The sequence below is a fragment of the Falco cherrug genome, chromosome 4 (assembly GCF_023634085.1).
Source record: "Falco cherrug isolate bFalChe1 chromosome 4, bFalChe1.pri, whole genome shotgun sequence".
NCBI classification, from domain to species: domain Eukaryota; kingdom Metazoa; phylum Chordata; class Aves; order Falconiformes; family Falconidae; genus Falco; species Falco cherrug.
The window spans coordinates 44,387,507-44,904,334 of NC_073700.1; the positions used below are offsets into that span (position 1 = coordinate 44,387,507).

General features: G+C 56.7%; 44 protein-coding genes across 102 annotated transcripts; 26 read left to right on the forward strand and 18 right to left on the reverse strand.

Moving 5' to 3' along the window:
• Positions 1 to 278: 278 nt before the first annotated feature.
• ADAMTSL5 (ADAMTS like 5) lies at positions 279 to 5,395 on the reverse strand. 2 transcript variants are annotated; one of them, XM_055707099.1, is made up of 12 exons: positions 5,222 to 5,389; positions 4,327 to 4,396; positions 4,094 to 4,254; positions 3,627 to 3,687; positions 3,440 to 3,548; positions 3,217 to 3,344; positions 3,012 to 3,135; positions 2,331 to 2,414; positions 1,598 to 1,761; positions 1,273 to 1,516; positions 926 to 997; positions 279 to 844 (listed from the first exon to the last, which is right to left on the reverse strand). In XM_055707099.1, exons 1-12 carry the CDS (start codon positions 5,281 to 5,283, stop codon positions 531 to 533), a joined length of 1,593 nt encoding a protein of 530 aa, XP_055563074.1. In that variant the 5' UTR covers positions 5,284 to 5,389; the 3' UTR covers positions 279 to 530. The 2 variants fall into 2 exon arrangements, with proteins under 2 accessions (XP_055563074.1, XP_055563075.1); XM_055707100.1 differs by having other exon boundaries at positions 666 to 844; positions 1,273 to 1,536; positions 5,222 to 5,395.
• A 2,414-nt stretch (positions 5,396 to 7,809) lies between these two features.
• Positions 7,810 to 17,393, reverse strand: THOP1 (thimet oligopeptidase 1). The gene is made up of 13 exons (XM_055707101.1): positions 17,106 to 17,393; positions 16,366 to 16,569; positions 14,839 to 14,987; positions 14,268 to 14,375; positions 13,430 to 13,532; positions 13,113 to 13,273; positions 12,811 to 12,946; positions 12,341 to 12,707; positions 11,889 to 12,090; positions 11,597 to 11,783; positions 10,987 to 11,115; positions 10,538 to 10,674; positions 7,810 to 10,425 (listed from the first exon to the last, which is right to left on the reverse strand). Exons 1-13 carry the CDS (start codon positions 17,206 to 17,208, stop codon positions 10,267 to 10,269), a joined length of 2,145 nt encoding a protein of 714 aa, XP_055563076.1. The 5' UTR covers positions 17,209 to 17,393; the 3' UTR covers positions 7,810 to 10,266.
• Positions 17,394 to 17,628: 235 nt separating this feature from the next.
• On the forward strand, positions 17,629 to 27,522 carry SGTA (small glutamine rich tetratricopeptide repeat co-chaperone alpha). 6 transcript variants are annotated; one of them, XM_055707111.1, is made up of 12 exons: positions 17,629 to 17,699; positions 18,866 to 19,020; positions 20,177 to 20,280; positions 20,483 to 20,567; positions 21,220 to 21,319; positions 22,456 to 22,560; positions 22,753 to 22,891; positions 23,722 to 23,784; positions 24,218 to 24,255; positions 25,290 to 25,379; positions 25,621 to 25,744; positions 26,062 to 27,522. In XM_055707111.1, the coding sequence occupies exons 2-11, from the start codon at positions 18,921 to 18,923 to the stop codon at positions 25,733 to 25,735; spliced, it is 939 nt and encodes a 312-aa protein (XP_055563086.1). In that variant the 5' UTR covers positions 17,629 to 17,699; positions 18,866 to 18,920; the 3' UTR covers positions 25,736 to 25,744; positions 26,062 to 27,522. The 6 variants fall into 6 exon arrangements, with proteins under 6 accessions (XP_055563086.1, XP_055563090.1, XP_055563087.1 ...); XM_055707115.1 differs by having other exon boundaries at positions 26,226 to 27,522; XM_055707112.1 differs by having other exon boundaries at positions 17,650 to 17,680.
• SLC39A3 (solute carrier family 39 member 3) lies at positions 26,543 to 35,641 on the forward strand. Of its 9 annotated transcripts, XM_055707105.1 has the most exons (5): positions 26,549 to 26,674; positions 29,442 to 29,533; positions 31,457 to 31,563; positions 31,644 to 31,961; positions 32,534 to 35,641. In XM_055707105.1, the coding sequence occupies exons 4-5, from the start codon at positions 31,755 to 31,757 to the stop codon at positions 33,272 to 33,274; spliced, it is 948 nt and encodes a 315-aa protein (XP_055563080.1). In that variant the 5' UTR covers positions 26,549 to 26,674; positions 29,442 to 29,533; positions 31,457 to 31,563; positions 31,644 to 31,754; the 3' UTR covers positions 33,275 to 35,641. The 9 variants fall into 9 exon arrangements, with proteins under 9 accessions (XP_055563077.1, XP_055563080.1, XP_055563078.1 ...); XM_055707102.1 differs by lacking the exon at positions 31,457 to 31,563 and having other exon boundaries at positions 26,543 to 26,674; positions 31,612 to 31,961; XM_055707103.1 differs by lacking the exon at positions 31,457 to 31,563.
• Positions 35,642 to 37,688: 2,047 nt separating this feature from the next.
• DIRAS1 (DIRAS family GTPase 1) lies at positions 37,689 to 41,785 on the forward strand. The gene is made up of 2 exons (XM_055710143.1): positions 37,689 to 37,933; positions 40,629 to 41,785. Exon 2 carries the CDS (start codon positions 40,653 to 40,655, stop codon positions 41,247 to 41,249), a length of 597 nt encoding a protein of 198 aa, XP_055566118.1. The 5' UTR covers positions 37,689 to 37,933; positions 40,629 to 40,652; the 3' UTR covers positions 41,250 to 41,785.
• Positions 41,786 to 45,908: 4,123 nt separating this feature from the next.
• GNG7 (G protein subunit gamma 7) lies at positions 45,909 to 125,188 on the forward strand. Of its 14 annotated transcripts, none has more exons than XM_055707735.1 (6): positions 45,909 to 46,049; positions 61,670 to 61,745; positions 70,745 to 70,823; positions 99,115 to 99,140; positions 116,704 to 116,822; positions 120,317 to 125,188. In XM_055707735.1, the coding sequence occupies exons 5-6, from the start codon at positions 116,742 to 116,744 to the stop codon at positions 120,440 to 120,442; spliced, it is 207 nt and encodes a 68-aa protein (XP_055563710.1). In that variant the 5' UTR covers positions 45,909 to 46,049; positions 61,670 to 61,745; positions 70,745 to 70,823; positions 99,115 to 99,140; positions 116,704 to 116,741; the 3' UTR covers positions 120,443 to 125,188. The 14 variants fall into 14 exon arrangements, with proteins under 14 accessions (XP_055563710.1, XP_055563717.1, XP_055563718.1 ...); XM_055707742.1 differs by having other exon boundaries at positions 70,748 to 70,823; XM_055707736.1 differs by lacking the exon at positions 99,115 to 99,140 and adding an exon at positions 47,470 to 47,543 and having other exon boundaries at positions 45,954 to 46,049.
• Positions 125,189 to 131,662: 6,474 nt separating this feature from the next.
• On the reverse strand, positions 131,663 to 133,375 carry GADD45B (growth arrest and DNA damage inducible beta). The gene is made up of 4 exons (XM_005444273.4): positions 133,099 to 133,375; positions 132,906 to 133,007; positions 132,492 to 132,705; positions 131,663 to 132,326 (listed from the first exon to the last, which is right to left on the reverse strand). The coding sequence occupies exons 1-4, from the start codon at positions 133,134 to 133,136 to the stop codon at positions 132,213 to 132,215; spliced, it is 468 nt and encodes a 155-aa protein (XP_005444330.1). The 5' UTR covers positions 133,137 to 133,375; the 3' UTR covers positions 131,663 to 132,212.
• Positions 133,376 to 134,449: 1,074 nt separating this feature from the next.
• On the forward strand, positions 134,450 to 137,372 carry LOC114017305 (survival motor neuron protein-like). 3 transcript variants are annotated; one of them, XM_055708036.1, is made up of 6 exons: positions 134,450 to 134,552; positions 135,695 to 135,874; positions 135,973 to 136,257; positions 136,364 to 136,474; positions 136,561 to 136,649; positions 137,133 to 137,372. In XM_055708036.1, the coding sequence occupies exons 1-5, from the start codon at positions 134,526 to 134,528 to the stop codon at positions 136,639 to 136,641; spliced, it is 684 nt and encodes a 227-aa protein (XP_055564011.1). In that variant the 5' UTR covers positions 134,450 to 134,525; the 3' UTR covers positions 136,642 to 136,649; positions 137,133 to 137,372. The 3 variants fall into 3 exon arrangements, with proteins under 3 accessions (XP_055564011.1, XP_055564012.1, XP_055564013.1); XM_055708037.1 differs by having other exon boundaries at positions 136,561 to 136,645; XM_055708038.1 differs by having other exon boundaries at positions 136,394 to 136,474.
• A 130-nt stretch (positions 137,373 to 137,502) lies between these two features.
• LOC114017293 (cocaine- and amphetamine-regulated transcript protein) lies at positions 137,503 to 139,136 on the forward strand. Its single transcript, XM_055708047.1, has 3 exons — positions 137,503 to 137,938; positions 138,555 to 138,638; positions 138,791 to 139,136. Exons 1-3 carry the CDS (start codon positions 137,813 to 137,815, stop codon positions 138,896 to 138,898), a joined length of 318 nt encoding a protein of 105 aa, XP_055564022.1. The 5' UTR covers positions 137,503 to 137,812; the 3' UTR covers positions 138,899 to 139,136.
• Positions 139,137 to 140,483: 1,347 nt separating this feature from the next.
• Positions 140,484 to 149,662, forward strand: MAP1S (microtubule associated protein 1S). Its single transcript, XM_055707960.1, has 7 exons — positions 140,484 to 140,701; positions 142,611 to 142,712; positions 143,452 to 143,534; positions 143,654 to 143,794; positions 144,268 to 147,523; positions 147,666 to 147,883; positions 147,983 to 149,662. Exons 1-7 carry the CDS (start codon positions 140,509 to 140,511, stop codon positions 148,136 to 148,138), a joined length of 4,149 nt encoding a protein of 1,382 aa, XP_055563935.1. The 5' UTR covers positions 140,484 to 140,508; the 3' UTR covers positions 148,139 to 149,662.
• Positions 149,663 to 151,507: 1,845 nt separating this feature from the next.
• FCHO1 (FCH and mu domain containing endocytic adaptor 1) lies at positions 151,508 to 161,911 on the forward strand. The gene is given in 33 exon segments (XM_055708050.1): positions 151,508 to 151,603; positions 152,748 to 152,804; positions 153,397 to 153,483; positions 154,095 to 154,186; positions 154,273 to 154,347; positions 154,446 to 154,533; positions 154,535 to 154,596; positions 154,678 to 154,717; positions 154,719 to 154,823; positions 154,908 to 155,012; positions 155,635 to 155,733; positions 155,840 to 155,938; positions 156,086 to 156,131; positions 156,227 to 156,299; positions 156,381 to 156,402; positions 156,492 to 156,546; positions 156,639 to 156,817; positions 156,898 to 156,922; positions 157,017 to 157,111; positions 157,113 to 157,219; positions 157,330 to 157,421; positions 157,521 to 157,896; positions 157,898 to 158,036; positions 158,038 to 158,137; positions 158,360 to 158,478; positions 158,576 to 158,681; positions 158,759 to 158,870; positions 158,967 to 159,122; positions 160,044 to 160,176; positions 160,289 to 160,488; positions 160,673 to 160,737; positions 160,818 to 160,982; positions 161,599 to 161,911. Coding segments are annotated over 31 exon segments (3,180 nt in total). The 5' UTR covers positions 151,508 to 151,603; positions 152,748 to 152,804; positions 153,397 to 153,456; the 3' UTR covers positions 161,622 to 161,911.
• A 153-nt stretch (positions 161,912 to 162,064) lies between these two features.
• B3GNT3 (UDP-GlcNAc:betaGal beta-1,3-N-acetylglucosaminyltransferase 3) lies at positions 162,065 to 164,467 on the forward strand. The gene is given in 3 exon segments (XM_014284187.3): positions 162,065 to 163,189; positions 163,191 to 163,245; positions 163,247 to 164,467. Coding segments are annotated over 3 exon segments (1,233 nt in total). The 5' UTR covers positions 162,065 to 162,890; the 3' UTR covers positions 164,126 to 164,467.
• Positions 164,468 to 165,083: 616 nt separating this feature from the next.
• Positions 165,084 to 174,216, reverse strand: JAK3 (Janus kinase 3). Of its 2 annotated transcripts, none has more exons than XM_055707970.1 (24): positions 174,064 to 174,216; positions 173,450 to 173,662; positions 173,237 to 173,360; positions 173,023 to 173,134; positions 172,259 to 172,404; positions 171,710 to 171,992; positions 171,578 to 171,631; positions 171,268 to 171,425; positions 170,940 to 171,051; positions 170,505 to 170,691; positions 169,841 to 169,962; positions 169,617 to 169,748; positions 169,447 to 169,531; positions 169,213 to 169,346; positions 168,544 to 168,682; positions 168,307 to 168,458; positions 167,195 to 167,345; positions 166,986 to 167,125; positions 166,573 to 166,762; positions 166,337 to 166,461; positions 166,007 to 166,179; positions 165,812 to 165,929; positions 165,588 to 165,698; positions 165,084 to 165,504 (listed from the first exon to the last, which is right to left on the reverse strand). In XM_055707970.1, exons 2-24 carry the CDS (start codon positions 173,652 to 173,654, stop codon positions 165,388 to 165,390), a joined length of 3,270 nt encoding a protein of 1,089 aa, XP_055563945.1. In that variant the 5' UTR covers positions 173,655 to 173,662; positions 174,064 to 174,216; the 3' UTR covers positions 165,084 to 165,387. The 2 variants fall into 2 exon arrangements, with proteins under 2 accessions (XP_055563945.1, XP_055563943.1); XM_055707968.1 differs by having other exon boundaries at positions 171,509 to 171,631.
• An 863-nt stretch (positions 174,217 to 175,079) lies between these two features.
• Positions 175,080 to 181,439, forward strand: SLC5A5 (solute carrier family 5 member 5). The gene is made up of 16 exons (XM_055706705.1): positions 175,080 to 175,116; positions 175,640 to 175,820; positions 176,024 to 176,537; positions 176,637 to 176,702; positions 177,023 to 177,074; positions 177,205 to 177,272; positions 177,335 to 177,489; positions 177,603 to 177,743; positions 178,432 to 178,561; positions 178,719 to 178,807; positions 178,929 to 179,041; positions 179,515 to 179,585; positions 179,839 to 179,925; positions 180,233 to 180,438; positions 180,970 to 181,073; positions 181,161 to 181,439. The coding sequence occupies exons 1-16, from the start codon at positions 175,080 to 175,082 to the stop codon at positions 181,388 to 181,390; spliced, it is 2,244 nt and encodes a 747-aa protein (XP_055562680.1). The 3' UTR covers positions 181,391 to 181,439.
• Positions 181,440 to 182,209: 770 nt separating this feature from the next.
• CCDC124 (coiled-coil domain containing 124) lies at positions 182,210 to 194,987 on the forward strand. 2 transcript variants are annotated; one of them, XM_055708039.1, is made up of 5 exons: positions 182,210 to 182,366; positions 183,737 to 183,908; positions 191,884 to 192,070; positions 192,447 to 192,561; positions 192,899 to 194,987. In XM_055708039.1, exons 2-5 carry the CDS (start codon positions 183,750 to 183,752, stop codon positions 193,101 to 193,103), a joined length of 666 nt encoding a protein of 221 aa, XP_055564014.1. In that variant the 5' UTR covers positions 182,210 to 182,366; positions 183,737 to 183,749; the 3' UTR covers positions 193,104 to 194,987. The 2 variants fall into 2 exon arrangements, with proteins under 2 accessions (XP_055564014.1, XP_055564015.1); XM_055708040.1 differs by having other exon boundaries at positions 182,328 to 182,401.
• Positions 194,988 to 197,693: 2,706 nt separating this feature from the next.
• KCNN1 (potassium calcium-activated channel subfamily N member 1) lies at positions 197,694 to 210,102 on the forward strand. 2 transcript variants are annotated; one of them, XM_055707992.1, is made up of 10 exons: positions 197,694 to 198,122; positions 203,630 to 203,745; positions 204,979 to 205,413; positions 205,490 to 205,585; positions 205,680 to 206,098; positions 208,301 to 208,442; positions 208,529 to 208,639; positions 208,737 to 208,864; positions 209,577 to 209,646; positions 209,739 to 210,102. In XM_055707992.1, the coding sequence occupies exons 3-10, from the start codon at positions 205,036 to 205,038 to the stop codon at positions 210,009 to 210,011; spliced, it is 1,617 nt and encodes a 538-aa protein (XP_055563967.1). In that variant the 5' UTR covers positions 197,694 to 198,122; positions 203,630 to 203,745; positions 204,979 to 205,035; the 3' UTR covers positions 210,012 to 210,102. The 2 variants fall into 2 exon arrangements, with proteins under 2 accessions (XP_055563967.1, XP_055563966.1); XM_055707991.1 differs by lacking the exons at positions 197,694 to 198,122; positions 203,630 to 203,745 and adding an exon at positions 204,300 to 204,476.
• A 1,251-nt stretch (positions 210,103 to 211,353) lies between these two features.
• On the forward strand, positions 211,354 to 214,278 carry OCEL1 (occludin/ELL domain containing 1). Of its 3 annotated transcripts, none has more exons than XM_055708032.1 (6): positions 211,354 to 211,437; positions 212,019 to 212,146; positions 212,500 to 212,849; positions 213,013 to 213,178; positions 213,482 to 213,577; positions 213,764 to 214,278. In XM_055708032.1, exons 1-6 carry the CDS (start codon positions 211,425 to 211,427, stop codon positions 213,881 to 213,883), a joined length of 873 nt encoding a protein of 290 aa, XP_055564007.1. In that variant the 5' UTR covers positions 211,354 to 211,424; the 3' UTR covers positions 213,884 to 214,278. The 3 variants fall into 3 exon arrangements, with proteins under 3 accessions (XP_055564007.1, XP_055564009.1, XP_055564008.1); XM_055708034.1 differs by having other exon boundaries at positions 212,686 to 212,849; XM_055708033.1 differs by lacking the exon at positions 213,482 to 213,577.
• A 325-nt stretch (positions 214,279 to 214,603) lies between these two features.
• On the forward strand, positions 214,604 to 222,401 carry OCLN (occludin). The gene is made up of 9 exons (XM_055708008.1): positions 214,604 to 214,694; positions 216,004 to 216,049; positions 216,434 to 217,151; positions 218,281 to 218,439; positions 220,731 to 220,894; positions 221,007 to 221,195; positions 221,268 to 221,439; positions 222,007 to 222,048; positions 222,173 to 222,401. Exons 3-9 carry the CDS (start codon positions 216,453 to 216,455, stop codon positions 222,272 to 222,274), a joined length of 1,527 nt encoding a protein of 508 aa, XP_055563983.1. The 5' UTR covers positions 214,604 to 214,694; positions 216,004 to 216,049; positions 216,434 to 216,452; the 3' UTR covers positions 222,275 to 222,401.
• A 1,069-nt stretch (positions 222,402 to 223,470) lies between these two features.
• Positions 223,471 to 231,985, reverse strand: NR2F6 (nuclear receptor subfamily 2 group F member 6). Its single transcript, XM_055708006.1, has 4 exons — positions 231,165 to 231,985; positions 227,443 to 227,537; positions 225,635 to 226,159; positions 223,471 to 225,109 (listed from the first exon to the last, which is right to left on the reverse strand). The coding sequence occupies exons 1-4, from the start codon at positions 231,407 to 231,409 to the stop codon at positions 224,835 to 224,837; spliced, it is 1,140 nt and encodes a 379-aa protein (XP_055563981.1). The 5' UTR covers positions 231,410 to 231,985; the 3' UTR covers positions 223,471 to 224,834.
• A 5,960-nt stretch (positions 231,986 to 237,945) lies between these two features.
• USHBP1 (USH1 protein network component harmonin binding protein 1) lies at positions 237,946 to 242,706 on the reverse strand. 3 transcript variants are annotated; one of them, XM_055707980.1, is made up of 15 exons: positions 242,531 to 242,706; positions 241,987 to 242,213; positions 241,805 to 241,905; positions 241,501 to 241,602; positions 241,181 to 241,402; positions 240,972 to 241,082; positions 240,730 to 240,851; positions 240,480 to 240,620; positions 240,326 to 240,408; positions 239,846 to 239,981; positions 239,521 to 239,758; positions 239,141 to 239,332; positions 238,963 to 239,054; positions 238,745 to 238,867; positions 237,946 to 238,198 (listed from the first exon to the last, which is right to left on the reverse strand). In XM_055707980.1, exons 1-15 carry the CDS (start codon positions 242,704 to 242,706, stop codon positions 238,027 to 238,029), a joined length of 2,238 nt encoding a protein of 745 aa, XP_055563955.1. In that variant the 3' UTR covers positions 237,946 to 238,026. The 3 variants fall into 3 exon arrangements, with proteins under 3 accessions (XP_055563955.1, XP_055563957.1, XP_055563956.1); XM_055707982.1 differs by having other exon boundaries at positions 241,475 to 241,602; positions 241,987 to 242,165; positions 242,522 to 242,633; XM_055707981.1 differs by having other exon boundaries at positions 241,475 to 241,602; positions 242,531 to 242,621.
• Positions 242,707 to 242,709: 3 nt separating this feature from the next.
• BABAM1 (BRISC and BRCA1 A complex member 1) lies at positions 242,710 to 247,557 on the forward strand. Of its 4 annotated transcripts, none has more exons than XM_055708014.1 (9): positions 242,710 to 242,843; positions 245,269 to 245,603; positions 245,688 to 245,746; positions 245,854 to 245,974; positions 246,042 to 246,120; positions 246,588 to 246,612; positions 246,849 to 246,978; positions 247,093 to 247,179; positions 247,270 to 247,557. In XM_055708014.1, exons 2-9 carry the CDS (start codon positions 245,310 to 245,312, stop codon positions 247,468 to 247,470), a joined length of 996 nt encoding a protein of 331 aa, XP_055563989.1. In that variant the 5' UTR covers positions 242,710 to 242,843; positions 245,269 to 245,309; the 3' UTR covers positions 247,471 to 247,557. The 4 variants fall into 4 exon arrangements, with proteins under 4 accessions (XP_055563989.1, XP_055563987.1, XP_055563988.1 ...); XM_055708012.1 differs by having other exon boundaries at positions 242,714 to 242,843; positions 245,285 to 245,603; XM_055708013.1 differs by lacking the exon at positions 242,710 to 242,843 and adding an exon at positions 244,641 to 244,792.
• Positions 247,558 to 248,643: 1,086 nt separating this feature from the next.
• On the forward strand, positions 248,644 to 253,314 carry ANKLE1 (ankyrin repeat and LEM domain containing 1). The gene is made up of 7 exons (XM_055707972.1): positions 248,644 to 248,671; positions 249,447 to 249,549; positions 249,745 to 249,820; positions 249,904 to 252,136; positions 252,239 to 252,398; positions 252,521 to 252,650; positions 252,966 to 253,314. The coding sequence occupies exons 2-7, from the start codon at positions 249,463 to 249,465 to the stop codon at positions 253,136 to 253,138; spliced, it is 2,859 nt and encodes a 952-aa protein (XP_055563947.1). The 5' UTR covers positions 248,644 to 248,671; positions 249,447 to 249,462; the 3' UTR covers positions 253,139 to 253,314.
• Positions 253,315 to 253,489: 175 nt separating this feature from the next.
• On the reverse strand, positions 253,490 to 263,916 carry ABHD8 (abhydrolase domain containing 8). The gene is made up of 5 exons (XM_005444276.3): positions 263,578 to 263,916; positions 257,127 to 257,889; positions 256,352 to 256,522; positions 255,953 to 256,169; positions 253,490 to 255,837 (listed from the first exon to the last, which is right to left on the reverse strand). Exons 2-5 carry the CDS (start codon positions 257,879 to 257,881, stop codon positions 255,688 to 255,690), a joined length of 1,293 nt encoding a protein of 430 aa, XP_005444333.1. The 5' UTR covers positions 257,882 to 257,889; positions 263,578 to 263,916; the 3' UTR covers positions 253,490 to 255,687.
• A 1,240-nt stretch (positions 263,917 to 265,156) lies between these two features.
• Positions 265,157 to 266,005, forward strand: MRPL34 (mitochondrial ribosomal protein L34). The gene is made up of 2 exons (XM_055708046.1): positions 265,157 to 265,271; positions 265,430 to 266,005. The coding sequence occupies exons 1-2, from the start codon at positions 265,228 to 265,230 to the stop codon at positions 265,731 to 265,733; spliced, it is 348 nt and encodes a 115-aa protein (XP_055564021.1). The 5' UTR covers positions 265,157 to 265,227; the 3' UTR covers positions 265,734 to 266,005.
• A 531-nt stretch (positions 266,006 to 266,536) lies between these two features.
• Positions 266,537 to 278,512, forward strand: DDA1 (DET1 and DDB1 associated 1). 2 transcript variants are annotated; one of them, XM_005444277.4, is made up of 5 exons: positions 266,537 to 266,630; positions 271,060 to 271,140; positions 271,602 to 271,653; positions 271,987 to 272,048; positions 273,081 to 278,512. In XM_005444277.4, the coding sequence occupies exons 1-5, from the start codon at positions 266,628 to 266,630 to the stop codon at positions 273,189 to 273,191; spliced, it is 309 nt and encodes a 102-aa protein (XP_005444334.1). In that variant the 5' UTR covers positions 266,537 to 266,627; the 3' UTR covers positions 273,192 to 278,512. The 2 variants fall into 2 exon arrangements, with proteins under 2 accessions (XP_005444334.1, XP_055564016.1); XM_055708041.1 differs by lacking the exon at positions 266,537 to 266,630 and adding an exon at positions 266,637 to 266,888.
• Positions 278,513 to 281,865: 3,353 nt separating this feature from the next.
• Positions 281,866 to 292,466, reverse strand: ANO8 (anoctamin 8). The gene is made up of 17 exons (XM_055707971.1): positions 292,187 to 292,466; positions 289,375 to 289,485; positions 288,904 to 289,036; positions 288,690 to 288,828; positions 288,069 to 288,165; positions 287,467 to 287,583; positions 287,261 to 287,388; positions 286,859 to 287,020; positions 286,523 to 286,675; positions 286,303 to 286,429; positions 286,144 to 286,199; positions 285,988 to 286,062; positions 284,619 to 285,290; positions 284,334 to 284,525; positions 284,125 to 284,256; positions 283,691 to 283,801; positions 281,866 to 283,572 (listed from the first exon to the last, which is right to left on the reverse strand). The coding sequence occupies exons 1-17, from the start codon at positions 292,284 to 292,286 to the stop codon at positions 282,895 to 282,897; spliced, it is 3,183 nt and encodes a 1,060-aa protein (XP_055563946.1). The 5' UTR covers positions 292,287 to 292,466; the 3' UTR covers positions 281,866 to 282,894.
• Positions 292,467 to 295,558: 3,092 nt separating this feature from the next.
• GTPBP3 (GTP binding protein 3, mitochondrial) lies at positions 295,559 to 299,015 on the forward strand. Its single transcript, XM_055708000.1, has 9 exons — positions 295,559 to 295,649; positions 296,170 to 296,405; positions 297,051 to 297,137; positions 297,240 to 297,442; positions 297,543 to 297,615; positions 297,703 to 297,846; positions 297,992 to 298,157; positions 298,267 to 298,545; positions 298,621 to 299,015. The coding sequence occupies exons 1-9, from the start codon at positions 295,612 to 295,614 to the stop codon at positions 298,850 to 298,852; spliced, it is 1,458 nt and encodes a 485-aa protein (XP_055563975.1). The 5' UTR covers positions 295,559 to 295,611; the 3' UTR covers positions 298,853 to 299,015.
• Positions 299,016 to 300,043: 1,028 nt separating this feature from the next.
• On the reverse strand, positions 300,044 to 302,768 carry PLVAP (plasmalemma vesicle associated protein). Of its 2 annotated transcripts, none has more exons than XM_014284234.3 (6): positions 302,359 to 302,768; positions 301,879 to 301,966; positions 301,074 to 301,663; positions 300,627 to 300,750; positions 300,436 to 300,514; positions 300,044 to 300,346 (listed from the first exon to the last, which is right to left on the reverse strand). In XM_014284234.3, exons 1-6 carry the CDS (start codon positions 302,734 to 302,736, stop codon positions 300,343 to 300,345), a joined length of 1,263 nt encoding a protein of 420 aa, XP_014139709.1. In that variant the 5' UTR covers positions 302,737 to 302,768; the 3' UTR covers positions 300,044 to 300,342. The 2 variants fall into 2 exon arrangements, with proteins under 2 accessions (XP_014139709.1, XP_005444406.2); XM_005444349.4 differs by having other exon boundaries at positions 300,044 to 300,349; positions 302,359 to 302,767.
• A 125-nt stretch (positions 302,769 to 302,893) lies between these two features.
• LOC129735903 (uncharacterized) lies at positions 302,894 to 305,139 on the forward strand. The gene is made up of 2 exons (XM_055708026.1): positions 302,894 to 303,228; positions 303,537 to 305,139. The coding sequence occupies exon 2, from the start codon at positions 303,913 to 303,915 to the stop codon at positions 304,843 to 304,845; it is 933 nt and encodes a 310-aa protein (XP_055564001.1). The 5' UTR covers positions 302,894 to 303,228; positions 303,537 to 303,912; the 3' UTR covers positions 304,846 to 305,139.
• Positions 305,140 to 305,585: 446 nt separating this feature from the next.
• Positions 305,586 to 310,646, reverse strand: LOC114017286 (coiled-coil domain-containing protein 194-like). 6 transcript variants are annotated; one of them, XM_055708023.1, is made up of 8 exons: positions 310,243 to 310,642; positions 310,033 to 310,096; positions 309,626 to 309,695; positions 308,294 to 309,552; positions 307,186 to 307,282; positions 306,847 to 306,979; positions 306,616 to 306,681; positions 305,586 to 306,417 (listed from the first exon to the last, which is right to left on the reverse strand). In XM_055708023.1, exons 4-8 carry the CDS (start codon positions 308,636 to 308,638, stop codon positions 306,408 to 306,410), a joined length of 651 nt encoding a protein of 216 aa, XP_055563998.1. In that variant the 5' UTR covers positions 308,639 to 309,552; positions 309,626 to 309,695; positions 310,033 to 310,096; positions 310,243 to 310,642; the 3' UTR covers positions 305,586 to 306,407. The 6 variants fall into 6 exon arrangements, with proteins under 6 accessions (XP_055563998.1, XP_055563997.1, XP_055563996.1 ...); XM_055708022.1 differs by having other exon boundaries at positions 306,601 to 306,681; XM_055708021.1 differs by having other exon boundaries at positions 305,586 to 306,681.
• A 6,906-nt stretch (positions 310,647 to 317,552) lies between these two features.
• Positions 317,553 to 324,778, reverse strand: CILP2 (cartilage intermediate layer protein 2). Its single transcript, XM_055707961.1, has 9 exons — positions 324,604 to 324,778; positions 322,914 to 323,012; positions 322,280 to 322,552; positions 321,831 to 322,013; positions 321,288 to 321,446; positions 320,922 to 321,182; positions 320,676 to 320,784; positions 320,422 to 320,579; positions 317,553 to 320,321 (listed from the first exon to the last, which is right to left on the reverse strand). The coding sequence occupies exons 1-9, from the start codon at positions 324,662 to 324,664 to the stop codon at positions 317,929 to 317,931; spliced, it is 3,696 nt and encodes a 1,231-aa protein (XP_055563936.1). The 5' UTR covers positions 324,665 to 324,778; the 3' UTR covers positions 317,553 to 317,928.
• Positions 324,779 to 325,865: 1,087 nt separating this feature from the next.
• YJEFN3 (YjeF N-terminal domain containing 3) lies at positions 325,866 to 333,051 on the reverse strand. The gene is given in 8 exon segments (XM_055706706.1): positions 325,866 to 326,087; positions 326,720 to 326,870; positions 327,317 to 327,430; positions 327,516 to 327,626; positions 329,209 to 329,550; positions 329,553 to 329,585; positions 329,588 to 329,630; positions 332,876 to 333,051. Coding segments are annotated over 8 exon segments (1,185 nt in total). The 3' UTR covers positions 325,866 to 325,872.
• Positions 333,052 to 333,631: 580 nt separating this feature from the next.
• Positions 333,632 to 335,258, reverse strand: NDUFA13 (NADH:ubiquinone oxidoreductase subunit A13). Its single transcript, XM_055708044.1, has 5 exons — positions 335,103 to 335,258; positions 334,938 to 335,016; positions 334,355 to 334,426; positions 334,208 to 334,277; positions 333,632 to 333,904 (listed from the first exon to the last, which is right to left on the reverse strand). The coding sequence occupies exons 1-5, from the start codon at positions 335,194 to 335,196 to the stop codon at positions 333,785 to 333,787; spliced, it is 435 nt and encodes a 144-aa protein (XP_055564019.1). The 5' UTR covers positions 335,197 to 335,258; the 3' UTR covers positions 333,632 to 333,784.
• Positions 335,259 to 342,795: 7,537 nt separating this feature from the next.
• On the reverse strand, positions 342,796 to 409,678 carry GATAD2A (GATA zinc finger domain containing 2A). 6 transcript variants are annotated; one of them, XM_055707997.1, is made up of 11 exons: positions 409,553 to 409,678; positions 376,780 to 376,846; positions 366,900 to 367,171; positions 356,190 to 356,319; positions 355,538 to 355,669; positions 351,684 to 351,815; positions 350,426 to 350,593; positions 349,306 to 349,585; positions 348,403 to 348,692; positions 347,342 to 347,528; positions 342,796 to 346,429 (listed from the first exon to the last, which is right to left on the reverse strand). In XM_055707997.1, exons 3-11 carry the CDS (start codon positions 367,160 to 367,162, stop codon positions 346,299 to 346,301), a joined length of 1,713 nt encoding a protein of 570 aa, XP_055563972.1. In that variant the 5' UTR covers positions 367,163 to 367,171; positions 376,780 to 376,846; positions 409,553 to 409,678; the 3' UTR covers positions 342,796 to 346,298. The 6 variants fall into 6 exon arrangements, with proteins under 6 accessions (XP_055563972.1, XP_055563973.1, XP_055563971.1 ...); XM_055707998.1 differs by lacking the exon at positions 409,553 to 409,678 and adding an exon at positions 395,576 to 395,701; XM_055707996.1 differs by lacking the exon at positions 409,553 to 409,678 and adding an exon at positions 395,403 to 395,569.
• Positions 395,578 to 404,052, forward strand: LOC114017294 (ataxin-2 homolog). Its single transcript, XM_055708048.1, has 2 exons — positions 395,578 to 395,799; positions 403,243 to 404,052. The coding sequence occupies exons 1-2, from the start codon at positions 395,578 to 395,580 to the stop codon at positions 403,303 to 403,305; spliced, it is 285 nt and encodes a 94-aa protein (XP_055564023.1). The 3' UTR covers positions 403,306 to 404,052.
• A 3,615-nt stretch (positions 409,679 to 413,293) lies between the features above and the next one.
• On the reverse strand, positions 413,294 to 432,695 carry MAU2 (MAU2 sister chromatid cohesion factor). Its single transcript, XM_005444279.4, has 19 exons — positions 432,227 to 432,695; positions 432,114 to 432,131; positions 431,799 to 431,864; positions 431,025 to 431,120; positions 429,241 to 429,335; positions 428,701 to 428,728; positions 428,070 to 428,225; positions 427,397 to 427,543; positions 426,821 to 426,911; positions 426,068 to 426,171; positions 424,959 to 425,036; positions 424,318 to 424,383; positions 423,946 to 424,029; positions 422,940 to 422,989; positions 422,620 to 422,697; positions 422,028 to 422,139; positions 421,343 to 421,433; positions 419,495 to 419,622; positions 413,294 to 418,023 (listed from the first exon to the last, which is right to left on the reverse strand). Exons 1-19 carry the CDS (start codon positions 432,653 to 432,655, stop codon positions 417,949 to 417,951), a joined length of 1,992 nt encoding a protein of 663 aa, XP_005444336.2. The 5' UTR covers positions 432,656 to 432,695; the 3' UTR covers positions 413,294 to 417,948.
• A 347-nt stretch (positions 432,696 to 433,042) lies between these two features.
• Positions 433,043 to 452,345, forward strand: SUGP1 (SURP and G-patch domain containing 1). Of its 2 annotated transcripts, none has more exons than XM_055707985.1 (14): positions 433,043 to 433,113; positions 433,351 to 433,522; positions 434,112 to 434,215; positions 434,667 to 434,894; positions 436,795 to 436,918; positions 437,559 to 437,662; positions 439,368 to 439,491; positions 441,282 to 441,823; positions 446,898 to 447,004; positions 447,657 to 447,834; positions 448,096 to 448,202; positions 449,038 to 449,183; positions 450,700 to 450,829; positions 451,373 to 452,345. In XM_055707985.1, the coding sequence occupies exons 1-14, from the start codon at positions 433,089 to 433,091 to the stop codon at positions 451,397 to 451,399; spliced, it is 2,118 nt and encodes a 705-aa protein (XP_055563960.1). In that variant the 5' UTR covers positions 433,043 to 433,088; the 3' UTR covers positions 451,400 to 452,345. The 2 variants fall into 2 exon arrangements, with proteins under 2 accessions (XP_055563960.1, XP_055563959.1); XM_055707984.1 differs by having other exon boundaries at positions 433,070 to 433,113; positions 433,320 to 433,522.
• Positions 452,346 to 454,675: 2,330 nt separating this feature from the next.
• TM6SF2 (transmembrane 6 superfamily member 2) lies at positions 454,676 to 460,186 on the forward strand. 3 transcript variants are annotated; one of them, XM_005444280.2, is made up of 10 exons: positions 454,676 to 454,796; positions 457,436 to 457,542; positions 457,654 to 457,751; positions 457,960 to 458,063; positions 458,227 to 458,309; positions 458,501 to 458,625; positions 458,738 to 458,839; positions 458,961 to 459,053; positions 459,134 to 459,253; positions 459,596 to 460,186. In XM_005444280.2, the coding sequence occupies exons 1-10, from the start codon at positions 454,705 to 454,707 to the stop codon at positions 459,800 to 459,802; spliced, it is 1,131 nt and encodes a 376-aa protein (XP_005444337.1). In that variant the 5' UTR covers positions 454,676 to 454,704; the 3' UTR covers positions 459,803 to 460,186. The 3 variants fall into 3 exon arrangements, with proteins under 3 accessions (XP_005444337.1, XP_027668648.1, XP_027668646.1); XM_027812847.1 differs by having other exon boundaries at positions 459,716 to 460,186; XM_027812845.2 differs by having other exon boundaries at positions 454,719 to 454,796; positions 457,407 to 457,542.
• Positions 460,187 to 461,130: 944 nt separating this feature from the next.
• On the forward strand, positions 461,131 to 466,343 carry HAPLN4 (hyaluronan and proteoglycan link protein 4). The gene is made up of 5 exons (XM_055708007.1): positions 461,131 to 461,261; positions 462,526 to 462,643; positions 463,018 to 463,380; positions 464,135 to 464,437; positions 465,154 to 466,343. The coding sequence occupies exons 2-5, from the start codon at positions 462,526 to 462,528 to the stop codon at positions 465,489 to 465,491; spliced, it is 1,122 nt and encodes a 373-aa protein (XP_055563982.1). The 5' UTR covers positions 461,131 to 461,261; the 3' UTR covers positions 465,492 to 466,343.
• A 1,238-nt stretch (positions 466,344 to 467,581) lies between these two features.
• On the reverse strand, positions 467,582 to 482,741 carry NCAN (neurocan). The gene is made up of 15 exons (XM_055708049.1): positions 482,515 to 482,741; positions 476,365 to 476,444; positions 474,889 to 475,290; positions 473,981 to 474,155; positions 473,781 to 473,908; positions 473,209 to 473,502; positions 472,052 to 472,885; positions 470,787 to 471,959; positions 470,114 to 470,230; positions 469,770 to 469,883; positions 469,406 to 469,564; positions 469,217 to 469,299; positions 468,985 to 469,129; positions 468,223 to 468,405; positions 467,582 to 468,115 (listed from the first exon to the last, which is right to left on the reverse strand). Exons 2-15 carry the CDS (start codon positions 476,435 to 476,437, stop codon positions 467,967 to 467,969), a joined length of 4,029 nt encoding a protein of 1,342 aa, XP_055564024.1. The 5' UTR covers positions 476,438 to 476,444; positions 482,515 to 482,741; the 3' UTR covers positions 467,582 to 467,966.
• A 7,693-nt stretch (positions 482,742 to 490,434) lies between these two features.
• On the forward strand, positions 490,435 to 492,830 carry NR2C2AP (nuclear receptor 2C2 associated protein). Its single transcript, XM_055708045.1, has 6 exons — positions 490,435 to 490,504; positions 491,309 to 491,355; positions 491,500 to 491,590; positions 491,690 to 491,795; positions 492,116 to 492,183; positions 492,478 to 492,830. The coding sequence occupies exons 2-6, from the start codon at positions 491,315 to 491,317 to the stop codon at positions 492,592 to 492,594; spliced, it is 423 nt and encodes a 140-aa protein (XP_055564020.1). The 5' UTR covers positions 490,435 to 490,504; positions 491,309 to 491,314; the 3' UTR covers positions 492,595 to 492,830.
• Positions 492,831 to 493,334: 504 nt separating this feature from the next.
• RFXANK (regulatory factor X associated ankyrin containing protein) lies at positions 493,335 to 498,765 on the reverse strand. 4 transcript variants are annotated; one of them, XM_055708035.1, is made up of 11 exons: positions 498,552 to 498,764; positions 498,460 to 498,491; positions 497,882 to 498,096; positions 497,579 to 497,656; positions 496,717 to 496,797; positions 496,285 to 496,350; positions 496,007 to 496,107; positions 494,845 to 494,970; positions 494,265 to 494,331; positions 493,948 to 494,028; positions 493,335 to 493,706 (listed from the first exon to the last, which is right to left on the reverse strand). In XM_055708035.1, the coding sequence occupies exons 3-11, from the start codon at positions 498,087 to 498,089 to the stop codon at positions 493,648 to 493,650; spliced, it is 867 nt and encodes a 288-aa protein (XP_055564010.1). In that variant the 5' UTR covers positions 498,090 to 498,096; positions 498,460 to 498,491; positions 498,552 to 498,764; the 3' UTR covers positions 493,335 to 493,647. The 4 variants fall into 4 exon arrangements, 2 of the variants coding, with proteins under 2 accessions (XP_055564010.1, XP_027668513.1); XR_008731851.1 differs by having other exon boundaries at positions 493,335 to 493,698; positions 493,948 to 494,066; positions 498,460 to 498,765; XR_008731850.1 differs by having other exon boundaries at positions 493,948 to 494,066; positions 498,460 to 498,765.
• A 718-nt stretch (positions 498,766 to 499,483) lies between these two features.
• BORCS8 (BLOC-1 related complex subunit 8) lies at positions 499,484 to 507,725 on the forward strand. 2 transcript variants are annotated; one of them, XM_005444282.3, is made up of 5 exons: positions 499,485 to 499,630; positions 501,167 to 501,279; positions 505,655 to 505,719; positions 506,142 to 506,249; positions 507,171 to 507,725. In XM_005444282.3, the coding sequence occupies exons 1-5, from the start codon at positions 499,492 to 499,494 to the stop codon at positions 507,211 to 507,213; spliced, it is 468 nt and encodes a 155-aa protein (XP_005444339.2). In that variant the 5' UTR covers positions 499,485 to 499,491; the 3' UTR covers positions 507,214 to 507,725. The 2 variants fall into 2 exon arrangements, with proteins under 2 accessions (XP_055564018.1, XP_005444339.2); XM_055708043.1 differs by lacking the exons at positions 505,655 to 505,719; positions 506,142 to 506,249 and having other exon boundaries at positions 499,484 to 499,630.
• TMEM221 (transmembrane protein 221) lies at positions 507,684 to 513,588 on the reverse strand. The gene is made up of 3 exons (XM_055708031.1): positions 513,031 to 513,588; positions 509,590 to 509,675; positions 507,684 to 509,309 (listed from the first exon to the last, which is right to left on the reverse strand). Exons 1-3 carry the CDS (start codon positions 513,318 to 513,320, stop codon positions 508,792 to 508,794), a joined length of 894 nt encoding a protein of 297 aa, XP_055564006.1. The 5' UTR covers positions 513,321 to 513,588; the 3' UTR covers positions 507,684 to 508,791.
• Between the last annotated feature and the right edge of the window lie 3,240 nt (positions 513,589 to 516,828).

The window sequence follows — 516,828 nt, forward strand, 5'->3', positions numbered from 1 at the left end:
TGCCCGCCAGCCCCTGGGTTGGGTTACGGATGAGGGGGCTCCGGCACAGGGAGGGACCCACTCGCCTCCGCCGGAAAAGAGATAAGCAGCAGGTCCCTGACCTCGAAAGGCAGTGCCTGGCGGGTGTCCATCCCAGGGACATGCTGCTGGGCGGCCACATGGCGCCGGGGGCTCAGCACGGGGACACGGGAGGCGACCCCCTACCCGGGCACCCTGTGGTGGGGATGGCATGGGATGCCATGCGCCAGCTCCAGCCAAGAAGGGGCACACAGCGAGCAAGGTGATATACGGGTTTATTTTCTGCAAAAATAAAATAAATTACCGCCCTCCTTCATGCCCCCCCCCCAGCCAAGTCAGCCCCATGGACGGTGAGATGCCCAGCACGGGGCAGAGGGCAGGACGGGGGTGTCCCTGGGGGGCCTGGCCCCTCTACAGCCATGGAAAGGGCTCAATGCACCGCAGAAGCATTTCCAAACCCCGGGGACCCACCGGCTGCTCCCTCCCCAGGTGATGGAGCCTGGTGGGGGATCTCAGGGTGGCTGGGGCTGGGGGCAGTGCCGGGCTGCCTCCCGCACCAGCCGGTCCTCGCGGGGCGTCCACGGCCGGGCGTAGCCATCATCCTGCAGCAGGATGCGGTTGAGCGTGTGCTCGTAGTTGACGTGCCGCCGTGCCATCAGCAGGTACTGGCCGCCCTGCCGGAGTGGGGGGCAGCCGCAGGTGTTGGGCACCCACAGGTACTCCCGGCGCACCAGCGGGAAGCGGTGTCGATACGGCGTTTGCACCTCCACCTCGTAGCGTGTCTCCTGCCCTACCAAGCGCCGCGCCAGGATCCGGCCCTGGAAGACTGTGGGGCGGGCACGGGGCACCCTGAGCCAGGCACATCCCCCAGCATCACCCCGAGCCCCTTCCCAGTCCCGGGGCTCACCGAAGTCGCTCTGGCAGAAGTGTCGGATGCGCTGAGAACGTCCCTTGGTCGGGCGGCACCTCCCGCATCGCCCTGTGGGGGCAAAGCTGCAGCAGTTTAGGGGAGAGAGGGGACATGGCACCCCCAAAACCCCCTCCTGCAGTGGTGGGAGGGGGCATTGAGGGTCCATAACCCATAAGGAGAGAGGGGACACACCGCGCTCCTGTGACTCCTGGGGATGGTTAAGTCAGGGGGCCCTTTTTTAGGGCCCCATCTCATTTTTGCCCCTGGGGCTCTCTGAGACACCCCCTACAGCAGAGACCCCGGGCGGTGGGGGGCTTTGGGGATCCCTGTGAGGCAGCAGGCACCTGCGGCAGCCCCGTCCCAGCTCCAGCCAGGGGGGCTTCTTGGTGGCAGCTCCGTGGCAGAGCCCCTGGGCTGGGGCAGTGGCACGGGGGCTGGGGTGACCAGGGGCTCCTGGGGAGGGGGGCTCCCAGCCCCCCGGGGCTGGGGCTGCCGCAGGGGGCTGGCATCACCATGGCTGGGCTGGGGGTGCCTGCGGGGCAGCCAGAACTCGTACTCGATGCCAGGGTTGTGCTCCTGCAGCAGGACCTGCACGGGCAGGGGCAGAGCTAAGGGGAGCGATGGGGGCTGGCTGCCCCCCCCCCCCCCCCATGCCACCTCTGCCCTCACCATCACGTGCAGATCCTCATCAGTGGGCCCGGGAGCCTCCAGGCTCTCGGTGCCGTTGGGGGCTCGGGTGTAGCGCAGCTGGGTGCCAGCCACCTCATAAGGCCCCGGCCAGGCAATGGACCAGTCCCCGTTGAGCACGTAGCGCCCATCGCTCGTCATCAGGGCTGCGGGCAGGAGTGTGTCCGGGGGCCGAGCACCACACGGTCCCCGGGACCCCCGTGCTGGGCTGGGGGGCAGCCCTGATGCCTGGGTCCCCACCAGAGGCCTCTCCCAGAGCAGGGAGGGCAGTGTGGGCTGAGAGAGCTGCGGTTGGGGCTCGGGAGAAATCTGCTTTCTTGTAAGATCTTGGCTTTGGTCCCAAGCTGGAGCCAAACCCTGGTGCACAACTCCCCCCACCCCACCCCACCCCACAAGCCCTGGTCCCAGCTGGGGACAGGGCCCTGCCTGCATCGGGACGGAGGATTTGGGGGGGTCTGGGGATGGGGGGTCCCAGTCTTGGTCCCGTGGTGGCTGTCCTGGCCCCGCTCCAGCTCAGCCCTTCCTGAAATCCATGGCCGTGGCCTCTGGAAAATTGCCCTGAGTGCTGGCGAGTTCACTGAACCCATGATGCTCAAAACAGCATCCAAGCGGGGAACCGGCACGGCACGGCACGGCCACCCCCTGCCCTGCCCTGCCTGCACCCATGGGTGGCACCAACCAGGACCGACTGGGACTGAGACAGGATATGTCCTACCGAGGTAGTTACGGCTCTTGTCTGTCACCTTGATGTGGGTGGCCCCAGCCGGGATCGTGGTCACGTTCATGTACCCAAAATAACCTGGGGCGGGGGGAATGTCAGAGTTAGGGCAGAGCCAGGGCATGGCCCAAAGGGACAGCCTGGGGATGGGGAAGGGGGACAGAGTTGGGGGGACCAGGCACAGAGGAGCTCCGGGTCTGGGGCAGCACCAGCAGCATCAACCCTGCCAGGCCCCAGGTGCTGGGACAACTGGGGGACCTGACGATGGCCCTGGGGTGCCATCCAGGGCTGTCTTCCCTCACCAGCACCATCATCCCCACAGCCTGGCCAGGAACCCCATGGACACTGGATGTGGCCACGAGGACCCTGGGTGCCCCCAGGGACCCCTGAATGCCCCTGGGGACCCCAGAGGACCCCCCTGGAGGAGCAACACCCTCATCAATGAGGCAAAACCACCCTGGTGAGGAGTCTCCTCCAAGCCTGCTGTCCCTGTCCCTGCGCATTGGGTCAGGAATGGATCAGGGACGATGCCCCAGTGGCGACGGGGGAGATGGAGAGGGGACGGGGTGACAGGGGACCCAGGCGATGCCTTGGGGACACAGATGGGGGACGGGAGGACAGGGAGCCAAGAGCCAAAGCATTCACCCATGGAGGGGGCCGGGGCAATGGTTCATTCACCGGAGGAAGGGTCCGCGCCCTGGAAGAGGCGGTGCACGAAGAGACACATTTCATGGCCACCACCGCACTGGCCGCAGGCGTCAGACCGCGTGCCCGAGCCCAGGATCCCATCGCAGCCCACGCTCTGTGGGGAGCCAAGACCCAGCCTCAGGGTGGGGGGGCTCAGAGCCAGGGGCTCTGGGGGTCCCAGCCCCACATCACCCACCAGGCAGCGCCCACCGACGCAGAGGTCCGGGGAGCCAGGGCTGCAGCGGGTGCCGTCCAGCACCCGGCCGAAGGTGTAGTAGAAGTTGTGCCCCATGGCCAGGCAGTTGAGGTCGCAGACATTGGGGGCTGCCAGAGCCGGGTGGGAAGGGAAGGGGGTGATGCCGGTGGCAGCCATGGCCCCTGGCTAGCCTGGTGATGCCACCCACCACCCTGGGGCTCACCTCCATGGAAGGGCACCCAGCGGTACCGCACCGGCGTGCCCAGGACAGGCTTGTTGTCATAGAGGGAGCATTGCATGGCACGGAAAGGCACCGAGCCGCTGGGGCAGCCCTGTGGGAGCAGCAGGATGGAACCCCAGGGGTCCAGGGCTGGTGGCCATGCCAGTGCCGTGGCCTTCCCAAGGCTTACCTGGAGCTGGCAGAGCCGGTACTGCCGTGGGTCACCTGTGCACGGCTCCTCCTCAGTGGACCTACAGCCACAACATCACCACGGTGGGGCAGGGACATGGCCCCGACGGAGCATCCCTGCCTGCACCCCGTGTCCCCTACTGGGACTCCCCCCGGCTCCGGGGCCACCAAGCCACCGAACTAGTGGCAATGCATCCCCCCAGGGGAGCAGGAGAGGGGACCACGATGTCCCAGCACACGGGGCCACATCCTGCCAGAGCTGCACCCCAGGATGGAGGCACCAGGGTCCAGCTCCCCCCATTCCTCCCCCTCTGAAACCAGGCTGGAATATGGCCAAAGCACACAGGGACACATGTGGGAGGTGGTGGCAGAGCCTTGCCGCGGGATTTGGGTGCCACGTGGGACTTGGGGGGTGCGGGGGAGTGGGGACACCCCGGGGGGGGCCATGCTGCCCTGTGCACCACTCACCGCAGGCACCTCCGGGTGCGGACGGTGACGCCATCCCCGCAGGAGCTGGAGCAGGGGGTCCAGGGTCCCCAGGGCCCCCAGGCGCCCGGGGCCAGCTGCCGGCGGGGCTGAGCAGGGGCTGGGGGCTCGGGGATCCCCGCCAGTGTCCCCAGGGCTGGGCCCTGCACGAAGGTGACAGTCAGCGCTGGGCTGCGGCAGCCCGGGGGTGCCGTCGCACACCCCAAACCCCTCACCTGTGCTGTGCCAACGCTGCAGCCCAGGCTGAGCCAGGCCAGGAGCAGCAGCTGCCACGGCCACCGGCACCTGCGGGAGCAGAGACCCCTGAGCCCCACTGTCCCCAGGGTGGGGGGGCTCCAGTGGGGGGTCCCCACGGGGACCCCACGAGGGGGAAGGAGGCACAATGGAGGTGAGATGAGACACAGCTGGGGGTCCCCCGGTAGCACCAGGGGGGATGTAGGGGCCGGTGCCACCCAGCACCCAGGAGTGGGGTCGGGCAGGTGGGTGCAGCCGAGTGGGCGACGCCAGGTCCCACACACGTGCCCCGGTGGCGGCGGGCACAGGCCAGGCCCCCCGCACCCGCAGCCCCGGGCTCGCTGCCTGCTGGGACAGGACCAGACCTGCGCAGCAGGGCCGGCACCTCGCGTCGCACCCCGATCCGGATCCGGCCCCGCCGTGGGGCGAGTGGGATGGGGGGGGGGGGGGGGTGTTTGCGTGGTCCTCCCCCATCCCCCACCCTGGGTTCCAAAGCGCTTGACCCTGCAGCCCCCCAACCCAGGGGTGTCGGGGGGGGTGCTGAGGTCCCAGCCCCGTGGTGGGGAATCCCCCGGCCCAGCCGGTTCCCCCCACACCCCCGCAGCTCCCACGAGGGTTGCGAGTGGCTGCCCGCAGCCCCGGCCGCTTGCCCCCCGCCCCCCGCGGAGCAGGGATGGCGGGTGGTCGCGGTGCCGTCGCTCCGAGGATGTGTGCGGGGGGGTTCGGGTGATGCCCAGACCCCGCTGGCAACCGGGGGGCACGGCGTGCCTCAGTTTCCCCCAGGAGCGGAGCTGACCCCGGGCAGGGGGGGTGGCGGAGTTGTTGGCGGGGGGGAGGGCAGTACCGCGAGGGTTTAAGCAGAAATCGGGACCTTACCCGGCATCGTGGGGTCCCCCGGAGCCTCCCCGAACCCCCCACCCGGCCATGCCGCCCCTCATCCGGGGTGTCCTGGCGGCTCAGTCCCGGCCCCGCGGCGGGGAGGGGGGACCCGGGACGATCGGGCATCGCCTGCGCAGCTCCGGGGGGGGCCGGGCGAGGCTTCCCCCCCCCCGGCTCGCCTCCCGTCCCTCCCCGCCGCGTTATTAATATCCAGCCCCAAAGGTGCGCCCAGCCCTCCCCGGCCGCCCGTTAACCCTTTGGGGTCCGGAGCTTTGGTGGGCGAGGGGGGCTGCAGCGGGGAAGGTGCAAATGGACCCCCTCAACCCGTGCTCATCTTGATCCCGGACCCTCCCAGTACCCCCCGGTGCTGGGCATCCCGGGCGGGGCGGGGCTTAGTCACACAGGGGGTCCCCACTTAGCCATCAGTAGAGGCTGCTGGGGGGGGCTTGGTGTGCCAGGGGCTTCCCACCCAGCACCCAGCACCCTTGGGTTCACAGGGCAGCCGCACGCACCCCCAGCCCGGAGCTGAAGGGGTTACAGCACCAGGGTGGGGGTGTCCCTTGGGGTGCCCCAACCCCAGGGCAGAGCAGAGTGGGCAGGATGGGCCCGGGGTGCGCAGGGGATGAACTCCCCGCACGGTACATCCAGGACACAGGCAGCGGGATGCTCTACAAGCGCGGACTGCTCCTGGGAGAGGTAATCCCCCCTGCCCCATCCCTGCACCCCTCACCCCAGCCAGCACCCCGACCCCGCTGGGCACCCACCGGTGTCACACACCCGCATCCTGCAGGACTGCAGGGGGTCCCCGAGGTGTCTTGCTCTGAGGGGGACCCACTACATCCCCTCCAGGGAAGGGGAAACTGAGGCAGGGGGAGTGGCAGAGCAGATGGGGGGCTTGGGGCAGCACCAGCCGGGTCCCCTGGGCTCCTCGGCCCCCTGGGAAGGGCCCGCAGCTGGGCACCCCGACACCCAGCACCCACTTCTGCCGTGGCTTCTCGCCCTGGGTGCCAGCGGCTCATTCCTGAGGGACCATCCTTGCAGGGTGCCTTTGGGTGCTGCTACCAGCTGATGGAGGTGTCCAGCGGCAGGGTCTACGCAGCGAAGGTCATCCCACGAGCCCGGCTGGCTGCGGTGGGCATCGGGAAGAGGGTGAGTCTGGGACGACACACAGAAAGTCTCCAGGGATGGGGGGGGGGGGGGGGGGCAGCGCCTACAGGGACCCTGCAGAGCCCCTGCTTGCCCCTTCTCCCTCCTTCTGGGGTCGCTGGGTGGGTTCCCATCCCTGTCTCCCCAAGGGTGTGTGCTAGGGGTCCCCAGATCCAGAGGGTTCCCCGCGGGGGGGCTGCCGGGCTCGTGCCGATGCAGGTGGAGCGGGAGCAGGAGCTGCACAGCCGCCTGCGCCACTGGCACGTTGTCCACCTCCACCATCACTTCGCTGACCGCAGCCACATCTACCTGCTGCTGGAATACTGCAGCCGGCGGGTGAGCGAGCAGCGACCCCCCAAACCCGAGTCGTCCCCCGCTGCGGCTTCACCTGGCCCCACGCTGGCTCCTGACTCTGTCCCCAGTCCCTCGCCCACATCGTGCGGGCCCGGGGCAGGCTGACGGAGCCGGAGGTGCGGTATTACCTGCGGCAGATCATCTCAGGGCTGCGCTACCTCCACGGACAGGGCATCGTCCACCGGGACCTCAAGCTGAGTGCGTGGGGCAGCTGGGGTGGTGGGAGGGTGACCCCCGCCGCCCCCGCTCCAGCTCATCTCCCTCCGCAGGCAACTTCTTGGTGACTGAGAAGATGCAGGTGAAGATCGGAGACCTGGGGCTGGCGCAGCGGGTGGCACCAGCAGGGCAGCGCTGGGGGTGAGTGGGGCTGTGGTGCTGTGGGGGGGTGCTATGGGACAGGGGGTCACCCTGCTTGTCTCCCCAGGGCGCTCTGTGGGACCCCCAGCCACCTGGCCCCAGAGGTGTTGGACCGCAAGGGACATGGGGTGGCCTCGGACATCTGGGCCCTGGGCTGTGCCATGTAAGTGGGGACACAGGGAGCAGGCAGTGGGGTGCTGAGCAGCCACCCCACCGCCCCCTCCCCCAGGTACACGGCGCTGACAGGCAGCCCCCCATTCGAGGCGGCCCAGCGGCAGGAGCTGTACCAGCGCATCCGAGTGGCACGGTACACGCTGCCCCCCCATCTCTCACCCTGCGCCCAGACCCTCCTCACCAGCCTGCTGGCCCCCAATCCCGCGGCACGGCCCAGCCTGCGTGACATGTTGGACCACAGCTTCTTCACCCAGGTGTGGGGCTGGGGGGGGGGGGCATGGCCCTCAGGGGCACGGTGGGGGACAGGGGGTGTCACTGTCTCTCGCTCCCCAGGGCTTCACGCCGGACAGGCTGCCACCCCGTGCCTGCCACTCCACGCCCATCTTCGTAGGACAGAACCCAGGGTGCAGACTCCTGCGGGGGGCTGCCATGGCGCTGGTGAGGGGGTGGCTGTGCTGGGAGTGCCGGGAATCACCCCTCTGCCACCCTGGGGGGCAGCCCTCTCCCCCTCATGAAGAAGCAGCTTCCTTGGCCGGACCCGAGCCACACAAACACCCGCTTAGGAAAACCTTTATTAGTGCTAGGAACAGTCTAAAATCCAGTCATTGAAACAAGCAGGGTGGAACGTGACCATTATGAACGGCACACACACACACACCAGTTTGCCCTTAGAAAAGGTTAACAGAGGGGGAAAAAAAAAAACCCAAAAAACAAAACCCAAACCCAAAAAGGGCCTCTCTTCCCTGCCAGCCTGGGACGGGATGGGGACGAGGAGCTGAGGGAAAAGGTGCAGCTCCAAGGTTGCTCCTGGGAATCACCCGTGCACGAGGCACGGAACGCTTGGAGAGGCACCGGTTCCCCCATGCTACTCCGGCAGCACCTCTCACCGTGCCACCTGTGGCAGGGGTCACAGGAGGGAGGAACAGAGTGAGCTATGGCCTGGGAAGGGAGGAAAGTGTGTGGTTTCCCTGTTCAGCTTCAGTTCTCTCCCTCGAGAGAAGAGGTCTGAAAGAAAACACTGAAAGCTCAGTAAAACATGACACTTAAAACAACCACAGCGTCAACTCGAGAGCGCCTGGCCCTGCACAGCCAGCACCCGGGACAGACACTCATCTATGCCTAAAACAGAGGGTGGGGACAAAGACAAGATGCTCAACATGGCCCCAGCAAGCACCAAGGAGCCGCTTCGCTGCTTACGGACCTGTCCCCAGGTCAGCACAAGAGGGGATCAGCGAGGGAAGGTGTCACCGGCTTTTCTGTGTCACCAGGGGGGTGGTTTGGGGGAGGGAGGTGGCAGCAATGACTTAGTCTGCACTTGGGGCGAGCTTTCTTCCAACGCTCTCATCAGCGGCCCAGAGCCGCTCTGGTGATGTGACCCAGGGAAGAGGAGAAGCAAAGGGAACAGCCCAAGCCAGGGAGGAAGCTGCAGCACAAGACCCTGGGGAGGGACGGCAGCTCCCACCCGCAGCCCTGGCTGGGGCCAGGACGGTGGCTGTGAGCGCAGGCACTCGGCCGCTCGCTGGCACTCCCCGTGTGCTCAAACCACAGAGGAGCTGCAGGGACTGATCCCCCAGCCCTCAAAGGGCACCACGCAAAGCGCCCGAGGCTGGAGGTAGGGTGGGACACCAGAAAATGAGATCTGCTCTCAGCACCCCATCGCCACAAATGCTTCACGCCAGCGGGAGCTCGCAGCTCCTTCCAAAGGTCCTCAGCTCCCCTCTGCTACTGAGGAAGCAGCCAACTTTCCGCCTGCCCTGCACACTCGCTGCTAAAAACCTTTCCCAGCCCACACACGATGCCTCCTTTAGCAAACCCAGAAATGAGCCTTTGCCCTCGGGGTCAGTGCTCGCCTCAGGCAGCTCCAACCCATGACCCATGTGCCCAAGCAGGCAGGAGGGCAGCTCAGTGCAGAGGGAGGGAGGCATGCCATGCCACACTGGCCCTGCACCACGCAGGCACCAGTTTTAGGGTTCTTGGGGACAAGGGAACAGCTGGGTGGGCAGGTGGCACCAGCCTGGCTGCTCCCAAGGCTGGGCAAAGGGCTGGCTGCCGTCCCCCAGCCCGGCACTGCACCCAGAGCCCAGCCGCTCAAGGCCTGGCACACAGCCCACGCGGTATTTTTATCCCCCGGCATCCGTGTTGTTTGAAGCTGTCCGCTTGTTGTTTGTTGGCTTTTTTTTTTCTTAAAGCACAAGCCCTCCCCTGTCCCACCCTGGCTTAGAGATGACAGCAATAGCAACACACCCGCTGCTGCTATGACCTGAGCCCAGAAGGCATCGGCCACCCTAAGACAGCCCCAGCCGCAGGGTCCCAGTAGCTCCGACAGTCCCTGGCGGAAGGCACAACCTCCCAAGGAGCCATCTCTGCCCTCCCCCAGGCCCGCTGCCCAGGCAGGAATGTCTGAGGGACTCAGGGCAGGACATTCCAGTAAATGCAACGGTTTTTAAGCTCTGGGATCTCCCCATCTTTATTCCACAGCCACCAGCTGCCCAAAGACAGGGAGAGCATGACTCCCAACGCAACTTGTTTCATGCTCAGAACAGTTAAGTCTGCCCTGGGGCACAAAACAAGCCCAGCCCAGTGGGAAGTCTCGTTTCTTAAAAAGAAGGGATTTAAAAACAATGACTCAAGATTGATAACTCCTCTCCCTCTCCTCCCTGGCTATAAATGAGGCTGAAACTCACCCTGGTGCAGAAATCAGGTTCAAAGTTCAGCCAATTTGTGTGGGCTCCCGACAGCCCCATCCCCCTCGGGGGGGGTGGGGTGGCAAAGGCCGTTCAGGTCCCTTCGCAGACCTGTCACCGCAGAGCCCTGGACCAGGGCCGAACCCAGCTCCCGAAGCCCAGGGTGAGCTCGGAGCAGGATCCTGGAGGAACAGCTCCAGGCAGGGATTGGCCCAGGATGTGTTTGGTGACAGATTGGTGACAGAAGTACCGGCTGTCGCTCGGCCTGAGGGGACGGGTGCGTAGGCAAAGGAGCTGGCTTGACTCAAAACGGGCTGCAGCAGTTTCTCAGCAGGCTGAAGGCAGCGAGTTGCTCTCCACCTTCAGTCCTTTGCTGGCCAGGAAGGCGTCCTGCTTGGGGTCACGGCCCAGGAACTTCCTCAACATGTCGGAAGCATCCAGGGAACCGCCAGGATGCAGGATGCAATTCCTGTAATCCATGCCCACCTGCGAGCAGAGAGAAGGTACACGTAGGACACCTGCCCTCCCGCAGACACTGCCGGCTCCTGCAGCCCCTGCCACGCGCCGAGAGCCCGGCGGCACGGGACGTCCTCCCTACCTTACAGTTCATGATTCCCTCCTGCTTGAAGCGCGTGTAGAACATATCCATGGAGTACACTTCGCTCCAGAGGTAGCCATAGTACTGGGCATCGTAGCCTCCGGCCAAGTGGCCAAACGTAGCAGGCATGTTTGTACCTTAGTGGCGAAGGACAGGAAGAAGGTTTAACGGGAAATGCTGCTGGAACCACTCACAGCATGGAAAAACTCCTCCATGCTGCAAACGTGTCAGAGCAGGCACTGGGTCAGCTTGTTCACAATCCCAGGGGAAACAGGGAAGAACTTTCCAGTTATTTTTGTACTGTTTCAGCCCTGCTTTTCCTGGAGCCAGCAGAAACTGTCCCCAGTGAGCCAGCCTGAAGCCCCAGCCTTGAAAAGAACCTGCTGAGCCAAGCTTGCAGGCCAGACCTAGAGAGACAGCGAGAGTGGGACCCGCGAGCCCTTGGGTACCTGGGGTAGCAGGGACGCCCAGCACCTCTTCACATAGCCGGGCAAACACCTCCACGGGGTCAGCCTTTGTCTGGGTGTGCAGCGCCTGGTCCACCTTGGCTAGGACGATCTGACGCAAGTTGAAGAGCCCTGTTCCCAGAAGGAGGAGGCAAACTGAGCTCCTGCCTGCACGCAAGGGAATCTCCGAGGCTGGGTTGCACCAGGGCAGGCGGGGGGGGTGGGGCTCCCATTGCTCTCCGCACACCCAACTTCTGACCTGCATCCCCAGCCCAGCCCAGTTCAGCGGCACCTCGCTCAGGCCTGAGCCAAGTTCCTGCCTGCAGATAATCCCTGCCTTCCCCGCCACCTCTTCTCACCGTGTCACCACCCAGCCCGCTGCACGCCTTGCCACGACACCCTCACTCAGCCCAGATGAGCGGCAGGGAAATGTGGCTCCTTTCCCCCCAGCTCCCTTGGTCCCCACAGCACCATAGGGAGAGGCAGTGGGCAGGTCACTCAGGGTCCCCTTCCACTCCCCACCGCAAGGCTCTGCCCTCGCTGGGGACAGCAGAGCCCTCGTTCCCCTCCAGCCCCTCTTCACTGGCTCTCACTTCCCTCTGCAGGGACCAACCTGTGTTTGCCTGCCGGGATTTAATGAGCTTCTCCAGCAGCTCATCAGGGATGGGGCTTCCAGTTTTGTAGTGCCTGGACATGCGCAGCAGCGGCTCCTTCTCCCACACCCAGTTTTCCAGCATCTGTGATGGTGCCTCGACAAAGTCCCGCTCCACGTGTGTCCCACTGAACATGGCAAACTCCGCCTAGGAGATGTGGCAAGCTCAGAGCAGGGTATCACTTAATCCCACAGGAAAGCATGACAGGGGAAAGGTAACAAACCAACCTCTGCCAGCTCAGCCAGCCTTTACCTGAGAGCACAGCTGGTGCATGACATGCCCAAATTCATGGAAGTACGTCTCCACTTCATCATGCTGCAGTAGGGAAGGTGCATCCGGCGTGGGCTTGGTGAAGTTGGCCACCATGGCAGCCACAGAGATCTGCCGGCTGGAATCCGGCAAGAGGCAGCCCGGCTGCAGGCCGAAGCAGGCAGCGTGCCCATACTTCCCTTCCCTAGGTCGGGAAGAGGAGACTTACATGGATCCTGCCCCACGGGCAGCCACGAGCCACTGCGGTCCCACTCAAGGTGGAAAAGCCCCTGGTGACCCCGTGCTCCCTGGAGAGCCCTGCTCAGGACAGAGCGCTCCCTCTGCACAGCCACACATCTGGGAGCAGGACAGCCGCTCCTCTGCCCCAGGCACGCAGCAGGCTCCCCCTCCCACTGCCCCAGCCCTCCCTCCCTTCACCTGGCCCAAGGCCTCACCGTGGGTACAGGTCCAGGTAGAATTTGCCGATGGTCTCCCCAGAGGAGGTGTCCTTCACCGTGTAGAGCTGGACGTCCTCATGCCAGACCTGAGCCTTCTCTTCCAGATGGAAAGTGAGCCCCAGCAGCTCCTGGTAAATGGCTAGCAGGCCTGTGGTGACCACCTGCATGGGGAAGTACTCCTTCAGCAGGTTCTGGTCCACGCTGTACTTGGTCTCCTCCACCTGGTTCATGTAATAGCGCATGTCCCAGGCATTGATGCGGTTGTCAAACTCCAGGCCACGCTTCTCACACTCCTTCTTTTTCAGGTCCAAGATCACAGCCCGTTCCTTCTCTCCAAGGGGTTTCAGCTTCTGTGCCAGCTCATCTAGGAAAGCCAAGGCGGGCAGGGTTAGTTCCGTGGGGCTGAGAGCGGCAAACATCGCCCAGCAAGTGCTCCTGCTCCTGCCTCCCACAGCCAAGCACCGTACCCAGGAACGCAGCCACTGTCTTGCTGCTTTTAGCCATGTTCATCTCCAGCACAAAGTCTGCATGCGTGCTGAAGCCCAGCAGACTGGCTTTCTGAGCCCGCAAGTCCACCAGCTCCTTGAGGATCAAGCAATTCTCCTGCAAGGTCAAGTCAGACAAAGAGTGAAATGGGGTACGCAGGTGAGAAAGGAAGCACGAGCCCCAGTGTGGGAAGAAGCACAAATCTCAGAGGAGACTCCTTTGGTGCCTGGACCTGACCTGGCATCTGATCCGGCCCTGCTGGCATGCAGCAAGGCCCACCTACCTCTTTGCACCTAGAGTTAAACATTTCCTCCACCTTCCGCCTCGTCTCGGGCACGTAGCACTTCTTCAGGAGAGGGAAATAGTGCGGGTATTTCAAGGTGACCTTCAGCCTGCCATCCTCTGTCTTCTCCAGGGAGTTCAGGAAGTCCTCAGGGAGCCCCCCTGAGAAAAGAGCAGACAGGACTGATGGAAAGCCCTGGCCTCTCCAGAAATACCAGTTCTGGGATTGAGCACAGGAAGAGGCTCCAGCTCCTTGGCCAGAGGAATCCAGACACCTGGGACCACACCAGCATAGAAATAAGCCTGAGCGCTCCCTACCTAGTTCCTCCTTCGAGAAGGGCAAGTAGGTGGTGTCTTCGTTGAGGTTCTTGTTGAAGTCTATGCAAAGGACACTCAGCTTTTTCTTAATAGCTTTGATTTTCTTTAAAACAGAGATGAACAGAGAAAAGTCAGTCCAAAGGGAGAAGTCAAACAACATCGCTCACTGTCTCCAGCCAGCAGCCTGCCTGCCGAGTTGCCCAGCAGTCTGCACTTGGCTTTTATTCAAACGCAACGTTGCAGAATTAATTGCATGCAGGCACTGAGCTCTCAGTATAGAACAGGCTCCCTCTGATCACACCTGGTAGGAAAGCAGCCACCTCAGCAAGGTCCTAGCTGTCTCCTGCCAGCTCAGGAGCTGCAGGTGTTTAAGCAACAACCTCCTCTAGCCTTATTTCATTTCACCTTCTCTTTTATTTTATTTTTAACCGAGCTTTGAGCTCCTTCACCGAGCCACTGGCGCATGGCAAGAGAGGGGAGACCCTGAGCAGCTCAGCCCCCACTAACCCGCTCACCCCAACCCCAGCCCCAGTGGGGCACCTTCCCCAACTGCCCCTTCGCATGAGGGGACCAGCCGCTACTTCCACTCCTGACCTGCACAGCACCACCTGCAATTTCTCAGGAGCCCCTCAACTCCCAGCATTGATCCCACTTGTAAATGTCATCCCCTTCAATGGAAAGGGAAAAGAGGGGCACAGACATCACCCAACGCACCCAAAGTCGCAGGAATCAGGGGCAAAATTCAAGAGTCTGAGGCTCAGTACCCTGCTCTAACACTGTCCTGCCAGCCCTGCAAGGATTCCTCTACCCATGCTTCCTTTAAGCTCTGTGATCTCACCTCCTGTGTTTCCTCAGGGAGATGGAGACCATTTCTTTTACCCAGTTTGATCAGCCTCTCCAGATATCTCTTTGCTTCAGGCTTCAGTGAAGCGCTCTCAGCTTTCTCCTGTAAAACAAAACCCATGAGCACAGGGAACTGCAGGATCAGGTGTGGCAGAAAGTTGGCTCCCAACAGGAGTTGTGGGTTATTATAACACCAGATGGAAACACCTCACAAGACAGCTTTGGTTTGATGCATTAGTTCCTACCACGCTGCTTTAAATGTGTCACCTTTGCACCGTGTTAAAGCACTTTTCAGGGCATTACCCAGCCCCTTCCCCGCCTGAGGCAGGCTGGATTCACTAACACCATCTCACCAAAGGGGTAATTGAGGCCCTGAGGGGGGGCAGAGCCCTCAAATCCCAGCTCCCCAGTTCTCACTAACAGCTGGACCATTCTGCCACGATCATGCAGTGATTCAGTTCCAGACCTGACTCAATATTGTTCACTTCTAAGTTCTGGGACAAGAGTTGTTGTAATTCCAGGAGGATTCAGCACATCACTGACAGAGCAACCTCCCAGGCACACACCTGGAGCCAGACAATCCGCTGGTACACATCCTGCCTCATGCTCATCTCCACATCGAACTCCGAGAGCTTCTTGTCAGCCTCCGTGCTCGCTGCACGGATGTCTTTGCAAGGAGAGACGTGCTGGGGGAAGTCCAGCATGTTCCGACGGACTGGAAAGACAGAAGAGGGATTACGGTGAAGGCAATGGCTTCGTGTCCCAGAACTGCTCGTGAGTGGGAGTGTACACAGAGAGCCTGTGTTAATTGGGAGCCAGTTTGACGGCCCCAGAGCCTGACCTGCCCGCCCACACAAGGAAGAGCAAAGCAAGCTGCTGCCATCAGCCAAACCCAGAGCTGTCCTGAGGAGCACTTAGTCACCCACAGCACCCATTCACCCCTTCCTTGCTGCCAAGTGCATCTGTCCACTGACTTGCCACTACAACCCATCTCTCTCATGAAACTCAACACAGATTTCATGCCTGTGAGATGCTATAGCTGGGATCAACAGTTTGAAGACTTACAGGACTTCTATGCTGGCAGACGGGCAGCATCGTTGGGTGACTCCTTTCCTTACGCTACCAAGCTAAAAGTGACACACCTTTTCTGCAGATGCTCCTCAAAAGCCACCACACCCCAGGTGTGCTCTGTCCTGACGTATTTCCATTTTAGAAGTGAAAACAGGGAGAACATACGCTCCCACCATCTCTGCAAGACCTCAAATAATACAACTCCAGCAAGAAGGCACTGCCCTCAAGGCACAAGAACTCTCCACCCAGCAGAAGGTGAGCACGCAGCTACTCTCTGTTGCCCAGGGAAAGTGCTGACAGTTCTGCTGAAGTTAACATTACCGCTGCTTAGTAAGGGCTTTGCCTCTTATATTAGGGAAAAAAAGAGAAAGAAGAAGAGGCTTGAAGGCTGGCTTCTGCTTCATACAGATGTGACACCTCGCAACATGGGCGGTCAGGACAGCTAACAGATGCTGTGAGGTGGGAGGGGGGGTTGTGTGACTTGGGCACTCTAATGTTTTAAATAATTAGCCAGAGATGTATCAAAGCCTGCACAGTTTGTCAGCACGATGCCATCATGTCACGTTACTTTACAGATAATCCCTAAAACGACAGCGGTCTTTCAACAAGGCACGTGGAGAGACATTTGTCTGCTGCCTTAGGGAAAAAAATTAGAAAAGTGCCAAAGATTTCTTAGGTCACACGAACCATTTCTGCCAAAGTGCTATCTGTTCCCACTAATGCACCTTGCCACATAAAAGCAGGAGATAACCTTGAAAACCTGGCTGCTCCTCCCGCAGACCACCCTGCTGCCAAAGCCCCACCCTTGTTTTAGACTCACTCTTCCATTCTGCTCTCTTCTTTGCACTTCTATCTAGCTGCATAAACATTAACTGGGGAAAAAAAACCCAAAAATATACTAATGAGGGAGCCAAGGGAAGAAAAAAGATGACAGTACAAGGCAAAAAAACCCACACCCCAAAAAGTCATAGTAACAACATGCTGATTCCCAGAAAGCCAGTCCTCCTGCTCGGTGTACATACCCGTATATTCCACTTCCACATCTGCCAGTGGCTTGAGAGTGTTTTCATAGGACACCTCCCCCTGCTCCTGAGAGCCCACCCGGTCGTACACAAGCTTGGTCCTCTCCGTCAGCTCTGCAGCCATGTTTTCTATCTGTTCGGCAGTCAGGTCCCATCTTAGCTGGTTTGCCAGCAGCCTGGGGGACTGGCTGTCCACAACGTTACCTGGGGATGTGGCAGGGAAACGGTCTGCGAGAAGCAGCCTTATGCAGGCTGGAAAAAAATTCAGCTGGACAGCTAAAGCTCGATAAAAGCACTTACAGGAGGCCTGGCAAACAAACCGTGCTGAAGGGCAAGCAGGTAAGGAACCAGGGAGCTGGCAGCAAGCAACAGCCGGATTCTTTTCCGGACATTATTTACCCTCTCAGTCATGACAAGCCCTTCACAGCAACCTGACTCCCTCCCCGCCGTGCCCCTGGCAGGAGCCTCTGCCCACGGGACAGGGGGGTGGCTGTCACAGCACGGGGACACGGCTGTCCCCTGCCCGGGGCGGGAGCTGCGGGGCACGGAGGTGACAGCGGGAGCGCACGGCCACCCCCCACAGCCCGGGGGGGGCTGCCCCCGGCTCCCCCCAGCCCTCCACTCTCCACCTCCCTCATACCACGGCAGCTCCTCGCCCTTGCCCTCACCTCCCCCACCCACCCCCGCGGGCTCCCCTCGCCGCCCCAGCCCCTTCGGTGCCCCCCATCCCCGCCCAGTACCTGTGGGGGGGGCCATGCCGGGGGTGCCGGGAGGCCCCAGTCTGCTGACGAGGCCGGGAGGAGACCGCGCCAACCCCACGCACGGAGCATGTGCCCCAACCATAGAGGCGGACAGAGAGAGCGGCTGCACCGAGGCATTCTGGGAGCGTGGGGGACTGGGCCGCTCTCCCCTTTTCTTCACTCCATCCGGGCCGGGGGGAGCGGCCCATCCGCCCCCACACGTACAGCCCTATTCCTGCCCCGGCCCTCAGCCCCGGCGGTTGGCAGGGGCCCGGGCCCGGGAGCGAAGCCTCACCGGGAGCGACACCCCAAAGCTCCCACCCATCCGTTCCCATAGCAACCCTCCCTCTCTATGGTAAAAACCAGGGCGGAGCGACAGCCACGCTTCCGGCCTCCAGCCGCTATTCCGGCCTCCAGCCCCTCTCCCGAGCCGCGCAGACTGCGCATGCGTCGAGACCCGGCGCCTGCACTCTCGCCGCAGGGCGGGGCGGGGCGGCACGCAGGCGCGGGGGGCGGGGCGGCACGCAGGCGCGGGGGCGGGGCGCATGCGCAGTGCTGAGCCCGCCCCGGCTGAGGCGAGTGTCGGGGCGCCCGGTGAGCGGGGCGGGGCGGGCGCCGGGCTGGGTTTCTCGTCGGGACCCGTCTGCTCCGGGCCGTGGCGGGGGCAGCGGCTGGGCCGGGGCGGAGGGAGGGTCGCGGCGGGACCCGGTGCTTCCCGCGCCCGGGGTCCGGTGTGGGCCGGGCCCGGGGCCCCCCGCGATGGGCTAGGCCGCGCCCGGGGAGGGCGAGCTCTGTCACCGCTGTTGTCCCCTCACGGAGTGGGGCTGCCCCGCCGCGGGTGGGGCGGTGGCTCGGGCCCGCCGTGCCCCTCAGGCCTCCCTCCCTCCGCGGGGGCACCAGTGGGGGCTGCGGGCGGAGGTGCGGGGAGGTGCAGGGGGCCGCGGACTCTCGGGCCTGGATGGTCACCGGGGCTGGGGGTCCGGCCTGGCACGCACCGTGCTGCCTGTCTGCGGCTGGGGCCGGGGGCAGCGCTGGTGGCTTGCGGTGGGTTGGCTCGGTTGGGCTCTCTTTCACGGAGTTTGTGTTTAAACAATTTAATTTCATTATTAAATCACCCTGAGTGGTCTTCTGTGCTACAAACCCAATTAAGCATTCTGGAGAGGCAGAGAACTTCAGCTCAGCAGCAGCCTCATGCAAGGAGCTGCATCTGTGCTGCTTATGGGATCTGCATCAGGATCTCTGGGAAGCCCCAGCCTTGGCGTGTGGTTATGGGGGTCACTTTGCCACGGGCCCTTGCTCTTCCTTACCATCGGCCTCTGGCAGGCTAGGCTGGCAAGTGCCACGGAGGATTGGCAGCCTTGAACCCCAGCTCTGCTAACAGCGGCAAATTGCTTCAGCCCTTGTTTCTGTTTCAGAATCAAACTATGCTCTAGGAAGCAGAACACAGTGGTTTCTTAGCAGTGAACTCCTCAGTGCTCAGTTTGTCCAGTCCTGGTCGGTCTGAGATGTTTTGGGAGGGGCAGGACTGCGCCGAGCCGCTTGCCCTGATGAGGGTGAATTGAGGCCTGGAGTATTAAAGGGGGTTGTGGTTACAGCAGAGAGAAACTCTGAACTCATTAAGGCTCTGGAGGCCTTGGCTAGTTCTGAGCCGCTCCCTTGTCTTCCACATTCATGCTGGGGAGGAGGTGCAGAAAAGCTCTTTAACTTCTTGACCATCAAGTCACATAATCTCTCTCTCTCTCTCTCTCCTCTCTCTCCAGATATTTCTTAAAAAAGTTACAAAAAGTTGAAACAAACTTCTGACAGCCTCCCAGAATGGCAGACCAGAAGCGCCTTGCCTATTCCATCATCCAGTTTTTACATGACCAGCTACAGAATGGGGGTTTGTCTCCAGATGCTCAGGAGAGTTTGGAAGGTAGGTGGTTGTACAGCCTCCCCTGTTTGTGCATCTAGGTTTGTCAGCCGCATGCTTGGGGAAATCTGGATGGTGTTACTCTCTTCTGCCCTTTCCTTGGCTGGGCTGTTCCAGACATCAAACTTTGCTCAAAATTTGAAATAATTTGTCTTCTTGGGGAGGTATCCAGAGCATTAGGGATGTTGATTTCTTGTTATCTCTGTCAAAAGCAGATTAGCTTGACGAAGGGATATACTTGGGATCAAATGCCTCTCTGACCCTGTGTTGGAGACTTAACAAGTTTTATCTTAAATGAGGTGGAGTCAGGAGGCTGATTGTGTAGCGTAAAGTGAGAACTGTCATTGTGCGGAAGTGTTTTATGCTTGCAGAGTGCTTTTCCCCTTCTGCTATCAAAGTGCTTTTCCACAGCACACCCTGGAGTGTTTATACAGGCTTTTTCAGAGGGCTTCACTGGTAACAAGAGCACACTGATCTTAAAAGATCTGCTTAAGGAGCTTATGCTTTAGTCTTTGGCTTGTACGTTTGTCCCCCTGAAAGAGAGCACAGGCACGTCTGCAGAACGGTGGGTACATTCCTGGGTGAGGCAGGAATGAGAAGGGTGGGAGGAGGGTGTCGGGTGGAAGGATGGGTTTAATTCTGGTGCTTTTGGACTGTGAAATACGGTGTGAGAACTCTGTGAAACTGAGCTCTGTTGTGTCACGGAGGTTTCCCTCTGTACTGGGAACAGCTTCCAGGTGCCTAATGAGGGGAGGAGGTGGTTGGTTGGTGTCTGTGCATCTCTGTGTGGCCACAGTGCTTCAGAGCAGCCACCCTCTAGCAAGTGAAACATTTGCTCTTTGCCACCTGCAGCTGTGGGAATGCTAGTAAAGCCCCAGTTCAGTTAACTTCTGTCCCCAGCACCTGCTCTGGTGTCACCTGAGGGGATGGAAGTTGTGACTGACTCAATCCAGGAGCTTGAGCTTCACAGCTAAGGTTTGCCCAGATCTGAGCCTCTGGCAAAATTTGAGGATATGACCCAAGTATCAAGTCTGGAAATGTGTGTTGTGGTTTTTTTTTTCCCCTGTTATGTTCAACAGAAAGAAATTCTGCTGAAATTCAGAGGGCTAAGTATTCAGTCATAGTGGGGTAAGCTAATTACCTGCCTCTTCTTGTCCAGTGGCCATCCAGTGCCTGGAGACAGCATTTGGGGTCTCGATGGAAGACCAAGGCCTAGCTGTGTCCCAGACTCTTCCTGAAATATTTGAAGCTGCTGCAGGGAAGGTGAGTGAGTGCCCTAAAATATGTGCTGAGTTTCCATTTAAGCAGCCAAAGCAATGAGCTCTGCTTGATTCTGTGAGGCTGCTGCCCCCTCGGAGGCGTGTGGGAGTGAATTGGGCTCGAAGAGCCAGCGCTTGGGAAGGGGGAGGTGTAGCACATCTTGATGCAAGTCCTTATTGCAGCATTATCCCTTTCCTTGCATAAGGAGCCTGAACACATCAGAACAAATTCAGAGCCCATCACCCCCTCTGAAGACGACATAGCTGAAGCTGAAAGACTCAAGACTGAAGGTAACCTCCCCTGGAGCTGGCGTATGAGGTTTAGGTAGTAATGGGGAAGGTGGCTTAATTCGCTCAGCACCTGAGGAATGCTTGGAGTGGGGAAAAAGCAGATGGGCTCAACCCTTCCATTTCTGCTTGTTTCTCTGCTTGTGCTCCAGGAGTGTGTGTAGGTTAGCATAGTTTAGCTGCAACAGAGACTAGATAGACAGCTGGGTCAGCATTTTCTTTTGCATCCTCAGAAGCCCGTGCTGTGTAGAACAGCATCTTTCCCATTGCACTTTCCTCCGTGCGTTGCCTTTTCTTTGCCACGTGAGAGAGCGCGATTAGTGCTGAAGTACAGTGGAGAGTTTTCTCTCAGCTGATGTGCTGCAGTGCTTTTCAGGTTGTCGTGCTGATTTGGGGAAGCCTCAGGTGTACCTGAGGAGCAGGACAGCTAAGGGTGCTAAGGGGGCTTGCAGGATCAGGCAACCTGGAATTGGCAAGGCACTGGTCCCCTATCTCGCTGCTGAACATGCCTCGCGCTTGCAAAAGATTTGGTTGACCAGCAAGTGATTGGTTCCTCTCTTGTTCTAGTTTTTGAAGTAGAACATAGATCCAGGCCTGCTGCTTTTGTTTGTCCCCGTTTTTCCCTTGTTAATGAGCCTTTCTGCCATCTTTTTAGGAAATGAACAAATGAAGGCAGAAAACTTTGAAGCTGCTGTGTCTTTCTATGGAAAAGCAATTGAATTAAATCCATCCAATGCTGTCTATTTCTGCAACAGGTACTGATTCTCTCTTTCTCCACCCTTGTACACCTGTGGTTTTGTTCTTACTACTTAGCAGATCTAATGGTCCAGACTCTCGAATGGTCAAAATGCCTTTTTTATGATTCTGTAAACTGCTTGTGCTGTTGCTTGCTGTTTGTGTGGGTTTTTTAAGCTCAAAGTGACACACTTCCCCATGCCTCCTGCCAGCTCTGTGCCCTGGCATCTCTAGATAGGATGAAGGTGTGGAAACAAACTCTATTAGGCATTTGGGGAGATATAAGGATGCCAAGAAATACTATCTGCTTTCATGCAGTTAACTCCTAAGTGGGCTAGAGACCCCAGGTTTGGGAGGCTGTCATGGCAATAAAAGCAAAGGAGTGAAATGAGATAAGCTGCAGGCTTGTTACAGTAACAGAACTGTGTAAGTTATCTGTGTGCAAAACTGCATATGCAAGCAAATTTCCTATTTTTCAGTTCTAAGCAAAAGCATTTGAAGGTTGGTGGGAAGACAGTTACTGAATAAAACAAACTTTGAATTGGGATTTTAGTTATCTGCTTATTGGGAGTACACACGCACAGCTGGCTACGCGAGTGATGTGTCTGCACACATGCTGGTGACGCGGTGAGGTGTTGCTTGGGGCGAGGAAATCCTACTGGTGCTTTTAGCCAAGCTTTGCTTTAGCTTTAGCTGCGTGAGGGTCAGTCCCATGAGATTTTGGGCAATAAAAGTTGTGAGATTGAGGCTTGAATGAGCATATTACGGCTTCAAAAACAGTTTTCCCTCTTATGTGGAGTGTGTGAGGAAATGGGTGAAACGGTGGTTAGGACTAAGAAATCAAGGCATAAGGGAAGCCGAGAGACACTGAGCTAGCAAGTGTGATACTAGAGTGCCTTGCTGGAGCCCCGCCTCCTCTTGGGAAGTCCATAAGGAGAAGTAAGAGCCTGGATTTATTTGCTGTCAGAACAGAACGTGCAGCTGGGTGTTTGGATAACAGCCTGCTCACCTAGATATGGCCTGGATTTGTGTCAAATTCACATTTGACTTTGTTTTGTGCAACAGGAGACTACAGAGAGGGAACAGGGATGACCTTGATCAGTGTATTCCAGCTGTTAAGTGGGTTTTTTTGTCCATGTTTCTCCATTCCTTCCAGAGCTGCTGCATACAGTAAACTGGGAAATTATGCTGGAGCAGTGAGAGACTGTGAAAGAGCTATAGGCATTGACCCAAACTACAGCAAAGCTTATGGCAGAATGGGGTAAGAGCAAGCAGGCTTTTTTTGTGCCAGAATTTTAACCTCTAAATGCCTTGTGGCAGAGATACTATTGGTGGTGTTCTGCCTTGGAATGCTATGGAAAAATACTTCATTTTTCACCTCTGCTGGGAGTGGCGAAAGACTGCAGGTGCTTCTCTGACTCTGTTTCTTTTTATTTTATTTCCACTTTAATAGCTTGGCCCTCTCCAGTTTAAATAAACACACAGAAGCTGTTGTCTACTACAAAAAAGCCCTGGAGCTGGATCCAGACAATGACACGTACAAATCAAACCTTAAAATAGCTGAACAGAAAATGAAGGAGACTCCTAGCCCAGTAAGTTCTGAAGATAATACTTGTGTGTGGGTAAGATTAGAAGGAAGCTTCTTCACTGTAAATGCTAACAGGTGCAGTCTGCAGAGCCTTGGTGACCTGGGTTGTGTTTTGAATACCAGTCTTGTATGCAGATAGTTAATGAGTCCTGCTGTGAACATTTCCAATAAAATCCGGAGAGGGTAACTTCACTGCTTGAGCACAGTCACCTTGGGCTCATTTGGAAGAGCTGGAAAATGAGAGTGATTAGAAAGGAATGTTTTGAAACAGCAATTTTGCCTTAAGCGCCTTTCTTAATTAAAGTCACTACTCCTAAAAGCTGGCCTTTTTTTTTTTTTTATTTCTAGTGACCCGTTAGCAATACCAAAAGGGTGGCATTTTTCTTTACAAAGGTTATTTTATTGAGAAATGAAACCTGGTGGTTTCCTAGCCAGAAAGCTGCTGACTGCCCTGCTGCTGTGCTCCATGCAGGAACATGTGAAGTTTATAATTTTGAAGGGGATTTTAATTCTAAAGACTTCCCTGCACAAAGATGACCAAGTGGATGTGTTTAATTTGGTGGTTGTAGTGGGTTACAGCTGTACATTGCTGATGTGGCTCAGCTGGTGAGAGAGGTCATCAGTAAATCATGTAATGTGGACGTCTCCCTCAGTGAGCCTAATCCCCTGAGGCTGGCTGTGACTTGGAGGCTTCCGGAAAGGGTACGGACAGAGCCTTTTCCCTTTGTTGTGGTTTAAGGATTCCGATAGCACTGGGAGTATTAATGAATGTTCGTTGTAATGTGCATTGGGAAGTGAGAGGACGTCATCATCTGCATTTCTTTATTCTTACAGACTGGAGGTCCGGGAGGATTTGATTTAGCTGGCTTGCTGAACAACCCTGGCTTCATGAGTATGGTAAATTTGGACAGAGATCACAGCCACGTTGTATGGTCAGCATGTTGGTCTGTGCAGGATGAAATGTATTGATCCCTGGTGTGGGGAGCTCCTGTGTCTCTTTAGCAGACTTGGTTTCATTTCATTTCGTGGTTTCGGTGTTGCTGTGTGGGAACTGTGCTTGTATTTCATTAAGGTCAAATGAAGAGCCAGTGACTTATGGCAAGGAGAAGCCTGTGAATATGCTGGCTGGGGAAAGGGTGCCTGTTCTGCATTACCAGCCTTGTCTTGTGTGTTATGCTGTGCATCTCTTAGCTATTTTTGTTCTGTTGATCTGTTTCAAAGTATTTCTGCCTTCCCTGTGTTGAATGTGTTGAATGGCACAACATCTGCATATCTACCCAGTCATTTCTGACTAAATAGGGTGTCATTTTTTTCTCCCCTCTTTAAATAGGCATCTAACCTAATGAACAATCCACAAGTACAACAGCTGTAAGTTTGATCCCATCTTGAATTTCCTCTTTGAATTGCTCATTTGAGGCCCCCTGTGTGTTTGGCACTTGCAGTAGGTCTGGGCTGGTGGCAGTGGGAGGGTGCTTGGGCCAGAAGTACGGAGTGCAGCCTTTAAACCAGTCCAGCTGTCTGAGCTAGTGTGTATCTTGAGTACTCTGGACTGTGCTGGAGGGATCTCAGTATAAACGTTTGCAGCAGGGAGGCACGATAGGTTGTGGCACTGGAATTGGGTTTGGGAAGCTTGGGATCAGTTTGGCTCTGCTGCACAGTATTTATGTGAGCTGGAGACAGGAGTTCACAGCTCCGTCCCAGTTAGAATGATCATATTTCCATTCTTTGTGCTACTGCGTTATGAGGATCAAATCACAATGTTTATGAGATGCTTATATAATATTAAGTCATAAAATTAATAAGGTACATACCTCTCCCAACCATCCTGACAGAGCATAGCTAGGCAGTGGGTTAGAGACTTTGAACTGATCGTTTGATTATCGTACGAGACAGCTTGGCTACAGAGCTGGATGTCGGCCCCCATTTCCATTTGCTTTTGCCTGCTCCTTCCGCTGCTGCTGGCTGAGGTTCTGCACCAGACACAGCCCGAGGACTTCCAGAGGGAGGGATTTTGTGTGCTGGACTGTTCACCATGAGTGAATCAGTGTTCAGGCTGTCCTGTCAGTAGGTCCCGTTTGATGCAGAGCAAGCAAATAGTTTGTATGAGGAAGGGCAGTGTTTTGAATAAACATAACACAGGGCTTGCACACAAAAGAGGGAATCCCTGGCATTACAGGAACTGACAGGGTTACAAATGTTTCTACGTTTTGTGTAGTTTAATGTTACAGTTATTCTGCGGATAATGGAAGGAAAATTGTTGCAGGAGATTCCCTTGCAGATAACTTCCTAATCTGTGTGGGAACGTGCTCCCCCTATGCTGACGCTCCCCTCCTAGTGTCAACCAAACAATTTCTCTGTGGCTTGTTTTTTCCTGCTCTGAGCAATGACTCTTATTTCCACAGCATGTCTGGGATGATTTCAGGTGGCCACAACACCATGGGAGCAGCAGGCACCAGCCCCTCCACGAATGATCTTGCCAGCCTCATACAAGCGTGAGTGGAGAGCTGGGTGTTTCTCATTGCCTCAGCCAATAAATGGATTTGGGGTTTTTTTCTGACCAGAAGTGGAACTTTAAATTAACAGTTGAGGAAGGTTTGAATGTTGGGTGCAGTACTGCCTCTTTTGGTGATGGGAAGTACTCGTTAGAGTTTTGGCAATCAGCTGTAAAGAATTTCCTAGCCCCAGACAGTGTGTATGAGAACGCTGATAGGATGGTTGCCTGTTCTCCTTCAGGGGCCAGCAGTTCGCTCAGCAGATGCAGCAGCAGAATCCTGAACTAATAGAGCAGCTACGAAGCCAGATTAGGAGTCGAACTCCAAGTGCCAGTAATGAAGATCAGCAGGAATGAGCGCTCCAGGTGAGGCTGCAGCCAGGGGTGCTGCTGTGTGGTGGCCAGCTGAGCGGGAATTTCTGTATTTGGCTGCAATATCGGACTTGTGCCTTAATGTAGCGATTTGGTGTGTCTCCCCTCCATGCAGGCTGGGTTCTCTGCATCAGTACTGCTAGTACTGTGCCTCAGGCGCAAGGCTCAGCCCTGCGGAGTGGTGAATGAGAACTTTCCTCGCACGCTGACTGACAAACGAGTTTCATTTTCTAGTGTTCACGGTGGTTAAAGGGACACTTTATTTTCTTAAAGATTGAATTTGCAAATGTCTTGTCTTCCTGTCTCTGCAGCGCAGTCCGTGGGAACTATGTTCTTTGCTTTAAAAACTGGAAGCCATGTGCGTGTTGCCATTTCTTGAGTTGGAAGTGTCCAAGAGGGGGAAAAAATAATAATAATGGAAAAATACTTTATATGACCTGCATGTTAAAGACAGATTCACGCTTTCTTTCCCTAGTCTTCGTCCCTGCTCCTCCCCCTCAGCCTTTCCATTAGTTTTTGTCTTCTGGAAGATCCAGCAAGCTGAACACAAACCAGCATCAACAGTCTTTCTAAAGAAACTCAGAAAATTAACTACACTGTTACATTTCTATGTTATTTGCTACATGGGAATTTTTTAACCCGTTTTTGAAGAATGATGCACTCTTCACTACAGGACGTCTTCACTTTCCCACCCACGTGCCACTTCAAAGAAGTGTTCAAGTCCTACCTAACCCCCGTCCTGCCCCATTTAATCTTCCTGCCAGTTACAAGACGGTAGCATTTGAACACTCTGGAGATCACGGGATCTTCTTGCTTCCAGGAACAGGGTTTCTGTTGATTAGATTGACTGTGTTTCTCATTCAGGTCTGTAGCCACATTGCCAGCGTTGTTAATACACGGGAGTTTGGTGCTCACCTCTCAAAGGTTAGTGTAAATGTGATGGGGGTGGGGGGTGGGGGGGGAGGGTGGGACTGGCCAGGAAGAACATGCCCATGGGCGACCACCCCTCTCATGAGCGTTTCCTGGTACACTTCTTGGGGTTCTTTCCCTGTCCTGACAAAAATTTGTCTAGTGTTTAGTAATTATGGCTATGTTGTTGGAATGATACAATCTGTGAACTAGTCAGGTGGACAGTAAGAAAGATACAATGTTTTTGGTGTTTAAAAGGTTTGGGTTTTTTTTCTTCTGCTTTTCTCATCTTTTATGCATGTAAGTAATCAGCCTGGTTGACTGTGCTAATGGTAGGAATAGAGGGTGCCTGAGTAGAGAGCAGAAGGAACAAAAATGCTGCTTGGATAGTAAAAAAAAAAAATCAAGTGGTTGCTGGTTCAAGGTGGGGGCTTGGCGAGGAGCGGTTGTGCATCAGTGTGTAGCATGTGAGATGGAGGGAGAAGCTCCTGGAGCCAACTCGAGCGACCTGCAGCTTTCCACCCCTCAAATTACCCGTGTCGCTCCTTGGGCGAACAGAGAGCTCTGGCCAGTTCCCCTAGAAGTTGCTAGTTGAGGCCAGAGACTTTTCTATCGACCTGAGAGTTGTTTTTTGAAGTAGTTTGATTGTGGTGGGGAAGGCGTGTTGGTGGCCTGACTGCTCGGCGAAAAACATCTGGTCTGAAGGTGGATAGGTGTGAGGTGGAAAACGCCCTTTCAGGAGACCTGGCGGTGTGAGTGAGCAGGTATATTTGGAGATTAATATCAAGAAAATTATTTGTAAATGCTCCATAAAGTAATATGTGGTTAATGTAACTTGTGAAGAATAAAATATTTGGACACTTTCTTTGTTATCCCTCTTGCCCAGATGACTGAAGCCAGACCTGAGTGCTTGGGGCTACACATTGGGCTGCAGTGCCCGCTTCCAGCGCCACCAATGCTGTTGCAGGGCCAGGGCTTTGCTCCCTTGGGGCCAGGGCTGCTGCGAGGCACAGCCCAGGGACGGGTTTTATCCACATCTCCCAATTTTATTTTTTTTAATTGTTCTTTCCTGCTGAAATGCTCCTCCTGTTCTGCAGCACAGAAATGGGAACTCTTTCTTTCCATTTCTGCTTCCTCTGCTCCCTTGAAGTTCTCTCCAGCTGCTTTTTTGTAACCTAGCAAAAGGTTTAGGCTGTAGGATAGTGTGGAAAGAAAAAACCAAGAATTTTCCAAAAGGAGGAAACCATAGGCATTTTTTTCCTCCCTTTTCAGATAATTTCAGTGCTGTTTCCTTTCATTACCCTCCTCATTCCTTTGTAGCTGTAGATCTTCATGGCTTTTGATTGTTGCCTTTTTATACCATTTTAACTCTTTATATAATAGAGTTCAGCTCTGTGGGAGCAGTGCCCGTGTAGGGACGGGGCAGAAGGAGCAAGATGCCGGTTTCGGTGCCCGCAGCCCTGGGTAGCACCCACCCCGCTGTGCCTGTGGCTGAGCCCGAAGTGGAGAGCTGGCAGCCTTGCTTTTGGCAGGGCAGGTTTCCTTCCAGGCTCCCACATTTCCCAGCTCCTCTAAGGAGTGTGCTGACAGGGGGAAAAAAAAAAAAAAAAAAAAAAAATACTTTTCTTTTAGGTTTTGGTTCATTTCAGCTCTCCCTGGAGCTTTCTGTAGCTAGCAATTTGTGCTCTTTTAACCGAATTAACATGATTTTTTCACTAAAAGCAGCGGGAACCTGAAGGAATAGGGGTTGTAGGGCCCGAGGATGCTTTCCCGTGGCTGCGGGCCCGCCCCCGGACCCCGCCGTTTGCGCGGCGCTCAGCACCGCCCGCCCGGGACAGCGCTGCGAGGCAGGCGCTGCCCCGGAACCACCACCGCGGGCCGTGTTTCGCCCGGACCTTATTCCATGGCGCTCCCGAACGCCGAGGCGGGCTCTGGGATTGGCGTGGGTGGGTTGACGGGCGGCTCTCGCGGCCAACAGGAAGGCGTGCTGCCCGCCGTGGCCAATGGGAGGGCGTCGTGGGCGGGGGCGGTGTGTGGGGGGTTGCCTGGACGGGCCGCGAGCGGAGCCGGCGTGTGAGTGGGGGGGCCGAGGGGAGGGGGCCGTTGCCGGGGTAACCGGGGGTGGCGGTTGGGGTGAGGGGAGGCCAGGGGCGGTTTTGTGAGGTAAACCCGGAGCTGGGGGGGCCGGGAGGCCTTGCGGCGGTAACGCCGGAGCTGGGGGGCTGTTGCTGAGGTACCTTGGGGGGTTTGAGGGGCAGGGTGATGGGGGGGCGGGAGCGTTCAGGTTCAGGCTGGGACCCCTCCCCACTCTGAGGGACGCCCCCTTGAGGGGCCCACCCCCTCTCCCAGAAGCCCTGTAGTGTGCCCCCCCATCTCTGCACCCTTTTGTGGTGCTTAAGCAGGCTAAGCCTGCTCTGTGGCCTGGGAGGAGCCCTCCCCCTCTCCCTCAGGCCCCCCCGCCCCTCCTCCAGGCCCCCCCTCTCCCGGGTCACCGGGCCGATTTCCAGCGGTTTCAGGTGCTGGGACAAGTGTGGCTCTGGGGGAATCCGGACTGGTTTCAGCATCACATGCTGCCTTCGATGTGTTGGGGGTATCATGAGTGGGGTTTTTTGAACAGAAAACCCGAAATTTAAAGGATCACGCAGAAGGAAACCCTTTTTTTTGTTTGGTTTTATTCCCCAGAGGGCTGTCTTGCTTTACATAACATTTTCCATTACTTGAACATTTCACTATGGGCCACTAAGCCAAGCGGTACCTGTCTTGAGTCAATTCTTTATCACAGAAGTTCACAGGCTGGTGAAATAGTCCAGACATTGTCGGCACTGGCTCCTGAACGTCAGGCTGTCAGAAAGAGCCAGCAAAGAGAACCACAAGGTATTTCTTATACTTACCACTTCATTTTTCGCTAAGCTGCTTTCCACCCCAGGTCAGGGGGCACTGGAGGGTGGCTGCTCCATCTGCTGTTGGGAGCTTGAGGCTTTATACTTTGTTGGGGGCTGTTGCTGGGTGAAAAAAAAGAAACAGAAAAAAAAAAATTAAGTGAAGGGGTTTCTGAATTTCTGAGTGGAAGCCAGGCGTGTTCCAGAGGAGGTGTGAATTCTGGAAAAAAGATTTTTCTTCCTCTCTGTTCTGGGAGCTGTCTGGCTGCCTAATGCAGCAGGTGTGGGCGGTGCCGTCACACCCAGCAAGTGCAGTCGCAAGCTCTCATGATGTGCGATCGCAAGGCGTTGTCGCTAATGTTGTTTTCCAAGAGAATTCATTTGAGAAGCTTGGCATAACAACACACCGTCACCGAGCAAGGTGAAATCCTCGTCGTTCTGTTGATGCTGAAACTGCAGCGCGTGCTTTACAAAGGTGGTGTGACTCGTTAGCTGTGTCAGCACAGGGCTGATGAGCGTTGGCAGTCCTGGAGTCAACATCTCCGGAGAGGGAGCCTGCTGCCAGCTGCAGGGACAGACTCTGGACTTGTTCGGACCTGGCTGGTCTGCTGGGTTCACCAGGGAGCGAGTCAACCGCTGTCAGCTGAGCAGAGTTTTCTTCTGATGAACATCACTTCCCACAGATGAGAACCAGACCTGCTGCAGATGGCCTGACTGCCGTGACCTCTCTGTTCACTTCTGCTTGAGCTGAAACCTTTGAAAAAGGCTTTAAATTTCCATACAGAGTAGTCATTTAGTCTCCCACTTCCCTTTTAATCAAAGCACCATTTATGCAGCCCGCTGCGCAGAAATGGTGATAGTGATTAATCCTGTCAGCCCTCGAGGGAGACATTAGCCTTGGGAATCTTGTGTATTAAAATTAATTTGCCGCTCCAACAAACAGGTATCCAGCCATTTACCTTGTGCATCACAGGTGTGGGTGTCGGCATGGCTGGAAGGATTTGGTGTTAGTTTGTTATGCCCAAAGCACACTGTAGCATCTTGTTGGCGCTCAGGGTGGACTGGCAGCCCTTAACCTGGGTGACCTGCAGGAGAACCTTCTCAAGGTGCTGTTGATTTGACTTTACAAGTCAGTTGGGTGCACGTGGTAAGTGAAATCCTCTGAGGTCCTGACTGTGCTGCCGCAAGAATGAGCGGCAGAGGAGGGACCTGTTCACATTTATGTATTTTTTATAAAGGGATTTAACATTGTTATTTTGTAAAATGAGTTTAGAAAAACAGGTTTCACTGTCACTGCACGTAGCCTGGAGGGAAACACTTTTACATTTCAGATTGAGTCAATGTTTTGTGACCTAGGCAACTCAAATCTTGCATTTTTCTCCTATATGAAGCAACCTCTGTCTCCTCTTTTGTTGCACCCTATGGTCAATAGAGAACCTTGCAGCGAATTTCTCTGTAGGGTTTCTCTTTAGGGATGTGCCTATCAGTTAGCAATTGAAAATCCAACTGACTCCTGGTACAGACCGACTGACTGTAGAGGCTGTGACCCACTCAAGCGAGATGGTGATGGTGGCTGAGGAAACTAAGCAGGAGTGAAATCAGATAGTCTCGTTCAAGGGTAGTACAAAAAAACCCATGTGTGAATGTTGAAGTGAGGTCGTTTAAGTTCGTTTCTGGGTGACAGAAGCCACCAGCTCAAGTCCATATTATTTTCTCCTGATTAAAAACCAAAGATTTGATCCTTTGGTTGGACTCAGGTGGATCTTATTGCAGGATGAAGTGTTTTGTGTTTTGTCATAGTTTGTAGGTTGGAAACGAAACCTCTAAAGCCTGAGGTTGTGCCTGTGTGGTGTGGTCTGTGTAATTCTTATGAGCCTTTTAAGTTACTGTTTGCTGCAGTTAAATTTTTCCCTGCCAGTTTTTCTACCTGCTGTGTGTGAGGTGCTGCCACTGTCACCTCCACCTGTCACTTCTGGGGAGCTGATGGTTGTACAGAGGCTGGGATGCAAGGTGCTGTTCTGCATGGTATGTGCTTCTATATGAAAATATCTCTCGTCTGACTCCTGTCCACAGGTACTGAGCCCTGGGAGCACCTTTTCTTTCAGGTCTGTCTGTGCCATTGCCTGCTGATGTACCCGCTCTAACGGCAGGCGGAGGGACCCCCACCAGCTGCCATCTGCAGGACCCTTGGCAGGGAGCCTTCACCAGGAAGCACAATGAAGATCGTGGTGGCCAAAGTGCTGTGTCTGCTGGGCATCTGTGTCCTCATGCTGGCTGGGTCCCTCCTCCCCGTCAAGATAATTGAGGCCGATTATGAGAAAGCCTATCGGTCCAGGAAGGTCCTTGCCCTCTGCAATTCTTTTGGAGGAGGGGTCTTCCTGGCTACCTGCTTCAACACCTTGCTGCCTGCTGTGAGAGAAAAGGTAACTGCTCATGAGCCTCTTGCTTACGAACAGTTTTAATGAACCTCTGTCCCTGAGTATGTTAGGGACCCCTGTACTGGGGGGGGACCACCCTCCCCTCCCCTGCCCTGCTGGAGCCCAGACCACTGCCCCTGTGGAAATGGGGGTGAGGGGTCTGTGTCTTGCCAGCGTGGCCCATGGGGCCTCCTCAGAAACGGCTGTGCTGTGCCTGGTGTTTCATCTCCTCACGGCAAGCTGCACCCACCTCCCGTTTGGCTACTGCTGACTGCGCATGCGGAGTAACAAGAGATTTTTTTTTTTTTGATGCAGAAGGAGGCTGAGCATCGCCTGGCATGTGAGGCTCAAAACTCCTGCCATTTAGCATGCGTTTAAAATGCTTTCGAACAGCCACGAACTTTCCACTGGAGGGCAAACAGGTCCGCTGTCTCTTACGCTGAGGCCTGAATACAAGGGTATTAAAGCATCGTGGATCAACTTAGTGTCCATTTTGAGTTGTGTGAACGCAATGGGAATATTTTGCTTTAGAGGGACAAAGGGGATTGATTCTCTGTGGGTTGTTTGCTCTTTTCCAGCTTGACGAAGTTCTTAGGCAGGGGAACGTGACCACAGACTACCCGGTGGCTGAGACCATCATGATGGTTGGCTTCTTTGTGACAGTCTTTGTGGAGCAGCTCGTCTTGACCTTCCAGAAGGAAAAGCCTTCCTTCATTGATTTGGAGACCTTCAATGCCGGTTCAGATGTGGGGAGCGACTCTGAATACGAGAGTCCCTTCATCGCATCTTCCCGAGGGCGCACGGTGTACAGTGAACATGGTCACCACTCCCACAGCCACGGCTTGAATATCCATGAGCTTTCCCGCTCCAGCCCCTTACGGCTCATCGGGCTGGTGTTTGCTTTGTGTACACACTCCATCTTCGAGGGACTGGCCCTGGGCTTGCAGGAGGAGGGCGGCAAAATCATGAGCTTGTTCCTAGGAGTTGCCATTCATGAGACACTGGTAGCAGTGGCATTGGGCATCAGCATGGCTAAGACCTCGTTGCCACTGAAGGATGCCGTGAAGATGGCTGTGACAGTAAGCCTGATGATTCCTCTGGGCATTAGCATTGGGATGGGGATTGAGAGCACCCAAAATGCAGCCAGCAGCATTACTTCCCTGCTCCTGCAAGGCATTGCAGGGGGCACTTTCTTGTTCATTACCTTCTTTGAGATCCTTGCAAAGGAGCTGGAAGACAAGAGTGACCGTCTCTTGAAGGTTCTTTTCCTGGTGCTGGGCTACACGGCTCTGGCTGGGCTGGTCTTCTTCAAGTGGTGAACAGGAGAGCAATGGGAAGCAAACCTCACCTCCTTCCCTTGCAAACAGCACTGGAGATGAGCTGCCTCTTCAGCCAAGGGGGATGCTGAAGTTCTACAGCCCAGTGAAACATCATGGTCCAGGTGGTATTTCCATATTGACCTGAAGAAGGAGAATTTTCCTGTGTGCTTAGAGGGAGATAAAAACAAGGAGTGTCCCAGTGTAGGTGTCGCAAGGTATTGTCCCTGCCCATTGGATCTGCAGGCGCAGCAGCTTGTGCGGAGATTAGTCGACGCAAACATTAAGAATCTGGCTCTGAGGCTGCCTTCAAAGAGCTCGGCAAGCATGTGGTTTCCTGTTCATCTGCACAGCCCCCTCCCTCCCTCCCCTCACACTCACTGCAGAGACTGTGGCTCAGAGTCTGGCTTCCTTCGCTCTCAGGCTCCCAGAAGGTGAGAAACAATAACAGAAACAAAGTCAAAAGCAGGTGGGATCAGGGATTGCACAGCTGCACTAAGCTGCTTTTGCTAGCTTAGTTTTGAGCAAAACCTGGTTGTAATAGCTCCCAAAAATAACATCCCTTCTGGGTCTGTTGGAGTGTCTGGTGCCACAGCTCCCCCCCCTGCCGAGCAGAGCTGCCATTTTAACCCACAAGCAGCTCTGGGAGCTTTTGTTTCTCAGTGATTAACAGCAGCAACGAGGCTGGGCCGGGCCCCTGTCCCAGGCTTGGTTCTCTGCATCTCATCCATATGTTGATCATTCCCTAAAGAAAACCTCCAGCAGCGTGTTAATGCATCGTTTAAAAATCCTCACGTCCCTGCCTGAAGGCCCTTCCGCAGCGCTCGCAGAGCCCGGGATCCATTAGTTTGTAAGAAACGGGCAGCAGCAATTTCCAGCATAAATATTTTAGGGCAAGCGCTTGTGTTTTAAATGGTTTGCAGTGAAACGGGTTTAGCAGTCCCTGTCAGGGCTGCTCCCAGAGCCTCCACACTCGCTGTCGGCAGCGCTGCTTACAGAGGCTCGGCATGGCACTTGGTCCGTGTTTTCAAAGGAGAGAAATCTCTTCCCTGGGGTTTTATGAGGTTGTGGAAGGGCTGATTAGAGCTGCTTGCAATCTGACTGCACATGAACAGATCTCTCCATGTCTCCAGAGTGCGGCCCCTGGGGAAGCTCAGCCCACCCTGGATCCTGTTGTGATCCTCCCAGGCGAGGAGCTTGGATCAGAGGCTGGAGCCAGGAACCTGCCCTCCCCAATGCCTCCTGCCAGCCTCTTGCAGGAGATGCATTTTAATTAGACGTAGCCTTCGCTGCTGCAGCAGCTTCCACAGGCAAGAGGAAAGCTTTTGGAAGCGCTGATGGAATTATAACGATGTAGAGCGGGATTAGCCTTGGTGCAGTCCCTGTTAGCATGATCCAAAGTGGGAAGAAGGATGGGTGAGACTGTGAAGCAGCATCTTGGAGCCAGTGGTTGGCACAGCTGCAGCATATGGAGGCTGATGAGGATCATCCAACAGTTCCTGGTGCTCGCTATTTTATTTGCTGCAACATACCAAAGTCAATTAATCTTGCTTAGAAAAACCTGGAGTGGAAGGGAGGGGGTGGGAGGGTTATTTTAGGCCTCAGATGACACAAATTAGCAGGGCCTGATGAGAATGTGATTTGCCTCGACTTGGTAAACCTCTGTGTGTTATTTAGCTTTGCACAGGCAGCTCATGCAGGGCAACGTGGCTCCCATCGGGTGTTTTTCCATGCTGGTGGTTGTCCCAGGGAGGTGGGATGGCACCAAGTGTCCCTTTCCAGGCACAGCCCCCGTGTTCCTGCCTGTGGCTCTTGGTTTCTTCAGCCCACACGCTTTTTTTGTAGGTGTTTTTCCTGGTATTTGGGTAAATGTGAGCACTGGGCAAAGGCAGGGCCCTGAGGTCGTGGTGGATCCTGCAGCCTCCTCCCCCATCTCATCTTCCTCATCCTTCCTCCCACCTGGCCCCCATCTGCAACACAGGGGCTGATGTCCTGAAGCCAAGGGAAGCTGTTGATGCAAGGAGATTTCTTAACCAGTGCCCGAGAGATCAGTGGGGATCTGCTAACGTGAGCAGGGATCAGGGATCTGTCTGTGCTCAGCCTGACAGCAGGGTGGGCAGGATGGAGCCTCCGTTTTACACCCTCTCTTCTTTCTGCTGGTGGCACTGGGCATCAGGGCTGCCCAGGGGAGCGGGGAGGGGGGCTATGAAGTGCCAGGAGACACTGAACTGTCACCGGAGCTGTGCTCCCTGGTGCCTGGCGAGGGTTTATTCACTGGTGAGCGGCAGAGCCCAGCGCTCTGGGGTTGGTTTGGGAGCGGTGAAGGATGAGCCCAATCTGCTGCTCCCAATAAAGGCTCTGCCCTTCTCCCTTTTGTGTCACTGGTTTATCCGGAGCCCCTCAGTCGCTCCGCTGCCTGCTCCGTGTCCACCTCTATGCACATGCCCATCCCCAGGGTGGGCTGATCGCACACACACACACACACACACACACACCCCAGGAGGCAAACCCCACCGAGGGGACCAGGTGGGTGGCAGCGTGGGGCTGCCACTCAGACCTCCATGGAGCTGTGCTGAGCTCAGAGGGGGAGCACAGGGGCAGGACCCTACAGGACCCGACTCCCCCCCCCCTCAATCTTCTCCCAGCCCACAGCCCCCTCAGCATGATTGAGCCCTGTGTGTGCAGCTGGCAGCGTCCCCGTTGCGTGAGGCTTGGCAGGGAGCTGGGGCCTGAATGAAATGGAGGAGGAGCTGCAGCTAAAATCATCAAGGGAGCTCATTCATTTCCTCTAACGAGTAGTATTGGTCCAGCTTTATAATAACGCTGCGGGGAGGGGGGGCACCCAACAGCGTGGCTCTTCATTGGGAGGGGACTGCGGCTGCCCCTCGGCCCTGTCCCCGAGGGGGAAGGCTGGTGTGTCCCCCACGGGGACCTGGGGCACAGGCAGCCGCGGTCCCCCCCGCACCCGGCAGCGCTCCTCAATGGGATGCGTGTTGACAGCGCGTGGGTGCCGCCATGGCCCCGCGCTCTGCCGGCAGCTATTAATAGCAGCTGCGGATTTTAATTGCTGCTGCTCAGGAGTGAGTGTGAGTCACGCGGCCCGGTGGCCCTGGTCCCCAGCGCTGGCAGACCCCAACCTTGCCAGGGACCTTCTAGTTGCCCCAAGCCCTGTCCCCAGTGCCAGGGTGGGGACCTGGCTGTCCTCTGGCAGCAGAGCCCCGTGGCTCTCAGGGGGCTGCACCCCGGCTGTGGGACCCTCAGAGCACCGGGAGGGGACTGCCGCCCAGGGCCCCCCAGTGTGTCCCCGTGCAAGGGGGGTTGTGGTCCCTGTGTCCCCAGACAGGGCCCTGCTGGGATTTGGGGGCTCCTGACCCCGTGCCTGGGGAGGGGACGCTGTGGTTGGTGACAGATCCCCTGTAGTGCCACCATGCACACGTGTGTTTGTGCACCGGCTCCCAGTCCTGTGCTGGTGTGGCACGGTGGCAGCACAGACAGCTGTGTCCTCAAAGCCTGACCCTGCTCCCCAGGCCACCCCCAACTGCCACTGCCCACGCCCTGCCAGCCTGGGGTGTCACATCCCTTTGTGTCCTGTCTGTGTGTCCCCATATCCCCTGTCACCCCATCTGTGGAGGTCTGTCCCCAGTCGCATGTCCCTGGCTGCGCATCCGTGTCCCTCCTTATGTGTGCCCATGTCCGCCCCTGTGCCCCTGTCTATGTGTGGTCCCTGTCCGTGTGTCCCTGTCTGTGCAGCCCCATCCTCATGTGTCTGTGTTCCCATCCCTGTCTGTGTCCCCATCCCTGCCTGTCCCTGTCTGTGTTTCCCCAACCCCATCCATGTGTCCTCATCCCCATGTGTCCCTGCCTGTCCCCATCCCTGTCTGTGTCCCCATCCCTGCTCATATGTCCACAGGCCTGAGTGTCCCTCTCCATGTGTCCCCAGCCCTATCTGTGTGCCCCTGTCTGTCTGCTGTCCTCATCCATGTCCATGTGTCCCCATCCCTGTGTGCCCATCTGTGTATCTCCATCCCTGCCCGTGTGTCCGCATCCTTGGGTGTCTCCATCCCTGGGTGTCCCCATCCCTGTCCATGTGTCCGCATCTCCAAGTGTCTCCATCCCTGGGTGTCTCTATCCCCATCCCAGTGTCTCCATCCTCTTTTGAGTGTCCCCATTCCCGTGGGTCCCCATCCCTGTCCATGTGTCCCCATCCCTGTCCGTGTGTCCGCATCCTTGGGTGTCCCCATCCCCGGGTGTCCCCATGGCCAAGTGTCCCGATCCCTGTCCATGTGTCCCCATCTCCGGGTGTCCCCATCCCTGTCCGGGTGTCCCCGTCCCCGGCTGCCTCCGGCCGTGCAGCCCCGCCGCGCCTGTCCCGGTCCCGCCTGCCCCCGCCGGGGCCGGAGCCGCTCGGGGCTGGGCCCGGGGGTCCGGCGGCCCCGGGCGGGGCGGGCGCGGCGGGCGGGGCCGGCGGCGGGGCGGGATCGGCTCTGCGGCGGCCGCACCGCACCGAGCCGAGCCGAGCCGAGCCGAGCCGAGCCCAGCCGAGCCCCGCCGCCCCGGGCCGAGCCCCGCCGCCCCGGGCCGAGCCCCGCCGCGCCGGGAGCGCCCCGGGCCGCGCCATGCGCTGAGGCCGCCGCAGCCAAGGGCGGATCCCGGCAGCACACGGTGAGGCGGCGGCAACCGCAATGCGACCGGCGCGGCGGGGCCGGGGGGGACCGGGGAGGCACCGGGGGATGGCCCCGGCAAGGGCATGCACGGCTGGGGAGCGGGGCCGGGACCCCGGCCCGCCGCGGTGGGGCACTGCTCCCTGCCCGCGCCCTCCATGCTGCATCCCAGCATCTCTGCATCCTGCCCCTCCATCCTGCCCCAGCCCCTCCGCCGTGCCCTGCATCCTGCCCCTGCCCCTCCATCGTGCCCCTGCATCCTGCTCCTCCATCCTGCCCCTGCATCCTACCCCTCTATCCTGCCCCAGCATCGTGCCCCTCCATCCTGCATCCTGCCCCTGCTCCTCCGCCGTGCCCCTCCGTCGTGCCCCTCCATCCTGCCCCTGCCCCTGCATCCTGCCCCTGCATCCTGCCCCTGCATCCTGCCCCTGCATCCTGTCCCTGCCCCTCCATCCTACCCCTGCCCCTCCATCCTACCCCTGCATCCTACCCCTCCATCCCGCCCCTGCATCCTGCCCCACCATCCTGCCCCTGTCCCTGGCTGCCATCTTCTGCCTCTGCCCTCCACCCTGCGCATCCAACCTGCCCCTCCCTCCATCCTGCCCCTTCTCCCGCCCCTTCTCCTGCCCCTCCACCTCCATCCTGCCCCTGCTCTCCATCATGCCAACCTCCAGACCCCTACACCGGCTGTTTGTCTCCCCCAGTGCTAGGGCTCCACCTGGGAGGGCGCTGGGGGGTGCTGGAGGGGTACAGAGCCCCCCGGCAGGATCAGGCCCGGGCTGTGCCCCAGGCTGGCAGGTGGCTCCATCACCAGAAGCCGCGGGGAGGCTGTGCCCTGGACCCGCAGGCACCGAGGGCTGTTGGGGGTTGGGGTGGTGCTGGGCACCCCCCAGGTGCCGCAAAGGCTCAGACAGCCCAGCCCCTCAGCCTCGGTGCCCCACGCCATGGCCGTGAGGTCTGGGGTGCTTTGGGCTGCACCGCGGGCGGGTGGTGTGGGTGGCACAAGCGGGTGGCATGGGCAGGGCCATCACCAGCCCCAGCCAAGGTTTGACGTTCCCAAACCCCGGCTCAGCCATGACCCCTGTTCCATCCCCAGCCCCCGTGTGCCAGTGACGTTTCCAACGTGGTGGCACCCAAGGGATGTTTTTCTGCCCTGCACCCAGGGACCCTGCCATGGGACCAGTCCTTGGGTGCCCGAGGCCATGGTGATGGGCTTCTTCTCCAGCCCCCAGCCTCTGGCTCACCAGGCTCTCCAGGCACCAGCCTTTGCCAGGGTGTCGGGACTGTTGCAGCAGCGGGACCCACCAGTGCTGCGGGATGGGGACGCAGCGGCCATGGGAAGGGGCTGGTTCCCCCGGTGCTGCCCGTGGATGGAGCAACTGCGGTGCTGGGGGCGGCTGCCAGTGTGGGGCTCCCCGAGGTGCTTTGCTGTCCCCCCCCTTCCAGGCCTGTTGGTCCCTGAATTGAGGTGGAGGGTGGCAGGAGCTGGGGACAGACCTGCCCCCCCCCAGCACCTGCCCAAAGCAGCACCCAGGGGTCCTTTCCCTCCCCTCCCACCCCATTATCATTGTCGGTAGGACACCTTCGGAACCCGGTCCCACGGCAGGTTTAACGGCCCCGAGGCTCTGTGCTGCTCCGTGGGCACCAGGGATGCCCCATGGGGCAGAGCTGGTGCTGCCGTTCCTGTGCTGCAGCAGGGAAACTAAGGCAGAGCCTGGCCGAGGCGATGCTCAGCGTCGGCAGCTCTTTGTGCCCCCTCATGTCACACCCTGGGGCTGCATCACTCGGGGCAGGGCGGGGGAGGGGGCACAAGTGAGAACCCTGCCTGGGCCCGTCCATACCCTGCAAGTGGGCGTTGAGGTTTGGCAGCGTGAGGGTGGCCGTGGGGGTCTCTGAGGCTGCAGGCCACACACCCACAGCCACGCCACACTCCCCCCTGTCCGGTGCCCACATCTCTCCACTCCTCACTGCATTCCCGGGGTGGGAGCGGAGCAGAGGGGTGGCACGGCACAGGGTGGCACGGCACGGGAAAGGAGGAGGTGACACGGGGTGGCACGGCACAAGGTGGATGGCATGGGAGAGGATGGGGTGGCACAGTGTGGGGTGTCAGGGGGTGACACAGGGTGGGCAGGGCATGGTGTGGGGTGGCAGGGCACCGGGCAGCGCGGCAGGCGCCAAGGTCTCTGTACTTGGCAGCTGCAGCAGCCACATGTGGGAGAGCCGGAGAGGCCAGTCGGGGGCTCTGGGTGCCACCGGGTCCTCACTGAGCTGCCGCAGCTGGGAGTATGGGGGTCCTGTGGGTGCCTGGCATGTGTCCCCCCACCACAGCGCACTGCCCTGGCAGCCTGGGCCACAGCTGCTGTGCCGATGGCCGTGGCTCTGCCATATGGCCACAGCGGGTGGCTGGTAAAAATAGCGAATGTTGCTGCACCCCAGGCAGGTGGCGAGCGCTGTCCTGCCCTGGCTGCCTGGCAAGGGCACCTCAAGGGCACGGGGGGGCCCAGGACCCCCTGGTTGTGTTGGCCCCCCTAGCTGTGTTGGCCTCTTTGGAGCAGGGGGGGCTGTGTCTCAAAGGGGGCTGGCAGCTGGGGTTGGGGGGGGGGCTGCCCCATTCTCCCCCTAGACTGGTACCTGGGGGATCTACCCTGAAGCCCCCCCTCACAGTGTGACCCCTCCTTCTGCCCTTTCCCTTGCAGTGGCAGCAGCATCTCCAGGGCAAGATGCCGGAGCAGAGCAACGACTACCGCGTGGTGGTGTTTGGCGCCGGCGGCGTGGGCAAGAGCTCGCTGGTGCTGCGCTTCGTGAAGGGGACCTTCCGCGACACCTACATCCCCACCATCGAGGACACCTACCGCCAGGTCATCAGTTGCGACAAGAGCGTCTGCACCCTGCAGATCACCGACACCACGGGCAGCCACCAGTTCCCAGCCATGCAGCGCCTCTCCATCTCCAAGGGCCATGCCTTCATCCTGGTCTTCTCCGTCACCAGCAAGCAGTCCCTGGAGGAGCTGAAGCCCATCTACCAGCAGATCGTGCAGATCAAGGGCAGCGTGGAGAGCATCCCCATCATGCTGGTGGGCAACAAGTGTGATGAGACCCAGCGGGAGGTGGAGAGCAGGGAGGGGGAGGCCATGGCCAAGGAGTGGAAATGCGCCTTCATGGAGACCTCCGCCAAGATGAACTACAACGTCAAGGAGCTATTCCAGGAGCTGCTGAACCTGGAGAAGAGGAGGAACGTAAGCCTCACCATTGACGGGAAGCGCTCCAGCAAGCAGAAGAGGACAGACAAAATCAAGGGGAAGTGCAGCGTCATGTAGAGCCCTGGACTGACCCGCACCCCCCTCCAGTCCCCCCCTCCCCCCCTGGACGTGGCATCTCAGCGGGGCTGTCCCCTCGTCCTCCGTGCCATCACAGTGACTGCGCGGGGACACGCCGGCGGCGTGGGCTGCACTCACCCCAGGTCTGGGGGCGAAGACGGGGCGTCCCGCTGAGCCGAGGGATGTTCCACCACCCGGCGCTCGGCACACCAGGACTGGGGACACGCGGCCGGGCACCACCGGGGAGCACAGGGACGCTCGCACCCCTCCATGCTCTGCGGCACAATGGGTGGCACTGGCCGGTCCCCGTTCCCTCCCCGGTGGGGGACCCCATGTCGGTCCTCGGGGGTGGGAAGGACAGTGCAACATGGGGGTGTCAGTGTCACCCTTGGGGACAGTCACACGCGTCCCAGGCCCTCCCAGTGCCCCCAGCCCCACGCCATAGCGCTCTGCTTCTGTAGGCAGAGACCTGGGGCAGCAGCAGCCCCTGTGCGGTGCCCACCGCCCCCGAGTCCCCAGTCTCATCCCAGCACTGCAACCCCTCCTGCCCCCAAGCCCCCAGCCCCATCCCGGCACCATGTCCCCTTGTGTCCCTGAGCCCCCACCCTGTGCCGGTGCCACAGCCCGGAGCCGCCAGCCCAAGCACAAAGCATCGGGTCCCAGGGAGGTCCTGACCCAGCACAATCCTGGTGAGCTCTGGAGGGAGACCCCCGGCCCCACCGCCAGCCGGGCCCCCCGCCACCCCCTGCTACCCCCTTCCCATGCAGGATGAGCCCCACTGGGCCGCAATGCCACAGTGATGGGCATTGCTGCTCCCCACCGCAGTGCCCTGCTGGCAGTCAGCGTCCCCCCCACTCCTGCAAAGTCCTTGCTGTGAGGTGGCCTGGCCCCACACCCTGGGGACCCCCAACCCCCCCCAGCTCTGGCGCAGCCCTGCTTGTTCCCCAATGGCCGGAGCGGGGTCCCCCCCACGCTGTCACCAGCCCCTCGTCCCAGCGAGGTTTGTCCCCTCACTCCGGCCCCGGGGCCCCTGGGGCTGTCCCCAAGGGGGTGTCCCCAAGGGGGTGTCTCCGAGGGGGTGTCCTCGGGCAGGCTGGGCCCCCTTGCTGCACCCAGCTCCCTACCCCCCCGGCTTTTTACAACATGACCCAAGCACCCAGGGGACAAGGTGATGTTACGATGTAGCCTTTATTCTAGAAATAGTCTTCCTTCAATAAAGAGATGAGAAATGCTGCTGCGTCCCCACCGAGCAGCACCTGGCCGGGGGTTCAGGACCCTGGGGGGGCCCCCAGCTCAGCCCCAAGGCGGGGAGAGGTTGCATGCGTGTTGCAGGTGTGTGCATGCACGTGCATGGCTATGTGTGCATCACCCTGTGCAGGCACCCGGGCATGGGCAAGCACACATGCATGTATGAGCATCTGTGCCAATGCACACGCAACATTCCATGCGCACATGTGTGTGCTGGTGTGTCTGTGTGCCCTGGCAGCCCCTTGTCACCGGTGGGTGCCCCCCACCCCTCAGTGCCAGTGTGGGCTGGCGTCCCCGTGGGAAGGGGGTGGGAGAGCGGTGTTTGCGTCATCATGCCTGTTGCCATGGAAACCATCTGCTCCCCGGGCGCAGGAGCCGCGTGGGCACATGGGCGCGGGCGGGGGGGGCAGCAGGGGGAGCGGGGCTGCTGCAGGCGGCAATGGCCTTGGCAAGGGCACGGCTCTGTGGGGATGGTCGTGGCTCTGTGGGGACATCATGGCTCCGTGGGGATGCTCGTGGCTCAGTGGGGATGGTCACGGCTCTGTGGGATGGCTGTGGCTCCATGGGGATGGCCACAAGTCCCTGGGGACAGTCACGGCTCCGTGGGGATGCTCAGAGATCCATGGGGACAGTCACAGCTCTGCAGGGATGGTCACAGCTCCCCGGCACCGGCCATAGGGTCACTCCTGTCCCAATGTCCCTCCTGTGGGCTGGGGAAAGCCAGGACCCTCGGTGGGCACTGGGACAGAAGAGTAGGACAGGCACACACGACCATGGGGACGCTTGGTGCTGGTTCCCACCCACTGGACCCCCCAGGACACCCAGGGGCCACGGAGGCCCAGGCCAGGCTGGGGGGTTCACAGGTGTTTGGTGGGGGGGTGGGTGGGGAATGGCCCCCTGGATACCGTCACAGCAAAACTCAGGACCCCTGTGCTGAGACACCCCCAGCTCTGCAACGCCTTCAGCTTGGGGACAGAAAATCTTTGCCCCCCCTACTGCCGGGTGTCCCGTCCCCCATCTCTGCACCCCCCACTGGTGCAGATGGGGACCTGTCACCACCGGAGCGGGAAAGGCTCTTCAGGGGGGGACCATGGTCCTGCTGCAGCACAGGGTGTCCCTTGGGATGCTCCCAGGGATGGTTCTGGGGATACTCCTGGCTCTCGGTGAATGTCACGTGCTCCTGGGAGGATCTGGGTGGCTCTGGCCACTGCAGCCCCCCGTGCCCAAGCCTGGCACCCAGCAGCCATCAGACCACCCACCCCAGGGGCACCCTGAGCCCCCCAGAACCCCCAGCCGGGTGCTGGCTGGGCAGCAGTGCAGGATCGAGACAGATCCTTGTGGATCGCCCAGTGCCTCCCCCGGGTCCAGGGTTTAAACAAGCTGCTCCTGAGTGTTAATTAGCGAGTGGAGGACGAACCTTCCTGTCGCTCCCCCAGCGGGTGAGGAGCTACCGCTGGAGCTTGCGGCTGCAAAATGCACAAATCCAGCACTTGGGATCCAAACCAGCTCCTGGCACCGTGACTCATGCCAGGAGCTGGTGGCTGCAGAGGACACAGTCCCTCCTGTCCCCCCCGAGGGAGGGCGGCGGGGGGGGGTGGTGGGGCGGCTCTCGGCAGTGCTGGTGGCACTTGCACCCCTCGAGGTGCTGGCCCAAAGCCGGGGTGGTCCCCCTGCACCCCGGTGTGTGACCCTGTCTGCAGCCAAAGCGGTTTATAACGCCGCGGGCGAGAGCGTATGGGAGCAAACTGGATTACGGGAAAAATCAGCCTTCTTCCCACTAACAGGATTATTGGGTTTCCAGCCCAACCTCGCCACAGCCGCCAGCCAGTTCACGCTGGGATTGTGGCTGTAACTGGTGTGTACTGGTGTGGCCCTGCCGCAGGCCTGCGCAGCACTGGTACGTGCTGGGAAGAGTGGTGGTGCAGCCCCTTGTGCCCCGGCGATGTGGCTCTGTCCCCCCGCGGGGGACCCCGTCCCCGCGGTCCCCCGGCGCTGGCGCCACAGCTGGGAGCCAGGCACCGCCGGGATCCAGCCGGCCGCGCTCCCGGTGCCGGAGCAGCTGCGGGAATCAAAGCTGCGATTCACGGCTCGGCCGGGCCGGAGCGCGGTTCCCTGCTGCCCCCCCGCCAGCGTGACTCCCGCCTGCCGGTGATTCATCCCCCGGGATTTTCCCCTCGTTCCGCAGCGCCGTGGGGGCCCGGGGAGGCCGAGGGCACCGACCCCCACACTCTGGGCAGAGCCCCTGTCCCCGTGAGCTGGAGCAGCTCCAGGCTGCTGCGGGGGGGGGGGGCAGACCCCCCAGGGGCCAAGGGGGCAGTGGGGTGGGGGTCTGCCCCTGGCCATCCTCTCGCTTGCACCCCATGGGAAAGGCTCTGCTTGGGGGGCTCAGGGGGCCCCCCGTCCTGCAGCAGGGTGGCGCAGGGGGGTTCCAGGCTGGCTGGGGGCTCTGCCCACCCCCATGGCGGAAAGGGAAGGGGGGGCTGGGAGAAATGGGTGACTCAGAGCGAGGTGTCAGGAGGGGCCCAGCAGTGGTGGCCCACCGCCCCCCCCTCCTCCTCGGGTCAGCAGCCCCAGGGGTCCCAGGTGGGCACAGGGGGCACGGCATGGCTGGGGGTGCCTGTGGCGTGCCCCCCCCCCAGCGCTTGGCAGGGCTGGAGGGACACAGGCAGTGCAGCACCTCGAGGTTTGGGGGTGCCGCAGGGTGCCGTAGGGCCAGAGCCAGGTGGCCCTGGGGGGGACCTGGGGGGTCGGGGGGATCCCGGGCCTGTCCCACTGCTCTAGGGTCTCATGGGGGGCATGGCCAGGCAGCCCCAGGGGGATTGGGGGGATCCAGGGTCTCTCCCACTGCCCTGGGATCTCGTGGGGGGCACAGCCAGGCAGCCCCAGGGTGCAACTGGAGGGTCAGAGGGATCTGGGGGATCAAGAGGGTCATGGGGATCTGGGGGGATCAGGGACATCTCAGGGCATCAAGAGGGTTGGGGGGATCTGGGAGAATCTGGGGGATCCCGGGGGGCTGTGGGGGAGCAGGGGGATCTGGGGGGATCCGGGGGATCTGGGCAGGATCAAGGGGGATCTGGAGGGATTCAGGTGTTTGGAGCCGTCTCGATGCCCCGGGGCTGCAGCGGGTCCCGGTGCCTCGCGCCCCGGGCGCCACGTGCCGCCGCAGCGCGCCCCCTCCCAGGGGCGAGCCTTTATGAATATTAATACTATATTTACATACGGCCGCCTCTTTCCCCGCCCCGCTCTCTGAATGGCTGCTCTCCCCGCCGCTCGCCAGCCGGGCCCGCCCCTTCACCGCCCTCCCTCCGCGCCGCCGTCGCAACCAAACCTGGCGACTGCTCCTAGTCTCGCCTCCCCGCCGGGCCGCGCCCCTCGCGCCCCGCAGCGCCAGCGCCCATTGGCGGGCGGCGCTGCCAGTCAGGCGGCGGGGCGGGGCTAGCCCTGCCCGCGCCTGGCCGGGCTGGGCAGCAGGGTGCGTTGCGCGGCGGCGCTGGTGTCTGAGGCGGTGGCTCCGCTCCTCCGCCCCTCGGTGCCCCGGCCCCGCCGAGACCGGTGAGGAGCCGCCTGCGCCGCGGGGACTGGGGCGGGGAGCGGCCGTCGGCGAGCGGGAGGGTACGGCCGGCGCAGGCCCCGGCCTGCTGGAGCCCCCGGCCGGGTCCGGTCCGGCCCTGCCCGGGGCCCCTCGCGGCCCGCTGCGGCCCGGGCGGCGGGGCCTGGGGGGGCTGGCGGGGCTGGGCCAGGGGCGGCTGGGGCGGCTCGGTGGGGGTGCTGAGGGAGCCCCGGGCAGGGCGAGAGGGGCGGGGGGGCTTGGGGGGGCGATGGGGCTTGGGGTGAGGGTCCTGAGGGGCTGGGGGGGGTCTTGGGGCTGTAGGTGGAGCCGGGGGGCTGGGCAGGGCAGGGGGCTACAGGGGGGCTGGGGTCGGAGGTGCTAGGGTGGGGGGGTTGGGGGTGTGCTGGAGCCTTGAGGATTTGGGGCTGGCCCCGAGGGGTCCCTGGGCAGGTGGGGGGTCCGGCGGGCCAGGGAGGGTGCTGGCCCCGCAGGGGGAGGGCTTGGGGTGCTGGGAAACCCGGAGGGGGGGGGTGAGGGGTGATCTGGGCTGGAGTGCCGGGGTCATCAGGGTGTGGGTGTCCTGGGGTGAAGGGGAGCCCCTGGACAGGTCAGAGGGGGAGGCTGTAGGCAGGGGGGTGGGCTGGGCTGGGGGTTAAGGGGCCCTGGGGGTGCTGGAGCTTGTGGTAGAGGGGTGAAGGATAGGGGTGAGCAGCTGAGAGTGTGTCTGGTGGGGGTCAGACATGGGTGGGCTGGGGGGTATAATTCCCGTGTGAGGATCAGTGTGGGGAGGTGGTATGGGGGGGGTTGGGGGTGGGCGCAGAGAGGGGCTGTGCTGCGATGGGGGGCCCTGAGGTCTTTGGGTGAGCTGCAGCAGTGGGGTGATGGGTAGAAGGGGCTGTGGTGACGGAGGTGGGGCGCGGTGGGGTGTGTGGCTGCCGCTGGGATGGTGAGGAGCATCTCGGGCTTCTGGGTGGATGAGGTGAGAGGGGCAGTCATTACTGATGAGAGAGACAGTTCAGCGCCAGCTTGCTTTGGCTGTTGGGTGACTTAATGGGGAACGGGTCTAGACCCTCTTTCAGGGTATAAAATGAGGTCAGGAGGCTTGTCAGAAGGTCCAATATCACCCAATCCGCTTGTTTTTTTCTGTGCGTGAGTTAATGCTGGGTTGGTATAGAGAGGTTGCGGAAAGAAGGGGAAAATAGCTGGAGGAGTTGACGGATGGTGAAGGATAGTAATGGTAGCCTGCCCGTTCTGGGCAGTACTCTGGAGGCATTAGTGAATTGTAGTGCATGGGTTATATAAAGGAGGGGTAGCTGCAGTATCTGGATTTTCCATGTTATTGAGGTAGAGCGAAGTAAAGGAGGTAAGTGGGTGCCACAGACAAAGAGAGAAACGTGTCTCCTTCTTCTTGTTTCCACGTAGAGGTGTGGAATGCAAAGCCAGATACTGGTGGGTGTCCTTTAGGAGGCTGAGGAAGGGAAGCGTGCGCTGTGTAGGTAAGCAGGGGCTGGAAGGTGTCGTGGTGCCTGGTTCGGGAGCTGGGTACCTGCTCTCTGCAGCTCGTTTTCTTCAATAGTGCCGGAGCAGGTGATTGGGACTTTCTTCTTTACTGGGCCATCACCGTCAGGTGTGGCCTTAAATAAAAGCCAAATGGACTGTGATAGAGCTGCATTCTGCTCTAAGATACGTTCTTTGTTACAGCGTGTAAGTGAGGCAAGAAGTTATTGTGGCTTTTAAGGTGCTGAATTGTATTTTGTGGGTTTGGGTGGGTTTTGTTTTTTTGGAGAAAAGTGTCAACCTTCAGGTTTGTTTATAGCTGTGGGCTTCTTGGAAAACTGACCCGGACAAGTACAACTGCAGTGATCGCTACCAGGAGAAAAGCTAGCTTGTGGTAGACCACAGAAGTCAGTAACTTGATATTTAGCCTGAGTTTGTAAGTAAACTTGAGGCCTTTTAGGTAATTGCTTGGTTGTCTTAACACACTGCTTTTCAGAGACTACTTGCTTCTCAGGCAGGTAGCGCTGAAGTCAGACCTTCATCCTTTGGAGGTTTTGCATGTCTTTGTCTTTCTGTGGTGTGGGACATCATGTTGCGTGCAGGCAGATGAGCTGATCGCTGATGGTTTGGGGTTCCAAGTCAGCTGCATGATCGTAGTGCAAATGCACAGGAGCTCTGTGACTACGTAGCACCATTTATCATATTCTGGTTATAGCCAGTATGGGGGAAAAAGCACCAAAAAAGCTGGATCAATATGTTTAAACAGAGTTTATTGTCTGAGAGGTTTTCTTCTGCCATCTGTAGCTGTGAAACAAATGGGAATAGCTCTTTTGTGTGGCTGGAGTATTGTTGTGGATTTTAATGATTTACACAGAAGGCACATTTCAACATACCTACCAGTTTTTCTTCTGTATCTGTCTTATTTTCGGATATAGTATTTAACTGGTGTTACTTAATGTAATTAATGTTTTTTGACATTGAGAGCTATCTTAGGGAGGCATTATCCCTCTTTGAAGGTAGGGGGAATGGCGACACACCAGGAGACTGGCTTCTCTTGGTTCAAACAGGCAAGAAGAATAATTCAGTGGACGGGAGAGGAGCATGTGACTCGGGAGACATAGGTTTGTCCTCTGCTCATCACACTTCCCCTGTGGCTGGCCCAACTTCTGCCTTCCTGCTTTATTTCCTTATCTGTGAAATGGAGATAACTGCTCTGCCCTACCTCGTGCACTGGGAGGTTGTTATGCCCTGAAGTTAGTTAGTGTAACGAGGCGAGTGCCTGGCACCTGGACCTGCAGTCCTGCTTGTCCCTGGAGTTGGCTCCAGAGGAACTAGACACTTTGTCCTTCGGAAAGTGCTGATTTTTGTTGCTGGTAACTGCCACTCTCCACTTCCTTACGTGCAAGTAAGGCAGTAGAAGTTGTTGCTGTCGGTGATGGGCAATCATGGCTCTCCCTGCCAGAAGTTGTCCTGTTAGTGCAGCAGTTAGTCTGCGGAGCCATGGGGCTGGCTGAGTGCCAGTGCCTAACTAATTAATGTCCTTAGAATGGTCTGTTTTGTGTAGGGCTCGAAGTAGCCGCTTGTCCACTCGCCAGCGGCTGGGGGAAGGTTTATTTGACGTCTTTGGGAGGAGTTGGTGAATGGCAGAACTTCAGCTGTTGCTTAAAAAAATCAGCTTCTTCCCCTTTCGTCTGTGAGGATTAGCTTGGGTTGGAAAGATGGGATAGTTCGGTTGTCTTAGGTTTGTAGACCCCAACACAGCTCTGAACTCGCAGGAGTTTCCAGACTGCTCTTCCAAACGCTGTGGGTAGCAGCGAAGCTGGCAAGAGGGATGGCAATCCTGCTGTGCTGTAGAAAGGCACATGGTGGGATGACCCAAAAATGATGGCTGCATAAAAAAACAGGGTAAAAGTCTGTAATTGTTTGGGGGTTCTTGCAGAGGGAGGGTAGAGCAAGAAAAAAAAGGGTTTTGTAAAACATTGTATCTCTGCCAACTTAGTAGTGGGTATGGTCTGAAGTAGGGTACCGGCCGTGGCTATGGCGCCGGCTTGCTTGGGTGGGCTGGTAGTTCCAGTATTGGTTTCGCTATCATTACGGGAAGTCAAAAGAATTGAGATGCAAAGGTCTAACAGCTGAACTTGGAGGTGGAAAGCTCTCTATAAATCCTCAAATGTCACTCAAATTACTTACTTGGTTTAGCCACTGACCAGAAATCTTTCAGTGGCATCCTGTGCGTGTAGCAAGTTTCAGAATTTCTCAGTTGTAGCATCTCTGACTTCTCTGGATGGTGTGTGTCTGTTCGTTCTTCTCACCTGTTGCCAGATAATGGGATAGGTTACCTTTCTCTCTTGGGGGGTGCTAGCTTGATGTGCAGACTGTCGTAAGAAATGAAATTGGGAAGGGAACAAAACTAGAAGAAAATGTAAATCCAGTTCCCTCCGGCTGTGTGGTCTGATCACCGTCGCAGTAAGGACAAACCAGCAAAGCTGGAGATTTATTTTTTTTTTTAACATTAATTTGTCTTAGATTTACCCACTTAGTTTGTGTTTAAAAATAAATTGCTGGAATTTACAGAGTACAGAGAACTGGAAGAGCCAGACCTTGCTTTTGGGTACCAGCTAGAGGCATCTGCTTTTGCTGGTCTTGTGTGTAAGTGATGGGCAGTTTGCTTCAGATGACTCCGCTCCATCCCTCGGCGTTTGCTCCAGCCGCACAGATTTTACTCCTGTCACGTATAAGCATCCCCTGTTATCATCTTCTTGCTTCTGCTTCATTCTGCTAAAAGGCCCTTTATTAAAATACCAGAACAAACAGACCATTGTGCAACACAACCACGTTTTCATTTTAAACACTCTTTCTGAAAGTGAAAGTTGCTCACAACAGTCTCAAATTTCTCATCCATAAATTTTCTCTCCAGTGAACCCATCACTTCGATAAACACTTTAAAATATTCCTTGTATTGCACAGTTGTACTGCTTTTGTTCTTCCTGGGGCTGCTTCTCCAAAATACCAGAACAGCGACGAATGTAAAAACTGACTAAAAGTGATCATGACAACAAATTTGTTTGAAAAGGCTGAATGTGGCGATCCACAGTTAATTCTCGATACTGATGGTGTTCAGCACAAGCGGTGGTTGCGTGAGGGGAGTGGTTCTTCAGCTGAAGTATGTTTAATCTTTGTTTTAAGGGATGTAGGAGCTGGATTTTTCTTGGGAATGAATTATGGATTCGGCTTATATTTCAAACTTGAACATGCCTGAAATCTCCAGTAGTTTTGAATTAGTTTTTTGTTAAATGGGTGGGTAGGGATTGGCTGTGACGCTAAGAGGAAAAAAAAAAAAGAAAAAGGAAATTTGGGCACACTGTTAATGCTGGGACACAAAACAGGAAATTTAGTTAAAGATTATGCTTTTTTGTAATTTATTGTATGTTTTTCCCCCTTCCTTCTAACGGAAAAGAAAAATTTTAAAGTGCTCCAGCCTGGGTTGGTTCTGTATAACTGAAAATGTTTCTGAATTTGTAGTTAAAGATATGTTTTATTGATGGACTTTTAAGAAGCTGTAAAAGCTGAGAAACCTCAGTAACTCCTGCTTTGTTTTATTTTCACTCTACAGAAAGTGGGGAAAAAAGCTAGAAAACGGACCGTGTGAGAACAATTTTAAAAATATCTCACTTCTAATGTGAACGTACGAGTAGCAGTGTCTCATCTGGCCTGAAGCCAGCTTCAGGACTGTGGGCCTGGGGTGGTGGAAAGATGTTCCTCCTCCCAACACCTCCCTGGTCCTGCTCAGGTGGCAGCCTGGAGACAACAGCCTCCTCTCATAGCTCTGGGGAGCAGCCAGCAAGTGAGACTGATGTTCTGCTAATGTTCTCCCAAAGCTTTTTTTTTTTTTCCCCCCAACTTATCCCTTTCAGAAAAAAATAAATCTATTTTTAAATATATAGAATAGTTTGGAGTTTTTTCAGCCCTGAAGGCTTTTTGTCCATTTCTGCCTCATCTGCTACTAGAAAAATGCATGAGGTCTAAATGTTTCTTGTGCATTTTAACCCTTTGCAGCTTGTCTTCACTTTTTTCTGCTGCAGTTTGAAACTACAGAAGAATTTCTCTGTAGATATACTGCAGAAACTGCTTTTAGGAGGTTACTCCTGCTGTAGTCATGGTTATTCTCATTTCCTCCAGTCTAAGGGTAACTTTTTTTTTTTTGCTGGCAAAGGATCAGTGTTTATGCTCAATAAATCATGACGTATCACAACTTCTCTTTTCAGTTACTTGCTATGAATTCCCAAACACAAATGTTGTGAATTTAATGCTACTATGCAATTTTTCTACTGGGGCGGGCGGGGGAGAGGCCTGAGGGGCTCTTTTTCTTTTCTTTTTTTTGAAGAAAGTTCCTTAGTTCAGACTGAGAAATAGGACCTTTTTGCTTCTAACTTTGGGATCGTGTCGTTAAGTGTAATTTTAGCAGTGGATACTGTTCTGGCTGGTGTGGGATTGAAGCGTGTGTCTGCAGTGGTGCTGGGTGTCCAAGCAGGTGGATCCAGGTAAGGCACTTCCAATGATCAAAAGGATCTGGTGGTGTTTTCAAGGAGCATCATGCTCGTTGTGTCTTGGGCAATGTGTTGGGAAACTGTTTTTCCTGGAAGCCACAAGCATCATAAGTGCCTGCGGTGGCATCTGTCAGAAAGCTTGTGTTATGCTGGTGTCAGGCAGGTTTAATTGCAGCTAATCCCAGTTAAATGTTGTCATCATTCCTGTCATTGGATCGTGTATGGAATTATGCTGTTGATCTTGACCCATTGCCTTCCATCCTTGTAAGATACCGACTGGTAAATCTTGAAATAAAAGTGGTGATGATCATCTGGAAGGATATAAAATCAGTTTTTTGCAAAGTTCTTGTTAAAGCTAGTAAATGGAAGCAGAACATGCCTCCTGGTACCAGCATGTTTTCTGCTGAAGTACCGGAACTGCAGCTGAGAAATGAGGAAATAAATATGCAGTAAGTCACGTTCTTTATATGAGGTTTTGGAAGGTATCCGTTTTGAAAAGCAAGGAAGGATGAGAAGAAGGTACTGAAGCAAGGAAATATTAGCTAGCAGTTGAGAGTGGGTTGGTGTCCTGTAAGACTGAAGAAGGAATGAAGTTTAGAGACTAAACCGCAAGTGTTGATGGTCTTTAAACTGTATTTTCCCATGTGGTCAGGGAATTGCTGAGCTTAATTTTGCTGGTTTCTTGAGTGTTTGTTGGTAAAGAAGGAACATGGGAAATGTGTAAATGAAGAGGACCCTTCACCTTGGGCTCTAGTCGCTGTCTTGAGTCGGGTGCAGTTAGGTCCTGGTCAGCACATTGATACACTGGTTTTTTTGTTACTAATGGGACCTGGAGATCATTCTCAGTTGATTGTGAGTGTAAGAAAAGCTCTCAAAGAGAAATGTAAAACTACTTGGATATAAACTAACCTCTTATCATGTCTTTCTCTTCCTATTTAAAACCCCGTGCTGCTTTGCCTACAAATGGTTTCCAGTACCCTTTGTTTTTCAGAATATGGGTATCTTGTCCACAAGTAGACTTGGAAGTGCTGTCAGTTTGGATCAGGTGTGTTTAATTTGGGGTGGGTCTATGCAGTATGCCAGCCATTTGGGAACCAGCGTGATAATTCAAACATACTCAGACTCATAATTCAAAGAAACATTCAGGTGAACACAGATCTCTTTTTGTCTCTCAAGTTTCTCCTGCAGCCTGTTCTTACTAAGTTGAGTTTGGCTCCTAGCGCTCCAGCATCAATCTGAAAGAGCCGCTTCAGGCTGTACTGTGCGTTCCCTGCTCATTTGAATGAATTCATGTTTCCTGGTGCCGTAATGCTGGTTGTGGTGGGAAGCGAACTATAGAAAGCGTGTCCCCAGGAAGAGCTGCAGGAGCAACGGGTGGGTTTCTCCAATTCCATGTTGGTGAGTCTGCAGACTATTCTTTAAAGCGTAAATCCCACCCTGCATTCTAAATGGGCTTGCTGCAAATATATTTCTGGAAAAGGCAACAAAATCTCATGTTTTCTGCTGATTTACACTGCAGGGGTGCACTGCCAAATTCATTTGTCAGCACTCAGATATATGGCGCTGTGGTCCCTTGTAGAAACTTGTTGAGCTGACGGCATTTGCGTTGAAGACTGATCTATTAGTGCCTGTGATAAATAGCAGAAAGGCTTTGTAAAGACTTCGACAGAAATACAGGCAGCATTTTTAACGTAGGACACTGGGGTGAAAAAAAGGATTTCACATTTGTTAGTACAGATCTAACAGGAGCTGTTGGAAGTGACAGCAGTAGCTCTGTGCTCGCAGCATACCAATGCAGATGGAACTGGTTGGTTGCCAGATACTAGTCATGGGGCACACCTACTTTGGAAGAGTCGCCTGTGGGTTTAGAGAAGTAATTATTTTCTAACAGCCCTGTGGGGCACAAGCAATTCAGCTTATGGAGGACAAGGAAGGGCTTGCTTCAGAATGTTAGTTAAAAAATCGTGTGCATATGAGCTGCAGCTGGTGACGACTTGACTAGAATTTAATTTGTCCAGGCATTGTTCATTACAGGCATTGTGGAAGACACGAGCTTCTGAAGGCTGAAACAATTGCTGACCTGATACAGCTTTTGTGGCTAATTGTGGTGGGAGCTGGATCACGAGAGCCGTGGTGGGCAGCCTTTCAGCTTGGGCAGGGAAGAAGCTGAACTGCTCTGATTTCAGACCTTCTGGTAGATGGTCCGGCATAGCCCTTCATCTCACAGAGCTGGCTGTAGCAATTAGAGGCTCTCTGTGTTGGGGACCTTGGGGTGAGCGACCGAGAGCAGCTCTAGCTGAACTGTAGTGCTTGCACGGGTCAATATTAAGCTTAATGAAGTCAGTGCCTCTGACAGATCACAGAAATCTTCTTTCTCTGATTGCTAATTAGATGGTTAACGTTCTTTGCCTTGTTATCCCACCCTCAGCTTTTCTTTCCTGGGATCTAGGTTGACACTTTCTAGAGGCTCCTAAGGAGCAGTTAACTCTTACATTGCTTAAGTAGTCTAAAACCAACCTGCTCTTCTGGTGCATATTTGTGAAAAGTATTTGTGGTACCTCTGTGTGAAAATTAAAATTATATGCTCTAGATTTAACATTTTTGTTAGGGGTACGTATGAGATTGACTCAATTGCATCACATTTTTCTGCTTCTTTTGGTTTATGGATATTTCTGGGGACAATTCCAGCATAGACTGGCCGTAGCTGTGACTGCTGCAGGACTACGTTGCCAATCTGTTGCCAGAAGGCAAGGTCCTTGTCAGGATAGAGGGAATAGATGCTTTCCTGCTTGCTGGTGAAGAATATCTTTGTGATAGCCAAGGTAAGAATATTTTGCCCATTCCAGCAGGGCAGCGAGTGGGCTACAGGGCAGTGACTTTAATTTCATTTTAATTGTGTCAGTGACTCCGTGGGTTTTATATAAGAAAAGCCCATTAAAGCAAGTAGACCCTGGCTTTGCTGGAGAGAGTTCTTGCAAAACTTTGTAAAAATCCATGGTTTGGGGTGTTTTTTTTAAGTGTGAAAAGTGCTGTTCTCGTGTTATCTGGAAATAGTTCTCACCTTTGGAATAATACTGTTCAGCAGCACTGGAGAGGCATAGTGCTCAAAATAGCAGCAGCTGCCATGGGCCAGGATGGAGCAGAGTAGAGTGAGTTGTGTTGTCAGTCATGGGAATATAAATCCAATTCCACCTGCAGATGAGCATTCCCGAAATAGAAGAGGGTTGTCAACTAACAGAGGAGATGTATTGTGTGCATTTCTTTGGTGCACCGTTACTGCACTCCCTTATACTGCATTAAGAAAAAAAATAATTGAAAAGGTGCTGTGGTTTAGCTGTAGCTTGAGAGAGTAACCACTTCCTACTCTCTTCAGTAAATAACAGCTGGGAGAGGTTGTTTGGCTAGTAACTGTGTATGCTGTTACTCTCTAGGTGAAATACAATCTGTCTGCAGGCAAACCACCCTGATTAAAAACTGGGCTGCTCCCTAATTTTCCGAGGAAAGTTCTGCTGGCCTGGGGAAGATGCGAATGTCTCCAGGGTCAGGAAGAGCACTTGGGGAAGGTTGGAGGGGCAGGAAATCTTGTTTGAGGCTTAACAAAGCTAACTGCTAGTGGTGTAGGAAATTCATTAGCCCCCGGAGCCAAGGGTGGGGCTGCAGGCTGGCAGGAGGGTTGCCACTGCTGGAGGTAATAATGTTCAGTGCCTTCCAGAATTTTGAGCTGTGGGAATCATGGTGGGTGCTCCTGAGGCATTTCAGGTTCAAAGTTCTCCCATGCGCAGGCATTTTTCCTGCAGCTTGAGAAGGCAAGGAGTCTCCGGTGCAGCTGTTTTTCTTTGAAGAGCTTCCTGAATCTGCTAGCTTTCTGCACTTAACCATTTTCCCTTGATTTAATCATGTCATCCTTGAAACTGTTGTCCCCTGCATAAATAAAGCCTTCCTCCTTCATATTTTCCATGTGCAGGCTGCTGTGATATGCTGTAATTACGGGTTCCAATTCCTGCGGGGACTGATTGTATCGAGCTAACCCGAGTGCTAGTGCCCATGATCAGGTTTTGGACTGCCAGGCAAAGCAATGTGGCTGGCTTTTGTTTGAGAAGTTGTCCAAATGCTACTTGAATTTTTTAAGTGCATACAAGGTAAAAGTTAATCAAATACAGTACTTTTTTTAATTACTGTGAAAGGGCTTTGTGTTGGCTCTGCATTTCTCTCCATCTTTCTCTTGTTGGCTGCTTGCTTGCTGTGAATGGTATTGCACTGTAAATTCCCAGTCCTTCAAACCCAAGAAACGAGGGGCCTGCTGGCTTAACCTGTAGCCTTATGCTGATTAAAAATAAAATAAAATGGCTGGGTGGGAAGAAGGATGGTCTTGGACACTTTCCACTTAATCTTATAACAGTATTTGAGAGGCTTTTGTCTACATCATCTGTATTTTTTCTGCTCAGTGTTCTTCAGCTTGCTTGCAGGTTGCATCTGATGAGGAGCATTTCCTCTTAAAAGTGCTGGGAGCACTGGGCATTCATAAATTGTGGCATTCTTAAAACTTTTTGTTAGTAGGCACTTTATCCTGGGGCCTACATAGCTATGTAGACCAAGCTTAAGTGAGATCATCACAGTAAAAAGATATTTTCACTTAGCAGCGTTTAATTTTGTCTAAGAAAAAGAGGATGATGAAAGCGGACAGTGCTTTTGCTTCTTATACCTTCCTTCCAGGATAACACCATTATCCTTATTAGCATCCTAATTTAAAGGGTTGTTGTGGAACTGCTTGTTGGAGTCGAAAGTTAAGGAGCAGGTGAACCTGTTACATGATCTGATACTTGTCCCTAGTGCCTGCGTGCGTTTCTGTTAGACTGTAGGAAATGAGCATGATAAAGAATTCAGTGAGCAGAGAGCTTGCTGGCAGACTTGTCGCTAAGTGCTCTTTTCAAGGTTTTGCGAGCTGTATAAATGTGCTAGAAAAGAATGCGTTCATAAGTGAGAGCTCATAAATTCGTGACCTCTTTTCACCCTTGCACCCAGAGCTGGCAAGGACTTCTCTGTGAATGTGAATTTGCTTGTTTCTTTGCATGACCAGATTTACAGAAGATTCAGCTCTAATCCATTTCTATAAATATTATTAGTCTGCTTTCCTGGCTTATTTGATACTGAAACAGATCTCATTAGGAGTGGGCTTTTTGTAGCATTTGAAGGCTTTTTTGGTTTTCTACCAATAGTGGCTGCTGCTCCCATCTTAGGAGGTTTGTTCGTGCCATTCAGACTTCATTAGCTGTCTGAATGAGGATGACCATGCAACCGTACGGAGGTGCTGAGAGGAGAGCTGAAATGACATTGCCACATGTCAGCGTGGCTCCTGGCATGCTGTGGGCTCCTGCTGGCATCTTCTGTGTGCTGTGGACCATCCTCGGTGTTTCAGCGGTGGAAGGCGCTTCACTCTGAGCTCCTGCCAAAGTTGGTCCATGGTGGAGGGTGCAGGTTCAGATGATCTTTGTCACTCCCCGTGGCTGGACAGCCACTTGCAGCATGCTCAGCAGGCTCGCAGGGATGCTGTCTGTATGGTTGTGGCTTGTGGGCGAAGGGGGTGATGTTCCTGGTGCATACAGAGGCAAAGCAGTGGTGATCTGCTGTCTCTGGGACAACGGATTTTGAGAGCTTCCCAAGTCTCTGATTGCAGATTTTTAGGAGCGTCAACATGATTACAATGAGGCAGTTGAGATATTTTTTTTCTCAGCGCCAGATTAGTAGGGAACCAAACTATTGCTGCTTAAGAAGCTTTTGATAAAAGATACTGAAGAAGGGCAAAGTGTTATTCAGATACCCCTATCTAAATATGATTTCTAAAAATGGCTTATTTCTGTGATGCTCTCAAGCACAGCATAGCGTTATGTGAATAGTTTTACTGTAAATACAGGGGTTGAGATGAAGAAAGCTGCTCTTAAAACCCAATGAAGATAGGTTTTGTTTTGTGGTGCTGTCTTAGTAATCCTAAGTATTTTTTCTTAGTATTTCAGAGCGTGAAGCTGTATGTTGAAAGCATTACCGTGGTGTCATCCTTTGCTGCGGCTCGGCTGGGCAGGGATGGTGCCATGCCATGTCATATCGGCTTTTGTCCTTGCGTTTGTGGGAAGACAGGGAGTCCTTCGAGGCCAGTGGGAGATGCTTGGTTCTGCGGGGGCATCTTCTGGCAGAGCACACACTGTGCTTGCAGCTGGGTGCGAGGCCTGGGGTTACGGTGTGATGGACAGAGTGATGTTTTAGCTTCAGGAAGCAAACACAGATAGGGTTGTTGGTGTGCTGCTGCCTTTTTCATAGTCTTTTGGCCATTTTTATTACATTTAAATTTGTTTAGAACCTGTCTTTGAACACTAGGACTATATTAACAAATTTTTTTTTTGGCAGGAGTTGAAGCTATAAAGGTACACAAGAGGAAAGGTTTAATGTGGGTGATACAGATGGCACTTCTGTTACAGGCTTTCTCTATGCTTATCCATGGAGTCTACATACCTCTGGTAGTTAAGAAAAAGAACAATTTATATCAACTTAAAACAGTCTGGCTTAGTTCTGTTTTATTTCACGGGTTCTATCATTGGGCTCCAGCTGGAGCAGCCTCTCCTGTGCTTGTTTACAGCTGCAGCTTCAGAGGCTCTCTTGGGGGGGGGGCTCAAGGTGGACACCTCTTCTGGATGGAGACATGTGGAAGAGAGGGTCTGGGAACCTTGTGCCTGCTCAGCAGCTGAGGGGTTTTGCTCTCAGCAGTTGTCTCTGGATTTTAGCCCAGAGAGTAGGGTTGATACAAAAGGGAACAAATGCCTCTCTGTTCCAATATGCAGGCTGGTAGATATTGATGCCTTGTGGGCTGGACTGGAGTGAGTCTAGTGGGTGTCTTAATGCAGTGTATATCTTGGAGGGGTAAGAGGACCTGACGTTTTGCATGTCATCTTAGCAGTGCCCATGTCTGTCTGACAGCTGGGTTGGAGCCATAGCAGCTGATGATGCTCAGAAGCTGCAGGTAGGAGACTGGAGCTGATGCACGACTGGGCCGTGTGGTACCCATGCCGTGACTGTGCCTAGAGCTTGCCCAGCACCATCCAGGCGTGTGACATGGGACATCTGGCATCTCTTCCACAGGGTAGATGCGCTGCACAGGCAGCAGGCGGTTTATACACCTGTGTGTGTATCTTGGGCTCTTACGGGACTCCCAGCTGTGCTGCTTTATCACGGAACAGGGTCCTACAAGTGCACATGGCCGTTGGTTCACCCTCACAGCAGTACCAGGCAAGCAATGAGGCTGACACATTTTAAGTTTGCACCTTTCAGGCTATGGAACTGCAGTCCTTGTGGCAAGCAAGCTCACAGTGCTGCCACTGCTGCTTCTCATCTTGAGCAGCAGCAGCAGCTTAGAAGACCCTGATGTGTGTGAGCACGTCTGATCTTGCTGCCTTCAGCGTGCTGGAGTGAACGCTCTTGCTGTTTGGATGGGAGGGGTTTGAAGAACAAATAGATGACTATTTCTAATTCTAATTTATATTGTTTCCTGTGAAGCTGTCCCCTCTGCAGGGGAAACACGGTAGAGCCATAACAGGAACAAGCAAACATCCTGCGCTTCCTGGTGACTGTAATGACTCTGCTGACTTGAAATGCATCATTGCTTTAGTCTATTACTAGCTGACTTTTATCTAGGGTGTTTTTTACTGTTAATGATTAGACATTAAACATTTCCCGCTAGAAACAAGCTATGCAGCTTCTTGCCCTCGCAGAACTTGTAGCATCTGTTTCAGTGCTGTTGCCATGAAAACAGGCTGAGCACCAGCAGCAGCTCCGTTATTGCCCTGTGGCCTCTTGCAGCACCAGCCTAGTTACCTGATTGCTTTTATCATACTTTAAAGGAAACCTAAGCTTGCAAAAGCTTTACCAAAAATAACGTTTATGTTCTCTACTCCCTGTGTGCTTTCTTCCATTAAACGTTGTAGCGTGGATTGGGTGTTTCTTTTCTCATAGCCAGAGGGGGTTTCATCTAGGGTCAGGCCTTGAAGGGGTCTCGGTAGCTTTCTCTTTGCAGGGGTTGGCTGGCTGTTAGAAGTGCTGAGGTGACAGCCTGTCATCCTGAATTAAATACTAAGGTCATATCTGGAGCTTTGGACACAATGCAATGTAAACATAAATGTGACTAGGATATTTACCCTTAAGTCAATGACAAATCTTGCCTGACGTTGGTGGAGCCAGGGTTTTATTAGAGGTGTTTTCAAAGGTATAAATTCAACAGCATGAAGGTTCCTGAAGAAAGGGTTATTAGTAAATCACAGCTCTGTAACTGGGTCCTGGGCACAGGCCTGGCCCAGATTCTGGTTTTTCTGTTGTGTTTAAAAAAAGACAGACTACAAACATACACAAAAAAACCCCAGACAACCCCAAAAACCTGTTGAGGTGTAAAACTTGTTGGGCTGTGTGTGTGTGGGTAGCTTTATGGCTGTAGCTGCAGTGAGGACCTAGGGGGGAAAGTGTTGGGACCTTTGCACAGTCACTTCTGTGTCCCTGTATCGTCACTGATGCGATGCTGGGTGATGTTTATGGGGCCAGAGCTCCCTAGGTCCAGCTTGGTAAGCCCATACCTGCAATGTCCTTGGTTTCCATCTGGTTCTTGCATGATGGGTCCAAATTCTGCATTTCCTTGTGCAGATTTCATTATCTGCCACTTGACAAATGTAATGCAGCAATTTTCCTAACCTAAATAGTGATTCTGAATGACTGTATTTCCAGCTCCCCTGTAACTTGTACTTAATTTAAGTGTGTGGGCTTTTTCATTTGATCATTGTGGGGAGGAACAAAAAATGAAAGGCTGCAGCTATACCTTCCTCTTCCCTGCCTTTAGTTAAATTTGTCTTTGTCATTCTTTTTCTCTTTGACTTCCATGAGTTGCTCAGGCTATTTTTCTCTAGTTTCTTTTGTTGTAGCTTCTGTATTGCAGTCTTACATCTTCAGAAAGATATAATGCATGTATGTGACTGCTTCCTTGCCTTCACAGCATCGTTGTCAGCGTATGACAAATACCATGTGATTGATGGCTGACTAAGCATTCTGAATATTTCTTCATTCTTTGTGTGCCTAATGCTATTTTTTTTCTTGTGCATGGGGAGGCATGAGTCGATGGCATCTCTTGTGCCGATGGAGCCATCTTCAGACTCAGATATGAAATTGCACTGAGCGCAGGCAGGTGCTCTGCCTCTGTGGCAGGAGTTCAGCTTCAAAGCTGGCTGACCCATCATAGCTGCAAAGCTGCTAATCATTGAATCCATATGACGTGTCCCTCATACTTATTGTGTGATATTAAATAGTCCTGTAATGGCCAAGTCTAGCCTGGTTTCAAGCAGGGAGAAAATAGTGCCTGGATGTGTCAGTGTAAAAAGGGTCTTTGCAGCCATATGGCTGCTACGTCTGCCTTCATTAAATGGAGAAAAGGAGAGAAAAAAAAAAAAGTGAGGTGCTTCAGCTGGTTGGATCAAAGCTTGATGTTCAGAGTAGCAGGCATTCCCTGCAGGAATGTTTTAATTGCTGAAAACTCTCTCTATTTCCTTTTTTAGGAGAGCTGTCCTTTTTTTCAAGTCAAAGAGCGTGTCTGCCTTTGTGCTGAAGCGAGTGTGAACACTCTCTGACCAGGTATGTTTATGCAGCAGTACACAGCAAAGTGGTCCAACCGATCTCTCCTGCCTCTGTTAATTTTCCCCATCTTTGTATCCTTGACTCCCCAAACCAGGGATATCTTACGAGGTGAGTAGTGTGAATGCAATAGCAACGTGCTTAGTGTCCACTTGGGGACGGTTTGGCCAAGGTAAGGTGTTAAATGTCTAAAATTGCCCCGAGGTCACATGGAAAGCTAATATGTAGCTGTTGCTCTTAAGCTGGAATAGTTTTCTGAATTACATTCTTTTTAGGCAATGACTGTTTCCATACCACAGTATTACTGCTCTCTGGATGTTCTCCGGGGTTCTAAATATTCTCTGAGTATTTAGAATATTCTCTGGGGTAGACTCAATTGTGCCATGCATTATTATCTGCTATACAATTCCAGGTGAAAAGACTGAAGTTTTGATAGGATGATACAAAGGTACCTTCAAGGTTATTAGTCAAAACTGACCTACCTTAAGAGCAGCTCTTCCAAAAGGCGTTCATCCTTCCTTCCTCAAAGCAATGTATCGGGCAGGGGAGTGTTAGCAGAGTTACTTGTTGCCTCTGACTTGCCTCTTGGGCAGAAATTGGTTTTTAGGTGATGCCAACAGCATGTTGTTGGTCTTCAGCATCCTTCCCTCTGGGGCTGATGTCTCCAAGAGAGGGCAGTGTGTCCCTGGCCGCTGGGCCCCACAGCATCAGCTGCCAGCCATGTGCTGCTGCTCCTCATCTGAGAAACGGCATTAGGCTCCACACCGCTGAGAGAGCACAAGTCCTTAAAACAATTTGAAATGAGTAATTGACTGGCACGCCCATTAGCAAATGTATTAGGAGCTGTATATCATCATGTGACTGTCGGTCCTTTCCCCAGACTGTCAGGGTTACAGCAGCACTTCCTCTTGCCTCACTTTCCTAAAAAATAGCCCCGTCTGTCCCGCTTGCGTCATTTTGCCCTACTTTTTGCACTTGGTGTCTCCTCCAAGAGGGGAATGGTGTACGTGGGATCAGCATAGAGCTTTCTTGTGAGTCAGAGTCAACTGAAGACTTAATTCAAAACATAAGGGACTGGGGAGAAAAACAAAATAAGGAAAACTAATGTAGGTTGTTATATTGTAATATTTTGCCTTAGGGCACCAAACAGGAAATGTTTATGCCAGCCTCCATCTCAAAAGCAAATCTTTGTTCACTAAAGAGGCTGATTTTTATTGGAAGTATGGAAGCATGCATCTCTCCCCAGCCCAGTGTGCTTTTTTTCCTTTTTAAGCTGTTTCTGCAGCAGGGCCTGTGAACGCGCTGTCGCTGCTGAGTTTGGCTTCTGTTTTCAGGAGCTATTTGTGAGCCTTCAGCTCTGTGTGGTGAAAAATCAGTTCTCCGCTGCCGGTCAGGACTCTCACAGCACCTATCTGTTTTTTAGGAAGCAGTTTTTAATCCTGTCAATACTTCCCAGCGCCTAAAGTTACATGAAGGCACCTTTATTGGTGACTTAGATCTTGCAGATACGATGTTGCCCTGGCCTAGTAATCAGTAATATATCAAGAGCGCCCTGTTTCATAGGGTTCATTAAGGCATTTAGGTTTTTTACTAATTGACTATAAAATTGCTTGATAGCCCCTAGAAGATAGGGCATTTGTATGACATGAAAGCACATTGAAATAACCTCAAAAGCTGCTTTGAGATAAAAACTTATCCCAGGAGTAAAATCCACATTTAAGACAAAACTATTAACCTTGCTTCTGAATCCTTCCCTGAGACATTTTTCTTTCCCATCTCGCTTTCTGTCATGGCAGAATGAGGTGAACTTCACCCGTCTGGTAGGAAAGGGGGAAGGATCCCCTCCCTGGGGAGTGCTTTATTTCTAGCTTGGAAGCAATGCTAGTTTGTCATTCTGGTTTTTGTGGTATGTTTTTAGTGATTTGAAGTCAACAGCCTGTTGGTGTTTAGTATTTGTTTTACTGGAACAGTTCCTGAGTTGTCGGTGCAGCCTATGAAAATAGCTATACTTTATGCCGTTCAGCTGCTTGTCATAATATTTAAAAGCAAATGCTTGCTCACTTTTATAATGGCACTTTAAGAATTATAAACCTCAGCATCCCATCTGTGTTTCACCCTGGTATTTACAGTGTAATGAATTCTCCCATACTGCTTCAGCTGGATACTCTTTCACCTCCTCTTCCTGTTTCAAGCAGTTGTTAAGTTGGTGTACATTCTAAAATTCCTCCAATTTTTAGGAGGTTGTCAGTGACATAAAAGAACTCCTTGTATTGCTTACTTGCCTGGCAGAGGCATTGAGCTAATCTAATTATATTAAACCTAAGCATCCCTAGAGTAAAGAAGCGTATTGTCACTGGTTTGATCTGTTTATAACAGCTGGAGGCATTTGCTAAAATGGGAAGATTTTTTTTTTTAGGAATAAACTTTCTTTATGAACATTTTTTGCTGCAGACACACAGGTTTTTTTTGTTGTTGCTATTCTTAAATCTGTCCTCTAAAAGGAGGAAAAGGTGATTTTTTGGATCAAAGCAAATTGGAAAGTCCAGAAACATATCTAGTGTGTCTCCTAGCAAAAGAAGGCTGTTGCTATAGCACATTTTTGTTCCATTAGTGTTTGTACATTTTTAAATTTAATTTTCCAAACAGCTTCAGGAAATTGGCATCCCTTAAGTAAAATTTTTAAAAATAGCTTTGTTACTGCTGAAATAAGTCCTGTTATTTCCATGGACTGCTGTCCTGAGTGTATTACTGGCTCTCTAAAACCTTGGAAGTGTTTAACAAGATACTGCTAAGTAGAGCTGTAACCCCAAATATTTACTGAGGAATTAGTTTGTCCCATTTCTTTAAAGAATGAACTCTTGCAAATGGAATGCCACTGTCTGCAAGGTTTATTTTAAACTTTTTCCTCTTTTGCTCAGAGGAAAAACAAAGCCTGAGTAGGAATGCATGATTGGGTAGGAACTGTCCTTCTGAATACCCCAGGCTGCTCAACAGACCGCTCCGCTTGCTGTGAGACGGCTGGGTAGGTAAATGCTTGTGTACCACACTGCTCTGTGCTAGCCATCCTTGTTCACCTCTGCGCCTTTTCCTTAGATCAATGAGTGTTTAAGGCATTTCACACTTCAGCTTCAGTTATGAATTACTCTTTTACAGGGCTGTGTGGTCTAGAGTTGCACCCCCTGTGAAACTGCTCATGCATAGATGCCTTTGTGCGTGAAGCTGGGGTGCGGGGCTGCTCTGGGTCCTCCTGCAGCACAGCTGCCAGCAGTGCTTCCTGGTGCTCTGCTTGAAGACCCCGAAGGAGCTGAGCTTCACAGGAGCAGCTGCAGTCAGACTTTGCCTTTGGAGGGACTTGAAAAGTGACAGGTGTAGTAGAATGGGTCTTGTCAAGTGGTTTCTGCAGCTTTCGAGCTTGAGGCATAGATCCCTTGAGGTGTGAAGCACTGCAGGACATAGGGAGGGCCCTTTTTGCTTGCCTTTGCTCCAAGTCTTCCCTTTTTAGGGCTTAAAAAATGTTCCAGAGCAAGTTGCCAGAACAGACTTCCTAGCAACTTCACAATTAGCGATTTGCTTCCAAAAGCAAATGTGCACTGGCTGTGGCAGCTGTTACTTAGCAAAAATCCTGGGCTGTGTGCTGGAAAATGGCAGGAGTTCTGTGGACAAGGAAAAAAAGAATCTGCTCATCCCTTGGAGGAACTAATGGGGAAAAGTTAAACTTTACAAGCTCTCCCTTTACTGTGGATATTTTGCATTGGTTGTCCAGAGGCAATTGTTTGATAACGATTTGGAGGTATATATTTTTAGAGACTTGACAAATTCTACCTCTGGACCAAGATCTTTTGCCTATTATTAGAGTGCTAAGTAGGAGAATTAAACCTGGTGTTAGTTATTCCATTAAGGTTATTTAACTTTGAGTGTGATCTGAGCAACTTCACCTTCAGTAACCCATTTCTCTCCCTTCAACTCCACTAACGTGTCGGCACTGGGGGAACCTGAACTTCTGGTGTGGCACTGCGCCCTGCTTGCCCTCAGTGAGAAGAGGAGCCATGCTGCACAGCAGGTCGTTTCCTCATAATTACAGCACTGTTGTGAATCATGGTCTCGTGCTGATGCATCTCTGTGTCAGTTCGTTATCTGTTGGTAATGCTTTAATTTAGCCCTGTGGTACGGAATGTAACAGTTCCCAAGTTCCTTGCTTAGGGATCCATCAGGCATTTTAAAAGGAGCCTTTTGCTGTTCGACAGCTTCATTTTCTGTGAGCTGTTCTGTGTTACTCCATGTGCTGAACAAGGTTTCATCATCCCCTGGGCCAGGGAGGCCAGAGCTCCACACCAGCCCTGCTCCCTGTAGCAGGCCGTGCCACGCTGCTCTTAGCAGAGAGGCTGTTCTGCACAAACAGTGTGCTGACTGGCTCTGGGGTTTTTTAAAATGCATGGCTCTGCAGCACTCAAAATCTTTGGTAGCAAAATAAGCAGACTGCAGCTTGGAGTTAGTCTTTACAGCCTATGCAAATGCATTGGTTTTTTTCTAGTTCTTGCTTTAAAACCCCAAGTCAGTTTGTCAGGAACATTGCACATCAACCTTCATTTGCAGAGGTGGTAGGGTTGGTGTCTTGTTCACCGTATGAATGCAGCGCCTTTGATTTTTGTGCTTTTTTACATATTGAAACGTTCTTTAAAAATCTTAAGGACTAGTAGCACAATCGGCAGTCACTTACTAAGAAGGATGAGTCTTTGACTCTTGTGTTCTTAAGCTCGCTCTGATCTTTTCATAGAACTTTTTATTAATCGCAGTTGGAATAGCTGATAGCATTGGCTGCCTGCCCACGAGATCTGCCGGATCTTGAAGTGTCCGAGGGAAGTATAGCAAGTTCCTCCTGCCGGTGAGCTGGAAGATCCTCGTGGAAAGGCTCTTCTGCAGAGGCTGCCTCCCACAGAGTTCCTGGCACCATGGGTTTTTTGGTGGGCTGGAATGGATGATCTGGCTTCCTTAGAGCCTTGCCCTGACTTTGAGGGAACGTTGGCAGCTGCAGGCTCCGGCCCTGGGAGATGCTTTGCATTACCAACTGTTGCTGCTTCCAGTTAGTTCGGAAAGGAATTCCCCTCCTTGCTGCCCACACCCACTTCGAGGTATCTCTTAAACTGCTGGTACTTGTGTTGTGTGTTTGCAGAGCAGGCTTGAGCAAGGGGTTCTGGCCCACATCGTAAACAGGGCGTAGGTTGAGAAGGTCCAAGTACAGCAAGGGGTTTTATCCAAACCTGTTGGTGTGACACGTTCCCATAGCGAGTAGCTGCTTCTAATGAGAATGGTAGAGCCCCTCTGAGTCTCGCATGACAGCTCTTAGGATCTTTGTTCAGGTTTTGTTGCCAGCAAGTGCTGGCGTGCAATATCCGCCTGGAGGAAATGGCAGCCCGCTTATCAACTGTGTAGGAAACAGTACAAGTGGGAGATAGGGGAGTGTCTGCTCCGAGTGTGGCCATCTATGCACAGAGAGGTATGTGCAAAATAGTGACCGTTGTACTTAATGTACCGCAGTCCAGCTGATTTACTGAAGACCTTTCGCCAGCTGGGAAGTGCCTGATGAATGGTAGCAGGAGCATGTCCAGTTAGTTTACCTCCTTGGCTCCGGGTCTTGTTTTTGATGTCAGTAAACAAGAGTGTGTGCGGTCACACCGCTCAGTGAGCTTGGTCATGCTGCTGGATATCATGTTCTTTACCTTTGCACTGGGAGAAGCGTGGAAGGAAGGAGGGGGCAGAGTTTATTCCAGCACGCTGAGGTCAGGCTTGTTTTCCCTCTTTGAGCAAGAACAGACCAGCCCCTGGAGTCAGATTCTGCAAGCCTATAAACAAAAGGCTCATTTCTGCGGAAAGCCAAAGATGGTATTGTGTTCGTCTGGAAAGTTGTTGGGTTGTTTTTTCCTCTGCTGCAAACTGTTCCTCGTGTACTAACTGCCAGATCAAAAGTCTGTGCAGGAGAAGTGCCACAGATGTTAAAGGGACATGGTCTGGGGTCTCTGCGAAGCTGGTGTTGATTGCGAACAGGAGGAGGGGGGAGCAGGGAGAAGCCCAAGCAGGAAGCAGCAGTGCTGGCTCACACAGAGTTTGATTGCAGCCTAACAGGTAGCCTTCTAGCACAGGGCCTGTGTACAGGCACGTCTCCTGCCCAACTTAACTTTGCAGAGGCCATGAACCAGTACTGCAGAGATGGACTGTCTGGGATGATGAGGTGTTAAATACCCTTGTCAAATGTAGGTATGTCACAGGGAGGGTGGTGTTCATGGTGGTGTTATTCCCACGTGCTGCAGGGGAGCTGCTTCAGCTCTGCCTTCAGCTTGCAGAGGCTTCTGCTGTGGTTCTGGAATAGCCTTCAAATGGTAATGCCTGCAGAAAACCTGAACGGCTCTTAAAATGGTGACTGATTTTAAAATTGGCAGTCCAGAAGTCCCTGTGTTGCTCTTAAAATGAAGGAAAGAGCCATCAAGAAGACAGGTGCGTTGAGAAAGTTAAAGGAAGAACAGTGCAAATGAAAATAAAGAATGTGTGTGTTGTCCTGTCAGGTTTTCACTTTAGTTACAGCTTCAAGGCTTCATTTAGTCAAAAGGTAGATTTGATTTTAGGTGGCTTGTCTTTGAATGAGGTGTTGAGCTCTCTCCTGCAGCTTGGGGGTGGTGGCTGATTCCTGTAGCAGCTTGGCATTTATCAGCTCTTACAGAACACCAGAGACACTTAAACAACTGCACATACTTCACGGGGCCAAGCTGCTTGCTATTTAAATCTGTTTGCAATTTAGAAGCCGTAATTATTTTTTCATGGTATGAAATCACGTATAGCTAGAAGAGCTGGGAGGCAGTGGAGTGAGGGTTGCAGCTGAAGGCTGGCTCAGTACAGCCTGTGATTTATGGAGGCAAGTTCGTTTCTTTTAGCAATTAGCAGGATATTGGGAAAGTAAGCTTAATTTATTTCCCTTATAAAAGGCACACCATCCTGTATGGAGAGGGCTGAAGAGCATATGGACTTACTGAGGGCTGAAATTCCTCCAGCCTGCTCATCGCACCCCCTTTCTGTGGAGGCTCATTAACTTGAGCTGCAGCTCCTTGTGATGGCAATGAATGCCTCCTTGGAGGCAGAGCAAGGGGGTCCCAGAAAGTGCTGCTGCTGAGGACGTCTCCCATGTTCTTGGTGGCTTTTCTTGCCTGCAGGACTTCACAGGTGCTGTTTTTCAACTCTGCAGTCCTGTGCGTGCTCCTTTATCTCCTGTACTGTATTTTGGGAGGGCTGCCCTCACTTGGTTGACAAATTCCCCTGAATTTCAGTCCCTTTGGGTTTATTACCGAATTCAGAACGGGGATCAGGCAGGCCTGTGCTGCTTAAGCAGGAATGATCGCAATGAGCAAGGCCCCAGCTTTGGCATCTGCTATTTTGGGCCAGGAGGAGGGCGCAGGCTCCTCTCCACCTGCTCTCCCCGGGTGCAGCTAAAGCCCCACGGGGCCGGGGGCTGCCTGGGGGCAGTGTGCGGCTGATGCTGTGCAAAGCTTTGCCGGAGCAGGGGGAATGTGAGATCAGCAAGTGGCATGCTGATCCTGGAGGGATGGGTCCATGGTGATGGGCTTGGAGCTGTTCAGAGGCTGATGGCAAACCTGGTACCGTTTGCTCTCTGTCTGAATGCACTTTAACCCCATACGCTTTTGCCCCTTATGCTTTCACCCCATGCTTCTTTTCGGTCTCTTTGTCTCCTAACCTCACACAGGTTCTTCTGTTTCATAGTAAGGCTTTTTCTCTTGCCCTCACCTTCAAATTTATGCGGGTACCTGGCATTTCACAGTCTCGTTTGGAATATGGTATTTGTGAGAATTGTTATTGTAAAAAAAAAAACCATTAAAAAATAAAATTAAATATTGATTTTAAAATGATTGTTTATTCCTTACCCTTTGATTTACTGAAATCTGAAGAAGATAGAGGTGAAAGGGGCAAGGCAAGCTGTGGCCTAAAACCCAGTGGAGAGTAAATGACGTGGGTTTTACTCCTTAAAAAAAAATTGTTTGTGTTCAGACAGTTAAGTGGACAAAACAAGCAGGGTTGGATTTCAGCTCAGATGGATTCTTGGAATTAATCCCTAGGTCTCGCTCGCAACAGCTTTGACTTCAGTGTGGTAAGTTGGGCTGACCGGAGGAGGGTTGAGCAATATTTTACTGGTAAGCAGGAAGGAGGATGTCCTGCAGAGCCCTGTACCGCGGTGTAGCAGGGAAGCATCCCAGTATATAAGAAAGCAAAACACAACTTTGTTTTTCTCAGGGTGTTTTTAATGCTTTAAGGCCAGCCCGTTCCTAGATCATTTTTTTTGGTGCTTGTTTCTTGAAAACTAAACTTGCCAGGAGGTTGTGTTAGCCGAGGACTCTGCTGGCTTCTTTGCTAAAACACTGCTCTGCAGTGTTCCCCCCCAAAATACAAAGGTGCAGATACCTCTCCCACCACAAGGGACTTAAGCTCAGTATCTGTTGTCTGTAGTCCAGTAGTTTGCAGTGAAATCTAGAGTAGAATATTTAAGTGAACTCTCATCCAGTAGTTGAAGCCTTAGTTATCTCCGGTTTCAGATGCCACACGTTTGGATTCAGTGTCTGAAATACACAGCGTGACGTCCAGGTCATGTGTGTTATTTATAAAAACAAATGAAATTGGGCTCACCTTGAGTGTGTGTCTGTTGCATGCAACAAAAAAAAAGGTGTGCTTGGAAACGCTATAAAATTTGAAGAAATCAATGTTAATTTCAAAACGTAACTGAGACGTGGAATTCTTTTGATACAGGAAACTGCTACCAATAAAACAAGACAACTGCAGTGAAGACAGTGTCTTCCTCATTACACCAATTATTGAAGTAAATATTGCTATGATAGCATTGCAGTCAGTGGAGTAAAATAGATTATTCCAAATTATAACTTCATTAATAATGCGCTGTTTAGTGTATCAGTGACGGATCTCCTAAATTCATGTTTCCTTTCCAGAAGGAGTCATAACTGGGATCCGCGGCAGCCAGTGCACCCTACAAGACAGTAGCCGAAACTGCTCCACTGCAGTAAGAAGGTGAGCGAGAACTTGACCCTTGTGAAACTCACAGTATCGTTTCATTATTAATTTACCTTCTACTGATTAAGTTTTACCTGCCGCAGTGGGAAAATGCCACAGCCAGATAACACCTCAGTGGTGGCTGCCCAGCTACATTAGCTATTCGGAGGTGGTGTTCTGATCCGATTCTTCATGCTCCTGCTGGTCTGAGACAAAGGCTGGTGATTACTTGTTGCCCACGTGGAGCGACATTATGTAACAGTAATCCACCTCCTTAATTAGGGAAGAAGATCTATAGATTCCAAAGAAGACATGTCCCTCTTAGTCAGAAGGCGTGAGGTGTGTGTGGGAGCCTTTGTTCTTGCTGGAAGCCAAGGGAAGCAGCAGGCTTTAACTGCTGTAGCTGGATGATGAAGTTCAGTTTCCTTTTTTATCTAGCCTTTGCTGGAACGTATGTACGTGTTAACCAGTAGCACACGAACAGGAGATACTGCAAATGATGGCTTTTTCTTTCTGTGTAATAGCGTTTTTGCTCTGTGCTGCAATATTAGATGCTGCAAATGTCCCGTCTTCTCCCTGCCCTCTAAGCAGGATGGTCAAGGGTAGAGGCAGGAGATTCAATGCGTGATTTCAGGTGCTTGTCTCACTTGTCCTGGGCTGTTTTCTCTCATTGGTTTCACATTGATCCCACTGAAGCTGCTACTTTCTGGATGTATGCGACAACCATAATGATTTTTGCCCATTCTGCTGAGGACAGCTCTTTCAAATCACCTTGTATTCCATTAAAATTATTAAATGGTCGGTTCCAATCTTCCCTATACAAACAATCAACACTAAAACAGTGTCTGGTAATGCTGACTAACAAATCCTGTAATTAGTAATCTTCCAGTTCATGAAGCAGCATGGTGATTAAAGCCTCATGACTTTTCTACAGAAGCAATAAGTTAAATATCAGTTGTGCAGTTTTAAATTGCCCTAGAGCTTTGTGTGATCTCAGACACAGAATAAATCAGTAGTACCATGCTCAAAGTTTTAGACTAATTTTTTCATTTTGTTGGTACTTTCCCTGTGTGCCCCCAAGTACAGTATTTAAATTTGGACTGGAACGATGCCTGTAGCTGTAGTTCACCTTCTAGTAAGCTTCACCGACCTCACTACATAAAGGAGATGGGTCACGTTGGAGTAAACTTTAGTGTGCTTGAAGGAAATGACGGTGAGATTAAGCATGGCGTTTGGTCTGCACAGATGTCCTAGCAACAGCATTTCACCAGTGTACTTCCACTGTTTTCTTTTCCAAAATAGTTCCTGGAGTTTTTCACACGGCCTTGTCTTCACATATCTTTTTCTTCTGAGGTCTTGAATCTCATCTGCCGTACCGATGGCAGTTCTGTGGCACCACGCGTGACGCGATGCAGTTGTGTCTAACCACATCCCATTTGTTCATCATTGCCCTCCTCATCACCAGATGCTGACTTTTAGGTGCAGCTGCTTATATTGAAATACTTAGAAATCTTCTTAGTAGGCTTTAAAGAAATGATAACTATTGCTGCTTGGAACACTCAATAGCTGGAAATTTCACAGCAGGATACGGGCTGCAGTATGTGAGCATGGGTGTCCCCTTTCTCTGGTCGCTTCCAACTTCATAGTGTAATACTTGGTATGAGTGCTTTCTGTGGAGCCTCCAAAGTCCCTTCATGCATCAGCAGTCCTTTTGTGAAATCCTGTATTTCCTGTGCCATGTGTGAAATACCAGCAAGGTAAAGGAACTCAGGCTTGGTGAGATGACAAACCCGTAGCTGAGAATAAAGTATCTTGCTCACATAGTTCTGTTGTCCTAGAGATGGATTATCTTTAGATCAAGGGTGCTGTATTTCAAAGAAGAGAGGAGCGTTGCTTGCTTCTGTTAGTGTACCCACTGGAAATGAAGGAGCAGGAGGCTGAGTCTGTGTTTCAAACTTCCTGGTTTTCAGGAGGCATTTGACAGCCCCAGTGGGGCTTTGGGGGGAAGCGGGTCAGACTGGTGCTGCTTCGGGACAGGAGGAAAAGTTGGATAGATGGCGAATGGTTGCTGTTCTGCAGGCGCTCAGAATTGTTGAGATCTATGTGATTCCAAAGCCAGAGGTTCTGTGTTTCTACATGTGTTGCAGCAGGGTTTTTGGAGGTGGAAATGGGGGCTAAATATACATCTTTGTGCCTTTTGGGTATCATCTAAATTAACGAAGTTCACTGGGAAAAACTGCATATATGGAGTGACTGCCTGCAGTGAGCTGCTCTGCGCTGCAGAGGTCTCTGTTAAGCCACCTAAGCCTTTGGAGTGTTTTAATTTGAAAGCTGTTGTTATGCTGTGGCCTTTTAATATTAAACAACGTATGTACATTTTAATAAAAGAGGCTGTCACACTCCCACTGCTTTAATTGCAGCTAACAGCGTGGTCCAGCCAGCACAGCGGAGCGAGGCACTGCAGGAGACGGCAAGTCTCCGTGGAGCACTTGGAAGAGTCAGCTTAGGTTTTGCAAGGGGCAGGATGGCTTTTCTCGCTGCCCTTAGCACTGAGCCTAGCTCTGCAGAGCAGTCCCAATCCAGAGGTGCCTACAGAGCCGGGTTTGTGCCGCCTGGCCATCCCAGCAGTGGGTGTCACCAGATGGCAGCACCCTGCCCCGCACCGGGTGTTATTTCTGGCCAGGAGATTCCTCGGTCCCCTGGATTCAACACCACAGTCTAGACTTACTGACAGACAGGATTCTTCTCCTGTTAGGTAAGCAAGATGTGGACGCCCATTATGCAAATTCTCAGCCATAGTGTCCCTCTGTTACATTTTTCAAATTGTCTAAATAAGGTGCTGTTTCATACAAAAATTTGTAGCAAGCCTTTTGGGTAGCTTTCAACTGCCTTGCCCTCTAGGCATGACTTTTTTTTTTTTTTTTTCCTTGAAGATAGCTAATCAGTGCAGACTGGGTGCTTTTTGCCCTTAACAGCTGTCCAGATGTGGACAGTAGGAAGAGGCAGGCTGCGTAAAGAGCGAATGTTGTTCAAATAAAAAACTTAGTGCCCAGTAGCTCTTGTCCCTGTCACTGCAGGGACTGTTACATGGCCTGTTCATGCCTGCATGGATTCCATTAAATAGAACATCATTACACAGCCTCATCAGGCGTTTTTGTTTGAGCACTGTAAGCATGCATCTGGGGAAGGAAAGGGTTAGAGGGTGCAGCAGCCCAGCACCTTTCCCCATCAGGTTGTTGAACCTGGACAGAGGTGTTGCCCTGTCTAGTGGCTTGTGTGACTTGCACCCTTCATGTCCTAGCCTGAGGGAGGTGAGAAATGATCATGACTGATGATCTGAAGTGGCTGGAAATGTCTGTGGCATTTTTACCATTTTTTGTGGATTTTTTTTTTAAGAGAAATCAAATGAGCCTTTTGGGCCTGATGACTACTGACTTATTCTTGCAGCTGTAGACCAGAGAGGCTTTTCTCATGTATTTGTTGTATGAGCACTTAGTATTTCTCCAAATGTTTAGAATGTGGTTCTGTAGCTCATACCTGCCCCCAACCTGAATTTGCTTTAGCCTCTTCAAGCCTCAGAGCACACAGTCTGACACAAATAGCTGGGAAGAGATGACTGAAGGCTTAATAAGATGCTCGTTGGGTCAGTATCTGGCAGCCAACCAACAAGGCAGACTTTCAAATTGCTGTTAGTACTGCATGGTGATCACATCTCTTCTCAAGAAAACATTGAAAAGCTTCCTAATCTTGAATTCACTGCGAAGGCACGTGATTTTCTGGGAATTAGCTTGAATGCACTGCAGAGTGGTTCATAAATACCTACATGGCCTAATATTAGATAATGGAAAAACAAGTACAGCAGGGGTTTTGTCAGTTTTCTTCATGGTGGCCCTTCAGCCAGCGCTGGTGGCCTGTCTATTTATGCCAGCAGCTGCCAGCTTTGATGCATTTATTCCTTAACTATCTAAGAAAGGAAAAAAGCCTGTATTTGTTAAATTGCAACGTTACCTCTGTTTTACTGCATATTATTTGGTTTGGGGCATAGGTAATTCTTTGAAGAATTTTTTAGATATTTTCAGGGGGAATGATACTACGCTGTGTACCCTGTAGTGCCTGCGAAGCTGTGGTGTCTGGATGTTCAAGCTGATGTTGACAGCCAGGAGTAAGACTTTGTCCTTTGCTGCCCTCTCCGTGCTGGGTGGGACTCTCCCTTCCCCATCCTGTGGGCTGCAGTCCCATCCCTTCCTGCCGTGGGAACGCTGTCCTTCAGCCTCCTCCTGCACCGAGCCCTGAAATGTGCTCTGCACGTTAAGGGCTTATCGCAGCCCCTGGTTACCAGCGATGCCTCGCGATATGATCTTTCATCTGCAGCTTCCCAATACAGCTGTGCTCTTGGTAACTTGCATGAGTTTAAACGGTCCGCTTGCTTCCAGCAGTGTTATATAAACCATCTCCAGCTTGCCTGCTCATTTTGAAAGTGTATTTTAACATTTCTGTTTTGAGATCTGAGATAATGAAAGGGGGTGAGCATTGCTGAGTCAGTTCTTACTGGCGCTGGTTTTTGTCCTTCCTGCCCTCCCACATGCTCCACCTGCACACCAAGCTAACCTTCAGCAGCAGCAGCCCACATGGGCTTTCCTCCCAACAGCTAGCAGTAAACAGAGGCTGGGTTCCCATTCTTCTGCTCCTTGACCTGAGATAACAGTCTCGTTATTTTGGAAAAGCCGTGGTTGAGCTGCCTTGGAGAGCTGGGAAGGAAAAATGGGGGTCTCTGAAGTTTGGGCAAGCTGCTGCTCTGTCCTGCCTTTGCCAAACTGGCCAACAGCCAGGATAATTAAATCAGCCTTTCCTTTTGAAACACCTAAATTCTAGGTAAACATGAATATATCTTTATGGTCGTTTTCAGCTGCAGGGCTGAGGTTTCCTTGTTTGACAGTATTGTGTGCAACCTGGAGGTGCTCGATGCTGTAGTCTGCTGGCCCAGGAGCTGATTGAGTTAGTCACACATCACTGAGTAAACCTGACTTTTCTTTTGGTGTGTGAGATGCTGATGGACATGCAAGACATTACCTATTGCTGTTCGATGAGGTGGTATGGTGGCATCTGTGGTGGAGGTTGTATAAATGCCGGGTTGGTTTTGTTTTTCAGAAAGCCATAGCACTCTAGCACTGCTTGCAGTATCACACGCAGTCAGCGAGCCTCGGAGCTGGCCTGTGCTAAACCAGGTTTGTCCAGCTTGTAATAAACTCTTTGAAGTTTAGATCTGCCTAAGCACTTTTCTATCGATGTGCAAAAATGCCTACTGTGATTTTTTTTTTTTTTTTTTTTTAAATCTAAACCTTTTATTTTCTAGTGAGATAGGAAGCCCTGGTTGTGGGCTGACTGGAAGAACAGTTCACTCCTGTGTGAACTTGTAGACAAGATGGGGAAACAATCTGTCCTGCTGTGAAATTCGGTCTGTTTGAAATGCAAATTGCTGAGAGGGTGCAGGGGATTTAGGCCAATAATCCAGCTGTCAATTGTTTCTATAATTGATTTCTAACTTTCTAGTGTGAAAGCCCTCAATCTCTTATCTGAATCTCACTGAAGTTGGGCTTTCAAGTTGTGGGACAGAGTTGCATAGGCATATTGTTATTAAGCAGGTTTGCTTGTTCTTTATCTAGTTTTTCTAAGTATAGATATATGTAAAAGTGCCTAAACAGCACTAACTTTACATATTTCCAGCGGGTTTCCCATCCTGGCACAGGGTGCACGTACAGCTGCTCTCTTGCTGCTGTCTGGACAGGCTTGCATTCCTCAGCCCTGAGGCCAGCATTCCTTTGCTCCTCTGCACCAGCTCATTTGTTTAGTATTTGTTTAAATTTTGAATCCCAGAACTGTCTCCAGATCACTTAAGCTACCAGACACCTTTATTAGTTGTATGTACAGCCCCCACCCTCTGGTATTTTAAATCTTGTTCATACTCACTAAAATAAAACGGGTATTGGCAACTTTCAGTTGCTTGTTGCTGTAGTTCACTGGAATTAATCTGGAATCCCCAAATGCCATTTGATTGAGTAAAGGCAGTTGCAGTTTGCTTATTAGGCGCTCAGTTAAAAATCTGAAAGGAAAATTGTTTTTTTAAAATTGTGATGGCAGCTTGGCCTGGAGAAATCTCCTGTTTTGGATTTCTCCTTCTCTGCTCTGTGTACACAGAAGCTGATGTGTGAGCTGTTCTTTCCTTAGAATTCAACTTTTCTGCAAGTCCAGCCCAGAAAGACTCACAGTGTTACCGTCACATGCTCCCACTGCACGTGGCCATGGGGAAGATGTGTGTGCAAAAGTGTCTGGTAGGAAATTCATCCATTTGTTTGGATGCTGTGCTTCTAAACCTGAAGTGCACCTCTGCTTTCTATCTATTGCTTTCCTCAGCTTGATTTATTATTAGTAACTATTTGATGGAAGTGGATAGTTCACATCCCCCAGGTCAGACCAACCTTTTTCTGGGGGGGGGGGAACCCAAACCAGCCCCGACAGACATCCTGTTCCTCAGTGTCTTTGATGTTACTCCAAACTTGGTGCGTCCAGCCTGAGCTGGAGTTGAACTAAGACAGCAGTGTTGGAATTCTTAATCTTTTTAAAAACTAGACATAAGTAGATTTATTTTTTTTTATAAATCTGGACTTTTCTGTGTAACAGTGAGGACGTGGCCAGCACTGTGCCAGGTGCAGTAAATCATTGATCTGTAAGAAATGGGCACCCACAGTACAAACAAATTAAGAACTTGAACTTTCCTTGGAAGCCTCCCATTTGAATATTACCGTAGCCTGATGATGAAATGTAATCGATTCTCAGCATTTGGAAGCATACCAGCAGGTCACTGACCATTCATAGCCAAAGGCTGGACAAAGCCTGCCTGGTTAAACCATATTACATCATCTGTACTGGGCGCTTCTTAGGCATGAATCCCCTGGGACTTGTCTTTGCTGCTTCTGGTCTTGGCTTTGGTAGCCCTGAACTGAAGGGACGCTTTAATTCCACCACAGATCTCAAATCTGTTTTGGTTTTTCTGCAGATAGTCCCCAGCCTGGGGGATGGCTTTGGTTCTATAGAAAATACCTGCTACAATTAACTTGGTAGAGCATCTGCAACAGAACAAAAAAAAAAACCCAAACCTTCAGTAGCATGAGGATAGGCAGTTTCATCCAAGAAATTTCCTTATAAAGTATCGCTACGGCTGCAAAGCCTTGCCAACAGGAGTGGCCTGCACTGCCAGTAATTTCTCTCCTTTTCCTTTCCCTGTTGCAGTAAAGCCCATGCTTCTGCCAAAGTCACACCCACTGCACTGTGATCGATGCAAAGTGTGGAGATTGCTGGAGATCTGTGAGACACATGGGTTTCTGTGCCTGACGCTGGAACTGGAGATGAGGAGAGGGTAGTGCTGCAGAACAGTTGTGAGGGGTGCATGCTGTCAATTTTAATCCTGGCACAGCCAGCCCCTGCAACAAAAGGAAATGATTCCTTAGCGTGCTGAACAGCGCTTGCTGCCCCTTCTCATTGGTTTCGGTGTGGAAAAAAACCAAACATGAGTCACGCAAACTGCTTTTACAGGTCTCTGCCTCTGCAAACCAGTCCTGCTCTCCTTAATTTTTCTTTCACTCTTCAAAGAAAGTGGCTAAAAACAAATCAACTGCTAGCTTGGTGGGACAGCAGCTAAACACCCAAGCTCTGAAAGAAACCTTTTTCTTTTTTTTCTAAACTATTGCACTTGAACTAATCAGCGCCAAGTGTTTGCTAGGATGAAATCCTGGCTTACTCCTAGCACTGCTGGGATCGAGCTGGTGGGGCGTTAGCTTTAAGGGCGCAAGCTTTGGGAAGCTCAGCTCTGTCAAGGATGACCAAAGCTTGTCATGCTTTGGCAGATGGAATAACAGGAAGTATTTTGGGGCTGTCCCCAAGAAGCCTGGTTCCTTTTAAAAACAAAGCAGATTAGCTCAGAAGGCAGTGATTCAGTTTTTGGGTTTGATTATCCGCAGCTGATGGAGCAGCCCCTGTCCTTGGCTGGAGGGGAGATGGCTCTGTTGCAGGGCTGAGGGGTTTTATGCCATGGCTGCATGTTGGAGCAGCCGTAGAGTGAAAGTTGTTCAGCTTTTGTAGTAAAACCTTGTGTTCAGCAAAAATGGTTACTCAGTCCGCAAATACCTTATGCGGCCTTTTGAGATAAGCTGTAATTCAAACCTTTAGGTTGTCTGGAGCTGGATTTTTTGTAAGTTGGATCCCTATGAGCTATGACTGTATCTTACAAAATATTTCGTGGGTATTTTAATGGTTTGAAATTATCTCAGTCCTTTTTGCTGTGTCATGTGAGATCTTGCAACAGGTGATCCGTAGAGGAATAATAGTTAACTTCTGCATTGTGCAAAGGATTTCTTTCGGTTAGCTGCTGGTCATTGTGCAAGCACATTTACAGCTTTATCAGCATCGACAAGAATCCTGTCTCCTCGGTGACAAATGCTGTTTTCTGTCTGTGTCTAAGTGCTTTGTTAAAATTTACAGTGGCCTTGCAGGAAAAGGTCAGTTGTTTTCCCAAGGTCGTGCAGGAAAGCTGTGGCAGAACTGGTGTAGGAACCTGGGCTGCAGTCTTTGGGTCTGTGGTTTCGCCTCGGGGCTTCCCTTGCTCATTGCTCACTGTGCCGCTCTGAAACAGAGGGTGAGAGTGACTTACTCAGAGGACCCGCTTATTTTTTTAACTATAGTGTGTGCCTCTGCAGAACTAGACATGACTAACTGCTCTCCGAGGCAGGCATTAAAGCAGCCTTTGCTCAAAGTGTGCTGGGGAGCGCTGTAATCTTGGAAGAAGGCTGGATGAAATCAGGCTGCTCTGCTGCCTTCCCGGGGTCGCTGCTGTCAGAGTCAAACTGCCAGGTGAATTTGTGCCCTGTCTCTAGTGCTTGTAGTTAAAGTGTGATTTTGGTGGGGTTTTTTGTTTTTTGTTTTTTAAATGCAACAGCCAGTGCTCAAAGCTGAATTGCACTTGAAACAGGACAGGACTTACAGTTCTCCATGTCTAATTTGAGCTCAGCGGGGTACTCAAAGCATTTTCTTAACCACTCATCCAGCACCACTTAATGACACCTGATTTTTCAGAAGGTCCCTCTCATGTCCCTGGCTGACAGCTGAGTTATCACATCTTTCCACGCAGTCTGTAATTTGTCGGTGATGACCATTCTTTGATGTCCCTTCTCTTCACCTCTTCTACACATGAATTTACAAACCAGTTTTCCTTCCTTCCTATGTGCTTGAAATGTTTTTCTAAGAATTTAATTTCTGCAGCATGTGCAAAAGTCCTCTGCATTTTTGATCAGACACAACCGGCAGTGTGCAGACAGGCAAGGGAAAGTCTGAGATCATGGCAGTCTCTGTGTATGACTTCTTGTGTAATTGAGATAATCCCAGTTCAATATGTCAAAAAAAGACCTGGAGTCACATCCCAATTCTCTCTCTTCAGTGGCCTTGTTCAGATTTCAGCCTTCTGAGAAGTACCTTGAGGTGCTGCAGTTGTTTGTAACCTGGTTTTTTTTTCCCAGTTTTCTCGTTTTCCTTCTACCTCTTGACACTTCAAGTGTTACATTTGTATCAGACTAAAATTTGGGGATATGAACACCTTCTGTCAATTTTCTGTGAACTGCAGCCTGATTGTGAATTCTCCTCTGTATACAAAGGAGAGGGGGACTAGGAGACTCCAACATTTAAACACCTTTGCCTCAAAAATTCAGAGTAAGGGTTTGCTTAGTTGGATGCTTGGGTTCAGCAGAATAGACTTGCTTTATAGACCAATACAAACAACTATTTGGTGTCTTCTGTTGCAATCGTGAGTCACCCCTAAAACATTCTTTTGCAGCAAACTTATCAGCACTGTAGGTCTTGTCCGAATGTGTTCCTGGCTTCTCTGCTCCAGGCTGCCCTCCAGCCATGTCACACTGCATCACTTTACAGAGACCAGCCTGTTTGTGTACCGGTCTCCTTCATGGTTCTGGGGTCATCTTGATGCAATACTGTCCCTTTGCTTACACAGCAAGTTTGTGTCTCGGGGAGCTGGGGGCTTTTATAGGGCCATGAATTTTTGGGTACCTGAAGCGATGCATGCAGCCCTTTGAGGGGGACGGTTGCAGAACTCTGAGAGGCCAGACAGATGGAGAGGGTGCACTTTGGGAGCACTGAGTGTGTTATACCCATTAATGGTACCCACTCCTCTCGCTTTTGTCAAAGCTGGCGTGTCAATCCAAGGATATCTTGCTATTTGGCTGAATCATGGAAAAAGGAGAGGGAAGAGCTGATGCAGGGATTCAGGTTCAGGGGTGCGGCCAACATGACAATAAGGGCTACGTGCCCTCATCTCCGGTCGTTAGCTTGAATGAGTGCAGGGGTGTGAGAGTGCAAACACCAAAAATCTGCTCTATTATAGTTTGATGTGAAATACTTGAGCAGGATATGACTGAAATGTTGCGGTTGTGATGGAGTAGCTGCATGCGTCACGTGGGGATGTGCACAGCGTATTTATTTTTACTAGTGGAATCTCTTGTCTTCCCATTGCTCTCATATCTGATGCTTTCTTTGGTCTTTTTTGGTATGGATGTTGCTGTTTGTTCTTCAGATGAGTTGACACCTCTTTGCTTTCACTAGATTTGGGGAAATGACCTCTGCTTTCCCATAGTCAGGTGCTGGATTTCACAGCTGTCTTCACTGGAGCAGGTTTCTAGCCAGTTGCTATTTGAGCATCACATCTGGGAAATGCATTACTGGGTAAGAATGGCTTGTAATAGGGTTCTCAGGCTCAATACAATCAGTTTAAGGAGCACGGTTGGTTACCTTGGGTAAAAAGGGTAGTCATGGTCCCTCAGGGACCCTGAAAGGCAGCAGGACAGGAGGTGAGCTGAGAGCTCGAGATGAGTTGAGTAAACTGCTATAGCTGGAGAATGGGAACGGCTCCTCTGTTGTCTTTGTGCCAAAACAACTCTGGGAGTCTCCTCAAGAGAAATAAAATGGCTTAGGTCCAGTATTTACTGTTGGATGGGGAAAAGCAGTGATGAGCTTACAGGCCGTTCACACGGCTGGGGCTGTGTGAATCATCTTGCACAGTTACCCAGCTCGGTAGGTCATCTGTCTGCCTTGTTTGGCTCTCCTCAACGTCTCCTCCCTTGCCATTCCCATGATGGGAGGGGAGGGGGAGAAGATGTGGTGAACTCGGTGAGTTTCCTGTGGTTGGGTGACTCAATTAGTACTCAGTTGTCTTACTAATGCGTTCCTCGTGTCACTGCCTGATCTGGCCTAAGCACCTTCAGACCTGCTGGTGGGTAGTGCCTGCTTGGCACATGGTGGCCACCATCCCCGCCACAGCCATGCCACCCGGAGCCTCTGGTAACTGCTTCAAAGACCAAACCCTGCTCATCTTTAGGATGCCTGTGAATATACCCCTAACAGTTTATATGAAAACTGTTCCAGAATGCAGTTCCCTTGGCTGTCAGTTTTTTCTTAATCAAAGCTCGATTTATCCTGCTGGAGCCTCAGCCTGCTGCTCCTGGTTTTGCTGGAGCCGGGTGCTAGTAGTGGGTTTCCTTCCAGGTATGCAGTGTCCCTCCACCCTAGTCTAAACACCCTGTTTCTTTCAACAGCTTTTGCCTGGAGGCTGTTCCCGCATCCTTTTCCAGAACTCTTTAAATATGAAATTTGTACTTGGGAAAACATTGCTGCATTTCTGCAGTTTAATTTCTCTCTTGTTAAAGCCAACTGCTTCATTTTTCCTCCCTTTTACAAATAGCAGAATTAATGTGGGTTGTAGGTGATGTGCAGCTAATGGTGTCTGTCGATCCTCACCCCTTTCTTCCTTTTGCTGTCAGGGCTTGCTCCAGTCTCAGATGTTCGGAGACTGTAATAATTGGGCTTCTTCACACCACTGCTCCTTCTTAATATTAGACTGAAATTAATAGAGGTATAGGTGCCATTTTTCTGAGTGTTAAGCTCTGCCTTAATACTTCACCTGGCAATTAAAATGGTCAGTGGGAGCGGCAAAGCATGAGGTTGAGTTGGAGCAACAATATTCCTTAATGTTTTCAGCTATTTCTGTGCCTGCTGTAGAATTTTAGTGGTGAATATATTAGTTTATGCCTGCAGCGTGCCATCTCCTTTGGTTGAAATCCCAAGTGAAACTCCTACCACTGAGCATCTCTGGTTTACTGAGGCTTCGCAGAAAAGCCTATTGAATTTTTTTACAGTTGTTAGCTTACAAATGTATGTCACAAAGTTCTGTCTGTGGAAGGATTGTCCACGTCTGGACATTGGCATCTTGCTCCTGCTTTCTGCAGCAATTTCCTCTGTGTTCCCCAGCGTAATCTCGATGCCTCCGCCCTGCTTTTTTCTGCGCTGGCGGCTCTTTTGCATTCTGCAGGGCTGGCAGGTTGGCGTGGCGGGGAAGCCCTGGGCATCTGAAGACACACAAGTCTGTTCCCAGCAGTGGTTACTCTGGGAAGCGTAAGCACGAACGGATTAACGGCAAACAGAAATGCTATTTACGTGGTTCCAAGCAGAGCAAAAAAAAAAAAAAAAAAACAAAACTCAGAACTGCAACCGTTGCTGAAGCTGGGTTCAGCGCCAGGGCTGTCTGTATTGGCGGCTGGCTCCGCTCGACTTCACACCAGCAGCTAAATCAACAGGCAGTTCAGTTTGATGGAGTTCCAGGAAGGGCCTGAGAAATAGCTTTTTGCTGTGGTTGTGTGTTGCTCTCGCTGCTCTGACGTGGAGCCCCACGCTCAGAGTATCCAGATCTGGGGTGCAAAGAGGTGCACAGCGCAGGCAGAGTGCTCTAATCCTGCTCAGGCTCTGAAGCGAGCAGCTTAATCCAACAAATTGATCCTTGAGTTTTGCCTTCAAATGTTTTATTCAGGCTGTTTATATGGATGATTTCAAGTGGAAAGCTCACGAGTTGCTGCATCTTAGGCAGCTTTTTTCTCTTCTGGAGCTGATGAAAGTATGCTCCTACATACAAAGAACTCTTGAAGCAGCTTTTCAGAAACCATGACTGATCCATCTTATGTGCTCTCTTTAAAATTGTCATGATGTCTGCAGGTCGTTTCACAGGAAACAGGAATCTAATGGTTGAAAGGGCCCGTGCAGGCTGCCCTGTGCAGCGTCTGCAAGCTGCTCCATCTGCAAGTTGCATTTTGGGTTTGCAGGCTTTGTCCTGTATCCTGTTGCATGCTTTCAGGTCAGCTGAAATGAGAGATGGTACGATGCTGTGCTGTCCGTGGGAACGAAGGGTGCGGGAATAGCTTCCCCTCGTTCCCTCGAGCTGTCCTGCTGACACAAATCTTGTCTCTGTCAGTACAGCACGGTGTGGGAGCTGGTTGGCTCCCGGCAGGACCCACAGGGTGTATTGGATAAACCCGTTGGGCTATTTACCTTCCCAGAGGGGAGAGAAGCAGTTGGGAGGTAGTTTAAGACAGGGCTTGTTGGGATAGGTGGGAGGTGGCAAGCAACACCTCAGTTGTTTGTTTCTTGTAATGAGTTTCCCACATTGTTAGCAGGGCTGTAAATTAGACTTAGACGGGGAGCTCAGTTTTCCACGGTCCAGAAATATCTGGTATTTTGAAGGGACTTATTTTGTTGCCAGAATATACAAAAGCATTCGTGTGTTTCTGTAAGTTCAGCAGGCCTGGGACCCTTCATCTTTGCAAAAAAAGTTGCTGGGTTTAATGTGCTATTAAAATAAATTTCTAATTAGTTTCCCATTGAGAGCCCGCTTCTAACATTTTTGTGGGATCTTCGCTCTGCATGCTTTTGCACGTGTCTGACTTAAAGACTCATTCTCTAACTGCAAATTTGTTGTGGTGTTTCTTTGGGTTCCTAAAGAGGTGACAGCTAGTGGTGGGATCTACAGGCATCCAGCAAAATTCAAATTCTCAAGATTTGAAGCTGTTGTGTGAGAAGGGGCGTCCTATATAAGCAGGCACAGAAGTAATACCAAGCTTGAGGTAGAGGAAGGGAACTGAAAAGCTTCCATGCATTCAGCCTGGTCTTGAACCAAGGGTCCAGCTGCCAGACAGGCCAAAAGCAGCTGATACGTTTATCGTAAATATTAATTATTTGGGGAGGAAAATTAGGGCTGTGGGGTTACTTTTGTGGTACTATGCTGTACAACCTGCTGTATGACTCAAGCGTGTCACATTCCTGGGTTTGCCTTTTTTAAAATGTGATGGAGACTTAACTCCAGTGCTTTAATTAAAAGCTGTTTGCATTCATCCAATACAGGGTGAAAATAGCTGGAGGGTATACACAAGCTATCCTCCACATAGGAAGTGAATCCAACAGATTATTTTTCCCTACAAGACAAAGTTACAGCACAGTGAAGACTAACCAGGTGGTTGTGCTGATGATGAGTTTATTCTGCTCAAGTTCATGGCCATGTTTAGCCTATCTTACCTTACTAGGGCTGTAATAGACCTGGAGAGGTGACAAACATGGTCTTGGTGCAGACCTGCAATGTGTTAACCTTTTGATATTTTGATATATTTTGGGTTTGCTGTAGCTGCTGCTGGTGAATCTGCCTTATGGCTGGTGCTGATTCCCAGGTAGTGCTGTTTTTCCCCCAAATAAAAGCCATAGAAACCTTAACCCAGTGATCTGACAGCAGTAGTGGCACACACCGATGACGATGGGAGCTTTTGTTGTTTACCCCGATGACTATGGGGCCGTTTGCCGGGCAGTAGCTGTTCAGGGGCAGCGTTAGGCTGTGCCCGGAGGAACTAATGAGCCATGCTTCCCTTGCTGATAGTGAGCCAAAGCCCAGGCGGCACGCTTAGTTGCTTACCGGCGCACCTTGGTTTCAGTAACCAGGCACTGCACTTGTTCCTGATTCTTAGTTAAGGCACCAAAACCCTGCTTTCCAGGCACCTAGGGAAGTGCACATCTGTGATGTCTTACAAATATCTCTTTTTGCAAGAGCCGCGGTGCTGAGCAATGTACGTTACCTCTAGGGACTTTGGGATACACAGAGGAGGCTACCTCAGAGTATGCCTTTTTTTTTTTTTTTTTTTTTATCTTTGCACACACCACAGCCTGCCTGAATAACTGTAATATCACCCCTTCCCCACCTCAGGAGACTTCTTCCTCATGCGTACTGTTAGATGCAGTTGATGGGGCTGCTGTTCGTCAAGGTGAGATGATCCTGCTGCCTGCCCTCATCTGGCCTGGCAGGGTGCAGGGAAAAGCACAAAACCAGTGAATCCAGTTCAGTTTCTGATAACACTTGGTGCTTCCTGAAACGCAGTGGCCTCTTGCGCAGGTACAGCAGTAAAAAGGCTTCTGTGTGTTTAAAACTTAAGTCATATAAGGACTAGTTTATGTCTATTTTATCCATCATTCCCTTTCTGGTATACCTAAATCCTAATAACAATTAATTGTGTTATGTCTAAAATAAAAACTTTTAATACCTTTTACCAGGATGCTCCTTGTGTTTCACTAGTTGCTACAGAGGTTCATGCGGAGGCAACCCAAGGTCTGTGTAAAGGGCACCTGGACACAGCACAGATGCTTCTGCTGGTTACCTGGGGGTGCCTGATGCTCCCCTTTTGCAGCAGGCTGTATTCTCTTCTCTTCATGGCAGCATTATGTGCCTGACACCCAGTGCTGCTTGCATCTGGCTGCTTGCCGTGCCCACCTCCACTGGCCAGGAGCTGCAGAAGATTTAGAAAATGCGAGTCAATTTCAAGTCCTTTACACTTTTAATATCTGTAGGAGAAATATTTTGTTTAGGTACTGATGGAGAGAGATTGTGCATCAAACCAGTGTGATTTGTTCATGAAGTTTTTTTCTTAATTAGAGAGGTGTTCCTTTAGAATTGATCTTTCCTCCTGCCCCTATCCTGCTCAGGCAGCAGAACAGCAGCAGATCTCAGTCTGCAGACAACCTGTTGCCTGTACTCCCTCGTGGTGATGCTTCACCAGAAACAGGTCCGATCCCGGCTGTGTCCGCGCAGCTGCAGCACCTGGCATTAACCCCAGCAGCTCCAGCTCCCGCTGCTCACGGAGAATGAAAGAGATGCCATGGTAGAGCACACAGGGAAGGAAGGGGGTAGTTGGGAGTGCAGGTGGGTAGATGAAGATCTGCAATTCGCTGCTCTTCTATGGTGCTGTTGCCTTTAGAGCCTTTCAGCAGTTTCTCGATTATATTGGCCTTCTCAGGCCACTAGTACAGGTTAAATATTCCAGATGAGTGTTGACCAGCTGTTGGCACGCAGCGAATGCCATATAACTGGTTTCCTGCGTTGGAAGGAACAGATGAGATACAGTGGTGATAAGAGAGGAGCCTCAAATCACTTTTAAGTTCAGGAGCTTTAGAAATCATAAAACCAGTAGCTATGGCCCAGCTGGACTGCCTGGTTTCTTGCACATTTTCCTTCCTTTCCTGCTGGCTGCTCTCCAGGATGAGCAGCTTTGCACAGTGGATCTTTAGGCTGACACAGCCTGAGCGCTATAGAAGCTGTGTGTATAGAGGCTGACCTTTTTTGTTGGAAACTCCTCTGTTCCTCCATTTAATGCCATGGCTTCAAAACACAATACGTGCAAATTAATCAGAATCTGGAAGATTTGAAAAAGCAAGCCAGTCTCTTGTGAGCAGAGGAGCTCTTGATTCTTAATCTGTGGCATTTGTATACATGGTGCTGTTCTAATTGTAGGATTCTGCAGAACCAGTTTGTGAGTGTTAGGAGGAACAATTCGGCACAAGCAGAACTGGCTGCTGCAGAAGGAGCAGCTCGTTGCACAGAGCCCAGCACTGTGTGCCAGCACAGGACTTCTGCCTCTGGTCAGGACAGTCTGCACTGCAGCTGGCTCTGTGCTCTGTTGAAAATAGACAAGTTGTACACTTTGAACTGGGTCACTGTGTTTTTCCTGGTGTGTTGTGGTTTGGTTTGTTTTTTTTTTTTGGTAGATAACAGGCTATTTCTCCAGATGCGTCTGAAAGGAGCATTAAAACCTGCCTAGAGCTGCAATGTGACTGCAACAGTGCAGTCAGGGCCTGCCGAGGTTTATCAGCACCGAAGCTGATGCTTTGTAATCATGCATAGCTTTATTTAGCAGGGTTATTTACATGTGCTGAAGTGTTTCCTTCTGTCTAGTTTAATTCTGTTACAGTAAACTGATTCTAAACCACTGGTTGAAAGCACCTACAGTTGGTGCTGTTTTACTTAAACTCATCAGATCCCTTTTCCAGAGCAAAGCTGCTGGTCTCTGGGATCGAGCTTCCAGCCAGCCAGGACTTGACCTCTCTGCTGTCACTGGACCATGTAAATATTAATTACTTTTGCAGCTCTGGAAAATTATGCATAGCAAAAACCCTGCCTATGTAAGATTGCTGTGTGAAAATAAGTTACCTATCTCTTTTTTTCCTCTTTGTGGTGTTTGTTGGGACAGAACTGCAGTTGGAACTGGAGCACCCCTGGGACAGGCACTGGTTGTTCCATGTGGAAAGTGCAACTTGGTTGCTGCCCTTTTATAAGGTGTGTGCTTCTGATCTTGCAGGAGTTGAGAGGTTAATCTGGACCATCCAAAGATTGATGTTTATACAAAGTGTAAAGCCAGTGACATTTACCAGGCACTTACTGGCATAGTTGATTGGGAGTCACTGGATGGGGATTTATTTTTTTAGCTGTCTTTGTTCTGCAGGGTTGCTAATATTCCCAAATGGAGTGTGCTTTTATCAGCAGCATCTGTGGTGCACAGTCTGACTCATGTGCTCTTTGAGTGAGGATGACAAATGGAGAGTGGAGACAAACAACTCCCCAGGATCAGCAAGCACCAAGAGGGGGGGAAGGAGAGAATGGTCATCTCAAAGGCGTTTCTAATAATGGCCTAATTGCTGCCCTCATGCGGGGAAGCTTCACTTTTTGCTTCTGAAGGAATCTAATGCAGACTTCTTTGGAAGCAAAGGAGAGAAAACAAGTGTCTCTGACAGACTGGAAAACTCTGCAGATTCCCAGTTTCCCTGAGCTCGAGGAGCGGTGTGCCCCCAAAGCACCTCTAACACCTTGCGTTTGATGCTTGAACCGTCCCTGCATGCTTGCAGCACCCGGGGGCGGTTTGTTGTTGAAGACATCCTGCACATGCTTGGCTGACTCACAGCACTGAATTTTAACAGACTCCATTACAGCAGTGGCCTGTCATCCTGCTGCAGCTGTCCAGCAAAGGTACCGCGTGTCCCCTGGCAGCAAACTACACCCCTGGCAGCAAGACAGGTGGAAACAGCCAGTGTTGACTGTTAAAGGAGCTCAGTCACACTCTTTCCTTTGGCTAATAATAGTTAGGAAATGTTTACCACACCATACACCGGATTTTAACCTCGTTTATTTACCAGGTGAAATTTCAGTGATGCCGTTGTCCTGCATAGTGCTCGCCTAGTTAAGTGATGTTCATTTAGCAAGTTAGCTCTGATAATCAAGTCCGATGTCAGAAGCTGTGTGTTTGCAGCTGTGGCCAGCAAAGGGTGGAGGAGGGGCAGGGGAAAACAAAACAAAGCCTTTTCCCAGGGCCACCTTCTGAGCAAGCGCCTCAGTTGTCACAGCCTCCGTTTTCGTGCTGCTGACAGGTGGGAATGCGGGTGGCATTGGCTCGTCGCTCTTGAGATTGCTTTTTGAAGAGGGTGGGAGGGGAAGGGAGAGGAGTTTACATGCAGACTCATACTCCGATGTGAAGCTGGTGGTATCTGTGTGGCTGGGGAGGTAGATGAGGCGCTGCTTCAAAATGCCTTTCTGGGAAAGCGGAGTTCTAATTCTGGCATTTGTTGAAAGGGGATTGCCTACAGTCATCGCTTTTAGGAATAGATGGTGTAAAATTAAGCCGCCTCATTTCGCTTTGATGTTCCTTCTAATTTTCACTAGAACATACCCATTTTCTCTTAATTTCCCTTATGAAAAACGCTTTTTTTAATTCTTCTTCAGAAGAGACCACTAACTGAAATTGAAATACAGTCTTCAAGAAATTGTACAACTTTGATCACTAAACTTAAAAGCTAGGAAGGAGATGGGATTAGTGCTATGACTTCTGTAGATAAATATTTGTGAGCATTTGTGACTTGAACATAAATTAAAGGGGGAATAAACATCTGTCCTTTGATCAGCTCTCCAGCTCATTAACCTGTTGAATGCAGAATCTGGCTGAAGGATTTGAGGCCAGAAAGGGATCAAGGCATATGAAACAGTCACAGATCTCTTCCCCTTTCTGTGGACAGTGTGGGTTTTTTTCCTGTGGCATTTTAATTGTAAACACAGCAGGACACTTTCGGAGCATGTGAAATTACTAATGATTTCCTCTGGTCTTAACCCATCCATAACTTCGGTCTGCCCAATGGTCTGAGGTGCCTCAAACTGTAACTTGCTTTGGGTTTGTGCAAGAGGTATTTGCTCAAGTGCTTTCGAATTTGGACAGTCTGGTGTACCTGGGAAGTCTGGCTGAAGGTGGAGATTGGTGCTGAGCTGCAGCCCAGCTCCCGTGCAGAGCAGATGGGAGCTGAATGTGGACCTAGCGGATGCCTTCCAAACATCCCATGAGTTCGCTGGGCAGACGGCTGCTCTGCGCAAGGGTGAGTCACTCTCCCAGCAGCCTGGGTGCCACGTATAAATTAATACAGCGTGTAGCTCTTCCCATACGAAGCTACATCAGAGGTTTAATTTAAGTTCTACTTCATGATGCTCCTTCACTTAATACTGCTCCCAAGTTTTTAAAGCCAAACCTCACTGGGGAAGACTACCAGCAGCATGTCCACAGGCTTACCCAAGCACGGGCATGTGCATGAGGGTACTGAACGTGGATGTCAGCTTGTGCTCTGAGTACTGGGTCCCAAATTCCTCCCTGAAGGAAGAGGGAAGAGCCCCCCCATCCACAGATGGGGCTGGTGGATGCTGTCACACTGGAGCAGCATGGCACCCTGCAGCTCACTTCTCTGCCTGCGCCCCGGGCTGCTCTTCCGGGAGCTTGGGATAGTTCTGCAGGACTTCAGTAGGATATTCATTTATCTTGGTTTGGCACAGAAGTCTTAGCCTAATTGCCACGGTGTTTATCTTGCTTGAAGCAGAGGCCTGAGAAGTAGGACTTGTTTATGATAAACTTGGAAATGGCCTTGGCCAGCTACTGTATCTCAGATTTAAACCCTTAGAAGGTGGTATCTGCTGCAGAGATGCTGTAGCAGTGCATTAAAGCAATTAAAGCAGCCACTCTGCACTCCTCCAGCACTTCCCAGGTATCTGAGGAACTGTAATTTTTGCATTCTGTACATGCAGAACCGACTCTGCCGCAATCTGATGATGCCTCTTTCCTGGTACTGAAAGACATTTGTTCATTTGGAGGGAAACCTGTTAGGAGGAGAGCGCATTGCATGGCTTCTTATTGCCTTAATGCTGCAAACGTACAGCCACAGCGATGGCAAGAGGCAGTTGTATCTTCGCGGGCCTTCCCCTGGGTGGGGGATGGCTCAGCAGGATGCTCCCGCTGGCTTTTATGGACCACAGTCATTAGCACTGAGCCAAAGCCCCAGCAGGAAGGCGTGCAGCACACTGAGCTCTGCCTTGCTTCTGCTGCTCCAGCAGCGAAGTGGAGCTTTTTGTAATTATCTCAGACACTCTATCTGGAGCTCTAGGCTATATAGGAGCCAAGAGACTCACATGGAGCTTTAGCTGTTTATTGCTTTTAACTCTGGGATGATGTTGCCTTCAAATACATTTACTCAGTTCCTATAGGTCTGCTGGCTTGGGTTTATTCGCTCCAGGAGAATATTAGCAATAAGCTGGCTGGCTTTGCCATCTAACCTATTGCCATTTCTCTACTCGTAATTCCGAGCTGAATGTCGCTGCACTCATCTGTCACTCGTGGATTGGAGCAGGCATTTTGTTGTCTTGTTGCTGCCTTAAAATTGCCAGCAATTTCAGATTGACAGCCAAATCTTAATGTGATACTGGTGGGAGTGAGGTGGCGGTATGCTGTTCGTTGGTGATATTCCTTGAGGGCTGAGGTGTCTGGCTTTACAAGTGTGTAACATTGGGTCAAAGTGGCTTTTAAGATGATGTTTACCTTGATGCGCTGACTTGGAGGAGCAGTTAGGGCTGGTGTTGATGAAGTGGGTGCTTGGGGGGTAATAGGAGCTTTACAGGATTTCTGCAAAGCCCAGAACTTGCTGTCCCATCCTAAGTGCCAGCGACTGGTTGGCAGGTTATCTAGTATTAACACCAATAATTGAAAAACACTAAGACTTGTAGTGGACTTCTTGTTATAGTGTGCCTGTTGTTAGTGCTGTCAGCTCTTTTAAAATTTTAGGTAATGGAGCTCTGATCTTCTGCTTCTCAATTTCTCTTGCCTTAAACAGCCTCTGGAAAACTTAACAGTCATTTGAAAAGGCTCCTAACGTGGTAGCAAATGCTGTGAAGGGAAGGCTCTGTCTTACTCTTACCATCTGTCTTGCCGCACACTCCAGATGATGCAATGTGCTGTATGCCATATCAAAATAAACCCTTTATTTTTAACAAACTGCATTTAAGGCACATTAGCAGAATATTCAGCCAATCCCTAAATTTGGGACTGACCTTACTTAATTCCTCAAGGCACACTAGCACACTGCATCCTTCAGCACTGGAGCTGGCACTAATGAGCTGCAGACTCCTACTCTGACATTTCAGAAAATGAGACTCTGTTCCACCGTAGCGCTCCGAGCTGGGCTGACATACGCTGATTCACTGGGGCTAAGCAGTGTTTATCTTCCAAAGACGTGTGTGCACACGCGTGTGCTCACAAGGCTTGACTGGAGAATAATCTGTAGGACGAATGGAGTGTCTGGGTGTGAGAGACCAAAGCTTTGGAGATGAAACTGGTGGAGGGACTGGAGGTCCCGCAGGCAGCAGCTGATACCTTGAACGCAGTTCAGCTTCTCTGGCCCCTGCAAGTTGTGGTCAGGTCACTATAGTATCAGCTGTTCTTTTTCGTTAATAGCTTGTTTTATTTTGTTTGCCTGCTGTGTGGGTGGTAGCATGAGATGTGTCATGATTCTCTGAGTGGTTTTATGAGTGTTCTCTCTGCTTTCTTCTCCCTCTTGTCCTGCTCCGTGGTGGCCTGGAGTTAATGGTTTTGCTCTCCTGTGACCAGGCTGGTCATGCTGCAGCTGGGCTAGTTCGTGTGTACTTCTGACTGCAGGGGCATGCATAATTAGTCCCCTTTTGAAAATCTGTAAATGAGTGCAGGGTCTGAGTGCAAGCTGAGGGCTGTTTGCAAGCAGCAGATCTGCTGCTGTCAGACACGTAAAATTGTCAGGTCTAAGCCATGGCCAGTAAACACACTGGCTGGCTTTGGGCATGCAGGCTAGCAATAATTGTGGATTTCACTGCTAGACCACTTTGTGATGTTTTAAAATTTTGTTGTCTGGAGAGTGCTTGAGCCATAGATGTGCAGCCTTAACCCCTGATGGTCTTCAGGATAAGCAACTTCTGTCTCCAGCCTGCTCCAAACTCTCTTTTTTTTAATTTTATTTTTCCTTTTTTGGCTCGCTCAGAAGCAAGCCAGGAGCTAATGTGTGGGACATTATAGCAAACAACCAGCTTGCTGGAAAGTAGGAGAAAGTTGGGAACAGGCTGCTCGTACCTGTGATCCCTGACCTGCTGCCCTGCAGTTGTAAAGTCAGTTCCTATATCGGGGACCTTGGGGGGCATTTGGGACGTGAATGGGTGATCGGAAGGCAGGCTGGACTCAAACCAGGGTTTAAAAACAGTCTTTTCTAGGTGAATGTTCATTTTTTTCAGGAATTTGGTCACTTTTCCTCTTTCTATTCTGGTTTTTTAAAAAAAAAAAAAAAAGAAAAAGACCCACCACTTTCCTTCCCATACAGCTCAGAGGGATTTTCAGGGCTTGTTTTGTCTATCAGTCAAGAGTGAAATTCAGTGTTTACATCTCCTGAGGATGAATGAGGTCAGAGCAAATGTCATCAGTACTGATTCCTGTAGTTCCTATTTATGGAAACATTTCCTTCCACTTTAATAAGTAAAACCAAGGCAATCCTTCCTTTGCATGGGTCTAGCTGCTGCCCCAGATCAACAGCCTGGTAAGGAGCTTGCTGAAAGTCCATTGCAGCCTTCCACAGTGGTGTTGAATTCACTTGCTAGCAACCCAGTCATTTCCTCTGGCATTTCCAGCTCCAGTCCGTGGGATTTACGTACCGTTGGAGTGATGGTGTTATCCCTGCAAGAACTGGATTTACCTCATTTCACACTTAATGTTGAGCTACTCTGCGTGTAACAACTGCAGCATCCCGAAGCCCTTGGAGGAGGGGATGAATGATTGCATGCGCTGGATTTATTTGTGTTACTAGTCTTCAGTGACTAATCCACCTGGTTTCTCATTGTCATATTCTGCAGTTGCTTTTACCTTTTCTTCTCCGGCATTTCCTACTTAATAGGAAGTGTTGGTGCTCTGGAGCAGGCACGTTGCCTTTCCTCCCTCAATTACTCACTTGTCAATTTGCAGGTTGTAGTTCAGTGACTAAATTGGGTCATAGCTCCTCCTTTTTCCCCACACCACTGCTAAAACATCCTCCTGCCTTTGCTGTCACTAAGAGCTTGTAAACTACAGCTCTGTCAAGAAGATATGTAAAATGCTTCTCTGAGTGATACTGAAATCTCACCCAAAAGTTACACCCTTGCAAACGTGCTCTTGTCTGGTAAAAGCTCTAGCTGTGTAAGCACGGTTCTTAGAAAATTAAGTGCAGGGTGAAGTGAACTTTCTCCCTGTTTTTCACTTTGTTCATGACTGTTTGAAAACAGCTGCCTGAATATAAGGGTTTTGCGTGGCAAAGCAGGTTGTGCCTTTCTGCAGCAACTGCAGTGGGAGCTGAGGGTGCTTCGAGCATCACGCTGGGCGCTGCCTATTGCAGTGTCCCCAGCAGCCCCTGCTGCATCTTTGGCAGCTTCTGGGGTAATAAGTGTCCAGGAAAGAGTGAAGGAATATCTTGCAGCAGCTGGAATGATCCTATTTAAAACCATTTAATCACTGAGGAGTCAACTTTTAAAGCATTTTGTGAATTTAGAAGCAAAAGTCCCATGAACCGTACTTCTTGGTCAGCTCATTCCATGCTGCAGTCAGATGGGGGAGATTTTTCTTCCCCTTTCACACCAAAACCTTGCACCCTTCCTGCATGTGATGGGGAGCAGAGCTCGCACATGCAGTCTGGGTTCCTCGGGGCTAGGTTCCTATCAGGCAGCAGGGAGAGCAATGCACTTGCTTCAGATGGCGAGTAGTGAAGCACAGCACCAGGGAGGGCTGTGGGGCGGCAGCGTGCTGGGACTGGATCACGGCCACCCGCGGGAGGAGGAGGAGACGCACGATGCCAAGGACTATACTTGTTCTGCCTGGCAGGCTGATTTTAGCAATAGTAGCAACTGATACCAAAGCAGCTTTTGGCCACCCCAGCAATCCCAATAGGCATTTTTCACAAGACACTTAAATCCTGCCTTTTTCCCCCTTTACTTTTAGTAAGAAGACTCCAGGTAGGTGCAGCGCTGTCTAATTAATCTTGGCATGAACGAGAAACTTCAAGCAACTGGCAGGTGTCATTTGAGGTTCTCGTATAGGACAAGGACTTTCCCCTTTTTAAATAAACCGTATTCCTTCAGCTAGCTGCTAGGAATAACCTCTGCCTGCCACCTCTGCCAGCTGTGCATCATGTTTCTCAATTCCTGCTTTTTGCTCTAAGTCCTTCAGGAATGTTGTGCATGGTGGAACAAGAACTGAGAAATGAGCTTTCTCTGGGCTTTTCTGAGGTGAGCCTGGTATAAATCAAACCTCTCAGCAATAACAGTAGGCTTTTAGTAGCATCTCCAGGTGGGTAGAGCTGTGCACCTGTTGTGCAAGGTGCTGATGGAGTTTGTTGACAGGTTAGTGCTTTGGAAAGTTTGCTGTCCTGGTCTGCCCCATGGTAACCAGCTGCGTGGACTTGAAAACCTGCTCAGAGAAGGGCAGAAATGGGCTTGAAGAGCCATAGTGCAATAAGCTTAAGGTCTGTGTTCTTCTGGATCTATCTAGGGTAGTGCCAGACCTGAACAGGTTAAGCAGTGGGAAGTGAGACCGAAGTCCAGTTCTTAACTGCTTGGAATTTGAGGAATTGACAATTAGCTTTCATAGCAAAACAGGGCTGCTAGAAATTGCACTTCTTGCTTAGTTAAGACCTGTCTTTTTCGTATGTCTAAATTAAGTTCTGCAGACAGTCAGGAGCCAGTTGCAAAACAAGCCCATAACGTGTAGTTATGGTCCTATATTAAAATGAAATTGCATGAAAGTCTGGTGTGTCGCAGCACAAACACGGCTGTGCTTTGCGTGGTGTGTTCTGATTTTTTTTTTTTTTATTTTTAATGACTCCTGAGTGAGGTCTGGGGGCATTGCTGTGTCAGGACCACCTCTTCCTACGAATGAGTTTGTTGCATCCTCGCTTCAAGCTCTTGGAGGGACATCCTCAGTCCCTCTGGCTGGCAGCAGAACAGGGAGCAGCCCGGTGGCACCTGCCACCTCCTGACCCTGTCGTGGGATGGCTCCAGCCTTTGCAGCGTTACCTCCGCACCTTACAAAAAGCTGCCTGTGAGTTAGCATCTGACTCAGCTTTGTCCTTTCACTGGAGTGAAAAGCAGTGGCTTGGGGTTTTTTTGTCTTCCTCCCCCTACTCTCGCCGAGCCCGCGGCGTCGCGGAGGGGAGCGGTACATGGTGCTCACTGCGTTGGCAGGGAGATGCTGTAGGAGGGTTCCCCGACCCCAGAGCCACTGCAGTGATGCAGCCGATTGACGTACTTTCTCCTGCATCAAAGTGACGGTTGCCTGGCTGCCTCATCGAGCCTGGTGCTTTTTTTTTTTTTTTTTTTTTTTTTTGGTGTTTAATATTAAAGTACAAAGCTGTGCAAAAACCACATGCTTTTTTACTCTTTGAAGTGGTGCTGGCCAACTGCCTGAAAAACATTCTCCAGTGGTGGTGGAAAAAAAACCCATTACGTTTTACAAATATTTTTGTTTTATTTCACCCCTTTCTTTCAGAAGCTTGACAATAGTCCTCTGGAGACTTGACTTGGTGTTCCTGGCAGAGGCTGACCCATCCCTATAGCTGCCTGCCTTCAGCGCTGCAAACAGGACTGGCAATTAGGTTTTGAGGAAATAAAACTCGCATTTAGGTGGCTGGGTTTGTGTTTGTCTTTTTACATGATACGTTATCCTCATTTTGTTCAGTGTCTAGCTCTTGCCAAGCTAAGAGTTGAATGTGTAGCCTGGAGTTTTCAGTTCAGGACTTAAGTCCAGAGGTTTTTAAGCAGTTTGAGTGTGTTGCTGCTAACCTGAGTATAGTGGGTGAAATATTCAAGGTGAAAAATATAATTAATCAGTTGTATTTTTAAAATTAATGTATGGTTCCTGAACAAGAAATGCTAGACTAAACATTATTAAAATGGGCAAGAAGGAGGGGAAATAGGATCAGCTGTAGAAGCTGACGGTGTGGCACTGATGGTGTGCGTATGTGATCTGTAGCTTTTTTAATGCACTGGTAATGTGTTCCTCATAACTTCAGCTGCTGAATGAAGATGTTAATTAGGCAGGGATTAACAACTGTGCTTTATGTGTTACAATGCTAGGTATGCACACCTTGGGTGAGTCTCTTCTGTGATCTTTATCCAGGTTTGGTCACTAAAAGGCGGTGTTTCTGTGATAAAAGTGGCCATCTGTTGTTTGTTGGTAGTAGCACAGCCAGGCAGGTGGCACATCTTCTGGCAGAACAGAAATATTGTTCGTCCATTTTCTGTCAAATGCAATTAGTGTTAAATTGCAGGAATGCAAATTGAGATTTAAGACCACACAGGCTGGACTTGCCTTCTGAATCATTTTACAGGTAAAAGTTTTTTTGCAAAGGTGAAGGTCAATAGAAATCGTCCTGTGAGGCTTTTAAGGTCAGTGGTCATTAAGTGTTCTTCAGGACATCAAAATTCCTTTCCTCTTTCAGTGGGGGATGCCAACCATGTACGCGAGGGTGTGCTCTGCTTTATGGTAAGCTAGGTCTCAGCACCAGCTCTTAGTTTTTTCGCCCAGAGGTGCAGCAGGGTGCTGAAAAGGTTTCTGCAGCAGCAAGCGAAAAGCTAAGCCATATAAAACATCTGTGGTTAAGGCCCAGAGTTTCCCTCATGCTGTCACTGTGCTGTAGCTGATGAGCGGCATGATGTTCAACAAGCAATGCCAGCATGGTGGTTCGTGTATTTGTGTAAACCACTTCGAAAACTGGTAAAATTCCACTAATCCCTCTGTAAGTGAGCTTATCATGGGATACGAATTTCCTGTTGCCTGTCCCCTACTGCTGAATGCAATAAAATGGGCAGCCAGAAAATCACGTTGGTTCCTGTGTCGGTGCCTGTGTCGGTGCCTGTCATTTGTTCCAGTTTTGGGTTGACTTGCCTCTACAGAGGTTACGGTTTTCCAGTTTTCCTCAGCTTTCAACTCTGTTTTGGGTTTTAGAGCTGAAGCTTATAAACAGGTCCTTTTAAAATATATGAGCGTGATACAAACTATATGGACGTGAGTGTGCTGAGGTATGTGAAGAGCAGGGTGCCGGTGAGCAGATGTTTGTGATGCCTTTTTTTACCTAAAAAACATAGTGTGATCCCATCCAGTCCCTGGAAAGCACACAAGGCTGCAGAGTGAATTAAGTATTGTATGCACTGTTGTGGGTAAAGAAGCTTGATTCATTCTTTCTCCCTTTTATGTGTTTTTATTAACTGAGGCAAGGGATTTCTGCAGCCATGGCCTCCCCTAGGAATGCCAGCTATGTGAAAAATGCCCTGTCCTGCCACGCTGCTGCTCTCCCTTATCTGCCTGTTTCTTGCTGCCAGCCCTGGGCACAGGCTCGGCTCGCCACACGAATACCTTCCTGTCCTGGGAAGTGTCACCACTGCCATCTGCGTTCATCACCACATCTGTCTTCTCCAAGCTGTGTGCCGGGTGCCCCGCTATCAGTGCCAGCGTGGTCCGGTGCTTGCAGGAGGTCCCCGGTTCCCCCAGCCAGACCCCGTGCTGCCGGGTGCCCGTCGGCACACCGAGTGTGCAAGGCAGGCATCGGCATGGCGCGGCAGCGGCGATCACTGTGTGTTGTAAGCCTCACCCCTGTCTGATATCGCAGACTACGCGATTTCTTGGTTTCATCCTTGTGAAGAGGCTGCACGTGTTATATAGGACTTTTTCAATCACTTGATGTTGAATATTTACGTTTTTTCTTCCTTCTGTTTTCCCAGGAACATTCCAGGAGTAGTGGAAAGCGGTATGTATGTGTTGTGGCCACTTGAGGCCATTTATTCTTGGGGGAAAAAAATGAATAAGTAGTATTGGATTAAGTTCTTATTTCTTGACACAGTTGTCCACAAAGAGCAGCTTTGGTCACTTGCACTCTTCAAGCCTTAGGCTGTCTCTGCTTTCTGGAGTTGGATTGAACTTTGGGTTCACTGTGGACCAATTTGAATCAATCTGTTTTGAAACTGGGGGAACAGGTCCTGATGCACAGCCTCATCATCGCCAGCAAGGTGGAGGTGGGGATGCTGTAAGCCGGGAGCTAGGTGACTGCGTTGGGTTTTATTTCATCTTGGAATGATCGCACCAAAAGTAAAGAGGGCTTAATTTTTTTCTCTTTTACTGAGATAATTACGTTTGTTCGAGCTCTTCACTTACTAGGCAAGCAGGATCTAAATTTGGTGCCTCTTTTTAATATCTTTTCAGCATACGTGGTTTTTTTGGAGCACGTTTAAAAGTGCTTCTGTCCCTGTTATGTAAACTTTCTTTAAAGGCAGTGAGGTGTAATTGTCTGGCACATCTCAGGGTGGGCAGGCAAAGCCCGAGGTCTCATCTGCTCAGGAAGCTGCTGCTGTTGAGGAGTGTGTGGACTCACAGGCTAGTGCCTGTACCGGTCCGTCTCCCCTCTGGAGGTAGTCCTGCTCTGGAACAGAAGTGCCTTACATTGTTAACTAAACCCAGTTGTAGCTGGGCATTTTGTTCTAGGTTTAAATGGGAAGACTGGGCTGATTGCTCCTTTTTCTTAATTGCCATCACTGTCAGTCATCACTCCCACAAATGAGAAGTCTTGATTGACGGTGTGAGATCTGCTAGTTGCTTTTAGCATAAGGTTGTAGCGTAAATCTCTCACTGGTTATTTAGGCTCGTCTGGTCTAACTTTACATGGAAATGTTTTAGGAGCCCTTACTGACTAAACTGGCCAACCTTTTAGAAAGAAATAAAAGCAGGAAGCCCCACACAGAGAAGGTTAATTTTTAACCAGTCCTTGCTCAGTCTGCAGAATGTTTTGACCATCTCTTTCCCCCACAAACATGCTTCTTGAATGCAGATTAAACAACCAGGAACAAAGTGTTCTTGCTCAGGATTAAAAGTGAATGCACATGAGGGCTATTCGCAGTAAATCCACGTGTAGATGAGAGCGAGCACTTCTGGAGCTGGTGAGTGCTGCCACTGTGAAGGGTTGGTCCCCCAGGGATGGATTGTTCCCTCCCCACCAGGTGCGGGGCTGATGCTGCCAACAGGCTCGCTGGTGGCAAACCTGCTCTGGCTGGCAGCTCGATGCAGAGACACGGTCAGGTGCCTGCTCCGGTGTCCCCAGTGCCTGGCACGCGCGGCTGGAGAGGTTCATGCTTCCCAGGAGAGGCAGGAGGCTTGTCATGCTTCGGCCAAGCGTACACGGAAATCTGTTTCTTAAATCAGACTTTTATCGGACCGGATTATTTTTTTTTATTCAATGGTATACTTTGCCTCAAACTCTGTTTACAGTGGAATTGGAAGTAGACCACCTGGATTAGAGACTCATTTTGACAAGTTATTAAAAACGTTCTTAGTGTCCTGCATTTTCCTGTTTAGACACACAACTGAAGGAAATACCTGTGCTTCTGTGATAACATGCAGTTTCAGGCCCTGCACTCCGTGGCACTGTATTTTATCTCCCAGGTCTGTGACCGAGCAGATGCTGCCGGTACCGACCCTTCTCCAGGTGTCACTTGCATTGCCGCTGTGCAGCGGAGAGCTTTCGCCCTTCTCTTCCTTCTGATTTCAAGTTAGCAACCAGACACGCAAGTAATTCTCCATTTGGCAAGTGAGTTCATACAGAAATAGGGGGTTAAAGCAACTGCAGAACTGTGTTCCTTGTCCAGTGTGTGCATAAAAACTGGGGGCAGGACGTGCCATTGCGTAATTCCCAGAACTGCAGTAGAGGGGTGACTTTGCAGCCCTCTGGGACTTGGAGGTGCAGGTGAGCGGGTGCCAGCAACGCTCAGGTATGTACGGTGTTAAGCAGAGCGGGATGGCAACTGTGTGATAGCAATTGCTTAATGACATGAATTCAGGGAAGCTTGAATGTTTTGCATATCTCTGTTTTTTTCTAATCTGTAGTAGATGATTTTCTAAATATAAGCACCAGCCCTATGAAAATAGTCAGCGAGCCAAAGGTTGCCCATTACCTGAAGGCAGATGCCTCACGTGCCTTCTGGTACAACCCTTTCACACCATGTGTAAGTTCCTTTTTTTAGCCTCTCTGCCTTATTTCCAGCCCCAGCCTTTCCCCGGCAGTTCCCAGTCCCAGCCCTGAGCTCAGAACTTGAGCCGCTGCCAGCCCAATGTGACTTCTCTTCCTGTAAGAGAGACAAAAGAAAACGACCTTCTGCTTCCTCTCCCTGTCTGCCCAGCGGATTCCAGCTCTGATGTAGGAGTTGCTCCTTGTTGCAAACCCTCACATGATGTTGCAGTCATCAGTATTATCAAAAGACCCGGGGTTTGCTTGAAAACAGCCGCACAGACGCTGCAGTCACATGGAGATACTGGCCTTTTCTTTTAGGGTAATTACTTTGGTGGTTGAAACAAGTGCAAAAGTAGTCATCAAGGCTGATCCTCATCCGTGTTTGGAAGCAAGCCTCTTCGGTTTTGCTTGCCTGCAGCTGACTTAGGGAGGGAGGGGGAGACCCCAGCTCTGGTCACCCATTGTGAGTTTCTCCTGGAGCATCATTTTTGCCCTCTGTAGCTACATGGGTAATGAAAACAAGATGACTAGAGAAAGTCATAGGACTGCTCTCATATCAGCGTGTTTTATGGGTTCATGAAGCAAGCAGTAGTAGTTATGCTCATGTGATGTCTCTGCTGCAAAAGGTCACTCGTATTTCTAGTGTTATTCGAAAAAGCTGGCCCCCAAATGGAAATGAGTCCCTTCTGCAATCAGTCTCTGGCAGGGGGTGAGCATCCCTGAGTGGTTCAGCTCACAAGCAAGTGGCACACCAGCCCAGCCTCAGGATACCACCAGCTGTTAATTATTTCTGAAGTATGTAGCTAAGACTTCGAGTTCTTGCTTTACCACCGAGCTATAGGGTGTGATTTTTCAGCAGTACCAGCGTTGGAATTACGGGTCTGAATTTTTCCAGTGTAGATTAGGTTGCTGCTTTATGAAAAAAGATTCTCTCTTGGGGTTTCTGAGGCTTGGTTAGCAATAGGGTGCTAATTACTGGGTGGGGTCAGAGGCTTTGGGATTTGTATTAGCAAAAGAGACATGTGTTTAGTGCAGCACGTACCCAGGCATGACCAGCTCAGACCCTGGAGCGCTGCAGCTGTGGTGTGGTGCCGGACAGATGTTGTGGCATTCTGCTTTGCTCTTCAGTAGTGGGCTAATGCAGCGATGCAGTACTTGAGATGAGTCCTCCACGCATGCTGCAGGGATGTGCCCGTTCGCTTCAGCTCAGCCTCGCAGCGTGCTTGGCGTCCCAGCAATTACACGATTGTTGCTTAATTCCATCCTGAATCGCTTTTCTCCTTGCTCATAGCTGTGAGTAGCTCTCTGTCAGCACATGAGATATTAACACAAACAGAGATCGTGTTTGTTTCGAGTCAAGGTCACTGAAGGACTCTTAGGGGTTAGGTTAGTGGGAACCGTTCTTTTCTCGCTGCTTGAGGTCTGTAGTTGGTGTCTGGACATACTGCCCATGGCTGTCAAGTCAATGCGTTACTTAATAAGTGTTGCAATGTTGAACTTTCTTTAGCAAGTCTGTCTAGGCGCTGCGCATTTCAGGGCATGGTTGCCTTGATTCATTGATGGCACCATTATGTCTGGAGCGATTTTTGCTTTCCATCTCTTTCCCTATAAACCTCTGTTGCTCCACGCCAGCACTGTTTACAAGTTCGTTTGCGTCTTTCAGATGACTCCATAGGAAAAGCAGCGAGTGAGTGTCTCTTACTTGAGTTTCACGCAGTGTGGAAAGGCGTTTGCAGGCTCTCACTGCAGATACGGGTGTGCCTGATGGCTTCACTGACTCAAGATGCAACTGCTATCAGCTGAATTCAGGATTTCGAAGCTATACTGTGCTCATTTTGCTGCTCACATCCTTACCCCTAAGAATATTTGTAATGAGTAACCTCACCTACAGCTTTGGAGGCTCTTTACTGCAGAAGTAGAAAGCATTTTCAAAACCAACATCAGAAAAAAATTTGGTGGTAAAGCAAGCAGGTGTGACCCAGATGTGTCCAGAGCACATGCACCAAGTAAAGAGGTTTCCATGTGGCTATTCCTTGGCAATAATTGTGGTTTAACGAGCAGGAAAAAATTCTCATGAGTGGCTCATGCTAAAGATCTTGTCTGTGAACCTGGAAAACCAGCTCTTCTGTGGTGTTGATGGAGTAAAGCAAATGCCAGTCGATGTTTCAAGCTCTGCTAGTTGAAATATGCTAGAAGTTCTGCTAAGAAATGCGCTTTAAAGGTCTCTAGGGGATTGTTGTCTGGGTGCTGTGAGATACCTAGCTGATAGAGCAACTGGGAACTTAGCACACAAGTATGCAATTCTATTTTAATCGGCTGGGTAGGTGACTCTTTCCCCTTACTTTGCAGAACAGAGTTAGCAGTTCCTAGTATTATCATTTAGACCACTCTTATTTTCACTTAAAAAGTGAAGATATCACGGTGTTTTGAAATGGGGCAGACTGAAAACAAAAAAGTACAACTTTCTACATGCAGTGATGAGGCAAACACCATCTGGCCCTTGGGGCCAACCTTTTAGCCACTGCCCAGCGGGGCAAACACAATCAGCAGGAGCCAAGTATTGCGAGTGCTCTGGTTTTGATAATGTGTCTTCAAAAAGGCTTTCTGAAGATACAAAGTGTAAAGCCAAAACTACACTCTGATTTATATGCTTTCTTTGGAAGCTGGTTTAGGTGTGCTGTAGCCAACCCTGTATCAGCCTCTTAGGTCACACAAAGGAGGCTGCAATGCTTTTGGCTCCCGTTCCTGAAGAGGTTTCTTCATGGCTCTGTGCTATACCGAGACTCATCAGCCAGCTAGTCAGCATTTTTCTTGTTTGCTCAGCATCAGCTGAATGCTGCTTCCCAGTACTGTGTGGCTTGTCTAGAGAAGTCATGCAAAGAGGATCGTTTATCTTCCTGCAGTCGAACAGAAGGTATGTAATTTTTCAGTAAATATTTTTGCCATCAACTCAGGTGGTTGGTTTTTTCCCCCCCCATCTAAGCTTGATGGATGCCAATACTCATCTTCTGCGGATGCTGGAACGGAACAGAATCCAAAACAGATAAATCTGGGGGGCAGTTAGCACACCTTCCGCCTTAGGCTGGGGGGATTAATTCCCATAACCTTCCATGGCACCTGTGCTGCTATCTTTTTGATTTTTGACGTTGCAGAAAGTGAGCTGAAGGGGGAGACTTCGCCCTGAACTCCTCGGCTTCAGCACAGGCAGGAGCCTAGAAGGAAATAAATCAGCCTTGAATTCTGGTCCGAAGGTCAACAAGTAAGAGTGACGCTGGAGCAGATGGCCCGAGTTCCTCAGTGTGGGATATCTTGTCCTCAAGCATCAGGTGACCCCAGCTAAGCCTCCCAGATGGCATCTCTGCCATGACACTGGGGTAATGGGGACAGGCTGATCACCCCGGGTAACCGGGCCACGCTGCCCCCAGCTCAGCCTGCCGAGTGGTAACGAGAGGTCTCTCTGTGTGTGTACATAAAAGTCATAAAAGGTTAAATGACAGTGAATTCGGCTTCCAGGCTTATTCACACGTGTGTGGGATCAGATGTCTGGTCTCTGTGTGCCGCCTCCCCGCTGACTGGAACTGCGACGTTGGGTCAGCGCCGATTCCGGGGGAAAACACCCTCCGCCGCAGCTCGAGGGATTGCTCATCTGGTTATTTAAGCTCGATCCTGCTGGGGCAGGATACTCTGCTGGAGGGGTAACTGCAAACTGGCTGAAAACAATGAAACACGGGTAAACTGCTGCTTGCTTGAAGAGTGCTTGGAAAGCTATTTTTAGCTACTTGGAAACACGATTTGAATGCACGTAGGTATAATAGCTGCAGTCAGTGTAATGAACAAACCCTGTTTCTTTTTCCATAACACAAGAAAAGGTAGCTGAGGGGCATATTGTGCCGGGAGGATTCGTAACAGCTGTGTTGCCCGATTATTTACCAGTTCCCTATCTTGAGAAGCGTTGAGCAAGCTACGCTGAGCGATACAATGAGTATATTGTAGTTTGCGGTTCTGATGTAATTCCCACGAAACACTCTTTCCACAATGAAAACTTGAAATTACTTGAAACCAAACTCCTTGCCCTTTCCATCCCCTGCACGCAGAGCTGTGTGAAGTTCAATAAACACGCTCTGCCAGGCTTGCTCAGCACAACCGCTCTCTGAAGCCCTGCAGAAGTCCCCAGTATCTTCTAGTGAATAGAGACTATAATTGGCACAATGCTCCTAATAAAGGCTAATCCTCACAGTATTTGCCTTGAATTCTTATTTTAGGGCTTTCTTGTCATTTTCCTTAAGTTCCATGTGGCTAACTGTCTTGCTAAACATGTGATCCTGTTTTGGGGAGAAGCAAAATAAGTTTGAGACGATGAAAACTAAAAGCATGCTGCTCACAAACTGTGAGCAGAGAGGTGGCTTTGAATTGGAATGCTTGTGTGGCATGAGAAGATACTGGCTGTTTATTAGTTTTCAGAAGGAGACTTACTCTGGTGATAACTTTTAAAGGACAGAATTTTATCTGGGCATTATGGTGACTTGAGAGCGTAGATAGGTCAGGGACTTGTTTCTTTTAATAGCTGTGTATTACTGACGGGTAAATTCTCTGCTGTTTTCTCCACCAAAGCACCGCAGCTCTGCCAGCTGACTCAGACCTGTGCCCTCATCTCTGTTTTCTTTCCTTTTCCCTTAGAAAAAAGTTTGGCATCGCCTTTTACTGTTTCCAACGTAGCCTGGTTTTGGGTCTGCCAGGTAGACGGTGGAGGCTTGCTGTTAACATGGTGCTGCAAAGCTCGACGTTGGGCAGCACTAAAGGTAGTATCTCAGAGAGGAACCTGTGTGGACACAAACAGCAGTGACCAAAGGGTCTCTGCTTTAAAACGGGGGGGTGGCTGGCAGTCATTCTGCATTGCCCTGCCTGTTCAAGTTTTGGTCCAGGGACATCTGAAGATGACAGCGTTGTGTTAGTGTGATGCTGCATTTCGGGTTTGGGGGAAGGTGAATGTGGCTGCTTTAATCGGAGGGTTCTCCCTCTTGGGGCATTTTCTTATCTGTAGGAAACTCAGAAATCATTTCAAAACCTTTCCGCCCACTCAGCACCCAAGGAGTTGCACAGCAGAGGGAACTGCCAGGCTGGCTGCAGGCTGCTCGCTCAGCTGTGTCATGGCTGATGCCCTAAAATCTGCTGATCTCACGATGAAGTAACTTCAGCACATGAGGCTGGTACATTCATGTGACCTTGCGGTGCAGCTGGAATAGCCTTTGTGCACTCAGTAAAGAAGGGAATCAGACACTGTGCCATGTTAAAACTTCCCCTGCCTGCTTTAAATGTCTTGAGTGCTAATGCTTGCAGCATTTCCCAGCTCAGATCTTGGGAGCTATGGGAAATTCTCAGGAAGCTTTGTGATATTCAGCCTAAACTTCCCTTTCTTTTATCTCCTTCTATAACTTCATACTCCTGTGCCGTGACACAGCCCAGCTTCCTGCTTAGTCTTATACCCTCCCAATTGAATGTGGAGCGGCTATCAAGCCCTCCCAGACAAGGACAAACTCCACGGTGGTCTAGCCAGGATATACGTATTTAGTCCTCAGTTTGCCCACTGAAACCAGTAGGTCGGTACCTCTTTCTTTTCAGGCCATAATTGAAGACACAAGCCTGAGTTGGAATTGCATTTATAGCCAGGGCAAAACATCAGCGTTATTCCTCATAGCCCCCTTTCTGGAAAGAAAGAGTGGGTGCCTGGGTGGGGGTTCTGTCTGGGGCACCACCCACAGCGCAGCATTGCTTAAGCAAAGCACAGATATTCCTGGACTTGACAGTGGGCAATTTTCAACAAGCCAGACCCCCAAACCAGCCTTCATTTCAGAGCTCTGTGTGAAGCACTCGCTCTTCCATCCCTTTTCTTTACAGAATCGGTTAGCTTGCATTTCATGAAGATGTTCGAAGAGCATGTATTTACTTAAAAGATCATAAATGTCCTTGAGTTTAAGAATCTTCACAGCGGTGATTAATATTTTGCTGAGACAGTTGTGGAGCAGCAGAGTTTCAATGGTGCTTGAAGTGCATTAATTTACAACCTGATTTTGAAGAGCAGCGAGGAAGTTCTCCTTTCTGTGCATCTGAAGAGAAGGCATTTGTGCTGGGGGGGGGGGGGGGGGGGGGGCCGGGGAGATATGCAGGGTGTTGGGGGGCCCATGTGTTCTTGCGATGGTTTCTGCAAGCAGAGGAATGGCATTTATATGGCTTAGTCATCTTGGGCACTGAGAAGTGGGAGAGGAAACTGCAGGTGACTGGAAAGGAGCAGATTCAAAGCGAGAGCCTGTAATGCTGTGCCGGGGGGTGAGAGGTTTTGGGGTGCAGCACTGGAGCTGCTGTGCACAGATCACACCTGCACGGGCGACCGAAACCGGTGTTGGAGCTTGTTCTGCTTTTCTGCTCATCCTTCCTTCTTAAATTGCTGCTGCTAATGCTGGCAAAGAGCGCTGAGTTTCACAGCACACGGGGAATAGGTAGCTACCACGACGTTTTGTGGCCTGGGTCTCCTAGCAGCACTGCTGTGGAAGCTGTGAGCACTCGCTGCTTGTGTGCAGGGATCTGGTTTTCCCCTCTGTACTTTTATCTGTGACTGCACTGACCAGAAATGCAGGACGGATGAGGATGGAGCAGGCTTTGCAGTGCAAGTTCTGATTTATTTACTACTCTCAACCCATAACAGCCCTTAAGCACCTCGACTGAAGCCCAGCTTTGGTTCCTAGTTTAAATTATACGGTGGAGTATTTATTACGTATCTGGCTACCTGTATTGTACTGTGGACTAATTCATGAGCCCCATGGGGGCTCCAGACCTTCAAGAGGGTAGCCAGATCCTTCCAGGGATGCCTGCTGTTGCTATTACAGCCAGTTCTCCCGTGCACCACAAATGTATCTGCAGCTCCCAAACACGCGAGCCAAGAACACACCTGAAAGTGCAGCTGGCTTTGCATTTCAAACCCAGTGCCTTACTGGTTGTCCTACAGCCTCCGGGTGATGGCTCCAGGTAACAGCTGATGTAAATACCTTTGTGCTGTGATTTTTTTATTATTTTTTTTTTTAATGCTTGGCCTAAAAATAAGGTTGGAATGTGCTGCGGTGACTCATGGTACGCGATCTGCAGCACCGGGGTGGTGATTGTGTGTAATTGCTGTGGCAGTCCTGCCAGAGGTCCCCACCCAGCTGGCACCAAAGCTGCTGCAGATAAATCGGAGAGAAGGGGGAGTTTCAAGCCAGACCTAATATGACAGAGCCAGTTAATGGTGGGAGGGCTTCGGGCTACCCTGGAACCAAATTCTCTTGAATGCCCTGCAGCTTAGCTGGCAGATGTATCCTGCAGGATTTCACGCTCTCTCAGCCAGGTAATCATTGCCTTTAATGGGAAGGAAATGGAGCTACAGGTCTCTAGGGATGCTCTCTCCTTCCAAAACCCTTGGCCAGTTTGAAACTAGAGCAGTGCAAGTGACAAAATCCTTCAGCAATTAATGGATCTTCTGGTAAAGGCAGAGCTGTATGAGGCACACGCCCTCTCTCCTACATCTGTACTGCATGCTGGTCACTGTTAACTTGTGACACAGACACCCAGGAAGGTGGCAAGCAGCCATGCTGCTTGTAAAGCCTCCTCTGAAATTTTGGGCAGAAACTTCTAGGGCACCAGGGCTGTACCCCGTGTCACCGTGCACCTCAGCTGGATGCTGCTCTGCCTGCCTTCGTGCTGCAGTCCCCATTTTTGCTGGAGACATGCCTTGCCATAGGGATACTCCCTTCCCTTGGGGAAACCCCAGAGACTCCACTCAGAGCTCAGGAGTGTCTGTGCTGCAACATAAATAGGAAAGCAAACACTCTGCTTTACCACCCAGATTGTGCAAAAAAGCAAATTTACTTCTGTGTGTCAAAAAAAAACCCCAAAGCTCTGACACGTTGCGTTGGGTGGTTTCCATCTGGAAGCAGTCGTACCAAGATACTGGAACTGGGGGAAAAAATAAACCCCAAAAGACAAATTGCTTTTAGTATGGACCTGAAATTTAGGATAAGATTTCTCTTGACCTGGTAATAATGTGATTCAAAGCTTCTGATATATTAAAAGTGGGCTGGAGTGCAAGACTTGGCCCCTGTGCTAGCAGCTCTGAAGGGTCTGTCACTGCCAGGCTGGAGCTGCTGGCTGCAGAAGGGACATGAAGTATCTTTAAATAATGTGGCCTAGTTACAACCTGTTGCAAGGAGGCTGCAATTTATCTGGGGAGGGACAGCGTGAAGGGACGTTTTACAAATCTAAAGGAGCTTACGGGCACTTTGGTAACTTGTTTACCGCTAAAGTGAAATGCTTCAGCATCTGTCCCTGCCACTCTCCCCTGCTCATCATGCTGGTCGGGCTGCAGGTGATGCAGAACAAGGTGTGGAAAATAAGCTGGATCATTTCAACAACAAAATGTGTGTAAACCCTCAACCTGAGCAAGAGGCAGAGCGAAGCCCAGTGCTTCCCACCACTGCCTCTTTAAGGAGCATTTCTCCATCCTGGGATGGCTCCTCAGCTGAGCTCCTTGCTTGGCTCTCCCCGAGTATTGTCCCACGCCATAGAAATCTGGAGGTCTTAAAGGAGGGGTGAAAAAAAAAAAGGGAAAAATTGCTGCACTCAGGAAAAAATTCAATAGCTTATTCAGCTGTTAAGCTACTGATGCAGGAAGTGTAAAAGAAAAATGGAGCCGGCTTTGTTCTGCCCAGACAAGGAGTAAATGCCATTGCCCTAACAGCCTTTTTCTGTTCCAAAAAAGCATGAGGTCATCTTTAAAAGCAGTAACCACCGGGCGGGTTTACACTGGGTTACCAGTCTCAGACTCACCTTCTGTGGGTGTCTTCCCCCCCCCCCCTTTTCCTGGCACCAGCCCGGCGCGGGATCGCTCCAGTGAGGTGTGTGTTGCTCTGCTCCGTGCCGGGGCTGCGGCAGGCGCCTGGCCCCGGTCCAGGGCCCCGGTGGAGGGGCTGTAGGCTTTCGTCTGGGAGGGAGCTGCTCCAGAACTCGGTGAGGCTGGGGGGTTCGCCCCTCCAGCCAGGGTCGATGCCCCTGGGCTGCCAGGCAGGGCTGCTGATGCAGCATTGCCCGTGGTTGTGTGGGAGATGGGTTTATGCACCTCCATGGCTCTAGAGTTGGTGCCATCTCGGTGGCGTGGGGCATCTCATCCTCCAGTGAACGCACGCGTGCTGTGCAGCAGTGAAACGCTGCTGATGGTTGAGCTGCTCTTTAGAAGCACAGTCTAGTTAAGGCTGAAATCCAGGAGCGTGTCTTCCTACCCCAGCCATCTCCCCTCATCCCTCTATCAGCACCATGTGCCCTGGTACCCCGTCACAGCAGGAGGATGGCTGGAAGGTGCTGCTGTGGGCTGTGCAGGTGTGCTCTCCGGTGCCTTCCATCTGGCAGCTCGAGCACAAGGGCATCCATACGCACCAATCTCATAGTTGTTTTTTTATCGGGGGCGGGGGGGGGGGGGGGGGGGAGACAAAAGAAGCATAACTCTGGCAGTTACTCAGATGTTCACTTGTTTATTTAGCCTGCTAGGAGTGGCTGCTTCCAGCTATGAGAAGCATGGGAAGAATTCAGAAACCAGAGGGATCAGTGCATATTTCTTTCCTAGCGTAATGCTTCCTGCCGTTCGGCAGAGAAGCTGCGGGTGGGAGCGTGCAGGTGCCACCGGTTGCATAAAAGAGAAAGGGGTTTGTGCAGAGTCAATGATTAACAGTGTGGGGTGTCAGTCTTGCAGCGCAGGGCCGTGCGTCTCGCAAGGTGCAGATCAGAGGCGTGCTGAGGCAAGCCTGGTTTCTCGGCATGCTGCGATGCCAAGGGTGGCAGTTTCGTCCTCGTGACCTGGATCCTGTTGTAATGTTTCGGTGTGGTGCCGAGGGCAGGGTGAGGCGAAGGGTCCCTCCGTGTTTCCTGTGGATGCTTCCTTGCTCCCTGCCGCGATCCCTTGCCTCCGAGCAGAGCTGGGAAGCGCTGCCAGGGCAGGCTTGGGAAATGGATGAAAGGGCTGAGCGGGCAGAGCCCTGCTCAGAGCCAGACAGAGATGCTCGACTGAGGAGGCGTCTGCTTCAACACGGAGCTTGTGCTGAGTCACAGCTCGTCACTGCCAGCACTGCTGTCACCACTGTTGCTGCACACTTCTGACTCAAGGGCTGCACTGGTTTTGGTTGGGGTTTTTTTACCCCCTAAAGTAGCCCAAATCATTACCTTTGCAAGCTACCTGGTACATGAAGAATTAGCTTATGAAAAAGAGAACCTCAGTGAGAAGCAGAGGTGCTTGCTTCATAGTCATAAGTCAGTCTTGCTCTGGCGTCAGAGGGCTGTGCAGAACAGATACTGGGTACCGAAAGTGGAAAACAATCCTGTATAAATGCCTTTTCATGCTTGGAACACGCAGAAACACCACTGGAGTATCGATAGTAACATGCTGCCTGAAGCACCCTGCTTTGTAAGCACTGAAAAACCTTTTTTGCTGAAGGTACATGAAGAATGCGAACACAAGAAACCTGCTCCTGTAACTCTTACTGTGATCCTTTAAACTCTTTTGTTTAATGGCAAAACCTGGTCTTGAAGAGGGCATTTGTGGTTGTTCTTGAGTCAAAGACTGAGCTGATGCAGGACACAGTTACGAGCATCCTGACCTGCTTTCGGTTCAACATATGCAAACCAGTTTAAAACAGCAAATCCTGGTTGTCCCAGAATTTATCCTAACTGAACTGTTGGGACTCTGTCCTCAAGTGCTTTTCCTAAAATAGGCAGAAGTGCTCGCGGGATGTTTGCCCTGGAGCCAAATGGTAACTTGGGACTTGTTTGCTTCACTCTTGAGCCTGTTCTGCCCCTCGCCTCACTCCTGGCTCCCTGTTTACTTGCTGCAAGATTTCATAACCCTCCCTCACTGCTGCTTTTGTTGGCATTGACCTTGAAACACCACTGGATAATATTATCATCACCCGTGCTCTTGTGTTCTCTCACTTTTTATTAATTTTCAGTGTTTAACTTCTCGATGCAGTATCCTACAACCAGAGAGGTGCGAAATGTTGCTGCAGCCCGAGCCCTGTTAATACCTCCGCAGTCTGGGATCTGCAGCTGCCTGCCAGATCGCTCTGCTGCTGGAGGAACAGGGACAGCAGCCCAGAGAGCTGCAAGACCGTCTGATGACTTAAGCCCTCCTGGAATTGCTTACACGACAGCATGAAAACAGCATGCCAAGTGAACGTTGCATTAGCGCAATAGGAGTCGTTTCTGAAAATTGGGTTGTCCTCCCTGGGCAGTGCTGCCCTTCCCAGGAATGCTGCCGGGGAGAAGCGGAAGATGGGTTAGCCAGGAGGGCAGAAGTTGCTCTGGCAAAGATGCAGGAAGATTTATTTCCTGCTGAACGATGTCCGTTCGTGACTCAGCAAAATGTGAGCGGCGTGGTCGTTGTGCAGAGTCACGAGGAGATACCAGGAAAGGGCCAGTCTGCCCTGGCCAGGCGCCGGCCGCTCTCCGTGGGCAGGGGCAGTCGTGGCCAAGCACCAAAGGCTTCGCCCGCCTTGCCAGAAGGAAGCCTGGCTGTACGGATTATTTCTCCGCATTCAGATGACGGAGTGGAGGCAGGAGGATGTGCACAACGTCTGGGTGTCCTGACTGTCCTGGGCTTCCTCCCCAGGCCCAGCTGCAGACATCACCTTCCCGTCCTTTTCCAAATGCTGATTTCTTTAAAATGTAAAGATTGGAAAAGGGACAATGTAACTGTGTCCTGCATGTCATCCTGGTTTGCATCACACATACTTTGCTTCTGTGTGGCTTTTTTCCAAATTCCTTTACCTCACGAGTTATTTACCCACCCCTATAAGCCTGCTTAATGACATCTTTAAAGTTTGTTTTGGCTTTTAAAAAATCCTGAGGACGCCCTTCGTGTGCTGTGCAGCAACCCACTGCATCTTTTGTATTGATGATCTCCAGTTGCTAATGACGCGCTCGGTTAATTATTCACCAAGGTAACAGAAGCTGGTTTTAAATTCCTGCCGGGCAGCAGCGGTCCTGAAGCGTGGCCGGGTTCCCTGACCCACACCAGCAGCCCGGGCTGGAAGGTGATGCAGGTCCTGCTTGGCTCTGCAGAGCCTGGGACCACACGGCTGCAGTGCCGGTGCCAACCCAACCACCCCGATCTGGCTTGGCCAGTCTGGACTGGGAGCCATGGAGGAGCCTTAGGGATGGGCAGCCACTGCGGGCTGCAGCTGGAGGAGGATCTGCATCCAGCGAGACTCCCCTTGATGTTTCTGAGAGCTCGGCTGCTGAAATTTGTACTTGGAAGTTTGACGTGCTGTAAGAGGAACCGCGCCATCAGCACGGCATGCGGGGAGCCACTCCCTCAGTTCCCAGTTCCCGGAGGGAGCCCTGCATCGTGGCTGCTGGGTGACAGAAGCTGAGGAGGAAGCAGAAGCTGCTGCTGCAGATTTTGCTGCTATAAAACTACTGACTGTGCTCAGTGGAGATGGACGCTGCACTTTACGCTTGGGAGAGGCAAAGTGCATCGCTGCCGTAGGCAGCGCAGGGTCTCACTGGCTGGCAGGTGATGGTGGATAGCTGGAGAGCGGTTGGCAGCACAGGGGCAGGAAAAGGCAGGTGCCTGCCGGCTTTGACACTGTAATGACCCCAGTAAAGCGTCATTTCTGATTTTGAAGTGTTGCTTTTGCTTTGCAAAGACACCATGAAACTGGGCTACAGGGAGAGCAGGGAGTAAAACTTCTCCCCCTTGCCAAGGACTTTTAAGACACTAGTTTGATAATTCCTGCCGTGCAGCAGGACTCTCCATGCTGTGCTTGGCAAAACTCATCCTTTCTTCAGCCCCGCTGGTGTCCCCTGTGCAGCCCGAGCCACGGGATGCTGCAGGAACGGGCACACAGGCTTTGCATCTCCCGGTGCTGCAGCAGATGCAGAAGTTCCCTTAAGTAACTTGCCCTCGACTGATTCATCAGCCTTGTTCCATAAACAGGAAGCTGGGAAAGTACAAGCAGGTGATCTCGTGCTGCTGCAAACGTAAATTATATCTGATTGTTTGTATTTTTTTCCTCCAGCTGCCTGCTAACTCTTTATCCAGGTGAACAACTGTTTTGTCAATGAGGAGTGCACTGTTTGCAGTAGGGAGGTCTTTCAAGTTCAAGGTACAGATGTAGAAAGAGCTTGACTTTGAGACAGCTTTTCCTGGCCCTAATGCTGCCTGCACTATTTTGGAGTGCTTCATATCAGAGCAGGGAAGGAGGATCCTTCCCCCAGGGACCAGCCCGCTTCTTTCTCCCAGCTTCCACAGTGCCAAACTTTATTTCAACAGTGTGGCTCCCCATTGCCCTGACTAATGTCTTCCAGGACCGGAGAGGCAGAGATTTCCAAATAACCCTGCTAATTCAGGGAATTGTCCCATGGCAGAGTTGGTAACGCTGGCTGAAGCACCGTTTGTTTTCTCCCACAGCATTCAGTGTTGCAAATGAAGCTGAGGCCGTTCAGGGATTGAAAAGTGCAGCGCACGTTGCATGCTGCTGCCAAGCAAAATAATCCCCAAGAGTGCTGTTGTGGTCTGAAATAAACTCCCTTAATGTCTAAACATAGGCGAGACAGCTCAAGTCTGCTAGGATTTTAGATGGGGCAGACACTCCCCTCTCTTTTCCCCCCAGTAAAGGCAGCAGTTCAGCATCTGCTTTGAAGCTGCCGGTCCTGGGGAGAAGACTGAAGGAGTCTCTAATTAAAGCTAGCACAGAAGGGCTGCAGTGGGCGGCTGGCTGGGGCGCTGGGAGCGCCACTGGTATCTGACCCTGTGTTTGCTTTGGCTCTTTCCTCCTCCCAGCATCCTCTCCTGGTTTGTCAGGCGGTGGAAGGTGGGAGGTGGTACTCACTGCAGCCCTCTCCCCCTGTTCCCCACCGTTACAGACTGGTCAGGGGCTGAGTCACTGCCGGGCAGGGCAAGGAAGCGACTTTTCCTGACACCTCTGCAGCAGCCCCATGGAGATGATCAGAAAGAAATGACCTGAGAGCGGTGTCTGGCCACGGCAGTCGGGCTCGGACAGCGTGGCCAGAGCTGCCCTCCAGCATGCCACAGCCCTGGCTGCTACCCCACAGCTCCAGTCCCAATGGCAGTGATGGATTATTTTGGTCTCATAGACAAACTTCTTCAGTTGCTGCTTTGAAATTTCAAGGAAGGTTATTTAACCTGGGACGCCCGGCTGCAGCATGGGGGTTGCAGGGACGCAGCCTCACGTGCAGGTTGCACCCAGATGGGTGACAGGTACATTAAAGCCCCACAGTCAGCACAGCTGGGGATAGGTGCAGGGTTTGACAGCTGGATGGGGTCCACAAGACCCTCGAAGGCCGGACACTTGGCACACAGAAAGGAGTTGTGCTTCAGCAAAGCTCTGGTCCTGCTGCGCCCTGGCTCCAGCTTGCCCTGCAGTGCTCTGCTCATTTCCACATTCAGGCAGGCCCTTATTTTGCACCATTTTTGTGGAAGGTTCGTTTGAGACATGAGCTGTTGGTGCCTCTCATGCTTTTGCTTCCCCCCCATATCTGTGCCCATGCCTTGCTGCTTGTCCCCTGCTTCCATGCAGTGCTTTGGCATCTGAGAAACCTCTGCCTCTTGCCTGAGCCCTGGCTTTCCACCCAGCCTGGGACCATCAATAGCTCTTCATTTTTTACTCTGCTCTTTTGAGGGACATCAATTTGCAAAATAATGGATTAATAGCATAGGTCTGAGTTTGCATGGTGTCAAGTCTTTCTAGTTGCTGCTTGGAGCCTCGCTATGCCAAGGAAATCCTGGCACAGGAGTCAGGGCAGGACAAAGGTGGCGGTGTGACAAGGAGATAGAAAGTGAGGGTGAACATCCAGGAACTGTGTGTGGTCACGGCCGAGCAGCATTCCCGTCCGTGTTCCCCCTGCCTGGCTCGCTGCCAGCAGCACATGGCAGGTTACACGGGCTGGAAAACTTCGGTTCGCTTTTCCAGTCAGTCAGTTGAATACATCTGGCAGGGCTTTCTGCAGAAAAAAAGTTTCATTTTTCCCCTCTCGTCGGCAAGTTTCTGTTTGGTTTATTTTTAATTTAAAAAAAGGCTGAAAAGAGTGCTGTTAAAGGAAAGGAGAACTTGAAGCAAAATCAGGAAACGTTAAGTTGGTGTCATCAGTTTAGAGCTCGTGGAAGCCCTTTGCACGTGGCTGTTGGTGGTGGGACACAGACCCTTGTTGAGACTGTGCATGGTGGCACGGCAGCTTCGTGCACGATGCCAAACCCCCACCCCACCCCCTCCTTCTTTTGCAGTATTCTCGCGTGCTGGGGCCTGGAGCCGATGGCAGACAATGTCCACAACTAACAACATAGCGCAGGCCCGGAAGCTGGTGGAGCAGCTCCGCATCGAAGCCGGCATCGAGAGGATCAAGGTGAGCACGGGAGCTGGAGCAGCATGGCGTGCCATGCCTGGGATGGGCAGGGACAGAGCGGGAACGGTCCTTGGGCAAGTGCTTTGGGTTTTCCCCGAGCACATGCATGCTGCTGTGACGCCTCCGGCTCACATATTGCAGCATTTCTAGACAAGACCTTTTCCTGCAGGCACTGCTCGTACCAGGAGGTAAGGGCGCAGCCTGGGCAGCTCCTCCCAGCTGTCAGAGGTGGCTGTGCCATCCCAGGGCAGACCAGCCTCTGCAGTAAGTCAGTGGGGCTCAGCTGGGCACATGCAACCTGTAAAGCACTGAAGCTGCAGGCGCCGGCCCCAGCCCAGCTCCGCCAGGCATGCTCGTGTGCCTTCCAGTCTTGTTGCCCCATTTTTTTGCAGGTTGGCTTCACTGCCCATATCCATTTTGTCTCAGAAAGTTACTTGCCTGCGCAGTTACTTCTCAGCTGCTGCTATTCCCATCTCTCGCAAATGAAAAAGGACGGTGGCACACCTTCACTCTGGTTTGAGGCATGTTTATGGTAGAACGAGGGAAAGTTAATTTTGTGCTGCAGTTGTCCAGGATAGCAAACTGGAGTCTATTCTCAGCTGTGTGCTGGCTCACCAGTCATCTACTGGGGCAGCAAAGGAGCCCCAGAAATAAAGCTCCCTTTGGCAGTGGGGGGTTGGAGCAGGTAATGTGCTCACAGCCACAGCGTCCCCTGAGAGTCGGGGACTGGGTCCTCCAGGAGCTTTTGCTCTATTCTGGGAACCAGCTCAGTGATTGCTGTCCCTGGCCTTGTTCGGCCACGTGAGCCCTGGGGAGCAGCCTTTGCTGGAGACAAATATTAGCATGTGGGCAGCAAGTGCTCGCTCTGGGAGCAAGGCGCCCCGGGGCACGCTCTGAATTTACGCCTTTTAAGCCATGGAGGAGCTGCACTCCTCACCCAGCTCTGCAGCCACGCTGCATCTGGGCTTTCCCTGCCTTGGTGGGCAGCAGTGGTGGGGCTGCACCACTGCCCGTCCCTCCAAGAAACTCCCCAGAGGGGCAGGAAGGAGGGGAGGGGCGAGATGCAGTCAGGGAAAGTCACCTTTCAGTAAATGACACAAAGGAAACCCCTACGCTGGTGGTGAAGGGCACAGTGAAACTGAAATATTGTTAAATGCACGGGTGTTAAATCCACCTGATAGTTTTTAATTTTGTTTCTTGGTCAAAGAATGGTTTCTTTGACTTTCAGTCCTTGCTACTTCTGCAGCAGCAGGTCCTCTGTCATCTCTGGCTTTGCTGTGCAGGTGGAGCTGCTGTTGTTGCTTTGAGTTATCTCTCTTTTTTTTTTTTTTTCTTTTTTTTTTTTTTTTAAAGCCGTGAGGTTTTGTGGCTGTTTTTAGGGCCACCACTTTCCAGACTATAGTGATGAACCCATCAGCAAGGCTGTTTTAGGGAAGACAGAATAAATTACAGGTCTTCCCCCAGCACAGACGTTACTGACTCTGCTAAGAATTACTGTGTCTCAGCTCCAGGATCCCAAACCGTGCATGCCGAGGAGGAAGGAGGGTGTGTGTATACTTAACAACCTTTGTAGCTGGGACTATCTTAAATGCTTTACTGGGAAAGAACAACAGTGGTGGGACCACAACATGCTGCTATTTAGGCTGAGTGGCGAAGACGTGCTGTCTGGGCGAGCTTGCAGTAAGGCTGTGATCCGCAAACCCAGCTCTCGGGGAGCGTGCCAAGCCCACCAGCTCCCAACCAGGGTGTCACACGCCTGCTCCAGCTCTCCGGACCTCGCGGCTGAGGTCAGCGAGACATGCGTTGACCTGCAGGTGAATGAGCTGATACCCTTGTGAGAGGAGGGGGATGCGCTGCCCCGGGAGCTGTTGGTGAAGCTGTGCTGGCAGCAAGAGCAGCCGAGGGAGGAATGCCCTCCGGTCCCTCCCGGTGAGGTCTGACGGGGCGCCGGGTGCTGCAGCCGAAGCAGAGCCCTGCCGCCGCGCTGCTTCCCTGCCCCCAGCCCGCACAGCCGTACACACCTGGGGAAGGGCCTGACTCCTGCCAGCTGCGTCCGGCTCAGCCTTCCCTTCGCTTCCGCAGCTGAAGCTGGAGCACAGAGGTTTCCAGGCCACTTGCTCTCATAACAGGTTCAGCCATGCTGCCAGCTCGCTAATCTCTTTCCCCTTGCTTTGCTTTGAGATTAGGAGTAATTACTGTCTTACGTGAGTAATAGGTTTAAGGCAGAGCCTTGACCTTGTCTCTGCAGAGCAGTTTGGCTCTTGGATCCCACTGTACGTGATAAGTATGTTTAAATGCAGGCCAGCAGCAGCTGGTGTTCGTTAGACGTGTTCCTTACTGGTTAGGGCACAAATACTTAATATTGCAAGAATACCTAGAGGCTCCCACGAAAGCACCTTGTCTGATGCAGTCTCTGGACCTGCCTTTCCAGGAGGCATCAAAAAAAAGGGAGAAGGATGCCCACCCTGCAGCGTGGAAGCACAGCTTGAGTGGTTTGCCCAAAGCTGCAGAGACCCGGGGTTTTGTCACAAGCGCCGTTTCTCCTCCTGGCTTCGCACTCTGGGTTTTGCTGCTGAAAGATGGAATAACCACAGCACGCGACTGCAAAGTCCTGCCGGGCAGGCTGCATCGCTCCGTGGGTGCCCGCGGCCGGGGCGCTGGCTGTGTGCAGGGTGGATGACCCCCAGCAGTGCTGTGATGGAGCGGGAGAGCTGGAGCGGGGAGGTGGCACTCGGTGCTTTTCGTCCCCCTCGGTCACGGCTCGGCTGGGGGGGTGCATCGCCTTGGTGCCGAGCAGCCGCAGAGAGCCGGGGACGGGAACCGCTGCCGTAAAGCTCTGCAGCTACAGCAGGTCACATCTGGGCCTTCCAGATGTGGTCTGGTTGCGTCCACGTTTTGTGTTTGCCCTACGTTCAACCATCTATTAAGTTAATTAAAAAAAGAGGGGCTGCTGTTGGTCTCTGGAGCTGCTGGTCCCTCCCTGCCTGGCTCTGCTGGTGCCTCCTGCCCTCCCAGATGGTGCAGCCATGCTGCTCGCCCACCACCACCGGCCCCTCCGCTGGGCTGCTCTGGGCTCTCAGTTCCCAGAAGACGTCTTTGAACTAAAATAAGCAGAGCCTTAAGTAATAGTTTCTAATGGTTTCAAAACCTCTGTTTTTAACATCAGAGGATGGCCGCTCTCAAGCAAGCTTTTTTTCCTTTCTTTTTTATCCCAAAGCCCTTAAAAATGGGGACAATAATATCTTCTTTTAAATTTCTTGCTCTCAGCAGGGAGTGTTTTTCCCGTACTCATCACTTTATGTCAGGCCTTACAAACTTTTTTCCACGTCCATTTCCCCTTTTCGTTTGTCACCATCTCCGTAAAGTTTCTGTTACAAAAAGCTGAACGTCAGTTCTCATCCTCCCGGCGGAGCCTGGGAAGCGCTCGGTAGTGCTGAGCTCTGCTCCATCACCTGAATATTCTCACTAACCTTCTTCTTTCTGGCAATATTTAGGTCTCAAAAGCATCTTCTGAGCTAATGAATTACTGCGAGCAACATGCCAGGAATGACCCGCTGCTGGTTGGAGTGCCTGCTTCGGAGAATCCCTTTAAGGACAAAAAGCCTTGTATCATCCTATAGTTTTCCTCGCTCCGGCACATGCGATCTCTCAGGCAGGGCACCGTTCTCCATCGACTGAAACCAAGCTACAAACTTACAACTGCGCCAAGGGGTAAACACTAAATGTTGGGTTCAAATAGGACTTAAAGCTCAAAAAAAAAAGACACAAAAAAAAAAAGACAAAAGACAAAAAAATTGCAAGTGGTTTAGGGAAGGGTGTCTACTCCTGGGCAGATGCCGCACTGAGAGGGGTCAAAATTTGAAAACAGAAAAAAAACAACAACCTGGGGTTGAAGGGTGGGGGAAGCATTTTTAATAGTGGCATTTGAAATTGGTACCAGGGTGGTGGAGGCAGCGGGGGGGTATTGTGTTTGCCAGTGGGATGCAAGACCTGAGTTATCGCGACCTTGCTCATAGAAGCTTTGAAGAAAGCTCTGAGTGGGTCTGATCCAAGTAGTTTCCAATTAGCGCATCATTGCAGGAATTCGCTCTGTTTCTTGAGAGGGAACAAGGGAGAGAAGTCCAGGTGGGGAGCTATTTTGTAGAAAACTAGTACGAAAAAGAAAAAAAAAAAAACAAAACCAACAACCCCAAACCAAAACACAGCTTGGAAAATTGCTGTTGCAAATGGGTAAAGCGAGGCTGGGGGGCAGGAGGATGGAGGCTGGGGGGCTCCCTCCCCACGCTGCATGGGGGCTCCCTCCCCACGCTGCATGGCTCCACTCAGACGAGGGCACGGCACCGCAGGGAAACGCTCTCCAGCATCAGATCCATCAGCCAAGAGAGTTTCCGTGAGCAATGTTAGGAAGCCCGGGGCATGGGAGAGGCCAGACTCAGGCCCCTCTGATCGCTTCTGGGGTTTCTCTGTGCTGTTACCACTGTTTTTTCCAAACGGGACTGTACCGGGGGCAGGGGGAGGGAAGGGGCTTTCTGTTGAGCAGTATCACATGAGAAACTTTTTAAAATTGGCCTTTTGGAGAGTTTGAGTCCAAAACACTAAAATTGGCAGGTTTACCAGCATTTCCCATTTCCCTTTTTTTCACTGAGAGTGGCAAGTGGAATTTGTTCCGCTAAACCCAGTTGGCTCGGGGAGATGAGGGTAAGACTGCAGAAGAAATAATTCATTTCGCATCCCTTGGAAATCTTGAAATGCGATTGAAACGGGGAGCGCTTTGTTCACTGACATTAAACGCACACGCCGCAGAGCCAGGGGTAGCCTGGCGCGGGGCAGCCCATGAGGAAGAGGGGACGGGTAGGTGAGCCTTCCTCCCGCCACCTGCCACAGAGCCCTGCGCAGCGACGGCAGCGACGGAGCCCAGCAGCTCTGCGCTGGGGCAGGTGGATGCTCGGGAGAAAGATCAGAGCTTAGGGAAGTCCCACCGCGTCCCTCCTTGTCACTGGAGCTGCTGCTGCCGGCGCGTCTGAGCCGCGGCATCGCTCACCGGCTCCCAGCTCTGTCGGGGACACAACGGGTGCCGTGCGTTGGGTTTAAGCGACCGAGCCCAGTCTGGGTCCACAGGGCAGAGCCCAGGGCTCGGTGGCTCTGTGGGGGACAGCACGGTTCGGTTTCCAAACCAGCACGCCAGTATCCATTCCCAATGCAGGCAGCCCATGCTGGTGTGTGAATACAGGTGGTGCCGAGTTTTGTTTTGGGAAGAGAAGGGGAAAAAATAACCAATACGTCCCCGATGTGAAATCCTGGGAATTTTCCCATTCCCCCAGTGCTTTCGATTTGGTTTGAAATGCCATGATCTCCCACTGGGATGGAAACTGCACGTGGTTGAGCCCTTCGTGGGGCTGGGAGCGCTTCCCATGGCCGTGGCCGCCCTGGGGAGAGCGGGGCTGGAGGAGACCCTCGGGTTTGGCTGTCAGGGGACCCCTGAACCACGCTCACACTGTGTCATGGCTGGGTTGGAAGGGAGGAAGCCTTACAGCCTGTACTGGATGTTGCGTGTGCTCAAACTGGTCGGCATCGCTGGTCCGGGCAGGGCACTGGGAGGCTTTACTGGCCGCTTGCCAGAGGTTGATGGTGTTCCCAGCACTGTTGCTGGGTCCCAAGGCACTGGGAGCCGCACGGGGTGATGCCGGTGGCTGGCTCGAAGGCAGGGAGAGGAGCAGAGCCTGTGGACACGTGGCTGGTACCCGGGGAGGGCGGGTTGGCATCTTCCAGGAGGAAGGGTGGCTTCGGAGGGGCTTCCTCCCACGGCGCAGGGGTGGGCTGCGGGGTGTCAGGCTGCGCGCAGCTGGCCCCTCTCCAGCACTCACCAGCCACCTGGGTGGGCACCGCTGGGGGCTGTGGTCAGCAGAGCTGCTCCATTTACACCTCTTGGTTGCAGGTATCTCACCATCACTTTTTTTAAGTATGCCATCACTTGCCTTTTTAAACAAAGTTGGAAAAACCCCACGTTTTTAACACTAACACAAACCACAGCACCTCCTGGGTACATCCTGCAGCTGCTTTCCCAAGATCTTTTGCTGATCTGAGCGTTTTAAACCTTCCGTCTCCCTGCCACTGTGTTGTGAGTCCTGTCCTGGCACCAGCCTTGTGCCAGGTCGCTGGTGACCCCTGGGATATTGTCCCATCCCGATGGGAGCACGGGGGGACACAGAGCTGGAGGGAACTGGATTTATTTCCCTCTGCGGCCATGCGTGTCCCCAGCCCGGCACCATGCTGAGCATCACCCGGCAGCCCCGGCACAGCAGCAGGCAATGCCTTTTTGTTGTTGTTTTCTGATTTTTAAATCTTTCATCCAGCATTAACTTCAAGCTCTCAAACGCCGCACCTGTAGCAGGAAGCGAGCGCAGTCCTGAGGTGCCGCCTGGGTTTTGCCACAGCAGGGCTTTCTCTTCTCCGTGAGGGAATTTCCTCTGTCCTTAATCTAGTACAGTTCCAGCCTTATTTTTCTACTCCAGATTGCTGATTCTTCCTCTATGTTAGAGACCAGTGCATGGTGCTATAGCCGGTGACCCAGGCAAGTGCCCGAGCTGCAGGTCAGCCAAAGCCACCTGCACTCCGCACGGCAGCAAGCCAGCGGCCGAGGTTACAGCATGCCGCTGCTCCGCTCGGGATCCGGGCCGGGGCTGTTGGGCCCCCCACCCGTTATCGGCTTGTGGTGCCCGAGGGGGCTCCCCGACACCCCCACCCAGGTGGGTGTCAGCCCTGCCTGCGTCCAGCCCTCCCCAGCCCCTGGGGTGGCTGATGGGGTGGCTCAGACCCGCGGCGCTGGGCGGGGTGCTGCACCAGGAAACACGGTGGGATGCTATGCCGGCAAACGTGGTGAGATGCTCTGCCGGCAAACACGGTGGGATGCTGGGCCAGCAAACGCAATGGGATGCTGGGCCAACAAACATGGTAGGATGCTCTGCCGGCAAACGCGGTGGGATGCTCTGCCGGCAAATGCAGTAGGATGCTGGGCTGGCAAATGCGGTGGGATGCTGGGCCAGCAAACGCAGTGGGATGCTCTGCTGGCAAAGCCAGCCAGGCACACCACAGTCCAGCAAGTTGGGGTCAGTCTGCCTCCCCCCTCGTCCTTCCACCCGCGAGGGCCACACTCACCCCCAGTGTCTTGCCCTGGCCGTGCCGCGGTGCCAGCGGTGGGATGGCTGGCGAGGGGCGAGGCAGCGGGTTGAGGTTCAGTGTGCGGCCGGAGCTGGGAGGAAGGCAGGGAGCATCTGCTTGGGATCCCCCGGGAGCCTGGGGAGAGGGCTGGGGGCTCCGGGGATGCTGGTGGGCTGGCGGCAGCAGGGGCCTGCCGGCGGGTGCTGGTGTCTCTCAGTGAGCAACTCGTTAGATGGAAAAATCCTCGACTTCTTTTTTTTTTTTTTTTTAATTTTTTTCCTCATCTGAGTAAATCAGTGATCATACTGTAGATGTTTTTGTATAGCATAAATATAAGTGCAAATTACAGTAGTTGCTTGTACTTTGTTAGTGCATTTGCCAAAAAAAAAAAAAAAAAAAAGAAAGAAAAAAAGGAGAAAAAAAACAACACAAAAAAAAGACACTTTTCAGGACTTTTTAAGTGCTCCAGATCACGAAGGGGAATCGGAGCCCGTGTGCCGCTGCTGGGGTGTGGGGCAGGCACTGCCAGCGGCCCCGGCTCCACAAAGGCCTTTTTTTGCCCATAAACACATGCCCGAATCTGTCTGGCGTTTCTTTTTAGCATGTGGTGAAGCTGTTGCCAAAAATAGGAAGGAGAGAGACTGCAAAAGAAAAGGGAGAGAGGAAACATTGCTTCTATTTAATTTTTTTTTGCTCCATTTTCCTTGTCCTTCCCTCCCTGTCTTGGGGACCATCCTGGTGGCGCAGCCGGAGCCGGGAGACGCCCGGGCACCCGCACGGCACCACCATTGGGTCTGGTGGCCTGGTGCCGAGCAGATCCCCCTTCCTCCGAGTACTTAAAAAGTCAACTTTAATTAACAAAGTAAAAATAATGCATTTACTTCATCGAGCAGAAGCCACGCGTCTTGATACTTTGCGCTCTTAATTTTTTCTCTCTGGACTATTATTATTATTATTATTATTATTATTATTATTTGCCAAACTCTGATCTTGTTGCCAAATGCCAATCAAGGTTTGTAAAGACTGTACTTAGGAAGTAATCGGTGTCTGTAACGTAGGCTCCTCATAACGTCCACATTTTTGGATCTCTTTGATTTTTATTTCTGGTGTGCCATAGACCAATTTCTTGCACAGTGTTTTTTTGTGGAATTGTTGTTCAGAAGTGAATTGATAACACAATAAAAAGGCTCACTTTTCATTTTGCCAGATCTCCTGCCCAGCCTGTCCTGCGTGGTGGGTGCTTGGTGGGTCTCGGTGATGGCATGTCTGTCCCCCCCAGCTGCTTGCTGGGCTGCAGGAGGGGAAGGCGTTGGAGCTGGGTGATGATGGACCGACCCTTCCTGACCTTCTCCGGAGCTGGCATCAGCGAAGACCTTCCTTCCCTCCCCCTTCCTCATCACCCCCTTCCTCCTCGCCGCCTTCTTCCTTGTCCCCTTCCTCCTTGCCCCCTTCCTTGGGGCGTTTCGCCCTCCTGCCCTGGGCACCTGTGCGGGCAGGATGGGGCCGGAGGCTGTGTAGGATCCCCCCGCCCCCCCGCCACAACCCTCCCAGGGTTCACAGCCGGCAGAAGCAGGATCCCCTCGGGGATCGATCCATTTCTCCCACCCTCAGGGGCTGCCCACACCAGCCTGATGCTTCCCAGCACTGGTGGCTCCTGCCCTGCCCCAGCAGCACCGGAGCTGGCCGTGGGGCATCACCAGCTTCCCAGGAGGCACCAGGGCCTCGTGTCCGTGGGGCCAGCGCCAAGCGAAACCGAGCGAGGTGTTTCTTCCCTTTTTGGAGGAAAGGGACCCCCACCTGCCCCGGCAGCGGCCCCTCTCCCCGCTCAGCTCCCACCCAAAGCAGCGCTGGGGCGAGGGGCCGGGGCGGGCGGGGGACGCGGGCACCACGGGCCCATTCCTGGAGGAGCTCGGGGCAGCTCCTGCTCGGCAGGAAAGTGCTGCTGCCTGCGGGAGCTGGGGGGCTTCCCCAGGGGCCTGGGGTCACGGGGGTCTGTGTCCGACCCGAGAAGAGCGGCGGGGGGATGGGCGGTGGGGTGGGCAGGGGGAGGGGCAGAGGGACAGACAATGGGACGGCAGCAGGACAGGCAGTGACGGACAATGGCACAGGCAGTGGGATGAGCAATAGGACAGGCAGCAGGACAGGCAGCGGGCAGCCCTGGCCGTGGACCACCTGCCTGGCCCTGCCAGCTGCTGCTGCCAAAGGTCTGAGCTGTGGTCCTGAGGCCAAGCCCATCACCCTGCGCAGGGGCTGCCGGCTGCAGCGCTGGGCCTCGGGGGTCCGGTGCTGATCCCTGGGGACCGCAGGGCAGCGGAGGGAGGCGAAGGCACCCCGGGGCCACAGGGGAGCAGAGGGGACATGGTTTCCCCCAGCAATTTGGCCAACAGCATCTTGGAGAGATGTGGCCTTGCTGGAGCCACCGGCACCATCTCGGGTGGGGTCAGTGCCAGCCCTGTCCCCTGCCACAGCCCAAGGTCCCCTGTCAGTGTCCCACGGCCAGGTGGGGATAAGCAGAGCGGCGCCGGTGGAGCGGGCCCTGCACCCCCATTACACAGATGCTCAGACTCCCCCAAATTCACGTAAAACAATGTCGGGGTGGCCGGGATCGGGAAACCCACTTCAAGGGGAACCTGCTGGGCGCAGGGCCCTGGCAGGACACGAGAGGCCACTGGACCCTCCTGCCCGCACCAAGCTGGCAGCTCGGGCACCAGCCGGGGATGGCTGGCTGGTGGCATCGAGCTGGGAGCAGCTAAAAATAACTCATCCGCCTTGGCCAGGCTATTTTTAGCCTCTCGGCAGCTATAATTATCTGCCCTTGGCGTCGGGGCCGGGGAAGCTGCTGGCACCGTGGGCCGAGGCTGCAGGGACGTGACATGGGTGGCCCCATGGGTGGACATGGGTCCCACCAGCGTTTGGCACCTGCAGCAGCGTCCGGGTGGCACCGGGGTGGGGGTGGGGGCATCACCACGGCTGGCCCCCCCCAGCGCCAGGTACATCCCAACATCCCCGGGGACACACACAAGGGACAGCTCCGCTCCAGCCACGGGGATGCGGGAGCCACCCACGCCCCACCACGGTGAATCCCTCTGTGTCCCCCAGCCCCCCCCACCCGCCCCCGCTGTGGTGGGGGATCCCAGGCCCCGTTCCCCGGTGTGACACGGGGGTAGCAGGACACCCACAACACAGGGACCGGGACGCCATGGGACAGGCTTCCTCCTCCGGCATCCGCCCCCCCACACACACCATGACATGAGGCTTCATGGCGGGAGGGGAGCGGGGTGCAGCGCGGGGACCCCACAGCCCATCCACCACCGGGAACCACACCAGCTCTGTGCCTCAGTTTCCCCACTTGCAGCACAGCCCCTCTCCAGGGGCTGCTTGTTGGCAGCTGGGGTTCGGGATGGGGCTCGGGGCCACAGGGGGTCCCACGGGGTTGCGGGGGGGTGATGTGTCCCCCGTCCTCTGGCAGCCCCCATGCTTGGGGGGTGCGGGTTGTCTCTCCTTGGGTGGATGCAGGGGCGTTTGGGGACAGAGCCTGGGGACGGGGCCAGCCCCGCCGCCTGCTGCCAGCAACCACCCAGACCAGACTCATAAATCAGCGGCTGTGGCCTCCCCACGCGCCGGAGCAGGATCCGGCCCAGCCCTGTCTGGCTGCAGCTGCTCCCGAGCCAGGAAGGGGCTCGGTGTGCGCCCCCCCAGCCAAAACACCCCCATCCCTGAGTCCCCCTTGCACGCATTTGCACACATTAATGCACACATGCAGCCCCCCATTCCCTGCATGAATCTGCGGGGTCCCGGTGACTGGGGAAGGGGGGTGCAGACGCAATCCCCGGAGGCCCGATTGTACCTGCACCCCCCCGAGTCACCGGGACCCCTTGCACCCGCAGACACGCACACAGCAGCTTCTCCTCCTCTCCCAGGAACCGCTCTGATCCGTGTGCCCAGACCAGGGAGGGGGGGCACAGATCCAGCTCCCCCTTGGCATCCACTGCAGCCCCGCTGGGGCCAGGGGTGGGACATTTCCCATGGAGAATGGTGGCAATGGTGGAAAATGCCAGCGCGTGCCAGCTTCAGCCACATCCCCAAGCCACCATGGTGCTCGCATGTGTCATGGCACACGCGTGTGTGTGCCGTGTGCCTGCAGGCGTGTGTGCACATGCGTGTGTTTTATTGCTGTGCTGGGATCTGGGGGGGGCTGGCTCGCGCAGGGTGTGTGCCCAGCACCCATCCTGCACACTCGGGCTCCCAAGGTCTAATTATTACCCAGGATCTAATAATTATCAGCCAGTGCTAATACTGCCGGCATCGGGCTGGCCCTGGCCCTGGCTGGCTCCCCGCACCGCCGGCTCACTGGCACTTTGTACCGGGGAAAGGTGTGTGGCTGCCAGCCTCGCTCCAGGGCCCCGCCACGGCCCCGGTGTGGGGGGCCACAGTGGGGTGGCTGGGGGTCATGGTGAGGATGCTGGGGGTCACAGTGGCCAGGATGCTGGGGGCTACAGTGGTGGGGATGCTGTGGGCCATGGTGACGGGAGGGGGGGGGAGGCACACCTTCTCACCAGCCGAGCCAAACCAGCCCCGGACTCCCACTCCCAACCCCGGGACCCCTCTCCCTGGATCCCCTCGCCCCGGTGTTGCAGTGCTGGCAGGGTGCCTGCGGCCGCCCTCAGTGTCTGGGCTGGCTCTGGCCGGGTGGAAAGTGCTGCTCAGCACCCAGCGGGATCCCCACCGCCCCCAGGACCGTGGTGACTCAGGCCAGCCTGGGGACACTGCAGCAGGGGGGCGGGGGCAGGGACTCCTAGCTGGAGGCTGCAAGGGGCCAGCTGTGGCTACAAAGGCAGGAGATCCCATTGCCCCCTTCCTGCTGGGGGGTCCATGGGGAGGGTCTCTGGGGTCCTTGGGTGGGGGGGGGTCTGGGGCAGCACTGGAGGGTCTGAGAGGCGTCCTGGGCGGCGTGGGGGGTCCTCTCCTGCATGACCCACTGCAGGATCAGGCCCCTGGGGTGCAACATGCTGCAGTCTGGGGGGCCCAGGGAGGCCTCTGTGTCCATGGGGGGTGACAGGGACAATGTGGGGGATGGGTGGCATGTGCATGCATGTGCGTGTGTGTGATCCAGCACGTGTGTGGGCGGTTCCATGTGTGCTCCAGGGTGGGCTGTGGTTGGGGCTGCACCATGGGTGGCACTCAGGGGGTGCTGAGGGGGGGCGCCGGGCGCTGGGGGGCTGCTGTGCTGCTGGGGGCTGCAGGGGTCTGGGGGCCATCACCCACCCCACCCCCCGGCACCGTGGGAGCGTGACTCAGCCTGGGCTGACACGCTTGTCACACGGGTGGCTGTGCGGTGCTGGCACGGTGTGTCCTGCCCGGTGACACCAGGGGCAGGAATGGCCAGGCTGGGGTCACCAGGGCCTCGTGACCCACTGCCAAACCAGTGACATGAGTCTGGGGGGGCTCAGCCCACCCCCTGGCCCTTTCCCTCACAGTTTTCTCTGGGTGCTCCCAGGGACCATCACTGATGGGTGTCCCTGAGCCGTGCCATGCCATGCCGTGCCGTGCCGTGCTGTGCCCCTTGCCAGCAGCCTGGGGACACAGGCCAATCTCCAGCCGTGTCCCTCGCTGCTGCCCCCAGGCTCACCCAGCACACCCCACGCTTGTGCCCCACTGGGGATGCAGAAGGGAGTCCCCATCCCCCCCAAACCCTGGCCCTGCCGGGCTGGACGTGGGTCTTGGGGGTCTCCCTTTGCCACATTGCGCTGTGGGCGGGTGTCTTGGCCCAGCTGCAGTGGGGAAACTGAGGCTCAGGAGGGTGGCGGTCAGGTGAGGACGGCTCAGGGCTGTGACTCACCCCACAGCCCCGCAGCTTCTCAGGACGCCTCTGTCCCTCTGTGTCCCCCGGTGTCCCCCTGTGTCCCCGCGTGCTAGCGGGTACAGCCGGGGTGGGGGGTGGGGTGGCTGATGGCCGCAGGCAGAAATCACCCTCCCCGCTGGGCTGGCTTGGCCCCCCGGGGGGCTGGGGACCCATCCTGCCCCACTGAACCAGCCCCATCGTGCCCCCCGCCCCAGCCCCCCACGCTGAGCTGAGACCTGCCAGCTCATCGCAGGCATGGCCGGGCAGACCCGGTGGCCCAGGTTGCTGACCTGGTGGCCCAGGCTGGGTGGTCCTTTGCTGTGTCCCCCCCTGCCACCTGCTGCAGGGTGGGGGCCGGCCAGCCCAACTCTGTGAACTGGGGGGGTTGTTGCCCCCACCCAGGGGCTACCTGGCCCCATGGGACCCCCCAAGCTACACTGGGGGGGACCCGTGGCCCCCACCCCAGGGATGGCTCCAGCCTGCGGTGCAGTGGGTGGGAGGGGGTGGCACGGGTCCCCACCTGCCTTGGTGGCCTCAGCCAGGTCTGTCACATGCCACTGTCCCTCCGTGCCTCAGTTTCCCCCTGCAGTCAAAGCCCAAAGGGAGGGCACAGGGCATGTCCCTGGGATGTGATGTACCCTGGGATGGCCACCGTGTCCCCAGCCAGAGGGGACGGTCACTCTGTTCCCGGGCAGGCTGGACACCGTGTCCCAGGCGGGCAGGATTGCACCCCTCAGCTGAGTCCCAGCTCCCTCCCGGCAGCCTGGTGCTGGCCACGGGGCTGGCACAAATCCCGGCCCTCGGCGGGTCCCCACGCCCCAGTGGGACCCGGTGTCCCCAGCCACGTGGCTTGGCTGAGGGTCATCACCCCAGCCTGACACCGGTACCCATGGCATGGTGCCCAGGGACGTCACGTGTGCATACATGTGTGTGCATGTGTGTGCGTGTGAACCAGGGCAATGCAGCGGGGGTGAGCCCAGGTCGGGGCTTGCTCCGACGTGCCGATGCCGGCATGCTTGGAGCGGGGCTGGCAGCTCCCACACCGGGCCCTGGCACGCACACGCGTGTGCACATGCATGCAGACACACACCCCCATGTGCCCAGGCTGGTGGCTCCTACCCCCGGGAGGGGTCCTGGAGGGGTCCCCACACCCCACCGTGTGAGAGCAGTGGCACTGGGGGAGCAGCTGCCCACCTGCAGGTCACTGCCTCAGTTTCTCCTGAGCCTTCGGGCTTCAGCACCCCCCTCCCCCTCCCCCCAGATCCAAAGACCCACTGGGGGGGTGGGCTGCGGGAGAAGAACCCAGCAGTCTGGGCAGCCATGTCTAGGTGAGGGGGTTTATCTATATGTGGGGTCACCCCCTACACAGCTGCAGACCCCCACCCACCCCCCAGGCTGTCGGCACCTGCAGTGCCAAGCACAGGGCGAGTCCCAGCTGCTGGGGACCTGGGGTCCCCCCTAGTCTGGTGAGCTGGGGTGCATCCTGGCCCCAGTTCCCATGGCTGGGTGGTTTCTGTGGTGCATCCCAACCCCCCCCCCCCCCACCGTGGGGGCATGGCTCAGTTTCCCACGGCTCAGGCCTCGCGTGGGCTGTCAGCCCCAGGGGTTTCCCCAGCAGGGGGGGAGGGGGTTCCCCTTCCCCAAGCGGCTTGGGGGGTGGTGGCCCACACACGGGTGGGAAATGCCCCAGCGCCCCCCCACAGAGCCCAGGGAGGGGGTGGGGAGTGGGGCTGGTGCCAAGTGCAGCTGTGGGGGGCCCTTCCCCACCCCAAAACCCACCCAGGAGCAGCTGATCCCACTCCCCGTGGGAATGGCTCTGGCAGAGGAAGGCAGACATTCATGACTTCGAACATTTTATTGCAAATATTTTTTTTTTTTAAATCAGTATAAGAATAGACTCTGGAATAGCTTCAGATCAGGGTCTCCAAGTGGCTTGAGTGCAAAAACTAAACTGGTGCTGCAGGTCCATCAACACGGACAATAATTTATCCCTTGGAAAAAAAGCAGTTCGTTTGCAAAAAACCTCCATTGCTCCGCAGTCCTCGCCTCCGCTGAGCCACGGATGCCAAAAAAAAAAAAAGCAACCAAAAACCAGTCGCCATCTCCTCCCCACGCTCCTCACGGTCCCACGGTCCCCGTGGCCAAGCACAACTCCTCGGCACGGCTCCGGTGTGCTCCGGCCAGCGTCCCACCGGCACGGCACGGCCACCGTTCTTCCCATGCCCACCGGTGCGGCCAGGCTGCTCCGTCCTCCCTCTCCGGTTAAAAAGAAAAAAAATAAATCGGTGGGTGTTTGGGTTTGTGGGTTTTAACTGGCTGTTTCTCCTTCCTTTTTTTCCTGCCGTTTTACTTTATTATTTTTTTTTCTTTTCTCCCTGGCTGGGGCCAGCTCAGCGCTCCTGCAGGCAGACGTACGGCACCCACTGGTTCTTGTCACGGCTCTCGGCGCAGTAACTCGCCACCTCTGCCAACCCTTGGCTCTTCCAGGCATCCGTGTGGGGGTTCTGGGGAGCAAAAAGCCACCAGGTTTTAGTGCCACCGCCGGGTGCCAACACGTGGCCCTGAGTCCCCACCACGCCACCCCAAAGTCCCCATCCTTGGCGCAGTGCCTGGAGTGAGTCACGGGGCCAGCAGCGCGTGGCTGTGCCGTGCATCACTGTCCCACTCACCGTGACTAAGAGGCAGTGGAGGTCGCGGGGCTCGGTGGCCGGCTCGGGCTCGCCCAGGATGGTGGCCAAGCGCTGCATGCCCGAGACGCGCAGGATGTGGATGTCATTGTCACAGCAGAAGGCCTGGATGAGGGTGAAGTGGATCTGCAGGGCGATGTCACCTTCGTCTTCCTCGTCGGTGGCCAGCACACACAGCACCACGCTGTCGGGGTCCCTGTGGGGCACAGGGGGCGTTAGGGGGGGACAAGACCACCTCTGCATGGCACAGCTTCCCACCTCGGGGTGTCACCTCGTGTCACCCTGGCCACCCCCCACATGAGCCCTTTACCCAGAGCCAGCCCAGTGCTATCTGCCCCTGGATGGGCACCCCCGCCCCGTGCCGGTGATACCCAGAGCCCCCCCCCCGATACTCACACGTTCATGAGCTTGGCAGACTCGTAGACCCCCACTGTCAGCCGGTCCTGCCTCTGCGCCGCCACCAGCACCCGCTCCACCGCCTCGCTTACTGCCTGCATCCTACCGGAGGGGCGAGAACAATCAGTCAGCACCGGCGACATCAACGACAAACCCCCACCCCACCCCAGGTTTCCACGACCACTCCACTTACTTGCTGCTATCGCAGGGCACCAGCTCCTCCAAGGTCATGGTGCAACTGCAATCCGGGACGGGAGCCTAGGGACCGCGGCTGGGAGGCAAAGCCCAAGAGTAATAATCCCGATAGTGGTCGCGGTGCTGTCGCGGTGCTGTCGCGGTGCTGTCGCGGTGCTGTCGCGGTGCTGTCGCGGTGCTGTCGCGGTGCTGTCGCGGTGCTGTCGCGGTGCTGTCGCGGTGCTGTCGCGGTGCTGTCGCGGTGCTGTCGCCCTCCAGCCGTTGCCACAGCTCACCCGTTCTGAACCAACAACCGCGCCCGGCGCCGCCTTTTATAGCCTTCCATCGAGGGGCGGTGCGTTGCTCGGCGCCCCCGCTTCGTCCATTGGCTGGCCAGGCACAAAGCAACGGGCGGGCACCGCGGGGATTGGGTGCCGCCGGCGGGTCCCACGTGGGGCTGAGTCGTTGCCGGGGGGCCGCGGGGGGGGAACACCCGCCCAGAGCTGGCTCCCCTAGCTGCACCGGGGCTGCACCGGGGGTCGGGCCGTGCACAGGGTCTGCACCGGGAGGGTTGGTCCGTGCACCGGGAGGGGTTTGTGCGTGCACGGGGGTCTGCACCGGTGGGATCGGTGCGTGCACCGGGGCGATCGGTTCGTGCACCGGGGTCTGCACCGGTGGGATCGGTGCGTGCACCGGGGCGGTTGGTTCGTGCACCGGAGTCTGCACCGGTGGGATCGGTGCGTGCACCGGGGCGGTTGGTTCGTGCACCGGGGTCTGCACCGGTGGGATCGGTGCGTGCACCGGGGGGGGTCAGTTCGTGCACAGGGGTCTGCACCGGGGGGGTGTCTGTCCGTGCACCGGGGGGTCGGCCCGTGCACCGGGGGCAGCACCGGGGGGTCGGTCCGTGCACCGGGACCCGTAGCGGGGGTCAGTGCACTCCGAGCCGGGGGAATCGGGGACACGAGCGGGGACCCCGGGGCGGCGCGGCCGGGCGGGCTCCGGGGCGGCGGCTGCTGCCACCTGCCGGTACCGGGCTGGGCCCGCGGCCGGGAGCGCCCGCCCTAGCATGGCTGCCCTGGCTCACCCGCCCTTGCACACCCACCCGGGCACCCCCCACCCTTGCACGCTCACCCTGGCACACCCTCCCTTGCACACCTGCCCCCACACGCCACCCGTGTCCATGTGCCCCGTGTCCCCACGCTGCCACGTGCAGCAGTCACACCGCCCGGCCACCAGGGGGCGCCAGATGCGGAGGCGCCGCTCTGCCCGCGCGCTCCAGCTCCCCCCGCGCTGCCCCCTGGGAAGTGCAGTGCCGGCGCGCGCCGCCCGTCCCGTGTCGCAGCGCGCGGGGACTACGTTACCCAGATGGCCCCGCGCGGGAGGGGGCGGGGCCGGGGCTACGTGCGGGCGCGGGGGTAGTGCCGCTGGTGCCGCCGGTACCGGGCCATGGCCGAGCGGGCCCCGGGGCCGCGGGTGGGCACCGGGCTGGGACCGGGGCCGGAGCGGGCTGGGGGCCACCGAGCTGGGATGGGACCGGCCTCGGGGCCACCAAACCGGGATGGGACTGCGCTGGGGGCCACCAAACTGAGCTGGGATGGGACCGGGACTAGGGGCCACTAAACTGGAATGACTCTGGGCTGGGGGCCACCCAACTGGGATGGGACCGGCCTCAGGGCCACCAAACCGGGATGGGACTGGGCTGGGGGCCACCAAATTGGGACGGGACCTGGCTGGGAGCCACCAAGCTGGGACCGGACTGGGCTGGGGGCCACTAAACTGGAATGGGACTGGGACTGGGGGCCACTAAACTGGAATGGGACTGGGACTAGGGGCCACTAAACTGGGATGGCACTGGGCTGGGGGCCACCCAACTGGGATGGGACCGGCCTCAGGGCCACCAAACCGGGATGGGACTGGGCTGGGGGCCACCAAATTGGGACGGGACCTGGCTGGGAGCCACCAAGCTGGGACCGGACTGGGCTGGGGGCCACTAAACTGGAATGGGACTGGGACTGGGGGCCACTAAACTGGAATGGGACTGGGACTAGGGGCCACTAAACTGGGATGACACTGGGCTGGGGGCCACCCAGCTGGGATGGGACCGGCCTCAGGGCCACCAAACCGGGACCGGACTTGGCTGGGGGCCACCAAATTGGGACCGGACTTGGCTGGGGGCCACTAAACTGGAATGGGACTGGGACTAGGGGCCACTAAACTGGGATGGCTCTGTGCTGGGGGCCACCGAACTGGGATGGGACCGGCCTCAGGGCCACCAAACCGGGATGGGACTGGGCTGGGGGCCACCAAATTGGGACAGGACCTGGCTGGGAGCCACTAAGCTGGGACCGGACTGGGCTGTGGGCCACTAAACTGGAATGGGACTGGGACTAGGGGCCACTAAACTGGGATGGCACTGGGCTGGGGGCCACTAAACTGGGACCAGACTGGGCTTGAGGCCACTGTACCAGGACTGGGGCCACCAAACTGGGCTGGGACCAGGCTGGGGGCCATGGGCTGGGGCTGGGGGCTCTGGCCCAGCTGGGGTCAGGGGGCCGTCTTGGTGGGTGGGGGTCTCTGTGCCCCCCCCCAGGTGACGCCACCGGTGTTGCCCGCAGGGCCCCGACCCCCAGCCGGCGGGCCCATCCTCGGGGAAGGCGGCGATCCCGGGGGCTACCCTGCCCCGCTCCCCCCGGGACACCCCAGCCGAGGGGTCGGATGGCGACTCCGAGACCCCCACCTCGAGCGTGACCCACAGTGAGCAGGAGCAGGAGGATGAGGCGGAGGAAGGCCACCAGGTGAGCAAGCCAGATCCCGAGCCCCGTGGGATCCGGGATCCACGCTGTCCCCCTGTGACACCCCCCCGCGTTGTGACCCCCCCCCCGTGTCCCCGCAGTGGCGGGTGGGTGACGCCTGCACCACCACCTGGGCGGGGGATGGGCTACTGTACCCCGCTCACCTACGGGCGCTGGACCGCGCTGCTGGCACGTGCCTGGTGGAGTTCGATGGCTACGGCAACACCGAGGAGCGGGCACTGGCTGATCTCCTGCCCCCCCGCCCTGGGGCCTGGAGGGCGAGGGATGCCCCAAGGGGCCAGAACACCCCCTCGGCGTGGGAGCCCCCCCCACGCACCACGAGGAGGAAGGGCGAGCGGGTGCCCTGCTCCCCCCGGCCCCCCGAGGTGAGTGTCCACCCCCCCCCCCCCAAGCCTTGGGGCACCCTGTGTGCCTCCCCCAGGTTTCTCCCCAAGGGGCTGTGGGTGCTGCTGGCAGGTGATGCCCCCGCAGTGCCCCCCAGCCCTGCTGCATGCCCTGCAGGAGGAAGAGGAGGAGGAGGATGCTTTGGCCGCCATGCTGATGGCCTGGTACATGAGCGGGTACCACACCGGCTTCTATGTGGTACGGCAGGGGGAGAAGGGGGAATGGGAGGGGGGAAAGCAGGGGAATGTACCCCCCTTGTGACCCCCTACTCCTCTGTGCCCCAGGGCCTCCGGGAAGGGCGGACAGAGGCTGCTGAGCCCCCCCCGCAGCCAGGCCACAGGCAGAAGAAGCCCCCACGCCACTAGGAGGGCAGGTGGGAGTGGGGACGCTCAGAGCATGGGACCCCTATCCCCACACCCCCCACTGTCACATCACCACCCTGCTGGGGGGGGACACAGGGAGGGGGGGCTTGGGAGGGCTACAGGATAGGGGGTGACCCCGCAGGGCGGCTGTGGGGCTGGGGGACCTCCCCCGGGGATACTGAGGGACGTAGTAGGGCTGTGGGACAGGGGACACCCCACTGGGATGCTCTGGGGCTGGGGGACCCCACAAGGACACTGGAGGACCTGGGAGGGCAGGATGGGGAGGGACAGACCCCACAGGGATGCTGTGGGGTTGGGGGACACTACAGGGACATGAGGGGACCTGGGAGGGCTGCAGGATGGGGAGGGGACATCCCACATGGATGCTGTGGGGTTGGGGGACCCCATGGGGACACTAGGGGAGTTGGTGTAGCTGTGGGACGGGGGCAGGGGGACCCTTTCCCTGCCGCTCAGCTGCGTCTGCTCCCCTCCAGCTGGATCGGGCCCCCCACGCTGTGCCAGAGGGGCAGCCGTGGGGCAGCACCGCGCTCCCCTCCCTTACCAAGGGGTCCCTCCCGGGGGTCCCGGCTGCAGGGACAGGCAGGAGCAGCCTTCCTCCACCCTGGCCGGCTCTGCATCAGAGCCCTGGCCAGGGGGGGGCTGCACCCCTCCTCTGTCCCCTTTTCTGTCCCCCCCTCTCTGTCCCCTCTTTTGGAATAAAGCTGTTTGTGCCACCCACGTGCCAGCCTGTCTGCACCGTCCCCGGAGGGACCCCGGGCTCTGCCAGCGCCTGGGACGTGCTGGGATGAGCCACGCCGCCGTGTTTGCTCAGGGAATTGGCAGTGCCCTCCGCCTGGCCCGTGCTGGGGGGGTCAGCCCCGCCGGGAGGGGGGCTCCGTGCCCGCCGGCTCTCGGGCTGCTCCGGCTGGACGCGGTGCTGACGTCCATCCCGCTGGCTCGGGGCACAGGTGTCCCAGGGGATGCGTCTCCTGGGGACATGTCCCCCCATCCCCCTTTGCTGACGGCATCCAGGTTTGGGGGGACACATGCACCCGCGGGGCGCCAGCTCCCCGTCTGCGTCAGCGGGTGTTTGCCCACACCGGCGGCACAGGGGTATAAAGCCGCCTGAGCCAGGCACGTCTCGGCATCCAGGGACGCATCCGGAACCAGGAGCATGGAGAGTGCCTGGCTCTGCCTGCTCTGCCTGCTCGGCTCCGGCCTCATCCTGCCCGGCACCGCAGAGCTGGGGGTCCGGCCGGCCGAGAGCCTGCCCGGGCAGAGCCGGGAGCAGCCGGAGCTGGTAAGGGGCTGGGGAGCGGTGTCGGCAGGGATGGGCCCCCCCAGCACCCTCCACACAGCTCTGGGGCACCTTGGGGTGCTCCTGCTCCTCCCACCCGGCATGGGGCTTCGCTCTGGCTGTGTCGGGGGGTCCCTGGGGCGCTGGGGACGGGGGAGACCGAGACCTCGCCCCTGGTTCTCTGCTGCTGCTCTCTGGCTTTGGTGGGGTCCCTGCAGCCACAGCACCCGGGACATCCCGCAGCACTGGGGACATCCCGGGGGACATCCCAGGGACATCCCGGGGCATGTGGGGATTCACAGCTTCGACCTGTTTTTCCCTCCAGCTGCTCCAGCTCAGGGGTGGGGAGCGGGGATGTGGCGCTGGGGTGGGGACCCAGGAGTGGGCTGCACCCTCGCACTCCGAGCCCCCCAACCCTGCTGCAGCCCCCAGCCCCCTCCGGCAGGGCCCAGCCCCCAGCCAGGCTCAGGGGGGCTGGGGTGGTGGTTACACCCCAGGGTGCAACCAGTGGGGCTGGGGGCTGGGGCAGGGTCCTGGGGGCATCCTGGGGGACCTGGGGTGATGCAGCCACACTGGCCATCCCAGAGGACTTGGGGTGACAGGGTGCTGCCTGCCACAGGTCGAGGTGCTGCAGGAGCTGCTGGAGAAGCTGGGGAGCCCGGAGCTGCCGGCGCTGGAGAAGCGGCTGAGCTGGGTGCCCTCGGTACGGCACTGGGTGCTGAGCCCTGGCTGCTCACGGGGGGCGGGGGGGACCCCAAACCCCACAGCCAACACCTGGGCCCTTTGGGTGCTGGTTGTGGGGGCCCAGCCCCTGGGGGGAGCCAAGCGCTGGGGCTGACGGGTCCCATCCTGCAGTGTCAGCCCGGGGAGCCGTGCGCCGTGCGGAGGGGGGCCCGTATTGGCAAGCTCTGCAACTGCCCTCGCGGCACCGCCTGCAACCTGTTCCTCCTCAAGTGCTCCTGAAGGACAGCGGGACACCGGCGGGGACACCGGCAGGGACACCGGCGGGGACACCAGGGATGCTGCCACTTTGCCGGGATGCTGCTGGCCCAGGCTGTGCCCTGTGCAGCGAGGGGGGAGCCGTGGACCCCCAGCCCTCACGCTGCGCCAGGTCGTGCCTGCACAGCGCACCAGCACCCTTGGGTGCCCTGGCCCGTGGAGCTGGGGGGGCCCAGGGTGACATTAAATTACTTGGATTCATGCCTGCTGCCTGCTCGCTGGGGGATTTGGGGTGGGGGGAGCAGCACCCCTGTGCCATGGTGCGTGGGCCCTGGCATGCTGGGCAGGTGTGGGTCCCATCCTGCTGCAGGTCCATGTGGGGCACCTGAGGCTGGGGTGGGATGTGGGGCAGGGGGTGGGGGTGGTGCAAGGGTGGGCTAGGGGCCAAGGGCTGGGTCCCGGGGGCTGGTTATTCCCCACCCGCAGGGAGCTGTTGGTTGGGGGAGCAGTCTAGGAGAGGTCGAGGGCAGGGGGCTGTGAGGGGGCTGCAGGGCCTGGTCCCATCCTGCACTGCAGCGTATTGCCCAGCCCTTATGCTGTGCTGCACTGCACCCCACGACTTACGCGCAATGCAGCCTTGCTCCTCACTGCACACTCCATCCCTGCAGTGCACACTGCATCACACTGCACTGTACTGTGCTGCACTGAGCTGCATCCTGCTGCACCGCACCCTGCCTGCTCTGCATTGCACTGCACAGCCCCATCCCCACAATGCTTCCCATCACTGTATCACCCTGCAACACCCACCCCCAGCTGCCTGCTGACCTGTGCGCCCCTTCCCTTCTCTTTTCTTCCCTTGCATTGTGCTCCATTGCACTGCACCAGCTGCTGCATTGCATTGCATTGTGCTGCATTGCATTGAATTGCTTTGCACTGTGCTGCACTGCGCGGGTGGCCCCTGCATTGCATCATGCTGCACTAGTTGCTGCCTTGCATTGTATTGCATTGCACCATGCTGCATTGGGTTGGATTACATTGCATCACTGTTTTATTATTATTTTATAATAATATATTTTTATTATATATATAATATATAATAATATTCATATATAATGTATATAATTATATAATATATAATAATAATATATATAAGAATATATAATAATCTACTCATTATTATATAATAAATAAATGCATTACATTGCATTTGATTGCTTTGCACTGTGCTGCACCGCACTGCACGGGCAGCCCCTGCATTGCATTGTGCTGCACTGGTTGCTGCGTTGCATTGTATTGCGTTGTACCTTGCTGCATTGGATTGGATTGCCTTGCTGCATTGCGTTGTATTGGGTTGGGTTGCATTGCATTGCTGCATTGCATTGTATTCCATTGCACCGCGCTGCATTGGATGGGGTTAGATTGTATTGTATTGCACTGCACCGCGCTGCGCGGGAGGCCCCACACGCGGCGGCCCCACCCCGCTATTGCCCCTTTAAGAGCTGCCCGCCCTTCGCTGCTCCTCCCTTTCCCTTGCCCCGTCGCGGCTCCCCATTGGCCGGCGGTGACATCAGTGGGCGGGGCGCGGCGGCGGTGACGCAGCGGGGGCGCGGCGCGGCGGGCGGGGGGCGCCGAAGATGGCGGCGGCGCGGGCCGCGGGGGCTGCGGAGGGCGAGGGGCGGGCGGCGGCGGCGGCGGTTCCGGTTCCCCCGCCCGGGCCCGGGGCCTCGGCCTCGGCGGGGCCGCGCCGCTACTCGCTGCTGGCCATCGTGGGTGGCGGCTGCCACCGGCCCGGCCTGCTGGCCGCCGCGCTACAGCAGCTGGAGCGAGGTGAGCCCGCGGCTCCCGGGGCCCCGCTGTGGGCCCGGCCCTCCCCTCCCCGCGCGGGATGCGCCGCGCTCGGCCCTGCTGCGGACCCCGCCACCCGCAGCTCCCCCCCGAGGCCGGCCCGCTCCAGCCCCGCTGCCCCTGGGGTCTGCCCCCCGCCCCCCTCACCCCCCCGGGCCTGCCGGGCCGCCCCCTCCTGGCCCAGGCCTTCGGGGTCTGCCCCCTAGGCCCCCAGCGACTGCCCTGTCACCTGCCCCCTCTCCTGCCCCTCAGCCCCTACGACTGCCCCTCCCCCCCCCCCCCCGGATCTGCCCCCCCCCCCCCCCCATCTGCCCCCTCTCCTGCCCCAGACTCCCAGGATGTGCACACACACCCTCCCCGAATCTGCCCCCAGATCTGCCCCAGACTCCCCAGGATCTGTGGATCTGCTCCTTCTCCTGCCCCAGACCCCCAGGATCTGTGGATCTGCTCCTTCTCCTGCCCCAGACCCCCAGGATCTGTGGATCTGCTCCTTCTCCTGCCCCAGACCCCCAGGATCTGTGGATCTGCTCCTTCTCCTGCCCCAGACCCCCAGGATCTGTGGATCTGCTCCTTCTCCTGCCCCAGACCCCCAGGATCTGCGGATCTGCTCCTTCTCCTGCCCCAGACCCCCAGGATCTGCCCCCTTGTCCCAGGTCCTCAAGGTTCTGCCTGCCTGAACTCCCGGAACCTGCGTCCCCACCCCAGCCCCTCAGGATCTGCACCCCCCGGGCCCCCAAGGCTCTGCTCCTTCTCCTGCCCCAGACCCCGAGGATCTGCCTCCACAAGTGCTGCCCAACCTTCTTGTCCCTGCTGCGACCTGTCCCCCCCGTCCTGTCCCCTGACTTTAGGGACCTGTCCTCTCTCCCCACCCTGGGGTCTGTCCCCAGGCTCTGGGGCTGCAGTTGCCCCCCTCCCCCCGCCATGACCCATCCCCTCCCCTTGTTACCAGCCCAGACTGTGCCCCACACAACTAGGGGGGCCAGATGCAGGGCTGGGGCTGGGTGGGCGCTGCAGGGTCCCCCTTCAGCCCTGCTCCTATCTCCCACTCCCCAAGCTGTGGCCAGAGCTGAGTGGGGGGGGTGTCTCAGGCGTTGGAGCACCCCTGTGCTGGAGCAGGACCCCAAATCATGGGGAAACACACACACACGCGCACACACACGTGTGTGTGTGTGTTGCCCGGATTGTGCCATCGTGTCCCCTACCGCAGGACCTGGCAGGACCAAATCTTGCTGGCCCCAAGTGATACCGCCCCAAAACGGCCATAGCCCTCGCCTGGTGCCTTGTGCAAAATTTGTGCAACCCCCCCACCATCTTACGCCATCGCCAGGCTGTTTGCCGGGAGCAGTTGTGGCCACGCTGGTTGGCCACAGAGGTGGGGGCTGCCAGCCCCCCCCCCCCCCCCCCCCCAACCCCTTACAGGGTCCTGAAGGGTGTTTTGAGGCTGCACTTCGGGGTTCCTGACCCCGCTCTGGGTGCTGGGAGCAGCAGCGCCGCGCTCACCGGATCCTCCGGCACCGTTAATTCTTTTAATTGCCACCTTTGAAGAGGTGCCGGGAAGGTGCGCTTGGCGCCTGGGGGCCGGGGTTTTGGGTTGGCAGAGCTGGTGCTGTCGTGAGTCACCGCGCAAGGTGCTCGCCTGCCAGGCAGCCGGTTGGTGCGTTGGTGTCATGCCAGGGTCCGGCTGGGCTTGGGGACCCCCCTGGGGTCACTCCAAAAGCCACCAGGCTGGCACGGCTGTGTCTCAGGGCAAGGGGGGAGGGGGGACAGTCCCCACCGTGCTGTTACTTGCATAATCGGTGCCATGTGGGGGCACATGCGGTGCTAGTGGGTGCTAACAGGGCTGCCCCCCCCCCCCCAGTTATTTTTATCCGTGTCCCCCCCTCCTCCAAAGGAATCCGCTCCTGGGACATCGATCTCTCCTTGTGCAACCTGGACGAGCAGCTGAAGCTCTTCGTGTCCCGTCACTCGGCCACTTTCTCCAGCATCGTGAAAGGTAAAAGAAGGGGAGGCATGTGATGCATGCCCCCTGGGTGGTGGTTATTTCATGGGGTGTGGGAACCTCCCCCCGATAACAGCTGGAGGGGCCCCCTCCCCGCTACGCCCCCAGCCTCTGTTGGAACAGGCTTTGCCTTGTACCCTGACCTGGTGGCCAAACCCCGTGATCCCACATGTGAGAAACCGCTTCCTTCGCCCATCCTGGGGCAGGCTGCAAATTCCCATGAAAAAATTGGAAAAGAACATATTGAGCCAGGGATACCAGGGCTGCTCCAATGCCTCTTGCCCACCACGTCCCCTTGTCATACCAGTGGGTCAGCCCCTGGCAGTGGGGGGGCACCGTGGGAGGTAGTCAGGTCTCCGGTGGGTACCTGCCTGCCTAGGAAGGGGGTTACAGCCCTGAGGTCCCCCTGAGAGCAGCCAGGGCTTGCTGCACTGCTTGGGGGGGGCAGAAGGGGCTCCCCCAGCCTGAACCCCCCCCTTCTTTCCTCCCCTCCCTGTGGCAGGAAGGACATGGGAAACGTGTCCTTTGGCTCAGTGGATCCGCTGGCCCCCGCAGCGTCTGGGAGCGGGACAGTGGCTGTCCCTTTCCGTGGGGGAAGTGGACAGGAGCTGGCCCTGCTGCTCTGTCCGGGTCCCCCCCCACCCCCCCAATCCCATCCCCACGGGACAAGGCCAAACTGGGGTGCAGCCCCGTTGTTTGGGGGAGGGTGGGTGTCAGCCCTTGCTCCCTGCAGGTCAGCGGACCCTCCACCATCGGGGAGATGTGCTGGAGACCCTGGTGCTGCTCAACCCCTCCGACAAATCCCTGTGTGACGAGGTGAGCAGCTGGGGGACATGGCTGTGGCCTTTTTGGAGCTGCTGGCTGGGGCGTGCTGCAGGTTGGGGCTTGGTGGCATCTTCATGTCCCCTCCATCCTCACGTCCCTTCCATCCTCAGCTGCGAAACCTCATCACGGACGTGTCGCAGCACAAGCTGCTGGTGTTCGCTGGGCCCTGCGTGGAGGAGACGGGGGAGCTGATGCTGCAGACAGGCTGCTTCTCCCTGCGGGACTTCATCCAGATCTTCACCGACAAGGAGGTGGGGTGCTGGAGACCCCCAGGAAGGAGCTGCCTGCCCCCGCCCCCAGCTCACAGGCCTGACCGCCGCTGTGCAGGGGGGCTGATGCTGCCGGAGTAACTGTCTGCTCACGTTCTCCGGCGTCTCGGTGGGGAGTCAGGCAGGGCAGCAGCACGGACGGGAGGCTGGCCCAGCCATCTGCTCTGCAGGCAGCCGTGCCAGCACATCCCTCCCGCCACAGGGCTGGGAGGGGACAGTCAGCTGCATCCTGGCCCTGAATCGCAGCTGGGGTGGGTGTGAATTGGGGACCCCCCGCCCTGCCAGGGATCGTGCCAACAGCCGGCCCTGGGTGTGTGGAGTGGGATGGGGCTGTGGGAGGCCCCAGGTGCCCAAGGGAGGGGGGGGCTGAGGCAGAGTACCCCTTGGGCTGCTGTATCTCTGGCCACAGGTGCCTCATCCCTCCTGAGAGTCTGGCTGTCCCTGTCCTCTCGCAGGTAGGGGACATCCTCAGCTCTGCGGACCCCTTGGCCAAGGCCAGGCTGACCATCAGCTGCCCCGACTTTGGGGAGTGGAGGGACTCAAGCCTGGACCATCACAACCTCCAGGACTTCATCGAGCTGCGCTACAACCCAGGCTGCATCCTGCCGGAGATGGAGGGGCTGGAGGAGTTCATGGAGTACCTCTCGGAGTCGCTGGAGCCCCAGTCCCCCTTTGACCTCCTTGAGCCCCCCACCATGGTAGGCTTCCTCAAGCTCTCCAAGCCCTGCTGCTATATCTTCCCGGGCGGGAGAGGGGACTCTGCTTTCTTTGCCGTCAATGGCTTCAACGTCCTGGTCAATGGAGGCTCCAACCCCAAATCATCCTTCTGGAAGCTGGTGCGGCACCTGGACCGCATCGACTCCATCCTGGTGACGCACGTGGGCACGGACAGCCTGCCCGGTGTCAACAGCCTGCTGCAGAGGAAGCTGGCTGAGCTGGAGGAAGATCCATCCCAGGGCTCGCAGGGCAACGGGGACTGGGCAAAGAACCTCATCTCCCCGGAGCTGGGTGTCGTCTTCCTCAACGCCTCCGAGAAGCTGAAGGACATCGAGGGCAACTCCCGGGTGCTGAAGAGCTGCGATGAGGCTGCCCTGACCCTGCACTACCTGGAGAAGCTGGGCATCTGTCCCAACCTGCTGGCGCGGGACAGCGGACCCCGCGCAGAGCCCACCGTCCTCTTCCAGAAGATGGGAGTGGGCCGGTTGGACATGTACATCCTGAACCCCGTGAAGGGCACCAAGGAGCTGGAGTTTCTCCTGCAGCAATGGTCGGGCAACAGCTACCCCAAGGAGCAGGACTTGCCCTTGCAGTGCCTGACCTCCGTCTGCGCCCTGCTCGTCTGGCACCCCGTTAGCCCCTCCGAGAAAATCATCCGGGTCCTCTTCCCCGGCTGCACCCCTCAGGGCCGTATCCTGGAGGGGCTGGAGAAGGTGAAGCACCTGGAGTTCCTCAAGCACCCTGTGGTCACCAAGAACGATTTGAAGGGGCCACCAGCGTCCCAGCCTGAGAAGCCACTCAAGCAGAGGAGGGCAGAGAGCAAGGAGAGCCTGAAGTCAGCTTCCAAGCTCAGCTTGGTGGATACTGGGACACCAGTGCCGAAGGAAAAGGCTCCAAAGGTGGAGAGGAAGGAGGTGAAGGCAGGGACCAAGGAAAAGCCAAAATCCCTGGGGGAGATGACCAGAGCCGGGTCAGAAGATGAGAAAGCCAAGGATGCTCGAACCAAGCTGGACTCTTCAACAGAGAAGCTGAAGGCAGATGCAAAGCTGAAGCTGAGCAAGGAGAAAGCGGTGCCAAAGAAGGAGCCTGTGCCCCGGAAAGAGGAGAAGAAGATGCTGAAGAAGGACGAGGGAGCCGAGGCGAAAGGGGAGGCCAAGAAGGAGGTGAAGGTGGTGAAGAAGGAGGTGAAGGCTGAGACGCTGCGGAAGGATGCGAAGGAGAGCAAGGCAGAGGTCAAGGCTCCTGCCAAGACCGTGGCCCGGAAAACGCTGGTCCCAGAGACCCGCAAACCCCTGGCCAAGGCTGGCAGCGTCAAGAAATCCTCCCTCAAGAAGGAGCCAGAGAAGCCCAAGGCCAAAGCCCCCCGGGAGGCAGGCAGCAAAAAGGAGCCAGGGACATCTGAAGGCTCCAAGTCCTCCTCCCCTGAGGACATGCTGCCAGAGGCCGAGCGGGGCCGGGGGGCTGCCTCACCGGGGGCTGGCGGGAGGAGGAGGAAGGAGGAACTGAGGAACGAGGGCAGCACTGCAGCTGAGAGCGAGCTGGAGCCCTTGCCGCTGGAGAACAGAGGGGTGGGGGGGCTGGCAGGACCAGGGGACTCATCCTGCTTGGAGAACGGCCTGGAGGACCCTGACAGCCCCCAGCGGTTCCGCTACATGGAGAGTAGCCCTTTGAGAGCCATCTGCCCGCTCTCGCCCCTGGCCAAGACCCCCAAGAGCGACCGCAGTGTCAACTTTGACCTGACGCCCACTGGGATGCTCAACCACAGCCCTGAGGGCGGCGAGGATGCCTGCGGCAGCTCTGAGGAGAAGACCCTGGAGATGATGTCCCCAGCCAGCTCGGGCCCAGCCAGCGCCGGACACACACCCTTCCACCAGTCACCAGTGGATGATGGCACAGAGGAGCCGGGCACCGGCACCAACCGGCAGCCAAACACTTGGCCGCCAGCCGGGGGCAAAGCCTCACAGGACGGCTCCAGCTCATCGCAGGAGAAGCAGGCAGGCTGCCTCTCCCTCAGCCCCTTCAAGGACGACATCCCCGACGTGTCCCCCACCATCACCACCCCCTCGCTGCCGGCCGAGGTGGGCTCCCCGCACTCCACCGAGGTGGATGAGTCCCTCTCGGTCTCCTTTGAGCAGGTGCTGCCACCCGTCAGTGAGTCCCCACCAGAGGAGGGCAGGCGGTCCCGGGGGACCGGGGGGACACCGGAGCCGGAGGCCACGAAGGGTGGGTTGTCCCTGCCGCTGCGGCCATGCCACCACCCGCCATGGGCTGATGGTGACACGGTGCCGCGGCCCGGCCACCGCTCCGACTCACCCCATGACGTGGACCTCTGCTTGGTGTCACCCTGCGAGTTCGAGCATCCCAAATCAGAGCGGTCGCCCTCAGCTGCTGCCAGCCCCCGGGAGCTGTCAGACAGTGACCCGTCGCAGGAGCTGGTGCAGCGCCGGGGCCGGCCCCGCCAGCTGCTGGGCGAGACGCCCCCCACCTCCGTCAGCGAGTCACTGCCCACCCTTTCTGACTCCGATGTCCCTCCGGCCACCGAGGACTGCCCCTCCATCCTGGCTGACGGGCTGGAGTCGGATGAGGACCTGGAGCAGCCCACCCGCGGTGTGGCCAGGGCCCATGACCCGCTGCCGGCCCCCATGAAGGACCCCTGCCCCATCCCTGCCCAGCCTGGCATCTGCATGGTGGACCCTGAGGTGCTGCTGGCCGAGCAGACCCGCGCTGGCAAGAAGGACCCCTCCGGCAAGGTGAAGAAGACCCTGTCCCGCACGGGCTCTGTGCCCACTGCCCCGAGGACCGAGCCACCCCGGCACCCCACCTCAGTCCCCAAGGCCAGGGGCCCTGCCAACGTGGCCCGTGACAGTGGGGACAAGGCCAGGCTGCTCCCCGGGGACAAGAAGGGCCCTTCCAGTGGGGACATCCGCAACCCAGGGACCACCCGCAGCCCTGGAGCTCGCCCACCGTCGGGAGCTGGCAGGGCATCACCGGCAGGTAATGGGGCTGGGGGGCACCCGTGGGCACTCCCAGCATTGGTGTCCCTGTGCCGGAGCAGCGCGGAGGCACCGCTGGCGCTGTGCAGTGGGGTTGGGGTGGGTTTGTGGGGCTGCTCAGCACCGTACCCCCATCCTGGCAGGCACACGGGCTGCAGCCCCCCCGGGCCCCCCAGTCTATGTGGACCTGGCGTACCTCCCCGGCTCCTGGAGCGCCCGCACGGTGGATGAGGAGTTTTTCCGACGCATCCGTTCCCTCTGCTACGTGGTCAGCGGCGACGACCACCTGAAGGAAGGTGTCCTGCGGTCCCTCCTCGATGCCCTCCTCTCCGGCAAGCACCAGTGGGGCACCGACATCCAGGTGAGCTCCCCCCCACCCCTGCCAGCTACCCGGAGAGGTGGGATCAGCCCCTTCCTGGTGCTGGCTCGTGGTGACACGGTGCCGTGGGTGTCTCTGCAGGTGACCTTGATCCCCACCTTCGACTCACTGGTGATGCACGAGTGGTACCAGGAGACCCACGACCGGCAGCAGGAGCTGGGCATCACGGTGCTGGGAAGCAACAGCACCGTGGCCATGCAGGATGAGACCTTTCCCGCCTGCAAGGTGGAGTTCTGAGCCAGGGGAAAGGGGGGGAGCCACAGCATGGGCTTCATCCCCACCCTCCTCGTCCTCTGTGGGCCCCCCCTCTCCCTCCCTCCGCACCTGGTGACTCAGGGCTGTGCCAGCCCCGGGGCCACCATGGCTCGGAGGGGAGAGAGAGGGGGGGTGTCTTCTGGGGGCAGATGGGGTTGCGTTCCCCCCCAGGGACTGGCGGGGTCTCTCTGGGGACCCCGAGCCCACAGCACCCACATGCCGCACCCTCACACGCCGCGTGGTTCCCGCATGCCCACGCCAGAGCCGTACACTCCTTGCTCTGCACCCACCGCCGTCCCAGGGAGGGGGGTGAGGGACCAGCCGGGGAGGGGGTGACCCTGCCTCTGGGGGTGTCTGTGTGTCCCCCACCCCTGGCATCCAGCAGTAGTGCTGAGCTGTCTCCTGGCGGGCAGCGAGCCCAAGCCATGCTCGATTTAACAGGGTAAATTTTGTTGTTTGCTGTTCGTACCCCCTCCCTGGACAAGCCACTACTGCCATTGTCTCCCCCCTCGGTACCCACAGCCCAGGCCTGCGGGGGGGTGGGTTTCCTTCCTGGGGGGCACAGGGTTAGGACAACCTTGGCCACCCCGGGGGGCTCCTGCCGTCCCCATGGAGCAGCACTGGGGCTCGTGCTCAGGCTCAGGGGGGCTGTGGGGTCTGCTCCTCTGGCACTACAGCTGCGGGCTTTGTCCCCAGCACTGTCTCCGTCCCCCCTGGGCACGGCCGGTCCCTGTGGCCCCCCCTTTCACGTGCAGCAGCTGGGGGGGAGCTTTCTGCTCCACCAGGCTGAGACCTGGCAGCTCACTGCACCGATGGCTCTTCCCTCCCTGGCAGTGGGGGCCATGGGGTCTGAGCCTGCACCCTGGCTGGGGAGCGGGGGGGACTGGGGAAGGTGCCCCCCCCCCCCCCAATTCATCCCCAAGCCCTTGAGTTGCTGGAAGGCTGTTAAGAAACCAAATGTCACGTGCAATTTTTAAGGGGTTTTGTGAGCAGAGAGCGGGGCGGGGCAGGCTGGGAAGGGGGGCAAGATCTGGCCCCCCCATGCCCAGCTGGGGCAAACACTAACCCATTTTGTAGGAGGCTCCTCGTTGGCTCTTTTTGTAATGACTTTTTAAGAAAAAAAGGAGAAAACAAACAAAAAAAACCAAACCAAAACAAACCACCAACACACAAAAAAAGTGAAAACTGAACAAACCAAACCTATTCTGGTGGGAGGTTATTTATCTGAGTCCCCCCCGCCCCGGGCACCGGCTGGTGGCCGCGGGGGCTTTTACCTGGGATTGTATCGTTCTATGTGTTCGGGGTGGGGGGAGTGAATGTTTCACCTTTAGTGCTTTAAATATTTTTTCTTAGCTGGAAGCTGGTTTGGAGGTTGGGGGGTGGTGGGGGGGTTGTGACTCCCCCCTCCGGCCCCTGCCCATGGATGCCGGCACGCTCCCCGTCTTGCACGCCACGTTCCCGTTTGGCAAATGTGTTGAAAACGAGCATTAAAGAGGATAGCTCCCAGCTGCTCTGCCTGTTGTGTGGGGTTGTTTGTTTTTTTTTTGGGGGGGGGGGAGGTGGGGGGAAGGTTGGAGTTTCCACCCCAGTCGATGCAGGGGAGGGGGGGGGGGGAATGTGGGGTCCTGGCATGCTGCAGGGTGGTTTGGGGGTACTGGGAGTGTGGAATGATGGTTGGGTTGGGCTCAGCCCTGGGGGTGGGGGGATGCTCGGGGGTGGGAGCCTGCAGTGGGAGAGGGGCTGGGGGGGTCCAGGGTATCGTGCTGGGGGGGTGGGAGAGGGGCTGGGGGGGGTGCTGTGCTGGGGGGCAGGGGCTGAGCAGGGCTGGTACACCAGCTCGGCTGAGGATGGATGCAGGGTTGCTATGACAACTGCATACCCATCCCCGCCGCCCCCGGCCCGCAGAGGAGGGGGCTGCAGCCACTGCGCTCTGCCCCCGCTCTCGGCATGGGGTGGGGGCGTTGCGTGTGTGTTGGGGGAGGGGGGGGGTTGGAGTCTCCTCGGTGCTGGGGGGTCCCGTGTCCTTGTGCCCCAGCTGCAGCACTGAGCCCCCACCCTGCATGCTCAGCCTTAAGCCTGGCAGGACCAGGGAACAAAACCCCACCCTGAAGCCCCAGAACCCCCAACCCCAAAACCTCCCCCAGAATCTCCCCATCCCCCAAACCTCCCCAGGACCTTGCCAGGCCCTTTGCTGGGGCCACGGCAGCATCTTGGGGAGGGGGCTCTTCGGGGGGGGGCGCTCCCTTGGAGGTGGGTTGTGACCCCTCGTGCTGAGGCGGGGGGCAGGGCTGTGCCTGTGCCTGGCACTGCCACTGTCACCGTCCCACCAGGCCCCTCCAGCACCGCAGGACCAGGCGTTTTACTGGTGCTGTGAGGGGTCCCGGTTGGCTTCGAGCTGTGTGAGCCAGGGGGTGGATGGCAGCGGGGAGGGGGTGGCAACTCTGCTGGGGGGGGCTCCTCTGCCATCGCTGCCCCTTGGCACCCACCGACATGCCCGAGGGTGCCACGGGGTCACCGGGGTGCTGGTGAGCACCAGGAAAGGCCAGATCCTGGGATCCTGGCCAGAGCCCTGCATGCGGCCAGGGGAGGCTGGCTGGCCACTGTCCCCTCCATCCCCAGCCCCGTGTCCTCGCTGGGTGGTTTGGTGGCACCGGGTGGCCTGGCACAGCCGCACCATCCCGAGGCCAGGCAGGCGTCGATGGGACAAAAGGGAACGTAACCAATGCCACCGCGTGACGCGCCAGCCTGGCTGGCTGTCCCAGCCCTGCCACCAGCACTCGCGGCTGTGGCACCCCGGGGCCGGGTCCCCAAGTCTGGGGGATGTTTGTGGTTGATTCCTGGGGGGCAAAGCCCCCTCGGTCCCCACCCACTGGATGGCATCCGCTGCCCACAGCTGTGCCGCTGCCGCCCCGGTGTCAGCCGGAGCCAGGGCATGAGCTCAGCGGGGTGCGAGGCACCGGGTGGCACCGGCGGGGGGCGCTGCACCGGGGAAAGGGGGGGGGGGGCGGCCCGGGACCGCGGGGGGGTGGTTGCAGCCCTCGGGGTCGGTGGGGGGGTTCATGGTGGGGTGCGGGCGGTGGCACGGTTGGCAGCGCCCGAGGTGGCAGCCCGGGGATGGTGGGAGCCCCAGGGGCAGGGTACCGGTACAGGTGGCTGCGAGCCCCCCCGCCCGCAACACCACCCGAAGGGTGGCGGCGGCCGCTTTAAAAATGCAAATGAGCCCCCTCCCCGCGCGCGGCGCGGCGGCGGCTCTACCAATGAGAGGCGGCGGCCGCTGGCTGCGGTAACCGCTGCCGGGCGTGGGGACCAATGGCGAAGCGGCGCGGCGGGAGGGGGCGTGGCCAGCGCCTCCCTCGCCCCCGGCGCGGTCCCGGCCCGGAGCGCGCGGCCCGGAGCGGGCGCGGGGCGGCGGCGGAGCGGAGCGGGGCGGGGGCGGCGGCCCCGCAGGTGAGTGCGGCCCCGCGGGGCTCCCGAAGCCGCCCGGCCCCGCCCGCGGGCGGGGAGCAGCGACTGACCCCCGGGGCCCCGCGTACCGGAGCGGGAGACACCCCCGCCCCCTCCCGTGCAGACCCCGGCCCCGCCGTGCCACTCCCGTGCGGTGCGTGGCTGCAGCCCCCCCGCTGTAGCAGCCCCTTCCCGGGGCAGCCCCGCGCCCCCGGTCAGACCCCCGCGCTGTGCGTGGCTCCCCGCTGCAGTGCAGCCCACCGCGGCGCCCGGGGCAGCCCCCGGTGCTTCGCGCCCCCCCCCCCCCCCCAATAAACCTCCCTCCGCGCCGTGCACGGGTGTAGCCTCTTCCCCCCCTAAACCACCGGTGCTGCGGGCAGCCCCCCCGCGACCCCCCCCCGCTGCAGGTGCAGGGCTCGGTGCTTTCCCTCCTTTTTTTCCTTTTTTTTCTTTTTTTTTTTTTTTTTGGGGGGGGGGTGGCGCAGCATCTGCACACCCCAACACCCACCCACCCCCCGGCACTTCTCCTTCCAAAGGCCCCGCTGCCCGGTGGGGGTGAGATGCACAGACCCCCCCCGCCCCGAGGAGTCCCCGGCCCGGGCAGGTGCAGCCATTCGTTGAGCCAGACTGGCTGCGCCGCCCCCCTCCACCCCCACCCCCCCCCCGCACCCCTCGGGCCCCCCCCCCTTGTCACCCACACCCCAGGCCGATGAAGGTCACCGCTGCGGGTGGCTGGGGCTGGCCGGCGGGGGGGCGCGCTGGGGGTGGTCCTGGGGTGGGGGGGGTCGTCCCTGCCACAGCCCGGTGGGATGCGCCCCCCTCACCCCCTCCCGTGCCCCCTCCGCCTTGTCCCGCTTGGGGACTCGGTGGCCGCTGTCACCTCCGGGGACTTTGACCGGCGGGGAGGGGGCAGCAAGTCCACGGCCGCCCATGACCAGCGGCGGGTGGGGGTCCGCCCTGAGCCCCCACCGTGTCCCCCCCAGTCCCGTTCCCCCCCAGTCCTGACGGGGAAGCTGGGGGGGGGCTGCTCTGAGCCCGCCCCACTCGTGACACAGGTGGCTCAGCCTGTGCAAAGGGGCTGGGGGGGGGGCGGGTGGGCAGGAGCGGGGGCTGCGGTGCGCCCTAACCTCCCTCTCTCTCCCCCCAGACCCCCAGTGCACCGAGGATGATCGGGGGTGGCCCACAAGCCCCCCAGCAGCCCAGGGTGAGTGCCCCCCCCCTCCCCGCCAACTCCCAGCCACGCACGATATTTTGGTTTCCTGTTTTTGTGATGGGGAGCTGGGGGGGGGGAACACCCGGGGGGGGGGGGCACAGCCTGGGGGTCCCCCCTGCTGAATGCTGGGGGGCTGCTCCGGTGGGTGACCCCCCAGTACAGCTGCCGGTGCATTTAGAGTTGGGGGGGGGGGGGGCAGGCAGCTGGATCACCATTTGTGGGGGCAGAGGCTCTTCCCCCCAGCAGGGAGGGGGCTGACTGGGGGGGGGGGGGGGTGTGTTTGGGGGGCTGGGGGCCACCAGCATGGCGGGGCACTGGAGCAGCAGCCGCCAGCACAGAGCAGCCGCTCATTTATTATTTAGCTGCGTATCTGGTGTCGGGCCCAGGCGCTGCCTCGGTGGCCCCCCCCGGCCCCCCCCGGGTGCTGCACACCTTGGGGAGGGGGCTGCGGTGGGTCTGGGCGGGGCAGTGGTTTCCATAGCCACGGGGCTGTGCTTTGCCAGTAAAACCGATAAACACCGGGAGGTGCAGGCATGGTGTGTGTGGGGGTCCCCCCCCAGGCCCCCCCCTCACTAAGGGCCCAGGTGCTGGGAGCTGAGCTGCGGGTCCCCCACACCGCTGTCCCCCTCCCCCCCCCTCCAAGATGTCCTACTTCACCGAGCACTTCTGGGTAAGCCTGGACCCCCCACCCATGGGTGCCCCCGACCCTCCACGGCTCACTGCCGGGGGGGGCGCCCCGGTCCTGCAGTGAGTGGGGGGGGGGAGACTTGTTGCCACTGGTAATTTCACATTAACGCTGTGCATTAATTGCTGAGGGATGGGGGGGAGCTGGGGTGCAGGTGATGGGTCCCCCGGCCATGGTGCCCCCCCCCCAGTGCCGCGGGGGGGGAAGTTGGCAGCGCCACGTGGGGGTGAAGCGTGGCCCCTGCTTCCTGCTTGGTCTCTGCCGGGTCTGGCAGCTGCCTGCACCTTCCCCTTCCCTCTGCCTCAGTTTCCCCATGTGGGCTGACCGGCACCCTGACACCCCCCAGCCCCCAGTCAATGCTGCTGGGGGAGGTGGGGGGGAGGCACCCCTGTGTGCCGGGGGGGGGGGGCGGGGGGTCACGGGCAGCACCCAAAATTGCACCCATGGCTTCCTGCTCTGCTCACCCCGGAAACCCAGGGGTCTGGGGTACCCTCTGGTGGGATGCCCCTGGTGGAGGTGGTGTGGGGGCCTCTGTGCACCCCCCTGCACACCCCCCCAGGGTGGGGTTTAGGGGGCTGAGGGTGGTCCCCTGCCAGGGCGAGAAGAACCACGGCTTTGACGTGCTCTACCACAACATGAAGCACGGGCAGATCTCCACCAAGGAGCTGGCTGACTTCGTCCGTGAGAGGTACCGAGGGGGGGGGGGGGGCGCGAGGGGGGGGTCCCCAGCATCGCTGGGCTCCATCCCCTGTGCCCCCTCCCCGCTGTCCCTAGGGCTGCCATTGAGGAGAACTACGCCAAGGCCATGGTCAAGCTGTCTAAGATGGCCACCAACGGCACCCAGCTGGGGTGAGCGGGGCTCCGGGGCACCCCTGAGATGGGGGAGGGGTGACAGACATGACACCCTGCTCACCGTGTGTCCCGACCCCCCCTGACCCCCCGGCCAGGACCTTCGCGCCGCTCTGGGAGGTTTTCCGCATCTCCTCAGACAAGCTGGCCCTGTGCCACCTGGAGCTGATGAAGAAGCTGCACGACCCTCATCAAGGAGATCTCGCGCTACGGCGAGGAGCAAGGCCGGGTGCACAAGAATGGTACCGTGTCCCCCGCATCCCCTCCCACTGCACCCTGTGGCCCCCTGCCCACCCCCTCTGTGTGTGTGTCCCCCCCCAGTCCAAGGAGGAGGTGTCGGGGGACGCTGGAGGCTGTCCAGCTGCTGCACGGGGGTGGCCCAGCTGCTGCCCAAGTCCAAGGAGAGCTACCACAGCAAGTGCCAGGAGTACGAGCGGCTCCGCAAGGAGGGCACCAGCCAGAAGGAGATCGATAAGGTGAGACCCGGCTGGGCCCTGTCCCCCTGCCCTCGGTGGGCCCTGTCCCCTCCGGTGGCTCATGACCCCCGCTCGGTCCCGCAGGCAGAGCTCAAGTCCAAGAAGGCGGGCGAGGTGCTGCGGCGGGCGGTGGAGAAGTACAACGCGGCGCGGGCTGACTTCGAGCAGAGGATGCTGGATTCGGCCATGGTGGGCAGGAGCAGGGTGGGCAGGAGCAGCAGCTGGAGCAGGGTGGGCAGGAGCAGCAGGCTGGAGCAGGGCTCGCACAGGCACTGCTTAGGCTGCCAGTGCTGGCCGTGCAGTGCAGTGGTGGCACGGGTCAGCCCGTTCCCTGGGGACAGGCCACCCTGGGGTGAGCCCCATTTCTCAGGGATGCTGACCCTTAGGGATGTGCCACCCTGAGTGAGCCCTGTTCCCTGGGGACGTGCCACCGTGGCTGAGCCCTGTCCCATGGTGATGCCCACCTCCAGGGACATGCCACCTGGGCTGAGCACCATTCCCTGGTGATGCCAGTACCTGGGGACATGCCAGCCTGGCTGAGCCTCACTCTGTTTTGATGCCAGCACCTGGGGACATGCCAGCCGTGCTGAGCCCCCCTCTCCTGGGCGATGCCAGCTCCTGGGGATACCCTTCCCTGGGGAGTGTTGGCCTTTGGGGACATGCCACCCCTGGTTGAGCCCCCACTGCCTGGGCATGCAACCCCTGGGGACACGCCACCCTTCCTGAGTCCCGCTCCCTTATCCACACGCTGACCCCTGGGGACACGACACCCTGGATAACCCCCTCTGTGCCCCCCCCCCCCCCCCCCCAGCGCTTCCAGGAGGTGGAGGAAGCCCACCTACGCCACATGAAAGGTCTCATTGGCTCCTACTCGCACTCTGTGGAGGACACCCACGTCCAGATCGGGCAGGTGTGTCCCCAGGGGAGTGAACAATGATGGAGACAGCCCCGAGCTGTCCCCCCTCCTTTACTCTCAGCATCATGCCAACCCCCCATCTTTTTTTTTTTTTCCCCAGGTGCATGAAGAATTCAAGCAAAACGTGGAGAACATCGGCACCGAGATGCTGCTGCGGAGGTTTGCTGAGAGCAAGGGCAGCGGGGGCGAGAGCGGCCAGGTGAGGCTGTGGGCAGCATCCTGGTGGGCTATCCCATTTGCACGAGGGTGATGCTCCCCCTCCTCGCACGTGCGAGGAGGGGGGAGCATCACCCTCGTGTGAGGATGGAGCTGTGACACTGATGGCTGATCCCACTCTTGGTGGCAGGGAGCATTGGATTTTGACGAGTACCGGCTGGCCCCAGCGCAGGAAGGCAAGTACGTCTGCATCCAGCAGCCCCACACCGGGGATTTTGAGGTGTGGGGGGGGAGCTGCTCACCACTTTGTGCCCCCTGCCCTGCTTCCCAGGACCCAAGAGGAGCCGTAGTAAAGCTTTCCGTATCCCTGGGTTGAGCCGTAAGGAGAGGGATCGTGATGCTGTGTAAGATCCCCCTCTCTGTGCCCCTGCATCCCGCATCCCTTCCTCTCTTTGGAATCTAACGCTGCCCTTGTCATTCCCCAGGGAATCCCTGGATGCCGAGGTGGTGAGTGTCCCAGTGCCAGCCCCCGGGGTTGTTTTTTTTGACACTGGGAGAACTGGGAAGCAAGCGCCTCTGTGAGCATCTCCCCGCAGGGCTGCCCGGAGGTGGACGAGGACGGGTTCACCGTGCGCCCGGACTTCGCCCACAGTATCCTTGGGCTGGAGTGCGTGTGCGGGGGTGGGGTTTGGGGGGCTCTGGGGGGGTCCCTGAGCACGAGATGTTGCCTTGACGGGGGTCAGCCGAGGCGGAGAACCATGTCTGCTCCTCCAGCGACTCCGACTACGACGAGGATGAGCCTCGCAAGTTTTACGTCCACATCAAGCCGGTGCAGCCCCGGGAGGCGGCCAGCAGCGCCGAGGCCACCATGGAGCAGCTCAAGGCCACCGTGGGGAACCTCATCCTGCCCCCCAGCCTTGGGGTGAGCCTTGGTGGGGGGGCTGCAGGGTCTCCAGGGACCGTGCCAGGGCCAGCTGACCCTCTGTCCCCATTCTCTTTCAGGGCACCGTAAAGCGACAGTCGTCCCGTAAGTGCCACCGTGGGGGCTCGGCACAGCTGCAGTTTTGGGGGTCCCACTGGCTCCATGTCCCCTAACGCCGCCTGTCCCTGTCCCTCCACAGGGCATGTGGCATCTCTGACCCCGGCCCCGAGCGATGCAGACCCCGAAGGATCACTGGCAGCGGGTGAGACTGTGCTGGGGGGTCCTGGGGATGCGGGGGCATCCTGGGGGTGTGGGGGGCAGAGCCACTGCACCCACCAGCGTGTCGCCTCTCCCCACAGGTGACAGCGCAGGGAGGGTGTGCCCGGCAGCACAGGTGAACAGGTATGGGGCAGGGAGTGGGTTGCTGTGGGGTGCTGCACCCCATGCTGCCGTCCCCGAGTCCCCTCCCCAGGGGGGTCCCGGGTGGGCACTGAGCTCTGTCCCCGGTGCAGCGGCCCTGGGAAAGCCCCTCTGGACACGGTGCCCCCCGCTGCGCTCTTTGGGCCCCCACTGGAGTCGGCTTTTGAAGCAGAGGATTTCCCGGGTGAGGATTTGGGGGAGCGGGGAACGCACTGGGGGACCCCGGTGCCTGGGGTGCCATGGCTCCCCCATCGCAGTGCTCTGACACGGGGGTCTCCCGCAGCCCCCCGCACCTATGTCCTCACCTCCTCCTCCTCCCCCTTCTCCTCCTCCTCCCCGGAGAACGTGGAGGACTCGGGGCTGGACTCGCCCTTGCACCCCGCGCCCGGACCCTCCCCGGACTCCAGACCCTGGACCCCGCAGCCGGGAACGCCGCAGAGCCCCCTCCCCAAGCAGGGTGGCCTACCAGACCCCCTGCCACCGCCACCCGCCACCCGGGACCCCAGTGCGTGGGTGCCACGGCCCCGCAGCCCCGCCGGCCGCCTCCCCGAGCCCCCCAGCTTCGCCATCTTCAGCAGCCCCGGGGCCGAGGGGCTCTGGGAGAACGGGGGGTCGGTGCCCCGGGGGGCGCAGCCGCTGCCCCAGTGGCCCAGCACACCGAGAAGCCCCCTCACCTGACCCTTTTGGGGAGCCCCCACCATGGGTCAGACCCCGCAGCCCCGGTGGGGACCAGGCCCCCCTGCCCTGTCCTTCCTCCAACTCGGCCTCCTCTTCCTCCTCCTCCCCCGCCCCCCCCAGCGGGGGGGGAGTCCTCCAGCCCCTCTCCATGGACCTGCCAAGGGTCGGGGACCAGGCTGAACGAGGGTGGCACGCCGGCAGCTCCCCCACCACCTGAGCCGAGTGAGTGGCAGGGGGGCAGGAGCTGGACCCCCCTCCCCCCCCCCCCAGTTACGCTTCACTCTGCCCCCCCCCCTCAGCTGGGTGCAGGGTCTCACCCAGCCCTGGCTCAGCTGAGACCTGCCAAAGTCACGGCACTGGTGAGACCCTGCTGGAGTGCCACTGGGGGTGCCCTGCCCATGGTGGGTTTCTCTCCTCACCTCCTGTTTGTGCCCCCCGCCCCAGATGCTCTCCCTCCCTGGCCCAGCGCAGCACCCCGGGAGGTCCCACTTGTGGCCCCCCCTCGCCGCTCCCGCACAAAGAGGCCAGCGGGCGGCCCGGCCGTGGGCAGCAACACCGACCTGGTGCGTGGCTGGTGGGGGGGAGCAGGGCTGGGCTGTGGGACCCCCATAGTGGGGGCCAAACCCAGACCCCCCCGGCTGACACCGTCTTGCCTTGCAGTCGCGCTCGCTCAGCCCCTCGCCCTCCTGGAGCTGCGGCCCCTCGCACTCGGCACCTGCCAGCCTGGGCGAGCGGGGCTTCTTTGCTGTCTCCCAGCCGGCGCTTGGTGGGTCCTGGGGGGTTGAGGGGGGGGTCATAGCATGGGGAGTCCCATCCAGGCTCTGACCCCATCTGCCTCCCCAGGGCTGTCGCGGGGTCCCAGCCCCGTGGTGCTGGGCTCGCAGGATGCGCTCCCAGTGGCCACTGCCTTCACCGAGTACGTCCACGCATACTTCAAGGGGCGCGACGCCGACAGGTATGGGGGTCCCGGGGTTGGGGGGTGTCAGGCCCCCCCCTCAGCTGCTGCATCCCACCTGGGGCATCTGCTGACCCCTTGACGTGTCTCCAGCAGCTGCCTGGTGAAGGTGACAGGGGAGCTCACCATGTCCTTCCCCGCTGGCATCGTCCGTGTCTTCAGCGGCAGCATGGCCCCCCCGGTGCTCAGCTTTCGCCTGCTCAACGCCGGTGCCATTGAGCAGTTCCTGCCCAATGCCGAGCTGCTCTACAGGTGTGGGGACACAGTGGCACCGTGGCACCGTGGGGATGCCTGAGCAGGCTGGCAGCTGGGGATGCAGTGGTTGGGAGCTGGTAATGGGGTACAGCGGTTGCTGGGGGGGGCACAGGCATCCTGGGAGGTGGTGGATGCAGTGGTGGTGAGCTGTATGTTGGGGTTCATGTGGTGCCTGGTTTCCTGGGATGCCTGGACATCCTCAGGAGCTGGTAGATGCTGCAATGGGGAGCTGGATACTGGGGTTTCTGGGGTTTCTAGGAGGCCTGGGCCTCCTCGGGAGCTGGTAGATGCAGTGATGGGGAGCGGTACATTGGGGTACATGGGGTTCCCAGTGAGCCTGGGCATCCTTGGGAGCTGGTAGATGCAGCGATGGGGAGTGCTATATTGGGGTACATGAGGTGCCTGGTTTCCTGGAGATGCCTGGGCATCCTCAGGAGCTGGTAGATGCAGCGATGGGGAGTGCTATATTGGGGTACATGAGGTGCCTGGTTTCCTGGAGATGCCTGGGCATCCTCAGGAGCTGGTAGATGCAGCAATGGGGAGTGCTATATTGGGGTACCTGCTTTCCTGGGGATGCCTGGGCATCCTTGGGAGTTGGTAGATGCTGTAATGGGGAGCTGGGTACCAGGGTACGTGGTGTTCCCAGTGGGCCTGGGCATCCTTGGGAGTTGGTAGATGCTGTAATGGGGAGCTGGGTACCAGGGTACGTGGTGTTCCCAGTGGGCCTGGGCATCCTTGGGAGCTGGTAGATGCAGCGATGGGGAGTGCTATATTGGGGTACATGGGGTGCCTGGTTTCCTGGGAATGCCTGGGCATCCTTGGGAGCCAGTAGGTGCAGTGTTGGGGAGCTGGGTCACGGGGTACCTGGGGTCTCCCAGGGTGCCCAGGCCCCATCGCTGCTCTGACCCCATCCCCCAGCGACCCGTCCCAGAGCGACCCCAGCACCAAGGACTTCTGGCTGAACATGGCGGCACTGACCGGGCACCTGCAGAAGCAAGCGGAGCAGAGTCCGGCCGCGTCCTACTACAACGTGGCTCTGCTCAAATACCAGGTGAGCCCCGTGAGGGGGGAGAGCTGGGACCCCTGGGACCCCCACCCAGCTCCTGGGGATGGAAGGGTCTCGGTGCCCCCCCAGACCCTCCGTGACCCCCACCCCCCCCAAGTTCTCGCGGCTGGGTCCCGGCTCAGCACCGCTGCGGCTGTGTGTGCGCTGGGACTGCTCGCCGGGTGCGACGCGGGTCAACGTTGAGTACGGCTACAATGCCGGCGCCCTGGCCCTGCCGGTGCCGCTCGCCAACGTCCACGTCCTGCTGCCCGTGGACGAGCCCGTGGCCAACCTGCGACTGCAGCCGGCGGCCAGCTGGTAAGGGAGGGGGGATGCAGGACCAGGGGTACCACCCCCCCCACCCCCCCAGGGTGGGAGAGGGGGATGCTGAGCTGGGAAATGGGGGTGCTGATGGGGTGGGGAGGTGGGAACAGGGAGGATGGGTTGGAGCTGGGGGGTGGTTTGGGTCTGGGGGCTTGGGTACATGCCCATGTCCCGGCAGGAACCTGGAGGAGAAGAGGCTGCTCTGGAGGCTGCTGGACATCCCGGGTGCACCGGGGCAGGGAGGTGAGGCTGCGCTCGCCCTGCTTGGAGGGCAGGCTCAGCCCCCACGCCCCCCCCCAACCCCTCTGCTGTACTCCCCCCAGGGTGTGGCCAGCTCTCGGCCAGCTGGGAGCCCCTCTGTGGGCCCAGTAAGCCCAGCCCCGTGGCGGCTCAGTTCAGCAGCGAGGGCAGCACGCTGTCAGGCGTCGAGGTGGAGCTGGCAAGCGCTGGGTACCGCATGTCACTGGTCAAGAAGAGGTTTGCCACAGGTACAGCTGGGGGGGGCTCGGTGGTGTGGGCTCCCTTCCCCACTGCCCTGGGGGATGTGGGGTCATCTCCCCATCCCCAGTGGCCCCAGGGTGCACAGGGGTCCTGTCCTTAGGGGGGCGCAGAGGGTCCCTGCTCTTCAGGGTACATGGGGTCTCTTCCCTGGGGTGTGTGAATTCCCGTTCCCAAGGTGGACAGGATCCCTTCTGTGCTCCTTGGGGTGCATGGGGGTCCCCTCCCTGCTCCCCATGGCCCTGGGGTGCATGAGCTCCCCTTTCCAAGGTGGGAAGGATCCCTCCCCTGCTCTTTGGTGTGCACAGGTTCCCTTGCCCAGCGTGCATGGGAGTCCTCTCCCTGCTCCCTGGGGGGGGTGCATGGGGTCCCTTCCCCAAGTGCACAGGGTCCCCTCCCTGCTTCCTGTGGCCCTGGGGTGCATGGGGTCCCCTCCATAGCACCCCAAGCTCTGTTCCTCCCTCACTGGGCGATGCCCAGCCCAGGGAGGGTGCTGGTAGCCCAGTTTGGGGCCGATCAAGCCCTGGCCCCTCGGTGATGACTGTCCTCATGCTGGCCACATGCCCCCCATCCTCTCAGTCCCTCCTCACTGCCTTTCTTCCACAGGGATCTACCTGGCAGGGTCCTGAGCCACCTCACACTGGACCCTCTGAGCCCCCCGGGCTTCCCCTTGGTTGTGTGAATTTGAAACACTGGATGGAGGCCAGTTGGGGAGGGGGTACCGCTGGGTGGGAGCTGCTCTCCTCCTCCTCCTCTTCCTCCTCCTCCTCGTCCTCCTCTCCCTCCAGCCCCCCGCTCCGTGGCTGTCACTGCGTCGTCTCCTGCTGCCCGGCGGTCGGTTCCCCTCCACCCTCCCCTGTGCTGTGAAGGGAGCAGGAGCTGCTCTTTTATTAAACACTTTATTTTCTAATAACCCCTCCGCCGGCTCCCGCCTGCCTCCTGCCATGACGCCCATCCCCAGGGCCTCCAGGCTCCTTGGAAACGCGGCTTGGCTCATGTGCCACGGCTCCCCGGGGACCGCGGTGCTGCGAGGCTGGGGGAAGCTGAGGCAGGGAGCCAGCAGTGCTTGGCCAAGCCCTTTCCTTGCGCCCGTGGGTGCCACTGTCCCCCCTGCGGCAGGTGGGTGGGCGCACGGACGGGCGGGCAGGGGGAAGATCCCTGCAGAGGTACCTGTGCCGCTGGGGCCACCGCACTCCCAGCTCCAGGAGAGGCACAGTGTAAGGATGGCACCGAGCTGGCTCTGCAACAAGGTACCAGGGGGGTGTGGGGGGCTCTCTGTGGGGGCTCATGGCTCTTTGCAGTGAAGCAGGGTCCGAGCTGGTGCCGGATCCGTCCCCGGCTGGCTGGGCTCTGCGTGGTGCCGGTGGACGAGCGGCAGATGAGCTCTTGCTGGGGTCCCCACGTGCTGCCCGGGGGACCCCTGTCCTGGTACTTTGTCTCTGAGGGTGAGGGCTGCTGGCAGCAAACCCAGGTGGGCTCCTTGCAGCAGGGACCACCCCACCACCTCCCCCCTATGCCATGAGCCAGTGCAAACTCCTTGGGTCCCTGCCCCGTGCCAGCGGGTCCCGGGGGGCTGCAGGTCCTTGGAGGCTGCACACCCTTGCTGGTCATCCCCAGGTTTTGGGGCTGTGCTTGGTCTCCCAAAGGAGAATGACCCCATCCCAGCACCAGCATTTTGTTGCTCTCCTTGGTTCTGCCACACGTTTCCTGGCGCGGCCGGAGGTGTCAGACCCTGTGCTGCACCCAAGGGTGCCCTGCCCAGCCCGGGCGCTCCCTGCATGGCAGCAAACACCTCGCTGGCTGCCGGTGGCACAGTGTGACCGTGCAGCACGGTGGGGGGCATCTCCCCGTTCCCCTCTGCATACCTGGAGCTCTGTGGTCCAGCTCCACAGGGAAAGATGCTGTGCCCTGGCATGGGGCATCTCTCTGTTGTGGATGCCCGCGGGTTTGCGGCGTCGAGTGGTGCCAAACCCACTCCCCATCTCTTGCAGAGCATGTCCCTGTGGTGCCACAGGCTGGAGCTGTGGGGTCTGGTCACCGTGGGGCTCCTGGGCCTCTGCTACCTGCTCTGCTACAATGACCAGCTGTGGTCCAGCATGGCCCCTCAGCACAGCACCCCCCCTAGCCCCCAGGTGACCCCCAGCCTCCCCCCGCTCCGGGTTCTGCCCTCTCCTGCCCCATGCATGGCCAACACCTCTGCACAACATCTCCGGCTTCACCAAGCTGCCTGGCCATGTGCAGGACTTCATGCGGGTACCAGCACTGCCGGTCCTTCCCAGTACTGCTCAGCATCCCCGGCAAGTGCGGGGGGCCCCAGGGGTCCTCCAGCATCTTCCTCCTCTTGGCCATTAAGTCCTCACCGGTGAACTACGAGCGGCGGGAGGTGATCCGTAAGACCTGGGGGCAGGAGAGGACCTTTGAAGGAGCCTTCATCCGCCGAGTCTTCCTGGTGGGGGTAGCCCCGCGTGCCCGGGATGCCAAGAAGCTCAACCAGCTGCTGCGGCTGGAGCAGCGGGAGCACGGGGACGTGCTGCAGTGGGACTTCAGGGACACCTTCTTCAACCTGACGCTGAAGCAGGTGCTTTTCCACACCTGGCTGGTGGAGCACTGCCCCGGTGTCCGCTTCATCTTCAATGGGGATGATGACGTCTTCGTCAACACTGACAACGTTGTTCGCTTCGCAATGGCCACCCAGGGTGCCCAGGAGCAACACCTCATGGTGGGGCAGCTCTTTGTTAACAACAGCCCCGTCCGGCTCCAGCGCAGCAAGTACTTTGTGCCCATGCAGCTCCTGGCTTCCAGGCGGTACCCACCCTACTGTGGCGGCAGTGGGATGCTCATGTCCGGCTTCACTGCCCGCGTCATCTCCCGGGAATCACAGGACATCAGGCTCTTCCCCATCGATGACGTCTACCTGGGCATGTGTTTGGAGAAGGCAGGGCTGCTGCCTGCTTCCCACGCTGGCATCCGGACCATGGGTGTGGGGGTGCAAGCCAACGAAGACTCCTTCGATCCCTGCTACTACCGGGAGCTGATGCTGGTGCACCGCTTCGTGCCCTATGAGGTGGCGGTGATGTGGCAGGCCATCCACGAGCCCCAGCTGCTCTGTGGCAGGAGGGTGAGCATCTTCTAGGGGGGCCGAGGAGGACCGACAGCTTGGGGGAAAATGCCGGTGCAACCCAAGGGCCGCGTGGGCTGTGGTTTTTCCCACATCCCTGGGAGCTGCTGCTCGGTGCCTCCATACTGTGAGGGAGGGTCCTTACAGTCCCTGGGGCCACCCCTCACATCCACCATGGTCTCACTGGGCATGCAGAACAGCATCTGTGGTAGCTCCCACCATGGGGACTGCTGAGTGCCACCATGTGCCCATCCTGGCCCATTTCTGCCTGGTTTTACCCCAAATCTGCCCTCCCACGGCCAGTGGAGCCCTGAGGCATTGGAGGGAAAATAAATGAACCCATGTTGTTAATGAGGACAGGGTGTCTGGAGCCTTCCTGGGTGACAGGGGTGGCTTGGGGGGGGGGAGACCGTGGGCTCAGGGTGGGAGCAAGGGGAACCCCTGACCCCCCTGGGGTGGGCATTTACCCCCAGTGAGGGCCCTGCCCTGGGGGTGTGTGTGTGTGTGTCCCTTTGCAGAGTCCCCAAAATCCCTGGCTGTCCCCAGCCTGTGTGGCTGGTGATGACCTTCAGTGATGGTGGCCCTGGCCCCGGTGGGATGCTTGGCCCTGGGAGCAGACGGGGCCGGGCCCGGGGCCATGGGAGGGGGATTTAACAGCAAAGCCTGGCAGGATGGTGTCATGGTCACAGCTGCCACCTGCCCAAGCCTCGGGGTGCTGAGCCACGGGTACCATGCGGTGCTGTGCCATGGGTGCCACCGTGGCAGAGCCAGTGCAATGGCTCTATGGGCACATGAGGACATCCGCACCCTCGGGCCAGGGCACCCACTGGAGCCACCCCCTGGGAAAGCCCACGGGGAGTGCAGAGCCTGGGATCCCTGCACTGGGATGTGCGGTGCGGCCCCCCCCGCCCCGTGTCCCCTCTCCCTGCATGTCCCCTCCCCCTGTGCATCCCCTCTTGCCTCACCCCAGCCGGCAAATTCACCAAACTTTACTAGAAAATGGCCAAATCCTGCCGTGGCGGGGGCAGCGACAGGCAGAAGGGGGGTCAAAGACAAGCAGCATCACATGGGGGTCCTGCCGGCTGCGGAGGAGGGGGAGACAGGGCAGCATTGCATGGCGGGGGTGCAAGGGGGGCTGTGTCCCCCCACACTGCATCCCCTCTCTGGCCCCGCAGCCCTTAAAGCACGTGGGAGCGTCGCTGCGGCCATGTGTCAGTCTGCCACCACCTGGTGCTGGGGGGTGGCTGGGGTCCCAGTTGGGGGGTGGCCGGGGGGGGCTACCCACGGGCTTTGCTCCGGCCATCCTTCAGCGCCTCAATCTTGGGGGCCAGGTCCCCAAAGGTGGGTCTGGCACCAGGGGTGAAGGCCCAGCAGCTCAGCATCAGCGTGTAGACCTGGGGAGAAGGGATGGGGCCACCACAGGAGTGTGTTGGTGGCCCCCCAGGACCCCTACCGGACCCTGGGACCGCCGCCTCACCTCCACTGGGCAGCCGGCTGGCGCTGGGAGACGCTGGTTGTCCTTCAGGAGCTCCAGCAAGTGGCAGATGATCTGTGCCATCTTCTCGGCGCCCATCATGCGGAGAAACTCCTACAGGGATGGCCATCAGCACCCGGCCACTGCGGCCACACCCAGGGGGCTCCTACCAAAGGTAGTGGGCCCAGGGTGGGGGCAGCGGGACCCCTGTCCCAGGGGGGTCTTACCTCCGAGGGGCTCTTGCTCTTGTTGCCATAGGTGAAGAGCTCATAGAGGAGGACCCCGAAGCTCCAGATATCGGATGCTCGGGAGAAGACGTTGTCTGTCAGGGACTCAGGCGCGTACCTGCCAGTGGGAGGATGCTGAGCACCGCATCCAGCCGCGCTGGCAGCCCCATGTCCCCCAGCCGGTGCCACCCTCACCAGAACACGGGGCTCTGGCCAGGCTCTCGCACTACGTAATAGTCCTTGTCCTGCGGCAGCAGCTTGGCCAGCCCGAAGTCCCCGATCTTGACGTGGGTCTCGCTCTCCACCAGGATGTTCCTGCTGGCCAGGTCCCGGTGCACGCAGCGCTGTGCCCCCAGGTACTCCATGCCCTGCGTGGGACACAGCCGCTTGCTGGGACCAGGACCCAGCAGCATCCCCGGGCGCTCATCCCAGCTGGGCTGCGATCCCCTGGATGAGCCGTGGCATTGCTCCGACCCGGCTGTGGGGGAGTGAGACCCCCTTTGCTGCCAGCCCCTGGGGTCCCACCTTGCAGATCTGCCAGGCGTAGAGGAGCAGGGTCCTGTGCTCCAGGCGGGGCTGGTTCTTCTGCAGGTAGTCCCGCAAGCAGCCGTTGGGCAGGTACTCCATCACCAGCCGCAGCCCTCGCCACCCTGCACACACATCCATCACCCGCCAGCCGGGATGCGGGCAGAGCCGGGGCTGGGTGCAGGCAGCATGGCTGCGGGGAACCCTGCCCACCCCCTGCCCCACGCTGTGCTCACCCCGGCTGTAGCACACCCCCCGGTACTGGACAATGAAGTCGTGCTGCAGGGAGTGCAGGATCTGGATCTCCCTCTCGAAATCCAGCAGCTCCTTGGCCGAATCCTGCTGCAGCTTCTTCACCGCCACGAGCTCGCCCGTGCTGTCACCCAGCGGGTCGTAGCGGCACAGCTCCACACTCCCAAAGTTGCCCTGGCCGGGGAGAGCCGGGTGGGAATGCTGGGGTGCCTTGGGGGGCCCCAGAGACCCCCACCATGTTCCCAGCACCTGGTGTGTCCCCCAGACCCCACGCACAGGGCACAAACTAAGCGAGCAGGGGATGTTTCATGCCCCAAATGCAGGGGGGGGTGTGTGCAAGAAACTTGTGCACTAAATCTTGGGGGATGGGGTCCCCTCTTCCCCCCACCCTCCTCACCTTGCCCAGCAACGAGATGTACTTGAGGTGCCGCTCCTCGAAGTGCGTGGGGTCCTGGCACATGGTGAGGGGCTCGTACCCCCAGAAGCTGTCCCGGGGTGTTACGGTCATGGGTGACACGTCTGAGAGCAGCTCATAATCTGGGGCAGGTGGGTGGTGAGGGCACCGCGGGGATCTGGAGCCCAGCCCCCCACCACCCCAGGGCTCACCAGAGGTGATGAGGCTGTTGAGGTCCCGGATGAGGGCGCGGAAGCAGGGCCGCCGGCAGGGCTGGTAGTCCATGCACTGGGCGATGAGTGTGGCCAGCTCCGTCCACTTTGGTGCAGGGAGCTGGAGGCAGCTCTGGTAGAAATCCAGCTTCTGCGAGGGTGGGAGAGGGTGCTCAGGCTGGCTGTGGGTGCCTGGCCCTGTGACCCCCCCCCCATGCAGACCCTGAACAGCCCACCCACTTCTCACCAGGCTGTGCAAACCCCTCACCGTGAGCATCCCCCAAAGGCTGTGGGACATGAGGCTGGGGGCTGGTTATAGCTGGTCCCTGCAGTGCCAGACCCTGCAGCCACCTCCACTGGACACTGGGTCTGGGGGGCTCCGGAGCCCTGTGAGACCGCAGCTCTAGGTGCTATGGGTGCCCTGGGTGCCCATGTCCCCCCAGCCATGCCCCTTCTCCAGTGTGACCTGGGCCACCACAGAAATCCTGGGCTGGGACAGGTGGCACGTTGTCTTCTCTGGGCAGTGGATAAGTAAGGAGAACCCATGTGCAGTGGGATGGGGCAGGAGAGTCGGGATGGGGCAGGAGGGTCAGGATGCTGAGGACTGTGATGCAGTGGGATGGGGCAGGAGGGTCAGGATGCAGTGGGATGGGGTGGGAGGAACAGGACTGTGATGCAGTGGGATGGGGCAGGAGGGTCAGGATGCTGAGGACTGGGATGCAGTGGGATGGGGCAGGAGGGTCAGGATGCAGTGGGATGGGGCAGGAGGGTCAGGACTGGGATGCAATGGGATGAGGCAGGAGGGTCAGAATGCAGCAGGATGGGGTGGGAGGAACAGGACTGTGATGCAGTGGGATGGGGCAGGAGGGTCAGGATGCTGAGGACTGGGATGCAGTGGGATGGGGCAGGAGGGTCAGGATGCAGTGGGATGGGGCAGGAGGGACAGGACTGGGATGCAGCAGGATGGGGCAGGAGGGTCAGGATGCAGCGGGATAGGGCAGAAGAGACAGGGCTAGGATGCAGTGGGATGAGGCAGGAGGGTCAGGACTGGGATGCAATGGGATGGGGCAGAAGAGTCAGGACTGGGATGCAGCGGGATGGGGCAGCCTCACCTTCTGGGGCTCCAGCAGGCTCACAGGCATGTTGCCACCACTGAAGATCTCCCAGAGGGTCGCCCCGAAGCTCCACTTGTCAGCCGGCAGCGCCAGGCTCTTGGGGTCACTAAGGCACTCGGGGGCCACCCAGGGGATGCGCTCCACCAGCACTGGGGGGAGGGGGGCGGCCCTGCTCAGCACCCACCGGGGAGGCCCTGCCACCCCCCAACGTGTCAGGTCAGCCCCGGCACTTACTGTCCTTGGCCAGGACGGTGATGCTGACTCCGGGGTCATTGAGCTTGATGAAGGGGGGGCTGCCGCTGGCCACATCCCCCTCCCGGGTCAGCAGCACCTTCTTGGCAGAGACATTGCCGTGTGTGATCTTCTTGTCCTCCTGGGGAGGGGCGAGGGGCGAGGACCATCAATGTTGCCCCAGCCTGTGGGGCAGCCCCATGCACAGGGCTGAGCTGGTGCCAGCCGGGGTGAGTCAACAGGGATGTGTGGGAGCCGTGGGATGTGGATGTGGGGGGGCAGTGGGCCATGGGTGGGTGGGGGCTGTGGGACATGGATGCATGGGGGCCGTGGGACATGGATGGGTGGGGGACATGGGATGTGGATGCGTGGGGGCCACAGGATGTGGATGTGGGGGGGGCCATAGGCCATGGGTGGGTGGGGGCTGTGGGACATGGATGCATGGGCGCTGTGGGATGTGGATGCGTGGGGGCCATGGGATGTGGATGCGTGGGGGCCACAGGACACGGATGCACAGGTGCTGAAGGATGCAGACAGGAGCCACAGGACACGGATGCATTGCAGCTGCAGGACATGGATGCATGGGATCCGGGGGATGCTGACATGCAGGAGCTGCAGGACACACGGACCACGGGACACCACCGCTTGGCACCGTGCCAGCAGCTGGCTCACCAGGTAGTTGAGGGCGTACGCCAGCTGCTTGGCCACCTGCAGCTTCCAGCTCGTTGTCACCTTGCCCTCGCCATGCTTCTTCTTCAGGTAGAGGTCCAGGGGCCCGTACCTGACGTACTCCTGCACCATGATGCCTGCGAGGGGGGTGGGTGGCACAGGTGGCTCTGGCACTCACCCTCCCAGCGGGGTGCGGCCGCGGCACCACGGCGCCTGGTGAAGGGGACAGGCACTCACTGTCCTTCCCGAGGCTGACACCGTGCAGCAGGACCAGGTGCTTGTGGGAGAGCTGGCTCATGATGCTGGCTGCCTCCAGGAAGGACTGGGAGCGAGGAGAGGCTGGCTCAGGGGGGGCTGCGGGGGGACACCATCCCCCACTGTCAGGCTGGGAGCTGCTGCCGCCTCACCTCAGAGCAGTTGTGGTGGCTACTGTCCATGACCTTGAGCACCACGTTGGTCTGGTAGTACCCGTCCTCCTCCTGGTCCCGCTTGATGCCCTTGTAGATCTGGGTGAAGGAGCCCTGGCCCAGGTTCTCGCCCTGCCGCAGGAGGGGGACGCTGCTGGGGGGGTCCCTGGCCATGTGCCGCCGCCTACAAGTGTCCTGCCCCCCCCCCCCCCCCAGCCCCGTACCCGTGTGAGGCGCTGGGGGTCGATCTTGTGGAACATCATCTGGTTGAGGCTGCGGCGGGGGGCAGCGGGGGAGCCGGGGGGCTGGGGGCAGCCGCTCCGCACGATCAGCAGGTTGGACTTCTCTGGGGGAGGGGAGGGGGGCAGCTGTGAGGGGTGGCTGGGGCAGGCTGTGCCCAGGCTGTGTCCTCACACGGCCCACGCCATGATGTCACAGCCGGCTCCATGATGTCACAAAGCTCATCCTCTGACATGCACAGCCCGCGCTATGGTACCATATAGGCAGCTCTGTGATGTCACATGGCCCACTCTGATGATGTACCCTGCCCTGTGACCTCACACAAGCTGCTCTGTGATGTCACACAGCCCACTCTATGATAGTCTGCTCTGTGACATCACACAGTTTGCTCTGTGGTGATGCAGCCTGCCCTGTGACCTCACACAAGCCATGCTGTGATGTCACACAGCCTGCTCTGTGATGTCACACAACCTGCTCTGCGATGTCACGCAGCCTGCTCTGTGACACAGCCTGCCCTGTGACCTCACACAAGCCGCCCTGTGACATCACACAAGCCACCCTGTGATGTCACACAGCCTGCTCCCTGATGTCACAGCACCGGGGCGTGCGCAGCCCTGCCCTGTCGTCCCCCCCCAGCGGCGCTGTCACCTTTGGGCAGGGGTGAGCAGCAGGCAGCCAGGCGCATGCGGGCACCCTCTGCCTGCAGCCCGCAGCGCCCATAGGTGCCCAGCAGCTCCCGCAGGCTGCAGAATGGCCGGGTCACCCCTGAGAGCCAGAAATTCCCGTCCTCGTCCCTGCGGATCAGGCAGCGCTTGTAGTCCTGGCCGGAGCGGGTCTGCAGGGCAAGAGCTGGGCTCAGCGATGCGGGGTCCCCCTGGGAGCCCCCCAAACCCCTCCTGCCCTGTGGGTGCCTGCTGTGGCCCTGGATCTGTGTCCATCTCAATGGGCCATCGCTGGTGGCACCGTCCCAGCGAGCCAGCACCGAGTCTCAGCCCTGTGTTCCCCTCCCGGTGACACGCGCAGCACCCAGCACAGGAGCCCACGCGGTGCCAGCACCCAGTGCCAGTGCCAGTGCCACCTCACCTCAGCGCAGACGGTCAGCAGGTAGCTGTCGAAGTCCTGCGGGCTGCGGCGCAGCAGGTACAGCCCTGGCCGGCTCCCTGCCACCTTCAGCTTGTTCACCACAAACTCATAGCTGCGAACAGCAAGGCTGGGGCATCACCAGCGTGGGACCCCTCGGGGGGACCCTGGGGACCCCCACTGCTCACCCCTCCACCATGGTGTCCCCACAACTGGTAGGCACTGGGGTGGCCCCAGTGTCGCAATGGGGACTGGTGGCTCCTGCCCAAGTGAGTTCTTCCCTGGTCAACTGCAGGTTGGGGTTGGTGAGAGGGAGGGTCCTGGCACCCACCTGATGGGCCCGTGGCATTGGTTCTCCATGTCCTCCAGGAGCCGGGGGGGGGCCACCTCCTTGCAGAAGTAGTGGTGGGCATCTGCCGTCAGGCGGTAGTAGCCATCAATAAGAGCCACGAAGGAGCGGGCTTCCCGCAGCGTGGGGAACTCCACCTCCTGGGGTCAGGCAGGGGGGTCAGCCCTGTGCCAGCCGAAGCCCCCCACCACTCCAGGGCTCCCCCCCCACACCCCCGGCTCACCAGCACCCGGTTGTCCGTCTTGGTGAGGGTGACCACGCGGTTCTCCACGGGGCTGCCCTCCCGGCTCACCTGCTTGATGCTGATGTCAGCGATGTCGGGGAAGTCGCAGAAGTGCTGGCGACTCTGTGGGGGACACGACCGGGGGGGTTGGCCACCACCTCCCCCACCATGGGACCCCCCAGCAGAGCCACCCACCCTCACCTCAGAGCCACCACAGCTCCAGGAGATGCCATTCTCGCCGGCCACGTGGATGGTGATGGCCGTGGCAGAGCCAGGCAAGCGGACACAGAAACTTTCCTCTGCCCAGTGCCGCTGCAGCCGCTCCAGGTCCAGCAGGTACTTGAGCTTCAGGTAGCGCCTGTCCGTCTGGCAGCCGCTGATCTTCCGCAGGGATTTGTGGAAGCGGTGGCGGATGCGCTTGCGGGTGAGGAAGCTGTGCTGCTGGATCTGGCACCGCAGCGACTCAGGGATGCAGGACTTGTAGCTGCCGGCGATGGGGAAGCAAAGTAGGGTGGGTATCGGGCTGTCCCAGTGGGTGCTGGGCTATCCCCAGGGATGCTGGGCTGCCCCCATGGGTGCTGGGCTGCCCCCAGGGATGCTGGACTGTCCCAGTGGGTGCTGGGCTGCCCCAAGGGATGCTGGGCTGCCCCCAGTTATGCCAGGATGTTCCCAGGGATGCCGGGCTGTCCCAGTGGGTGCCGGGCTGTCCCCAGGGATGCCGGGCTGTCCCCCACCAAGCCCCCAGCTCACCTGATATGGCTGAAGACCTCGTCAGGGCTCTGCCGCTTCTCTTTGGCCATGCGCAGCATGTCCAGCACAGCCAAACTCAGGCACTCCTCCTGCCTGGGCAGGCTCAGCGCCACTTCCACGCGGCCCCCGATGAAATCGCTGCGGGACTAGGGAGGGTGCAGGGGCTGAGTTGGGGGGCGTCCCCGTGCCAGCCCCCCACTCCCCGCACTGGGTGCATCTCCCGCCTGAGGATGCTACAACCAAGGCGCCTGATGTACCCCAAGACCTCCAGTTTGGGCACAAGGCTATGGCAGGTATCATTCACCCCCCCAGCTAACAGAAGCTTCCACAGTGGCTCCTGCTTGCCCCCCTATCATGCTGGACTGCCTATAGGGTGCTGAGGTGACTCCAGCCCCAGCCCTGTGCCCCCCTGAGTCACATCCTGCCCCAGGCTCTGGTTCCCTGCTGCTGCCCAGGGGCCAGTGGAGCCAGCTCCATCCCTGGGGCATGCACCACTCCAAGGGACACAGTGACCCCCTCCTCAGCAACCTGGGGTGCCCCATGCCTAGTGTGGGATGTCCATGAGCAGCTCTGGCTGAGTTGGGTAGGAGGACCCATAGCCAGGGACTGATGGGTGCTGGAGGAGGAGAAGGTTGGCATGGCCCAGGGCGGTGAAGGGCATGGCTGTGCTGAGGTTAACACGTACCAGACACCTGAGAAACCACACAGGACCCCACCTGCAGTCACAGTGTTGGGGACAGAGACGCCAGCCTGGCAGGGCTCACCTGGGCAAACAGGTAATCGATGACAGGGTAGTCCAGGACGGGGCTGGCCCGGTCGTTCAGCAGTTGGAAGCGGTGGGACTGTCCCAGCCCGCACCAGTTGGGGAAGAGGAACCTGATGGGGAGAACGGAGAGGGCTCAGCACCACATCCCCCTTAGCGCACAACCCCTACCAGCCATCAGAGACTCCCCAGGGAGCCACATCCCTGGGCTGTACCTGATCCTGTATACCACCACCTGGCTGCAGGAGTCATCCACGGTGAAGAGGTGGTTGGGGGGGAACCAGCAGCTGAGGTCCTCGGTGGCGAGGGCAAAGAGTGGGTGGCAGACGGGCAGCACGCCTGGGGACAGAGATGGGTGCTGGGGCCCCCCACCAAGGACAGGCACGGCCATTGCCCCCAGCCCACCGGCGCTGGGGGGTGATGCTCACCACAGGCTTTGGCAGCGCGGACACAGAGCTCCTCGGCCGTGTACTCGCCGAAGGTGAAGGTGAGGATGCCGGTGGTGGTGCCGGGGGGGCTGTGCAGGGGGGGTGCCCAGTGGTACAGGTACACCTGGAGGGTGCCAGTCTCGGTGGAGGAGAAGCTGCAGGAGCGCTCCCCGATCAGCGGGGTGTCCTCGCCCAGCGGGGCCATGGCAGGCACTGCAAGGACAGGGGGGGCTCTGTCGGCACCATGGTCCCCCCAGTAGCAGTACCGTGCCCCCCACCATGTGGGGCAGGATCTTGCCCCCCACATGCCCTTCCCCTTAGCACCCTTCCCCAGGTAAAACCCCGCAGCCAAGCCTGCAGCATCTCCAGGACTGCGGTCAGCCTGTCCTGGGAAGGATGAAGGGGAGACTGAGGCACACAGCTGTTTCTCCAGACACGTGGATAAACCCACCCTCCCCAGGCTGTCCCACAGCCTCTCCTCCTCGCCAGCTGGCCCAGGGCTGCGCGCCTATGCCCTGCATCGCTCCCAGGCATGGGCAGGGAGGACTCGGCTCCATCCTGGTGCCCGGCTAGGCTGGCCAGACCTCGCGAAGCCCCCTGTGCCAGTGTGGTACCTGCTGCCGTGCTGATGGCCTCGCTGGCACCCGTGTGCTCTGGCCCTGGGGAGCAGGTCCTGGGCACAGCTCTGCCACCGTGTCGGGGTTCCTGGGCTGCGTAGGCGGCTGCTCGGAGGCTGCGAGCGAAGGAGAGAGTCAAAAAGTCCCCTCGGTGACTTCCTTCCTGCCCGCAGCCTCCTCGGCGGGTGGCTTCCTGCCAAGGGAGGAGGTACAGGCTGGGGGGCAGAAAGGAGCCACCGCAGGGGGCAGGGACCAGCCGGGGTGGGGTGAAGGGGCAGGAAGCCCTGGGCACCCCACTTGGTGCTGAGCACCCTGACGAACCCAGGCACCTGGCTGGTCCTGCTTCCTCCTGGTGCTGTGGGTACCGCAGGGATGGGCGATGCTCTGCCAGGGCATCCCGGTCCCCATTCCGTCCCACCCCACCACGCATGGCGAGGGGCTGGATGCTGCCCACAGACCCCTGACCCCTGCATCACATTGCAGGGACCCTCCCTGCCCCACTCACAGCCCTGGTAGGATGAGCTCAGCCCCTTCGCCCCAGTCCTGCCCTGGCCAGCCCAGCCCTGGGGTGCCACCGGTGCCACCGTGCCCTTGGGATCGCCATGGGTCTGGGCATGTGCTGGGGGCTGGGGACATGCAGCATCGCACGCACCCACCAGCGGATGTGGCAGGGCTCGGTAGCCGCCACTCAGTGTTTTTTCCCTTTCTGCCACTCCAACCAGCCCAGCAAAGGGGCGCAGCCGGGGCAGAGGCTGGGAAGGGGGTACTGTTCCCCCCTCATCCCGAAGGACAGGCAGTGGGGACAAGGCCACCAGGGCTGGAGCCAGACCCTGGGCACCAGGAGCCCTCCTCTGGTGATGCCTCCGAAGGGACGGTACCCCCGTGCCCCCGCAGTGGCTCCGTCCCCATGTCAGGGCTCTTCCCTGGTCTTGACCCCAGGATTTGAAGGGAAATTCCCATGGGACAAACTTGTCCAGGGGCCAGATGAAACAACACAGCCTTTGTGCTGGGGAATGAGGAAGCCAGCCCAGCCCCACACCTACGTGCCACGTATGACAACGGCTGGAGCCATCCTCCCATCCCTGTGCTCACCGGAGCCACCAGCCAGCTCCCGTGCTCACCACACTGCCCGCCGGGGTGCTGGGTGCTATGCCACCACTTGGGGTGGCCTGGGGTTAGCGGGTGCCAGCATGTGCAGGAGGGAAGAGGTTATGGATGTGACCCTCGACGGCTCCATCCTCCCTGCTTAGGGTCCCTCCCAGATGCCCACACCCCGGGCTGAAGGAGCTGGAGGCACAGCCAGACCCTCACTGTGGTCTTGTCACCTCACTGCCACCTCAACGGCCACCAAGGACATCACAGCCACCTCCTCCCACCCATCGGGCTCCCCACATCCTCAGGGACCCCTGTACCAGCCCCCTGCTCTCCTCACCACCTCAGCCCCGGGTTTCTGCCGCTGCGGCAGCTGCCTGCAACCCCACTGCTTTTTTCTGGGTAAAGGTTTAGGGTTGGTTTGTTTTGTCCCCTTGGCTGGAGATAAATTTGGCTCCGCCGGCGGCTCTGCCCCTCCCAGTTTGTGCTGGTGGTGGCCGACGGGGGGGGGGGGGGGGGGGGGGAGGATCGCTCCCGCACCCTGCTGTGAGCCTCAGGTGCCCGTCATCCCCGGAGCCACGGAGCCTCGGTGCCCGGTGCGCTCTGGAGCAGCTGGACCCGCCGCTGCCGCTCTCCTCTCGGTGCGGGCAAGGAACCAGGAGGTATTTCGGGCAATTCCCTTTGCAGCTCGGGCTCTGCCCTTGGCAGCCCAACACCCACCGGCTGCTCGGCACGGACCTTCCCCGGGATGGGGACAGGATGGGACAGGACGGGATGGGGCATCAGCCACTCTCACCGCTCCGTGCACCAACTGTTGCACGTTGAGTGTCGGTCAATAATTGCACGGAATTTTCTCCCCCTCCAGTTTGACCGCCCTCGGATGTACTGGTGCTGCCGTGCCCTGGCCTAGCTGTCCGTGCCACAACATCCCCGTGCTGCGGCCCCCTGCCGTGTCTCTGTCCCCCTGCAGGTGCCTGGCTGGGGGCTCCCCCTCTGCGGTCGCCACGCTGGCCCCGGCGGGGAGCCCGGAGGTGTGGGTGCCGGAGCGGCTCACCTTCAGCCTCTGGGACTACGGGGTCTTCGGGCTGATGCTGTTGATCTCCACCGGCATCGGGCTCTTCCACGGCCTTGCCAAAGGCGGCCAGAAAACCTCGGAGGATTTTTTCACGGGGGGACGACAGATGTCGGCGCTGCCCGTGGGGCTCTCACTCTCAGCCAGCTTCATGTCAGCCATCCAGGTGCTGGGGGTGCCGGCGGAGGCGTACCGGTACGGAGCCAAATTCCTCTGGATGTGTCTGGGGCAGCTGCTCAACACGCTGCTCACCGCCCAGCTCTTCCTCCCTGTCTTCTACCGCCTGGGGCTCACCAGCACCTATGAGGTGAGCACGGGGAGGGGGGACCCATCCTGCCCCGGTACAGCCCCTGGGGTGCCCCGATGCTGGGACAGCCCTGACGTGCTGCCTTGTCCTTGTCCCCAGTACCTAGAGCGGCGGTTCAGCAGAGGCGTCCGGCTGTGCGGGACCCTGCAGTACGTGGTGGCCACGGTGCGTGTCTGCGGTGCACGGGTGGGATGGGGACAGCGGGGACGTGGCACCCAGCAGGGGCTTGGATCTGGCCGTGCTGGTGCTGCCCTGAGCCCCTGGGAAGCATCCTCGTTCCCGTGCTCTTGTTTTCCATGCTCAAAGCAAATAGTGCTCGGTGGGAGCCTTGTTTTGAATGAAAACCCCAGTGTTTTCCCAGCGCTCTCGTGCTGGGCTTGGGCAGCACTGTCACACTAAACCCCCGTCCCCGTGGGCGCCACCGTCACCTGCCTGGCACCCGCGGTGCCAGGGAGATGGGGTGCTGATCCCCCCTCTTCCTACAGATGCTGTATACAGGGATCGTCATCTACGCCCCTGCCCTGATCCTCAACCAAGGTGCGGTGGGGAGGTGGGGGCTGCCCTACATCGTGTCCCTGACCCCACACTGGGGACATCTCAGCCCTGTCCCACCCCGGGCATCGTTTGCACCCTGGGGCCCTGCTCAGCACCTTCCCTTCTCCTTCAGTGACTGGTCTGGACATCTGGGCATCCCTGCTCTCCACCGGAGCCATCTGCACCTTCTACACCACCATAGTGAGTGAGAGAGGGGGGTCCCAGGGGTCCTCAGCACTCACTCATGGCTCCATCCGGCACAGGGCGGGATGAAGGCTGTCATCTGGACAGACGTCTTCCAGGTCTTTGTGATGCTCTCCGGCTTCATCGCCATCATCATCCGGGGGGTGCTGCTGGTGGGGGGTCCTGCCAGGGTGCTGGGCATCGCCACCAATGGCTCCAGGGTGAACTTTGGCGAGTGAGTCCCCGCACCCCTGTGTGTGCTGACCCCGCTAGCCCTGCCCCAGGGTGCCGGGGGTGGGTGCCAGCCCTGGCTCACCCCCCGCCATGGCGGTGTGCTGCTGTGCCCAGCTTCAATCCCGACCCGCGGAGCCGGTACACGGTGTGGACCTTCCTGCTGGGCGGCACGCTGGTCTGGCTCTCCATGTACGGTGTCAACCAGGCCCAGGTCCAGCGCTACGTGGCCTGCAGGACCGAGAGGGAGGCCAGGATGTGAGTCCTTGGTGCTGCAGGGATCCCCTGCGTCCTGCTCTGCCTGGGACAGTGATTGGGGGCGAGGGGCTGATCGGGGGGAGGTGGCTTGCACACCAGCCTGGCCCCCTTAGGGAGCCCAGTGCCTACAGCCCTGCACGGACCCTGCACCTTTGCACGGACCTTGCACCCCTGCATGGACCCTGCACTTTGCACAGACCCAGCACCCCTGCACAGACCCTGCACTCCTGCACTGCCCTTGCATGCTTGCATGGACCCTGCACCCCTGCATTGCCCCTGCATGCTCGTATGAACCTTGCACGCCTGCACAGACCCTATATCCTTGCACGGACCCCTGAACAGACCTGGCAGCCCTGCATGGATCCTGCAGCCCTGCACGGAGCTGGAACCTACCCAGCACCCTTGTACAGACCCTGCACCTCTGCATAACCCCTGCACTGCCCCTGCATGCTTGCACACCTTGCATCCCTGCACAGACCTTTGCACAGACCCTGTATCCTTGCACAGACCCTGCACCTGCACAGACCCTGTATCCTTGCATGGACCCCTGCACGCACCCCTGCATGGACGCTGTATCCTTCCACAGACCCTGTATCCTTGTACGGACCTTGCACCCCTGCACGGACCCTGCACCCTGCAGGGCCCCTGCCTCCCTGCTCAGCCGGGCGTGCTCCCGCTGCACTCGCAGGGCACTGCTGGTGAATCAAGTGGGGCTCTTCAGCATCGTCTCCAGTGCGGTGGCCTGTGGCCTGGTGATGTTTGCGCTGTACAAGGACTGCGACCCCCTCCTGGCTGGCTACATCTCAGCCCCCGACCAGGTACCGGTCCCCCGCCAGGTCTGCCCTCTTCAGCACCAAACTGAAGGCAGCAAGGTGGAGGGGTGAGAAGGGACCCCTAGGCCCCTGGCACAGCCCCGCTGCAGGGGCTGGGGTCCCCTGGGGTCCTGCCTCGCCCTGCAGCCGCCTCACCCTGCAGTACATGCCCTACCTGGTCCTTGACATCTTCGAGACGTCCCCGGGGGTGCCGGGTCTGTTCCTGGCCTGTGCCTACAGCGGGACCCTCAGGTGAGGACAGGGCACCCCTCGCCCCAAGGGGTCCCCACACCTCCCCGTGGAAGGGGGCTCCGGGCTCCCCCCGCAGGCTGCCGGCATGGGGGCTGAGCGCTGCCGCCTGCCTGCGCCCCAGCACGGCCTCCACCAGCATCAATGCCATGGCAGCCGTCACCGTAGAGGACCTCATCAAGCCCCGGCTGCCCACGCAGTCACCGCAGAGGCTGACCCTCATCTCCAAGGGGCTGTGTGAGTGGGCATGGCAGTCAGGCCGTGCTGTGCTGTGCCATGCTATGCCATGCAACGCTGTGCTGTGCTGTGCCATGCTGTGCCATGCTACCCCAACCTATCACATGCCATCCCATGCTATGCCACACATGCTCCTCCCATCTTGTGTTGCATGGCACTGTTTTGTGCCATGCTGCGCCATGCCATGTCGTGCTGCACTGAGCTGTGCTGTGCCATGGTGCACAGCATGGTGCCATGCCGTGCCGTGCCATGCCACGCCATGCTGCCCTGCACTGTGCCACGCTGTGCCATGCCATGCCGGGCCATGCGGGGCCATGCTGTGCTATGCCATGCCATGCCATGCCATGCCGTGCAGTGCTGTGCTGCACTGTGCCATACCATGCTGTGCCATGCCATGCCATGCTGTGCTGTGCTGTGCCACACCATGCCGTGCCATGCCGTGCTGTACTGAGCCTTTCCTGTCTCCCCCGCAGCACTCATCTACGGCACCTCGTGCATCACAGTGGCTGCTCTGGCCTCGCTGCTGGGTGGCGGTGTGCTGCAGGTGAGCCCCCCGCGCAGGGCCGCATCCGGCACAGGGCCGTGGTCACCCCGCAGACCCCTGCCCTTGCCCACCATGCCCGGCCAAGCAGGATCCGCCATGCACCACTGGGTGCCAGAGAGCCCTGGAGCCAGCTGGGCTGCCGCGGCAGGGGGGTCAGGGGCAAAGCCAAGCTCCATCCTTGTGCTCCTTGACCCCCCCAAGCCCCCCAGCCCCGCGCTGGGTGGCAAGGCAGAGCTCTCCGTCCCCCTTGCAGGGCTCCTTCACCGTCATGGGGGTGATCAGCGGCCCGCTGCTGGGCGCCTTCGTCCTGGGCATGTTCCTGCCCATGTGCAGCACAGCCGTGAGTCTGCAGCGGGGGGACTGGGGGAGCTCTGGGGGTCTTGCCACAGCCCCTGCCCTGGCCGTGAGTCTGCAGCAGGGGGACTGGGGAGGGACTCTGGGGGTCCCGCCGCAGCACCCTGCCCCGGCCATGAGTCTGCAGCGGGAGGACTGGGACTGGGGGGCTCCAGGGGTCCCACCACAGCCCGTTGAGGGGGGGGGTGGCTCTGGGGGTCCCGCTGCAGCCCACTGGGGTGTGGGGGTGGTTCCAGGGGTCCCGCTGCAGCCCCCTGCCCCGGCTGTGCCGCAGGACCCTCTCCTGTGCCCAGGGCGTGCTGGGGGGGCTGGGCGCTGGCTTCGCCTTCTCTTTCTGGGTGGCGGTGGGGGGCACCCTGTACCCCCCCAGCGCCGCCACCATGGGGGTGCTGCCCTCCTCTGTGGCCCACTGCCCACTCCGCAACCACACTGCTGCTGGGAACCGCACCGGCCTGCTGGGACCCCCGCCCACCCCCACCAAACCCCCGGCACTGCCACGGTGAGGAGCATCGCCCGGGGGGGGACCATTGTTTGGGGACGGGGGGGCAGGGCAGCAGGGGGGAGGCCTGGGGCGGGGGGGCTTCTGCGATGTCACAGCACTCGCTTTGTGCACTGTGACGTCAAAAAGCACTTTTCTTGTTCCTTGTGATGTCACAGTGCTTCCCCTGTTCGCTGTGACGCCACACCGCTCACTGACATCACACTTCTGTCTTTCTTCCGTGTGATGTCATGCTGCTTACCCTGTTCACCGTGATGTCACACCGCTTTCCCTGTTCACTGTGACATCACTCTGCTTTCCCTGTTTGCTGTGATGTCACACTGTTTTCTTTGTTCCTTGTGACATCACACCGCTTCCCCTGTTCACTGTGACGTCACACTGTTCTACCTGTTTGCTGTGATGTCACAGTGCTTTCCCTGTTTGCTGTGATGTCACACCACTTTCCCTGTTTGCTGTGACGTCACACCACTTTCCCTGCCGGCTGTGACGTCACACAGCTGTCCCTGCGGGCCCTGACCCCTCTCCCCACAGGCCAGCCATTGTGGGTGACTTCTACGCCATCTCATACTTGTACTACGGGGCGCTGGGGACCCTCACCACGGTGGTGGCGGGGGTCCTGCTCAGCTCCTTGCCAGGTGAGGCTGGGGGCGGGTGGGGACATGGCCCTGCACTGGGGTCCCCCCCCGGCCCGCCCCCCCGCCATGGCTCCCCCTTTCCCGCAGGGCTGACCAAGCAGCGGCAGCTGCCCCCAGGTGTGCTGTGGTGGGACATCACAAAGCAGATGTCCTCAGTGTCCCCCATGGGGGCCAGGACCCCTGGGGAGGAACCCCCGGGCAAGGCCGAAGCCCCCCTGATGCTGTTGGAGAGGCGGGACGGGGAGGGCGGCCCCTCCCGGGCCCCCCCCGAGTCCAGCACCACCACTGACCGGCTGCTGCAGGAGACCCACGTGTAGGGGGTGGGGGGTGGCCAGCCGCGATGGGACAGCGGGACAGGGGTCCCCAATAAAGGAGCTGTCACCCGGAGAAGCCTGTCCTTGGGGGGCTAGGGGGGGCCAGGGGACATGGGTGCCCATCCCTCCGGGGGTGCAGCTGGGCTGGTATGCAGGGGACAGACTGCAGGGGGACATGGGGACAGGGAAATGGGGGGACAGGGGGACATGGGGACAGGGGAATGGGGGGACATGGGGACAGGGACACACGAGGACAGGGGAACAGGGGGGATGGGGGGACATGGGGACAGGGGTGGGGGATAGGGGAGTGGGGGATGGGGGGACAGGGGGATATGGGGACAGAGGGATAGGGGGAAATGGGGACAGGAGGACCAGGGGCCAGGGGCAGGACAGGGGGAGTGGGGGACATGGGGACAGGGGGATGGGTGGATGGGCGGGACATGGGGAATGGGGAGCGGGGTCTTGCCGTGCCCATGGGGCGGGGTCTGCCCCGCTAAGCCCCTCCCACCCCTGTGACAATGCCCCCCGCCCCGCTAAGCACCACCCACCCAGCTAACAAAGAGCCTCGCCCCGCTAAGCCCCGCCCATCACGTGAGGCCCCGCCCCTCCTGGCCCCGCCCACAGCCTCCGCAGGAGCCGCTCGGCCGCGCCGTCTTGGGGGGGGCGCCGCCATCTTTGTGCCGGGCAACGGAGGCGGCGGCGGCGGCCGGAGCGTGGGCTCTCCCCCGGCCTTCCCGCCACGCTACGGGCGCTGCCGTGGGCGGCGGCTGTTGTCCGGCCCGCCGCTCCCCGCAAACCGGGCCCGGCGCGTTGCGAGGGCAGAGCAGACCGTGCCCTTAGCAAAGATGGCGGCGGCGGGACGCGTGCCCTGACGAGTCGCCGGCGTCGCTCGCCTCGCCCCGCCCCGCCCCTCCCGCTGGAGCGACAGCGCGCACCGGTGACGTATGAGACGCGCGACGACCGGAGCGGTGGGGACCGGGTAGGAGCGGGCCTGGACCCGGGCGGCGGGCTCAGGTCTCGGGGCCGGCCTGAGGGGAGAGGCTGGGCCGGGGGTGCGGGAGGGGAAGGGTTGGGCTGGGGGTGATGGGGCAGGGAGGCCTGGGGAGGGTTTGAGGGGAGGAGGAAGGACTGGGGGGGCAGGCCTGTGCCTTGGGGGAGGGCAGGCCTGTGCCTTGGGGGAGGGCAGGGGGCCGAGGAGGGTGGGGGCTCGGAGGGGGGCTGGGGTGCTCGGGGAAGGGCTGAGGGGGAGGGGCCGGGCATGTGGGGAGGGGTGGAGGGGGAAAGCTGTCCCTTCCCTGAGCAAATGGGGGTGGGCAGCCCGGGGGGCTTTGTCGAGGGAGGGGAGGGCTGGTGGGGGCTCTGTAGGGCCCCAGGACGCGGTGGGGTGCTGGGGACACTGGTGTGGAGCGGGGCTCTGGCCCCGGGGCAGGCCGGCTCTGGGTGCAGGACCTGGCGCTGGGCTGGGCCCTTGTGGCACTGGGAGCGACCCGCACCCTCCCACGCACCGTTGTGCTGTCCCGCAGCCTTGCCCTGGCGCTCAGCCCAGATCGTGCCCTTCAAGAAGGGTCAGAGCACGTATTGGGGAGGAGAAGGGATTTAATCCAGCCCAGGCTTTGGAAAGCCTGGGACTGAAGCAGCTGTCCCTAACCAGCAGCCCTTCTCTGTTGTTTCTTGCTTAGCAAATAGTTATCTGCCATTAAAAGTAAAGATTTAAGATCCAGAGCATGGTGTCTGCACAGGCAGCGCGGTGAAAAGAAGGGCTTTTCTTAGTGCCTAATTCATTTTGAGGCTCCCATTGTGCCTGGCTTTTAGGACTTTTCCTGCCTTAATGATGCAGGGGAGATTAATACAGCACATCCGTGTGGCTATTTATCCAAGTTAAATGGAGCCACGAGGCTGCGTTTCTGTGCAGTCAGAGGGCGTGATGCAGTGTTTGTGCTGCTTCATCCTTCTCTGCTGGCAGCAGTGAATTCCCCTCAGAGCCTGCTGGTGCAGAACGAAAGCACCCAGCTTCGTTTTGACTCAGCAGCAGAGAGTGTTTCAGCTTGCAGGGCGGTTGTGCTTTTGATTCAGTACCAGGAACCCAGCAGCTTGGTTTATCGTGTTATTGCAGCACAATACATAGGCAGGAGGAACTGTCCTGCACTGAGGATCTGGGGCAGAGGGAGCAGAGTTCCTCATGGGTGAGCTGGGAGATTGCTAGATCTGTTCTGCCCAGGATCTTGAAATAGTGTGAGGCAATAAGGGGCGCTTCATGATGTAAACTCCAGCTGTTCCTGCTTCCCAGGGTGATGGTGAACACAAGGTGCTGTCCAGGGCAAGGGTCTGAACCTCTTTTCCTCTCTACAGAGCACCTTGAGTGATGCCCAAGAAGTTCCAAGGTGAAAATACCAAGTCGGCTGCTGCCCGCGCGAGGAAAGCAGAGGCAAAGGCAGCAGCCGATGCCAAACGTCAGCAGGAGCTGGAAGATGCCTACTGGAAGGATGAAGACAAACACGTGATGAGGAAGGAACAAAGGAAGGTGAATGGCTAGTCAGGTAGAAGGGTATCTTCTAGCTGGTCCTTTGCTAAGCCTGTGAGATCCAGGCTTGCTTCTCTTCCTCTGGCCCCCAGCTGTAGCTATGTCTCCACATGTTGTCCTGTGCTTAGTTTCAGGCAGAAGAGTTGGAACTAGTGGCTTCTCTGGGAGCTAAAAGAAGCTGAGTGTGGGAGTAAGTGTAAGCTTTGATGTGTAGTTCAGAAATCTGGCGGTTCTTAGAGCTGACTTCCCAAGGGAGGCAGTAAAAGCTTTATTGTTGGAATCATTTAAAATTGAATTAAGTAAAAGATCAGGAACTCTGCTGCAGGGCTTGATTTTTTTGACCAAGCAGTTCTTTAGCTTCTTTCTTTCTTTCTCTTCCTTTCTTAATTTTGCTTTGATTTTTGTAGAAGGAAAAAGGAATCTGCAGGGTCAAGGATTACAGAGCTTTTTTTCCCTCACTGACTTGGTGTGCCCTGCATCGGGACACGTCTCTCAAAAGATTTGCTCTGGTTTGCTCTGCCCTGGGTGCCTGATTGCCTCTGTTCGATGAACAGAGCACTTCAGTGCTCATTTCTGGGTTAGTTGGATTTTAACGTTGTCCAGCATCAGCATGAGACAAATCTACCTTCTGGTTTTGTGGATTTTTCTAGAAACAGTTGTTGTTGGTAATTTAGCTGCCTCTTCTGAAATTATTTCTTTCCCCTCGCGCTAACCAGACAGGACTTTCTATGAACAACGTAAATGGGATTTATGGGGTTACTGGGTTTGTGCACAGTGAATTCGGTGCTACTGAACTTTGTGTGTTGTACTTGAGCACACTGGCCGGGCAGGCAGGAAGCCAGCACGTCCCCGTGACCTTGGTAGCTGCGTGCTGTGTACATCTGCGTGAGTTCACCCCTAATATGTGTCTTGATGTTTGGAATTTGGAGTCCTGTGTGCTGTTCCCAACAGAATCCTGTAATGCTGCCTAATTACTTCCTGAACAAGGACTTATTATTGCTTTACTTAAGACTTGGCCAACAGTGACCTATTTGGCTGGGCTTCCAAAACAGCCTCCTGCAGGCAAGGGTCATGGGAGTCTGGAGAGGGGAGCTGTGCCGGGAGCTGGAATTGCTAACTGGAAAACCAGGGTCCATCCCAGAGCCGCAGAGTGGGTTTTGGAAAAATCAGTGAGGTCATTTCTCTTCGTCATCTCAGCTGTCCCCTCTCCTTGCATCAGCATAGCCATAGTCTCTAGGTCTGAATTTCACCTGAATGCTGTGATTTCGTGTGTTTGCTTCCCACAGGCCCTTCCCTGGGGACATGCAACTCACAGCAGCAGAAGTCTCTGCTCAGATGGGGAGCTGTCGTGCTAGAAAGGCTCTGAGCCTCACTGCACCCACACAGGGGCTCTTCCTGCTGCGGGAGCCCCGCGCAGGCACTGCCGCAGCTTAAGTAAAGGCTGGGGCTTTGTGTGGGTGAGCAAGTGGCCAACAAACAGGAATGAGTGGGTCGCTGGGGGAAAATAAATCGGTGAAACCTTCCTCAGCTGCTTCTCCCGTGCCATCAGGCTGGAACATCCCCACGGAGAATGGAATAAGCTGCCTGTGCCCCATCGCATCCCAGCAGGGAAGGGATGCGTGACTCAGCTTGTAAATGACTTTCCATCCTCATCCTAGGGAGGGCAGAAACCAAACCGTTAACAGGAGTCAAACTTCCCCGGAGAAGTAGCTGTTCCGCGGGTGGTGCTGGCATGGAAATAGCGCTGCTGGCCACGGCCATATGTTGCAGGAGGGACTCGTGTCGCTCTCAGCTACAGCACCCGGAGGAGGGGATGGTGGTGTGTGTAGGAGGATGTGCTCAGCACCTCGCAGTCAGCGCTGAGCAGCTCTTCCCAGTTTTTCCAGCTCTTCCCCGTCTCTCCAGGCGATGGCAGTAAGACGTTAATGGCGTCTCAGTGCACCCATGCAGCACTCCTGAATTCCTGCACCACCAGCAGGCAGGAGCAGCTCAGAGCCTTCAGGACGTGCCGAGACCAAGACCAAACCCCCATGCACCCCTTTTGATCCTTTTCCCCCTGCAGATAACCATCGGAGCCTCCGTGAAATAAATGAGAGTGCCGAGCTCTGGTTTTGTTCTGAGGTTTGGTGGCTCTGCGTGGCAGCCTGGTGGTCTTGCTGACAGGGCAGCAATGCACATCAACGTTAATACTCGGTTGTAGGGAAGCTCGGTATTCAAAATGCAGTGCCTGCTGTCGTGAGACTCGCTGTCACCAGATGACTGTCCTGTTGTTGGCTTTTGCTGCGTTTTGGGGTTTCTTTAAACACTGCCACCCCCTGCTCTGAGAGCAGCCTTTGGGGCTGATCTCTGCTAACAGAGGGTGACACTTGTTTGGTGGCTCTGTGATGCATAAAGGAACATCTGAGCTAATATCGCCAACCTGTGATGTGTGTATTCCTCCTCTGGCACTTCAGCACAAGTCACAGCATGTCTCCTTCCCTGGAGAGTGCTGGCTGGAAAGCACAAAGTACATCCTTCTTGCTGGAAGACTTAGGGTTTTACCTAGGTAACTGCTTTTCTTTAAACATTTGGGTGTTTTCATCTTTTCTGTCCCTTCCCACTCTTCCTCTGCAAAGTTAGGCTGCAGCTCAAAGCGCAGCACTCCTCATCAGCCTGATCAGTGTGGTTTTCTCTGTGCAATTAGCTAAAATGTGTCGTGATGAAACAGCCACGGGCGCGTGTGTGTCCTGGGTAAAACTGCAGGCAGGCTTGGAAGGGTGACAAGCCATTAAATGCACTGGAGCATTATAGGAAGAAAGGACTGGTGGGGTGTCTGTCAAGGGCAGAGGTCTCGCAGACAGTCAGGCTGCCTTCTCTCTGGTGACCTTGGGTGTAACTGCTCTGTGCCCTGTGGGTACGTACAGGGAGATCTCACTGGCTGGGACTGCTGCTGGAGCAGAGGTGTCCGCGGGGAATTTGGCTGCATCTTTCAGTCTCCTTCCCAAACTCCCGCTGGAACATTCTGGCTGAGGGAGACGAGCCCTTCTCCCTGTTCAGGCTGTAGTTTGCCTGGGCTCTCTTTGCTGAGTGCCCATATGCCAGGAAAGCAATTCCTCCTTGTTCAGCAGCAGCTCAAAATCCCTTGGCATCTTTCTTTTTGCCCGGCACGTCATGGCATCAGCAGCACCGTCCTGCAGAGGTTTCTCCTGCAGCTTCGCTTGGTGCCTTCGGTGGAAAGGGCGAAGGAAGAGCGTGTGGGTGATGTAGGAGCGAGGAGACTTCTTGTACATACAGGGACTGAGGAAAGATTTAAGTTAAATGCAGGGTGAGTACTTGTGCTAGAAGAGTGCAGATAGTACACGAGGGAGCAAGGACTCTTGGTGCGAGTTTTACGCCTTTATCATTCCCATTAGCCTTGGTCACAGGGTGTGGGCTGGCAGCTTGTGTACCGACAGGTCCCAGCTGCAGTGGTATCACAGACAGGCAAGTGGTGACTTTCTCTCCCCCCTGTCCTCTGATTCAGTGCAGAATTACTCAGCTGTGAGCACCAGCTCTTATTCAGATAAAATGTGAGACAGGTCAAATGACTGTTCTTCCTCTTCGGAGGATGTCTGCGTGGAACCAGGTATGCAGTACTGAAATCTGGTGGGTTGAATGAGCAATGCAGGGGACAGAGGTGCAGCAGAAAGACCCCTGATGACACCAGCCTGGGGTTCAGACCCCCAGAACCAACTTCCTCATGCCTGCTTTGACTCCCTGTGGGCAGCGGAAGGGGTGTGTTTCATCCCGTCTGTGGCAGTTTGACCTTGGCTGGATGCAAGCTGCCCACCAAAGCCACTCTCGCTCCCTTGCTCAGCTGGACAGGGGAGAGAAAACACAGCAAAAGGCTCGTGGGCTGAGGTGAGGACAGGGACATCACTCGGCAGTTACCGTTACGGGCAAAACAGACTCGACTTGGGGACATCAGTTTAATTTATTACCGTTGGAATCAGAGCAGGGTAATGAGAAATAAATGCAAAACTTAAAAACACCTTCCCCCACCCCCCTGCTTCTTCCCAGGCACAACTTCACTCCCGATTTCTCTCCCTCCTCCCCACCAGCAGCGCAGGGGACAGGGAATGGGGCTGCGGTCAGTTCATCGCACATCTCTGCTGCTCCTTCCTCCGCAGGGACAGGGCTCCTCACGCTGTCCCTGCTCCAGCGCAGGGTCCCTCCCATGGGAGACTCCTCCACCAACTTCTCCAACCTGAGGAGTCCTCCAGTGGGCAGTGGTTCTTCCTGAGCTGCTCCAGTGGGGGTCCCCGGGGGGTCCCCAGCCTGGGCTCCTCCCCACGGGGCCACAGGTCCTGCTGGGAGCTGCTGCAGCGTGGGCTGCCCACGGGTCACAGCCCCCTGCCCCGGCATGGGGTCCTGCCTGGGCTGTGGGGGGGAAACTGCTCCCCGGTGGGCTCCATGGGCTGGGGGCACAGCCTGCCTCGCCGGGGGCTTCCCCTTGGGCTGCCGGGGAGCCTCTGCTCCGGTGCCTGGAGCCCCCCCGGCCCTCTTTCCTCACTGACCTGGGTGCCTGCAGAGCTGCTGCTCTCGCATATTCTCACTCCTCTCTTCTGCTGCAATTTGTTGCACGGGGGGGGTTTTGCCCCTTTTCTTAAATCTGTTATCCCAGAGGTGCTACGACCATCGCTGATGGGCTCAGCCTTGGCCAGCGGCAGGTCCGTCAGAGCTGGCGTTGGCTCTATCAGACGTAGGGGAGGCTTCTAGCAGCTTCTTACAGAAGCCACCCCCGTAGCCCTCACCCCTGCTACCAAAACCTTGCCACACAAACCCAATGCACCGTCTTCAAGCTCTGCTGTACCTCAGAGAGTGTGGTGAGCACTTGGACAAACTCCAGGCTGGTTACGCCCCACTTGCTCTCTGACTGCGTCATATTTTTGCATTGTGGTGCTCTTCTGCCGTGCGAGAAGCGGTGTGCTTCACCAGGCTGGTGGCGTGCTTTCCAGCCGTCCTCAGGGCCTCATGCTAAGAGGTTGATTGGGAGCACTGCTGCTTCAATTGACCGCTTGCTCTCAAAGCTGTGTGCGTGGAACCTTGTTCTCCTTCTGTCTAGCAGGTGGAAAGCTGTTCTGAAAGCTAATGAATTGCTCCTTGCTCAGGCGGTTCTCTGCGAGGCTGGAAACTCGCGTTTCAACACACAAATCCTCGGGAACAGGAGTGTCCAGCTAAATGGATCTCACCCCCGGCTCGTCCCAGTGCCCTGCGGAGCAGAGCAATGTCGAGGGAGATTATTAATTTCCTTTCCAATTTTCTAATAGCTTTGTGGTATGTTTCACTTCGAGAAATCCAAGCCTCTCTTTCATCAGGACGTTTACGATTCATAAAGGATTAGTCTGGTTTGGCCCAACCTGAGAAAAGTCTCCAAAAATTACAGCTTCAGGCCCCTTGGGCTTTGGGATCAGTGAGCAGGCAGCTCCACGCTGCTGCTTCCGAGCACCATGAAAGGTGCAGAGCAGACCTGGACGTGATGGGCCACTGGGGGAAACCTGAGCATGTAGATTTTGCAGGTCTTGTGACAAATTAGTAACGGGTGCCAGCTTATTTACTTTCTGCAAATAGAAACTCAATTGTAAATGTCAGAGAGCAGGGAGTAGCGTACACTGGCAGCTGGGGCAGAGGAGTAATTGGATGTCCCCTGCAGCACGAAGTGCAGGAGGAAGGCTCTGCACCCTGCTTGCACCTCTGTTTCCCCTTCACTAAGTGGATGTGTCCCTTTGGAGTGTTTTGTTTGAAAGGAGCTAACAGCAGCAGAGCATTATCCTTGAATTTCTGCTCTGTCAGACGTGTTGTCATCCCAGCTGGGGCTGTGTGATGTGAGACAGGCTGCTGAGCTAGCTGCCTTGTAGGACAGTTCCCTTTCTGTAATAAGCAGGGGTAAAAGATAATCTTCTCTAACTATAAATAACATTTCTGTTTTGGAATGTCTTGCTCCCCTTCCCTTAGGTCATTAGTACTTGTGTATTCAATCCTTATCTGTCTCCTGAATTATTCAAGTCACAACCACACCTGCAGCCTTGCTGAGGTGCTCACCATGCCAGCAGGTTCTCTGGGTTACCTTGTTCAGTCACCCCTGAGCGTCAGAGTTGGGATGAGCAGTGTGGGGACAGTTTCTTTGCACTAGCCCCCCTTCCGGGCATGATACCAGTGTCCTGAATGCGCGGTGCTGCTTCTCTTGCATGTGCTTTACATCTAATTAAATGGCTTACTCTGCCTGCTGGACCTTCTGTGATTTCTGTGGCACTCCTTCTGTGTTAGCATATTAATCTCTCCCGTTTTGGGATTTCTCCTGCATTCTTCCTTAAAACTGCCTGATGCTCAAGCGGAGGCTGGTGGCCAAGCCGGAGATCCCAGCTGGAGCTGGAGCTGCCCTGCCCTGCGCTGTGCTGAGTGAGGATGGGCAAAGCACCGTGGCTGTTCTTGCTCAGGCATACCCCTGAGCATAAATTTTTAAGGTGGGAGAAACAGTCTTCCTCCTCCGTTTGTGACACCCTCCCCATTCCAAGAGTGGCCAAAATCCTTCCTAATCTGGGAGACTGAGTACAATTGTTTACTCAGCCTTTACTAGAAGAGGGAGAGGCCTGACAGGAAAGCAGCGGGCAGGGAAAGCGGGTGTCTTAAAGAAATAAGTTTACACTTTGAAATCATGCACGGTCCAGTTGCCAGGGCATTGTGTCTCAAGGCACTGGCACTAAGCACTTAATGACCAAGAATTTGAAGACTGCCAGTTGTAATAAAGGCTTCATCCCTCTAATGGCTTTTTTCCCATCCTTGGCCCCAGCTGCTCCCAATGAGGCTAGGTGAGCCATCCCTTCCCGGCCGGAATTAAAGGCCTGGTCCTTGCTGCACTTGACAGAAGCAGCAGTAGCCTGAGGGTGTGTTTTGATTCAGCATTTGTGGGCTTTGATTCTGTGTTTTGATGAGGTTTTTCTTTAAACTCTTGAGCTGTGGAGCAACTTACAGGGTTGTTTTTTTCAATAGTGTCTCAAACCCCAGACCTGCTTACCATCTCCAATGTGGGCCCTACCCCAACGTGTGTAATTCTGCTCCTACTCCTTAAACACCGATGAAGGCAGCAGGTTGCGTTACTGCCGGGGTGGTTTGGCTGCGCAGCTGCCTTTGAGTAAACCAGTTCCATTAACGCTCGATCAGTTTGTTGTGCCATCCCTGTGAATAATGGATGAGAGCCATAATTAAGTGTCCATATAACTAACCTCAATGCAAAATGCTTTGCAGCATGTGATGCTGCTCCAGACAGAGATGTTCACTTGTTGTTTCTTTCTTTTTGCCAGACCATACAGGCTTTGGGAGAGGAGGAAAAAACCTCCAAGCCAAAGTGCTGAAAGCCCCTGAGGGCCTGTTGCATGGTCTTGTCACCCTCTTCCCTGAGCCTTGGAGGGCAAAGTGGCTCTTAAACTCCTTTTGGAGCACTTTAAAATTACTACAAGAGCTGCAGTGCTTGTTGGATTTGGTCTAACAGCCTGTCCCAGCTCGTGGGGAGGGGTGTGAGCCAGACCTGAGGACAAATTCAGCCTCTTGACTGGCTTGTCTCGAACAACTGCTGAACTTTCAACCTCTGACCACTTATTAAAATTAAAATGGAAAATTTAATCTGATTGTCAGCGGTCCTGACTGGTACCTCCTGCTCCTTCTCGATAGCAGGGTTGTGTTTCGCAGTGCTGACATCATGGGGAGCCAGCTCATGGTTGCAGACAGGGCAGGGACAGGGGAATTACTATTCTGAAAGGACTATCGCTGTCTCTCTGGAGGTCAGGGGGAAACAGCCAACGTCCTTTCTGATAAGGTGCGGTCAGTGCTGCATTAGCTGCAGAAATGAGGTGCCTGTTCCTGTTCAAGCGGGGTTCCCTGATCCTGTAAGGGATGGTTTGATCCCTCTGCCTTACCAAGGTGTAAGGATGGAGGTGACCTGGTCCTCTCTCCCTTTCAGGAAGAGAGGGAGAAGCGGCGGCTGGAGCAGCTGGAGCGCAAGAAGGAGCTGCAGCGCTTGCTGGAGGAGGAAGACTCAAAGCTGAAAGGGAAGTCGCCCAAGCAGGTCACTCCGGGCAAAGTCACCAGGGCCCAGATCGAGGAGACAATCAGAAAAGACCAGCAGCAGAAGGAGAATGCAGATACAGGTTCGATGATACCATAGAAAGGCCCTGACAGCCGTGGGGGGGCTGGGAGGTGGGAAGGGGAGGGCTGTTCCTTTTTTACCTACTGTCTCTGAAGGACAAAATGTTTGGAAAGCAAGAACTGCTTGCAGCTCTGCTCTGTGCTGCATGTTTTGCTGCGTCTGGGTCTAACACCCAAATGGGGGGGAAAGAAACGTCCTGTCACCTTGAGGTGGAGAAACAGAGCTGCAGAGCAGGCACACTTCCAGGACCGGGACTCAACTCTGGCTGGGTTTTCTCAGCACTTTCTTCAGAGTGCTCTGGAAAACCCTCTTCTGAGGGTTCTGTGTGGGCTGGATTTGACATTAACGGCTCTCCCTTTCCCCGCCTGCCTCTGCAGTGGAGAAGGAGAAGACTCACTTGGAGGTCCCCTTGGAAGAAAACATCAACAGAAGGGTACTGGAGGAAGGATCGGTGGAGGCCAGGACAATTGAAGATGCCATTGCTGTCCTCAGGTATGTGGCCATATGCTACTGCTGCTCTCCTTTGAAGGCATTGCTTTCCTTAGGAGAAATTCTTGGAGATAAAGCCTCCCCCAGAACCAGCTTCATTTTACGCTTTGACACTGATGTTCTATCTCCACAGCAAGGACAGGACACATCCCCTGCCCTGTTGTTCTGTGGAGAGTATTTGAAGTGGGCAGGGGAAGTATCACGGGGTTTTCTGCTTTATCACCCGAGTTATTCTGTACACACTTGGTTGCACTGACAGGGGATCAGAGCGGGGCGAGTGGCTGGTGTCTGCAGGGAGGTGTCTCTGACGCATGTCTCCCTCTGAATTCCCTCCCGGCAGCGTTGCCAATGATCTGGACCGGCACCCCGAGCGCCGGATGAAAGCTGCCTTCACAGCTTTTGAAGAAGTCAATCTGCCACGCCTGAAGCAAGAGAACCCCAACATGCGCCTGTCCCAGCTCAAGCAGCTCCTCAAGAAGGAGTGGATGAAGTCTCCAGAAAACCCCATGAACCAGAGGCACAAGGCTTACAACAGCCAAAAGTAGAACTAGAGCTGATCATCCCCCACGGACAGTGGGCTGGAGCCCCAAGGCTCTGCTCTGATGAAAACAGGAGACACAAGGAACCTCCTCTCTTTTTTTTTCCCTTCCCTGCCCCCACTTTCTGTCTTTCTCTGTTCTTGGATTTAAGTTAAGCAGGAGGCCACGGCTTGCCTCGGGACCCTGCAGCATCCTGCCGTTGTCACTGACGGCCCGTCCCCCCGCCGTGCTCACCCCTTCACAGGCAGCTGGTGCAGGGCAACCTGGACAGACTAACACTACTCCCATGCTTCTGAATTTGGTTGTTGTCTTACGAGAAAAGCTACTGTCTCTCTCCCAAACCTTCAGCCTGGGCAGCACGTGCAAGGTGCAACGTCAGTGCTGCTGTCTGCCAAGGTAGGGACCCCACCACGCTGGCTAGCACTGTGCGTTAACCCACTCACAGACCTGATCTGAGCCAAACCGCATTCATCCCTGTCTCTACCATGGCTGCGCTGCACCCTCACGCTCTGGCAGGGTGAATTTTTGCAACTGTCCATGAAGAAGGCACTTACCCACTGTTGCTGGGATGTCCCTGAAGAGATTCCAGGCCGGGATTGCTGTTGGCCCTGCCTGCTGCCAGCCACCTCCCTCCTCTTGGTCTTGCCTGGCGGGAGAAAGAACCACAACAGGAGCAGGAGCTCTTGCCAGCACGGGGTTGTGGGGAAGAGGGAAAATAACCTTCCATCTTCAAGGAGGAATGGGAGAAATAACACAGCACAGCGTGGTTCCTGCCTTGTCCGCACAGGACGCTGGTGCCAGACTTCTCTGTGTGACTTTCCTGGTGGCCTTGTCCAGAGCCTCACGCACTGCTGGTGGGACAGGAGGGTTCTTGACGGGGCTGCGACCCTGCTCTACCCAAGAACTGCCCCGAGAAGGGAAGCTGCTGCTTCTCCCATCACTTCTTCCCCTGCCTGCTCGCAGGCAAGAAGGTGCCCTGTGGACCTGTGGAAGAGGGATGTGGGACTGTCAGCTCCGCAGCTTCCTCCGTTCCTCCGCTGCTGGACGGAGGCTCTAACCTGGCTGTGCCGCCCCTGCTCCCCTCCGGCCAGAGCCCCGTGGTCTCTCCGCTGGCCCAGGCAAAAAGAAATCGGTGAGCTCCCTTGGGAGCCCACGGCAGCACTGGGGCAGGGCTGGAGAGGCTTAGCCCCAGAGCCACGGCAGAGTCCTGCCCCTTGCCTTGAGCAGGCGCTGGGTTTTCCTCTTCCCTCTCCTCTTTCACATCTCTTCTGGTCTCCTTTGGGAACGAAATTCCTTCCTAAGGTCTAAACCCTTGGCCAGGCAGCAGTTGGCGCTCACCGGTGTGTATAACCAGGGCTGCAAAACAGAGACAAACTCATGGCGGGCTTGGCATCCCGCTGGGGTTTCTTCTGACGGTATTAAAGAAATTGGGTTCATCTCGAGCCGGGTAACGGGGAGCATGTGGCCCCCACCCCTGCAGGGGATCGCCGCAAGCGGGCAGGGAGGGTTGCAAGGATCTACCAGGCTGCAGAGGCATTTGCACCTTGGCAGTGAGGGGGTGTGATGCTCTCGAGCTGAAGGTGAAAGCCTGGGGCCGTGTTTTGGGGCTCCCCCACCCTCTGCTTGCAGAACCGGGCTGAAGGAGTGGGGCCAGCCCCTGCCGGTGTGTGCCGCTCCCCAAGCCCAGCCGGTAAAGACAGGGAGGAACGCACCCCGTGTCTCCCCTTTCTGTGAGAAGTTTGTTGTGTTTGAACCCTATTAAAAATCAGCACACGCATCCCCCCCCAAACCCTGTGGAGTTGTTGAAGGAATAAAGGGTGGAGGGCTGTGGGTTCCCGGACTCGGGGGGCGCTTTCCGCCCCTGAAACGGCCGCTCAGAATCCTGCTGGAGTTTGTTTCGTGGTTCCTGCCTGGATTGGGGATTCCTCGGCTGGGGGGGGGGGAGGGCTCTTTGTGCCTCCCTCCCCAGCCGGTTGTGGGGTGCGTGGCTGAGGCGCAGCGATGGAGGAGGCTGCAGGCAGCTGCCCTGCCCTTGCCGGCAGCTGACGCGCTGCCGAAGCCCCCCGCGCTGCCTGCGCCCTGCCTGCCGGTCCTCCGTGCTGAAATAACGAGCCCACGTGAGTGTTGAGCCCCCCCCTCCCTGGTCCCCATGTCCCCCAGGCTGCAGGGTGCCCCCCCCCCGCCCATCGCTGGGGGGGGAACCTCACCCGCTCCCCCCCTCCATGGTGCAGAGGCCTTGGGCTCTTGGCTTTGTGCAGCGGAGCCCACCCTCCTCCTCCTCCTCCTCCTCCTCCTCGGCACTGCGGCAGTGCTGTCCCCCGGGGGGGCCGGGGGGGGGGGGGGAATGTTCTGATAGTGACTGCAGGGGGGGCTGCGGCAGGCAGGGCCCCCCCTCCCCGGGGGTCCTGGAGGCTCTGCTCAGTGCATGGGGGGTGGAAGGGGGCTAATGGGGGGCTTTGCCCCCCCAGTCCAGGGGAAGGATCCCCCATTGCGAGGGAGGGGTTGTTGGGAAACCTCCCCAGTGCAGGGAGGGGGTTCCCCCGTTACAAAGGGGGGAATCCCTCAGCGGGGGCATGGGACCCCCCCCAGTACAAGTGTGGGGTTAACGCCCCCCCCCCCCCCCATTGGAAAGGCGGGATGTGGGGGGAATCCCGGGGGGCAGGAAGGGGTTAACGAGGGAACACCGCCCCGCGCCGCAGGCCGGGGGGTCCCGGTGTGCCCGCCCCCCCCAGCGAAGCGGCTACTGGGGGTGCCCGTGCCCGCCGCGGGGGGGTTCCCCGCTGCCGGAGAGGGGAGGGATTCCCCGCCCCGCCCCTCCGGGGATTCCCCCCCCCCCCGGGGCGGGGGGGGGCCGCGCTGGCTCCGTGCGCAGCCCGCGGGGGGGGGGGGGGGGGGGGGGACACGCTGCCATGGCAACGGGCTGCTCCACTTGCGGGGGCGGGGGAACCCGCGGGGGGGGGCGGGCACACGGCCCCGGGATCCTCCCGGCGCCCGCGCAGCCGCGCAGGGCTTACACCGGGCATCCCCCCCGCGCCCCCCCTGCACCGGGCATCCCCCCCCTCCTCCCGCCACAGCGGGCATCCCCCCGGCCCCGGGCACAGTGCACACCCTCTGCAGAATGCACGCTCTGCACCATAACCCCCCCCGCGCAATGTGCACACCCCCTGCACCAGACAGCCCCCCGGGCCCCCCCCGCCCTTGAACCACGCACCGCCCCTGCACCATGCAACGCTCCGGGCACCGCTGTGCCTGCCCCCCCTCCGCACGCCAAACACCCCCCCCCCGCATCATGCACCCCCTGCACACTGCAGCAGCGTGCACGTAGCGCACCCCAGCACGGAGCTGTGCGTGCAAGCCCTGCGCCGCTCTGTGCACGCTGCCCCCCCGCCCCCCCCCACAAAGCCGTGCACACAGCCTCTTGCACACGCACTCACCGCCGTGCATTCACCCCCTGCACGCCGCACACAACACAAAGCACACCCTGCGCGTGCACACGCCTGCACGCTGCAACCCCTCTAGTCGTGCATTGTGTGTACACCTCCCTGCACGCCCCCTGTGCTCACCGGGCCGTGCACCCCCCCTTGCACACACACCGTGCACCCCATCATGTGCAGAGCTCCCCTTGCACACCCTACCATGCACAGATGCCTTTGCACACACCCCCTATACACTCCCTGTGCACAGCCCCCCTTGCACACCCCACCACGCACAGCCCCAGTGCACAGCCCCCCTTGCACACACCCCTTGCAAACCCCACCATGCACATGCCCTGTGCGCAGCCCCCCTTGCACACACACCCTGTACAGTCCCTGTGCACAGCCCCCCTTGCACACCCCACCACGCACAGCCCCAGTGCACAGCCCCCCTTGCACACCTCCTTGCAAACCCCACCATGCACATGCCCTGTGTGCAGCCCCTCTTGCACACACACCCTGTACACCCTTGCCATGCACACCCCCTGTGCACACACCCCCTTGCACACACACCTGGCCCCTGCACCCTCCCAACTGACACATGCAGCCCCCGTGCAAAGGCCCCCTGTGCACACATGCACCCCCTCCCTGGTGCAGGGTGCTTGCACGCGCGTGTGCCCCACTGCCACCCACAGCTCTCTGCCTTGTCAAAGGGAGCAGGAGGCAGCTGCAGGCAGGTGGGCAGCGCCACCACCTCCCACAACACCCCCATCCCCCCACAACACCCCCACCCTGCCCGCACCCCACTGCAGCCTGCAGAGCTTGGGTGGGATGTGCACCAAATCCAGGGGCCTGCTCAGGGGTGTCCCCCACACACACCCCTGCACCTGGGGGAATCCCTGCTTCCCCACCAGTGGCAATTAGACTCCTGGGTGCCACGCAGCAGCTGGGTACAATGCCCAGGTGGGTGCCCGTGGTCCCTGTGCCACCTGGTCCCTGTGCCACCCTGGGTGCTGCATCCTGCACATGCACCCGTGCCAGGCCAGCCAGAGGGCTGCTTCTGGTGCCACCGGGGGGGCTACCGAGGGCACCGCTGCAGGGTCTGAGCCACCACGGCTCCAGCTTCCCAGTGTCACGGGTGGGATGGTGCTGGGCACCAGGAAGGGAGAAGCACGGCGGTGGCGTGGGTGCTCGGGGAGGCGCGGAGCGGGCGATCGCCCACATCCCCGCAGATGTGGCAATTAAAATGGGGGAGCCGGCAATAGGCTAAATTTAGCTGCAGACAATAGCTGCGGTGGCCGGGGCGGCGGGGAGGAACCGGGAGCGGGTGTGCGCGGCTGCGCGTGTGAGCGGAATAGCAACGCCGCCGCATCGCCGCCCCGGCAGCCCTGCGCGCTGGGGAAACCGAGGCACGGAGCGGCGGCGTGGGGCCAGGTGGGACCGCGGGGCCAGAGTCGAGGCACCCGGCCACCCCCGGCCCCCAACTCACCCGGTTGTGCCGGTGAAGCCTCTGGTCAGCCCGGGCTCACCGCTGCGCCGGCACGTGCCGACGCCAGGCCATGGTCACCGGTGGCAGCGCTCGAGGGGAGTGGAGGCCGGGGTCTGTCTGCAGGTGGGTGCACCGGGGCAGGGGGGGGGGGGAATGGTGGGCTGGGGGCACCCCCGCAGCTCCTGAGGATGTGCTATGCTGGGGAACCCCCTCGCTCCTGGGAATCCCCGGCTCTTGGGAATCCCCCAGCTTGTGGGCACCTCCTGGCTCCCGGGGACCCCTGGTGTGGCAGGGATGGAGAGGGGCAGTGGGGGCATACCCGAAGGCTCTTTGGGAAGGGGATGCCATGGGGGGGCTGCCCCGAGGGCACCCTGAGGCTGGGGGGGTCTAGAGCAGGCTGCGCCCATTCAGCTGCCCCTGCTGCCCCCCCCCCCCCTGCACCCCGCAGGTCCCAGCACGGCGGGGAGCTGGGGGGGCTGGATCGGGGCAGCGGGGCGCGGGAAGCAGCCCACGGCAGTGACAATGAGGACGCGATGGGAGTGTCTCTGCCCAGCTAAAAATATCCTCCTCCCCCATACTCCGCCAGCTTCTCGGCCTCAAGGTCACTGGCCGCCGCGGCAGGGCCGGGGGGGATGTGGGGGCGTGGGGCGGGGAAGCCCCCGGCCCCCCCCCCGTGCCGTGGCTCCCACATGCACCCAGGCACGGCTGCCGTTGCTACTGCTGCTCCGCCACGCAGAGAGCTGCCAGCGGCTGCGGCTACTGCACCCCGGCCCATGCCCCCGCCGCCCCCTGGGCACCCCAGCTCGTCCCGACGCTCCCCATAGTGCGGGGCAGTGGCAAGTGAGCGGGCGTGGGGGTGGCACCGGTGGGGACGCTGGGGATGGCTTCCCCCTGCCGCGGCTGGGCGCCTGGGTGTGGGGAGCTGGGGGACACCGGGGATGCCCTGCCTGTGGTGGGTTGGCTGCTCTGGGCAAGCTCCAGCTGCCAGAGTCTGGGGGTCGCAGAGGTCTCTGGTGTGGCTGTGGCAGTGACGGTGTGAGGCTGGGGAGCAGGGCTGAGCGGGTCCCTCGGTGCTCCCCAGCAGCAGGGTCCAGCTGCCAGCACGGCCCCGGTGGGATGTGGCCCCAGGATGGCTCTGGAGGAACCAACCCTGCTCAGCACCCACTGAAACCAGGGAGTCTGTGCCACAAACAGCTTTGGTCGATCTGGCTGTGCCACCAGGAGCTGGCCATGCCGGGGTGGCGCGTCCAACGAGGCACTGAGGCTGGCGGGACCTCAGGCCGTGCGCGGTGTTTGCTGGTCAAAGCCTGGCTTGGCACTCGGGGCTGCTGGCAGGTTCTGGCAACACATGGTGCTCGTGGCCTCGATGTACCGGAGAGTGCCCGGTGTGCCACGGTGCAGCCATCGAGGCCGTGGGCGTGGGGCCCTCCCTGCCCCTCCCGACCTTCCCTGTGACCTTGGGGACCCCGTGCAGGGCTGGGGACTGCAGTGGCTGAGGGGACACCTCCGTGGTGGTGGGGACCACCACCCCGCCATGAGGGGACAAGGCTCTCCAAAGGTGCTTGAGGTTTAGGGGATCCCCCCCCCCCCCCAAGGAGCTTGTGGCAGTCCCAGGGGCCGCGGGGGCACCCATGTCCCCCCCAGCTGGCCCCGGGCAGGGGGTCTGTAGTGGCCCGGCAGGGGCAGCCAGGCGGAGCGGCTTTGTCCTTCGGCTGAGCTGAGCTGCGTGGGGGAGGCGGCAGGCAAACCCAGCGCAGCGGCTTTGTCTGGGGACGGCAGCGCAGTGGCGGCAGAGGGGGGTGTGGGGAGCCTGAACCCCCCACCCTAGACCCCACAGCACCCCCCATCCCAGCCCCAGGCACCTGCTTGGCTCCACACAGGTAGGACATCCCCGGCTGTGTCCCCTCCTGAGGTGGGAGGACTGGGGATAGGGTCCCCCTTGGGTTGGGGGTGCCTGGGGGGGTCCCGGCTGGTTCTGCCAGCCCCAGGGACACTGGTGCTGCCCCCGCTGTTCCTCCAGGGCCTGATCCAGCCCCGGCCCCAGAGCGTCTTGGTGGGGCTCAGGGGAGGGGTTTTCTTGGGGAGACCCCGGGATAAGCTGGGGATTCCCCTGCATCATGGCGGGGCCAGGGATGTTCGGGTGTCCCTGCGTGTCCCCACATGTCCCCTCACGTGTGCCAGCCTGCATGCCTCTCCCTGCGCTGTGGGACCCACTGACACCCCACAGCTCCATGGGTGGGAATGGGCCAGATCCTGCGTGGGGTGAATCACCCCACAAGTGCCAGGCTCTGCCCCTTTACACTGTCTCTGATGTGCCAGTGTGGACATGGGGTGACTGGGGGATGGGGGCCCGGCTGCTGGCGTCATCAGGGGTCCCACAGTGGCAGGGCTTGGCTGAGCCGACCTGGTGCTCTTTGGGAGCCCGGTGGCCTCATGCGGGTGCCTCCACCAGCCCCAGGGGGCTCAGATGGTCCTGTGCTCCCCCAAACCATACTCAAGCCCCTCTGCCCTGCCTGGGGGGACAGCGGTGGTGCCACACAGCCCCATCCAGCCCCGTGCCAGTGGGTGGGCAGCAGCATTTGCGGGGGCTGGGGGCTCCTGCCAGCACCAACAGATGCTCTCCAGCCTGGGACATATGGCCAGGGCTTGGCAGCAGCAGGAGTTGCGGCCACCCAAGGAACCAGGGCCACCACAGGGGATTTGAGGGGATGGGGGAGCTGCATGGGGTCTGACGCACTTTGTGCACCCGGCAAGCCCCGGGTCCCCATGCCGGCTGGCCAGAGGGCCCCTACAGCCCCGAGCTGGGGCATGGTGTGGGTCCTGCCACCCCGAGCACCCCTGCGCCATGGCTGGGGGGGGGGGTCCCTGGTTCCCCGGCCCCTTTCCCCCAGTACAGCAGCAGGACTGTGGCCACACCGCCTGGCTGGTGGCGTGGGGCCTGTGGGCACAGCCCCGCCAGCAGCCGCTGCTCCCCCAAATTCCTGCTCCACCCTCCCTGGGACCACGATTCCCAGGCAGGAATTAGCGAGCAGGTAATAAATAAATCACCAGTGGGGAGCCTTTCGGCTGCCCGCCTCTATTTTTAGCTGCACCCTCCTCTGCTGCAGTTGCTCCCAGGCAGCATCGCTACTCTGGGGCACAGGGGGAGCTGGGGGTCCCACTGCCACCCCCAAGGCACCAGGAGCTGCTGCAGCCCAGCCATGTGGGGGTTAAACCATGTCGTGCCCCCCCCATCTGTGTCCCTGCTCCACGCAGGGTGAGGAGGTGCTGGGTCCCCCTTAGGACCCCTTCACCCGCCATCCCCATCCCTCCCAACCGAGGGTCCTCTTTAAAGCCAGTGACATCTCATTCCTACCCAGGGCAGACAGGCCCCCCTGCCTCCCCAGGGACCCCCGCAGCCCACCGGGGAGATGAGACCTCGTGGGCGCCCGTGTCCCAGCCCTGAGCGTTGCTGCGGGGGCGGCAGGAGCACCCTGCAGCCGTGCTGAGACACCCGGGCTGCGGCGGTGGGCGTCCTGCTGCCGCATCGCCACCAACCTCCCGGTGCGGGAGCTGCCGGGAGTGGGGACGCTCGGGGCCGTTGCTCAAGGACATGCGGCGGCCGTGGCCATCAGCCCTGGCTGGGGCCACCTGCCACGTCCCCGTCCCCGCAGTGGGGCCGCGGAGAACCACGCCGGGTACCCCCGTGCTGCACATCCCGCCCAAGCATCCTGGGGAACGCAGCCACCGGCCACAGTGTCCCCATGGGGACAGGGGACAGGGACCCCTCGGGGCTTTGCAGTTTTAATCAACCCTCTGGGCATTGAATCCTGCGGGAAACATCCCTATCGATGTCCTGACAGAGGGAAGATTTAATAAGGCCCATTTATGTTGCCGTCAATAGAAGCTATTAGTGAAATGACCACGGAGTGATGGTTAATAAAATATTTACCGTCATCCATCTGGGAGGGTTCTGGGGGCAGCTTCACCAGCCCCATTCAAGGTACCAAAAAGTTTGCTGGGCTGTGGGGTGGATGCTCTGCCCTGGCATGGCTCCGGCATCTCCGGCACCTCCGCGGCAAAGGGGCCTGGGGCCGGCAGCCCTGAGAAACCGCTTCCCCTCCATCCTGCCCGCTGCGTATTTTTTCTCCCCAACTGAGTATTAAAAAGAAATCGGAGCCCATTTTCCTGCAATAAATTTGGCAGAATGGAGAGAAAATGATCTGGCTCTGGAGGAGAGCCAGCCGCCCCGGATACACACCGGGGAGCAGCTGGGCGCTGGAGCTCGGCCACACAGCCTTTGCTCCCGAAGGTAGCAGGGAAGCATCTTCCCTGGCTCTGGTGCATCCCTCGGGGATGGGGAAAGAGTCCCAAACCCTGCTGCCCCCCACTCATGGGGAGGTGCTGGTGGCGATAGCACCTTCCCCAGTGTCCCCGCACTGGGAGGGATGTGGGAAAGGTGGTGATGTTTGCAACGGGGATGCCAGTGCCAGTTGCTCAGCGTGTTTGCTGGGATGGGCTGCAGCAGTATTTGGTGCTTGGAGGCCTGAAATGCGGGGAGCAGGGCCTGGCGGGGGGGGAGCTACGGGGACCCCCAGCTCCCCGATGCAAGGAGCCCTGCAGCAACATGCCCCATCCTGGCCCTCTGACCGGGACAGCGCTGCCGGTGCCATTGGCATCGTGGGCTCCGTGCAGGGATTTTGAGGCCTGTTGTGCAATGGGGCCATTGGTGCTGGGGGTCTGCACTGGCTGCAGCGGGGCTGTTCGTGCAGTGCAGCCCCTTGTGCAACGGGGCTGTTTGTGCAATGGGGCCATTTGTGCAATGGAGCTGTTGGTGCCAGGGGTCCACGCTGGCTGCAGCGGAGCTGTTCACGCAGTGCAACCCCACATACAACAGGACTGTTTATGCAATGGGGCTGTTGGTGCTGGGGGTCTGTGCCGGTGCAACAGGACCGGCTGGGCAATGCAGTCCCTCATGCAATGGGGCTGTTGGTACCAGGGGCCCATGCTTGCTGCAATGGGGCTGTTTGTGCAGTGCAGCCTCTCATGCAACGGGGCTGTTGGTGCAATGGGGCCATTGGTGCTGGGGGTCTGTGTTGGCTGCAATGGGGCTGTTTCTGCAGTGGGATCTGTGCTTTCTGCTGTGAGACCCCCTGTGTGATGTGGCTGCTTGTGCTGGTGGGGGGAGCTGTGCTGGCTCTGCGGGGCCACCTGTGCAGTGGGGCCAAGGGAACTGCCTGGGCTGGTGCCTCCCCCATTGCAGCTCAGCCCTGGCCACGCAGCAGGAGGGTGCAGGGCCGGGGGCTCAGCCCACGGACCCCTGGTGCCACTCCAGCCCTGCAGTCCCTGTACCCCACAGCCTGGTGACAAACCCACAGCTGGAAAATGCGGCTCTGCTTGCCGAATCCCCGCTCGCCCACCCTGGCTGCTGGGGGGGGGGGGCTTGGGCTCAGTGTGGCACAGCAGCCCCCCTGCCCACAGCCCTGCTACTGCAGGTGGGGGGTGCACGGGGTGACACGGGACAGGGTGACCCCCTGAGTGGTGGGGCCAGGGCAGGACCCTCGGCTGGGTGCAGTTGCTCTGGGGGTCACTAGTACTGTGGCCAGGGGGGTTTGGGGACGCTGCTAATGCCACATCTCCTCTATGGCCAGGCGTGGAGGGAAGCCCATGGCACCCGGCCCCCCAGACCCCCGCCACGCAAAGCCCCGGCCCCACAGCCCCTAATGCCCCGAGGCCCCCCTCGGCCGGCCCTGGGGAGCCCGAGCAGGTAGGGGGGTACATGGGGCTGGGGTGGGCAGGGCTGCTGGTGTCAGGGGAATCATGGGGGTGCTGGGGGGGGAGTGACAGAGGGGATGTGCTGAGGATGCTGGAGGCAGCGTACTTGGGGTGCGTGGGGAGGATGGAGAGGGTGCACTGGGGGTGTGGGGGATGCAGGGGGGCTGATGGGGTTTGGGGGCAGAGGAGCTGTTCAGTGAGGCTGGAAGCTGGGGGGGGGTGGTGGGTGCATGGGGGGTGCTGGGCGTGTTACTGCGGGGGTGGAAGTGTGTGTGCTGGGCTGTGATGGGGGATGGGGGGGGATGGGGTGCATGGGGGTACAAAAGGGTGCATGGGGGTGTAGGGGGTACAGGGGGGGTGCACGGCCGGCGGTGCGAGGGGGGTGCCGGGGGTGAGGGAGCGGTGGGGCCGGGGCGGGGCCGGGGGGGTGCGGGGACAGGAGGGGCTCTAGGGGCTCAGGGATGTCAGGGAGCGCATGGGGGGGGGGGGGGGGTGGCTGTGGGCCCGGGGGCGGGGTCAGCGCGGGGGGCGTGGCGTGGGCGTGGCGTGACGCTCGTCACGGGGGGGCGGGGACGGTGCCCGCCAATGAGGCATCTCGGTCCGCCCCCGCCCCGCCCCCGGGCGCTCCGGTCCCGCCGCCGCGCGCCCCCGGGACCGAGCCGGGCTGCGGCGGCGGCAGCGGCGGCGGCGGCGCGGCCCCGGCCCGTCCCGGCCCGGCGGCAGGTAGCGGGCAGGGGCCGGGGGCGGGGTCGAGCCGAGCCGAGCCCACCGGGCACGCCGGTACCGGGAGCCCCGGGCACAGCGGGGAGGTCGCAGGGCGGCGGGGACGCGCAGCTGCGGCTCGTTACCGGAGCCGTTCCGGGGGCCGCGGGCAGGGGTTGGCACCGGGAACCGGGAGCACCGTGGGGACGGACCCCTCCTGCCCTCGCTGTGCCCCCCACCCTGCCCCGGCGGGGCTGCTATGGGGGGGGCGACCGCGCTGCGGTGGCACCGACCCCCGGCAGGGTACACGGCTTCCCCCGTGGGCAGGAAACGTCCCCCGTGGGCAGGGTGCAGCCCCCCCCCTCCGTGGGCAGGGTGCAGCCCCCCTGCCACCGTCGAGGCCGGCACATGGGCACCACGTGCCCCAGGAAGTGTCGCCTGGTGCCGGGTGGGATGAGGATGCTGATCCCGGGGACCCCCCCCCCCAGGACCCCCCCATCCGACGCCGTCCCCTCTCCCGCAGGTCGCCCCCGCGCCGCTGAGCCATGCGGGATCGCCCGGCCCCCTCCCCGCCAGAGCCATGAGCGGCTGCCGGTACAATGGGGGGGTGGCACGGCCCCGGGGCCCCCTGAGCGCCTCTGCCCGCACCCTGCACCCGCTGGAGGGGGAGACCCAGCCACTGCGGCCCCGCCATTCCCCTGGCCTCGAGGTGGTGGTCTCACGGCCAGAGCAGGCCGGGGGTTCGGATCCTGGCACCGCGGCGGCCCCGGCGCAGGATGCGGCTGAGGAGCGGGGCCGAGGACCCCGGCGGAACCAGAACATTGGGTACAAGCTGGGGCACCGGCGAGCCCTTTTTGAGAAGCGGAAGCGCCTCAGCGATTACGCCCTCATCTTTGGGATGTTCGGCATCGTGGTGATGGTCACAGAGACGGAGCTGTCCTGGGGGGTCTACACCAAGGTAGAGGGTGTGGTGGGTGGGCGGCTGGGGGTAGTGGGGGGCCTGCCCGGGCTGACACTGCCTGCCCCTCTCACAGGAGTCATCGTATTCGTTTGCACTGAAATGCCTTATCAGCCTCTCGACCATCATCCTCCTGGGGCTCATTGTCATGTACCACGCCAGAGAGATCCAGGTGAGGGGCACCCACTAGTGGGGGCTCACCAGGGCCACGCCACCCTGGGGATCCCACCGCCCACCCCCCCCCTCCTCTTCCTCCCCCCTGGCAGCTCTTCATGGTGGATAACGGCGCTGACGACTGGCGCATCGCCATGACCTACGAGCGCATCTTCTTCATCGCCCTGGAGTTGATCGTCTGCGCCATCCACCCCATCCCTGGCCAGTACCTCTTCACCTGGACGGCACGGTTGGCCTTCACCTATGCCGCCTCGGTGGCCGATGCTGATGTGGACATCATCCTCTCCATCCCCATGTTCCTGCGGCTGTACCTGATCGGGCGCGTCATGCTGCTGCACAGCAAGCTCTTCACCGACGCCTCCTCCCGCAGCATCGGTGCCCTCAACAAGATCAACTTCAACACCCGCTTTGTCATGAAGACCCTCATGACCATCTGCCCTGGCACTGTCCTCCTGGTGTTCAGCATCTCCTCCTGGATCATCGCTGCCTGGACGGTCCGCGTCTGCGAGAGGTACGGGGGGCGCTCCCTGATGGGGCTCTCGGGCTGGGGTGCAGCTGAGGACGCACGGTGCAGCCCCCGAGGCGGCTTTGGGGAGAGAAGAGGCTTCTTGGAGAAGAGGCCCCTGCTCTCCAGGCAGAGCCTCCCTGGCAGGACCCTTATGCCCCGGCTGGTGGCCGCAATGGTTTTGCCAAACCAAACCCGCTTGCCAAGGCAAGGCTGGGACGGGCGGACCCCCAGGCTGTCTCTAGAGCTCTCCCAAGCCCCTCTGTGCCCTGCCTGGGATGCAGCAGGACCCCCCCTCTCTGCCGGCTGCTCCGGCTAGGAGGAGCTGGGGGTCTTGCAGAGGGGACCAAGCCCTCGAGCAGGATGTGGCCCATGCTCCTTGGCTGCACCCACCAGGATGCCGGGGCTGGGATGCCCGCGCCGGTGCCCTGCCCCTTCTCGGCCGCTCCTGTGGGACTCGCATTAACGGCTCTTGTTTTCCCTCCCTGACCGCTCTGCTGCTTGCAGGGACAAACTGTGAGTCACCCCAGGGACCGACAGCGCGTCCTGCACGGGACGTCCCCCGCCCCCAGGCTTGTGCTACCCAGAATTTAGGATTAGCTGCAGCCAGCGGGTGGGGGGGTGTCAAGGCTGGGGGTCCGGGGGGGTGCAAAAAGGCCGTGGACACGGAAAGGGGCCTGAGCCCTTTTCCACTTGGAACCTCAGCAGCTGCTTTCTGTTCCCCCTGTGCCACCCAGCCAGGGTGGCTGTGGTGCCCAGCACAGCTGCAGACACGAGCCGGGGGTCCCATCGCAGCATGCGGGGGTGGGGCAGAGCACAGGTCCTTCTGCCAGGGCTCTTGGGGGGCTTTTGGAGGGGTGGGCTTGCTGCAGGAATCGCTGCAGGTCCTGGGGTGGCCCCGGGGGGGAGGGGGAAACCCTGGCAAGGAGCAGAGCTGAGCCAGAGCAGCCAGGAAGGAGCTGCTGGATCCTTGTTCCTAACCGGAGGCTTCGGCTGAGTCTCCAAAGGGCTTTTGCTCGGCTCTGGCTGTTGCTGGCGCTCGGTGTTTCCCCTCCTTGACGTGCACAGTCTGGGTGTGTTGGAGTCCCAGGTGCTCCCCAGCAGGACGGAGGGAAGCGGGGAGCACTGCAGCCCCCCCTGTCCGGGGGAGCATCGCCAGGGGGTGACGTCCTCAGGCTGCCAGCCCTTTGGGGACGAGCTCAGCCCTCACTGCCAGCCCCCCGTGGGGTGCCGGTGCCCCCCAGCATTGCCCTGCTGCATCCCTCAGTGCCGACTGAGGTTCCAAGCCCAAGCCGATGGCTGTGCCTGTGCCCGGGGGGCCGGGGGGGCCGGGGGCAGGGACGCAGCAATCCTAAATTCCTCACCGCACGCTTGAGTTCACCCCAGCTTGCTCCTTCCTTCCCTCTTCTCCCTCCCAGCACCTGGTTTGCCCAGCTCCCTGCTGCTCCCTGCATGCCCCCGACCCGCTGCCCGGCTTGGCCACTGCACCCAGCGCTGGGCTCCACTGCTCATCCCCAGGCTCGTCCCCGCAAGCAGCGGGGGCCATGTCTGGGGGTCCCTTGGGGAGGGGGTGAGGGGCACAGCCATCTGCATTCGTGGCATCGGCACTGGCCATGAAATCTCAAAGCGCAGTGTCCCCTGCTTCCCCCCGCCCCCAGTGACACCCGTAGTGGCCTCGGGGCCCTTTGTAGCCTTGCTTGGGGGGCAGCTTGCCAAGGTGGCCCCTCCAGGGGCTTGCGGGGTGTTTGCTCTGGCTGGGTCTGTGCAGCCATCCCCTGCTCTGCAGAGGGGGGGTATCCCTTCTCCTGGGGGGGGGTCACGCAGTGACACCCACGTCCTGTGCTTAGAGAGGTCTGGGGGAGCTTCAGGAGGATGGGGGCTGCTGCTCTGCGCCTCGGTATCCTCATCCAGCCCCCCCGAGCCAGCACTGCTCCTGGGGGCTGCAGCCACCCCCGGAGCTTTCCTCCTTCCTGGCACCTGTGTCTGGAGTGCCCATACCTGGTGTCCCCAAAGTGTCCCCAGGGTGTCCCCAGCTGCTTTGGGGCCCCATGTGCCAGTGATGTGGTTGGGAGCTTGGGGACCCTCCTGGCTGCAGCCACCGGATGGGAAAGTAGCTAAAAACCACGTGGCAAAGCTGGTGGTGCCACGAGGGGCACGTGGTGGGACCGGGACTGTGCGGTGACATCAGCTCCGCTCGGCCCTGGGCAGGTACCATGACAAGCAGGAGGTGACCAGCAACTTCTTGGGAGCGATGTGGCTGATCTCCATCACCTTCCTCTCCATCGGCTACGGGGACATGGTGCCGCACACCTACTGCGGGAAGGGCGTGTGTCTGCTCACTGGCATCATGGTGAGCGCCGGCAAGGGGGACAGGCCGGGGGGGACATGACTCCTGTGCCCCCCCACTGCCCTCACCCCGGGGCTTTCTGCCCGCAGGGTGCTGGCTGCACTGCTCTGGTTGTCGCTGTCGTTGCCAGAAAGCTAGAGCTCACCAAAGCAGAGAAACACGTGCACAACTTCATGATGGATACGCAGCTAACAAAGCGGGTAAGACCCCCCTGGTGATGTCCCCCCAGCCCCATCAGGCACAGCATTGCCGGGCGCTGGACCAGCCATCTTCATCCGTGACCCTGGTTGCTTCCAGGTGAAAAATGCTGCTGCCAACGTACTCAGGGAAACGTGGCTCATCTACAAACACACCAAGCTGGTGAAGAAGATCGACCATGCCAAAGTTCGGAAACACCAGCGTAAGTTCCTCCAAGCCATCCATCAGTAAGTGCCAAACCTTTACCTGCTTCCTACAAGGAGGTTTTTCCCATCGTGGCTCCGGAACGAGAGCTGGGGGCTCCCTCCCTTTCTGCGCCCGTGCTGCTTGGACCCCTGGGTTGGGAGCCAGGTGGTCCCTGTCCCCTGTCCCTGTCCCCACTGCGGGGCTGCTCTCCTGGTGGGTGGGGACCTCGACGATGCTGGGGTGTCCCCAGGGGTGCTGGATTGAGGAGGCTTGATGTGACCATGTGTGCCATCCGGCTTCACCCGCACTGGGGAGCAGGGCTGGGGGCTGCGAGCCCCTTGGCACCTCGTGCTTTGGGGGGACAACCAAGGGGCACCCAGCTTGGGGGAGGAAACTGGGGGGGGGGGGGTGGGATGGCCGTGCTGCGGCTGCTGTCATCTCCCTGCGCTCTTCGTGGTGGTATTAAACCTGCTGTTGTGTTTTGTCTCTGTTCTGCCCTGTCCCTGCAGAGCTCAGAAGTAAGTTGCCCCACGGGGCTGCTCCTCTCCTCCACCTGCTCCCGTTTGCATGGGCTTGTTGCTGCAAAACTGTGGGGGGAGGAAACACGGGGGCGCAGCCCCCCTGGGGCTGTCCGGGGCAAGGATGGAGGGGCAGAGGCTGTGCTTGTGGGGTAGGGGGCCTGCATGCTGGGGTGCTGGGGGTGCTGCCTGGGGGTATGGCTGACCCTGACCCTGCTCCCCCGTGTCTCTGCAGGTTGAGGAGCGTGAAGATGGAGCAGCGGAAGCTGAATGACCAGGCCAACACACTGGTGGACCTGGCAAAGGTGAGCGATGCTGGGATGGGATCCAGGGGACCCCACTGCAGGGGGGCTCCTGGTGCTGAGCCCCCTGCCCCGCTGTGTCCCCTACCTGTCAGACCCAGAACATCATGTACGACATGGTCTCGGAGCTGCAGGAACGTAATGAGGATCTGGAGAAGCGTCTGGGTGCCCTGGAGAGCAAGATGGAGGCGCTGGGGCTGAGCCTGCTGGCGCTGCCGGGGCTGGTCAGCCAAGCCCTGGGGCAGCAGCAGCGTGAGCTCCTGGGGAGCTGGACCCCCCGCCTCTGCTCCGCCACGGCCCCTTGCACCCCCACCCGACCCCCCAGGTCCCCTTCCACCGCCCCCCCCACCTCCTCGGACAGCGGGTGATGGGGGTGGGGGGGGGCCGGGACCCCTCTTATGTCTGGCCATCGTGTGGCTGATTTCAGTAGCTTTGTTCTGTAAAGCCCTGTATAAATTTCCTGCGTTCACTGTGCTGGCGTGAGGCTGGAGCCCTCCCCGAGCCGCCCCGTGCCCCCCCTGGCCGGGCGGGGGGTGAGCCCTGGCCTCCAGGAGGGCTTTTTAGAGGGGGGGATGCAGCAGCCACTGCACCAAGGGGGATAGAGCAGCCCTGAGGGGGATGGAGCTGAGGGGGGGGAGAAGGGGTAGGGGAGGAGAAGCCAAGAGCCCTGAGCATTGGGAGGGGGGTTTTTGGGGGCTTCCCCCCCGGGTATGTGGGGGTGGAGGTTAGGGACAGGGTGGGGGGACACCTGGGGTCTTGCCTGGAAGGCGCGGAGGAGGGGGCAGACCCCCGTGGTTGAGAGCAGGGCTGAGCCCCGGGGGTTGAGGATTTTGGGGGGTCAGGGGGCTCTGTTCCTGGCTCTGCCACGAAGTGACCTTGGCCAAGTCATGTCACCTCTCTGTGCCTCAGTTTCCCCCATCTGTAAAATGGGGGAGGGGGGGGGGAGCGGGGGGGGGGGGACACACAATGATACCGACCATTGTAAAGTGCTGTGAGATTCCTGGATGCAATATTCAGCCCAGCCCCCTGCCAGCGGGGTGGGCAAAGACCCTCTGCTGGGACCCCCAGACCCCCCCGGGGGCCAGTCGTGCTCCCCAGCCAGGACCCTCGGTGGGGGGGCCCCGGGAGCGGGGGGCTGAGGCGCGTATTAAAGGAGGCTGAACTGGATGCGTCACTCTCTGCTCGCGGCAGCGGGACCCCTGCCCGGTGGGAGGGGGGGCATGGGGGGGGGGGCTTGGAAGTGGGGGGAGCTCTGCAGCTTCCCTGGCTGCGACGGAAGCTCCCCCCATCCTGGAAACACTGCAGGAGGGGCATGGGGCTGGCATGAGGGCTCCAGCCCCACCCCGGGGGTGCACTGGGAGCTTGCAGCCCCCCACTTGCTGGCACTGGGGGCAGGTGGGGGGGGGTCCCTGCAGTGGCTTGGGGGCGGGGGTGATGGGGCTGGGCTCAGAGCATCCCTGGCCATGCTGGGGTACCCAGGCTCCCCGTGCACAGCCGCAGGGTGTTGGTGCTGCCCAGCCCACTGCAAAGCCAAATCGGGGGCCTGATGCTGGGACTCAGCAGAAGGTGGGTGCAGGATGAGGCCCTCGGTGGGCACCGGGAAGGCTGGAGGAGGGTGGGCAGGATCTGGCCCCTGCCCACACAGGGCCCCGTGGCCACGCTTCGGGGTGGCACATTGCTGTTAATGTTTAACCGCTGGTGCCTGTCGCTGGCGGGTGGTGGCCAAGGGACGTCGCAGTGGCCGAGGGACATTGCGGGGAGCCCCAGGCCCACGTCCCACCATGAGACGGGCAGGTAACAGTGGGGGAGGGGGGGCTTGGGGCGCCAGATGCTGTCCTGGGGTAGGGATTGGGGGGGTGGGGATGTGGAGCCAGGGGGGTGACACAGTGGGACTGGGCTGCTGGACAGGAGCCCAGCAGCAACCGTGGGGTCCTTGGGAGGGGGGGGGGCAGGCGGGGATCGGCCGGCAACAATGCAGTGGGGACCCTTCCCCTCCTCCTGCCTGGATGCTCTAGTGGGTCCCTGCTCCTGCCCAGCTTGGGTGCTGGGAGCACTGGCGGGTGCTTTCCCGCTCACCCACAGGCATTTCCAGCCCCGGCTGTGGGGGACTGGGATGGGGTGGCAGCCCTGGTTTGCGCACCGGGGAGAGCTCACAGGAGGTGACATCCCCTGGGCATGGTTGGAGCTCACCGCTGGGTCCCAGTGTCAGATGCTGCTTGTAAACCCCAAGCGAGCTGTGGGGAGGGGAGGTGGCTCAGGGCCAGGCAAGTGTGCCCCGTGGGGGAAACTGAGGCACGTGAAAAGGGCTGGTGACCCATGTCAGCTCGCCGTGGGGTTTGCTCCCAGCCCTTCTCATCTCGGGGCTTCTCCTCCAGTGGGGCTCAGCCCAGAGGCGGGGAAGCGAAGCAGCCACCGGATGGACCCAGGGGACTCCCATCACCCCAAAGGCGCTGGGAGCCGATGGCCAAGCCCACGCACCCCACCGGGGAGCCGGGGCTGCTGGGTATGGAGCTGGGTGCAGGGGTGCTGCAGGCTGGGCTGAAGGTTTGGCACCACTTCTTCTCCATGAAGTCCTGGTTGGGGCTACTGGGGGCCTGGAGGGGCTGGGGGCAGCCACCCTGACCTGGCTGCTCACTGCCATCCCTGTGGGGCTGGGGGCCACTACTGGTGACCACAGCATCCTCCTGCCCACCCCCAGCCCCACCAGATCTCAACGGGCTCATGTGTCTCCTCTACCTGGCAGTGGCATATGTCAGTGCTGTCACCCTGGGGGGCTGTGCCACGGCCCCCTCCTTGCCAGCAGCTCCCACCTGGCCAGGGTGCTGGCAGCCACTCTCATCTTCATCTTCCTCACAGCACTGCTCTGCCTGGCCGGCAGCCAGCTGTTTCTCCAGATGTGGAGGCATGAGGTGGCCTGGAAGCACTGGGAGGTCCCCAGGGGTCCCATTGTCACCAGGAGTGAGGACAGCCTCAGTGGTGTGTCCCCCGTGCCCTCTGGTATGGTGGCCATGCAGCCTCACACCCCTCCCTTGTGTCCTGAAGCCTCTGCCAGCCCGAGCCAGGCATGTCACCTTCGAGGATGAAGTGGTGCCACCAGGGAGACCCCTGGCGAGGGTCCGCCCTGCTGAGAAGCGGGAGAAGCTGGGGCTCATGTCTGTTCCCCCAGGGCTGGCACCCCGGCCACGTGCTGTCCCAGACTACGTGGTGTAAGTGCCTCCTGTGGGGATGGGGACAGCCACGGGACAGGGTGTCCTGGAGCCCCAGGGACCTGTGACAGCCACCCGAGGGAGTCCTGCCTGCCAGCGTGTGCAGGCAGCGCCTGGGCTCCCCCTCCCACACTCTGAGCCTTGTGGCTTCGTGGTGGCACAGAAAGTACCCGGCGATCCGGAGCCCCCGGCAGCGGGAGGGCTACAAGGGCGTCTTCCAGGACCAGCGGGCAGAGTACACGGAGCTGCTCGGGGAGGTCCGCACCGCGCGCTGGCAGCTCGGGGGGCCAGAGGCGGCGATGGCCCAGCCGCGCACCACGAGCACGACGGTGGGTCCCTCGGTGGGTGCCGGCTGTGGGCACCATGTGTCTTGTGGGCAGCGTTGGGTGCGATGAGTTGGCTGGTCTCTGCTGGGCCTGGGGCTGGGGCTGGGGGGTCTGCAGTGGGTGGGGGGACGTGGACACCCAGGTGGTATGAGTGATGCTCCAACGCACCTGGCAGCTGCTGGAAAATTGATGAGTGGCGGCATTTCGTGGCTACGCCCTGGGTGAGGTTTTGGTGGCGGCACTGGGGGAAGGCTGGCTGCCCACCCTGAGTCCCCCCAGGCTCATCAGCTCTGGCTGCCTCATTAGGGCCGGGCTGACCCCCCTCCCCAGGGCTCCAGGACGTGTCTTTCCACCCCGCAGGACAGCAGTGGGGTGGCCCACACCTGCGTGAGGAAGAGGAGGGTGAGCAGGGGAAGTGCTCAGCATCTGCTCCCCATGCTGGGGAGGCTGCAAGCCCATGGTCTCCCCATCGCACCTCTCCCTCTTCCCCAGTGCTTGGCGGGGGGGGGGGGGGTCCCCAGGGAGGGCACCACAGGACCCCAGTGCCATGGCAGGTTTCCTCCTGGCTGAGCACCATCCGACCAGCAGGATTCAGCCTTCCTGGAAAAGCAGCAGCGCTGCGAATACCTGAAGCAGAAGCTGACGCACATCAAGGCGCGGATCCAGGAGTACGATCGTGACGCCCGCCACGACGCCGTCTTCTTCTGAGCCTGCGCACCAGCTGGCACCGACGCCATGGGACGGTGACCCCGGGGGGGGGCACCCCGGGGGGGACCCCAGGGGTGGGGAGGGGGTGGCAGTGCTGCAAGGTGCACCCAGTGCCCACCCAGCCATTGCACCCACTCGGGCGTGGAGAGCAAAGCCCTAGGCTCTTCGCGCTGCTGGTTTTGGGGTCCTCTGGGTGCCCCAGGGACCCTTGTGACCCCGGGCTCCCCAGGGAGGTTGGGGGGCTCTGGGGGGGCATGCTCCCTGTTCCCACGGGGGGGCCAGGCCCTGGCTGTGCCCCTCACCTCCTGTGAACTAGGGACCCCCCCACCCCGGGGCAGCAGGTGCAGCTGCAGTAGTGGCCAGAATCGGTGTAAATAAAACATTGTAATAATTTCTTTTCTTTCTTCTTTTTGGGGGGGTGGTGGGGATGTCTTAATGGGCATCCTGGGGCACCCACAGCAGCTGGCTGCCGGCAAACGCGCCCCACCCCAGCACCCATGGGACCCTCCTGCCCCCAAGAAAACAAAGCGGGGATGGGAGGGGGTGAGCAGACCCCCGCCCCCAAAGCCCTGCGGGGTCCCAGCCGGGGGTGCCCCCCGCCCCGTTTCGGACCCCTCCTTATCTCACCGGGGCGCCGGGCCGGGGGTGCGGCTCTGGAAGCGGCCCCCGGGGCTCCCCCCTCCCCATCCCACCCCTCCCCTCCCCTCCCCGGAGGCGGAAACCGGGGCCGGTCTCCAGCAGCGCCGCCGCCGCCGCGCCGCCGGTCCCGGCTGCCATTTTAAGGTGAACAAAGAGGCGGAGGCGCGGGCAGGTGAGTGGCTCCGCGGCAGGCGGGACCCCCGGCACCGGCACCGGGGGGAGAGCAGGCGAGCGGTACCGGAGGGGGCACCGGGGGGCCCCGCTCCCCGCCGCGCACGGGGGGTCCGTCCTGCCCCGCCGCCCCTGCGCGCACTGGGGTCCCACCGGCGCCGGGCTCCCCACCGGCGCCGGGCTCCCCACCGGCGCCGGGCTCCCCACCGGCACCGGGCTCCCCACCGGCACTGGGCTTCCTACCGGCACCGGGGTCCCCACCAGGCTCCCTACTAGCACCGAGCTCCCTACGGCACCAGGCTCCCCACCGGGGTCCCTACCGGTACCGGCACTAGGCTCCCCACCAGCACCGGGGTCGGCACCGGGCTCCTCACCGAGCTCCCCTACCGGTACCGGCACCAGGCTGCCCACCAGCACCGGGGTCGGCACCGGGCTCCCCACCGAGCTCCCCTACCGGTAACGGCACCAGGCTCCCCACCAGCACCGGGGTCGGCACCGGGCTCCCCACCGAGCTCCCCCACCGGCATCGGGTTCCCCACTGGGGTCCCTCCCGGTACAAGGGTCGGCACACGTGGTCCCACCGAGTTCCCCCGCCGGTACCGGGCTCCTCAGTGCACCGGGGCTCCCGGCGCCGCAGCCCCGGCGGGTGGAAGGCGGGAGGCGGGGGGGAGCGGGGCCGGGGTCGCTCTGCCCGCCCGGTGCCCCCGCAGCGCGGGAAGGACCCCCGAAGCCCCCGGCCCCGTGTCCTCCTCGGGGTGCCCTGGGGTTATCGCTCCGGGAGCCCGTCCCTGCTGCTGCCGTGCCCCGGTGGCAGCATGCGTGGGGGTCCCCGGTGGGACGGGGGGGTCAGGCCGCGGCCCCGGGACTTAATCCGACTGGGGCGGGTGGGTTTGGGGGTTTATGGGGGGTGGGATCCCCTGAAGTGTGTGTGTGTTGGTTTGGGCACCCAGGGGGACCCCCGGGGCACCTCTGGGACCACAGCTGCACCCCAGACCCCTGCTGCCCACACTTGCTGGGGGTCAAGGGCTGCCACCCCCCGCGCCCCCAGCCCAGGGGCCTGATCCTGCATGCTGAGCCCTGGCACTGCCGGAGCAGGTGCCTGGGTTGGGTTTCCCACAGGGTTCAGGTTTCCCTTGCTCTGCTCCCTGTGCCGCAGTGGGGGTCTTTGGGCCAGGGGGGGGTCTCTGCACGGGGCCGGCCCTACATCAACTTTGAAAAAAACCCAGTTTTTTAAAACTGATTTGGTACTTTTCACTGCGTTGTTGCTAATGGGTCCTGTATTTTTTTTTAATTTTTTTTTTTAAATCCAGCCAGATCTGCTTACGGAGAAGCCTTCAGGGTTAGCGCCAGCCTTGGGTAAGAGCTTTTCAGTTTTAATTAGAATTTAAACAATCCAATTCATTCAGGTGATGCCTGGTGGTTGGGTGGGCCCGGGGGGAGCGGGGGGGCCGGTGTGGCCGGGTCTCATGCGTGGGGCAGGGCTGGGGTGCGCCCTGGCAGATGCGCCGTGACTCACTTCTCCTCCCTGTGCCTCAGTTTCCCCATCAGCAGCGGTGGCTCTGGTGGCACGGGCAGGTGGTTGTTGACGGTGTCATTGGGCTGGGGACAGGGGACCAAAGTCCCCGCCAGGCGTGCGGAGATGTAGAAACCCGGGAGCTGCATCTCGCAGAGCCGCAGCGCCGGTGCTGGCACCTCCTGGTGCGCAACCAGCTCTGACGGCTCCATCCCTCTCCCCACCAGGCTCTCCGCCACCGCCACCATGTTCAGCAAGAAGTCCTACGATGGCCCCCCCATGGGCTATGGCCCCCCCACAGGCTACGGTCCACCCACGGGTGATTATGGCTACGACTATGGTGCCCGCTCGCCCCCACCGGGCTCTTATTACATTGAGGACGTGCCGCAGCACTTCTACAAGTGGACCTCGCCACCCGGCGTGGTGAGGATCCTGGAGGCCATGGTCATCCTGCTCTGCATCGCCATCTTTGCCTGCGTGGCCTCCACCTTGGCCTGGGAGTATGGCTATGGCTTTGGGGGGGCTTACGGCAACGGGCTGGGGGGCTTCTACGGTTCTGGCTACTATGGCAGTGGGTTGAACTATGGCTACGGTTACGGGGGCTACTATGGTGGGGTCACCAACCCGCGGGCGGCCAACGGCTTCATGATCGCCATGGCTGTGCTCTGCTTCCTGGCCCAGCTGGGGCTCTTCGTTGCCAGCATCACCAAATCGAGCAGCTCCCGCTCCCGGCGCTTCTACCTGGTGGTCATCGTGGTCTGCGCCGTGCTGGCCATCGTCATGCTCATCGCTTCCATCGTCTACATCGTGGGCGTCAATCCCCAGGCGCAGATGACCGGCAGCTACTACTACAACCCCTTGCTGACCATGTGCAGCCAGGTCTACAGCGGCAGCACCTACCTGAACCAGTACCTCTACCACTACTGCACCGTGGACCCCCAGGAGGTGAGGGTGCACCCCCAGCTCTGGACAGACACCCCCTCTTTGACCCAAACTGGCAACACAAACCTTTTGCCCTGCTTCAAACGTGATGCTGAGCAAGGGCAGCATGTGTCCTGCCCTCGGGATGGGTGCGCAGTGCCACGTCCCTGGGGTTTTCCCTCCATCTTTAATGGTTTTGGTGGTTCTGATTGCTGTGGGGTGGCAGGGGGTGGCTGGATCCCAGCTGAATCTCAGCCCAGCTGTTTGCTGGGGCAGCAGGAGGAACTGGGGCAAGCTGGCTGCCAGCGCTGTGGAGTTTCAGGGAGGGGATGGTCTGTTGTCCCGGTGCAGACCCGGTATCTGGTACTTTGGTCTCCCCGGTCATAAAAGTATTTGAACAAGGTTGGGGCAGGGTGGGCTGTGAGTGTCAGGATGGGTGCGGGGTCAGGTTGCCAGCTGGGTGCCAGCTCTCTGCCAGAACCCATGGTGCTGCCAGCCTGGCTGGGGAGCCCAGCGGGTCAGTGGGGCAGCCAGAGCCCTCAAAACAAAGTTCACCAGCCCTGGTTTCGGCTGGGGCCAGCGGGGATCCTGCGTGGCACATGGGCTGGGACTGGTGCTGCCGGTTCCCAGCCGGTCAGGCTGGCCGTGCCACATTCCTGCACCCTGAGCAGGGGGAGCCGGCACACCTGCGCTGCTCCTGCTCCATGCAGAGGCCAAGCATGGCCTAATCCGTCCTCACCTGCCCCATTCCAGCATGGCTGCAGGGATCCAGCTCATGGGAAACCATCGGGGCAGGGACACAGCTGCGTGGGGTGGAAGCTGGCCTGTGGCCGAGCCAGCAGCGGGCTCAGGGTGCTGTGCCAAGGTGCTGGAGGGTGCCAGCTCCCGGCTGCTCCCCAGGCCCCAAACCTTTCGTCTCCCCACGGGAAAATCAGCCCCCCCTCGCCGTTGCTTGAGCTGGCCCCCAAAACTCTCAGACCTCTGCTGGGCTCCATCCCACCGTGTGGGGGTCTGACATAGGGAGGATTTTGGGATGAGGGGAGCAATTCCCACTCAGCTCGGGGAGGTGCAGGGTACCTGGACCCCTGGGAAGGGGTCTTCACAGCCCTGCAAGGACCCCCACCCTGAGAGCACCCTCCCTCTGCCCCTCCAGGCTGTGGCCATCGTCTGCGGGTTCCTCATCGTCATTCTGCTCTGCCTCATCTGCTTCTTCGCTCACAAGACACGGAGCAAGATCTGGAAGTATGGGAAACCAAATATTTACTGGGACAAGGTGCCGGTGGTCCAGGAGGGTCCGAACGTGGAGGAGTGGGTGAGTCTGAGCATGAGCTGGGGGTGCTGGTGGGTACCCGGGGCTGCGGGGGGTCTGTGTCTCCCCCCCCGCCCCCCTTCCCCTGAGCATCCTCCCCGCCTACCCTCTATCAGCGGGGCTGGCTGCGCCCGAGGCAGTGCGGGGTTGGGATGTACCGGGGTGAGCACAGGGGCTGCGTGGGGACCCCGGGGCTCCCCCTGGCACCGGGGCTGTGCCGAGCCATGCCATTCCCCTCTACCAGCCTGGCCCCAGGGCTTTGTGCCAGGAGCCTCTTTGTGCCTGGCTTGTGCCATACGGGTGCCTGGTCCCGGTGTGTTTGCACGCCGCAGCAGGCAGCTCCTGGGTTGCGGCATTATCACCACCGGTGCGATGCTGTGCCCAGTGCTCACCGGGTCCCTCCCTGTCACCCCGTTTCGGCACTGTGTTTTTTTCCCAGTCGGCACCGTTCCCTGGCACAGCGAGGCTTTGCACGGGTTGCCGGGCTGGGCGAGCTGGTCTCAAACTCCCTGAAAGACAAACAGGGTGGGAGCTGATGGGCTGGGTGCCAGGAGCACAGCACCCAGGGCTCTGGGTCCCTTCCCTGTTGCTCACCCCCATGCGCAGGGACGCCGGCCATGAGACGCTGCCCGTTGACACGGTTTGGTTTCAGTCTCGGCAATGATTAACCGGACTTCACGGGGCTGTGCCACCTCGCTGCTGTGGAGGAGGCTGGGGGCTTTGCAGCCACCAAACCAGCACTGACTGGGCTTCAGATGCACCGGTGTCCCTTGGGTGGGGGGTGCTGGGGAGCCCCCTGCTGCAGCGTGGTCCCGGGGAGGGTGCCGGTCCCAGCCTGGCCCCGCTGTGCGCCAGGACGTGCCCCATCCTGTCCTCGCCCTGCAGCTCCCTGAGCTGGTGTCTCTGCAGGTGCCGGTGCCTGGGGAGGGTGCGGGAAGCCTGCATCATCCCATGGGAAGGAGCCTTTGAAATCCACCCCTGCCCCAGAGCACAGCTCTTGGGGTGCTGCCGTGATGGGTGGCAATGGGCCATTGTGTGGGCAGGGGGCTGCATCCCTGTCCCCAGCCCGGTGAGACCGGGGCAGCCCCGGGTTCTCGGGCACCGGGCTTCCCACCGGGGCTGGGAGTGAGGATGTTCATCACGTTTATCCCAAACTTTCAAGGCAAACCTGGAGTCGAGCACCACAAGTTGCTCCCTGGCCCCAGAAAGCTGGGCTCTGCTCCCCATGCCTCGCTCTGTCTGTAGGTCTAATATTTATTTTTCATTTTGCAGAAATACCTTTGTTCTGGTTTATTTATTTTTAAAAGTCCCTCCCTTACAAAGCATTTCCTGGCCTCCTGGGGGCCGGGCTGGTGAGTGGGGGCAGGACCTCATGCACCCCTGGCTGCCCTTCACCTGCCCCTCGGGGGTCTCTGCTCTGCTGGGTGCCACTGGGTGGGGATGCAGCAGTGGGGGGGTGTGAAACCCTCCTGGGACATCTTGGTCCCTGTTTATGGTCGGGACTGAGATAAACGGGTGACCTTCGAGCGGGTGTGAGCCACCGCGTGAGCCACCGCGTCCTGGCATGGCACAGAGACATGGCTGTCCCCGTGCTGGTGGCCCTCTTCGGCGAAGTGGGGCTGGGAGCAGCCCCCAGTTAACCATGTCTTCGTTAAGAGCTGGAGGAAGTGGCTTCGTGGGCTGAGGTCCCCAGGGCCAGGGACCGGCTTCCGCACAAACAACCCACAAAGGCCAGGAAGGAAGGGGGGGGAGGGACAGACGGATGCCCCATGTCCTCCTTGAGGAGCCCTGGCTATGCTGGGGCAGCAGCGAGGGTCCAGGGGGGGCGGGCGAGGCTGGATGGGGTGAGTATGCAGCCCCTGGCAAAGCCTGGGGGGGTGTCACCCTGGGAGTGCAGAGCTGGGTGCCAGGACCCCCACCCCGAGCTGTGTGTCCATCTGTGCTTGTCTCCCAATGGGACCCCCCTGCTGTGGCACTGGGGTCTGTGGGTCCTTCTTTGGGGCATGTCTTGCAGCATCCCCCCTCCCCAAGTGCTGCTCTGCCCACCCGTGAGGGGTCCCCCATCCCTTGCCCCCCGTAGCCGTGTGGGGCACCCCACTGCAGCTGTGCCAGGGCTCACCCCCCTGCTGGGACCACGGGCAAGAGGCCCCCAGGGGTGGGGAGGGCGTTTCTCTGGCCGCATGGATGGAGACCCGCATCCTGGTGTGCCGGCTGCCATGGTCTGTGCCCTGCTCAAGGAGGGGCGAGTGTCCCCACTGCCCAGGCACGTGGCTGAGCCCTTCTCCCTGTTCCAGGTGAAGAATGTGGCAGATGGGGCCAGTGTGCAGGACGAGACGGCCACGCTCGCCTACTCGGAGAAGCCAACGAGCCCCATCACTGCGCCGCCCTACAGCCCCCCCTCCTACAGCTACCCCCCCCAGAACGGGTACTACCCCTCCGGGACCTACAGCAGCCGGGGGTGAGTGGCCGGGCAGGGCAGTTGGAAGGGCTTGGGGGGGGGCCGACACTGACACCTTGGGTATCTGCCCCCCCTGTGCTGAGCTGGCTGATGTCCCCTGTGTCCCATGCAGGGACCAGCCGGACCGGGCAGCCAGCCCCAGCCCGGCAGAGGAGAAGGTGAGGGAGCAGCCCACGAAGCCCCCTGCCCGCCGTGGGCGCCGGCGCCGGCGCAACCCTGAGCTGGACGAGTCGCAGTATGAGACAGACTACACCACAGCCGTGGAGTCTGGTGACGAGCGGGACCAGGACCAGTGGGGCAGGTGAGGGGGGACCCCTGGGAGCTCCCCACCATCACTGGCCATCTGGGGCCTGACCTTGCCCCTCTCCCACAGCCTGTACCCCCCCATCACCTCAGACAGCACCCGCCAGAAGTACAAGCAGGAGTTCGACACGGACCTGAAGCGCTACAAGCAACTCTGTGCCGAGATGGACAACATCAATGACCGCCTCAACCAGCTCAGCAAACAGCTTGACAGCATCTCTGAGGACAGTCCCCAGTACCAGGTTAGGGCTCTGGGAGCCGTGGGGATGCCATGGGGTCACCAGATGATGTGAGGCCTTGGGGATGGATGCTGTGGGGTCACTGGGATGCTGTGGCACATTGGGGACAGATGCTGTGGGGAAATGGGATGCTGTGGAGCCTTGGGGATGGATGCTGTGGGGTCACCAGGATGCTGTGGGGCCTTGGGGATGGATGCCGTGGGGATCTGGGATGCTGTGGGGCCTTGGGGATGGATGCTGTGGGGTCACCAGGATGCTGTGGGACCTTGGGGATGTATGCTTGTGAGGATCTGGGATGCTGCGGGGCATTGGGGATGGGTGCTTGTGAGGATCTGGGATGCTGTGGGGCATTGGGGATGGATGCAATGGGATCACCGGAGTGCTGCGGGGCATCTGGGATGCTGCAGGGCATCAGGGATGGATGCTGTGGAGCACCTGGGATGGATGCTGCAGGGTGTCAGGGATGCTGCAGGGTATCAGGGACTTGTCCCAGTGGGGTGCCCACCCTTGTGGCTCCAGGCCGTGGTGCCAGCTAGTTGTGACCCCCGCTCCTGCCCATCTCCTTCGCAGGATGTCGCCGAGGAGTACAACAGGCTGAAGGACCTGAAGCGGGTGAGTCTGGGGTCCCATCTGAAGCAGTGCTGGCTTGGTGCAATGCAGCTGGGGGGGAGGTCGGAAAGTGCAGTGCCCTCCCCACAGCCCCCGCAGCTGAGGCCGGTCCTGTGCTGCCTTTCAGAGCCCGAACTACCAGACAAAGAAGCTGGAGACCAAAACCCTGCGCAACAAACTGTTCCACATCAAGCGGATGGTGAGCGACTACGACAAAGTGCGGGGGTAGCCTGTGCTGCCCCGACCACCACGGCGGGATGGGCACGAGGGGCTCCCCGCTCCCCACCCACCCTTTCCAAAGACTTTGGTGCATTTTGTACCTTTGTTTGTTTGTATTAAAAAACCTGAGCCCACCATTGAAAGCCACTCCGCACTGTCAGTGCCAAGGGCAAGGGGCGGGAGGAGGCTGCTGGAGGGAACCCCCCTGTCCCCCACTGTCCCCATCCTGCGCACTGGGGGCCATGGATCCCTTCCTGCTGCTGTAAATATGTTTGGGGAGGGTCTGCAGCCCCCAACTGCCTCTGCTGGGGTTGGGGTACCAGAACGTGGCTGGATGGGGCAGAGCATCCCTCGGCCGGGCACTTGGGGGGGCAGAGCCCTGCATCCCCTGAGCCCCCAGGGCTGCCCTTTGGGGAGCAGCCCTGGGCAGGGGAGGTATTTTATAAGGAACTGGCTGAAACTGTGTATTATTTTTTTTTTTTTTTGTAATAAATAAACTGTATCTATTGATTTTAAACTTGTGCCGGTGTGAAAGGGGCCAGGCTGGGAGCAGTACCTCCGGCGGGTGGGTGGCCCAGGCTGGACCTGGGGCTGTCCCCAGGGTTGTACCCCTGCATGGTGGCCCTGGCATGGCTGTGGTGCTTCCCAGTCCCTGTGGAGCTGACATCCCCATGATGCTGCACGGATCCTGTGCCCCCTACCCTGCATGTGCTGTGGGGAGCGGCTGTGGTCCCCAGGGCAGCCCCCACCCTCCCTAGACCCCACACTGGGATCCACCAGACCTGCCTGGGTCCAACCACTGATGCTGCCCAGCCACACAGGGCAAACACAGCACCCCACTCCCAGCCCCATCCTGATGGGGGGGACCCCCAAAGCCCCCCTGCTTTGCTCCCAAAGGTCAAGTACAAACCTCTGTGCTGGCTCTGGTGTCCCACCATGCCGCTGATCCGCTTCTTCCCCAGAAGACTGCAGGCAACAGGATTTATTCCCATGGGACCCCTGTGTTGAAGACCTGGAGTGGCACCCCATACAACCACCACCCCCAAATACCCAACTTTTTCAAAAACTTTCCAATTTTAGATGCCTTCTAAAGGTAAAATTTTGGGGGACTGTATCTCCCACTCTGCTTCATCTCCTTTCATCACCCTGGGCTTCAGCATCTCCACAGGATAAGCCCCTTTTCCTACTCACAGCAGATCCCTGGCGTTGTAAGAAACATCTTTTATTGACTTCAGTTAATTTGTTTAGTATCATTGAACAAGGATTATATTTTCAGTGAATCAATCTAAATGACAAATCCCTGGCTAATCCTGCCTCCGTCTGTTTGCACGGTGGATACCCCTGAGAAGCAGAGCCCAGGGGACAACCCTTGGGCACCTGATCCCAGGCTGGCGGCACCGCTGGCACAGGATCAGAGGCCACAGGGCATCCCTCGTCCCTCCAGGGTGGCTCTGCCCCTCGTGTGGCCCCTCCTCTGGCACGGCTTAGCCCTGGGGACAAGGACCCCCACACACCAGCATCACCTCTTTCCAGCCTGATTCTGTTCCCCAGCCCCCTCCAGCATCTCTCCCCCAAACCTGGCTTACAAAAAATAATGAGGCACAGGAACATAGTGAGCGTGGGGAGGGGGATGCTGGCAACCACCCACCAGCATGAGGATGGTGGTAGGTGCTGGATCTGGCCTGGAGAGGGGGCAAAGCACCAAGCAAGACAGTGAGGAATGAGCCTGGGGAGAAGGGCTGGGTGCTGTGCAGCACCCAAAAAAGACCCCTTGGTTTGCATCCTGCATGGTGCATGGCCCCTGTCAGCCATCCCCAGCCCCTCCCCGTGCCCCAGCAGTGGAGATGCTTCAGTGGAAAGTGCAGGGGGGCACTGGAACCACGTGGGGACAAGATCTGTCCCCAAAAAAGGGCTGCTGCAAGCTTGGTGCTTCAGTCCTTGAAGCTGGATATGGCCCAGGTGGGCAGGGGCAGCCCCTGGGCAGGGACAAAGGGGCTTTACAATGACCCTTTTGCCATGATTGCCAGGACAGGGAGGGGGACAGAGCCAGGGGTCCCCACAACTGGACCCTGCAGAAGATGGCTCTGCACAGCTGGGGTTCCACCACGCTTCAGCCTGGCTGGTCCCATGCCTCCCATCACCTGTCCCAGCCTCCTGTCATCTGGAATTCAGATTCAGAGGGGGCAGCAGAGGACGGCACCCCCCTCCCCAGGCTCCAGCCTGGCTCCAATGCAGGGACAGAGCCAAGGACCAGCCCCCAGGATGCTCCAAGGTTCCCAGGGGGGACTGGGGGTCCGAGGAGCTCCACTTCACAGAGGTACAGAAGAGTTCGGTGTGTGACAGCGGTGGCACGGCCAGTACCTTGGGGTTCAGGAGGACAATGCCATGCCCCCACCGCTTCTGGAGGGCGCAGCCCCTGCCACTGTGGCAGACAGACGAGCTACAAGGCGGCTGCAGGGTGGGGGCCAGCACAGTTCGGGGCTCCCCGGGGACGGTACCGTCTCAGGGTGCTGGAGGGAATCCAGGTCTGGCTGCTGGGTGTCCCCAGGGTGGGGGACAGGCTCCGTCCCTTACTGCCCTGTCCCGTAGGGCCAGTTGAAGGTGCTCCCAGACAGCAGCATGTCCCTGATTAGTGTTTCGATGGGCGTCTTCCCCACCAGCCTCATGAAGAAGAGCTGGGAGATGAGGGCGGCCGGCACGGCGCGGAGAGCCGGCAGTCGCAGTAGGAGCCGGCCGAAGCGCTGGGGCTGCGAGGGGTACTGCGAGCGCACGTACTCGGTCAGCGCCACCTGCGCCTTCTCCTGCAAGCTCTCCACGTGCGCCGGGTCCGAGAGGCCACAGGCATCTGTCAGAGGGATGGAATGGAGAGGAGTCAGTGGTCAGAGCCCCCCAGTACCCCCAGCGAGACCCCCCCCCTCCCTCAACCGCCTGCCACGGTTGCATTCCTGCCCTTGCCAAATTAGGGGATGCAGCCGCACGGTGCAAAAGCACGGCTTGGACCGCTCTGCCTGCAAAGAGCTGCTGCAGGCTCGTCCCCGCCAGTCAGGACTGGGCACCTCTGTGGAATGAGATGAGCATGGACAGAAGGATGGGGCTCCCCAAGACCCTCCCAAGCAAGGGGGTTTGTTCCTGTAGGTCTCATTCCCATTGCCCCACGAAGCTCATCCCTGCACCCAGATGGACAAGCTGGGATGCTGCACACCACGGTGGTGAAGCGCCAGGGCACAGGGACTCTGCCACCGCCCCCAAGAGCCACCTGATGCTCTCTGGACCCCAAACCCCCAGGGAAATGGGGGGCAGAGGCTCCCTGGGCGCTCATTGCTCTGTGGGGTGGGGATGGGGACAAGGCCCGCTCACGGCACCAACCTACCGGGCGTGAAGAGCGCAATGGCTTTCAGGCAGCTGTACTCGGCCGAGTCTACCTGGAGCCGGTTGAGCTTCTCCACCTGATCCTGAAAGATGCGGATCTGGTCCATGAAGGAGACAACGCGGTCGGCTGACATGGGGGAGGCGTGGAAGCCGGCAGCCGCCAGCAGTGGAGCCATGTGCAACGGCAGCGCTGACTGCGCCGCATTGAGGACGAAGAGCTCGCTCCAGCTGAGCCGTAGCAGGGCCACTTGGTCGGAGACAGGCAGCTCAGGGAAGAAGGGGATGTTCCGGGCCCATTCCACTGTGCTGAAGAGGAGGCGGGCGGCCAGCTCGCAGATGTTGTCGATGCCCATGACGCTGCCCTGCTGTGCGTACTGTGAGCCATAGCGGGCGGCAGGGTAGGGCTCAGCCCGCAGCAGCTGTGAGATGAGCTCCGACACCGGCTGCCCATTGAAGTATTCCCCACTGGGCAAGGCGTTGGGGCTGGTGCTGGAGTGGGTGGGGGGGATCCGGCCCCGCTGCACAGCTGGGGGGAAGGAGAGGAGGTGTCTGCCTGCTTCTGTATCCTGCCGCATCCCCCATCCTGCTCCCGGGGGGCAGAGGGACCCCCAGGCAGGATGGGGATGCTCCCACCACCCACCCTGCATCCCGGCATCCCCAGCAGTGCCAGATCCTGCCACCCCACGGAACAATGGGCAGCTTTCAGGCGCTTGGGGAGAGGGAGGTGGTGCGTGCCACACACTGCACCCGCCGGCGAGCTGCCTGCACGAGCTGCGCTAATCTATTTAGCATCCCAGTGATTCACCAGCAACTCCCAGGCTGCCGGCGCTGCAGCTTGGCCATGGCCTCCAACCAGCAGCTGGGCTGGGACAGCATCCGTGCCGCCGCCTCCTCTGCAAGGACCCATGGCTACGACCATGCTGTGCCAGACCGGGTGCCCTGCCGGCATCACGGCCCCCTGTGCCGCCTGCAGTGGAGCAAGGCAATTGCTACCCAAGGTCATCGCATGGCAGCAATCATTTATTTGCAAATAAAACGTCCATCTTGGAAGCATCGTTAACCCCGGGTCACTCCCCCTCCTAATTGCATTCAGGGAGAGCCATTTTTCAGCTCCCCCCCTCTCCCATTAGCGCCCACTATTTGCTCAGTCCCTAGTAATTAATTTATGGGCTGTTCATGAGCCACTTAAATGAGAGCTCTAAATCATGCTAAGTGGCAATAATGCCATCTCGACTCCTCTGGAAAGGAGGGAATTACTGTCCTGCTTCCAGTATCCTTCCCTCCTTGCTCCTCACATTAATGCCACCTGCCGCCGAGCAGCCTCGGCACCTCGGCAGAGCCCGCGCCAAGCCCCAGCGCAGCCCCAGCACCTCCATCAGCATCCCGTAACAGGGATCGGAGATTTCGGGTTAAACCCTTCATGCCATTTGCAGCAGTCTGGGAAACATTTGGGGTTTACGCCCCTGGGCAAGGGGGAGTGAGCAGAAAGCAGCCAGGTGACCCTGTGGGAGCTGGTCCCAGCTCACCACCACCGTGCCTGGGGCACCAGGGCTGTCCTGGCTCCAGGTGTGCCACCTTATCAGCAAAAACCTCTGGCTTTTCCAAACAAACACCACCTGTGCTGCCGGCACCAAGGGCAATTCAAGGAGGAAAAAAAAAGAGAAAAAAAAAAAAAAGGGGGCAAATGTGGCATTTTGCTGCTAACAGCGTTCCTGGAGAGATGGGAGAGCACCCGGCAGCACCAGGAGCAGAGCAGGCACTGGCAGCACCCAGACCCCTCAGGAACCGTCGCCGTGGCACTGGCATTACCTTCCTTCCTCATCCCCACGCGGAAACACTTCTTCAGGCGGCAGTACTGGCATTGGTTGCGGTGGTGCTGGTCAATCTGGCAATCACGGTTGGACCTGCAGGCAGGATCGGGCAGATGAGGTGCTGGGGAAGAGTTACGCAATGCTGCCGGGGGTCCCTGAGCCCCACCGAGCTGCTCTGCCACCCATCTCCCCACCGCCCTCGGGCAAAGCCCTTCACCTCCGAGCATGGCCCCCTCCTCACCGGCCGTGGCCGTGCCACACCAGCCCCTGGCACGCAGGCACTTGGATGCTATAGAAACAGCGATTTCCTACCGCTGGCGCTGCTGGTTTGTGCTGCCAGCGATGTCCGATCCTGGCAAGGCCCCCGTGGTCCCATCCTGGGGGATATGTCGGGATGGGTGCCAGGGAACAATGCCCCGTGTCCTGGCACAAGGCAGGGAAGTGGTGGAGCAGCTCCTGGCCTCACTGCCCAACTTGCAAGGAATTTTGAGGAATTTCAACTATTTCCTACAAGGCTGCCCCTGCAGCGCTGAGGCTGTGACCCCTTGGGCACCCAGGCATCCCCCACAGTGGTGGCACAGCCCCGCATCCTCCGTGCTCCGGTCTGGCCTCCACCGACCCCTGCAAACATGGCAAAGCAAAACCCAGCAGCTCTGGCACACATGCCCCCATCCCCAGCGTGGGGTCTGCACCGGCCCAAAGGATGCTTTACCCCTCGAGCGCCCTTGGAGCCTGCAAGAGGGTGATGCCCACCCCCTGGCATGCACGTCCTGCCCTGGGCAAGGAGCTGCGGGCACTGGGAAGCCCTGCACCATGCGGCGGGGCACCGGCCACCACCAAAGCCAGCCACCTACCTCTGCTCCCACAGCATCACTGGGAGCAACACGCTGGGACAGGCTGAGGGGGATGCTCCCAAGCAGCATCATTAGCATCCAGCACCTCCCCCCCCCCCCCCCCCCCCCCCCCCGCCGCCCTGATTCCCAGGGGGTCCTCGCGCAGCCAAGGGATGCAGCGGGCACGGGTGAAACCGGCGCTTGCACGTCCCACCCAAAGGCTGTCACGGCGAATGGGGAGGGAGGGGGGTTATCGGCTAAACGGCGGTAAATTAAAGCATATAAAGCAGCAGGCAGGAAAGCACTGGCAGGGCCGGGGCAGAGCTTGGCTCTGCCTGGGAATCCTGACATGAATCTCCTCATCCCTACACGACTCCAGAGGCGAGACAGGCAGGGATTCCCACCGTGCTCAAACCGGAATTAATTCACCCTGAACATCACCACTGCGCTTAGCACATTTTAAAACGTGTTGCTGATAAAAAGTTATTCCAGTGGAGAAGTGATAGCTAATCAAAACGTCAGATTACATCTTCATCAGCTGCCTGCGCCTCGGCGGGGGCAAAGCTCCTGGCACCACAGCCGAACCTCCCAGCAGGAGCCCGGCTGACCCTCACCGTGGCCTCTGGGCACCATCCCCCAGCACCAGGAAACCCCCCAGCTCCCAGCAGCTCCTAGCAAGTTTCCCAACTGATAGGCTGCAACGACCTGGGAAACTGTGAGAATACAAAAGGCGTATACTGTGCTAATTATGTAATTAGAACATGTAATTATTTAGTGCAAGAACTAAACTGAATCCAACTCACTTTTAATATTCAAATTAGAGCAATCTTGGCTTGATGCTGCTTTTGACTCCTTGAACAAAGCAGATGCCAGGGCTGCTGGGGAGCATTGTTCCCTGCCCCTCCAACACTTTACTCCCTACTTGGAAAACCAACATTTTTCTATTGCACCAAATCACTTCCCAGCACAAAGAGGGGAAAAAAAAACCCAAAACATTTGAAATAGGTGCCCAGATACCGGTGACAACTGCAGGGTAAAAATCCTGGGTGCTCACAGCCTGGGCAGAGTCGGTTCCTCTCCCAGGGAGCCCTGATTTGGCCTTTCCTTTGTTCCAGGAAACTGGAATTTCTCAAAAGCTGTATGTATTCCCCATCTTCAAATCATTAATCCCAAGCAGCCGCTTGGCTGGGTCTGCCGACGGGATCCTGCTGATGGGATGGGGAAACTGAGGCAGGGTCAGGGGTGATGCACACGCTGCATCCACACGCGCTGCGCCCACGGCAGGTGATGGGGAGGATGCTGCAGGACATGAGGGGCCGGTCACCGACCCCTGCCCCAAGCCAGCAGCTCCAGGGCCCCGCTTCACCGCCACAAGCGGCTGGGCTGACGTCAGCTGGAAGCAGGCAGTGCCGGTGCCAGGAGCTGCCGAGAGAGGAGATGCTGCGCACGGGGGAGGACGAATCTAGGCCGCCCAAACGAGAGCAAGGCAGCTCGGAGACAGTTCCCGCTGCAGAAGCAGCACTGCCCTTTCCCTTCCCGAGCACCTCAGCACCACCAGACGATGCTCAAAGCAGTCGGCCCCCGTCGGATGGGGAGAAGGCGGGATGCGGAGATGGGGTGTCCCGCTCACAGCCCAGCTGTGGGGTGCCCACGGCTGGGAGCCAGGTGCCACCCTCACTGGTTTAGCAAACGCTGCTGGAAGCGCTGGCACATGCACCCAGCCCTGCGAGCAAGCCCCTGTACGCACACCTACACCCCCCAGGGGTCCCCCACATGAGGCAGCCAGCCCGATGCTCATTTTGGGCCCAAGAGAAACTCCAGAGTTATTTGCAGCTCCAAACTTTGCGGGGGGGTCATATCCTGGTCCCGCTGGTGGCCTGGATCTGCCGGCCCGAGCACGGGGCCAGCAGGAGCTGCAGCCCCTCTCCCAGGCAGCCCACCGAGCGGTGCCCGCGGCATGCCGGGCTGTTGACACCTCCGGTTAGATTTATACCGGCTGCCGCACTGGTGCTTTCCCTGGGTGAGCGGCCGTGACCGAAGTGACTCACAACCGTGGCGCGTTTTCAGGCATTAGCCTGGAACGGCAATTAATGCCGGAGCAGAGCCGGGTGATGACGAGGACCTGGACACCGGCTGTGCCCCACGGCCCAGGGGATGCGGCAGCCAGAGCATCCATCCCTCTGGGGCTTTGGGATGCCGCAGGCAGAGAGGCTGCTTATGTGGGGTGCAGAGCATGCAGGGACCCCCGTGTTGTAGTGGAGGACCTGTGCTGCAGTGGAAGATGCTTGTGCTGCACTGGGGGACCCTCGTGCCATACTGGGAAATGCCTGTGCTACACTAGGGGACCCCAGTGCTGTGCTGGGAGATGCCTGTGCTGCACTGGGGAACCCCCGTACTGTACCGGGAGATGCCTGTGCTGTACTGGGGGACCCCTGTGCTGCACTAGGGGACCCCAGTGCCATACTGGGACATGCCTGTGCTGCACTGGGAGATACCTGTGCTACACTGGGGGACCCCAGTGCTGTACTGGGAGATGCCTGTGCTTCACTGAGGGACCCCCGTGCCATACTGGGAGATGCCTGTGCTTCACTGAGGGACCCCCGTGCCATACTGGGAGATGCCTGTGCTGTACTGGGAGACCCCTGTGCTGCACCGGGGCCCCATCAGTGCTGCAGCAGGGCCAGCCTGCAGCCCCAGCAGGGCCAGCGCCGAGCTGCACGGGGGCCGCTGCAGAGCCACGCCAACGACCTGCACCGGGGTCCCCCAGCGACCCGCACCGGGGGGCTCACCCTGAGGACCTGCACCCGTGCCAAGGCTCTGCCCCCTCGGGGGGCTCTGGCCAAGCCCCCCCCCCCCCTCCTCCTCCCAGCGTCCCCCCAGCCCCTACCTGCAGGTGTAGCTGAGGTTCCTGCGGATGCTGCGCTTGAAGAAGCTCTTGCAGCCCTCGCAGGTGAAGACCCCGTAGTGCTTCCCGCTGGACTTGTCCCCGCACACCACGCAGTCCACCGGCGCCCCGGCCCGCTCCTCCTCGCCGTGCTCCGCGTCGCTGCCGCCGCCCGCCGGGGACACCGCCTCCTCCCCGCCGCCGCCGCCGCCGTTGGGCTCGCCCCAGCCACCGGCCACCATGGCCATGGCTCCGCGGCCCCGGGGCTCAGCACCGGCCCCGCCGCCGCATGGAGCGGGGCCCGGTGCGCGGCGCCCGGCGCCTCCCGGAACGAGTTAAGCAAGTTTTTTGGGGGGTGGAGGCCGGTTTGGGATTTTTATGTTTTTTTAGGGGTTGAGGGGGGGTTTTGTCCGTCCTCCCCCGCTCTCTCTCCCAGGGCTCCCCCCCCCGTTAACGGGGGGGCTCCGCGGAAACTTTGCGGCGGCGGGAGCGGGGCGCGGCGCGGCGCATCCCCCCGCGGGGCGCGGCGGCTCCGGGCGCGGCGGCCGCCCCGGGGCTCGGCCGCATGCGGGGGCCGCCGCTGCCCGCCCCCGGTGGCTCCTCCGCTCCGCGGCACCGGCAGGGAAGGAGGAGGAGGAGGAGGAGGCGGCGGCGCTGCCCCGGCCCGCCCTCGCCCCTACGGGCCCCGCCGCCGCCGCCGCTGCATGCAGCCCGGTGCCGGTCCGGGTCCGGCGGGACCCGCTCCGCCGAGCCCCAGGGCTCTCCCCGCCTCCCGCGAAAGAGCAAAGTTCAGCCGCTGCCGCGGTGGCCGCCCTGGATGCTCCTCCCCGTCCTCCTCCCCTTCCGCTCGCCGCCCGCCGGGTCCTGCCCCGGCCCCGGCCCCGCCGCACCGGGCCGCCCCCGCCGCGCCGGGCAGCAGGGGGAGCGGGGGGTGGCTCTGCTGCGCCGCACCGGGGCTGTCCGCAGCGGGGGCGGCCGGGGGCACCCGGCACCGGCTGTGGCAGAGCCGGGCTCGGCCGCGGGCGGGGAGGGCGATGCGGTGCCGCGGGCGGTTTGTCCAGGGGAGGTGGCTGGATGTGCCCCCCGCCCCCAGCCCACCCGCTGCTTTGGAGACCGGAGCCCTTGGCTGGCCCGGGGAGCACCCGGGGGGGCTGCACCGGGACCCCGGGTGCAGGGCCATGGTGTGCCACAGGCTGCGTTTACGGCTGTGGTCACAACTGGGGTCCTTGTGTGTGTGTCCCCAGCAAGTGACCTCTAAGCCACAGGGTGCGGCAACGGGGAAGTCCCCGGGCCAATGGACCACCGAACGCTGCCCTTGGGGACAGGGACCAAGCCCCTGCCTTGCTGCCACCAGCTCGGTGGCTGCAGTGTTTGGCGATGCCATTCGGGGCTGCAGCGGGAGGATGGGAAGCGATTCCCCCATGCCTGGCCCATGGCCAAGCCGCTGGAGTTGGCAATCCCCTCCTCTTGCCGACAGTCCCAGCGGGATCTTTAATTACTGCGAGTGGCACGAGGCTGGGGAGCCTTGTCTCGTGCGTGGCACGAGGGCCGTGGCTGTGCTGGGAGGTGCTCCCGTGGCACCCGGCATCCTTCGGGTACCACCACCCTGCACGTACCCTGGGCTGGGGCCAAGGGCTGGATGTAGCTGGGGACCGGCCGCCTGCATCCCTGTAGAATTCATTTGTAATGTGGTTAATCAAGTCGGACCCGTAAGAGCTTGGCCAGGCCCGGCAAGAAGGGGTGGGCTGTGGGTGCACGGCACCCACCTGCTGCCACCCCGTTAATCATTAATGAAGAAATGAGCTGTGTGGAAAGGTGCTTGACCCAGGAGAAGCCCTGCGATATCGCCCTGCCTTCGCCTTTCACCCAGGGGGCAAACTCTCCTCCTGGCCATGCCACAGCGGTCCCGGCGTCTCCCGGCATCATGCCTTTCACCTTGACTTCAGGGGCAAAGTCTGGCAGGCAGGACATGGAGCTGGGGCACGGGTGGCCTGGGTGCCCCCCACACACCCCTGCCCCCCATGGCATGCCCTGTCCCCATGGGGGACCCCACGCCACGATCCCGCTTGGGCCGGGTGAGGATGCTGATGCTGAGCGAAGCGGCCAGCAATGCCCACACTGCAGGGATGGGCTCGGACTGAGCGCTGCCAGGACCTTCGTGGCGCCTCACACTGCCATCCTTGGCATTCCCAACCCACGGAGCGGGGCTGGTGTCTCCATCAGGGTTAAGGGAAAGCTGAAGCAAAGTGGGCTGGATATAAAAAGCCCCAGCAAAGCACCGAGCCTGGAGTCGGGGCGCAGCAGAAGGGATGGATTACAGCTCTGGCCATAAATAAAACCTCCATTTCCTCCTGTCTGGAGGGATCTCTGCTCACCAGGTACCTGCTAATGCTGCCATGCTGCGATGCCCAGCCAGGGTGATGCTGTGGTCAGGGAGCAATGCCCAGCAGAGCCAGCTGGGAAGGGGCCAGGCCTGGGGGGGTCCCGGTCCGGGCAGGGGGGGTCACCCCCACCTGCAGCCAGCCCTGCTTCTCCTTTCTCTTCTGTCAGGCCGTGATTTATGGCCCTTTCCCTGCCTCTCCCCCGCCTCCTCGCCCCCTGCAAAAAATAATAATCCAGGAACAAAGGAGGAAATTGGATCTTCTCCCCCGCGCGGCTCCCGGCCCCGCGGTGGGAGCCGGGTTTGTTTTGACGTTGGTGTCCAGTTGGCGAAGGCGTTTGATCTCCGGAGGAATTCCTCCTTCCTCGCGCTGCTCCGCTGACTCCACCACACAAAAGGGCCCCTGGGAGCCGGGAGCTGCCGGCGCGTTTCGTGCCGCCCCGACGCCCCCAGGAAGGGTCTGCCATGGCAGAGGCGCCCACTGGGGCTTGGGGAGGTTTCCAGGCTCAGTGTCAGACCCAGCTCCAATGTGGGGATGGGTGGCAGCCGTGTCCCCCCGTTCCCCTACAGCCTTTGGGCTGGAGGACAACTGAGTGACCCTTGCTAAAATTTGCAGGAGCAGTCCTGGGGTTGTGGCTGTGCCAATGGAGAGCTGCGTGCCGGCACCGCCGGAGAGCTGGGTGCCATCACCAATGGAGAGCTGGGTGCCAGCAGCACCAGAGAGCCAGCTGCCGGTGCCACCAGCCCTGACCCAATTCCCAGCATCCTGGTTAGCACTACCATGGGCTGGGCTGCAGGACAGCCATGCCCTCTCCCAAACCCACATGGGAGCTGCCGGCAGTGGTGCTTTCCAGGGGTTTAGGTGGATACCACACTGCCCGTCCATCTGACTGTCCTCCCAGCACACCCCCATGGGGACCCCCACCCCAATGTGGGGCTGTGCGTGGTCCTGTGTGAGCAGAACAGGGGGCTTTAGGTCAATCCCCTGATCTTCAGCCATGGGGCAGGATCTGGCCTTGCTCTGCCCAGGAGCAGCTTGCAGAGCCCCCAGCCTCAGTTTTCCATGAGTCTGAGGGTGCTGAGCCTCGGCTGGGCTCTTCAGCGCTGCATTCCTGAGGGTAGATCCTGCCGGCAGGCGGGCGGGCATGTGTGTGCCTGCTGTGGGAGGCGAGGGCAGGCTGAGCTGCGCCAGAGCCAGCGGGGGGGCCAAGGGGCCCTTGTGGCCAGGGGGGTCCCGACCCTCCCGCAGCGGCCACGGTTGCGCATGACCTTGCAGGGCCGAACCGCGGCCGCACCGCCGCAGGCGAAGGACAAAGGGAGGCTGGGGCTGGCCATGCCATGGCTCTGCGGCTCCCTGGGCAGGGCTGTCCCCAGCCCCTGCACCCCACAGCTGCCCCATGGCACGGCCCTGCGCCCCACGGCTGCACCCATCACGTGCCGCTGCAGCAAACACGCCTCCACGCGTGTGCACGGGGCTGTGTGCCCCGTGCGTGGGAGTGCACACACGTGTGCAAACGGTGGTGGGGGTCACCGCAGGCACACGGGCTCTCTCTCCCCCATGTGCCCCCGACGGCCATCCCATGGAGAAGGGGTTTTGCCCCCCACCCCATGCAGAGGAGGTTTAGCCCCCCCAATGCCACGGTTTTGCCCCCAGCCCCGCAGAGAGGCTGAGGGAGCCCTGACCCTGCTGCCCCTGGCCCCCCTTGCCCCCGGCCCCCCTCTCTGCTGGAGATTGCCGCTCCCTGCCCTGCATTCCCGGGATATCAGATCCCACGCCCCTGGCCCCCACCCAGGCATGGCTGGACTCTCCCTCACCGGAGGGGGGACATGAATCACACACCCTCCCTGCTCCCATGGCTCCCAGCTTCACCCGCTGCCTTCACTCCCATGTCCCCCCCGGCACAGGCTGGCCCCCGCTGGGACACTGTTGTGCAGCCGCCCGGGATCCACTCTGCCAGGGAACAGGGTGCAGTCCTACACCAGGCCCTGTCACCCAAGGGTGCTGGGGGGGGTGTTGCTGCAGCCTTTTGGCTTCCCAGCAGCTCGCACTGCTCCACAGAGGGGAAACTGAGGCAGGGATCAGGCCATCATGAACTGGCATGTGGAGCCCTCCCTGGGGAGCTGCAGGTTTCTGGGTGCATGTGGTGAGCAGTGGGCAAAGCAGGGGGGTTCCACTGCCCATAGCCACCACACTGCGCCGTGCCATGCTGCACCATGGCAGGCTGTGCCATGTTACACTGTGCTGCACTGTGCCATGCTGAGCCACTGCACCATGCCATGCTTTGCCGTGCTGCACTGTGCCACGCTGTGCCATACTGCACTGTACCGTGCCATGCTGCACCATGCCAGGCTGTGCCATGCTACGCTGTGCCACACTGTGCTGTGCTGCACTGTGCCATGCTGAGCCACTGCACTGTGCCACGCTGTGCCATGCTGCACTGCACCACAATGTGCCATACTGCACCTTGCTGTGCTGTGCTGCACCATGCCACGCTGTGCCATACTGCACTGTGCCATACTGCACTGTGCCATGCTGCACCGCACCATGCCATGCTGTGCAGTACTGCATTGTGCCATGCTGTGCTGTGCTGCACCATGCCATGCTGTGCCACACCATGCCATGCAATGCCATGCCATGCCATGCTGCTCTGTGCTGTGCTGAGCTACACTGTGCCATGCTGTGTTGTGCCGTGTTGTGTCATGCGATGCCAGCAGCCTGGTGGGCAGCATAGTGCTGGGGAGCTCACAGCACTCCGGGCCCTTGGCAGAGTCTCAGGTTGTGCCATGGCAGGGAGCGCGACTGGGCCCAGCACAGTGATGGGAACGGGGAGCCAAGGCCACCTGAGCCACTGGGGACAGTGGGGGTGCTGCAGCCTGGGGCACCCCACTCCTGCCGGTGCCCCTAGGGGGGACCTGCTCTGGCCCTGGGGTCAGCAAGACTCAGCAGGTGGGACCCCTCCAGCCGGGGTGGGGGTGGCAGCAGGTCCCGCCTGCCCTCCCCCTCCTGCCGGCACCCAGGGTCGAAGCCGCCCCGGCTGCCCTGGCCCTTTCATGCGGCCCCGGCTGCCCTGGCCCTTTCATGCGGCTCTCGGTGGAGCCTGACCCTGCACAAAGCCCCCAGGAGTCCATTTGAATCTGAAAAGGGGTCTGAGCTCAGAGCCCTGACCTTCAACCTGCGGGTCAGCCTCTCCACACCACTGCCACCGGCCCCCGCAGCCCCTGCCACCCCCCCTTCCCGAGCCAGGCTGGACCGAGCTGAGCCACGGTCCGAAACACGGCCCGCAGCAGAGCCGGGCAGAGTGGCTGCAGGGAGGGCCAGGGCTTGGGAGCAGGCAGCACCAGCAGCCTCCCCCCTCCCCAGCTCCAGTATCTGGGTGCAGGAACCTGCCCCTCCGTGCTGGGCATGCAGCAGCAACTGCTGCTCCACGGCACTGCTGCGCCTGTTCGGTGCTGGGGCGGCTCCCCAGGGTCCTGGGAAGTTGTCCTTTGATCCAGTCCTGCTGCCTCTGGGGACATGGAGCTGCCCCCCTTTCAGTGGGCTCCTGACTGGTGGGGAGGTGGCGGGGAAAGAGGGCAAGGGCAGCTGGACGGGGTGAGCTGCATCCCTGCATCCCTGCCCTGCATCCCCACATCATTGCATCCCTGCATCGTTTCATCCCTGCATCGTTTCATCCCTGCATCCCCACATCATTGCATGCCTGCATTGTTTCATCCCTGCATCCCCACATCATTGCATCCCTGCTCTACACCCCTGCACCCCTGCATCCCTGCCCTGCAGCTCTGCAGCCCTCTCTCTGCCCTCTCCATCACCACAGCTCTGAATATTGATCCACTGAGCCTTGAACTCTGCTGCAGGATCTCTCCGGGGAGATGCGGGCCTCATTTTAGCCTATATATAGCTCCGTGCCTCAGTTTCCCTCCCACACTGCAGCTGGCTGAGCCCTGGGCTGCCACACAGCCCTATGCAGCCTCCCACCGGAGACCCACACTCAGCCCAGCTCCCACCACCCAAACGTCCCATCGTGCTGGGGTTCAGGCTGCCGGATTTAGCCCCCTGCTCCTGGTGGCAGCCTCCCGGCACAGCCCTGCTGCTGCCCCCGCCCCCCCCCCCCCCCCCCCCCCCCCCCGCGCGGCGCGGATGTCCCCGGCGGGGGTCACTGCTTCTCTTCCCTCCTGAATATGCATGGGCCCCTCCGCCACGGCCACCACCATCACCTTTGATCCCACGTCAGGGATAACGAAATGGCTTCATCTGCACTGGGAGATAGTGGGGGTGGCGGGGAAGGGACGGCCTTTGTTCCTGGCCCCGATGGGATGAGCCAAGCCGGGGGGTCTGTCTGCTTGAGCCCCCCGCCCCGGGCCCACAGCCCCCCAAACCTGAACCCCAGTGCATCTGGCTGCGCCGTGAGCATCACTGGTTTATTCTCCCTGAGGATACAGCAAGCGCTTTCCAGCACCGGGGGTCTTGGGGGTGATGGGGGGTCCTCAGATGCATGTCTCGCTGCTGGCCTTCCCCTGCTGCAGGGTCTGCAGCCTGCGGGCCAGCGCCTGTGCCCTCCGGGCATGCTGCCTGCGCAGGGCACCTGCCTGCACCTCCAGGCGCCGCAGCTGGGCCGCCTGCTTCCGCCGGGCACCACGGTATGCTAGGGCCAGCGCGCTGCGGGGACCACGCTCAGCACCCCGGCACAGCGCAAGGCACCCAGGGCACCTGGGGCACCCAGTGGACCCAGGGCATCTGGGGCACCCAGGGCACTTGGGGCACGCAGGGCACCCAGGGACTGTGCGGGCAGGGGGAGTGGGGGCTTGGGGTGTGCAGGAGGGGACAGTACAGCAGGGTGTGCAAGATGGGGCCACGTTTTTGGGGTGTGCAAGAAGGGGTGGCACTTTTGGGGCATGCAGGATGGGGCAGCACATCAGGGATGTGCAAGATGGGACAGCATTTTTGGGGTGTGCAGGGAGGGACTGTGTTTTTGGGTGTGCAGGGAGAAGGGACCGGTTTTGGAGCATGGAGGTAGGGACCACACATTGGGGGGGTGCAAGAAGGGATCGTGCTTTTGGGGTGCGCCGGAAGGGATGGTGCATCTGGGGCAAGCAGGGGTGGGTGTGCAGCCGAGGCATGCATGAAGGACTGCGTTTTTGGGGCGTGTGGGGAGACGTTGCACCCAACACCTGCCCAGCAGAGAAGTGGGTGCCTCCTGCCCACCTGTGAGCATGGAAGAAGTCTGCGGTGACAGTGATGCACTGTGCCTGCTGCGCACGGCTGACGGCGCTGCTCTGCTCCAGGGACAGCACCAGGGCCTGCGCCCGGGCACGCAGCTCTTGCGCCCTGGGGACACCCGCATGGCAGCCAGCCCGGCATGCTGCCCCGCAGCCGCATGGCTACCCGGCGTGATGCCATGGCACGCTGGGGAGGTCTCTTACCGAGCCAGGGTGCGGAGCAACTCTTCCCCCATCTTCTCCCGGTCCAGAGGGTGCTGGGGAGCCGCGGCTCCCACCCGGCTGGTTTGGGCATCCTGCAAAGGTTGGGTGTGGGTCCCATCCCTGGGGAGATGCCTGACCCTGGGGAGGGTCCCCATGGGGAGGTGGGAGCAATCCTTACCTCCTCGCTGCTGCTGGAGCTGCTGGGGGGGCTGGGGGGGCGACCGGAGGCCCCATCCCGCTCCCATTCCAGGTGCTGGAGCACCAGGCGCAGTGCAGCCTCCCGTGGCCCCTGCCCAGTCGCCACCACCTCCAGGCCCCGCTTCTCCCTCTCCACCAGCTGCAGCTGTGTCTTCAGGTCAGCCATGGCCTCCTGGCAGGGCAGTGGCATCACCAGCAGGGCAGAGGAAACTGAGGCACAGCCCCATTCCCTAGCTCCACTCCGTCCTGCCATGCATCAGCCCCCACCCTTCTCCCAGCTGCTCTGCTCAAAGCCTGGACCCGGCGGGGAGCTGGGGAAGAACCCAGTCACCCAGTTTCCCCCAGCTCCCCACATCCCACCTTGAGCGTTGCCAAGTCCCGCAGCAGCTCCGCTTTCTCCAGCCGCCTCCAGCCAGGCAGGAGATCCCTGGCATCCTGCAGCGCCTGCTCAGCCCGGGCTCGGGCGTCTTCACTGCGGTGGGTGCTGGTGGGTGCCGGGGTGTTGTGCAGGGATGCCTCCACGGCCGCCTGCTCCGTGCGCAGCCGGCGGATGTGCTCCCGCAGGGCCCCCTCCTCCATCCCGTGGGGTGCTGGGATGCTGTGGGGAAGGGCAGGTGGCTGGGGTGGGGGCGATGCCACCCCCGGGGACAGCTCAGCCCTGGCCCGGTATTGTGCCTCCCGGTACCTCTGCAGCCCGGGGAAGCCGCTGTCCCTGCTCTCCTCCTGGTTCTCCGGCTCCCCACGGCCTGGGGACTGTGGCCCCTCTGTCGGCATGGGGCTGGACCCCCATCCATGCCCGGGGCTCTGTTCCCCCACAGCTCCTAGGCACAGGGCAGGCAGCGTTCAGGCAGGTGCCCCTCACCAGTGCGTGCCCACAGGGGCTGTGCTGGGGACTGGGGTGCCCCAGCATCCTTCCTACACCCCCTGATACCCACTTTGCATCTGCCAGCACCCCCCAGCACCTTCCTTGCATCTCCTCAGTATCTCCCCTCATCCTCCCTGCATCCCCCCAACATGATACCCCACCAGTATCCCTCTGCACCCCTCCTACATCCCCTCTGCATCCCCTGATATCCCCCAGCACCTCTTGCACACCCCCCAGCATCCTCCCCATAAACTCCCCAGCCTCCTGCCTGCCCCCACAGCCCCCTGGGCTGGCACTCACCACCATGGGCACCATCCTCCTCCCGGCCCAGCTTTGCCCGCATCAGGTCAAGGAGGGCAGCATAGGCCCCCCCACAGCGCTCGCTGCAGGGAGAGGGGCTCAGCATGGCACTGCAGGCCGTCCCCCCCCTCCCCGTCCCTGTCCCCGTGCCCACCTGCAGCGCAGGGCCAGGCGCAGGGCTGTGCTGCGGGACTCGTGCTGGCCCAGCACCATGCTGAGCCGCTCAGCATCGCTCTTGCAGTCTTGCAACGCAGCCGCCAGCTGCCGGTTCACCTCCTGCAGCCTCCCCAGGCACCTGGGCAACGCCGGTGCCCACCGTTAACTGTGCAGCCGGGGCCCAGGGCTGTGCCTCAGTTTCCCCACCGGTGAGGGCTCAGCAGCCCCTGGGGCCCGGGGGGACTCACCCCTGTAGCTGCTGCACCTGCTCCTCCTGCTCCCGGCTGGCACCCTCCGAGGGCTGGGGGGAGAGGGGGCTGTGGGGCTGGGCGCCGTGGGGCTGAGCGCCATGGCTGCACTGGGACAAGTCCTGCAGAGGGGACAGGCAGAGCCCAGCACTGGGGCAGGCAGAGCCCTGTGCCAGGGCAGGATGCCACCCACCAAGCTCCCCCTGTGCTGCGGCTGAAGCCCACCCTGGAGCTGCACTCACCTGGGGCAGCTGGGGGTCCCCCTGCCCTGGGGGGCTGCTGAGCCTGGGGGTGTCACTGCCAGAGCCCCCCGGCTCCTCCAGCCTGGACAGAGCATCCCGCAGGTCCCGGACCTGCGCCAAGCATAAGGGTGAGCCCTGGGGGCTGCTCCAGTGGCACCCCAGGGGTGACCGAGGGCAGTGCCCCCCCCTGCCATGCCCCCAGCACCCACCTTCCCCTGCAGCCGGTCGCGCTCCCCCTGCAGCACCCGCAGTGATGCCATGGCCTGGCTCAGCTCCTCATCCCGGCGCCCCAGGGCTGCCTGCAGCGCCGCGTTCCTCGCTGCTGCCACTGCCATCTCCTCCACCAGCAGCCCCTCACCCGCTCCCGCCGCTGGGCATCGGCGTGTCACCCTCCCGGCCCAGACCGGTGGCTGGTCCAGCTCCTCCAGGCTCTGGGGACACAGGGCTGGTCAGCTGGTGCCCATCCCCTTGGCATCTGGGCTGACCATACCGGTGGGGCTCACCTTGGCCACTCGCGCCCACTCCTCACCCAGTACAGGCTGCGCTGGTGCCCGCCGGTGCCGGGAGAAGACGGTGCGCTCCAGCGAGCTGACAGTGTGCTGCAGGTCTGCGAAGAGGTCGGGCCCGTGGGCTGGGGAGGGGGAGCACAGCTGGGGTCAGGTCAGTGGCACAGCATGGCACAGCATGGCACAGCATGGCATGGCACAGCATCACATGGTATGGCATGCAGCATGGCGTGGGCATGGCACGGCACAGGCGTGGCATGGCACGGCATGCAGCATGGCATGGCATGGCACGGCACAGCATGGTGTGGCATAGCATGGTACACCCACCTTCCAGACCAGTGGCAGCGCTGAGTGTGCCATTGAGGCCCCGGGGCTGTGGGCTGGCAGCGGGGAGGCTGGCGGTGCCCTCCCAGCCCTCCTCATCCTCCCTGCGGGGCGGTGAAGGCCAGAGATGGCAGGGGCCAGGCAGTGACACCCCCCGGTGCCCCACAGCCGCCGTGTCCCTGTACCTGCCCGTGCGGTGCTGCAGCTGCTCAGCCCTCTGGTGCAGCCGGGCCACCGTGGCCAGCAGCCTGGCGATGCGCTCCTCATAGTGCAGGATGCCCTCAGTGTCCCCTGCCATGTCCTCATCGTCATCTTCATCCTCATCATCCTCATCTTCATCCTCGACTTTCTCCTCCTCCTCCTCCTCCTCAGCCGGTGGGGGCTGCGGACACTGTGTCTGCCCATCCCGGCCCTGGCCGGCACCCGGGGACATAGGGGCTGACACCCGGCGACATAGGGGCTGACACCCGGCAGGATTTGCCGGGATGGGGATGGGTTTTTGGCCACCAGCCCACTGGCCACAGCGCCTCACCCCAGCGCCCAGTGCCTGGGCTGGGCAGGACCCGGCACCGCTGCCCCACCGCGCCCCACCGCGCCCCACCGCGCCTCACCGCGCCCCACCGTGCCAGGGATGCCCATAGTCAGGGGATGCCTGTGGTGGGGCGTGAGGAGACCCCCCATGTGGGACCAACGCCTGGCAGCACCCATCCCATGGGACACCCCACTTGCCTTCTCCATCCCGTCCTGTGGCGGCTGTTGCCCGCACCGGGGGGCTCACCCCACTCCCACACCGGGTGTCCCCACGTTGTGGCTGCGTCACTGGCCCCTGCCCGGCCTTGGGCCTGGTTCCTGCCGAGATTTCCTCTTCCTCGGCAGCCCCGGTGCGGCCTCTTGCACTTAACCATTGCGCTGCCCCGCACCGGGGGGGACAGAGCCACCTCAGGGGGCTCTGCCCCCCAAACCCCTCCCTCCCTGCTCTGCCCCACGGCACCTCAGCCCGACACTGGACCCTCGCCATGTGCCTGGGCTCCTTCGTGCCCAGGTGGGAGGATGCACCCAGCTTTGCACCCTTGAGCATCTCTTGGAGGTTGGGGGTGGGGGGCCAGAACATTTGGGGGACTCATGAGCATTTTGGGTGCTAAGAGGCATTGCATGGGGTGCTGGGGGGTGCAGGGTCGGGGGGGAGCCAGCCCCGGGGTGCTGTGGGCAGTGCATGGGTGTTTATGTGCGGGAGGGTGTTTTTTGGGGTGCAGAGGGGTGCTGCAGGGTGCAGGAGGGGCAGCGTGGGGGTGCTGGAGAGTCCTGCCTGGGTGTTCAGAGCGCTGGGACAGAGCGTGTGTAGCTGGGGTGCAGGGGGGTGTGCACGGGTGCAGCAGGGTGTGCAAGGGTGCAGGGGTGCAGGGGGCAGTTCATAGGTGCAGGGGTGTGTGTGTATTTGGGGTGCAGGGGGTGGTGCTCAGGGTGCAGGGGTGCATAGGGGTGTGTGCGTGGATATTTGGGGTGCAGGGCTGTGCATGGGTGCAGGGGTGTGCGTGGATATTTGGGGTGGGGGGCTGTGCATGGGTGTGAGGGTGTGCGTGGATATTTGGGGTGGGGGGCTGTGCATGGGTGCGGGGGTGTGCGTGGATATTTGGGGTGGGGGGCTGTGCATGGGTGCGGGGGTGTGCGTGGATATTTGGGGTGGGGGGCTGTGCATGGGTGAGGGGGGGTGCGTGGATATTTGGGGTGGGGGGCTGTGCATGGGTGAGGGTGTGCGTGGATATTTGGGGTGTGGGGGGCTGTGCAAGGGTGCGGGGGTGTGCGTGGACATTTGGGGGGGGCTGTGCATGGGTGAGGGGGGGTGCGTGGATATTTGGGGTGTGGGGGGCTGTGCAAGGGTGCGGGGGTGTGCGTGGATATTTGGGGTGGGGGGCTGTGCATGGGTGAGGGGGGGTGCGTGGATATTTGGGGTGTGGGGGGCTGTGCAAGGGTGCGGGGGTGTGCGTGGACATTTGGGGGGGGCTGTGCAAGGGTGCGGGGGTGTGCGTGGATATTTGGGGTGGGGGGCTGTGCAAGGGTGCGGGGGTGTGCGTGGATATTTGGGGTGGGGGGCTGTGCATGGGTGTGAGGGTGTGCGTGGATATTTGGGGTGGGGGGCTGTGCATGGGTGTGAGGGTGTGCGTGGATATTTGGGGGGGGGCTGTGCATGGGTGCAGGGGTGTGCGTGGATATTTGGGGTGGGGGGCTGTGCAAGGGTGCGGGGGTGTGCGTGGATATTTGGGGTGGGGGGCTGTGCATGGGTGCGGGGGTGTGCGTGGATATTTGGGGTGTGGGGGGCTGTGCATGGGTGCGGGGGTGTGCGTGGATATTTGGGGTGGGGGGCTGTGCAAGGGTGCGGGGGTGTGCGTGGATATTTGGGGTGGGGGGCTGTGCATGGGTGAGGGGGGGTGCGTGGATATTTGGGGTGTGGGGGGCTGTGCAAGGGTGCGGGGGTGTGCGTGGATATTTGGGGTGGGGGGCTGTGCATGGGTGAGGGGGGGTGCGTGGATATTTGGGGTGGGGGGCTGTGCATGGGTGAGGGTGTGCGTGGATATTTGGGGTGGGGGGCTGTGCATGGGTGCGGGGGTGTGCGTGGATATTTGGGGGGGGCTGTGCATGGGTGCGGGGGTGTGCGTGGATATTTGGGGGGGGCTGTGCATGGGTGCAGGGGTGTGCGTGGATATTTGGGGTGGGGGGCTGTGCATGGGTGCGGGGGTGTGCGTGGATATTTGGGGTGGGGGGCTGTGCATGGGTGCGGGGGTGTGCGTGGATATTTGGGGTGCAGGGGGTGCAGACGGCGATCAGGGGCGGGGCAGGGTGGTTGGGGTGCCGTGCACGGGCAGTCAGGGTGCCGGGTGCCCCCCTCCCCGTCCCCACGCGCCCGGGGGACCCCGGGGAACTACAAGTCCCAGCAGCCCCCGCGCGCCGCCGCTTCCGGCCGGTCCCGGACGGGGCTCGTACGGCCGAGAGCGGGTGAGCGCGCGCCCGGGGAGGGGCGCGGGGTACGTGGGCGGGGGGCGCCCGGGGGGGGCGTGGGGTGCAGAGGGGGCGCGGGGACTGTGGGGCGGGGGGCGCCCGGGAAGGTGGGGCGAGGGGTGCAGGGGGCGCACGGGGGGGGGCGTGGGCAGGGGACGACCGGGGAGCGTGGGGTGGGCGGTGCACGGGGGTGTGTGTGGGGTGAGGGGTGCGTGGGGTGCACGGGGGGGCCGGGGGCACGTGAGGCAGTGCGCTGGGGGGTGCATAGGCTGGGGGTGCGTGGGGCAGGGGGTGCACAGGGGGGTGTGGGGCAGGGGGTGCGTGGGGCAGGGGGTGCACAGGGGGGTGTGGGGCAGGGGGTGCGTGGGGCAGGGGGTGCACAGGGGGGTGGGGCAGGGGGCACAAAGGGGGTGAGTGGGGCAGGGGGCGCACAGGGGGTGTGGGCCAGGGTCCAGGGCTCAGGGCTCCCGCAGCGCTGCCACCCCGCAGCCCCCCGGCGCCGGTCCCAGCGGCCATGGAGCGCAGCTGCCTGATGGACACCTCGGAGCCGGGCAGCGCCGCCGAGGAGGAGGAGGAGAAGGTGCCGGAGCCGCGGCCCAGGACCCGCTCCAACCCCGAGGGTGCTGAGGACCGGGCGCTGAGCGCCCAGGCCAGCGTGGGCAACCGCAGCGAGGGGGAGGGCGAGGCGGCCAGCACCGATGACAGCCCCCAGGGCACAGCTGCGCCCGACGGCACCGCCTGGCCTGGCCCCGCGCCCCCCGCCGAGGTCCAGGTCAAGACCCCGCGGGTGAACTGCCCCGAGAAGGTGGTGGGTGTCCATGGGGAGGGTGGCGGGGGGGCTGCGGGGGCGGTGGGGGGCTGCAGGGGCTCAGCCGCCGTTCCTTTCCCGCAGATCATCTGCCTGGACCTGGCGGAGGAGATGGCGCTGCCCAAGCTGGAGTCCTTCAACGGGTGGGTGCCGGGGGGTGCCCCTGGCTGGGGGACCCCAACTGTGCTCCCCCGCCAGCACGGGGCCGGGGGGGGCGGTGGTCCCCGCTGAGTTCCAGCCGCTGCCGCAGGTCCAAGACCAACGCGCTGAACATCTCCCAGAAGATGATCGAGATGTTTGTCAGGACGAAGCACAAGATCGACAAGTGCCACGAGTTCGCACTGGTGGTGGTCAACAACGACGCCACGTGGGTGAGTGGGGCCATGGGGATGGGGGCGGGTCTGCGCCCCCCACCCCCCTCACCCCCGCTCCTCTCAGCTCTCAGGGTTCACCTCGGACCCCCGCGAGGTCTGCAGCTGCCTCTACGACCTGGAGACCGTCATCTGCAAGTCATTCAGTATCCCACCGCCTGTGGGGTGGGACGGGGGGCCGGCACCCCCTGAGGGTCCCTGGGGTGCACACGGGGTCCTTGGGGTACACGCAGGGTCCCTTGAGCATCATCAGGGACCCTCCAGGCCTGTTGCCCGCAGCCAGCAGCATCCCCATGGCCTCGCTGGCATCCCCGGCACAGGCAACGGCTGCGGCACGGAGCAGCATCGGTGTCTAGAGGCTGGGGGGTCAAACCAGACCCCTGAATCCCCCCAGGCAGGGTTTAACGCCAGACCCCCCAGCCTCCCCAAACACCCGCTTTCCGGTGTTTTCTCCCCACCCTGGTCCATCCCCCATGCCCGGTGCGCTCACCTCCCCCCGCAGGAGCCCGCTGGGTGCCCCAGTGCCAGCGTGGCCACCGGCTCTGGGCGTGGCACGTCCCTGGGGATGGGCAGGGGTCTGTGTGGTGGGATCGGTCCTTACCTGGGGCTGCAGATCTGGAAGGGCTCTTCAACCTGATGTGAGTATGGCCGGGGGGGGCGGGGGGAGCGGGGCAGCCACCTGGCTATGGGGTTTTGGCTTTGGCATAAAACCGCCGCGAGCCTTTCGCCAAACAGCTCCTGGGGTGGGCGCTGCGTCCCCAGTCCTGGTGCAGAGCTGTTGGGTTGTCATTAAGTTTTAATGGGGGGTGGGGGTGGGGTGTCAGTCCATGAGCTGCTGGGTGGGGGTCCCTGAGCCCCTATCCTCCTGGTACAGCCAGCAGAAGATTGAGCTGCCGGTGACAGAGAACATCCAGACCATCCCACCGCCCTATGTGGTGCGGACCATCCTGGTGTTTGGCCGCCCCGGCTGCCAGCCCCAGTTCTCCATGTCGGAGCAGATGAAGGTGGGTGACCCCCCCCCCGGCTCTGTCCCCCTTCCTGGTGAGCTCGATGGCTCCGGGTCCATTCCGGTGCGTGGAGGAGCCTCCCAGCACCATTCCCGACTTCTCACCCTGCAGAAGATGCTGCAGTGTCCCTACTTCTTCTTCGACGTGGTGTACATCCACAATGGGACGGAGGAGAAGGACGATGAGACGAGCTGGAAGGTAAAGGCGGGACGGGGGGGTCCCCATCACCGCGGTGGTGGTTGGGGGAGCTGTGTGACCCCCTGCCCCCATTGTGTGTCGCCCCCCCAGGAGATGTACAGCTTCTTCAGCAGCCTGGACACCAAAGGCACCAACTACAAGTACGAGGTGTCGCTGGCGGGGCCGGCCGTGGAGCTGCACAACTGCATGGCCAAGCTGCTGGCGCACCCGCTGCAGCGCCCCTTCCAGACGCACGCGGCATACGGGCTCCTGGAGGAGGACGAGCCCCCTGAGATTGAAGCCACAGTCTGAGCCGGGCCCCCCCCCCCGGCACCAGGAGCCACGGGTAGCCGTGTGGCGGTGACCTGGCGTGGGGCAAAGAGAGAGGTGTTTAGCTGATGGCGTGTCGCTGGTGATGTGGATCCTGCACCGGGGTTGGAAATGGGTGTGTGTGTGGGGGTGTCAGCCCCATGCCCGCCCCCATGGCTGTGGGGCTGGGGGTCCTGTGCCCGTTGTGCCCTGCAGTGCTGGCGTGGGGAGCCGAGGGGCACCTGCGGGTGCTAGGCCGTGCTGGGGCTCCCCCACTGCAGCAGGGATGGGCACTGGGAGGTGCTGGGCACTGGGAACACTGATGTGGTTACTGGGAGGTGCTGATGCCAGGCTGCTGCTGTAGGACACTGGGAGGTGCTGGTGCAGGACACTGAGGGGGTGCTGGTGCCAGGCACCGGGAGATGCTGGTGGGGTTACTGGGAGGCACTGAAAGATGCTGGTGCAGGACATTGGGAGGTGCCGGTGCTGGGTATTGGGAGATGCTGGTGCAGTTACTGGGTGGCATTGGGCAATGCTGGTGCCGGGCACTGGGAGCACTGGTGCGTGATTACTGGGTGATGCTGGTGCCAGCCACTGGGAGGTGCTGGTGTGGTTACTGGGAGGCGCTGGTGCAGGACCCTGGGCGGTGCCGGTGTGGGCCGCTGGGTGGCGCTGTGGCGTGGCACTGGGAGCTCCGGCCCAGCCCCTCCAGCCGCGGTCGCAGCCGGCTGGGTGGGCGTGGTTGCCCTCAGTCGGCTCCTATTGGCCGCCTCGCCAGCCAATGAGCGGTGGGGTGGCTTGTGCGCGGGGGGTTCAAACAGGCGCTGCGCAGTGCGCATGCGCGGGGCGGCTTGAGCGGCGTGGCGCGAGCCGTAAGGGGGCATGAACCGGTGGGGGGCGGGTACAACGGGGACATTCCACCGCGGGCGGGGGCACCGGCACTGCACCGGGTGGGGGGGGAAATGGGGACATTGCACCGGGGGGGCACCGGCACTGCACCGGGTGGGGGGGAAATGGGGACATTGCACCGGGGGGGGGCACCGGCACTGCACCGGGGGGGGGGGGGAATGGAGACATTGCATCGGGGGGGGCACCGGCACTGCACCGGGGGGGGGCGGGGAATGGGGACATTGCACCGGGGGGGCGGGCACCGGCATTGCACCGGCGGGGGAAGAACGGGGCGGCAACGTTGCACCGGGGGAAGGTACCGGTATTGCACCGGGGGGGTACACGGACGCATTGCACTGGCGGGGGGGGGGGGGGGGGGAACATCGCGCTGGGGGAGGGGTGGGGATTGGCACCGGACCGGCATTGACCGGGGTGTGAACGGGACTGGAACACCACGCGGGAAGCCACCGGCATCGTACCGGGGGGACACGGGGACATTGCACCGGGCAGGACATCTCCTTGCACGGGGCGGGGCACGGGTACCAGACCGGCATTGCACCGGGGAGGCGGCGGGGACATTGCACGGGCGGGGGGGGGCGGGCACCGGGGCGGGGGGCATCGGGCGCAGCCTTGCACCGGCGTGGGTGGCGCTTTGCACGGGCGGGGACTCTGCGATACCGGCGTTGCACCGGGCGGGGGGCGCGTTGCACGTGCTGCAACGCGGGGTGGGGTGCCTGCTTAAGGGTACCCCTGCATACGCTGCCCCGGGGGGGATCGGTGGGGAGGGGGAGCCCCTGGCACTGCACCCGGCGGGGAGTGGGCGCTTTGGGTGCCCCTGTGTGTGTCTCCCGGGGGGGGGGGGGGGGGAGGCGCTGGACAGCCCCACGCTGGGACTGACTCGAGGGCAGCTGCCACCCCACGGTGGGGTCCCCAGCGCCCCCCCCGTGCCTGAGCAGCCAGGTGTGGGGCTGGTGGCCCTCGCGTGACCCCAAGGGGACGGCTGTGCCCCTGACCCACGGACCGTGACCTTGACCTGGCTGAGCTGGGGGGGTGGTGGTGGGGCTCACGGTGAAGCCCCCCTCCTGCTCCAGGTTGGCCGAGGGGCTGATGCCACACGTCACCGCATCCTGGGGGGGGCACAGGTGCCACAGGCTCCTGCAGAAGAAACAGGGGGGCCTGGAGCTCCAAGGCCAGGTTGGTGGGGACGGTCCTGGGGACAGGGACAGCACCTTGGGGTGCTGCTGTGCTGGGACCCTCATCAGTGGGCTGGGGGAGCAGTGGGTGCTTGCCTGGCCCTGGCAGGGCTGCGCCCCCCCGTGGTGGCCCTGGCAGGGCTGCGTCCCCCTGTGGTGGCTCTGGCAGTGGTGACAGCGATGTCCCCTCCCGCAGGATGGCAAACAAGCCGCTGACCTGGCTTGGATCCCGTGGGACTCGCAGCGTGCCCGGGGGTGGCCCCCTGAGGAAGGTGAGGTCCTCGGGGTGCCCCCTTCACCAGGGCTGGTGTCGGGGGGCTGACCTGGCTCCCCTGACTCCAGTCTGTGCCCCCAGACCCAGGGGGGCCTGGGTGGTCCCTGTCCTTCCTGACTGAAGACGGCACTGAAGACAGTGGCTCCTCTGGGCCCCTCAGCAGCACCCACAGGTCCTGGCTGGAGGAGCTGGAGCTGGGGGGCAGCGGTGGTCTGGGGGAGCCCCCGTTCCCACGGGGCTGTCCCCTCGAACCCCCATCCCCCTCCGTCCCCTCCCCTGCCCCATGGCCCCAAGTGGACCTGGGGGGCTCAGCTCTCCCCCCGCAGCCCCTCGCCTCCAGCACGCTGCTCTCTGCCGGGGATGAGCTCGGGGAGGGATCCCAGAGCCGAATCATGGGGGGAAGGATGGGGGGTCCCCCCTGGGCTGTCCCCAAGCCTGGTGCGGGGGACAGCCCCCGTCCCTCTCGCCAGCAAGAGTTTGGTCCAGGTGGGTCCCTGAGCTCCCCCCAGCACTGCAGTGGGGTCCTGGGGGGACACAGGGCACCCCCCCGGGCTCCCCTGCTCCGTGGTGGTCAGAGTAGCCACTCTGTGGTGTGCTGGGGCCCCGGGGACGGTGACATCCTGGGTGCTGTGGCTCAGCACCGCTGGGGACCAGGGATGGGTATCGCCACCCCAGCTGCACCGGCCTGGGGGGTGGCAGTGCCGGAGGTGGGGGACAGGGACCACAGCAGCCTTGGGGACAGCAGCAGTGCCAGTGAGCGCTTTGTCAGTGCCCTGGAGACCCTGGAGCCCAGCGAGGACGGGGGATGCCCAGGGGCTCGGCACTGCTGCTCCCCCCAGCCCAAGGCACCAGAGCTGGGTGAAGCCCACTCCCCAACTGCAGCTGCTGCCGAGGAGCTGCCCCCTGCCAGCCCCCCAAGTGTGGGGAATTTTGCAGGAGGCTTAAGGGCAGCCCCTTGTGAGGATGGCTCAGACGTGGGTGATGTAGGGGAGCTGCTTGCCCAGCTCCAGGGGTGCAGCCTCCGGGGCTCCCCCCCCCATGCCCCAGGACCCCTTTGCAGCCCGGCTAGTCTCACCGCTGAGGATGTCACCCTCCGGCGCTGCCACTTCACCCCCAGAACAAAAAGCCGCCTCCAGGCTTCTGCAGCACGGCTCAAAGCCGCCACCTCCTCCTCCTCCTCGTCCTCCTCCTCCTCCTCCTCCCTCTTCCAAGAGACACTGGAGATGCCCCGGTGGCCCCCCAGGCTCAGAGCACCCCGGGCTGTCCCCAGGGACCCTGGCACCACCCCAGGGTGCTGCATCAACCCGCAGGGAGAGGACATGTCCAGCAGGGATGGAGAGGGGACAGGCTCTTTGGATGACACTGAGATCCTCCCCAGAGCCCCTAGCCAGCCCAGCTCATCCCTGGGGGCCAGCAACTCGCCTGGCTCCAGCCCCACGGTCCCGCTGGTCCCTGGGGGTCACAGGCACCCCCAGGACTCTCCATCAGATGCTCAGGCCTCCCCTGGCTCCAGCCCCACGGTCCTGCTGGTCCCTGGGGGTCACGGGCACCCCCAGGACTCTCCATCAGATGCTCAGGGCTTCCCTTGTGCCTCTAGGACCCCCAACCCTGGGGTGCTGGAGGCTGGCTCTGGGTGGCAGGACCCCTCACCCTTGGGGACACACCAGCCCCCGTGGCCCCACAGAAGCTTCAGCCGCCCCCTGGCCCCACAGCTGCCAGGCAGCACTGCGGTGGAGCCAGGGGGCCCAGCTGTGCCACTCTCGCCCGCTGGCTGCAGCACCCACTGCTCCAAGGAGCATCTTGAGGATGAGGAGCGGGGACAGGCACCCACCGAGCGGCACAGTCCTGGCACAGAGGCCACCACCAGCCCTGGGGACACCGTGGTCCAGGATGGGCGAGTGTGCATGGCACCACTGCGGCCCCTCTCAGATGAAGGTCTCCGCCGGCGGCTGCGGGCGCTGGGGGACAACCCGGGGCCCGTCACGGAGCTCACCAGGTGGCTGTACCTGCGGCGGCTGGAGAAGCTGGTGAAGGGACACCAGGGGAGGCCAGCAGGGGAGTCCCAGGGATCCCCCCCAGCCTGGTTGTCCGGTCCCCATGGTGCTGGTGTGGGGCTCACAGTGCTCCCCGATGCTAGCACGGCCGCTCCAGGGCACAGCCCCGAGCTGGCAGCTGCCCTGCGGACCGGCCGCATCCCCGACTGTGCCCAGGATGAGCTGGTGCTGGCCCAGCAGTTTGACTGCTCCGACCAGCGCTGGCACTGGCGGGAAGGGCTGGTCAAGTCCAGCTTCAACTACCTCCTTCTTGACCCCAGGTAAGGCCACGCTGCTCCCCCACGCATCCCCCATGCCAGGTGGGTCCAAACAGGGACCCCTGGGAAGCGACAAGCCCCAAAGGTGGGGGTTGGCACCCCCAGGACCACCCAGAACCTGCCACTCCGCTCCCACCACCTGAGCCCAGCTGAGTGCTTCAGGACCTTTGTCAAAGCCATTTTCTACGTGGGCAAGGGGACACGTGCTCGGCCATACTGTCACCTCACCGAGGCACTGAGCCAGCACCGTGCTGGGACACAGAAGGTAGGATGGGCTCGGGGGGTGTGTGTGTGGGGGTGTGTGTGTGTGCTGAGGCCATGGTGTTGGGCTCAGGGGACTGTGTTGGGGGTCTGGGGTCTGTGGTGACAGTGTCTGCTGTCCTGTAGGGCTGCCCCAAGGTGCGGCGCATCCTGGAGATCTGGGCGAGAGGGCAGGGTGTCATCTCGGTGCACTGCTTCCAGAGCACGCTGCCAGTGGAGGCTTACACGCGGGAGAGCTGCCTCGTGGAGGCTCTGGGTGAGCGGGGCTGGGGGGAAGGTGGTGCTGCCGCAGCCCCCAGCTTCAGTTCTGCTACTGCTCCCACTCCCTGCATCCCTCTCCCCCACCCCATGCAGGAGTTGGGGGGCTGCAGCCTGTCCTGGGGCACACGGGGACTTTGGGGTCCCTGGTTGTCAGTGCAGGGTCTGGACACGATGCCCCAAACCCCCACGTCCTGTGGGAAATCTGCTTGGAAGTGGGTGCTGGTGGGGGGCACGGGGCTGCCTCCATCGCTGTGGGTGCTGATGGGGAACAGGGGGGGCAGGACTGTGGGCGCTGACCCGATCCCTGCAGGGCTGCAAACCATCACCAACCAGAGGAAGGGGCACTGCTATGGCACGGTGGCGAGCTGGCCGGCGGAGCGGCGCAGGCGCCTGGGTGTTCACATGCTGCACAGGGTCATGCGCATCTTCCTGGCTGAGGGCGAGCGGCAGCTCCGACCAGCAGACATCCAGGGTGGGCGCTGAGCACCCTGGGGTGCTGAGGAATGCTGTGCCAGGTGCTGGGGGGGCACCCCCTGCCTGCACCTCCCCTCTGCCCTGGCTGAGGAGGTGGCTGTGCTCTAGGTACGGGTTTTATGTCACAAACACTGGCGAGAATTTCTCTATTTTTCTACGAATAAATCGCTGCGGGACTTTTTTTTTTTTTTTTTTTTTTGGCTAAGAAATCTAAGCTGCCTGTGATTTCTGACTTTGCTTCCCCACTCTGCCCTGCTCCTCAGACAGCCTCGCTGCACCCCAGTGTGTACCCGGGTGCACGGACACACGGATGTCTCCCCACGCCCGGCACATCTCTCCCATCATAAAGTCGGACGCGGCTGAGAATATAACACGGCTTTACTGTATGAAATGGCACTAACACGGCGTGTGGCTCAGCAGCAGGGTTACGGTGTGTGGTTTGCCTTGGCTTTAGCACAAGCGATGTGGGTACAAGCGGCACAGACTCCGTGGCAAACAGAAGTTGAAGAGCTGTGGCCCGCAGCCAGGCACCAACAGTAGCCTGGAGCCGGCTGGGGGGGTCACGGCGGGGGCAGAGCCGTGTTTTGGGGTATGGTGACATTTCTGGGTACCCTCACTGCAGACCCTGGCCGTGCTGCGGGGTCTCCCCTGGCCAGGATGCAGTGGGAGGGATGTTGCAGAGGAAGGCTCGTGGAAACAATTTAAATCCAGGGTCATTAAAATTCTCATTATGAGACAGGTTGCGGCAGCAGCGGGCAGAGGCGGGCACCGGCAGAGGGACAGCTCTGTCCCAACGGAGCAGGGCTGCCTGGGGACACTCATCACACAGGGTCCCCATCATGCCAGGGCTGACTCTGAAGGACCCTTCCTCTCCTACCTCACTCAGTTTGGGGAGAACGATGGGCTCAGCCTCGAGGAAGGCGCGCTGCCGGTGGGTGCCAGCTCCGGTTGGAGCAGCCCTGCCCAGCCAGGAGCCCCTCGAGCCAACCTGGGGTGCCTCGGTGTGCTGCCAGCGCTGGTCAGGGTGAAGAGGGGCTGGGTGGGACGGGGACCGAGGGTGAGGTTTCTGTGGGACTGGCTATTTCTTTGGTTTAGATGGGGGGAAATAAGAGGGAAACAAAGCAGGGAGTGGCTCCGCTCTTTGGGTAGTGGGGAGGCTGGGACCATCCCCCAAGCACAACATCCTCCTGGCTCGCTTGGGCTCCCACCCATCCCGGCATGGCTGAGAGCCCCCAGACCCTGTGACAGAGCCCAGGTCCGCGCTCGACACTTCTCATGTACCTTCTCGCTCCTGCCTGGCTCCGGGCAGCAGGATGCAAAGCGCGGAGGGGAGGAGATGTTGAGACTGGTGGGTTGAGTACAGAACGGTGTCAGCAGGTAACGAGCTGTTGTCTGTTGGGATCAGGCAGTTGCGGTTGGCTTCGTTGCTCCTGTGTTGCTCTGAGACCCCGTGGATCTGTACAGGAGTCATCAGCAAGGACGGACACAGCGGCAATGGCACAGTGTATTGCTGGTCCCTTGAGGGACGAGTGTGATCCCAGTGGGCATGTGGTCCGGGAGGGGGTGGTAGGTCCCAGAATCATGGAGGAGCTAGAAGCTGGGAAGGGCGAACGGATCAGATGCTGCAGGAGTCGCTATGTGGTGGTGATGGCTCCGAGCATCTTGAAGATGTGGCAGCAGGAGGGGGAGCAGGGGGCTCCACAGAAGCCAGTGCTGCAGTACCTAAAGCAATGGTGGCTGGGGACATGACTGCACAGACGGTGGCACCGGGGGACCGCGGGACCACAGGAGAGCTCAAGTTTGGCTTGTCTTCTTCATCACAGCCATGCCAGTCCCACCATGGTGGGGGAGCTGGCGGTCCTTCTGGCCATGTCCACAGGAGCAGGTCACCTCCTTGTCCTCATCTCCTGGCCGGGCAGAGATGAGCCATGCAGACCCTCCTCAGTGCCAAGTGGGAGCTGCTCAGCGCCACACGCACGGCTGCTGGGAATAACCCCTGGAGGCCAGGGCATGGGGGTCTCATCCTCCCAGCCCTGCCGATGGCTCGGGCGAGGCACCGTGGGGGCTCAGGCGAATCCCACTGCTGAGGCCAAGGAGCCTTTGGTTTCCCCTTAAAGCAATCCCAGCTCAGCTCCTCTAGCCCTGGCCGGGAAGGTGCCAGAGCTGATGTGCTCTCCCTGAAGGAAGCCCTCTGAGTTCTTCCCATTTTGCTGCAAGTGGGACCAGTCTCCCTGCAGTCGCCCTCTCTCCGTCCCCGGGGGGTCGCTGCATGAGGAAAATAATACTACAAAGAAACAGGATGAAGACGCTCCAGCGGCTGCCATGCCGTCCCCAAGGGGATGGGGACCAGGTCTGCCATGTTCCTACTGCCGACCCTGCACACCCCTGCCTGGGGGAGCCTCCGTGCTCCACCACCAGCCTCTGATGCGGCCGGGAAAGAAAATCAGCTGAGCTCCCGGCGAGGGCAGCCTCTGCCGCACCCCTCCGCTCTCGCAAACCCCTCTCCGCTCCGAAACATCTCTCCCATCGGAGCAGCCCGGTCACCATGTCCCGCCGCCTTATTTCTTCTCCCCTTGCCCGTCCCCAGCTGGTGTCTCGGGCTCCCACAGGACGAACTCGTGGAGCAGCGTGTTCACCGTCTCAGGACACTCCATCATCACCATGTGGCTGCCCTCGTCAATCACCTTCAGGAAGGCAATCAGCAGGATCTGGAGGGAGACGGTGGCAGTGGCAGGTGTCAGTGCTGGGACGAGCCCCCTGCCTGCATTGCTGCGTGCCGGCAGGCAGACCCCAGCCCTCACCCAGCCCCACTCGGTGCCGTACCTCAGCCATGCGCTGGTCCTCCTCCACCGGGACGAACTTGTCGTGCATGCCGTGCACAAGGAGCACAGGCACAGCCAGCTCCGCGTGGTAAACCTCGTCGCCCTCCGGCCAGTATTGGCCGCTCATCATGGCACGCAGCACAAAGGAGGACACGTTGAAGGCATTGCCTTCCTTCAGCAGCTGCTTCTCTTTGGCACCCTGGCGAGCGAAGCCAGCCCTGCGGGATGGAGCCGGCACAGGCAGAGGGTTAGCCCAGCCCAGCGCTCAGCATCAGGGGGACAGGAGCATGGGGGATGCCGCTGGCAGGACACCGTGTCCCTGCCCGTGGTGGCTGGAAGCCAGGTTGGCTGGGGACCTTCCAACCCTTCCCAGCGCCGCGGTGCCGGGATGGCCACTCACTTGAGGAAGCTCCAGGCCAGGCACGGGGACAGGCAATGCAAGACGCAGGTGGGCATGTTGAAGATGGAGCAGAGGCTGGGCTCCAGCGCTGTCGGGCCCCCTCCGTTGATCATGATCACTTTATGGACCAGGTCTGGGTACTCGTGGGCAAGGAAGGTGCAGAAGGACACCCTGTGGGGAGAGACAGACATGGGGGCCATGCTCCAACCCCATGGCACCTGAGAGTGCTGCATCCCAAGGCAGATTTCAAGGATCCATGGCTGCATCCCAGGCTATGCCCCCTTGTTTGACCCCTGCTCCCCCTTTCTAGAGCAGGGTAACTACAGCAGGTGCCCTGCAGAGCCCTGGAAGAGGAGTTCAGCTCGGGATTTCACTCCCGTGCAGACCAAAGCAGGGTGCTTGGACCCACTCGGGTGCTCACCAGCCTGGACCAGCCTTGTCCTTCTGATCTAATCCTGGCTTGGAGCCCATCTCTAGCTCCCTCTCCTCCCAGGGCTGCTCTCTGCACTGCTTAGTCTCCACCTAATTGACTTTCTTGGGCTTACTCTATTTATAGGCTGTGTGTTGCCAGCTTCCCTGCTGGAGGATGGGCCCTGGGATTAGCTGGACCCAGGAATGCACACCCCAAGAGGATGTAGGAGATCAGAGCTGAAGGATAAACCCAGAACAGGAAACCCCTGCCCCTGAAGCGCAGGATTTGTTGGGCATTTGCTGCTGAGAGGATGGGGGGTGTGTGAATCTATCCCTTCCCTCCTGGGACCCCCTGGTCCCTTACCCATATGAGTGTCCTATCAAGATATTCCTCTTCTTTGCGTAGCGCTTGAAGACAGCCCTCATGTCCTCCGCCAGCGCATAGAAGGTGTACGCGGCGGCAATTTGGGGAGCTGAGCTGCAGCCATGGCCGGCCAGGTCAGGAGCCACCACTTCGTAGCCCAGCTTGGTAAAGAAGTCCAGCTGCTCCTTCCAGATGTCCAGTGAGCCGCCCACGCCGTGGATGAAGAAGAGGACCACGTCACTGTGTGTCCCTTTGCAGCTCGTGATCTGCTTCTTGCAGTCGATGTTGACGACTTTCTTGGGTTTACGCTTCCGACGCTTGCCGGGGGCAGCGGCTGCTTCCCGTGTGCCGCAGCCCGGCGTGCCGGCAGGACCCTGGGCAGGAGCTTGGCCAGCCAGGTCAGAGAGCTCCAGCTCCATGGTGCTGTTGGGTTCCCCCAAGCTGTTCTGGCAGTGCAGGATCTCAGAGCGGACGGCGTCCCCCAGGTTCTCGATCACCAGCTGCCCGTTGCGGTAGACGGTGATCTTGCGCTTGCAGTGCACCATGCCCCGCTCTGGCCCCCCAGGCTGGGTTTCCTCAGGCCCCTCTGGGGCTGGGCGGTGGGGTGTGCTGTGCCTGATCCGCAGGATCCTCCCTGGCTTCACCTCCATGAAGCTGTAGCCGTTGCTGGACTCAACGCTGTCCAGTGGCCCCACGGCGTTTGTCGTCTTGCCCATCAGGCAGCAGAGGAGCCCATCGGTGATGCTGTTCAGCATTATGCTCCCTGCAACGAAGGCGACAGGTGGGGGCAGGAGAAGTGGGGTTAGTCGGGTTAGTCACCAGCTCCAGCACCCAGCGGGGACATGCTGGGGGTCCTGGTTGTGGAACAGGGGACCAGGGACAGCCCGGCCCCCCCGCTGCTTTGCTGCCAGCCTCAGGCAAAGGCACAGCAGCACGAGTGAGGGCTCTGGGGATGCTTTGGGGGGTGAACGTGGTGCTCCCCAAATGCACAGCCCTCCTCAGCCACCTGCACGTGGGCTTCTACCCATCCAGCTTTGCCTGAGCCACGTCCCTGTCGTTGAGGCAGTGCAGTGTACACTGGCCCAGCAGAGGTGAACTCAAGTGGCTGCAAACCGTGCAGTCCCCAGCATGCAGCTGTGGGCCTCTGAGAAGGGATCTGCTCTGGCCAGGGGAAGGAACACGCAAAGAAAAGCCTGCTTGAAGTGAAAATGCTATTTCTGGCACCAAATATGGAGCTAAGGAAAGATTCAGCTATGAAAATGCATTATTTATACTGATTAAATATATATATGTATCTCTAGCCTAAACCACCGATACAGATAGTGAAAGATGGAAATTACAGGGTTGGGAGATGAAGGTTTTAATTAAAGCCACTCCACAAACCAAGGCTGAAAATAATATAGCAAGAGGACCAGGAGGCGGGGGAGCAATGACCCAGCACCCACTTGGTGGGTGGGAAACCCCTCCCCACGTCCCTATCCAGCACCACAAGGGCTGGGGGGATGTGGCATTGTCCTTGCTGTCCCCAAGGCTTGTTCCTTGGCATTTGCTCTTTCAGATGTGGCTTTGGGAGAGGACTGCGGATGACGGGACCACCAAACCTGGCTGAGAGTGAAGCCAGACCCAAGCAAAGGCAGATGCAAGGTAGGAAAGGCTGGTGGCACTGCGAGCGCTGGTGCTGGGACCAGAGCCCAACACCATCCCGGTGATGCCGAAGGTGGCTGTGGAGGAGGCTGCGGAGGTCCTTGCTTCCCCTGGCTGGCAGCCCGATGCACGTTTATTATTGATGAAGCTAAACACAGTGAATTATTGATGTCAATGGGCAAAGAGAGCCGGAGCAGGCACTGCACAGAGGGGCTGTCCCTGCAGGAGGGTCACTGGCTGCCCCCTGAGCAGTGGCTACAGGCACTGACCACGACCCCTGTGAAGGGGAGAAGGAAAAGTGTGTTCCTGGGGGGAATTTAATGTCTAAATCCCAGTGGCACTGTCAGGAGCAGCCCCCTTAGCTGCTCGAACAACCCCTTCAAGTGCAGTGGGCAGGATTGCAGGTGCTTTCCTGGCAGACCATGCGAAACCGAGCAAGGGATGGAGGCAGGCTGGGAGCGCCAGCCTCGCTCTGCAGCTTTTAACGTCCACTGCGCCTAGGGAAGCCAACGCTGCGCCCTCCTCAGAGACCCCTGTGGCCCCCAGCGTGCCCAGCCTGGCCCCTGTGCGCTCCTGCGAATGAGATGGGCTCTGCCATGAGCTGCTGGCCGCTGAGGAGCCCAGGCACACCGGCCGCAGCCCAACATGCGGCTCATGGACTTCCCCAGGAAAAACCAGCCTGTTTGCTCCAGGCAGGCGACCTGGGTAACGGTTCCCTTGGCAAAGCCGGAGCGGCTTATCTGGGGAGTGCTGCCAGCTCTCAGGACAGCAGCCAGCCTTTGATTCTCGCCCGGCTGTCGGGGACAGTGGCCCCGACTCCCACGCAAACACCATGCGAGGCTCTGGGTGCTGAATTGTAGGGACGGGAAATGCAGCAGAGCTGGTCCTGGGCGCTCATTCTCTTCGCCACTGGCTGGAGAGCCCCCCGGGGGCTCCCCCCGATGCAGGGTTTGCCCTCAGCTGCCTGCAGTCTGGTGCCTGGGCTTGCACTGGTGATCTCTCTTCTGGACACAGGCACACCCATGCAGGATCTGGCAGCACCCAGAGCTTTCCAGCAGCTCCCTGTTGCTGAGTACCATGCTAAACAGCTGCGTCACCCACTGGGTGTCCTTCACTGCTCTGGGAATGGACCCATCCAAGCTGATGAGCATGAGGTCTCAGAGCCCTGGCAAGGAGAAGCCAAATTGGGACCTGCTCTGCGGAGCCACACTTCCAGATGGGTGATGAGCCCGAGGAGCTGGGCACCGGACTGGCTGGAGCCCTGGCTGGAAGATGCCCAGCTGCCTTTGCACCAGGATGGGCATGCCACTGCTCTTGCCACGCTTCTGAGCACCAGCTCGGTGCCAGGCTTGGGCTGCTTTTGATCCCCGAGTGGCTCTGACCTGGGAATGCTGAGCAGGGAGATGGGGCAGGTGGAAAACCCAGGGGTAGAGGGGAAACTAAGCAGACCCTGAGCCTTACTGTCCCCATGAGCACGACTGCGGGCTCTCTGCAAGCTCTTCCCACGGCTGGCAGGGCACATCCTGCCCCTGCACTGGGTATGGTCCTCCCACCATTCGGCCTGTGGGACCTGGATGTGTTTCTGCCTCTGATTTCCGTAAAGCCTGGCTTTGCGCTGTGCCTCCATCTTGCAAGGTACTAATGATCTCTGTATGGATTATAAACAGGACTTCTGGCTAAACCGCCTCGACATTGATTAACTTCTCAGGATTAACTCAATTAGTTCATCCTGTTCATTTCCAGAATTGATTTGCTGGAAGGCTCTGGTGGTCAGGAGCTCTGCAGGCAGAGCCAGGAGCCCAGGCTTGGGCCACGGAGCCGCCCTCCAGCATCGTTGGCTCTGGGTACAAGCCCAGATCCTGCTGCAAGACGGGCAATTCAGCAGAGATTCCTCCGCTCGGATACACCCCGGCTGGAGCTCGTGGTCCGGGATGTGGCAGTCCCTGCTGGGTATCAGATGGAGAAAACACCACCCAAATCCCATCAGCGAGCGCGTCCCAGTCGAGCCATTCAGTGGCTAGGTGAGAAACGGAGGGATGGGAGGTTAAGCGACTCGATTCAATGTCAAGCTTCATCCCAGGGGCTGGGAGGCAAAGTGCACCCGTCTCCCACCTCCCACACGTGTCCTCTAACCCAGCGCGCCGGCTGCTGCAGCCAGAAACATCAAGGGATGTTCCCTCCGTGAGATGAAAAGGGCTGAAAATGAAACCAGATGGATACGAAGAACTTTGCAAAGATGCCAGTAACCATGGCAATGAGCTGCTTCCCTCCCCACCCCCATTCCGGCTACCTTCCATTGCCACCACCCCCCCCAGAGCGAGATTTCGGCACCGGTTACATAAGGCCAGGCACAACAATGAGTCAGGCGCGGTGTGAACCTGCTGTCGGCCCCCGTGTCCCACGAGGACACGGCACAGACTTGGGAAGGCGGATGGCATCGCCCCCAGCTGATACCCACATCGTGGTCACCCTGAAAATCACAGCTGCCCCCAGGAAACCGCTCTCAGCAGAAAGGGGATGCTCGAGGGATGCTGAGGATTAATCCCAAGAGGATGATTTATTGCCCAGGTCCAGACCTAGTCCCAGAGCACCCATGCAGAGTTCTCTGGCTTCACCCTCCCTGCTGCTGCAATGAATAACCCAGCTGGGGAAAAACAACTTACTGACCTACTTTGGGCTGCAGCAACTCTGATTTTATACAACTTGATGGCACCATGTCACAGCTGGAGAAAAATGGGACAAGATGTGCTGTGGCAGGGTGGAGGACGGAAAGCCTGGTGGGGTAGCGTGACAGGCAGGCACACAGGGCTGACGCAGAGCCCATGGGGCTGGCACACAGCCTCGGGGGGGGGGTGGGTATCAGGGCAGTGCTCACACCACGTCTGCCCCAGGGGTATGACTGCAGCATGGGCACGCTCATGGCCATGCCAGGATGGGCTAGCCACACTGGCTCTTTCCTTGCCATGCCTGCAGAGGAGATGGTCCCTGCCCCAAACGGCCTCCTGGTGCTGCCTCCCGCAGTGGTCCTGTCCCTGCTGGGTCCCTGCACACAGTGCTGGGGACAGCTGATGTCCCAAAGGTCCAGCGTGCTGGGAATGACAAAAATCTCCTCCTGCTGTCCTGTCCTCGCTGGGGAGACCTTGAATTATGGGCAGGAGTGTTTCTCCTTGACAGCCCCCAGGGCAGCAGTGAGCCCGTCCCTGCTGAGAGAAGTCCTGGTAAACATTTCATCCCAATAAGTGAGCCCAGAGCATCATTTACCACAGCAGGCAGGAGTCAGCACCTGAGCTGATGGCCATGAATCTCCCTATAACCCAGCGAGCTTGATCACAGCTCAGCACCTCCATCCCCCTCCCTGCACAGAGCCCTGGACCCTCGTAGGGAGTAGCAGGGACTTGATATCTGCTAATTCCTTGCAAATCCTTGGAGGAGAGGTGCCAGAGAGGAGCATGAGATATGCTGCAGCCAGAATCCATCCTACCATAATAATTTGTTCAGCTCTAATCCCTTCCCTCCGGGGCTCACGAGTATTAATGATGATACACGACACTCCTGAGGAATGAGCAAATATTATTATTCTCTTCCCAACCTCCCCCCCCCATTCACACTCTGCAAAGTAGAGAAACTGCAGCATTGAAAAAACACATAAAGAGAATGTCTGTTAAAGCACCGATCTCAGAAACATGCAAGAAAATGTTTATGCTGCAAAGTAAACTTCCCTCAGGGGGAATGTGAAAAAGCCACTTCAGCTGGTGGCAAACACCTGGATTTATTCTGTTATGCCTGGCTTCCCCATCCTGATACAATTACAGCAGCTTTATCAGGACAGTCAGGAGCAAGTGGTCAGGAAGGCTTTATCAGTGGTACAAACGAAAAACGAAGGAGGCAGCCCTGAGATCCTCAGCACAGACAGGGATGCAGCCGAAGCCCGCACCTTCCCTGGGGGGGGAGGACCGGTCCCCATCCACGGGCAGGGACTTTGCCGAGGACGCAGACAAATCAAATCCAGTCAAGAAACGGCATGGGAGGAAAAGCAGAGCGTCTGTAAGACACACGGCTGCCTGGAGCCGTGGCTGGCTGCCTGCCACACGTCTCTTTAGGAAGGAAGAAGACCTTGAGAAACAAAAGATTATGCAACGCACAGCGGAGTAACCTGTGCCTGACCTCTGCGACCAAAATCCCACTTAACCTCCTCCGTTTTCCAAACATCCTAGATTTCCAAGAGGATTGCCCCTACTCCCACCGCATAGCCGCAGAAAAGCCGGTTGGATTCCTCCGGCAGCAAACATCCTCCAGCAGCAGGCTGGAAGAAACCATTGCAAGGAGGCAGGAGAAGGAGAAAACCCTGCCCCCTCCGCCGGGCAACGATGCGTGCAGGTGCCCCCTCGATCTCCAACCGAAAAATCCAAGCAGATTTGACACGCACATAGCAACAGCAGGGCTTCAGTCAGAGCCAGCAATCATTTACTGCAATTGCATCACAACAGAAGCCATCCCTTAAGTTATATCGCTGAGCAGCTTTTTATAACCCCGCACTCAAAGCACGCTGAATGTAACAGGGTTATTTAAGCACGAGCAATAACGTGCCGCTGCAAGGCTACCATCTCTCCTTCGCTCCCTGCAAGCCCATCTAAAGCCTCTCAAATCCCTTCCCATCGTCAGCTGTAAAAAAACACATCTTGTGGCTATTTTGCTCCCCGTGCCGAGCACCTTCCTCCCCTCTGCTTCAGGGCATGCCCTACATCACGGCTTGTGCTCTGCACAAAGGGAGAGAGAGAGAGAGAGAGAGAGAGAAGAGGATGCTCACCTCATTTATTGACAAGGGTTGTCAGGAGTCGAGATTGCAAATGAAAGGCTTAAATCTTGCAGGAGGCAAAGGGGGAAAGGAAGAGAAGCCCGAGGCGGTGGGTGCCTGTGCAGGATGCAGGGTACCAGCGCTGGCAGGCTGCTCAGCTTTTCAGCTCCTCCGATTACAATTTTTTTGCCTGTCTGGTGGGAAGGATGGAGCAATGCCTTCAGCTCAGCTCATCTGCTTTAGCCTGAAATCTCTCCTTCCATCTTCTCCCCACCAGCAGCTTCATAACTGAGCTCTGGGGTTTGGGGGTGCTATTTGTCCTTGTAGTCTATAGCCATAGAAAGCCCCTTAAATCCCTCCTAAAGAGGAGGGCTTTCGGCGTGACAGACAAGGAGACTTGCCAGTCAAAGCAAGACCCAGCGCAGCCCCTCTGCCCGCCCATAGGGAGCCTGCCAGGAGCTGGGGGAGCGGGAGGACTCGCCCTAGTTTTTTGCCCCTTCCAGCGGGATGAGTTACCGAGTTCCTTTTTTACATTTTCTTGTTTTCTTGCCATTCTGGTATTTGTGGCTTCCTGGAGGTCACGAGCGTGTTGGTGCCGCAACCGTGTTAGAGCTCAGCACCGAAAACATGAATGTGGAGACCCCACGGGCCGGGGCAGGAGGGCAAAGATAAAATCACAAATGTCTCTTGGGTTTATTTGCACGGGTGTGGGTTTGGGAGGGCTGCAGTCACATCCCCCCATCCTGACGGGCTGACTTCTGGCGGGAACACAACAAACCAGTGCAGAAAACCCCCAGAGCTGGTCCCTGCTCTTGGCAATACAGCTGGGCTGGGCTCCAGAAAAGCCATCTGAAGGATTTTTTCAATGATCAGAGGACGACTGAGCCTTTATGGGTTACTGGTGACTCACCCTCTGACCCCCCCAGGCAGCCCTCCTCCTCCTCCTCCTGCTCTGTAAAACACAGATAATCGCATTTGCCTGCTTGGGAACAGGAATTGGCTGAAACTCCCAGTAGGTGCCTTCGCATGTCTTAGGTGCTGGTGCTCTATCCACATATATATGAGCAGACAAAGGTGAGCAGAGAGTCTGGTGCCAGTTTACCCTCCACTAAGCCAGCCACAGTGCCTGCCAGAGGCTTCCAGAAATGGATGCCAGTGCTTGTTGGGCCAATTTTGGGAGCAGCCCTCTCCGTGGTGAGAAGAACAGCGGGTAGGCCGTGCAGGGAGGGCTGCGGCAGTGGCAGGGCCCTGGGCCACGGTGGTGGCAGGGCCCTGGGCCGCACCTGGCTCTCCCGCCGCACCAAATGCCAGAGCCGACACCGGTAGAACCGTCCAGGCAAGGAAGAAATGAACCTTTACAGACGGCTTTTGCGCTGTTGGTGGCGTGTGACAGGGCCGGACCCCTCCTCCGCCGCGGGAGGCCCCGGCGCTGCGCAGGCCCGGGCCCAGGCCGTACCCCGCGGCTGTTGCCATGGTAACGGCGCGGCGCGCCCGACCCCGCCCCAAGACTACAACACCCATCGTCCCTTCCGGCCCGCCGCTTATGCCCCGCCCAGCCACGGCGCATGCGCACTCCCCGCCGGCCGCGATTGGCCGTGCGCAGGCAGCCAATAGGGAGCGGTGTTGTTCGGGGGACGGTGCTGTCAGGACGGGCGGAGGGCAATGGCGGCGCTAGGCTGCTTTTGGCCCCGGGCTGTTGGCGGCAGGTAACGGCGGCGGGTGGTGACACCCGGGGGGCGGCGGGGCCTGGGCCGCGACAGCCCCGGCCCTCATGGCTCCAAAGAACCCCTTTATTTTCCTGTCAGCGGCAGCGCCGGTCTCGCTCTTCTTACCTGTCGTGTATTTTTTCTTTTTTTCCCCAAAGATTTTTACTATTGCAGCAAGCAGCAGGCTGCTCTTTCCAGCTCCGACCAGCCTCAGTACTCTCAAGTCCCCTGGAGCTCCCTCTCAGAAGCTGCCTCCCCTTGAAGCCCACAGGCCTCGGCCCCAGCCCCGTGTCCTCCTGGAACCACCAGCAGATCCGCACCAAAGCGCGTGGTAACGAGTACCAGCCCAACAACCGCAAGCGCAAACGAACCCACGGCTGGATCAAGCGCATCAGCACCCCGGGTGGCATCGAGGTCATCCTGCGGCGCATGCTGAAGGGCAGGAAGTCTCTGACCCACTGACAGCCCTTCTGGCCAGGTCGACGTGGTGTGGGGCGAGCCTGAATCAAGCCCTTGGGCTCTGTTAGTGGCTCGTGCCGAGCAAGGCTGTGCAGAGTTGCAATGACCGCGTGTCCCTCCTGGGTCAGAAGCATGTGAAGCATTGCGCTGGCTTGAGCATGGTCTCTCGAGGGCTTTGTTTAATGGCTCTTCTTAAACTGTAAAATTATTGTTTGGTTCAAAAATAAACTTAGGAAAACACGAGGTGTAAATAAAGCCCAGTGACTCGCCTTGAACTTGCTGCGTTAATTGTTAGTGCAAAACTTAACCGGGAGAGGGAAGCGGGCTTGCTGGCGGGTTCACAGTGCTAGGGAGCAATCGGGAGGGTGGCACCGGTGTGGAATTAGGGCTGGTGGCAGAGGGAACTTCAGTTTTAGTTTACATTGGCCGCCCCAGCCGTGCCTCTCCCCATCCCGGTCCTCCATCCCCCTGCCGCGCTTCAGGATCAGGGTACTGGCTCTGGTTTGCGGAGGGGAGGACCTGCCTTCTCCTGGCTCCTGTTCTCCCAACGCTTTTAATGAACCGCCGCCTAACAAGCAGCGCTTCATTAAGGATGGCCGAGGGGAACGGAGGCACGGACTACGCCTCCCGGCGTGCCCCGCGGGCGGCGCTACATCCGGGTCCTCCAGCCCTGCGCACACACCCCACCCCACGGGCCCTCCGAACGGGCATTTCCTGCCTCAACCGAACCCTACGCACCTAAGCGCCGCCATGAATGACGGGCGTGACGCCTAATAGAAGACGAGAACGGCGCGGCGCGGGCCAATAGCATAGCGCGGGGCGGGCAGTGGAGGCAGTGGGTGGGGTGAGGCGCGGCGGCGGGGGAGGGCCGGCTCCTCACGGCTGGCGGCGGCGAAGATGGTAGGTGCCTCCCGCCCCCCGCCCGAAATGGCGGCACCCCCAGCCCGGGCCTGGGAGGGGAGCGCGACCCGGGGGTCCCGCCGCCGTTGCCTCGCCGGCCGCGCTCCGCTGCCCCACCCAGCCCGGCGAGGAGGGAGGGCCCGCGGCCGCCTCGGGCCCTGCAGGGCCCGCACCCTCCGGCGGCCCCGCCCGGGGCCTAAGCGGGGGCAGGGGGGCGAGGGGGCTGCGGGGGCCGGGGCAGACGGTTGGGGACCCGAGGTGGGTGGTGCCTCACCCTCTGGAACGGGGGTGCGGGGGGCCGGGGTACCCCAGGCCGGGGGTGTTGCGCGTCCCTGCTGACAGGGGGGTGCGGGCGGTTGCTAGGCCCCGGGCCGGGGGGGCCCCGCACCCACAGGCGTGGAGGGCTTGTAGCACCCCAAGATGGCGGGGCTCCCCACCCCCAGGGGTGGGGGATAAGGAGAATAGGGACACCCTAAGATGGGGGCATACCCCTTCTCTTGGGGTGGGGTGATGAGGGGGGCTGGGGTGCTCCAGGCTGGGGGGTTTCCCTGCTTCTAGTGTTTGAGGGGGGGCTGTGGTGCTTCAGGGTATGGGCTATTCCCCACCGTGGCTGGAGGGTGAGGGCTCCCACAGGGCGTGGAGTCTTCCTCCCACTTGGGGATGGAGGGCTGAGGGCAGCTGGGGCAGTACCAGGGTGCGGGGTGTTCCCTCCACCTCCAGGACTGGGGGGCAGAAGAGGGAGATGGGAGCTCCTCCGAGGTGTGGGGTGCACCCCTGTGCCCCAGGGCTGATGTGCACTTGGGGGGCTGGGGGTGTGTGCAGGTTTTTCAATCCTTTCTGTGCCCCCTAAGCAGCAACAGGCACTTGGTCTGGTGCCTGAGTGTTCGGTGGTGACTGTCATAGCCAAGAGGCTTCCAGTCTCCCTCCTTCCGTTTGTAGCAACGTAGTAATTTTTGGAGAGAGTTTTCCTTCTGCCCCTTCACAAGCTTGGGAGCCAAGGGAAAAACAGTGGTATCCCTGTGGTTTCTGCATACAGGTGTACCATGGCTGAGAGCTTAGGTGGCCATTCCCAAGCCTGCGTTAGTTGTTTACCTCTAACCCATGTACACGTGTGCGTGCATCATGCTGGGCCAGAGCCCTGCGTTCAGTGTCTGTGTGCTAGGCCCTGGCAATCTGAGCGTTGTTACTGCGGTTCCTTTCTAAAGCTGAGAGTGGGCCACAAACAGGTGGGGGTTTTTCACCTTTCTGCTTTTAGATGAGGACTGTCATCTTCCTAGGAAGCTGAGCACCCTTGTTGACACAGGAACAGTAGATGCGTATCTTCACTTCCTAAATCATAGAAGGAACCAGCGTGGTCTTCTGAAGTTGCATAATTGCACTTGTTTCAGGTTTTTTGGGTTTGCCTTTCCCCAAAGGAAATGAGGCATCTGCTCGGTTTGGGTGCTGGTTTTTCATTTCCATGCAGAATGCTCAATCAGCTTTGATAGCTTGGCCGGGGCACGCTTTCTTTGGTTAAAGAGTGGCAGAAGGCACGCAGGGGGAACGTTTCCTCATGTGACATTACCCAGGAGGTATGACTTGGTGTGCCTTGTGCGATAGGTGTGTAAACACAGCAGCGACCTGCCGGGGCTTATTTATCTGGTGCCCTTGGAGCAGATAAGGATCATTGCACTTGGAGTATTGTCTAATTATGAATATCCAGGAATATGACTCCAGGCAATTCCCCTGAGGGGGCCTTTTAGATGATCTCCGAGATCTTATCAGCAGATAGCTGCAGAAATGTGCACGTATCCAGCAGGATTGTTGGCGGGATGGTCTGTGTCACTGACAACCAGACTTTTCAGTTGAACTGGCGATGAGTGCTGAACGTGCTGGCTGAAGCCTGGGTTGGAGAAATGTCCGTCTCGTGCTCAGCCATTTTAGTGTCCCTGTTCTGCTCTGGCAAAGTTACGCCAGAGCAGTGGGCGCTGCTGGCAGGGCTGGGGCTGGCCCACCCAAGTTGGCCTGAGAAAAGGAAAGGTGGTGGCCAGGAGCCAGGGTTGCTCGTGGCTGTTAAGAGCCGAGGTCTCCAGAGTGTAGCAACCTTCCTGCTTGCCAGCCTGCACTTAGCTGCAATAGATCCTGCTTCAGTTGTTTATATTATGGGAGGGGAACCCCACATTCGCCATTTAAATTGCATTTTGACTGATAATTTTAACAGTATTTTTGCAGCTTCCTGGGTGTAAGTCCATCTGCTGTCAAAGTCTGTTAAAAGACCACGGAATCCCTGGTGAGAGCTGTGCGCCTGCTTATCCAGCCTCTTTCCAGGGAAACATGGGCTCTGCTAGACCAAATCCCTGGCTGGCAAGGAGGGAATAGTCTATTATGAAGAACTTGGGGTGAGCTGCAGTTTATTGAAGAGGTACTTGAAGTTGTGTGCTTCTAAATAAGAGCAGTTATTTTCCATTCTTATAAGCAGTAATAAAGCCAAGTAGTTGTTAGGCTTTTGCTGCAATAAAAGAAATCAAGGACATGCCTGTCTCTTTCTGGATTAGGCTGGTGTAGCAGAGCAGGTTACTTTGTCATAAAAAGCCTGCAAATTTAATGTGATGGGAGGGTGAGATGCTTTGAAATGTAACGGGATATTTTTAAAGATCCTCAATCCTTCTAAACAGGAATATAATTAGTTCACTAATCGGTGCCGACTGTGGAAGTCAGTGAGAACAGATGAACAGAGAAATCTATGGGGGCAGGCATGGGAAGTGGTGAGCTGAGAGCACAACACGGTCCAAAACTGAGTGTTTCTGTTATAGCAGAGCGAGAAGAACCTGCCGTAATTCCTGAGCTTGGCCACGGTACAGATGTTGTGCAGATGAGCAAGCGATGGACTTGGGACTGAAGGCAGCGAAGGCGCAGGGAAATAGTGTTGGGCCTGTGGGGGTTAAGATGGGCAAGAGAAATTTGCAGTTTGTTGTTTGAACTCAAGTCTGGTATTTTAACAGATTATTTCTAAAACCAGGCATATGGGAAGGGTTGAATGTGGAAACTAGAATGTTAGTAGAGTTCTTAAGAACAAAAGCATGAATAATATTTTCTGGTTTGGCCAATTATAGCTCTTTGTTTTGAATTAAAGATGCAGTGTTAATAAAAATAATGGCTTCTACTTAAATGAAAACAACATCTTCCAACCTAGCAGTTTTGCAGCAGTAGTGTCCATTTTTGTGTTGCTTCTAACACTGAAATTAAATGACTTCTCATCTGCTGCTTAACTGTCCTTTTAAAATTGCTTATAAACAAGGTGATATATGTCCCAGAGTAGAATCCTTCAGTGTTCAGTCTAACAGGCTTTGAATCTTTAAGCAAGTATCATTATAATAGAGCTAGCTGGCCTAATGAATTAGAAGGGATGTCTCAGGATCTCTGTTCTGCTTATTGCACAGGTACATCTTACATTTATTACCTACCTTCTCTTTAAAGACATTGCTGGGCCTCTTTCTTTCTCTCTGCTGTGAGGAGAGGGGCTCCAACACACTTTTAAGCCTGGTTTTCTCCTGATCCCCTAAAGTTCTCCTTCCACCCTCCTTTGGAGATGGGAATTCCTGTTTCAAGCTGCTACGGCTTAATTAAACTGAGAGGGCTCTGCAGGGTTCCCCCGGCTGTATAGCAAATAGCTTTGCTGGCCTGTGTGATCAACAGTTTTGTTGTGAGTGGTGATCTAACCACTTCCAGCAATACTTGGGATTTTTTTTTTTTTGATGTACCAGTAGCTTTGACGTGTGTAGGAATGTGATCCTTCAGAAAAATAAAAATAAAGTTGGGTCAGGCTGATAAGCATGCAGTAAGGTTTGGGCTTTTGGGGCTCTGTAGGCTTTTATTGCTCTGTGGAACCAGCCTTGTTCTATGACAAAGAATGGAAACTGGGAAAGTGAAAGAGCAACTAGTTTGATATAGTGTAATATTCAAGGGCTTCAGACATCAGCGTAGCTGCAGCAGAGTTTCTCATGTGATATCGTGAATTGTGCTGGCAAATTACTGTGAAATCTGGTCTGCTTATCAATAGTGTTTGTACCTGTGTGGTGCAAATCTTCCTTCTGTCAGAGCTCACCCAACTGGACACACACACACACACCCTCTTTTTTTTTTTTTTTTTTAATTGCCTACATGCCAAAACAGATTTAACTAGCAGCTTTCTGACTGAATTACTGAACTTTGAGGATATAACAAGCCAAATGCAGAAGTTGGGGGTTGGCTTACTTTATAAAAACAGTTTGGGGTGGGTTTCAATATCCCAACAGGCATCTCCCTAGCTGGGACCTGGCAGCATCCTTCAGTTCCTGCTGTTGTCTGACCCAAACAACTTGTTTGAGAACCAACACAAAGCAAACAACCCTCAGAATATCACTCTTTCTTGCTTCACCTACTTCTTTCTTTGTATTCTGTGTCTCTTTAGGCAGATTTTTTGAAAGGATTACCTGTCTACAACAAAAGCAACTTCAGCAGATTCCATGCGGATTCTGTATGTAAAGCATCGGTAAGTGTTGCCACATCCTGCTGCTTCAGGGGAAGGTTTTCTTGCACGGCTCAAAGGGTGCTAAAGTGACATAAACTTGAAATGAGTATTTTGTTTCTGAAAAAAACCCATGTGTGATAACAGCTGATAGTTCATGGGTTGAGATTGGCCAGGAAAACTTGCTGCTTGCTTTGGTAAGGAATGTGTCCTCACATCAGCCAAACTGCATCTGTGGTGCTTTCTTTATGTCTGTGTTCTTTAATAGTAGTCTTATGTCCTGAAAAGCATCTAAAAAATGGATCACCTTCCTTATATGTGTGTTTTAAAAAGCTGTAGCTGCACACTGTCATGTAACAGGGCAGAATATCACAGTGCATTCGTAGCCTGCATTAATGAGGGCCTTTTGGTTGGTTTAGCTGTGTTTGGGTTAAAAATCACCTTTTTGCTGTCTTTGTTCTGTAACTGTTCTAATTCTTCTACAGAATAGAAGACCATCAGTATATCTTCCCACGAGAGAATATCCGTCTGAACAAAGTAAGTCTGCCTTGCTAAAGTTTTGAGGTTTTTAATAATTTCATTCTGTTCTAATATTAAAAATCTGGCATGCACATAATCTCCTTTATTCTGAACTTCAGATAAGGTGATATTATTGAACTTGTCACCACAGTGACTAGCAATGTATGTCTGGTTACTGGGGTTTTTGTGCTTTTCCTCTATCAAATGATCAGCATTCCTGCATCCTGTCCTTTCATTAAAAAAGACCGTGCTTAGTATGTGAAGAAATGTGGTTATTACTGCACCATTTGAAAAGTCATCTTTAAAATTACCTCAGTATGTTTCTCTCTCTCTCTCTCTTTTTTTTGGCAGTCATAGTAACAGAAAAGACAAATATACTTCTGCGTTATTTACATCAGCAGTGGGACAAAAAGGTATGGTAGTGTTTTCTTCATATTAACATTTTTGTCTCGATTTGCTGACTTGGGCTAGTTAAGCTGTATGTTAATCCCAATCAAAATGTTGAAGATTTAATAGAAAGTGTGAACTGTACTTCAGCAAAAAGATAATGCAAGGAGGCTGTCTCCGCACAACACTTCCTAAAAAAAATAATAACAACAAAACCAAAATACAAAAAAAAAAAAACCAACAAAGTGCAAGCAGCTTTTTCTTCCATTTCCAAGTAAGGGACGTTAACTCAATGCTTACTCCAAAACTTGAGAGTCTGCAGTTACATCTCCTGCTTACTGCTGTTTTCCTTTATGACCTTGGCAAATTATTCTCCCCGTGCCTCAGTGTCTACTTTACAGCTAATGTAAAGCTGCTCTTACCTCTCAGGACTGTTAGGAGAAGACAGATGAGCTTGTGCAGAATCTGAATGCACTAATGAGGCTGTGTAAGTACCTCGGGTACAAAATCACTCCTCGTATGAGGATCACACAAGTTAGTAGGCTGTAGCTAGCGTTTGAGACTAGGAAACTGGGATACCTGGGTTGGGAGTACTCGGAGCAAGGTGACGACTTGGGAGTGGAGATGTCGAAGCAGTGAGTGTATCATGAGCAGAGGTTGCAGAGGAAGGCGGAGAGAGGTAAAATTATAAGGAACCTTGAAGCTGAAAAGAAAGTATTTATATATATGATGGAAGGCTCTGGGAGATTTTGATAAGTTCAGGGACTGACTCAGAGCAGTCAGGAAAGAGGATCTTACGTTTGTGCAGTATTTAAGATCTATAAATAAAAAGGGCTGAGATCAATGGTGTTTTAGTCCCAGCCTCAAATCTGAAGAACAATCTAGAAGGAGCACCTTTTGGCTTTGGGCAAAATCCTTTTCAGTGTCTGTTCCAGCATGTCAGTTAGGTCATGGCATCTGAAAACTTCTGTAAATAAAAAACTTGTTCTACTGGCGCTAGCTCCCACCAGAACCTAAGGCTTTGGAGAGTTTCACTGTGGCTTTCTCTGTCCAAACAGAATGCAGCAAAGAAGAGAGATCAAGAGCAAGTGGAAATAGAAGGTGAGAATTCGGCGCCACCACGGAAAATCGCTCGGACAGACAGCCAGGATATGAATGAGGACACTTAAACTCTTGGCTTTCTCCTCTACTACTTTGCAGGCGCTTCCTGTTTTGTCTCAAAGTGTGTAAATTTTGCCCTTTGCCCCCATCTCTCACCCCTTCACTACGCAGCCCAAACCACTTCTGACTTTGTAGGAGCCAATGTATTTATTTTTTTTCTCTCCATTTTTTATTTATGCCGTAAAACTTACGGAGCAATGGTGGAACAATTCAGTAAATGATGTAGTATAACCTTAGTTCCTCCTTTCTAAAAATATACATTGTCACTTCCACAGGTTTTATTGAATCTGTTACCTAATCAACCAGGTCTAGCCATGGGAGCCTGTGTAGGAGATGTGGGTTATTCCAGAACCCTTCAGTGACGTAGGCTTTTCAATTCATGTACCCGTTGACATATTCCAAGTGGTTAACTCTTCTCTGGATGTGCCCAGTCCAGCCATAAGTGTGGGGCCTTGCTATTTTTTTCCTCAAATATTCTGAAACTGGCACTGCACTAAAAAAAAAAAATCATGGGTGTCATTTAGAGTTACGTTGATCTTAGCAAATGTGTCGTCAACTTGATATATCAGTTGTATTCTTTTTGGTCTGTTCTGTAAGGGCCACCGTCGTTTGGCAGCATACGTTATTTCATGCATCAGTGGTCATGGAGAATTTAAGTGAAAGGTGTGTTGCTTTTGTTGCTCTTAAATTCTAACCATCTCTTGGTCTTGAACGGACTATGTGCAACTTCTCCATTGGAATAAAAGGATACTCTTATCCTATTCTGAGTATTTGATCAACAGTGTGTTTAAGCACCAGCTGGTGGCATGGAGTTGGGTAGGCACCCTGCAGGCAGCACTTGGCTGGATGAGGCTGGGAGTACCTTGGCTACTAGATTTAGTTCTGTCTCAGCTGCTGGCTCTGAGTAATGGTACGTTGTGTTTTCCTGTGATACCGGCGTGTCTGGAACACAGTTGAGGACTTGGAGTTGATCAAAATGTGAGCTTCCATGGTCTGTGATGAAGACCAATCTCTTTTGGACTGTGACAGTTCAGTGCCTGTTGCCTGTAACCTTTCACTGACTTTTTGGTGAGAGCCAAAATGGAGACCTGTAAGTCATCTACGTAGATTCAGAGGTTCGGAGACTAAAAGGAAACAAGCATCGTCACCTGAAGGGGACAGGAAAGGTGTAGCTTAGTAACGATGTCTTGTCTGCTTTAGTGTAAGAAGCTGACTTCACACTGTGTTAGTTTAAATTGTTGCATTTATAGTTGTGCTTTTTCCTCGTTGACAAGTCTTAAACGCCAAGAAATTGCACGAACGTTTTTCTCAAGATCCTGGATCAGCCTCGTTCCGAGTGGCTGCAGCGGCCACGAGCTTTGAGGGTTTCTGCTGTCCTTTTCTCCGCAACATCCCTGTCCAGCTGGGGGATGCCACATATTCAGGTGTGGGGGCGAAGGGAACGTGAAGGGGAGGTAAACTGTTGCTGATGACCGTATGTTGCAAGGCAGAACCTTAGGAAGAGCAGGGCGCAACTCACGTGGTGATTTGAAATGTACGTTAGGCACCGAGTTTCTGATGCAGTGAGTGAATTTAACTTGACACTGAGTAGTTTAGAACTTCGTATCTGCCTCAAAAAATGTTACCTTTTTGCTATGGCAGTAAACTCCAAATTACTGGAATGTCGTTGAAAATGCCAACTGTGTTGGTGAAGATGAAATATCCTTGGTTTTCCATGTGATTTACTGGTGATTGCAAGAGGACTCCTCCCAGAGTTACACTGGCAAGAAGTGCTCTTGTGCAAAGTGCAAGATGTCGAGTGAAGCTGCTGTGGTAGCATCCGGCCTCGCAGGGATCAGCTGAAGCTGAAACTGAAGAATCCTTTGAAGAGCTGTGAGATACCAAAAGAGGAAACGGCCGTGCAGCTGGTGGTAAAGTGTGACCAATTTGTATGTTTAGCAAAGCTTGAGAGCTGCAGCCTTGCAGTAATGTTTGTACAGTGCTTTAAAGTTGTAAAATCCTGTATAATTCTTGATTCATATGGCAAGGTTTGAGCTTTGCTGACTTCTCTGCTAGACAGAGTGATGTACTATTAAAGAGAGTTGGCAGTTCCTTCCTGTTGTAAACCCCCGTCTTTGTTCCCTCCGTGTCTTTTAAAAATGATTGATCTTGTTGGTTTTGGGAGCCTTTGAAATACTCAGTATGTTTTTAGGAGGTAAAAGAAAGTTGCCTTTTTAAATTAGCTCTGAAGTGATGGTGAAACAAGTCTTAAAAGCAACGTAACTTTGTCAGACCGGTTGGGGTTTGCTTGTTCTTGGGTTTTTTTGTTTGTTTGTTTTGTTGTGGTTTTTTTTGCTTTGGTGGCTGTGTACAAGCTGTATGGATTTCTGATACCCACAGTGAGTCTTTCTGCATCGCATCCGATCTGAAGCGAGAGCTCCCTTCCTTCTTCCTCTTCCAACTCACTTTCCACGCTGCTACTGGCTCAAGAGTGCTGTCCTCGAGCTATTGCACTTTGATCCTATATTCACGTCTGTTTAATACATGGTAAGTGTATTGGGTTTGAATGTTGCATGGAAGATCTTTGCCTAACTGTGACTTCCTGGTGCCTTAGTGCATTGAAAACAACAAAAAAATGTTTTAAAACAACAACCAACCAACCAACCAAACCCTGGGGTTTTGCTGATCGCACTGTTTGTATAATACCTAGCTCCTCTGACTTCCAACTCTCTTGTTACAAAGTGACTGAGATTTAGTGACCCTCAGGGGGTTTTTGTATATGTCTGCATAGCGGTATTTTTATTGTTTCTGTTACCAATGTATACTAAAGGTTTGGGTTTTTTAATGAAAACTTGAGATACTTGTCAGAGATCAGAACTTTGGGGTTTTTTTAGTTGAATAGCGCATCTTTTTGCAGAAGTCATAGTAGCAGTAATGTGTTTCTTGATGTCATGGGGTGATGAGTCTGTCCAGGAGCAGCCGCTGCCAGTGGGCTGTCCTGTATTAAAGAGCACTGGAGCTTGTGCCCAATGTGAGCAGTTAGATGTGCGCCGAGTAAGTTTAGAATATTAAAAAGTTAGGCACTGCCTTTTTCTAACATAAAAATACACTAGTGACTGATGTGCAGGGAAACTGAAGTTTTGGTTAGGTTAATTCTTGGTATCATAGGATCACTTTTTTAGGGGAGAAGTAGTAACAAAAAAAATATGTAAGAAAGGATAGGCTTTCACACCTTCTGTGACTCCGCGGCTGAGGGAGCAGGTAACTGCGTCTGAGCAGCAGATCTGTGTGTTTGGGTTGATGGATTGCTTCCCGGGTCAGGTTATTTGGTCACAGTCTGTTCAGTTGGGTCACGCTGGCATATTCAGCCTCCAAGGTGTTTCCTGTTTCTGTCATGGGGAGTTTTTCGCGTTGCCCTCAGTGACCCGCTGTGCGTTCGCTGTCGCCTGTGCTTTGAGTGTGTGTGGGGGACCTGCCGGCGTCGCTTCCCACGGGTAAACACCAGGAAGTGCAAAACGCAGCAGAATGTGTGGCTGTTTGGGTTTGTCCAAGGCCGTGGAAGGCCGCTAGCAGAGCTTACAGAGTTTTTGCAAACACATGCAAAAGTTTTTGACAAGCCCTGAAATCACGTTGTGCCGCAAAGAGCAGCGAGCGGCTGCGACTCAGCCTGGACTGGGGCTGTTGTGGGTCTAAACTCTTTACCATGGGAGTATTTAAGGTGTGGGCAGAAGTTTTTAGAGGTATTTCACTACCAGGATGCATTTAGGTGTGTTTCACTGTAAAAGGACAGGCTTTTAGAATAACCTAGGTATGTTAGATCTGATTTTTAAAGACAAAAAAAAAAAAAGAAAAAAAGACTAGTTTTCTTAGCCTTGGCAAGAGGTGAGGCACCAGCAGTGTTCTGGTTCAGGTGCTGGGATGCCCATCCCAGTGACTGTTGGGAACTGGTTGCTGAGTTGGGGTGTGATGAATCCAAAGGACACACTTCACCCGACCGCTGCTTTCGGTCACCCTGGTAAATGTGCCAAGCTGTTAGTGAGCTCCGCGTGCGCGCAGCCGTTTGGGTTGTACCCACCGCCCTGTGTGGGGAAGGCGGCGAAGTTGGCTTCGGAGTAGGATCGGCTGGAAAATGGGTTTCCTTCCCCCTCCAGTGCGTGCCTTATGCAGTGCGCTTGTCGGTGCTTGGACTGTTTCCTGTGAGGCAAATGCTGAACATGCTGGATGTTATTCTTAAACTTTTCACTCTGCTGGGTAGTTAGAACAGGTGTCGCTTCAAAGCTTTATTTTTCAGCGAGCTCCTCGACACTGGCCTTAAGGGCAAAGACTAAGCAGGAATCTTGGATTTTTTTTTCTAGCACTGCAGCTGTCAGCTATATTACCACTTACTGTTTCCTGGCTTGTCTGTATACCACTAGCTTCGGGGTTTGTTTTTAGGATTTTTTACAAAGACGTGCATATCTATAATAGGAAAACAAATTAGTTTTCGTGGATTAATGACATCAGCCTGGCAGCAGAGGAGGTGCGCAACACGCTGACCGTGACCAGAGGGGTTCTGGCTGATCTCTCAGTCTCAGGTGTTGGTTTGCATCTTTGTGGTGTGTAACAGAGTGGGAAATCCTTTTCTTTAAGGCAGAGAGGGTTGTGTTTACCTGAGAGCAGCTGAGGGTATTTTGGGGGGCTGCGCCGAGGATGTGCTGGCCTCTGTGCCCAGAAGGGGATATTGCATCATGGCTCTCGCTAAGCACAGACTGACCTTCATGCCGCGCTGACTGCGCTTTCGGCTCTCTGCTGCTGGCTGGCAATGCCTGTGCCCTGACAGCGCAGAGTGCAGCCCTGGGCTCTCGTCTAACAGCCAATCTGAGGTGTTTGCCACTCGGAATCACCCACAAAGGCTGAGTCAGCAGCTGCCCAGGTGGGCTGGCTGTGCCAGCTGACAGCTGACTTACGGCTCTAATGGTTGTGTCCAGCCTGTGCTGAATGACAGTGGCTTGCAGAGCTCATCCTGAAACGCGCGTGCTGGCAGCCGAGTTATATTTTATATAAAAGACGTGTGTCAGCTTGAGAGTTTAATGTCAGGGAGGAAATAGGACTTCTAGAATCTCATCTTTTTTTTAACTGCTGGGGAAAAAAACATCTTCTAGATACTGAAAAGACTGAAACTGGCCTGCAGGGAAGAACATCCTTGTAATTGAAACAAGGGAATGAAATACCAGCTTTCAAATTCTTCTTGGAGATTCTGTTTTTAAAGGCAAGGCTTTCCTAGCGTGTCCCTGAATGTGAAGAACTAAGGCTCCCTACGTGTGTGATTTTTAGAATTGGGTTGTTCTTGGAATTCTAAAAAAAAAAATAATCTTACTGGCTGTCTTAATGCTTTTTGGAGGCATCTGGGTGGCTTTAACCTTTACGGTAGAGTTCCAAGATTTGCTGATGTAAGCCTGAAAGTAAGTATTCAGCTGACGAGATCGAAGGGCAGCACTGTTAAAACTCGACCCTATTTCAAACTGGGATATTTTTCGTATGGGAGGTGGCTGGCTGAATCACTCGGGTGGCACAGGGCGAGTGGGCACGCCTGTGGACCGTGGTGGCAGATGAGGTTTTCCACAGTTTGTCACCTGCTCTCCCCAACCGGCTCCTCGGCAGCGTTCAGAGGCGAGACATGGCCCCGCTCCTCAGCTTGCCAGCCCCGCAGGGAAGCGAAGCTGCCTTACAGCCACCTTGTGCGCAATGAGGGTGGTAATTTGTGCTCTTTATGCTCTATCTCTGCTTTTAATTTCCTCGCCTTGATGACCGAAGCAAACTTTACTTGGCTAGTGACTAGCAGTAATGTTTCACTTTGCCTCGTTGCTCCCAGCTCCATGAACATCCCCAGGATGATTCTTCCCTGTTCGCTCTTCAGTGAATTGCAGTGCTGCAGTCCCTGGGATGCTGCTGTTAAACACACCCAGTGCTTTTTTTTTTTTTTTTTTTTTTGAGACACATGATATTGGAAGGTCTTAACAGGTCAAATACTCTCCCCTGCTTTGATAAGCAGCAGATGTGTGTGATTGAAAAGAGGTGAGGGGCTGAGGAGCGTCGAGGCAGCGGAGTGAGCTGGTGGAGAGCGGGTTTGTTCCTTACTGATGGCTCTCTGGGATGCAGGGTTATGGGATGACTAATCACTTACTGTAAGAAATAGCATGAGATCTGAATGGATGGTCAGAGCTGAGTCACTGCCTTGTCCGTGCTACAGTTGTGCTGATTTCCAAACGCATTCATTTCTTATTAATCAGCACACAGTGTGCCATTAATGAGCTTTATTGGGTATTTTTACTGAAAACCGCCCCATCCTTGTCCGGTTGCACATCGCTGCTGGGTGTCTGAGCGTGGCTTGGAGCCTTCTGTTGTCCGCAGCTGCTTTTAACTCCTCTGGTCCGTTCAGCACATGCAATCCCAGGCTGGCTTTTGCAATGCAGCGTCGAGCTTTTGAGTCTGTGTTATTTCCAACCTGTCTTTGCAACTTGAATTTTCCTCTTTTGCAAAAAAAAAAAAATATTGTCTTGTGGGGCTGGGAGGAGGTGGTTTTTTTCTTGAAAGCTGCATGTTGGCAGAAGGGCTGCCCTCGTGGAGTGACTGTAAATACACTGTTAGTTGAATGTCATGGCCATTGGATTTTTTTGCATTTATTTTTAAACTATTCCATGTTTGATACTGTGTATAATAAATTTGCAGAATTTAGAGGACTATAACTTTCTTCATTCTTACTCTGCCTGACCGTGCACACGAGGTGGGGTTGACGGAGGGTGCTTTGTGTCGAACCCCGCCGGTGGGGCTTGTCCTTGTGTTGCTGTCTTGGAGCTTTGCCCTGCGTTAGGGATGCTGTCACCCTTCACAGTCCTCTCACGTCCCCTTCCACCTTCCCCCAGGGACAGGAGACCTGAGCCTTGTCCCCTGAGCAGATGCGCTGGGCAGGCTGCTGCAGGCAATTAATTTACCCCACGCCTCAGGCTTGTTGAAATATATTTTTATTGCATTTCTGCAGGTTTTACAAAAATATGACAAAATAAATTAAAAAGAAATAAATAACCCCCTTAATTTCTTTTAATTTCAAAAAAAATAAAACAGAACGGAAAAAAAACCCACAACCAAAAAACCAAGCAAACCAACTTAACTCTTCCCTCCTTAGTACAGTAACTGCCCAGAAGAGTGAGATACCAGACAGGCGGCTGTTTGTAGAAATACTTTGTATAGAGAAATGTTTAAAAATGCCCTGGACTTGCAGGGTCCTGGCAGCACTGGGACCCTGCCCTCCCCTCCAGCAGTGGGGCAGGAATGGATGGTACCAGGACTGTTACTCTCAGGAGGGAAATGGGCCAAAAGAAACTCCCTTTAAGACCAGCGTGTGTTCAGGAATAGCGCATCAGAGCTGGCCCCGACCAGCCAAACCCAAGCAGAGAAATTAAATGAGATGGAGAAAGGGAGAGCGCTGCGTGCGTCGCCTGCAGTCCTGCCCCATCTCGGGGTGCGGGCAGGCTGGCGTGGGGCAATCTTTGGGCTCTACAGAGCCCCAAGGACCAGGCAGCAGGGTGCCAAGCCGAGGCAGGGATGTTTGGGGTCACCTAGTACCCCCCAGACAGGCTGGGGTCTTTTCTCCTGCTGTTGCACAACGCGCTGCTGCTCCCGCCCTGGGGCATGGCTGTGGTGGTGCTGGGCTCACTGGGTTTCTGGGGACCCATGTGCCCCAGTTTCCCAACGCTCCCTTTTCCCTGGCCTTGCCCCAGAAACCTCTCCCACATCCTTGGCTCCTTGCGCTCAGGAGAGGGCAGGGCTGGCATGGGAGGGTGAGGAGGGGACCAGGAGCGTCGTATGCCCCAGGGAGGGGGCTCTGCCCGACCTCCGGGGCTGTCTGTGGGGAGCCAGCCCTGGCCCTGGGGACAGCAAAGCACAGGGCTGTACCCAGCTAACGTGGGGATCTCGCCCCCACTGGGAGCCCACCCTGGTGGGGATGGGGATGGTGCCCTTGGCCCCAGAGAGCATCTCCCTGCCTGTGCTGGACCATCGGTGGCACTTGGGCTTCCATGCTGCAGCGCAGGTGAGCGGAGCAGCAGGTAAAGCCTTCACCGCCTCCTGCCCTTATTGCTGTATAAAATGGCTTGATTCAAAGACCCCAAAAAAATGACATGACGTGTAGAAAGAGATGGTGGGGGGCAGAAAAACAACCTGACGTTTCCTACAGCCCAGGCCTTGGGGAGAGAGGGGTGGCAGACCCTGTGTGACCGCCTAGGCCTGGACCAGGCACAGTGATGGGGTGGCCGCCCAGGCGCCCCCCCGGCTCCCAGCAGCCCCCTGCCACCCCCCCCACCCCCCCCATTTGCTTTGGAAATGGTTGGTGGCTGGTGGGCAGTGAGCAGAGGTGGTGGTCAGGAGCAGGAGGGAGCTGGCAGGGCTGGATGTCCCCAGCCATGTCAGCTGTGGGCACCGCGTTGGGGTGCCACCACCCCGTCCTGCCCCCTAAAGCAAAGCAGCACCGAGCAGAGCCACTGAAAAGCGAGGAGCAGCCTCCTCCCCACGCAGTCGGAGCAAGGACAGCGGCTGTTAAAGCACGACTAGACCCAGCGATGGCAAACCCTTTTTGCCCTGGCAGAAGCCAAGCTGCTCCCACCCCCCACCCCTCCCTTGTGGAGAGGTCACGTTCCCCCCCCCCCCCCCCCCCCCCCCCAGCCCTGCTCCTTCTCCTGGGCTCCGGCATGACCTCCACGTGCGAGTGCCTTATTGCAAAATAATTCCACAAAATAAGAAAGTGGAGAGGGGAAGGGACCATCCCAGCTCGTGTTGCAGTCGCTGGGGCCGCTGCCCACACCTGGCCAGGCTCTGCTGACCGTGGCACTGGTGCCAGCTCTCGCCTCTGCTGCCTCAAGCCGTCGGATGAAGAAGGGGAGAGAGTCGCTCGCGTTGGGTTTTGTTTTGGTTTTAGTGCAAGAAATGCTGCCCATGCATGGGAATCCAGGTGGCTGGCGCTCGCTGCTCACCCCCCTCCCTCCCGGCCATCCGGGCTTCGGGCAGGAAAACGTCCCGGTGCTGGGAAGGAATCCACGCGGAGGCTGCCAGGAGCAGGACGGAGCAGGGCAAGGCGCCAGTGCTGGCGGGACACCGGGCGGTGGCTGCGCGGCGGGGACTGTAGGCACGGGTGAGTGGAGCTCCTCTCGCCGCCGCTCCCACGAGCACTGTGGTTGCATCGCTTCGCGATGGGAGACGTGGTGCTGAGTCTGGCGGGCTGGTCCTGGGGGATATGGCAGCACCACGCTCCCCTGTGTCTCCTTGGGCCGGACCATGGCATCTCCCTTTGCTGACTCCTTGGGGTGATGCTGGTGGCCGGGACCCCAGGCTCATGGCACAGAACCAGACCGGGGCATCTCCCACCGGTGAGCACGGGAAGAGCTGCAGGAGGGAAACCTCTTGGGATGCTCCATCCAAAGCTGCGGCCAGACCCTGCTGCTGCTCGCACCGATGGCGCTTCGCTCAGGTCCTTGGTGCAGGATGCGGCCGGACCCCCGCTGGGGCTGGGGTGGCAGCAGATCCCAGCAGAGGGGCTGGAGGGATGCAAGGGAACGCGGCAGAGGGGGATGGTGCAGAGCGAGGGGCCAGCGCTGGCACCAGCCCTGCGTTCCCTGCAGCAGGGGACAGCGAGGGGCGGCGAGGGGGGGACGATGTCCACGGCTGCCTGGAGGAGGGCACGGGCAGCCCCGGGAGGTCCGGTTAGAGTTTATAGCTCCCGCTCTCGTCCTCTGCCCGGCTATCTGGCTCCTCTCGGCTCCCCTCTTCCGGCACCCCGTTGAGATGGGACTTGCTGGGGACCAGCCGCTCACCCGTGTCTGCCGAGGGGCCGGGCCGGGGCTGGGGGGAGGCAGTGGCCACAGCACCGTTGCCCCCAGCCCCTTCGGACTTGCCGAAGTTGAAGAGCTTGCTGGGATTGAATGGCTTGGTGGGCGACTGGACCTTCTCGGTCCCTGCGTCCCGCTTAGTCTCAGGGGATTTCAGGAACTTGAAGCTGAGGAAGCCGGGGAGTTTGTTCTCGCTGCCAGTGGGTGACTGGGGGGACCTGGCAGTGGCTGTGCTGCTGGCCCCGGCCCCCCCGGAGAGGAACTTGCCCTGCAAAGGGATGATCTGCTTCAGCTTCATCACGTTGTTGGTGGCCAGGAGGGAGCTGGGTCGCTTGGGCTTGTCGGAGCCATGCGAGCTGCCCCCGGAGCCCTTCCCCTTGCTCTGGCTCTTCTCGTGGGCCGGGTCCTGCCCAGCAGCCTCGGGCTTGGCATCGTCGCGGCTGGACTCGCGTTCCTTGCGAGCCTGGTACTCAGCGTGCCGCTGCCGCTCCTCCTCCTCCCGCTTGCGCCGCTGCTGCTGCTGGAAGTGGTGCTGCGCCTGCCGCTCGTGCTTCTGTCAACGGGGAGCCTGTCAGCCCCAGGGACACCTTGGGGAGCCCACCGGCCCCGGGGACAGGGGGTCCCAACTGTGTGCTCGGCCCCAAGGAAGGTCCCATCCTGGCATCGCCTACCTTGAAGGCCTCGCGGCGCTGGTACTCCAGCTTGGCCATCTCCTCAGCTACCCAGGCAGGGATGTCGGGGATGGCCACTTGGATGATGTACTTCAGGAACAAGGCGAAATGCTGGAGGGGGCACATGGGTCCGGCTGAGCATCCCCACCCCGGCCACCACCCGTCCCAAAATGCACCCCACCAGGGATAGGGGACCAGAGAGACCCTGCAATAACAGCCTGGGGGACCCTGGCCCGTCGCATTGCTCGGCAGCACCCACCGCCTGCAGGGAGCTGCCTGGGGTTACAGCAGAGGGTTTAGGGCTGAGACCCCCATCCCTGGAAGGGAGGGTCTGCGGGAATCCTCGGCTGGCTGAGCCAAGATGACACCTTGTCACGCGCAGGGAGACCCTAGTGGAACAGCCAGCCACGGAGTGGGCGGCAGGTGCACCGTACCTCCAGCACCACCACGGAGATGATGGCTCCCTCGGGGCTGAGCCAGGGGAAGAGGCGCTGGAGCTGCCCGCACTGGGCGATCAGGTAGCAGTTGACTACAATAGCCAGGACGCCCATGGCCTCCATCACCTTCTGCAAGAGTCATGGTGCCAGGGATGAGACCCTGGCCAGCTGGGCCCCCCCGGGGCCCCCCGCCACCCCCAGCCCACCTGCCACTGCCCGATGCTCTCGACACGCTGGCCGAAGGGCCGCTGGAGCCCCGTGCACAGCTTGAAGGCGTCGCTCCGGATCTCAATGATGTTGTTCACTAGGGCGCACATGGCAGCCAGGGGGAAGGCAGAGGAGAAGAGCACCACGTAGCCAAACTGGATGAACATCTCCTGGTAGTCCTGGAAGGTGTCCTGGCAAGGAGGAGGTGGAGGAAGAGCGCACTGCAATGGGGCTGTGGGGGTACACTGCACCCCACTGTCCCTGTGCCCTCCCGGACCACTCACCTCATACTTCTTCATGCAGCTCTCCACCTCTGCCTGTGTCAGCTGCGTGGAGTAGTCTTCCTCTGGTGGGTCGATCCACGACGCCCGGTTGCGCTTCCGCCCTTCCTCCTCTCCCTCCTCCTCCTCCCGACTCTCAGCCCCCCGCCTCCTCCGGCCAGCCCGTGGGACCACTGCCGGCTCTGCCGCCTTGACCGGGCTGCCAGGGGGACCTTCGGCCTCATCCTCATCCTCACAGAGCTCGAAGACAGACGCAGGGTCCATGCCCTTCTCCACCATGGTGGGGCTGCCCTCCTCCAGGAAGCTCTCATCCTCGGGGCCGCCGGGCTCCCCACCGCGCCGCTCTGCCTTCTCGATGAAGCTCACCTTCTTCAGCTTCAACCCGCAATCCAGGGCGCTCTCCTCCTCCGAGTCCGACTCACGCCGCTCTTCCTCCTCCTCCTCTTCCTCCGGCACCCCACAGCCCCCGTTCAGACACTTCTTCTCCCCCCGAGACCCCTCAGGGGGGGCTGGGGGGCGGCAGCGGGGGGTGAGCAGGCAGAGGACAGTGTGGGCGAGCTGGCGGAGGCTGCGGAGGCTGAGGTCCCCCCGGCGCAGCCGGCGGTACAGGTGGGGCTGTGACACCTCCCTGACGTTCTGCAGGAACTGGCGGGTGATGAGCAGTGTGGCCAGCATCTGCACGGGGACATGGGGCACACGCTGTCACCTGGGGAGGGAGGACAGCACCCAGGGCAGGGTGCATGTGTCCCTGCACCCCCATCGCCTGCCCCTGCGGGGTCCCTGCTCCTCCCCGAGGCCATGCTGGCGGAGTGGGACACCCAAGCCCTGTCCCCCCCCTCCTGTGACCCCCCGCCCTGTCGGTGACAATGGATGGGATGGGACCTCAGCGGTGCTGGGGTCATGCGTGCCACTGCCAGCCAGAGCAGAGCTGGGGACACCTGTGTCCCTCCCGGGGGCAGTGGGGGTCCCGAGGTGGGGGGTCCCTCCCCGCTCCTACTTTGGATACTCCCAGTCTCCAGCAAAAGCCCAGGAGGCCCTTAAAGAAGATGAGAGAGAGGTGGAGGTGGAGGAGGATGAAGGGAAGGAGAGCCTCTCTGAGCTGACGCACGAGGCTTTGGGAGAGAGAGAAGATGAGCAGGAGCTGTGGAAGGGACAGAAGAACAGACAGACAGAGAGAGACCGTGAGCAGGAGCAGGAGCTGGGGACCTGGCGCAGCCTCCGGCCAGGAGCACAGGGACATGTGGGGACACCGGCCCCCCGGGAGGGCGCGGGGGTGGTGGTGGCAGGGGTGGCTCGAGGACATCTGTCTGTCCGTCCAGGTGACGCCAGGGGGGCTCAGGCTGGCCCCGCCGCCCCTGGGCATGGCCCTTACCTCCTTCAGCCGCTCCATGTCTTTGAGGTAGAAACCGATGTAGAAAAGACTCAGGTATGAATTTACAAACTGAAACTGGGGGGGAGGGGGGGGTGAGCACAGGGCAGCTGCCGGGACCCCCCCCGGTCCCTCTGCCCCTCCCCCAGTCCCCCTCACCAGGACGATTTTGATGATGAGGTGTTTCTCGTAGGCACTCTGCAGGCGGTAGTTCTCTGCAAAGCAGAGGAAGGGGTGTCAGCGTGGGGCTCAGGGAGGGGTCCCAGCACCCAGCACCCAACCCTGCCAGAAGCACCCCCGGGTGCTGCCCCCACGCACCCATGTCGTTCAGCCAGTATGCAATCTTCTTGTAAACCTCGTCGCAGGCAGTGACGATGACAGCCAGGATGATTTTGGGGAGGAAACGGATGATCCGGGGCAGCTCCTGGATGCTCAGCACAAACTCCTGCAGGGGTGAGGAGGGGGGCAGGGTCAGGGTCAGGGTCAGGGTCAGCACAGAGGGGGCTGGCAGCCCAGAGTGGGCAGGATGAGGACCCACCTGGAGCTGGAAGCAGCCCAGCATGAGGAGGAAGACGAAGGAGAGGCAGGTGAGGCAGACGGGGAGGCTGACTAGGCACTGGAAGAGCAGGCGCTTCCATGGTGGGTAGTAAAACTCCTCTGCGCTGGTCACGGGGCTGATTCTCTTAATGCCCTAATGGGGGGGGTACAGCAGTGTGTGACCCTCCTTGCGGTGAGGAGCCCCTCTGTGACCCCAGTTCTGGTGGGACCCAGCACAGACCCCCTTGGATGGCTTGTCAGGGTCAGCAGGGCTCAGCCAGACCCCAGCCCCAAGGACACCCCCCAGGCATGGGAACTGCACCTCCCCAGGGCTCACCCTGAACTGGGGCCGGGGCTCCTCGATGGACTCGGCCGGGGTGTCCAGTGTCCCCCACTTGTAGGCGAACTCGGCCCCACGGCGCTTCCACTCCTCGAGGAAGAGGGTGGCCCAGATGACGTTGAAGATGGCAAAGACCACACAGCAGATGTCCTGGCTGGTCTGTGGGACGGGTGGCACCAACTGCACCAGGGTCGGTCCCCTCCTGTCCCCAACACCCCCCCAAAGCCCTCGGAAGCCACATGGTGCTGCCCCAGCCCCACCACTGTGGGCTCAGGAGCCTCCCAGCTCAGCAGCCATTGCAGCATTAAAGCATCATAGGGAAAGCCCAGAGCAAGGAGGGATGGAAACCCCTCCACAACCCCCACACAGGGATGTACCCCGTTTCCTGACCCTCCTCACCTGGTCACTCTCAGTGAAGGTGTAGAGGATGGAGCCAAAGACAGCGGGGTACACCATGGCCGAGGTGTAAAAGCCCAGCCAGGCGAAGTACATGGCGATTTTCACCCCGAAGTAGTCACAGATCTCATCTGGAGGGGCCAAGCAGGGTGTGAGCAGGGCTGGGACCTCCAGACCTCCCCCCCCATGCCACCCCCTCGATACCTTACCGAGTGGCTGAGCCTCGCAGACTGCCTGCACCCAGGACTTCATGAGCCGCTTGAGGATCCTCTGCTCGTGCAGCGGGAAGACCTGCTGGATGACGCCGCGGGCTGCCAGCTCTGGGACTGCACCGCGGGACACGGGCTGAGGGATGGGCTGGGGGGACACCAGCAGCCCGCCCCAGCCCCCCACGTGTGTCCCCGGATGACCCTGACGCAGACGGCTTTGGGCAAGCACAACAGGGGGGATGGTTTTGGGGTGACCGTGGCACACCGGGCCTCTGTGCCCAGCCACAGCACAGCCACTGCCCACCCACCACCCTTGTCCGGCGCACAGCCCCGGGGATGGGGACACGTGGTGACAGGGGACCTTTGCTGGGCTTGTGTCCTCCGGGGCTACCATGGCACAGCTCGGGCAGGGGGCGAGAGGCAGTGGGGTGGCAGTGCCGTGCCGTGCTGTGGTGTGCCGTGCTGTCCCATGGTGTGCTGTGCCGTGGTGTGCCGTGCCGTGGTGTGCTGTGTGATGCCACGGTGTGCTGTGCCGTGCCGCGGTGTGCCATGCTGTGCCGCAATGTGCTGTCCCGCGGTGTGCCGTGCCGTGCCGTACTCACTGATGGGCTGCCCCTCGAGGAAGTGGATGTTGTGCAGCGACTCGCCCTGCTTGGCACGCAGGTTCTCCAGCCAGTACCTGATGATGTTTTGCCGTTCCTGCAGCACCGCAGTGGGGTTGAGCCCCGGGCAATGGTCCCACTGCCCAGCTCCCGACCCCTCTCCTGCCACACCCGCAGCCCCAGCCCCTGTCCCCTCCCCACACCCGCCTTGTACGCGGCGTGGGGCATGGCTGGATCAGTCTGCAGTGGGGCTGGGGCTCCCTGATCCCCTTCTTCACCTGGGGAGGGGGACAGGACCTGTCTTTTCTGCCCCATGTCCCTGTATCCCTACATCCCTGCATCCCTACATCCCTGCATCCCTACATCCCTGCACCTGCACATCCCTGCCCCATGTCCCTGCATCCCTGCCCTGTATGCCTACATCCCGACATCCCTGCATCCCCGCATTCCCACACCCGCGCATCCCTGCATCCCCACATCCCTGTATGCCCACATCCCTGCCCCATGTCCTCACATCTCTGCCCTGCATCCCCACATCCCTGCATCCCCGCATCCCTGCATCCCCGCATCCCCACATCCCTGCATCCCCGCATCCCTGCCTCACGTCCCTCTGCATCCCACCTGAGAGGTGAAGAAGTAAAGCTCATTCTCGATGTTCTCATAGATGTAATCCTCCTCGCAGGAGAAGCTCCGCATGCCTCCGCCAAACTCAGCTTTCACTGGCTTTCGCAGCCCTATCTCGTCAGCCCCACGCAGCAAACTGCAGGGAGATGGGACGCAGCTGGGGACATGGCGGGTGACACAGTGGGGACCGAGGATGTGGCTGGGACCCTACCTCTCGTAGGTGGCGGTGACAAAGAAGGCGTAGACATGGGTGTGCTTGTGGTGCCGGACCTGGACGATGAGCTCGGGGATGCCGAGGCGGATGTGGTTCAGGAGCCAGAGCAGCGTGTGATCGTCAGTGGTGTCTGGACGGTGATGGTCAGCATGGTCCACGTCCCCCAGCGCAGCCCATCCTGGTGCTCACACGTTCCCATGTCCCCTGTCCCTCCCCACGTCCCCCATCCCTCATCCCTCCCCACATCCCCTATACCTCCCCGAATCCCCCATTCCTCCCTACATCCCCCATTCCTTCCCTTCCTATGTCCCCCACCCGTTTTCACATCCCCCATCCCTCCCCATGTCCCCAATCCCTCCCCATGTCCCAAATCCCTCCCCACATCCTCCATCCCCACTGCAGCTCTGTGCCACCATCCGGCCGCTCCACACCGGCACCATCAGCCCCTGCCCCCGGGCATCTCCCTACCCGGGAAGGTCATGAGCACGTCGCAGTTCTCTGTGGGTACCGTCTTCATCCAGGCCTTGTGGGACATGATGTAGCGCCCGGCTTGGAGCAGCCGCTTCCCGAAGAGCTTATCTGCCAGAGGGAGGCAGGGGGTGAGCAGCCACGGGACCGCGTGGGGCAGCCCCCACCCACAGCCCTGGGAACCAGACCCCCAAGCACCGAATCAGCTGTCAGCGCATGGGATGGGTGCGGGTACATGTCCCCAGCGGTAGCCACTGCCAGGTCACGGCCCCACTCCCTCGTGGTGAGGGTGACGCTGGCCCTGGCTCAGGTTTCTCCTCCAGCAGCTCAGGGTGCCCAAAAAGGCCCCGACAGCTGCCGGGGAGGAGCTGGCGATGTGTCCTGGCACCCCTGAGGTGCCAGCTGCCGCGGGGAGCCCCGGGGTGCCCCCCTGCAACCCCCCAGCTGCTCACCTCTGCCCGAAGCCCTTCGGCAGGGCCAGGATCTTGCAGGGCTGCGGCTACGGGAGATGGGAAACCGCAGGAAAAATGGGGAGAGTGAAAAAGCAGCCGGTCTCCATGGAAACCCAGGGAGGCCCCGTGCCGCCGTGATGAGAGGTGGGATGGGGACAGTCCCCAGGGTCCCCTTGTCGCCCCCCGGCAGGGGCCAGTGCAGGGACATGGCCCCTGTCTGCTGCGAGGTGCCCACACCGTGGGGACAGGCTGTCCCCATGCCCAGCGTCCCCATCGCACCTCCTGGGGCTGACAGGGACCAGGTGCATCCCAAAACGCTGCCTGGAGCTGGCAGGGATGACAGGATGAGGCTCCTCGGTGGTGCTGGAGTGGGTGCCTGCCACAGCACCTCGTGTCGTCCAGCCCCACGCTGGCAGTGTGCCCAGCTACCTCCCTGCCTCAGTTTCCCCTCCGGAGCCAGGGTGGCAGAGCCAGGACTGTCTGGGCTGACCGATGCCGGGGGGGGGGATGTCATGATGCCCGGGGATGTCATGGCCTCTCCAGCTGCCCCAGGGCTGGGAAGGTCCCTGGGTTCCGGAAACTCCGCTCACCCCAGGACCGGCTGGCCCCGAAAAACAGGAAATGCCAAACCTGCTCCGGTAGCTCATCCCAGGGAATGCACCCCAGGTCTAGTCCCCCCAGACCCCCCTGAGCTGGGGGCAGCACAGCAGGGTCCCACCACCTGGGCTGAGACCCAACAAACTCATCGCCTGAGCCGCTGCCAGGAAAGGGCCACGGCGCCCAGCTCTGAAAGGCCACCCTGTCCTGGCACCGTGGGCGAAGGCCAGGGACAGCGCCAGGCTGCCAGCCAGCCACCCCCAGAGCGGGCCCGATCCTGCACCCCACGACACAGCTTGCACCGCAGGCCCAGGCTGCCAGGGTGCTGGGGCAGGGGCACGGTGCTGGTGGCGGTGGCTCGGCCGCGCTCGCTGGGCAGCTCGCCGATGCCGGCAGGGTGATCTCACCCATCCTGAATTATTTACACCACGCCGGGAGTGGTGTAACCCGGCCGGCAGCGCAGGTGGCACAGTGGGGGCACCGTGGGGGCTCGGCCGGGCAGCGGCGGAGGCAGCCAGCAGCACCCGCACACGCGTGTGCACCCGCGTGCAAAGCACAGTGATGCCGGGGTGGGTGTCCACCCTAAGGCGCCCACGCCAAGGCCTCGGCTCTGGGTGCTGGAGGGTCCTTCCCTGCCCAAGGTCATGGGAAAAGAGGTGGCCAAGCTGCAGGGGAGTCCCCAGTGCTGCTCTGCCCCCCGCCCTGGCTGGGCATGGGGGGGGCAAACCCTGCCTTTGCCCCGCTGCAGCCGCGGGGTCCTCCTGGCCCCACTGCCAGCGAGAGCGGCCCCCAGCCCCCTCAGCCCCCGGTGCCAGCACCAAACTGGCACGAGGGGTCCACCGGCAGGGCGCGGGGATGGAGCCCCGCAGAATCCCAGCCCACCCCCAGACCTGTGCCCCCCATCATGCCCCACGGCCCCCCGCTCCCCCGTCACGCCGGGGCCGTGCCGCTCACCTTGGCTCACCAGGATAAGGTCATGGGAGCTGCAGCGTGCGGGGACGGGCACGGCACTGCCCCGCTGTCGAGCGGAGCCCGCGGAGGGAGGCATCTGGGGGGGCGGCGATGCCGCCTGCCACGGGCGGCCGTGTCCCGGGGGGGCACAAAGTGGGTCACCCACCCGCGGGCGGGAGTCCCGCTCGGTGGCACGCGGGCAGTGGGCCCTGCCAGCACCGCCTGACCCGGTGGACCCCAGCCCGGCCGTGGGGATGTCACCTGCCCCCCGGGGCCACATGGAGGGGGGGGAGACCCCAACCCCCAGCCTGGGGACCCTGACTCAAACCCCCTGTACTGCACCTGCTGCCAATCTCTGTCCTGGGGGACACAGAGCTGGTCGGAGGTGGGCATGGGCCTGTCTCAGGGGGGCAAATGGACCTTCCCGGGGGAGCTACACGGTCCCGAGGTGACACAGGGGGTGCATGGACCCGGTGCTGGGGGGGGGCACTGGTTCGACTCTGGGGAAACAGACCTGTGCGTGGACCCCATTCCGGGGGGTCACGGACCAGTGGTGGGGTGGGGAGGGACACGCACATCCCTGGGCCCCGGAGAACCACAGCACCCCCCAGTCCCCCTCCAGGGATGGAACGCCGGGGGGGGGGCACGGAGCTGTCCCGGAGGGAGCACGGAGGGTGCTCAGAGCCCACTCCCCCCCCATCCCCGGGGAGCCGCATCCCGGACGGGCCCCGCCGACATCCGCATCGAGCCGCAGGGAGCTGCCCCCCCGGCCCGCAGCCGCCCCCCCGCCTCGCCGCCCGGTGCCACCTTACCCAGGACGCCGGCGGGGGCCGCCGGTTCCGTGCGCTCCTCCCCGGCCGCGGCCCGCCGGGGCCGGTCGCCGTCCTGCGCTGCCAGCGGCGGCTCGGGCATGGCGCGGGGCTCGGCGGCGGCTGGGCGGCGGGGGCCGGTGCATGGGGCCGCTGCCGCCGCTGCCGCCCGAGCCGCCGCCGCCGCCGCCGGGCGGGAGGAGGGACAAAGGCGGCGGAGCGGGGCGCCGCGCTCCCGGCCCCTTTAATTGTCTGGCGGGGCCGCCGCCGCCCAGCGCCCGCCGCACCGGCCACGCGTGTCCGGCCGCGCCCCGTGGGGTGGTCCTGGGGGAGCGGGGCGGGGGCTCAGCCCCCCGCGGGGGGGCGCGGAGTGTATTCCCCCCGCTGCGTGACCCCCGCAACACCCCAGCTGCGTATCCCCAGCATCCCCCTCCCCGGCTGCGTGTCCCAGCAGTCACCCCGCTGCGTGTCCCCCACAGCACCTGTCCCCAGCAAAACCCCAGCTGCGTGTCCCCAGTATCCCCCCCGCGACTGCGTGTCCCCAGCATCCCACTATGCCCACCCCTCCTCGGCGCTGCCCCAAGTCCCCAGCATCCCCCTCCCCCCCGACTGTATGCCCCCAGCATCTCCCCCCCACCGCCTGCGTGTCCCCAACACCCCCCCACCGCCTGCATGTCCCCAGCATCCCCCCCTGCTGCGTGACCCCATCAACACCCCAGCTGCATGTCCTCAGCCAGCATTCCCCTGCCTGCGTGTCCCCAGCGTCCCCCCTCCCCGGCTGCGTGTCCCCAGCATCCCACCCTGGTTGCAGTGTCCCCACCAGCCCCCCGCCCGATGTCCCCAGCACCCCCCACTCGGGATTGTCCCACGTCCGCAGTGCCCCCACCCCCGGGACTGTCCCCTGAATCTCCAAACCCCCTGTACCCTGCCTGCTCCCCCCACACCTCCCCGGGGTTGCCCCATGTTTCAGCATCCCCCACCCCGGGCTGCCCCTGCATCCCCAACCCCCTCCTACCCTGCCTGCCCCCAGGGTGCCCCCCATCCCCCCTGCCCCCGTGCCCCCCCCATCCCCCCCCCCCCGGCCCCGGCATGGCACCCAGCCCTGCGGGTCAGGCTGTTCCCTGGAGTGCCTGGGCAGGGGGGGACACCGGTAACCCGACCGGGGCTGCACGCTGCCGCCCTGACCTTTTGGGAGCCCTCCTCTGCTACCCACTTCACAGCCCTCCTCGGGGCGGGGGGGCCCCTTCAGCCCCATGGGTCCTGGGGCCCAGCACAGCCTGGCCAGGGCCCCCTGTGAGCCCCCTCGGCAGTGTGGGCATTGGAGTGGGGGGCACCCCTGTGCCAGGTCCCGCTTGCCCCCCCCTCCCTTCCCCACACAGGCCCGCGGCTATTTTGGGGCAGGGGCTGGGTGCCAGCACTGACGAAGGGTGCCACAAGGAGCTGTCCCCAGTTGGAGGGGGGGGGGACACAGGCTGGCACATCTCCCAGGACAGGCCACTGGCCACTGTCCCTGCCTTGGCTGGGCACGGGTGCTCCCCCGCTACCCCTGCCCAGGGGGTCTGGCAGAGCCCAAATCCGCCCTAGATCCTCCTGGGACCCCCATGGGCCAGGGCCAGCTGCTTGGTGGGCTGGAGAAGGCTGAGCTGCTCAGAGCTGGGGGGAAAGGGGGGGCCCATAGAGCTGCACCCCAGGGTGGGGAGAAGGTCCGGGCTGCACTGGTCACCCAGGGTCTGCGCTGGGGCCTTGCAGGTGTGTGCAGGGCAGCATGCACCCGAGGACCCCAGAGCCCCCCAGGAGACACCCCCACTAGCCCCAGAGCTGGGGCCACTCCCTGGTGATGCTCTGTGGCCGCTCTGAGCTCCTGGACCTTGTCCCGTGCCCACAGAGCATGGGGGTCTCGGGGGCTTTGGGGGTGTCCACAGGGATTCAGCAGAGGAGGTGGCAGTGAGTGTCCAGCATCCTGGGGATTCCAACATCCCTGCCTGCACCCCTGCCTGTATCCCTGCCAGCATCCCAGCCATGCTGCTGTTGGCTCCTCCCTGCTCCAGCGCCTTTGTCTACATGGCTGTCGTGCCCCCCCCCCCCCCCCCCGCCCCATCCCCGTCCCTGTCCTCGTTGTCCCCCCACTGCAGTGCCCACAGCCCTCCCCAGGCCCCAGCTACCACCAAACCACCAACAACTGAGTCAAAATTTTGGGGACTGTCGTGGGGGGGGTGGTGAAGACCCCCAGAGCAGGGGGGGGGGCCCTTGGTCCTGGCTGCTGGTACCCCAAGCCCTGTGTACCGGCTGGCCTGCCTCCACCCCCCCACCCCCAGTCCATGAGCCCTGAGCAGGAGGGGAGGGGGACAGGGATAAGGTCCCCCAGGCCTGGGCGAGGGGGGACAACGGGGAGTGGGGAGTGGGATGCAGGATGGGGGGAAGGAAGCCTGGCGGTGCTTGGGGAAAATTTCTATGGTTCACTGAGCGGCAGGGCCGCGGGCGGCTGCGGGCTCTCCCCAGGTGCACGTGGCAGGGGGGCAGCTGGTGGGACCCCCCACCCCGCAGCCCAGGGGTAAGCCCCAGGCACCATGGTGGGGGTGATACCCCCGGGATGTGGTGGGGGTTCTCTGGAGGAAAAGCGGCTCCAGTTTCATTGGGTGAGGAGCTGGGGGTCAGCCACCGTGGGGTGTGGGGTGCTCAGTGCAGGGCCCCCGCCAGGGGGGCAGGGGTCCTCAAAAAGCTCAAGTGCTGCTGGAGAGCCCGTGCCAGAGTGGGGGCAAGAGGGCAAGGGGACCCCTACCCCCGAGGGGCGGGGACAGCGTCGGGTGCAGAGGGGACGGTGGGAAAGGAACTGAGTAAGGGTGGGCTCTGCTGGGGGACACACGCAGGTGCTGCACCCCTCCTCCGGACACGGGACCCCCAACAGCTCGGGGTCCTACGGCACTGGGGCGGGGGGGTGGGAGGGGCATTTTTAGGGTGCAGCCGGGGGTCGTGGGTATCCGGCTCCCGCCGGGCCCCGCACTCGCAGGGCGGCCCCGCAATACCTTGGGGACCCCCGGGGTGTGTGTGGGGGTTACTGCAACCCAGCACCCTGCGGGGGCAGCACCCGGGGGGCGAGGGGCGTGCAGCGCCTGGGAGGGTCCGGGGCGGGGGGCTGCAGTCTGGCAGCCCTGCCCGGCCGGCGCGGGCAGGCAGGAGCCTAAGGGGGGGGGGAGGGGGCGGGCAGGGACCCCTGCGGGGCCGGACAGCCCCTCGCCGGGCGGAAGCGATCGACTGCCCAGCTGCAGGCGGTGCGGAGTCATTGCTGGCACGCTGACCAATCAGAAACGGGGCCGCAGGGGTGAAGCCCGCCCCTCTCTGCACGATGGCCAATCAGCGGGAGCAGGTGGGCGGGGCTAGGCGCTGCGCTGAGGCCGCCGCGGGGTGTGGGCGGCGTGCGCCGGGGGCTCATGGCGTTGCGCAGGGCGCTGGGCGCCGCGGGGCGCAGGTGAGGGCACCCCGGGGTGGGGGTTCTCCGGGGTGGTGGCACCCTGGGGACGGGGTGCAGGGGAAGGGGTGCGCACAGGGGTGAGCACGGCGGAGGCTGCACCTTCAGGATGGGGCGGCGGGAGAGGGGGGCACCCCTGCACTCTGCCTGCTTGGCAGGTTGCAGGGGAATGGGTGCAACCTTGGGGTGGGGGGTGGGGATGGAGAAAGAAGAGCTGCACCCCTTGCTCTTGGGGGAAGGCACAGGGAGGGGGCTGCACCCCCGTGGGATGTGTGTCTGTGGGGTGCACGGGGAGGCGTCCCGGGGGGTGAACGGGGGGGACTTAGAAAATCTGTCCTCATGCCTTAAGCAGTGCTACTGCCGGAGCAGGGCAGAGATGCTATTAGCAGCCTCTCAGCCCCATGGCGGGGGGGGGGGGATGGTGCGGATAGGGACACCCCCCCCTCCATGGGGTGCGGATAGGGATCCCCCCCTCCATGGGGTGCGGATAGGGACCCCTGCTCCATGCCCCCCATTGCAGGTGGGCGCGGCGCCTCTGCTCCGCGGCGGGGGGGGACACCATCTTCGCCGTGTCGTCGGGGCAGGGCCGGTGCGCGGTGGCCGTGATCCGCACCAGCGGCCCGGGCAGCTGCGGGGCCCTGCGCTGCCTCACCGGGCGGCGGGAGCCACCCCCGCCCCGCCTGCTGGCCCTGCGCCGCATCCGCGACCCCGCCACCGCCGAGACCCTTGACCGCGGCCTCGTCGTCTGGTTCCCAGGTGGGGGTCGGGGGGCGTCCCGGTGGGCGGTGCAGGGAGGTCCCAGTGCGCGTGGTGCTAGGGAGGGTCCCGGTGATGGGGGGGTTCCCGGTGGGCGGTGCTTGGGGATTTCCCGGTGTTTCCCGGTGCGTGTTGTGCCGGGGATCCTGGTGCCCGGTGCTGGGTGTCTTGGCGCCTTGTGCTGGGGGTCCTGGTAGGGCATCCTGGTGAGTGGTGGTGGGGATCCTTGGTGGTGGGTCTCAGTGGCCAGTGGTGGGTCTTGGTGGATGGTGGTGGGGATCCTGGTGCATGGTGGTGGGTTTCGGTGCCTGGTGGGGGTCTCAGTACCCAGCGGGGGTCTTGGTGCCCGGCACAGGCAGGGCTGAGCCCCTCTTGGCTTCCCTGGCACCGTGTAGTGGGCTCAGCATGGATGCCCATGGGGATGCTCCTGATTCAACTCTGGTCCCTTTGCACCGCTCCTGTATAGCTGCAGTACAGCTGCTAGTGTGTGTGGGTCTCTTCTGAGTCCCCCAAAATCCCTGGGGGGTCGAAGCACGCGTGCTGCCACAGGAGGGGAAGGGATGGGGTGTGCCGGATGCGGCTGGGGGTGAGCTTCCAGTGGTGGGCTCAGCCAGCACCCATCCAAGCAATGTCCCGGCTCTGCAGGTCCCCACAGCTTCACCGGGGAGGACTGTGCCGAGCTGCACGTGCACGGGGGGCCGGCGGTGGTGAGCGGGGTGCTGCGGGCACTGGGTGAGGCTCCCTCCTCCTCCCCTCCCCTCTGGTCCTGCCCCTCAGGGTGCTGCTGGAGGGTGCCCCCTGCTTGGGGAGGGGGGCTCACTGTGGGGCTGGCAGGGCGCTTGCCTGGGCTGCGTCCCGCCGAGCCGGGGGAGTTCACGCGCCGAGCCTTCCGCCGTGGGAAGCTGGACCTGACGGCGGTCGAGGGGCTGGGGGACCTGATCCGGGCGGAGACAGAGGCGCAGCGGCGGCAGGCACTGCGGCAGATGGAGGGTGAGCTGGGCCGGCTCTACCAGCGCTGGAGCGAGACCCTCACCCAGGTACGGATGGCAGTCGGCTGCCTGGAGTCCTCTGCTGGTGCATGGTGGCTTGGGGACATGATGCTGGGCTGTTCTTCCTGACCCTCCCATCCCACTCCAGGCTCTCGCCCACCTTGAAGCCTACATTGACTTCAGCGAGGATGACAATGTGGAGGAAGAGGTCTTGTCCCAAGGTGAGGGCTGATGGGGTGGGGGGAGGTGCTGAGACACCCTGTCCCTGCTGTCCCTCCCCACCATGTCCCCCTGTTCTGTCCCCACAGTGGATGCCACCGTGCGGGCGCTGGAGCAGGAGATCGGTGCCCACCTGCAGGACGGGCGGCGTGGAGAGCTGCTCCGCGGGGGGGTCCACACTGTCATTGCCGGCCCCCCCAACGTGGGCAAGAGCAGCCTGCTCAACCTGCTGTGTGAGCGGGGCGCGGGGGGCTGCTGGCAGCCTGGACGAGGCTCCCCCTCCCTGAGGACAGCAGCCCACCGTCCGTCCCCGATGCCCAGAGGGCAGGGGGTCCCTGGCACTGTCCCCTGAGCCCTGTCATGTCACACACACCGCAGGCCAGCGTCCAGCAGCCATCGTGTCGCCGGTGGCAGGGACGACGCGGGACGTGGTGGAGGTGGCCCTGAACGTTGGTGGTTACCCACTGGTGCTGAGCGACACGGCCGGGCTCCGTGATGCTACCGACCCTGTCGAGCAGGAAGGGGTCAGCCGTGCACGGGACCGGTGAGGCTGGGGGGTGGCCAGTCTGGGGGTACCCCCTGCTGCAGGGGCTGGGATGGCTGGGAGGTGGCAGATGTAGCCCCTTGCCCTACGCTGTTGCCCCCTTCCCCAGGCTGCAGCAAGCAGACCTGGTGCTGGCCGTGCTGGATGCCACGGCGGTGCCCACCGAGCCGGCCGCCTTGGGGGCTGCCCTGGGGTCCCTGCTGCCCCCCACCTCCACTCCCTGCATCCTGGTGCTCAACAAGGCTGACCTGCTACGGGGGGGCCAGGGGGCCCTGCATGACGCCTGTACCCGGGGGGACACCTTGCCCCCCACCATCCTCTTCTCCTGCAAGACGGGCGAGGGGCTCGATCACCTCCTGGAGCTGCTGGCACGGCAGCTGGCACAGCTGTGAGTATAGGGGGGAACGCCGGCCACCCTGTCCTGGCCGGGGGGGTGCTGCAGGCTGGTTTCTTGCCCCCCCAGGTGCGGGGACCCCCTGGCAGGCTCGCCCAGCCTGACGCAGAGCCGGCACAGCCTCCACCTGGGTGACTGCGTGGCAGCACTGGTGCGGTATGGCCGGGAGCGCCGGTGGGACCTGGGGCTGGCGGCCGAGCAGCTGCGGTTGGCACGGCGGCATCTGGGTCGCATCACCGGCCACGTGGGTGCCGAGGACGTCCTCGACATCATCTTCAGGGACTTTTGTGTTGGCAAGTGAGGAGGGCAGCGGGGGTCCCCCCGACTGCCAGTGTTGAGGACCGTGGGCAGGGGAGCTCTTGGCTCCATGCTGGTATTAAACCGTGGTGCCTTTGGCAGCTCTGGTGTCGTTCCCCTTCCCTGGTCCCCAGTGCCGTGGGGCTTGGTGTCCCTGTGCTGGGCTGTAGTGTTTTCCTAGCCGGAGGGATCGTGACCTGAGCCCCAGACATGGAAAAAAACACTGGGAGCGGCCCTGTTTCCTGGCCAGGAGGACAAACAAGGAGCTGGAGCAACTGGAAGGGAAAAGTCACCCTGACCTCCCCCTGGGGCATCCCCCTCCACACCGTGGAGTGGGGGATGCGGGGCTCAGCGTGTTGGCGGGGCTTATCCTTGCACCCACAGCCGTAGAGATGCAGCGCTGGGTACTTGGGACCCCTAGGGTCCCCAGCTTGGGGAGCTGTGGGATCCCCCCAGCGCTTGCACTCAGCACCGAAGATGGGGGTTTCCCAGGGACTTTGCTCTCCCCCCTGCCCCATCTGGGGCTCCCAGGCTGCAGATGTGCCTGGTGGTCCAAGATTCTTTATAGTGAAGCTCCAGGAAATCCTCTGGCACCGAGCAGATCCCCCTGGTCCCCCAGCCAGGCTGTGCAGGGGCAGCTAGGACAGCGGGGAGCCCCTCTGTCACCCCGATCCCACCCTGCCACCGTGCTCTTCCAAGGGCTGGGCAGGGATGGGGGGACCCAGTGATATCCCCCTCCTCTAGCAGCAGAGAGTGGTGGGAGCATGTGGCTCCCTGTATCCCAGGAGGGATGTGGCTTGCGGGACCCAAATGGGATCTGGGGATGCTGGCTGGGGATGGGGGCACGCTGGGAGCACTGCATCCCCCTCCCGGGGAGGGGATGGCGTGCAGGCAGCCCGGCAGGCAGGAAAGGCCTTAGGGACAGGAAGGAGTGGGAAGCACGGTGTATCAGCCAGTGGCAGCTGGTGATTAATCACCACACTCTGGCCCCACGCCCCGGTGTGCCGAGGGGGGCTCGATGGCAGGATGGGGCTGCCAAGGCTCGGCGGCTCTGGGCTTCCTGCTCGCTCAGCCTTGTGCGCTTCCCGCCCCAAAGGGGCATGTGAAGCCAGGATGGGATGTTCCTGCTCCCCGTCCCGGCCGTGGCCTCTGCACACCCCCCCCCCATAGGCATCCAGACACACGTGCAGCGAGCTGTGTTGGTGCTCAGAGCTGGATGTATTTACAGCTGCCAACCGCCCCGTCTCCAAGTGTATAGGTACATGCATAGGGGAGGTGAGCATGCGGGAGGGGATGAGTGCAGGGACTCGGGGAGGGGGGGTGGGGTGGTCCTGGCTCCCGCGGTGCTGGCAGCCCCCCACCCGGGGCAGGGGGAGGACAGTGGTGGTGCTGGCTGTTCACTCCCAGTCAGGGTTTGCCATCCGTGCCATGGGAAGCACCTCCCGGGCTTGTTCTTGAGCCCCTCGCCGCCATTTTCCGTGCACTGCTCAGCTGTTAGCTACTGCAGAGAGGGCAGGATCAGGCCCTCACCCCAGCACTGCTCACTCCCAGCCCCCTATGCCCCCCTTTCCCAGTGGAATCCCTCACCTGGGGTCCTTCAGGGCGGACGCGAACTGCTCCGTGATCTTCTGTGCCATCCGCTGGATCTCCTCCATGTTGATTTTGCCTGGTGGGATGGAGCAATAGAATCTGAGCTGGGTAGCAGTGGGGATGGTGACCCCCAACATGAGGGGGGGGGAGGGGGGCATCCCACAGTGAGCCCCCTACCCAGAACTCACCCATGTTCCCAAAGATGCGCTGGTTCCTCAGAGCATCCATGTAGGAGCCCGTGCTGGTGAAGGGTCCCAGTCGCCCGCTGCTCCCCGGCACCCGCGAGCCTGTGATGTCGAAGAAGGTGTCTATCTGTGGAGGAGAGCGGGTGGTGGCAGTCAGTGCTGGCACCTCTGGGTGAAGGGGGTCTGAGGGTGCTGCAGCGGCTTGTGCCTGCCCGGGGTGCACCCGCAGCTGTGCAGGATTGTGTTTGCAAAAGAAAGATGCACCTGCGAAAGTGCATGTGCAAAAGAAAATGTGTGTGCAAAAGGGCGTTTGCAGAAGTACATGTGCAGAGGAAAGATGCGCATGCAAAATTACATGTGCAGAAGGATGTATGTGTCCAGCCCTGTGTGCTACCGGTGCAGCTGCGGAGGGTGCTGGGGGATGTCCCTGCACCCCAGCAGCTCCCTCACCTTCGAGCCCATGCAGATATTCAGCTGCTCCTTGAAGTACACAGCCTGCGCAGCGGCTCTGCTTTTCTCCTCCAGCTCCTTGCGGAGCTGCTCCTTCTCCGCCAGCAGCTTCTTCTTCTCCTCTTGGCCACCCTTGAGCTGTGCCTCAACTTTCTGCAGCTGCTTGTCCAACTCCTGCTTCTCTTTGGAGCAGTTGGTGTGACACTGGACCAGATTCATGTCACAGAAGCTTTTCTCCATGTAGTTGGTCTCCCATTCCTGCTGCCGGAGGAAAAGCTCCTCTGTTCGCTGCGTCAGCCGGCTGATCTGCTCGTGGACGGCGCTGCAGCTGTACGGGCTGACCATGTCCTTGATGCGCTGGAAGATGTAGTTCATGTCAGACTTCAAGGAACTGCATTCCCGCTTCAGCAGCTCCAGGTTGCTTTTGGTGGGCTTGTAGATGGCCTTGGTGGTCAGCAGTTCCCACTGGCAGTTCTCCTGCTCCTGGGTGGCTTTGGTCAGCATGGCATCCACTTGGCGGCATTTTTCCTCCACCTCCTTCTTGGCCAGGGTTTTCTGGTCCAACTGGTGTTGCAGCAGCACCCTCTCGGCTGCAGGGTTGCGGGGGCACAGAATTAGGGTACGTGGTTTTCCCCCCCTCATGACTCCCACCCCACATCTCAGGGTAATAACCCTGCCTAGCCCAGGGAGAGGGCAGACCCCCCCATGCTGGCTGTGGTGGGTGCCAGAGAGGTGCTGGGGGTCTCCGGGGGGCTGGGAGGGGGAGTGCCCAGGGTGGGGGGGCAGGTGTGTGTGGGTCTCTTACCGCTACAGTTGGCGTCGATGCGGCTACGGTTCATTTGACACTCATCCAGCTTTGTTTTCTGGAGGAAGATGATCATCTTCATAATCTCCTGCAGTTGAGATGGAGGGAGGAAGAGGAGTAGGTTCAGAGCGTCCTGTAAAGACCCCCCCCCAGCATCACTGTGCTCCCTCCCAGGTGCTGGTGAGAGCACTGGGGGCTGGTGGGGGCAGCGGATGAGGAGGAGGGCTGCGAGACTGGAACCCCTTTGGCCAACAGCTGCTGTCTGGATGCCAGGGCTGAGACCTGCCTGGGCCTGGGGGGGGGACACATTGGCATCACCGGTGGGCTCTGCCACCCCCTGCCCTCTTGTCTGCACCTGCTGATGCTCGCAGAGCTGAAGGGGGCTGCAAGAAGCTGGGACCTCACAGCACCCCTGGGTGCATCTCTGCCCCCAGTACCCAGGGGGCTTTGCCGTCCCTCCCTGGGGAGGGGGTGTCTCACCGTATTGATGGAGTTGGGTGCCTGGGTGCTATTGCACTTATCCAGGTCCCGTTGCACCTTCTGGGTGAGGACCTGCAGCCCTTGCTTCTCCTTGAGGGTGGCGTTGAGGGTGCGCGTCAGGTTCAGGTTCCTCCCGCTGAGGGTGATGATCTTGTTGTAGCGATCCTGCAGCTGCTGCTCCAGCAGCCGGAGGTGCGTGTCGGTGCCCGCCTGCGCGTTGCCGTACACCATGAACAGCACCAGCCCCAGGATGATGAGGAACTGAATGAGAGAGGTGAAGAGGAAGATGTACTTCACATAAAACCCGCAATCTCGCTTGGGCATTGCTTCCTTGGCCTCCAGACCAAACTTGGCCATGGGGTAGCTGCTCTTCTCCATCCCGCTGATGCTCTGTGCACCCCACCCCACGGCGGTCCCTTTCAAGGGCGCCGTGCCGGGGCGGAGCTCGCTCTCGCCGCCGTGTTTATATTGCTCTATCTAATATTTCCTTCTGCTGGGTTCCTTCCTGCCTCTCCGGATGCCTTGGACAGGCCACGTTATCGCGACCCAGCTTCTGTTTGCAGGAGGACTATTGTTCCTGGTTGCTAACAGACGGGGGCGAAGTCTGGGACCTCAGTCCCCCACCCCAGACTGGTGGTCCCCTGGGACCAGCTCTCACCCTGAAATAGACCCGGGCATGGCGGGTGCCAGGGATGCCCGGGGAATGAGTCCGCAGGGGCAGCAGGGTGGTCTGCGGCTGCTGGTGCTCGCTGGTGGGTGATAGAGGGGGATCCCACCACCTGCACTGGGCACCCCGGGTTGGTCCTGGTGTCACATCCTCGTGGTGAGACAGTGGCGTGTGAGTCACCGCTGGACCCAGCTGCTTGCCAGGTCGGTGGCACGAAGGGAGTGATGCTCCACATCTGCTCTCCTGCACCTTGCAGGCAGCTTGTGGGCAGGGGAAGGATGCAGCTGTGGGGTGGGCTGGGGCATGTGGGGTTGTGGGATGAAGCCACCTGTAGGAACCTGCAGCTGTTGTACCCATGGGTGCTGTCACTCTGCAGAGCCACCATCCTGCCGTGGGGCCTGGGGAGCTGATTCTGGTCTCTGTGCCTTGCTGGGAACATCTCTGCTGGGCAAGGAGCAGCTGGTGGAGGGGGGCAAGGGGCAAATCCAGACCTTTCTGTGCCCATCTGCAGCATGGCTGGGTCCCCCGGCTGCTGAGGAAGCCCTGACTGAGCACAAGGAGCGCAGTGGCCCCAGCCCCGTGCAGGGATGGCCACACATGCCAGCATTGCTGCCACGGTGGCCCAGAACCATGGGTTTGCAGCCATCTCCCCCATCGCACTCCAGGTCTGGGGTCCCCTTTGCACCACACTGGGCTGAGGGGTGAGGGGTGGGGGTGAGGGCTGGTTTGGGGACAGGCTGGGGACACGGAGGGGGCTCCTCAGTGCAAGGAAAAGGGGTCTCATTGGGTGCAGGCAGCACTGTGGCGGGGACTGGAGGGAGGGGGGATGCTGCCTGTCGGACCCTCAGCACCAGTGACCACAAACCAGGGCTGGGCTGAGCTGGACCATGCTCAGATCCTGGCCACGGCCATTACCACCCTGTCCCCATCCCTCAGGAGCCCTGGGCTGCAGTGGAGGGGCTGGCTGTGCCCAGGACCCCCCCCCAGCTCTGCAGGATACCCAGCCTGGGCTGGGGGGGGCTGGCTGGGGGGGCCGAGGCGTGAGGCTGCACCAGGCACTGACCCCGAGCCTCTCGCTGTTTCCTGCCTTCTGGCTGCGTCGCGGTCCCTGGAGACCGGGAAGTGTCTGTGATAGCCGGGATGGTGTCGGTCCCGAATCCATTCTCAGCTACTGCTGTTTCCTTCCTGAGCTGCAAATAACAGTGAGTCACCCCTGGCCCCACCAGGGATGCTGCCGGGGCTCTGCTGGACCCCTGGCCCTGGCGCTGGCCCTGGGACCCTGGTGCGCTGGTGGCTTTGCCAGTTGGATGCTCCCGCCAGCAATCCACCCAAGGGCTCCTCACAGCCTCCTGGGGTCAGCAGGAATCCCGATGGGGCAACTGCCCCCCACGGTGCTGCAGACCCACCCTCTGTCCCATTTTCCAGTTAGCACCCCTCCTATAATTAATCCTTCCTATGCCAAGGGCTCATGTTGCGTTGAGGTCGGGCCATGGGAACGGCTGTGCCTTGTTGCCCTCCCCATCCCAAACTGCTGCAGGGCTGGGGTCTCTGCTCTGGGACCACCAGGTCTGGGGTGCAGGAATGGGGCTGGTCCCCCCACAACAGGCTCCACAGCCCGAGGAGCCCCGGCCTGGGTGGAGACCTCCTTGCAGAGACACTTCAACCTGGAAAGCTGCCTGCCAGCACCCTCCCTGCCCCCTCCCAAGCTGGGGGGCAGTGGGGGGCATGGGGTGCGATCCCCCATGAGGGGTGCAGGCAGGAGGAGGCCGGATGCCTGTGAGCAGCCTGCCTGCCCTCTGCACAGGATATTGCAGCAGTGACAGCAGGAAAATCTGCAACTTTCCTGGAAACTTTCTTCAAAGCGGATCAAAGATGCTGGGAAGCGACTGCAGAACAGCAGCATCTGCTGATCCCTGTCCCCCCATCCTCAACTCGGCCCCTCATCCCCGGCCAGGCCCCCCAGGGTGTCTTTGGGGTCCCTGGCAGAGCCGGGTCCTGCCCTGGCAGCCGCTGGCCATCGCGGTGGCAGAGCCTGGTTAAAGCCCTGGGATGTGTGTGATGCCCAAGCGGGGCTGTGGGGATGGCTGGGCTTGGCTCGGGGGGACAGCTGGGCTTGGGGGGCATGGCTGCGACTGGGGGGGGGACATGACTGGGCTCAGGGGGATGGCTGGGCTTGGGGGCCATCACTGGGCTCAGGGGGGACATGGCTGGGCTCAGCTCAGGTGGATGGCTGGGCTCAGGGGGGACATGGCTAAGCTCAGGCAGGCATGGCTGGGATCAGGGACATGGCTGGGCTTGGGGGATGGCTGGGGGGGACATGGCTGGGATCAGGGACATGGCTGGGCTTGGGGTATGGCTGGGGGGGGACATGGCTGGGATCAAGGACATGGCTGGGCTTGGGGGATGGCTGGGCTCAGCTTGTGGGGGGGACATGGCTGGGTTCGGGGGGGCATGGCTGAGCTCGGGGGGTCATGGCTGGGATCAGGGACATGGCTGGGCTTGGGGGGACTGCTAGACTTGGGGGGGACACATCTAGGCTTGGGGGAGAGCTGGGCTTGGGGGGATAGCTGGAATTGGGGGTGCACAGCTGGGCTCGAGGGGACAGCTGGGCTCAGGGGGAACAGAGGGACGACCCAGTGAGCAGAGCAGCCTTTATTGCCCAAATGCCTGCCCAGTCATCCCAGTTTCTGGAGTGCACCGGGAACATGGCACTAAACCCTGGAGCTGGTTACAGCAGCCCCAAGCAGCCGGTGGGGAAACCGTTCCCTGGCTGAGCTAACACTGCCCAAAGCTGGATGGCTGACTGCTCCGGCCCAGCTGCGGCACTGGCATCGGGACAGCAGGATCGGGACACAGGGCAGCGTCACGACAAGAAGGCAGGATTAGGACACACGGTGGGATTGGGACACAGGGTAGGATTAGGATATACAGCAGGATCGGGACATGGCAGCATCACGACAAGATGGCAGAATCAGGACACACAGTGGGATCGAGACACACAGTGGGACTGGGACACACGGCAGGATCAGGACACAGGGCAGCATCATGACAAGATGTCAGGATCGGGACACACGGCGGGATCAGAACATAAGGCAGCATCACGACAACAGGATCGGGACACACAGCCGGATCGGGAAGCACGACAGGACTGGGACACAGGGCAGCATCATGGCAAGACGGCAGGGTCGGGACACGCGGTGGGATCGGGACAGGCGGTGCCCACCAGCATCCTTCGCCTGGACGCGCTGGCTCCGGTCGGACGCGGCCGGGCTGAGCCGCTGCTGGGTCCCAGTGCTAAGGGGCGCTGTGGGACTGGGAATGATGGGCTCAGCGGGGCGGGGGGGCCCGGCCCCAGCCTCCGGGGGCGGGGGGCTGCGGGGCTTCAGCCTTTCCTGCAAAAGAGGGGAATGCAGGGAGTGAATCCCTCCACAGCCCCCGGGTCCTGCTCCCCTGGGGACACCGGTGACAATGGCACATGCCGGCAAGCGTGCCCATGAGCACTCAAACTGGTGACACTGGTGAAGCCCCCTCCCCAGGCCGGGCCCCTCCCCTAGCTGTGCACCCACAGAAAGTACCGGGACGGGGGGCACCTGCGCCCAGTTGCTCGGTCCCTCATCCGCCGCCGCAGCACGTCGACCTCAGCCGCGTAGTCCCGTCTGCGGGTAGAGCGGAGACGTGTGAGGGGGTGTCTCTGCCTGGGGGGACGATGGAGGGTCTCCGTGGGGAGGGGTGGCCAGGGCAGGGTGATGGAGGGGCTGGGCTGGGTTGGGGGGGTAGATGTTCTGGAGTGCCCAGCCTGTGGCAGGGGACAAGGACCTTACAGGGTGGCTTCAAGCTCTCTCTGCCGGGCCTCGCACTGCTCCCCACGTGCCTGCAGCGCTCGCTGCTGCTCTGCTGCCTCCTCCAGCTGCTGCCGCAGCCCCCGCACCTGCGCCTCGCCCTGCGCCAGCTCCTCTGCAGGATGAAGGGGACAGCGGGGTCACACGTACACCCCAACCCCTGACACCCCAAACCCCCACACCCCAAACCAGAGCCTGCCCTGCTGGGCATTGTCCCCAAAGGGCACGTGGCTGGGGGAATGGCATGGGGCTCCTTGCATGGGGGGGAATGGGGACGGAGACCTGCGCCCCACGCTGCTGCTGTGGGGGCATGGAGCTCACCTTGCAGAGCTGCCTTGTCACGGGCCAGCTCAGCCCGCTCGCGCCGCAGGGCCAGCACCTTGTCCCCCAGCACTGTCACATTGGCCTCCAGCCTGGCCTGGGGAGAGGGGACATGGCAGCATGGGGACAGAGGTGGGCAGTGCCCTCCCATCTCTTCATCTGCTGCTGGAGCCCCTCCTCACCACTGCCCCAAGTCCCCATGCTGTCCCCATGCTCCCTGGTGGCCTTAGGTTCCCCCGTCACATTTCTCAAAGAGGTAGAGACATGGATTTGGGAAAAATCACGCTTCCCTGGAAGGATGGCTCAACCTGAGCTTGGTGAGGATGCTGGTGCACCAGGGATGTTGCAGGAGTCCCTGGCCACCCAAGCGCCCAGTGGGTGGCATCCCTGGTGCCTGGGAGGGGACGGGGCTCCTCCCAGCCGTGTCCCTGAGAGGCAACAACCCAGTCCCACTCCCGGCGCCAGCCCTGGGAAGCTGGAGCACTTTTCCAGCCTCTCTGGGCCATTGTTTGGCCGGATGAACCCAGAGGGGCGGTGGGACCCGACTCTTCCTCCGGGCTGTGGCCGCAGCGCTGAGGCCAGGCCCTTTCCCAGCCAGGGCCACAGCTAAAAATACCTGGGAGGAGAAACGGCAGCTCCGCATCAGCTCCAGCCTCCGCTGCTGCTTTGGGATGGGGTAATTATATGTGCGTGGAGCAGCTTGGTCACAGCTAAGAATAGCTGCCCCAGGCCGGGCAAGGGCACCCAGGCTGGGGGTCAGCAGGAGCAGGGCAGTGCCGAGGGTCCAGGAGCAGCCGGGGCTCCCCTCTCGGGGTGTCCCATACAGGAAGGTGGCCATGCCCCCCTGGGGCTGCCTCCCCCTCATCCCGGCTCATCGTTCCAGCCAGCCTTTGCTCTCCAGGGCTTGCGTGTCTTGCAGCATCCTTCCCATCAGTGCCGAGGCTTTCCACAAGCCTGGTTGAAATCCTCCAGGGATGAGGCATCACTCTTGGACTTGGCTACTGAGCTCCCCCAGGACCCCCCCCTCTCCGCTCCAGCATTGCTCACCCCGTGCAAGCAGCCATATGGCCGAGGTCCCCCCCTTGTCCCCATCCCCGCCAGCACCTACCGCCCGCTCCCAGCAGGATGCCAGGCTGGCATTGAGCTTCTTGCCATCACCGCGGGCCTGGGTGAGCTCCTGCCGCAGAGCATCCTCTGCCTGTGCGCCCGCCGCCGCTGCCCGCTGCAGCCGGGCTCGCTCCTGCTCCAGCTCGGCCACGCGGTTCCCCAGCTCCCGGCTCTCGTTGGCCGCCTGTTCCCGGCAGCCCTGCAGCTTCCCCACTGCCTCTGAACGCCACACCATCACTGCCACCGCCACCGTCACCGCCGCCACCAGCACCAGCAGCATCGCACACAGCCCCAGCACCTTCAGGGTGGCTTTGGGCACGGCGGGGTCCATACCGGAGGGGGACATGGGGCTGCTCGCCCGCTCCAGCGGTGCCTGCCCGGGATGTGCCAGTGTCCCTGGGTCAGGTCACTCCCTGGGTTGCTGTAATTGCCGCCTGTGGGTTTTTTCTCACCAAACACCGCTTTGGGCTGCGGTTTCTCACAGGTCACAGCCCAGAATAGATTTGTTTGTGCTGGAGGTGGGAGGGTGCTCTGTCCCTGTGCCTGACCATGGGTGACAGCTGCAGGGAGAAGCGGGGATGCAGTTGGGGTCCAGTGGGTGTCAGGGATGCTGAGGCTGCTGTCTGCCTGGGGGGTTTCTGCATCACCCCCTTGCCCCTGCTGTGCAACAGGGTCAGGGTTCCAGGTCCCCAAGAAGTGCTGGAGCAACAAAATGCTGGTTTTTCAATAAGGTTTTATTACAAATCGGTTAAAAATCACTTAACTATGGAGAGGCCTCAGGGCAGCCCTGCCATGTCTCTGTCCCCTCCAGCCCCGGCCTGTCCTCTCCCTCGTCCTGGGCACAGCCCCTGGTGCCTGGACGGAAATCACCTCCCTGGAATGCCCCATGGTGAACTGGGTGGATTTGGCTACCAGAGAGTGCAGGGAGGTATGGCCAGTGGCCAGAGGCAGTCCCAGGGCAGGGGTGAGCAGGAGGCAGGGCTGAGTGGGCAGTGGGCTCCTGCAGTGGGCACTGTGCCCGCTGCCACCCCCAGACAACTGGGCTGGATGAGGACGGTCCCTCCTCACCCTACATCAGGGGATGGGGAATCATTTGGGCCCATGTTCCTGCTGCTGTGGGCTCACAGGAGGAGCATCCCGGGGAGGAGGAGAGCCAGGAGGCTGAGGGACACTGCCGAGAGCCTGTTCCCACCTGAGTGCTGTCTCTTCATGTCCTGCAGGTGGTTCTGCAGGAGCTGGTTCTGCAGCTGGAGCTTGTCCCTAGGGAGGGACACAGGGAGAGTCGGTGACAGAGCGCAGGGCTGGGGATGGCACGGGGGAGTGGGGGGCTCACCTGCTGCTCTGCAGGTCCTGCAGCTGCCTCTGCTGCTGGGCCACCTCTGTCTTGAGCGCCTTGTTCTCCTCTGCAGGGAGGTGATGGCAGGTGGGGATCAGGGTGTCCCGGGGATGGGGATCAAGATGTCCCCAGGGGACAGAAATCAGAGTGTCCCAGGGGACTGGGGATCAAGATGCCCTCAAAGGACAGGGGTCAGGGTGTCTCAGGGGATGGGGAGCAGGGTGTCCCAGGGGACAGGGATCAGGATGTCCCAGGGAATGGGGATCAGGGTGTTCCGGGGGACTGGGGATCAAGACGTCCTCAAAGGACAGGGATCAGGATGTCCCAGGGGACAGAGACCAGGGTAGCCCAGGGGCTGTTGCCCGTGCCCACACTCCCCTGCACCCCTCCCACCCGGGACTCACCTTGCAGCTGGGTTATATTGGCGAGTGCCTGCTCCAGCTCCAAGGATTTCCCCTCCAGCATACCCTGAGCAGGGGCAGAGGAAAGCGGCTGGAGGCTCCCGCTCGGGCACTCCCCCACACCATCCAAGCACACCCAATTTAGGCCGAGGGGCTGCAGGTTTCCCTGCATGATCCTGGCCCTCCACCCACCAGCAGGACCTCAGCACTTACCAGCCTCTTCCTGCAGGCATCCCTCTGCCCGCGGGCTTCGGTGAGGGACTGGTTGGTGTTGGCCAGTGCCTCCTCCAGCTGTGCCAGCCCCACCGAGCAGTTCATTGCCACCACGGAACCCACGACTTGCTGGCAGAACAAGAAGGTGAGGACCGCCGACAGCACCAAGACAGCTACCCCAAAGGCCAGGGCGCTACACCTCTTCCAAGACATCTTTTCTGGGAGCAGCCGGCACGGACTGCAGCCCACCATCCTGCCTGTGATGCCCTGCCCGGGCAAAAACACACGGTGCTGGCAGGAAGTTTAATGTTTGCCCCGAAATCGACCAGTTTCGTTTCTCAGAGAGGGACTTTCCAGGAAATCATGTGGTTCATTGCGTCCGGAGCGTTCAGGGAGTCGAGCAGCCACTCAGCTGTCAGGGTCCCTGCTGGGGCTGGGGCTGATACTGGCAGGGCCTGGGCAGATGCTGCAGGGGACCCCCCCCCACTGCAGGGGGTGATCTCAGCCCTGTGTCCCAGGCTGTGGGGGGCAGAGCTGGTGGGCTGCAGGTGCACATGCAGCCCCATGGGGCTGCCAGTGGGGCCAGTGCCCACAGTGGGGGGGGACACAAGGCAGAGCATCCCCCAGGGTGAGGGGTAATAGGGGCGGGGGTGGGCGTGGGTGGGCTGGAGGAGGGGGGATAAATGAGGGGGGTATCAGGAGCACGGGCTGCCTGTGGTATGGAGAATTAGGGATGCAGGGTACTCAGGGTATGGAGAATTAGGGGTACAGTGTACTTAGGGTATGGGGAATTAGGGGTATGTGGTACTGGGGGCATGAGGTACTGGGGGTACAGAGAATTAGGAATACAGGGTACTTGGGGTATGGAGAATTATGGGTACGGGCCACTGGAGGTATGGAGAATCAGGAGTATGTGGTACTGGGGATATGGAGAATTAGGGAAACAGGGTACTCAGGGTATGGAGAATTCGGGGTACAGGGTACTGGGGGTATGAAGAAATGGGGGTACAGGGTACCCAGGCTATGGGGTACCTGGGGTATAAGCTAACTGGGGTTTGGGGTGCCTGGGCTCAGGGCTACCTTGGGTATGGGAGTGTGGGGCAGCCAGGTGAATGGGTACCTGGGGTGCGGGGCACCCAGGGTGTGGGGTTACTGGGGGGGGTGGTACCAGCCTGCCAACCCACAGCACAGCCTCCCCCCAGCCCGGCGTGGCTGCCCCAGCTCTGGCTGGGCACGGGGGCTCTGCCAGCGCCAGGATCCCGCCCTGGCTTCTGGCGAGTGCTTGGTCCCGTGATGACCACGTCAGTCCAGGCTTTCACAGGACTTCCCCATCCAGAACACTCCTCGGCTGCTGTTCAGGAGGGTTTTTTGGGGGGAGAAGAGCTGGCAAGGGGGGGAGGAGGAGGGTTAAAGGGTGGGGAAGGGCGGCGAGCCCTCCACTCCCATCCTTGGGGAGCAGCATCGCAGTCCAGCCACCGCATGGGCTGGTTTTTGGGAGGCCGGGAGCAGGGCTGAGCCAGCGCCTGCTCTCCTTCTGTTGGGGAGAAATTTGAAACGCTTTTTTTCCAGGAGTTATGCTAAAATCCTGGGTTTTTTTAATGCTTTTCCTGCTGTCATTTCTCAGCAGGGAAACAGCCCCCAAGCAAAGGCAGCACTGGCTGGTCCATCATGGCCCTGAAGGACCCCGAAGCACTCGGGAGGATGGGGAAAAGCGTCTTCCCAGGTCATCTCCCTGCCACTGTGTGGGACTGGGAGGAGATGGGGGGCACGGCATGGGATGTGGATGTGATATTTGGGTATGGGATACATGATATAGTGTGTGGACTGTAGGATGTGAGGTACAGGGTGCAGCATATGGGATGTGGGATGCAGGATATGGGGTGCACGATATGGGATACGGGATGCAGAATATAGGATCTGGGATGTGGAATGCAGGATATGGGCTATGGGATGCCAGATATGGGCTATGGGATGCAGGATATGGGGCTATGGGATGCAGGATATGGGGATATAGGATATGGGATATGGAATGCAGAGTGTGGGATGCAGGACTGGGGTGGCACTCTGCAGCCAGGGATGTCACTGTGCCTCATACCAGAGCTCATCACCTAAATAAATTCGAATCCAGCCAAGGCAATGCCTACTGGGAGCAACCCCAGCCAGGCTGGAGCTGGAGGGGTGCTAAGGTGGCTGGGTGTGGGGTGTCCTGCTGTCACCATGTTTCCACAGCCAGCTGCTGCTGCCACTGTCCCTGCCACTGTGACTGTGCTGGGGAGCCAAGACCCCAGGCACAGAGCCCTGGCACAGGCAACCCAACCCCAGGGATGCTCCGGCCGCATCCTGACACGTGGAGGCAGCGGCCACTGCCTCACCTTTCCTCCCCCCAGCTCCAGAAATAGCTGTTCCAGTTTTAGTATTTTTATTCTGCAGCTTCATGTGATAGAAAAAGCAATGGCTGTGAAATTGAAAACACACAAAATATTTACCAAACTTCAAGTTTTTGAGTCAGATTTTCAACATCTGGAGAATTAAAAGGGTCTGGCAGATTCGGTGAGCTGTCAGCGTAAAGCCTTTAAATATGTTGTTATTATTATTTATGGTCTGGAGCCTGGAGAGGAACGAAGGCCAAAGGTTTCAAAAATAGCTTGAAAAACGGGAATGGATGTTTTTTCCAGAACCAGCTCACTTTGAACAGTGAGATATTGAGATGCAACTCTTAAAAAATATATCTAAAAAGCAACTGGGAGAGGAATGTGCATCATCAAGGGCTGCCCCGAAGCCGCCCCAGCACGGTGGAGCTTGGCCATCCCCGTGGTGTCCCGGCTTGGGCTTGCTTCAGAAAGTGTTACGCTCCAAGCAGCCCCTCTCCCTCTTCCCAGTTTTCCCCCAAATCCTGGCTTCCAATGGCTGCTTTCCCAGGGAACAGCGATACCCCTCAGTGCATCCACTTTGGGAGGAGTCGGGGTCTCTCGCCTCTGGCTTGTCCATGTTTGAGGACCAGGGCTTTTTTCCCCTCCTCCGGCAGGTTGTCCAGAGGGAGTGCCGGGAGCGGAGCAGTGTCTCTTGGCCAGACGGCCTGGAATTCGGCAGCTGGATCTGGCCTGGCCCTGCCATAACAGCAGAGACGGTGACCTGGCACCTCCCATATCCCCCTGCAGCTGGATGCCCAGGGATGCTCTGGATGCCCAGGGATGCTCCTGTTCAGGGTCCCTGGGGATGCTCTGGATGCCTGGGGATGCTCCCATTCAGGGTCCCTGGGGATGCTCTGGGTGCCTGGGGATGTTCCAGTTTAGGGTCCCCAGGGGTGCTCTAGTTTTGGGTCCAAAGAGATGCTCCAGTTCAGGGCAGGGGATGGAGGAGATGCCTCTGCACCTGCTGAGACTGGAGCCTTGGGCAGAATGCGGCCCCTGAAGCAGCAGTGCTGGGCATGGTGCAAAGGAGCAAAGCCGGCAGGGAGAGGGTGTGTGGGGACCCATTTTAGGCTGCCAGGGGCAGGGGCTGGTGCAGTGGTGATACTCTGCATCCCCCTCAGCCCCTCACCCCATGGCTCAGCCCTGGGGAGGTAGTGGGGCAGCACAGCTCCCCCAGCCCCTTTGTGGGGCTGAAAGGAGGGTCCTGGGCACGCACAGCGCCTCTGCTTTTCCCTTTCATCCCTTGCCTGCGTCTGTTCCCTTTCAGCCTGAAACGTGGGTTTCTCTCCTATTTTGGGTTGGCTTTTCAGCTGCTTTCTTTTATTATTTTAATTTAGGCAATGTCATTATATTTTCCATTATTAAAAAAAAAAAAAAGAAGAAGAAAGAAAGGGAGCTGCTTCCCAAGGTGCTTTCCAGCTCCCGGCTGCTGCTCAGAGCTTTTGTTCCTGGCCAGCACCAGGACGTGCTCATGGGGTCCAGCGTGGCAGCACCCCCTTCCCACCACCCATGCCCTGGGGGGGGCAATGGGGCTGTTGGGGGGTGTACCCCAATGTGGGGATGCTGTTGGTGGGGGACCAAGCAAATAGCAGCCCCATCCCCACTGCAGGGGCCCCAGCAGCACCAAACGACGTGCCGATGCACCATCCTGCTCATTTACGTTGGGCTCCGGCCATCCCTAATTGCTGGTGGGGTGGGACAGGAGCTGCCAGCTCCCAGGCTCCTTTTTCCCTTCCCTGCTTTGCTATTCCCTTTTGGCCGGGGTCCGGGGGTAACAAGAAGCAGCTGATCCTGGCCCCCCCAGCCCCCCCACCTGCCTTTCTCATCACCACAGGATATGCATCCCGCACGGAGACTGGTTCTTGCCATGCCCCCTCGCTGGCATCCCATGGTCCTGCCATCCAGGAGCTCTCCTGGGATGTTCCCATCCCTGTCTCTGCCTTCCAGGCATCAGTGGAGCTGGATGGACCCACCAGTGCTGGGGGCAAGCGGGGCAGCATTGCACCTGCACCTGCACCTTGCACACCCCAAAAACCCACAGCCGGGACCCACCACACCCCATCGCTCACCCAAAGCTGGGGGGGGACCCAAGGACGTCCTCGTCCCAGCCCCAGCCACCCACCTGCCTGTCGTGATCTGAGCCAGGAGCATCACCCTTGCCAAGGGGCTGAGAAGGCAAAAAAAGAGTGATTTGGGGGTTTTTTGACCCCAAAGTTGATGTGTTGCTGAAACCCCCTCTCGGTTCTCCATCCTACAGGCTGCAGGTTCAGAGTGGGGTCCTGGCGGGGCTCCCCACACTGGTAGCCTCCATGTAGCCACCGTGGGTCACACAGAACCACATGCCACTGGTTTCTGCTAATGATTAGGGGAATTAGAGACAAAAGCGTCCCAGCTGGCAGCCTTGGACACCCAGCCGTGTAATCAGCCCTGGGCTGGACTGCGAGGCTCAGCACAGCACTCAGCAGTGCCTGGAAGCCAGGAGGGGCCGGGGGGTTATTTTGGTACCTGATGATGCTCTGCAGCACAGGGGTGGGGTGTGGGTCTGGCTGGCCCTGGCCACTGTGGGGGGCGTTTGGGGCTAGGGCTGGGGCTGAGGGGCTCCTCGTCCCCAGGGCTGGAGGCTGCAGGACCCTCAGGATGGGGCCAGAGGCTTCAGCCCCCAAGCTGAGAGTCCCACACCCGGGGAGGGGGGCAGCAGGAGGATTTTGGCTGCAGCCCCCAGCCCAGCCCCTGACCCCGGGCGGGTTTCCAGCCCTCGGGAATGTGGGGCAGGGCTGGACACCCAAGCATGGGCCTCCCGCAACCCAGGCAGATCGCTGTGTGTGTGCCCCTGGCTCCTTCTCCGTGTCCCTGGGACTAGGGGGAGCCCCTGACACCCCCTTGGCTCTCCCCTGCACCAGTCCCCCCACAGCTCCCAGAGCCCACAGGACCCATGGCATGATGCTGGAGGTCCTGGCCGGCGCTGGGGCGGGCGCCAGCGAGGTGGAGCAGGGTGCAGCTGTGAGCAGAAGGGGCTGCAAACAGGGGTGTCCCACTGGCCCCTTTGCATGGCTGCTTTTTGTCTTTTTTCACCCATTTTTCTTCCCGATGCCATAAATAGCAGCAGAGCTGCAGGAGCTGCTTCCATCTGCCCTGCCTGCGCAGCTGCCTCCGACAAAGCCAACCAGATGGTGGAAAACAATCCTGCCCGCTGGCACTCCCCCGCCCCCCCAGCCCTGGCCCCAGCGCTGGCGACAGTGGTGCCCGATGGGGAGCATCCACCAGCCTCCCCCCTGGCGAGGGACGTGGCTCCCGGTGGGGCAGCACCCAGCACCCAGGGGCAGGCAGCACCCAGGCACAGGCAGCACCCAAGGACAGGCAGCACCCAGGAGCAGGCAGCACACAAGGACAGGCAGCACCCAGGAGCAGGCAGCACACAAGGACAGGCAGCACCCAGGAGCAGGCAGCACCCAGGGGCGGGCAGCACCCAAGAACAGGCAGCACCCAGGCACAGGCAGCGTCCAAGGACAGGCAGCACCCAGGAGCGGGCAGCACCCAGGTTTTGTGGGGGTGGGAGCCCTGCTGTGATGGGGTCTCCGCGTCCCAGGTGCCCCCTCCCGTGCTGTGCTGTGGCGTCGCCCACCTGATGTGCCGGCGCCTGGCTGCGGTGGGTTCCCACCCAGGCGGGACGGGGAGAGAAGCTGGGATTTGGCCGCTGGTTTGGCACCCACCCGTGCCCCCCCGGGTGTCCCCTGTCCCCTTTGATCTTGCGAGCGGCCACATCCAGTGTCAGGGTGAAAAAATGCCGCATCCCGGCCAAACCGTGTTGTAAAAGGGAAACGTTGTCCCGGGAGCTGGGGGGGCTGGCCCCATAAATGCAGCCTGTTCCATTACAGCATCCGCTGGAGCCACGGCTGGGAGGGGGCATGGGGGGGGGTGCGCACCTGCGAAACCCACCCAGCACCCTGAGTCAGGGGACAGACAGTCATTAGATGGACAGAGAGACCCCTGCCCATCACCACGGTTGGGGTCACCCACTGGGTGCCCAACTCCTGTGCTGGCTACATCCCTGTGCTGGGGCATGAGGGGGGCGGGAGGGTGTCACGGGGCTGGATGGGGCCCCCCCGCAGCTGCCACGTCCCCTGGCCACGGGGAGCTGGCGCGGTTCCCCCCGTGTTGCCGCCAACCAGCTGAACGACGACCAAGGCAAACAGGAGGTGCTGGGACGGTGCTACCGTGCAGGGCGGGAGGCGATGGGGCAGGAGTTGGGGGGGTCACACATACACGCGTCTGGGCACCCCCGGAGAAGCCCAGCAGCCAGGCGGGTGTACACACAACCATATATTTCATAATAAATAATGTACAAATCCGCACGCGCCCTTGGTGCGTGCCAGCACCGTTGCTGTGGGGGCGCATCCTGCCATCGCCTCTCGCTCGCTCCCCTGGCCCAGGCGCACCGCAGGACTTAGGGAGGGTGTCCCTGCGCTGGGGAGAGGCTTTAAGAAATATCTTTTTTTTTTTTCTCTCCTGGATAAAAGTTGGGGCAAAATGCTCCTCAAGGGGAAAACAGCCTGGCTGGTGGTAGCAGGATGGGTGCAGGATCAGGCCCAGCCAGGCTCTGGGCTGAGCTCGGGTGAAGGTGGCAGGGATGGAGCCTGGCATCCCAGGCACGCCACGGAGCCCCTGCGCCCGGCCGGATAGCTGTCACCGCACCGTTCCGGGGCAGAGCGTGCAGGGAGGGCATTTTATCCACATCCTTCAGTTTTTCCCCAAAAGAAACCTCACGTTTCCTTGTGGGATGCAGGGCAGGGGTGCAGGGGGTGCTCCCGTTCCTGGCACCTTCAGCCATGAGTGCCCCGTTGCTGGACACGGGGCAAAGCACCGGGTGGGGACCCCTTCCCATCCCAGCCCCTTCCCCTATTTGCTTCCACCCCCTCTTTTATTCTTTTTTATTTAAATAACCCCCGTGGGGCCGTGGCTCTGCTGCCGGCATCACCGGCACCGCAGTCCCCGGGGCTGAGCACCAAGAGCTGCCCCACACAGGGCTGGGGGCAAGGGCAGGGGCAGCACCGGGGGGGGGCTGGCGAGGCCGGTGGGGGCTGCCTGCTGTTGCCCCCCTCGCCACAGCCCAGTGGTACCCTGCCCTGCTGTCCCCTGGGGTCACGGCAGGAGGGTCCCACTCCACGTGTCCCGTGTGTGTCCCCCTTAGTCGTTATAAATGAGTGCGGTTAAAAGCGACGGGGAAAGGGAGGGCAGAGCTGAGCCGGGGAGGGGGCACAGAGGGGGGGTGCGGTGTTCATGGCTGCCCCCGGATCTGGCCCATCCTCCGCCGGCTGCTGGGGGTCTGGCGGGTGGCCGTGGGGCCTGGGGCTCGAGCGCCGGAGGCAAAGTCCATCACCTCGGGGGGAGCCCGGCGCATCTCGCTGGTCCCCATCTCCCGCCGGATCTCAGCCAGCGCCTCGGCTGGGGCCGTCAGCAGCCGCTGGAAGAAGCTCTCCCGCCCTGCCGGCCGCTCCTGGCAGGTGAAGGTGACAGCCGTACCCGCGTCCGCCTTCATCTCCCTTGAGAAGCCATCAGAGGTGCCATCAAAGCAGCGGCCGATGGCGATCTCCTTGGCCAGCCGCGGGTTCTGGTCCGTCACCGTGTAGATGCCATAGTTGTGACCCAACGGGTCGACCGGTGCCAGCATGGTGAAGGCAGCTGTGTGGTTGTTCTCTGCCACGGGCGGGTGACGGTTCAGGTACTCCCGGAGGAGGCTGTTGACAGCTGTGCGGTGGCAGCTGCCTTGGGGGATGATGGAGACCAAGGTGCGATCCACCAGGCTCTGGTCGAAGAGCATCCCGCTGCACTTGAACTCCACGCAGGCACCTGAGGTGTTCTCCAGCAGCATGTCCCGCACGCTACGGGTGTCACGCAGCCCATAGAGCTGCCCCCGCGTGCGGGGGTGGCTGCCCCCCACATTACGGGACCTCACCATATACTCCTGCGGCCCCTCGATCTGCACCTTGATGAAACAAGCCCTGAACTCCTGAGGGTTGGGCCACCACGAGAGGTAGTCGCCAGTCCAGGAGGTCAGGTCGCTCTCCTTGAAGGGCACCACATTGTACTCGTACTTGTCCACCTCCACGCGGTAGAAGCGGAGGTGGTTGGCGCTGACCGGAGCCTCCTCACACTCCTCGAGGCTGCGGTAAGGGTAGATGGGACCATTGGTCTCATCAACGTTGTTGGGGTCAGGCTTGGCCACGTTGATTTGGAAAGCTGTCTTCTTCAAGTTGGGGTCATCGTGGTCCAACCGGCGGTAGCCCAGCTTGCCCAGGTAGGGCTGGGACACCCCAACTGCATTGGGGTTGAGCTTGGGGCTGGAGGCCACAGCTTCCAGCTCCTCGCCGCCCAGCGTGGCCGTGACGTACGCTGAGTAGGCATCGGGGCGCTGGCCATCACAGAAAGCGGGCAGGCAGGCGCCGTTGGGACCTGTCACCACGCTGTCAAAGCGCCCCCATGCCCGGGGATTGGCAGGATAGCCGGGCTGGGGCTCCAGGTTGATGAGGCTGATGACCACCCCTTCCAGTTGCTCATAGGGGTTGAACTTCTCATTGCTGTAAGCCCTGACCTTGACAAAGCAGCGACGGTCCTCCGGCACGTCCAAGTTGAAGAGACGCCGCTCCCGGATCTCCAGGTTCCCCACCAGGAAGGTCCTCTCCTCCCTCTTGCCCCGGCTCCCCCCGGCCGGGCGGAGGACACCTTCCTCCTCCCACAAGCCGGTCTCAGGGTTCAAGGACCACAACTTCATCTTCTGCAGGTGTTCTGGCATCCAGACCTGCCCCGCGTCCATCCGCACCTCCACTGGCCCCGTCTGCAGCACCGCACCTGTCTCCCCTTCCCGAAAATCCACGGTGAACATGCCGTAGGTCCGCAGAGGAATGATCTCTCCCTCAGTGTTGGCGAAGCTGAGGTCGCTGGAGGCCGTGCTGGCTGTCGCCATGTCCCTGGGGTCCAGGAAGGTGACGCTGGCTTTGACCGTGCCCCTGAAGACCTCCCCAGAGGGACGGAGGAAGGCACCAGCGGGGAGGATGAGCTCCCCAACGGGCTCCCGGCCGCTTGCCTCCCCCAGTGGGATGGCGTTGCTCTGGCTGCTGTCCAGATCTACCGGCTCCTTCTTCCGCAGCATCTTGACCTCCTGGTAGACAGCACCACCACGGCGGTTGAAGGGCAGGACTTTGACAGCATCCACGAACCTCTGCTGCTGGTCTACAAAGCGAGCCACCAAGCGCTGTGTGTCCGGTGGCACCTCGATGGTGAAGGAACCCTTGTAGCCAGTGAAACCAACCTTCTTCCCACCCAGGAAGATCTGCCCAAAGCGCAGGGGCTCGCCAGTGTCAGCTGCTGTCACCCGTCCCTGCACCAGGACGCGGGGCTGGGCACAGGGTCCACAACCGCACTCAGCCACCACCTTGATGGGCAGCAGGGAGCCGGCGCAGGGGATCTCCCGCATCTCCATCCTTCGCACCCCGCAGCAGTGCCCCGCATCTGCCCCGCACCCCGACTGCTTGGCCAGGCTGCTGGCACACGGGGCAGGCGGGCAGCGCCCCACATTGTAGTAGCGGGAGCCGGCGGCATCCTGTGGGCACTCACTGGGCAGCTCCACGAGGCTCGGCTCAGGCTCCGGCTTGCAGCTCTGCTGGCCCTGGGCTGGGGGACACAGGGCAGACCAAGGGTTAGGGTGACCCTCCCCACCACACCCCCCATCCCAGGGTGATGGTGTGGCTAAGGAAGCCCATCCCATTCTCACCCAGCACAGTGAGTGGTGCTGGCGCCGATTTGATGGCGCCTGCCTCGGTGCTGGCTTTGCAGTGGTAGGTGCCAGCCTGCTCTGGTGCCAGCCCCTGCAGCACCAGGCGGCTGCCGTAGCGGTACACCTTCCGCTCCAGCAGCGTCCCGTTGTGGTACCTGCAGGGATGAGGACGGGCTCAGCAGGGATACAGCTGGGTCTGCCTTTCCCCACCATCCCCAATGCCAGCTTTCTGCTGCCCAGACCCTGCTCACCAGTAATATTTCTTGGGTACCGGGGTGCCCGAGGCTTTGCAGCAGAAGGTCACCTCCTGCCCAGCCACCCGCACCTTCGCCTTGGGATGCAGCACCATGTAGGGCTTCTCTGCAGGGGAAGAAGGTGGCAAAGGAAGCAACGAGCTGCAGTCCCCCTCTTGGTTCACTCCCTCACACCGTGCATCCTTTGGGGATGTCCCTTGAGGGGTGCACCGCGCAGCCCCCACCTCACGCCGCGATGCTTACCCAGCCTCTGCAGCCTCACATGCACCACCGCCACGCCAGAGCCGTTGGAGACGACGGATGCCAGTCCCGGGGCAAAGCCCTCGCGGTGGATGCTGATGTTGGCGGCAGTGCCCTCGCACAGCCCCGTCACGGTGAAGTGCCCGTGGGCATCGCTGCGGGCCAGCAGCACCGGCGGGCGGCCCTCCAGGTAGATGTGGGCGTCCGGCAGTGCCGAGCCGGTGGTGGAGACGACGGTGCCCTGCAGTGTGTGCTCAGGGCAGGCTGCGGGGTGGCACGGTGCTCAGACCTCATGGCTGTGGCCGGCGGCGGGGCCACACGGGTTGGGGGCACCGGGGAGGGAGTCCCTGTGTCCCCAAGAGCAGGTACCTGGGCAGGGCGAGGGGGGACATTTCTGCACCTCGGTGGGGCGGCCGGTGCACGGCATCTTCTTGGTTTTTTTGCAGCTCCGGCGCCGGACACGTGTCCCAGCGCTGCCACAGCTGTGAGAACAGGGGCCCCAGGTGCCCCACTCCATCCACGCTGGCTCTGTCAGGGAGACGCCGGGCAGGCATCGGGCACCACGTTCCCCCCAGCCCGGGGTGGTCCCATAACACAGGGACACGGGAGGTCCCCAGACAGGGAGGGTCCCTCCAAGCCACCTGTGCCCAGCCAGCCCTGGCTTACCCCTGCCAAGCTGTTTTTACCAGCACGGCCTCTGTTATTGCAATTAAGCTGATGATGCGCAGGCAGCAGCAGCTTTGCCCAGGAGGTGGCTGCACCGATGGGGAGGCAGCTGCTGTGCGCCAACGGCCCCCTGGGACCCCTCGTGCCACCAGTGGCATGGGCAGAAGAGGAGATGGAGGTGGCTGGCTTCAGGTGGCAAGCACTGGCTGGGGGGCAGGTGGGTGCTGGTAGTGCCAGGGTCCCTACCTGGGCAGGGGCCGGCACTGCACGGCCGGCGCTCCACAGCTTTGCCCTTGCACTTGACCTCCTTCAGTGTGGCCACCAGCTGGGCATTGACGCATCGGCGAGTGCGGGTCTGGGTGCCGCTGCTGCCGCAGGCGCTGCGTGAGCAGGGACTCCAGGAGGACCAGTGCGACCAGTAGATATGCTCTGGTGGGAGTGGGGAGTAGAGGCATTATCTGGGGGCCCACCACCCACGTCCAGATCCATGGGTGTGCACTTGGCCCCTGGGATGATGCCCAGCGTCATGCACCCAAGGGGTGATTGCTGGAGTTGGGGGGGTCTGGTGGAGTCGCAGCACTGCAGCACTCGGTGGGATGCAACAGCGGGAGGGGGTGTGAAAAGCAAGGGGAGAGCACAGCAATGGGTATGGACCCCCCCAACATGCCAGCGGGGTCCGGGGGGGTGGCACTCACCCAGCGGGCAGAGGAAGCGGATGTGGTAGTTGGAGCAGGTCTTCCCCTGCGGCTGCTCCTTGTTGATGCACCGAAAACCCTTCTTGGGGCTGACGTGCACCACCTCACCCACCTCCTCGGGCAGCTCCCACTCAGTGGTGCGGGCCTGGATGGCCACCGGCCGCTCGCAGACGCGCCCACGGTAGTAGAAGCGAATGGCCTCCAGGCTCTCGTAGTCCCCATCCCCCCCAGGGTGGTCGATGTTGAACCACGATGTCCACTCAGCTCCTCTGCCTGGGACAGAGCCAGCCCTGAGTGAGCGAAAGGGGAGCAGCCCCCCACCCTGTCCCTAAGCATCCCAGGGTGCCACCAGGGCTGGGCACAGCTCAGGGATGCCGAGGGCTGCACAGGCAAGGGACAGGTGGATGAAAGTGTGTGGGGATGGAAGGCGCCAGGGGATGCAGCGTGGGAGCCACGGGGAGCGCAGGGTGTGCACAGCATCCCTGCTGCAAGGGTCCCGTGGGGACACTGCCACGGAGGAGGTGGCACTGCCAGGCTGGCACGGTGGGTATTACCCCATGCAGCCCCTCTGGGGGGCTCTGACTGCAGGTCCCCCAGGGCACGGTGTCTGGCGGGGGCTTGGGGACAGCCATACCTGCTGTGTCCAGGTCGAGGTCTGCCAGGCTGGGGACTGCTTTCCAGGGCTTCCCTGCCGTGCCGCTCTTGCCCGGCTCCGAGTTGTTCTCTGTGGGCTCTGGGGAAGGACATGGTGAGAGCACCCAGTGCCAGGGCACCCTCTGCCCAGGGCACCCAGCGGTGCTCAGATGGTCCCTTGCCAAGCCGTGGGCACTGAAGCAAAGCGCAGCCAGTGCTGGGACACACCAGGTCTCAGTGGGGATGGGGACTCGCCACCCTCAGCACCCTGCCCCCTGGCAAGGGGCTCCAGGCAAGGGGCTCTGGGCAGGATTTACCAGCTCCATGGGGCTAGGCCGGTGGTGTCACCATCCGGGGTGGACAAGGAGAGGCTGCAGCCCCCTGGCCAGCCAGGGGTGGATCAAAGGGCAGCTGAGGCTGGTGCCGCGTGGCGAGTCCGGCTGTACCGGGGCCCATGCCATGTTCATGGGCTGCTTGCCACGAAATGCTCCCCGCAAGCTCCCAGCTGCCCTGGGGCAAGATCATCCCCAGGGGTGATGTGGGATGGGGAGACCAGCCAGGGTGCCCACGCACACACCCACCACGCCAAGATGACAGCACGAACCTGGCGCCACAGCAAACCCTACCAGCCAAAGCGGGAGGCAGCAGGAAACTGGGCTGTAAAACCACAGCCGGCAAGCGGGGACACCACCACGGCAGCAGCTGGCCCGGGGGGCTCGCTGCATGCCCCAGCTGGAGGGTGGACCCCCCAGCTCCCACTGGGCCCAGCCAGCCGCATCCCAGGATTGAACCCAGGGAGTGGGGTCTGCAAGGGCAGCGCTGCCCGCCTGCCCCTCGTGCAGGTGATCCCAGGTGCTGGGCTGGGGGCTTCAGCCAAGCTGGAAACGACAGATGAGGGGAGCAGGTCCCTGAGGAGAAAACTGGCCCCTGGTGCCTGTCACCCACAGGCACTGGGCAGGATGCGGCCAAGCAGTCAAGACACCCCTGTGCAGCCTGGCACACCCTAAAGTACCCGTGGGGACCCCACGGGCGCCCCATGGCCATGCAGCGGCACCATCCCTCCGCCAGCAGCAATCCCACGGTAGCGGGGACCTGACCCTGCCACCTCCTGTCCCTTCCCCAGGTGGCAGGGATCTGGGGGACAGCGGGACCCGTCACAGCCTGCACTGTGCAGGTGGATGGATTCTGTCCCTGGACCAGGGACGGTCCCAGCTCAGTCTCACCCAGTCACTGCCCTTGGCACCTTGCAGGGACCCCCACGGGTCTGGGGGGCTCAGCACCAGGGGGCAAAAGCCCCATAGAGCAGCTTGTGGTGGTCGAGCCAGTTGGGGCTTCCCGCAGGTGCTCAGCCATCCAGCGCTGCAGCTGGCAGAGCTGGTGGGGACGTGGCGCAGGACACATCCCCATCCCTCTGGTGACATGGCCCCAGGGAGGGCAAACCTGCCCCAAGCCTCGCCAACGCATCCTCCTGCCAGCAGATGCCAGAGGGACTGTCCCCAGCTGTGGTCAAAACCCTGGCGCACCTCTGATCCTGGCACACATCTGGCCCCGGCACACATCTGGCAAGCACTCAGCCCCAGCCCCATCCTGCCCCGCATCACCACCGCCAGCCCCCGGGATGGCAGGGATGCCCCCGGCAGGCAGCACTGACAGGTCCCTGCGCCGTGGTTAGCCACCAGTCCCGGCCTTACCTGCTGCCCTGGCACCATGCAGGGCGGCGAGAGCCAGGAGGGCCAGTGCCAGCTCACCCATGGTTGCCTGTGCCGTGGCAGGGCGGCCGGCAACTGTGAGCGCGGCGGCACCGTGGGTCTATATATGAGGCCTTTCCCCCTTGCGCCGGCAGACAGCAGCAATCGGCTCCTGGCACTCAGGACCGTCGGCTCTGCCGGCGCTGGATCGGTGTCAAGAGGGAAGCGGGAAGGCGGCCTCCCCAGCAAGCCGGCCGCGCGCTGCCACTCGCTGCTCCAGCCCGGGAAACTTGAGGGTTTGTTTTTGCAAAGCTGCTAAAATTGGATGCACTTGGGAATGCGGAGGGGAGGGAAAGGGGAAAAAGCCAAGCAAGCCCAGCCTCGGCGCTCCTGCGGTTGGGGTCAGGGTGCCAGCGCTCCCCTGGCACCCGCTGCCGTGGGGCACGGTGGGCTGGCGGGGCCGGTGGGCGCCCGTGCAGTGACCTGGCCCGCGTGGGTGTGCCAAGCTGTCCGCAGCCCCATGCCGAGGTGGCGCTGAGGCCGTGCAGAGCTCAGTGCACCCATGGCCCCAGCTGCCCCCTGGGATGCAGGATGCAAAGCACCCAGCGGCGCTGGCAAGTGATGGTGACTGGGGGGGGAGGGGGGCGATGGGCTGGGGACCCTCCCCAGGGTCACCTCCAAACCACAGCTCCCCACGGTTGGGGACCGCAGCCCCCTCCCACAGCCCCGCCAGCGGAAATCCCAGCGCATTCCCTGCATTCCCCAAAACTCCAGCTGCACCGAGCTCCCCAGGGGGGAGGCAGCTCCCAGTGCTGGTGCGGGGTCAAGAAGACCCTCTCTGCTGGGACAGGGCGGGGACGGTCCCCAGCGGTGGCTTGTCACTGCTCTCCCTGTTAATTAAAAAACCCTGTAGCGAGGGGGCTGCTGCTGCGCCCCTTCCCCAGTGCGCTTGAGGGTTTCAAGCTATGGGGGAATGCAGCAGCAATGGGGACCCCACACCCACCCATGGGACCCCAGGAACTGCCCACATCCCCATGGGACAGGCGACAGAGGAGGTCACATGGGGTCTGCCCCTGAGAGCAGGTTGGTGACAGGTCCCAGGGGACACAGCACAGGGGGGCCAAGCTGCGCACGGGGCCATTCCCTGGCATGGACGGGACATGGAACCAAATCCCGGCACAAGCCCCCAGCTCAGCCCTGCCATGAGGCCACTGTCCCCTCACCCCGTGTTCCCAGGCAGACATCGACCCCAGGGAAGAGCCACCAAGCGCTTTATTGCTGGGGGGCTCGCAGGGCCACCACGCACTCGGTGCCGGGGTACTCAGGCAGGTTGAGCTCAAACTTCTTCTGCACGTCGTAGGGGAGGAATCGCCCGGCCACGAAGTGCTGGCGGCCCAGGAAGCGCCGAGCGCACTGCTTGGGTGCCGCCAGTGACACCAGCACGTCGGGGCTGATCCCACCACTGCTCCCGGCCTCCACGTCCCACCCTGCCATGGCAAAAAAGACATGGGGAGGGGTTCAGGGCACCCCAGGGGACACAGCGCTGCCGGGCACCAGTTTGCCGGTGGAGAATGCTCTGGGGTGGTGGAGGAGGGGAGGGCGCAGGGAGGAGGGGGTGCGTGTGTGTCCCCCCAGCATCGCCGCCTTGCACCGCTCCAGCTGCATCCTGGCACTGTGCGGGGTTTTGCTTGGTGGGGATTCACCAGCAGCCGTGCCGAGAGCTCCTGTTTGCTCCTGCGGGGGGGGGGGGGGGGGGGGGCACACGCGGTGTGGGGGTGTGATGGCAATTCCAGGCCTGGCCACCAGACACCCGGGTGTTTTCAAATTACATCATGTCTCAGTTCAAGGAGTTTGTTATTTATCGTGGATGCCCTGAACGCATCCGTGGAGAGCGGCTGCCAGCCTGGGCTGCCGGCAGGGATGCTGCCAGGCTGGGGGCGGGGAAAGCTGGGGGTCCCCGGGGCTGTCCCCACCCTGGGAGGGCTCCGCAGGGGCTCCCCCACCACCCAGGCGCTGAGCCCAGGGTGATGCCACAGTGGGCTGGGTGACAATCTTGGGGTGAGCACAGAGCTGGGGGGGTTCCATCCTGCCTGGGGGGATGCTGAGCATGGTGCCAGACCTGAGGGCACATCCAGGCTGACGATGGGGATGCGGATGAGCTTCAGGGTGGCCAGGATGGCAGCGCAGGGCTCCCTCCCCTCGGTCGCCTCCGCCTCAGCTCCCAGCACGGCATCCACCACGGCGTTGTAGGCATCATTGATCAGCTGCACCTGGGGGGGGACACGGTGGGCAGCGGCTGGGGGGTCCCCCCCACCCCCCTATGGGACAGGCACCGAACCCCACACAGGGATCCCGTCTTCCTGCATAAATAGATTCATCCAAGAGCTACTGCCAAAAAAATCCGCCCCCCCCAAGAAGCCAAGGCGGGGGGGGGGGGGTGAGGGGCGCGGTGGTGCGGCGGAGCCCAGCACGCCGAGACACGCGGCCCTGGCCAGGGCAGTGCTTTCGGGTCACATTCCTCCCACCGAGCCCGACGCTTCCAACAACAACAGAGCCGGTGGCTGGCGGGGCCGCGGCAGCCGCCGCTGGATTTCATGGCATCCCCGGGCTCCCAGCAGAGCCGGGGGCGGGGTTGCGGGGGGGATGGAAGGAATAAAAAAAGAATAACAAACTCAACCACGTCAGCCAGTGAGCACGGGGGCTCCAGGGGTCTCACCTCGGTGGGGAGGTAGGAGAGGAAGGGGATGTCCATCTTCTCGCACTGTGTCGTGAAATCCTGGTACAGGGGGTCCGGGGAGCGTTTGGGGTAGAAGATGGTGGGCTCATAGTCCTGTGGGATGGAGAGTGGGGATGCGGTGTGGGAGCCTGGCACCACTCGAGGATGAAGAGGAGCACGAGGGAAGGAAGATACCTACAAAGATCCGCAGGTGCCGGGCGCACACCAGGCCAATGGCCCCATTCTGTGCCGGGCCACAAACGACCAGCACCGTGGGCTGCTTGCGCGGCAGGGACGGCAGCGGGAAGGCCTGCCGAGAGGAGACAGGGATGTCATGTCACTGCCCAGCCCCGTCCCTCTGGGGCAGCCCTGGGGATGGCACCCAGCATTGGGGATGTGGCGGGGGGACCGGGGCTTGATGACCCACAGTAAGGCTGTGCTGCTGGGTGGGCAGCGTGGTGTGTGGTGGGATGGGGACAGCACCCACAGTAGGATGGAGACAGCACCCATGGCAGGAGGGGGCATGTGATGGGGACAATGCCCACAGTGGGATGGGGATGGCACCACAGCAGGACTTGGATGGTGCCCAGGGCAGGACAGGGCCCATAGTGGGGTGAGAATGGTGTCCACGGTGGGATGCAGATGGTGCCCATGGTTGGATGATGATGATGCCCACGGTGGCATGATGATGATGCCCATGGTGGGATGATGACGATGCCCACGGTGGGATAGGGAAGGTGCCCAAGGTGGGCTGAGGACGATGCCCGGGACAGGATGATGCCCGTGGCGGGACGGGGCTCCCTGCCAGCCTGCAGGGAGGTGGCCGAGCACTCCACATACCAGCAGCCTGCAAAGGGAGGCTCTGTTTATCCATTGACAGATTTTTTCCTGCTCGCAGAGCCTGGCTCCTGGTCCCATCCAGCCGCCAGAGACCTGAGCAGCACGGCCCGCTTGCAGCGCTGCGGTGCCGGACAAAGCCAGGCTCGCCTGGCCCTGGCCCTGCCCTGGTGCCAGCCTGCATTGTGGCTCCAGGGGATGCACCGGGAGGGGATCCTGACTGGGGGGCGGGATGCCCAAACTGGGATCCGCGGATGCTCTCCCTGGCTCAACACCATGAGGAAGAGGATGCTCAGCCCCACTCTCCCCAGCTGGAGCTGGTGGTGGAGCCAGGGGTGCTGCCGTACAGGGGGGGCCCTGGAGGGGTGGGCAGCCCCGCACTGTGGGACCTGGACCAGCCTTGGGGCAGGGACCAGGACCAGCCCCAGGATCCAGAGAGGCTCCAACACCCAAATATTTCCCCTCCTCAGGCAACTTCTCTGCCCTCAGAGAAGGGAAGGGCAGAGCACAGTCCAGACACCTCCAACGGAAAAGCTGAGGCAGGTGGGCGCGGAGCTCGGCGGCTGCCGAGGCACAAAGCTGCCCTTGATGCTGCACCTCCACTTACCCAGCTGCTGCCTCCTCCTCCTCCTCCTCCTCCTCCTCGTCCCATCCAGCACGAGCACTCGGGGCTCACCACACCAGGGGAGCAATGCCAGGGCTTGAGGAGCCCCCCAGCACCCTCCTCCCCACGCACAGCAAAGGCAGCCGGTGCCTGGCAGGGGTGGATGGTGGAACCCACTGGCCCCGGGTGACCCCAGTTCACCCCGGGGGGGATAACAAAGGGCAGCTGAGGAATGCAGACACCCCACCCCCCACCCCGTCTCCCAGGGTGAGGCTGCAGCCCTGGCATGGCCAGAGCATCATCCCACTATCCCTGTGCCTCCATCCAGGGTGGGAGGGAGACCACAGCTGGGGTGGGAAAGGCCACACAGGGGGACAGGGTGCGGGGGGGAGAGCAGCCGGCAGCCCCCCCACCCCGGCGGGGGGGTCTTGGGCCCCACTGGCCACCTCACCTTGGTCACGGCCATGGCACAGGCGTGTCCCCAGATCTCGATCAGCTGCTGCCGCCCAAACCGATAATCCTCCAGCAGCTCCTTCTCGATGGCCTCTGCCTCCGCCTTGCTGCGGGGGGAGCGGACAGCAGTGAGGGCAGGGACACCCCCCCGCCCCAGCACTAAGCCCCTTGGGCCCCCAAGCATCCCCGCGGTGCAGGGCAGGGGATGCTTGGGGGCAACGGGCAAGCGGGCTGGGGGCTCACAAGGCTGAGGGTGGGCATGGCCGGTGGCTCGGGGCTGGGGATGCACACGGCCGGCACATTCGGGAGCCCGGCAGCACAGGGGGGGGCTGTATTTCGTGCGAGGCACGGCCTTGGCAGCATCCCCGGGCTCGTGGGGATCGGGCTGTTATATAAAAGCAAACAATGCTGCGGTTGTTCCTGCGCTGCGAGCCCAGGAGCTGGCAGGGTCCGGGAGCCTCCAAATTGGACAATAATTGCTCACATCTGTTGGCTCACCTGCGCCGCGGCTGGAACAGCATGTGCCGGGTCCAGTGAGCTGCTGTGCGCTTGTCATGGAAGGGACGTGAAATCTGGCCCCTAGGAGAGGCCGCAGTCGGGATGCTGGTGGCCCAGGGAGGAAAATTTGCAGCCTGGGGGGCAGCTGAGGGGCCCCGGCCATGCTCCTGCTTTGGGGATGCACACTCACACCTTGCTCGGTCCTAGTCGCAGGGAGGGGACCAACTGGCCCTCCACTATCTGCAGGAAGGTGTGGTGCTACCAGCCCTGGGAGCTGGGGGGAACAGGGGCTGGGGGCTTGCTGAGTCCCTGGCTGCAGGGTCACCCTGCACTGTCCAGGGTGACCCCATGAGCCAGCCACGTCCCCTGGGTGTCCTGGCAGAGCCCAGAGCCCCCTGTGTCCCAGCAGAGCCCGTACCAGGCTGTCCCCCGGGGGTCCTGGCAAAGCCTGGAGACCATTTAGTTCTGACATCCCCTGGTCGTTCTGGCAGAGCCCAGAGAGCCCCCTACTCCCCAGCCACCGTGGCTGATCCCACCCTGTCCCCTGGCCATCCTGACAAACCCCATAGACCTGCCATGCCCTGGTCACTCTGGCAGACCCCTTAGACCCTGTCCCCTGGCCGTGCTGACAGATCTCATTGACCCCACATCCTCTGGCTGTCCCCACAGGCCCACCCCATACCCCCTGTATGCCTCGGCAGACCCCACAAAACCCCAGTGCCCTGCCCAACCTGGCAGACCCCCAGAAGAAAAAAAACCCTCACCCTGCCCCATGCCTCCTCTCCTTTCCCATCCTGTTCATCCCATCCCACATCCCATCCCCAATCATCTGGTGCCCTCTAGTGAGTCCCAGCCTGTCCCCAGCCCCACACCAGGGGCAAAAAGGGGGGAAAAGGGGCCAAATCCAGCCCCTGCTCCCTGGTCCTGTGCGGGGCCTGGCAGAGCCCAGCTAGCCCCAGTGCAGCTGTGTTGTCAGTCACCCAACAAAAGGCGCATTTTCGGCTCTGACAAAATTCCCCACGTCTGCTCCAGGGGAGAACATTGCCCGTAATCACTGCTGGCAGGGAAACCTGGGCTGCGGCCCGGGCTGGCTCCCGCGGTCCTGGCATCGTCCCCAGGGAGGGGGGGGGACACACATTGTGGGGCTCCCCGAGTCCTGGCTCGCTGCCCACCCCGGGAGCAGAGTCCCCTCCAAGCGCTCTGGGGTGCACGTGCGCTCTCGGCCCTCCCCGCTTTGCGGTTTGGCTTTGCTATAGGGGCTGGGGATGCAGGGGGGGACATGCTGCTCCTGTCCCCTGTGCAGGGGTAGGTGCCCCACTGAGCCCTGCTGAAACCCAGCAAAGCCCAGTCCAACGCAGTTTAACCCAGTTACTGCTGCCTCCTGGGGCGTGGTGGATGGCCAGAGCTGCTGCTGCACTGGCGGGGCAGAGACCTTACTGGGAGCGGGAGGGGGAGGAGCTGAAGGATGAGGGGTTTGAAAGCATCCCTCCTGTGTCCCCTCCTGTACCCCAGTTCCAGGGGCAGGGCACCTCGCATTCTGCATCACTGTTCTGCAACACGGCTCCGTGTCCTCACTCTGCATCCCAGTCCCACATCCCAGTTCTGCATCACGGCTCCATGTCCTCCCTCTGCATCCCAGTTCTGCACCCCAGTCCCATGTCCTCCCTCTGCATTCCAGTCCCGCATCCTAGTCCCATGTCCTCCCTCTGCATCCCAGTCCCGCATCCCAGTCCCATGTCCTCCCTCTGCATCCCAGTCCCGCATCCCAGTCCCATGTCCTCCCTCTGCATCCCAGTCTCACATCCCAGCTCCGTATCCTCCCTCTGCATCCCAGTCCCACATCCCAGCTCCGTATCCTCCCTCTGCATCCCAGTCCCACATCCCAGGTCCCACATCCCAGCTCCGTATCCTCCCTCTGCATCCCAGTCCCACATCCCAGCTCCGTATCCTCCCTCTGCATCCCAGTCCCACATCCCAGCTCCGTATCCTCCCTCTGCATCCCAGTCCCACATCCCAGCTCCGTATCCTCCCTCTGCATCCCAGTCCCGCATCCCAGTCCCACATCCCAGCTCCGTATCCTCCCTCTGCATCCCAGTCCCGCATCCCAGTCCCGCATCCCAGCTCCGTATCCTCCCTCTGCATCCCAGTCCCACATCCCAGCTCCGTATCCTCCCTCTGCATCCCAGTCCCGCATCCCAGTCCCACATCCCAGCTCCGTATCCTCCCTCTGCATCCCAGTCCCGCATCCCAGTCCCGCATCCCAGCTCCGTATCCTCCCTCTGCATCCCAGTCCCACATCCCAGCTCCGTATCCTCCCTCTGCATCCCAGTCCCACATCCCAGCTCCGTATCCTCCCTCTGCATCCCAGTCCCACATCCCAGCTCCGTATCCTCCCTCTGCATCCCAGTCCCACATCCCAGCTCCGTATCCTCCCTCTGCATCCCAGTCCCACATCCCAGCTCCGTATCCTCCCTCTGCATCCCAGTCCCACATCCCAGCTCCGTATCCTCCCTCTGCATCCCAGTCCCACATCCCAGCTCCGTATCCTCCCTCTGCATCCCAGTCCCACATCCCAGCTCCGTGCCCGCCTCTACACCCGGCTCCGTGTCCCGGTCCCACATCCCGGCTCCCTGCCCGCCACTCGTCCCCCCCCGCCCCGCGGGGTGCAAGCACGGGGAGCTGGGGACGCACAGGGGTCCCCAGCCCCAGGCGGTACCGGAGTCTCCCCCGTGCCGCTTCCCGCGCTGGGGCCGCGCGTGCCGGAGCCATCCCAGCATCCCTGCCGCAGCCATGGCGACCCGGGATGCAGTTGCTCTGGCAACCGCGGTTATTTGGGTACCGGCCCCCCCCGCCCCCGTCCTCGGGGGTGCGAGAAGCCGGGCTGGGATCGCCCCGCGGGGAGACATGCGTGGGGACAGCTGGAAGGGGGGCTGGCGGCACCGGGGCGCTGGGGGCATCACGGGAGGCAGGAGCCGAGCCGGGGGGAGGGGGTCCCGGGGTAGCGGGTTCCCCCCCAGCCCGTCCCGGGGGGCAGCGGCGGCGGGGGGTGGGGTGGGGCAGCAGCTCCAGTGCGGGCGTACGGTGAGGGGCACAGGCACGGCGGGACCCCAGACCCCCCTCGGGGCTGCTGGCATCCCCCGTCGGGGGGTCCCTGGGGCCGGGCTCACCTGAGGTAGCGGGGCGGCTGCCGGGCGGAGCCGGGCGCGGAGCTCATCCCGGCGGCGGCGGCGGAGCCCTGCGGGAGCGGCGGCAGCAGCGCGGACCCCCGGCGCTTGGCGATGCCGCCCGGGGGAGGCGGCTCCGGCTGCCCCCGCCCCGCCCGGCCCCCCCTCCCCGGGAGCATCGCCCGGGCCCCAGGCCCGCCCCCGCCCCCCCGGCTCGGTTTGTGGTGGTGGTGAGCCCCGAAATCGCCTCTACGCCCCTCCCCCGCCCCCCCCCCAGACAGCGGGCGGGGGCGGGGGCAGCTGCCTGCACCCCACAGTGATCCACAAAGCACCTTATGCCCCCCCCCAGCAACTGGGACACACCAAACACTCAAAATCGGTGTTTTGCACTCAACCCCGGTGGGTGCCACCCTCAGCAACCGGAGGGTGGGCTGAGTGCGTCCCCCGCCCCTCCCCCCTCCACCTGCCAGCCCCCAGCTGTGACACTGGGGGACAAGCCCTTGCTGCAGGGGACCCGCAGGGCCGGGGCTGCAGCTACCCAGCCCCCATCAGGATGTTTTCAGCAGCCGGAGCAGGGCCCGGCTCAGCCACGCAGCAACCGGGGCCGATCCCCTGCTCCCCCCACGCTGGGGGGGCTCTGGGAACAAGAGCCAGGACCCCCCAACATGCAGCAGCAGGAAGAGCAACACCCCCCCCCGGGGCCAGCCAAGTGTCCCGCTCCAGGACACGGAGCTGCACCAGGAACATGCCGACACCATGTCCGACACCGCGGATCTGTGTAGGTTTAATGACAGATATTGGAACAGGCAGCACTGGGCAGCCGCCACCCGCCCCCCCACGGCACCAGGGGATGCCAGAGCCCGGTGAGCGCGGTGCCGGGCTGTGCCAAGCTGGGCCATGCTGTGCCGCGCCTCAGACATAGTACTGCAGCCCGAACTTCTCGTTCTCCACCTCGCTGGTGGGGCGCAGGTAGTAGAGCTCCTCCAGCGTGGGGGGCACCCAGCGGTCGGTGTGGTACAGGGATTCGCCCACCTGGGGGGGGGGGAGAGCGGTGGGGGGGGGCAGCCGCAGCCCCCCAGCTGAGCGGTGCCCCCCCCCCCCCGGCTCCAAGCCCTGGCAGGCAGCAGAATGAGCTTCACTGCTCAGCGTAGCCCCCTATGCCGCTGGTTTCTGGGGGCTTCTTCAAGCCTGGGTGATGTGAGCGTTCCCAGAGATGTGGCACAGACCCAAATCCGCTGGGGTGGCCGGTTCCGCCCCCCCCACTGTGCCGGGCATCACCGAGGGGCAGCCAGTGGCACGGCCCCCGCCCAGCCCCGGGGCACCTGGGTCACAAACCTTCCAGCCAGGAACATCCTTCATGATTTTGGCCTCCTCATCCAGGTTCTGCCGCAGCATCCGGAGGGTCCTGCGAGAGAAGGGGAGGCTAAGCCCCGAGCAGGGGGGCACAACGCCCAGTGGGGACCTCCCCCATGCCCTCGGTACCTGCGGTCTGACTCTGCCTGCAGCAGCGGCATCAGGGCAATCCGTGCCTCCAGGTCCTCGATCAGCAGCCGCCTGCGGTGGGATGGGGGGGGAGGGGGGGCAGGGCTGTGAGCTGGGGGGGGGAGCACCGCGGGGAAGCACCGCTGGGGGGGGCTGGGGGTGAGCACCGGGGGGAGGGGCTGGGGGGGCCGGGAAGAGCCGGGGGAGGGGATGGGGAAAGCAAATCCCAGGGGGGTGGAACCGGGGCGGGAGAGCAAGGAACCAGAACCGGTGAGCCCACGGGTGGGAGCGTGGGGGGACGCCCGGCGCAGGGGGGACACAGGATAAACCGGGGCCACGGGATGGGACACAGAACGACCCGGCGGGTGACCTCGGGGAAGGTGGGGGGACAAACCCGCGGGGCTCGGTGAGGGGGCACGGGACAAAGATGATCGAGGGGAACCCCAGGTGGGCGGGACGACGATCGCGGCCGCCGGGAAGGGACGAGACCACAAGACGACCGGGGGGGGGGGGCCCGGGGCGGGGGGGGGCCCGGGGTAGGCCCAGGGGAACCGGGGGGAGCCCGGGGCTGGGGAGGCGGCACCTGCGCTCCCGGTTCCACTTGATGAGCGTGTAGTAGCCCAGCAGGAGGCTGCCGATGCCGAGCGCGAAGAGGCTGTACCCTGCGGGGGCGCGGGTGAGCGCGGCACCGGCAGCACCGGGCCCTCCCCGCCGGGCCTCCCGCCCCCGCTCCCCGCCCTCCGCCCACCTGAGAGCCCGCGGCGCGGCAGGTGCCGCTTGTAGTCGATGGGCCCGTACCCGCCCGGCGGGGCCATGTCCTGCTTCACCTTCGGCGCCGCCATCCCGGCGGCCGCGCTACGTCACTTCCGCCGCGCTCGCGGCAAGCGCTCTGCCGGCCGCACCACGTGACAGCGCCGTCCGCCGCGCCTTAAAGGGGCAACGCGGGGGCCAGGGAGCGGTGGGGCCAACCCGCCGGGCGCGGTGCGCAGCTGGGCGGGGGGGCGGGCACCCGGTGGGCAGAGCGGGAGGCGGCCGCCGCCGCGAGGTGTCGCCGAGCACCCGGGCAGGGGGTGGGGACAGCGGGGGTGCTCGCTTTGCTGCGGGCGCGGAGCCTGCACCCAGGGGTGCTCAGTGCTCCGCGTGCACGGCCGGTACCAGGGTCCCGCACTCCCCACATGCACTCCCGGGATGAGGAACGAAGAGTGGGGGGCACCCACCTGCAGGTGGCCCCCGGCTGTGCGCACCAAAAGCGTGCACCCTGCAGCAAGCGTGCACCCAGCAGTAAGCGTGCAAACACTTGAAAACATGCACCAAAAAGTGGGCACGCACCAGTAAAGTGTGCACCAAGAGTGCAGCCATGGGCAAGCATGTGCTGGGAAGTGTGCACCAAAAAGTATGCATCCACCACTGAGCATGCAGCAAAAAGTGTGCAAGTGTGCACTGGAAAGCATGCACCCACCAGCGAGCACGCAGCAAAAAACCGTGCAAGCGTGCACTGGGAAGTGTGCACCAAAATGTGTGCCCCCAGCTGCAAGCATGCAGCAAAACCCGTGCAAGCATGCAACGGGAAGCATGCACCAGACAGCGTGCATCCAGCAACAGCCATGCAGCAAAAACTGTGCAAGTATGCACTGGGAAGCATGCATTAAAAAGCGTGCACCCACCAGCAAGCATGCAGCAAAAAACATGCAAGTGTAGTGCACCAAAAAGAGTGCATCCACCAGTGAGCATGCAGCAAAAACCAGGCAAGCGAGCACTGGGAAGCGTGCACCAAGAAGTGTGCACCCACCAGCAAGCATGCAGCAAAACCTGTGCAAGTGTGCACTGGGAAGTGTGCACCGAAAAGCATGCATCCAGCAATAAGCATGCAGCAAGAAACATGCAGAAAAAAAAAAAAAAGCAGCAGCAGGTGCACAGGGCAAGTGTGCCCGGAGCACACTCACACTGGAGCACACACGCAGCAGTGAACAGGCTGTGGGCAGCATGGCCCCCCCAGCCCCTTGCACCCCAAACCTTGGCCCTGCTGTGTCCCCCAGACCAATGGGGCAGGACCTGGAGGGCCCGGACCCTCCCAGCCCCCCGCCGGCCCTGGGGTGGTTCCCCTGCACCCCCAGTCCTGTAAACCCTCGGACACAGATCAAGGTCACTCTTGTCTTAATCTCTAATCGCGCCGTAATCCCTCCGCTGTGGCGGGGACATAATAACTTTGCAGCTGGCGAGGCCGGGGGGGCACCCACCAGCATGCTGGGGGGGGGGGAATGGGCACCCCAAGGTGGGGGGAAGCCTGGGCCAGGCCCACAGGCAGCAGCTCCCCACTTTCTCCAGCACCGCCCTGCACCCAGCCCCCCATGGGATATGTGGGGCTGGGGGCTGGATTGCTGCTCATGGGGCCAATCCTGCCTGGGAGTAGCGTGTGCCCAGCTGGGGGAGGGGATGGGGGAGGGTGAGCCCCGGGATGCTCCGGGATGCCTGTGTTCCTGGCGGGATGCACCGGGGGATGCAGGAAAACCTCCTGCTCCTTGCCCCATCCCGAATGACCCTGGAGCTGGGGTCTCCCCTGCATCTGCTGTGGGTGGTCCAGCCTTTAGGGAAGACCAGCCTTCCCGGGATCAAATCCTTTCACGGCAGCTGGATTCGCTGGTGAACCCAGCTGGGAGGTGGGCAAAGATCCTTGCGGGGAATGAGTGGCCACCTCTGGGCCTCGTCATCCTGCCCCCACTTTTGGCAGTGACCCCCGATTCCCACCGACACCCCCCGGGGCAGTGCACCGGAGTGGGGCAACACAGGCATTATCTCCCATCCAAGTGCTTTCCCAGTGGGTGCCCCTGGAATAAGCAGCACCTTCAGGCACGACTATACATCCCGGTCTCCATCCAGCAGCTTCTGGGTCCATTGAGGAACCAAACTGATAGAAACCTGCTGCTTCCACCGTTTTCCCAGCTCTGGGAAGACAGAGTCACTGGTGGCTCATGTGGAAGCTCCCGGAGCTGATGAGCTGGGAAAAGGAAGGATGGGGAGGGGATGGGAAGGCAGCAGTGGGCTGGGAGGTGGGAAATGCCCCAGGACTGTGGATGCTCCAGGGAAAGGCTGGAGAAACCCCCAAAGCCACGGCCGGGCTTACGGCCTGGGATCAATTAAAGATGCTGGACGAGGGGAAGGGATTCAGCCTGATCCCCAACAGCTGGGGGTTTGTTTCTGGATTCGGCGTGTTGAATGTTTACCTGGGGCTTTTTCTGCTGGTAAATTATCATAATGAAGCTGGCGGGACTTTGGTGGGACACCTACACACGTTCCTGGATCCCGCCTGGCTGTGCGCAGGGAGGGAGAAGAAAAGCAGGAATCAGTTGGCTCATTTACAAAGAGAAACCCCCATCCCTGGGTGGCCGAAGCCCCCAGCTCCCACCTCAGAAGCCAGATTTTTGCCTTTTAACTCCCACCAGGTCTGGGGGCTTTGCAGGACCCCCAGACCTGCTGCCTTGGGGGGTCCTGGGCCGGAGTGGGGGAGCTCAAGGCTGTGGGAGACTCCAGCCACTGGGAAAACCGAGGCCAGAGCCTTGCCCAGGCACCAGCTCCGTGCAAAAGCATCCCGGGATGTTTCACGTCACTGGTTAATTGCCACGAGGTGTAATTTTCCTGCTGCCTCCCGGTCCATGGGGAGCCGCGGGACCCCGGCACTGCAGCCCTGTGCGCTGCCAAGGACCCCCAAACCCCGCGGCACAGGCAGCTCGCCTGAAGAGCCGTGCGTCCTGTCCAGGCAGCATGGGCAGGAGCAGCGCTGGGATGTGGGAATTGCTGGGAATAACGTGCCTTGAAGTTGCTGGGAATAACATGCCTTGATATCAAGGGAAGAGCTGCCCAGTGAAGCGGGACTGCTTCAGGCTGGGGGCTTGCATCCATGGGTGGGTCATAATCCCCCCCGTGCATCCCATCCAGGCAGCACGGGCAGGAGCAGCACTGGGATATGGGAATTGCTGGGAACAATGTTCCTTGATATTGGTTCCCTTGGGAAGAGCTTCCCAGTGAAGTGGGGCTGCCTCGGGCTGGGGACCTGCATCCATGGGTGGGTCATAATCCCCCCCAACCCCAGTTCCCCCCAAGCCAAGAGCCCCTCTTTGCTGTGCAGCTTTTCCTGGACACCAAGGACCGTTATTCCCAGCAGTTCCCAGACCGTGGCAATGGGCTGTGCTGGGACCGGCAGTTGCATCAATGGGATTATTTCTGTACCACAGGGACAAGGAACGCATGTGATGGGTTTCCCACATACTGCCTGAACTCAACCCTCTGTTCACCCTTCCCGAGGGCCGTCAGCTCAACCCCCTCATAAATCCCATCAAACGGCTCCGCTGGCCATTCCCAAGCGCAGGAGCAGCCGGATGAGCAGCACCGCGGTGCCCACCCTGTCATCCCTCAGACCCGGCGCCGATTTCAGCCATGAACACGATGGCGTCGGTCCCTTCCCGGCAGGATGGCAGCCACCGGGAATCACCCCCCAGGGCCGGCGCTCTGAACACCCTCCGGCTCCTGATCCCGACAAAACCGAGGCTTTACTACTAAAAAAAGGGAACAAAAAATTCAGTTCTTTGCTTTTCAGCAGCAACTGTTTCACATTTGGGTTGTCTGACAAATTTCCTTTTCAAGGAAGAACCTTTATCCCCCGGAGCGGAATTCCTTATTCAAACACTCGTCATTAAGGCATCTGTGGAAGGGTTTATTAAGCTCTGTATTCCCACCCGGAGGGGGAGGGCTTGGCTCCTTCCAGCATCCCCTCACCCACCCTGCCCCGCACCCACCCACATCCCATTTATCCCAGTTTGGGATGGCCCAGGACACATCATGCCTCGCTTCCCCATCACCACCAAAGCCCAGAGCAGGGGACCGACACAAAAATCAGCTTTTTAATATTTTACTTGTATTTAAAAGTGGTTTTACCCATCTCTCCCTGGTTATGCCTTCCACCTGCTGTAGCTAATGATGGAGAAGGATTCTCTCATTCATAATTTGTATTTATGATTTATTTTTAATAACAAAGGTGGTATTTAAGGAGCCTGTCTTCGTACGGCTCACAGCCCGAGCTTTTCTTTGTTCCCTGGCTGAGACCAGCGCGCCGAGGCGCGGGATGCGACGGAGCAGCTCCCACCTGCTCCAGCCAGGTGAGACCCCGCCGGCGGCTTCATTTGGAGCGCAGGAGCTGATGCAATCCCGTCCCGCTGTTACACAGGGCCGCGTCACACTTGGGACCCAGCCAAGGCATTTGTAAGATCCAAATGAACCTCGAAGCCTCTTTGCTCCCGAGGGGATGAGGGGAGCAGAGCCGGAGCTCGGGAGCGGGTCCAGGTGCAGTGCTGCCCTGGGAAGCTGGGGGAAGGGTCTTCTCTAGCTGCTGGGAAATGGGAATAAAATGGGTTGTGGACAGTGTTGCAACGGTTATCAGGAGGATACAAACCCTGGAGGTGACGTGCTTTGCTGATACCCAAAGGGCCTCTTCCTCCTCCTGGTCCTCCTCCTCCTCCTCCTCCCAAGGGGCTCAGCCCCTGCCCCCACTGCACACCTATAATTTCCAGTGGCTGAATTTCCTAACACAGCCCCTAAACTGGGAGTTTTTCCCGGGGTGGAGTGGACTTAACCCTTCAGCTGCCAGCAATATCTCGATTAGCCCGCACAATCTGCGCAGCAGAATCGCCTCCGTGACTTTTGAGATGCTGACCGGTACCTGCTGACTCTGCACCGGTACCTGCTCCAGGTGCTCCCCCCCCAAAAAAAACAACTAGGTTGGGATATTGCCACCTCCTGCCACTTTAATCCACAGCAGATCACTGGGTTTGCTACCAAAATAGCGTTAATAGCTTGCACTTCAGCAGTTTTGCATAAAAAAAGACTTCCTCAGCAAGAGCCCTCACCAGCACAGCAGTTACACAGCTTTGAGGAAAACAAAACAGCTTGAATTAAACTGGTTCTTGAATTAAACTGGTTCTTCATCTAAACTGGTTCTTGAACTCACATATTCAGAAATTCAGAATTTTTTCCAGTTCTAGAAGGTCAGAAAAAGCTCGTAAAGAACCCCCCAAAAAACCCCCAACACCCCCCACACACATGGTGAAGGTCAAACGTTTCCAACCCCACGAACACTGCGTTGGGGTCAAAGTGGAGCCAGGTGGGTCTGGGGTACCTGGTGCTGCCCCATGCTGCTCTCGGTCACTGCCGTGGACCCGCAGGGCTCCCCTCGTGGGGAAGGGGCTTTGCCCCTCGCCATCACCCCCTCCTTGCTGCTCTACCCCCGCGCGCCGCCAGCAGCCCCCGCAGCTCCTCCCGTCACCTCTTGCGCTTCCAAAACAGGGTCTGACGACGCCAAAACGAGTTATTCCTGCTCACACCCAGTTATTCCTGCTCACACCCGGAGCAAAGCACTTCCCAGCCTCGGCGATTCCAGGCGGTGCCATCAGGAAGGCGCAGGAACCATCACTGCTCTGAAACAGCATCTTCCCACCGACCTCAGGGACCGCGGCTGGCAACGGCCACAATTTCGGGCAGGATGAGGCTGGGATACTCGATGGGGACTGGGGGGGCTCCAGCTGTGCCCAGTGACAAGCAGTTAAGTGTCACGGACACACAAATGCCCAGGGCTTGATCCAGCACATCCCTGAATCCAGAGTTATGGTCTGGCCCCTGCCAACACAAACACACACGCTGCATACACAAACCCGAGCTGAAAAAAACCCCAACCAACCCCAAACGTATTTTTTTCCCTCCCTTCAAGCTGGGCACTTCCCAGGCAGCTGAGTGATGCTCCAACCACTTTGTTTTTAATCCAGAATTGGGGCCAGAAATATTCCGGCAACGTTTTTGTTCAAGTTTGCGATGCAAATCTCCCCTTTCTCCTCCTCTCCACTGGCTTGTTGAGTTATCCTGGAGGATTTAAATAAACTTACGGACGTATTGAAGGATTTCAGGAGGTGCACGGGGTTATATTCCCAGTTTGGGAATGGCAGAGTGAGTGCAACCGCAGCGCTTCAGCTCCCACCTGCTCTGTGGCAGGCAGGGAAAACTTCGTTGTTCCAGCGTCTTCGGATGCTGACCTGGGAGTCAAGTTGTTACGACAGGACACGTACAAGGGATGGGACCCCAAGGGTCTCCGAGGGGCAGAGGTGGTGATTCCAAGTGAGAAGGGCTGAAGAGGCGCCAGGGTCTCGTTCTTGCCTGGAAAACTCGTGTGCCAGCCTGCATCCAGAGACGGCACCTGGGAGGACATTTAATCCGTTTGGTGGTTTGTAACTTCAATCCACAAAATTCCACGTAGACTTTGCCTTCTTCCTTTCCCGGTCTCCCATCAGGGGGAAGAAACTGTGCAGTCACCAGCGGTGGAAATAAGACCTATATATCGATCTTTATACATATATATACATATATCTTTACATATATATATACTAGAAATAAGAGGCAGACCCAAGGCTTTGTCCATGTGTTTATTGTCAGTCAAATACTAAAAATCCCTCACGATACAATATACACAGATATCCATTTCAGATTCTTCCACCACTGAGACTTCTCAGGTTTTAGTGGGAAATTAATTTTTTTTTTTAGATTTTTGTTTTATTATCAAAGATTTAGAGTCACAATAAATACGAGTGACAAAACCATACCCTGCGCTGGCGTAACGTGACTGTTACGCTCCTTTGTTAGATGATTATAAATTTTTTCTAGTTTTTTTTTTAAAAAAAGCACAATGCAAGTTCTTTTGCTAAACGCAATATATGCAGAACTCTGCCTTAAGCAGACAAACACTACTGCAGTTCCTTGAGGTCTTTTTGCATTATATATATATATATTTATAATTTTAAAAAATGCCTTCTGCGATCCCCTCCTTCCAAAAGGAGAGGGTGAGAAATGAGCCAAGTGCAGTTTCTATTAAGACCTGCCTCAGCCTGCTCTGCTCTACTCACTTCTGCAGCACAAGTCCCCCCATTTTCCATTCTGAACTGTACTTTGGTAATTTTTTTTTTCTCCTTAGGAAACAAAACAAAATAAAAAAAAAAAAAAAGAAGAAAAAAAGGAAAAAAAAGTGACAACTAGGTCCGAGAAGTCAGAGGTAAGTGAATGCTGCCCTAAAGCGATGATAGAAATAGCTACAGAAAAAAAGCCAACCCCAAATTATCTCTAATTTAAGATTAACCCAGAGTCTTCTGGCCATTACAGCTGGATGCCACATACAGGAATCCCTAGAACACAAACATTAGCCAAGTCACCATTTCCACAAACTGGAAACGCTGTGTCAGCCAACTGCACTCTAAAAATACAAGATTCAACCGGGCCACTCGTGTTCCTGGGCAAAGGGCTGCGACCTCGCCAACGCTCTGAAATCAAACCGGTAATTGATCAGGTTATTAAAAAAAAAATAATAAAAAAATTACAAAAAAAACCACACAGCTCCCAAATTGCAACACGGGTTTCAAATGAAAATCCGGGGTTTTATTTCACAAGTTGCTAAAATCTAAGTACAATAGTCATTTTCATTATTACTGTATTATAAAATCTTGTAGTCGCAATGTCTCAAAGAAAGGTTATATGGCTTGCAAGAACCAACGCTGCTCTAACCCTCTCCCCAGGAGAGGGGGGAAGCAAGCAGCATCTGAGCAATGTCAAACCAGCTCATGCAGCAGTTTGCAGCGAAGCAGTGGAGGGTTGGGGAAACGGGACACGATGCCGGGCGCTCCACCTGAAGGATCCCGATTTACAGCTTCAACTGTCGAGCAGCACGTTCAGTCTCTTGTTCTGAGGGAGCTTTAAGTAAAATGGTCTTTTTTTCCAGGAGAGGGCCGGTGGAAGGGACTTTCAGACAGCTCTGCAGCAGAACTAGTAGCCCTTATGGAGGCAGGAATCCCAAACATGACAGCAGGAGAAATAAACCAAGGATTTGTTCTTAAAAGTGTGTCTAAACCCCCCTCCTTCCCAATTCCCAAACAATTTAACCTTTAGGGCGTAACACCATTGTGTGAGTATTCCAGCTAACCAAGCTCTTCTGTTTGTTTGCTGTTTTTTTTAGTTAATTTTTTTTTATTTTTTTTTTTTCCTGCAAGAAGGGGAACATACAGATGCGGGGGAGGAGGTTTGGAAAGACTGTAGCAAGTGTTTTAACGACTAACTAAACCTAGCATGGTACCTTAACCAGCCCAGTTCAACACTGCTCAACTGAATATGCAGTTTTGACTACAAAGGAAGAAGCAATTCTGCTGGCATTTAACGTACGTATACCACTGCAGTCTGCCCTGTGTTTACCTTAAACTCTGCAGAAACCCATATGCAATAAATATATCCTCTAAAGTTACCTGCAACACTCCAAGAACCACAGATTAAAACAGATGTCAAAACGGATTTGAATCCCGACAGCCCAATATATACGTAGTATCTTCTCTTCACTTACAAAGCCTTCCAAATAATTCTACCCTGACACGTTAAGATTGTATTTGTGGGGTTTTATTCGGCATGAAACGAAAACAGATTGCAGTCTAGCATTGCTGAGGGAGCAATGTTTGTAAGACGGTATGTGCAGACTCATTTTTACTGTCTGTTCCAAAGCCTAAAATAAGTCTTCTCAATTATTTTCAGGCTTATTTTAAATCTCCCCTATCCATTGTGCTGAAATTAAAATTTACAAGCTGCTTGTACTGAACTGGCGGTATCCAAAAAAGGTTTTGACATAGATTTTGAAACAGGCAAGTTTAATACTTCTGCCCCTCTTTCCATTCCCCTTTTTTCCAGCACCAGCTGAAGCTAAAGCTACCCCAACGCTGGAAAAAAAAGATGGTGGAAGTTGTCCAGGTTTCCCAAAAAGGCATTTTGAATTTTAGTTTGAGGAGTTTTGCTCGTTCTTTTTAAACAAATGTACTCAGGTGATGTAACAGTGCTAGACATTTGCACCAACGATGAGATAATGCAGGCAATTTGTCAGAAGAGAGAAAAAAAAACAAACAACCCCGAAAAAACTCCACACAGGTAAGGAACTGAAACTGTTTCATAATATTTCAAAGTGCAAAAATAAAATGCACTCAATTTCTCTCTCCACATCTCCCAATCCAAAATATCTTGGAATGAAAAGGAAAAATTAAAACCTCAAACCAATTCCTCTCATCCCCATTTAGCTCTTAATATACATTTGTAAAACAAACAAACAAAAAAACAAAGTCAAATTGAAATTCTAGGGCTTTATACAGCAACAAATACCATTTTGCAAAACTAGGTTTTCTATAACTACTGAACAGTTTTCAAAGTATCTAAATACTGATATTCACACAACAGAAGAGGGGCTAAAATGAACGTGTTTTTTTTTTTTCACTATGCAATAGTTAGATCTGCAGGGGGACCACCCAATACAGTTATTGGTTTAAAGTTAGATCTAACAGCAACTGCTAAGAAAATAGATTCAGCATAGACTGAATAGTAACCCCTCCCCCCCCCTTTTTTTTTATATATAGATATATAGATATATATATATAATTTTGCAAATAATTCTCATCAGCACTACTTCTAGTACTGATATGCAACATAAGTAGTAAGGCATGTATTTCAGCCACTTGAATCCAACTTTAATTTGGGAGAAGCACAGGGAAGAAGGAGGGAAGATGATGAGAAGGGAAAAAAAAAATAGTAAAACAACAAACCAAAACCAAAACCTGGACCTGATGGGTTCGGATTTAACCTGTGGAATCCCCAAAATATATTAAACCCACGTAGAAACCTGTCCTTAAAGCAGGGTTATACCTAAAGCTCTATCAAAAATGAAATACTGAAGTGACGGACAGAGGAGCATGCTTGGTACGCCTGGAAGAATGGAGCTCTAGAGGGATCAAGGGCGGCAGTTGGGCCCCCCAGGACGTGCTGCCACAGTCCTCGGGCCACCGCAGCATCAGGAACAGCCGCATCTTGGCGAGCATCGGCAGAGGAAGGAGCCTGCGACCGGACGGCAGCACCCCGCTCCTCTGCTCCCTCCACTTGCCCTTTCTGATTGCGTGCAGCTTCTGGAATTCCTTTTTTTTTTTTTTTTTTTTTGAGTAAAATTGCTCAAAACAACAACAACAACAACAACAAAAAACCCTCCAAAAAGAAAATAATCAAAGCCAGTTTCACTTTTAAGTCTCTGGGAACATATGAAAGGCCCAACTGCTCTTCGCTGAATTAGAAAGACTGAACAAAGGTGTTTGTCTATTCAGTAAATTAGATTTTTAGACTATCAACAGTTCAAAGTCTATTCAAAACAGAATCCAACAAAAGTGAGAGACTCCTGCACTGGTTCCCACCTACCAGACAAGTTGTGGTGGCAGCCAGTCCCTTAGGAAAAAAAAAAACATACTCAACTGGAATTTGAGTTTGCAACTTATTTATCATTAGCTCATCATCAGAAGATTTGGAAACACTATAATCTGTAGACTGCCTTCCTGGCTGGAGGAGGGGCAGGGAAGAAAAGCCAACGTGAACTTGGCTTAGCTATATGCATCTGCAAGACAGGGTTGAAATTCCTCTCTCCTTGAACTGAGATCCGTGCTTGCTCAGGAACGAACACCAAGTTCCTGGTGAACGGGTAGTTATTAATAAAGAAACTGAAGGCAGAGAGTCGTTTAGTCCTCCTTTTGTGCTGGTGACAAAAAAATCCAAACTAAATACATAAAGCAAAAAAAAAATATTAAAAACAAAAATAATATTCTTCCCCTTCCCTGACAGCCTTCATCATCAGTCAATCATAAGAATCTGAGAACCAAATGAGCTTAAGTCTTTCCCACCCACGTGGTGTCTTTTCATAGCAGGGACAGCAGCACTCGATGGGATGAGGAGTGGTCTTCTTGCATCCTATAAAGCCTGGGGCATATCCAGCTGGGATTAAAGCAGATTCCACTGTAATGTGGTATAAAAAGGATGGCAGAAACAGGAAAGTCTTCCACTTGGGCATTCCGCTGCATTATTTCCACGTGGCGGACTGTGGGATGGACCGTGGGGGAATCATATCCAGGAGATATTCACGCTGGCGGTCTACTGCTGAAGATGACTTGTGCACAGCTAAACTAGGATTGACGAAAGGTAAAGCCCCACCTGACGAGACACAAAAGAGAAGAAAGAGCAAGTGTCACAGTATGATACAACCACGGGAGAAAACACTGGCAAACACACACTACTCGCATTTTATCCAACATGAAAACAGATCATCTAAGCATGGGGCACGAAGGTCAGGCGCCTTCAGAAGATGAAAGCTTCCAAAATCATCTGAACAAAGAGGAGCAAGGTTTGGTACCAGAAATGAAGATTTGAGCGGGTTAGAGCTCTCTGCAATGAAATTACAGTTTAAATGATAAATTAAGCTGTCAGAGGAAAAGGAAAAAAAATAAAATTCAAAAGAAATGCATTCAATACTGGGCAAGAAAGTAGATCACAAAAGAGCTACTTGCTACAGTGTTTCCTTCCTTGAGATCCTAATTACCATTTAAGAAAAACAAATGACTTCTCAAATCAGATTCTCCAATACATATAAAAAAAAGACTAGATTAGAATTTGCAATTTCCATTCGTTCAAAGCAACAGCTTTAGTTATTTCAACCCTTGAGGAACGTGGGGAGTGCACACTGTAGCCTTACCTAGAGCAAAACCATCTAGTTACCTGTGCTGCTTTTGGCAACCAGAAATGAAACAATGGAATTAAACGCCCAAAACCAAAAGCCAAACTCCTGCAGCATGGTACAGACTCAACAACGAACAGTCTGATATGACATCTATTTATAAAATGCATAAAGCAGTAGTTTTTATTCGGTAGCATCACCTGATGGCCCGTTTTGATGAGCATAAACCGCACCAAAAGCAAGGGCCAACCATAACACAAGCAAAGCCTTGGCGTCGCCGGACTTTCATGCAGAAGTGTCAACGAGAAAGCATCCTTACCCAAAGAACTATGAGTGTTGGATAGAGTGCAGCTACTAAGTACAAAGAAAAGAAACTTTAGAGAAAAATCTACCTGTATTGATGGGAGTCTTCTTCCAGGCGGCAGCGCTGCCCTTGCTGACTGGTCTCTCAGCATGCTTACCTGGCCTACTCCCAAGTGCTGCTGCAGACGATGCATTCTGCAACTTGGGTGACTGGCTAAATGCATGCAACACTCCTCGTGGAGCTCCAGGAGGACCTCGAGACATCTGGCTAGAAGTCTGGCAAGAGAGCAAATGGTAAGACAGGCACAGCAGTTTTCTCTGGAGTACAACAGCCTTGACGGAGCTTTACTGCCCCTCTCCCCTGCCTTGGCTGCTTCTGCCAAGCCTGGAACACCTCACTAGTGGTTCAGGGCTGAAAACTTCCCAGGCATCTCTACAACAAAGTAAGAATCAGCTTTCTACTTCTGAAAGCACCTGTGAAGATGAGGAATGACCATCAACTGCAAAGCAGCAAAAAATGTGCAGTGTCAGCACCTCCACTGGCAAGCAACACTACTTCCCTGTCTTAAATAACCAGCGCCTCGATTATTCCAACTCAAAGCAGCACTTACACAGCTTCTGGCTTCCTCCACCTGAAAGGTGGTTTTACAAGGCATGTCAGACCCGGTCTCCATCATGGATGGTTGCTACCACCACCTTAAAACTTCACAGGCAACACTAGATGTTCCTGGCTCAAGCCAATTATTTTCCCCCCCCCTAACTTAGGTCAATTTACTCTGGTGGTTTGGGTGCTGGAGCACCTCCTTCCATTTGGTACACCCTTAACCCCCACCCCCCACCCCCCAGGAACAGATTTAGCAGGATACAACTTAAACACCCTGGTTAATTATGATTCTGCAGAAGAACACCACTCTCTTCTGTTCCTCAGGAACAGAGAACCTAATTTAGGTGTCAGGTCCCCATGTGACAAAATGTTAACACCGTAACCAGCCTGCTTTTAAGCTTACACTCACACAGACACACCGTGGAGCTTAAAGAAAGGAAATTCACGCATCATTTTCACGCCCGCACAGTAAGCGCTGGCGCTGGGAGCAGTGGGACCCCTGCCCCGTCGCCACCAAGACCTGGTTTCTGGTAGATAGAGCCTCACCTGCTTGAGCGAGTGGTGCTGCACAATGGGGTCTGCCTTGCTCTGTACAGGAGACGCAGTCTGTTGCAGTATCCTCTGCTCAATCTCCTGCTCTTGCTGCAGTGCTTTTACGAAGGCAGCCTTCAGTCGGTTAGTGTGCTCAGCTTTCAAGGCCTTTTTCTGATTCGATGTCATGCAGGTTTCGCACATAATGGTTCCGTTCTTCTCCTCCCTCCAACGGCAGGTGAAGTCAGTCTTACACTGAGCACACATATAGGGCTCGCGAGATGCTACAGCAACCGAAACTTTACCTGGGGAACACAACCAGCTTAGCTCAGCTCCAGCTGCGGCTTCCATGGATGAAGGAATACTTGACAAACCTCCTAATATTCCAGCATTAAAAAAAAAAGCCCACCCCAAAGCAAAACCTCTACCCTTAACTCCTCAGTCTGAAGCCTTTTACGTTACTAAATCTTTAAACTCTTTGTGCGTGTAGGTACCCAGCAGATACGTCTTTAGATACCAGTTAGAGAATTTAGTGGTGATGGAGAAACAAGTGCTATAGGAAGCAAACAGCAACAGGATGCGTTTTAGAGAAATCTTTACAATCAGTGCCTATGAGAAATCATAATTTTTTTTTTTAAAGACTCTTCCTTTAGACTTTTTAAAATAAACATTTTAGACATTTTTAAAAATAAACTTTTAAAATAGCCATTTAATAATGGTTTTCAAATAAAATTTTAAAGAAAGCAGTTTGAAAATCATTGAAGTGAATCCTAGATTTGACAAGAGTACGGCAACGTAACCAGTATGGCAATTTAATGCTGTGACACCTAAAACTCATTGCCGCCTGCTATCGAGGTCAAGTCCAGATGGGGAAGATTCTCTCCTCACCCCTGAGGAACTTTTTTAATGCTCTCTCACCTTGAGTTTCCAGCAAATTCTGCACAACTTCTTCCAACCCGACTAAGTAAATAAATTCGTTATTAGCTGCACTCGGCAGGAAGTTCATCTCCGGCGCAGGCGGCTTGGGAGGAGGGATCTCCAACAGTGTCTTCTCCAGCTGCTTCCGCAGGGCGAGCTTGGCGGCAGCTTGCCGGCTGGCTGGCGAGTCATTGGAGTTGACGATGGAAGTGGCGCTGGTTGTAGTAGCATTAGCCTGAGCAGATGTCACGGTTGTACCTTTGATTGAAGTTGGTGAAGCCTGGGAGGAAACACGACACAGCGCGGTGACGAGTGCCAGACGTTTGGACACGCGTGCTCCTCTCCCACTGCGGGGGAGGTGATGGTGGCTCTGGTGGCGCGGGGCGGTCTGTGCATGGGGATGGCTGGCTGCCTGGGGCTACGGCAAAGCCCCTGCATCCACACCCTGCTTCAGTAGGTGACCGACAAGCCCACAATACGTACGTTTGCTGCAACACCACACCTGTCATCTAACGCTCTAATTTTTTTTTTTAAAGAACTTTCTTTTCCTTCATTGATCATTTTTATATGGCAGTTTTAGAAATTCTGAAGAAAAACCCCCAGGAGTCCTTTTCCTTATGATTTTGTTAAAGCACTGACTTGAAATTGTTTTGTTTATCTATAGCACCTGTACAGCAGTGTCAGCGTAGATGTTAAGTCGCTGCTTCAGTATCTCTTGGCGTTCCAAACAGCCCGTTCTGAGCTCTGCTTACCAGAACACTCACTGACACTTCTTAAGGAAGAGAGAAGAAAAAAAACCACTCTAATGGACACCTTCACATCGAAATGCCAAATGTGAAGTGAGGCACAAAATTCAGTTCGCTGAAATATTACAGAGTGCTGGGAAGAAATGTGTGTTTTCCTTCACTGCTACGTGCAGGAGGTTGATGTGAGCAGAGGAAGGGACTGCATGGGAAGAGCAAGGAGCAGGACAGCTGTAGTAATAAGCAACCACATCAGCCAGATGCTGGCAGGCCACACCAATTAGATACAGTAACTGGGATAATCAGTAATTAAAACCATTTATCCCTTCCTCTGAGGTTAATGTTATATTTGGCACAAAATATCTTCAGGAACTCACCTGCGGGATATTGACAAGCAGGCTGGTGTTGGGGACGTTGGCGACGCGGATCAGACCCTGCTGGATAATTCGCTGCCCCTGAATTTGTACGCTGGGGACCGATGCCCGCGGTGCCAGCAGCAGCGGCGGCGGCCCCGTGCTGGAGTGCTGTCGGATGTTGTGGATTTGCTGCGAAGAGACAGAAATGGGCTGATGCAGTGGTGCCAGGAACAGCGGCAGGGATGAGGGATCGGGCAGTAAGTGGTGGGAGTTGAATGGGGTGACATGGGACAGTGGAAATGAGGCAAGGCAGGGAACGCAAAGAAAGCGAGATAATAACATCCATGTCAAAATGGGATGTTTTTCCCTTTCCCTCTGTCAAAATGGAACAAGTAGAACGTAAAATGAGAAGAGATGCTCCCATGTGAGGCCACCATATTGTGGCCAGAACAGCTGTGCCACAAAAACCATAAATTTAAGTTTCAGAGTCAAATTTTTTAAAAATGTATAGTCGTTAAGCCCGTTTCATTTTAAGGGCATTAGGAAAGCTATTTCTCAGAATGAGTTTTTCTCCACAGTCAGAACAGAAAAGAAAATGAAATACAAATCTCTACCTTCCTCCTTAATGCTGGCTGTGCAACAGATCAAAGCAGACCTTTCACTGCAAAATAAATCCTCATTTAACAAGGAAGTATTTTTTTTCCTGGTATCCCACGGAAGTGTTAATTTTAGAAGACTGTATCAAATTAAAAACTGCTTTCCTACTCCTTTACTGACACCACTATTTTCTGTTATAGGTGATAAAGACCCTGCAAAGCAGCACTTTCAGACTTCCAGTCGACTATCTCATTTCAGCAGCTCTTATTCAATGGCAACACAGACACAAGGGTGGGGGGGAGGGGGGGGGGAAGAGAAGAACGAGGGATTGTGTTTCATTTCCTCAGCTGCTGCTCTCCTAAAAAGCAGGTGAAGCTGGAAGTCTGTAAATTAACTTTCCTAACAAAGGCATACAAACTGCAGTGGCGCAGCTAAGGGAAGGAGGCAGACGGGTAAGGCAGCACCCTGCATCCCACAGGGTTTTCTCATGCTGCACTGGAAGTGTTGCGGGACAAAACCAGCATGATGCAGGCATCTTTCAGTGGCAATGCATCTAGCCACATTAAGCAATTCCAGCAAGAAATTCATAGGTTCCTTCCAGACAAGCAGAAAGATGATTAAGAAAATAATTAAGATGCATTAAGGGAAAACAGAGCAGATCGACTGCAAGGTAAATACTCACCTGTGCTCCTCTGACAAGAGGTGGCATTACTATCTGCGTGTTTTGCTGAGTTCCTAATTTTGATGAAGTCTGCTGCCCTCCGCGGACCAAGGGAGGAGGAATAACAGTGCCTGGTATACGTGTAGAAGAGGTCTGCAAAACAGAAAATAGTTTACTCGCATTGTTTTGTCCTGGAAAATTTATACGCATGCTCTCTTCTGCAGCTTAGCGTGCCGACAGAGCAGCACCTCAAACCTTACGCAGCCATGCAGCCGTGATGGCAGGCTGGCTACATGCTCGGGGACCGTTCTCTCTCATCCTGCACGGAATTCAGAAGAGTAAAGAGCCAGCCTGGACAACATTTTCCTCTGCCCTCCCACCACTGGGTTTCAACAGCTGAAGAACTGCCGTGCTGAGACACACCAGCAGCACACCAGAGCCCCAGCACCAGCGGGGAGCACGGCTCTCCCCTCCGCTGGTGGGACAGGTGCTGCATCTGCCTGGACTGTAGAACAAGAGATGGCCGGGCTGGCTTCAGTGCACTTAATGTCAGGGCGGGGAAAATAATAATAAAGGTATATGGGGGTGTGGGGGGAGTAAGAGAATGGGGAAATACTAACTGCTGCCTTCAGGGAGAAGCATGGGGCAGACAGAAGCTGGAGATGCGGGAACCCAGGGAGGTGAGCAGACTGGGCATGTGCATGTATGTGGGAAAGGGGGAAAAAAAAGAGACAGGGAAAGGGGAAAGCTTTAGGAAAACTGAAAAAGAAAAGGAATCAGGCTAGAGGAGTTTGAAAAATTGCTGCCCATGATTCTTGGGCTGCAGACTGCATTAAATCCTCATAGTTCCTCATAACACTATAAAAAGTGACACGCTTCCAGGTATCACACTCCTGCAGAGCACTCACGCTACGCAATCGAGCCCGAGAAGCGCTCACTGCTCAAGAGCAGCAAACCTCTCCGGCCCCTTCACATGGCTTTATGCACCTTGCCACTTCCCTCGCTCAAGCCCCAACCTGACCATCACCTGTGAACGAAGCCTCCTAAAAACACTAAGGCTCCCATTCCCACCAGTCCGAATGTGTACACACACGTACGTATTTAGGCACGTGGGAAGTTTTATCCACTTCTGTTAAGTCTTTCAACTGAAGGCCAAATGTTAACTCAACTCCTACACACAGGAATTAGTAGGAGTTTTTACAGTCAAGCAAAAGCAGATGGAGGTTAGGTTAATTTGCCCAAACATTGCAAATTAGACAGAATCACTTCAATTCTGATTTCTTAGCTCCCAGCTCTCTGCTCTGTCCAACCGAAGTTTCACTGTCTGATCGCTGAAGATTTAACTCGTGGTCCAGTTCCTCTGAAAGTGCTGTCTTCAGTGAAGGCAACTTGCCTCAAGGAAGAGATTACGTCAACTGACAGATTGCTTTTAGGTTTTGTGAATGTTTCCTAAATGGATAGCAAATTTACCCCTTCCCTCAAGTGTAGCGTTCTAGGGGACCTTGAAATGAAGAGTTGCCATTTTCCAAGTGAAAGCATTTTGTGCTGAAGCAGTTTTGAAATTTGTTTCAAATTAGCCCAAGGTAAATAACCAGAAATGTTTTAAATTCAAAAGCGAAACAAGATACTAGACTCAAGAGGAAGATTAGGTTGACAGATGTCAATTGCCTCTGCTTTTTTTTTTTTTCCTTCCCCAAGGCTTTCCAACATTTCATTTAATTTAGTCTGAACCAAGATCTTTCCTACCATCATGTGCCATTCAGCCACCAAGCGAAGAGAAAATCGTATGATTCACTCAGCTTTTACAGTTAATCACACTGAGGGCACAATTACGTCTCTTGAGGGTACTGCAACAGGCTGCCACAATATTTCTGTGTCATGACTCCATGGCATCCTCTTTCGCCAAAGGTTGTTAGTACTAGTATGAATCTATTTATCAGCAGAGTGGATCAGGATGATCAGCCACCAAAAAATAAGCTTATGAGCACTGCCTCTGTGTTGACATCCTACTTTCATCTCCCTCCCCAGCCAGCCTTGAAAAGCTTATGGTGGGGTTTTGGGAGTTTAAACAAACAAACAAAAAATTCCACCTGGCTCCAAGCCATTAATACGATGGGACTGTCTTTCCTGTTATATGCACCTTCTTCTCTGCTCCATGCCCTAGACCTGGCAGCCTGGCCCACCCCACTGACCTGGAGGGACGGCTTGCCAGCAGGAACACTCTGCGGTCCCCGCACCAAGGGCGGAGGGGTGGCCACAGCACTCCCAGAGGAACCAGCAGGCTGGAAGAGGAAAAACCAGAAAGAAAGCACAGACGAGTGTAAGGCTGTAAGCAGAATTACAGAAGCTCAGGGAATAAAAGTGTTTACCTCCTTGCGCCTCAGCAAGAGAATCTTCAAAGACTGTGGTTTTCCCCCTCCCCCAGCCCTTTCTTCCTCCAACCATCTCAACATGCGTATTTAAATGAAGAAATCATTAGGTAAGTATAGATAAGATTACACCCGGAAAATAAAAGAATCTATACACCAAAAGCAGAGCAATGTGGAAATCTATTTCAGCAGTCTCAGCTTCGAGCCCACTTCACTCTTATCCACCGTTACTACTAGTGGCAGTAGTACATCTCACTACATCTCAAGCATAATGTTCAAGCATAATGCAAAGTGAAAAAAAGTTTAGGAAAAAAAGACTTGAGATATTAGGAAGTTTAGGATAGTGTCCGTTTCGCCCTAGTTAGTTCAAACACCCAGAGCTCACTGCTCAGCGTTCAGCAGCGAGCTGAGCGATGCAGGTACTTGCATTAGTTTCCATCCCACCTACTGAAGCGCTCAGGAAGTCCAGGAGAAAAGACGCCAGTAAAGCAACCAAAACCAGCCAAGAGAGCTGTATGCACATCCATCTGCACCGTCAAGTGCACTTAAATCTACACATTGCCCCCATCACAATATCCATCAAGTCAGCATCACATGCTGTAAAATAATTTTTTTTTATTTGCTATTGTTACCAACACTTGAAATTTAGCCTGTGCCTTGACAGCAGCACGCGGGGTGCTCGAACGCCCCCTCACCTCCCATCTCCTCTGCTGCCACCCTCCACCTCTACCCTTCAGTGCCAGCATGGGTGGCACGTGGTGTGAGCAGACCAGGCGACCACTCTGACTCAGGTAGAATTTCTGCTGGGTTACAGTTTCTGCTGGGAACAGCTCTCCTCCCAGCACTCCGCACACTGCGCGCTGTTGTGTCAGATGAGGGGTGGGGACAGAAGAGGAGGGAGGGAAGGGAAGGGAGTTCAAGGTGGGAGGGCCAAACCATTCCTTCCAGGGGCTGCCTGGATCTTTTTGGATGATGCAAGTGTGTAGCTAACTGTAGACTTACTTCAGTTGGCAAGACCTGGAATCCAGACCTGGGCTTCTGCCGCAGAACGCAGCCCTCTGCCGCCAGCTCCCTGAGCCTAGGGTTCAAACACTTTAACTCTACCTGTCAGCACATTTGTTACGTGCAAGAATCTCTCCCAAACGTATTTCAGCAATCCCTCTACGCGGCATTAAGGACTGGATGGAGTGTTTAATAATTGGAAGTAAATTACATTCATCAGTGCATCTGAGTTTTAATGAAAAGGTCTTTGGTTTTTGAATACATTTGATAGGGTAAAACTGTTTTGCTGATTGGTCTTGGCAAGACAAAAAAAAGAGGAATTCTACAAAAAGGAATGGTTAGCAGCATAAAGCCCTATAACACAGACATTTTATGAAAAGTGAGATATGCTTTATTTTAAAGCTATTTCATTTCCACAGGTTATGGCAACTGCCACAGTCACTGAAATTTCTTCCCCTCCATTTCAAAAGACGAGATGGTAAGTATCTGTAGGAAAATAAATACCTTCTGAGTAGTGGTTTCCTTCTGGATTTGACTTTGCCGTAACTTTTTCAATAGAACAAGCTTTGCTTCTTCTAACCGTAACTCTTCTTTTAGTTGTTTAATCATTCTCTCACGCTCCTCTGGACTGCTTTTCTGCAGGGCCAGGTAAGGCAATAGAGGATGGGAAAACAGGGAGGGGGAAGAGGGAAAAGAACAGATACCATACAAGTTACAACATGAACTTACAGCATTATAATTGTCATGTATGTCTTAATATCACCGACATACCTGCAATATACGGACACGAACTGAGTACAGAGAAAGAACTCGGAAAAAAAAAAAAGCATTTTCACTAGCAAAACAAAGTCAAATGAAGAGTCAAGACAACAAATCTGTGTTATGGTGTGCTAAGGGACATTGCATCCACCAAAATGCCAATTCTGAAAAAGATGCACTTTTGAAGCATATAAAAATCAAGGAGTTAAGAGTCTGGAAAAAGTCAAAAAGGGTATCAGCCTTTAATGGCTTCAAGATTCCCCACTTGCAAATCCATCTTTATAAAACCACGTGTTCACGTGGCCCTGTGATCACAGGTGCCTCTGTAGAAACAAGTGGTGTGTTTTCTTCTTTCTGGTTGGCACAATTTAAAGTGTGTCAAGACAAGAAGACTCACCATGAGTGCCTCTGTGTTGGTCTCTTTTAATGCTATTTTTGTTAAACCATTCATTCTAGGGCTAGAAGGTTCATTGTCGGATAACACTATAACGTCCGGTGAGGGGACCCTCTTTTCTCTTTTAATTTCACTGCAAATCAAAATTAAAATACAGAGAACACGTTAATAAAAACAAGTAAGCAATTACTTCATCCTGCAAAGCAACGTTATTTACAACCTTCTTCTAGATTAATATCAAATGTCTCAGATTCTGAATAAACCTGACGCGGACGAGCTCCATCGATTACTGCTCTCCTTGCGGGTATCAAGCTGCGCAGTATGAAAGCGTGCCACGAGGCAAGATGCAGCCACAACACATCACGATGGTGAATTCCTTCAAATGAGCAGCTTTTCCATCAGCCTTCACTCCCCTCAGAATTCCAGGGCTCTGCTTGCACCAGGGGAAGACCATATCCCAGCCCCAGGGACAAACAGGTCACTTGCTGCTTCTCTTTGGTGTGCCCAAGGCAGAGCCATAGCCCTCCTTTCCTCATCCCTTTCCTAATGCAAATATCTGTAAGCTGTGACTCTACCTCACCCAAGTTCCTGAATCTGAAGGAAACCCAACACAAACGATACACACCTATTCACCTACCTAAGTTTAAGTACTTTATGGCATTATTTTCTTTCAACACCAATGCTACTAAATTTTTTCCCCACTATTAACAGCAGAAACTTCTAACAGCCTCAAAACCGATGGCACAGCCGTGCAACTTCACCCAAAACCACCGAAAGGTCCAGACTTATACTGAATTTAACTCTTTACTTGGCTTTAAACGCTCCATGCCTTGAGACAGCTGCACCTGAAGTCCCGACCTCTTGGCTCCATCACCTACTATTATTATATGAGAACCAAATCTTAAGTGACACGAAGCAAAAGGGACAGAGATGACGTGATGTGACAACAGCCGCCAGTCCTCTCATCTGCTGCACAAGTTGGTAACTGTCAGATGACCTTTGGAACCAGGATTTGGGATTTCAAACTAGGAAGGGCAAGTATTTTAGAGCAAGGTTTGCAGCATGTTTGCTGAGAGATCCAGCAGAAGCTTCACAGGAATGGAACAGCAAAGTCTTCTGCACTGCCCAGGAAAGGACAGTGCCTGGGAAAGGGCCATCAACAAGAATTTTAGGAGAATGTAACACAAGTATTTGTCTTTTAACCCAAAGCCAGAAGCAGGAACAAATAAAGCTTATAGTGAGAACCTTCCGTCTTACAGTTATTCATTAAACAAAATGCATAAAGAATTTCCATCAAGCCAGACGAAGCAAATACGTAAGCGTGGCTTGTACCATTCACAAATAAGAGATGGGGCATATGAGCTTTGTACTTTTAAATATCAGGCTATTACTTCTTAGACTAAACAAGAATTTATAGACCTAACTGACAGGCCACATTTATTAGGAACCCAACGATTAACAGAAATTAATCCTTATTATCTTATTTAGTGCTGCAAAGGCTATTCACACAGGGTAACGGCGCTGAAGAGCCGTGTGCCCTGCTGAGCTCTATGAAGCTCACCCCTTCAGTACACACAGCAGGTCAAACGGTGGTTTGGACACTGCAAAACCCACCTCAAATACTGCAAACCCCAACTTTTAAATTACAATTTCCATGCCAGTGGAAAAATTAAAAGTAGAGGAGTGTCCTCTAGAGGGCACAGCGAGCCAGTAAACTCGAGCCATTGACACTCCTGGGGTGGTTTCAAAATGAACAGCGGCACAGGTGAAGGATTTCCAGCTTTTTCCTGTACCTGAACGCACCAAATGGGCTCAGATTGCTCTTAGTGGGGAAGCAACTGGGTCGGGCCAAGCTCGAACCGGCTCGGTAAACTTTTGCCGGCAACGGCAAAGAGCAGCCGTGCAGGGGATGCACCGACGTGCCAAGCTCGGCACTGCTGAGCCCTTTCCTGATGACAGCCGGGCAGCTCCACGTGAAGGACAGACTCAATGGGCATCAGGCACTGGCCGTTCCTCCGCAAACTTTACGGTTAAATCCCTCGTGAAAAGCACAGGTGGTTAAGTTGGCTGAAAAGCGGAGGATCACAGGAACACGAGGATCTGAGCAGCCAGCGTTCCCAAGCTGATCCAGCCCGCTCCGGGAGGACAAGGGCTTGTCTTGCCCACAGCACCGCAGGGAGTGGAGCTGCCCAAAGCTACGGGATCAACAGTTACAGCCCCAATGCATCTGCAAACACGTGGCGATGGGAAAGATTTTATCCGGAAAGGGATGATGACCCTGCCAGCAGCGACGCTTCGCCCCCTCTCCGAGCAGTCGGGCTGTGCTGTGTGGGGAGGTTGGCGGGAGCTGGGAGCTGCTCAGGGTCCATGCCGGAGCCACCGCTGCCACGCTTCGGCCAGCTTTGCTCCAGCCGAGGCGGCAGTGCCTGAACCGGCTCCATGGAGGCACCGGGGCTGTCCCCTCTGCACGGCGGGGCCTCACGTGACACCGAGCACGTGACCGCCACGGCGAAAACCATGGCAACGGCCGGTCCCAGCCGGTGCTGCCCAGCCGTCATTTTGTGAGGTGAGGTCGGGCTCAGGTGCTGGCAGAGAAAATGGAGTGGCCGTGCCCAGGGGTCCCCACCACCCCCGGTGCCCACCGCCCGTTGCGGGCACGTGCGCCAAGGGGCACTTCTCAGGAAAATAAGGGAGAAATGGCAAAATAAAATAAAAAAATAATTTCTGAAACACCGCAAGGGAGTCACCGAGCACATTGTGGAGTTCTGGGTTTAATTTTTGGGCTGGACGAAGGAGACATGAGGCCGGGTGGCCCCTGGGACAGCACAGGGAGGAAAAGCTCAGCCCTGGCCCAGCTCAGGTGCTGGCACGGAACAGAGCCACCCGCAGCCCAGCAGGACCGACAGGACTCTGCACTCATCGGCCACCCAAGCACTTCTGGAAGCACAAAAAGCCACCACCGGAGCGAGGAGGAGGAGGTGGGCACCGTGTGGGCCAAGCCGGGGTCTTGGCCGAGGGGCCACTCATGCTCCCGATGCAGGACCGAGCACCGGCAGCTGCTCCCAACGCTTCGGGCCAGCCCCCAGCCCACGCCCAGGCCACCAGGAGCCAGGGTGGGCATCGGTCCGCCCGGCCAAGGCCAATAGCGGCTGCCTGGCCACACTGGGGTACCACACACGCCTTCCCCCACAGTCCTTCCCGGGATGGGCCAACAGCATCTTTGCCAAGGAGATGGGTCAGGGGTCCCCTCGGCGCCGGGGGTCCCCTCTGTCACCTCCACACACTTAGAAGAGAGCAACATCAAAGCAAGGCATCTATACAAGATACCGCTGCTTTGCACAAAACAAAAAAAATCCAAACAAAAAACCCCCACAAAACCAAGGCTGCCCAAGCCATTTTGCGGGACCACGACAGGAGATGTGGAACAAGGCAGTAAAACCTTGCCCCAGCAGCTCTGCCATCAACCCCATCCCTTACTCGGGCTGTGAAGCAGGAGAAGATGAGACCAGGAGTGCCCATCACCAGCCTGACAGCTCTCCATCTAAGGGCTTCCCTGAACCCGCACGGTTTCTCTGCTTTGCGAGGTACATTATGATATTCCTGACAGCTGCACTGTAAGACACTGATCTAATAAAAGCTGCATTAGCAACCGCTGCGTTCAGAGTTTTCATGTATTTCCACAAAAGCATTAGTTGTATCTATTTACAACCATCTCCCTCCACCAACGCTGAGCCTGTTGACATGCGACCTCACAGAGGAAAACCCTTCTTGAAAGAGAGATACTATATATATATTTTTTTTTTAAGGCAATGCATATTGACCACAGCATTGTTCAGACTGCTGTTGAGTATCTCAGGATTTATATCCTCAGCGGCACAACCAACTGCAGAGTGAATGAGGTGGCACAAGGCTGAATGCCAGAAATGCGGACCAGAACTCTGCAAAACAACCTTCCTTCAAAAAGAAATTTGCTTTACTCTTTTGTTAGCCTGTGTGTAAAGCAAAAAATTCAAAGCAGATGTTTCAAAATAAGACAGACAATGGAAATATCACCACTTGCAGAAAAATACTGCCACCAGCAGTTAATAATTTGGGATAACTGCCCTGATACTATGACCTTTATCCTTTGAAGCCATCAGGCATATCCTTTAGCTAAATAAAGACATAGTTCTATTATTCTCCCTTCAGCTTTCATAAGTGTTGTTGTCTCAATCATTTGGACTCTGCGCTGGAAGATGAAGGCAGGGTTGCTGCCCAGTTACGTACACCCGTTTAAGCATTTGCAGCAATAAACCACAATCTAACAGAGACCTTACAGAAAGTTTGTGTAAGGAATCAAATGCAGACCTCCGAAGTCACCAAGTATCCTAAGAAAAAGGCCACACTTCCTCCAATATCCTCTTTTAAAACCTCAGAGCACAAGGACAGATGCATCATGCTATTCAAAGAGTTTTCCTTGGTGTCTTGGAGCATCCTGTAGCAATTCAGAGCACATCAACTATTCCAGAACAAACCAAACCAAACCAAGAAGCTACTTCCCTGTGGGAACACTGTATTTATTTGCTGATCTGAAGAAAAGAAGAAGGTCAGGTGGCCGAACCCAGCCTTGGAGGTCTGCTTCCACTTAGCTGGGCCAGAGGAAGATGAATTAAATTTTTGTCTTCAAGATGATACATCTGAGGTCTTAGGGACCTTGGTGCGGACTCAAGTTTTTTCCAACAGATTCACATTCCTGTGAGACAGAAGTTTCAATGGAATACAACCAAGGAAGGCAAAGTTAAAACTTAACATTAGTAAAAGAAAAAGAGACACCCAGGAACTACTGGCTCTGGTGGAGGGTTTAACTTCAGAGGACTGGAGCTTCACAACATCAACAGAAGAGCTCCTGGATCTCAACAAGCATCTCTGCATATGTTCCTACTGATCCAGAAGCACTACACAAAAAATAAGCTTCCTTTTACAGACCAGATCCTACCCATGCTCTAAAACGTCCTTCTGATCACTCTTCCAAAAAAAAAAAAAAAAAAATTTTTAAATGGTAAAAATAAAATCAATGCAATGCTCACTTCGTTCAAGTTACAGAACTACTGACCCGAAACATGCAACGCCCCACTGCAGAGCAAGAGACCCCACTGCACAGCCCCATCCTGCGGTATCCCCCCATATTCCGCCCATCCGCAGGTAACCGGAGACACCATCACAGTGGTTATTCAGAATAAAGCTTCATCTGCATTAGCAAATACGCAACAGTTTTGTCTCAGTCCATTCAACAACCTCTTGTATACTCTCACCCAAAAGTAGCTGGCAAGAAAGGAAGACAAACAAGGAAAGAAAAAACCATGCAGTGGGGAATTTGTTGTTTGTTTGTGGGTTTTTTCTTTTTTTTTTTTTTTTTTTTCCTGGAGATGTTTTATCTACGTGAATTAAAGAAGTTGCAATGGATCTAGTGACTGTGGTGTGAAACTGAAGTAGAACAAACTTCGCCCCTTCCTCCAAACATAAAGGAACGAAACTTTACTCAAACTATGTGTGCATTTAAAATAAAACATTAAAATTCCCCAAGAAGTTTTGGCACAGGTTTTGTCACATCCTTTATAACGCGTACCAGGAGGCACAGACACAACCTACATAAGATGAAAAGGAGATCTACAGTATGGGGCTGTGCCATATTTCCAGGCTTACTAATGGGACGAGAGGAGCCTACTGCTCTTTACTGGCACTGCCGTGAACAGCGTTCCCAGTAAATTCCAGTAAAGTGGAGAGTCTGGTCAGCCAACACAGGCTGCATCCCAACGTCCTTAAGCACATGTTAGAATTTCAGCGTCAAACCCAACCATTTAGGAAGTTGTAAGTGTGATTTGGCCAGATTAAACAAAACAGAAACCCCCAAAACAACCTAAAACCCTTCAAAGCACCAACATTTAGCATCCAAACCCTACCACGAAAATTCGGAGCACAGCCACCAGGCCAACTTTCCTACAATCTCAAAACAATCTCTATTAGATGTTACTTTTAATTATCCTGCGTAACAAAGGGATGAGATTATCCTGAGGTTCCAGAGCAGTGCAAGATTTTTCAAGCACACAAATCATAACCAGCAAGATCTAAAATTAAAGGAACTAAGGCATTCAGATAGATTATTTGACAGCACAAACTATACGGATGCCTACAAACTCTTCACTCTCATCCTTCCTGAAAAATGGAGTTTTCATTTAAGCAAACAAGCGTGGCTTAAGCCAGGCCAGCTCACATGTAATTTGAAGAAGTGAGATCTTCAAGCTGCGGGTAGATTTGTGTGTACCCCACATCAGGAGATGCAAGCAATTATTGGGAAAACAAACCAAATGTATCAAATGCAGACTTTTGGGCTTATCCAATGGGCTTACATTTCAATTAGAAGGAAAATCCATACTCTGTAGCTTAATGTGACAAGGGGACACAACACATACAGTGTTCTGGAATGTGGGGTTCTTTTGTTTGTTGTTGGTTGGTGTTTGTTTTTTTTTTTTAAATAAAATCCCAACTGATACAAATCCCGTAGGAATAATTTCTGTTTATCAGCCAGCCTTAGCTGTTTTTGATCAAGCCACAATTAATACAGATAAGATAATTAACACGCTAATGTACCACTCTTGGCAAATAGTGAAAACACAGAAAAACTGCAAGATGTTCCACAGCCTAAAAAGTTTTCCAGTTTGCTTTACGGAGGACGTGTTCACCCCAAGATTGCTATCAAGACAAAGCAAGAACTGGGCATAGACAGACAGATAGATAGAAGCCAACTCTTGTATTCATGTTTTATTAATAATATCACCCTCACCACTGCCATCACACTTGAGTGCTGTGACAAAAGCATTTTCTCACTCTCTCTCACTTTCCCTGTATCACTGAGAAGCTTCGCTTTCTAGAATTCTGAAGTGAAACATTTTTTGATATTATCTATTTGGAGAGTTACTATAATTTTGAGGATTTCAGAGGGCAGAGCGCATCAACCAAGCACAACACAGCCGCTCACAGGGTCAGGTAGTATCCTTCCTGTAAACACTCCACACCTCCCAGCAAGGTTTTCCTGCTACCGGGACATCGGTACACTGCTCCTGAAGGATCCTGATGCTTTTGCCCTAGAAGCAAGGACAACGTGTCATCCTAGACCTGTCTGAGCACAGCAGCTCCTGTCCAGATAGCCAGTTACACAACTGTGTCCAGAAGGATCACGCTTGGTCTCTGCCAAACCTCACTGTGAGCACACCAGGAATCAGAAGCTGAACCAGGGCTCTATGTGTGAGTAGTTCGGTTGTGTGGCTCAGGGAGGAGTACTAGAAAACACCTTGAAAAACAGTCAGAACAAACGTTTGTAGGTGGAGGGTGCTGCATCTGGAGTACGCCAAATGCACCGTGACGCAGCAGGCAGCACGACCCAAGAACGGCTCCAGGAGAAAGCCCCAGCTGGAAGCAACTGATGCTCAAGGCAGGGCAAATGTGCTAAAACTGTGTTTAAGGGGAAGGAAGGAACAGAGGAGAGGGGCAGAACAGAGGAAAGGGAAAGCAGAGCTTGAAAGATGTCAGGATTGAAGCAGCTCTTTCCCTCCAGCACCCGTGCTGATGTAAACCAGTGCATCCACAAGCAACGCGACAGACGTGGGACTGTTTTACCATCCCACTGCAAACCAGACGTGTCCTTATCGAGGCGGGAGGACTCTCCTTCCTCCCATTCCTTCTCTGCAGTAGGTCTAGGATAATTACACACCAGGGCAGCTAGCTCCCAGTGCTGCAAAAATGCCAGGCAGAGGAGCAAGACTTTGGTTTGGCCTTGGGTGACCTCTCATCAAAGACTTCTACCACTACAGACTTTCTTCTGTTTCGTCTGGCATCAGAAAATGTGCTCAAACCAGACTATTTTTAAATTTAGCTTCAAGGTTTAGGGGAAAAAATATATTAAAAAGAAAGGTATTTTTAAGTTTAACATGGAGATATGGCTAGGTTTGTATCTCAAATCTTGAAAAATCAACTGATTTCAGAAAGATAATCCATTCAATCAGCTTTACGTCAGCTAAACTGTGATTATTGCTGGGCCACCTTTTCCAAGGAAAATATTATGTTTGTCGTTCCAAAAGCGTTAAGGAAGTTTAAAAGCCAAAGCACCATACATCACTAAGCATGAATTTTACCCAAGAAGTTTGTAGCAGTTCAGTCATTTTAAGCAACAGCTCTTTTCTCATCTCAGAAAATCAGCTCAACTGCTTGAAAGACACAGGTCTCATGAAAGCTGGGAGCTAAATTCCTCTGAAGATCAAAGGTGTGGAAAGGTAAGTCCCATACTTAAAAAAAACCCCAACCCCCCCAAAACAACAACCTTATGAAATTAAGATCCACCTTCCCTACAAATGCCAATTGTATTCATATATATGCAAGAGATGGGACCCATCCAGAGCCAAGCTTCCTCTCTATCACTGGCATCTCCAGACTCCAATTGCATTTGCTTGGAGATATTTGCATCCTGCGGCCGGCCAGCTGCTCAGCACCACATTTGTGCTCTGGGAGCAGAGCCACGCAGGGACCGAGAGAGCTTGGGAAGCTGCTGCCTTACTTCCAGAAGTCTGCAGAATAACTCAAGCTCATTTTTGTCATTTGAGATGACCGAGGTTTTAATCCTTCTCTATTAAAAATTTTATACCAATAAGTGTTATGAAAGGTGTTCCAACTTAAACAGTATCCAAAGAGCTTACCCAAAGCCTCAGAAAATTCTTAATTATATTTATTATGATTAACTTCAGTGGACTTGAGATCAGACTGCCTCCTCACGCAAGCATATTTTTTTTGTAGGGGAAGCCTCTTCTACCGCCTTGCCGAAACTGAATGCAACAATATCCTATTACCACCTGAAACAGGAACGCTGTACGGAGGAAGGATGTTCTCTCGTCTCATGTAAATAGGTGTTATTGTTCCAGATGCTCTCTGGGAAGTTAAGTGTACAGCCCCTTTTCATCATCCTGTTCACACGTCTTGCAACAGAGACGGACACCAACAAAGCAGAAACACTGGCACGCATTTCAAAAAATATTATAAATTCACCAACAGCACATGCATGTGGGGGCAAGTACTGCAACAAAAGAGTTAGAATACCTGATTCTAATTTATTCAATTTTTGGTATGAGCAATCTTTTTAGATATTCTTCAAAACAAAACAAAACAAAGAGCATGCATACCCGGGTTAATTAGTAGGTAGCAATTACACTAGAAGACACTTTCAGAGATTTACTCCTAGTTAGCACAATACAACTGCTTGACATGGAAGTCACCCATTACCCCAATTAACTGCTTCTGTGCAAGACACAAGCACCTCCTAAATATCAAATTGAGCAACTTGTGTCATTGTCCCTCTGGCAGAAGGTTTGTGGAGAAACCTGAAAACTACCACTCCCCCTCAGTCACACTGATGGAGGATGGTCGTGTTTTACATACACTGAAGCTGTATTTGGATAAAGTAATCAGGCTCTTGCAGTCTAAGTTACTTCTCTTAGAAAAGCATCAAAAGTCTGGAAGAGTTTCCAGATGAACTGCCATTAAACATCAAAGATACCAATTTTCTTAGTAGCAGCCATAGGTGCCCCTCCTCCCAATAATTCCTGCGCTGCTGATAATGATCTGGTGTTTTCAGTTTCACACCTCAAATCTGCCCTGCCGCAATACCCGACATCCAAGTGAACACAGATTACTCTGAGAACCGTTTAAGCGATTTTGCACAGACAGGCAGGTCTCAGCTCTTACGTATCCACCACTCCAGCATCACCTGGTGTCAGAACCAGGAACGAATGAGGCTTCTAGACTCCCTACTCCACATGTTGCATCTTACTGCACTATAAAGAAAAAAGCAAGACCTCAAAGGGCTAACTAACATCAGGACCACAGAATTATTATGCTGGCACAGCCAGAATCTGGGTTAGAAATGTGGTAGAAGATTTGGAATCTGGCTTTAAAGTGATGCCTGTAAATCCCTATGTCAGAACCACCCAATTCATGTGTGCATCTCACACACAAGTCAAAGGAAGAGCTTTATTTTTGTTGTAATGATAAAATTCTCCAAAGCGATAAAGAACTTTGAATTTATGCTTTCAGGTGTCAAAATTCAGACATGTTAAGGAGGCTGAACTTTCAAAAAAGTATTAAGAACTTGCCCTACAGAGAACTGCTGCAGACAGGTGCTGTCTTTTCACAACGCTTCTAGTGTCAAAATCCACAAGTTTCTTCAAAAAGAAAGCCAGACTTATCCACACATACTGCTCTGTCAGGAAGAATCACGCTGCAATTAAAACTCCTCTGTTTAGACAATTACTATCTATTATTTTTCCTATATCACAGCTCAATTAAAAACCCCAAACCACTCTTCCTCACATAAATCTCAATCAGTAGCTCAAAGCGCATCCTCTTTGTAACTTATATGTTTTTCTATTCAAGACCTTATTTCTTTACTCAGCTGCTCATCACAGCTGCCACTGCTGTCAAGGCTCGGGGAAGAAAAATCAGTAAAGAAGTTACAGAGAAGTAGATGCTGAATCTCATGTGAAGGGCCAGAGCTGCAACATACATGCAAAATTTTAATTCTCTCTACCTTTAAGGTGCAGAGAACTTCTTCCTCGTGCAATCCGACCACGTTTTGCTGTGCCAGTATCCCAAACGTTACAGTGCAACGGCAGCACGTAGGTCATAACTCACCTTTTTGAGGTACTCATGTCCACAGGCTCATCTCCCGTCTGAACCTCCACTTTAATGGTTGCTTTCACCTCTCCACCTTTTAATAATCCTTGCACTTTTCCAGCTCCAGGATCAGTTTTTATTTTCATGTCGCCTTCAGCATTTATATCTGTTCCTAACAGTCCTTTCTCCATTTTTATTTTTTTACTGTCCACATCGTTATGTGTTATCTCACGTTCTAACGCTCGTTTCTGACTTCGTGTTCTGCATGCTTCCTCTGTCATTGTGAGGCTCTGGGGAGAGAGGAGACACAAAGGAGTTAAGAGCACCGGCAAAAAAAATAAATCTAAGTTGGACAAAACACCTTCATTTCAAAACAGGGCAAAGTACAGCGGTTACTGCAAAAGAAGCTCCAAAAGAGCAATAGAAGTGTTGCCGGTATGCTCACTTACCCTATCTCCAACATACATCTCAGTCTGAAGCTATTAAGCACCCGGCATCACTGTACTTACACTTTTTATGTCAAGCAAAGACAAACAAACAAAAAAAAAGGAAAACAAGAACACACACACAAACCTCACTAAGCATAAACTAGAATCACCGAGGAGAAGAAAAAAAAAAAACAACCACCCAACCAACACAACCCTGCATTAGAGTACAGGAGACTCTACAAACCCCCACGAGGAAAAAAAGTTTGGCTCTTTACCAAAAGGCAGAAGAATGTATGTATTTGCCTCACATGCAAATAAATGCAATTACAAAATTGTAGATTAGGATCTCCCTGGGACTGCTGCCATATCTTTCTGAGGACCTAAGCCTGATTGCAAGTTTCGGGAATCAGAGACTCTGGGGAGAAGGACCACCACACCCTGCGTGAAGGGAGGCTTCCATAGCTCTTGACAGCCTGCTGCCAGGCTAAGGCACTGCCATTGTAACGCTCAAGTTGAGACTTTCTCCCCTCCTGGAGAAGGAGCCAGGCTTTTCCAGGCAGCAGAGGAAGCACTGGGCTCAGGGGAACCAGGCTTAACCCCTCGCCTGCCGGAGCCATGGCAAGTTTGGCTCCTGGTGGGCTCTGCCATCTCAGCCTGCACTTCGGTACCTGCGGCCACCCATCCGTCGGACGCGGAGCTGAGTCAGGCTTTGATCCCATGACATCACTGGGCTCCACATGACCCTTCCCAGGATGCAGCCTGCGAGACAAAGCACTTTCCAGAAACCAGTCTGAGCCGGCAGCAGGCAACCCGCAGCGGGGCTAACCCCGCCGCCGGCCGGCACCCTGGGATGGAGCATCCCTCCTCCTCCTCCGGCACCCACTGCTCCCCTCGGGATGCTCGGGGACACTGGGCACCAAGGGGGTGGCCTGGGGCAGGGTGGGGGGAGAGGGAGATAATTACACACACACCCCCCTTAAATTTTTTTTAATTAATTAATTGATTTATTTATTTATTTTAAGCATTCCTCCCATCTCTCAAGATTTTTTTTTCTCCTCCTTTTAAAATGGGTTCCAAGTGTAAGGCCATCACACAATAGTTGAACAAAAGTGTCTGAAATGTTTTTAGCAGCAAGAGATTAACATAATTACGCAACATAATTAATCTCTGCTCACCCCCACCACCCTGTTATTCAATAATGTCACATAAGCATTATCTGAAATTGCCATTTCGATAGTGTAAGCTCCATGCAAGTGGCCACGAGTTTCTCTGCATGGTGTTGGATGAAACATATATAATTTATTTTTTTTAAGGGTGGGAGGGGAGATTTAAAATCACAGTCGGTACACAAAAGTGCCTCCCCCTCGGCTGATCTGCATTTACAGCGTGACCGCGCTTGAACCTACAATAATGGGAGAAAGGTGTGTTTTACAGAAAGGCGAAGTTAATGTCGGTATTTATGAAAGCGAGTAAACAGCACCGAGCCCAGGCACGCCACCAGCAGCACGGCGATTTTCGGCGCAGCTCGGTGTACCCAGGCTGACAGGCAGCTTGTAATGATACTAGCACCTCGGGTTAAGTATCCCTGCTGCCGAACAGCAGTGTAACTCTTTCCCCCATGAATAAGCCACCAGACAGTCTGACTGGCAATAGCAAATCTTATTCCTATTAACTCTGTGTAAATGCCTCTGAACCCAGGGCTAAAACAAAGGACCGGCCACCTATCGCCCAGCTTACGTATGCCGTGATGTGCTCTTAACCACAGGGACTTTCTTGAAGCAAGACTGCTTAGTTAGTAGGAAACCTCCTTAAACCCTGATCTGGGTATATTTTCATTATTTTCATATTCTTCAGCCTCACAGGGATGAGAAGCCGCAAGATGTACAGATCTCAGAGCCACAGTGGCACTTCAGGCACTCAGGCTCCAAACTTTAAGAGCGTTTTGTATTTTCACTCCTTTGTTTTTCCCAGTTTCGACTGGGATGGGGAAAGGCAGTAGCTGCACGGGGGTATTTGACACAGCATCACACGCAGGGCTGCCAGGCAGGACTGTGCACTCACGGCTGCATCTCACTTACTTGAGCAAGCATCACGAGCCATGGAAATGATCTACATCTCATCTTGGCACAAAGTTTTATTTAAAAAATCAACGCAGTCAAAACCCTAATGTAAAAACAGATTACGCATACTGAATACTTCACCAAGCAACTGTTTTCTAGCTAACCAAGACAGCTCACGCTGGAGTGCCAGAGGCAGGCGCTGAGCACCCTACCCACAGCACTTCCAGAGGCAAACCCTTCCCACGCAAACTCCTTACAAAGGTCAGACCGAACAGATAAACAACCTTGATGAAAACGCACAACGTACCTTTCCAACAAACCTCTCTCCCATTACAAATCTCAAGGACATCGCATCTTGCACCCCATGATTCCCTGACGAACTAGCAGCAGCCATTTCTCCTTGGAACGCCATCGCCTCCTTATCAGACACCGAGAACAAACTTGACTTGAAAACGGCCTCAGCTTCCCTGTGCGTACCCTGCTCCCCCAGTCACAAAGGGACACCCCCCCTTTTCCTTTGAGGAACAGTACGGCTGCTACACCTTTTCTGCAAATCAAAATTCCGTCCAATTTTTTTGTTAAAATTTCACAACGTCTTGTCACAACGACATAGGCTGGGAAGCTGGGACAGCGACTGCTGGAGAGAAGAGTATCCGTGGCACAACTGAAACAGCATGTTGGGAAGATCTACATTACTGGAAAGACCTTGGGACGAGATTGCACCAAGATTTTTACAGCTAAATCTGAAGATTGCAAGTACAGGCTCAAGGTTTTTATATACTATAATAGAGAGATCTGGTTGCACAGTTCCCCTGCCACAATAGTGATTAAATCATGTTTATTGCAGATGAGCCCTAAAACCAAGCTCCCTAAAACAGTTTTAACCCATTTAAGAAATGGTACCAGAAAACAATTTGCTAACGTGGCTACAGATGCAGAGACCTAAAGGAAAATTAATGTAGCACTGAGAGAAGTGGAGGAGAAAAAAAGATAAAATAGCAAGAAGGATTTCTTTAAAAAGAGCTATTCTGCCTCTCTTTTCAGGAAGAGAGGTGAAAACTGGTAATGTCAGAGACTTTGATGGGAATGGCCTGGGCTGATGGGCCCCATCTCCTGCAAGTCAGAGGGCACCAAGAAGCAGGTATACAGCTGAGGTGAGTCTGTGGCAGGATCTATTTCACACGACAGACTACAAAACTCTTCCCCAAACAGCCTGAACTCAAGGTCTGTAGGAAAAGATTAAAACCAGAGAGATGCCCTGGAAGAAAGAAGGAGGAGGAGCGCGCCTGTGAGGATCTGCACCAGCAGGGACGGTGTCCTCATTCCCAAACCCACCTGGGAGGAAAACTCTTTTTTGATGGCAAATCTGCTAATTTGCTTAATCTCCATCACCCAAGGAGGGCATGCCAATCACCACGTGAGATTTTACCACCACTATTAAACAGTATCTTACCAGTACACTCTGTTGACCAGCCCTCAAGTCTGCTGGATTTACTGAGATCGCATCTTCACCAATTGATTCCACTAGACGAGAATAAATCAGCTGGATGTTTCAAAACATCCAGGTTGTTTCAAGGATAACATATCACTTCTGAAGCTATTCCCAAAATCCCCACTTCTGCTTCTCCACCGTTAACAGGAACCAATCGACATGAACAACAAACAGCTTTGATTCAACCCAACTATACCATCTATTTGAAAGAAGGAAGGGGAAGTAAGGATTACACAGTAAACTAAGTTTTATGGAAGCTTCTGCTTTTTATGACAAGGAATGGCATAGCTCGGGGTGGAGCGCCCGGGACCTGAGCAGCAAATACTCAGCTGTAAGTGCTGTGGCTGTATCAGATTAACAACTATGATCAATTCAAAAGGCAATTCAGTATCCCATATAAACCACAGTGAACTCCTTGAACTGCAGGCCATTACACTGGTCACCCTCAAACCTTGTAAAAAATTTCTCATGTGCAGCTCCACCGTCCCCCGAGCAAACCAACAAAAGGCAAAACCCAAAATCTCTGGCGTTCACAACCTGTTTCCGCTAGCCCGGTACACATCGTGTATGCCTGCGATGCCACCTGTATGCTTTCCATCGGGAAAAGGGTCAAAAGAGCAATCTTGCCATCTTCCAGACCTTTCCTCTCCCCAAAGAGCAGAGCAGCAAGACCAAGACGGCAAACCTGGTTTAACCCAGCCAGTGTATTTTCCAGCAGGGACACGCGGGACACTGTGACACACAGCCCATCCCCTCGCAAAGGGCTGAGGATGCTACAGCCATCACCTGCTCATGCCTCCTTTTGCCACTGAGGGAAAAGCTCCAGAAGAGGAAAAAGCTCACAAGGTTCCAGTTTAACACTTGGGAAATTAATTAGTTGATGCTGATTTTTCCAGATGTGTGGTCCAGCCTAGAATAAAGCCAAGCAGCTGCAGAAGCCATGCCCGGCGCACCTGGCTGCTGCCTGACCAGGGCATGAAGAGGCAACTGGGGTGGCAGCTGAAACAGGTTTGGTGCACAGGCACACAGAGAACACCAACACGGTACATGAAGACAAAAATCACAACCGGGGGGGGAAAGCAGCACACTTTGCTTGCTGTTTGTAACGTACACTTCCCCTTTTCTCCATATCACATTCAGAGTTATCCGTATCACCTCCTCTCTCGTCCCATGATTTATAACTTCCTTGTACAAATTCCAAGCGATTCCTTCACGGAGAAGTTCTGCTTACTTTTCGCTGTTTGGCACAACTCGGTAGTTTGAAGTGAAAAGGACCGAGGTTAAAATGCCATCTCAACACTGTGCTGGAGCAGTCAGCGGTGCTGGCAAGCACCAGCAGCAGACAGGGGCTCAGCACCGACCATTGCAGACAGGCTCGAATCCCACTGCAACCGCACACCAACCCATCCAGCGATGCAACACTTGCCCTTTTTGGTAGCCAAAAGCAACGATCAACAACCCTCTTCCCCAGCATGGTCTGGAAAATTTTACAGCAAAAGCCGGGGGGGAGACGTTACAGAGGAAACGGAGAGGTTAAGACGCATTCGGAGCCCCTCAGTGAATATTTTCTAAAGGCAGCTGATCAAAAAGCTAGCTGTTCAAAAACTTTCTGACTCTTTGAAGAGTCACTTGCGCCCAGCACGATGCACACACCACAGGCCTCCTGCAAGCACAGCCCATGCAGGCACCTCGGGTCATCCACATGCACCCTCCCATGATGCTGAGAAATTAACTTCTCGTAGCAGAATATAAAAATTTTCATTGAGAACTCACATTTTCAACTGAGCTTATCTTCTCGTTATGCTCTAAGTGGGGTTTTTTCCTACATACTCATTGATCACTAAGCCCTAAGTGAGATGTCCTGGAAAAAGTCATTAAAATTTTTATATGTGTGTACGTACTACTGGGTGCATGTGTGTCCACATGTGCATGCGTACAAGTGTGCATACACATGCACACAGAGGAGTTGATGACCTTATGTAGATGTTTAGAAAAATAAACCTTAGACAGCCAAAGAAAGAACTAGACTTTTAATTTTTTTAAAGTCTAAACTAATGCAACAGCAGTAGGACAAGAACCCTGGTTATTTTGCAGGTTGGTGTTGGGGAGGGGGAAAAATAAATCATCCCACAACTGATTTCAACTGGCCAACCAAAAATCCATCCTTTCCCGGATGAAGGCAACAAAAAAGTGTGAGAGCAGGCAGAGGTGGGTTGATCATTTTTGCTATCTCAGCCATTATTTCCATTCCACGAGACCTAAAAAATGAGAAGAACTGCAATGCCGGAGCCCCCTCCAGCAGAAGGGACGAGCAGAGGGGACCTGCTCCGCAGCCCACTCCCTGCTCCCAGCGGGAAGAGGCTCCCAGCCCCTGGCTGGCTGAGCACTGCAGCCCACCAAGGGTTAAGCCCTGCCATTTTGGTGCCATTCACCGATATGTCCATTAAGGGTGTTACATAACAAAATGGCAGCCCTTAACCCTTCCCTTGCCGGACTCCCACGCTGCTCAGCTGCATGTGCTCACCCAGCCGGCCACCACAGCACCTCCCGCCTGCACAGTCCTGCCTCCCTCCTTCACTACTATTATTATTTCCCTTTTCTTTCAGCATTCAGGAAAAAAAAAAAATTTAAAATAAATGAGCTTGCTTAGGACTGTTAAGTACTTGCAATTAAAAGGAGGCAGAGCCCACAAGTTTCCTCTGTGCCACGGGTGTCGGGCATCGGAGGCAGCAGAGGGAAGTTCTCCAGCAGTGGAGCAATCCACCAGCAGGGAAGCATCATTTCAGGGATACCAGCCCAAGGAATGGCTGACGGAAATGAGCCAAAATGTGGGGTCCCGGGATCCTACCCTGTCCTGAAAAAGCCACAATATCCCCACGGCTGCTCCCAGCTTCAGAGGGCGGCAGCACCTGCATCAGCTCCTCCTGTACCTCGAGCCTCGCAGAAGCTTTTATTTCCATCCGAGTGACCAGGCACTAAGACACGCGCCATGCCCACGTTGCAACCGCTCGCAGTCATTATAGTGCAAGTAGGAAGCAATTCAGCCCGGGCTTGACTAAATATTTACTGAAATGAACAGATAAACATTTGTTGAAAGGCACTGAAGTTGAGCTCGGAGCACCAGAAACATGAAGTTCAGTATTTGGCCAGAAATGGGACTTTGGTAGCTGAGGTCCCACTTCAGCAGGAGTCACCCTTCCGCTTTCCCCGGTATTTGTGTCAACTCACCTTAAAAAAAAAAAAAAATCACTACTATGACCGAGTTTGGCTCCGTTTGTTAGTCTGGAGTCTAACCACTAAGGGCTCTGTGTAACAAAGAGAGAAGCATTCACAATTCTTAACAGAAAGCTCAATGTGCCACATCGATTATATTAAACATGTAGCTGTGTAAATGGAAAATAGCTGTTGCCTGTAAAAATCAATCTATTAATTTGCTAAATTTTTGTTAAGAACTTCAGAGAAGTGTTCGCTATCAAGCTTATCCTAGAAAAAAAATTGTAATAAAGCAACTGAAAGAGCTGCGTAAAATAAGTTTGTTCTCCTAAATACCTTTTACTAGTGTTGCTATTCTTTCCTTGGAGTATCCAGCCTGCAAAAAGCCCCCCCACTTCTCTGTCCTGCCACAATGACACAGATTCCCTGCCTCGCTCCGCAAAGCGGTGCCAGTTTTTCGCATGCTCTGTGGCCGTGATTCATCGCTGTAGTTTTCAGGAATGAACTGCACGGTTCAGTACGGAGTTGGTTCATTGTCACCCCGAGCTTGCTGGGGGAATGCAACCGCCCTCACGCAACGCAGCCAAAGAATAATGAAATCAAAGTCATTTTTGTTAAAAGACACCAGCTATTATCAGAGGAGCAGCGTCTGACTCCACCTCGGTGAGCCAGGCTCTGCCTTTCTGCAAGGTATGGACCCTCCAGTCACATCGATCCTCACAGATATTAACTCATCATTAAAAACTGTTTATCCAGGGTTTATTTGGACTCAAAAATAAAACCTTTCACTTAAAAAACTACAACCTGATTTAAATTTTCATTTGGTGGGAAGAGATTTAAATACTAAGCAATGGTACCATCGATTGCAATCAGATCCCCTCCCCTTCTTCGACCCCCTCCCCATTTAATGTATGCTTCTTATTAGAGGAGGGATCTAGGTTGGTTCATTTATTTTAATGCAAGAGCAGCAAAATTAGCATCTTTAAATACCCAGTCACAACAACAATCAGCTTTTCCAGCACCACATGCTGTGCATATTATAATACGGGCAATTCCTTGGATTTTCTGCATTTTAAAAACTTAAAGGGAGGCTTCCTGTGGACACAGACCATCCAAACTGGCTTCAGCATCACTCCTCTCCAAGAAATGCCGCACCGTGGACTCACACTCAACCCGATATAAATTATTTAATACAGCCTCAGTACGATTATAGAGGGAACTGGTGTAAGTAGACACAAAGGACAAGGCACCAGAAGAAAGATCTATACAACTAAGGAGTTTTCTTATTTACCAATCAATATTCTAATTCTTCTAAAGAGATCTTTAAAACTATTAATTCTAAGGTCCACTGCTTTGGGTTTAAAAAGTGTTTTTAAAGGGCACTACTTACAGCCACTACACAAGGGATCTGTTTGACCTGAATTCTCCCCCAAGTTTTACAGATCTATTTTTGTCTAGAAACTACTGGGCAGGAAGTCTGCTAATGACTATGTCTGGGCTTTGTATTACCAAAAAAAAAAAAAAAAAAAAAAAAAAATCACGGAGATTCCTCAGTGCAGGATAACCATTAAATACCAGCTTTGATTACGGTTCAAAACACAGTAGTTGGATAACAAATGAATTGGCAAAATAAGATTGTATTCGTGCACGCTGCTCTACAACTGCACAGAGCTAGGTTTTTCAGATGTTTTATGGTGAAAACTCACTGAACGAGAGAGCAGATTAAGAAATTCCCAAGCTATGGTCAAGACATCTAAGTGCGACACTCTCTGCTACTCTCAGCGTTACTCTGGCTGATGTCATTAAGAAAGGTGTTTTTATGATTTCATTTAGCCATTTGGTCTCCTGAAAGATGGCACTACTTTACAAGATTTGGGAACTTATGTAATAAATGGCCCCAAAAATCAGTTTTTCCTCGTGGCTTGCACAATGTTATTTCTGAAGCCAAATCTGGTAAAACATAGTAAATCAAAGGAGTAAATCTACAAGCAGAGACATCAACACCTACACCAGGAAAACTGAGACTGGAAGAAAAGCAAAACCAGATACACTTAACATCGATCACCAGAGCCTTGGCAATACATGTTAAAAATACCCCACTGGAGAGATCCTTAAATTGCTATTTATAAAATGCTTTATTTAACAACACAGTGGGACAGGTGAGCACCATCACACACAGGACAGCTGGTCACCAGAGCTTTACTCTAGCTACCACCAAGCATTGCCAGAGCTACAAGGTATCTTGCAGAAATTTTGTTCCCATTCACAATTTTTCTTCTGGGGGTTCCACAAATGATCAAAGTGTACAGAAAGACTCAAGGGAAGACTTTCTGTGTGCTTGCTTCTGCTTCTTCTCTTGTTCAAGACCGACAGCTGTTGTGACTGCCCAGTTAAAAGGAAGTGAAAGTTCTTTGTCCCTTACTAAACCAGGGAGATTTACCTATTTTGGAGCATGGATTAAGTGTGAACTAAAAGGCAACTTTCGGTAAAGGGAGAGGAACCAAATTCTGATCTGAGTTTTATCTCTGAGGTCCTTTACAGCTCTTCCTCGTCCTCCTGGACAAGGCAGGAGCTGAAGTTGCACAAGACCAGAAGACCACTCCATCCTGCCAGCACAGCTCCCCACCTTCTGTACTGAACGAGGGGAGAGGGGACGTCTGTGCAATATTGAGAGACTTATCCTCCATCCCATTCACAACTCCTACCTGTCAGCGAAGTTCATGGGTTCCAGGTGGGATCCCGACTAGTCTGAAAGTGACTGCAGCGAGGATCCTGGGGAAAGAGACAAGCTGGTTAGCATAGCTGGTGATATGCCCACCATTCCACCCCAAACATGCTTGCCGAGAAGACAGTCATCTTTAAACGTCGGTACCCGTGCGAAAGACGAACAGTCTGCATTCTATTATTTTAAGGAGAGGAACCGCAAATCAGACTTGTGTTCGAATGCATTTGGGTTTAAAACAAAAGCACACGCAAAAAGATTTTAGAATTACTTCTTTTCCTATTCTGTATTTTTTCAGTCTTTGCTTCTAAAGTTAAGACTCCAGGAGGAAACCAACTGCTTCTTGGTATCTCTGGTTTGACCTGAACACTTGCTGGAAGCAGTATTCCCATTTCTAACTGACAGTTTCCCTTGAGGAGGAAGAGACCTGCGAGTCCTGCACTTGTCCTAACAGCAAGTACCACAGAAGCTTGCTCGGGGAAGTCTTAAAGCAATTGCTGTGCCACCTCCCCATTTTACTTCTCTGACAAAAGCAGTACGGGTCCATGTGTGCGTGCAGGAGAACACCATTTGAAGACACATCTTCAGAGTGAAACTGGTTGCTTTTAATTTGTACAACAAGCCAGCAGGCCCCTGGATGAGCAGTTTAATAGCAAGTAAAATGCAGCCAACAAGGCAGTATTTGCCCAATGTTACCTACATGAAGGCAATATTACTTAGTACTTAACCAGCAGCAACACCGCGAGATGCAAACGAAGAATCAGCTTTGGACATGACGCCAGAGTCACACACATGCTCACGCACAGGCTCACTTCAGCAATTCAGTGACTATTTGCTATTTTCACTTAAAGGACATCAGAGCAAGTTTTAATGCCAAGCTGGACACACTGGGTAAATACAGGCAGAGGTTTTGGTGGGGTACCACTACCCCCCACAGAATTATAGAATCATTTAGGTTGGAAAAGACTTTTAAGATCATTGATCCAACTGTTAACCTAGCACTGCCCAGTCACAACATCCATAACACAGATGAAGCCACTTGTCCCCCTGTTCCTGGTCCCACTTGAGACCGCATCACCGTTCCCTGCAGAAGCTTCCATCAAGTTGCACGTGAAGCAGAGAAAGAAGGGGGAAATGACTGCTCCAAGAAGTTTTTGTCCTACAGGACAGTATGTAAAAATAATTCTAAAATAACATGCTCATGGGTTTATCTGCTTCTTACTCCAGAAGAAGTTCTGCTGGCTGATGCTTGCTTATGCTTTACAAAAATCCTTTTATGAGCCTCTACACACAGCGTACGATATCCAAACCTCCCTCCTCCCTCTCTGTGAAAACACTGAGGGAAGAAAACCTCAGCCAGTGTACCCTGGTCAGTTAGAAAAATCAGCTGCTTCTGCCATACGACTGGCTTCGCAGTTACCCGCGTCAGCAGCGCACCCCGAGTCAAACCCCCCTTACCACAGCCTGCTGTTACACAGCACAAAGCAAATCAGCAGCAACATCCCCAATTTTAGCAGCAGGGCTGGCCAGGGCAACGCACGCCGACACAACGCCCGTGCCGGCTCTGGGGGCAGCCGGCAGCAGCACTGGGCTGGCAGTGGAGCACAGTAATTGATGCACGCTGCCTGCCAAGGCAACTCCTTGGAAGCTCGGCCTCTTATTTTTGCTAAGCCACCAAGAACTGAGTCATTTCCCTCCTCAAAAAGTTGCAGTTATTTTCTTTTGTCCAGAAGGCAGGACAACAGCTCACTGACTTCTAGTCCTCCTTTCTGGATAGGGAGAGGGGGCTGTAAAGGGTCCCCCCTCCGACACCCCCCTGAGGATCAAACTCCAGCACACTCAGAGGTCATCTCATCCCAGAAAAGCTATGCCCAGCGCATCTCTGTCTCACTATTTAAAGCACCCCAAAAGGTTCCAACAGGTTGAAGAAATTACTACAAAAGCACCAAGCTAGAAAATGAATGGATATGCAACTGAATTCTGGTCCCTGATCTAGAGGGCAGGTCTTGCTAATTATAGCTCATCCTATTAGTTCAATGCTTTTCTAATTAGAAGCCCACTGCAAACCATTGCAACAGCAACTCCAGGGCCCTCAACAGTGCTATAAAACCCAACAGACATGGCAATATTTCCACGCTGCTCCTTGTGCATCTGGCCCAGGCACGAACAAACACTTCTTCATCACTGAAGACGACAAAAAGCAACACACATGACACACACGGCGTACCAGGTCGTGACAGGCACTGTAGCACAACTGTGGTAATTGCTAGTTATGACGCTATTGCAGCCAGCAGGAAGCCACAAGTTGTAACACTGCTTGGGGGGGGACACCACCCCCTTCCCCCCCCCAAAAAAAGGAATTGTTATGCTGGGTAGAGATAACTGCTGCACGGGTAAGGTCGCCACGGGAGGAGGATCCTCCAGGCATCGGCGCTGCACTGGCTGGGCTGAAGCTGGCTTAGCTCTGCCGGGGGGGTGACAGACAAGGCACCTCCAGCACAGAGGGAGCCTGCACTTTGCAAAAAGTTTTCCCCAACAAAGAACACGGTTACACGAATGAGCTCGGCGGTAAACTCGCCTCAGAGTGCTCCCCGTGGTTTGGGGGAGTTGTGTAGAGATTGTTCCTTCCGACATGCTCTGGACATGGGAAGCCTGAACTACCGAATCGTATTTCTGAGGCTCTGGCCAGCCTCCATTTTTAATGAACTGTAGCATTAAACTCCCATAGTGCTCAGTGTCATGGGACTAAAATAGTTTTCATCTTGTGAGGACACCAGAAGAGCAGTTTAACCGCTTCAGTGCCACGGGATGCTGGCAGCATGGGACCAGGGCCACCTCTCACGCTGACCCACATTCAGCGCATGGAAGTTTCCACTGAAACCCAGCAGAGCGCCAGCGCCGTACCACCCAGGGAGGCAGCGGGCACCACCGCCCTGGATCCTGCTCCGGATCCCACGCTCCATCCCTCCGCAGCCACCTCCATCCGCAGCTTAGCCTTCTCCTCCATCTCCAAGATGGGAACCTTGCTTTTGCAGCACATGCCACTAAGGAAAAAAGGTTAAAATCTTTTTATACAAATATTTAAGGATTAATTTTTAAAGCAGCTGTTCCGGGAACCTCCTAGGAAGCAGGCAATTAAACAGTTAATACCAAGAAGGGAAACTCTAAGCAGCACCTCTAAGTTTTGACAGCACTTCCATCAGGAAAAGTCACTGTAGAAGGTTGGGAGAAGCAGCAGAGCACAGGGCTGGACACCCAAGCTGCGGTACGGTGTGCCGTGGTGCCAGGCTGCTGGCACCTAAGGGCACTGCCTGTCCCATGGGTCCCGCATCAGCTCCTCTACTGAGAAGGAAAACAAAACCTTTAGTACTCCAACACTCTGCCGTTTCTTCCAAAGGCTGGATGTTTCATTTAAACAGAACTGTGGTTCTTATTCTGGTACAGCAACTTTTTAAGACCGTAAGAAGTGAAATGTTCAGGAAATTAAATGTTCAGGACAGTGTCCTCTGGCGTCACCAGGACAGAAGTCAGACCTATTTGCTCAAAGCCCACTTCGTCACTCATATTTTTATTTCTCTATGAAATGATGAGGGAAGCTGTAGACTGGAATACCAGGGTCCGCATTTTTAGCAACATTACTGAATCGCGTCAACACTAGGTAGAGTAATTACGATCCAGTAAAATTCAAGAGAGATTTAGCCCACAAAACAGGGTTTTATAAACATTACATTTTCAGAATAAGACAGGCTACAGATTCTCTAAGAAGATTAAGGCAAGGAAACTATGACACAGGTACCACAGTTTAGCATTACTGCTGTACATACCTCAAACAACCGAGATAAGAAAACTTCTGTACTTTTTGGAAGGCTAAGTGAACTGGTCAGCAGATTAAAAAAAAAAAAAAAAAAAAGGAAAAAAAAAAAGTCACATTTCAGTTTAAATATTGACAGACAAGGGGCTAGCTTCTGTCTCATATGTTCAGGCTTTACTTTCATAAACGTTTTTTAATACAAAGTCTTTGAAGACTTAATTGGTCTAGGAGAACTCAAAGTATCAAATTGGCTTTTTTAAGCACCGAAATACCAGTTGTAAGCATTTCTGTACGCTCCAAACCCACCGGTTCCTCCCTGCACGCATCACTACAGCATTCTAGGAAAAGCCATAGGTCAGAAATAACAGTCATGGTGCACGTCTCACTACAGCATCAGCGAGCATTGTGGAGCAGGAAAGCACCTCTCTGGCTTTTTATGAACATGCCGATCCATTCTTCACCTGGCATATATCGGCGTTTCTCCAAATATTCAGGCGTTGCTTCCTAACCTCTGTGTGCCTCAAGGTTCAGGTGAAAGCTGCCAAAACACCCTGCATACCTGGCTCTTTGGTTTTAGCCTCTCCCCAGTGAAGTGCCACCTTGTAGCAAAGAAAACAGCTCCCTTCAGATGCTCATTAATACCACCGCTACCCATTTATTGTGCACAAGTCAGATTGCAAATCAAACCTGTTACAAATTAAGAGTCTCTCCCACTCGCTCCTGAATTCCTGTGCCAGGCAGAAAACATACGACTCCCCTCCGAGGCCATCAATAGCATTTATAATTACAGCTTTCAGATCAATCCCTGCACTCCTGGGGCAGGAAAACCAGGGGCTGGAGTAACCCTTTAGTTAAGCTGGTCCGTAGACGGGGATCAGAGGCTGCGCCAGCCGGCGAGGGCACCATTTGAGGCAGCAGCAGAAAGTCAGATATAGAAAAACTACTTACTGGCAACAGCTGTTCCTCCAGCACGTCACCCCAGCACATCCTCCTTTTGGAGAACACTTATTTTCCAGCATTTTTTCTCTACTGGATACCAAGGGCTGCCAAATCCTATCTATGGAAGTGCACACAGCCTTCCAGGAGAAACTTACTTCTGGATCTGGGAGAGTATGATCTACTAATTACGCCTGCTACAAAGCGCTGCATACAGATTTTGACACTACTTTAGCAAAACTAGAGTTCGGTGTTACTCGGCCCTCTCCAATCCTGCCACCCACATATACTGGCTTGTAGGAAAAGAGGAAATCTGGGAGTAAGTTTTCCACCAGAAAATCCAGGCTGAACCTTTTGAAAAACACTGGTATAATCTAATCTCTTGCAATCAAAACTTACTGTTTTGAGACCAAAGTGCAAGTGCATTTTGACTTCTCTCATTCCTTGGCCTGGAGTACCTTGGTGGTAACTACGCTACCAAGCTCCTTTCTCCCTCCTCCAACAAGCCCCACGATCTACCTGTGCTGTTACCGAGATTAGCCAGAATTCAGTCAAGTGTGGATACCTGCAAGATGCAAAGATAAAGATGTTGCAATAACACAGTTCAGAAAGAAAAAAAAAAAAAAATAATCAACACTAACTGCGACTTTTTTTCTTCCAGGAAGCCTGGCTATTCAAAGCCTTGCAAATCTGGCTTTCTGTAACCAGAGCCTGGAGTACCCAATTACTGCTGTTCTGCTCAGCAGTTCACAACACTGAAGCACCCACAGCAAGTGCAACAGAGTTTACGGATGCTACGTGGAAAATGCAACAGTGGCTAGCCCCGCGCGGAGTCCCAGGTCAGCACAAAATGGAGTGCATCTCTCTGCAGGTTGATTCAGAAGATCAGGCAGGCTCAAAATACCCAGATCATGATTTGGTTGGCTACTCATGAATAGGAACACCCATGATTGTCTAGGGTTGCACCACTACAGGCTCTAGCAGACACAAGCATGCCGCTTGCTTTTCACTCATCATACAATTTATGTCTTCAAACGGGGGTGGAGGGGGGGGCAGGATCCCCAGCAAATCTCTGAAAAAATAATGATTCCTCCAAAAGTCCAGAGGAAACAGCTCTAAACACTTCAGTTTCATAAAAGCAAGAACAATGTGTTAAAAAGCTGACATTTCTAGATAAAGTTAACCTTTGAGCAACCCTTTGGGGAGAGCAGTTTTGTTCTGCTTTGGTTTCAAGAGCTGTATTCCCTTGTACAGAAGCATCTAAGCAATGTTGTGCTCTCACCCAAAGGAACAAAAAGGTTTGATAAGGAATTAGGGAAGTCCAGAGAGAAAATACTATTTTCTGTCATTAATTTTACAATTAGTAGTTTCAACTGTGAAACGGGAGTTAAGTCAGAGAAAGGATGAATCCACTGATTAAGAGGGCTGCACTGAAGCCAGGTCCAAACAGTTTTATACATCTGTTTCAAATCTATCCAAGTTAATCTTTGTAATTACTATATGGGTAGACCTGACTCATTAAATCAAAATCTTTGCAAGAAGCTGACGACTTGCAGGAACAACAGAAAAACACCCTGCATGTCAAAGAGCAGCCAAGCGGGAGACATGAACAAAGCTGTGCCCGTTTCAAGAAGAGGAACTGTAATATTTACTGTTAAGCAGAAGGAGAGAACACCAAGAAGAGCTAAAAATAGATTCAAGAGTTAGTTTGGGGGTCCTTTGTTTTAAACACAGCGTAGTTGGAACTAGTTTTCAGTTACTCTGTATTTATGGCCAACTATGTTGCTCCCCACCCACGGCCAAGATCTCCCGGATTCACAACATGAGCAGCAAGGGCTCCTATCACTCAAATCTCCGTCATCCAGATCATCACCACCAGCTCTGTGGCTCTGACGCTGCAGGACAGACATGCTCTGTGTCTCCTTCGAGATGCCTGAGCCCGCCCGGCGGTCCTCCATCCACACCAAGCAGTTGCAATGAACTGGTTTTAATCAAGAGTGCAATCTAATCACCTAATGGTGCCGGTCTCTACAGATTGTTGTAGAAACATGTTTTTCAAGAACTGGAATTACTATCTTCTGTTTTCAGACGCAGAATATATTTTTGACAAAGGAAGGGGGTGTCTCTTTTCTATGCAAAGAGGCAGCATTATGAAATGCATTTTCAGAACTGTTTGGCAGAGTATTAAACAAGGGAAGAGGGATGCGCGCATGAATTTATCACCTCTTTCACCAAGTGCCCAACAACCCCAGGGAAGAAGACTGGAAAGTTCTGGATCTCGCATTAGGAGACAGGGAGACCAAAATGAGTGGCAACGTTCAATTCTTTTTTAAAAAATAATAAAAGCAGGTGGCAAACTGTTATTTCTAGCTCCGGTGGAAAAAAACCTGTTCTACTTTCATCACCGAGTAAGATGTGCCTTTTGTATGCATCATGTTTGCTGTGGAATGCCAAATTTAGGGACACGCTTTCATCTGCTTTGCCAGTGCTCACTGCTGCAATGAAGCCTGGCTGTGCTTTGCGGGCAGCTTGTGCTCACCAAGTGCCAGTGACTTTAATTGGGCATAACTTGATTCCTCCTGAATAATCTGGTTTGTGCCTACCTGTCTTTAGGATCAGCTAGTGCAATCACAGCAGTAATCTTTGGGATTTTTTAAAACAGAAATTTGTTGGTTTGGTGGTTGGTTTTGGTTGGTTTTTTTTTGGGGGGGGGGGAGGTGGAGCTCTAGACACCATCCTCCACTAATGACACCTTCTTAATCTCAGTTGTAGGAGTACATTAACAACCCGTAAGCTAGTAATTTGGTAGCAGCAATTGTAGCTTCCCCACCTATATTATTTAAAAACCTAACTGAGGGTGTGTGTAGAGAATGACACTGCTCAGAAATCCAAATAAGGGAACGAAATGGCAGCTTGGCAGGGACCCAGCGGCCACACCTATTTACAGGGGAAGCCAAGCACAGCCACCATCATTAATTAATTCAGAAGCCTCCGCACACAAAACTTGATCTGGATGCACACTGCATCCCCCACCTGAGATCAAAAGGGAGCACTGCATGCGCTGAACGTCGCAAGCTGGGCTTGCACGCAGCCACGTCTGCACTAAACACACGGAAGGCTGTGGGGCTGATGCTGAGCCCCTGGTCCTGCAGTTAGAGGGGAAAAGGAAACAAAAGTAGTCATTGTCATCCAGGGGATCGAGGGCGATTTTTACTCTCGAGCAAGCCCAGCCACTGGTAACAAACTTTAAGGGTCCTTCAAACCAGAACAAGCGGAAAGTGAACAGATACCCAAGATGAGAAAGACGAAATTGTGACTCTTGGTTACTTCAGCAGGTTTATGTAAACCAACATTTAACTTCCACAAAAACATGAGGGCATTTTGGGTAAAAAAGCCAGAGTTGTCACAATTACACTCAACAGCATGTTGCAAAGGAGATGTTCATATTAAGTTTGTGAATCTAAACGTCCTAAGGGATCAGTAACACGTGCAATATTAAAATGAGTCTTATTTTATTACTTCTATACTCTTCATCACCATAATTCTTAAGCACCTCACAGAAATAGGTTACCCATCAGGTTTGAACCGACAGGATCCACATGCTTTTGTTCCCAAAGCCAATTCTATCGCTTAGAAGTGCTGGCTGCTCCTTAAACCATTTTTTCAGGTTTAAAAACAGTTCTCGGACCAACAAAAGGAATGAATACCTCCCTCTCTGTATGCCTCTGCTAAAGGAAGAAGGAAAAGCAGCGGAATCTTAAACCCCTTCAACAGAAACGAAGGGAATGAAGATGGCAGGTAACAAGTCTGGAGGTGTACTCTGCCTTCCAGATGCCACCTTTCCTGCATGGCACAGAAATGCACGATCACAATAGCAAAACTTGCGTATTTATTTAAAGATGTCAAGTAAAAAGTTTACCTTCTTCAGAATTTAAGAATTTCAGAGCTTTTCCCTCCACAGAATACCTTACCTATGTGCCATAGACTAGACCATTCCCAAAGGCACCACGCTTTCAGCATGGTATTCTACGTTACCAATTCATTTTGCTCCTTTTTTGACTATTCATAAACTTTCCCACAAACAGTATTTGCAAAATACATTAAGACCTATTGATAAAACAACCAAGAAGTTCATCTTGGTGATCCACCTCTTCGATCCTCCGTCATAGCCCACAGACCAGTAGCGGTTCCTACAAATTAGCAATCTCTCATGAATTGCAAGACATTAATTTAATGCCAGCCTTACCTGTAAGGGCTACCTATTATCTTGCAGCATAACTTCAATGAAAATAAGAATTAATGCACAGCCAACCCAGATTAGCCTCAAGCTGAGCTTCTGAAAGTTATGCAAAGATTCCTTTTCAGGTTTTATGGAGAACATCATCTCCTCATTGGGATCTTCCCTTTCAGAAAAAGCTACACCATGAGCCACAGTCTTCTTGCAGTATCACCTGTTTTCAGGAATAGGTACGGAAAAGCTGTTACAAACATAGTCTTGCTTTTCCCCTCTGACTGCAAAAGTGAATTTGAATTTAAAAAAAGGTCTAAGACACCCAGCTCCTGTTGCAATTATGGAGTTCATCAAGACATTAAAAGCACACTTCTCCCCAGCACACACATGGGCCAGGAAGGAAGGATACTGCCCACAGAGCAACCTCAGCTCTTCACGAGCACAACCCACAGATGGAGCGAAGCCTCGCTGGATACCCTCTGCAGACAGCAATCAAAACAGGCGGCTTGATTACAAGGCAAGGGTCTTCTACCGCTAGGTGCTTGCTTTCAAAGACTACCTCTCATGAGCCTTAAAAACAAATGAGCAAGCCAGCAGAAAGCAAAACTGGAAGTCCATAGTCAACAGCATTCTACAGAGCTTAATACCAGCACCAAGTCTGCAGCTGGCACACATGTAATTTCACTATTTTACAATGAAAACCAGAAAATTTTAGATTTACATTGTGTATGCATCTCAACAGGTGGTTGAGCATGTCGGTACATACCGCAACACTAGGGACACATGTACAACTGCAGTACCCAATTCTGGTGGAGACAGGATTTTCTAAGATCCTATTAAATATGAATGCCTCCAGTTTACTTCCTCTAATTCTTACAAGCATTTCAAAGCTTGTGGTCACATGGTTATTTCAGCAAATGAACATACTGGGCACCGTGAAAAGGCTATGGCAAGGAAGTTGCTCCCACTTGCAGCAATAGGTAAATCAGCATTAACATGAAAACTAATGATTCGATTTTCTGACTAATTTTAGTATTTGGGAAGCCTTCACCATTTGTAGCATAAACCAAACTAAAAGAAAAGCTGACCACCTTTGGCAGTATTTTCCCTACAAAACAGTCACAAAAACGACTTTGCGGCTGCAGTGAGGCTTGCCCTGTTTAAGCAGCATCCCATGCCAGTGCCGGGCTCCGTTTGGTCCAGCCACGCTCTGGGCATTTAACAAATTGCTGCTAACGACCGGGTCAGCTGCGGGGTAACCAGTGCGCAGGAGACGCAGTTTCAGTAGCTGACATTGACAAAAGTCTCTCCATCTAGACTGAGTCAGGAAACAAGAAACAAGTTGACCAGCATCACTCAATTGGAAGTGTTCTAACAACTTTTTTTTTTTAAAAAGGGGTGTGGGGGATGAGGGGTGGGGAGGAAAGCTTTCCTGAATGTCAGCTCCTATAGTCTTACAGGTAACAAAATTGGGTAGTCGTACCCAAAGTGAACGAGACAGGTCATGTCAAAATCAATTTCAAGACTACTTGCAAACTCAATCAAGGCTTCATTATTTCTTCTTCCATTGAAAAGCTACAAAATAAGCCTTTATTCCTTCAACTCCAGCAATATGGCACTTTAATGCAAAGGCCCCACCACAAACTCCTACTTATTTTGGATATTTGGAGGGCGCGGGGGGGGAGGAACTGCCTTGTGATCAGCTCACACTTACCTACATACTTACAACCCTGTTCATCTGGTCTCCCATGAAATACAACCAAAAAAACCCAACCACACTTTTGAGGTGCCGCCTAACATTCTTAGAGGTTGTCGTTACCCACTTTTGTCAGACCTTTGAGTAACAACATTTACATTAAAGAATCAGCAATTATGATAAAAAGAGTTAGCAGAACCTCCTCCTGGCTGGAGAGGCAGATTATCTATTTTCACACTCTCTGCTGGAACTATCCAAACTATTTACACAGTTAAACAGCGATAAGCACTTTGCACTTGAAGGGATGCAAAAATAAGAATATACCATACAGTCTTGCTTACTAGGTGGTTTAGAAACTTCCTCAGGTGCCTGACTCTTAAAATACTGATTTACATTCAGCTGAAGATACTGGAAGTCGGGGGAGAGGGGGAGGAATGGTGTTTACTTCATGTCAGGGCTTATCTCCTGCCTTGTGGGAGTGCTCTGTTACAGGCTTCTTTTTTTGTTTCCGTCCTTCCAGCTCCCATTCACACCGCTGGAGCGAGGGCAACAAAAAGCACATATTGTTATGGATGACTGGAAGCGTGGTGGACTGCCTCCCGACTCCCAGTCCCCACGGCTTGGGCTACTGGGTCCAGAGAGATTTAAGTGTAACCTTCTAATTTAGTTTGGTTCGTGTTTATACAGGAATAAGCCCAAGTCAGAAGGTGACGCATAAGACACCAAAACTCCAAGACGAAGCGCTCACACACTGATCCCTTTTATGCTGCAGCAGAGTTCACTACAGGGCACCACAAATTAGCAGGGAAACTGCATTCAAGTTATTAGTCACCTCATAATTGTTACAAGGAATTGGAGACCAACTCTTACTCCGGCCATGTTTGGAAGAAAGCCTTTCTGGCAGAGCCTGACCTTAATGCCGGATCATCTGGAATACCAAACTTGCCAACGTCTCTGAAGTGGCAAGTCATGGCCAAATTACCTCACCTGGAGGGTCACCCAAAACCAGTCCCAAAAACTCCTTTACTCTTGCAAAATACTGTTGGGGTTTTTTTTTGTTTGGGATTTCTTTTGGAGAGAAAAAGGGGGGAGGGAGAGGAGAGAGAAGGAAAGGAAACAAAGAAGTAGGAGAATGAATAGAGGCTGAAATGCTTAACTCGCTCATAAGAGCAAAAAGGTAAAGTTCAAACCAGAATTCACGAAGAAAGAATACAAGCAGAACAGACTGATACAAACGCAGAGGTGCACGTGTTAAATAGTGCTTTGATACCTAAACGAGACTTGAAACTCCTGGAAACTTTAAGACTCCATTCTTGTGATACAGCCCATTTGACATATTAATGGGAGCAGCACCTGATCTAGCTGTGGAAGACTTCCGAACGGGAAAGGACCCCTGCCGCGTCAGGGCCAGCGGATCAGCTTGTCGGAGGCAGGACCCAAGGAATCCAGTCGATGCCCAAGGGCTCTCCAGGAAGGACAGAGGTGAATGGAAAAACAGCCTCCCAAAATTGAGCTTTCTCAAAAATAAAAGACAAGGTCAACATGCCTGATCACAAGTTTCCACACGTGTAGGTTAAAGGCGCAGAGACTCAACCCTGCTGCCGGGAGAGACCCACCAGCTGTAAGGGCTATACAGAAGGAATTCTGCTGAGCTCAAAAATTCACCTGACTGGAGCACATCACCAACAAATGAAGGTTTGAAATAACGAACACGAAGAGTCTGGGGTGAAATCCCTGCTTCCCTTGTTCTCGGGGTTTGCCAGTTCCCCATCAGACACGTGCTGCTCCTTCCCCATATTTGTCTGGCCTTCAGCGTCCATGGCTGGCTGTTAAATTTTACTCTCCTTAGACCTTTCAGGTGTTTGCATTTCCTAATACACCAAACTGGCATTGCAGATCATGAGGTAAACTTGATGACTCTTCCCCATCTCCACCCCCTTCTCATCTTACATCCTACCAGGAATTCTCATTTGAAAAACAAGATGATACCGGGATCAATAATTTCAGAGAGAAAAGCTAAAGATGATGAAAGTTAAAATAAAAGGAATTGTTGTTATAAGCCACATTTTGCATGCTTCCTTTGTAACACATGCTTATACCCATTTTGCAGATGGGATAGCCAAGGCATGGAGACGTTTAAGTGACTTACCCAAGGCAACATAAAACTTCTCACGCAGAGAGGACAGGGAAGCAAAGGTAAAGGTGAGAACAAGGTACTACAGCACACAGGACATCAGCTGCTCCCGAGCAGTATGATTTTCTAGATGCAGTAATGGACAAACACCTAGCATCTGCCCACTGCACCCCCAAACTGCGCTGGACCTAACAGCTGTGGCCAGACACCACCCTGCTGCCGACCAGTACCACCCTGCGCTCGAGCTGCAATGCTGAGCTGCATCAAACCCTACTGATAATAAAGACAAGGAGGAGAAAAGGGCATTGCTACAGCTGCACGTAGTGAAGGTTTTCCACTTTCTGCCTTATTTCAGTATGTTGAAACTGCAACACATTAAAACATTGTTTTCTTGAGAGTCAACACATCAAAAACAAGCAAAACTTTCTTGCTAAACCTTGATTTCACCCCATACAGCCCAAATGGCCTAATCAGATATTTTTTTTTTCTCTCCTCCAAATGCCCTCTTCACTCGAAGACAGTGAATCGTGCTCATGGAGTGAGAGTCGCGCCGCTGCTTTCCAGCCTCATCCACAGGAGAAAATGAGGAGCATAGCGGACAACAGGTTAAAAAGCCCCAGCACAATGAAGAGGTGCTCTGTAATTAAGAGGTAGGAAAGCTGTATGGGGAGAATTCCTGCCTGCCTCATGGTAGCCACAGCGTCCCGAGGTGATGCCGAACAGGTCACCCAGATACACACACAGATGCTTGCGGGCAAACACCAGCTGCTTACTGGTGCCCCACTGGAGAGTCCCAAGACCTGACACACCAAGAAGTCAAATACCAAAGAAGACTATTAAAGGCAATGAAAGGTAGAAATGCCGGTACCTTAAGGAGCCGGGGAAGGAAGAGAAGTGCTGAACAGCAAAAAGCCGACATAGGAAACTGCGTATTAATAAACCTTAACCTTTGTTCTGTCCCTGTCCTATAATGCTTGCTTTGGGCAATTCACTCTCCTTTTCCCCCATCTGAAAATCGGTACATGATTCATTGACACTGAGGTTCACTGATGTACACAGGGCATTCAGACTGCACGGTGCTAAGCAGATAGAAAACATCACAAAGAAATGAATAACCGCAGAAATTCCAGGTGGTGTGTACGAAATAAAAGCAGGAACCACTAACTGCCAGAGTATTCAACAGATGTCCAGCTACCCTGGTGAAGGGATGCCACAGAAATGCAGAGACAAGAGCAAGAGGAGGGAGAAGGCGGCTAGAAAAGCCTTAAAAAAAAAAAAAAAAAAAAAAAAAAAAAAAAAGGATCCCAAGCAAGTCTTTACACTGATCAATCATCATATGAATGCATAAATAAGCAGAATGTCTATATATAAAGTGCCAAGCTCTAGCTTCTAAGTTTTAAGGGCACAAATCTAAAACAAGCAGCATGGGTGGCACAGGGAGAGCTGGGACAGCGTGATGGAACTATCAAGGACAGACTTTCAAAGAAGAATACAACTGAAAGGCTGTCCTGGAGTTTCTTAGTCTGTCAGCGGCACATACTTCTCTGAACATTTATTTTGTCTAATGCCAAGAGAAGAAGAAAAGAGTGCTCACGTACCATATTTTTTTTCCCCTCCCAATCAACAAAATATGCTAACTACATTGCACTTCACATACTGGTCTACAGACCGTGTGCTGTGATACCTCAAACATGAATAGCATTACACAAAAGCAAACGTTACTTCCCCAAGTCTAAAAATAAGCCTACCATATTTTCAGATACCACAGTCTCCAGGAACATTTGGAGTGGGGAAAAAAAATAAAACCCAACAAAAAAACACCACACCACACCACGCGGTTCTGTTACTTTGATTATTATTGAAAAAGACATTGGTCGTTCTAAGAGGAGGAATAAAAAAACCTCCACATCACAGTTCATTTTTCCTTTTATTTCATAATGAGACCTCAGCACATGTATTTTAAGTCAAAAGGGGAATGCACACACTGCATGTTTTCTTCCCAACTTTTTCACCATGACCTACTGGCACAGTATTGATGCTCAGGATAAAAGCCTGTACCTGCACAAGCACATTTTCACACATGAGCCCTGTACAGAGCACACAGCTTTCTACCTCACAAGACACATAAAAGGGAAACATGGTGCTTTGTGAAATGCGAGCAAAATACGCACACTGCTACTCCCCTCAGGAGTACAGCAGTAAGAAACCAAAGTATGAAGCCTGGAGAAGAGCTCACAGTTCATATGTGCATAGTATCAAAAAAAAAGAAGTTCTGATGCCCAAATATTTGAATTCTTAAATGCATAAGTATGCTTAATACCTACTATCCACGAGTAACAACTAGGTATCGCATCTAGAAGTTTGTGGTTCAAAACACGCTCAGTGAAAACATTCTGAATTTAGTCAGCAAAACAGCATTTTCCACTTGGAACTTACATATAAAGCGAACGCTCCATCCAAATGGAAAACCTGAGCTTTGCTGACCGGTACGACATCTTGCCATTTCTGTCCTTCCCAATTTCTTGTACTAGATACCATCACTTTCAGGTGGTTGGCAACCAGCCAGGGACTTCACAACATGGACACCATGTCAAGAGGTACCCCTGAAAACCTAAGACAATTTCAAATGTGGCCTCCTTACAGCTGCATGAATTTTAGACTTAATTTTCAAAATACTTCCAGCACTATCCTCAAGATGTCAGAAGTTGAATTCTTTTATGCCAAGCGTCATTCCTTCTTCTCCCCCCCCTCCCTGCCCCAAAAGTAGCATAGCAGAAGTGATTCAGTAAGAAAGTAAGAATGCTTATAGCCCATACAGATGGGTAGGGCTAACAAAGAGCACACCCAGAAATAGAAGTGTAAGACCATAAGACAGTAAGCCCAGAGTTCCTCCCACAATTACAGTTCCTTTGACAGCAAAGGGATAATTCCAGTCCAAACCTAAGGCCGTGCAGAGCGGTCCCTAGCAGGGCCAAGGTTGTACATACGTACGCGTGGCCGAAACAGGGATCCAAATCCTTCATCTTGCCCTGCATAAACCTCACCAACATCACACAATACACCAGCACCGTCTGAATGGGAACCAATGATTTTAAACAGCTCCCCATACGACTACTGGCCTGTAATTACTACAAAAAAGTTGTAACGCAGCTATATTAAGTTACAGTATTAGCATACTGACACTGCATCATATGCCAACAGCGTTGCATCATCACCCATTGATGTAACCTCATGACTATGTAATGCTGTTAGGGATGGTATTAGCTGCTCCTCTGTGCTTGCACCTCTGAGGGAAGAGAAATACTTTGGGGTACCTGCAGCCTGCTCCACTGCTGGACACCCAGTGACCACAGAGATACCACCCTCTCCCTTCCTGTGACACTCAGCAGGGCAGCTTTTAATTCCAAGTACAGAACTCGGTCCTTTTCACATTCACACGAAGTTCAACCAGAGCACATCAACCGGTAACACGCGCTCTTTTTCCAAGGGGGAGCGAGAGGAGCATCAGCCTGCTGCTTACCCACCGACAGCACGCAAAGGGGTGAGCTTTTGCCGCCTGAGCATCACTGCGCAGCCCTCCCCCTTTTCAAAACCAGATAGCCGGGGGTAGAAGAAACCCAAACTAAACAGCTCCCAGCCCAGAAAAGTGCGTGTTTTGTGATCCTACCTGAGATGCTTAACCACAGAGGCTTGCTGCCTCCAGGATATCACATCACACTCTGGGTTTTTCTGTCCATAGCTCAACGATCCTGATGCACCAATGGCTATGCCAACAGCAAGTAACTGAACATGATGTTCAGGAATATGCTGTTCCATACATGGCACAATCTCAGATGGCTGTAAGGCAACAACTGGGGGCAAGGCCCCCAGTGACAGCCAGCTCTCCCTGCCACACACAGTGTGGTCCCTGCTTGTAGCGCTCAGGGGGCTATCAGCCTCCCCACAGTGCAAGCGCCAGCAAGCATCAGTGTGGCATCACCACCACGTCCCAGTGGGTGCTGTCCCAAGATTCGGTGGGACTGACCATTTGTCACCAGAGCCAGGCTCGTGGAGCACACATGAACCGCAATGCAGGAGCACACCGTGCAGTTCACTTACACAAACACTTCTCCACATGCTACACATCCCTTTATCTCTTACATTCTTCTGCCACCTCCTGCCTTGGGTCCCCTACCACCTCGTCCTCTCTGCTAACAGCATGTCTCATACGCTTCTGCTTCTTCCTACCCCCATCTCCTTCCACTGGGAGATGCTGGTCAATAGTTTGGCTGGAAGAAAGCAGGGTTTCGTTCTCTTCTCCCGCTGATGTATGGCAGCTTCCAGCCTACTGGCATGTCTCTTATTCCCAAAGGCCCTTCTTCGTTTCACTTCCTGTGTAACTGTCTCTAGAAGCAGCTCTGCTACCTCTGCTTCCAGCTGCATTCACAGGCGAGCGAGCAAGAGAGAAACATGAAAGTCAAACACCTGCAAAAGAAGCTGGAGATGAGGATCAGGGCAATGGCTGCAAAGGGACTGCCACAGTTAGCGCCGTACCCAGCAGGTCAGGAACCTCTGTCCGGGAACAAGGGGTTTACTGCACAAAGTACAAAAATAGAAGAGCATGGGGCAGCCAGAAGAAGAGACACAAGCGAAAGTAAAACCCAAGACTAAGAGTGTGTGCAAAATTTGGAAAAAAAAAAAAAAAAAAAGTAGTAAGCAGATGCTCCAGAGACAGACGCGCGTGCGTCCCAGCTTATAGGCTCCCCCAGCTTTGTCGGTGGGATGCAGTGAGCGATGCCCACCAGGCTGCAGCCCGCAAGCCCCGACCCCCGCCGCCGAGCGCTGGGCACCGGGGAGCTGGACGGTGCGTGCGGCCGGGCAGCGCCGCTCCCCGGGGACTGTCCCGACCGGGGCCCAATCCTGCCCGGCCCCTCCCGCGGGCGCCAGGAACGTGCAGTACTGGAGAAGCCAGGGCACCGGCGCAGGGCGCCCGGTGGGACCTTCACCCGCAGCTCCAGCACCGACACGCCAGCCCAGGGGGCGGCGGCTGCGCGCCCCCCTCGCTGCGGGGCCGGGGGGCGCAGCCCGGCGCACCTTGAGCCGCAGGAAGGGCGGGCGGGCGGGGACTCTTATTGTGACACGGGCCGCAGCCTGGCCGCCAGCCGGGCCAGTGCCACGGCGGGGGCTGCCCGGGGCGGGGGCTGCCCTGGCAGCCCGCTCGCCCCCCGCCGCGGCCCCCGGGGCCGGTCCCGCCGCCTCCGCTCGGCCGTGCCGCCGGCCGCGGGGGACAGCGGGGTCCGGGGCGCCCCCAGCCCCGCGCCCTCGCCCCAGCCGGCCCGGGCGGCGACGGAGGAGGAGGAGGAGGAAGAGGAAGCAGGCACGGCGGAAAGCCCGTAACAACTTTCCGAAACAAACGCCTCGCAAGCTGCCGTCCCGGCGCCGAACAAAAGCCGGCGGCGACCCGGGTCGCTCGGCCCCGGGCTCGGGGGACGCGCCGCGCCGCCAAACTTTCCCTTCACCGGCGAGGATGCCCCCCGGGAGCCCCGCTCCCCCCCGGGCTGCCCGCCGCGGGCAGGGGCACCAGCTCCTTCCCTGGCAGGCGGTGATCGACCAGCCCGCCCGGCGGCCGGAGAGCAGGACTTTGCACTTTTCCCGGGACAGCGAGGGCTGCCGGCGGTCCCCGCACGGCCGGGCTCTCCCGGAACTTCGCTGGGAACGCAGAGGCATCCCCGGCGGCTGCCCTTCCCCAGTAACGCCGCCGCCGCCTTTCCCTCCCCAAGACAATAAACCCAACGAGAACTTTTAACCGAGGCACTCACACGCCGCGGCACGCTGCCCGCTGCTCCCCGCGCATCCGGACGCCGCCGGTCCCGCTCCCCAGCCGCCGGTTCGCCTCCCCCGCGCGCCTCGCCGCCCCCTTTTCCGCGCCGCCAGGGATCCCCGGCTAATCCTCTCCGCCGCGGCTCCCCTTGCCAAATAATGCGCTTCTCACACATGGAGTCGCGGCGTCACTCGACGGAGCATGCGCGCGGCGGCCCCCGAAACACAGGGCGGCCCGTCCTGCGCCGCAGCGGCGGCGGGGCTGGCGCGGCGCCGCGGGGACAGCGGCGGCGGCAGCAGCAGCAGCAGCAGCAGCAGAGGCGGCAGCAGCAGCAGAGGCAGCAGCGGCCGCAGCGCGCAGGGGCCCGGCGCCGCTTCCGGGCAATGGTGGAGCAGGTCTGTGACCCGGGGCACCATTGGCCGGAGGGGTCGCGGCACATGGCAGGCGGGCGGGGATTGGCTGCGGCGTGGGCGGGGGGCGCCGCCGCGGGGGGCGCGGGTCCCGCCGCGGCGCCTGGGGCCACGTGGAGTGGCGGCGGCGGCGGCCCCGCCGTGCCCGGTCCGGGCGGGCATTGTTCCTGCGCGTCGCCGCTGCCGGGCCGGGCGGAGCGGGGCTGCCCCAGGCGCCGCGGGTCGGTGCGACGGCAGGACCGCCGCTGGCACGGGGCTGCTCTCGGCGCCACTTCGCTTTTCCTTCCTGAGCGTCTGCAGGCGCTGGCGAAGGAAGCGGATAGCAGCGGCTGCCCGCGCCCGGCCCGCTGAAGGGCACCGGGAGGAGAGCAGCCGGGCTGCGGGAGCGAGCCCGGGGCAGGTGGCGAATGCCGGGCAGGGTTACCGATACTCGGAGGCCTGGCTGCCGAGCGCGGACGGGCGGCGGGGAGGCACGGTTCGGCTCGGTTTGAAACCCGTCTCGAAGACGGAGCCGATCCGCGCCCCACGGATCGAGAGAGACACTAAGCAACAACGCTAGAAATCGCTATTACACCCGAGAGCCTGAGGGTAGCTCACACTAGTGCCGCCGCAGCTCACAGTGGGTCAGCAAGCAGCAGAACGCCTGGAAATGCCTTTGAAATACCCAGAAGGGCAGCTCAGCCCCAGGAGCGCAGCCCCGCACAGCCCGGCACCCAGGGCCGAGCTGCAGGTCCTGCTGCGGGTGATGCGGTGTGGCCGCTGCACTGCTTGCCTCCCATCACCTCACAGCACTTTCAAAGGGCTTTCGGAAGTCTCCATCACCAGGTCTGAAATCCAGCTGGTAAATTTAGACCAAATTAATAGAAGAAATTCTGGTTTCTTTTTTTTAATATATATATTACCAATCCCTTTAACACACTTGCACATCTCTGATGCAGTTTTCCAACTAACTACTGCTTTTCTCCTGTCCATCAGCAGAGGCAGCTCACTGAAGACCATTCGTACCCTCATATTTCTTTGGGCTGTAATCCCCGTACAGGTCTGCCTGAGGCATGAGGATATGAATAACCTCTGCCAGTTACAAAAGATCCCAAATTCTTCTAGATTTTCTGTAGCAGACTCATGCCAACAAACCTCAAGACCTCCAGTTTTCCACAATTCTGGAAACAGGTTATTTTTGGATGTGGGCTGTTCGCTCCTAATTCAGCAGCCTGCCTGTATCCTCTTCACTAAGCCCAGTAAGTGTCTCAGGTTAATAATTTTCAGCAGGGCTATACACCACATCTCAGGGTCCTCCTTCCTCCTTAAAAGGATGAAGGCTTCTGGCTCTGCACTCGTATTTCAGACCCATTTTCTAAACCCTAGTTGAAGCACAAAGTTAAAACCAGGAGGGATGTCACAAGGAATTAGGGAAGCTACTCCAAAAGCGATATATCTACCAGACACCGTGTATGAATGCTCCCCACCAACACACTTCCAAGTGTGATGCTTATCGAAAGAGATTTAAGAAGCAGAATAACTTAGCGATGCTTTAGTTTTTTTCAGATTTTGGTGACTTAATTCTAAGGCTGAAAGTTAATTCATAGGTCCTGTGAAAAGACAGGGACACCCTTCTGCCTCTTTGTGGGTCACATCCCCTTATTATACCCAATATTCCAGCACAAAGGGTTTCCAACAGTCACAGTTCACTCATCTGCACCATTACTTTGCCTCCCAGTCAGCACATGATCCAGAGTCTTGCCAATTATTATTTTTTTTAATTAAAAATGACAAGACAACTCCTTGTAAAAAACCTGTAGGTGCCCTCTCAGAGAAATGCCAAGGGAGAGCTGGCACGGGAAGGGAAAGCCACGTTACCACAGCAGCCAGCTTGCTCTCCACCTTCCCACTGGGACCCCGCAGTGGGACCCAGTGGCAAAGCTCCCTCCGGCCCCTTCTTGCAAGAAGACTCCCAGGGAAAATTCAGTTTTAGCTGTTACAGGTCAGGTAACCGTAAGCCTAGATAACCAAACCACCCGCCTACAGGCCTTCAAACATAGTGCACAGAAACGCTACCGCAGACTGAAGAGAATGCTTTTTCATTTTTTTCCATCATCAGCTTACTTAAAACAGCGAAATAAGTGATTATTTAGTCAATACTTCAGAATTGTGTGTGGTTTAAGACCAGCAACTGATTTTTTTGGGTAATAAAGACTGGCTTCTCTTTGGGGGCAAAGTTCAAAATTTAGCAATGAGATGTTGCTGGGGGACGGTATGGGTGTTGCATCAAGAGGGACTGTCAATAATTCAGTCACCTGGAAGGTGCATCAGTGTTGTAACTGTTTAATACAAGCTGCTGTTATTTCAATGACAGTCAAGTGTGGCAAGTCAGTGGCTCTATCAGCAAGAGAAACGCCACAGACTTGTGTATTCCTAGAAATACATACCTACTGTCAAGTAACTTGTTCACAGCATGTTTATGTTAACTGCTGAAGTGAAACTAGTCCTGCTTTCAGGAGGAAAGTTCTATGAAACTGCAACAAATTATGGGAAAAAAGCTAATGAATCTACCTGTATCTGTCAGACTTTGAAAGAGCTGGGATTTGGGGTGGAATTCTGTCACTATGTATCTTGTGTTCAGGAAAAAATAAAGCTGACACTATTTAGGTCCAAACAAGCCAAACCAGACATCTGAAACAGTAATTAATAAATAGTATCTTATCCCTGGTTTAGTATGTACACACCTTTGCCAGGTAGAGAGTATTTGCCAGTACAAGAGTATTGCTAATACATGATTACAGCAGCCCCCCTCTCCCATTAAAAACAGCACCTAAAATCTTCAGAGCCAAGCATCAGCGCGCCTTTAATCCGAATATACTCCTTTTTGGGACCCAGTACCTTCGAACTAAATACTTGGTTGCTATGCATCACCGTATTACACCCTTATTAAAACAGCCAATATTACATTATTAACATTATTGGATTTTAAACTAAATTAAATACTACGTTTAAATTAAAATCCAATAGTTGAAAATTAGAGAAGCCATTTATGTAAGCAAACAGCTATACTTTTGCAAATCTTTCCCTTGTTACGAATCAGATGATGCACAGTAAAGCAATACCAGAACAGTATTACCTCACCGTTCCTCACCTGGGCCTTGATTAAAGCTACTCAATTAAGCACGGAGCAAAGCACCACGCGTCTGCGGTCAAATGGGAGAAGGAAAGACGGAGTTCAGCCGGCTGTCTCAACCGAAGCTGGCAAGTCTTGGGTGTGTCACTAAGGTGACACTGTTTGGAGGAGGGCATCAGCCGCACCGTGCTAATGGCACTCCCTGGTGCCTGGCAGCCTAGATGGGCTGCGTGTGGGTGGCTCTGCGTGGGTGGCTCCGGAGGGAAGCCGTCCCCGCCAGCCTTTCCAGCCAGGCATGCCGCAGTCACACACTCTGCCTGTTCGTATGGCTTTTCCCTTTTTATAAAGAGGTTTTACAAAGATCCAACCTAGCAAGCCGCCTTGAATCCTTACGTGCGCGTGATTTTGAGAACGTGGCATAAACCCAGAAAACGGCATAAATATTTGTTCTGATAACCACAACTGATACTACGTAGCCTAGATTCTACTTTAAAGCTGAACATCTCATCACAGAAGCAAGATTTTGCTGGAGCCAAAAAGTCCAACTGTTAAGTTGTTCCTCCAAAGGTATTTCCCGGATTCCAAATGCAAAGTCCATAGATAACACGGATCAAATACTTCATCCTTCCTGTGTATTTTAATACACTAACTACACTTTTCATAAAAATACCACCCAATACAGTACACGCTAGGATGTTAACTTTGCTGAGACAATAGCAGAATTTGGGATATGAGGGGAAAAACCCCACCAATTCAGGCAAAATTCACAAGTGTCCCTAAAGGAAGAATGAAAAACGAGATTAAGCTTTTTCTCAAAGCACATCAGAATGTAGGTCAAAGAAAAACAAGCAGTAAAGCTCAAGCCAGATCTGGTAGACTTGGTCATCTTCCTGCAACCAACAGCAGGCGTAAGAGGCATGGGAACATGCTAATATTGGCATACTAAACAGGCTAAACAAGTTCTTAAGCTCAATAGCCGATACGTGTTTTAGTAAAGGTAGACAACACAACTCTGAAGTCGTTTGATGGTCTAGAGGACCAAGAAATCAGGAGCACAGATCCTTCTGAAAGCTGCTTCAGATCGGGGTCTGTGTCTGTAAGGTTCACCTAACTGCCACCGTTCAGAAGATAAAACCAGGGGCTGCTGCTGGGTGTGCGTTGACCTGGAGTCTGACACTGGGACAAGACAGACTGCAAACTTTTTTTTTTTTTTTTTTAAATCAAAGCACACTCCAGCACCTTGTAAAGATATTTTTTTAAAATCTTTCCTATTGCTGGCTAGAAGTTTGAAATTAACAGACTACATCCTTAAATAGTTAAGGAAAAAAAGGATAAAATCGTAAGTGTGCTGTAACAATGCTCAAAATCTTAAGAATACAATTTTAAGATGGCTTATGCTAAGAATGAAAGGAATTCCATAGGCTTGAGACCAAGAGATGGTCCTTCACTTATTTTCTGGCAAAACTACTTTCATGCAAGTGCAAGTTGAGCTCCCACCAGCTGCTCAAGATAGAATTTCTGGTAAGTAGTTCAGGAATAGGATGAGATTGTAAACTGGTGCTTTTTGATGCAAAGAGTCTGAGACACTTCAGGATCACTATATAATCTGTACCACTGGGTCTGTTTGCCTGTCTCCCACCCACTGGGAGCAATGCTTACATGTGAAACATTTTCTGTAGCAAAACAGAACACGAGATTGGAAACAGGCAAAGTTCCACAATCTAAGCAGTGAGGTGAATGACCCGAAATAGAAATGAAAATTAATCTTTCTGGAACCGAAAGAAATTAAAGATCAGTAAGTTACTGGGCAAATGGAGAAAGCGGCAGATGTATGCAAATGCAGCTTGGTCCAAGACGGTGCCTTCAGGGTGCTATTATCTGACCCTGCCTCTAATAAGCACTTTTATGGTTGGAAGAGGATATATTAGGAGTTTTGCTCCAATGACAAGCGCTTCATGGACTATCGATTTTGCTCAGAAGTGGGAGAGAACAAAGTTCACCCAGCACTGCCGTTATTTAAAGATCTGCCAAAGAACATCTCAACGTCCTGAAAACTGGTCCACCAGAGAGTGTCGCAGATCCCTTCCAGTTCGTCTTCTGATCTGCAGCTTCGGACACAAATGTTTTGCTGGCAAACAGTGAGTCAGACCCACGGAGCCCATACTTGAGGGAATGGCTGTAAACAAGCACTTCTTCTGGCTTGCTCACTGATCATCGTCACATGGCTCATCAGTACTTGACCCCAATTAAAAGAAGAATTAACGAGTCGCAGAAAACTCCAGAGTTGCCGTATAATTTGACTTTCTGGAAGTTTTAACGGCCACAAACAGTCCTATGATAAGCAGGAACTCGACTCAGTGGGTGCACACCTACAAAGAGATGTCAGGCTCCCTTCCTGCCGATGGTATCAATATTCCCAAGAATCCCTTTCATCTGACCTGCCAGCCTATTTTTAACTGTCTCATCTGCAGCCGGTAAGTGTGATGCACCAAAAGAAAACCAGGAGTTCCTCACAAACCTCACCGGTTTTATCATTTTGTGCAAGAGATAAGGCTTAGTCCGTAAGTCTCTTCTCTAGCATAGAATCCTTTTCCAGAACAGACTATGGGTTACTCGGCACTGGGGGAATCTGCTTACAAGAAGTCTGCCAACCAGCAGCGGCTTGTTCTACATCAGCTGGACTGCTCATCACTTGACACTGTCCTTTTTAAATGAAAAGAGGGTTGTGCCACCGTCCACATAGGCAATCAGATGATTTTATAATTATCTGCTAATTTCCTCTCATCTTACACACACACACACACACATATTGCATTTCGTCTCCTCTAACTGGTAAGCTCTTCAGGGTAGGGGCACTCTGAGTGCTATGGGACTGCTGTGCTATTATTTTGTCTGATTTTATGAATTAATTGCTTCCAGAGTGCAATAATGAACACTTTCCAGTTGTGTATAGGGTTTTTTTTGTTGACTCCTGATAAAAAATATTTAAATTACTAATTCACACTAGTATCCATGTCCATACACTCTGAAACCCTGAGCGGCGAAGGCAGGAGAAAAGAGAGCTGCCGCACCACTGTTATTAGGAAGTCCTCATGGAATTAAAATGTGTGTGACATTTCCTCCATCGTGGAGAGCATTTTGGTCTTTACTGACCTCCAAATTAGAGGTAATGGGGGAAATACAAATACAATCTCAGTAACTGGTAGTTCTTACCAGTTGCAGAAGATAAGTGACCGAAAGCTCTATTGCAGTTACCCCAGTCTCTAGCAAACCAGCTTTTATCCTTGAGGGGACCAGGCAGGCTGCCTGGTGTACTTGGGCTGAAATGTTTTGTTTCTCAAGAAGATTAAGCAGCAGATCTGAACGTCGGACAACATGGCAGATGCCATGACTCAGACTTTGCTTTCTCCCTCTGACACACATGGGGTGTCCCTGTGCAGGGCTGTGGTGCTGTTTTCGGCAACTGAGAGATTTTGAGTTTGAAAGCCAGACTGTGCTGCTCAGCCGAGCTGTGAATTTTCAGGTTATCAAAACTTAAAACCCAAAGGGTTCAAAATTATTTTCCAAGTATGATTTGTGTTTATCTGCCAAAACGTCTTTGAAATTGCAGGAGGTGGTTGTTACTGACTCCAGGTTGTCGTTGTTAATAATACATCGTTATTAATCAGATTTGCACAACCCCCCCAGTCAGTGTTTACCAGTTGGCAAACGACGCAGAAAAGCCTGATTCAGGAAGGATTTGTTTTTACAGTTGAGACCCTGCAAACTAAGGGTTTCAGAGCGCGTAGGGAATGTCTTTCACAAGGTAAAGGGGTTTGTAGTTGCAGCCCAAAGAACTCCACCTAAATTCCACAGATGTATTTGAGCAATTCCCAGTAGTTTATTCTCTCAGTCCAGCATCAGGCTAGATTCCTCACAGAGATTAACGCGCGCACAATCAGATATCTGTCTGTATGGATGCCATGACATCGACAGTTCTCTGTGGTTTAACAGACGAGTTCTGGCTCTGTAGCCAGAAGGATGGGGTAACTGAGAAATAGAGTCGATGGAACATATTCTGTATTAATTTTAAGCTCTGCCTGTGCGAGACCCTTTTATTCCACTATACAGTTTTGATGAAAATGGGTACAAGATCCTCCAAAACATGGTCAGGTTACTCTTACTTCAGATTTCTTTAAATACACAGGCAGCCAAATGATTTATGCTCTCCCTGTAGCTAAAACCCATACTGTGTAAGAACACTGAGGCTGGTTGTGTATAAAGTCATCTTTTAATTGAATAAGCTTTAGTCTTTTTTTTTTTTTTTCCTTCCCCAGAATGTAAAGCCCTTCTTACCCCAAAGAGTGGGACTACTGGTTGGCTACAGACAAAAGCACTAAGCGTGGTGGTCGGCATGAGAGGTTACATTTCAGATGGTAATTAACTCAGCGCACTGATCATCTCCAGGACCAAAGTCAAGGCAGCATTGGAGGGAGCCAGGCAGAGAACTGAAAACAATGGTAGAAGTCTTGCAACAGAGAAGAAATGAACATAGTACAATCCTGGTTTAAAAGTGACTGCAATAAAAGGTAGCTAAAATGCAAAAAGTAGGAACTTTGAGCAAAACACATGCAGAATACTCTCCCTTCAGTAAAATCAAGCATTTTCCTTAGAGCTGTGAAAACGAGTGCCCAGTTGTTCCTGGTTTCTCAAGGCATCCACCCCAGGGATCAGCACTGCATTGACACCTGCATTGCATCCAAAGACAGCTGTGCCATTTTGCTACAAAACAATCTCCTTCATTATAATTAAATTTATTAAAATTTGTACCATGTCAAGGCCAAACAAGCAAGTTATCTGTACCTCTCAAACAACTTTCTTTTAAACTTTCAGAGGTGAATAAGTTTTGACAGCTCAACGTGACCTCAGTTTGCTGTAACTCATGTTGTTATTTTTTGATGATGAATACTCTGAGTCCTTTGTTACCTGTAATTCTCAAGGACTTGACTGTGTATTTATAAGATACCGAGAGAGCCTTACCATAAAGTTATGTTACAAGCAATCACGGGGACACTGATGTAAAGCAAAAGGCCTGAGAAAGCACCGCCGGGTTTTACTGATCTAAATAAAGTCAGCTAGGTGGAGTACGCTGCGTTTTGAAAACCTCTGTATTTTCACGAGGATTATGAGAGTCTTATACAATGTTTACTACAAGCATTTATTAACATTGTTCCTTCTGGTAATAAGATGTTTATTATCAGCACATAAAAAATGCCGTATTTTCCCCTACCTCCCTGCTCATTCTAACTGCAGCTCTATGAAGTTGCCTCTCTTCCCCAACAGCACTATACTAGGTCAGTTCTGAAACCTGCTTTCCTGCTGAAAAGCAAGGCTTATAAATTAGATTCATTTCTAAATTTAGTATTGATGGGATCAGTCATTACTGGTCTTATTTTTTCAGGCAGATTTCAAGGGAAAAGTACTCATAAAGCAGTTACCGCTTCTTGCTTAAGAGTTTACAGAAGTCCTGAACTATAAATCTCAGCATGTGCGTTGTGTTAGTTGCTGAGACCACCTTCGCAGAATTAACACAGCTTTTACTGGAAGGCCAAGATCAGAGATTTTCTTCTTCCAAAACAATCTCATATTTTAATAGTACTTCACAAATCGCGTATGCGGGTTCCCCTAGTCTTTCTCTCAGAAAACACAGGTTGTTCAAGAGGAACAAGAATCAGTTGAGGAAGAGGAGGAGAACATTTCTGCCAACCGGCAGACTTTGGTGAGCTGTTTTGCGATCTGAAATTTGTCCTGGGCAATGAATCCAAATACTTCTGGGAAAAAGACAGTGGGGGAGATCCCTCACAGCCATCAGATACTGCTACTGGTTACATGCCACTCCCAGTGCGCTGCCAAGAGATGGCTCTCATGAAAAAAAAGTCACATCTCTGTCACCAAAAGCTGAAGCACCCTTTGTTTTCCTTTGAAGAGGAGGCTGGTCCTCTGTCACACACTTGCTCTGGGTCTGCAGGGTGCAGAGGCACCAAGAGGGAGGAGAGGGAGTGCCACAGAACCACATTCCACAGTTTCAGTGCTCTAATGAATAATCATATACTTGTTTAATAACTGCAAAAAAAGGTCAGCCCAATTCTTATCATCAGGCTCTCTGGAGATTTGACATCCTTGGCATTGTATCCTAAGAGGAAGGAAATTTCTCACTTCCCTAGCTATTTCAGTTATATAAATCAATTGTTGAAGGATAGTTTAACTGGTCTGCGCATAGGAACCACAGCAACTGCGTTTGGGCTCAGATGGTCTTTGGAGATCCTTATCTATAAATTAAAAGATATAATGCTTTGTAATTTATCAGTAATTATATTGCATGTACATTGAAAAACTGGTGAAAACTAATAGCTAGAAAAAAAAAAAATTAACTTTATGCTGTCAGTCATGGTACAAAGTCTGCTCCTTCCCTGACTGTGAAGCTGTTTGATCGGGGTCTTTTGCACCCAAAGGCCAGATGTTGTCACCAAATACCGACCATCCTCTTCTCTCCAGCCCCCTTGGAACCCCCATGCTTTACCAGCCGGGCAAGTGGGCTCAGTTGCATAAACTTAGAGAACCTATAAAACACTACTAGCAAGGGCGGTGGATTAGAAGATGGCACTTTCTGGCAAAGGGAAAGCCGCTATTGGCTGCAAAAACAGTAAAAAGATGCAAAAATCCAGAAAATATCTCTGGTAGCTCCATGAGCATAAGGCCATTGGTTTACTATGCCAGGCAACCGAAAAGCAAACACTGCAGGTATTGTTCCGGCATTTCAGCTTGGCACTAACACCCTGATTATTCACTTGCAGCAAGGAACAGATCTGTCCTAAGCCATGGGAGCTAAAGGGTGAACTGATGTCACGGCTGACATAAGGAACCTGTTGTAAAATGAAGCTATGATAAAGACACAATAGCTCATACATGGCGACAGTATGTTCATGTACCCGTTTCGAGAGAAACTGTGTTTTCCACAGTGTATCGTCACAACTAGCATTAATTTGCTTATTTTGCAAATCTAGAAAACTATTTGCTTAAAAGTAATGACTGAAGTGAAAAGGCAGGGAGGAATCAGTCATACAGTAGTGATTCTTGTCCTCCTCTGCATACTGATTTTTAAGCTTTCTCCTCTAACTTCGCTGAATGCCCAGAGAGTAGTATTTTCTTCTGTGATTAAGATGGGTCAACAGATTTGGTCAATGTGATTTATTTTACTTGGGTAAAAATATTTATTATCCTATTCTGAAAGTAACTTCTGGCATCTCTATACGTAACCAAACAAACAGGTAAGACCACTGGCCTCTGGAGGTACTCTCAGATGCTCTTCAACAGCCAGCCTACCCGTATGTGCATAGTGTGGCAGCTCAAATGCCTTCAGTTTTCAGACCTGGGCTACTAACCGCAGCAGTAAGGATTCCAAAAATGCGCATGCCACCTCGCTCCAAAGAAAAGGGAATTAGTCAGCAAAAGGGGTATTCTTATGGTACGTCTTCTCCTGTTGTTCTCTGGCTGCAACATCCATTGATATTTTTGGTTGCGCACCAAAATTGTGACACTAGATGCTCTGAGCCAGCCCAGAAACGAGGATGAGATCAAACCCCAGCACTCTGCAAGGAACGGAGGGCACGACCGGCAAGCCAGAGTAGGTAAATACTTTTCACATATCTTCCTGAAGAGTTTTTTCTCTAAGCAAGAATACCACATAGATATTTCAGACTATGGTAGTAGCCCACTGGTACTGCACAGTTCCTCAAGTGGAAACATGTATGTCCAGAGATGCAAATGGTCCAAAAGTTTTGAAAACTCTCAGTCTGTAATCCACTGTTCCAGTTCATTCTGCCCTTAGCAGTAAAAAACCTCCAAGTCTTCACTCCACAGCATTACACTACTACTAAGAAACATTTTAGGGTTCTCTCTCCTGTTCCCCCCTCAGGAGTGCTTCTAAAAATGTGGCTGCAACCATCGGAATTCCACCATTACTTTTAAATTCCCTGCCTGCCTTTTGGAAACTGAGACAGCACACATGCCGGTTGCCCTAGAGACTCAGCAGACTCTGAATTCAAGCTGAAGATATCAGGGTAGAAATCGGTTCACGTCCCTTTGGCCCAGACTGCTGAAGTCTTATGGGCATACAGAACATTCAGTTATACCTAAAACTAGCAACGGCGTTTTATTTTTTGCTGCAATAAGGAGGCTAACTTTCAGTGATTCTGCCTCTTATGTACAACCCTTGAAGCACTCAGACCGTCATGATGGAAACTGGGTAATTAACTTTGGGTGAAAGCTAATTCACATTCTTCAAGTAGCTTTCAAAAGCAAAGCTAGTGTGCTTGTGCTTGTGTACTTTTTTAAACAAAACGTTGTTATTTGTAGTCCCCAACTCCTTGCTTATGGACAAGTTTCTTCCTGCAAGACCCTCTGAAATTGCTCATGGCAACAGGAAATTAAGATGTTTAAAATGAAGCCAAGTGGGAGACGTGAAACAGCCTGCAGCACTTTGCTTGCTTCAGATAGTAGCCCACTAAACAGCAGGATTTAGGGACCACTGGTACAGACGTAATTGCAGGTACATTTGTGTGAGAACATCATCTGTTTTACTCTCTGGAAAAGTTAGTCACTGTCTGAACAGTATGCATACTCAGGCTCATGTAAGATGTGTCATTAAACTCTTGAGAAGGTCTGAAAAAAAGAAGTCATCTGTACCACTGACACAGAGATTAGAAGCCCAATCTACAGCTTAAAAGAAGACTGTCCACTGAAAATATGTGTTTTCTTTCTTAAAAATTAGCGCTCGGTGCAGTCATGAAAAATACTGAAGCATTTCACAGTTTTCTTTGTACTCCATAGTGCTTCGTGATCAGTGAATTCAAATAAGTATTTGTACCACCAATTTCTAAGATGTTTAGGAGTTATATTTAAGGGTCCTTCTTAAGTTAAGAGCAGGAAGAAAAGCTTTTTCTTCCCTTACACTTTTTTCTTGTTTGGAATTTGCTCCTAAAATGCTGTGAGGAGCCAAAATTTGTGAAGTTAGGTTACTTCTAAATACTTCAGCTGGTAATATTCTTTAACCTATAGCAACTGCCACAGCGCACATGGCTCGTACATATACTCCCTCGTACTCTCTCTCTAGCTTTTCACCACGCTTATCATGAAGATGGGGGAAAAAAGTGGAAGATAGATAGAAAATTAATAATGAATTAGATTTTTAAGAAGCCTTCTAGATACGTTCTGTGAAACATGGCAGATAGCTGGGGGTGAGGAGAAGGTGGCAGACCACAGACAGGATATAACTTTATTTTGAATAGAGTTTGTCTTGCGTACAAACTAAATCCCCCCCTCCCCAAGTAGTACAGAGATAAAACGCTGCCAAAAAAAGAAAGCGATCGAGGCAAACGCAATAGTGGTGTTTTCAAATTTGTGAAAATGAGCCTGGTTCTCACTCTTTGCACACATAGCCTTCACACATCTAGACACAGGGGGTATAAGGACTCCTCTTTGGCATCAGCCCCACAAAACACCTCCATCTTAAGTCCTGTCGTGAATTCAACCCATCTGGCACTCTCCAGCAAGCAACCAGTTTTTTTGTTCCTGCTTAGCAGGTCCCCTCCATAAGTGGCCTCACCCTGCCTGTATTCACCCTTTCTTCCCAGGGCCGCCTCATCCAGGGCAAGACCCCTCGATTTTTGCTGCCCCGTGGCAGAACTTTGTCCATTTCTGGAGTGCCACTTTCTCTTGCAGTGGACGTCTTGTTCCCCCCGAAGCACGCACCACTGAGGCTTCTCTCAGGAGTCCTGGTACCTTCGTTACCAAAAAAGCTGCCCCCTGCTCCTAGCAGCACTGTTCCCCCTGCAGCCACCGGCTCTCCCCTCCATGCCCCCTTCCCCGCCTGCTCCGCGGCTGGCTACACCCAGCCCGGCCCGGTGGCCCCAAGTTTTTTCCCGGATGCCCCATCTTTAGCATCGGTAGTTCCCTCCCCTCCCCCACTTCCCCTCCCCCGCCTTCCCAAGTCTCTGGGACTAATCATCTGGCTTTGCTGACATGCTCTGGTAGCTGTGCCTATCGGGCAACTCCCAGGATGCACTCTTCGCTCCTCCCTGGCACCCCCTCAGCCTTGCCCACCCTCCGCTGGTACTTCCCCAGCCCCCCCCCCCCCCTTTTTTTTTCCTCTTCCCCCCCCCCCCCTCCCCTCCCCCCCCGGTTTGTGAGCGCTCCTCCCAGGCCCGGTCTTCCTCAGGCCAATTCCCCAGCGTCCCTCCGGGCCTTCCCCTCCCCCGCCGTGCCCGGGCCCTGCCGCCCCGTCCCCGCCGCCCGCGGGGCGCCCACACCCCGCGCCCCGGGGGGCAGCCGTGCCCCACAGCACCCCACACACACACCCCCACCGCTCCGCGACACCCCCCAGCGCAGCGACCCCCGCCCCTCCCGCCCCACAGCCCCCCCCCTCCCGCCTCTCCCCTCCCCTCCCCCCCCACCTCCTCACTCGCCCCTTTCCCCTCAGCCCCTCGCCCCCTCGGGGTGAGCTCCCCCCTACCCCCCTCTCCCCGAGCGGGCCCCCCCCTCCCCACCACCAGGTCCCCAGGGGCTGCGGGGGGTGGCGATGTCACTCACTCTCCTCAGCCCCCTCAGAGCCGCCTCCTCCTCCTCAGCGGGGCCCGGGCCGGACTGGGGCCGTGGGGGGAGGGGAGGCGGCTCCCTCAGGTGGCCACTGACAGGAGGCGGGAGGGAGGGAGGGAGGGAGGGAGGAGGAGGGCTGCGCGCGCAGGGAGACCCGCCTCGCGCCGGGCTCCCTCCCTCCTTCCCCCCCCCTCCCCCCCCCCCTCGTGCCGCTCCGCGCGCTGCCGGCGGCGCGGGACTCCCGGGGTGGCGCGCGCGCCACCAACCGTCACCTCCCGGGGACGCCTTTCCCGCCCACCCCGGTTGCTAGGCAGATTTGGGTAAACTTGCCCCTCCGCTCGCCTCGCCCCGCCTCCCGCCCGGGCCTCCGGGGCTGTGCAGGCCGCGCCGCCTGCGCGGGGCTTTTCTTTTTTTTTTTTTTTTATTTTTTTGAGGGGTGTGTGTCGTGTGGGTTTTTATTATTTTTTTTTTAAAACGAAGTACGGATGACCGCGCCGCCCAATGAAAAACTGGGGTTTCCCACCCCACTAGCCAATGACAGCCAGAGCCCGCCTTTGGCCCGCCCCCTTACTAAGCGGTGAGGAAAAGAGGCGGGGCAGCCTATTGATTGACGGGTGGGCTTGCCAGTGAACCCTCCGCGGCCCTGGGTAGGTGGGAGAACGAAGGCCAATCCGCGGAGCAGCGCGTGGGGGGGCGTGGCCGGCGGTCGCGCTGCGCTGTGAGGAGCGGGGCTCGGCCACCCCCCCACGACCCGGGCTCCGCGGCGGGGCCGGCCCCCCCCCTCCCCCCCTCCCCGGGGCCGGCACCGCGCCGAGGCCGACTGAGGTGATGCGCTGCCCGCGGGGAGGGGCCGGAGCCGCCGGCCGCGCTGGGAGGCCCCGGGCGGCCCTTATCCGGCCCGCGCAGGCCAGCGTGGGGCCTCAGATAGGGGCCGGCAGCGGGGTCGCCCGTTCCGTGGGGCGGAGAGGAAGGGGGCAGGTGGGCCGCGCCTCTCCGGGGGCTCCGCGGCTGGGGGCTGGGCTGGCCGGGGGCTCCGCGGCCGGGGACAGGGCCCTGAGCTGGCCAAGGGGGGCAGGCCCCGGGGCCGGCGGCAAGCCCCGGCAGGCCGGTCGGGGGCCGCACCGCCCGCGGGAGAGGCCGCGGTTGCGGTGACTCATCCCCGCTTCCTCAACCGATCTGGGTCAGGGGTGCGCAGACGCTTCCGCGCCAGCGGCCACACCTCCGCCGGGCCCCGGTACCGACCCTCCCGCAGGAGCGGGCCAGGGGACGTTAACCCTTCTGCTGCGGGCAGCCCTGGCCGCCCTCGGGGTCTTGGCATCAGCGCCAGGGGTGGGGGGCTCATCTCAACCCACCTGGTGAAGCCAATGCGTGGAAGCGGGAACAAAGGAATTAATAAATTTAACTTGCCCCGTGAGACTCCCTGAACAACTGTATTCATCCCAAAAAATGTCTTGTGAGCTGCCAGCTTGCAACCTGCCCTCGCTGTCTCTGACATAAGCCTCAGGACTTCTTATTCAGCATTTTTAGGCACCTGCGAGTGAGCTTGTTCTTAGAAGGAAAAAGAAGAAATCTTGGGTGAAGCAAGTTTATAATCGAGGGTAAATAAAGTGACGGGAACTGCACTTTATAATGCCAGCGCCAGTCTTTCATCAGTTATTTTCCACGTGCAGCTTATTATAAGATTAGATGTAGCTTCATATCAGGCTTTTTAGGTGCTTGTTTCAAAAGAGTGAAAGATAATACTCATTATTTTCATTCATAATTGTTAATAAGCATAAATCTGTGTGCTTCCCACTTTACTAGGGAAGGCAGAAAGCACGTAATCGAGGCTTTTGCAAGAAAAGAGCAGGAGAAGCAAAGCTAGAACGCAGGCCTCATCCCTCCCGCTCCAGCACGCCAGCTCCCAGACCGTGTCCAGCCTGTGATCAGGAAAGTTCTGACATACTCAGCTTTTCATAGCCACTTTCCACTCTAAAGATGCATGGGTTTTGTTAACCATTTTGTGCTCCATATTCTTTTTAAGACTGAGCACAAGTTTTTTGGTTATCAAGTACCTTCCTCCACCCTTTGTACAAGACAATTTTAGCTACAAGTAACTCAGGGTTATTAGCGTGGCTTACAACCAGTTGTTATGCTGGTTAACGACTTCTCCCAAAGCACTAAAAGCCACTGGCTTTGCCTCGGGCCATTCAAAACTTTATGGTTAACTACTAAGGGCTCGATCCTTCTGAAGTGATGCTTTAATCCATGCAGAAACACACACAGATGCGTGCATCTCAACCTGCTTCACTTGCTGTGTCATCAGGAGAGTTTCAAAACAGGTCTAGCAGAAGATGCATTTTATTACCTAGAAGCTAGGTAAAGTTATTTCCAGAAATATCTTCAACAACTTTTTTTCTCATCCTGGTTGCCCAGAATTTTACTGAGGTGCTACCAAGCTTTGCCATCTGCAGAGGCAGTATCCAGTAGTCCTAGCAAATGTTGGAAGATGTCTTTTCTCTTTCACGTTTCAAACTAAGTGTTGATGTGAAGTAAGGCAAATAACCTGGCAAAAGAAAACTTAAAGTCACTCGTGCAGCAGGCTGGCATCTTTTGCTTTGTCAGCTCAAGCCTCTACATAGTAAAATGTAAAGATGATCCACTCTGGGTGCGTCTCCAGCTCTGTGAGGCAAGTACCAAACTTTTGTACCTCTTGCTAGTGTATTTTAGATACATTTCACATGGAGTTTTGCCACTAGGTACATTCTCTGTGAGGACCTGCTTTGGAGGAGATACCAGAGTCAACCCTGACAGCAGACAAACACCACAGGACTGAGAGGAGGTGATGAGAGCTCAGTTTATGCCACATTTTTTCTGAGGAAGGAACTGTGGATAACCAGGGTAAGGAGACTAGAGCGCCAGCATAGCCGAGTCTTACTTTAGGCAGGAAGGGAGCCGCCATTTCGGTTAAAATTCTCATGTAGCGAGTAACTTGTTGGAACAGAACCTACTCAGCTTCTATGATGAAATTCAAAGGACTAGCTTAGCAACTCTGATGACGTTTTGGAAAGGGGCAGTCTGCAGTTAAGTCTTAACATTTTTAGTTTCTTCAAAGTTTTACTTGTGGACAAATTAATTCGGCAGTTTTCTTCTTCCTTTTAAATTTAAGCTTAAACACTTAAAAAGCCCTGCTAGAAAATTTTGGGATAAAAGACACAAAAAGCAATCTTCCATTAACCCAGATCCCATTTGTGAAGATCAAGTATAGCCAGCATCCTTCTTGACTGCACAGCTGCAGCAAAAAACCCTTCTGTCCTAGACCAAATAAGAAAAACTCCAGGTATTTGACCAGTCCACAAAAGTCTTTGTTTTATCCCAGACACCTGCAGGGTTCCAGCTGCCTCTGGAGCAGGCTCACAGCACCCTCAGCGTGCTAAGGTGAGCAGCCAGGTGGACATTTCAAGCAGGAAATTCCGGTTCACGTTGCAGGCAGGAGCCCTCGGCCTGACCGCAGGCACAGCAGCGATGATCTATCCCCGTTCCCCACGTGCCCCCCCCACCCCCGGCGCCCCCTGGCAGTCTTTTCATGTGCCAACGAGCACGCACCACACCGGCCGTGGCTTCCTGCCCTCCTGCCCCACCACCAAAATGGGGCCTTAAATGGATGGGGTAAGTCACTGTCACCACCTAAAATGCATCCTTTGTAGGCAGGATTGCCTGCGGATCAACTGAAGGAATTAGTATTCTACAAACTGCTAGAAGAAGTAAAATTAAACTTTATTTAAAAATTCTTCTAATATAGAAAACGAGCGGAAAACAAAGGCGACAAAGAAATGCCCCCGATTCCGTCTCATTACAGGAGTTACTGTATTTACAGCTTCAGGAAGGAGCACTGGCAGAAGGTACACATCCTGCTACTTACGGAGAACTACAAACACTGAACAATACATTGTACAAACCTGACATAACATTTAAAGGTTCACTGCAGGAAACAATTAAATACACTTGCTAAGACAGACAGTAGAAGAGCACAGACAGGTGTTCTTTCATCCTGATTTCTCCAAGTGTTCTGTACAGCCTAAACTACCAACACTATTTCCTTCTCACTCACTCTTTGCCACCGTGGCAAGAGCCGCCGTACATCATGGCAACTGATCTAATTCAGCGTGATTCAGGGAGGTCAGTAATCTCTAGAGTAAAGCAGGACATTACTGAACTCCTCTCGTAATTTTATGTTCTGGAGAATTTGGGAAAACTCAAAATTAAAGCAGTAAAGTAGCACGGAATCCATTGTGCTGAACTCCATGTGTCCACAGGCAGCATAGCAACTTAAGGCCCTAACATTTTATCAATGTCAATTTTTGCTCGTGCTGTCACAGTGAGTGCATGTATGGGATGATGGGGAATGAAGGTCATGATTTTTTTATTTTTTTTTAAATTCCCTAGCCACCAGATTGATCTAGATTTCCTGTGTGCACGGGCCTTTCTGATGGTCATACTGTAGGAAATGAAATACAACAGGCAAACACTTCTTCAGACTGCATTCTCTATACATATATAAGTTTTTACACTATCTACAAAACAGTGATTAGATGCTTCTGTGTAAGTTCTTGCTACTCATTTAAAAATACTAGAGAAAAAACTGTACAGTTCTCTAAATTACATCTTTAGAAGAATAATTTTTTTAGAAGTTCATAAAAGACTTCATGTTGTTTCTATAGAGAATTAAATGTTTGGACAAAAAAAGTTAGAAATATGTTGTTCAAATCAAGTTAGACAGACCAAGCACTTAACAGAACATTGTTTGTAAACTGTAAACTTCTAGTTTTCTGTTCAACTTTACATACGCATTTGAAAATTAGGAAGAACTTCAGTTATGAGGTCCTTGTTTTAATCTCTGCTACATACAAAAGATACTGAAAAGCAAAAACTATTAAATAATTTAATATACAAGTGTAATTAAAAAGCACTGTACATTGTAACAAATGTACATTGAATTTTTAGAGATAGAAAATCACCCAGTTATTTTCAAATTTACATGATTTGTGAAATTCTGTGATGGGAAGAGGACTCTGGAAGTGGAGCAGTGTTCTGGACTCCACGGGGCTGGGGGTGAGCGCAGCCCAGGTGAGGCTGGTTTGTCCCAGACAGAGAAACCCCAGGCTGTTCCTCCTGACATTTCAAGTTCAGCTCCCACATTTAGCAAATGCTTCCCATTCAAAACCTGAGCGCACATACATCAGAAGCAAGCGGGCAGCCTTTCCCTCAAGTACTTCCTTCCCTCCCAAAAAGGGATGTGAGCTGCAAAGCAGGCTGCTCCGCACACGGGGACCGGCAAGCAGCCGGGGAACTGCCACCACACGTCACTCTCCTGCCCCGCAGGTCTCCCTGAGCAGCAAGAGAAGGTCAGGAGCTGAACAGGCACCAGTGGACATCTCGCTTGCTGCAAAATGCTCTTCTTAAATTCAGCCCAAACCACAGCTCTCTAGAGTGCGTTTTTTTTTTAATGGAAGCAACGCTTTTTTTTGGCCAATATTTAAAATAGTTTATTATAGCTGTGATGGGCATGTAATCAGTTAAATAACTGCCTCAGATTGAATGATAGAAGACACACACACAAAAAAGAGAATGACTGGATTACCTCGATAGGACTCTAGCAGCTTTGAAGTACATCTAGTGATGGGACAAGGGGAAATGATTTTAAGGTGAAAGATTTGGATATTGGGAAGAAATTCTTCACTGTGAGGGTGGCAAGGCGCTGGCACAGGCTGTCCAGTCCCTGGAAGTGCCAAAGGTCAGGCTGGATGGGGCTGGGAGCAACCTAGGCTAGCGGGAGGTGTCCCTGCCCATGGCAGAGTCTGGGACTAGATGGTCTTTAAGGTCCTTTCCAACCCAAACCATTCCGTGCTTCTATGACATTTCTCAGTTCCTAGTCATGCCTCAGCTGCCAACAGCACCGTCACAGAAACAGCTGCTGCATTCAGGCTCTTAAAAACAGGTCCTGAGTTCTTGCAACTCAGTGACTTAAGGAGGGGACAGCCAAAGAGAGTTACTGCTTCCCATTAAAAAAAAAAAAAAGGGGGGGGGGGGGGAACCTTAAAAATACTCCATGAGATATCAATATTCCCAAGGCAGGATTTCCCCAATCATTCCTGACCAAAATCCAAGCACTTGACAGCTGTTGAGCCTACAAAGTTGGGCTGTCTCTGGCAGGCACCTGAGCACAGCCAGGCTGCCTCGGGCCAAGCGGAGCAAGCGTGAACCCCGCTCCTCACGGTGCCACTGCGGCACTGGCACAGACATGGGCTCCTGCCCCGGTGCTCCGAGCCAGGCAGCTTCCACAGGAACGCCGCATCAGGCCGGCCGTCAGCTCTGCTGCTCACAGCCTGCCAGGGCACCGCGGGCAAGCACAGGACACTCTATGAGCAAGTGATGCTGAACAGGGTCCACCTGCCTGGATTCTGGTACTTGGTACCTCCAAATAACCTCTGTGCCAACTCACAACTTTCCTATTTTTTGACTTCTAAAGGAGACGTTAAACAGCACTGAATATTTTCCTTGCAATTCCAATAAGAAGACTCTCCTTATACCAATATTGAGGTCAGTTTTTCCCTGCTGGAGACTTAACAAGGCCTAAAATATATATGGCTTCTCCAAGAGCAGACATCTGAGAACAGGATCCCATGTCTAATAAAAAAAAAATCAAATCACATTTTGGTAATTGGAAGAGCACTTGTCCCCTTAAGGTCATTCAGTGGTAGAAAGTGAGGTGTGTGAATTACAAAAAGCAAGTGGCTCTGTGAGCTGTTGCTAGACAGGGGACAAGACTTTGAAAAAGAATGACCAGTGGGACAGGGCTAGAGGATCTTTAAGGTCCCTTCCAACCCAAACCCTTCTGTGACTAACAACGGATTTCACAGTATTCCTTCTACAATAAAAAGTCTGAAGGTTCAAGGGGATCAAATACTTCCTCTACAATATTCCCTTCCTCCCTCAGAGAAAGAAGCGATCACAGAAAGCCCTGCACAAGTAGTTTTCCTGTCAGATTCCTCTTCCCTCCCCGTTTTAAGTTGGTAGATAAATATGCAGAGCTACCAAGAGAGAAAAACACCTTTATTCAGCCCAACGAGCCTTGCAAGTTTACATGGCGCTGCGACGGACTGGCACAGATCCTTGCTATAAAGCTGCTGATGCTTCATGGAATTAACATCTCATACTGCTTTCTGCAGGAGAAACCTGGGCCTCGTTTCTCCTGTTTTGAGATGGCTGCAGAGGCACAGGCAAATGCAGTGAGAATTCACAGCGGAAAGCTAACACAGAGAAGTTGGGAAGCGTTACGTGTTTGCCAAGGGCAATACTGCAATTTAGCTTTTCTCATAAGCCTCTGGCTTACACCGGAGCTGGGTTTTCACCACCTAGTTTAGCTCTGACTTGTAAAAGTCGTTAAGGCACGGACACTGCCTTCCCCTGCTGAGGCTGCAGTAAAGATGCAAACTGCCGTTTCCCAGTTGCTTGGCCAACGTAGGGACTAGACGGGAGGACAAGGACTTTCGTACAAATCACGACAAAGCAGCAGAGATGGAGAGAGCTGTGGTTCTGCCTTACCCCGTGTGGGACCCGCCATCAATGCAGGGAGACAACAGACCCTCACAGGGATGAAGTGGTGGCACATCGTCACACCCTCGTGAATCCAGGACGTGGAACCTGCTCCTCTGATCGCGGCGCAAGTCTGGAGCTCTGCCTGGAGTCCACCCCGAGGACGCAAACGCAGCCCCCGGCTGCGAACACCCTGCCCGCCGGCACTCCAGTCTCATCCTTACCTTCACTGCAAGGCTACAAATGGCACCAGCAACGACTTGCATGCAATGAGAAGAACATTGCCTCAGAAACTCAGCTGAGAACTTTAGGGCACCCTACAATCAATCTTGATTTAATCCAATTATTCCCAGGAGCGGGAAGGGCGCAGAAAACATTAAAACTGGCATGCATCATACTCCAGGGAAGGTTTAAATATTTAGAGTACAATTGGTATTTAAAACTGTGTGAGTCCATTTCCTGTGACAATTTTTAAGAAGTAGGTATCTAACAATTTAAGGAACAAGTGTCCTTTGGACTAAACCTTAATTCTCAGGAAAGCAGATTAAAACCAGTAGGTATATACACACTAGCTGTATATTCACACACGTATGTAAAAAGCAGCTTAAAATGCCCTTCTCACTTTGCAAGTCTATGAAATGTACGTTGTCTTTATGCAATCTGTTTCCTACAAGGCCCTCACTAGAAGAGGAATTTGCTGCCTTCTCTTTGAAGAAAAGATTACGCATGGATATTTTTTTCTCTCCTTTTTTTGGCATTTTTTTTTCCTTTTCTTTCTTTTTTTTTAAACACACTGTCCTGATAGTTATTCTGTTTCACAGGAGACTGGCCAGGCTGGTGGTGGGTCCGTTCTGTGCCTGGAACTGTACAGGAGGTGGTCCATCTGTCCACTGAAAGATAACAAACAGCATGAAAATCCTACAGCCGCTGCCTGGGGGGGGGGGGGGACAGCAGCAAGGCCAGGGGAAGGAGCTCACCCTTCCCACCTTCACTACCCTTGGGATAATTAAAGATTTCATCACCAGAAGTTGCGTATCAGGTTTGACTTCGTTTTACATGTGGGGAGCTTCGGTCCCTTGAACGGTATTTCTTTCCAAGCCACTCCACATGCCTGGCATTCCAAACTCCCATCCTGAATCCAGGGTCAGCGGCAAGTGAGAGCATTTCCTGCTCTCACAGGCAACTTCTGACCCTCCAAACGCGGGAAACCATCATTTGCAGGAATGAGGGAACCCAACTCTGGATGTCTTTGCGCCCATTACACACTGCAGCCACAGCACTTCCAGAGCAAGTAAAGCCTCTGGTCCTCACTCATGCCGTTACTATAATATTTTCCTCCTCACGTTAGTAAAAATTTTCTAAAATGGGCAGGTTTAGGATTTGTTTCTCAATCCTCTTCCCCCTCCAGATTATTAACAAGCACAGATTATGCACAAGCCAGCGGTGGCAAGCACTGGTGGGGAGGCTGGAGCACCGGCTCGTGGCTCCATGCCTGGGCTGTGCTCCTGGATGGGGGCAGACACCTGCCTGGGGGGTCTCTCTACATGGGCTGCATCACCCACACTTTCATTCTCACAAGCCTCAGGATCCTTTTGCAAGCAAAGCCAGAAAACAGCATCTTCCTATTGGCTTTTCCCCCCTTTCTTCTCCCCAAAAGGGAATGTTGAGAAAAAGACGTCAAGTTCTTCACATCTCACATTCCCATTTGGACATTATTTCAGTCCAGAGCAGTAAACTCTTGCGCCTTTGCCGAGCTGCAGCTTAGGAAAGCTCTGTATTTCTAAATTCTGTATTTCTAAAACAGTGTTATACAAATGTTTCTGACAGGAAGGACAACGCTATTTGAAGTCCCAAGAAAGTTGCACTTTAAGGCAATGGCTACGCAGACATCAAATGGTGTATTGACTAGAAACCAACAATGCAGGAATGCTAAACTATCAGTAGAAACTGCACTTCTAGCAGCGTACAACAGCGTTGCCCAGAACAAGGCAGGCTGGATGACTTAAAACATTAAAATGAAACCTGAGAATATAGTAAGTTTCTTTCAAAACCAATAGTTGTCAGCAAAAGGAAGCAGCTACCCACTACCAAAGTTCTTAAAGAATTCTAAGTTCTGTTGTACCAAGAAAACGCTTCTAAGAAGCAAAGACTATACCCACCGAATAACCTTCATAAAAAATTAGCCAGTCAAGTCACATTTCCTCTTCCTATTATCAGTCCAGTTTAAATACTAAGAAGCAGACTAAATTTTGGCAACTTATTGGGAAGCGTGCTCAACAGAAAGAAAGGAATAGTAAAGCAAAGCACAGCACATTGTTTTGCCTCAAAACCGCTCCTAACTGCCAGGTGAAGATTGCTTACCGTGATTAGATTGTGTTCTGGAAGACTGCACGCTTCGATGTGGTCCTGGAGGAGCTGTTGTGAGAAGTTCTGATGCATCTGTGCTGCCTCGTGTGCATCCATGGCGTTTCCACAGGCTTTGTTCAAGTCTGAAAGACAAGAGCATCGTGTGCTCACCCGGAATCGCTGTCCCTGCTTGCTTCCCACCCGTCAGCTCTCTCATCTGGAAAGACCGCTCCCATTTTTGATGACTGAATGGATTAAAAGGCCGATATACTGTATCGCTTCTGAACAAAAACGTCTGAGAGAAGCAGAGGGATAAGGGAACCCCAAAGCCTTCCCTTTGCCAGTAGTACTGGCAGCACACATTGCAGGATTCGCTGTTATTTTAGTTTCCAACTATTAAAAATAACATTACAGTAGCTTTAAAAGGAGGAAGGAACCCCCTCGGGCCAGGAAGAGCCCCCCTCCTCCCCGTGCAGTTTGCGTTCGGTCTTTTTAGCTACCAGCACCATCTAGTGGGAGCTGGGGAAGCTCCTAGGTTCCTCACTGCAGCTCCACCACGCAGCAACACAGGTTTCAGCGGTCGAGAACCACTTTATTTTGGGTGGATCTTTTGCTTTTGGGGAACTCCAGAAGCCCGCTGCTTTGTAGACACCGAACGCTGATCCTTGCGTCTTGCTTTCTCTGAGTTTTACTCACAGGTATCGGCTCAGACTTAAGACTGGCAACCTACTACAAATCACACAATTTCAGCTACAAATTACATGTGGCAGGTGCAAGGTGCTGCACCTCCTATCGATGAACACACAGGGTTGTGTGTTGTTAACTCCTCATCAAGCACCTTTTCTTCATGAATAGGCAATTAGTTCTACAGAGGAAACTCTTGGGAAAAATCAAAGTAGAACCGAAACTGCCTCTCCGCGTTCCCAGCCTAGTGGATACAACCGGAGGTAACGGCAGCCCAACGTGGGGTAGTGTTTCATCTACAGCAGATACGTCAGTCTACTATCGGCACGTTTTGTACGGGAACTACCGCTTGGAAATGAATAAGGAAATTATTACAACTGCCTGGAAGCAGTTCTGTAGCAAAGGAAACGGCAAAGCAGAAAATAAGCCTGGCCTGCCGTGCTCCACGCAGAGCACCACGCTCATAGTAAACATGACAATTTAATATAAATTGAAGCTGCGGGGTAAGTTCTTGGAAAAAGGGTAGAGTTACTGCTGTATTTTCTAGTGAGAGCAAATCAACTGCAGCATTAACGTTGATGGTCTGCCAAGAAGCTAGTCAATATTTGAACAAAGCATCCCAGGGCCTGTGTAAATTAGATTAAACAATATTTATGAACAAAGTGATATAATAGTCTCTTATATTTATTAAAGCCCATACACAGAAGCAAAGCCTAAGTGAAACTTAATCAAATGTTTACTACAATGGGAACGGCAGTCCAAGAAGAGCGGAGCAGCAGCAGAATTGATGCTGCAGGGGGGTGAGCCGGAGCCCTTTCCAAAACATCCCCAGTTCAACTGCCACTCAGCGACAGCAGGAGAAACCACCCACCACCTCACGCCCATCCCATGGGGATGCTGGAGCTCTCCCCAGCATCCTGCACCCCCCAGAAAAACAAATGAAATATGTACAGCAGCGCCAGAGCTGCAGATCGGTAACGGGAAGAACCATCTCGCGTTTCCAGTGGTATTTTATAAACCACGGCAGTTTTTCATTTAATCTCTCGGCAAGCGCTTGCATCAGTACGCATCCCCGTACACAATCCCCAGTTAGCAGCAATGGGCTCTTTGCCGTTTTGGGGTTTGTTTTGGTTTTTTTTTTTTTGCTTTTTTAAAGTACAAGACCTTTTCCTAACTTACCTCTCAACAGAGCTGAAGACCACAGCTGCACAGACATATCTGGTATCTTGCTTGCAAGCTGCATGGCTGGTACTACCATATTATTACTTTCCTGGTGAAGAGCAGATATCAAAATAAAATGGATAATATATTTATTTAATTTTTCTCCCTTTGTGAACACGCATTACAGAGATGTTAAATTTGTGGCAAAAAAAATAAAAATCTAACTGCTGCCCTGTTCTAGCTAACAAGTGCTTAAGGAGACAATAACCCAAACATCAAAAGCTGTCTGGAATTTTGCTCTGTCCTAGGAATTACGGTGTCTATTTGTGCAAGGTAATATAAATATTTCATGTACTCTGGCATATGATGAGAATTAAGGAGCTTGTACCCACAATTCTTTCCAAAACAATCCAGTTGAATGATGTTGTCCTTTATTCAGCTCCTTTTTTCGAGTGATTTCAGGCATTACAGAAAAACACACTTCTAGAACAGACTTCAAACACTGCTACTTTGTTGAAGTGTTATTAAACATGCAAATTACAGCTACAGAATTATATAAGTTGGTAAAGCTGCCAACTTTTAGTGGGACACCAATAAACAGGCATTCTTAAAATAAGATTAATTTCACAAAACGTCCTGATTTTCTTTGGCAAACGACAAGTCAAACATTTACATGGTAACAGCAGAGACTATGAAGGCTTACCCTGTGATTCCCTAACACATAGAATATATGACCCAGGAGTACGAGAGAACAGGCTGTTAATCGATTCAAGTCTTCTGCATTTGACATTTTCAGCGTCTCTCGCAAAAATCGCCTACCAAAACAGAGCAAAAAAAAAAAAAGCTTTAAATAAAGTTTCAAAAAGTCTTTCCCTCCAGTATGTAAGAAACATCATTAAGAACCGACTTAATCTAACTGGCAAATATTAGCACCCAGGGATAAATGTGTGCTGCAGGTGACCTTAAACAAAGCCTTTAAATCCCAAACCTCACCTTTCATTTAGCAAAAATAACTATAATAGAGGCCCTGCCTTGAACAGCTTTTGTTTCAGATGTGCCACTAAAGAACGCGGCGTGATATTGTTATTAGCAATTGGAACTAAAGAGATCTAAACCCAACAGCTTCCCGGTATCTTCCCCTCAGTAAAGCAGAAGGTGGACAAAATCCACAGGGAGAAGAGCTGGCAGGTTTGAAAGCAAGGCCTCGGGTTTTTCATTTTTATCTTAAAAAGCTTGATTTAGTTTCTCCTTTTTTCCCCCCCTCCCGCCTTCCAAGTGCACTGATTTCTACTCACTTTGCCTCGTTGTATCTTCCTTGGAAGAAGGAGAACAGACCTCGGATGTAGAAAGCAGCTGCTCGAAGACAGTGAGAGCTATGGACAAAGCAATGCGTTGAAATCTAGGCATTGTGCAGTGATTACACGCATTACAGGCAGATTTCTAGGAATTTGCCTAATAATCACATCTCCAAACAAAACATTTAACGCATGGTCAGAACTTCTGCCTTGAAAAGAAGTTGATTATTTTGGTTTCTTTTTAGAAAAAGCCCGCTACAAATCCAGTATTACCATCACCAGTGCAACATCAGCATGTAGACAGTTTCTGGAATTCTCACCTCACAGGAAAATTATGGTCTGGATTTATCCTTTCCAATAAACTGTAAAGCTACAAAGTGGGAGGGGAAAAGAAAGATAATCAGTGTTTCTCACACATACAGGCTCACAGTACTGACAGCAAGTGTTTTTATAGCAAGTGCACATCAAATCAGAAGGGTGCAAGTCACCACAAACGCACTCCAGTTTACTTGTACTGGTTAGATAATGGCATAAGCATTCCAGTATTAGGAGTTTCCACGCCCATCTTGATCCTAAAATCAATTTTTATATAAAACATGCTTTCTCAGACTTTATAGAACATTAATATTTCCTCAGAAAATCTTTAGCTGTCCTATCTGAGCTGTTCAAGGCCCAAATGAATGCTGCATCAGACTTGCTATTTAATTAAACCCAGAAATCAACTAAGCAAAAAAAAAAAAAGTCAGCTTTTTAAATTATTATTTGTGCTCTCTAAGCTTAACAAAGTACCACGTGCTTGGTGAAAAAGGTCATTTACAGCCTTTGCACAAGAAACCTGCGAGCACATCTCTGAAAAGTGACTACCGAGGGATCGGACACATCACAGAGCGCATGTGGCTCCGTTTTCGTATCAATACGGCTCCCAGCACAACGCACACACACGTGCATGTACCTATTTTGGGAGGTTTAGTTAAACCTCGCTAGGTTTTATGTCATCTAATAAAAGCCCTAAACAGATGGAAGCTGAAGCGAGCACATTGAATGAGCCAAGATGATGGAGTGAACCCCCCACTCCACGTTGGGAAGCTTGCCCTCCCAGCGCTGTTGAGAATTCTACGCCCAATGCAGAACACTGCTTCAGTGGTTTGCAGCAGCTGGCCTAGCTGCTTCTTTACCGTTAATTGACTACCCTGATTAAGGAGTTGCCCTGGCTGCCACACAAGGCGCCGTTTTGCAAAAATATTCAGAAAAAAGAATAACCCAAACACATAGCGGTTTTCTCTCCAAGGATGTTTAGCCTTTTAGAACAGTCAGAAACCAGCTCACCTCTTGATGCCGGTTGCCTTCCCTGATGTACACACTGGCTAAGTTTGTCACGATAAATGCCCACAGTTCTTGATGTGTAGTGAGCTAAAACATACAAGAGAACAGCACAGTCAAGTACTTCAACATCTAACCCAGAATCCACTCACCCCATATAAATCACAGATTTGGTGCCTTGTATTTTGCTATTAATAAATCCTCCTGACCTGAACAGTGAGCAGCACAGAAAAAGAAATAAATGAACTAGTGCAACTAATATAGATGATCTCCTGATTTTCCTTCCAACCTCAACTGTTCAGTGACCCACACAATTGCAACAAGCCCGTTTCCACATTGAACACATCCACAATAAACAGTTTGGGAAGAAAATCTTACCCTCAGTGCTGTAGTAAATTGTGCTTCTGCATTGTCCATGCAATTAACGGAAATGCAGTAGAGCCCCTGTAGAAGACACGGTATTTCTAAGGTAACGTGTAACACAAGTACAGCAAGCTGAGAGTGCAAAGAAAAGCATGCACAAAAGCATGGAAATTTTAGGGTATTAGCAGTAGCAAAGGTAACCAACAAGTCTCATTTTTGCTTGGCTCTCAGGAAAAATAAGCAATTTCTACACAAAGTCCTTCAAAATAGCATGTTCGTGTACAAAACACACCATTTCTCTAAGAAAACCCTCTTCTTATAACACTCAAACAGCAATGCTACATAAACCCTTCCCCTTACACAGTTCCCACAACTGTCTCAAACATGAACAGTGTAAGTCTTGTGCATTTACCTTGTCTACTATCATGCTACAAATCACTTATTTTACAAAGGGATTTAAGCCTTTGACAAGTTTAGATAACACTGGATGTGAGTTCCCACCGCAGGGCTGGCAATCGATTACACAAACCCCATTACTCAGCAGGAAACCTTACCGTCTGCCTCGCTACGTTCTCATTAGTTACTGGTGATGAGTATGAGTCTCGGGTACGATTGTTCAAAGCATCGAAAGTTTACTGCTAATCGCAGACACTTACTAATAGAGTGTGCAGCTGGGCAGCGTGATTAGAAAACAGTCTGGGAGACTGCTGGCAGAGCTGACAGACTTGTGAAATCTGTTAGGGAAAAAAACCAAGATTTAAGATACCTTTTCTGTGTTTCATTTTACGCTCTAAACCTATGTACTTGCATCACACATGTCACTCAGTAAGTCCCAGTGACTGGTTCAGGAACTCTAAGTCGTGCTCTGAGGTAAAAGCGGAGGCTACACTTGCCCCCAGCCAAGGTACACGCGCTGCCCCACGCACACACCTCCCTCCCACAGACGCGCACACTCGAACTGGTTTTCAATTATTTGCTTTGCAGCAGCTCCACCATATGGTGGCACCACCTGCAAACAAAGTCGCAGATCTGACACCCTCAGAACTTGAGTTGCCATGTGAGAGAAGGGCTGGAACCAAAAAGCTTCCACAGGGTACGTGCTTGTGATGAGTTTTATGAGCCAGAACCTATGACTATTCTTTTAGTAGGCTAAATTTCCCCCCACCCTCTGAGTACACTCATGAGAAGGCTGACAGCAGAGGTTGAGATGATACAGCAGTACGTCCTATAAATAAGGGAAGGACGAAGAGGATTTAAAAATTACTGGGAGAATGGAGGGAAAAAAAAATGCACAGTTCTTTCCTGCATTAAATAACACCACCCCTCTCTTCCTCCCCCCGCACCACAGTATGTAAGAGGAAGAAAAGACAGAAAGGCAGGGAACCTTAAAAACAGAAGAATTGGACAAAACAAACACTAAGAGTAAGAGTTAAGAGCCACTCTGTCAGGAACCAGAGTGAAAGGGAAAAGACAGTCATGTTGCAATGTACGATCAGGAAGGTGTCAGTTGTAGCCACTGATCAATTACTGACTCCATGAGCAACTCCAAAGTGTTCTTAAATGAAACACTGAAGGAGGCTAACTCTGCAGCTTCAGAGTTGCGATATCCAGCACAGCGTCAGGCCTGACTGTAGCTGTTAGCAGCTGAGCCCCACTGCAACCCCCTTCTGAGGCCAAGTACCTTCCTCAAAACGGAAATTCCCATGTTTTCAAAGCTACCGCTGCTACATCCACAAGCAGGGAAGTGACGAAACCCCATTTTTACCTCCTGTAATGCTGTGGCTTTGTGTCCCGTGACAAGCCGACACATGATGATGTGTTCCAACAAAATAACTTGGAATGATGACAAGATCGGACTGCAGTCCAACACTGAAAAGGGAACAAAACTTCACTTACTGAATTACTTAAGACATTAACAACGTCCTAACCACGCAGCCTCTCCCACACCTCGCCAGCTTCCTCAAGTGCAGGTGGTTCAGCAGGACTGCAACACAAAGGTGCCTTTGGGGAAATCTAGAGCGCGCTTTGGCTGGACCACCTGGTCAGCATACTGCCCAGCTCCTCCTCCATGTGTAGATGGCACAGGTTTGTTGTTTTTCATTAAAAAAAACAAAAAACCACACAACACCAAAAACCCCCCAAACCCCACCAAAATCACAATGCCTGAACTGTCAGGAGTGGGAGTTTGAGCACCACTGAAGGAAAAACTTGGGAACACACGCTCAGTTTAGAGAATCAAAAGCTTGGATAGCCAAATACAGACAATCAGAAAGACAGCATGAAATTGCACGTATTTACAGCTCTGTTTACTGAATTACAGTCAAAACCCCAAACCCTTCATTTCTGTATTCAAAATAACTCAGTTTTAAAACAGCAAAGTTCTTTGCTGTGGCAGACACAGACTGATAGGAGGCTGTCGCAGTGAGAAGGTTGCTGCAGATTTCATTTGTTTTAATTTAAATTAGCAACAAGTAATGGAATCTTGCAGCATTGGCTAAACTATAACCCTTATCCTTACTTTTTAGCTTCTCTAGCTGCATGAGTGCTTTGTCTGTGTACTTCTGAGCCTTCTCCAGGTACCCTGCTTGCATGGAATGCATCACTGTCACCTGCCGGAAAACATGGGAAAGATTGCAAAGATATAATTTTTTTGCAAAGAGAAAATGCCTGGGAGTTGACAGAACTCCTCAGCTACCAGCTTTTTAAACGAACTTTTGACATCATTTAGGATTTTCATTATATTTAAGAAACAGGGCAACTAGTTGCAGAATTTGAAGTCACGATTGTCACTCTGTCAGTAAAAACAAGCCAACATAGCTCTATTTCATACAAGTTCATCTGATTCTATTTGGCTTGGACATTAATAAAGTTACATTCCAGTTTCCAAACTTCTCGCACAGTCTCTTCAAACACTGACATCACTGAAAGCAATAGTCTCACAGATGCTGTGGCAGAATTAAACTGCCAGTGCAATGTAAAGCAGCATATGGTCTGCAGAATCTACTGCTGCCGGCTCCAAGCAGTTTTTAAACCAACTCCTCATTAATTAGCAAGACGCATTAAGTAAAAAAAAAAAAAAAAAAAAGCTTCTCACCAAGTAGACAAGCACACACATGTGTTCCTTGGGCAGCCAGTGAAAGAGATCAGCGGGGTTGCTGGGCAGAATTTCGTCGTCATGCAGCGTGGAGATGGTCTGGATGCACTGCTGAAGCTGTTTCAGGCATGGCTTCACACTTTTCACCTGCAAACGATGATTCACATCAGGCATAGCCCCTGCAGCCCAGATGCTTGAACATTACTCAGTAGGGAAAACTTGCCAGGCAATAAATCCCCCCATTCAGGAAATTAGCTCATGCATAAATCATAACACTAGCATGACAGAATAGCAACTACTTTAGGCCCCATCCAGGATTAACAACAATCAGCCCTTCACATTTGCACATACAACCAACAGACACTCAAAATGTTTTTCAAAATTATTCACAAAGCCTGTTATCTTCACCAACAGTATATGGAAGCGAGAGTGGCTGCCGTGGTTGTAAGCATTATCGCAGTAAACCTTTCCTCGAGAAAGAAGGAATGTAATTTCTCCACTCCTCATTCCATTTGTGATTAAAATCTATAGAAATTAAGTTTCATTAACAAAAAGCAGAGCATCAACAAAAAAACAAACCCCCAAATCACCTCAGTGTAATAATTAACTACTTTTGAAGCAGTACTCTTCTTCCCCAGTTCTCACATGGGAACTACAAGCACAACTCATGTACCTGCCCAGCATCCAGGTAATGCGTGACCTGCAGGACTAAGAAGAACACGCGTAATGACTCTTTCTGGATGGGGTTTCCTTGCCAGTTTTCAACTATTTGCCCACAAAGGGTAAGGAGAGGGTGCACCTCCTGCAGCTTTCGTTCCATTAGAAGAAGCTATAATTTAAAAGAAAAATGCATTATTTTTGTGCTAAACAGTTTAAACACTCGGGGAACCACAGTAGAGCCCCAGGTACACTGATCTACTTGTAACAAAAACAGACTCAAAGACATCTTACTGCAAACACACCAGCCTTTTCACATGACCAGATTTCTCATCCCTAATTACAAAAGCTCCAGTGACAACCTGCAGCTATCCTTTTTCCTTCCAGAAAATTGTCATAATCAAGAAAGGAGAAAAAAGCCAAACCTATTCACAAGAATTCTGCAGACTTAAGGCTCATGCCATATATATATTAATGCTGTGCTTGCTCACATAACAAAACAGAATACATAAAGCACAGATAACTGTGCAAGATACCTGAAAAGCAGCAGCCTATGTTCAGGCAAGTGACATTCTATTGCTCTGTAACTTGCATTATACCAGTTAAACAAGTAAAATTATTTTTCTTTTGAAGTACATCCAACTTACCATCCCCTTGCTTAGCAGAAACAGTGCTCTGAAATGAAACAAAATGATGTTATACTCAAAAAGTTACTCAAACCACAACTGTGTATAACTGAGAAAAAAACCAAAACCCATATCTGCCACTCTCCCCCTCAAAGACAACAGACAAAAGAGCATTAGGGAACCGGCCACAGAAAACACGTTTAAAAGCTAAATGGAACAGTTCAGTCCTAGCCACAGGAATCAAAATCCCAGCCTCTCAGGTTTGTATCCAAGCTTTGGACAGTCCCAGTTACAACAGTTTAAGGCCAAACCAGGCTACTGGGAAAACTTTTGCTGATAAAGACAAAGTTCAGTTTGAAAAAAAGACTCCCCAGAGTCTTGGTGGGCATTATTGCTTTCAAAAGAAAAAGGAAAGAGCTGGAGAAACTCAGAAATATCGGCCTGCCTTTAAAACCCACAGAGAAATCACATCTCTTAAATAAAACCAGAATATCACTAAATAAAATGTAGAGGAAACCAAAATATTTCCTATGGGAAGGGAAAAAAGTCCAGGGAACTCACCTGGTATACTCTGATCCTACCACCCGAGCATATTCTGCTCCTACTCCAAGAAGGTCACATGCAGATACTAAGTCTTTTTCAAGTGTATGTAGTTGCTGAAATGAAACAAAAAAAACCAACACAAAAAGGCTGTAAGATATTGGCATTTGCTTTGTGAATTCAATCAGCAATTTTTAAAAATGTAATCATTCCTGTGCTTTACGCACTACAAGTGCTAAACTGGTATTTGTTATGTGTGTCACACCTGACTTTATAAACGTTTTCCAGGAACACCTGGCATTCTCCAGAAGAAAAAAATAAGTCTATAACATCTCAAAGAAAATGTCTCAGCCCAGATTCATACCACGCAAAGCTGTTCCGATTCATGAAGATCACGTGCAGATCAGATCCCAACAGCTCCAATATAACCATGGACTGTTACATTGGAGTAAGCGGCACAACAGTGTGTTTTCCAGCAAGAGCAGCAGAGCCCGCAAGGTATGTTTCAGGCAACCGGGAGAGGATGACACAGCTGCCAGAGCGCCTCTCACGCCCTCCCGCCTGCCAGCTTCTGCACCTTTACCAAACTCAGGCAGAAAGCCACACAGTTGTAGCAGAACAGGCATCAAAGCGGTGAGACACACAGGCCTTCTGTGGTCAAGCAAAAGCCAGAAAGGAAATACCACACAGAAGAGAAACCGGCAAACAATGTCAAACTTCAAGAAAGGATCCTAAGAGAGAGGGACTGAGAAAAACGCTTAGGCTGCTTCTGAGTGCTCAGGCATTAACTCATGGCAAAGCAAACATTTGTCCTTTAATCGATGGGAAACTAAGGCTCTCCACAATTCACTGTTCCTAAACTACACAAAGGAGCTTGGCAATTCCTTTTCAGCAAAGTTGGTCTGCTTGTTTAAGCTCATCAGGAAGGGGGAAAAGACAAGTACAGGTGACTATTAAGAGTCTTCAAAGATAAAATTGCTTCCTAACTAGCTCTGGGCAGCAGAGTACCTGAAAAGAGCAATTAACTCCCTAAACTCTCGCGTTAAACACCTCGAGGCTCTTTAGGAGCAGAGAATAACCTGGAAAAACAGGAGAAGTTCTTCAGCAATAACCTGCTCTTCCCACTGATCAGTTAACTTCCTGGATATGCTCCCCACCTAACGCACCGGATCACTCAGGAACATCAGCACTTTTAAGAGTAGTTACACAGTTCAAGACTGTAACAAATGTTAAACACTGCAAATTCCAACATGCATCAGTTTATTCCTAGAAGCAAAGACAGCCTGACCTGCGCAGCTGTAGCCACACTTAGGAGCGTATTACAGAACAGGAAGAGTAACATTGCTCAGAGGTCTTTGCACCAGCTGCTTTCCCCTTCCCAGTTCTGCTCTGCATGCTAATTAGGTTGAAAATAATCAAACGAACACTTCAGGTTGGCAAACTTAACTCCAGCAGGCTTTACGAGAACATTTGCCCTTCCTGCAAGCCATAAGGTGGATCTTATTTTGCCCCACCTCTAAAGCTGTATGTTGCAAGTGCCCACTGGATGATCCTTCCTGCTTTCTTCCCCATCTGCCCTCAGCAGGTAAAAAGCGGGCCTTGATCCAAACTGTAGTCTACCAACACATTGTTATTTCATAGCATGAACTTTTCTTCTTGTCTCTCCATTAACAGCAATGATTGGGAGTGGGGGGAAGGGGAGGGGAAGACATCCAAGCTCTTTTTAAAAAGAATATGGGTATTTTCTAGCCCTTTTTCCCAGCCACAGTGCTACAGTAACATAGCTATCAATATAAATCACTTACTGCAAGTTGAAAAAGCAATCTACAGTGCCAGTATGGAGTCTGCTGTGAAATCTGAATGGCTTTGCGTAACAGAGGTTTTGCTGTATCCACTGAATTCTGAAACAGAAACGTGCATCCGAGTCAACATCAACACCAGGCTACTGGGAACTTCATCACTAGCAATAATAACTTTTAAACTAGTTGTATTCTGTTTTGATCCCCTGTTAAAGTCTCATAGGTCGGGAGACTTAAAACGGGAAAAGCAACAAAGCCAAGTATGTAACACGCAGGCCCGCGCATCTATGCCTGACTCAAAGTCTGTTCAGAAGTGTTAGCCCTTTCACTCCTCTGGCCACTATCCTCACGTGCGCTTTTTCCTGCACTTGAGAGAAAAGGCAAACATTTGCTTTAGTGAAAGTAAAGACTAGCTAAGGCTTTTCCATAGGAAAAGAGTAAAAATAACCTAGGAACACAACAAAAGCCTGAGGAAAACCACCTACTTCCCTCCCTCCCCTCAAATTAGCCTGTCTTTATCTACACGAGGGCTACAGAAACTTTGGCGAAGTAAACTTCCTTCGCTGTGGAAGACCTGGTTGCAATTCCAGCAGCAACTTTCACGAGAGGAAAGACAAAATGTCTTGGGCTTACACTTCACACTACAGCTGACCTCCAAAAAATTTTGTAAATCCTATTACTAGAAGCAATACACTACTCTGAGACCAAAGACACTCAAATCAAAGAGCCCTGCAGCCTCAGAACAACCAATAATTGCTGAAGGAATCTCAGTGCACTCACCTCCTGACAATACAGTTCAGACAGAAGGCTGGCTGCCTCAAACTTAACATCTTCAAACTGGGGAATCTAGCAGCAGCAGAGTTAAGTCAATATTAAATGCTCTCTGGAAACTAGCAACAGCCCGACGTCCAAAACCCCTTAAGAGAACATATATGTTAGGAAAGCAGCCCCCAACCATAGAAGTAGATTAAAACCACCAGGTAAGCCCCCACCCCCAGGGCCAGGCGCTCTCTGCGGAGGTGTTTTGCTGTCGGAGCCAGAGTGTGGTGGCTGGGCTGCGTCGCTCCTCGCCCGGGTGGCCAGGAAAAAGGATACTTGCTGGGATATCAACCACTGCAAGAGAAGACAGCGGGTTAGTCTGCAGCCCCCCCAGGCCGGCCCTGCTGCCAGGGCCCCCCCAGCCCGGCTGCCCCCTACCCCGGGCTCACCGCCTTCTCCAGGTGCCCGCGGGCCTGATCACCGTTGCGGGTGTGGTGGTAGAGGACGGAGCCGAGCTGGAGGTGGGTGCGGGCCTCCATGCGGGCCGGGGGCTTGCGGGGCAGCACGGCCTGCAGGCAGTGCACGCAGAGCCGCACCTTGGGCGGGCTGGACGTGCGGAAGTGCTCGGCCAGGCCCAGCAGCGCCAGGTACCACGACTCCCCACCAGCCGCGCCGCCGCCCGACCCCGACCCCGGCGCGGGCCCAGCACCGCCGCCGCCACCTCCTCCTCCACTGGCCCCCGCGCCGCCGCCGCCGCCCGCTTCCCCGGAGCCCGCCGCGCCGCCCGCCGCCGGCTGCGGCTGCTGCTGAGGCGGCGGCTGCTGCTGAGGGGCCGCGCCGGCCGCCGAGCCCGACGCGCCCGCCGCCACCGCCGCCATCTCAGGGCCGCCGCGACAACACGGGCGGGAGGGGAGGGGCGGGGGCGAGGAGCGGCGCGCGGGGGCCGATGGGATATGGAGTCCGCCCCGCCGCCGCCGCCGCGCGGGCCGCTGGGAGGAGTCTGCGCCCCTGAGGCGCTGACGGGAAATGGCAGGGGCGCGCGACCTCATGGGAGTTGTAGTCTGTCCGCCCGCCAGCGCCGCGCTGTGTCGTGGGGGCTGGGGAAGGAGCTTGGCGACGGACAACCCCCTCCCTGCCCCGCAGCGAGCCAGTTCAACCCCCGCAGCCGGCCCTCGCTGCCGCGGGAGGCGCGGGGAGGGAGGCTGACAGGCCCCCACCGCCGGACTACATCTCCCAGAGGCCTTTGCTGCAGAGCCACCCGGCACCGCCCGCCCCGCCAGCTGCGGTGCATCGTGGGACGGGAGCTCCAAAATGGACAACGCCAGGGATGCGCCAGGTACGGCCGCTCCTGCCGCCCCCCGGCCCTGTCATCCTCTGCCCCCTGCCCCGCGGCCCGGCCCCCGGCTGCAGCGTGGGGCAGGGGGGGCGGCTCGGTGGTCTCTCTGCCGCTGTGTGGGCAGCCACCCGCCCCCGGAGAGGCCGGGGGGAGGCTGAGGGGGGGCGGGGTGTGCGTCTGGGATAGGGTTGTGACATCCCCCTCAGCATTCGTTTTCATCCCCCCCTTTTCCCATAGGGAAGGCGAGCCGGTGGTTTGGGGTCGCACAGTCTAAATCGGCCAAGACGAACGTGAATATTCTTCACCAAGAGGAACTGATAGCGCAGAAAAAGAGAGAGATCGAGGCCAGGCTGGAGCAGCAAGCGAGGCAGAATTACCTGAGCATACAGCAGCTGCCTCTCTTCGGAGAGTACGTGTGAATTGCGGTGCTTTCAGATGGGAGCTTTCCTGGTGGAAAACGGGTGTTTGTCACATGCAAGCGAGGAGACGAGCTGTACAAAGCTCTCACGCTTGGAGGCAGATACTGTGAAAATGAAAATTGATAATTGAGGAAAGGTTGGAATAGGATACTTGTGCTTTAATTGATCTAGCCGGGTTTTTCAGATACTAGCGAAAACAGATATGTGTTAACAGCAAATTTTATTTTTAACAGGATGTTATCGCACTTCAGTTTCCTCTTTGTTATCTAGCTTATAATTGTGACTCCTAAGAGTTAACACAGTTCCCCAGTTAAGTGCTTGCTGGGAGCTTTCAGAAGCAGAGCAGCGTAACAGAGCAAGTAGAAATCCATTTCAACACAGCTATAAAGCAGCCAGGTGGAGAGCGTGGGTAAATGCTGTAAGCAACAAGCTGAATAGTTCTTGTGCTTTTAAAAACAGGTGCGTTCTCAGTGTTAGATGAGAGAGTAGTCACTGGCATTTGCCTGTTCGATATAAATGCATGTGGGGGGGCTGGGCAGGATGATGAGTACCATCACCTACTCTTCTTTTTCTATTCAGAGATGACGGTACTGAAAATGAAGCCTGTGTTTCCAACAAGTTTGTTAATGATGGCAGTTTCCTCCAGCAGTTTCTCAAGCTGCAGAAGGAAAAGTCAAGTACTGGTAGGTCGACTTCTGAGCAACAGGAGGCCTTTCTTCTCCTGGTGATACCAGCTTTGTGTGAGCTGCCTCCATGTATGTTCACTTTAGAAACCCTGCTATGAGCTGTTACCAGTACGAGTAAGTTCTAAAGCAGTGATGACCCCTTTAAATTTGGATTAAAGTCTGTCTTCAAGATGCAATATGGCAGTTTGTCCTCTTCCCCTCTATAGGTGCTGTTAAAAACAAGCATCTCTCTTGTAGCTTGATCTTGCTTTGTAAAAAAAACCCAAAAAACTACACCACAGCTTTCATTTAATTTCATTATGCAGCTTTCACCAGTCAGTGTCTTTAACTTACTCTGAAAATAACAGCCTGTTGCAGCTGTATTACTGCCTGAGTTGTTATTTGTAACCTTCTGATACTAAACCAGTAAGGATGTGCAGGAATTATTTTCCCCTCATTCTTTTCTAAGAACCTCCCCCAAGTTCTACTAATAACGCGGCAAACACTTCTGCACCAAATGTTGGGAAGAAACCTATGCTGTTTGGGAAGCGCCCCGGTCAGGTCCTGAGCAGCATGCTGCACCAAGCGAAGAACTACTCCCATTTCAAACAGACCCCAGTCGTTAACCGCCTCAGTGTGTTTCAGTCGCCAGATGAAGATGAGGAGGAAGATTATGAGCAGTGGTTGGAAATTAAAGGTAAATGACGCCTTGTACTACATCATTTGTTTTGGGGTGCAGGTCCACTTATTCTAGTGATAGCAGTTGAGTGAGGGAGCAGGATTCCCTTAGTACTTTTCCTCAGTGGAGGGTGGGTTGGTTGGTTTGTTTTCTTATGCTGTGAATTTATGTTCTTTGCACGGTTCCCACGTGCAGACTTCTGCATTGTGAAGTATAAATGACACTGGTTAATGCTGGTGGACTCCTCCAAAGCCAGCTTCAGCAGAAAAGCTGAGGGTTGAACAGTCAGATATTACTGATCCAGCCCGAGCTCAGTACCAGAGATGAGTGACTTGCTGTAGTTAGACCAGATCTGTTTTGTGCCTAGGAAGATTCATTTTCTCCGAGTTACCAAGGCGAGTGCTTGACTGGTCTATAAGTCTCTGTGAAAATAAAAAAAAAAAAAAAAAAAAAAAAAAAGAAGAAGAAATATGTTCTGCTCTTAACGGAGCTCGATTGTTTGCCAATGATAAGAATTCTGCTTTTGTACGACTGAAATGTAATAGGCCTAGTGCCAAGTCCTCTAGAAAATACATAGATAGCATGCTTGTATTTAAAATGGAAGTTTAGTTTTTTAAATTCTAGAAAGTGAAAAGGCCTCAGTTTGGGAGTGGCTGTGTAGGGGGGGAAATTGCATGCGTTAATAAACTTGCATGCGTTAATAAACTTGCATAAAATAATAAATGTAAAAAGATTACGTTAGGCGTGGAACTATGATTAGGTAAAATCAAAGTACCTGCCTCTTTCCAAAGTTTCATTAGACAATCAGAAAATCTCACCTCTAGGTCCTGACTACTTTAAGTAGGCTAGAAAATCAATGAAGAATATTGCAGCACTTAAATAACCAAGTTCATCTGGATAACTTAGGCTAGGAAGCCAGAAGGCAAATTTGTTTAATAATCGGAACTTCATGCGCACGTATTAATCAAGTGTAAAATTAGATTGCAATTGCTAAATAAGTCACACTAAGCTTTGTGTCAATTATTTCATTATATGTTTACAAATGCATGTCTAGCTATTTCTGGTGGGGTTTACAAAAGCATAATCTTAGCAAGTCTGAATTTCGGTGTCAGATGCACTGCAGGAATGTAAGAAATAGCCACTGGCTGCAGAGAGCAAAGACCCTTAATGGGTCTTATGGACCCTTAATTTAAAGATTGTGTGTTTGAATCTAGTCTAGAGCAGTGTGGCCGACATTGCTGCTGTGTGCTCTTTGTTCACTGCTCTACCAAAAATACCGTTGTCTAGACAAATGCCTGTGTTTAGTTCCCACTGAACGTGTCCTGCATCAGCTCTGTAATTGCTGTCAGCATTAGTGTGTTTCCTTCTTGGCACAGAAGCCAAAATACAGGTTCTTGGAGACTGAGCTCCTACAACTGATAGGATTCCCTCCAGGCGAGGGTTGAGACATGGGCATATGCTGGTAGGAAGAGCTATATGCTCCAGCTACACAATCCGTCTCTGCTGGCTGGGTGCAGCATAGTGTCTTGGGAACTGGAATCTGTAATCTTTAGTGAGTGATGTAGTTGTTAAAACCAAGTTCCTGTTCCTCCCCATTGTGTTTTCTAGGGAGTGAATTGTCAGAAGCAAATTGTGTTGCGATTGAAGTTGCACCCTAAACTGTGGTGATCCAAATCTTAGGCTTTTTCTCATAGGAAAAGTGTAGACAAATTACTAATCTCCTACTAGGGGAGCGCAGAGGCTGACAGTAACCTAGGGATTGTAATTTGTACAGCTGTGTAAGACTGGATCCCCCATTTCATCCTTTTTCTTCCCATTCCCATTCTACTTTTGTCTGCCGCCATGGTTCTTAGAAGTAATGTACCTGTTGCCTGTTTGGTGTGTGAGTTGAACCCCAGTACTGACAGCCTGCTTAAAGTTTTACCCCCAGAGGATGCGGAGACCCGACAAGTGGTGGAAAAGCTGGCTAGGTTCGTGGCTGAAGGGGGACCAGAATTAGAGAAGGTCGCTATGGAAGACTACAAGGATAACCCAGCTTTTTCGTAAGTGTGGTGATAACTCTTGTCTTCCAAAGCAGAATGCTGTCTCTTTGTTGGAGAAAAACATCAGCCTCGTGTATATAGTTCTCATGGATGTGTTTGGTTTAATTATCATTTGGTGGATTTGAGCTTTGTTACGAGTTAATTGTTTTATAGCTGGGGAAGCTGAGGCAGAAAGTGATACTGTGATGGTGCTGAGGATGCAGATGAGCTAGAGTCAGGAATACAGCCCGGGTGGTCCGGCTGCCTGTACAACATCTAGCACGTGGGGATGGACTCTGTCTCGGGTCTGGTTCTGTCCCCTCTGCTGCTGACATGCTGCGTGGCTGTGGACAGAGGATTCCCTCCTATATCAGAAAAGGCTGTTACCTGTTTCCCTTCAAGACACAAAAAATTTGGATGCAAGTCCTTAGATTAATGCTGCATGTATTTATACATGCTGAAGGCTTTATAATGCACGTTTTCCTTAGATTAAAGCTGCGTGTATTTATATATGCTGAAGGCTTTATAATGCACATTTTAAGTGCATTTCTGTGTAATTTTATCTATTTTGTATTATTTGGTTTTGAGCTGTTTATATCCCAGAGTATCAACGTTTGTGTAGTTGTTGCTGATGCCCTTTTTTCCTCCATCTCCACCGTAGGTTTTTGCATGATAAGAACAGCAGAGAATTCCTTTACTACAGAAAGAAAGTGGCAGAGATAAGAAAAGAGAATCAAAGTTCTCAGGCATCCTCTTCTCAGAAAGGTAATTAAGGCCGGGATCTGGAGAATATGAATTGCAGAGGTTAAATTTGACTACTTCACTCTCTAACTGCTTGTTAGGTCTGTTCTGGAAACAGTTGGAGTGGGTATTTGGCTGTCGATCTGCTGCCTGTAAATAAAATTTCAAAATGGAAGGAAATGGTGATCAAGCATCACCATGATGATGTCAGACACTCGTGCCAAAAATGGCTGTTGCCCAAGCCCACAGCATGCTGTACCGTGCTCTGTGTAGAGGGCTCTTGAAAGAGATTTTCCTTGTATTTCTCCAAAATACTTAACAAGGTGAACTAAAATGATGCTTCACTGTGTGTGTTTTGGAAAGTGTTTCAGCCCTGAACGTGCGTTTAGGAAAAGTGCTTTTTCTCAGATGTTCTTATTTGATTTGTTATAAATGAAAATGGGATTTTTGTTTGTCGAACATAATCCCCATTTCTGCTGCCGTTTCCTTATCTGAATTTTCTATTTTCTGCTTGGGACACAAATCCTTGCAAGTAAGGGACTGTGTTTTCAGGTGGGAAAACAACAGAAGTGGATGATCAGCCAACAGACAGGTGGTGTGAGCAGTGGAATCTGGTTAACTGTGTTGACAGAAATTACTTAGTGGGTGAAGTGTGGTGTGTGGGCCAGGCATTTATCACTTTTAGTCCAGCCTGTTACAGGCCTGCCGTGTGGCCCTGGCAAATCCCTCAGCCTCTCTGTGTCATCTTCCTTTTCTGTGGAAAGGAGTCTTAATGCAATTTAGCTGTCATGCTGATGCGTTAACAGCTCAAACAAATCATGGTTTAATAGACTGTGGGCTGAAAGAGCTTATTACCAATATCAACTAACTGATACAACAGTTTGGAAGCTAAGCGGTATTATCCATACTTTACAGGTGTGGAATATTGAAGCAAGGAAAGGTTATGACTTGGCCATGGCTTATAATCATGTCTTCTGCCTCCTGGTCCTGTGCCAGCACACTGGAGTACTGGCACTGGTACTGTGCAGGTAGCAAATGTCATATAAGGCTGTCATGGCTAAATAATGTATTTGCCTGGCTCCTTATAAACATCAAATATGCTTGAAATATTAACAATCCGAGCCTTCTCTGTGCCTTTGGACAAAGGCTGCAGTAGCCACCTCTTCCAGGTGAGGATTGGGACTGTTCCATGGAGAGTTTCCTCAGTCCTACAACCCTCCCCTAAAGTGGCTGGCAGATGGGTAGTGACAGTAGGTACAAGTGGGATTACGGTGCGTTATTAGTTGGCCACTTTTTCCTAAGGCTTTCCCATTGCTCCTGGGGACTTCAGTGGCAAAGTCTTTAACTAGAGATAATTGCGAGGGCTGAGGTGTAACCCTATGGAAAAGCGCCTGACACAGGGAAGAAACAGCCTTCCTCTGTAGCAGAGACAGACAAGGGACCATCTTTGAAGACAAAAGCTGACTTGTCTGTTAATCTGCTCTGATCTAGCTCCTGGCACAGAGGAAGCTGATGCGTGAATGGGCAGGCCTCTGGTTACAGTGTTGTTGTACAGCCTTTATGCAATATCATGTTTTTGTGATATAAACTCTGATGACTGTTGATGTGTAACATTTCTAAAAATTAAACTCGACCTTTTGCCCTTATTCTGCTCTTGGGGTTCTTAGAACAGATAGGCTTTGACTGTTGCTTGTGTGAGTTGGGCCCAGTACTGACAGCCTGCTTAAAGTTTCACCCCCAGACGACGAAGAGACAAAGAACTCTGCTGAGAAACTGGCCAGGTTCATAGCAGACGGGGGTCCCGAGGTGGAAGCTATTGCCTTGCAGAACAACAGAGAGAACCATGCTTTCAGGTAAAGGAAGAAACCTGCTGCTGAGTGTAAGGGCGGGGGGCTTGTGTGGGTCTTTTTGGTTTTTTTTTAAAGGGGAAATGATAATAAGCATGTGATAAGTTACAAGGATAGTGCACTCCTATAGCAGCGATACCTTCACATTCTCAAGCTCCACAGTTTAAAGTGAGGCACAGAGGGAGAGAAATCTGTTTGCTTTCCCGCAAATTAATTTATGACTTCCACCCCTCTTCACCTTTCTCTTGCAATGTACTAGCATAATTCTAACCTTTATACTTCTCCCTATAGCTGTGTTCTGGTGTGGGCCTCCATCCACCACTCATACCGTTGCTGTCCAATTAATTTTCTGGCTTGCTCTTTACACAGCATCTTCGCTAACGTACAGGTAGCACTCCTTCACCATTAGCTCCCCCCTTGGAATATCGTTTTCAGCCTTTCAGATGTGAATTGTTCTCTTCAGTGCTCACTGACAGCTGTTTAATGCCTCCCTTTGGTCTCATCCATGTTACATTTTTCTGCTCTTACAAACAATTTGGTGTGTTCCTTGGAAGTGAAGTGGGGCTCAGCAAGCCTTTTTTTGTGGCTGATACTTTGGTATTTTATTGGCTGCCTTCTGGACCTCTGGGGTACTCCCCTTGTGTTGTGAATTACATCAGACAGATGTGCTAATACCTGAGCTGTTTCATTATTTACTTTAAAACACCGCTGTGATCCCACCTGAGCATGGTCAAGTAAAACAGTATCTCCTCTGTTAGGATTTCATCAGGTTTGCTGTAAGGAGGGCCCCATCCTGCCCTCTGCTAGGTCCTGAAGCAATCCTTAATGCTGTTACTCAAACAGAGGGGTGCAAGACCACGTTTAGTGAATTTTAAAGTACGTCAGAGAGCTGTTTGTGTTTGTCTGTGTATGTTGTGCAGCAATAGATGGGAAAGGCCTGTTAGCCCTTATGTTTTCATGTGGGAGCTGGAACTGTCCTGAGGAGAAGTTACGCCAAATGTTAAACTTGTCCTTTAAAAAGGGAAGACTGTAGAGAATTTAGGAGTAGACAGCGTTCCTGTGTGAAGTATTTAAAAGATAACTTGTTTGTAAGAAGCATGGCACTATTGATTTTATTTTGTGTGTAGCTGCTAGATGGAGGATTGTTCATGTTCTTCCCACAGAGACTAAGGAGTTTTATTTTACCCGAAAGGTCAGAGATGCCTATTTCTGGAAGGGGTAGCAAATAAAGCAATGTTTTTCATGTGTGAGGGAACAGAAGGAGGAGTCATGGTGTAATTAAGCAGACTGGTAATGTCAACGATTCTAGCTTGGATAGAGAGCTTGGGAGCAGTTTCTTTAGGCAGTGGTTTGGCATTCCCATTGGTAAGACTGGAATGTTTGTTTTCTTTAATGAACTGAAACTCGATGTGTTGTGGAGCCCTGGCAGTTTTTCCAAACGTTTCTGGAAGGCAGGTGAATTCTGGGGGAGGACCTTGCGTTTCCACATATGTAACATGATCCTTTTTGGTACTGTGTGTTTATTTGGCCCCCAAAATAGCTGTGGTTTGCTCATGAATGGGAAATACACTTTCTGATCCCGCAGGCTTGCAGCCTACCTTGCAAAAGCACGCAGAGCCCTGCATTGCGTGCACGTACACACAGGATGGTGCTGGAGAGCAGGGAAGTGTGTGGGAAGGCTAGTGGTGCAAGAGCATTGCAGGAAAGAAAAGCCCTGACCAAGCTGAGCTATATCCAACCCCTGCATATGGCTGTTACGTCTAAACTCACTTCTTTCTTTTTTTTTTTCTTTATAGGTTTTTATATGAGCCAAACAGCAAAGGCTACAAGTATTACCGGCAGAAACTGGAGGAGTTCCGTAAGGCCAAAAGCAGCACTGCGTGCGCCCCCTTGCCTGTAGAGTCCAGTCTGAAAAGGAAGACCAGTCCTGAGGCATCGCCATCACCTTTGTGCTTACCGTCTTTGCCTTTGCCCCTGCCCTCACCTTTGCCTTTGCCCCTGCCTGTTCCCTCGCCCTCGCCTTTGCCCTTGCCTGTTCCTTCACCCTCGCCCCTGTCCTTGCCTGTGCCACTGCCCTTGCCCTTGCCTGTTCCCTCGCCTTTGCCCTTGCCCGTTCCCTCGTCCTTGCCCTCATCCTCATCCGTGCCCTCGCCTTCACCATCCTCTACAACTCCACCCGATCAGACAGCTACAACTCCTGCTGCAACAACTACTACAGCTACTGCTACAGGCACTACTAAAAAGAAGCGGAAGAGCAGGTGGGGGCCAGAGGAGGACAAGGTTGAATTGCCCCTCCCGCAGCTTGTCCAACAGCTGGATTCTCCCTCCCCTCTTTCAGGTTAGTGGGTCCATGTGTTCTGCTGAGTAACTGGTTTTCCTGGGGAGTGCATTCTGCTTTAGCACAGCAGGCTTTGCAAGCAGAAACCCCAGTGAGGCTTATCTCCTGTTGTAATCTCCATGGTTGCCAGCCCTCTATCTTTCAGCTAGGTCTAGCAGCTAACTCTCCCCTGTGTGGAAACCCAGATAAACCACTTTATCTCACTGACACCAGGGATTGGATCTTATCGTTCTCCAGCTATCTCAAAACCCCTGCTGTGCTATAGCTCATTACAGCCTCAGCCTCTCCGCTGTTTAGGGCTATTTCACTTCAGGAAGAGAGTCTGTCAGAAAACAAGTATCAAAGGCTGAACTGTGCTTATTCCCCATGGAAGGGTAAAATCCTTGGGCAGCACTTCCATCTCACCCTAGCTGATCAGAAGGCTAAATGGGAATAGCTGTTCCCCGAGTGCTGGCGGACACAAGTTTAACTTCCCGTTCCGATTTCTACCCATTTCAGTTCATTGGATTACAGATGGAGTTCACGGTCCTCATCCAGCGTTGAGGCTCTTGCTCCTGTTACCTCACCTGCCAAGTTCATCCAGGGGGTGCAGCTCTCTTCAAGTGCTGGAAGATAATTCTTCCAATTTGGACACTTCAAGGGAGCTCTTGGAGGTTGAACTCCTGTGGCCCGTCTGTGCATGTGCAGATAGGTAATGAGGCAGGCAGCTGGAGGCGCATACAAAAATCGAGGCACTCGAGGACAACAGGTGAAAGCAGACATTTAAGATGGCATCTTTGAATCCTTTGCCCAGTGAGTGTGGTACGGGGAAAGGATGCAAAAAGGAGAACGAGAAGACACAAGGCAGTCGGTGTTGGCAAACAGAATTAGTAGTACAAGGCTAGAGTCACAGGAAAAGTACCAAGTACCGGTCTGAATAAGGACTTTTTTCAAAAGGCAGTAGCAGAACAGATGAAGTGGGACAAGTAAGACAAAACAAGCTATAATTTTCTGAGTTGCAGGGTGAGACCACAGCTAATTCTCAGCCCTTGGTCAGCCTGTACAATTCATTGCTCCAGCAGGTGGATCTTTGCTTTGGCGGGGTTTTAGAGGAGATAATTGCTCAGCCATTAATAGCTTTGATTGTTAGGCTTGGGTAAGATGTAGGGTTGGCTGTGGTGTCTGTTGATTCTGCAGAGATCAGGAAGGAAGGAAGGAAGGACTCTGTCTCCTAATCCAGCGCTTCAAATGTAGATGAAGAGAAGTTCCTACGTAATTCTGTCTTCTGATCACAGCTCTATACAGAAGTCTTGGCTATACCTCTCCTGTGTACAGGACAAAATACCAACCTGGATGGCTTAGTCGTTTGACCTTGAGTTGCTGCTCATAGTAAGGCAGAAATCGGATGTGAAAGTCTTCCCTGATTTTGTACCTCTAGAGTAATTTTTGCTTCTTGCAGACAGTAGTGACACTTCGATGACGAAGCTGGTCAGGTGCTATCAAAACAAGCATCAGACTCTGTCTTAATACCCCCTGCTGAAATCTCCCCTGGCTTTTAGCCTCCCCTTAATTAGACAGATATATGCTCGTTGTGTTCGTGCTCACTTTCTGCACGGCTTTGTGTCAGGTAGAAGAAAGGAGGCTGTAGCGAGAGGTGCGGGTCAGTTTCTTCTCCCAAGTAACAAGCAACAGAACAAGAGGAAACGGCTTCAAGTTGCATCAGGGGAGGTTTAGATCGGATATTAGGAAAAATTTCTTTACCAAAAGGGTTGTCAAGCACTGGAACAGGCTGCCCAGGGCAGTGGTTGAGCCACCACCCCTGGAGGTACTTAGAAGATGTGTAGACGTGGTGCTTAGGGTTTAGTGGTGGATTTGGCAGTGCTGCGTTAACAGTTGGACCCAACGATCTTAAAGGTCTTTTCCAGCCTAAACAATTCTATGACTGTAAAAGAACAGCAAACAATTTGTCAAGTATAACAAATCAAATGTTAATGCACTGTTAATGCTCTGCAGGGGGAAGGATTTATCTTTTTATTGGTTCAGATAGCCTAATCCCTTTCAGAATTAAGATCTTCAACCTGACAGGTGAAGAGAATTCCATATTACAGCCCTGGTCCTGCGGAAGGTTAGAGTTGCACAGTGTGCTTTCGTTCCCTAAATATCTACATCTTAGTCCTTTATCCTTAGCAATTGTTTTGGATTTAGTAGAGGACTGTTCTGATTCTTTTCCTATGTACTCTTAGTAATAAATCAGTATCGTGGAGAGGAGAAAGCGTAGCCCTTCTGGACAGAAAAAAGGCTCCTCTGCAACATATTGATATTGAAACACTTAACTGCGTATGTACTGCAGGGACTAATATATCTGAAAAGCTGAACAGCACAAAGATACTGTGATTAGTGAACTCTGTGGGCTAATGGGAAATTACAGGGTGTCATTAGAGTTTTCTGAAACCTGATACTGGATTGGTTTGAGTCTGATTACTTTTAATTGAGTAAGATCTTCAGACTCTGAAGCAAAAAATCAGGCATTTCTGTACTGGGATTTCTCCTGTTGTCCTTAAAGGACATTCACTTCCCTTGTAACAAGCTCTTCTTCAGGCATGTGGGAAACAGATAAACCTTCGGGTAGTCTTCTGCCAATGCTGCAGATAGACTGCACCATTAACCCTGTAGGCAAAGCTGATGTCATTCGAGGAAAAAAAATGTATTTTTCCCAGGCCTGCTGAGCATGGGACTGAGAAGCGACTCCTTATCTTTTGCATAGTGTTTGCCTGTGCTAGGTATAAGGAACTTAAAAATTTTGCCTATTTTTATGCAAATTCCTTGACTGATTTATTTTCTGAGTAGACTTTCCTATCTTCAGAAGTGGGCTTGGGGTGGAGCTTTGCTTTTTCTGTCAACTTTGCCTGTATTGTGATACTTTGGGCCAAACCTACAAAAATATCTCCCAGCGCTAAATTTTTGCAGTGGTTTTTCAGCATCTCTCAGCATAAAGTCTGCAAGGTACCAGAGCAGTCAGACAAACCAGATGTAGTTTTAGCACAAGAAGGAGCAGTGGCATATGCTTTCTGGGAAGTAAAAGAAGATGCTAGGCTCTCACCTTTCTCCTTTAAGGTGGTTATATATGCTGGCAAGCCACCAGCTCGCAGGGCCTCTAGAGCCATGCCTGGCTCTTAGCCTGAGTGTTTATGCAATTCAGAACTAAGCCAAAAAGCTGCTGACCTCTGTGAAGGACAGAGAGTCTTCCTCGGTGCATTCAGAGAAAGCTTTCCCATGCCCTGAGACAGGAGGTGAAACTTTGACTGGGGCTGATGCTGAAGTGCCCCGGTCTCACGTAACGTTTGGGGCCAGATCCTTCTTTATGTGCAATAGGCGTAGTGTGCTCATCCAGACTGTTTCCGAATCTCAGTGCTCTCAGAGACAGAAATTGGGCTGTTTATCAATGATAGATAGGTTTATTTTTCTATTTGTTCTTATTTCTTGGGAGCTGCAAGTGCGTATCCTAGCACCAAGCCTAGCGTAACACGGCTTCTTGCTTCTCTCCTCTTGGAAAACCTCTTGCAGTGTTTTACATAACTCTTCCTGCAGAGTTGACTCCCGGCTCTGGTGTGAATGTGCAGAGGCTGTAGCTGTGCGAGGGAGGGTGGATGCGCTGTTTTATGTTCTCCTTGGGAGGCAGGAGTTAAGCTGCTTTCCAATCCTGGAGTGCTCAGCCAAAAGCATGTGGGAAAGGAGGCGAGATGAGTGCTCAGATCAATTGCCCTGAGTTCGAATAAGAGGAAGGGAGAAGATGACCCCTGGGGCCTAATTAGCATGCTGTGTAGACTTTTGGTGTCATGAACAATGATGCTATTATTATCGGGCTTCATAATTAATAGATAATGAATAATTAATGAAGCATCATTTAACTGTAGTCTGGACTTACATTCAAATGGAGGGTTTTGCAGTCATTAGGAAGAAATCCTTTTCCTTGTATTGAAAAATGCAACACGCTTTCAGGTGCGCTTTCAGGTGCAGTTGTGTGTCTTCTTTTAATCCCTTAAATATTTAACTGTTGAGGTCTTGGCTCTGAGGTGTTTTAGAGAGGAGCTGCCAGCCCTGCTAGATATATATGCACCAAGTTTGCAAGGCAGCCTCTATTGTAAATCTCTGCTTTGCAGTGCTTCAATTACTTACTTTCGTGGTGCAGCAATTACAAGTAGGTTTCCTTTTTTCCCCCCCTCTCTCTTGCCTTTAACTTGCCCTTTGAACTCAGAGTGCCATACGGTCGTTTGAAATGAGTAAGTGTCCTGCCCAGATAATGTTGATATCTAATTTCAGGGTTTATCTGATAAAACTGCAAAAATCACTTGGAAGGAGGAGCTTCCAAAAGGGGATGCTGCAGAAAAAGGAGGATACGTCAATGTGATTGTCAAGCAGAGACTTCAGATGCCCCCTCTTTGAAAGCAGAGGCAACATCCCTGGCAATGCTGCACTTGAGCCTGTAGATTAGAAACTAAAATCTCCTTGGGGAATGGCGACTTCCAAAAGCAGCATAATGCTCATGTCTTTATTCTAATGTGGTCATTTGCTTTTCATTTTGAATGAAGTTGCTGTTTACATAGTAATCAGCAGACACTTACGTGCACAGATTGGACAATATGCTGACAGGCTCAGATCTGCTTGTGACTCAACTCTGAATAATTAAGTATCGCTCTTTGCAACGGCTGGGGTTCACGAGGAAGCCTTATGAGGAGAATTAATCTTAAGGAGGAATGATGTTTAAAGCGTGGCATAGCAGACTGCTGTGCAGCGTGACCTCTGAGGATGTGAGACATGGTTCGCAGGTCTGCTGATGTGATGCAGGCAGAGCCTCGGGCCAGGGTGGGGGAATACTCTGAGGTGGCAGGCGAAGGAGCTGTGTGACCCAGTGGCTTTCCTGCTCCTATGGTTCCAAAGTCCTACCAGGCGGTTGTTCTTTCCTGAAGTGCTTGTCTCAATACTGGAACCATGACATGAGTGTCAGACTTTGTGTGGGGATCTTGCGAATATGGCTTCGCTGGTCTGAGCAGCTGTCTCAGTTTTTTGAAAGTGTTTTAACATGTGCTTGTTACAGTTCAGGACCTGAAGGGTCTTGGTTATGAAAAAGGGAAACCGGTTGGTTTGGTGGGTGTGACGGAGCTCTCCGAAGCCCAGAAGAAACAGCTGAAGGAGCAGCAGGAGGTAATGCCCTGAAATGATTTCCCAATTCATACTGTGTTGCAGCAATGGCTGGGTTAGATGGGAAAATGGAGGTGGAGGTAGCAAAGAAACTTTCCCAGTGTCCCAGAGCACAAATCTCTAGGATTTGTGCTGAATACTGAAGAATCATGTGACGCTGCAGTCAGCAGAAATATTAGAGGACTTTGGGGAATATGAATTAAGCCAGCCAATTGCTGTCCTACCAAACTAAACCCCAAAATCTATAAGGTCTGTTGTGTCACGCCTGCAGCTGTTTATGTATTGCTCCAGCAGTGAGAAGGTGAGCGGATACCTGCTGGCTTTGGAGGAAGGAGAGCAGAATTGGCTTTTGCCAGAACGTGAGGGTGATCTAAAGTGTGTGTGTATGATCAGATGGCAGCAGTCCCCAGTGTTGATATCGAGTTGCCTGTGTTGGAGGAGCCAGCACATAATGCTCCTGTTTGATCTGAGAAGCGAGAGGCTCGGATCAAGCAATGGCGCTGCCTGCCGGGATTTGTAGTTGTCATAACCTGCATTCTGCGTGGCAGCTGGGGCGGGTGCGGGCTCTGGTGCTGAGCTCTGCGTGCCTCTGGCAGACCCTGCCGCCTCCCAGCGTGTTGTCTTACTGCGCACGCTGCTGCATCTCTTCCCCTAGATGCAGCAGATGTACGACATGATCATGAAGCACAAGCGAGCCATGCAGGAGATGCAGATGATGTGGGAAAAGGCAATTCAGCAGCACCAACACGGCTATGACAGCGATGAAGAGGTGGACAGTGAGCTGGGGACGTGGGAGCACCAGCTTCGGCGCATGGAGATGGACAAGACACGAGGTGTGTAGGGAGCTGCCACCAAGCATCTCGCTCGCTCTGTGGTGGTACAGAGGCCTCCAGAGGGACATGTCTTGAGATCGTGGTGTTGGTGTGGGAGTTGCAGGGTCGCTTTTCACTGCTCTGTGCTGTGGCTTCCCTGCCTGTTGAGTGGAGATAATGACCAGCTGTTGCTGGAGGCTTTATGCTTCACAAAACCCTCTGAAATTCCAAGTCAAAGAACACTACCTTACTGCTGTTTTCTCTCATCTGTGTCCTGGGCAGAGTGGGCTGAGCAGCTGACCCAGATGGGCAGAGGGAAACATTTCATCGGAGACTTCCTTCCACCTGACGAGCTGGAGAAATTCATGGAGACATTCAAGGCATTGAAGGTGAAATAGGCTCTGCAGGGCAGCGGCGGTGTTTCAGGCTTGCCCCGTAGCCATGAGGGAAAGATCTCGGGCATGCTTGGCCCTTGTTTGCAGCAGGGAGCCACCTTGCACCCTTCAAGTATTCCTGCCCTTACACTGGGAGCTGCGTTACTTTGGGAGGAAACAAGGGGTTAGTAGTTTGCTCTTTGCAGAGCAACGGCTGTAGCAAATTAAAGAACACACTGTTAGGATGGTATTTGGGAGTTGGCTGAAACTTACAGACCAGCCTCTCAGGCTACCCACCGTTGTCTGCCGGTCCTGTTTTGGCTGAGTGGTTGCTGATGCCAAGCAAGGACAAATTGAATTTTTATCCAGATGATTGCAGTAAAGTGAAAATACAAAGCCTACAAAAAGCTTATGCAAAGCACTTCAATACCTGCCAATTCTTCCTAAACTGTAGAAGTTCTTGATGCTGGTGCAACGCTCATAATGTTTCCATGTAACCAGCATGGAGTCTGACATTCCCTGGAGATCCCGGCTTAAATAAGAACTGTATCTGAAGCTTGATCCAGTGAGCAACTTTAAATTCAGGAGCTAAATATTTCTTAGCTTAATCTCACAGTAGCATTCCCTGCTTCTTGCAGATTATGCTATAGGGTCATGCAGTGCTTTGTCATTTACCTGTTTTCTTCTCTGTGGTGGTGCAGAACTGGAATCCCAAGAAATGGTGCTTAGTTGTTGTTTGCCAGAACCGTCCTGACTTTTGAGTAGCTGAAGCTGGTTTTCCCCTCCTCTGGCCCACAAAGATAGGTGCATATAAAAAAAATAACCAACGCTACTTTTTGTGTCTCCGCAGGAAGGACGTGAGCCAGATTATTCTGAATACAAAGAGTTCAAATTGACTGTGGAAAACATAGGTTATCAAATGCTAATGAAGATGGGCTGGAAGGAAGGCGAGGGACTTGGCTCGGATGGACAGGGGATTAAAAACCCAGTCAGCAAGTAAGCAGAGTTCTTCTACTATTGATTTAGTCCTTTCATCTTGGGCTGATAATTGATGCTCCTACCTTAGCCTACTGGAAGCAGCTGCAACGAGTGGGACTGTAATTCATCACTTGAACAGGATATGGAATCCTCACAGCAAAGGAGAAAAATGGTTTCTGATTTCTTTGGGGTTCCCTCCCCTCAAGGCCTGGGTTTGGTACTTTATCTCAGGCAAGAGGTATGATCTGAGACGAGAGTATTTTGTTTATAAATCTCAGTTTGCATAGTGCCTTCTTCTGAGAGGTGCCTTCTCCCCCGTTTCCCCATCTCGAAAATGAAGATGATACTTGTCTGCACCTCACCTCTCCAAGGGCGTGCGAGGATTAAGTCATGTCTTTGAAGTCATAAATTTATTTAAGTATTAAAGAGCATGCCTTTTGCATCTTTAGCGCTGTTGGTGCCTGCTAGCTAGTCCCTGGTGTAATAGGTGATTTATTGAAGAGGGTGAAAGGCAATTACCAATATTTGCTACTGCTAGACCTGTGTTTGAAGGGTGTTGCAGTCCAGGTGAGAGAGCTTTGTGTGTGATCATGCAACTGTCCTGACATCACTTTTCTTGCACAGAAGTTTTCTGATTTGATTGCGCTTTGTATATAATAAAGCTTTCTGAGAGTTCTATCCCAAAATAGATGAGCATCTCTTTTTAGGTGGATCATCTGTTGGTAACATATGCTGAACTTCAAAACCAAATATTGGGGGATAGGAAATACTCTGAATTGTTATTTAGCATTAGATCCTTTTAGAAATAACAATTGTTTGTTTACTGCACAATAGAAAGTAGCTGTACAAAGCACTTCTGCTCCTCCCTCACAAGAAGATCTCTCTGGCAGCATGATTATTAGTTCAGAGAAGTCCTGTAATAAAAGAGTGTTGTAATCAAAGCGGCATGGCTTACAAACAACAGCAGGGAGGCGGTTTCTGTCCATCGCAGGCTTGAACAAGGGTTGTGATTTGCCTGGGCTCTACCACCTCTCATGTTCTTGGAATTGCCAAGAAGGTGCTACTGCAGATGGAAAGGAATTGCTTCCACTTTTGGACTGTTCTGGAGTGAAGGAACGGGAGGCAGGTGTGGTGTTTAGTGGTGCTGCGTGCCTCCAGGTGGTGAGGTACAGATCAACGTGCTGGGTTGCCAAAGGTTTCTCTGCCAGTCAGAGCACTGTTCAGTGGGGAGGCATCCAAAGCAGACGGTATTTCTGTTCCAGATGTAAAAGGTTAAGCAAATATATGTTGACACTACTGCTTCCATCTAGCAATAGCAGCGTCATTGATTTAGAAGGGCAGTGTGGAAAGGTGGCAAATGCAATAAGCTGCTCGGTATTAGCTGTCTGTCTTGATGCAGCACGCTCTGTGTGATGATGCCCGGTGCTCCCTGATGGAGCTTTGATGACAAGAGGCGGCAGGTATTTCTGGTGAAGAGGAAGGTGACCTGTCACATCTGCTTACCTTGGAGGCTTTGTTCCCTCTTTCCAAACAGGGGAACTACTGCTGTGGATGGGGCTGGTTTTGGCATTGATCGTCCTGCCGAGCTAACGAAGGAGGATGATGAGTACGAGGCATTCCGTAAACGGATGATGCTCGCCTACCGCTTCCGACCAAATCCATTGGTAAGGTGGTCCCAAAACTAGAGCAGACACTGTGACAAATCCATTGAGGCTTCCGTGCGTATCTTGTAAGGGTGGGAGTGTTTCTAGTGCTTAGCCAAGAGAGCAAATGCTGTGAAAGTTTCTTCTGGATTCTGTTCTTATGCTGAATCAAATTATCACTACCAAAATGTCCATGGATGCACAGTTTTGCTTGCTGTGATTTTTTTTATATATATACAAAAGCCCCTGGGTTTAGTTCTATCTGGTGCAAACCAAGTATAAGCAATGAACACAAAGGAAGCGGATGGGCTGCCTGTGAATCTATGTTTTATTTTGAATAATTGTTTTTCTGGTTGCAAAATGCTTGGAAGCTTGCATTTGCCTCTTGCATTCAGCATGCCAGCACACCTAGAAAGCTACATTTGTAATTTTTGATGGGAAAACCTCCGATTTCACTGTCAGAAATGTCACTTTTCAGTGGCTTTTTCAGATAATTGAGCTCAGATGCTCATTGTTCTGTGAAGACAGCAATTTTTATTAATTTTCTTTTGTTATTCCCCACAGAACAATCCACGACGACCTTACTACTGAGAATGTTTTTGGGACGACGTATTTTCAAAACAATTGTACTTTTACTGTGAAATGTTACGAAACTGCATTATCATCCTCTTATTTGCTAATATTGTAAAACTTACCGAAGTCATAATACCATCTTTCACCCAGAAGAGAGGCCTGCAAGCCCACTCACTGCACACTCGAGTGTCATGACAACGGTGTCGTAACAAGGCCTGGGTGGTGATCAGAGAGAAAAGCAGAGCAGGTGAGAACAGAGATCTTCACACCGTGCCCTGCTGACAGCGGAAGGGTAGCACCAAAGATACCAATAGAAATAGTTCAGGGACTCCATTTGTGTTTAGCTCAGTGCCATGTTATGAGGAATGCGTTCTTTTTTGGTGTAACAGCAGATCCTCTGTTGTTCAGATACGCAGCTTTTGCTGCTCTGGGTTTGGTTTGGTTTTTTTTTTGTTTGGGTTTTCTGTTGTGGTTTGTTTTTTTTTTTTTTTAACTGCAAATATAACAAGGGACTGTCTCTGACCCAGCTTTTGGGGCTATTGTTCAGTCAGGCTATTGTTCCTTGAAGAACTGGGTTTTGATGCTGTCATGAAGCCAGAAGGTACAGTCTGACCTTCAACTGACATTGCAAAACCAGTGCCTGGTTGTTTTACCTCTGGCCTGTGGAAGCCGAGGCGTGGATCAGTGTGGAGCGTGGCTGCAAGGGTTGAGGGGCACAGGGCAAGTTCATTCAGCATCAGAGGTGAGAGCCTCCTGGTTTTTCGAACACTAAAGTTCACCCCCAGCTTCCCAGCAAAACGAGAGACTTTCCAACACTTTGTGTGGATTGGGGATGCCGAAGAACCAAGCCTTCAAACACAGTTTGTCAAAGGCCATTTGGATTTTATTGTCATAAGCAACCCCTCTACAAACACAAATTTTCTTTGTGCAGTCTGTAAATAAAATAAAACTCATTTGTTCCTTAGTTTTAATCGCTGAATTTTTGGATAGAGTGGTCTTACTGTGGGTTTGTGTAGGCTGTGAGACTGCTCTAGATCTTCCTTCCAGGCATCTTAGAGAAAACAAAGTGAGGTTGGTTGGTTTGGTCGCTTTTGTGTTTGTTTTCCCTCAGCTGGAATACTTGGCATGTGATTCTCTTTTGTTAACTTTTCTTAACAACATAGAGTCAAGGACTTGACTTTCAATAAAAACATTTGAAACTGTGAATTTGGGAGGGGTTCATTCTGAGAGAAACGGAAACGTGGGAGCACCTTGCAGGCGCAGGAAGCCAGTGTGCCACGCGCTGCTTGCGCTGGCTGCAGCTCCTACATGGGGATGTGGCACTTGGCATGGCTAATCACCGTGAGCGGTGACCACGGAAGATTGGGAAATACAGATAAGAAATCTGGCAGGGCCAGGTTTGTGCTGGAGTGGGTGAGGTCACGGTGACAGCTGCCCTTTCCTGGCAGATGAGGGCACCCAGCTGTCGCCTCGCTCCCTGTCGCTGGCTCTTGGTGCCTGGGTGGCACGAGCCGGAGCTGCTGAGCTGCTTTTCCTGAATTACCAGAGGCTGGAGCACCAGGGGGCTGAGGCTGGGCTGCCTGTTTCACTGCTGGGTTCTTTTTATAGATGGAGGGGCTTGTTGGGAGGCAGCTGGAGGCATTTTCGGAATCTCTTTTCATTCCAGGTGTACGTACATCCTTGCAGCAGCGGCAGCGAGCTGGTGGCCACCTGGGAAGCGGGCAGGCTTTCCACTCTCGCCAACTGGGTTTTTAAAGCTAAATCCGATACTACAGGGATCCCTGTGTGCCGTGTTGATGTCATGTTGGCAGAAGTTGCTTTACTCCTTTTATTTCAACACAGCGGCCTTGGTCTTCCTGAGCCCTTTAACTGTGTTCATCAATAGGTGCTCTGCTCTGTTTTTTTTCTTACGTCGGTGCAAGTCACACGCTGTTCCCCGCGCCCAGGAGCAGCAGGCAGGGTCCGCTCTGCAGAAATCCAGTGAGCCACTTGGCACCGTCCCCCTCCTTGCCATCATTAGCTACAAAGTGGGGATTTAGTCTTCAGAAACAGAATCAAACCAGCAGCCGCTGTGGCGTGGCTGGAAGGTCACCAAAGTTGGACTCTTGAGATAAATAAATTGCCGGTGTCTGTCTGGCAAGCACTGTGCTGGCTGCCCGGCTGGCGTGAAAATGTGGGTGGCTGAGCATGAGCGAGCGTGGCATGGGGGGCCACCATGAAATCACCTCCCCCCAAAGGCATCGGGGCTTGTTTGCCCCGAGCGGCTGTTGCAAGAGCTGGGGGGCTGAAGTGACGCTTGTAGAGGGTTCGGCGTTTGGGAGGAGCTGAAGGTTATTGCATCAGGTCACCCCGAATCACCTGGGTTTACCCCCCCTTTGGTTTCCTTTTTTACAGTGTGTCGTGCTGCTCTTTGTACCTCTGCTTGGCCAAAGGAGCTGGGGCAGGGGTCTCAGCCGCAAAGCCCTGTCTCACGACTGAACCCCCCCCTTGCTGCAGGGTGGGCGAGCACTGCCGAGCCTTTCCTCATCAGTGACCAGGAGCTCCGTGCTGCCAGGGCGCGGGGGGTGCGTTCCATGTCCCGCACGGAGGAACGAGGAGGAACAAGCCCAGGGCAAAGTGCAGGGCAGCCGGTTGGCCCCGGACTCTGAAGCGGGAGGGCAAAAAAGCATGAGGTGGTGGCGCCTTGGTGAAGGCTTCATGGGGAAGGGGAAAGGTTGGGCGGCCGCGGCAGACGTCCCTCGTGTGCCGTGGCTGTTTGTGAGGGCATGGCCGGTTCTGGGCCGCGGAGGCAGGGCTCTGCATAGGCTGGGGGGAGATAAACACTCGTGTGTGAGCAGGGGGTGTGCGAGGGAAACGCTGGGCTCCCAGCTGGATGCAGAAGCCTTGAAACTCCTGTTCTCTGCTCAGTTCAATCCATTGTTAAAGGCAGGGATGAAGCGTTGGCTTTCATGTGCTGCATTCTTTCTCTCTTCCCCTTACAGATCTGAAGAGGTGTGTCCTCTTGGCTCTTTTAAGTACTTAAGGTTTCCAGAATGAATTGGGGGGGAAAAAAACCCCAACCCACCAGCCCCTGAGCTTTCAGAAGGCTCTTCTGGAGTGGTTTTATCCTTTCCCCGCAGCCCTTAGCACCAATTCTCAAGGCAGCCCTTGAGCACAGAGACCAGCACGGACCCTCGTATGGACACAGGGGTGTTCGGCTGCTGGGTGCCCCCCCCCGGGACCCCCTGGCCTTTCCCCCAGGCGGTTCTGGCGCTTTAAGGGCGCTGCCTGTTTGCTGGGGCCAAAGTCCACGGGCTCCAGCAGCGGTGACGGCCGTGCTGGGGATGCAGCTCCCCGCCGTGCCGGGCGTGCTCGCCCCGTCCCTGCTCGCCATCCCCGTGGCCTTCGGCATCAACAGCGCGACCACCTTGGCAGAGTGAGTGCAGACCAGGGACAAAGCTCTGGGGCAGGGTGCTGGGTCCTGGCCTCTGTTGGTCCTGGATGCTGGGTCCAGCCTGGCACTCGGGGGGAGCATCCAGTCTGGCCCAGGGCAAGGCTCTGTCGGCGGGTGGTGGGAGCCATCCCACCCGGGACAGGCCACTGGGTCCCATCCAGACCTGGAGAGGGGGGAGCAGTGCCCAGGGCAGGGTGCTGGAGTTCTCCGGCATGGTTCATGGCTGCCTTCATGGCTTTTAAATCCCGCTGTCGGTGGGGACACGCAGCAGGCTTGCCCAGGCTCAGCGCCAGCACGGAGCATGCTGGGGCTCGCCGACAGCCCCAGTCCCCAGCAATGAGGGTGCTCAGCACCTCCTTGATTTATCAGAACCCTCTCCAGCCACCTGGCCCCACCCCAGCCCCTGGGCCAGAGGGACAGGACCCCCAACACTGGGTGTCACCTCCACACACAGCCATGCCACCCCGGGCACTGGGGACCCCACCACACCTTGGATCCCCCCCTGAGTGACCCCCTGGCAGTTTGGCTGCTGGCGTGTCCCAGAGTGGCCGATGCCACCCCTCGTCACTGCCACTGCCTGGCAACAGCCCCGCTTTTGGGTTTACTGCAGCGTTGACCCCCCTGCGATGCCCCAGCCCAGCCATGTTCTGGGGGCTCAGCACATCTCCGGCCATCACCCTCGCCTGGGGGGTTTGATACCCCCAGCCAGGGTCCAGCTCCCGGTGAGCCCCCCAAGCCCCACCCCCTTCCTTGCTTTATTTTCTTCTATGTAAAACCACCTTCTGGCTGGTTACTCTTATTTCCAGTCTCACACCCCAGGACCTGCCAGCTACGGGTTTCCCCCCGTATTTCCATCCTTTCATTCCTGCCAAGCCCCTTGACTCTCCTTTTCCCATTAATTATACATTTCTTTTTATAGCTAATTTCTGCTTTTGCTTCACCAGCAGGAAGAGCTTTTAGCCAAACTTTTAAAGCCGGGGCTTTCCTGGCCACCTGATAAACTTTACTTAAAAATTTTAATTTCCTGGTTTTCATTCCCATCTTTTTGGTCTCCTCTTTCCCTTCCGTCCCATGGTGATGCTGCACTGCTGCAGCCCAGATCTCAGGGATCCATTGCTATGAAATCCACAGCCCTTCTGCACAATGCGGCATCGGGTGCAAACCATCGGTAGGATGCTCTGGGGAGCACCGACCCCCCCAACCTGCCCCCCAAATTAAAGCCTGTAACAATATTATTCTCTGGCCTGGGCGTTGCAGGGGTATGCCGAGTGGGATACATCCCCCTGTTCCTTAACTGGTCCCCGCTGTGGGACGAGCGATGGTGGCCTCAAAGCCTGGCAGGGTGAGTTGGGTGCCCTGAGCACGGCACCCTGAGGTGCTGGTGCGTGTGTGGGGTGGCCCCAGCATCAGCACGTGTTGGTGAGTCTCAAACCCCATCACACGCCCGGTCCCATGGTGACCGGAGGTGCTACTCCACTGCAGCATCCGTGTTTGAATTCTGAATTAATCGTTCTGTGGGAGTAATTAGTTGTGTAGTAATTAATTATACACTAGTAATAATGCACTTAGGTGGTGACACTTCAATTATTTTATTGTTTTGAGGTTTCTTCAAGAGCATCTGTTGGTTCAGACGTGCAGGGCGCGTGGTGAGGACAAGCTCAGCCTCACGTGGTGCCGCAGGGACACCCATCCTGTCCCTGGGTGCGGGGTCCTGGGCTCCCCCACCACTGTCCCTGTCAGAGTAATTCCGCCTGCACAAGGCAAACAGGAGCCAGGTGTTGTCACAGCCTCCTGTAAATGAGACCTGGGCTGTTCTCAGCCGGGTGACCCTGGGGCAGGGGGACAGCTGGCCTTTCATCCCTGGTCTCACATCCGCCGTGCTGTGCCGAGGAGCGCTCAGCCCGCTAATTGGGTGCTTCTCCAGGATAAGCTATTAACAGCGACGTCTGTGCAGACAGCTGCGACTTTGCCTTTTCTTTTTCTTTGGTAACAGGGTTAAAGGCTTGAGTGAAAAATACTGTCGTGTTTTCGGTGTCTCGTAGCTGAAGGCTTGGCTGGACCAGAGCTGCAGCTCTTCCGGCTGATGCACGTGCTTCTGGGAGGGGGTGCAGCAAGCTCGGGACACATTCCCCTTTTTCCTCGTTCTCTTAGGACACATTTTCAGTATATGTCTCCTTGTTACCAATTTGCTTTATCATTGGCTTCCCTGGTCTCTTGTGACAGTGGCCCATTGCCACAGCCTGGAGACGGAGGACGGCGCTGGGGCTTCTCCCCTGCCCTGGCACAGAGTCTTGGCGAGGCAGCCCCTTCCCCATCCGTGCCTGGGTGCCAGACCCAGGCTGCCTCCAGGCTTCGCTTCCTCGGGTTTAGTTCAGACCCCGGCGGAGCCGTTTCCTGCACCACAGAGGATGGGCAGCACCATGTGCCACCATGGCCCGCACCGGTGCTGGCGTGCAGGGTCTGATCCCGCTGTTCCCCCTGCTTTGGTGGAGACCTCTCAAAACCGGGGTCGGGGGGGGGTGGGTGTTGGGGGGCAGAGGGAGTTTCACCTGGACCAGGAGAAATGGGGCTTCACTCCCCGGCCATGCCCAGGTGCTTGAACCCATCCTGCTGTCCTGCAGCAGCCCACTGGTGCTGATGCTGACGGTGGTGCTGGTGCTCGCCGGCCTCTTCTCCATCATCCTCCTCACAAGCGGAGTGAGCCACTTCCAGGACCCCCTTTTCTGTGGTGAGTCACCCTCGGGGTGTGGGGACTGATCCTGTGCTGGGACAGGGAGCGGAGAGCTGGGATTTGGGGAGCGCCGTGGGACCTGCTCAGAGCTGGCTCGCTCTCCCGCAGTGTTCGTGGTGTTCTCCTTCACCTCCGTCGTCGACTTGATCATCTCACTGGAGGAGGATGGCTACATCTCTGGCTTCATGGAGGTCTACGTCAGAGAGGTACCACCTCACCCCACCGCGGGCTCTCACACCAACGAGCAGCCCTGTGCACCCGGCTCCAGTGCCGATGCTGCTCCTGCTCCCGAAGCTGCTCCTGCCCCAGAGGGACCATGCACGGAGCAGCCCCAGCTCCCGCGGGGTCCCCTAGGGGGTTGTGGGAAGGCATCTGCCCCCACCCCGTATGATCCGGTAACTTCCGAACGGGCAGGGCGAGCCCCACCTGCGCACGGCGCACGGCATCATGATCTGTTACTGGGATGGCATCATCCACTATGGGCTCTACCTCGCCATGATCGCGGCCATCGGCCAGAGGTGAGTGGGGACAGTAGCAGGAAGGCACGGTGGCTCCTGTGGCCGCGTGGCACCTTCACAGCTTAGGAGCTCGGAGGGGCTCGTGGGGGTTGGAGGATCCCGAATTTTGTGGGGAGGGGAGCTCTGAGCCTGGCAGAGGCGTCTGAGCTCGGTGTCTCTGCAGAAAGAGCTACAGGAACCTGGGTCTCTTCTGGCTGGGCTCTCTGCTGATGAGCATCGTCGTCTTCCTGCTTGGGAACCTGATAGGTACGGGGGTGCGGAGGGGGGCTCCGCTGCTGGTCCCTCCAGGCCGCCTCCATCCTGCCGGCTGGCAGCTTTGCTCCCAGGCACTTATCCTGCGGGCAGAGGAGGAAGGTGCTGACCTGGGGGCGAGCAGCAAGTATCGATGCTGAGCGCCCAGCGCCCTGCCGTGCCTATCCTGTACTCTCCTTCCTCAGGGAAATACAGCTCTGACCTCAGCCCTGCCTTCCTCCTCAACCTGCCCTACATCCTCATCCCCATCTGGGCTGGGGTGAGGCTCTTCCAGCAGCCCAAGGTCCTGCCATGCCTCAGCCCTGAGAAGGTGAGCTGGGAGCTCAGGCTCCACGGGGAGCTGCACCGGGAGCCGTCAGCTTTATCCCCCTCCTGGGCCTGGACCGTGTGGAGCCGAAAACACGGCGTTTTCCATCTCCCAGGTTGCAGAGGAGCAACGCAAGTGCCTGTACCAGCGGCCCCAGGACATGGGGCTGATCCTGGTCCTGCTCCTCACCGCTGCATTCACCTTCTTCAGGGGGATGGTGAGTGCTGGTTCCCCACATGGGGGTCCCGGAGAGGGCTGTAGGGGTCCCGTGAGTCCATGGGGTCCTGGGGAGGGTCCATCTGCCCCACACCCACCTTCCCTCCACTCTTCGTCCCCAGGTGGTTTTGGACTGTCCGGCTGATTCGTGCTTTGAGTACATCTACCAGCACGAGCCGTACCTGCGCGACCCTGTCGCCTACCCCAAAGTGCAGGTGAGTGGGTGGGAGGCAGGGCTGGATCCCTCCGTGCCGCCGGGGGACGGGGCGACCCTCTCCGTGTGTGACCCCCCCAGATGCTGATCTACATGTTCTACGTCCTCCCCTTCTTCTGCCTCTGCATCTACGGGCTGGTGCTGCCTGGCTGCTCCTGGCTGCCCGACTGGAGCCTGGTGTTTGCCGGTGCCGTGGCGCAGGTGAGGGCCACCCCTGGCTGCAGGGGTGGGGGGTGACAGTGGGACCCCCGGGCTGGGTCTTGGTCCTGGCCAGGGGAGAGCAAGTGGGGGGCCAGGGCTGAGCCTGGGGTGACAGATCCGCCCCCACCGCTGCATGTGGAGCAGTTCCCACCGCCGCTGCCCGCTAATTACTTTGGCCTCGGTGGATCTTAATGGAGCCGGGGATTAGTTTGCCAGAAATAGGCTGGCGCGAGCCCGCAGGTCTATAGATAGGATGCGCTGGGTGTGCTCCTGCCAAACACCCTTCGGTGCTGGGATGGGCTGCAGTGGGCCAGGCCCCCCCATGCCACCCTGTGTCCCCAGGCTCAGTTCTCCCACCTGGGCTCCTCGCTGCACGCCCGCACGCCCTTCCCCTACCAGACCCCTGAAGATGTCTGGTGGAGCTTCCTCTTCACCAACGTCTTCTACGCACTGGGCCCCCAGCTCCTGGCCCTCCGCTGCCTGCGCTGCCCTGCCTTCTTCCTGCCCGCCACTCCTGCCAGCCTGCACGCCACCAAGAAGCACCAGTGACATGTCCTGCCCCCCCCAGGGGGCTGCTGCCCGTCTCCCCTCTCCCCGCCAGAGCAGCCTGTTGTGGGACCTGGCTGGCAGAGTTGTCCCCAGGGATGCTCTGGTCCCCGCTGTGTTCCCTGGCGCTGTGGGATGTGCTGGAGGGGACCCCAGGGTGCTCGGCGGGGGCATCGCTGCAGCCGCTGCTCTGCCCTTGCTCAGGCCCGCGGGGGTCTTGCTGGTGGGGGGCTGTGGGAGCTGGGCTCCACTCCTGGCGGGTCCCCGGGGGCCGAGCGGGCCCTGAGCCACCCCGGTGCTCCCAGCCACGCCGTGAGGATGCAGGAGTGGGGACTGTGCCAGGAAAACACTGTTTACAAAATAAAGGAGCAAAGGTTTGGCTCGTGAGCCCCCGTCCCTAGAGCTGGGGATGTCACCCCCGTGCAGCGGCCAAAGCACTGTGGTGGCCTCCCACGACACCCACTGGGGCCCGGGGGGCTCTCACTCTCTGCCCAGGGCCGGGAGCAGCTGCCAGACTGTGTCCCCTGCTGCCCTTTGGGGTGCAGGGGCTGGGGGGGGCTCCTGCTGCCTGTGCTGCCCTTGGCACCACGGCTCAGGGTCGGGGCGGGGGGAGCCGGGGGGAGGGGTGCCCCTACCTGTGCCAGGGGTGCACGTGAGTGGGGGTACAAGCGTGTGGGGGGATGCACACAGGTGGGGGTGCACACAGTGGGGGGATGCACACAGTGAGGGGATGCAGAAGCATCAGGGGTGCACATGAGTGGGGGGATGCACATGGGTGGGGGGATGCACACATGTCAGGGGTGCACACAGTGAGTGGATGCACATGAGTGGGGGGTGCACAGGGGTTGGGGGTACACATGGGTGGGGGGATGCACACGGGTAGAGGTGCACACGGGTGGATGGACATGGGTGGGGGGTGCGCATGGGTGGGGGTGCACACAGGTGGGAGTGCACATGGGTGGGGGATGCACATAGGTGGGGGTGCACATGGGTCGGGGTGCGCACGGGTAGCGGGGGTGCACATGGGGGGATGCACACAGGTGGGGCTGCACACGGGTGGGAGTGCACATGGGTGGGGGATGCAAATAGGTGGGGGTGCGCACGGGTGGAGGTGCATATGGGGGTTGCTAGCAGTGGCTCTGGGCTGCCCTTGCGGGGGCCGAGGGGGGAGCATTTACCCGGTTGAACTGCTCATACCCCGCGGGCTCCGGGCCCGCAGCCCGGCCCGGGGCTCCCGGCAGCACCGGGGGGTCCCGGGGGTCCCGACGGCCGCGGCCGGGGCCGGGCGGGCCGGTGACCTTGGCAAGCCGGCGGCCCTGCGCAGCGCCGGGAGCCGGGGCAGGGCCGGGCCGAGCTCCCGGTGCCGCCCCCTGCGCGGAGCCGCACCGGCAGCACCGGCGGCACCGGAGCGCTCCTGCGGCCGGGCTCCCCCCGCGGGCCGGCACCGCTCCGCGGAGACACGGTGAGTGCGGGGGAGGGGCTGCGGCCGCGGGGAGCCGGGACGGGACCCCCGGGACGGGACCCCCGCCACCGGCACCCCTGCACCGGCAGCCCGGGCGGGGGCTGCTCTGGCTGCGGCGGCCGGGCTGGTCCCGCCCGCGCTGCGCTGCCCGCTCGGGCACCGGCGTCCCGCAGCCCCGGGGCCGCCGCAGTGTCCCGCACTGCAACACCGCACCGGCCGCGGGGCCGCCGGGGGGGACAGCGGGGGGGGCGCTCCCTCCGCCCCCGGGGGGGCCACCCCGCTCCCCCTGCCCCACAGCCAGGCCCTGGGACAGTGGGGGGGCCACCACACTCCCCCTGCCCCCGGCCGGGCCCTGGGACCCCCGGGGGGGCCACCCCGCTCCCCCTGCCCCACAGCCAGGCCCTGGGACCCCCGGGGGGGCCACCACACTCCCCCTGCCCCCGGCCGGGCCCTGGGACCCCCGGGGGGGCCACCCCGCTCCCCCTGCCCCACAGCCAGGCCCTGGGACTCCCCGGGGGGGCGCCCTGCTCTCCCTGCCCCACAGCTGGCCCTGGCTCCCCAGCCCCCTCCTCTCGGGCAGGGGGGCTCATTCCCACGATGGACGGGGGGGCCACTCAGCCGGGCTGGCTTGTGGGGCTCCCCAGGAGCACGGGGCTCAGGCCCCAGCCCGCGGGGAGGAGGGGGTCGCAGCCCCCCAGGGAGCGGGGGGGCTCTGCCGTACATCTCTCCCGGCTGTGCCTGGGGAAGCGGGGATGCAGCCGGCGGGCTTGGGGGGGCTCCAGCAGCCACAGCCCCCTCCCGGGCGTCAGTTCAGTTTCCAGATGTGCCGGCGCTGACATAAATAACTCAGGCGATCCGGCCGGCGCGGCTGCCATGAAATATTCATCCGGCTGTAACCGAGCGGGTGAAGTGGAGTTCAGTGCTGGCGCAGGCCGGGGGCGTGGGGGTCCCTGCGGGTTGGTGGGCTCCGTGGGAGGGGTGATGAGTGACCCAGCACAGCCCTTCACCCCCCTCTGCTTGGGGTGGGTGAGGTGGGAGACAGGGTGAGGGGCTCCCCAGGAGGGGTGTCAGTGGGTGATGGTATCACCTCCCCCAGCCGGCACAGCCCCCACGGGGTGTGGGTTGGGGGCCAGCATCACTGCGGGGGGGCTGCTGAAGCAGCTGGGGGTCAGGTAGAGCATGGGTTTGCTCACAGACCTCCCCTCCGCCGCTCTCCTCCCTGGGGGGGGTGGGAGGGTGCTGAGGGGCTCTGCTGTCCCCCCAGATGCGTCCCCAAAGTCCCTGGGCGGCTGGCCCGGCAGCTCTGCTGCTCCTCGCTGGTGTCCTCGCCTCCGACCCGCCGCTCAGCACCCGGGGACGGAAGAAGGTGGTCCATGTCATGGGTGAGTGGGGACTGGGATCTGCAGCAGGGGGCTGGGCTGGTCCCCAGGGTGGGATGAGGGGAGCCATCCTGCAGCCGTTGGGCTCTTGGGTTTAATATCCATTAAAGCCTGATCAGGGTCCTTGGGGCACCCATTGTGCCCCCTGCCCTGGGCAGGAGCTGCCCGACCCTCTTCGAGGTTTGCAAAGTCCCCAAAGGAGGGAAATTGCCCCCAAAGGAGGGAAATTCCCCCCCAAGGTGGTCCCGCTGCCTGCCCCACACCCCCAGCCTGCCTTGTCCCCACCACGGGTCCTGCCCGTGTGCTGGCACTGCCTGGGATGGAGGCAGGGGCAGACTTGGGGACAGGGGCACCCCTGAGCTCGGTGTCCCTTGCAGAGGGTGACAGCGGGGCCGTGGTCGTGCAGACAGCCCCGGGGAAGGTGGTGACACACCGGGGCGGCACCATCATCCTGCCCTGCCGGTACCACTACGACGTGTCCGCCCACGACCCGGCCGAGATCCGCCTCAAGTGGACCAAGGTGACGGAGCCCATGGCCTTCGTGGATGTCTTTGTGGCGCTGGGGAAGGCGCGGCGGGCGTTTGGCAGCTACCGCGGCCGCACGGCTCTGCAGGAGGATGGCTTCGGCGACGCCTCACTCATCATCCGCAACGTCACCCTGCAAGACTATGGCCGCTATGAGTGCGAGGTCACCAACGAGCTGGAGGATGACACCGGCATGGTCAAGCTGGACCTCGAAGGTAGCGGCGTGGCTATGCTGGGGAGGAGGGACTGGGATGGGGAGGACACCAGGTGTCCCCATGTCCCACGCGGGATGGCCAGGACGCGGTTCCCGATGCTGCGTCCCCGAGCTGGGCTTGGTCTTGCTTTATGGCTGGTTGTTTTTCCTGGCGTGTGCCATGGTTTATTGCCTCTGTTATTGGCTTTTATTGTTGCTCCAGGTTTACAGGCTGGCAGCTAATAAACGCTGGAGATAGATAGCAGCACGGCCTCGTAAAGCACCACAGGGGGGATCGGGATGTGGCAGCAGCGTTGGTGCCGTGCACGGCTCCAAGCCCACCAGGACAGGCTGCTGCAGCTGGGGACACCAGGAAAGGGGGGAAACCCTTTTTGGGGGCTCAGGAGGCACAGAAGCACTGCTCCGCTGGTATAGGCTCGCTCCAGGGACACCAGGGCTTGGCTGGACCCTGCACAGGCACCACCAATGTCTCCAGGTCCCAGAGCAGCAGGTCCTGGAGCACAGGGGTCCCTGCAGTCACAGGCCCGGGGGCCTTTGCGGTTACTGAGCAAAGCCTGGAGCATCCAAACTCCCCGAGCAGAGACGATGGCAGCTCATCTTCGCCGGGCTTTGCAGCCGGGTCTCCCAGCCCACGGCAGCCCCTGTTCCCCGCCGGCTGCCGGTGCCTTGCACTGATCACCCTCTTCGCTGGGTGCAGCTGCAAAATAAGGTGGGGGAGACCCCCAATACCCCAGCCCTCCTCTCCGTCCCCCCAGGCGTGATCTTCCCCTACCACCCGCGGCTGGGTCGCTACACCCTGAACTTCCACGAGGCGCAGCAGGCGTGCCTGGAGCAGGACGGCATCCTGGCCTCGCACGACCAGCTGCACCAGGCCTGGCTGGAGGGCATGGACTGGTGCAATGCCGGCTGGCTGGAGGATGGCTCCGTGCAGTATCCCATCTCCCGGCCGCGGGAGGAGTGCGGCCGCAAGGACACGCCGGTGGGGGTACGCAACTACGGCTACCGACACAAGGAAAGCGAGCACTACGACGCCTTCTGCTTCACCTCCAATCTCAACGGTAATGGCGGGGGGAAACTGAGGCACAGAGCACCCGGCTCTCTGTTTTGGCTGTGCAGGATGTGGGGGAGTCCCACGATGGTCCAGGAAGGTTCTCAGCCCTGGGCAAGAGAAGGATGCGGCTGCATGTGTCTCCCCTGGGCTCTGTGGCACATTAAGAGGGGATCAGTGCTGGGGACCCCCAGCAAGGACCAGGATCTGGCCCCATCACCTCTGGGGCTGAGGCACATGGTTTTAGCAGACCCTGTCTTCCCCGGGCAGGAGCAGGGATGGAGGTAATTGCAGCAGCAAACAGCCCGGGTGATGGATGAGGCCGGGGCCACAAAAGACAGATGGGAGCCGGGAGGGCTCCTGGGCTGTGTAAATTCCTCCCGGCTGGCAGGGCCGTGCGGGGGGGCTCTGCTGATGTTTATTTAATGGTGGCAGGCAGGATAAATAGCAGGTGTAATCACCACAAGGAGCCATCACCAACCACTGCCGTGCAGCCCCCATAAATCTACCCACACCATGGCGGTGGCTCCCCAGAGCCCACTCAGCTGGTCACCTCCTCCAGCCCCCCCCCCCCAAAAAAAGATGTATTTGGGGGAGGGTGTTGTCCACAGACCTTGCACCGCTCAGCCCCATCCCACCCTGCTAGGTACCAGTGCGGTGCAGGATGCAGGATGCTGCACCTGGGTCCCTGACAGCCCCCGCTTTGTCTGTCCGCCTCCCCCCCAGGCAAAGTCTACTTCTTGAAGACCTACCGCAAGCTGAGCTACACCGAGGCGGTGCAGGCCTGCAAGAACAACGGGGCGGCCGTGGCCAAGGTGGGCCAGCTCTACGCCGCCTGGAAGATCCAGCTGCTGGACCGCTGCGAGGCTGGCTGGCTGGAGGATGGCAGCATCCGCTACCCCATCGTCAACCCCCGGGCACGCTGCGGGGGCCGGGAGCCCGGCGTGCGCAACCTGGGCTTCCCAGACAAGAAGTACAAGCTTTTTGGGGTTTATTGCTTCAAAAAAGCTGGCCAGGCTGCCCCCGAGAAGGCGCTGGGTGGGGGGCATCCCAATCGCGTGTGAGGCTCACCCCCTCAGCGGGAGCACCCCCAGATTTGGCCGGGGACACCCCCACTGTATGCTGGGCTCCCCGGCGGCGCTGCCTCCTGCGACATGACAGCGCGGGATGCTGCAGGCAGCCCCTGCGTTGGACTGGGAGAGGTGCCCATGTGATGCCGGTGCGGCTGCTGTGCCGCAGGCTGCCGACAAAGCCCGGTGACGCTTGGGGAAACTGAGGCAGCAGGAGGGGAACGGCTTCAGTAGCCCAGCCAGGAGCCTGTGCTTGGATCCAGGGCTGGCTCCCCAGCTCGTTGCAGTTCTTGCTTATCAATCAGCGTATTGCATGTGCTAGAGGCCCATCCAGAGCAAAGCAGGCTTGAGCCCCCCATGTCCGTGGTACCCAGCGCTACACTAAACCCCCCAGGAGATGCCATGGGCAGCCAGCATCAGGGGACTGGCAGGTCTTGGGGGGGGGGGGGCTGACCTGCCACAGGCTCTGCCCCATCCCCAGAATCCTACCTTGGCACGGGCAAGGATGGGGGGCACTGAGCTTGGCTTCATGCAACATGGGCAGCGGGGGTGGCAACCACAGCCCCTCCAGCACCCGCATGCACCCGCTCACCGCTGGCCGCCCCACGGGGCTGCTGCTGGAGCTGGGCAAGCTGGGCGGCCGCACACCCCTGCCTGGGGCTGGGGCAGCTCTTTAGCGCTTGGCTTCGTGCAGAAGTGGCTGATGCCGGGAGCGGGGAGGTGCTGGGTGGGCACCGTTCCCTGCACCCACCTGGCCAAGCACCGGCTCGAGGCTTTTTGGCAGCCCTGGCGCTCGCGAGCTGGACGTAGATGAAATAAAAGCTTCGGCCGCTTTTTGAGAGCTGAGCCGGGCTCTCGTGTGTCCTTCCCTGGTGCCATCCTCAAGGGGCATCTTGGGTGTGAGGGGACCCCGGGCTGCCCTGTGCCACAGGGCTGCTCGTGCCAAGGGCACTTGGGTTCGTTCCCTATTTGGAACCCCGGCATCCCCAGCCTCGCTGCGCCCTCCCTCGCAGCCGGAGCTGGGCACTTCGGAGCATCCTGCCCATAGCATCCCGACGGCATCCCTCCTGGGTTTATTGGGACCAGCTCCAAGGGAGCAGCATCAGCAGAGCCACCTCAGGGCAGCACGGCGCTGGGAGCCACCGTGGGGGTGGGCAGGGCACAGGTAGGGACCCCGGGGTCCCCCACACTGGAGGGGGCTTGGGTCTTCCTCCATGCCCAGTGCAGCTGTGCACGGGCCATCCATCACCTTTACTGATGAAGATAAGTGACTGCTGGGACATGACACCCCCGGCCACTGTGACCTCCAGGGGGGGAGAGTGGGGATGGTGGGTGCCAGGGGCCACCGGAACCCCAGGTGGTGGCCTCCACATGCTGATGGATGGCAGCCAGGGTGGGAGCCACAACCCCTTCGCCCATGGTTAATGCAGCCAGCACCCTGATAAACCCATCAGTATCTCTGCATCTCACCAGGCCGGCGAGGAAAGCTGCGGCCATGCTGCTCGCTGCCGGCGTGATTCACGAGTCCTCGGCTCACGCCGTGAGCAGGCAGTGGCACTGGCACAACAAGTCCTGGGAGGAGGATTAGGTTTGTTTAAAATTAATTTAGTGGTGGCAAAAGGAGGCAGATGGAGAGTGCTGGCAAGGCCAAGGCAAGGCAAAAGTAGCAGGGGGACTGTCGCTGGTGTCTCTGCACCCCCCCTGCCCCCCAGGAAAGCGCAGGGTGGGGACACTCAACTGTTAAAAAAATTTATTAAAATGTCCAGCAGTACAGAAAGGCAGAGTCAGAAATGGCACGGGGAAGTGGGGGGCGGGGGGGGGGGGGGAGGGGGCTCAGGACACGGCAGTCACGTCGCAAACAGCAGAGATCAGAAAGCGCCGTACACACACACGCCAACTCCAACGGGGACCCGACGACAAACGGAAAAGGGGAAAAAAATAAACCACCCCCAAACCAGGCAGAAGAGCAGGATGCCAGCCCCGGTGGCATCGTCCCCCCGCCCCGCACTGGGCAGGGTCCCCATGCCGGCTGCAAGGTGCCCCATGGGCAGGACCGGGGTGCTGGGGCAGGAGGATGGGGGGGGTGGGGTGGGGGGGGGAGCTGCTAAAAAACCAGAGCCACGCTAGGCCAGTGAGACACCATGGCCAAGGTGGGAGATGGGGGGCTGGCAGGTTAACCCCCACTTTGGGGAGGGGGCCAGAGCCCAGCCAGGGAACAGCCCCCGCACAGGGATGGGGGGTCCCCGTGCGGGGCTGGGACTCGACCCCGGGTCGGGGGGGCTGAGCGTGGGACATGCAGGGAGGGCTGGGGACGCACACGCAGCCGCCCCCTCCGGATCCTATTCCCTACGGGGCCGGGCATCCTAGGAGCTAAAGCCAGGGGGGGCTATAAAAGAGGGGGGGTGGGAGGGGGGCAGGAAACGTCACCACATCCCGTCGGGGACCCTTGTGCTTCCTCATCCCCCGGCTCTAGAAGTAGTGGCCCTCCTCCATCCAGTCCAGCCGGAGGTGCTTGCGGTGTTTTCGCCGCTCCTTGCGGGGTTTGTGGTGGTGGTGCTGGTGGTGGGGGTGGCTGTGACGGTGGTGGTGGTGCCGCCGCGCTCGGTGCGACCGCCTGGCTAACAGGGGCAAGGGAGGGGACCCGGGGGGGTTAGGAACCATGGCCCCGGAGGGGAAGCCAGTGCCTTGACACCCCCCATCCCCAGCACCCCCCATCCCCACTAACGTTTTGTGCAGAGGATTTTGGGCCGGTCCCACTTGCCGGTGCTGTGGCACTTGATGGTGGGGACGTGGCGCTGGGTGAAGCCCTCCTCGCACTGGTAGCGCACGCTGGAGTGGATGCTGTACTTCTCCTTCTTCTTCCCCACGATGAAGGCATTCGCCACCTCCGGCGGGGGCCCGCACAGCACTGGGGGGGACAACAGACCCCCGTCACCCCATCACCAAGAGGGGACAAGGGGGACACCCTGCTGCTGCCACCAGTTCTCTCCGCCAGCCGAAGGAGAGGTGGATGGCTTTGGGAGGGGTGTCCTCCACCAGGTTGGCAGCGAGGTGTTCCCCAGGATTTACTTCATTAATTAATGGCCTTATCAGGGTGAGTGCATCGTTAACACGCGGTCGGTGGGAGAGGGCGGTGCGCTGCTCTGGCTCACAATAAGCAGCTGGAGGTTAATATAACTTTCAAGATAAGGAATGAGAACTTAATAGTTTTAATGGTGGCAAATTAAACAAATTAAAGTGGAGAGGGAAGAATTGACTGTGGGGAAAAAAAAAGGAAAAAAAATAGAGATTAAGGGGAAATGCTCGAGTTTTCCTGGAGGAAGCGCTGGGAGAAGTTTCCTGAGGATGACAAGGTGGCCCAGGGGCTGCGGGATGGGGATGCAGGAGGCTGCGGGATGGTGCTGTGGAGGGCTATGGGATGGGGACGGGGATGCAGGGGGCTGTGGGATGGGGACACCAGGGGCAGGGAGGCCAGGGCAGGCAGTACCTGTGCCTTTCTTGCAGATGTAGGGCAGGTTGTAGTTGCAGGGCACATCGTTCCACTTGCCGATCTCATGGGACACCAGCACCACGCAGTCCTCACCGCCCGCAAAGAAGTTGTCAGGTTGGTTCTCCCGCCAGTTCTCATATTGCTGGTGGGACCCGAGAAAGGGTGAGCCCCCTGTGCCCCCCATCCTCTGCCCCCCGAGCCCCCCACCTTGCACCTCCAAGGGTCTCACCAAGCCAGTGTTGTCAGTCCACTGGAAGTCCTGCTCCACAATCCTGTCATTGAGCCCGATCCAGGTGTTCTCGTGCCCAAAGCCTACAGAGAAGAGGTACCCACGGCTCACACGATGAAGACCAAGAGCACCCAGGGGTGCTGGTGCTTGCAGAGCTGTGAGAGGGGGTGCTCTCCCCCCACCCCGCACCGTTGATGAAGCCATGCTCCTCCTGCGAGTGGATGCTGGTGAGGTGCCCGGCACGGCGGCGGCAGTCCCGCTCCGCATCCTCCCAGGAGCGCCGACGGGCGAAGTACCGGTAGCAGTGACCCTGGAACTTATGCCAGTTGTGGTCGCAGCCCTCCGTGTCTGCAGGGAGATGGGGACGGTGGGGAGGGCGAAGGGGACCAGCCCCCAGAACCCCCGGGGAGGGATGCAGGGAGCAGCTCCCCACTGCAGCGGGGGGCAGGACTCCTGCACCCTCTTCCCAGCTCCCCACACTCATCCCCAAATGGACTCCCCCACCCCATGGTGACATACTCGGGGGGGTTGGACATCGGGGGCCATTCCTCACCTTTCTCGCAGCGGCTGCCGCCGTAGCTGGGCAAGCAGAGGCAGATGAAGGAGTTGACCTCGTCGATGCAGGTGCCGCCATTCTGGCAGGGGCTGGACAGGCAGTCGTCTATGTCTGCAGGGACACTCTGGGAGCTGCAGCCATGCGGAGACCCACGCCACCACCCACCCAGACCCCCATCCCTCCGCCAGCACCGGTGCCAGCAGTGACTGCGGATGGCGGGGACCGAGCAGGACTCGGTGCCACAGCCCCATTCCCCTCCCCGCTTCCAAGCGTGGCCGCTGCTCCTCCGGCAGGCAGGGCCAAATCCTGCCCCAGCACTGCGGGATGCTCCGGCCGCTCACCGATCTCACAGTTCTCCCCGGTGAAGCCCGGGGTGCAGCTGCAGCCGCAGACGGTGCCGTTGGCACGGCAGGTCCCACCGTGCAGGCAGGGGTTGTTCTGGCAAGGGTCGGCCGGGGCTGGGGGGTGGGAGAGGGCACCCTTAGGTGGGGTTTGGGGCTGGGGGCACACTGTGGCACCCACCCCTTCCCCACCAGGACCCAGAGCCTGGGCCTGCCCCGGCGTTGCCACACATTATCCGCGGTGCCTTTTCCACCGGGCTGTGGCTCTGCACTTTAAATATCTTTGATGCCCATTTTCCAGCCATGGCCAGGCTGCGTGTGCCACGCATCCCCACCTCTCCAGCCATTAGTATTATTACTAACTGCAAATATATTAAATATTTAAGAGGATGCTTCCCCAGCTTATGCTAATAGCTCGGCTCCCTCTGAAAAACCCAGGACCCACTCCCAGCCCATCACAGTCGTTGGAAACTCCCCAGTGAGTAAATTGGTTTGGGTAAAAGAAGAGGACCCCCGCCAACCCCCTCCTTAAACCCCATCCTGTGGGTTGGCACCATGCTGTGCCAGCCTGGGGGGGTCACCCTGGAGGTCCTCCTGCCACCCAGCCCATCCCTCCCTGTGCCCATCTGCGCTGGGTGCCCCCAGCACCCTGACCCCCCAGCACCACGCTCACCGTGCCGGCTGGCGTTGCCGGTGCCCGCCCAGGCCAGCAGCTCCCGCTCCTCCAGTGCCAGCTCCTCGCCGCTCCCACTGTCGGCATCCAGCAGCGGGGCCCCCCCAGCCCCCCCCAGCTCTGCAGCCATGGAGGGCTCAAAGAGCGGCCCCGTGCTTGGGGACCTGGGTGCCTCCGGCACCCATGGGTGGGAGGCAGTGGGCGATGGCCAGGGGCTGCGGGAGCTGAGGGGTGCAGGGGGCTCTTCCCTCTTCACCTCCCTGGAGGCATCCTCCTCACCAGGGGCTGTCGGTGCATCCTTGTGGCTGGCGACACCCGGGGGGCTGGTGCTGGTGGGGGGCTGCTGAGGGCCTGGGGGGGGCAGGAGGAGATGTTCTGCCCCCTCCAGCTCCGGTGCAGTGCGGCTGGTGGACCACGGGGCTGTGGGGGCAAAGGCTGTGGACCCCTCCTCAGCTGCTGGCTCCAGTGCCTCTGCCTCCATCGGGGTCACCTCGCTGGCCACAGCGGGAGGTGAAGGTGAGGGGACATCCCGCACTGGGGGGGACACAGGTGCTTTGCTGCTTGGCTCGGCTGAGCCCCTCCTGGCATCCCCGTACCCAGCTGGCTGCTCGTGGCTGAGCTCAGCCGGCAGTTCGGCTGGCCCGGGGAGTGCCGTGGGGCTTTGCGCCCCCTGAGCGGCCACCTCGGTGGGGCTGGGGGTGGCAGGGTGCCCCATGGAGGGGCCAGCTGGGTGGAGGAAGGTCACTGCTTTCCTCTGCCTCTCCAGCGTGCCATCGCCTGGGGCCCCGCTGCTGTCAGTGCCATCACCACGGGGCTGCGGGGCCATCTCGGGGCCCTCAGCCACCAACGGGGCTGGGGGCAATGGGGGCCACGGTGGGACGGAGGCACCATCCTCCTGGGAGACAGTGTCCCCGGAAAAGTCCTCAGTGGCATCTGCGGGTGGCCGGGGGGAGTCCCCGCGGGCGCTGGGGACATGAGGCTGAGCCCCAGCTGTGGTGATGTCCTGGTGACCGAGAGCATCGTGGGGAACCACGGGGGAAGGCAGGGATGGGGACTGCGGAGGGGGTGTCTGTGTGGGCCCCCCAGGATTGCCGGGGCTCTGCTGTGGTGATTCCCTCCTGGCAGGCGCCTGCGGTGAGGGGGACACCTGGGCGGTGGCCGGTGCCATCAGCTCTGCAAGAGATGGCACAGCCATGGGGACCCCAAACCGGCACAGCTCCCACTAGAACACCCCTCCCCCCAAGCCGCTTTCGGGTATCACTTACCAGGGCCAATCTCCTCCTCCACTGCGTTGGAGGGCAAGTAGATGCCCTCCTGCTGCAGGCTCTCAGTGCTGGCACGGGGGATGCTCCATGTCTCCACAGTGTTGGCTGCAGCCCCCTTCACCTCCAGGGCCATGACAGGGGCCTGGGTGACCTTCCCCACTGGGTCCCCAGCCACCGTGGTGTCCCCAGCCACCACCGCAGGGTCCCGGCTCTGCCGCTGCAGCTGGAAGTAGCGCCCGTTCAGCCCGGCGTAGCTGCTCTGCCGTGGGGCATGGGAACTGGCCGGTGGGGTGCTGGGGGTCCCTGCTGCCGCGCCAGGGACTGTCCCCAGCCCCGGCAGTGCTGGCGGTGAGCCGGTGATGTGCTCCTGGGTTGGGCTTTGGTTCTGTGGCAGGAGGGCAGCCAGGGGCTCCTCAGGGTCTTCTTGCACTGGCGATGCTGGGCTGGTGCTGGCCGGATCCTGCCAAGAGCTCACCGGCGCCTGGTCCACCACGTTGAGAGCTTCATCTTCATGGGGCCACGCCGGCGAGGAGGCCATAGTGGGAAGCAGGGACGTACCATCACCCAGCCCCAGCCCACGAGAGGGTGCAGCCCCCGGAAGGTCACCGCGCTGTGCCACCGGGCTGCCGCTCGCCAGCCGCAACTGCTCATCCTCATCCTCACCCAGCCCTGCAGGTCCTGGCTGCGGCAGGAGGCCGTAGCGGTCGCGCAGGGTGTCCCCTGACGTGTCCAGGTCCTCGCTGTGCTCCACCAGCACGTTGTTGTCGCTGCCCAGTGGGTTGGGCACAGGCAGTACCGGCTTCTCTGGCTCCCTCTGCCCTGCGGCTTCGTGTGCTGGGGTAAGACCACGAGCATCAGCAGTGGGACCGAGGGGCAGGACGGGCACCCAGGGCACCAGCAGGGACCTGCATCCCACTCCAGGTCTCAGTACCAGGCACCGCATCCCCCAGCTTTGCGCCATGCTAGCATGATGCATGTAGCTGGGCTCCCTCCCAGCGCAGCTCTCCTCATTTATCTCATTAATTCCCCAATTAAATATTCATCTGCAGCAGTTTTCCCAGCCAAGCCCACCGACTCCCAAGGGAAGAAGGGGCAGGGCTGGTTGGGGGGGGGCTGGGGCGGAACATGGTGCCAGCATCACTGCCGGTCCCCCTTACCTTTATAGCAGTAGGCATCAAATTTGGAGGTGGGGGGTGGGAAGCCGGTGCGGTTGGGGAACTGGTAGAGGGTCCTGACACCCGATGCATCGCCACCACATTTCCTGCGTGGCAGCCTGATGGGGTAGCGGACGCTGCCGTCGGCCAGCCAGCCCGGGTCGCACTGGTCCAAACCCTCGCGCCACGCCAGGTAGAGCTGCCCGGTGGTGGCTAGCAAAGCCCCCCGACTCCGGCAGTGCCTCCAGGCCCCCTGCCAGGTGAACCGGCCCGGCACCGTGGCGTAAAACACCGTCCCTGCAACAGAGCAGAGCCCGTCGGGGACATGTGGACAGAATGTCGTGACGGTCCCGACAGCTCAGAGCCAAGTGGTGCTTTTTGGAAGTCTCCATGACTTGAGCACTATGGCCACGCTGTGCTGCTCAGCACCGGCACGGCACAGCACCCATCCCTGCAGCCAAACGGCAGCGGGCAAGAGATGCACGGAGATGCCCACAGCATCACCCCCGGGGGGTTGTCCCTGGGCACCCACCCACCCGCCCAGCCCAGCACCCAGCTGCAGCAGCACCACTTGCCTTGCAGCTCCCGGGCGTAGCAGTAGACATCGTACTCTTCACTGGGCTCCCTCCGGCTGTAGCTGCGGACGCCGGGGAGGCTGTTGCGGTCTCCGTAGCAGCCGGGCCGGGACAGCGTGATGGGATACCTGCCGGAGAGAGGCACGGTGGGTGCTCCGCGGTGAGGGGTGCCCAGCCAGCAGCCTGTGCCGCACACTTACCGCACGGTCTGGTCGGCCAGCCAGCCTGCATCACAGTTGTCATAGCCATCCTCGAAGGCGGCCTGGAGGTGCTGGGGCGAGGCGATGATGGCAGAGTTGTCCAGGCAGGCACGGCGAGCGGCGGTGAAGGTCAGTGTGTAGCGCTCACCCGCAGGGCGGTAGTGGAAGACGACGCCTGGAAGGGCAGCGGGTGGCAGAGGTGGCACAGGGTGCATGGCTCATGGCTTTTGGAGGGAGCACAGTGTGCATAGGGGGCACAGCTTGCACGGGGTTCATGGGGTGCATGGCTTGTACAGGGTGCAGGGCTTGCACAGCTTGCACAGGGTGCACAGCTTGCACAGGGTGCACAAATTGCAGGGCTCACATGGGGTGCATGAAGTAAACAGCATGCACAGTTCACAGGATTCAGAGCTCACATAGGGTGCATGAAGTACATTGGGTGCACAGCTTGTATGAGATGCAGGGCTTGCATGGAGTGCACAGGGTGCATGGCTCACACAGGGTGCACAGAGTACACTGGGTGCACAGGGTACATGGGGTGCACAGCCTGTATAAGCTGTGGGGCTTGCATGTGGTGCACAAGGGTGCACAGCTGGCATGCAGTGCATGGCTTGCTCAGCTTGTACAGGGTGCACAGGGTACATGGGTTGCACACCTTGTACAGGGTGCACAGGGTATATGGCTCACATGGGGTGCACGGTACATGGGATGCACGGCTTGCATGGGTACACGAGGCACACAGCTTGTACAAGGTGCAGGGCTTGCACGGGGTGAGCAGCTCGCATGGCTTGTAAAGGATACATGGGGTGCACAGCCCACACAAGCACCCACGCCACCCTGTTGTGGTACCCACGATGCCCCCACTGCTCTCCTGGCAATGCCACCCCACAACGCAATACCCGGCTCACCTGTCACCTCCAGCGGCAGCAGGTCCTGCTCATCGTCAATGCCGGCCACCACCTCGCAGCGGTACAGCCCCGCGTCGCTGGCACGGGCAGCGCGCAGCAGCAGCGTGGCGTTGTAGCGGTCACGGGGGTAGCCGGGCAGGGACACTCGGCCTTCGTAGGCTTTCACCACCTTCACCACGTTGTCCTTGGCCACCAGGATGGGGATGTCCTCCCTCTGGCCGGTGGCTGAGCGGACTTTGCTCCATTTGACGCGGGGCGGGTCGGGGGGCTCATTGGGCCCCAGTGAGGCAGAGGGGTGCAGCAGGAAGAGGCAGGGCAGGGCCACTGGCTCCCCTAGCCCCACGTGCACGGGCTGGTGCTGCACCCTGTTGATGTGGATCACCTTCCCATCGTCCTGGGAGCCTGCAGGGAGAGGTGCCCAGATACCACGGGGATGGGCAGCGGGAGTTCCTGCTGGGCTCTTGGTCACAGAGGGGAGAGCTGGGGGCACGGCAGGGTGCTGGGGCTCGGTACTGGGCACCCCTGAGCTCCCCAAGGAAGAGAACAAAGCAAGATGATGTGCAGTGTCCGTGTCTAGCAGCTGGAGACCAACCTTGCACATTAAATCTGCCCCTCCAGGGCTGAACCCCTGACTCAGCTGAGTCCCCTGCCCCCCCCAAGATGCTGCAAGGCTGTAGCTGCTGCTCAGCACCCATGGGTCCCACACTGCTCCCATCAGGATACCGGTACTCCCTGTCCCTGCCCACAGAGGTGGATCCCTCACCAGGGACTCGGTGCCATCCAACCCCTGCAGCACCAGTGGGACAGCCATCCCCACACTGGGAGAAAGCATGGCAGCGGTCATGACCTTGACCTCCTCCTCCTGCACTAATCCTGCCCCAGCCTACGCATGCTCCCAGCTCTGCTGCAAATCCCACATCTCAGAAGCCCCTGTGGCCCGGCCCTCCTGCCTGCAGCAGAGTCGGGGGGATGCTCCCCACAGAGCCCAGCTGGCTGGGGACCAGGGATGGCCACTAATCCCTGCCTGGCACCTTCCCCCCCACCTCCATCACACCCCACACCCTCTGCTCACTGGGAAATGCATGGGAGGGCACCAGGCCAGGGGGATCCCAAAGCCCCCCATGCAGCCACGAGGGACTCGGGGGACATGGGCCCTCTTGGTCAGAGACACGGCAAATCCCCGGGGGGCTCAGCACTGCAGCGGGGAGGGGGCTGGGGGTGCCGCCAGTGGGATTAAGGATTTAAGGCCTTGCCTCCAGGGATCCCAGTGCAGGGGGGGTCCACGGTTGCCTGGGGGGCTTCTCCCTTGCTAATCCCTTGCAGCCCTGGGCAGGGAGGCATGGGGGGCTGCAGCCTGAGCCCTCCCCTGGTTATTATTCACCCTCACTATTTGTTATGGTTTGATAGTTCATTATTTGCTGTTGTTTACCCTTATCAGCTAATTAGCCCTGGCTATGGAGCACTGCCGGCACTTACCCAGGACAGCGATGGGGAGGAGGGAGAGCCCGAGCAGGAACCAGCAGCCGGCATCCCCCATCACATGGACCATCCTTGACCTGCAATGAGAGCGGGGGGGTGGGGGTGGAAGGCTGCTGCTCGCCCACTCCTGGCTTGTCAGGCAGCACCGTCGGGCCATAAATCACCGCAGGACCACACTGACACCAGCCGCCCGGGACCCGCGGGGAAGAAGCAGGATTAGCCCCACTTAGCAAAATGCCATTAGCCCAGAGAGAGTTGGATTTCACTCTTGTCGTGAAGCCAGTGTGGGGTGGGGATGGAGGATGGGGTGCCACCCATCGGCACACCACATCCCTACTGGGGTGTCCCTCTGTTCCCTGCCACCGCTGCCACCCATGGTGACATCCCCATGCCCCGCTGGAGGTGGGACATGCGTCTACATGGGCAGTGGGCAAGCCTGGGGGTCCCGCAGCCCCCCAGCTGGCAGTAGCAGAGCCAGTGGCACTGGAGCCAGCCCTTGCTCTGCCCCCAGCATTAACATGCAGTGGATGCCTCTGGCTGCCGGAGCTGGCGTGCGGTGCGTGGAGCACAAAGCCGGCACCGCCGCTTGCCGAAAATCTCCCATCCATCTGTTTGACTGCAGCGACGATTAGTATTTTCTAAATCATTTGGTCTCTGGACTCGGAGGGAAGTCGGACAGATTGCCCGCCTGGTGCGGGCACAACCATCGCCCAGCTCCCACCACAACCACCACCCAGCTCCCACCGCAACCATCTCCTGGCTGGGGCTTTGTTTGGGATTTTAACCAGGTGCTGGCACCCCGAGCCGCCAAACCGGCCAAGCAGAGGCAGCAGGGATGCAACCAGCACAGCAACCAGCATCTGTGCTGGCAGCTCCAGCATGGGGTTCGCTGGTCCCCACTGTGGCGTGCAGGTCTCCCCAGCTCCAGCATTGACCCCTGCCCTGTCCCCTGGCCAAGACAGTGAGCTGGGGAGCACTTGGTTTTTGGGGGAACACCAGGAACCCCTCATCCCTCTCCCAGCTGCCTGGAGCCGAGGCTTCGGCTCATCCCACAGGTACCCCCCATCCCTGATGCTCCATTTTCCAGCCCTTGATTTCTCATTCTGTCCCTTCCGCTTTCATGGGACAAAAATAGAAAGAAAGAGCAAAATGGCGAGAAAAAAGGAGACCCCCCACGTTCAGCACTGGAAAAGGGCCTTTCGGGGGACGCAAAACTAGGTTTTATCTTATCTCTTCCAAAGAAGCAAAGCGTTTGTAGCCCCTTCCCTCCCACAGCAGCTCTGCGGGGCTTTTCTGCCTCCAAACCCAGCTGCTGGTAAAAGATGAGGCAGTGACCTGACCCCAGCTCCGGAGGGAAATTCCCGGGGTGCAGAGCAGGGAGGGGGCTGCACCTTTGCCCAGCCACAGCCCCCGGAGCCCAACAACCCCGGACCATGGCACTGACAGCGGCTCCTGCCTCCCGGCTCAGGGATGCTCTGGGAAGGAGATTCCCCAGGCTCGCCGCCTTGGCAGCACCAAACTTTTCCCTGTCTTCCTGCTATGGGGGGGTGGTGGGGTTGGGGTGGAAACAAATTGCTTGGCACAGTCCAGGTCCAGCTCGGGAGGTTCCAGCTCCTCCCCGTTGAAATACTAATTTTGACTTTCTGGGGTGTCAAGAGCTCTCCCAGCACAAACCATCAGTGCCTGGGTGTAGGGTGGGGAGGCTCCCACCCACCCTCCTAGCCCATGTCCTTCACCAAGCCACCACCCTGGGAGCTGCTGGGCGAGGGTGGGAACATCCAGGATGCTCAGCATGGGGAGTGGGAGAAGGGTGCCCGGGGCTGTGCTCGCACACACACGTCCCAGGGCTTCTGATCACCCACGGTCCCTTTTTGGTCTTTTTACCCATTTTCTCCTTTGCATCTCTCGACATTCCCCCTGCAGCTTCCAGACAACTTTTCCCACTGAAGGGCAAACAAGACAATTTCCCACGTGGAACAACAGCAACCCAGTCTCGCTCCCTGACACCTCTCCACAGCATCCCCAAGACCTTCCCCTTCCTCCTCCTCCACCCCAGCCTGTGGCTGCCCCAGCTCCCAGCGAGGCAGCCCCCATTGCCAGCCATAACCCGGGGCCACCAGCCCCAAACCCCATATGGGGTTCCAGCCCCACGCCACGTTGGGGTGGTGGGGTGGGATGGAGCAGGAGCCGAAGGGACCCAAGACACCCCAATGAGCCGCGTTAAGGTGCCAGCGTATAAATACTCCTCTAAGCTCTCGGCTGTTTACCCAGAGCCGCTGTTCTGGAGATGGGTCCTTGCTGAGCAAACGGGCGGGCAGTGCCGATGGGTAAACAGCCCAGGGTTTATTTAAATGTTAAACAGGAAAGTTGCTCTTTGGATTTCCAACCACTGTCTCGGTGGGCTGCAGGGCTGGGCACATGCTGTGCTTGGGCTGGAGGGATGGGATTGTGGTCCCCGACCCCGCCAGGGCACCCCAGGCTGGCAGCACCAGGGATGTGGGTGCTGCTGGTGGCAAGGGGCTGGGGGGCCGCAGGACTGCATGGCTCTGGCTGTGCTGTCGCCTTCCCTGACATCAGCATTTCTGCAGGTTTTGCTTTCAAAGCAGGGACGGTGCTGTGGTGGGAAGGGCCAGCCCTGCCAGCAGCACCCGCTGCCTCCTCAGGGAGCCCGGACCATGGGCAGGGGGGGGCCCGGGCTCCCCCCACCCCGGGAACAGGACACACAGCCCCAGCCTGCCACTCTCTCGGGGCCACCCAGCTGGCACCCCTGCCCTTGAAGCATGCAGGGACCATGTTCATGGCACCACGGCTCCTCTCCGAGCCATGGAGACAAAGGAAGGTCCCCACCACACTCCGTTCCCTCCAGCCCCTCACCGGACCCCCGGCCACCACCTCCGCCGAGCCTGGCCCTGCGCTGAGCCAGCAAAAAGTTTATCCCAAGGTCAGGGGCAAGCGGCACGGCAGCCTCCATCCCTGCCGGTGCCACCACATGTGGTGACCCACACACGAGGAGCCCCACGCCACACCAGGGGCTGCCGAAGCCGCAGCCAGGCAGCATCCTTCCCGCCTCAGCACCTCGTTAATTATTGAGATCGTCTCCCTCCCACCTCCTCTTGATCCACTAACCCACAATCCAGCTCCAGCAGCACTGGTGAGGCAGCCCGGGGCTGGCACAGCTGCATCCTGACCCCGCGGTACCGCCAGCATCAGCCCTGGCTGCATCCTGCCTCCCCACCGAGGGCAGGGGGATGCTGCTGCTGGCACGGCTCAGCACCACCAGCCCTTCTGCCAGGGTGGGGGGAAATAGCATCAGCCCCATCCCGCTGGGGCAGGATCTGCCCGTGGTCCCCATGGAAGTGGCGGCAGGCTCAGGTACACAGAGCATCACCGCACCCGTCCCCGGCGGTGACAGCCAGGCGAGGAGGGTGGCACAGGGAGCCAGCACTGGCTGTGCCACCGCCAGCCCGAAGGGCTGAATCTCGCGGGGGGGGGGGGGTAGGGGGGGGCGGGGGGGTGTCCCTCTGTGCTGCCAGGGCGATGCCGCAGGCTCAGGGCACAGCGATGTCCCCGCTGCCACGTGGCTGGGCCCCCTAGGGGACCAGGAGTGTCCCCCCCGTCCCCGAGCGGCCCAAACCCAGTCGGGGGGACGGCAGACGACAGAAATTTAAAATAACGCTGGTGCAAAGCCGCCCCCCCTCAACCCGGGCGAACATTTTCACATCTGTCACTAGCTGTCACCTCATGAATAATTCATCTGTCTCATGAATATGCAAAGCCGGGGCTGGTGATTAGCTTCAGCTGAAACATAGCTTAATTCCTCACAGGCCATTGGGTGCCGGGACCACCCAGCCGGTTTTGGGGTCCCCTCTCGTCCCAACCTGCCCCCAGCCATGGGCTGGGACAGGGGCGGCTGCAGGGCTTGGGGTCCCCTGCTCAGCAGAGGGGACATTTGGGACAGCGCAGGGGATGGGGGGCAGGGTGGGGGGGCACTGCCCACCTACCCAGGTAGCCGTGATGCAGCGGGACACGGGTGGCCCCCTCCTTGGGACGCCCCACCCCTGGGGGTGCCCCCAGTTGCCCCCCAGCCAGGGCGCAGACCCTGTGACCTCTGCTGTCCCCACAGGTCACTCTGGTCCCCAGTGCCGCCAGTGCACACACGGCAAGTCGATGCCCACCCACCCAGCATATCCCCCCCACCACTGGCACCCCACGGGGCTAATCCTGCTCCCCCCGCATCCAACCCCACCGAAGCCACCAGCCCCCCAGCAGCACCCACCTCCCTCCCAGCGCCACCACAGTGCCTCCACCACCCCAACGGGGACGGGGTGTCCGCCGAGGGCCCCCCCGGGGACTGCGTGGCCGTGGTGGGAGCCCAGCAGCGGGGCCGGCTCCACGTCCCCTCCTCTCTGCCCACAACAAAGGAATTCTGCAAACCTCGCTGCCGTCACATCTCACAGGCAACGTGATGCTTCCCGCTCCCCCCCAAGCCTGCGAGAATAAATTAGCACCTTGGAAAACTGTGATCCCGTCCAATATGGGCCCTTTGCTGGGTGCGATTTTTATTAGGCAGACAGTCTGCAGCCTTTATTTTAGAATTTGCTCTTCTTTTTATTTTTTTTTCAATTTTTTTGAATTTTTTTACCCCCCTGTTTTCTGTCTCTCCCCAGGAAGCCGAAAGCACCATGGGAGCCCCAAAGCCAGCACAGCATCGTGGCAAGCCCCCAGCCCCATCCCTATGGATGGCTTGGCCGCACGCTGGCAAGTGACTCCGAAAGCAGCATCTGCGCCTGGCACCGAAAGCCGGGAGGAAAACACCGGGCCGGTGGGCCTGGCACCGAGCCGGGCCTCCAGCACCATCCCCGCTGGCGGCGCTGGGCTTGCCGAGCCCCCAGCCCAGCGCGTGGGAGCAAGGAGCCCCCCAGGCAGCTACAGACCCCTCGCCGGTACCCGCACCCATCCACCCCGGCAGCCCCCATGCCAGGACATGCAGGCTGGGACTCATTCTGCCCGCGGTCCTGAACCCCTGCCACACTGGCAGCCCTGCCTGCTCCCTGGCAGCCGGGGGTGCCCCAGGGATGCGAAACTTCCTGGCTCCCTCCTTGCCGGGGACCTGGGTGGCCAAGGCAGGGTAGGGGGCCGAGGCGCACCCAGCTCCGGCACCGCATGGGGGTGGCACCCAGGGAGCACCCACCCGCCAGCACCCACCATCCTGCCACCCCTTGCCCCTTCTCCCTGCCCACCGCCCTGCTGCCAGCTCCTGGGGGGGCAGGGCACAGCACCATGCTGCTGCCCTGGTAGTGCCCCCCAGCCTTGCCTGGCCCGCTGGTCCCAGTGCCCGTGTCCCCCAGCCCCTCTCAGCCCCAGTCCCAAGTGTCCCCAGCCCTGAAATCCCTGGTCCCCTCAGTGTCCCCTGTCCTGGTGTCCCCAGTGTCCCCCTGTCCTGGTGTCCCCACAACCCTAGTCCCATTGTCCACCTGTCCCAGTGCCCCAAGCCCAACCCCAGCATTGTCCCCAGTCCCAATCCCAGTGTCCTCAGCCCTGACAGCCCCAGTCCTCTTTGTGTCCCCAAGCCTCAGCCACAGCACTGCCCCCACCCTAGGGTCACAATCCCTGTCCCCCACAGCATCCCCCAGCCCTGACAGCCCCATTGTCCCCAGTGCATCCCCCTCAGTGTCCCCCAGCTCCAGTCCCAGTGTCCCCAGCCCTGACAGCCCCAGTCCCAGTGTCCCCAGCCCTCAGCAACAGCATCACCCCCACACCAAGGCCACCATCCCTGTCCCCCGCAGTGTCCCCCATCCCTGACAGCCCAGTGTCCCCCATCCCTGACAGCCCCAGTGTCCCCCATCCCTGACAGCCCCAGTGTCCCCCATCCCTGACAGCCCCAGTGTCCCCCATCCCTGACAGCCCCAGACCCTCCGCATCCCCATCCCTCAGCCACAGCATCACTCCCACCCCAGGGCCACCAGCCCTGTCCCCCCTCCCAGTGTCCCCCAGCCCCGATCCCAGTGTCCCCAGACCTGACAGCCCCATTGTCCCCACCGCAGCCCCCTGCCCGGATCCGTCCCGCTTCTGCCGTAGCGGTGCCTCCGGCTCCGGGCACCGCAGCGGAGCGGGGCGCGGCGCGGGTGGTGCCGGTGCCGCACATACCTGGGGCCGTGCTCACGGCGCGCAGAGGGTCATCGCCGCCGGTGGAGCCCAGCACCCCGCCGGCACCGGGGGCTTAAAAGCGGGGCGCGGAGGGGGGCAGCGGGCCGGGCCCCCCGGAGGGGGCCGAGCCGGGCCAGGCCGGGCCAATCGCGGCAGGCGCGGCCCCCCCGCCGGTGCCGGTGCCGCCCGCCCGCACCTGCCCGCAGCGGCGGCGAACCCGCGCCCGCTCCGCGCCCCGCCGCGCTGCCCGGCGCAGGGCGAGGGGCGGCCGCGCATGCGCCGCCCCCCCCCCCCCCAACCGGGGCCGCCCGCCCCCCCCCGCCGGGGCCGCCCCCTCCCCATCGAGCGGGGCCGCCCCGCGCCGCAGGCACCGCAGCCCCAGGCTTGGCGGGGGGGGGGGGCTCTGTCTTGGGGAGGCCCTAAGGGGGGAGGGGGGTCATGAGCGGGGGGGGGGGAAAGGGGTGGGGGGTCTTTGTAATAGCAGTGGGGTCCCTAAGAGGGGTGAGGGATCCCTGTCATGGGGGGGCCCTAAGCAGGGAGGGGGGTCATGAGCGGGGGGCCCTAAGAGGGGTGGGGGTCCTTGTAATAGTAGTGGTGTCCCTAAGAGGGGTTGGGGGGCCCTGTCATGGGGGGGCCCTAAGAGGGGAGGAAAAGAGTGATGAGGGGGTCCCTGTAATAGGAGCAGAGTCCCTAATAGGTAAGAGAGGGTCCCTGTCATGGGGGAGCCCTAAGAGGGGAGGGGGGTCATGAGCAGGGGGCCCTAAGAGGGGTGGGGGGGTCCTTGTAATAGGAATGGGGTCCCTAAGAGGAGGGGGGGGTCATTTGCGGGGGGCCCTAAGAGGGGTGTGGGATCCTTGTAATAGGAGTGGGGTCCCTAAAAGGGGTGGGGGTTCCCTGTCATGAGCAGAGGGAAAAGAGGGGTGGAGGGGTCATTAAGAGGAGAGGGAGTCCCTGTGTTGGGGTGTCCCTAAGGGAGGTGGGGGGTCATGAGCACGGGGAAGGGAGAGATGGGGTTGTAATAGGAGTGGGGTCTCTAAGAGGGGAGGGGGCTCATGAGCGGGGCGCCCTAAGAGCGACGGGTGGTCCTTGTAATAGGAGTGGGGTCCCTAAGAGGCAAGGGAGGGTCCCTGTCATGGGGGTAGTCTCTAAGAGAGGAGGGGGCGTCATGGGGGGCTCCATGTAATGAGAGGGTCCCTGTAATAGGGGGGTCCCCAAGAGGGGAGGGGTCCTTCCAGCCCCTCTGCAGCCCCCCCGGGTCAGTGCAGGCCCTCCTGCTCCAGCCACCGTGCCCCTCTCTGTCCCTTCCCTGGGACCCAGAGGGATTTTAGGGGATCTCCAAACAGGGGAGCACCTCCTGGCCCCTCTGCACCCCAAAATCCCTGCTAAGACACACAGGCTGCATCCAGCAGTGCCTTCCAGCCCCGGGGCCGTTCATGGGTGCACGGGGACCGGAAGACTCCGGGGCTGGAGGAAGGCTCGAGGAAGCCCAAACAACCCCACGAAAGATGGGTGAGCCACTCCAGGGAGCAGCAATACCAGAAACGAACCCCAAAATGGGGAAGGAAGCCATCAGTGAGCTGCTGGGGAGGGTTTGGGGAGGGGTCACCTTCCTGCCGGTGAATGGAGAATGCCACCCTGTCTCCCACGACTTGGCAACCACCGGTGACAAAATATTCCCCCCCTTCATTTTCCCCATAGGATGGGTCCACGGAAACCCGAGAGCAAAGTTCTCATTTCCGACTCCATTGTGCCAGACTTTTCGCGGCGTTTCCTGCCTTTTGTGTACCGCACCCCCCCGGCACAACCCCGGCATTGCCAGCGCACAGAGCTCTTCTGTTCCCCTTCTTTATGTGCCTGCAGCTGGCGTCCCCGTCCCCACGTAGGTGCCCAAGCGTGGGGGACAACCACAGGGGTTAATACCCCCATGGTGTTTGCCGAGCAAGACTGGGGGCAAGGTCCTGGGGGATTTGATGGCACCCTGATGTCCTGGCTATTTCCCGCTCCGAGTGGATCCAGGTGGCTGGTGCTGCCACCCTACGGGTCTCCAGTCCTGCTATCCTGCTTTGGACAGGGCACCCACGGGTGCTGCTTGGGGTTAGCTGGAAGGAGGGTGCTGTACCATCCGATGTGCCCGGGGACGATGGTCCAGCATGACCCAGCTCATGCAAGGACCTGGGCACCCTTCGGGGTGAAGATGCTCCTACTGCGCCCCACCACAGCTGGGTCCTGCACCCGCAGCGAGACCCACAACCCACCCACCTGCCGCTTCCACGCTGCACAAAGCCTTCCTCCCGCTCTTCATCTTCCCAAGCTTCTTCTGGAAAACCGGTAGCACCAGCAGGGTCTGATCCGCACGTGCACAGGTTGGGGATTAGACGGGTTCATCCAGGAGCCCCAGCTCCTTCCTGCACATAGTGGTGGGAGAGGGCTTCCCCCAGCACCCACCTCCCATGGGCCACCCACCTCTAATGAGCACCGGGCACGGTGACAAAGCTGCACCCAGCCTTGACCCTGAGCCACAACAGGGCCACGGAGCCACTCAGGGACTCAAACCTCCTGTGGGCTCGGAGCAGCAATGGGCAGGTGAGGGGGGAGCAGAGGGACCCCAGGCACCCACCCTCCGTGTCCCGGGGGGCATCAGGGCTCCAGCTGGGCCCCAGTGGAGGCGACGTGGCTGATCCGCCACCAGCCATTTGTCTTGCTGAGGAAGGTGCCGGCAGTGAGTTATCGGAGCTCTCCTCTCGAGTGCAGATAAATGTCATAACAGACACCAGCCAGCGCAGCTTATGGATGGGGATTTAATAGACACCTCTCCCCCTGCCCGCCTCCCCACGCCGGCAGCTGCTCCACGCCCAGGGACCGCAGCCCACGCCGGGGCGGCAGTGGAGACCAGCTCCTCTGCTGGCACCAGTTTGGAGCCCCAGTGTTACCCCAGCTGGTCCCACCAACTGAAACATGACTTCATGGGGTCCCCCTACCCCCCAGACCCAACCTGGAGCCCCACCATCCCGCCGTGGCCATCCCTCCATCCGGGTGGGAGAGCCAGCTCTGCCTGGCACAGAGGGATGTCCCCATGTCCCCATCCTTGCCCGGCTCAGGGTCCCTTCCACACACCCAGCCCCACATCCAGCCTGTCCTTGCAGTGTCACCCCAAGAGCACAGACGGACCACAAGGCAGCACATCTGCCACCGGGTCCTTGCTGTGCACCACTGGGGACAGGCCGAGTGGCCCTCAGGGCAGCACTGGTTGGGGTGACTCCATCCCGCAGCCCCCCTCTCTCAAACCCAACCCCGGTGGCTTTTGCACTGGCATCTGCTGTGGCGAGCAGGGCCCGGAGTGTCTTTTTGAGGCTGAATGCTGGGTTTCTGGTGAAATCCTGCAGCAGTGTTGCCGTGACGACCCTCCTGCAGTTTCCATCCAGAGATGTTTTCCTTTGTTGTGACAAGGACTCGGGGAGGTGGCCACGGGCAATTGGGGTGCACAGTGGCGATGGTGAGGGGCTCCCACTGCAAAGGGCAGGGACCCACTGCTGCCCCCGGGGAGACCCAGCACGGCTCCGGCTCTGGTGTGGGGCTGGGGGGTCCCCACGGCTCCCACACAGCCCTGGCTTGGCCCCAGCTGCCCAGGGGACAGCAGGGGGGCCTGGAGCTACATGACATGAGTTTGATAGGTCTCAGCCAGGTCTCACTCTTACCAAGACACACAGCAGAGAGGTGATGTGGGCAACCCACAGCGTGGGGACACCACAGAGTACTGAAGGGAACAGAGGGGTTGGCCCTGCAAGAGCAGGTGGCCAAGCACCCTCGTCACCCCGATGACAGAGCCCATTGGGAGCCGGTGAGACCAGCAGCCTCCCGAGCTCTGGTGCTGCCCAGTTTGGCAGCCAGAGCCACGGCACCGTGACCGGGGTGCTGAGCAGCATTGCCACTGCCATCCCACGGGTGCTGAGCACCAGGGGACTGGGGTGCCAGGCACCCTCCCTGTGCAGCAAGGGACCCCGCATGTCTCCATGGCCAGAGCGTGGCAGCATGCCCCCATCCCTGCCTCGCCGGGGGGGTGCAGGGGGACCCTGTCCCGCGCCCTGCAGAGCCGCTTGTTATTCTGCTCAGGTCCACCGGCAGCTAATGAAGCCCGTTCCAGTGGAGCTGCCACATTCATCGGGAGAGCGGCTTATTAATGAGGCCTCTGCCACCGCAGCTGGGGCCAGCGCTCGGGGCACTGGCACGGGGACAGGCAGCGGACGGATGGACGGCTCCATGGTGGGGTGAACCGGCAGCCAGTGCCTGTCCTGGCTGAGGTGCTGGTCTGAAGCCAGGGCTGGAGCAGGGCAGGATGCCCCAGCCCAGGGTCTGCTCTGGAGGGATGGTCTCAGACCTGGCACCATGGACCCACCTCCACGCTGCTGCCGACCCTCACTTGCTGCTCCTCGCCCTTGTTTCAGCTTTTGGCCAGGGCCAAACCTGCCCCACGGCACAACCCGGGCACGGCGGCGAGGGCATGGAGGTGTCTGGGCTGAGGGCTGCACCATCCCCCCTGGGGACGCAGGGACCCTGCCCTGGCCATCCCCAACTTCCCTCCAAACCCATTGGCAGGATGCATTGATTTTATTTTCTGTTTCCATGGCAACTGCCTCCTTCCCTTCCCCCTTCTGGCAGCCGGACCCACTCCTTCGCCCTCCTGCAGCACCCAGCCCCTCCAGCACCTGCCCTCTACCAGGGACACCGGCTGCAACCTGGCACTGTCCCCTCTTCTGGGGACTCTCCTGGGTGGCAATGCCACCAGCTCAGCATCTGCGGGGAGGGCCCAGTGTGCACCTCTGTGCCTGCCGCGGTGCCGGTGGGTGATTTTGGGGGGGCAGCCCACCAGGCTGGCACAGGATGGGAGCAGACACAGGGGACACCAACCCTGGTCAGCCCTTCTCTGACACTGGCAATAGTTAGCAGCAGGGCCAGCAGGATGCCGTGCTGGTTCATTAGCCAGGGCTGTAATTGCCCCCCCAGCACTGCCCGTGCAGGGATGCTGAGCAGCATCTCCCATTAGCAGAGCCAAGCTCATTAACAGCACATCCTACCCCCACACCTGCTCACAGCTGATGTGAGCAGCAGCGGCACCAGGGAGGACACTGGCACCGCAGCAACCCGGCCATGAGCCCAGTGTCCTCATCCCTTCGGAAGGAAACGGCGGTTTGTAGCTTAAAAGCAGGGTTATAGTAAGATAATGATAATTATATCTTTTTATCCATCCCCTTCCAAAGGACGCACCCCTCACCGCCCTGCACAGCTCCTTCCCAGCACAGAGATGCCATCACATTGTTACGGAGCATTAATTACCAGCTGTGCCAAATCCTGCCCTTCCCGCCCCCCCCCGGGGACCCCCGGCCCCTCTGCTCAGGGATGGGGGAATAAAGGCAGAGGCGCATCCCGGAGAACAGGCAGGGCCCTGTGCCGGGCAGAGGCAGCGGTGTTGAATAACGCCTGTGCCACATTCACCGGTAATCTCCAGTGTTTACACGGAAGTGGAAATCAATCGCTGCAAGTAATTAATGGCGAAGGGCACAACACCCGCTTCTTCTTCGGAAGCGGCTCCCAGCACCAGCTGGGGTTGCTCAGCAAAACTCACACGCCGGCACCCGCCGCACAAAAGGCACCGACGCTCGTTTCCTGCACCGCCAGCACGAGGTGGCCGCGCCGGCACAGGGCCAGCATCCCAGTGGCTCACGGGTGGGAGCTCATGCCCGGTGGGAGCAGGGGGTCTGGATTTGTGCCGGCGCCTGCTTTGGCACCAGCCTTTCTATTAGCTCTTGGATAAAATGCAAAGGCCCACCCGGCGGGCGGCTGAGTGCTGGGCTGGACAGCAGCCGGGAGCTAACGCCATCGCCGCCAAGCTGCTCCCGGCACAGCGTGGCGTGAAACAGCTGCATTTACCGCCCGCCTCATTCCTCGAGAGTCAGGGGGTGAGGAAGATGCTGAGGCTGAAGAGCCCCAGGGCTGGAGTGCTGCCCCCACCCCCCCCACCACCCCCCCCAGGCGCACAGGGCTGGAGGGGCTGGGGGGTCACCAGGGTGAGGGTGGGTTGCTGCCGGCAGGCGCGCACAGGAGGTGACACGGACAGCAGTGGCAGAAATGGCAGCCCTGTCCCCCGACGCGCAATTAGCCGAGGGGCAATTAAGGCTCCTGCGGTTTTTGACCCAATTTCTCAGGCAAAACTCGGCAGGAGGAGAAGTGGGGGGAGGAGGAGGAAGACAGAGGCTGTCACGCGTATGCTGGTGTGTTCGCTGCATGCATGTGCATGCACAGACACACACGTGTGTGCTTACTGACATGCGTGTGCAGGCGTGCGCACCGCCCCGGCCAGGGCCCGAGCCCCCTGAGCCGCCCGGTGAGGGGGAGGTGACACTTTGCAGCTCTCAGCTGGGTTTATTTTTGCTTGTGGCTGAGCGCAGGCAGCCTCGGCACGGCCGCCTGACTCATGCAAGCAGCCCAGCACCCAGCAAGCTTTGGGGGGGCTGCGGAGCACCGCAGTGCCATCACCTTGCCTTGCCTTGCCACCCCCACCAAAGCAGCAGCGGGGGCCAACGGGGGCTGTGGGACCACCATGGGGTCAAGGCTTGGCAAACTTGCCAAGCACCGGGGCACATTCACAAAGACTCAGTGCCGTGGGCAAGTGCCGTGGCACCATATGCCTGGAAAGGATAATTTTAAGCAGCTGCCATGTTCTATGTGTGTGTGTGTGGGATTTCTCCCCACACAGCTGCTCCAGGCTCCCTGCAGCCCCCATGCAGGCTGGGGGGGCAGCTCAGCCCTGCTGGGTCAGGGTGCTTGTGAGAGAGGAAGCAGCAGCGGTGGGGAAGCAGGGAGGGCTTGGATTTCCCGGTGCTTTGTGCTGGTGACTTGCATCGAGGGGGATGCTGGAGCATTCAGGGATGCTGGGGTGACACAGAGATGCTGGAGCATGCAGGGATGCTCGAGTGTGTAGGGATGCTGGAGCATTCAGGGATGCTGGGGTGACACAGAGGTGCTGGAGCATGCAGAGATGGTCCAGTGCAGGGATGCTCGAGTGTGTAGGGATGCTGGGGTGTGCAGGTATGCTCCAGTGCAAGGATGCTCCAACTTGGGGGGATGCTCCAGTGTGCAGGCATGCTGCAGCGTAGGGATTCTCTAGTGCAGGGATGCTGGAGCATGTGGGGATTCTGGGGCATGCAGGGATGATGGAGCATGCAGGGATGTTCAGGTGTGCAGGATACTGGACTGTGCAGGACACTGGGACGTGCAGGATGCCAGGGTGTGCAGGATGCTGGAGCACGCAGGGATGCTCAGATGTGCAGGATGCCAGAGTGTGCAGGGATGCCGAGCTGTGCAGGATTACCAGGCTGTGCCAGATCTCGGGCTGGGCCGGATTACCAAAATGCGCCGGATCCAGGGCTGTGGAGGATTACCAGGCTGTGTCAGATCCCGGACCGGGCCGGATTACCAAACTGCGCCGGATCCCAGGCTGTGCAGGATTACCGGGCTGTGCCGGATCCCGGGCTGTGCAGGGTTCCTGCACCCCCCCCGCCGCTGCGCGCGCTGCGCTCCACCAGCGCCACCTACAGAGCTGTCCCGGGAGGGCACCCCCCGCCCCCGGCCAGGGCCCGGCGGGGACCCCCGGCAGCCGCCCCCCCGTCCCTAGGGCGGTGCAGGGGCCGGGGGGGCGGCTGGGGCGGGGCGAGGCGAGGCGTTCGCAATGGGGGTGAGGTACGGGGGGGGGGCGCCATTCACAGAGGTGCTGGGCTGGAGGGGCTGCAGGGGGGCCCCGGGGGCCTGGACGCCCCCCCGCCTGGCCTGGGGGGGCTGCAGGGGGCTGCGGCAGCCCCGGGCCTCGCGGCGGGAGGGCGGAGCTGGGGGGGAGGTCCCGAGGGGCGGGCCGGGGGCGGTGCCGGGGGCGGAGCGGGGGGCGGTGCCGGCGACCGGGCCCGGGAAGCAGCTCCCGGCTTCCTGCGCCGGCGGGGCGGTGAGTGCTCTGCGGCCCGGCGGAGGGGGTGGCACCCGCAGGTGCTCGGGGATGGGCGGGGGTCCCCGCTGCTCTCCAGGGCTGCCCGGGGGTCCCCAGTGCTGCTCAAGGGTCCCCACTGCAGCCTGGGCCTCCCCGATACTGCTCAAGGGTCCCCACTGCTGCCCGGAGCTCCCCGATGGTGCTCAGGGGTCTCCAGTGTTGCACTGGGCTCCCCGGTGCTTCCCGGGGGTCCCCAATGCTGCTTAAGGGTCCCCAGTGCTGCCCGGAGCTCTCCAGTGCTGCCTCGGGGTCTCTAATGTTGCTCAGGGGTCCCCACTGCTGTTCCAGGGCTCCTCAGTGCTGCCTTGGGGGGGGGGGGGGGGGCGGGCAGTGCTGCTCAGGGGTCCCTGATGCTGCCTGGGGCTCCCTGATGGTGCTCAGGGGTCTCCAGTGCTTCCTGGGGGTCCCCAATGCTGCCCGGGACTCCCCAGTGCTTCTCAGGGGTCCTCAGTGTTGCCTGGGGGTCCCATTACTGCTCAGGGGTTCCCATTGCTGTCTGGGGGTCCCCAATGCTGCTTAGGGTGTCCCCAGTGCTGCTTAGCAGTCCCCAATGTTGCTAGGGGGTGCCCAATGTTGCTGGCGTGCCCTCAGTTCTGTCAGGGGGTCCCAGTGCTGCTCAGGGAGTCCCCAATGCTGTCCAGGGATCCCCAGTGCTGCCTGGATACCTCCAGTGCTGTTTGGGGGTCCCCTGTGCTTCTCAGGGGTCCCCAAGGCTGCTGGGTGTCCCCATTTTTGCCCCTCACTGACGCTGTCTCTCCACAGGCAGCGATGCCCGCGGAGCCCCTGATCTGCGCCGACACGGCCACACGGTGAGTCCCGGCCCCCGAGGGGACAGCAGGCAGTGGGGCCCTCCTGGGTGCCACACACCGTCCCCTGGCCCGGCAAAGGACTCGTGTCCCAACACTGACACTGTCCCCACCGTGTCCCCGGGACGGTGGTGTGTGTCCCTGCAGGGTGAGCTCTGTGCTTAACCGGGATGTGAAGCAGTTTGGGAAGAAGCATATGTTTGATGCGAGCGAGGAGACGTGCTGGAACTCGGACCAGGTGTGGGGACAAGGATTTGGAGGGCCAGAGGGGTGGGACAGCAGCGGTGCATGGGGGATGGGAGCCTTCACAGAACCCCGGTGTTGTTCCTGCCTTCAGGGCACGTGCCAGTGGGTCACCCTGGATTTCCCCCGCGCTGTCAAGGTCTCGCAGTTTCACATCCAGTTCCAGGGGGGATTCTCCAGCCGGCTGTGCACACTGGAAGGTGAGGAGCTGCTCTGGTGGCACAGGGATCCCTCTGCCTCAGTTTACCCACCCCAGGATCCCACGGCTGTTTGTTATGAGGCCCAGAGATGTTTGTTAGCTGTTCCTGAAACCCGAGGGGCTGAGGCTGTGGGGTGGAGCAGAGAGGGGTGACCAGCGAGGACCTGGGGTGCTTTGGGTCCTGCTGGTCCGCCTGCTCCCAGCCCTGCAGCAGAGCCAGCGCAGGGAGGATTTTTGGGGCGGCCGAGGCCAGGGCAGCAGTTGGAGGCTCCCCCAGCAGCCAAGCCTCCACGCCGCTGCCTCCACCCTCACTCTCCACAGGCTGCAGAGCAGGGGAAGAACTGGTGAAAATATCCGACCTGTACCCCAAGGACACCAACGCCATGCAGATATCCTTTGCCGTGGCGTGGGCTGGGTTCTGCGGCTGGGTGGATGGGTTCAGAGCCCCCCACAGCTGTGGGGGGACAGGGGGGCGAGGGCAGAGCTGTGATGTAAACGACGGAGCTGTGGGTCCCTGCTGGCACTTGGCTGCTGCTGTAGCTGCTCGGCAGAGCCGGAACAAATCTGGACATTGCTGTCTGTGGTACGGCAGGGTGTGAGCCGCATGCGTGCCCCCTTAGAGCAGATCTCCCACGTGTCCCGGCATCCCTCTGCCTATTTTTTCTCCTTGATGGGCCCCGCACAGATTCCAGGTGGAGGAGACGGTGCTGGATAAGCTGAAGATCACCTTTGAGAACAGCACCGACTTCTTCGGGAGGATCGTGGTGTACCACCTCGGGGTGCTGGGGGAGAAGCTGTAGGGCAGCAGTGAGGGACAGCATGGAGGGCTGCTCCCCCCATCGCCTGCGCTCCCCTGTGCAGGCTCTGCTGTGTAGGGGCAGACAGGAAAGTGAACCCCGAAAGCCCCCAGCTGCCCCCCAAAGCACCGAGAGGGAACCCTCGGGGTAGCAGTGATGGAGCAACGCTGGAGATCCGCATACTGGACCTTGGTGGGACACAGCCCGTGTAACCAGTTGAATAAACGGTGTCCCCGCTCCTTCCCAGCTGCTTCTTGGGCAAGTAGCACCCCGGGACCGAGCCCTCTGGGGTTTGCCATGGCCACGCCGGTGCGTGGCTTCGGCAGAAGTGCTGCTCCACGTGCTGTGGGCTCTGGCTGTCTCTCGCCTTCGCTAACCACCCCTGACCTTGGAGTGGTTGCAGCCCCCGGCGCTCCAGCTCGGGATCGGTAGCCATCAGCCAGGGCTGTGCTGTGTTCCTGGTTGGCAGGGCGATGCTTCCTGCGGGGTTTTGCTCCTGCCTATGGATGTTTCCCTGTCTGGTCATAGCGCCGTGTGCAGGGAGGGAAGGCAAAATTCTGGGCATCAGAGGGAGCTTTCCTCTTCACAGAGCCAGCTCTGGAGAAGGATACTGGGGCACTTCGGGGGGTGCAGCCTTGAAGAGGTTGGTTGGCCCAGTTCCCCTCATGGTTCCCCAGTAGCTGGTGCTGGGATCAGGGACTGGCAGCTGTGACAGGCTGAGGCAATAGACAGGGCTCCACACAGCTGCTTTAGAGTTTACTTCAAATAATGCAATACTTGAATGCACACACGCACAAAGCAGCCAAGCCCGGACAGGGCAGAAATGCAGCTGCCCTGAGGAGTGTCCCCAGGTGTGAGGTGCTGTGGCCATGCCACCCTCTGGGAGAGGCACAGATCCTCCAAGGGCAGGCGGTTCCTGGCTTCCTCCATGTGCTCCTTGCTTGAACCATTGTGCCGCTGCCCGTTTTGGGACGGCTGGGTGGTGGTCCCAGCGGAGAGCCCTGCATCGGCCAGGAGAAGCGCTGGTGCTGCAGCAGTGCAGCGTGAGCCACCCCCTCACTCCAGCTCCTTATTCTGAAATAGCTTGAGGATGTGATTTTCGATAACCTGTTGGACTAACGGAGGGGAGAGAAGTGAGACCCAGGGAAGCTCCAGCAGAGCTCTGGTTTGGAGAGGAGGAAAAGAGGAACAAGACCCATCTTGATTTCTCTGGCTCGGTTTCTCTGCGTGGCAGAGCAGGGAGCTGTGGTACAAGGGCAAAGAAAGCCCCAAGCAGGGCTGGAAGCTGGCAACTGCCTGGAGGCTTTCCAGGGAGGGAAGGCAGCGCTCCCTGCCAGGGTCAGAGGGGACACTTGCCTTTCTTGTGTCCCAGTGCCACGGCCAGATCCATCGGGGTGTAGCCGGAATCTGCCTCTGTGGTCAGGTCAGCGCCGCGAGCTGCAAGCAGGCAGTGGAGATCAGGGCATGGTGCTCCCCTGCTGACACGATGTCCCCTCCAGGTCAGACACAGGGTGAGGGGACCCCCAGAAGGTGCCCATGCTGGCTGGGCAGCCCCCCATCACTGGGGGGGCTGCTCAGTTTCTCCCCCCAGGCACGTCACGCTCTCTCCCCGAGGCGGTTACCAACGAGCCGCTATTCGAGGCCAAGGACTAAGTGCAGATCTTGCCCGTTACCTAGTAGGGCCTCGACACACTTGACGTGATTGCCACGCACGGCGTAGAGCAGAGGAGTGCCGCCATTCTGCAGGGAAAGGGAAGGGGCTGTGTCATCGCCAGCCTCACATGGGGCTCGTGCTCACACAGCTTTTGCTTCTCCCAGAGCAGCAGATCCCCGATCCACTGGGATCCCCTTTCCGCCCTCTCCCAGCTCCAGGCTGGGCGTTTTCTCACAGGGCGGCTCTGTGCGGGTTTTATTCTCTGTATGCCATAAATAACTTTTAAATTGTGTAATTTTAAAGACAACCTTAAGTTCTGAGCGCCGTTTCCTTGTGGCTGGTAACATCACAACATTGTGAACAACTGAGGAAACCATTTAAAATTATTCTCCAGATTCATTTCTCAAAACAACTGCATGAGCAGGCAAATGAGCACTGCGAGCCTGGGAAGCATCTAGGAGAAAGACATCGCTGCTAACTCAGACCAGAACGATGTGAACGTGCTGCTGCTTTTTAAAACGAGCTTTGCAGAGCCCCGTCCAAGGCTCGGTGTCGCTCCCAGCGCTGGCGCGGTCCCCGCAGCAGCCCGCAGCACTCACCCAGTCATAGATGTTGATGTCCACGTTCCTCTCCAGCAGCATGACCACGATGTCGGTGTAGCCGCCCATGCTGGCCAGGGATAGGGCGCTCTCCCGCTCCTTCGCTAGTGCGTGGGGGTCAGCGCCCTGGGGACAGCACAGGCATTAGCCCCGATGGGTGAAGGAGCCCTGTGGAGACCTGGGGCGCGAAGCACAGCCTTGCTGGGTACCCCCGGGGGGCTGATCATGGCACCACATTCTGACAGCCTGAAGGGGCAGAGACAGCTCACACATTCCCAGTGACCTCTCCATACCAAAATCCTTATCAGAGATGTTTTAATCACCATCAAACATCTCGGGTAAGGACTTAAAAGCCCTTCTCCAGTGTCAGTAAATCAAGCCTGATGGTTCCCGTTACTCAGCCTTTTTTCCTATCCCTAGTAACAGCTTTACCGGCCCCGTCTAGATGCCTGTACAGTATCCACTGTCTCTTTTGTTACTGATTTACATACAAACCTCCCTGCCCTCCAAGCCCTGCTAGCCACAGACCTCTCCTGGACATCGTTTTATCCTTTATCAGTGTATTACCTCATTTATTTGGGGTTCTGTTTGTGTCTCTGGTAATGCACTGCAGTTTTGCTCCTAATACAGTAACACAGAGAGAGTTTGGCTAGTGCTTGTGAGGTGAGAGTGCTTGCTAATCGTTGGACGAACATGGATGTGGGACGGAGCTTTGGGGAGCAGCTAGACCCAGAGTACAGCAGGATCTGGTTCCTGCTCACCCCCAGACAGTCCTCAACTGCAAGCCCAGCACTCAAGGACGATGCAGCAATGAGTTCATTAACTGCAATGATACCTCAGCAAGCACATTTGCTGGCAGATTACAGGGCCCAAGTGATAAGCTTGATCTCAAATTACCAATAAACAGATATTTAATTACAAACAGTTATTGCTAGCTGTGAGATAAGGCTCTTCACGCTCCTGACTTAGCTCACAGCCCAATGGGGAGTAGCATCTGACAGCGTCTGAGCTGTTAGCTCTGCAAACATGTCCTGTTTGGCGTCATGGGAAAGACTGGCTGAGATGATGATGGTACCAGGACAGAGCTGGACAATTTGGCAGCCACTGGGACTGGAGATGGGAAGTCTCCTGTTAACAACGTGCTGCGTGAATGTGGCCTTACCCATTCCAGCAGGTGACGGACCGTTTCGATCTCTCCAAAGGCTGCAGCCCAGATCAGCGGCGTGAAACCTCTCTCATCAGGTTTATTTACTAAGTTCTCGCCTGCGCAAACATGGATGAGACATCATAAATAGGAAGGGTAAAGCCCACTCTGATCCCTGTCCTCCTGGTAAACCCAGAAAAGGCTGTAAAACTAAGCTGGGGGGTTAGCAAATAGTGCGTGTGCTATGACCTGGCAGGACTCTGCCTGATCCGGGGTGAGAACGCAGACACACGTACCTTTCCGAAGGTGCTCCTTCAGCTGGCTGAGCTCACCCTGGGCAGCAAGCTGGTGAATGGACAGTGCTGGGGGACAGAAAGAATTCCCCTATCACGACAAAACGTTTCCCCAGCTCAGCACCCACCATCTGCAGGTGGGTCCCTGCAAGCCTGGGGAGGTGCTAAGTGGCCAGCCCCTATATGAGCCCCAAGAAGCCCAGTGTGTAACTAACACCCTTCTGCAGCTCAGCAGTGAGGACAGCCAGCCCTGGCGAGTGCTGAGAGCAACAGCACTGGAGGAAGCAGCCTGAGAGATCACCCCGATGGGCACTGAACAGCAAGCATGGCAGCAGGAGACAGAAAGGCTCCCGTCCTGCTGTCCCTCTGTGCCCTCTACACCCCACGGGCATCTGCGTCCGAGATGCACAGCCTGCTCAGCCGGGCAGTACTCACTGTCCAGCGTGGCTGGGAGAGCCGAGACCTCGTTGCCTCGCTGCCTGTTTGTCAGCGTGTTTGAGTGCTTCAGGGGGAAACCTGTTCCAGAGAGAGGGGAGAGTCAGGGCATGCCTCCTGCGTGCACAGTTGTAGTTCCTCCAACTATGCTGACTGGAAGCCAAGAGCTTCACAAAAGCTCAGGTCTCATATGCCTTATCTGAAGCCATTCCCTCCTGTCTTGCAAAAAAGGAATTATTCCCTTGCAAGTAAAGAGCCTGGAGACGGAGGTTTGACCAGTGTGCAGGGAACAACAGCTGAGCAGGGAAGATAAAACAGCTCGAGCAGCTGCCCAGGGAGGGGCAGGGTCCATCTGGGGCGCTGCAGGAGGCAGGGATCTGGCATTAATGGCATAATTGCACACGATATACTGCAGAGGACAGCCTGGGGGATGCACTCAAGTTCATCCTCGTATTTCCTGCCCTTGAAGGGCTCCACCTTGAAATCTCAATGTGGTTTCAACAAGCGATGCATAGTTTAATTAGCAAAGCATATGAAAAGAGTTTGCCATCTCCAGTTCCACTGGATGGAGCTGCAGTGACCTCTCACTGCTGGCACAAGTCATCACCAAGGTCTGGATTTGGACTTGGCCTTGCCAAGTCTTGCTTGTCTCGTGGAGACCCCCCCAATCAACAGGGACACCCAGGAGCTCCCAAAAGAGAATGAAAACAGAGGGACTGTTTTCAGGGAGGGACTGGCAGAAGTAAAGAACATTTTTCTAGCTGCCTTTGTGGGATGAGAGACCCAGACGACCTCTCCCCCACCTGTCTCCCGCTGGGGCTGCACCTGAGCATCTGTGAGCACCAGGCTCTGCAACACTCACTGTCGAGGGTCGAGAGCTCCGTGCTCCTCTGCCTGTCCATCGACGCAGTCGAGGGCTTCATGAGAATGTCCGCTCCACCTGCCAAACCAGGGTGGCTGTTAGGGACCTTGGTGCCACTCACTGGGGAGCAGGTTGGGCTCCACATACGGCACAACGAGACCAAACCAGCACAGCAAGCACCCTGCCAGCACCCTGACCCTGGGGTGGTGGGCATGTTGATCCCAGGGGAACAGATGTGGTGGGATCCGGGGTGGGTGCATGCCCTGCCTTGGCTCCCACTGCCCCAGTACCCCCAGCACTCACCGTCCCCATGGTCCAAGTGTGGCATGTCTTGGTCTGGCCGCAGACACCCCAGGGGAGCACCACTGTCCCCAGTGTCCCTGGCTGCAGGCAGCTCCTCTGTGGCTGCTGCCCCCTCAGCTCTGTTTTCATCCTCTTTTGGGAGTTCCTGGGTGTCCCTGTTGATCGGGGGGGTCTCCGCGAGACAAGCAACTGCTTCTTCCCCTTCCATGGGGCAGCTGCAACACAACAACATGTTAGGAAGGGGGAAAAAGCAGGGACGTTTTCCCAGGACAGAGAGGGCAGCAAGGGGGAGGCTGCTGAGTCCCCGAGCACCAAGTGTTTTCAGCCATCAAACTCCTCCATGCCGGCAGCGTGGTTTGGGGTCCTGCTTGCCCTCTCCAGCCAGCCTCCCGGCACCACGGGCAGACAAAAGCTCCCGTCACGGCAGTGTTGTGGAAGCTGCACCAGGACCATCTCCCAGCCGCTCATCCCAGCACAGCCCCTTCCCGCTCACAGTGGAATGGAGCCAGAGCAGGTTGGAGGGAGCCCCCCTCTTCTCCTCAGCCACCCCGCTGCGATCTCTGGCCATCCCTGCCCACCTCGCTGTCCCTGGGCTGGCTGGTGGATCTGTGGGCCGGTCGGTGGGTCCCTGGGCCAGCTAGTGGGTCCTCGGGCCAGCCGGTGGGTCCTCGAGCCGGCCGGTGGGTCCTCGGGCCGGCCGGTGGGTCCCTGGGCCGGTCGGTGGGTCCTCGGGCCGGCCGGTGGGTCCCTGGGCCGGCCGGTGGGTTCCGTCCCAGCTCAGACCAGGCCCCGTTCCCCGGCCAGCAGCCTGGGCGCCCCCAGCACCCTCCGCACAGCGGCCCAGTTCCGCGTCCTGCCCCGCCACTTCCCCTTCCTGCGGCCGCAGCCGGGGGGGCTGCCCGGGGGCGCGGGGGGAGCGGGGGGCCGGGGCCAACCCCACCTGCCCGCTGACGGCGCGGGGGCCGGCCCCGGCGCGGAGCCGGCGTTAAAGCGACAGGCCGCGGGGCGGGCCGGGGCGGCGGTAGCCGCGGGTCCCCACCGACACGGGCGGCTGGGGGGCGCAACCCCCGTTTGTCCCTCAGGGCGCCCCACGTCTCGCTGTGCCTGAGGGCAGCGGCCCCCAGGCCCGGGCGTGGGGGGGCTGCAGTCCCACGGGCCCGGGGCGCCATGGCGGGGCTGTGAGGTGGCAAGTGCCCAGCAGCGGGGACACAGGACGGGGGGGCACAGGGGGGCCCCCGCGCCTCGTGGCCTGGCAAGGAGCCCGGTGACACCCCCGCTCCCCTGTACAGCACCGGGGGAGTCGGGGGGGGGGGGGGCAGCGCGGGGCGCTTGAGGCCTTTCCGCACCCGAGGCCTCCACAGACAGACCCGGGGAGGGGGCACCGATGGGGAAAGGGGCGATAGTGGTGTGTTAACACCTCCCCCCGGGGGCTGGGCTGGCTGGAGGCAGCGGGGGTGCATGGCCCGACCCGGGGAAGGCCACCCGTGGCACCCCCGACGCCTGCCCGCCGTAAGAGCCGGGTCACGGGGAGGGGGGACAGGCTGGGGGGAGCGCTCGGCCGCGCAGGGGGACGCGGAGGAGGGGGCACAGCGGAACTTAGCGCTGGTGCGATGTTTCCAGCCGGGGATGTTTGCGGCGGGAGCACCGCGGGGGTTTCCGGCCGGGGCGGTTTTGGCGGGCGCCGACGGAAGCGGAAGTGGCGGCGGGGCGGGATGGAGGAGCCCGAGATGCAGCTGAAGGTGAAGAAAGGTGGGAGCGGGCCGGGACCGTTGGGGGCGTGGTGGCACGGTGGGGCCTGTGAGCCGCGGGGCCGGTCGTGACAGGGCCCTGGCGGTTCTGAGTTGGCCGGTCGCGACAGGGCCCGGTGGGTGGCGACAGAGCGTGGGCAGGACAGGGCTCTGCAGCGACAGCAGAAGTCACGACAGGGCCCTGCGGGTTGTGAGAGAGAAAGGTACAACGGGGCAGGGCAAGTTGCGACAGGGTGGATGGTGACAGGGTGTCGCGGGTGGTGACAGGGTACTGCAGTCACGACGGGAGCCAGAAAAGCCCCACAGGGTTAGTCACGATAGGGACCTGGAGGTCGTGACAGGGCAGGGGGCGACGTGCCCCGACAGGAAGGTGCAGTTCGGGGCTGTTGGCCCCCTCCCCGGATCCTGGGCTTGTGTCCCACTCTCCCGGCTCGCCTAGCGGGACACATGGATGGACGGATGGGCAGCCAGCAGCGTCGGTTCCTGCCTAAATTACACCGCCTGGGTGTAATTATTCCTACAGAGTTTTGCATTTATTCCCATTTGCGGTCAGCAGCCCGCCAGACCTGTGGAACCCCAGCAGCTCTCACTGAAGCAAAACCTCTGAAGGGAGGAGGAGAGAATAACTGTCCTTAAAATAGAAAATTATGCACGGGCTGAAAGGTGTTCTGCTTCAGCCGGGTGAAAATGCTTCCTGATTCACCAGCCCCAAAACAATCTCTGATTTTTCCATCTTCTTGCAAACCTGCAGGGAAACAGAGATCAGAGCTGCTATGTAGCTGCGCAAACTGCCAGCTGAAAAGGTGTTCCTGTGGGGAGGGGGGCGCGGACAGAGCTTGGGCCAGGAGGAGAGAGGGTCGAGAGAGGGGCAGTGGCTCAGCAGGCAGCTCAGAACAGCACCGATACTTCCCGAGCCCTGGGAAGCCACCATGTCTCCCCTGGGGACATTTTTAGCACGTCACCGGGGGGAGGTGTCTGGAGGGGAGCAAGAGAAGGACCCTGCAGCATTGGAGGGGCAGATTCAGGAGAGCTCAAGGCCCGGAGCAGAGAGGAACCCGAGCAGCTGGTAATGAGACCAGGAGCTGCTGATGTTCCCAGCTGGATGGGGCAGCTGCAGGCATAGGAACGGGAGCCAGGCCTCTGCTGGGCTCCACTCATCTCCCGGCCCCCTCCAAATTGGTCAGAAAGGGCCCAGTGATGGGCACAACCTGAGTGGTCCCTGAAAGCAGAGCAGCCAGAGCTCAGAGGGGACCGTGGAGGCAGTGACATCCCAGGCTGGTCTGTCTGCAGCCAGAGCCGAGCTCATTGTTGGTGGCAGATGCCATTGTGGGGAGAGTGGAAATGGAACTGTTTAGTGGGATTTTGCTTTCACATCCTTGTTAACAGACTAATTACGAAAAATACACGGGGTTTTGCTCTGATCTCTCCATTGTTGTGTTGGGGACAGGACCAGTGCTCCAGGCCAGCACCCTTTCCAACCCTGCCTTCCCCCTCCGTGGCTCCCCACTTGCCATAACTGTTGTTATTCTTGTTGCAGTGACGGACAAATTCACGGAGAGCATGTACGTCCTGGCCAATGAGCCCTCTGTGGCGCTGTACCGGCTGCAGGAGCACGTGCGCAGATCGCTTCCAGAGCTCGCACAGCACAAGGTGAGCCATGCTTCGCTTTGAACTCCAGAGCTGCAACACAGGCACAAAATTTTGTCCTAAATTAGCACATCATCCCTTTTTCACCTGCCTGGGGGAGAGCGGGAAGGAGAGAGGAGATCAGCCATCAGGGTGAGAGGTGCTGCGGGACCCCATCTCAGTCTGAACCAGAGGGGATGTTGCAAATTTACCTGTGGAAAAGTCCAACCGTGGTCCTCTGCTCTCACAGCTGGAGACAAAGAAAAATGAGTAGTCTGTTTCGTACAGGGAGGAGGGAGATGTTAAATCTTATTACCCCTGCTACACTGTGAGATTTTTATTTCCTGCATAAAATGAGGGGGAAGGCGGGAGGAGGGAAGGGGGAGCATGAAGAAACAAGTGAGAAGAGCCCGCATGAGGCAAAGCAGGATAATGAATCGCATCTCACAGCTGTGTTCCTACTTTCCTCCAGAGCACGGAGCACAGACACTTTAATGCCAGCGTTGTTGTCCTTCTCCCTCTTCTGCCAGTCATGATTCATTAGGAGTGATGTCTCATGAATAGATTACTGCTTCATGTCTATGCTAATGCACTGTCAGGCCCCATTTTTCACCTTTGCTTTACAGCCCTGGTTTCCAAATTAACCTGGATTGTGACACTTTATTATTCAATTATTTATTAACGTTTTATATAAGTGTCTGCGTGCAGTGGTAGGTATATAGAGATGTATATGTATGTATAGCACATGCTGATGTGATTGCATCACTGGCATGCAGGAGACAGGTTTGTAATATTATTCCTGAGCTGTCACTTGCTTTCATTTAATCAAGATAGTCCCAGTTTCAGGGAATGTGTCCTGAACAAAAGGAAATTGAGCAAATTGTATGACAAGTCATGCAGAGGGAAGAGATCAGTTTCCATCGCTGAACAGTGTGTAACGGGGATGAGGGCAAGGGGCAGCGCAGAAGCACTGATGGAAGCGGCAGCTGAGTGAAGGCAATGGACACAGAGCATGTTCTTAGGCAGCAGGGTTTATGCTGGCCAAGATCTCTGAAATCCGTTGGTTCTCTCATTTTCCCTGCTCAGCATGCTCATCGCTGTTACCCGCAGTGTTCCGTGACCTCTCTGGCTCATCTAAGTTCATTCTCTTGTTGCAGCCATCCCACAGAATTTTCTTTTGTAGCCGGAATTGCTGTTGCTTTCCACTTCATTCCTGTGAGAAAGGAGGTCACACTGTCCTGTCGATGCCAGCGGCAAATACAAGGACCCTGCATTCCCTTGTGTGACTGCAGCCAGCACAAGCATCAGATACCTTTGGTCTTTGATGCCTTCACGTTCAGGCTCGCTGCATCCCTCCTGCCCTGGCCACTAGCCCTGTCTGGGGCAGCGGTGGCCTTTGTACAGGAGGAAGAGCTCATGGTGCTCCCTGCAGTGACAGTGTGCATCAGGTCAAAGCTGAACTGACTGCGTGGTGCCCTCTGCCCCGGGGCACACCCAAAGAGGATGACTTGGTTAAGTGAACTCTCTTCATCAATGGGTTTTCAAAATATGCTGAGCCAGAGAAGATCAAGAAGCTGTTTGCCGCTCTCATGTTAAGAAACATTTCCTGATGCTTGCTCGGAGGTGCTGCTTTTCACATCCATTTCCTTTTGCCCGCTGCATGGGCACTTCCATCTTCTTAACTGCTTTCCTGATTACTGGCTGCGTGTTTAATGGTGCACTGATGTGGCATGAGCTGGGAGAAAATGGCAAGAAAATTATTTGTGTCAGCTGGAACAAGAGCAGATCCAGAGCTGCTGCTCGTTACTTTTCCTCCAGCATTGTCAGCTCCCAAGTTAATTTTTTTAATTTTTTTTTCAAAGGCTGCAGCAGCATGTTTGGGAGCATGTTCTCCCCCCTGCTGGTCCCTGGTAGGAACTGGGAGGGTTAAACACAACTCGGTTGGGCCAGTGTCCTGACTGTGCTGCTAGGCTGCTGCCAATGGGCTGGTGGCCAGGTTCTCTCCATTGTTCTTGATCCCACTCTCATTTTATCCCAGTTTCAGGCATTGCTGTTTGCAGCAAATAGGCTGGGCCTGTCAAGCCCTTGAGCCCAGACAACCAAACCCCAGGAGAGAGGGATGTGTTCAGGCCCCTGACAGGGCCATTGTCACAGTAGAGCGTTCAATTAGATGGGGATGGATATTTTGGGTTGCTCTGCCAGAGCCCATTGGCTTTGTGGCTAGAGACTGGAACAGGAGGGTGTCAGCTGGGCTGTGCACCGTGAAAACACTGTCAGGTTTTATCTAAATCAGATCAAAGGCATTGAAGTGAGGTGGTTTTAATTCTTCAGAACAGAAAAGAAGAAAAAGCAACGTTCTGTGTGGATCCGTTCTCAAGTAATTTAGTTTCAAGGTGTAAGTAATGTATAAAGGAAACAGGATTTATTGGTGGTTTCCAGTTTTCCTTCAGCCACGCAGCAATTCACGTCTCTGGCTGGATGAGTTCTCCTGAGACTCGGCCTTTGAAATTCCCAGGGGGATTAAACCTTGGAAAAATTGGGAGGGAAGGTGCTGGGAGAAAAGTTTGCAAGGAGAAGGTCACCTCCACGTTTTTACAACAAGCAACTTTCTATGATTTGATAGAACAATAATCTTAATACCTTCCTCAGCATCTCAAACTCTCCAAGCAGATTTACCACCTCCCTGATAAGATACAGCGTGATTCAAGGCTCTTGCTGCCTCTGCGCATCATAGCCACGCCGCTAAGCCCTGCTCAGCACAGAGCAGCCTTTCTGGATTTCGCCTGATCTTTTGAGAACTTACATCTCCTCGCTAATTTACTTCCAAGCGATAGTAATATATCATTAGTGCTATTGTGTATTAATAGCTGGCTTTAGTTCTTAAACTGCATCCAAGGGCATGTCTTGGGAATTTGAAGAAAGGACATCAAGAAAAGATTAAGAAATGAGGAGCTCTAGGGAAAGGCTCTTGTTCCTAATTAAAGACATGAAAATCCCAGGAAGTGCTGGGAATGCTGGTAAGAGGCATCACTAGCTCTGATACTGGGAAATTATTTAAGTCCACCGGTGCTCAGAAATGGCAGACCGCAGCCAGGTGGCTGTGACATACCACTGAGCCAGTGCAATGGCAGGGTCTAAATGGTTCTTAAAGGTCATCTGGCACCTCTTGGAGAGAGCAGGGTAAGGAGCTGCCAGAAGATTTCTCTGTGTCTTTTGCAGCTGCCTCTGCATGCAGCAACAGATATGGTTGTGTAAACCGTGACTGGACTCTGGGACAAGTGCAGTCTCTGCGGGGTTGTGAGTCCTGGGGCGAAGGACCCTCTCCTGCAGAGAACTGCCTGGAGCCCTGCATGTAGAGGCTTGTTTCTTTTGTAGGTTAAATCTGTGTGGTCAAGCGTCCTGATGTAGGACAGGCTTTGAACAGCAGAAGTGATTTTGGACAAAGTCCAAGCTCCTGCCCGACCACTTTTGCTCACAGAAAGAGGCCCTTGGATTTTCCCTGGCTTGTAACTAGACCCAGCAGAATAGACTGGAGAATTAGCTCCCATGAGAACATATTTTAAAGAATGCCCAAACTACTTAAGGACTTTTGAAATAGTTATCTATTGAGCTACACCTCTGAATTCAGCTGCGCTTTCATTGCGATTTGTGTATTTGTTTGGTTTTCCCTCTCCTTGGAGCTACAGCATACAATGATGTCCCCTGCCAGCGCTGGCTGCGTGCAGTGCTGCTGGAGTTTGTGTGAAGTTTACAGGGCTCCTTCCAGCTCGGGAAAGGAAGGGCACGGTGCTGGCTGCTGCTTGGGATCAGATGCCAGAGTTTCAGAGCAGACTAGAGGACAGGAATGCTTGCAGCTATGAAAACATTTGTGGCAGGTCTAACGAAATGAGAACTTTCAGTGCTGTGAAAGAAATTTTTACCTGGTTTGGCATGAAGGCCTAAGGACCGAATTCTGCAGGAGCTGTGTTAGCTCCAATCCTGACTACCTGCTGGGCCAGACACACCGGGAGATCTGGATGCCCTGAAACATCCAGCTGGTCTGCTGTGCTCAGTGCAGTTGCCAGTTGCTTGCAGCCTGACTGATCGTGGCTCTCAGCTGGCTTGTGGGCTAAAACATCTAAAACCAAGGGGAATTTTGCCAGAGTAGCCAAAGTGCTGGCCTGAACTAGTAGCCCTTCCTGAAATACACACAATAAATATTTATTTTAAATGCTCGTGTGTAGCACCCGGAGCCTGGAGTGTTGTCAGAAGCTGTTAAGAGGGAGACAGAATCCAAATGCAGTTCCCAGTGAAAAGCAGCCAGAGCCCTGGTTTGGGGAGGGCTGGCAGAGCGTACGGCTGCGGGCTGCGACACTGCGGCTGCCTGGTGCGCACCTAACAGTGCCGCCTTCTCTTTCAGTCCGACATGCAGAGCTGGGAGGAGCAAAGCCAAGGAGCCATCTACACCGTAGAGTACGCCTGCAGGTATGGGAGACTCCTCCGAGCAGGAGGGTTGTGTTGGCACGCGGAGGTGGCGTGGTAGAAACAAAGCAGAAGCCACCTGCGCTTCCCTGACGCCTCCCTGGTGTCAGCTGGGGCGAGAGCATAGTCAGGGCGAGGGGGTGAGGGGATGAGGCAGCGCTCCCGGAACTGTAGCCATGAACCTCGGGGGCTTCACTGTGCCGAGCGTGCCAGCCCGTCCCCAGGTCCATGTGTGCTGCAGACCTGCCAACCTCCTGCAGTAAATCCACCCACCAGCTAGCTAGTGTGTGAGGATGCATAAAGCTGAGGTTTCTCATTAACAATCCTCTCCATCAGGGTGCGTGCACACTCTAAAACTGCAGTGCCTTTGGAAATACTAACCACTCCTCCATCTCCCTCCACCCCCCCTCTATTTCTTCTTACAGTGCCATAAAGAACATGACTGACAGCAGCGTGTACTTCAAGAGCATCGACAGTCTGCTCAAACATGCCATAGCCATGAAGGATCAGCTGAATGCTGCTCAGGGCCGCAGGTAGCAAGGGGATGTCGCGCTGCCTGTCTAGCTGGGTGACCCTTCTGGCTGGCAGAGGCTTTGGTGATGTCATGCTGCCCAGTGCAAATCTGCCAAGCAGTTACCTCAGTAATATGATTCTAGACTATTACTTGAAAGAGCACGCTGCTTGCCTTCCAGTCATCTTCTGGCTTTGTTTACTAGGAAGCAAATAATCTTGTTTACCAAAGGGTAACTGGAAAATAATTTATTTTCTTATTCAAAAAGGGATATTTGGTTGTGTAATACGTTAAATCTCTGTTGCATCAAAGGCATTTGGAATGAGTTGATGCTACTGAGAATGGAGTAGGTGAGAGGCTGCCTTTGGTGCTATTCTCTGTCTTGTATGTGTATGTGGCACCTTTTTGAGCAGAGTCCCATAGAGATGAGTGGTAGGAGAACAATGATGCATTTTTGTATGTTTGCAGTTGAACTACAGCTACTAAAATATCTTCCAGCAGATTGTCTGAGTCTAGTGTATTTGTCCCTCCCAAGAACGATGATTGTAATGGAGTCTGACTGGGCAGGAGTGAGAGAATTCCCAAATGCCCATCCCTGACAGAACTACCACAGCAAACGGAGCCTCTGTCTCTGCAGAATGACTCTACCTTAGGCACTTCTGGTTCAGGTTGCATATTCTCCCAGTAGCCCGTGTGGCAGGGTCGCACTCTGCACAGCCCATAGCATTTTTAACGGGTGTTGCTGGTGGTGTGGCTGCAAACCTCGCTGTCTTGACACCCATGGGCGCTGGTGCGTGCTGCGCCATGGTCTGCGCCGCACGCTGCAAGGTGTGCTTGCCTAAGCTGCAAGCAGTGAGGTTTCATTTGAGGGAGCCCCTGGTTCTCCGCGTTCTGCTGGTGGCCTGCCTGCCTGCTGCACATGACTGTCTCTCTCTTTCTACAGCGCTGTTGCCCCACAAGCCAAGAATCCTCCAGCCAGTTCCTGATTTTAGACAAGACTGGCCATCCGCTGCTGCCTTCTCCAGCACAGCTCTGTGTTCTCCAACCACGGGGAGGAGTGAGAAACCACCTGTTCAACCTGTGAAGTTGCACAGAGGCCTCTGCCTGCCTCTCTGTTCCCAGTAACAAGGTGCTGCACTTGCGCAGGCAAATCCTGCTGCTGGGGTCAGGGCTGCCTTTGGGGGAGTGCTCTGGGGAGCAGTTGTGTCCCTTTTCACAGCACTCTGCAAAAGGGAGATGTGTGGTTCTGCATTAGTCCTTTCCAGTTCTTTTCAACGGCAGGCTGCTATGAGGCGTTTTTCTTTCTACCTCTTGGCCACAGAAATATCTCAGAAAAACTAGGTCTTGCTTTCAGTGTTTTGTAGATGGCTGTGTAAAGACGTAACGTAGGCACACTTCAGCTTTGTTCAGGAGGCATTCTGCAAGGAAAGTTTTTTGTGTACGTGCCAGGGATTTGCTGAATTTGGTTTTAGTGAGAACAATAAAAAGAAAAAACAAAGTTCTGTCTAAAACTTTCCCCTGTTGCTCGCCTTGGGCTGGGGGGTCTTGGAACCTGCTGGCTCTGCGTGTTTCAAAGGGCACAGAGCAAAACAAAGACATGCAGTGTTGGAGCCTTTCAAGTGGAGAAACAAAACAAAACACCACTGTCCTGTTCTTCAAAAAAACCAAAAAACAACAAACTCCAAAAACCTAACAGAAAAAGGACTTTCCTCATCCCCTGTCAAGCAGTGGGAAGCAGAGCTGGATGCACAGCTTTAGAGGTTGCTTTAAAAAGGATGCAACTTCGATATTGATCAATCCTGGAACCAACAGTTTGGTCCTGCTGAAGAATTTAGCAAGGATGCAGGGATCAAAGCAGTGCTAAACTCAGTCTCCAGAGTGCTCAGGATAACGGGAGTCTTTCAGGATAATGGCACAGGAGGTGAGAGGGAATCTGAGATGGGCTGGTGACCGAGCAGCAGGCTGGCTGTCACCTTAGCCCCCACCCTGCAGCTGCAGACTCCTGGTTCCCTCTCGCTTGCTCTTCTTGCACCTCCTGGCTGCATGCTGGGGGAAAGCCCTGCTGGGTCGGTTGTACAAACTTGGTGCCGTGCTGGCTCCTGGGGATGGAGAGGAAGGAAGGAGGCAGGGAGATACAGCCAGGTGGAGAAATCAGCTGGTGTCTGCTGGAGGAGGGTAGGTCTGCTTGTGGGCAAGGTCCACTTGCTGCTTCTCACCCACATGGGGGAAGTGGGGGTTTCATGTCCTTCACTGCAGCTGGGACAGCCATGGGGGTCCTGCTGGGGCACTGCCAGCTGCTGCCCTGCCAGCAGGGTTCGTGTTTGCAGGGTGGCAAGTGTCAGCAGCATCGCAAGTGACAGGAGGGGGCAGGGACTCAGTGCAGGTGGCTGAGGGCTTTTGGCTTTGAGTGGAGGTGGCGTCTTCTCAGTAAAAGAAGTAAAGAGCATCAGGCAGTGGCTGCACAGACCCCTGCCCTGGTGAGACATGACCTATATTAAACTCTAAACAGAGATGCAAATTGTGGCCCAGGTGCTTGCGGCAGGGTGAAAAGGTCCCGTTTCCACTCACACCAGAGTTGAGTCCTTGCCCAAGGCTCCAGGTTTGCGCGACATCACATTCCTCATCTCCTGCGTGATGCTGTTCCAGGGCTTGCCCTGCACCTGCAGCAGCCCAGACTCTGCTGACAGTGTCCTGTGCGTTCGGGGCAGGTTGTAGCTCTCCTTCTCAGAGCGAAGCCCGGGGCTGCCCGAGGAGGTGAGGTTGCTGCTGGCTGGAGAGCCCAGCTGGGATTTGTGCTCCAGGAAAGGAGGGAAGGAAAATTCCCGGTGGATCTCAGACCGGGGCCGGGGCGCAGCTATGTTCTTGTTGTTCAGATCGCTGGTGGAGGACTCGCCGTGTTGGGCAGAGTCGTTCTCATACAGGGTGTGGGAGACCTCAGAGTGGCTACGGCGCGAAACCTGGGAAGCCCGTACCAGGGCGTGCGTCACCGTGATCAGCAGGACAATGATGCCAGAGGAGAGGATGCAGGCGCTGGCGATGCCGGCCTCCAGTTCGAACAGCAGCAGCATGTAGATGGCGAGAGCTGGAAGGAAGAGAGCACAGAACGTCTTGAGGAACTAGGACTAAAGCGATGAATTCGACCTGCACAATTCAGGCCAGAGGAGCCCTCGCGAGGGCTGATCACCCCGAACAGAAAGCTTACGCTATGGGAATGAGCTGGCAAAGGCATTTGCAAAACAAACCCGCTGCTGAAGTAGAAACTCAGCAGCTGACAAGCACTCCGCAACCAGCGCAGGATGTATGGTCTGGGCTGGAGATGCACAGTCCCCGTGGGGCTGCGCTGGTGGGCAACGAGCACTTGCCTGTTAGGTAGACTGAGACGCCGCAGCAGAACAAGCCGATGGCAGTGTGGCGAACGGTGCGGCTGTCCAGAAGGAACCAGTCTGCCCTGCAAAACAGGTGAGAAAAAGAACAGCTCTGTGCAATCTCCTGGCCCTGATCTCAGCACAGGAAAAACACCGATGCTTTGGCCCCTGCTAAGAAACTGAAACACTGTTTTTGCATAAAGAAGAGGTTCAGAGCCAGTTCGCGAGCCCGAGGACCTCTGCTGAACTGGGGTTTTCCCCTGGCTGCTGGTTTGCACAGCTCTGGGCTGCTGCCCTCTCACTCAGGAACAGATTTGGAGATCACTCAACATTTCAAACTTTTCCTTCGTGGCTCCTGTGCTTCAAAAACCAGATGGGGCTAGGGGCTGGGAAGAGACAAAGGGTTGGAGGCTTTTTCCAGGTAACCAACAACAAGTGCTGGCGCATTGACTTCAGCATGGCCAGGTTCTCTCTCCACCCTTGGGACTGGGGTTCTGTGCTCAGCTCGGATTGCAGGCCTTTTGTCTGGAAGGGGCTTGGCGCTTGAATTATGCTTAAAAAGCTTCTTTCGAGCAGGGACTTAGTTTCCCACCTAGCATAGAGCCCTTGTGCCTGCTGCTGTGCCTCCCACCGGCACGCTCTGTGCCAAGCCGCCAGCAGCTCTGCTGGGGCAGCTTCGGAGCCATTGACCTGGCAAAGCTCAGTCCTTGCTGGGCTTTGGAGGCTGCTGTCACTAGAGGATGCCTCTGCTAATTGGGAGAGCGGGATGTGGTCTCGTTAAGGGACGCAGCGTAGTGTGGACAGGGTGGAGGTTGGCGGACGGGTGCGAGGCAACTGTAGGGGTTGGAAACGGGAGTGCTGAGAGATGCTGGCAGGGCTGTGTGCTGGGAAGCTGCCAAGAGTCCCTTGAAACAACTGGGGGTGCACAAGGCGTTGCTGGTCCTGCTGGCCACCTCCAAAAATCTCCAGGAGCTGTTTGGAAACACAGCCTGGCTTGGAAGAAGCAGCTGAAGGGGCAGCAGCTCAACCATCCTCCTGGCAGGACCAGCCCTCCTGTCACTCCTCCGCAGCAGCCAGCTCCTGCGGGGTGAATTCTGCCGCCAAGGATGCTGTGCCCTGGCCCAGGCTCCCCCCAGCATGGCCTGGCCCCCTCCCCTCCTCCCGGGCTTCTTGTAGCCCCTTGGCTGTTGCCGCCTGCATGGGGACCCTGCAGCTAGGAGCCGTTAATAGACCCTGGACCCGCTTCTCGCTGGCAGCGGGGAAGAGCAGCCGCTTTGTTTTATTAATTACCTGAGTCGGGGAGGATTAGCAGGGAGGAGAAGGACTTTGTTTGGAGCTGGCTGGGACTATTGAGCGCAGCGCTGAGAAGCAGAGCGGTAATTCAGTGTGACAAGCCCAACGTGGGAAAGGTCCCTGGGACGTGAGCGGGTCCCCTAATGAAACCGGTGCCCGGTGGGGCCAGGCCAGCTCGGCCATGAGGAGATGGCAGCTAACGGCATCCCACATTGGGGAGAGGGGCCACCTCCTGCCAGCACCTCCTGCCCAGGGGCAGCCTGCAGCATCCCTGTGTCCAGAGAACCTGCCCTTCTCCTCCCAAACACCAGTGTAACCCTCGGGTTGCAGCTGGGGAAACTGAGGCACGGCCAGCCTAAGTGATCTGCTTGAGCTCCCAGGCAGAGGGAGGCCAACCCCGGGGCTCCCAACCCTACAACACCTCGTATCACCTGCAGCAAAGCCAAAAGCAGCCTCTTGCTTTGCAGGGGGGGAGAGCACAGAAATATTATTTAAAATCAAATTGTTTGGGACGAGCTTTCCTGCTCAATGAGCCGGGGGGCTCCACAGCCGTGCAAAGGCAGTTGGTCTGTCCTCTTAAGTCCTTGAACAAGTCGCTGCTGTTGGAGAACGGGCTGTCCTGCCGCCGGCACGCTCTGTCTCTACCTGTGACTTTCCAGCTGGCTGCCTGATTAGTGCTACCCCTGGTTCCCAGGTGGGATTGTTGGAGTCGAACCTCACCGCTTCCAAACAGTGCATTTTACAGCCCAAATCGATACCAGAGCTCAGATTTACAGCTGCTGGGGACTTTTGCTGCTCTAACAGATTACCAGCAGAAAGTCAGCTCCCACAGAAAGCAAAGTTTGCTGCGGGAACTTTGTGTTTTGCAGAAATTTTTGCTCTCCTCCGTTAATGAGCGCACCGAGCATCAGTCTCACTTGGAAGACGCTGAGAGGAGATGCTGCCGCTAGTTGGAGTGCCTCCAGCCGTCACGCTCCACACAGAGCACGAGGCATTGATGGGTTTGTCTAATTAGGGACAAAAAGTAACTGTTGAAACATTATAATTTCCTTTAAATGAGTTTTGACTTGCTGAAGGTCCCAAAATGGTCCCCTGGGGCCCATCGCATGAGCTACAGGGAAGGACCTCCACCTACGGACCAGTTTCCACCAAGATGCTTTTAAATCTGATTATTCACAAGATGTTTTGTTGGTTTTTTTTAACCCAGGAGCAGAGCTGGTGCTGGGCCAGGCCAGCACCAACCCAGCCCAGGTCCCCAGCAAGGCCAGAGAGGGGAGTTGCTTTGGAAATGGTTTTCCAGGTGTAAATGTGCTGGTAATGATTAAGTCGATACATGTCTGTGGTTAACAATCCCAGGCCTGCGGTCATTTTGGTGCTGTGCGAGTGGCCTCCGCAGTCACCCCAGCGGTGACCCGAGATGCCCAGCTCTCCCGCTCCACAGGGGCAAATCTGGGATGCTCCTGGGCATCGCGGCTGGGCCCAGCACATCTCCCCGGCCTTGGCCCTGGAGCTGAACTGGCCTCGCAGGCTGCTGTGACCCATGCTCCTGTAACCCTGCAACCCCAGCACACGCGAGTTACACAGGGATGTTACCAGGGAAATTAAACAGCGTGTATTAGTAGTAGATCAGTAGTACAGCAGCCGGGTGGACGGGTTGCTATAAACTTTCTCCTAGTTGATACAGTCGTTAAGCGCAGCTACACCGACACGATGGGGCGCGTCAGCCACAGAGATCCCTGTTTCCCCAGCAAATGCCGCAGAGGGGGATTTTGTGACCCGTGAGTGCCAGCAGCATCGGTCACTCGCACAACTCCCTTTCGCAGGGGCAGTGACGGGGGGGCCCTGGCAAGGCTGGATCTTGGGGTGCAGGAGGGGTTGGCAGGGCTGTGCATGAGCCCACACCAAGGGGACAGGCAGCCTGTGACAGGTCCTGGGTGACACCCCTTGCCCCCTCATTCCCCCCATCCCTCCTACACCCCTCCAGCACCCTCCGTCCCCTGCAGAACCCTTCCCCTCCAGCCGCCTGCTGCCCCCCAGCCTCCCCGTGCCCAGGACCCCTCTGAGCCTCCCCCACAGCACCCCCGGGGCTCCGGTGCCCCCCAGTGCCCCTGCCCCCCCCAGCCCCGGTGCCCCCACCGCTCTCACCGGTCGGGCCCGGGCTGCCCCCGGCACAGCTCGGTGCTGAAGTAGCCGTGGAGGAGGCAGAGCAGGAGGCAGCTGACGTTCAGCACCAGGCAGAGTGCGGCCAGCACAGCCGACACCGGCAGCAGCACGGCGGCCGCCGGCTCCGGTAGCGCACCTCGACCGGCACCGGCACCGGTGCGCCCCGCCGGCAGCTGGAAGATGAGGCTGGAGGCGAGCAGGGCCATGGCGGCGGCCAGCGTGCCGAAGAGCAGCAGCACCGTCAGGGCCCGCTGCGGGTAGGCGGCGGGCATGGCGGGGCCCGTCCGGCCCCGGGAACCGGGGGGGGAAGCACCGGGAAGCGGGGAAGGGGCAGCGGGCCGGCAGGCTCCCCGGCCGGCGGGAGCTTCCCCGACCGGGGCTCCCAAGCTGGATCTCAGCCCGGGAAGCGGCACCGGGCCGGGGCAGCGGAGCTGCGGCCCCGCCGGGGTGCGCCTCCCTCCCCGCGCCGCCGCCCGGCCGGGGCGGCCCCTCCTGCCCCCGGGCCGGCCCCTCGCCGTGGGGGTGCAGCCCAGCGCCCCCCCGGCCGGGACCCGCCGCCCCGGCAGCGCAGGGCGGCTCCGCCCAGCACCGCCCCCCCGACGGGGCCGGGAGCCTCCTCGGGCCCGCGGGGGGGGGGAGAGGGACGGGGGGGCGGGGGAGAGGGGCCCGGGCGGGGCCAGGGAGTGGGCAAAGGGAGGGATGGAGGGACAGAGGGACAGAGCAATGGATGGAAGGACAGAGAGACAGAGGGAGGGATGGAGGGACAGTGGGACAGGTGGATGGAGGGACAGAGTGATAGATGGAGGGACAGATGGATGAAGGGGCAGAGGGACGGATGGAGGGACAGAGAGACAGGTCAGACGGAGGGATAGAGGGACAGGTGGATCGACAGAGGGACATATGAAGGGACAGAGGGGGCAGATAGAGGGGCAGAGGGACAGGCGGATGGAGAGACAGAGGGACAGGCAGATGGAGGGACAGAGGGATGGGTGAATGGGGGGACAGAGGGACAGGCGGATGGAGGGACAGAGGGATGGGTGAATGGGGGGACAGAGGGACAGGCAGATGGAGGGATGGAGAGGATGGCTGGAGGGACAGAGGGATGTGTGCTGCAGCTGCTCTGAGCTGTGTATTCCGCTGCTCCCCTTGGCTCTCCTGGTTCCCAGGGCCAGCCCCAACTTTCCTGCTCCTGGGAAAATCCTGGGATCAACCCCACCAGCATAACACTGGCCTCAGCGTGGAGCAAGGAGGGGTGAGAGCGGTGAGAAGGGGACACCACAGGGAGAGGCATGTTTGGCCTCCGCCTGCCGCAGCAGCATCCTTGCTGGGGCAGGACCAAGCACCCCAAATGTTCTCAGTCCCTCAAGGCTGAGAAAGGACCTGCGAGGTGCTGCCCTGCCATCAGCCGCCGGCCCTTGGGGCCACCACAAATTTCCTGTGTCTTATAAATATCCTGGGAAGCAGAAGCACCTTTTCCCCTGGGATCTGCCCCACCAGCGGGTCCCCCATAGGAATCAGGGAGGATTCAAGGAGGATTAATTCAGGAAAACTCACTCTACAGGTTACCTGTTACTTTCAGAAAGACCTTGCGCCTTGGGAGCAGTGGGGAAACTGAGGCAGAGTTTCCCCACCTAAACCCACACCCCCCGGCACACAATTTTCACTGTGTATGAGACAAGGGGAAGTTGGGGTCAGGCCTCTTGGTGCACATCCCGGGCATCCCGCCAGCGCCAGGCCAGGGGACCGGGTGCAACGCTGACTCCTCCAGCCTGGTGTCATCAGCGCCTGGGCCGGTGCCCAAGCCTGGCTGTGGGATCCGGATGGGGTGACCTTTCCGTCTGGTGGAGGAGTGCTGCCCGCCGCGGCGCTGCCGGCCTTCCCGTCCCGCGTGGGTGGTTCCCCTGGCACCCTGCTCCAGCCGGGCCATGCGGGACAGGGGCTATTTTGAAAGCTGGTGTGTTGGCCTTGGCAGGCGGCGCAGGTTTGGCTCCCGGCTTGTTTCCAGCCCCGCTTGCATTTTTGGCTGGGGAGGGGATGTCGGTCCCTGCGCCCGTGTCGCTGGCACTTGGCCCAGTCTCCAAACTGGCTCCCAGTGACAGTGTCTGTCCCCTCCCTATGGCCAGGAGAGTGTCGGGGCTCCGTTGTGTCCTATGGGCTGTGTCTCTCGGGGTGCAGAGCACTAGCCCAGGACATCCAGCAACTCAGGCTCCCCAAAAACCCCAGGATTTGGGGGCAGGAAGAGCCTCAAGAGGGAGCTCAAAGCTTTCAAGCTGTGGACCTGGAGCTGGCAGCAGAGGCCAGCCCAGGCAGCCCCTCACCCAGGGGGTCCAGGCAGCCCCTGCGCCCAAAGAAGGGGTTCAGTCACCATGGCTGGAAGCTGCTCTTAGCCAGGTCCAGCCCCTGGGCAACCCGAGGTGACTGCGGGGGGACAGGGCAGGGAGTTCCCACGCCCCAGGCAGGCAAAGGGCCACCCTACGTGTGCCCAAACCCCGGCCTGTGGCAGGACTGAGCATCTGGACACGTCGCCTCAGACTGTGCGGCTGCTGGGATGCCACTCTGCCAATGCTTTATGCTTCTGCTTTCCCTCCCGTCTCCTCTTCAGGATCAATTAAGATTACGAGCAGGGCTAATTAACAGTCTGCTAATTGCACTCTGAAGCCCTCTATAAATCATGAGCTTTAAAAGCAGTTCCAAGAAAGATGTCGTGTCCTTTCCACCAGCACAGCCTGCACTGAAAGCCTCAGCCAGAGTCCCCATCCCTCCAGCCCCTCTTCCCGAACCCCCTGGGGCAGGGACTGGACCCCCAGTATGGCCAGGGTGGAAGGATGTGTCCCATGATGGGGCTGGCATAGGAGCTGATTTTTCTGGGGAAAAAAAAGCCCTTGATAACCCCTTTCCCACCTGCTGCCTGGTAGCTCTGCTCCTGTTAACGGGAGCTTGGGAACTGCATCAGTTCCCCCTTGCTGCTTACAGCAGCACGGTGTGCTCCCCGCGGGAACCCTGCACCAAGCAGCTCACCCGGACAGCCCTTCACCTCCCCGCCACGGCTGGAGGGAGCAGGACCCCCAGCATGGCCACCCACCCCACAGCACCCAGCATCCACCCGGGGGATGCCTGGAAAATTGCAGGCCTGGGGGAGCCGGGGCAGGGTACGGTGTCACGCTTGTCCCCACGGCTGCACCCTGGCTTTGCCCATGCGGAGGTCACACAAGGACAGAACGTGAGTGGGGGTGGGAATTGGGCAGTGCCTTCTCCAGGGCTGATTTTGGAGTCAGGTTTGGACCTGGACACCAAGCCAGGGCACATCAGCATCCCCAGAGCTCAGGTTCTGCCCTCCCTGGGGTGGCACACCTCAGCCCGGTTAATCCAGCCGAAACGTTGACTCCCAGCTCTGCTTTGGTACTCCCCTCTGTCAGACCCGGGCTGCCCGGGGGTCTGTCACCGTGTAACAGGCAGCTCTGCCTCTCCTCGCTCTGCAGCCTCTGCCCCAGGTCATCCCCACCGGCTTCGAGCTGCAGGATCCACACCCACCTGCATCCTCCAGTCCCCACTCGAGATGCTCTGATGCAAAGCAGGTTTCTGTCACCTTCCCCAGGCTGGGAGTGGGGACAGTGCCAGGAAATCACAGCGCTGGATTGTCCCCAGGTGCCACCAGGGCCTGTCCCCCCTGCTCTGTGCCGGGAGGGGGGACACGTCGATGTTGGGGTTTGGTGCAAGCAGGCGATGAGCTGCAAGGTCACTGGCAACGAACGAGCTGCCCGCAGCGGTTTCGCTCGGTGT

What these genes read in the sequence shown, in the direction of transcription:
- ADAMTSL5 (XM_055707099.1), bottom strand. Translation starts at nt 5,283, where the DNA reads ATGAGGGGCGGCATGGCCGGGTGGGGGGTTCGGGGAGGCTCCGGGGGA. An exon ending in ACCGGCTCTGCCAGCTCCAG is followed by an intron (nt 3,549 to 3,626) that starts GTAAGCCTTGGG and finishes CTGCTCCCACAG; the next exon opens with GGCTGCCCCAGCGGCTCGGT. An exon ending in GCGTCGGTGGGCGCTGCCTG is followed by an intron (nt 3,136 to 3,216) that starts GTGGGTGATGTG and finishes GGCTCCCCACAG; the next exon opens with AGCGTGGGCTGCGATGGGAT.
- THOP1 (XM_055707101.1), bottom strand. Translation starts at nt 17,208, where the DNA reads ATGGTTGGGGCACATGCTCCGTGCGTGGGGTTGGCGCGGTCTCCTCCC. An exon ending in TACCTGGACCTGTACCCACG is followed by an intron (nt 12,091 to 12,340) that starts GTGAGGCCTTGG and finishes TTCCCGACCTAG; the next exon opens with GGAAGGGAAGTATGGGCACG. An exon ending in ATCCCGGCAGGCAAACACAG is followed by an intron (nt 11,116 to 11,596) that starts GTTGGTCCCTGC and finishes TTCTGGGAACAG; the next exon opens with GGCTCTTCAACTTGCGTCAG.
- SGTA (XM_055707111.1), top strand. Translation starts at nt 18,921, where the DNA reads ATGGCAGACCAGAAGCGCCTTGCCTATTCCATCATCCAGTTTTTACAT. An exon ending in GCTGTCTATTTCTGCAACAG is followed by an intron (nt 21,320 to 22,455) that starts GTACTGATTCTC and finishes CATTCCTTCCAG; the next exon opens with AGCTGCTGCATACAGTAAAC. An exon ending in ACCCTGGCTTCATGAGTATG is followed by an intron (nt 23,785 to 24,217) that starts GTAAATTTGGAC and finishes CTCTTTAAATAG; the next exon opens with GCATCTAACCTAATGAACAA.
- SLC39A3 (XM_055707102.1), top strand. Translation starts at nt 31,755, where the DNA reads ATGAAGATCGTGGTGGCCAAAGTGCTGTGTCTGCTGGGCATCTGTGTC. An exon ending in TGCCTGCTGTGAGAGAAAAG is followed by an intron (nt 31,962 to 32,533) that starts GTAACTGCTCAT and finishes GCTCTTTTCCAG; the next exon opens with CTTGACGAAGTTCTTAGGCA.
- DIRAS1 (XM_055710143.1), top strand. Translation starts at nt 40,653, where the DNA reads ATGCCGGAGCAGAGCAACGACTACCGCGTGGTGGTGTTTGGCGCCGGC.
- GNG7 (XM_055707735.1), top strand. Translation starts at nt 116,742, where the DNA reads ATGTCCACAACTAACAACATAGCGCAGGCCCGGAAGCTGGTGGAGCAG. An exon ending in CCGGCATCGAGAGGATCAAG is followed by an intron (nt 116,823 to 120,316) that starts GTGAGCACGGGA and finishes GGCAATATTTAG; the next exon opens with GTCTCAAAAGCATCTTCTGA.
- GADD45B (XM_005444273.4), bottom strand. Translation starts at nt 133,136, where the DNA reads ATGACCTTGGAGGAGCTGGTGCCCTGCGATAGCAGCAA. An exon ending in TCTGCCAAGCTCATGAACGT is followed by an intron (nt 132,706 to 132,905) that starts GTGAGTATCGGG and finishes TGTGCCCCACAG; the next exon opens with GGACCCCGACAGCGTGGTGC. An exon ending in TCCACTGCCTCTTAGTCACG is followed by an intron (nt 132,327 to 132,491) that starts GTGAGTGGGACA and finishes TTTGCTCCCCAG; the next exon opens with AACCCCCACACGGATGCCTG.
- LOC114017305 (XM_055708036.1), top strand. Translation starts at nt 134,526, where the DNA reads ATGGCCGAGCGGGCCCCGGGGCCGCGG. An exon ending in AGCGGGCCCCGGGGCCGCGG is followed by an intron (nt 134,553 to 135,694) that starts GTGGGCACCGGG and finishes TGTTGCCCGCAG; the next exon opens with GGCCCCGACCCCCAGCCGGC. An exon ending in ACCACACCGGCTTCTATGTG is followed by an intron (nt 136,475 to 136,560) that starts GTACGGCAGGGG and finishes TCTGTGCCCCAG; the next exon opens with GGCCTCCGGGAAGGGCGGAC.
- LOC114017293 (XM_055708047.1), top strand. Translation starts at nt 137,813, where the DNA reads ATGGAGAGTGCCTGGCTCTGCCTGCTCTGCCTGCTCGGCTCCGGCCTC. An exon ending in GCCGGGAGCAGCCGGAGCTG is followed by an intron (nt 137,939 to 138,554) that starts GTAAGGGGCTGG and finishes TGCCTGCCACAG; the next exon opens with GTCGAGGTGCTGCAGGAGCT. An exon ending in GGCTGAGCTGGGTGCCCTCG is followed by an intron (nt 138,639 to 138,790) that starts GTACGGCACTGG and finishes CCCATCCTGCAG; the next exon opens with TGTCAGCCCGGGGAGCCGTG.
- MAP1S (XM_055707960.1), top strand. Translation starts at nt 140,509, where the DNA reads ATGGCGGCGGCGCGGGCCGCGGGGGCTGCGGAGGGCGAGGGGCGGGCG. An exon ending in GCTACAGCAGCTGGAGCGAG is followed by an intron (nt 140,702 to 142,610) that starts GTGAGCCCGCGG and finishes CCTCCTCCAAAG; the next exon opens with GAATCCGCTCCTGGGACATC. An exon ending in ACAAATCCCTGTGTGACGAG is followed by an intron (nt 143,535 to 143,653) that starts GTGAGCAGCTGG and finishes TTCCATCCTCAG; the next exon opens with CTGCGAAACCTCATCACGGA.
- JAK3 (XM_055707968.1), bottom strand. Translation starts at nt 173,654, where the DNA reads ATGGCCCCGCTGGGCGAGGACACCCCGCTGATCGGGGAGCGCTCCTGC. An exon ending in CTGCTCACCCCTGCCCAAAG is followed by an intron (nt 169,963 to 170,504) that starts GTGACAGCGCCG and finishes CCCCTCCCCCAG; the next exon opens with AGAAGTCCAACCTGCTGATC. An exon ending in CGTACGCCCTCAACTACCTG is followed by an intron (nt 168,683 to 169,212) that starts GTGAGCCAGCTG and finishes GCCCCTCCCCAG; the next exon opens with GAGGACAAGAAGATCACACA.
- SLC5A5 (XM_055706705.1), top strand. Translation starts at nt 175,080, where the DNA reads ATGAGGAAGCCAGCCCAGCCCCACACCTACGTGCCAC. An exon ending in TGCCCATGTGCAGCACAGCC is followed by an intron (nt 179,926 to 180,232) that starts GTGAGTCTGCAG and finishes TCCTGTGCCCAG; the next exon opens with GGCGTGCTGGGGGGGCTGGG. An exon ending in AAACCCCCGGCACTGCCACG is followed by an intron (nt 180,439 to 180,969) that starts GTGAGGAGCATC and finishes CTCTCCCCACAG; the next exon opens with GCCAGCCATTGTGGGTGACT.
- CCDC124 (XM_055708039.1), top strand. Translation starts at nt 183,750, where the DNA reads ATGCCCAAGAAGTTCCAAGGTGAAAATACCAAGTCGGCTGCTGCCCGC. An exon ending in GAAGGAGAATGCAGATACAG is followed by an intron (nt 192,071 to 192,446) that starts GTTCGATGATAC and finishes CTGCCTCTGCAG; the next exon opens with TGGAGAAGGAGAAGACTCAC. An exon ending in GATGCCATTGCTGTCCTCAG is followed by an intron (nt 192,562 to 192,898) that starts GTATGTGGCCAT and finishes CCCTCCCGGCAG; the next exon opens with CGTTGCCAATGATCTGGACC.
- KCNN1 (XM_055707991.1), top strand. Translation starts at nt 204,339, where the DNA reads ATGAGGCATCTCGGTCCGCCCCCGCCCCGCCCCCGGGCGCTCCGGTCC. An exon ending in CCGTCCCGGCCCGGCGGCAG is followed by an intron (nt 204,477 to 204,978) that starts GTAGCGGGCAGG and finishes CCTCTCCCGCAG; the next exon opens with GTCGCCCCCGCGCCGCTGAG. An exon ending in GTCTGCTCACTGGCATCATG is followed by an intron (nt 208,443 to 208,528) that starts GTGAGCGCCGGC and finishes TTCTGCCCGCAG; the next exon opens with GGTGCTGGCTGCACTGCTCT.
- OCEL1 (XM_055708032.1), top strand. An exon ending in CGGGGAGCCGGGGCTGCTGG is followed by an intron (nt 212,147 to 212,499) that starts GTATGGAGCTGG and finishes TCTTCCTCACAG; the next exon opens with CACTGCTCTGCCTGGCCGGC. An exon ending in GCTGTCCCAGACTACGTGGT is followed by an intron (nt 212,850 to 213,012) that starts GTAAGTGCCTCC and finishes GTGGTGGCACAG; the next exon opens with AAAGTACCCGGCGATCCGGA.
- OCLN (XM_055708008.1), top strand. Translation starts at nt 216,453, where the DNA reads ATGTTCAGCAAGAAGTCCTACGATGGCCCCCCCATGGGCTATGGCCCC. An exon ending in GTCCGAACGTGGAGGAGTGG is followed by an intron (nt 218,440 to 220,730) that starts GTGAGTCTGAGC and finishes TCCCTGTTCCAG; the next exon opens with GTGAAGAATGTGGCAGATGG. An exon ending in AGGACAGTCCCCAGTACCAG is followed by an intron (nt 221,440 to 222,006) that starts GTTAGGGCTCTG and finishes TCTCCTTCGCAG; the next exon opens with GATGTCGCCGAGGAGTACAA.
- NR2F6 (XM_055708006.1), bottom strand. Translation starts at nt 231,409, where the DNA reads ATGGCCATGGTGGCCGGTGGCTGGGGCGAGCCCAACGGCGGCGGCGGC. An exon ending in AACCTCAGCTACACCTGCAG is followed by an intron (nt 227,538 to 231,164) that starts GTAGGGGCTGGG and finishes TCCTGCCTGCAG; the next exon opens with GTCCAACCGTGATTGCCAGA. An exon ending in CGTGGGGATGAGGAAGGAAG is followed by an intron (nt 226,160 to 227,442) that starts GTAATGCCAGTG and finishes CCTTCCCCCCAG; the next exon opens with CTGTGCAGCGGGGCCGGATC.
- USHBP1 (XM_055707980.1), bottom strand. Translation starts at nt 242,706, where the DNA reads ATGGTTAAGTGCAAGAGGCCGCACCGGGGCTGCCGAGGAAGAGGAAAT. An exon ending in ACCAGCGCAGCCTGTACTGG is followed by an intron (nt 241,403 to 241,500) that starts GTGAGGAGTGGG and finishes CTGTGTCCCCAG; the next exon opens with AGCCTGGAGGAGCTGGACCA. An exon ending in GGAGGATGGTGCCCATGGTG is followed by an intron (nt 239,982 to 240,325) that starts GTGAGTGCCAGC and finishes CCCTGTGCCTAG; the next exon opens with GAGCTGTGGGGGAACAGAGC.
- BABAM1 (XM_055708012.1), top strand. Translation starts at nt 242,818, where the DNA reads ATGTGCCTGGGCTCCTTCGTGCCCAG. An exon ending in CGTCATCTGCAAGTCATTCA is followed by an intron (nt 246,121 to 246,587) that starts GTATCCCACCGC and finishes CTGGGGCTGCAG; the next exon opens with ATCTGGAAGGGCTCTTCAAC. An exon ending in GAAGGGCTCTTCAACCTGAT is followed by an intron (nt 246,613 to 246,848) that starts GTGAGTATGGCC and finishes CTCCTGGTACAG; the next exon opens with CCAGCAGAAGATTGAGCTGC.
- ANKLE1 (XM_055707972.1), top strand. Translation starts at nt 249,463, where the DNA reads ATGCCACACGTCACCGCATCCTGGGGGGGGCACAGGTGCCACAGGCTC. An exon ending in TACCTCCTTCTTGACCCCAG is followed by an intron (nt 252,137 to 252,238) that starts GTAAGGCCACGC and finishes TGGCACCCCCAG; the next exon opens with GACCACCCAGAACCTGCCAC. An exon ending in ACCGTGCTGGGACACAGAAG is followed by an intron (nt 252,399 to 252,520) that starts GTAGGATGGGCT and finishes GCTGTCCTGTAG; the next exon opens with GGCTGCCCCAAGGTGCGGCG.
- ABHD8 (XM_005444276.3), bottom strand. Translation starts at nt 257,881, where the DNA reads ATGCTGAACAGCATCACCGATGGGCTCCTCTGCTGCCTGATGGGCAAG. An exon ending in TTGATAGGACACTCATATGG is followed by an intron (nt 256,523 to 257,126) that starts GTAAGGGACCAG and finishes CTCTCCCCACAG; the next exon opens with GGTGTCCTTCTGCACCTTCC. An exon ending in AGGACCAGCGCATGGCTGAG is followed by an intron (nt 255,838 to 255,952) that starts GTACGGCACCGA and finishes GTCTCCCTCCAG; the next exon opens with ATCCTGCTGATTGCCTTCCT.
- MRPL34 (XM_055708046.1), top strand. Translation starts at nt 265,228, where the DNA reads ATGGCGGCGCTAGGCTGCTTTTGGCCCCGGGCTGTTGGCGGCAG. An exon ending in CCCCGGGCTGTTGGCGGCAG is followed by an intron (nt 265,272 to 265,429) that starts GTAACGGCGGCG and finishes TTTTCCCCAAAG; the next exon opens with ATTTTTACTATTGCAGCAAG.
- DDA1 (XM_055708041.1), top strand. Translation starts at nt 266,658, where the DNA reads ATGGCGGCACCCCCAGCCCGGGCCTGGGAGGGGAGCGCGACCCGGGGG. An exon ending in ATTCTGTATGTAAAGCATCG is followed by an intron (nt 271,141 to 271,601) that starts GTAAGTGTTGCC and finishes ATTCTTCTACAG; the next exon opens with AATAGAAGACCATCAGTATA. An exon ending in AGAATATCCGTCTGAACAAA is followed by an intron (nt 271,654 to 271,986) that starts GTAAGTCTGCCT and finishes TTTTTTTGGCAG; the next exon opens with TCATAGTAACAGAAAAGACA.
- ANO8 (XM_055707971.1), bottom strand. Translation starts at nt 292,286, where the DNA reads ATGCCCGAGCCGCCGCTGGCAGCGCAGGACGGCGACCGGCCCCGGCGG. An exon ending in TGGGCTGCTTCCAGCTCCAG is followed by an intron (nt 286,430 to 286,522) that starts GTGGGTCCTCAT and finishes TCACCCCTGCAG; the next exon opens with GAGTTTGTGCTGAGCATCCA. An exon ending in TCATCATCAAAATCGTCCTG is followed by an intron (nt 286,063 to 286,143) that starts GTGAGGGGGACT and finishes CCTCCCCCCCAG; the next exon opens with TTTCAGTTTGTAAATTCATA.
- GTPBP3 (XM_055708000.1), top strand. Translation starts at nt 295,612, where the DNA reads ATGGCGTTGCGCAGGGCGCTGGGCGCCGCGGGGCGCAG. An exon ending in GGAGCGAGACCCTCACCCAG is followed by an intron (nt 297,443 to 297,542) that starts GTACGGATGGCA and finishes ATCCCACTCCAG; the next exon opens with GCTCTCGCCCACCTTGAAGC. An exon ending in GGAAGAGGTCTTGTCCCAAG is followed by an intron (nt 297,616 to 297,702) that starts GTGAGGGCTGAT and finishes CTGTCCCCACAG; the next exon opens with TGGATGCCACCGTGCGGGCG.
- PLVAP (XM_005444349.4), bottom strand. Translation starts at nt 302,736, where the DNA reads ATGGAGAAGAGCAGCTACCCCATGGCCAAGTTTGGTCTGGAGGCCAAG. An exon ending in CACCCAACTCCATCAATACG is followed by an intron (nt 301,967 to 302,358) that starts GTGAGACACCCC and finishes TCTCAACTGCAG; the next exon opens with GAGATTATGAAGATGATCAT. An exon ending in ATATCTGCATGGGCTCGAAG is followed by an intron (nt 300,751 to 301,073) that starts GTGAGGGAGCTG and finishes TCTCCTCCACAG; the next exon opens with ATAGACACCTTCTTCGACAT.
- LOC129735903 (XM_055708026.1), top strand. Translation starts at nt 303,913, where the DNA reads ATGCTCAGATCCTGGCCACGGCCATTACCACCCTGTCCCCATCCCTCA.
- LOC114017286 (XM_055708020.1), bottom strand. Translation starts at nt 308,638, where the DNA reads ATGTCCCCCTCCGGTATGGACCCCGCCGTGCCCAAAGCCACCCTGAAG. An exon ending in CATCCTGCTGGGAGCGGGCG is followed by an intron (nt 307,283 to 308,293) that starts GTAGGTGCTGGC and finishes CCCTCTCCCCAG; the next exon opens with GCCAGGCTGGAGGCCAATGT.
- CILP2 (XM_055707961.1), bottom strand. Translation starts at nt 324,664, where the DNA reads ATGGGTGAGCTGGCACTGGCCCTCCTGGCTCTCGCCGCCCTGCATGGT. An exon ending in GCATGGTGCCAGGGCAGCAG is followed by an intron (nt 323,013 to 324,603) that starts GTAAGGCCGGGA and finishes GTCCTTCCCCAG; the next exon opens with AGCCCACAGAGAACAACTCG. An exon ending in CCTCGACCTGGACACAGCAG is followed by an intron (nt 322,553 to 322,913) that starts GTATGGCTGTCC and finishes GCTCTGTCCCAG; the next exon opens with GCAGAGGAGCTGAGTGGACA.
- NDUFA13 (XM_055708044.1), bottom strand. Translation starts at nt 335,196, where the DNA reads ATGGCGGCGCCGAAGGTGAAGCAGGACATGGCCCCGCCGGGCGGGTAC. An exon ending in GCCGCGCCGCGGGCTCTCAG is followed by an intron (nt 335,017 to 335,102) that starts GTGGGCGGAGGG and finishes GCGCCCCCGCAG; the next exon opens with GGTACAGCCTCTTCGCGCTC. An exon ending in AGGATGTTCCTGGCTGGAAG is followed by an intron (nt 333,905 to 334,207) that starts GTTTGTGACCCA and finishes CCCCCCCCCCAG; the next exon opens with GTGGGCGAATCCCTGTACCA.
- GATAD2A (XM_027812672.2), bottom strand. Translation starts at nt 368,028, where the DNA reads ATGGGATCAAAGCCTGACTCAGCTCCGCGTCCGACGGATGGGTGGCCG. An exon ending in CCAACACAGAGGCACTCATG is followed by an intron (nt 355,670 to 356,189) that starts GTGAGTCTTCTT and finishes CTGGCCCTGCAG; the next exon opens with AAAAGCAGTCCAGAGGAGCG. An exon ending in TGCTTGTCAATATCCCGCAG is followed by an intron (nt 349,586 to 350,425) that starts GTGAGTTCCTGA and finishes GTTTCCTCCCAG; the next exon opens with GCTTCACCAACTTCAATCAA.
- LOC114017294 (XM_055708048.1), top strand. Translation starts at nt 395,578, where the DNA reads ATGGAGTCGCGGCGTCACTCGACGGAGCATGCGCGCGGCGGCCCCCGA. An exon ending in TCCGGGCAATGGTGGAGCAG is followed by an intron (nt 395,800 to 403,242) that starts GTCTGTGACCCG and finishes TTCCTTCCCCAG; the next exon opens with AATGTAAAGCCCTTCTTACC.
- MAU2 (XM_005444279.4), bottom strand. Translation starts at nt 432,655, where the DNA reads ATGGCGGCGGTGGCGGCGGGCGCGTCGGGCTCGGCGGCCGGCGCGGCC. An exon ending in GTCTTCAGCTCTGTTGAGAG is followed by an intron (nt 419,623 to 421,342) that starts GTAAGTTAGGAA and finishes CTTGTCTTTCAG; the next exon opens with ACTTGAACAAAGCCTGTGGA. An exon ending in CAGAACACAATCTAATCACG is followed by an intron (nt 418,024 to 419,494) that starts GTAAGCAATCTT and finishes GTTATCTTTCAG; the next exon opens with TGGACAGATGGACCACCTCC.
- SUGP1 (XM_055707984.1), top strand. An exon ending in CAGCTGCCTCTCTTCGGAGA is followed by an intron (nt 433,523 to 434,111) that starts GTACGTGTGAAT and finishes TTTTCTATTCAG; the next exon opens with AGATGACGGTACTGAAAATG. An exon ending in AAGGATAACCCAGCTTTTTC is followed by an intron (nt 436,919 to 437,558) that starts GTAAGTGTGGTG and finishes TCTCCACCGTAG; the next exon opens with GTTTTTGCATGATAAGAACA.
- TM6SF2 (XM_005444280.2), top strand. Translation starts at nt 454,705, where the DNA reads ATGCAGCTCCCCGCCGTGCCGGGCGTGCTCGCCCCGTCCCTGCTCGCC. An exon ending in CCTGCTTGGGAACCTGATAG is followed by an intron (nt 458,310 to 458,500) that starts GTACGGGGGTGC and finishes CTCCTTCCTCAG; the next exon opens with GGAAATACAGCTCTGACCTC. An exon ending in TCACCTTCTTCAGGGGGATG is followed by an intron (nt 458,840 to 458,960) that starts GTGAGTGCTGGT and finishes CTTCGTCCCCAG; the next exon opens with GTGGTTTTGGACTGTCCGGC.
- HAPLN4 (XM_055708007.1), top strand. Translation starts at nt 462,526, where the DNA reads ATGCGTCCCCAAAGTCCCTGGGCGGCTGGCCCGGCAGCTCTGCTGCTC. An exon ending in GAAGGTGGTCCATGTCATGG is followed by an intron (nt 462,644 to 463,017) that starts GTGAGTGGGGAC and finishes TGTCCCTTGCAG; the next exon opens with AGGGTGACAGCGGGGCCGTG. An exon ending in CTTCACCTCCAATCTCAACG is followed by an intron (nt 464,438 to 465,153) that starts GTAATGGCGGGG and finishes CCTCCCCCCCAG; the next exon opens with GCAAAGTCTACTTCTTGAAG.
- NCAN (XM_055708049.1), bottom strand. Translation starts at nt 476,437, where the DNA reads ATGGTCCATGTGATGGGGGATGCCGGCTGCTGGTTCCTGCTCGGGCTC. An exon ending in CCTCCCCATCGCTGTCCTGG is followed by an intron (nt 475,291 to 476,364) that starts GTAAGTGCCGGC and finishes CTCTCCCTGCAG; the next exon opens with GCTCCCAGGACGATGGGAAG. An exon ending in GGAGGAGGAGATTGGCCCTG is followed by an intron (nt 471,960 to 472,051) that starts GTAAGTGATACC and finishes CATCTCTTGCAG; the next exon opens with AGCTGATGGCACCGGCCACC.
- NR2C2AP (XM_055708045.1), top strand. Translation starts at nt 491,315, where the DNA reads ATGCCCGCGGAGCCCCTGATCTGCGCCGACACGGCCACACG. An exon ending in TGCGCCGACACGGCCACACG is followed by an intron (nt 491,356 to 491,499) that starts GTGAGTCCCGGC and finishes GTGTCCCTGCAG; the next exon opens with GGTGAGCTCTGTGCTTAACC. An exon ending in CGTGCTGGAACTCGGACCAG is followed by an intron (nt 491,591 to 491,689) that starts GTGTGGGGACAA and finishes TCCTGCCTTCAG; the next exon opens with GGCACGTGCCAGTGGGTCAC.
- RFXANK (XM_055708035.1), bottom strand. Translation starts at nt 498,089, where the DNA reads ATGGAAGGGGAAGAAGCAGTTGCTTGTCTCGCGGAGACCCCCCCGATC. An exon ending in GGAGCTCTCGACCCTCGACA is followed by an intron (nt 496,798 to 497,578) that starts GTGAGTGTTGCA and finishes TCTCTGGAACAG; the next exon opens with GTTTCCCCCTGAAGCACTCA. An exon ending in GGCACTGGGACACAAGAAAG is followed by an intron (nt 493,707 to 493,947) that starts GCAAGTGTCCCC and finishes CCCCTCCGTTAG; the next exon opens with TCCAACAGGTTATCGAAAAT.
- BORCS8 (XM_005444282.3), top strand. Translation starts at nt 499,492, where the DNA reads ATGTTTCCAGCCGGGGATGTTTGCGGCGGGAGCACCGCGGGGGTTTCC. An exon ending in CAGAGCTCGCACAGCACAAG is followed by an intron (nt 501,280 to 505,654) that starts GTGAGCCATGCT and finishes CTTCTCTTTCAG; the next exon opens with TCCGACATGCAGAGCTGGGA. An exon ending in ACCGTAGAGTACGCCTGCAG is followed by an intron (nt 505,720 to 506,141) that starts GTATGGGAGACT and finishes TTCTTCTTACAG; the next exon opens with TGCCATAAAGAACATGACTG.
- TMEM221 (XM_055708031.1), bottom strand. Translation starts at nt 513,320, where the DNA reads ATGCCCGCCGCCTACCCGCAGCGGGCCCTGACGGTGCTGCTGCTCTTC. An exon ending in GGGCAGCCCGGGCCCGACCG is followed by an intron (nt 509,676 to 513,030) that starts GTGAGAGCGGTG and finishes CCTGTTTTGCAG; the next exon opens with GGCAGACTGGTTCCTTCTGG. An exon ending in CGTCTCAGTCTACCTAACAG is followed by an intron (nt 509,310 to 509,589) that starts GCAAGTGCTCGT and finishes TCTTCCTTCCAG; the next exon opens with CTCTCGCCATCTACATGCTG.